General features: G+C 38.6%; 1 protein-coding gene across 1 annotated transcript; it reads right to left on the bottom strand.

The window, feature by feature from the left end:
• Positions 1–11,149: 11,149 nt before the first annotated feature.
• LOC145996766 (protein CFDP2-like) lies at positions 11,150–12,945 on the bottom strand. The gene is made up of 3 exons (XM_083133298.1): positions 12,277–12,945; positions 11,902–12,135; positions 11,150–11,161 (listed from the first exon to the last, which is right to left on the bottom strand). The coding sequence occupies exons 1-3, from the start codon at positions 12,943–12,945 to the stop codon at positions 11,150–11,152; spliced, it is 915 nt and encodes a 304-aa protein (XP_082989424.1).
• Between the last annotated feature and the right edge of the window lie 563,771 nt (positions 12,946–576,716).

Below are 576,716 nucleotides of genomic sequence, written 5' to 3'. Positions count from 1 at the left end.
CGCACAACCTCCGCACATGCAGATCGACGGTATGAAGTACAGCAATATCCAGCATCTTCACTCGCACCTTTCACTAAAGGACACTATGCGGTGCTGATAGGGGCTCACAAACACCGGTATACTCAGAGAGGTTGTTGAAAATGTCCGCCATTGACTTCAAGACAAAGATGGCATCGGCGAAGCACTGATTGTCTGGTACGCACTGGACTTGTCTGGCATGTCACCAATTGTCCCAGCAGCGGCACTAACACGAGCAACGAGGTCCTCAGCACTTTCCACATGGGTTTCATACACGAGCCTTTTCATTTTTCCCCACACAAAGAAATCCAGTGGTGTGAGATCGGGGGAACGAGGTGGCCACGGTAAAGGTCCATCCCTGCCAAGCCAACGATCGCCGAAAATATCGTTGAGTAAGGCTCTGACTCCCCGGTCGAAATGTGCGGGGGCGCCGTCGTGTTGAAACCAGATACGTTGTCTACCTGCCAGTGGCACGTTTTCCAAAAGTTCAGCTAACACGTCATGTAGAAACACCCGATAATTCCCACCACACAAAGTACCACACAAAAATTTGTATGGGTGCAATCCCTCCTCCTGAAGAACGCGGAATACATTGCTATGGTAATTTTGTTGAGTACGAGCAATGACACGTGTGCTGGTGTCAGGACGGTCTCGTATCGCGTCCAACACGTCCTCTTCAAATTGCACAGTGCGCACAGTGCGGGGTCTTCCACAATCCCACCTACGGGGTAGTAGAGATCCAGTTTCACGCAGTCGAGCATCAAGTCTTTGAAAGAGTGCATGTGCTGGTAACCGCCTATTGGGAAATCGTTCGTGATACGAACGCCGTGCTTCACGGCTGTTTCGGTTTGCCTCTCCATAAACGAGATGCATATCAGCAAGCTCGTGGGTAGAGTACTCCACCATTGTCCTGTTCGAGAACTGCCCAGCAACAGGGGCACTTTCCCTCCGAGTGACGGATCACAACTACCGTGATTAGCACCCACGTAATGTCACACAGGTGTCCACGCAGTTGTTGCAAACCGAGAAAGAACACGGGAATACGTACTCTACGTACAATATTCCTTGGCGCAATTCATCCATACACACACGCCAGACTAAACTCCACGCTGCGAGACGCAGAACAAGACAGGAAAAACAACGGCCGACTACACTCTCTACGTAGTATCCACCAACACTAATACGTAACAGGTGACCTACACTCACAGCGCCTCTAGTGGGGCTTTCTGTATCAATTAGCTGAAATCAATCTGAGCGTAATTTGACGGTATAGCGTCATTTTCGAGTGAATTTCCTATTTCCCGAGTGTGGGACGGTGTCCCAGCAGTAGTGGGACATGTGGACATACGTCGTCATTTTTTACTGGCTACATTCCGATCTCAACATAATGTAGAAAATAGTAGTAAATTTCCTATATTTTCCATCAAGGGATTCCCCACTTTCTTTGAGAGTCCCCTTGCGCAATTTACACTGGGCCTCAATTGATGCACCATTGTATTCCTCAGGCACGACTTTCTTTGTATGTTTTTAATCCGACATTGATATCTTTCTTCCTTCTTGAGTTATTGTGCCATAAACATGGTGTGAGGCGATTTTCGCACGCCTGTCACTCGAAAACGGTGCCGATTTCGACATTTTTTCACATGGCATTTTTTCCTTGTTTTTACTTGTCGAATCACCTCCCAAGCGTTGTAACAGGTATTTTGCAACACCCTGTATAATGCCCTGTTTTTGTATCTTGTTACTTTTGTACTTGATACAGAGTCTGAAGAAGACCTTGCTAGAAGGTTGAAACGTTACGTTTAGTTTATGTTTTTAATAAAATAAATTACTGCCTTGGTCAGCATATTTAGTTTTTCAAATTTATAATGTGTACAAACGAAGATAGAATTTTCACTCACTTCCATAGAAAGATGTCCCAGAATAACAAAAAAGGCAGACTTCTCAACCACTATAATGAGTTCCAATGTTGAGATCATTACGACCCATAACGAGAAACGTGGGTCCAAACAACAAACCATAGCACAGGCAGACAAAATATCCTTTGTCCCAAACGTCTCAGATAGTCCCTTTCATTCGCAACATTTGCAACAAACCAGAACATTGCGTTTTAAGTTGCCGTTTAAACATGTAAACAAAATATGACGTAGTACATGGCGAACAAGATGGAGAATTAAAATGAAAAATTGTAAATATCTGTACAGATGTTTTAATTCTTCAGTGGAAGTAATGGCAAGTAATGAAAATGACCATTTCATTCCACGTAATTTGATAAGAATCAAAGCAGTTTCTGTAACATAAATTCCCGTACGAGAAGAAACTATTTCCAAAATTCGGCTTGGAAAATAATGGTTTCGACATGCGTTCCGTGTAGTCAGTGCACACAAACTTTATCCACTATTACGAAACGACTTATTGATGAATCATGATGTAATTCAATGTATTAAAACTATAACTTTACATTTGCAGAAATATTATCTTGATGAAAATGAACAGATACAAGATGAAAATAAATATAGGATCAATCGTAGGATATTTTAGTTAGGGCTGAAATAATCATGCTGTGTAGGTCAGAGAGCTTCTTCAATAGTGATAAAAGACGCAAGTACAACACTATAACATAGGAGTAATTTATCAGTTTTCTTACTGGTGCCACTAGTAATAAAAATAATTAATTAAAGTGACGCTGAATTTTAGAATATATAAACACTGCACCCCTCTTACCAGAGCAGAAGAATTAAATTTGGATAATAAACCTTTTCTTCGAGTAAGGCTCATTTCCTGGAAAATATCAACTCGGGGTAAGCCTATTAACCTGTTGGGTGAAATGAGTCAAGGCAAAATGGATAATAAACATTTTCCTTTTCCTGCTCCCTCAAAAATAGGCAATAGTTAGGCTGGAGAGTTCGATGAACAAACCGATCTCTAAGTACGCACTGGTAATGATCAGGCTGGAAAGTTCATACGAACTAACGGATAACAGATACAAGAATTAAATTTATTCACCACTATTCTGTAGTTTAGAAATAACATTCATAGATGGTAGCACAAATGGTCTTTCAAAATTATCATATGTAAACTATTCGTAGGTATGTGGAAAACACTTTTTAGTATGAAAATAGGGTTTTGATTTCTTTTTCATTAAAAGCATATAAGCAAAGAGAATTTCGCTCTAACCCTTAGCCTTAGTTATAGCTATTTACAGTACCAAAATCGTATTTATTACTTATATTTTTGAATAAGTAACAATGATATAAACACTATATAAGCAAAAAAAACTATAAAGTAAGTTATTTTTGTAAGAGCATATTATGGCTGTGCCGTGGTTGTGCTCTATACTCAAACTTCAGCAACGAGAACTAGATTAAGAACGAGGTCTACAATAAAATACGGGTAGGTACAATGCACTAGGACCCCAGCTAACTATGTCCAAGTACCAAATGGCGTCAAGAAGTGGCGCGAACGGAAGGAGGAACACTGTCCTCTAGTAAGGACTTGCTGACTTTTACAGGCACTAACACTTGCTTTAGAGAGCCAAAAGGTGTTCTATGAATATGTGTAACTATGCTCCTTAATGACTGGCCCATTCATATATATTTTGCCGTGATGAGTATGCATATCGTTTATAATACTCAACTCGAAGGTAAATTTGCAACACTTAAGATCAGTACTTTTAATGGAGAACGTTCAGTGATCATACAGAGTGTCTAAATTTAATTTAATTTGAATAGTTGTTTAAAGTCCACTTTATAGTTTAAAGTGGGATCCTTACCAATATGTTCCTCCACCGGGTATCGAACCCGGGACCCCTTGATTACAAGGCGACGACGCTACCACTGCGCCATCGGGGATGCCTCTAAATTTAAAAGCCCGAATTACATATTGTGATAATCAGTTACCGTTGCGGTATTTCGTGTGGCAGAGGGTAAGATAACTGTTCAAGTTTTGCTAGTGGAGGTTTGACCTGTCTGAGGTCGCTTCCTGTCTGATGACAAGTCAGCAAGTAAAAAGGATGGCCTGACGTCCGCGAAGAATAGGGGGTAAAGTTAGTGCTCGAGTGTGACTTTATGAGTGATCGTTTGTCAGTTGCAAGTTGCGAAACACTAATTTAGTGTTAACTAGTGTTGGAAGCGAACGTGCACCCACAGCTGCAGGTATTCGTTTCCTTTATGTATGAGTACGACTTTCCAAGTAAAGAAAATATCAGACTTAAGTGTCAGTTTCCTTTCCTTCCTCTTCTTTGAGTGAGTAGAGTCACTCGGGGATGGTTCCCGAACATCTCGTACATTATCCTTGATGTATGGCGCTGATGATTTGCAAAACTTTCCTGCAAGAACTGGAAATATTTGCCATTGTCTCCATTCCCACTTCAAAAACTCTTAACAAAATTGCATAGGCGTAACGTACACGAAAAAAAACCTATAGAGAGAAACACCCATGGGCGTAAAGAAATGGGGGGGGGGCAGAATCCTCCTTTGGGTTCATGTAGAGACAACTAATTTTTCACACAATTTTATAATGAAAACTTTCTTATCGTTGTAACGACATTATCAATCGTTGCACCCTCTTGTTAGACTCTCAATTTATCCCGTAGCAAAGTTGTTGGTTAAGAATAAGAACCACATCAGATTTTTTCTATTATTTACTTCTCATATTTTGCATTTATTTGAACCCCTCCCCAAGAACGTCGGAACCGGGGGCGCAGGGGGGCGGCTTGCCCCCACTCATCATCGAGGGGGCAAAATAGTCTTTTTAGCCCCCCCTGTCGCGTCCTAAAAATGAGAGAATGTTTTTTCCAAATTGTGTTTCGTTTTGAAAAAATTGGAAAAATATTTTTGCACTAGTGAAATGAACATGGAATCAAGTTTCGATACCAGCAAGAAGTACGTGACAGAAAGATCCATGTGCAGATAAGAATCGCAGCCACGTCTCCGTAAATCAAGTGTAAGGTGGAATTGTCCTCTTAGAGATTCCCCGCTTCGATTTTACGGACAGATGCCGTCGGTGTGAAACAATAAACCCCCCGTACCCCGATGGGAAGGGGGCAGAGAGCAGCCTATTTTTGAATCTCTTCCTTTCCATCTACGACTGCATTCCATGGATGCAAGTGCTCCGAAGCAGGGGGGCAGGTGGAGCTTGAGGCTTCTAGGTAAAAATGTGAAGCTGGGAAAAAATCGAGACGACGCGGTGGTCTAGGGCGTCTGACTGCCAAACGGGGACGCGGGTTCAAAATCCGTGGTGGGTGATCTGGGGTCGGAATTTTTCCAGCCTTATCCCCGAAAAAAGAGGTTCCCGGGCTCACCCAGTCTAAAATAAAAGGGTACCAAGGTGTAAACCTGGGGGGTTTACCTCCAAAATGTCCGAAATCAAAAATGTGTGGGCCCTACCCCTACATCCCTTAAATGTGCCTGCATGGCACGGTGCTATTAGCACGAGTTAAAATAGAAAAACTATATGTGAACATGAGAATGAATGGTGTTACCTCTCTCTCTCTCAGGTCTAAAAATAAGCATCAGCCCTGAACATGACGTTTAAAACAAACACTAAACTTTTAATAAATCTAAATGGCCAAGAAATGAAAGTGCCGGCCCCCGTGGCAGAATGGTTATCACATCGCGCTTCGACGCCAGGGGTCCCGGGATCGAATCTCGGCCTTGGCATGGATGTTTATGAGTGTCCATTCATCAATTTCATCAATTTCATCAAATCATCACTCATCCCCATTTTCACAATTAGCCAAAAGTGGCACAAAAGCGAAGTAAAATAAAGCAAATAAATAATAATAATGAAAAGCAAACAAGGATCGTTTAGTATCAGAGTGCCAAATGTGGCAAGAAGCCGTAAACATTTGAATTTGAATATCTTCTTACAATTTTTTTAGTTACATGAATGAAAATACAAATCTACAGAACTGATGATAAAAATTATCACTTCAGATATTCTATTTTTTTTCCAAAGGTTAATTCATTTCAAGTTAAAACATTATCTTTCCATCATCATATCAGGATTTTGAACTTATGTTCAAATATGTAGATATGAACAATACCATAGATGTTTGAACCCCCTGGTGGTCAAGTACATTAATTGGACGATTTTTGAACTCGGCATCGAAGTCCCGGGGTTGCCATATTTACTGTTTGTGAGTGTTCCTTCATCAATTTTACCTAATCATCACTCATCATTAGGGTCTCGATTAGCAAATTGTTGCAGATAAACGACACTTAATATAAAAAATTCGAAAGTTGGTTTGACCCAATATTCTAAGTCACGTCCTCTACCCGTAAAACGTTCTCTGGAAGCTTATCCACCAACCACCAAAATACCATGTCCCTATACTCGCAATATGTGAAAAGAGAGAGACATTCTACGGTTGGGTCTATCTTGCTCAGAGTCGTCGAAAGCAAAACTGGCGTAGTCAGTTAAAATGCCGGCGTGATAACAGACGCATGTTACGATCTACCAGATCTATCCCCTAATTAAAGTGAATGCAACCCCTTCTGATTACGAAAATAGCAGTGAAAGTGAATTACATGTGGGAAAGAAGAACAATGATAGAAAATAAAAGTGTTGTAACAAACTGTGGAAGGAAGAAGGCTTACACTTTGCGGAAGTCTATGGAATTGAGAGATATGGAGAATTAAAGGAGGAAACGTCTGAAAGTTATACATGATGAAAAAGAATGTCGGTTTCTTAAGATTTTCAGGAAGCCTGATCTAACCGTGCGGCCCTCGCTGATTGTTTGGAAGACATTAACAAATGAACGAAGCATCTTAAGAATAACGAAGAATGCAAACAAGAAAAAGGAAAACAGAGAAGAGGAAGAGGAAGGAATTATCTACGAAGTGAAGTGTAAAGAATGTCAGAGTGTGTACATAGGAGAAACAAAAATGAGGATGAAAGACAGGTTGAAAGAACATAGGAATGATGCACGACTTAAGAGAGAGAGAGAGAGAGAGAGAGAGAGAGAGAGAGAGAGAGAGAGATTCGATATTTAAGCACACAAGAGAAACAGGACATGACATAGAGTGGGATGAAGCTAAGCAGATAGGAAGTGAGAAGAGAGTACTAGTGAGAAAATGGAAGGAGGCCAAGGAAATAGAGAAGAAAAGGGAAGAAGACACAATGAACTGAAATGGAGGACTGAAAATAAACAAAGAATGGAAGAAGGTGTTAGAAGGAATGGAAAGGACAAGAGAAGGAGGAGAAAAGAAAGAAGAGGAATGAAGAAAGAAAGGATATGGAAAAAGAGCGTGAGATAAGGGGTTCAACCACGTTCCAGATGAAAGGAAATGTTTATCTAAATCGTCTGTCAGGTGAAAGTACAGTTGACAGGAGAAGGCCACCTGCTGGAACACCTGGCGAGGAATGTTCCAGATAAAGAACTTTCTAATAATCGTGTGTCCGGAGGGGAGAAGTTTTGTGTATATAGATATATATATCTCCTGTTTTGTACCTTGTTTCATTTGTATTTGGTACAGAGTCTGAAGAAGACCTTGCTAGACTGTTGAAACGTAACGTTTAGTTTATGTTTTATAATAAAATAAATTCTGCCTTGGTGAACATATTGAAGTTTTGGTTATCATGGAAAGAAGGCTTAATGGTGTTATTAACGAATGAATTTTATCATACTTTTGTTACAACATGCTTCACAATCACACCAGGATAGTGTTTAGATATCCGGAATACTGGAAGTTGGATGATAATGTGACACGACATGACGTTATTTATTTTCAATTTTCTGGTAGCCATGTAATAAAATTTCGTATCTTTGTAGGACAAACATCATAATCATCCGCATTATCGTAGAGTAGACAGACCTTCATCTAACCCTTCTATATTAAAATATTATAAATACAGAAAATTCATAGAGTAACAAAAAAATATTTGTTGTTTTTCGGCCAATCTTCAGTGAAATAAATTTTGAAACACTCCATTCTCGTAAGGTACTGACACATTGACCATGGAACTTATTACAATAAGAAGAGATGCTGTGTGCAGATAGGTTTCGTTTATTAGCTACAAACTATTTTTTCTGAGTTACGTCCATCTTCCATCTAATCCTAATAATAATAATAATTATTATAATTATTATTATTATTTGTATATCTGTGTTTTTCTATTACATAAACACAGCACTCGTTACAGAAGTTTCCTCATTAAATAAACACCATGCTTTAGTGATCATGTCGTTCACAACACATAAAGGTACAGAACAGAAAAGATAGATTTACCACCATCTTGTAGTTTACAAATAACATTAATAGATGGCACTGCTTCTGACACTTCAGTTTTTTTCGTATTTGAACTATTTGTAGCTAAGTGAAAAGAATTCCTTTCATGTAATTAATTGTTCGTTTCCTCTTTCGTTAAAAATGATTCAACAAAATATATGTGGCTCCATTGTTTAGTCTTAATTCTATATATTTGCTGTATCAAACTACGCATTTATTATTATATTTCTAAATAAGTAACAACAATATAAATGGTGCTATTAGGATTTAAAAAAGGTTGTATGTTTTGTAATTTTTTAACGAGCATATGGCTGTGATGTGGTCGCGCTCTGATGCAGAAACTTATAACGTAAATTGGACGCTTTGATAAGAAAGAGGTCTCTAATGAACTAATTGCAAAGCAGTAGGATCTGAGCTAAATATCTCTGCTACGTTAAGTGGCATGTGACGTAAAGAATAAGATCGGAAGGGTGTACTACTCTAGAGGGAGTTCCTGGCTTGTACAGGCACTAACATTTCTAGGTTGAAAAAAGACCCAACCGGTGTTCTATGAGGTTTTCGAGACCTAGGAATGTCCATGACTGTATCTTTCCATTGATATTTCTTGCTCTGTGATATGTATGCATTTCTGTTATATTGCTCAGCACGTAAATAGATTACCACATTGAAGATCAACACTTTCTAATGGGCAAAGTTCAGTGATTATACAGGGTGTTCCGTTTGTAACGTACTAATTTCTAATTGGTATAATAAATTTACGTGGCTGTATTTTGTGTACAGAAATACGTAACACACGTCTTTAAAGTTGTGGTGTATTAACTGTTTCCCCATCTCGCTTTCTGCCTTTAAGATTCGATAACGTGGCATGTGTAATTGATGCTCAGCAGAAAAATGCGTGGCGTCGCACTAGAATGGTCCACGGACGTAATATTAACATGCGAACAGTTAAAAGGCAAGCTCACACAAACATCTTCTGACAGCACTTAGCGGTAGACTCCAAGCCTGAATAAAAGGTAAGGGTGAATCAGTAACTAATTATTAGAGGGGCGATTTTTGCATATTTGCATTTCTTCTCATGTTGAAAATTCATATACTTTCAACGGATTCATTCATTTCAATTTTATTGGGAGCAATGATGCAAAGTTTTGCAATCTATATATAAAAACATAACAATTAAATTCTTCAACAGGTAATGGGTGCGCAAATTTGTTCATTTTGATCTATTTCTACTCACAACTACTAACGAACAGTTTAGAGTTCTTGAAATTTAAATCTGAAGAATTGCTAAGAGTAAATGTTCTGATAAGCTGAAATTTAAATTTAGTTGTTATTTCAAGAGCACCTTGGAATCCAATCCATCCAAAAATATGTATCTTTTACATGTTCTTCAAGGATGTGAAGTTTCAACCTCTCATCATCAAAGGGACTCCATTGAAACATTTCATCATAATTTGGGTGTTTAGGTTCACCAAAATCTGGTTGTAGATGACTTTGTCTCTGAGAAGCTTAAGTGAACTCGAGAATTCTCTTCACTATCTACACGGTAATAATGATCATAATAAGTAGTGTAATAATAAAGCTTGTAAGAAAGTATATTTTAACACACCTTGCAATATAGTAATGTGATATGCTTTTCGTTTTCTATGGCTATAAAATAAGTCCAAAGTATAAGATAATGTAGCCATCCAGTGTTTTCTGCTTTATGCTCATATCAGATATTAACTTCACACTTACCAAAATTGCAAGATGAATATAGTAAACATAAGGGAAATTTGTTATTGTTTTATTTTAAGCACACGTTATGCACAGAAAGACTCTCTCTCTCTCTCTCTTTCTGGCTCTACAGCCCTTGGTGGGCCTTGGCCTCCTCCACAATCAGCCTCCATTCCAATCTGTCATCAATTCTTCTCCTCCATCCTTTAATTTTCATTGTTCGCAAGTTTGCAGCGACGTCATCTATCCATCGAAGCCGTGGTCTGCCCTTTCTTCTTACGTGGTGAAGCTTTTCTTTCAACATTCTTCTTGGCATCCTATTGTCCATCATTCTCTCCACATGCCCCAACCACTTTATTCTCTGGGCTTTGACAAATCTCACTATATCTTGGCCTTTTATTAAATCATCTAGCTCTGCATTACATCTTATTCTCCAGTCGTCATCTTCCCTCACAGTTCCATATATCTTTCTTAATATTCTTCTCTCAAATATTCTGAGGGCATTTTCATCTGACAGTTTCAAAGTCCAATTATCTGATCCATAAGTGACAACTGGTCGTACCAGTGTCTTATAAATTTTAAGCTTTGTATTTCTTGTGATCAGTCTATTTCTAAACAACTGCATATTTGCAAAATATGCACGATTGCCTGCCTGTATTCTTTCCTTTATTACTTTACTCATATCATTATCACTATATACCATTGTCCCCAGATATTTAAAACAAGGAACTCCCTCAAACTTATTATCTCCAATTGTCAGATCTTGAGGTGCTCTTCTGATCTCAGAGTTAGACATTCTCATATACTTTGTCTTTTTTTCATTTACATTGAGCCCTATTTTTATTGCTTCTCTTTACATTTGCTCATAGATTTGCTTAAGTGTTATTATTGTTCTAGAAATGATTGTAACATCATCTGCATATGCACATATTTGACTGGATTTTCCAAATATGGTTCCCTTTTGATCAACTACATTCATTACTTTGTGCAATGCTAGATTAAATAATACTGCCGAAAGGCCATCCCATTGTTTCACTCCTGCATTGAATTTAAACTCTTCACTCAGTTTACTACAAACTTTCACTCGTGCCTTAGTACCACTCATAGTCATTCTTATTAGTCTTATTATTTTGATGGGAATATTATACTCTTCAAGTACCTTAAACAGTTCATTTCGATTAACACTGTCAAAAGCCTGCCTGAAGTCAACAAATAAAAAATGCAAATCCACATCATGTTCATAAAACTTTTCCATCATCTGTCTAATTATAAAAATCTGATCAGTAGTGCTCCTGCCAGGGCGAAATCCACATTGGTACTCTCCCAGTATATCTTCTGTGTAACATTTTATTCTCTCACTGATCAATCCTGACAAGATCTTATAGACCACACTAAGAAGTGTGATGCCTCTGTAATTTCCACATATCAATTTATCACCTTTCTTATAAATTGGGCATATTATTCCAGATTTCCATTTATGTGGCATTGTTTCATTTTCCCATATCATTACAATCAATCTATGTATTGCTGCCAACAATGCGTTACCACCAAGTTTGATAAGTTCAATTATCACCTCATCCTCGCCTGGAACTCTATTATTACTCATTTTCTTCATTACAAATTCAACTTCTTCAATACTAGGTACTTGTACCTCATGACCATCCCTATTTTGTATATTCCTATTATACTGCTCTTCTTCTTCTTGGTCTTCCACTTTATTCAAAATCTCTTTAAAGTGCTCTGCCCATCTATTGAGTATCTGATTCTCTTCTACAATTACTTTCCCATTTTTATCCTTACATACTTCTATTCTTGGCTCAAATCCTATTCTCATTCTATTTATAGCTCTATAGAATTTTCTTATTTCACTTTGCTGATTTAGTTCTTCTATTTCTTGCATCTTCTTTTTATACATCATTTTCTTCTTTTCCTTGCATACCCTATGTGCTTTCCTTCTTAGTTCTTTATACCTCTCAGTATTACTTCGAGTTTCCCTCTGTAGCATTTTCTCTCTAGCTTTATTCTTCTCATCTATAACCTGTATGCACTCTTCATCAAACCACTCATTCCTTTTAGTTTTCTCTTCTCCAAAAGTTTCTTGTGCTGCCTCCTTTATCACTCCTTCTATTATTTCCCATTCTTCCTCCACCACTCGAAGTCTGTTATTCTCTTTCTCCTTCAGTTTACTCTGTACCTTACTTACATATTCACTAATAACTTCTTCTTCTTTCATTTTTTTCATATTCCACTTCTTTCTCTTGGCCATCTCGTTTCTTTGCACCGCTATCAATTTTTCCCTCATTACTAATTTTACCAGGTAGTGGTCGCTATCACAATTGGGCCCTCTGCAGCTTCTCACATCAATAACTGATGAGGCATGACGTGCATTAACCAGTATATGATCAATCTGGCTTATTGTTCCATTAGGTGCCTTCCATGTTCCTAAGTGAATTCTTTTATGTTCGAAACAGGTACTTGTTATGATCATGTTGTTCCTGACAGCAAACTGGCAAAGAAGGTTCCCATTCTCATTGTTTTCTGCAGGGAGAGTATGCCGCCCTGAAACCCCTTGTTGATTCTTGTCCTTTCCTATCTGAGCATTAAAGTCGCCCAATACGGTTACCATATCATACTTTTGGATCTTTCCACATGCTTGTTCCAGATTGTCATAGAACTCTTCTTTCTCGTTCTCATCTTTCTCTTCTGTAGGCGCATGTGCATTTATAATTGTTATGTTTCTAAATCTTCCTCTCAACCGTATTCTACACATCCTTTCATTAATTGCTTCAAATTCCATAAGACTTTTTCTCATCTTTTTGGTTATTATAAAGCCTACACCGAATTGTCCGGTCCTCCTCTCTGGTCCACTATAAAATAATGTGTACCCTGGCTTATCAATTCTTCCTTGTCCCTGCCATCTAATTTCCTGAAGTGCAACCAGATCATACCTAAATTTTAATATCTCATTTGACACTTCATTCATTTTCCCAGGTCTTAACAAAGTCCTGACATTCCATGTTGCAAGTGATAAATCATTAGTCCGTAAATATCGCCAGGTTCGAATTCCATTACATCCATCCATCATCCGAGGCTGTTGCATTGGTTTCACAACGGTTTTATTTTTTTGCAGGGTGGGGTTGTCGGCCCCACGCCCAACCCCCAACCTGGAGGACCAGGTTTGTATAGGGTTGTCTCTGAGAAGCTTAAGTGAACTCGAGAATTCTCTTCACTATCTACACGGTAATAATGATCATAATAAGTAGTGTAATAATAAAGCTTGTAAGAAAGTATATTTTAACACACCTTGCAATATAGTAATATGATATGCTTTTCGTTTTCTATGGCTATAAAATAAGTCCAAAGTATAAGATAATGTAGCCATCCAGTGTTTTCTGCTTTATGCTCATATCAGATATTAACTTCACAGTTACCAAAATTGCAAGATGAATATAGTAAACATAAGGGAAATTTGTTATTGTTTTATTTTAAGCACACGTTATGCACAGAAAGACTAATCGAGATAAAAACCACTATTTGCCACAACCGGATTTTAAACACTAGACCCCTTGATTACAAGGTCAGAACGTAATCACTACGTTATCGGGGATGACCTTAATCATTAGAGTAATTTTACATGGGAAATACGTCTACTACACTATTATAATAATCATCTGAGTGACGGTGGTTTACATAAGACACAAGCACAGCACCCTTCTGCACCCCATAATAAACACACTCCACTGTGGCAACGAATTATGATAATCATCTTATAGTAGAGTCAAATTCACCAATCACAATTTTATAGTGTGTAAATAACATTCATAGATGGCAGGACATCAAGTCTTGAATAATATCGTATTTAAATTATTAGTAGCTATGTAGGAATATATCCTTACTACAAAATATTGTTTGACCTTTTTCTTTAATAAAATCTTACAAACAATGTGGACTTGGATGCAACTTTAGACAAAAATACAGCTTTATGTAGTTTCAAACTACACATTTATTAATTATGTTTCTAAATACGTGACAGTGATAGGTTTTTTTAGCATTTTTACAGGTTGAAATATCTCATTTTTTGGGAGAGCATATTATGACTGTGCTGTCGTTATGCTCTTGTACAATGATTTTATGAAGTAGTACTTGGCTTTGAACTATGTTTTTTACTTTAAGTAGCATATGAAGTCAAGGGTTTGCGCGGATGGATGAACTGAAATTGTTCTGTAGACAGGAGTTGTTGATTTGCGCAGCGACTAACATTTCAAGGTTATAAGGATCCCACGGAGTTCTATGAAGTCCTCGTACTCTAGGAATTTCCATGACCAGTGGCGGCGATTGTAAGGGGGGGGGGGTGAGTTGACTGCCACTTTTGCCACCGCAATATGCTAAACCTTGTCTACCAAGGGAAAGTAAACTGTCCTTCCCACCTTCCAGTATTGGCACCTTGTCCCCTAGTTTTGGAACCCAATCGCCGCCACCATCTATGACTGATTCATTCTCTGCTTCGTACACATTTCTATTACAATTTTCAGCACAAAGATAGACTTACCACACTATATATTAACATTTTGTAATGGACAAACTTCAGTGATTATACAGGATATTCCATTTACAACGACCTAATTTCGAATTTCGATAATAAATTAACGTGGAGCTATTTTGTGTGAAGATATTTCACGCTTTTTGAGTACATGATGTCATCATGCCTGATGACCAAGGAGTGGATGTTTAGGAAAAAAAAACATATATTTTTCTTGCTTCCGAAATATCCCATACTCTGTAGAACTGCTGACCGACCATATGGCTGCGATGTAATCACATAAAAATCCATAATTTTACCTATATCACATGAAACATATATTTCTAGGGAAAAAACATAAAATGTGCGTATTTTTGATTTTTTTAAAACTCATGGTTTTCTTTGTTGTGTAAAATTTTTAAATGAAGTATTATTTCCCTGCGGTTTGTGGCAAATGAATAAGGAAGGATGGGAGATTTATTGGAGTATGTTTACCGGTTTATATGCATCCCGGGTAATATCGCCCACGCCTCAACAAAAACAGCAAATATTCACCAGTGTACCTTTCGCATCTATATGGTCTGGGGGTTTGGATGCAAGTGCGGAGGTTTAGGTTTCCTCCTGTAGATAGCACCGTTGTCATTCTCAACAATAACCAGGAAACTGCTATTCAGCATGTCAAAAGGCAGCAAAAACTGCGAAACTAAGGGCGTACAAAATTACAGCTGTTCAAGAATTGAAGGATCCAGATTAAGTTAAACGTGTAGATTACTGTAATTGGTTTTTAATGTTTATTGTGCGTAATCCTGATATCCTGAAAATAACGTGGCTTACTGATGAAGCCTGGTTTCATCTCTCTGGGTATGTTTATTCTCAGAATACACGGATATGGGCAGCTGAAAATCCACATAGTGTAATCGAAATTCCGTTCCACTCACAGAAAGTTGGGGTATGGTGCGCTGACTCAGCATCACGTATAGTGGGTCCAATCTCCTTCAATGAAACAGTGAACACAGAGCGGTACAGGGCAATATTCATGGAATTTGTTGAAAGTTTGGACGACATTGAACTCACAAAGGGTTATTTACAACAGGATGGTGCTACATGCCATACATCGCATGACAGTATGGCACTGATTGAAAGTTTCTTCGCGAATAGGGTTATTTCAAAGGGATTGTGGCCTCCGAGGTCTCCAGACTTAACTTCACTTGACTTCTTTCTGTGCGGCTTCCTAAAGGGACATGTGTACACAAACAACCCTACATCTCTGGAAATGTTGAAGCAGAACATTATCACTGAAATTGCGAACATTAGCGCAGAAACACTGTCAGACAGCCCTTAACATGGAGCGGCGTGTTCGACTTTGTTTACAGGAAGGAGGTCGACACTTTCAGCACCTTCTTTAAAGGTGAGATGTTATGTCATATGTCTGTGCTATAATTTTTATGTTTTATTTATGTCTGAGTGAATACAAAAAAAAGAACTCATTTTCATTAATTCATTTTAGCAAAAATCCAATACTTCAATGTTATTGTTGGGTACACTGGTGAATATTTGCTGTTTTTGTTGAGACGTGGGCGATATTACCCGGGATGCATATAAACCGGTAAACATACTCCAATAAATCTCCCATCCTTCCTTATTCATTTGCCACAAACCGCATGGAAATAATACTTCATTTACAAATTTTACACAACAAAGAAAACCATGAGTTTTAAAAAAATCACCCGTTATATTCCAAACTTGAATTGAATTATTTTAATTACATTTCAAACAAATTAAAAACACACGGTAAATTAACAAATTACTATTCTCTTCGAAACTCCACAACAACTAATTCTGACGCTTTTGCCTGTGTTGTGAATCAGTTTGACAAAATTAACGCGCCGTCCCTAGCGCCTCAAGATTTATTGAAAGATGGATGTTCACAAAACAATTTTGGTTTCTTGTTTGTATATTCTATCCTCGCTTCATGTGTGGCATCATAGAAAAACTGAAAACTTCCACACTATACAGTGCCATTCACTGTCGAATTGCCCAATACATCTTGTAACAAGGTACGTGCTCATATTTATTGTAACTGCTTTAGATTGTTTTGTTTCACTTTGCGTGTTACTTGTGCGATCAGCATAATTTTGTCGTTTACGAATAGCATAGTAGATGGCATAACTTCTAATTTTCACTAACATAGTATTTAAACTATTGGAAAACTATATGGAAACTCCTTCTAGTTCAAAAGCATTTTTATACTTTTTCTTCTGTTAAAAATATGTAAGGTAAGTATGTTTGGCTGAAAATTTTAGACTTAATACTAGATTTTGTAATACTTAGTCTGTATTTATTAATTATATGTTTAAATAAGTAACGATGAAATAAATGCAATTTAAATGGTTTTTTTAAAAGAGTAACTACGATTTTTTTTTTGTAAGCGTATGTTATGACTGCGCCTAACACAATGTTACAGTAACGAACTATTTAAGGGTGTAATGACCATATCGGTATTTCATGATGTTCTAGATACCTAGTGAGGGCCTCCCCGATGCGCAGTGATAGCGTTGTTGCCTTGTAATCAAGGGGGCCAGTATTCGATACCTGGTGGAGGCACAGGGTGCATAAAGTGAACTTTAACACTCAATCAATCAATCTAGAAACCTAGAAATGTCCATGATTATACCTGATCCATTCATATCTCTTTCGCCGTGATACGTTGATATAGATATACCACACCCAACATCAATACCTTCTAATGAGCAAAATTCAGTGATTATATAGGGTAAAAGTAGCGGTATTTTGTGTGATATTTGATATTTTCTACGATAAGAGTTCAAGTTCTGTGAGGACTTTCTGACTGAGAAAACGGCAGCAAGTGGAGTGAAATCCGCGCCCAAGGTGAGAAGATACAAGTTGAGACATTTGATAGAGAATTGTATACGAACTGAACATTAAAAGTACTACTTTTTATATTTATAAATTTGCTTTAAATAACATTTTTAAGATAAATAAAATGTGCATACAACTCAATATGATTTCTGTCATTGAAATTTACGCAATATTAAATTGCTTTATTATTTAGAAGAAAAGAATATGTAGTTGATCATACGAAGATAGTGAAAATTATTTACACACTTTTTTGTTATGAATTTCTTATTGGATCGTTTCCCTTCTTTTATTAGGTCTAAAATTCATATCCTTCACATTCACATAATGTAATGTAGGCACGATTTTCTATTGAACATTATACACTTTAGTTCTATCTCATTTTCAAGTTGAGTTTTTGGAATTTTTAGTTCCATGCTTCCACCAGTCTTCAAAATTGGGCAATTGGTAAAAATACACAAAATGCTATTAAACGGAAGTTTACAGGATTGTAAATTGTTCTATCGTGTCTTCCATTACGGACTTATTTTAAAATATGAACCTCGCTGTGACTAAGTAACGGTGTTCCATAATGTAGCATAGCCTTGCTGTTCTTTGAATTGCGTACGGTTATAATCATTGTTCATATTGTGCACGCAAATTTTTTTAATTGAATTTTGTCTTAAAGTAAACCAATACAGTCTATATGCTTTTAAGAACCATGTTTTAATGATGCTGGTGCAGAGATTGTCAATTGTTCCTTGACTTTCTTTTTTTTCAATTCTTGAACCTAGCCTTCTATAATAACATTTTATGGAACTCGGTGGTGGACAATTTGGCTGATAAGATTCTCCAAATTGCAATGTATATCCTTACAAATTTATCATGAGGGCGTATATCCAACGACAAAATTAATAACATGTGAATGGTCTATCACCATTTTCATTCAGTCTGTTTTCCACAGTGTGATGATAAGTAATTGAAACAAATCATCAATACGTAGAGAACAACATCTGCTTAGCATACACTGAATTCCATTCCTTAAAACAATAAGTGAAATAGAATTAAAATAGCGATGGACAATTTGCCTGCTACTTTATTTGTCATTGACTGTACGAATGAGACTGAAATGACAAGATATAAAAGGTGTGAAACTTTACACATTTAGAAAACATATTAGAACAAACATTTTTAGACATTCTACCAGTATAAATTTGCATTTGAATCCAAGATGGCGGATGTTTTTCTTCAAAAGGCAACTAAATTCTAATTTCATCTGTTCGGATCACACATGTACCTTTTAATGCTGTTGTTGATCTCAAATCGTCTTGTCTCGCTCATGCTTATGACGCATTTTTAATTCTTGCTCTCTTGAGTTGTTAATCTTTTGTAAGAGATTCTAAGGTTCATATATGAAGGAGAATTCTAACCCAACAACGGTAGCTTAAAAAAAAAACAAATGTTTTACTATAATGGTCGCCATGTTGGAAAAAAAGCAATTCTCAGCTATAGTACATCAGACTAAACAAACATTTGAATTTTGGGTATCAACCAGTTTGACAAGCCTGACAGTGTGTTACCTGGGTTGTAATTTAAGATACAGACCAGGAATTTATATAATAGCAATTACTAAGGAGCAGATGTGTACGAGAAATACAAGACTCAACATGGCCGCCCGATTATTATACTTCGATTCTTTGAAATGGCCATGCCTTCTCTTATAGTAGATCTAGGAAAGACTTATGTTATTGTAAACATTAAAAGGATAATAATAAGAAATAATTTTGCACACAATGTTTTTCCTTACTTCTAACTGTTTTCCTACAATAACCTGTTAAAGCTTTGTAATCCTGCATAGGCAGAACGAAATATTTGTTCCGGAATAACTTTTGAAGGAACAGCGTAACTGAAATTTACAACGGAATAAAACAATCAGTTTATTTCTTAATCTTTAAAATGACACCAGAATCGTGATTATCTCAATACATTTGTTGTTGCAAGAGAATAGGTTAAATATGTGTGACCTGAAATTCATTAGAAAGTTGCACCATTGAGAAAATGAAGTGTCTGCAAGAGTGGCCTAGAGAAAATATTTTCTACTCAATAGATTACTTTATTCTGCACTCAAAATATGATTCAAATTTCTACAATTTTTAATCCATGTAAGACGATCTTCAGCATACTCACCCTACATATTTATTTACGTGTGTATTTTTATGCTATTCTTGTATTATGTTTTATATATGTACTGATGACGACAATATTCTATTCTATTGCAATATTGTAATCTTAACGATGAATAAACTTGTTTATTTGAGTTTATTTTTAAGTCCACGTTATGCAGAGAGAGGCTAATTGGGACTGGACATACAAGTTAAAATGGGATCCGAAACACTATGTGGCTTCATCGGGTATCGAGCCCTTCAGAAGAATAATTTAATACTGCAAACACTTGTACCAATGTTGCAAACTACTATTAATAATAATCTGAGTGATAGTGTTTGTCGGTGATAGAAATTCAGCACCCTTCATAGTAAACCATAGAACACAGAGTGGAGGAGTCAAATTCATCCTTCCCCATTATGCAATTTACAATATCATTAATAGATGGCAGGCCCTCTTTACTTAAATAAAATTGTATTTTAACTATCGGTGTATGATAGATGAGAAATAGTTTTTAGTACAAGAAACTTTGACTTATTTTCGTATTAAAAGCATATAAACAAAATGTATCTGAGTGCAAACTTTCGGCTTAGTTCTTACCACTTTATTATTACACTTTGTATTTATTAATTATATTTCTGTATAAATAAGAGTGATATACATGGTATTTAAGATTTCGTGGTGAAAAGTACATATTGTGTCATTTTTGTAAGAGCATATACGGGTGAACTATTGTTATGCACTCATAAACAAACGAACAACGAGATGTGCACGTTTCACATAAAAATGGCTTCACAAGGAACTATCTTAATTCTTGAAGCTCTTAGTGGGTCAAATAAAGTGCACGAACATATCGATGGACAATTTGCATGGTAACACTAATGATAACACGCCTGGAATGTAGCAATCCCCGCAAAACGGGCTATACGACCTTCAGAGCGTCTGATCACTTTCGTGTTTTTTGAACGTGAACACTTGAACGTTGTCAATGTCCACAAATAGTGTGCACTATTACGAAACAACTTTTGGACAAAGCATCATGTAAATGTTTATCACAATAGTAGTTCGCTGCAAATTTCACAATTTGGATAACCAGCCCAATTCTCTATTCCGAAGAACGAAACTGAAGTAAACATTGACCATTTCATCAAGAGTATTGCAACCGAAGTTAAACATAAAGTAATTGTATCTACAGGAGTTTACATTTAGCCCCGCTCCTAGATGTTTGTTAGTTGGTTGATTTGGTACTTTAAGTTCACTATATGCACAATATTTTTTTCTTTTCAATGTTTCTAAAGAACTGGGAATTTTGATGCAATCTTTGGACATTATTCTAGCCACTTCTAATATCGCGTACTGTACTTACACTATATTATACTATTTTTTGTTAAGTGACAACGATAAATTTATAAGCTATTCGTCTTTGAAGTGTGCGTAGTTAGAGATCGTTTAGTTCATTGAAGTCTCCAGCCTAATTATTGCTTATTTTTGTGGGAGCAGGAAAAGGTTTATTATCCATTTTGCCTTAACTCATCTCACTCAACAGGTCGCTAAGTGCCGTGGCTTGCCGCGAGTTGATAGCTTCCTGGAAATGAGGCCTGTTTGAAAAGGTTTATTATCCAGTTATAAGCTATTGAAATACTAAATCTTGGAGGTTTCGTGTTTTTAAAGAGCATATTATGGCTGTGCCCAGATGGAATAGATGAACTAGATTCTTCATTAAAAAAATAAAAGGGTCTACAATCAACTAGTTTCGAAGCAGTTAGCTCTCTGCTACGTAAAGTTGCATATGACGTCAAGAATTGAAGTGGACTGATGGACGGACACTGTCCTCTATAAAGAGTTGCTGACTTCTACAAATACTAACATTTCAAGGCTATGAAGACCCCGCCGTTGTCCTATGATGTTCTAGAAACCTACGAACGTCCATGATAATATGTTAATGACAGATCCATTCATATCTCCTTCACTGTTCGGCAGAGGTGTGAAAACAGAGATTGATACAGATGTTCTATGTAATCACTATATTAATTTATATATATCGTATTATTACCTAGGAACATTTATCATGGCTTCTTGAACGTTAAAATCAAGAATTATGGGGCTAATAAAAGTTTTCATTTTAATTAATTAATTTTTAATTATATCCAATTCTACGCCATCATAATTATCTATGCTAACTTTCCATTGTATTTTGACTCTGTAGTGAATATATATTGTTTCTTATAAAATAATATGTTCGGTTCTTGATTTCATTCTGTAATTTAACGAAAAGTTTATAACTATGTATGATTGAAAAATTTGCATACCATTGTTAAGTAGCACTTTGCTTAGAATATGCATTACATTTTTTACGTAGGAATGCGACGAGAACGGTATTTAAGGAATTGTTATGTATGTCCAATTATTCAGTAGTCATTTAAGTCAAATTTATAATGCGTACAAACGAAGATAGGATTTTTACTCACTTCCATAGAAAGATGTCGCAGAATAACAAAAAGGTCAGACTTCTCTCCCACTATAATCAGTTCCAATGTTGAGATCATTACGACCCATCACGAGAAACGTAATAATTGTAATCTTCAGTGTAAAAACAACAAACGGTAGCACAGTCAGACAAAAACTTGCTTGTCCCAAACGTCTCACAAAGTCCCTTTCATTCGCAACATTTGCAACAAACCAGAACATTGCGTTTTAAGTTGTCGTTTAAACATGTAAACACGGTATGACGTAGTACATGGCGAACAAGATGGAGAATTAAAGTGAAAAAATTGTAAAAATCTGTACAGATGTTTTAATTCTCCAGTGGAAGTAATGGCAAGTAATGTAAACGACCATTTCATTCCACGTAATTTGATAAGAATCAAAGCAGTTTGTTGGGATATAAATTCCCGTCCGAGAAGAAACTATTTGAAAAATTCGGCTTTGAAAATAATGGTTTTGACATGTGTTCCCTGCTATAAGTGCCCACAAATTTTTTCCACTATTACGAAACGACTTATGGATGAATCATGATGTAATTCAATGTATAAAACTATAACTTTACATTTGCAGAAATATTATCTTGATGAAAATGAACAGATACAAGATGAAAATAGATATAGGATCAATCCTAGAATATTTTAGTTAGCGCTGAAATAATCATGCGGTGTAGGTGAGAGAGCTTCTTTAATAGTGACAGAAGACGCAAGTACAATACTATAAACATAGGAATATTTTATCAGTTTTCTTTTACTGGTGCTACTAGTAATAATAATAATTAATCGAAGTGACGCTGAATTTTCATACCATGACCCCTGTTAGTGTACAGATACAGGCGCCACCCATGACAACGAATAATCTTACAGAGCAGAAGAATTAAATTCGGATAATAAACCTTTTCTTCGAACAAGTCCTCATTTCCAGGAAAATATAAACTATTAACATGTTTGGTGAAATGAGCTTAGGCAAAATGGATAATAAACATTTTCCTTTTTCCTGCTCCCTCAAAAATAGGCAATAGTTAGGCTGGAGAGTTCGATGAACAAACCGATCTCTAAGTACGCACTGGTAATGATCAGGCTGGAAAGTTCATACGAACTAACGGATAACAGATACAAGAATTAAATTTATTCACCACTATTCTGTAGTTTAGAAATAACATTCATAGATGGCCAAACAAATGCTCTTTCAAAATTATTGTAAGTAAACTATTCGTAGATATGTGAAAAAATCTGTTTAGTACGAAAACTAGTTTTGATTTTATTTTCATTAACAGCATATAAGCAAAGAGAATTTCGCTATAACCCTTAGCCTTAGTTATAGCTATTTATAGTACCAAACTTCGTATTTATTACTTATATTTTTGAATAAGTAACGATAATATAAACACTATATAAACAAACCAAAACTAGAAAATGTCAGTTTTGTAAGAGCATATTATGGTTGTGCCGTGGTTGTGCTCTATACTCAAACTTCAGCAACGAGAACTAGATTAAGAACAAGGTCTACAATAAAATACGGGTAGGTACAATGCACTAGGACCCCAGCTAACTATGTCCAAGTACCAAATGGCGTCAAGAAGTGGCGAGGACGGAAGGAGGGACACTGTCCTCTAGTAAGGACTTGCTGACTTTTACAGGCACTAACACTTGCTTTAGAGAGCCAACATGTGTTCTATTGATATGTGTAACTATGCTCTTTAATGACTGACCCATTCATATATATTTTGCCGTGATAAGTATGCATATCGTTTACTCAACTTGAAGGTAAATTAAGATCAGGACTTTTAATGGAGAACGTTCAGTGATCATACAGAGTGTCTAAATTGAATTTAATTTGAATTGTTGTTTAAAGTCCACTTTATGCACAGAAAGGCTAATCGGGAGTGGACCTATAGCTTAAAGTGGGATCCTTACAACTATGCGCCTCCACCGGGAATCGAACCCGGTACCTCTTGATTATAAGGCGACGACGCTACCACTGTGCCATCGATGATGCCTCTAAATTGAAAAGTCCTAATTACAAATGGTAATAATGAGTTACCGTTGCGGTATTTTGTGTGGCAGAGGGTAAGATAACTGTTCACGTTTTGTTACTGGAAGTTTGACCTGTCTGATGTCGCTTCCTGTCTGATGACAAGTCAGCAAGTAAGAATGATGGCCTGACGTCCGCGAGGACGGCCTATATAATAAGCGAAGAGTCGAAGGAAAAGTTAGTGCTCGAGTGTGACTATATGAATGATCGTTTGTCAGTAGCAAGTTGCGAAATTCTAATTTAGTGTTAACTAGTGTTGGAGGAGACCGTGCACCCCCAGCTGCAGGTATTCGTTTCCTTTATGTATGAGTACGACTTTCCAAGTAAAGAAAATATCAGACTTAAGTGTCAGTTTCCTTTCTTTCCTCTTCTTTGAGTGAGCAGAGTTCTCGGGAATGGTTCCCGAACATCTCGCACATTATCCTTTATGTATGGCGCTGATGAATTGCAATATTATCCTGCAAGAACTGGAAATATTTGTCATTGCCTCGATTCCCACTTCCATTCCAACACTCTTAACAAGATTGCATACGCGTAACGTGCACAAAAAAACCTATAGAGCGAAACACCCATGGGCGCAAAGAAGGATGGTATGGGGGGCAGAATCCTCACTTTGGCTCATGTAGAGACAACTACTTTCTCGCATAATTTTATAATAAAACTTTCTTATCGTTGTAACGACATTATCAATCGTTGCACCCTCTTGTTAGACTCTCAATTTATCCCGCAGCAAAGTTGTTGGTTAAGAATCAGAACTACATCAGTTTTTTTTCTTTTATTTACATCTCATATTTTGCATTTGTTTGAACCCCTCCCCAGGGACATCGGAACCGGAGGGGGCAGAGGGTGCTCGCCTCCCACTCATCATCGAGGGTGCAAAATAGTATTCTTGCCCCCTTGTCGCGTCCTAAAAATGAGAGTATATTTTTTTCCAACTTGTGTTTCGTTTTGAAAAAACTGAAAAAATATTTTTGCACTAGTTAAATGAACGTGGAATCAAGTTCCGATACCAGCAAGAAGTAAGTGACAGAAAGATCCATGTGCAGGTAAGAATCGCAGCCACGTCTCCGTAAATCAAGTGTAAGGTGGAATTAGCCCCTTAGAAATTCACCGCTTCGATTTTACGGACAGATGCTGTCGGTGTGAAACAATAAACCCCGCGTTCAACGATGGGAAGGGGGCAGAGAGATGCCTAATTTTAAATCTCTTCGTTTCAATCTGCAACTACATTCCATGGATGCAAGGGCTCCGAACCAGGGGGACAGGTGGAGCTTGAGCCTTCTAGGTAAAAAGGTGAAGGTGGGAAAAAATCGAGAGGACGCGGTGGTCTATTGGGTAGGGCGTCTGACTGCCACACGGAGACGCGGGTTCAATTTCCGTGGTGGGTAATCTGGGTCGGAATTTCTCCAGCCTTATCCCCGAAAAAAGCGGCTCCTGGGCTCATTCAGTCTAAAATAAAAGGGTAGCATGGAGTAAACCTGGGGCTTTACCTCCAAAATGTCCAAGATCAAAAATGTGTCGGCCCTACCCCGTACCCCCTTAAATGTGCCTACATGGCACAGTGCTATTAGCACGAGTTTTTTTGTTTTTAAAAAAAACTACAATTCAACATGAGAATGAATGGTGTTACCTCTCTCTGAGGTCTAAAACTAAACATCAGCCCTGAACAAGACGTTTAAAACAAACAGTAAACTTTTAATAAATCTAAATGGCCAAGAAATGAAAGTGCCGGCCACCGTGGCGGAGTGGTTAGCACATCGGGGTCCCGGGATCGACTCTCGGCCTGGGCATGAATGTTTATGAGTGTCTATTCATCAAATTCATCATATCATTACTCATTCCCATTTTCACAATTAGCCAAAAGTGGCACAAAAGCGAAATAAAATAAAGCAAATAAATAATAATAATAATAAAAAGCAAACAAGAATCGTTTAGTATCAGAGTGCCAAATGTGGCAAGAAGCCGTAAACATTTGAATTTGAATATTTTCTTACAATTTCTTTAGTTACATCAATGAAATTACGAATCTACAGAACTGATGATAAAAGTTATCACTTCAGATATTCTTTTTTTTTAGTAACTGTGTTTTTCTATTACATAAACACAGCACTCGTTACAGAAGTTTCCTCATCCAATAAACACCATGATTTAGAGATCATGCCGTTCACAACACATAAAGCTACAGAACAGAAAATATATATTTACCACCATTTTGTAGTTTACAAATTACATTAATAGATGACACTACTTCTGACTTTTCAGTAGTTTCGTATTAGAACTATAGGTAGCTACGTGAGGAAAATTCGCTTGATGAAAGTAATTATGTATATTTTCTTTTGTTAAAAAAGAATCAACAAAATATATGTGGCTCCATTGTTTAGTTTAAATTCTAGATATTTGCTGTATCAAACTCTGCATTTATTAATTATATTTCTGAAAAAGTAACAACAATATAAATGGTGCCATTAGGATTCAAAATAAAGTTACTTAAATTTTGTATTTTTTTAAGGAGCATGTGGCTGTGTTGTGGTCACGCTCTGATGCAGAAACTTATAACGTGAAGTGGACGCTTTTATAAGAAAGACCTCTCTAATGAACTAGTTGCAAAGCAGTAGGATCTGAGTTAAATATCTCTGCTACGTTAAGTGGCATGTGACATGATGAATAAGATCGGAAGGGTGTACTACTCTAGTAAGGAGTTCCTGACTTGTACATACAGGCACTAACATTTCTAGGTTGTAAAGACCCAACCGGTGTTCTATGAGGTTTTCGAGACTTAGGAATGTCCATGACTGTACCTTTCCTTTGATATTTCTTTCTCTGTGATATGTATGCATTTCTGTTATATTGCTCAGCACGTAAATAGACTTACCACATTGAGGATCAACACCTTCTAATGGGCAAAGTTCACTGATTATACAGGGTGTTCCGTTTGAAACGTCCTAATTTCAAATTGGGATAACAAATTTACGTGGCTGTATTTTGTGTAAATAAATACGTAGCACACGTCTTTAAAGTTGTGGTGTATTAACGGTTTCCCAATCTCACTTTCTGTCTTTAATATTCGATAACGTGGCCATGTGTAATGGATGCTCAGCAGAAAAATGGGGGCCTCGCACTAGTATGGTCCACGGACGTAATATTAACATGCGAACAGTTAAAAGGCAAGCTCACACAATCCGCTTCTTACAACACTTAGCGGTAAACTCCAAGCCGGAATAAAATTTAAGGGTGAATCAGTAACTAATTATTAGTTTGGCGATTTTTTCATATTTGCATTTTTTTATGTTGAAAATTCGTATACTTTCAACGGAATCATTCATTTCATTTGATTGGGAACAATGATGCCAAGTTTTACAATCTATATATAAAATCATAGCAATTAAATACATCAACAGGTAATGGGTGCGCAAATTTTGTTAATTTTGATTAATTTCTACTCACAACTACTAACGAACAGTTTAGAGTTCTTCAAATTTAAACCTGAAGAATTGCTAAGAGAAAATGTTCTGATAAGCTGAAATTTAAATTTAGTTGTTATTTCTAGAGCACCTTGGAATCAAATCCATATTTTGTCTGACTCCATATCTAAAAATATGTATCTTTTACATGTTCTTCAAGGATGTGAAGTTTCAACCTCTCATCATCAAAGGCACTCCAATGAAACATTTCATCATAATTTGGGTGTTAAGTTCACCAAAATCTGGTTGGAGATAACTTAGTCTCTGAGACGCTTAGGTGAACTCGAGAATCCTCTACACTATCTACACGGTAATAATGATCATAATAAGTAGTGTAATAATAAAGCTTGAAAGCAATATAGTGGTATGATATGCTTTTCGGTTTCTATGGTTACAAAATAAGTCCAAAGTATAAGATAGTGTAGCCATCCAGTGTTTTCTGCTTTATGCTGCTTATATCAGATAGATGCTTCACAGTTACCAAAAATGTAAGATATCTATAGTAAACATAAGGGAAATTTGTTATTGTTTTATTTTAAGCACACATTATGCACAGAAAGACTAATCGGGATTCGACCTAGAGTTTAAATTGGGATAAGAACCACTATTTGCACCAACCGGATTTTAAACACTAGACCCCTTGATTACAAGGTCAGAACGTAATCACTACGATATCAGGGACGACCTTCATCATAAGAGTAATTATACACGGGAACAACTTCTACTACACTACTATAATAATCATCTGAGTACAGAACCCTTCTACACCCCATAATAAACACACCCCACTTTCGCAAGCAATGACAATAATCATGTTATAGAAGAGTCAAATTCACCAATCACAGTTTTATAGTTTGTAGATATCATTTTTTAAATTTGCAAGACACCAAGTCTTTAATAATATCGTATTTAAATTATTAGTAGCTATGTAGGAAATATATCCTTAGTACAAAATATTGTTTGACCTTTTCCTTTAATAAAATCTTACAAACGATGTGGACTTGGACACAACCTTTTGACTTACTGTTGCAACGAATGATGATAATCATCTTATAGTAGAGTCAAATTCACCAATCACAGTTTTATAGTTTGTAAATAACATTCATAATTGTCAGGGTATCAAGTCTTGAATAATATCATATTTAAATTATTAGTAGCTATGTAGGAATATATCCTTACTACAAAATATTGTTTGACCTTTCCTTTAATAAAAGCTTACAAACGATGTGGACTTGGACACAACCTTTAGACTTAAATACAGATTTTTGTAGTTTCAAACTCTACATTTATTAAATATGTTTCTAAATATGTGACAGTGATAGTTTTTTTTAGCATTTTTACAGGTTGAAATATCTTATTTTTCGGGAGAGCATATTATGACTGTGCTGTCGTTATGCTCTTGTACAATGATTTTATGAAGTAGTACTTGGCTTTGAACTATGTTTTTTACTTTAAGTAGCATATGACGTCAAGGGTTTGCGCGGATGGATGAACGGACATTGCCCTGTAGACAGGAGTTGTTGATTTGCGCAGCGACTAACATTTCAAGGTTATACTGATCCCACGGAGTTCTACGAAGTCCTCCTACTCCTAGGAATTTCCATGATCATTGGCGGCGATTGGGGGGGGGGGGGTGAGTTGACTGCCACTTTTGTCCCAGCAATATGCTAAACCCTTTCTACCAATGGAAATTAAACTGTCCTTTCCACCTCCCAGTATTGGCACCTTGTCCCCTAGTTTTGGCACCCAATCGCCGCCGTCGTCTATGACTGATACATTCTCTGCTTCGTACACATTTCTATTACAATGTTCAGCACAAAGATAGACTTACCACACTATATATCAACATTTTGTAATGGACAAACTTCGGTGATTATACAGGATATTCCATTTACAACGTCCTAATTTGAAATTCGATAATAAATTAACGTTGCGCTATTTTGTTTGAAGATAGTTCACGCTTTTTGAGTACAATGCATAACCTGCCTGATGACCAGGGAGTTGATGTCTGGGGAAAAACATATATTTTTTTCTTGCTTCTGAAATAGCCCATACTCTACAGAAGTGCTGACCGACCATATGGCTGCGATGTAATCACATAAAAATCCATAATTTTACATAGCACATGCATCATATATTTCTAGGAAAAAAAAACATAAAATGTGCGTATTTTATATATTCCAAACATGAAATGAATTATTTTAATGACTTTTCAAACAAATTAATAAATTACTATTCTCTTCCAAACTCCATTACAACTAATTCTGAAGCTTTTGCCTGTGTTGTGAATCAGTTTGACAAAATTAACGCGTCGTTCCTTGCGATGCTTCACGATTTATTGAAAGATGGATGTTCACAAAACAATTTTGGTTTCCTGTCTGTATATCCTCGCTTCATGTGTGGCATCATAGAAAAACTGAAAACTTACACACTATGCAGTGCCATTAACGGTCGAATTGCCCGCGGAGGGGCGGTCAGAGCAGGCCGGTGAGAGCCCATCTGCCAGTATTAGACCGACAGGTATACGCTGGCCTTGGCACTGGACGTGTCAGTGCTTTGGTATCCAGATTGGTGTTATCCAGTTTGCACTTGTTTGTGAAGTGTTAAGGTGTTAAAAACTGTTTGAATTGAAAGAAAACGTCACAGAGAAATTGCAGTAATTTCAGGAGAGGAACGAATTGTTACGTATGAAAATTACATCAAATTCCGTAAATGTGTGGAAGCAGGAGGACAACACTACCAATACCTCTTGTAACAAGGTACGTGCTCATTTTTATTGTAACTGCTTTAGATTGCTTTGTTTCACTTTGCATATTACTGGTGCGATCATCATAATTTTGTCGTTTACGAAAAAGCGTAGTAGATGGCACAACTTCTAATTTTCACTAACATAGTATTTAAACTGTTGGTAACTATATGGAAACACTTTCTGGTTCAACATTATTTTTATACTTTTTCTTCTGTTAAAAATATGTAAGCTAAGTATGTTTGGCTGAAAATTTTAGACTTTATTCTAGATTTTGTAGTACTTATTAATTATATGTTTAAATAAGTAACGATGAAATAAATGCAATTTAAATGTTTTTTTTTTTAAAGAGTAACTACGAATTTGTTTTTGGTAAGCTTATGTTATGACTGTGCCTAACACAATTTTAGAGTAATGAACTATTTAAGGTTGTACACATCTGTGTTCTATGATTTTCTAGAAACCTAGAGAAGGCCTCCCCGATTCGCAGTGACAGCGTCGTTGCCTTGTAATCAAGGGGTCCAGGATTCGATACCCGTGGAGGCATATATTGGTTTGGATCCAACTTTAAACTGTAGGTTCAGCCCAGATTAGCCTTCCTGTGCATAAAGTGAACTTAAACACTCAATCAATCTAGAAACCTAGAAATGTCCATGATTATACCTGATCCATTCATATCTCTTTCGCCGTGATACGTTGATATACCACACCCAACATCAATAACTTCTAATAAGCAAAATTCTGTGATGATACTGGGTAAACGTAGCGGTATTTTGTGTGATATTTGATATTTTGTTCGATAAGAGTTCAAGTTCTGTGAGGACTTTTTGATTGAGAAAACTGCTTCAAGTGGAGTGAAAACGCCCCCAAGGTGAGAAGATACAAGTTGTATGTTTGGAATGTCTGATTATGCTGTGCAACAACATTCCCGTATAGTGTACCAAAAAGACTTCTCCGAGGCCAAGAGAATAAAAGCAGAGAGAGAATTAATGAAACATCCTCCCAATGTACTTAAGTGTGTTGCAAGGGAGGTGAATTGTCATAACTGTCAAGGATAAAATTATCACCCTTCCCTTAAGCAAGTCACCATTTGTAACTACTATTTTCCTGATGTAAACATGTTTAAGCACACAATAATCGTTTCATACCAGAGTACAAAAAGTGGAATGATATCGCAAGGAGCTGTAAACTTTTGAATTTTATTATCTGTTTAGTTACACCAATACATTGCTGAAATTAGAAACCTAATCGTTGAATTATGCCTAATATGTTTTTTTTCGTTTCCGAAAGGTCGTTCATTACAACTTAAAACGTTGTTGTGTCATTATCATACTGGAATTATTAATGTGTGTTCAAATTATTAATAATACCAAACACGATCTGAACCACTTAGTGGTCGAGCAGATTAAGTGGTTGAATTTCGGACTCGTCATCAAAGTTCCCGGACTCATGCCCTGGCCTGGCATATCGGCAATTTGTGAGCATCCCTTCATTAATTTCACAAATCATCACTCATCCTTATGGACAGTGGTAGAGAAACGACACTAAATACCAAATATTACAAAAGCAAGAGACTTGGTCACATCATTTAAAATATTTTTAGTCGAGTAGTTGAATCGCTTTCATCGTGGCAACTGGCGCTTTCTTGAAATAGTACGACATATTGGATATTATTTGATTTGATATATCTCCAAAATAGTGACATCTCTCAACGTCCGGTTTTCTCAGAAATGCTCCAAATAGTGTAAACTTTGATAATAAATTAATATACCTATTTGTGAAGAATAACATATAGTATGTTTGTAGAAAAAAACACTGTTTATAACATGATATCAGAATATCTTCCAGCTGAAAATGTTAATAATTCCCGAACCAAACATAGTGTCTTATATTTTTAAGGTTACGAAATATTTGATAGACCATTTTAGACGAACTGAACTTTAAAAATACTATTTTTATATTTATAAATTTGCTTTAAATAACACTTTTAAGATAAATAAAATGTGCATACAACTCAATATGATTTCTGTCATTGAAATTTACGCAATATTAAATTGCTTTATTATTTAGAAGAAAAAGATATCTTCAATGTAGTTGATCATACGAAGAAAGTGAAAATTATTTACAAAATATTTTGTTATGAATTTCTTATTGGATCGTTTCCCTTCTTTTATTAGGTCTAAAATTCGTATCCTTCACATTCACATAATGTATGTAGGCACGATTTTCTATTCAAAATCATACACTTCAGTTCTGTCTCATTTTCAAGTTGAGTTTTTGGAATTTTTAGTTCCATGCTTCCACCAATCTTCAAAATTGGGCAATTGCAAAAATACACACAATACTATTAAACGAAAGTTTACAGGTTTGTAAATTGTTGTATCGTGTCTTCCAATACGGGCTTCTTTTAAAATATGAACCTCGCTGTGACAAAGTAACGGATTTCCATAATGTAGCATAGCCTTGCTGTGCTTTAAATTGAGTACGGTTATAATCATTGTCCATATTGTGCACGCAAATACTTCGTCGCTGTTTTGAATTCAATCTTGCCTTAAAATAAATAAATACAGTCTATATGCTTTTAAGAACCATGTTTTAATGATGCTGGTGCAGACATTGTCAACTGTTCCTTGACTTTTTTTTTTCAATTCTTGAACCTCGCCTTCCATAATACCAATTTATGGAACTCGGTGGTGGACAATTTGGCTGATAAGATTCTCCAAATTGCAATGTTTATCCTTACAAATTTATCATGAGGGCGTATATCCAACGACAAAATTAATAACATGTGAATGGTCCATCACCATTTACATTCGGTCTGTTTTCCACAGTGTGATGATAAGTAATTGAAACAAATCATCAATAAATAGAGAACAACATCGGCTTAGCATCCACTGAATTCCATTCCTTAAAACAATAAGTGAAATAGAATTAAAATAGCGATGGACAATTTGCCTGCTACTTTATTCCCATTGACTGTACAAATGAGACTGAAATGACAAGATAAAAAAGGTGTGAAGCTTTACACATTTAGAGAACATATTAGAACAAACATTTTTAGACATTCGACCAGTAAAAATTTGCATTTGAATCCAAGATGGCGGATGTTTTTCTTCAAATGGCAAATAAATTCTAATTTCATCTGTTCAGAACACACATGTACCTTTTAATGTTGTTGCTGAGGTTCATATATGAAGGAGAATTCTAAGCTAACAACGGTAGCTACAAAAAAAGCACCAAATGTTTTACTATAATGGTCGCCATGTAAGAAAAAACATTCCTCAGCTCTAGTACATCAGATTAAACCCAACATTTGAATTTTGGGTACCACACAGTTTGACAAGCCTCACAGTGTTTTTCCTGGGTTGTAATTTAAGGTACAGACCAGGAATTTATATAATAGCAATGACTAAGGAGCAGTTGTGTACGAGAAATACAAGATTCAACATGGCCGCCCGAATATTCCACTTCCATTCATTGAAATGGCCATGCCTTCTCTTATAGTAGATCTAGGAGGAACTTATTATTATCCTTTTAATGTTTACAATAACATAAGAAATCATTTTGCACACAACGTTTTTTCTTACTTCTAACTGTTTTCCTACAATAACCTGTTAACTCTGTGTAATCCTGCATAGAACGGGATGTTTGTTCCGGAATAACTTTTGAAGGAACAGCGTAACTGAAATTTACAACGGAATAAAGCAATCAGTTTATTTCCTAATCTTTAAAATGATACCAGAATCGGGATTATCTCACTACATTTGTTGTTTCAAGAAATTAAGTTAAATATGTGTGACCTGAAATTCATACTTCATTCTTCACTCAAAATATGATTTAAATTTTTAAATTTCTACAATTTTTAATCCATGTAAAGCGATCTTCATCTTACTCACCCTATATATTTATTTATGTATGTATTTTATGCTATTCTTGTATTATGTTCCATATATGTACTGATGACGACATCTATTGCAATATTGTAATGCTTAACGATGAATAAACATATTGATGTTAATCTTGTCCCGTTCCGTTATAAATATTTTAGTTATGCAATAAGCCGGCCCCCGTGGCAGAGTGGTTAGCACATCGCGCTACGACTCCAGGTGTCTCGGGTTCGAATCAGATATTTGTAAGTGTCCATTCATCAATTTCATCATATCATCACTCATCCTCATCTTCGCAAATTAGCCAAAAAGTGGCACAAGAAGCGAAGTAAAATAAAGCAGTTCAATCAATCAATCAGTATGTGCAGGTCAGAATGCTGCTACACAGCTAGCAAAGATGTAAGAACAATATTTTAAGTAGAAGAGTAATTTGTGTGTAGTCCAGTCGGGACTGGATCTACAGTGTAAAGTGGGATCCGAAACACTGTGTGCCTTAACCGGGTATCGAGTACTAGATAGGAATAATTTACCACCGCAAAAACTTCTGCTACTGTTACAAGCTACTAGTAGTAATAATCTGAGTGATGGTGTTTGTCGGTGATAGAAATACAGCACCCCTCATAGTATATTTCGAACCCTCATAGAACCCAAAGCAGAAGAATCAAGTTCATCCTTACCCATTTTGCAACTTACAATATCATTAATAGATGGAAGTCTCTTTTTACTTAAATAATACTGTATTTTAACTATCGGTGTACGATAGATGAGAAATAATTTTCAGTACAACAAAGTTTGACTTATTTTTGTGTTGAAAGCCTGTATATAAACAAAATGTATCTTTGTGAAAACTTGAGGCTTAGTTCTTGCTATTTTTAGTATACACTTTGTATTTACTAATCATATATCTACATAAGTGACAGATACATGGTATTTAAGATTCCTTTTTATTAGAAACTTGCAGGCAGGCTTTCAATGACTTCATACAACAATACGTAACAAGCTCTTCAATAACGACTCGTTCAAAGCACCTAAGATTCGACTTCGTTATTTCAGTAAAACCGCCTTAATAAAAAGCGTACAAACGTAGGACCAAGAAGGAATTTTCGTCCACATAAATTCTTTGTCCCACATACGTCAGAAATGCGTCCCAGAATAATAAAGGGCAGAATTTTTGCCCACAAAAATCAGCTCCAAGATGTTCGTGCCTCGGTATTTTCAACATATCACATAAATTCTTGAATCTTTAGAATACACATTATGCATACAGAACAGAAGAACCAAATTCATTTATCAACGTTTTGTGGCTTACATAATCTTTAATAGATGGCAGGACTACTGCTTTTCAAAAATATCGTATTGAAGCTGTTGTTATCTGTTGGGCAGGTAATTCTTGCAGAAGCATATTTCTGTGTTTTTGTTCTTAAGAAGATACAGACAAAATGTATTTGGCTATCGTCATTGGGCTTAATTCTAGCTGTATTCAATTACAAACTCTGTACATATTAGCAACATTTTTTTAATAAGTAACGGCGATAAAATAACTAAATATTGAATATCAATTAATTTGTAACAGTCATTTTTTTGTAGGAGCATAGTATGGCATTGGCATTGTCGTGCTCTGAAATACAAATTTATAACGAGAACTCGGAAAGGGTCTCAATGAACTAGTTACGAAGCACTAGTCCGTCAGCAAACTCTGCCTGACACGATTATTAGCGTACGAAATCAAGAAGTAACACGGGCTGATTTACGGACACTGTCGTCTGTCAGTAGCTACTGACTTGTACAGGCACTTACATTTCAAGGTTGATGAGACCCCATGGGTGTTGTTCTATGAAGGTCTAAAAACAGGAATTTCGACTCATCCATCCCTATGTCCTTCGCCGTGATAACTATGCATTTCTATTCTAATATTCTGCCCGAAGACACATTTAGAACATTCAAGATCAACACTTTCTAATGGATAAAATCGAGTGATTATACAGGGTGTCCCTTTGAAACCTCCCAATTTCATATTATGGTGATAAATCAACGTGGCGGTACTTTGTGTGGCGGATGGTCTTGTAAGTGTTATACATGTCCTGCCTGCCCTACCTGCTTTATGCCTAGTGACACTTCAGAAAGCAATAAGGTTAATGGTGCTGACTTACATGAGTACTGTGAATGATTGATTCATTGAATTGTTGATTTAAGTCCACTTTATGCACAGAAAGGCTAATCGAGACTGGGCCAACAGTTCAATGTGGGATCCGAACAACTATGTGCCTCCACCGGGTATCGACCCGGGACCCCTTGATTACAAGGCGATGACACAACTGTGAATGAAATAGGCGAGTAAAAAGCAGGTGGTCGATTGCAAATAGAAAGTGATAAGTTATTAGTTCCATGCAGCGAACCCATAATTTGTAAATCGATTGAGGTGTTAGCGAAGATGGTATGGGTGCTATGGAGGTGACGTCATATGCTAGTTGGTCGTAGGTAGATCAGTGTCCAGTGCTTTGTAACTAGTTCAGTTCATTGTAGACCCATCTTTTATGAAGAGTGGAGGTATTGTAACCAGTTTGTATAGCCTTAGTCCGTTACGATCCTTCAGATTATTAATGCGCTATAATGGAAGACCTGATAATGATAACCACCAACGGTGGGACAGACACACAAAAAACTCAGTGTCAAAGCGTCCCAACACGTTACTTTCATTTGCAACATTTGCTACCAAACCAATAATAAAACGTAAATCAGGGTTTTTAAAAATCAATTTGAACGTGTAAACACGGTACGGTATGGGGCATAAAGAACAGGATCACTGAAAAGAGCAAATGTCTCTCTCATAAAAGTAGACGACCTGTATTGTCAAAGCGCACAGATGAGAAAATATAATGGGAAATTCGTAAAAATATAGGAGCAATGACAAATATTATTCCACCTAATTCGAGAGTAATCAAAAGAAACTCTCTTTATCAAAGGAGATCCTGTACTATTATCAGATTTCGGCTTGAAAGCAGGGACCTGTAACGTAACGCAATTCATTGGTATTTGTCACCGTTCCGCGTTATTTCCGTACCGGGTACCGCGTACCGGCCCAGGTGCTGTGGACCGTTCCAAGGAAAATACCAGAAACTCTTGGTAAGGCGAACAGTAACGCTTCTGCTATACCGTTCCGTTCGTACCCGAGAGTGCTTCGGGGACGACAGCTTTGGGTACACAGAGTGGAACGTTAAAATACCCGTACCAGAAAGCATGGAACTTGTTCCTTATCTGAATGCCGGTTCCGTTACGGTACGTACCTCTCCTTAGAATCATACCGGTACAAATTCATGATGGGTATATCTGAACTTTAGGATCGGGTACAATTGTAACAAAACCTATTTTCAACAAATCAAATGGGTATTGAATGGATCAGAAAATATATGTCACGTAACTCTTCATTTTAAAACTTTCATTGTTGAATTCTTGAAAAATCGATAAGAACTAATATTAATTGAGGTCGTAGGCAATAAAATATAAATTGTATATATATAAATATATATGGAATCGTGAGATTTGTTATTAATAATGTTACTTTTATATAACCAATACACGTAATATTGGGTGCAAGGTGAACATATTTAAAAAATATATTTTCAAGCAAGACATTGAAAGTTCGACATGATGATAGTTTATGTAATTAGAATATTACTAACTAATAATACATGTGGAAAAAAGGGAAAGTTAATGTACGCCATATTGAGAAATGTTACCATCTAAGTTACAGATCTGAAATTCGGGTTGACCTGGCATTGCCAATCAAAATGATTTTGGTAAAACTAGAAATTAGACGCCATATTGAAAAATGTCACTTCTTAAGATAGAGAAGTGAAATTCGGTTTGGTGGTAGATCTTGCTAATTAGTGCATGTTAAATCAACATGATTGTGGAAAACCGGAAGTTGATGGACGCCATATTGAAAAATGTTACTTCTTATGATAGAGAAGTGAAATTCGGTTTGGTGGTAGATCTTGCTAATTAGTGCATGTTAAATCCACATGATTGTGGAAAACCGGAAGTTGAGGGACGCCATATTGAAAAATGTTACTTCTTATGATAGAGAAGTGAAATTCGGTTTGGTGGTAGATCTTGCTAATTAGTGCATGTTAAATCAACATGATTGTGGAAAACCGGATGTTGATGGACGCCATATTGAAAAATGTTACTTCTTAAGATAGAGAAGTGAAATTCGGCTTGAAGGTAGCTTATGGGAATTAGATCATGGCAAATAAACGTGATTCCGGAAAACCGGAAGTTGGTGGACGCCATATTGAAAAATGTTACTTCTTAAGATAGAGAAGTGAAATTCGGCTTGAAGGTAGCTGATGGGAATTAGAGCATGGCAAATCAACATGATTGTGGAAAACCGGAAGTTGATGGACGCCATATTGAAAAATGTTACTTCTTAAGATATAGAAATGAAATTCGGTTTGACGGTAGCTTATGTGAATTAGAGCATGGCAAATTGACATGATTGTGGAAAACCGGAAGTTGATGGACGCCATATTGAAAAACGTTACTTCTTAAGATAGAGAAGTGAAATTCGGTTTGACAGTAGCATATGCTAATTCGTGTATGGCAAATCAACATGATTGTGGAAAACCGGAAGTTGGTGGACGCCATATTGAAAAATGTTACTTCTTATGATAGAGAAGTGAAATTCGGTTTGGTGGTAGATCTTGCTAATTAGTGCATGTTAAATCAACATGATTGTGGAAAACCGGAAGTTGATTGACGCCATATTGAAAAACGTTACTTCTTAAGATAGAGAAGTGAAATTCGATTTGGTGGTAGCATATGCTAATTCGTGTATGGCAAATCAACATGATTGCGGAAAACCGGAAGTTGGTGGACGCCATATTGAAAAATGTTACTTCTTATGATAGAGAAGTGAAATTCGGTTTGGTGGTAGATCTTGCTAATTAGTGCATGCTAAATCAACATGATTGTGGAAAACCGGAAGTTGATGGACACCATATTGAAAAATGTTATTTCTTAAGATAGAGAAGTGAAATTCGGTTTGACGGTAGCTTATGTGAATTAGAGCATGGCAAATTGATATGATTGTGGAAAACTGGAAGTTTATGGACGCCATATTGAAAAACGTTACTTCTTAAGATAGAGAAGTGAAATTCGATTTGGTGGTAGCTTATGGGAATTAGACCATAACAAATCAACATGATTGTGGAAAACCGGAAGTTGATGGACGCCATATTGAAAAATGTTACTTTTAAAGAAAGACATGTGAAATTCGGTTTGACGGTAGCATATGCTAATTCGTGTATGGCAAATCAACATGATTGTGGAAAACCGGAAGTAGATGGACGCCATATTGAAAAACGTTACTTCTTAAGATAGAGAAGTGAAATTCGATTTGGTGGTAGCTTATGGGAATTAGACCATAACAAATCAACATGATTGTGGAAAACCGGAAGTTGATGGACGCCATATTGAAAAATGTTACTTCTTATGATAGAGAAGTGAAATTCGGTTTGACGGTAGCTTATGTGAATTAGAGCATGGCAAATTGACATGATTGTGGAAAACTGGAAGTTCATGGACGCCATATTGAAAAACGTTACTTCTTAAGATAGAGAAGTGAAATTCGATTTGGTGGTAGCTTATGGGAATTAGACCATAACAAATCAACATGATTGTGGAAACGCGGAAGTTGATGGACGCCATATTGAAAAATGTTACTTTTAAAGAAAGACATGTGAAATTCGGTTTGACGGTAGCATATGCTAATTCGTGTATGGCAAATCAACATGATTGTGGAAAACCGGAAGTAGATGGACGCCATATTGAAAAACGTTACTTCTTACGATAGAGAAGTGAAATTCGGTTTGGTGGTAGATCTTGCTAATTAGTGCATGTTAAATCAACATGATTGTGGAAAACTGGAAGTTGATGGACGCCATATTGAAAAATGCTATTTCTTAAGATATACGAGTGAAATTAGGTTTAATGGTACTAACTTATGGGAATTAGAGCATGACAAATGAACATGATTCTGGAAAACCTGAGTTTGATGGAATTCATATTTAATTTTTAATAAATAAAAACTAAATCGACACTCAAATGTATTTCTTTTTCAACATGGCGTCTATCACCTTCCAGTTTTACAGACAGCATATGCATTGTCCATGTTCGAATTAGCAAGCGCAATAATCTAACCGAATTTCACTTCTTCATCTTAATAAAATGCATTTTTCATTATGCCGTCCATCGACTTTCGGTTTTATAATATCATATAAATTCACCATGTTCTAATTAACATCAGCAACCACCAAAGGAAAGAGGAATATTGAAGTATTTTTTTCCGTTAACATCAGGTTTTCCCTAATCATGTTGATTTCAAATGCAGTAATATCCATAATATCATAAAACCGAATTTCAGTCCTCTATTTGAAGAAATAACGTTTTTAAATATGACATCCATCAACATCAGGTTTTCCCGAATTATGTTGATTTGCCAGGCTCTAATTCCCATAAGCTAACATCAAACCGAATTTCACTCCTCCATCTTAAGAATTAACGTATTTCAATATGGCGTCCATCAACTTCCGGTTTTCCACAATCATGTTGATTTGCCATGCTCTAATTCCCATAAGCTATCTTCAAGCCGAATTTCACTTCTCTGGCTTAGAAAATAACATTTTTCAATATGGCGTCCACCAACTTCCGGTTTTCCACAATCATGTTGATTTGCCATACATGAATTAGCATATGCTACCGTCAAACCGAATTTCACGTCTCTTTCTTAAGAAGTATCATATTTCAATATGGCGTCCATCAACTTCCGGTTTTCCACAATCATGTTGATTTAACATGCACTAATTAGCAAGATCTACCACCAAATCGAATTTCTCTTCTCTATCTTAAGAAGTAACGTTTTTCAATATGGCGTCCATCAACTTCCGGTTTTCAACAATCATGTCAATTTGCCATGCTCTAATTCAGATAAGCTACCGTCAAACCGAATTTCACTTCTATAACTTAAGAAGTAACATTTTTTAATATGGCGTCCATCAACTTCCGGTTTTCCACAATCATGTTGATTTGCCATACACGAATTAGCATATGCTACCGTCAAACCGAATTTCACTTCTCTATCTTAAGAAGTAACGTTTTTCAATATGGCGTCCATCAACTTCCGGTTTTCCACAATCATGTCAATTTGCCATGCTCTAATTCACATAAGCTACCGTCAAACCGAATTTCACTTCTATATCTTAAGAAGTAACATTTTTTGAATATGGCGTCCATCAACTTCCGGTTTTCCACAATCATGTTGATTTGCCATGCTCTAATTCCCATCAGCTACCTTCAAGCCGAATTTCACTTCTCTATCTTAAGAAGTAACATTTTTCAATATGGCGTCCACCAACTTCCGGTTTTCCGGAATCACGTTTATTTGCCATGATCTAATTCCCATAAGCTACCTTCAAGCCGAATTTCACTTCTCTATCTTAAGAAGTAACATTTTTCAATATGGCGTCCATCAAAATCCGGTTTTCCACAATCATGTTGATTTAACATGCACTAATTAGCAAGATCTACCACCAAACCGAATTTCACTTCTCTATCATAAGAAGTAACATTTTTCAATATGGCGTCCATTAACTTCCGTTTTTCCACAATCATGTTTATTTGCCATGCTTTAATTAGTATAAGCTACCGTTGAACCGAGTTTCACTTCTATATCTTAAGAAGTAACATTTTTCAATATGGCGTCCATCAACTTCCGGTTTTCCACAATCATGTTGATTTGTCGTGCTCTAATTAGCATAATCTACCTTCAAACTCAATTTCACTTCTCTACCTATTTTAAAAGTAATGGGGCCTACTGCACATGCCTCCTAGTAACAGGTTGCCTGAATGACGAATATCGACCTTCTGCGCAGGTCGTTGTAATTAGTATAATATGCATGAGCTTGTTGAAACTAATTGTTTCTATTGTTAATAGTTTGCCAGAGTGACGGTCTTCAAAATTTTTGCATAGCTGATACCATTATTAACAAATTAATGAAAGATAAACTAGATAGCATTTATACATATTTTTCGGATAAATAAAATCCAGAAAGATCACGAATTACTTTTTTCTAAAGTTATTATAATTAGTTTTAAACAAAGAAGTGTATATTTATCGGTATTCCATTTTCTGCTGTGGAATTTTGATTGACAGTAAACTGTTATGATACGTACTGTAAGTTCCTGTTACAAATGTTACCCGCTTCATCCATTTCTATCCACGTACCGGTATTTTAATAACAAGCGCTGGTCATAGTGCTAAAGTACCGGTTACCTACTTGTGGTTCCATTTCGTACCCGGTAGCCACCGTTCAGGTACAGTATGTACGGGTACGATCGTACCCGTTCCATCCGAGACCCGTTCCACTCAGTACCTGAAGCGAATGGGTCGTTGAGTAACGGTACGCCTAATTTACCCAGGTTGTAGGTAGGTCCAATCTGTCCGGTACTGTGTGGAACGCCTATGCCATTGTAACGCATATCGATAGTTCCGTTCGTAACTTGACAGCGTTACAAGTTGGGTTACGTTACAGGTCCCTGCTTGAAAGGGAAAGGTTTGGACACGTGTTCTTCGTTGCCAGTCCATAAAGCGTATCCACTATTAGCAAACGACATTTGGACGAAGCTTGATGTGAATATTTGTTCCAATAGTAGTACACGGCAAATTTCACGCTTTGGAAAAGCTCTTCCATTCTCTATTCCAAAGAACGGAACTGTGGTAAACGTTTCTGAACCATTTCGTTTAACAGAATAACATTCTTCTTCTTCTTCATTATTTTTGGCTCACACCGCGTATTTTTGCGATTTCTAGCCAACGTTGCCGAGTTCAGGTACTATTGTACATGTTCCAAACTATTGTTGAATATCTTTCTCTTTCTTCGAAACACTATTGACTTATTGAGTGCTGTAGTCCATTCTGTTCTTATGATATAACGACTTTGCGATTTATATTATATTTAGATTGTAAAACTATGTTTTCTAGCGAAGCTATAAAGAATCCAAATAACTGCAGTACGAGGTTAAGATATTAATGTAGATAAGGATATCGGAAACGGAACCTGTGCGTATTGTAAGTTTTTTTTATAAAAAGTCTCGGTGTTGTTGCCTTAAGGGTCATTCTTAAATTAATGGTTGAGTGTTTGTTAAGCTTCTCCGCACTGACAGGAAGTTGGTGGCACAGCCTTTAAACGAGCCACTGCCCGAGGTAGATTCATGCTTTGGTACAGAATAACAGCCGAAGCAATACCTCAAGCAATCTTATCAACAAGAGTGTACATACAGCCCCAATCCAAGATGTTTGTGTATGTCATTCTGGGGGGGGGGCTTAAGACAGATTACCTTCTCTTGGTAGATAAGGCTTAGCATTAATAGACGATAGTGGGGTGGGCGGAGGGGTCAACCGCATTCCCCAGACGCTCATAATCGCCGTCACTGTTGCAAGCGTAAGAATAATGTAACATTGCAAAGCTTCTAGTAGTAGTAAAAAAACTGAGTGACAACACCATATACAGCAATTTCCGCAACTCGTAAACACCCCTTGAAATTCAGAATTGATCTCCAGCTATTGCAAAGAATAATCTTACAGGGCAGAAGAAGGAAATTCAATATACTTTTTTTGCAGTTTACAAGTAACATTAATAGATGGCAGTACTTGTAGTTTTCAATATTATCATATATGTACTATTGGTATCTCTGTCAGAAATAATCTCCATTAGAAACGGTTTCCTGACTTTTGCTTTCTATTTTTTTCAAAAGCTTATCAACAAAGTGTCTTCATCCGTTGTACTTAATTCTAGCAGTTTGTAGTATCACGCATTGAACTTATAATTTACAGTGACCAATATAAACTGTATTCAATGGAAAACTGAAAGAAATGTAATGTAATGTTATGTATTATAATTTTGCAAGAGCATATTATGGATGTGCCATGATCGTGCTCTAATACAAAAACTTTTAACCCTTAGCTGGTGAGGTGGGGTGAGACAAACCCCGAACAAAAAGGTGTCCTCACAAAGGAATGGTTGTGAATATATTTCAAAAAATAAAATAATAAATGAAGTTGATTTTAATTAACATCACTTATTTAGACAAAACATTACAAAAAATACACATAATTGTTATTTTCTTTCAAAATGCACACCTTCACATTTTTTAATTTTCCCAGCTCATAAAGAAGGAAAAATCCAAGAATAAAGAATAATAAAAATATTCTACAATCAGATTACTTTGATGCATTTTTCATGCAGTTTATAATGCACAAAAAATGTTACGTAAGTGGTGAGGTGGGGGTTTAGTCCACCCCACTCTGTATATGTAACAATATTCCACTGGACTGTTTATACAGGTCAACACAACCTAATCCTTGCACAGCTGCTAGAGAACTGACTGAAAGGTGCTCATCATTCCAGGTATCAGATATGATTAATATTTAAGTACAGTCACTTTAAAATATTTGTGGGGTAGCTCAAACCACACCTTACCAGTTAAGGGTTAACGTTTTTTAGACGCTTCCACAAGAAAGGGGTCTATAATGAACTAGTTACGAAGCTCTGGCTCTGAACTATGTCTTTTACGTTAAGTAACAATAATTATCAAGAACTGGGGCGGACGAATACCTTTCTCTAATGAGTTTCTGACTTGCGTAAGCACTAAAATGTCAATGTTGTCAAGACTCCACCATTGTTCATTGAGCTTCTACAAACCTAGTAATATCCATGACTATAGTCTTCAATGTCAGATCGAATCATATATTTTTGGCAGTGATATGTATGCATTTCTGTTATAAATTGCAGCCCTAAAAATGGACGTACCACACTCAAGATGAACAACGACCAACAACGGTCGAACTTCAGCGATTATACAGGGTCATCCATTTGAAAATGTCCTACTTTCAAGCTGAGATAATACATTAACGTGCTTGGCCTGCCTTTCTCAGCTCGCTTACTACCTAATGACAAGTCAGGAATTACAGTTTAAACTGGGATCCGAACCACTATGTGCCTCCACCGGGTATCGAACCCGGGACCCCTTGATTAAAAGGCGACGACGGACCCATAACGAGAAACGTGGCAATAGTAACTTTCAGTGTCGAAACAACAAACTGTGGCACAGACAGACACAAACTCATGTGGCCCAGAAGTCTCAGAAAGTCCCTTTCATTCGGAACGTTTCCAACCAAGTCAATCATAAACCAGAATATTGCAGTTTAAACATATAATAACTGTACGACGTAGTACATGGCAAACAGGATGGCCAATAAGATAAACTATACCTCTTATAAGAGAAAGATACGTGTTTTATGTAAGCATACAGATGCAGAATTATAATGAAAAATTTGTGAAAATCTGTACAGATGTGTCATTACTCCCATGGTAGTAATGACAAGTAATATTATTTTCAAAATTCGGCTTAGAAAATAATGGTTTCGACATGCGTTTCCTGTAGTCAATGCCCACACACTGAATCCACTATTACGAAACAACTCATGGATGAAAAATGAGTACAGTAAAACCTCGTTAATCCGTACTAATGGGGGGATAAGTTGATCCGTTTAACTTAAATAACCTTAAAGAACAGTAGGAAGTGCATTTAAACTCCGTTTATAGCAACAAAACACGTTTATTATGGTGTAGTTAAAGGGCATAGTCCTATATACACTATACAGTACAGTACTGTGCATACAATGCAGCACGTACATACGTGATAACTATATTATGATGATGTGCTCGACGGACCTGGCACTGCATCACACTTTTTGTTTGCCTTTTGCCTGTCCGGATTAAGCGAAGTCTGGCTTATCGGAGTCCGGATTATCGAGGTTTTACTGTAATTAAATGTATTCGAACTTTGCCTTTACCTTTGCAAGAACAATATCTTGCTGAAAATTAAGAAATACAAGATGAAATAAATAAATGAACAATCCTAGGACACTCTAGCTGCCGCCGAAATAATTATGCTGTGTAGGTCCGAAAGCTGCTTTAACAGTGATAAAGGATGAAAGTAAAATGCTATAAGCATTGGAGTAATTTAACAGGTTTTTTTACTCTTGCCACTAGTATTATTATAATAATCGCAGTGAGGGTGTACGATTATTTGAACACTGCACCCTTCATAACACGACACCCCTTAGAGTACAGATCCAGGTGCAACCCATGACAACGAATAATCTTTGATTTGATTTGATGCATGTAGGTGCATCATCCAGTTTTATGCATTTTAGTGAATCATTTGACACATTTATTTTGATGCATTTAGGTGGATCTTTCGGTTTGATGCATTTTTAATGTGTCGTTGGAGTCAAAAAAATGATGCACTTTTGTATGTCAATTGACACACTTTGAGTTCTGTGTGTACAAGCAGAAGTGTTAAATCCATTCACCACCATTCTGTAGTTTACGAATAACATTCATAGATGGTAGCACAAATTGTCTTTAAAATTTATCGTATATAAACTATTGGAAGCTATATGAAAAACACAATTTTTTACAAAACATAATTTTACTTTTTCTCGTCTTAACATTAATGTAAGCAAAGAGAATTTGAATGTAATTCTTAGCCCTAATTCTAGCTATTTGCACTATCAAACTCTGTATTTATTATTTATATTTTTGAATAAGTAATGACGATATAAACTTTGTGTAGGGATTTTGTTTAAACATGTATTAACTAATTTTTTGATAGAGCATGTTATGGTTGTGCCATGTTCTTGCTCTGACACTAAAACTTCTTGAAGAGAACTAGACAAAGAAAAAGGTCTACAATAAAGAGGTATGGTGCACTAGGACCTGAGCTCACTGTCTAAGTAGCATATGACGCAAACAATTGACGCGGACGGAAGGACGGACCCGGTCCTCTATTAAGGACTTTTGACTTGTACAGGCACTAACATTTCAAGAGTGTAAAAACCAACCGGTGTTCTATGAGGTTTTAGAATCCTAGCAATATTCGTAACATTGCTCTTTAATGACCGATCCGTTCATATACGAGGGTTAAGTCATAAGTCATGGCAACTATTTTTTTTCTAGCAAACAGGGACAACACGAAAAATCTAAGATGTACATTTGAAAGTGTATGGAATGTACCTTCGAACGAAGCCACCAGATAAAGTCTGGATGCAGGAGACTGTCGTAGGGAAGAGGCAGAACACAGGATATTGGACAACACTGTTTCATTATGAGGCAGATCGGCAGTTGACACTCTGCCTCGTTTGAAGGCCTCCACCCACCTGACCACTGTTCGATAGAGCATGGCATGTACACCCAGAGCTTCCAGTAGCTCTGTATGGCATTCCCGTGCATTTCTGCCGCGCAGAACTGCAATTTTAACGCACGAACGTTGCTCCTGCTTCATGGCCTCCATTTTCGAACGCAGTCACTCACCGACTGAACTTGTGTGCGTGCTTACTACCCCACCGTTGTTCACATACACCATCTGGTGGCTTCTTTCGAAAGTACATTCCATACACTGTGTATCTAACGTATATCTTAGGCTTTTCGTATTGTACCCTGTTCGCGAGAAAGGAAATAGTTGCCATGACTTATGACTTAACCCACGTATCTTACGACGTGATCATTTCTGTTATAATATTCAATTCTAAGATAGATTTTCAACACTAAAGATCAGGACTTTTTCATGGGCAAAGTTTAGTGCTTATACAGGGTGTCCAATTTTAATCGGCCTAACTTCAAATTGGGATAATACATTTACGTGGCTATATATTGTGTTGCAGATGGTAAGATAAGTGTACACGTTTTTTAAAGTTGTGGTGCAAAGCCTGCGGGCTCTATTTCGTATTCTGTCTTTAAGATTCGATAATCTGGTCACGTACAATGGATGGTCAGCAGACTTTCTTTCATGTGGAAAGTTCATATGCTTTCAACGGATTCGTTCAGCTCATTTGATTTGGAGAAATTATGCCAAGTTTTACAGTGCATTTATGAAAACATAAAAATTAAATGCATCAACAGTTAATCGGTGAGCATTTTTGATCTATTTCTACTCAAAATTACAATCGAACAGTTTAGAGGTATTCATATTTAAATGTGAAGAATTGCTAAGATAAAATGTTCCGATAAGTTGAAATTGGAATTTAGTTGCTATTTTGAAAAGCATTTTAGAATCAAATCTATATTTTAATGACTTCATATCTAAAAATATGTATCTTTTACATGTTCTTCAAGAGTGTTAAGTTTCAATCTCTTGTCATCAAAAGCCTTTCCTTAGGCCACATTCGTCTACTGTTAAAGGAGGGGAAGGGTACTGTTTCGCACATGCAAACACTTGTGCCACTACAATGAAACGCTCATCTTAATTTGGATCTTTAAGTTCACCAAAATCTATGACTTAGTTTCTGAGACCCTTAGGTGAACACGAGAAACTTCTACACCAACTATACACTTTACTTTTGCTTCATGCTGAAGATATCTGTCTTGGAATTTTGATCACAAGCATCACTTAACAGGCACGAAATCATAATCTTTCGCAGCTTAGATATAATCGAGAATAGAAACAGGAACTCATCCTTGTTTTCACGTTCCGGCACGCCAAATCTCATGTCAATACGATGATAATAATAATAGCAAGTGTAGTTATTAAGTTTGAAAGCAAGTTTAGTGTACCACACATCGTAATATAGTTATATGCTTTTTGTATTCTCTGGCTATAAACATGTCCAAAGTATAAGACATTGTAAGTCCAGTGTTAATTAGGCATGACAGATATTCCTGTTTTATGCTTATAATATTACGGCTGAAACGATACCACTGACAATACATACCTATACTTTCGCCGATTCCTACCGATACCGACGCTTGAAATTTGTAAAAATTAAACCTACAAATCCTGAAAAATGTAGTACTCTCACCACCTCTCTCAAAAAGAACCTGTTAAAGTCATCTTAATCCATCTCTGGCAATAACATCAAAGCAGTATCCTCTCATAAAGACCTAGACATTGTTTTAGACCAAAAACTCACATTTGAAGAACATATTACAGGCACGACAAAAATGGCTATGCGTCTCTTAGGTTTACTGTATCGTTTCACTGAAATTAGTGATATCTCAGCCCTCTCTACTTCAAATCATTCATCTCTCCAATAATAGAATACTGATCTCCCGTCTGGTCTATGGCATGTCCCACTCAGCTCTCCAGAATCGATTCTGTTCTTAACTTTTTCCTTGCTATAGTTCGTTACAGGGTTCCCTCATTACTTAACTTTCCAACACCATATCTCCTGTCCTTTCTAAACCTACAGACTCCCTATCAGCGCCGTTTACTGAACGATTTTAGGTATCTTTACAAAATTGTCAATGGCAAAATCCGTTGCAACACACTCCTCCAGGAATTCCACTTTCGAGTGCCTATGCGCTCAACACGCAACACAAATCTATTTTACACAAAAAAGCCTAGACTGGAAATTCAAAAAACATCGCTCTTCCACAGACTTTCCACTCAATATAACGACCTCCCATCAAGTGCGGATGTATTTTCCACAGAGTACGCCTTTCGGTCAACCAACAGAACATACTAAGTTGCTAAATAATTTTTAATTGTGCTATCTTGACTTATTTATATTAATATTTTGTCTTATTCTGTTATTTTTTTTTTTTCAATGTTACTGATTTCAGTGTAAAATGGCTACGTGCTGTATCTGAAATTTTCTCAACAAATAAATATTCATGTGCAAGTTTTCCACTCTAATTATGTACATCAATTAACCAAGATATTTGCTCTAAATACTTTTGAGAATTACATCAGAATATTACATGTTATTTCTTATGTTATCACAAAATTCAGTTTTTTACTTATAATGTTATTTGACTTCCTAGTAATTAAACTCCGCGAAAGTGTCGCAAGATTTTCTTCTTAGGACTCCTTGAAAGACCAAACCGATGGAAAAGTATCGGCAAATAAATTCCAAATTGGTATCGGCGGATACCGATACATCGAAATCGTTATCGGCTCAGCCCTATTATATACTTTTTTCGCATCTTACTGTCCTGTTCAGTCATAAGCATTTTGGTTGTACACTGAGTTCTAAAATATACTATTTGTGTGTAGGTCAGAAAGCTGCTACACAGTTACCAAAGATGTAAGAACATTATAAGCATCAGAGTAATTTATTTGTTTGAATTTGTCACTAAATCCACTTTAAGCAAAAAAAGGCTAATCGGGACTCGACCTAGAGTATAAATTGGGATCACAACCATTATGTCCCCCAACCTGATATCGAACCCTGGACCCCTTGATTACAAGGCGAAGACGTTACCACTACACCATCCGAGAGGGCCTCCTTCATCATAAGATTAATTTTACACGGGAAAAACGTATACTACTGTTACAACTGGTAATAATAATAATAATAGTACTCTGATTGACGTTGGTTTTCAGACGAAACAAGCACAGCACTCCTCGTAGTAAGTTCCGCACCTCCAATAAACACACTCCACTATGACAACGAAGGCGGGAAAAATTTTACTCTAAGAAGGGCCAAAAGAGGGAAACTTATTGCCAAAAGAAGGAAATTAAAAGGACTATAGTTTATTTTTGCACTTCATTAAAAATATTATTTTAGATGAAAGCACAATATATACCATTCACATATAAAAATGGATACATTAAAGTTCGTATGAAGTAAAGTAAAAAATGCAAGAAATTTAATGTATCCTTTTTATACTACATGAATAGTATACATTGTACTTTCATTTACAATAATATTTTCAGTAGAGTGCAAACATTAAGTCTAGTCCTTTTCTTAAGGTACAATACAATAATCATACCATCCGATTCGATGAAATCTTCCTTCAATCAATTTGCCGCATTCAATAGTACATCACTTGTACAGTGGGATCCATTAATATTACTGTGCAAATCGTCCATGACTATTTTCATTAATTTTTCTCTTACATCCTATGTGTTTTTAAGCGATGGATTTTTATCTACGTGGTGCAGAACTTGTCAACAGCTTGTTTTGAGTTTTCTTTTAATTCTTGAAGCTCTTAGTGGGCCGAATAAAGTGGACGAACATGCCGATGGACAATTTGCACAGTAACACTCATGATAACACGCCTGGAATGTAGCAATCCCCGCCAAACATGCTATATAATTCGCTATTCCGAAGAACGAAACTGAAGTAAACATTGACCATTTCATCAAGAGTATTGCAGCCGAAGTTAAACAGCAAGTAATCTTATCTATAAAAGTTTATATTCAGCCCCGCTCCTAGATGTTCGTGTCTGTCAGTATTGCCAACATGGCAGGCAACAGGTTGAATGTATTGGAACCTTTCCTTTATCAACCTTAAAAGAATATCTTGATTCCTAAGCTCTTATAAATTAAATATATTGAAGAAAAATCCTAGGACATTTAATTACTGGTGAAATATTTATGATGTTTAGGTAAGAATGCTGCTTCACGGAGATAAAAGATGAGAGAACAATATTAGAAGCATAAGAGTAATTTGAAACTGCAAGAATAGGTACCATTAGTAATAATGATTCTAACTGACAGTGTTTTCGATTATATAAACAGAGTGCCTTTCCACACCCTATATACACCCCTCAGAATACAGACCAACTAATTTCACAGCAGAATTGCGAAATTCACTCATCACCGTTTTGTAGTTTACATGTCACACTCATAGATGGCAGTTTATCTAGTTTTTCAATATTACAGTATTTAAAATATCTGTTACCACGTCCGAAATACCATACAGTGAAAATAATAACGGACTTTTTTTCTTTTCAATGCATCTAAAGAACTGAGTATTTAGATGCAATCTTTGGACTTTATTCTAGCCACTTGTAATATCACAAACTATACTTATACACTACATTTCAAATTAAGTGACAACGATAAAGTTTTAATCTATTGCAATCTTCCTTTTCAAACTTCATTTTTTGAAAGAGCATATTATGGCTGTGTCATGGTCGCGCTCTGATACAAAAAATATAACGTGAACTAGCTTCCTCATTAAGAAAATAAGAAGGTCTACAATCAACTAGTCTCGAAGCACTTAGCTCTCTGCTACGTAAAGTTACATATGAATAATTGAAGCGAACTGATGGACGGACACTGTCCTTTATAAAGAGTTGCTGACTTCTACAGATACTAGCATTTTAAGGCTATAAACACCCCACCGTTGTTCTATGAGGTTCTAGAGACCTGGTAATGTTCATGATTATATGTTAATGACAGATCCAATCATATCTCCTTCACTGTTCGACCGAGGTCTGAAAACAGATTGCTGTTTCTTAGCTGTTAGTCTATGTAATCCCTATATTCATTTATATATTTCATATTATTTCCTAAGAACATTTATCATGGCATCTTGAACGTTAAGACCAAGAATTATGGGAGACTAATAAAAGTTTTCATTTTAATTAATTACAAAACTTGGCGTGTTAAATATCAAACTAATATTTTACCTATGAATATGGTAATGTTTAATTTCATCCAATGATATACGTCATCATAATTATCTCTGCTAACTTTTCAATGAATATTTGTTCATGATTTCTTTCTTTAATTTAACGAAAAGTTCATAACTATGTATGATTGAAATATTTGAACACCATGGTTAAGTAGCAGTTTGCTTAGAATATGTATTGCATTTTTTTATGCAGGAATACGACAAGAACGGCATTTAAGGAATTGCTATGTATGTCCAATATTCAGCAGTCATTTCAGTCAAATATATAATGTGTACAAACGATGAACCAAGATAGAATTTTCACTCACATAATTCATTCTTACCACTTCCATAGAATTACGTCCCAGAATAACAAAAAGGGACGACTTTTCTCCCACTATAATCAGTTTCACACGGTATGACGTAGTACATTGTGAACAAGAGGAAATATTTCTCTTATAGAAGAAAAATACCTTTGTTATGTAAGGGCACAGATGTAGAATTAAAGTGAAATAACTGTAAAAACCTGTACAGATGTACCATTACTCCAGTGGGAGTAATGACAAGTAATGTAAAGGAACATTTCATTTCACGTAATTTGATAAGAATGAAAGTAGTTTCTTGGAACACAAATTCCTGTACGAGAAGAAAGTACTTCCAAAGTTCGGCTTGGAAAATAATGGTTTCGACATGTGTTCGCTGTAGTCCATTATTACGAAGCGACTTGTGGATGAATCATGATATAATTCAATGTATTCGAACTTTACCTTTATCTTTGCAAAAATATATCATAATATCTTGATGAAAATAAACAAATACAAGAGGAAAATAAATGTAGGAACATTCCTAGGACATTGTAGCTAGCGAATAAGCATTCGAGTAATTATCAGTTTTTTAATGGTACCACTAGTAATAATAATAATAAATCAAAGTGACGCTGAATTTTTATTATATAAACATTGCATCCCTCATAGCATGGCACCCCTTAGTGTACAGATACAAGCGCCACCCATGACAACGAATAATCTTGCAGAGCAGAATAATTAAATGTATTTACCACTATACTGTAGTTTACATATAACATTCATAGATGGCAGCACAATGGGTATTTCAAAATTGTAGAAGGTAAACTCTTGGCAGCTAAGTGAAAAACACTCTTTAGTATGAAAAAAATTCTGATTTTTGTTTCATTAAAAACATATAAGCAAAGTGAATTTGGCTGTAATTCTTAGCCTCAGTTATAGCTATTTACATTTCCAAACTTCGTATTTATTAATTATATTTATAAATAAGTAACGATGATATAAACCGCAAATATGAATTGTGTAGAATAAAGAAAGTAATTTTTTTGCAAGAGCATGGCTATGCCATGGTCTTCTACGTTCTACTATACTCAAACTTGTGCAACGAGAACTAGATTAAGAACGAAGTCTAAAATGAACTACGGGTAGTTAAAATGCACTAGGACTTCAGCTAACCACGTATGACTAAGAACCACATGGCGAGAAGAAGTGGCGTGGACGGATGGAGAGACAATGTCCTCTAGTAAGGGCTTTCTGACTTGCACAGGCACTAACATTTCTTGCTATAAAGAGCCAACCGGGGATCTATGATGTTTTAGATATCTAGCAATATGCGTAACTATGCTCTGTAATGAGTGATCCGTTCATATCTCGTTCCTCGTGAGAAGTATGCATATCTTTTATAATACTAAACTCGAAAATAAATTTGCAACACTTTGTTACGTTCCCCGGTTTATTCTCAATTGTTCTACTTACTTTTATTCCTCGACGGCGAGTATGAGACTTATCAGCCTACTATGAAGCCCTCAGGTTGTGGGAAATCAGATAAGGATATGTTTCCGTAAACCTTACTAACTCTCGCACACCAAAAATATATTTAGATGTCAGTTAATGTTAATATATTACACTTGCACTCGCAATTAAACTCCTTATTAGAAACAAAATTGTATTAAGATCATAATAGTTCTTGACTACACAAATTAACACATTCACATTTCCAAAATCACTTCCATTATCCAGCAACATTCATAATATCTCTCACCTCACCACCCACAATCAAATGTTTTAAGGTTAGTCCATAACCATAACAGACTACCCAATTGAACAAAACAAATTACGTCATCATAGACAATTAACATATTAGACATATTAAACACTTAAAATGATACAATAAGTGGGTGCGTATCAACTTAAAATCAGGGTTCTTAATGGAGAACGTCCAGTGATTATGCAGGGTGTCCAATTTGAAAAGTGCTAATTTCAAATGAGGATAATTGGTTATACCGTTGCGGTATGTTGTGTGACAGAGGGTACGATAACTGTTCACGTTTTGTTAGTGTAATTTTGACCTATCTGAAGTCGCTTCCTGCCTGATGACAAGTCAGCACGTAAGAAAGTTGATGGCCTGACGTCCGCGAGGTCGGTCTATATAACAGGCAAGGAGTCGGGGGAAAGTTAGTGCTCGACTTTGACTTTATCAATTGTCAGTTGCAAGTTGCAAACCTCTAATTTAGTGATAACTAGTGTTGGAGGTGACCGTGTACCCACAGCTGCAGGTATGCGTTTCCTTTATGTATGAGTACGACTTTCCAAGTAAAGGAAATATCAGAATTAAGTGTCAGTGTCCTATCTCTCCTCTTCTTTGAGTGAGCAGAGTCACTCGGGGATGGTTCACGAACATCCCGTACATTATCCTTTATGTATGGCGCTGATGACTTGCAAACTATCCTGGAAGGAAAATATTTGCCATTGTCTCGATTCTCACTTCAAACACTCTTAACAAGATTTCATAGGCGTGACATAGACAAGAAACTAATAGAGCAAGACACCCATGGGGGCACAGAAAGGGGAGTTATGGGGGGGGGGGTCAGAATCCTCCCTTGGGTTCATGTTACAGTTACAACTACTTTTTCGCATAATTTTATAATGAAAACTTTCTCATCGTTGTAGCATTTTCAAATAACGGAAGTCACTGTTTTGAAGAACACAGAAGCAATTATCAATCGATGAACCCTCTTGGATTGGATTGATTTGTTGTCCACTTTATGCACAGTAAGGCTAATCGGGACTGGACCTACAGCTTAGAGTGGGATCCGAACCACTATCTGCCTCCACCGGGAATCGAACCCGGGACCCCTTGGTTACAAGGCGACGACGCTATCACTTCGCCACCCAGGAGGCTCGTTGCACCCTCTTGTTAGACTCTCAATTTATCCCGCACCAGTGTTGTTGGTTGAGAATAAGAAGTTTTTTTTAAAATTTTCTTTACTTCTAATATTTTTCATTTGTTTCAACCCCTCTACATTCCACTTCCCGATAACCCTTACTAAAAAATAAACCACAAATCAAGAAAATCGTCAGCAAAAGAAAAAAATACATGTATTTTGTATGCAATTACAGTGGAAAATTTGTAAAAAATCTCTTTATACCTAAAAGCAATGACAAGTATTATTAGTGAATATTTCATTCCACCTAATGTGGAAAGCATCAAAATAAACTCTAACAAAAAAGATGTGCATGGATCACAAACTCCTGTACGGGAAGTAGCTATTGTGAGATTTTGGTTTCGATGGAAATAGCTTCGACAGGCGTTCCGCGTATTCAGTGTCTACAAGTACCCACTATTACGAAACGATTTTTGGACGAAGCATGATGTAAATATTTATTTCAACAACAGTACAGTGCTAATTTCTTGCTTTAGAGAACACCCTCATTTCTGTATTCCGAAGAACGAAACTGAAGTAAACATTTTTCCGGACCATTTCATAAAGAGAATCGCAGCCGAAGCAAAAGCACAAACAATTCTTATCTAGAAGAATTAGCTTGCAGCTCCACTCCAAGATATTCGACTCTTACATTTCGGTACACGAAACTAAAATCTTAATACAAGGAACCTGAGTTATCTGGTTTCGTTATAGCTACACGTTTCCCATCCAATGAGCCCACCGTATTTCACAACTGATGTCCGATTCCAAATTCGTGAGCTATGTCACCCCACTCTGCGGCAGTCATGGGAAACTGAAACAAACAAACAGAACAACAATAATTACATGCATAAATAAATACAACATTGCTTTGATAAGGTGTACGTGATTGTAAAACAATCTAATAACCCTGTTGCTTCCAGGAATTTGAGCTGGAAGAGGATGTACGCAGAGTCAAGGAAGAAGTGGACACGCTCAACAGACTTCTGTTCATACCACAGCATCAACATCTTCAATGCTTCGCCCGCCATCACCTCTTCAAACTCCTCGAAACAAAAGATCAAGAATGCAAGGTAAGATCTCGAAGCAAATCGAGCTTTTACAAAAAGCATGTACACTTTTGGAAGCCTCATCGAACCCTGACAGTAACATTTCGACTATTGCTAAAGCTTGGGGAGAAATATTGCTGACTTTAGAGTCCAGACAAAAAGCAATAAATGACATCCTTTTGAAGCAAGCTTGGGGACTCTTCATCGCGACTTCGTTAAAATCAATGTGGAACCTTCAAGAAGTTCAGATAATTCGCAGCATGATAGTTCCTCATCATTGTCGACATTCAACTACAGTCCTTCTCCCCCACCTGTGACGACCCCACCAGACCAAATGAACTTCCAAACGGTAGACCTCTCACTATCCTCACTTTTTGAGAACTTTAAAGGATGAGTGCTGGGGGTTTGGAAGTGTTTGCTCAAGTTTGTTCGTTAACTTCAGTTTTTGAATGTTTGATAGTTTTTTGAATGTTTGAGGTAAATGTTGACTTTGTACTGTCTGTTATAGTCAATATACATACTTCTAGTTCTAGTAATTAGTTAATGGATCTCCCTATTTCTTTCATTTTACTACCTACGTACCCAGTATGTACCACCTGCTTACTTTCAATTAACAAGGGAAGGGAGCCAATGTACTGGCTCTTTGCTATACCTATATAGGCAGGAATATCAATCAGCCAATCCATTGGTATCCTTCGATTCTGTAGTGAACGTAAGCAGGTACGTACATAGGGAGGTAAGAATCCAAAATACCTTTATATAAAATATAAAATCGATAAAATGAACAAATACATAAAAACTATGCAAACTTTCCTTCATGTAGTCTTGTAGGACATATACGAGTATAAGCGTTTCACACGTTTCTACTACAGCTTCGCTGATAGTTGCTGGCGACATGAGGACGGAAAACTTCAAGTCCTCAAAATTTCTTCCAGTGGGTTAACGCTAATCGTTCCATAACAGTTATACTTTCTCTCATATTTGTGTCCTTCCTTTTCACAAACGGTTCAACCATCTGTTCAACCATCTTTCCTCCATTCGAAAGTAGTTCTTGAAATCTTCAATATCGCTGAGGCTGATATCCTTCAACAGTACTACAGGGTGTCCCACGAACGGCGCAACTGGGAATTAAGAGTGGCGTTACTTTGTAACCGAAACCTGTACATACATAAGTCATACACCAAATGTTAGCCCTGTCCAAGTAGATATTTTTAAACATAGAAACAACAAACGGGGTGCAGTGTTGTTCATGCAGTGTTGCCAAATGTAAGTGAAAGTGTAAATTTATTTTTCCACAAAGCATGGAAAATTGAATGTCAAACATTCGTACGGAAATTTGGACGTCAATTCCCACCTTGGGTAGGTGGACTATTTCGCCATCTATAGTTCAGAAAAGAAAACCGATCGTTTTCGCGTACAGGTCAAAATGGGTGTTTTTTTTAAAATTATGAGGTACAGTGGCAACACTGTTGATGTTTGAAGGCAACAAAAGGTGTGTTTAGTGATGGTCTATGACATGGAAATACTGGAAACAGGAAAAAAAGAAAGTGAAAATTATGGTGAAAAAAGTGTTACTTACCTACTCCTGGCAACCATGCAATGCGCGTAACAGGCAGTGTAGCTTTACAAAAGATGTTGAAAATGACAACCATTTTCCCTGAGGCATTCATCAACACGTTTTATCATGTTGGAAGCAACTTTATGTGAGGTTGATTGGTTTATATTGTTAATGGCTGTGCAAATGTTTATTTTTAGATCATCAAGTGTTCTTGGGTTATTAATGTAAACTGTTTCTTTCAAATAACCCCACAGAAACAAAATCTGGAGACGTCAGATCCGAGGAGCGACTGGGTCATAAGTTTTTGCTTATAATGTGATCGCCAAAAAACTCTGCCAACATGTCTAAAGTTTCATTAGACGTGTGACATGTTGCGGAGTCTTGTTGAAACCAACAATCACGTTCATCACGTTCCAACAGAGAAATAAACTGTGTGATAAGTTCACGATAAACTATTCCGTCAACTGTTGTGTTGAAAAAGAATGGACCGATTATTTTTCTCCGCGAAATCGCGCACCACACACCGATCTTTTGTGGATGAAGTGATTGTTCATGTAACAAATGGGGATTGTTACTTGACCAGTGTCGAGAATTTTGACTGTTGGCATATCCATTTAAGTGGAACCATGCTTCATCCGCGAAAAAGAACCTTATCCAAAATATTCACACCATTGTCTCTAATAAAATTTCCAAACCACTGGCAGTATCTTACACGTGCACCTTTGTCTGCTTCCTTCAGTTCTTGCACAGCCTGTACCTTATATGCACGTAGGTGCAATTGTTTTAAAGCTCGGTGAGTTGTTGTTTTTGATACACCTGACTGTGCAGCAAGTTTACGAACAGATTTCCTGGGAGATTGTGATATTCTCTGCTCCACATCCTGCAGCACACCTTGTGTCAAAACTGGTGGTTGTCTGTGGTAGAGTTTGTCATTAACTGATCCTGTTTCAGAAATCTGGAAACAAGTCGATATATCTTCGAATTTTCTGGAACATTGTTATTCGGATATTTCTCGCGAAACACAGTTTTTACACTAGCGTACGATTTTGAACAAAAATAATGTTCCACAATGAACACCCTCTCTTCCAAAGAGTACTTCATTTCACAGAACAATTCTAATCTTCCCCTACGAACAATGCGAAATGCACGGGTCAAACAGTTCTGAGTACACAACTAACTGATTCTTTTGTTCTCCTTCGGTGGGCGCTCTTATCGCATTGCATGGTTGCCAGGAGTAGGTAAGTAACACTTTTTTCACCATAATTTTCATTTTCTTTTTTTCCTGTTTCCAGTATTTCCATGTCATAGACCATCACTAAACACACCTTTGGTGCCTTCAAACATCAACATTGTTGCCACTGTACCTCATAATTGTTTTAAAACACCCATTTGGACCGGTACGCTTTTACGAGGTATTTCAGGATTGGCTATATGCGAAAACGATCGGTTTTCTTCTCTGAACTATAGATGGCGAAATAGTTCACCTACCCAAGGTGGAAATTGACGTCCAAATTTCCGTACGAATGTTTGACATGCAATTTTCTATGCTTTGTCGAAAAATAAATTTACACTTTCACTTACATTTGGCAACACTGCATGAACAACACTGCACCCCGTTTGTTGTTTCTATGTTTAAAAATATCTACTTGGACAGGGCTAACATTTGGTGTATGACTTATGTATGTACAGGTTTCGGTTACAAAGTAACGCCACTTTTAATTCCCAGTTGCGCCGTTCGTGGGACACCCTGTAGATGCGAATAATCTTCTATCTCCTTCAACCATTCCTTCATCCAGCTTTTGCGTTGCAGTCGACGAGTAGTTCCAAGCGCTAAAATAATGGCTATGCACCCTTTTTTACGATTATCCATGTTTTGGAAGGACAAAACCCAGAAATAACCGAATAAAATCACACAAACACACAGGTTCATCCTGCTCGTTAGACAGAAAGAGAGGTACTGTGCAAATTTATTGACAAAAGTATTGTCAATATTGATATTGTCAGTATTATTGATCGTGTAAGGGCCGCTTTACATTTCGGTACACGAAACTAATATCTTAATTCCTATATCCCTTACAAACACAGACTCGCTTCTCCTCTACGTCACTAACCCTACAACACAATATGAAATTAAATAAAGGAATGTTCCTGTCACGTTAAACTAGTGGTGAAATAATCATATCGAGTAGGTCAGAAAACTGCTCTACAGTGATCAATGGCGGCGATTGGGTTCCAAAACCTGGGGGAGGGGCAAGGTGCCAAAACTGAGGGGACAAAGACATTATATTTCCCTTTGTATATAAGGTTTATCATAGTACGGGGGCAAAAGTGGCGGAAAGTGTTGGGGCATCTGCCCCCCTCGCCCCCTAATCGTCGCCATTGACAGTGATATATGATGCAAGAAGACCGAATATTATACGCATTAGAGTAATTGAACATTACAGAAACGTTTTCTACCCTTGCCATTAGTAATAGTAATTAATCTGAGTGACCTTTTTTCGAAGATATAAGCACAGCATCTCTGAAAGCAAGTTCTTCAAGTGATCAAAACCTCTTAGAACACATATTTATATTTACACCTATGACAATGTATAATAATAATCAATGCGAAATCCCAATTCTTTCACCGCCATTCTGTGGTTTCTGAAAACGCTAATAGATGGCAGCGTAGTATTTTGCATTAATATGATATTCTAGCTATTAGTAGCTGCATGCGAAATATATCTTAGTTACCAAAAGAATATGAGTTTTTCTTGTACTAATTGTACAAGAATAGTTTAGTACCAGAGTACAAAGTGGAAATCTACAGCAAGGAGTCGTTTGAATATCTTCTTCACAATTTTGTTTACCTATGTCAATAAATATATGAAATTAGAGAACGGTAGAAAATGACATATTGTATTATGTAATATTGGTTCCAAAAAGTTCGTTCATTATGATTCAAACATTATCCTGGAATTATCATACTAGAAATTTCAATTTATGTTCATATGTGTAGATATGAACAATCTGAACCACCCGATCTGATCTTGGGTTCTGTACTTGAGTGCCTCTTCAAAAATTTCATGTAATCACCACTCATGCTTATTGTCTCGATTACTTGAAAGTTGCAGAAAATGACGCTAAATACCAAAATACGACATAAGGTCTTACCCAATATTCCAAGTTAAGATCTTTACCCGTAAAATGACTCTTATATGTTCCGTAGGGGCCAGTGGCGTAGCGTGAGTGTATGAAAGGTGTAAGGCTTCCTTAGATAAACCTGATATGAATATTGGATAAAGAAAACCCAAAGATATTTTAACTAAATATAATCTATTTGAATGTAAGTCATGTATGGGCATACTCAATTTCAAACACAAAATGCACACACCCTATGTTAACAATAATAGCATATGTATTACTTACTGAAAATTCTCATTTATACTATAACTCGATCCGACGATCCTTTAGTCTGAACACCTCAATCACGTCGTCATAGAATCGGGAGTTTCTGGTCAATGTCTTTAGCAGCACAATGGATACGCGTCAGATTTTCTTGCCTGAGTCTGTGTGCTGGGTTGAAATGTATGAATCCTCTTCAGTGCAGAAAACTACTTTTCCACCGACGAGCTTGAGGCAGGAACAGTGAGGAACAATTCTGTTAGTTTGTACACTTGTTCAACAGCTTCATTCAAATGGGCAGTACGCAAGTACTCATGAAGTTCAAACACACTCTTTACTCGATATTCTGCTTCAGAATAAATTACCTGTAGCTCAACTTTCAACTGGTAGCAATTGACAAATTTCGCATACAGCTTAGTTAAGCACACAAACTCTTCTTCTGGAAAGGCCATGTCATATTTATATTCTTATTATTCTTTTTCTTTCACTAAAAAGCCATTTGTGGGAAATGCATAGGATTCAATTTGCAAATGCCAATGCATTCGAGAATATTACTCATTATCATGGTTACGATATTTGCGCACATTTTGAAAACCATATCAAGTCAAAGGTAAAAAAAAATCTGTAAATCATAACGCTAAGTATTACGCGTATGCTTTCAACATTACGGGCAACTGGGATGCACGCGCCTAACTTTGCGGGCACTGCCGCATCTAGGATTGCCAGACATTCCTCTTTTATCTTTAACTTCGCTGCTTCTAATGAAGTTAATATCCAACATTAAACCATCTCTTTGTGAACTTAATAGTTAGTTTACACATTTAAAATGACACCAGTTTTGTTAGCTACACCTCCCGTCAAGCATTGTTGAAAGAACACGGGAGTCGATTTTCTTGGTTCTCTGACCGTGGTAAACAAACATATGAGTCAGACGCAGCGGACGCAGCGGGGACAGAAATTCTCGCCTGTTAGCACCCAATGGTAATGCGCCTTACAGTGCTTGAGAATCGGGGCGCCCTGTCATTGGTTGAGAAGATACTACGTAAGCAAACACACCCGCCATGGGCGAGTCCAAATAATTTCTTCCATACACCCGCACGTAAGTCCTCTCAAGAAGCCTTACAGAGAAACAACTCGAATCAAAACAAGTCCTCAATTGTTTCGTTAAAAGTTCTACTTGCAGTCTAATATTGCTATGTGTGTTCAAGCGATAAATACGGGAATGAAATACGTTTTCTTCAGTAATTTCAACTTTTAAGGTGGACTTACAAGCCTTACGTGGGCAACACGCCGCTGCTAGGGGCGAACCTACAAACAACCAAAATTCCACGTCACTACTCACAATAGGTGCCAGAAGACAGGTATTTTTTGAGATGCATTCGTCTTCCATATCCGTTCTGTCAATAGCAGCATGGAGGAATCAGTAATGGCGACCGTGTTACCAGACGCATGTTGCGACCTATCAGCTATCTCCTGATGAAAGTGAATGAAACCTTTCTGATGATGAATAGAGCAATGGAAAGAACAATGATAGAAAACAGAAGTGCTGAATCAAACTATAGAAGGATGAAAAATTCTGGCAAAGCTTACATTTCGTGGAAGTCCATTGCATTGATAGACATGGAACAAGAACTTCTTCCAAGAATGAAAAAGTTGGTTTAAACCAGAAATGATAAACTACGATGCTATTATATGCACCTCATACTTCCCTACACAGTGGAATCTCCCAATAGTCTGCCCAATTCCGAAAGGAGGGAAATCTCGCCTTTTTCCAGTACATTACAGACCGATCAGTCTACTCAGGCACTTGGGAAAAACATTGGAACGCCTGCTCACGGACAGACTCAACGACTTCGCATTGCAAAATCACCTTCTGCCAGATACTCAACACGGATTTCGCCCTCGACATAGCACAGCCACCCAGTGATGCGAGTGGTGGACGCCACAACAGTCAACTTCAACAGTCGTGCTCTCACCCTGGGAGTTTCCTGGACATTGAAAAAGCTTTCCATCGCGTGTGGCACGACGGACTCCTCTGCAAACTACACCGGCAGGGCTTTCCAGAGAGGGACCTGAGAGTGCTGCACCCCTTTCTGCATCACAGACATATGGTGGTCGTATTCAACGGAACCACTTCAACGCCGCGGCCCATAACAGCTGAAGTCCCACAGGGTTCTATACTTTCGCCATTGCTATATGTCCTCTACACTGCAGATATGCCAACCTCTCACCTACGGCCATGATTTTCACCTACAGCGATTTTCACCACCAGCGTCAACGCTCCATACTGCGAGTCAGAGGCGTATATTCTGGGAGGCTATCTGCGAAGCCCAGACTCAGTGAATAAAATACAGAAAATGTGCATAAAATTGTGCATTTCAATAAGAAGATGAACCTGATTTCTTAGAGGAGTTGGAAACATTGCCCGCTTTCTTTGAATTCGCGAGACGGTTGGCCTAGCGTCGGCGGGCAACTCCACGGTGGTGACGGGCAAGTTTGACAGAGCCACGATCAATGTTGCAAACCGATTATTCGCAGCATGTATTTTCACCAGGATCGGGGAATTGTGTAGCCAAACTATTACAAAAGAGAGAACAGTGTTGCATATGGCGGGGAAAAACCCTCTGAACTTCCTCAACAGTCTGGGTCAATGTTCCAAACTAATTTTTGCCAGCATGTAATTTTCCCAGGAATGTGGAATTTTGAAGCCAAATTATCGCAGGCAATGGGAAAGTGTGTTATACGGCAGGGACAAGAACATCATTGAACGCTTGCAGAGGAGTTGAAAATGAGGTCGTTGACCTTGAAACAACTAGAGATACATTGGGGAGTAGAAAATTGTTGGCTGAGCGGGAATGGTTTATTAGTGAATCTAAAAATTACCGAGATGACAAGGACCAGTTCTAGTCTAGATCGCGTCGAGTGGTGTTGGTGCGTGGAATTTATTTAGAGGCAGCGTGTGAATACAGTAGTGAGTGGATTGTATTTTTGTGAATGATATGTGCTGTGTTGTGTGGTGAACTGAAATGAGGGACATAATTAACAAGCTGTCTATTCGGCTTACGAATGACGATAAGCTCCAAAATCGTTGTGGATTTTTCTTGTATATCCACTTTTTGAACAATAAGCTAATGGGGATCGGACCTACAGTTAAAGTGGTATCCAAACCACCATGTATCGAACCCGGGACCCCTTAGTTTCAAGGCAACGACGTTACCACTGCGCCAACAAGGAGTACTCGAACTTAAAATCGTGAAAATAGGTAGGTTGAAATTTTATTCTGTTCTCGTATACATAATATACATAATATTTCACAATATAGGCCTCTTATTTATGCAAATAAGAATGAAATTCTTGAAATCCTTTTCTTACTAACAGTGTATATTTCCATGTTTTAATTATGAGGTATATATTTTTAATCACAGAGTCACATCACTTCAACCCGCCACCCCAAATGAGTTAAAAAAAAAACACCCCCACCAGCAAATTTTTGTCCATTCGAACACTATGATATGGTGCGATAGCCCAGGTTCTTAACCCAGTATACGCCACTGTGCGAGATGTGCCAAAAACAGCTAGCCCCTTACCCAAAACAAAACGTACCTATTCCAACTCCCCTCAGGGGCATCACCTTTATTACGTCAATCTTATCGCAGCACACCTGCTGCTACCTCTATACCTTCAATCTCTCTAAGTAATGCCTTACCTAGACCATACGACAAGTTAAAATCCCATTACCCAAGTCAATCCTTACACTTGCGACAGTTGCAAGTGACATTATCCGACTCACGACTAACCAGCCATGACAAAAGACTAACACGACTAAGGAATATACGAAGGCAAAGTCTCAAGACTGGAACTTCACAGCATAGCAACCGCCACGACCCAGGATGCGAGGATGCGAGGTATTTCAGCCCTCGAAATTCAACTGTTGCATTTGCAGCAGGGAACATTACATCCCAAATAACCTAACAACGCAATTTACCTCTACTACCTAACACCACTCTTAAAAAAAAAGCCGAGTCCCACGGGACAATACTTACGCCCCACCCTACCCGATAAGAATGAATGGTATTTCGGCAACAAACATTAGGTGATCCAAGCATGTATTTTTCGCAGTAATAGGTCGGTATTTCTATTATAATATTCAATTCGAAGATACATTTTCAACTCTCAACATTAACACTATCTCATGGGCAAAATTCAGTGTGGTGTCCAGTTTGAAACGACCTCATTTCAATTGGGGATATTGAGTTACCGTGACGTTATCTTGTGTATACGATAACTTCACGTATTATTAATGTAAAGCCAGACCTGCCTGAGCTCGCTCTGGTGACAAGTCAGCAAGTAAGAATATTTATTTCCTGACCTCCAACAAGCGAGGAATCTGGGGGGGGGGGGGTAGTTCTCGGCTGTGACATTATAAGTGATCATTTTTCACTTGCAAGTAGCGAACCTATAATTAAGTGTGAACTGCTGTGGGAGGCGGTAGTTTGATTGAGTTTGTATTTAAGTCCACTTTATGCACAGAAAGCCTAACCGGGACTGGACCTACAGTTTAAAGTGGGATCTGAACCACTATGTGCCTCCACTGGGTATGGAACCCCGAACCCCTTGATTACAAGGCGACGACGCTACCCCTGCGCCATCGGGGAGGCGGTAGTGTACCCACAGATGTAGATTCTTCTTTGAGTGGGTAGAGTCACTCGGGGATTGTTCCAGAATATCCCGTACATTATTCTTTATGCATGGCACCGCAAGGGTCTCTGTACACCGTTGATGCGTAATCGACCCCTCCTGCTGGAATGCTTTCTTATTCTATACCCTGTCCCAACTATCTCTGGAGCAAGGCCGCACATAGCGGCAGATATTTTATAATGATAAATTTCCCAACCTTGAAGCATTTTCAAATAACTCGAGTCACTGTCTGGAACGACACAGCAACATTATAAATCGTTGCACTCTTTGCTAGGACTTTCAATTCATCCCGTACCAAAGTTGTTCCTTGAGAATAAGCACCACACTAGTTTTTATTATTATTTTTTCTTCTCATATTTTTCATTTGGTTGAAAAGCTCCCATTCCACTTCCCGATTACCCTTACATAAAAAGTACCACAAATCAAAAAAATCACTCGCAAAATAAAAAGACGCGTATTTTGTAGGCGTACAGATTGAAAATTTCTGGGAAATTTGTAATCATCTCTTTATATCTAGCAGCAATGACCAGTATTATTAGTGAATATTTCATTCCACTTGATTCGGAAATCATCGAAATGAACTCTGACATCAAAGATGTTCCTTGAATGCAAATTCCCGAACGGGAATTACACGTGCAAGTTCGTCTACTGTAATTCTCCCGATTTCTTGTACAATACGCTCTATTAACTCACGGATGGTGTGCGGATTGTCTTTGTATACTTTATTTTTTAGATTTCCCCATTTTTCTTTCCACTTTTATTCAGAACTGACCCTGTTACTCTAAACTTTTTACGAGGTTTAATATAGTGGTCCTATGTGGAACGGGAACACCAGGAAATTTCGTTGCAAAACGTCGTCGCACTTCTTCACAATTCCTCTTTTCGAAGTAACACTAGACAAGATAAAACCTTTGTTGTGATGTAAACTTTTGTGGTGCCATATGAAGCCGCAATCTTCAACACACGGACACGACACAACATAACTTCCGACGAAGGATTATACTGGCGTCAGTCTGCAACGTCAACAGAAAGGGAAAGAGAGCGAAGGCAGGGAGAGCGAAAAAAACAGACTGTAGCGTGCGACTGTCGCGGACCCATTTCACCGGGAAAGACAAGCGCTGACGCCGGGTCGCTTGCCGCCGAGTCTCGTAGCGAATGGCAGGGAATGCTCTGTATATTACAACACTCATTGCAATATAGTAATATGATATGCTTTCCGTTCTCTGTGGTTATAAAATATGTCCATAGCGTAAGGTAGTGTAAGTTCAGTCCCTATTACCCATCCCTTCCAAGTAGTACACCCTGGACTCCATTTTGCAGACTAACGAGGCTCTGGCGTCTGAAGCTATGGCCAGTATAATCTTCGTAAGGCGGTGTGTGTATTTTTGTGCTGAGTGTCCCATTACAGCCTCAACTCTTAACTAAAGTCAGAATATTTTAGTCTCCGACATTACAGTTGTGTTCTTAATTATATTTTAGATAAGATAAGGGACTGGATCCAAAATTGCCCAAGTGCTGACGTAGCCAAAATTTAAAATTCAATCAATCAACCAATTAGCCATCCAGAGTTTGGTGTTACATGCTTTTATTTTACTTTTCTCTCATTGATTCTTGATTGATTTGCTGTTTTAAGTCCCCTTTATGTACAGTAAGGCTAATTGGAACTGGACCTACAGTTTAAAGTGATATCCGAGCCACTATGTGACTCCACCGGGTATTGATTACAAGGTAAAGACGTTACCACCACACCATAGGGGATGACTTTCACCACAAGAATAATTTTACACGGGAAATAATAATAATAATGTGAGTGGCGGTGGTTTTCAGAAGAAACAAGCACAGCACTCCTCACAGTAAGTTCCACACCCCATCTACTCACTCCACCAATGGCAACGAAATCATCCTACAGTGCAGAAGATTCAAATTCACCCATCACCGTTCTATAGTTTACAAATAACGTTCAGAGATGGAAGAACTTATGATCTTTAATATTATCGTATTGAAACTATTGGTTGCTTTGCAATATGGAAATATTTTCCTAGTACAAAACAATTTCTGATTTTTTCTCTTATTAGAAGCTTATAAACAAAGATTATTCTTCTGCAACATTTATGCTTTATGTTCTTTGTTGTATCACACTCTGTATTTATTATTTACAAGTATATTTCTAAATACGTGATATTAATATAAACTGCATTTTAATATTTGCTAAGACGTACATAACTAAGTTAATTTTTGCAAGAGTGTATCGTGCCTGTGCTGGATATGATCTTATGCGATGAACTAACTATACAAAGCATTTGGCTTCGAACTTTGTTCTCTAGTTATGTAGCATTGGAGGTCAAGAAATCTTGGCGAGGAGAGATAGACGGACATTGTCCTTTAGAAAGGCGTTGTTGATTTGCGCAGAGACTAACATTTCAAGGGTGTAAGGGTTCACGGAGCTTTATGATGTCCTCATACTCTAGGAATTTCCATGACTGATTCATTCGCATATCCCTCGCCGTGATACGTAAACAGTTTTGTTATTATGTTCAGTACGAAGATAGATTTAACACACTGTACATCAACATGTTCTAAGGGATAAATTTCAGTGATTATACAGGATGCCCCATTTGCAACATCCTAATTTCAATTTGGATAATAATTTAACGTTGCGTTACTTTGTGTTACAGATAATAATGCTTACACGTTTTATGGCTGATCACTATGGAACAGACTTTTACCTAAAACATATTTTTTGTCTTGCTTCAGAAGTTGGCCACACTTGGCCTCCTCAAACACTCCATGAAGAGTCTTTAAGAAGAGCGCAGAGGTGAAGTAGCCATTGGGCGTAGTGAGCGTCTCAAATCGTACTAATTTTGGATAAAGCATGATGTCAATATTTATCCCAACAGTAGCATATTTGAAACAAATTTCGAGCTTTGGAAAACCACCTTCATCATATTCCAAAGAAAGAAAGCGAGTTAACATTACTCTGGATCATTTCGTTAACAGAATTTAACCATAAGTAATCTCATTTACAAAAGAGTTCACATTCAACCTCACTCCAAGATCTTAGTGCCTGTCAGTATTGTCAAATGTCAACACTGCATAGCTATATGAACAAGAATAATTTCTAGTCTTACCTTTCCGCCGCCCCCCGTGACGGAGTGGTTAGCCCATCGCGCTACGACGCCAGGGGTCTCGGGTTCGAATCTTGGCCTGGGTATGGATGTTTGTGAGTGTCCATTCATCAATTTCATCCTATCATCAATCATTCCCATCTTCGCAAATTAGCCAAAAGTGGCACAAAAAAGGGAAGTTAAATAAAGCAAATCAAACAATCTTACCTTTCCACACGCGAAAATAATATCTTGATTCCTAGAGCTCTTATCAATACTGAAAGACGTCACTTCTTGGTCATTAATCCTACAACTTATGAGATGAAAATTTAACTAGTCATAAGTCAAAAACCTGCTACTCGTACACAGTTATAAAAGATGCAAGAACAATATTGTAAGCATACGATGAATTAAACGATGCAAATATTCCTACTATTGAAACCTAATATGCTTTACGGTGAGTTTTCGATGATAATATGCCTTTCACCGTCAAATCGTCCGCGGAGCGGCGGCAAGCGCACCTGGCAGCGAGAGCTCGTCTGCCGGCAAACTTGGTGCAACTTCCGCGTAACTGTAATAAAATAACATGGACAGTTACGATTAGAATAAACACGTGCTTGTTACTAGAGGCGTTGAAAATGTTCTCCTCCCTCCTCCTGCATCCAAACATTTACGGCATCTTTTTAGCAATTTGTCACTAACACGTGTCAGTTTCTCTTCCGAAATTGCTTCAATTTCTCTCCTGATATTCTCCTAATGTATGGCTTCAGGTTTCAAAGCTTGGCAGCTCGCCACGCAGACGACTTAAAAATGTCTGTTTCTTGTGCAAGGCGCCGGGGGGGGGGATTTTAAGGATTGTGTTCGAATCGTGCTTTAACGTCGTGTAGTTTCTCCTCAGTAAGCACACGTCGTAGCACCCTTTGCTGCTTAACAAGAACATCCCCTGCTTCCCTAAATTTGTTCACAAGTTTTCGAACACTGTATCTGTGTGGAGCAGGAACATCTGGGAATTCTGCTGCGAAACGCCTTCTAACTTCCTTCCCTACAATAATTCATAATGAATTCATAGTTGTACATAAAAATTCGTTGTTTTAAATTGTACGGATAGCGTAGCGTTATTACACCGCAGAAAAGCACCAGAAATACGTAAACTAAATGAAAAATATCTAAAACACCTTAACACTTCACAAACACGTGCAAACTGGACACCAGCTATCTTTGAATACTGAAGCACTGACGCGTCCAGTGCCAAGGTCAGCGTACAGCTGTGGATCTAAATGCCGGAAAACACCGTCTCACTGCCCGGTGAGCTGGCCGCCGTTCCGCGGACGACTCGACCGTGAAAGACACTGTAGCACTCCTGTTAACAAATCTCGCACCCCACAAACACCCTGCACCCTTTAGAATATAGATTCTGGTGCCCATATGACTGAGCAGACTAATTTGGCGTGCCTTAAGGGAAGTTTCAATTACCTATCTGTTCTACATTAGCCTAATTCTTGGTAATTTCATGTTCCTTTCTCACAAAACCTATAAGGTACATGAAGTTGGAATTTTAACATTTATAGTCTCTGAGTGTTCATTATCACTCTAGAACAGGTTTTCCTTTCAGTGTGACGATATTTATATTATTCAAATGAAGAAAGTAAACAATTGAAACTCTATATTGGTACCGGATAACAATTCAAACATCCACAGGTAATATCAGCTGAACCCCTTCAAAAAATATAATATTTTACCTGGTTATTTGATTGTTAATACCATGTGTAATATATATTATTTCAAACTACAGAGTTCTACTTTATATTAGGCACACACAGGAGATGTACTTGTAGAATTTTCAGCGAAAAATGCAAGCTCGACCAGGACTCGAGCCCGCGTCTCTGGCATACCGTGCCATTGTCATCTATGCGATATTGTGAAAATAACTTACGTGTATGTGGGTATTTGGACGACGTAACAGCCTTCATTAACTCGAAGACTGATTATGAGGAAGTTATAGTCTGTCTAAATGAATACATGCAAATATCAGGTGCAAAAATTAATTATAAAAAATCGTACTTGTCGCCACTGGGAAAGCAAACGAACTCAACATATGGACGTGAAATTGTAACTAAAGTAAAGTAAGAATATTGGGGATAGTTTTTCAGAATAAATTACAATCGATGATAAATATACATTTTGAAACAATTTAATAACATACAAGATTTGATTAAAACCAATGTGTTAAGAAATCTATTGATTATATCACGAGTGCATTATTTAAGCAGATACATATTCGCAAAAGATTGGTTTGTCGCAGCAGTCTTTCCATTGCCAAGAACATTTACAACACGTTTACGATCGCTAGCTACGTATTTCTTGTGGCAAGGTCAGGTTTTCAGAGTGGCTTACAACACTGCAGTACAACAGCGAACGGCAGGTGGATTGGGACTAATGCACGTGGAATGGAAAGCAGCGGCATTGTTCAACACGTGTAATCAATCTACAGACGCTCACACAACAACCAGATAGCTACCAGCAAAATAGTGCTGCGATCGATCCTCAATGAAATTCCCTTGATCTTGTCAATACACACAGCATCTACCCCGAAAGGCTTTGCTTATCTTTTACCTTCTATTCCAGAATGTGTGTACAGACTGGGAGCAGGAAGTACGTCACGAAACCTACAAGTCAATGACTTGTATGGCAAGGAACTTGACCTAAATACGCAGCCAACGAAAGTAGAGCAACAAACTCCCAATAAGGAATGGAACATTGTATTGACGAATGTTTGGGCGAAACATCTAACTAACAAGGTTCAATTCTTATGGTATATATTAGTACATGATAAATATGATACCAAAAGTAAAAGATATCGACTTCAATTCAGTAACACGTCTTTATGTAATGTGTGCAATGAGAAAGATACAATGGAACACAGAATATCTCAATGTCATCACGCAAGTACCATGTGGCAACAATTACGAAACATATTATGTCGGATATGTCGTACATCAATAGCTAGTTATAAGGCACAGACTGTAATAGTACCAGATTTTAAGTATTATGCTAAAACAAAATAGAACGCAGTACAATGGCTTATTAGCATTTATATTTACTATATATTAAACTGCATAAATATTAAGTACGCATGAAAAACTCAATATGCTGACCAAGGCAGTAATTTATTTTATTATAAAACATAAACTAAACGTAACGTTTCAAACTTCTAGCAAGATCTTCTTCAGACTCTGCACCAAGTACAAATGTAACAAGGTACAAAAACAGGACGATATATATACACAAACATTACTCCCCTCCAGACTATTAGAAAGTTGTTCTGGAACATTCTAGCAGGTGGCTTTCCCTTGTGAACTGTACTTTCACCTAAAAGGCTAAACATATTTTCTTCCATTTGGAATGTGGTTGGACTCTCTATCTAACGCTGTTTTTCCTTCATTTTTCTTCCTTCTCCTCTCCTCTTTCTCTCTTGTCCTTTCCAATCTTTCTAACACCTTCTTCAATTCATTGTTTAACTTCAGTCCCCCATTCCAGTTCATTGTGTCTTCTTCACCTTTCTTCTCTATTTCCTTGGCTTCCTTCCATTTTCTCACTAGTATTATCTTCTCCCTTCCTATCTGCTTAGCCTCATCCCACTCTATGTCATGTCCTGTTTCTCTCGTGTGCTTAAATATCGCATTTCTCTGTCTCTTAAGACGTACATCATCCCTATGTTGTTTCAACCTGTCTTTCAGCCTCTTTTTCGTTTCTCCTATGTACACACTCTGACATTCTTTACATTTTACTTCGTAGATAATCCCTTCCTCTTCTCTGTTTTGCTTTTTCTTGTTTGCATTCTTCGCTATTCTTAAGATGCTTCTCCCTCCCTTCCTGTAAGTTTTAATGCCCGCTTTCCTAAGCACTTTGCATATCTTTTCTGTGGTCTTCCCCATACTCCTTATTCCAAACCTTCTCTCTTTTTCTTTCTCTTCCAATTCTCCCCTGCCACTTTTCTTCCTTCTTCTGTTTATGTCCAGTCTATCCTCCTTCTCATAGCCATTCTTTTTTAGCTGTTTCCATAGGCTTTTTATTTTGCCTTCTTTTTCACATTCTATCGTGCATATTTTCTTGATTCTGTCCTCCATATTCTTTATAAAATTTATTTTTGTCACCTCACCTAATAAAATAAAATACTGCCTTGGTCAGCATATTGAGTTTTCATATCATGGAAACAAGGCTTAATGGTGTTATAAGTACGCATGTAATTTTAAAGATTTCTTACAACAGGAATTAATGCAAAACACTATCTTTTATAATAGAAGAAAATATACAAATTTCCTGAATAAAAAGAAGGTACCTTACTATGTTCACATAAAATATAACTTGTAATCTTGATGATAAAAGAAACAATGTGGTAGAGCAATGGCACGGTATGCCAGAGACACTTCTTCGAGTCCCGGTCGAGCTTGCATTTTCCGCTGAAAAAAATTCTATAGAGTTCTAGCTTTCAGATGCAATCAAAATCTGAAAATGGATATTTGTGAGTATTTTAGCCATTGCAACTCCATTACGAGAGTTAATGCAATGTTTTTTTGTGATTTCCAAATTTCCATTTCACGATTTCATGTGACATAGTATTTCATAAATGAGCAATCATTTCGCAACAAAACGATTACAATAACAGAATAATTACCTTTCCTTCTTACCAACAGAATATTCCATTCAAAACCAATATATAATAGCCAGTTGCAATACAGCTGCAATGATGTTTTATTATTACAAACCTTCAGGGCCGCATTTAATATGTTTGCATACTTTTCTTTAAATATGTTTCAGACTGCCATTCAGAGATTTACTTTACGTGAAAATTTAAAATAATCTGAAGTAACAAGCAAAAGGCTATTAATGATAATATCGTAGCATCACTGATGGTGCCTAGGGTATATTAAAAATATCAATTTTCAAATTGAATTATTATCCACTTGGGGCTTCAGTGGCCCACTGTAAGACAGATCGTCAAAAGCAAATCTTTTCCCACCTTATTCGAAAAATTAACTTCTCATAATTACTATTTGTCTTTATTAAACCAGTATTATTATCTGTTTATAAATTGTACAGAGCTTTTCCATTTGCATCTATTTTTCATGTGGGTGCGGTTTGGATTACCACCGCAATCTTCTTGTTATGTATAAATGTAAATAAAGAAATAAGGCTTGTGAAATGAAGGACGTTACGCTTAACATTCGAGGCTGTGCTCGGGAGGACAATACCGGCCGACTTGTTGAGGAGCTCTGTGCGGTTTATCAAGTGAATAACATCTTCTTCACTACCACATTATATCAAACAATAGAGAGAGAGGGAAGGGTGTGTTCAAGTGAAACTAAACCTCTTTATTATTTGTAACACGGACGTTGATTTACTATTTTAATAGTAGTTTCTATATTTTAAATTGTTTTGTGGACAGATTAGGGGGGTACCCATGCACTTCTGGCAGCTCCATTGCGCACGCATATGCTGGTGCCATCTGTGAATCTTACAGAGGAAATGAAATTCAGTAATGACAAAAAAGTTGATAGATGGCAGGCCTATAGTTTTTAATATTATCGTATTTAAGTTGTGTATAGCTACAGGGGACATATATTCTCATAAAGACACTTATCTGACTTTTTCTTCTTCTAAACACGTATAAACATAGGATATCTGGCTACTAACTTTAGGCCTAATTCTAGTTATTTTCAGTATAAAACTCTGGACTTTTTAATATATTCTAAAATAGGTAACGGCAGTATAAATAAACTGATTTTGTGAAATTGAGGGAAGTAGTCACACTCCGTATGAACATGTTATGGTTGTGTCGCAGTCGTGCTCTAATACACAAACTTGTAACGCGAACTACACGCTTCAATAACAATGGGGCCTACAATGAAATAGTTATGAAGCACTAGCCCCTGACCTAACTATGCTTGAACATATGATGTTAAGAATTAACAAGGACAATATCCCCTAGTAAGGAGTTATTGACTTGTATAACCCTCTGCCCACAAATGCATTGAATGTGCTGGTAACATTGCAACTGATGTCATACCTGGATTTGATTGGCTGTTATGCTCAGAGCCGCCAGGAGGAAAAGAGCACGGTTTGTCTTGAGGCATCGGTCACGGGGGAAAGAGCGGTGTAGCTCTGACTGTAAACGTGTATGGTAAGTGTGGCGATATGATGGGGAATTTACGTAGTGTGGTTCCTTTAAAATTCTATAGTTTATTTGTTCATTTCTTTACCCTATATTAGGTTTTTGTTATTCTAACTTCTAATTAAATTAATATTAGTTTGGGTATTGAGGAACCTATTCTTAGAATTCTCGGTCGTATGGCCGCATTCACTATACACGCATTGACCCCTAATTAATTGTCAATTTAAGTTATAGAATATAAATTTAAGTTGCATATCATACAGTTGTGTGATTATGGATATATAAAGAAAGGAAATTTATTTACTTTTTGATTGTTACAATTCTATAAAAGTACTTTGCACTGTTAAAATATAAAGGAAAAGATCTAAGTTTCTGGTTTTGAATTCGTAACTAATTTCCTAGAATAATGGACTCTGTTAACAGCTTGCTTTCACTGTGCCTCTGTATGGTAGATCCTGCTTTATGCAGTTGAGGTTGAGCGTGTTGAATATGAGTAAATGGGCCTTTTTTACAGCTTAGTTGCACTTGGTACTAACATTTCAATGTTAAAAATACCCCACCACTTTCTGTGAAGTTGTAGGATCTCAGGATTGACCTTGAAGTTTGTAAAGAAACCCCTCATGCCACACACGGGATAAGGCATAAGAGTAATTTAACACTGCAAAAGGTTCTACCGCTTGTAATAATAATAATAAATAAATCTGAGTGGCGGTGTTTTCAATATAATAAACACAACACCCTTGATAGCAATTTGCGCACCTCATAAACCACCCTCAGAATACAAGGGTGCTCATGGCAAAGACAAACCTTACAGAGCACGACTGAAATTCAATTTTAATCGTATTGCAGTTTACAAATAACATGTATAGGTGGCAGTACTTCTGACTTGCAATATTATATATACACTATCTACCAAAAAGTAATTGGGCACGTGTACAAAATGGTTTTCTGGTGGTGCGAACCCTGTTAGAACCTCGTGGAGACACCTCTTGCTGCTATAACAGCAGCCACTCTGTCAGGCACGCTCTCGACTAGTTTGCGGAGGACGTCCATTGGAATGCGTCGCCATTCCTCTTGCAAGATCTCACTCAGTTGGACAATGGAATTTGGCCGTATCTCCCGAGACCTCACCCGCCAGTCCAATGCCTCCCAAAGGAGTTCTATGGGATTGAGATGAGAACTCTGTGCAAGCCAGACCAATCGGTGAACACTGCATAGTAGCCTCCGAAGCATTCCACCTAACATTGTCATCCTGGAAGTAACAGTGGTCCATTCCGTAAAAACGCCACAAGGTTGGGAGCATTTCATTGTCTAGTATTGTACAGTATGCCTGTGAGTTCATTGTGCCACGAATAACCACCAGTGGTCCCACTAAATGATACTAAATGATTCAAATTAGATACTAAATTAACCACCATCATAGGTGCCCAATTACTTTTTGGTAGATAGTGTATTTAAACTATTCGTAGCTATGTGAAAAACATACTTTAGTGTAAAATTTCTCTTGATTTTTCTTCTTTAAAAGTGTGTAGACATAGTTTATTTTGCTGCAACACTTACACTGAATTACACTAGCTATTTGTTGTGTCAAACTCTGTATTTACATGTCTTATTTTTTACAAAATTACTGCGACTTGAACGGAATTTAAGAATAAAATGAATGTAATTGGACTACAATAACACGAAACACTAGGCGGTTACTAAGTTAAGTAACATATTACATAAAAACGCACAGTCTTATGTACGGAGATCTCCTCTAGGAGATGCTGACTTGTACAGGTACTAACATATCTACGTTGTAAAGACCCCACTGGTGTTCTATGAGGACCTATAATCCTAGCCGTTCGGCGGGCGCGGGGGACTTTGTCACCCCAGATGTTTTTCGTTTAATAATTTGCTTGTTTTACATTTATAGTTGAATAACTTTATTTAGACATGTCTTACATTCTTCATTCGTATCCTTGAATGTACAAATATTTATTTTTTATTTATTTGTATATTTATTTTCATGAATACTATGAAAAGTTGTTGCTCTCACATAAATCTCTGAGTTTATTCATTTATTTTCGCATGTAGGATAATAAGATAATTGCAATTTTCTTTTTTGTCTTTGAGTTTACAAATGTTTACAAATGTTTATTCTTTTTGGTTTCTTTGCGCTCATACAATAATAAATTGTTGATCTTATATAATATATTTATATCTTTTAGTTGAAATATTTTAATTATATTTGTTTATTTTCTCTTGTACAATAACAAGGTTGTTACGCACAATGTTTGTGTCTTTGAGTTTACAAATGTATATAAATGTGTATTTTTTAATTTATTTTCACGTATACAATAAGAAGTTGTTGTTTATCCGATAAATGGCGTGATGAATCAATATAAATATTTAAAAAAAAATCAAACTTCATTGCTATAATAGGGATCGGTGATAAAACTAATAATAGATACAAACGCAAGCCATAATAATAATAATAATTAAAATTTTATTTACACGAGAAGGCGCCCGGGGTGGCTCAGTGACCCCAAGAATACACAAAGAAATGGAAAAACGCCTCTGGAGTGTAGGCTACAAAAAGGTAGACAGATGAATGGCGCGTTCCTCCGTCGGTAGCAGAAACTCAAATTGAAGAATAGGAGAGCGGATGGCAGAATGGCGCAAGTCATGTCTCGACACGGCAAAAAAATGTGATTGTGGGGTGACAAAGGCCCACAGCGCGCCCGCCGGAAGGCTAGAAATGACCGGGACTGTCTTTTTAATGACAGGTCCATTGATATCTCATAAGTAGGTCTCGGAAGTTGAAGACCTATAAATTGCCAAAAAAAAAAGAACCTATAAAAAGACCTAAATATATCAAAAAAGGGCCTAAAAACAGAAAAAGGACGTATAAATGTGATCCAAATTAATTAATAACTTCAGTTTTAATTACATATTTAATGTATATGGTCGTATACACCGTGCTGAAAGCTTCAAAACAAGAAAAAGTTGCCACTTACAGCGCGAATTTCCAGACAAGTTACGGTTAAAGGACGGTGTACCTTACCTGCTTCAGTCGTCCAAAAATGTTTTTCTCTCGTTTCAGGGATGATTCAAATATATTTCTTTCTTTCTTTTTTGTTTGTTTCTTTACTACAGAAAGGATGTTTAAGATGTGATGAGCTGATGATGAATCGAATTGAGAATGGGCAGTAAAAACGTAGTCGAAAGAAGGTGAAGTTCCAAAGAAAAGCCATTAAGACCTGAAAAAAAGGCTAAAAATGGACCAATAAGCCAAAAAACGCCGAAAAAAGGCAAAACAGGACCAATAAAACCCACCTTTTTCTGGCCTACAATGACCCAAAATGAACTGTATTATGTTGGGCCTCGTCGTCGGACACTAGGGGCAAAAAAAAAAGGATTTTTCCTCAACTTCCGAGCCCTACTCATAAGTATGCATTTCTACTGAGGATCAATACTTGGAAAGGGACAAAATTCATGGTGGCACACGTGAGAGGTCTTAATTTCAAATTGGTATAATAAATTAAAGTGGCGGTACTTTGTGTGGGAAATGGCAAAATAACTGTTCACGTCGTGTGATTGTGGTGCAGATGGCAACAGTGGATAACCCCGAATTCCGTGAGGACGCTGAATTAAACACGCGAGGATTAGTGGCGGGAGGCGACGTTAGTGCTGGTTTGTCAGTTACAGGTATCGAACCTCCAATTTAGTGTCAGCTAGTGTGGGAGCAGAGGGTATGGGTCCGACTTCCCAAATAAACAAAAATTCACAATTTAGTATCGAATGATTTTCCTTTCTGTCATTTGAGTAAGCAGATTCATTCGGGGATGGTTCCCGAGCATCCTTGGCATTCTACATTATGTAGGCCGCCCCAAGCAGCTCCGTCATGGTGGACGCGTAACGAATTCCGGGTCCGAGTTCTGGTCGAGTCTGCATCTTTCGCTGAAAATTCTATGTAAAAGCCTGTTTAGATCTAGGAGCAATGACAAATATTCTCAGTGAACATTTCATTCCACCTAATTCGAAAACAATCAAAATAATAAACTCATACACCAGAGAAGTGTCTGAACACAAATTTCCGTACGAGAAGAAGCAATTGTCAGATTTCGGCTTGGAAGGAAATGGTTTCGACACGTTCCGTGTAGCCAGTGTCCACAAAAGTGTATCCACTATTGCGAAACGACTTTTGAATGATGCATGATGTTAGTATTGATTCCAGTATTAGTAGAGTACAAATTTTATTCTTTGGGGAAACATCTCTCTATTCTCTATTCGGAAGGACGAAGCTGGATCACACATTGTTACAGACCATTTGACGAACGTACTTGGAACCGAAGAAAAACAGCAATTAATGTTATCTACAAGAGTATAAATTCAGTCCCGCTCCAAGATTCTCGTACCTGTCCGCATAGTCAACACGGCAAATAGAACGTTAAATATTTTGAACCTTACATTTCGCTAGTGATGCTCGAGAAAGTCGACTAGCGGAAGGAAATCTACAGTTTGGCGCCAACTGTGCCAGGTTGAAACATCTAGCCTGTCTGCCGCAGCCATTTTGCAAGGCAACAGATTCTTTTGGAGCATGAAGTCAGTCTCTCAGTCTGTTCGCCAATAGAAACAGTAGAGAGGCAGCACTTCGTTCCTACGCGTCAGCAAAAATTTGATGCGACTGGTGTTATGTTACATCCGGTTGTAGCGGGCCACGAGCGGTTTTATTGTTGAGTCAGCAGAACGTGTCTGATCACGTTGAAGACATCGGAAGCGGTAAGGGGAGGTGGTCAATGGATTTGTCACGTTGTTTCTTGATGTATCCTAACCTAACACGTGCGTATGTTTGTGTGTGTGTGGAGGAAATGGGCGCGCAACCAATGCGTATGATTCAAAGACATGAAGAAATGATTTAAAGATGGCGCCGAAGGTGCTTTACCCCCCGAAAGCTTAGCGGCTAAGGTTATTGCTCTGTAAAACAAGAGGCGTCGAGGGTTCGATTCCTGGTAGAGTCAATATTGATTGATTGATAGATTGAGTTAGTTTTTTTAAGTCCGTTTTATGCACGGCAAAACTAATCAGGATTGGAGCTACAGTTGAAAAGTGGTGATTCGGACCACTATGTGCCTCCACCGAGTATCGAACCTGGGACCCTTTGATTACAAGGCGACGATGTCAATATTGAATGGTCTCGATTAGCCTGTGTGTAAATAAAGGCAACAAAATGGTTGAGTTCGAAAATCGAGTTGGGTTAGTGGTTAATGTTGTCACCTGGCACTGAAGAGGTCGCGGGTTCGATCCTCTAGGTAGTTAAATTAGGCCAATTGTTTAGTCCCGCCATTATAGGTCCCCGATTAGTCCATCTGTGCATAAATAGTGTTTGAATAAAATCAATATGGCGGTCTTGGGTTAGTGGTTATTGTTGTCGCCTGGTAATGAAGAGGTCGCGGGTTCGATTTTCTAGGTAGTTAAATGAGGCCAATTGTTTTGTCCCGCCATTATAGGTCCCGATTAGTCCATCTGTGCATAAATAGTATTTGAATAAAATCAAAATGGCGGCCGCGTTTTGTGTTTAGCGGCGGCGGCGGCGGGGACCGGGGCGCGGCGCGGGGGGTGTTTTTTATTCCGCGAGATGTTTTAACGAAGTGGTTGAGGGTTCGATTCCCAATGTTGGGGAAAATTGGATATTCAATTGTATTTGTTTAAAAGTTCCGATTAGCTTTTTGTGCACAAAGAGAAAATGAACTAATTGGAAATAGGATGTTTATGCTGTAATGAAAAGGTCCCCGGGTTCGATTCACAATGTCAAATTGGCTGATAATGATGATGTTTTTTTTTTAAAAAAAAAAAGAAGTGTGAATAAATTAGAATCTGTTGTTTTGCTGTGTGGGGCCCCAGTACCGATTAGCTTAAATGCATAAAGACTAGGTAAAATAAGCAAGATGGCCGTCACTATTGTTTTGTGATCAAAGAGGAGTCACAGGTTCGATTCAATCAAAGGAGGCAACATTCTATGTTTCAATTCCATGTAAAAGTCTAAAGTTATGTTTCGATTAACCTCAATGCATAAAGAGGAATTAAACAAAAACAAGCAAAATGGCGACAGATGTGATAAAAGAAAAATTGAATTAGTTTTTTTATAGTGACAAGAAAAAATAGCGAATCACTGTTAGAAATAGAATGAAAATAAAGATACTTGCCTTTGCGTGTCCAGCGCTGTGCAGAAAAGCTCTCATGCTTTATCTCCGACAAGTCCACAATACACAATTTTTTTTTATTGTATAGTTAATTATTAATGTTGTTATTAACACAGATTCTTACCAGTGTGAAGAAAAGCTCTCATGCTTTATCTCCGACAAGTCCACAATACACACTTTTTCATTATATAGTTAATTATTAATGTTGTTATTAACACCGATTTTTACCAGTGTGAAGAAAAGCTCTCATGCTTTATCTTCGACAAGTCCAGAATACACATTTTTTCATTATATAGTTAATTATTAATGTTGTTATTAACGATTGTTACCAGTAGAAATATAAACCATGAGGATTTTTAAAGGGGTGATAAATGAAAAAAAAGCCAAGACATATATTTTATCCCTGTTTATTACCAATATTTACAAAATTCAAAAGAGCCGCACACACACACATACATATGTAAAATGTTTATATTGTGTCACCAGTTTATCAGCATGTTATTTAACAAGTTTTTATTCTTCAAGTTTGTTCACTCACCCACATAAGGAATTGTGTCACTATCATATCCATTTTCTGCTGCAACCACTGAATTAAAATGTTTCACTATTTTTTCCACAAGCATGTTCTCGCAAAAAAGAAACACTTCTTTTGAAAGTATTTTTCCGTCGATGTTTTGTATAGACAAAGGCTCAAGTTTTGTACATCCATGTAGATGGGAAAGCACAAACTTCTCCTTATTACATGCATGGACAGGGGAAATATCTGTGCAACCGAAACATTGTTCGCGAAGGTCGAGAATGCAAGATTCCACACAGTTTCCAAAATATGATTTCAGATACGGCGACACTGTTTCACACATAACTTTCGCATGCTCGATGCACACAAATATCTTCATAAAGTTCCGCCACAAACTTTCTGCGATGAACACTATCTCCAGGGAACCGTAAGCTGGTTTTTTCCTTATAATGATCTGACGACGATTGTACAGTGTGGTTATCAGCAATTCATGTTGCTCACTTAGTGGGTAGGAAACACGAGGCTGCTCACCTGGAATAGCGATGTAATTGTCGATTACTGGAAACAATTCCTGAAGAGCGTGCCACTCCTGCAACTGTAGTTCAACACCGGCCGCCCCGCTTCTGTGTAGCCTGACCACAGGTTGGAAATCCAGATGAGAGGAAAGTCCGATTGAGATAACCTTTGTTTTCGAAGCATTCAAATAGTAGACGTGATCAAATAATATCGACTGGCGTATAAGACTAGTTACTTGTTTTTGTTCTTCAGGTAAATGCTGATCGCTCTCTTTCTGAAGAACCCCCTTGAAATTAGTGTACGGTTGAAATCTTTTTTTCAGCGGCATCGAAATAGAGGATTCCATGACTAAGAACTGCGAGATACTGCATGTCGCAGCGTGCAGATATACATTTGAAGAAATGCGTGGGTGTGTTTTTGAGACGCATGCGCGCGTAGCAAACCAAGCATGTGCTGGACAAAAAAGGTGGAGGGGGCGGGGGCGTTACAAAGATCAATGATGAGAGAAAAATCAGCAGAATATCATAAACGTCATATTGAGGAAATATTGGATAACAAATATTAATTAATTTAATTAAAGCATCAACCGCATTGTCGATCTGAAATTAGGTTTATAGACAGGGGGCAAAATGGAAAATATCGACGATGTTCTAGTATTGGATTGTTTCTGTATTTCCATCGGTATAATCCTCCACCACATTTGAAGCATACTGTTTTATCCTCGTTTTGAATGTAAAATAATCCTACTTCGGACAGAGCTTCTACAAACGGGAATTCTTTTGATTGCCAGTTTCTGAAAGAGGACAATCTAGCATTGAAAGATCCCATCTCTGGATATTGCGTCATTGTTCTGTAAAGACACAAAACAAGATAAAGATTATAAGTAAGCTGTTGTAAACTCTAACGCTACGAAATTATTAATATACTATTAGGACTATATGTAACTTGTATAAAATTTCAAACAGTATTTACTGTCAATATTTTCTAGTATACGTACCGAGTATTATAAATTTAATTTACGAGTCAGCAAATAAGTTGTTATAATATTGTCGTTTTTTATCGGTACTGGGAATAAAATTGGAAATTTATGCATGGGTTTACCAGAGGCTCTATGGAATAAATACAGAAAACAGTAATGCCCACAGTACACAGACCCGTAACTTTGTATCTGATGAGTGTTGTACGTATAGAATTTAGAGTTACTTTCCAAAAATCGCAAATGGTTATGCACATGTGGAGGTTTTCCGTAACTATCAAAAAATTCCCCCCGGGAGTTACTGTCTATGTAAATTGCTACCCAGTGCTTCCCGGGGATATCTTTGGGATCTGTATTTACAATCAACGCTGCTGGTAGTTCCACATGTACAGGTAATTCATTAGCTGCGAAAACACCAACATGATGATTGTCAAAGGCTCTATTTGATATTAACCCGTGAAGCAAATTTAAAGTCGACAGCATTGCTGGACACTAAATAGTAATATTGTGCAACTCACCTTCTTATACAATTAATCCAGATGAATATATCTTTGATTATTAATTTCCATGAGAGCGTCAAATTCAGAGTAGATAACACAAGTCACAGTAGATTCCAAAGCCGATTTGAAGTGGACTTTTAAGCTAACAGCCCCTTGCCGTTGAAGACTGCAGTGGGATATGGCACTTGCAGCTGCGTTTGGTGTTATATCGAAAACAAGTAATGCGTATCCCTGGGGGTATTCCTCACGCGATATATTGTTTCCTTCATCCATATAGTGTATCCCTGTTCCAGAGAATAAAGTGTGATATGCTGTTATGTACTTGTTGTTTTCAAAGTCTGGTTGAAGTGGTTTGCCGGGAATTTGGACTCCATCAACATATAAAGTAAAGAAGTCGTAATTGAAATGTTGAAAATTGAATGGGTTTGTAGACAGAGTGCCGTTGAATGCATCGTTGGTAACAAACCCCACAACTAATCGTTTCGGAAGACGTCCAAGTATCACATTGTCAATTGTTTTTGAAACAATATCTTTTGGAATAGTTACAGCTTTAAGTTGTACTCTTGTTAGAGGGTATTTTGCTGTATGTTTTTGCAATATGCGATTGTGACTAAGTTTGATGGATGAACTGACCGATACTTTTCTCACATATAGTGTAGCATCCAGAATTTCCACTTTGCCTTCACTGTCATCTACTCCCATCAAGCAGAAAGTGTTTTTCGAAGGAATCAGTTTTATTCGCATTTCCACTCCATTGATCAAAAATTTCTCTTGATTGAAAATATCAGAATGCAAGTAACCAAACATATCAAATGTTTTACTCTGTTTTGTTAGTTGGTTACGTTTTGTAAAGCCTTTGTTGTCTTCCGAAACGTTATCAAAAGCGCCTGCTGTATCCTTGTACCACAATGCACTTTGGAGATGAGATGATTTTGCAGATATGTCATAGTTCAGTGCTTTTTCAAAATAAGACCTGTATGGGTGCATGTGAGATGGAAACGAGATGAGTTTGTTATTTAAGTAGATTTGTACTTCGCTGAACATTGCATTGAGAAAATCATTGACAGGCCCAATTGTTTTATCTGTGGGTAGCAATAACTGACCATTCGCTTTTACAATTCTGGCATCTATATTCAACATTGTGTGTGCTAAATCCATATAATCATCACCATGTCCAGGTATTACAAACTCGGTGGGAGCATTATCTGCCAGAGAACTAACAGGTTTGTATCCGATGGTGTGGTGTTCTAAGATGCTTGTCTGAGTAGGTTTTACCGAGAAAATATCCAATTCACTTTTAAAACACTCACATGATTTCTCCCTAATTAGCGCCATATCTAATCAAAAATATCTGATGTTATTTGAATTTTTTTACGGTTGCGTTTGGTTGTTTTCTTGGTGTTTGTATTGGCATTGGATCTCTTCTTTCTCTGAGCGGTCCTTCCAGTTCGCTGTCCCGAAGCAGAGTGATTCCTTTTGAAATGTTTATGCCCCTGATAACCTGAACCAATCATTTCCTTTAGCTTTGTTTCAGCTTTTCTTTTAAGATTTGATCTGGCATCCGAAATTCTGGATTGTAGTGACTGTTTTAGGGGTGTTTTGTCTACAACATCACCTAACACATTTACCCCTGTTTTTAACATTTCTTTCCCTACAGCTTTCGCTCCTTTCTTGATAAGAGGCAAAGCTGACCGAAAAAGTCCTCCAAGAAAACTTCCAATGCCATGTCCTTTTTGATAGGCAGCACCGTAATATATGTTACCCACACCAGATCCAGCTTGTTGATGGTAGTATTGTAAATATGGGTCATTCATAATCACAGCTTTTCACCACAACATCTAAAATGGAAGTTTCAAACACACTAGTCCGAAGGAGAATGGGATGTGTGCACCAGTGCTGTCCCTTAAGTCAATTTCTATTTGTTCGAAATTATGTTTCTGCACTGGGATGTAATGTGGTGAATCGAAAATTTGCACACCATCACTTCCAAAAGTATGTTCCATAGGATTAATGTTTATAATACGTAATAGAGGGGCGATAGCATCCCCCACCATATGTGATTCCACAATATCTGTATAAATATACATCTGGGAAGGAATCTCTCTCACAACATTTGTAGGCGAGCGTCCAATTTTTACTTCTGATAGATCATCGGTCGGTTTAAAACCTAATATCCGTGCCAGTTGAGGTGACAATTGTACATTTATGTTTCTCTGCTTGGTAGATATATCAACAGTCACATGTTTGTACGCAGGATGATTTCGGAGACTAAAATTTAATGTTTCAGAATATTTATTGATTTCTGCAACAATGCTGTTTATAGATGCGTAATAGCCTTCGGATATTCGAAGTTCGTTCCATTTGACATCATCCATAGATTTATATTGAATATAGTTGTTAAATCTTGTAATGTTTAGTATTGAATAAGGATAATGCACTTCTACAAATGCCATCTCCCATTTGTTGGTGTCCAACTCCACACGGTTCTGAAGCTTTGTGGTGTAATTAGTTAGAGTATTACTTGGGAAATATTTCATGGAACTGTTACTAGGCAAAGTAATGTAGAAAGCGTTTGCTTTTCTCATGATGTGTTATAAAGGTTATTTGTACCACTGATGAGAATATCTACAAAAAATTATGCCTCTCTCTCTCTGTTTTTGACTCCAAAAACGATGCGCTAATCCAACTGTCAAATAATCTGGAGTAACCTTTCCAATGAACTAACAACTTTTTACTGGCTCCTTTACCTTTGGTCGCAAGGATTTTATCAATTTCATGCATATCCGGTAAGCGGACCAGTTGCAACTCTTCCGTATAAAATGTTCCATCGATTTTATGTCCTTGTAGATCTTTTAATTCATACACTTGAGGATTTCTTTTCAAAATACGTTCCACCACAAATATTTCTCTTGTCCAATTTTCCATGTAACCTTTGTCAAAGCGTTTTTTTGTTTTTGTTATTCTCACTGTATCTCCTATTTTGAATGGCATCTTCAATGACAATAGTGGAGATGAATCAGATTTGAGTTTTTTGTCATACATATTGTGCCATACTTTCAACACCTTCTCAGGAGTAACATCTGCTGGTGCCATTTTAATACTCGAGTGAATTTTATGATTATAAGCTTTCAAAAGCTTTGGGAGTACATTAACATAGCAGCTGGTTCTTTGCTTAGTAAAATACTTCCACATGCGTTCCTTTAAAGTTCTGTTGAATCTTTCAACAATACTAGCTTTAATATCAGGATTCTTTGTTGTAAAATAAATTACATTTTGTTTTTTGAGATATTCCTGCACAATACTGTTGGTAAACTCACGCCCTTTGTCAGTTTGTAATTTCAAAGGTTTTATTTTGCTTTGTTTGAAAATTTGCTGGAAAGCCTTTTTTATACATACACCAGTTTTATTTTTTACAGGGACAGCCCAAGCATGCCTACTAAAAATATCGATAACTGTGAGTATATATCTGTATCCTTTGTTGTGATTCCGCAAACTCTGCATGTCATTCAAGTCAGCCTGCCATTGGTCATCAATATTATGCACAAAATAAAAGTTTCTCGGAAATCGACGCTTTACAGGTCTATGCAAAGTGTATGCAGTTTGCTTTGTCAACCAATGTTTGATTGTTGACAATGGTATGGATTTTTTTTACAGCTTTCCATAGTGTTGAAGCTGTAGAATAGGATGCTGGATGAGATGGATTGTACCAGATATTCTCTAATATTTTTTCGCTCATGGTTTGTATCTTGACCAAACTGGAACAGTACGTTTACGTTTGTGCCCTGGAAATGATGATACAAAAGAAATTGGTTCTTTTTCTTCTTCTTCTTCTTCTTCTGCTTCTGTTAATTCTTGTGCCTCTTCTTGGTTAGCTCCGGACAGCGGAATATGGCGTCCGGGGTTGCCAAAAACAATCTGTTGAATAAACTCCTGTCTCCGGGGGTTTCCAATATATTCTTGAGGAATATTAGATAACGCCAGAGCTCTATTGAACAGTTGCCACCCAACAGGATTGCTTGTTTTTCGTGGTCGAATTATATCCGATACTAGATCGACAATATTTGAGCATTCAATTTTATTATTGTTAATAAAAACTGCCCCATATTTATCCCAATCAATATTACTATTATGTAAAAGACGTTCATACAACAGTTCGGCTTTTCTACGATACATGCTAGGTGTAGCAGCTAGAATTTCTTCTTTCATATCAGTCAACTTCTCAGTAGATTCTGTAATCGGTAGCGACACAGGTTCTCTTTGTTTTCGAGTAATAGACAGAAATTTTTGGAGCACAATGCTGTAACGATTCCATTTTTCATCATCCGAAAGACCTTTGAGATTCAAAATTACTTGCATATCCTGATCCAATTGCGATAAGGATGTAGACGGTGCAGACATAACAGGATGTCTTATGTTATCCATAAATTCTTGAGGTATCATAACCATTTTTTTGGCATGCTCCATGTTCAGATTTTTTTTTCACTTAAATAAACTTGATAACACACCTCCTATTAAAGGGGCTAATAACGCAGGTAGAAATCCTCCGTGTTGCACTAGTATCTGTTTCTTCTGCTTTGTAGAGTGTCCTTTGGCAGAGAGATTACGTATCACCTTCTTGTACCGGCTCAATCTTGTTTTCTGAGGTGTTGAAAGAGGAACATTCCCTTTTAGAACATTGTAACAACACTCACAGATTGAATTAACTAAGGAAGAATCAGCAGCTTGTAATATCGCTGTGCGAAGAGCTGGTTTAGCGTCCGACAAAAGTTGGAGCACTTTAGCGTGTTTCACTCTTGGAGCCATGATGACAGAATAAACGACTAGTGATTATGCTTGCTTTTTTGTAGGAATATATACATAATTGATATCATCGTCTGGAAATATCCGCGACCGAAAACGTACTTCTTCCGGAGTGTTCTGCTTCAGATCAAACAGCAAATATCCATGGGGTTCAGCGGTGGCATTGTAATATGCATCTTTTATAAAATTTGGATTCTCCGGGTATACTTGTCTAGATAAATAATTAATTTGGGCTCTGTCTCTTGGATTTTTGAAGCATACAATATAATGACTATTTAAAGATATATCTCTATTCCCTTTTCCCTGATGGAATAGATTTTGAGTGATAAAGAAAAGACTAATATCACGATGATGACACCCTTTTGTGAATAAATATGTGACTCTTTGATCGCATTCCCTCATCTGATCATCGATAATAATAAGATGAGGTCCAGAATTTGGCACAAATTGGTCAATATTAGGCATTCCTTCCCTAAATTGTACAAAACAAGGGAAATCATTGTATGCAGATTGCCATTCCCCGTAGCACACCAAAATATTGTTGAATTTTACATTTACCATTTGGGGTAAACACTGGAGAAAATGCTTCACAAAATATGTCTTTCCGCATCCTGATGGACCAGCCAATATTGCAGGGAACGGGTGTTTCCACAAGCACTCCATTTTTCAAACTGTGAAGAATGTTTTAAATTACATATAATATAAAAGTCGAATGTTATGAATATTTTTCTAGTTGTTAGATTTTACTGATATGTTGTATCTTCAAATTACATATATATATATATTATATTGTATTGTATTATATATATATATATATATATATATATATATACTTCATCAATAAATAAATATGTGTGTGTGTCTGTATATATATATATATATATACACACACACACACACACACACACACATACAAACAATTTTCTTATAGTACAAAATTCACTTTACAACAGCACAACAAAATGCCAGGTAGCATTACCACTGTACGCATGCGCGTTTGTAAACCCCGCCTACATATTCCGAGCCTCAGCGTTGTGTTAGATAGCTCTCCATTGTTTCAACAACGATAAACAGCTTGGTGGTCCAGATCAAATTGGTTCTGGAATCTACTGTGACGTGTACCGTCTAATTTGAAGTATAAAAAGGTGAGTTGCACAATATTACTATTTAGTGTCCAGCAATGCTGTCGACTTTAAATTTGCTTCACGGGTTAATATCAAATAGAGCCTTTGACAATCATCATGTTGGGGTTTTCGCAGCTAATGAATTACCTGTACATGTGGTACCAGCAGCGTTGATTGTAAATACAGACCCCAAACATAGCCCCGGGAAGCACTGGGTAGCAATTTACATAGACAGTAACTCCCGGGGGGAATTTTTTGATAGTTACGGAAAACCTCCACATGTGCATAACCATTTGCGATTTTTGGAAAGTAACTCTAAATTCTATACGTACAACACTCATCAGATACAAAGTTACGGGTCTGTGTACTGTGGGCATTACTGTTTTCTGTATTTATTCCATAGAGCCTCTGGTAAACCCATGCATAAATTTCCAATTTTATTCCCAGTACCGATAAAAAACGACAATATTATAACAACTTATTTGCTGACTCGTAAATTAAATTTATAATACTCGGTACGTATACTAGAAAATATTGACAGTAAATACTGTTTGAAATTTTATACAAGTTACATATAGTCCTAATAGTATATTAATAATTTCGTAGCGTTAGAGTTTACAACAGCTTACTTATAATCTTTATCTTGTTTTGTGTCTTTACAGAACAATGACGCAATATCCAGAGATGGGATCTTTCAATGCTAGATTGTCCTCTTTCAGAAACTGGCAATCAAAAGAATTCCCGTTTGTAGAAGCTCTGTCCGAAGTAGGATTATTTTACATTCAAAACGAGGATAAAACAGTATGCTTCAAATGTGGTGGAGGATTATACCGATGGAAATACAGAAACAATCCAATACTAGAACATCGTCGATATTTTCCATTTTGCCCCCTGTCTATAAACCTAATTTCAGATCGACAATGCGGTTGATGCTTTAATTAAATTAATTAATATTTGTTATCCAATATTTCCTCAATATGACGTTTATGATATTCTGCTGATTTTTCTCTCATCATTGATCTTTGTAACGCCCCCGCCCCCTCCACCTTTTTTGTCCAGCACATGCTTGGTTTGCTACGCGCGCATGCGTCTCAAAAACACACCCACGCATTTCTTCAAATGTATATCTGCACGCTGCGACATGCAGTATCTCGCAGTTCTTAGTCATGGAATCCTCTATTTCGATGCCGCTGAAAAAAAGATTTCAACCGTACACTAATTTCAAGGGGGTTCTTCAGAAAGAGAGCGATCAGCATTTACCTGAAGAACAAAAACAAGTAACTAGTCTTATACGCCAGTCGATATTATTTGATCACGTCTACTATTTGAATGCTTCGAAAACAAAGGTTATCTCAATCGGACTTTCCTCTCATCTGGATTTCCAACCTGTGGTCAGGCTACACAGAAGCGGGGCGGCCGGTGTTGAACTACAGTTGCAGGAGTGGCACGCTCTTCAGGAATTGTTTCCAGTAATCGACAATTACATCGCTATTCCAGGTGAGCAGCCTCGTGTTTCCTACCCACTAAGTGAGCAACATGAATTGCTGATAACCACACTGTACAATCGTCGTCAGATCATTATAAGGAAGAAACCAGCTTACGGTTCCCTGGAGATAGTGTTCATCGCAGAAAGTTCGTGGCGGAACTTTATGAAGATATTTGTGTGCATCGAGCATGCGAATGTTATGTGTGAAACAGTGTCGCCGTATCTGAAATCATATTTTGGAAACTGTGTGGAATCTTGCATTCTCGACCTTCGCGAACAATGTTTCGGTTGCACAGATATTTCCCCTGTCCATGCATGTAATAAGGAGAAGTTTGTGCTTTCCCATCTACATGGATGTACAAAACTTGAGCCTTTGTCTATACAAAACATCGACGGAAAAATACTTTCAAAAGAAGTGTTTCTTTTTTGCGAGAACATGCTTGTGGAAAAAATAGTGAAACATTTTAATTCAGTGGTTGCAGCAGAAAATGGATATGATAGTGACACAATTCCTTATGTGGGTGAGTGAACAAACTTGAAGAATAAAAACTTGTTAAATAACATGCTGATAAACTGGTGACACAATATAAACATTTTACATATGTATGTGTGTGTGTGCGGCTCTTTTGAATTTTGTAAATATTGGTAATAAACAGGGATAAAATATATGTCTTGGCTTTTTTTTCATTTATCACCCCTTTAAAAATCCTCATGGTTTATATTTCTACTGGTAACAATCGTTAATAACAACATTAATAATTAACTATATAATGAAAAAATGTGTATTCTGGACTTGTCGAAGATAAAGCATGAGAGCTTTTCTTCACACTGGTAAAAATCGGTGTTAATAACAACATTAATAATTAACTATATAATGAAAAAGTGTGTATTGTGGACTTGTCGGAGATAAAGCATGAGAGCTTTTCTTCACACTGGTAAGAATCTGTGTTAATAACAACATTAATAATTAACTATACAATAAAAAAAAATTGTGTATTGTGGACTTGTCGGAGATAAAGCATGAGAGCTTTTCTGCACAGCGCTGGACACGCAAAGGCAAGTATCTTTATTTTCATTCTATTTCTAACAGTGATTCGCTATTTTTTCTTGTCACTATAAAAAAACTAATTCAATTTTTCTTTTATCACATCTGTCGCCATTTTGCTTGTTTTTGTTTAATTCCTCTTTATGCATTGAGGTTAATCGAAACATAACTTTAGACTTTTACATGGAATTGAAACATAGAATGTTGCCTCCTTTGATTGAATCGAACCTGTGACTCCTCTTTGATCACAAAACAATAGTGACGGCCATCTTGCTTATTTTACCTAGTCTTTATGCATTTAAGCTAATCGGTACTGGGGCCCCACACAGCAAAACAACAGATTCTAATTTATTCACACTTCTTTTTTTTTTTTTTAAAAAAAACATCATCATTATCAGCCAATTTGACATTGTGAATCGAACCCGGGGACCTTTTCATTACAGCATAAACATCCTATTTCCAATTAGTTCATTTTCTCTTTGTGCACAAAAAGCTAATCGGAACTTTTAAACAAATACAATTGAATATCCAATTTTCCCCAACATTGGGAATCGAACCCTCAACCACTTGGTTAAAACATCTCGCGGAATTGAAAACACCCCCCGCGCCGCGCCGCGCCGCTCCGCCCCGCTCCGCCGCCGCCGCCGCTAAACACAAAACGCGGCCGCCATTTTGATTTTATTCAAATACTATTTATGCACAGATGGACTAATCGGGACCTATAATGGCGGGACAAAACAATTGGCCTCATTTAACTACCTAGAAAATCGAACCCGCGACCTCTTCATTACCAGGCGACAACATTAACCACTAACCCAAGGCCGCCATATTGATTTTATTCAAACACTATTTATGCACAGATGGACTAATCGGGGTCCTATAATGGCGGGACTAAACAATTGGCCTAATTTAACTACCTAGAGAATCGACCCGCGACCTCTTCAGTGCCAGATGACAACATTAACCACTAACCCAACTCGATTTTCGAACTCAACCATTTTGTTGCCTTTATTTACACACAGGCTAATCGAGACCATTCAATATTGACATCGTCGCCTTGTAATCAAAGGGTCCCAGGTTCGATACTCGGTGGAGGCACATAGTGGTCCGAATCACCACTTTTCAACTGTAGCTCCAATCCTGATTAGTTTTGCCGTGCATAAAACGGACTTAAAAAAACTAACTCAATCTATCAATCAATCAATATTGACTCTACCAGGAATCGAACCCTCGACGCCTCTTGTTTTACAGAGCAATAACCTTAGCCGCTAAGCTTTCGGGGGGTAAAGCACCTTCGGCGCCATCTTTAAATCATTTCTTCATGTCTTTGAATCATACGCATTGGTTGCGCGCCCATTTCCTCCACACACACACAAACATACGCACGTGTTAGGTTAGCATATATCAAGAAACAACGTGACAAATCCATTGACCCCCTCCCCCCACCGCTTCCGATGTCTTCAACGTGATCAGACACGTTCTGCTGACTCAACAATAAAACCGCTCGTGGCCCGCTACGACCGGATGTAACACAACACCAGTCGCATCAAATTTTTGCTGACGCGTAGGAACGAAGTGCTGCCTCTCTACTGAAACTCGAAGGATTATCTGTGATTGCTCAATCAGTTTATCGGTCTCTAGTTTGTGGAGGATAGAGATAGCTCTGAGCTACTGTGGACTCTTCCCACTCTTCAGCATCGGAGTGTCCGTTGCCGTCTTCCATTGCTGCGGCAAATAGCCTTGGTGAAGGACGATGTTCAAAATATACTTCAGATAATCCACCATCTTCCTGGTGGCGGAGTTCGGCTGGAGATACCTGATCGAAGCCTGGTGCACTGTGAATATTGAGCGTAGACATCACCTTAGCCATCTGTCTGGGTGTGATGGGAACAGGGGCTGCCTGTAGCAGGTGATCTTGGATGTAAATCTCTGCCCAGGTCTCTACTGCCTCTACTGTGTTATAATCGTAGGGCTATGGATTGGACAACATCTGTTCCTCACAGATAGTGACCAAGTCCTCTACGTGTTTGCCTCTGGTCCAAAATTTAAAGAATTCAGTTTTTTTACGATAAAGCAAGTCACCCAACAGTTGGGTGCCAATGGACCTAAAAATAGCCAACACACATTTTCGAACCAGATCGGCATTTTCCGGCCGTGCCCAAGGCGTTTTCATTTTTCCCATAAGGATAACACGCCTAGAATATAAGCTTCCCCTCCAAACATGCTCTATGACCTTTAAAAGATCTGATGAATTTATTATTAATATTATTATTATCTTTTTAAAAAAACTTTAGTTCTTGCTTGTAGTCAGTCAATTTCCGCAAATCGAATTCACTATTACGAAACGTCTTTTGGATGCAGCATGATGAAAATATTTGTTCCAACAGTAGTACACTGCAAATTTCACGCTTTGAACCCCCCCCCTCCAATTCTCTATTCCGAAACTGAAGTAAACATTGTTACGTTAAGCAAAACAGCAAATAGGCCTAATCTTGTCTACAGATGTAGCATCTATACATTCAGAACCGGTATAAAAAGCCCGTGTCCGACAGTATCGTCAGCACTGCAGATAAAAGCCTGAATGTTTTCAAACTTTACCTTCACCTACGAGAATAGAATATTGATTCACAAAGTTCTTATAAATACAGTCCCCTTTCCTCCCCGCCACCAAACCTATAACTCTTTATATAAATTATGAAAATAAATAGGAGCATACCTAGAACATTTAACTGGCGGTAATTAATAATGACGTGTAGGTTGGAAAGCTGCTACACTGTTTTAAAATATGCAAGAACAATATTATAGGCATAACAGTAATTTAACTCCGCAAAAACTTCTACGACCAGTAATAATATTAATCTGAGCGATATTGTTTTTCTCTTTACGTATTGTGCACCCCATAATGATCCTTTAGGATCAGTGTGCGAATTAGCGGGGGGGGGGGGTGCCGGGGATTTTCCCCCAACAAAAATTGTCACCCACGGGAGAATAAAAAATTTAATCCCTGCCATGGATGTTTTTATCCCCGTCAAAAAAAGGAATTTTAAGCATATAGTGCGCATTTTCGTAACCATGGAACGAACACCACTGAAAAATCATTCGCAAAAACAGTTAATGAACCTTTGAAACAATTGCATCCTACTTCGCGTCTTAATGTATATTTTCAAGTAGCTCATTGGTTTATTGTCGTCGAGTGCAGGGTTTTTACGAAAATAAACCGCCATTGCTCTGTCCATTGTCAAATAAATTACGAAAGCCTACCGCCATGGCAAGAAGAGTTGATCTCGTCGGCCTTATTCGTTGGAGGTACGTACGAGGTGACATTTCTATCCACACACCGTCGTTGAGTTGAACGCACAATAGGTATTTGGTCATGTTTTCTCGGCGTTACTAGTTGAATAGCTCTTTTTGTGTATGGGTTTGGGTTTTATTAGAATGTAAATATACTCTTTCTAAATTACGTCTAAATGTTATAAGATTTAATATCCTAGGTACTTTGAACTGGAGGGCAATGGTAGACTGTACTAATTGGTAACACATACGAATTTGCATAGCATAAATAAACCTCCCCCCTCCCCGAAAATGAAATCACTGAGTGGGCATCCCCCCCAAAAGCAAAAAGCTTAATTCCCTGACTGCATAGGATACAGATCTGCCTCCGCAAATGGCAAGGAGTAATCTTAAAAAAGTTGAATACTCAAAACTCAAACTTCCCCGATGATGGAATGGTAACGTCGTCGCCTTGTAATCAAGGGGTCCCGGGTTCGATACATGGTGGTTCGGATCCCACTTTAAACTGTAGGTCCAATCTCGATTAGCCTTACTGTACATAAAGTGGACTTAAAATACAAAATCAATAAATCAAATTCACTCATCACCGTTTCGTAGTTTACAAATTACACTCATAGATGACACCACTTCTGGTTTTCAATATTATATGTGTTTCAAATATTGCTTGCTAAGTGGGAAACGTGCTTTAGTATAAAATAAGTGCTATCTCTTTTCGTGTTTAAAAATTCTTAAACAATGTGTATTTGGCTATAACGTTGAGACAGAATTCTAGCAATTTGTTTGTGTTAAACTGTGAATTTAAAAATATATTTCTTATTAAATTTCTGCGATATGAACGGTATTTAAATAATTGTTCAAATGTTTTTTGAATGATTTTTGCAAGAGCACATTATGGTCGTGCCGTAATCATGCTCTAATGCACGAACTCAAAACGTCTACTAGATGCTTCAATAACAAAGGTGTCTACTATGAACTAGTTACGAAGCACTAGGCTCTGAGCTAAAAAAAAACCTGTTACGTTCAGTATTTTATGACATCAAAAGGCACGGACTGATGTAAATATACAGTGTGTCCGAGAAAATATATACCAATAAAGAATTTAAATAACTCAACAATCGTTAACGACAGAAATGTCAAATAACGTTTATTTGGAAGAGAAAATCTTAGAATTTTTTTTAATCAAAGAACAAGAAAAAATTTCACCTTAGTAGATCTCAATGTGTGCTCCTTTGGCGGCGCGACAAACATGAAGGTGGTACTCAACCTCCATCCAAGTGTTCTTCAACATTTGATGAGTGACGGAGCCACATGCATCGATAATTCTTTCACGGAGATCATTGAGGTCTTGTACAGGTGTTTGGTGAACCATAGTCTTCACCCCAAAGGAAAAAGTCCAAAGGAGTCAAGTCTGGTGACCGTGGTGGCCATTTAATGGGCCCACCCCTCCCAATCCAATTACCAGCGAAATTGTTATTAAGGAAGTTAGTAACACAACGGGCATAATGTGGGGGGCCCATTCTGCTGAAACATGTACCCATGAGGTATACGAGGTACAGCATACTGTTGCAACATTTGTAGGTAACTTGCACCTGTATAACTGTAGCTTCCTCAAAGAAAAAGGGTCCAATTACGGAATCTCGTGTCAAACCACACCACACATTCAACTTGGGGCTGTCGCGTCCATGTTCAACAACTGCATGGGGATTCTGCTCACCCCATATTCTACAGTTATGCCTATGCACTTTCCCGGAAATGTGGAAGGTAGCCTCATCTGAAAATGTTACGCGTGTCAGGAATTCATTGTCATCATCAATGCGTGATAGCACTTCACTAGCATAATCAAACCTAGCGGGTTTATCACTGCACTTTAGTTTCTGAACACGCTGTAACTTGTAGGCTCTAAGCCTTAACCTTTTATGTACGATATCATGCACAGTAGAACGTGGAATTTGAAGTTGAGAACTAGCACGTCTCACAGGTTTACGCGGGCTTCTCTGGAAAGCTTCCTGAACTGCAACCACTTTATCCTCGTTCACACTCTTCCGACCACTACCATTCTTCCTCAACAAAGACCCTGTTTCCAGCAATTGTTTATGCCATTTAACAATGTAATGACGTTCTTGTGCTTCCTGTCCATATTGTTGCCGGAATCTTCTTTGTACCGTTACAGGAGACTTCAATTCTGCAAACCAAAAGCAGCACTCAACTTTCTGACGAACAGTAAACGGCGCCATTGTACAGACTACTCACGAACAAAGCCGCGCATGCGCTTAATTATGTTACGATTTTTCCCCTTCTGGTGGTAAAAAAAATTCCTTTCTTCCCTCTTCCAAATAAACATTATTTGACATTTCTATTGTTAACGATTGTTGAGTTATTTAAATTCTTTATTGGTATATTTTTTTCTCGGACACACTGTATTATCCTCTAGTAAGGATAGGTTGACTTGTACTGCCTCTAATATTTCTAGGTTGTAAAAACCACATCGGTGTTCGCTGAGGTCCTAGAATCCTAGGAATGTCCTGGACTGTATTTCTATAATGTTTATATAATATTCAACTCGAAGATAGAAGAAGTTAACACTGAAGATCAACACTTGCTAATGGACAAAATTCAGTGTGTGTACAGGGTGTCCCATGTGAGACGTCCTAATTTCGAATTGGCATAATAAATTAAAGTGGCGGTACTTTGCGTGTCAGAGGGGAAATAATTGTTCACATCGTGTGATTGTGGTGTATGACTTACTTACTCTAGCTTGCTTTCTGCCTTATTACAAGTTAGCAAGTAAGAAAGTGGATGATCCAGTGCCGGTGGAGGCACATAGTAGTTCGGATCCCACTTTAAACTGTAGGTCTAGTCCCGAGTAGCCTTACAGTGCACAAAGTGGGCTTAAAACACAAAATTAAAATCAATGGATGATCCAGTGCTCAGCGAAGACGGCGAATTAAATAGGCTGGGAGTCGTGGGGGGGGGGTGTGGACATCAGTGCCAGTTTTCAGTTGCAATCTGCGAATCTCCAACCAATTTAGTGCCAGATTTCCGTTGCAATCTGCGAACCTCCAATCAGTTTAGTGCCAGTTTTCAGTTGCAATCTGCGAACCTCCAACCAATTTAGTGCCAGTTTTCAGTTGCAATCTGCGAACCTCCAACCAATTTAGTGCCAGTTTTCAGTTGCAATCTGCGAACCTCCAACCAATTTAGTGCCAGTTTTCAGTTGCAATCTGCGAACCTCCAACCAATTAAGTGCCATTTTTCAGTTGCAATCTGCGAACCTCCAACCAATTTAGTGCCACATTTCCGTTGCAATCTGCGAACCTCCAATCAATTTAGTGCCAGTTTTCAGTTGCAATCTGCGAACCTCCAACCTATTTAGTGCCAGTTTTCAGTTGCAATCTGCGAACCTCCAACCAATTTAGTACCAGTTTTCAGTTGCAATCTGCGAACCTCCAACCAATTTAGTGTCAGTTTTCAGTTGCAATCTGCGAACCTCCAAACAATTTAGTGTCAGTTTTCAGTTGCAATCTGCGAACCTCCAACCAATTTAGTGCCAGTTTTCAGTTGCAATCTGCGAACCTCCAACCAATTTAGTGCCAGTTTTCAGTTGCAATCTGTGAACCTCCAACCAATTTAGTGCCAGTTTTCAGTTACAATCTGCGAACCTCCAACCAATTGAGAAAAAGCTATTGGAAGCTCTGGAAATGTGGCTATGGAGAGGAATGGAAGAGGTGAAATGGACAGAGAAAGTGAGAAATGAAACAGTGCTAGAAAGAGAAGAGATCGGGAAAAGAGATCAATGCTGGAGATAACCATGAAGAGATAAAGAAATTGGTTGGGTCTCTGGACGAGAAGAAACTGTATCCTAAAGGATGCTATTTAAGGAATGGTCGAGGGAAAGAAGATGCGGGGAAGAAGATTACAAATGATTGAGGTCATCAAAATAAATGGATCCTACGATGCTACAAAGCGAAGGGCTGAAGATCGAACAGACTCTAAAATGAATCAGTTACAAAGGACTAGGTCCTGATATACGTAACTACAAATGCATGTCTGCTACTTCAAGAAGCATATCGGATCAAACTCCTTTAAATTAAGATTTATAGCTAGTCTAAATTCATAACCCCTGTCGCCAGCCGTTGCTCTCTCAGGCATTCAAAGAATGTCACATCAGTAATTTACAAATCCTTCCTGGTCTATTGGAGTTAAGGTGCTGATCAGCTGGTATTTCAGGGCAACGACCAGGAAGGAGGAAAGAGAACAAAACAGAGAACAACGTGTGGGGTAGGATCTTTTTTCCTGGAATCGCCGAACAAGAAGGAACTGAGGAGATTGAGCGATCGAACACGTTTCGATATGAACAGCTATCAGCGGGGAATTGTACCATCAGAGACAGACAGGTATTGTTACTTCCAACCATGTTGATCTAGACTTGAAGGTACAAATCCGAAAGCTTGTGTTTTGCCATTTCCAAGTGTGTAGTTAGTACCTCTTGCCCATTACCATTAGGCTTACCTTGAAGGGCGAGTGATCAAATGAGGAGGATGAATGATTAAGCGAGCTACATCACCCCCTCAATGGTTAAGGTTTTTGGTTCGATCCCACGTACTCAGAGTACGTTACGATATGATGTCAAGGGCCTCCCGATAACGTAGTAGTAACATTGTTACCTTGTAATCAAGGGGTTTCGAGTTTGATAACCGGTGGAGGTACATTGCACAGCGGTTCGGATCGAACTTTAAACTGTAGTTCCAGTCTCGATTAAGCTATATGTTTATAACAAAAGTCAAACACATACACTGTCAAAAATCCGGATGGATGAACGGACATTGTTCTGTAGAAAGGAGGCACTAACAGTTCAAGATTGTAAAGTCCCCATTGGTGTTCTATGAGGTACTAGAAATATAGGAATCTCTGAATATTCTATGTTACGAATAATCTAATCATATCTCCTTCGCTGTATTATGTATGCATTTCTGTTATAATATTCAGCACGATGATTTAAAACACCCAAGATCAACGCTTTCCAATGGGCAACATTCAGTGATTATACAGGGTGTTCAATTCGAAACATCCTGTAATCGAGGGGTCCCGGGTTCGATACCCGGTGGAGGCACAAGTGGTTCGGATCCCACTTTAAACTGTAGGTCCAGTCCGGATTCGCCTTACTGTGCATAAAGTGGACTTAAAACAGCAACTCAGCAACTCGAAACATCCTAATTTTAAATTGGTATAATAATACATGAACGCCTCTATAATATGCGTGGCAAATAGTAGGATAACTGTTCAAGTTTTGTAGGTACTTTTTTTCTTATCTGCCAGTAAACGACAGGTGGCGTTGGTGGCAGCACATAGAGTGACAATGGCGCCCAAGGTAAGAAGGCACACGTTGTATGTTGAACGTTTTTCGTTCATTGTTGTGTAACGACAGGCTTGTCCGACGCCGAGAGACTAAAGGCAGATAAAGAATTAATGAAACATCCTCCCAATGGACCGAAGTGTCTGGCAAGAGAGGTGAATTGTCATTACTGTCAAGTATGTTATTATATTTGTTCCTGTAAACAATGGTCACCATTTGTAACAACTATTTTCCAGATTTTGAATTTGAATAACTTCTTTCCAATTTCGTTAACATGGAAATGAAACAGTTGATGTTAGAATATTACATCCATTATGTTCTTTGGTTCAGAAAGGTTCTTTCATTTGAAATTAAAAAAATATATATTGGGATTACTACACTAGAAGTTTTAATTTGTGTTCAAATATATAGTCACCCGCAATGAAAATGGGATACCTACATCCTGAAAGACTCGCTCCCCTGCAAGGCGTTTTGTGTGTTGCATAACTCTACGGCGGTGTTGGAAGTTGCCAATGAAAATGTTGTACTGAAATCCACTTTTCGCATTATGTTGAACTTTCGTAGTTCCCGGGTTCGAGTCCCGACCTGGGCATTGGTGCTGGTTACGAGTGTCTCGTCATCAGTTTCAGCTGATCATCTCTCATCCTTGTTGTCTGGATTAACCAAGAGTGGCAGAAGAGAGACACTAAGAAAATATGGTTTGATCCATTATTCCAATTGAGGGGTTAGCGAGAAGAAGAGCCAGGAGAGAGGTATTCTTTCGTTGCCTTCTCTTGTCTTCAATCTTAGACCTGTCAAGAGCAGGACGGGAGGATTCAGTTAAAATGGCTGCCGTGTTACCAGACGCATAGTACGATCTATCAGATCTATGGCCTGGTGAAAGGCAATACAACCCTTCTTCTGACAATAGGAGTGAAAATGAATTAATTATTGTATAATAATGTGTATTATTTTATCATGATTATTTTCTAATGTATATTGTATGAATAAATAACCAATAAATTAGAGAAATTAAATGGCGGGGGAACAGTTAAATTCATGCAACTGACGTCATGGTATTTAAGGCACAAGGGTACTAAGCGCATACCCTCGAATGTTTGCGGGTGGAGGCGGGTTTACATCGGGGGTCCTCCCATTTATCCAATGAATAAATTATGGAAAATAAGAACAATGATAGAAGACAGACGTTTTGTAAGAAACTATGGAAGGAAGACCAATTCCGGCAAAGCTTACACTGTGGAAGTCCATAGCATTGATAGACATGGAGCGAAGTTCCATGAGTTGAAAAGGTTGGTTTACAATCAGAAATGTACAAGAATGAACTTCTGATCATTCGTCACTTAGCTATGGAAAAATACGTTTCTTAAGAATTTTCAGGAAACATAATCCAATAGAATGGCACTCACCGATTGTGTGGCATGCAGTGACTTGTTTGAAAGTTGCGATTCTTTTGTTGTAGCATGACTCACAAACCACACTCGGTTAGTGATTATGTATCAACGATGCCTGTAATTAAAATGATAAGGCGACACCATATGGCTTTATTAAACTTCAATTTCCTGGTAGGAATCTAGTAAAAATTCGTATTATCTTGTTATACGTATCCTCACTACTGTAGAGTAAGCTTGCATCTAGACTACCATATGGGAAATAATACAGAGCATTCCCTGACATTCGCTACGAGACTCGGCGGCAAGCTGCCCGGCATCAGGGCTTGTCTTTCCCGGTGAACGGGTCCGCGACAGTCGCTAGAGTCTGCTATTAAAATTACAGTTTTCATATTGTGTACTAACCTTGACTACAGAAGGTGTTGAAAATTATGTCCCTCTGCTGCAACACATTCCTGGCATCTCCCAAGCAAATTGGCATTTACACGTGCAAGTTCGTCTACTGTAATTCTCCAGATTTTTCGTACAATACTGTTTGTATACTTTATTTCCCCATCTTTCTTTCCACTTTTATTCAGAACTGACCTTGTTACTCTAAACTTTTTAACGAGGTTTAATATAAGCAACTGTCGCTGACCCGTTCACCGGGAAAGACAAGCTCTGATGCCGGGACGCTTGCCGCCGAGTCTCGTAGCGAATGTCAGGGAATGCTCTGTATAAATATAGAAAATTCACAGATTTACAAAATCTATTTGTTGTCTTTCGACCATCTTGAATGGAGAAAGGGCAGAATTCAAAATTTTGATTCGGTCCGTTCTCATATGGCATTGACACAACCAAGAAACCCATTGCCACAACAAGAGAAAGCGTATCCCTACAATATAGGGGAAAGTTGCCTAAAATGGACCAGTCTTCGTTTATCTTAATTCATTTCTCTATTATTGACTAATTCGAAATAATTTTCTCTAATTAGTATAGAACATTACATGCACTTTCATCGAATAGTAATAAATTTTAAAATATATAAGTACTAACATTTATAAAGTAAGGAAAAAGAAATAGGATAAATGGTGCAAATTAGGAAACCGGTTGCGTAATTTGGACATACAGTTGGACCTGAGACGTAAAATTGTAATTAACAATTCGTATTAACATTAGAATTAATTAAAAGTGTTTCTGCGTAAAACAACATTTTTAATACAACAATTTTCATTATACTTACAAAGTATTTACTGAAAAATAGGAAGTATGATACTTATACTGAAACGATCTACACCTGACCCTTAGTGTAATGTAACAAAGAAACACACAATTTTAAAAGGAAATAATATTTGTATGTACTGTTTTTCACTGATGTATTAACATGTTTTTGTTGAAACAAGCATCTATTTACCTAAGTTAAATATTTGAAAACTAAATAAAATACATCGCCAACTACACTGAAAGAAAAAAATGTCACTATAAACAGCATTGCACCCTCTATTTTTCTTAAGTAAATCTCTACTTAACATTCTCCTTATTAAACTCTTTAGCTCTCACCATTGATGTTCCTTCTGGTTGACGGAGGGAAAGCTGTGGATTTCGACTCACAAAAGAAAGAACCACTTTTTACCGGCCATTCTTTCTTGTTTGTTAAATCAGTGGTGTTATTCGTATTTCTCTGCAATATCAAAGGCTAGCTTACGAACATCTTTGATTGTGAAGCCGAAAAACCTTTCCTCAAATAACATAATCTTGTCTGCGAGAATTATTTCCATTTCTGCAGTAAAGGTTGATTGCCTACTGACGCACTTTATTGTATTCCAAAATTATATTTACTGTCAGCGTGTCTTTATTGTAGCCTTTGGCACTCCATATACGCGGGCACACTCATTGAGTTCATAGTCACCGTTTCTGAAAGCAGCCACAGCCATCTGCAAATTTCGTTCTATTTCCCATACGTGCCTCATTTCGACATCTTGGGAACCTAAAGAAAGACAGTCCTCCAATTACTTCCTGTCGAAATTTAACAAAATTATCTTTCACTACCTATCGTCTCCTAAAATGGACCGGTCCAATATGGGAAACACATGGTGGTCCAACTTCGGTAAATATTGCCCGTAAATGAAAATATGACGCTACACGAACATACGCAACTAAGCTTTAGTTTTACGACATGTAGTTAGTGGTTAATGAATTACACTTTCATAATATACTACAGGATATTTGATTACTTACCCCTACGCTACACAAGAGCTTAAGATCCGAAGCACAATAATTGCAACACGAACAATGGAAACACAACAGCACTCCTAATGCGACGAACGCCTCTAGTTGACTGACCGCTGAGTCATTTGCACAATGTGTCATCTGTTCAATGTGTGTTTTGTTTTGTGTTTCTTTAGGGAAATCGCTAACAGGATTTTCACAACGGAAACGTAAGTGAAGTTTTTTTTGTTTCCTTGTACTACATACCGCTAGGCAGGCATGCTTAGCAGAGTTTTTGTATTGATTTTTTCTGGAATACAGTGTTCCATGAGGAGTGTATTTACCATGTTCTTACGAGCTTCATGTTTAGCAGGGAGCACTGGCGTGGTGGAATGTGCCCCCTCTTGGTTGGCTACAATAACGCCGTACGCGAAGGATACAATAGCACCATGGTTTTCCTTCTAAAAATAATTATCAGGAATGTGGTATTCAAAGAAGTGTGCGTACTCCGGTCCTTAAAAATACTTTTCCATCTTATTTCAGTAACATGGCACGTTATAAATCACAAGGATTATGAGGTTTGTGGAAACAGGAACAACTGCTGAGGGCAATAAATGCTGTAAAGAAGGGACTAAGTGTGAGTGCTGCTTCGCGAGAATATAGTATTCCACGAAGGACTCTGCGAGACAACCTACTGCGGAAAGTCCACGTCAAACGTTTAGGACGATCACGGGTTCTAACATCGGAGGAAGAATCACATCTTGTGCAAAGGATTAAAAGAATGCAACAGGTTGGATTCGGACTGACTCGCCGAACGGTGTGCAAGTATATGTTCAGATATTGTGAAGCAAAGAACATCAAACATCAATTCAGAGGAAATAGTGCTGGCAGACGTTGGTTCGAAGGCTTCATGTTACGTCATCCGGAACTTTCTGTCCGATCTACAATAGATAATTGAATTACATGATTAAAATACATATTACATGTGGCATGAATATTGGTAGTCAACATATTACATAACCAAGTTACGAGATTGGAGCATCTCGCCTATTCTGGTTTCCAGTACAGGCTATGATTACAGTTTGTTCTGAAAAATATTTTGAGATATACTATATATTCTATCGTTTTAATTTATACATACGTGTATTCACATATTTCTATAAATGTTGGTGTTAACGTACCATAGATACAACAGATAATTAAGCTACATATTGCATGATTATTAATAGTTAACATTGCGACCATGTTATCAGACCAAGAACATATCTCTAATTGATTTACCCAATAGAGGTGTTTTTATGTGACATTTGTTTACACTGTTTGATTATTAATATTATAATTAACACTACCACCAAGTCGAGAGAAAAAATGATTAAGATTGGGATGGTTCCCAAACTGATAAAGGTTAGCATGAAATGTAGTGTTCTGCTGGACTACAGCAAAGCACGAATGTGACTTACCGAGAATCGCAACGGTAAGTCTCCATTTTTGTTGTTCCGTCGGTTTTCGTTGAAAATATTTCCTGTAGGCTTGTCACTCCAGGGATGTCAGGAAGGACTGGATGAAGACTCCCTGAGATTCAACACGAATGGGGCAGGAAAACTTTCATAGAAGTGTGTTTAGGGTTGGTCCTCAATTACTAGTAAGATACAATGAAGTCACATACTACATTCATGAGACAACAAGGTTACAATTATCCTCTGTATGGGAGGTATTCATTATGCCTCCTGAAGGTTGTCCTACTGATCTTGTTCTTTGCCTGTCAGTGATATATTGACTTACGGCGTAAGATCTACTTCTACACTCACCGACAGGAGGCTCTTGTCTCCAGTCGTTATTCATTGCGCACCTTATGTTCTATGACGTCTGGTTTCGTTCCATTAGTCTCTGTGATCTTCTGATTTGTTGTTGCTGTCCAATCGACCGCCGAGTTGCTGGTGGCGGTTGCCTGTTTTCTCGATATTGTACGAGCTCCCTTCTGGAAACTTTATCCGCTAAGTCGTTTAAGTGTTTTCCAATATTCTGAACGGATCACGTTGTAAATTCTGTGATGAGGGAGCCTAGCTCTTAAATTAGTTATTTGTGTATCCGTCGTTGGGCACCAGAAAAGCTTGTGCTCGGGAGTGTCCTGCTCTCCATTGCAGCGGGTGCAAGTTCCCTGCTCTCTCTGTCCAATGACTGCTAGGTGTTTTCCATAAGAGCCATGCCCAGTGATAAAATGAATCAGTCCTCTTGAAGGTTGGAAATGTCATGGTCATTCTTTCCCTTATGCACGGCAGAAATCCATGCAGCCTTCTTCCTTTGGTGGAGGTGGCCCATTCTTCTTGCCACTCCTGCGTAAGGTGGCTGGTAACCTCCGGTATCGTTGCTGCATATTTCCCCACACTTTGCCGCACCTGTTCTTCTCTGCCGTTTTTGTGCCAGTATTTCGCCGCCCTGAGTCTTATGATCCTATCGATAGGCCATACGCCGGTAAGAATCAGTAGAGCCAGGGTTGAGGTCGTCCTGAACGCTCCAGTCATCCGTATAATGGCCCTTCTCTGCGAAGATCTCAATTTATTTGTTACCGTGATCTTGTTGACATGATATGCCCAGAAAGGTGCTCCATATGCAATGATGGCATTGCATATTGCAAGAAGATAAGTTTTTACATATGTTAGTGGTAATTTATACGTTGTTATGCAAATTGTGACTAGTTTATTTATGATAAAATCCGCCTTCGCTGTTATATCTGCAATCTGCTTTGTGTGTGACATTTTTTCCTGTAGCGCGATCCCTGGAGTTTTCAGTCTTTTAAAATTTTGACCCCTTAATTTAATTTCTGGATGTCTGTTTGACATCAAATGCATTCAACAACCACTTCTTTGCCCTCCTTGGAAGTACAAACAAAAACCGGGATACCATTAATAGTTACCTTTCACCAGGAGGAGTTACTTCCAAGTATTGGAGAGAAATATCAGCAGGAAAGGAACATCCGAATCTACCCAGCCCAATAGATTGAATGGAGATAGAAGAAAATGAGGATGACAAAAAGATCATTCGTGTCATATTCACACTACGTAGAGCTCCAGAGAATATTACAGTTGACATGTTGTGGTTGCGAAAAGAGGAAATGTCCATGGATATGCAGGGATCAGTCCCTGCGACATACTGAACTGTGTCTTTGTAGTGAAAATGAACGAAAGTGTGAATACAATGACTTCCAGGACGGAGATTCAGATCAGAGTGACGATGAATTTGAATAAAGTGACTGTATTGATGACATGATTTTTCCCACTTGAATACAACCACTCTTAATCTTGATAACAGATGAGATGCTTAATTTTCAAAAGAGAATGCGAAAGTCACAGATGATGTTACTACTACATTACTATAATAGGTATTGACAATAATAGTAATGATAATAATAATAATGATGATGATGATGATGTGGGCCTCCCCAATGGAGCAATGGTAGCGTCGTCGCTTTGTAATCAAGGGGTCCCAAGTTAGATATCCGGTGGAGGCACATAGTGGTTCGGATCCCACTTTAAACTGTAGGTCTTAACTATTAGCTTTACTGTGCATAAATTGGACTTAAAACACCAACTCAATCAATCAATCAAATAATAATAATGATTAATATTTTTCATTTGTTATTTATTAACAGAAATTGCCTCTGGAAAAATCTGACAAACGAACTCTAAATCAGGATATGGTTAGTATTTTATGTGCAGAACCTCAATGGCGGCAATCTTGGATTTCGGACGTCATATATGGTCTCTGACACATTTTCCAGCAAAACACCTGTAGTAATACATGATTGCATGCCTGCAAATGAAAGCATTCTCCATACTCATGTCTTCCGTTCGTGCAAAAAAGCCAACAAACTTACAAATGGTCAAAATGACTCCTGAAGGTGTTAAGGAGATATGGTCGTTTTTGTTTGTCATCTTGGATGTATGACGTCACATAGGCCATACGACACAATAGTAGGCATCAAAAAAATATCTAACTCTCTAGCCTTCTTAAACCCGAAGGTTCATGGCTGCAGCAACACAGGCCTTCCATCTGTCCCTATCTTGAGCAAGATTTATATACGCTTTTCCATCCCTACCGATTTCCTTTAGGTCCATCTCAACGTTATCCCTCCATCTTCGTCTTGCTCTTCCTACAGGTCTCTTACCATCAGGTTTCCCAACAACAATCCTGTAAACTCCTCTTTCCTCTCCCATTCGTGCCACATGGCCTGCCCACCTAATTAATACCCACACGAATTTTACTTTCTGTTTCACTGGTGCATACTTTTATCATACTAACAAGCTTCTTAGGTATTCCAAACTCTACTAATATATTATATAATTTATCTCTTTTGACCGAATCATATGCTTTTTTTTAAATCAATGAATAGCTGATGGACGTTTTGATTATATTCCCACTTTTTTTTCAAGTGTCTGTCTGATGTGAAAAATTTGATCTGTAGTTGATCTGTTACGTTTAAATCCACATTGATAATCACCTATAATTTCATTAGCATATGGGGTTAGTCTTGTTAAAAGAATGTTAGATAATAGTTTATGTTGTTGAGAGTAGAGAAATTCCACGGTAATTATTGCAATTCATTTTATCACGTTTTTTAAACACAGGAACAATTATTGATTCTTTCCACTGTTGAGGGATTTCTTCTTTATTCCATATTAAACAAATAAATTTATGAATTTGACATATTAACGAATTTACACCATATTTAATTAACTCAACTGATATTAAATCAATGCCAGGTGCTTTGTTATTCTTTAGCCTTTTAATAGCATCTTTAACTTCAGTCAAGTTGGGTTCTGGAACTAAAGGTTCTGCTGTGTGCACTTCATTTACTTCTGATTTATCTCCTACATGAACATTTAAAAAGTAATTAAAGTAGTTCTTCCATGTATTTAGAATATCGCTTGGGTCAGCTAGAAAATCACCGTCTTTATCTTTTATCAAGTTTACTTTAGGTTGCCACCCCTTTCTAAATTCATTTATACCTTTATATAAATCTCTGATATTTTTGTTTTTGCTGTTTGTTTCAATTTCGTTAATTTTGCTTCTCAAGTAATCTCTTTTTTTTTTACTTCTAAAGGTTCGGTTAACTTCTCGCTTTATTCTATTATAATTGCTTAGATTTGTATCATCAGAGTTGTTATCAATAATCAGCATAATATCACAGGCAGCAATTTTTCCGCTTTATATGCCAGAATGTCAAGTAAAGTGTAAATAATGCTTAGAATCCTTGCAGAAAAGTGCACGAAATAGTTTCACTGGATATATCTTCATAAGATTGCGAGTTATGAAAAAAAATTTAAGAATCAATTTTGTTCCTTTTTCAATTCTGAAGAAAAACTGTATATATAGACGTTTGTCAAAAACCACTCTGAAAGGAGTTATGATCGATTTTCTTTGTTTGTGCATGAAGCAGCAGCCATCTTGGATTTATAACGTCCGACAGGCCACATGCCACAATTGCAGGCAAAACATCTGGTAGTACATGATTGTGTACCACATTATAGTAACGCATCACCGGTAGTCAAATATTTCCTTCATTCAAAAACCCACGGGATTACACATTCCCGTGGACTATAAGTCAAAACCATATAATCTTTTTGGTGGAAGATAATTATCAACACTGTTATTTATGTCATGATCCATGTTTAAAAAAAAATCCCTTTAAAATCCGGTCTCTAGTGATAATCATATTACAGCATAGTCAAATTCACCAATCACCGTTTTATAGTTTGCCAATAACATTCATAGATGGCAGGACATCTGTTTCAATAATATAGTACATAAATTATTGGTAGCTATGTAGGAAATATTTCCTTAGTAAAACATATTTTCTGACTTTTTCCTTTATTAAAAGCTTATAAACAATGTGTACTTGGCTGCAACCTTTAGACTTAATTACTGCTAACTCTAGTTTCAAACTCTGTATTTATTAAGTATGTTTCTAAATAAGTGACAGTGACATAATCAATTTTTAATATTTGTGAAAATGAAATCTAAAGTCTCGATGGGTATAATCCAGTTATTTGAATAATCGAATTAGAATTGATTGTTAGAGAAAATAATATATGTGACTTTGTAGAAATGAGTAATTTTGAAGCAAATTATGGAATATGAATGATTTTTAAAGCGATTATGGATGATGAATGATGTTTAAAACGATTATGGAATATGAGTGATTTTGAAATGAATGAATCGATTGTGCTTGCGCATGTGCAGTGATCGAAACTATATAAGGAGCGGTTTGCTGGGATGAAATCATTCGAGTGGAAGCTCTTGGGCGACATGGCATTCTCTCTGTTACAATTTTTTAATCGCTCGGTGTCCATGGCCGACTCCCGTCGCCTCCCACTTACGGCTCTGAACTTGACGGTACTGAGAAGAGCACAGGCATTGGGAGCAAGAAAATTTTACGAAATGTATTTTTTTTATTTGCATAAAAATTGAAATCGAAGGGGGCAATTGCTCCAATGTGCCCCCTCTGCAGATGCCCTTGACCGTCAACGCTTGTCCTCCTTGCCCCTCTTAGAATTGACATCCGTCGAACGTTGTGGGGTCATTGCCCCCTCCCCCCGTGGTTGCGCCACTCGATGTTGTACTGTCAAGAGCACATCGCTTACAAGTGTGACAATCTACCGCGCTGTTACGTACTGAAACGTGTCGCCTCAGTGTTGGTCTCTCGATCTCTCCACTAAAGGTTCCAGGTTCGAGCCCAGGCACACGTGTGGATGTTCTCCACAATCTGTAAATCAGTTCCATGTAATCATACTCGTCGTCAAAATTGACCTAAATTCTGATGAAAACTACGTAAAGTAAATAACATTACAGGACCCAGCGGCGGTGTGTGGGTACAGTCCCTACCCCACTCTTTGCCATTTTTGACCCCGCACTATGATCTCTCAAGCCTTGAACACCAAGAGAAAGTGAACTATCACTGCCCCCCCCCCCCTGTGTTTGCACCCAATCACCGCTACTGACAAAACCCATAGTTGTGAAATCATACCGTATATTGCCTCTTTTTATTATATGACCGTGTACGACTGTGAAAGCGCGACAAAAAAAGGGGGAAAAATTGGCGATGAATTCTGGTAGTTTCAATAGGATCTTCGTTCATAGCTTGGGGACTTGATTCTACATGTGTATGCCTTGACGAGTTACAGAATTACGACCCGAGTACAAAAAAAGTGAAAAAAGGATTTTTTCTTTAAAATTTTTATTAGCCGACTACCCCCCCCCCCCCCACAACTGATTTTCTTCGGTTCAAAAACGTTAAGAGAAAAAATTCCGGCTTACTCCATCCGAATATAGTAGATTACGGAATCACAGAGCAATGTCAGTAGTGGTCTACAATCCCACCCACGCATGCAAAAGACAACAGATATCCACGTAAATTGCGACGAGGTGCACAAAAGAACCGCAGAAGAGCACACCGCGTAACAACCCAGACGCACCACTATAGTGCAACCTCAACTGACTGAAAGATAATCGTTCACTAACATTTAACCGCTGTTTCTCGTCCTTATTTCATTTTGACAATAGGTTGATTTCTCTCCTTAACTGCATGGCAAAAGAACCTTATGTACCTAATAGATTTGGACCATACGATTTGACTGATTCAAATCACTCGATTCGGCAACTGAATGAATCGAATACTCTATCTTTTCTGTAGCCGATTGAGGTAAACCGATTAATAGGTTACAATTCGGATACGGTCGGACAGTTTTAAATGTTCTCGGAATAATCGATGACTGAAAAAAAAGATCAAATATCTCGAATTATTAAAATAATCGAAATAATCGATTATGTTTAATCTGTGCTGTGCTGTGGTTGTGCTCTTGTACTATGATTTTACGAAGTACTTGGCTTTCAACTTTGTTTTCTACGTTAAGTAGCATATGACGTCAAGAGTTGGCGCGGACGGATGGACGGACATTGTTCTGTAGAAAGGAGTTGTTGATTTGCGCTTGGACTAACATTTCAAGGTTATAAGAATCCCAAGGAGTTCTATGAAGTCCTCGTACTCTAGGAATTTCCATAACTAATTCATTTTACTACACTGTATATCAACATTTTCTAATGAAAAATTTCAGTGCTTATACAGGATGTCCCATTTGCAACGTCCTAATTTCAAGTTGGGTTATTTAATATACGATTAAATTAACGTAATGCTGTTTTGTGCCAGGTGGTAAGATAACTCTTCACGTTTTGTGAGTCAAATGCAAAACCTGACTTATGACTATGGAGAGGAATTTTAGGTAAAAATATATTTTATTCTCTTGCTTCAGAAGTTTGCAACACTTGGCCGCCTTTTTTACTTCAAAGAGAGTCTTAAGAAGAGCGCAGGGGTAAAGTTGCCATTTCACGTAGTCAACATCCTCAAATCGTATACCCCATTAGGAAGCTACATCTGAATGAAGCATGATGTAAATATTTATTCCAACAACAGGGCATTGCAAAATATTTCCATTATTTTCACTCTTTTTACAGTAGTTTCTACATTTGATTTTTTTCTGTGGACATATTAGGGTGTGTCCAGCCACCTATGGCAACCAACTTGCGCACGACTATGCTCGTTCCACCTTTGACAATGAATCTTTCAGAACAAAAGACTCAACTTAATTAGTAACTGTTTTGAGGTTTACAGAAATGTCGACAGATGGCAGAACTCTACAAAGGAATCAAATTTTCACATAAACATTTTTCTCACCTTTTCTTTTCCTAGAAACGTATAAACGAAGTGCATTCTTCTGTATGCTTTATGCTTAATTATAGCTAGATGCAATATCGAACTATATTTTTTTTGTTCATTTTTAAATATGTAATATCGATACAACTTATTTAAGAATTTGGTACAAGATCATTCTTAACATTTTTGTAGTAGAAGCGTAGTATGGTTGTGATGTACTCGTTCTCTAATACACAAACTTGTAACTTCGTCGTGACCTTGTAATTAAAGGATCCAGTGTTCGATACCCAGTGGAGGCACATGTTGGTTGGGATTTCACTTTTAACTATACGTCCAGTCCCAATTGGTCTTACTGTGCATAATAGTGGACTTGAAACAACACTCAAGCACACTTGTAAAGCGAACTAGAGGCTTCAATAGAAATGGGGTCTACAGTGAACTAGTTATGGAGTGCTATACTGTGTTCCGGGAATCTCAGGAGCGAGCGAATGAAAGCAAGTCTCTGCACAAGTAGTGACTGCACCAATGAAAACGTGCGAGAAAACGGGATTGCATAGAGGAGGGAAGGAGCAGCGGCGTGTACTGCTCCGCTCCACCTACTCGCTCTCTCCCCTTCCCTACCCTTATGCTCAGCCTTGCTCCATAGCTTCCCAAGATAGGGTATAGGTTCTGAGCTAAGTAGCCCGAAACTTTAGGTATCATATGACGTTAAGAAATATCTTCTGTCAAATAAATACCAGGAAATTGTATATGACCGATGTACCAATTACCTTTTATCATTACCATCGGTCTTTCTCCACACTCCCCCAATATCTCATTTTTCTGCTCTCTGAGAGAATTACAGCCGTCTCAAACGAACCAGTATTCTTTCCTATGAAGCCCTGCATATATATTAGATCACAGCACCTACTTCGAGAGAAAGAAAGCAGTGTGTTACCGCAATAAACTCTGATATCCATCCAGTCCACATTCGGCTCATGTCACCATCAATTCACGTTCGGCTTGATGGTTGAAATTTAGAGAAGCAGGAGGCCAACGGTGAGACGCAGCTAATCACGGAACATCAGGCATTTTAAAATTTAAAACCCCCAACGAGACTCTCGCCCTCGTCCTGAACAACGATCCTCTGTTCTCGAGGGAGTAAGAAGCTGCCCAGACTCAGATTCAAACAACAGTTCTGCACATAACGTACTGGAGCAGACGACATAACTTCTGCGAGCGCGCCAGCCAGTCTACAGTTTTGACATTTCCTTGTCAATGTGACGGATATGAAAATTTGAACTACAACCCTGCCCGAAAATATCTCTTCGCCTCAGTGAAGTTTAGACAGCCACAGAACGCATAACTTTAACTAACTTTAACGAACTGTCCGAGCTGTGAGCAGTTAAAATTAATTATAGCGAGATACTTTTCGTTCTCCAAATCAACCCGCAAACAAGGTGTTATTGTGTTTCTGTGACACGCGATTATCGCTCTTCAGTGCAAACTTTAAGTCACGTGTGGGTGGAGCTATAGAAGACTGACCAATATCGAAAATAGATTCCACCCCGGTGGCAGCGTTACCCGAGAATTAAGGGTGAAACGACGATACATCGACAACAGTCTCAATACATCGCTCCAACCCTCCAGGAGGAAAAAAACTTTGCTCGAACAGTTTTTCGGTACATCGCTTGAACCCGTAAGAAGCTTGAACACAAGACTCCAAAAGAGACTTTCATCTTCACTTCAGTGCAAACAGTCGTGTGTTCTCTGATCTACAGTCAAACTTTATTGTTGATTAAGAAGTGCATCAGTATTAGTGTTTATGTGTACAGAACGTCGCAAGCGCGGCTCGCGACCATCTCTTGTCTTCACCGTGCATGATGGGACTGTCGACTTACTGCGACAGTCAGCTGTTATGGTAACGTATGTAGTGTGATGAGACGATGTAAGTATTTGGGCAGTCCATTAAATAAATTCTTTTCATATGTCTCAGTGTCCTAATTTCTTGCAATTACAATAATTGTGACTTCTGAACTTAGCTCGTGAATAAAGACCAGCGAATAAGGACTTGAATGGCCTTCTCCGCTGGCCGAATTACTGGCCGTTAACGTAACAAAACAATCCTATTTGATATTGTACACATGTCAGGTGTTGTGTTTATTTTTCAAGTTCTACTTTTAATGTTTACTGAACCATCCATGCCTAACGTCATCGAGATTCGAACCTACCATTTATTACTATCATATGTTAATTTAAAAAGACCGTGTAAAAGGTATGAAAACAAATATTTTGCTGTACGTTGGTATCAGTATACTTAATTGTCACGTAGAGTTTTGGCGCGATCTGTCCATCAGTTTGTTTACAGCTGTTCTTTAAGTTAGTCGACCTCAAGTGTTCTCAGCGATTTTAAATATGGATAAAAATATCAAAGTTCTTGCCCCAAGTTTTGTGTTGCCAACGAAATGTCTTGTGCTGAATCATTGAAAATGTTGGAGAAGGCCTACGATGAGTCGGCGTTATCGAAAACACGAGTGGTACAAAGCAATCAAAGAAGGACCTTCAACGTCTTCGAGTGACGAAAACATCGACGAAGTGCAAGAAAGGGTGATGGAAATTCAGCATTCAAGCTTAAGGGAGATGGCTCAGGATCTGGTCATGTCTCACGAATCCGTTCGCACCATATTAGTTGACGCTTTGAGTATGAGACGCGTCGCGGCACGGCTTGTTCCTCAATTTTCTTCAAAAAGAACATCGCGAACAGGTTGCAGACGACAAACTTGAACGATCCAATTCGGACCCTACATTCTAGGAACACATGGAACGTGGGTTTATGAGTTTGACATACAAACCAGCCAACAAGCTTCGGAATGGTGCTTCGATAACGAGCCGAAACCGAAAAAAACACGTCAAGTCGCTCGGAAATCAAAGTCATGTTTATTTATTTATTAAACACTACAGGCAAATGCCCAGTTACAGTGTTTTGAGGTTAACTGAGTTCAGTTTACATACATATTGACAAAACAAGTAATTAAGAAGTGGAAAGAGAAAACAAAGACAAGGAGAAAATAACTACGTATAAGACGGAACAGAATAATCATTACATAACAACAATATATAATACAAGGGTGGTATATCATAAAGTATACAACATATTTGGTTATAATGCTATTATATACAGGGTTCACATAATAAGTTTGCTTTTAGGTCTAAATAGATCAATGTCAGGGGTATTATTGGAGACTATATTGTACAACTCGCACATCCTCCTCATGGGATCCGTTTCAGCCATCCTGGTTCTACCGCGTGAAATTTTAAAGAGGTCATTTCTGGGTCTTAATTTTGAGTATGGAACGTAAAAGTTTATTTTTGCGAGAAGTGCGGAGGAGTCTATTTTTCCATTGACAAGTTTCGAAAGGAATGTTAACTGGTGGATCTGTCTTCTTTTTTCAAGGGACGGGACACTCAGCATGTTGCGTAAGATGTCACCCGAAGTGAATTTTGGATAAATGCCATCTAATTTATATACTAAATACCTTAAGAATTTATTTTGGAGTTTCTCTATTTTGTCGATTTCCTTTATAAATAACGGGCCCCAAATGACTGAGGCATATTCAAGTTTTGATCTGACAAATGTATAGTAAAGTAGCAAAAAGGTTTCTTTTTTCTTAAACTGGCTACCCATTCTCATCACAAATCCTAGGTTCCTGTGCGCTTCACTGAGGATGCGCGCAGTGTGTGTCTGGAAATTTAAAACTTTGTCAAATGTGACTCCAAGATCAGTTACAGTATTCTCTCTTAGGATTTCTACGTCGGAAATGTTATATGAATATTGGATGGGATGTTTATTACGTGTGAATGACACTACTTTGCATTTCTTGATATTGAGATTAACCTTGTTGTTCTTGCACCAATCAAGTACTTCGTTAAGTTCGTCTTGTAATTTCTTGCAGTCGTGATCACTTTTAATTTGTTTGAAAATTTTGACATCGTCAGCAAAGATGAATTTTTCGGAGTTTTTTAGTGCATCTGGTAAATCGTTAATGAAAATCAAGAACAGTAGGGGGCCTAGGTTCGAACCTTGGGGGACACCGGAGCTGGCTACGTAATAGGAGGACCTTAGTCCTTGGTGCATGACATATTGTCGTCTATTCTGTAAATATGAAGCAAGTAGTTTTATAAGTTGCGGGGAGAGGCAGATGTAAGCTAGTTTCTGAATTAAAGTATCGTGGTGTACCGTGTCGAAGGCCTTTGAAAAGTCCGTGTATATTACATCGACCTGTCCTTTATCGTCAATAGTTGACGCAACGTAATTTGTTAATTCGACGAGATTAGTCACAGTTGAACGGTTTTGTACAAATCCATGCTGGTGTGGAGAAAGGATAGGTTTGACATGCGAGTAAATATGATTATAAATTATTTGCTCAAAGAGTTTGGCTGGAGCTGACAGTTTCGCGATTGGTCTGTAGCTACTTACGTCTGTCTTATCTGCTGCTTTGGGGATTGCACAAATATCCGCCGTTTTCCAACTTGCGGGGAATTTTTCCGTTTTCAAGATTAAATTAAAGAGGGTGTGGAGAGGGAACTTGAGCGCCTCTGAGCAACCTTTAATAACGTGGGGGGGGGTGGGGATTAGGTCCGGTCCAGCTGCTCTTTTTGGTTTGAGTTTCTTGATGGCTTTTTCGATTTCTTTTAGGGAGATTTCCGGGATGCTTAAGAGACTAAGTTGGGATTTCGGGAGCGCGTTCGTATGTGTGGTTTCATAAGAGGATGGTTCCGCGGAAAAGACAGATTCGAAATATGTAGCATAAAGATTCTGGATGTTATTGTTACTAATAGGTTCACCATTGAGTTTGGTTGGTTGGGCTGGTGGATTCTTCCTTTGATTCTTAACTAAAGACCAAAATAGATTTGGGTCGCGAGTCAGATTATTTTCGCAGCTGTTAAGGTAGTTTTGGTAAGCTTTGTTAATTTCCGCTTTTAATTTCGTTGACTTGATCTTTATACCTTTTATAATATCTAGCGTGAACCAACATGGGTACTGATTACAATAAGTTGAGCGGGAGAATGGAACGCATTCATCAAATATACACTTAATTATTTCATAAAATTTGTCCACTGCAAGATCGATATCGTTGTATTTATGTAATTGTTCCCAGTTAGCCGATTTAAATTTGTGAAACATACTGACGAAATCAGCTTTCTTAAAATTGTATCGCTTAACACTCGAGTTGACGGTTTTGTTTGACTGTAGTGCTGTTATCCACTCGGAATTCCTTCCGAAGGGGCAAACAGTCAACAAACAATATTAGCTAGGTGTTATGAGGCGTTTGAGAGAGAATGTTCGCCGGAAAAGGCCAGATTTGTGTGCAACGTCCCACCACACTCTAAACACTTCAATTAGGAGGACGGCAAAAGTCTACCCATAAATGCTAACTTCTTACCAGTCGTTGAACACAGATTCTAGATATCTCAGGGCTTGCTGGGTAAAACGTGAACAACAGCTTTATATGTATACAGGGTGTTGCAAAATACCTGTTACAACGCTTGGGAGGTGATTCGACAAGTAAAAACAAGGAAAAAATGCCATGTGAAAAAATGTCGAAATGGCACCGTTTTCGAGTGACAGGCGTGCGAAAATCGCCTCACACCATGTTTATGGCACAATAACTCAAGAAGGAAGAAATATATCAATGTCGGATTAAAATAATACAAACAAAATCGTACCTAGCGAATACAATGGTGCATCAATTGAGGCCCAGTGTAAATTGCGCAAGGGGACTCTCAAAGAAAGTGGGGAATCCCCTGATGGAAAATATAGGTAATTTACTACTATTTTCTACATAATGTTGAGATCGGAATGTAGCCAGTAAAAAATGGCGACGTATGTCCACATGTCTCACTACTGCTGGGACACCATCCAAAAATGGAAAAAAATCCTGGAAAATCATAAAAAACGTTTTCAATCCCTTAATGTTGACACACTACTTTCCAGTACGAAAAACAAAAGTTAAACAATGGCCACATGTCGTCAAGCTGTACATACACTACAAGAGAGCTCCCCAAAGAAACTGGGTAATCCTCGAAGGAATGAAGACGGAGAATGGCGAGAAAACGCACACAATGGCATGTAACATTTCCAGTCACAGCACATCTGGAAGGGATTCCACTGAGAAGCGCACAACCTCCGCACATGCAGATCGACGGTATGAAGTACAGCGATATCCAGCATTTTCACTCGCACCTTTCACTAAAGGACACTATGCGGTGCTGATAGGGGCTCACAAACACCGTTATACTCAGAGACGTTGTTGAAAATGTCCGCCATTGACTTCAAGACAAAGATGGCATCGGCGAAGCACTGATTGTCTGGTACGCGCAAATATCTCTGGCATGTCACCAATTGTCCCAGCAGCGGCACTAACACGAGCAACAAGATCATCAGTACATTCCACAGGGGTTTTATACACACAAAGAAATCCAGTGATGTGAGGTTGGGGGAACGAGGTGGCCACGGTAAAAGTCCACCCCTGCCAATCCAACGATCGCCGAAAATATTGTTGAGTAAGGCCCTGGCTCCCCGGTCGAAATGTGCGGGGGCGCCGTCGTGTTCAAACCAGATACGTTGTCTACCTGCCAGTGGCACGTTTTCTAAAAGTTCAGGTAATACGTTAAGTAGAAACACCCGATACTTCCCACCACACAAAGTAGAAGGCAAAATGTACGGGCCTATCAAGTGGTCACCTACTACGCCACACCACACATTCACTGCGAACCTATGTTGATGATGGCGCACAATGATTGCATGCGGATTGTCCATATCCCAGGCGTGGCTGTTGTGGCTATTGAACATGCCGTCCCTGGTGAATATTGCCTCATCGGTCCACAAAACTCTTGTTGGGGAAATCTGGAATGGCAAGAGTTTGTTGCACGTACCATTGGCAGAAATCCATGCGTAGGGGAAAGTCCGTGGGCAGTATGTGGTGCACCTTATGCAATTTGTATGGGTGCAATCCCTCCTCCTGAAGAACGCGGAACACATTGCTATGGTGGGTTTGTTGAGTACGAGCAATGACACGTGTGCTGGTGTCAGGACGGTCTCGTATCGCGTCCAACACGTCCTCTTAAAATTGCACGGTGGCACAGTGAGGGGTCTTCCACAATCCCACCTACGGGGTAGTAGAGATCCAGTTTCACGCAGTCGAGCATCAAGTCTTTGAAAGAGTGCATGTGCTGGTAACCGCCTATTGGGAAAACGTTCTTGATACGAACGCCGTGCTTCACGGCTGTTTCGGTTTGCCTCTACATAAACGAGATGCATATCAGCAAGCTCGTGGGTAGAGTACTCCACCATTCTCCTGTTCGAGAACTGCCCAGCAACAGGGGCACTTTCCCTCCGAGTGACGGATCACAACTACCGTGATTAGCACCCACGTAATGTCACACAGGTGTCCACGCAGTTGTTGCAAACCGAGAAAGAACACGGGAATACGTACTCTACGTACAATATTCCTTGGCGCAATTCAACCATACACACACGCCAGACTAAACTCCACGCTGCGAGACGCAGAACAAGACAGGAAAACAACGGTCGACTACACTCTCTACGTAGTATCCACCAACACTAATACGTAACAGGTGACCTACACTCACAGCGCCTCTAGTGGGGCTTTCTGTATCAATTAGCTGAAATCAATCTGAGCGTAATTTGACGGCATAGCGTCATTTTCGAGTGAATTTCCTATGTCCCGAGTGTGGGACGGTGCCCCAGCAGTAGTGGGACATGTGGACATACGTCGTCATTTTTTACTGCCTACATTCCGATCTCAACATTATGTAGAAAATAGTAGTAAATTTCCTATATTTTCCATCAGGGGATTCCCCACTTTCTTTGAGAGTCCCCTTGCGCAATTTACAATGGGCCTCAATTGCTGCACCATTGTATTCGCCAGGCACGACTTTCTTTGTATTCTTTTAATCCGACATTGATATCTTTCTTCCTTCTTGAGTTATTGTGCTTTACACATGGTGTGAGGCGATTTTCGCACGCCTGTCGCTCGCAAACGGTGCCGATTTCGACATTTTTTCACATGGCATTTTTTCCTTGTATTTACTTATCGAATCACCTCCCAAGCGTTGTAACAGGTATTTTGCAACACCCTGTATATATGTTTATTATAAACTTATCGTAAGAAAGTCTGTTAGCACACTAGTCTTTAACCTTTATCACTTAAGTGCATTTACATTTACCATACACGTGCATTCACCACTTCTGGATTCAAAAGGGGGGAAGGGACCATTCAATTTATTCCTCGCAGTGAGGCGCCAGGGGGAGTATAGGGACCTAATTTTATTTAGGGCGCTGTTCGCTGCTGACGTCACGAACTCCCCTGTAAGAGAAAGTAGTATGTGCGCGGTGCCCCCAACCACAGCTAGGAACTGGCCGTAGCCAGCCGGCACCTCCGACAAGCGGGCGCTGGGTAAAGGATGCCGCGACACCCCCGGCGTTAGCTAGGAATCGGCAAGCCGACCGGTGTCTCCTGTACAAGGGCGGCAGGTTAGGAAGGAGGTCTAGTTGCTCCTAGACAAGCCAGGCAGGTAGAACCTGGCACCTAGACAGGGTAGTTAGGTTGCTGCTAGGCTCTTCTTCTTCTTTCTTCCTCCTTCCTTCCTTCCTTCTGGGATGGCTGCTAGGCTTCTGGCTGGATGGCCGTGTTTTTCCCAAGATGTTTGCCAGTTGACATCCGGGAGCCAACTGAGCTCCGGTCTCGCTGTGCTGGGTTTTATACTCGCGGTGGCGCATGGGTGGTGAAAATTTTTACTACAAGTACGCGTTGCTAACTCATTTTTTTACATATTGCAACCTTCGTACTGAGAAATATCAAGGTTTTGACATTGAGAAATCACTAGTGGTAAAATCACTAGATGCACGTGACAATATAAACTAAAACTGTGTGCATTCAGATAATACAATTAATAATGAGCCTCGCAGGACTCTGCTATTCTAAACAACACGTTGAACAATGTAAATGACAATAATTGATAACATTAAAAAGAATATAGCGACCACGCAGGGTCTAATAATGAGTGAAGCTCGTAAACGTAGAGGTGGAACCGTTAACGTTTTCAGAATACATTTAAACTAGAAGCGTACGCCTCACAGGGACATTCCGCTTAACTCTTTCATCAGATTAAAAAGAATATAGTGACCACGCAAGGTCTAATAATAATTAAATGGCGACCAAACAGGGTCGTTACATGTGGAAGAACAATTCTTCGGTTTTGCTCCACGATAATGCACCGTCCCACACATCGATCCTTGTACGTGAAGTTTTGACCAAAAACTCAACGAATGTCATCGATCAAGCACCATATTCGCCAGATATGGCTCCGTGTAACTTTTTCTTGTTCCCCAAACTCAAATTAACACTTCGTGGAAGACGTTTTGAGTTCATTGAAGCCATAAAACAAAATTCGCAGAAGGAATTGAAGGCCATACCGGAAAGTGCCTATAAGAAGTGTTTCGATATTTTGAAGGCGACAAAAAAAATGAATGATTAAACCAATATTTTGAGTTTTTTGAACAATTCCCGGTATTTATTTGACAGAGCATTAGTTCAGACGGAAGCTATATTCTAGTAAGGAGTTGCTGACTTGTACAGGCACTAATATTTCAAAGTTGAAACACCACACCGATGTTCTGTGAGGTTCTAGAAACTTTGTTATAGTAATGGTGTTGAAGTTTGAAGAGGAACCCCTCATGCCACAAACGGTCAAAGGCCTTCTCTACATCCAAGAACACTGCCAAAGATTTAAATTTCAATGTTGCAGTGTTATCCGCTGAGTCACAGAACTATGCAGCAGACATTTTGAAAGTTAGGCAGCAGCTGCTCAAGTCTCTCAGTGTGTTCGCCAGTAGACGCTAGAAGATTTTTCTGTGATGACTCAGTAGGTTTATCGGTCTCTAATTGGTGGAGGATAGAGATAGTTCTATAGTGGACTAGTGCGGGTTCTTTCCACTCCTAGCATTGGAGGAACCATTGCAGTCTCCCATTGCTACGGGAAAGAGCCTTGATGAAGGATAATGTTGATGATACGCTTCAGATAATCCACCATATTCCTGGTGGCAGAGTTCGGTTGGAGATACCTGATCGATGCCTGGTGCACTGTGAATGTTGAGGATGGACATCACCTTAGCGAACTGTCTAGGTGTGATGAGAACAGGGGCCTCATGTAGTGGATCTTCGGGGTATGCCTGTGCCCAGGTGACATCATCGTACGGCTAAAATTGGGCGACATTTGTTCTTCGTAGATGGTCGCAAAGTCCTCTACTTGCTACCTCGGGTAGCCTGGTCCAAAATTAAAAGAATTCAGTCTCTTTACGGAAAAGCAAGTCACCCCTCAGTTGGGTGCCAATGGACATAAAAACGGCCAACGCATGTTTTGGATCCCGAGAAGTATTTTCCGGCCGTGCCCAAGGCGTTTTTGTTTTTCCCATAAGGATAATACGCCTAGAATATTGCCTTCCCCACCAAACATGCTCTTTGACCCTAAAAGGAACTGATGACTATTAATTATTATTATTATAAACTTCAGCACTTGCGTGTAGTCAATTTCCACAAATCGTATCCACTATTACGAAACTACTTTTGGATGAAACATGATGTAAATATTTGTTCCAATTAGTACACTGCAAATTTCACGCTTTGGAAAAGCACCCCAATTCTTTATTCTGAAATGCAAATTCAAGTAAACATTTTTACGAAAAGTTACATTAAGCAAATTCGCAAGTAATCTTATCTACAAGAGTAGCTGCACATTCAGCACCGGTATCAGATGTCCTTCTCTGACAGTATCGTCCACATGTCAGATAAAAGCTTGAATGTGTTCGAACTTTACATCCACCTACGACAAGATAATCTTGATTTCGACAGATGTTATAAATACAATTACCTTTCCTCCCCACTACTGAACCTATAATTATATAGTATAAAAATACATAGGAGCATACCTAGAACATTAATAATGTTGTGTTGGGCGGAAAACTGCTACGCTGTTTTAAAATATGCAAGAACAATATTATAAGTATAACAGTAATTTAACATCGCCAAAACTTCTACAGCCAGTAATAATAATAATATTCTGAGTGATATTGTTTATTTTTTTATTTTTTTTTGCAACGTAATAAATAGCAAATTGTGCACCACATGAAGGGTAGGATACAGATCTGGCTCCACCCATGGCAAGGATTAATCTTACAAAGTTGAATAATCAAATTCAGTCGGGTCTCCCCGATGCTATAGTGATAGCTTCGTCACCTTGTAATCAAGGGGTCCCGAGATCAATACCTGGTGGAGGCACATAGTGTTTCGGATCCTACTCTAAACTGTAGGTCCAGTCTTAATTAGCCTTTCTGTGCATTAAAGTAGACTTAAGATACGAAAGAAATTCACTCATCACAATCTCGTAGTTTACAAATTATACATATAGGTGGCACTTCTTCTCGCTTTCAATATTGTATGTGTTTCAACTATTGCTTCCTAATTGGGAAACGTATTTAAGTATAAAATAAGTTTTAATTCATTTCTTAATTAAAAGTTCTGAAACAAAGTGTATTTTGATGCAACATTTAGATTAAGTTCTAGCTATTTGTTGCGTCGAACTGTGTATTTATTAAATTTTCTTTTTATGAAATATCTGCGATATGATTGGTATTTATGAAAAACTGCTAATAGTTATATGTAAGCGATTTTTGCAAGAGCTCATTATGGCCATGCTGTGATCATGCTCTCATGCACAAACTTAAACGTCTATTAGATGCTTTAATATCAAAGGGGGTCTACTATGAACTAGTTACGAAGCACTAGAGTCTGAGCTAAAAATGTCTGCTACGTTCAGTATTTTATGATATCAAATGTAAATTCCTCTAGTACGGATATGCTGACTTAAACTGCCTCTAACATTTCTAGGTTGTAATACCGCACCGGTGTTCTATGAGATCCTAGAATCCTAGGAATGTCCTGGACTGTATTTTTCATGAGAGGTCTATTGATATCTCATACATCGTGATTCGTATGCATTCAGCTATAATATTCAACTCGAAGATAGAGTTATCACTGAAGATCAATACTTGCTAATGGACAAAATTCAGTGTGTGTACAGGGTGTCCCATGTGAGACGTCCTAATTTCAAATTGGCGTAATAAATTAAAGTGCGATACTTTACGTGTCAGAGGGAAAGATAATTGTTCACGGTGTGTGATTGTGGAGTATGACCTGGTGGCCCTAGCTCGCTATCTGCCTGATGACAAGTCAGCAAGTAAGAAAGTGAATGACCCCGACTTCCGGTAAGTGGTGAACGAAATAGGAACGAGTTGGAGGGGAGGGAGGGGGCAACGTTAGTGCTACAGCGCAGAAGGAATATCTTGGCAGTGACGTCATCTCCCACCTTCACCTCTCCTTCCAGAAGCGAAGCCTCATTCGCTAGAGCGGACGACAAGGTGACGTGCAAACCAATCGAAATCATTCCGAGATGGGAGATGCAGCCGTGCAAACCCCCACACTGCTACATTAGTCTAACAAACGGCAGCTACGAGCGAGGGATTGCAGGCTAGTTAGCGAGGTTTTTTTTGCTGGTTTTGTCATTGTTGTACAATAAGCAGTGGCGTAAAGAAAGGTAAGTCCTTGCACAGCGATGCAAGAGAAATAGTTTTCAATGTGTATAAGTACTTTGATTTCGATCAAAACAAAACCACAGCTGTTCACAGAACGTCCGTAGCGACAGCGAGCGGGAAACCTTTTTCAACGGCGGGCAAAAACCAAAGTAAGTAGGACCGAACGCCCAGCAACGTGTCACAAATCTGGAATTTTTGATGAAGCAATGGAGCGCCGAACAATCCATAAACTGATGGACGAACTGCAAGAAAATATTAATTTTAAGGGTTCACGTTGGTCGTTGCGTATGATCATAAGAAAATTATGGTTCAGATTTAAAAAGCATAGCATAAGGAGCAGGAAGCTACTCCTTGAACGAAACAGCATCGTTGCGTTGAGGGCGGCGATCATTTTTGCGTGAAGTTAAAGAACTGCGCAGAGAGCAAACCGCCGGTCTTTCATTTACATGGATGAAAGATTCGTGAACACACACCACACTGTCACCAAAGTTTGGCTGGATTACAAAGATTCGGGGGTGGGTGTTAAAAGTGACTACAGGAAAGGGTCCCAGGTTTATTATTGTGCATGCCGGTGGTGAAAGTGGATTTGTGGAGGGGGCGAAGTTAGTGTTCCTTTCAAAAACAACTTCTGGGGACTATCATGGGGAGATGAACACTAACAATTTTATGTTGTGGTTCGACGAACAGCTTCTTCTCAATCAGCCCCCAAACTCTGTTATTGTGTGTGACAATGCTCCGTACCACAACAAATTAGTGGTTAATCCCAACATCAAACAGCAGGAAGGATGAAATGAAGTCGTGGCTGTCATCTCACAATATTGCTCATGCAGAAGGTTTGCTGAAAGCCGAATTATATGAAATAATTAAAATAAACATCTAACAGTGCTAACATTAAATTGAAGATTGGTAGTTTCCACCGCGATCTTTACTGCTCGTACTCTTACTCGTGCCATGATTCCTTTCATAGTAGTTGGAAACGCTGACTTAGCAGGGAGTGACGTCACTGCCAGGTTATTCCTTCCCGGTTGTAGTTGTGAGTTGGAGGCTGCTATTCACCAATTTAATGTCAGCTAGTGCGGCCTTAGAGGAGGTGACTCCAGCTGTATTGATCAAACTTCTCCAGAAAACAACAGTTCACAATCTAGTTTCGAATTACCCGTCATTTGAGCGAGCAGAGTAACTCGGGGATGATTACAGAGATTCCCTTGCATTCTCCTTTATGGAGACGCGTAATCGATAACCCTCCCCACACATATGCTTTCATTTTCAGCAGATGACGACAACTCATACACTTGTTCATGAAAGGCATAGTACTTTGGAAGAAGTACAAACGTTTGGCACTGATCCAACTCCAACTTCAAACAATCTTAACAAAGGCACATGGGGCATCAACAAGCAGAACCTAAGTAGTATCTGAACGCGCCAGTGGCTGTTTGTGCCCTCGGGCGTTTAATATTCGCAATTCATTTGCACGTACTTATAACTAATTTGCACGGGTTTTAATTAATTCGCATGTACTTAGAATTCATTAGCAAGTATTTAGAATACTTTACATTTATGTATTTGCATGTTTATAACTTTTTATGAATATATATTTATTTATTTTATGAAAAATATGTATATAAAAGGTAATTAGAGGTACTAAACGCTATGCATATGTTTTTATATTCATTACTGCAAAGTATGTAATGTATAAATCGATAATAATTAATGTTTATAGTATTGAAAATAAGTTTTCTATGGTTTATGAACAGCTATGAACGGTGGTAATGGGTGTAGGTACAGGTCCAATTACGAAAGAAGACGGTCCCGGTACTCGAACCCACGATATGTAATATTATTAATTAGTACTATGTAATAATGTTATATGGTATGAAACACGGTGGTGCAACACGCTAGACAGAAGACGGTGAACTCCGCGCTCCGCGCTGAGGGTAGACGAGAAAGGAATTTGGGAGATGTGCGGTCAAGGTCAAATGACGTCACAACGTCAGGACAAAGAAGGAACCCGATTGACCAATCAGAGAACGCGTCGGTAGATTTTCAGAACCGGTTTTTTCAAGGTTAACTAGTACGCAAGAACAGGGGAAAGCTATGCAATACTGTAGGGCAGGGGAGGGATTGAACCAGACAACAAAGGATGTCTGGAAATGCGCAGCAAGGGTTAAATCTCTGAAGCTATGCGGTTTCCGCCGCCAATTAATATTCCGCTCAGGTTTGCCTCCAAGGCACAGGACGCTTTAGCGCAGGTTTCAGGGTAGAGCGCTTGCATGTTAGAACAGGTTTCTGTCAAAGTAGCCCAAGATTACCGAGAACACAAGAAAAAAGGATTTTGGGTTACCCAATTAGATAGGAGCGAGAATTTTACTCTGAACAAGGAGAACGAAGCGTAAGGGTTTTATATCTGTACTAGGAAGAAGGGAGAGCTATCAGGGACTGGCCATACAGTTTTCACTATGTGCTTTTATCACGGGATATCGAATCTAGGACCATTTGATTATTGATTTAGGTAGTAAATTTATGTTACTGTGTGCTATTTAATATAATATTGAACTTATTTTTTACCAAACTTTGACTTTATGTCAAACATTTTCACAGCTTATTTTTATTTTTACAAAAATAACACTATTTGTACTATTCAGGCAACATTTTTTCATTAAATTTTGGATTCACAAAGACATTTTTTTCAACTTTTAACTTATTATTTTACAATTTTATGTTAATTTTTTACCAAAATAACACTATTTGTACTATTCAGGCAACATTTTTTCATTAAATTTTGGACTCGCAAAGACATTTTTTTCAACTTTTAACTTATTATTTTACAACTTTAAGTTAATTTTTTACCAAAATAACACTATTTGTACTATTCAAGCAACATTTTTTATTAAATTTTGCACTCACAAAAAACATTTTTTCAACTTTTAACTTATTATTTTACAACTTTAAGTTAATTTTTTACCAAAATAACACTATTTGTACTATTCAAGCAACATTTTTTATTAAATTTTGCACTCACAAAAAACATTTTTTCAATTTTTAACTTATTATTTTACAATTTTATGTTAATTTTTTTACCAAAATAACACTATTTGTACTATTCAGGCAACATTTTTTATTAAATTTTGGACTCACAAAGACATTTTTTACAACTTTTTAACTTATTATTTAAAATTTTGTACCTATTTTTAACCTAAATAACACTATTTATACTATTAAGGAAAGACTTTTAGTTATATTTTCGACACACAAAGTGTGTGTTCTCAACTTCTATCTGTTTATTTCACAAGTTTAGGCTTATTATTATTCAAATAACACAATTCAATCTGTTCAGGAAAGACTTTTAGTTACATTTTCGACACACAAAGCGTGTGTTCTCAACTTCTATCTGTTTATTTCACAAGTTTAGGCTTATTATTACCAAAATAACACTATTTATACTATTAAGGAAAGACTTTTAGTTATATTTTCGACACACAAAGTGTGTGTTCTCAACTTCTATCTGTTTATTTCACAAGTTTAGGCTTATTATTACCAATATAATACAATTCAATCTGTTCAGGAAAGACTTTCAGTCGCATTTTCGACACACAAAGTGTGTGTTCTCAACTTCTATCTGTTTATTTCACAAGTTTAGGCTTATTATTACTCAAATGACACTATTTGAACGTGTTTTTTATTACATTTTGGACTCTCAAAGACACACACACACACACACAGAGAGAGAGAGAGAGAGAGAGAGAGAGAGAGAGAGAAAGAGAGAGAGAGAGAGAGAGAGAGAGAGAGAGAGAGAAAGAGAGATTTTTTCCAACTTTACAGGATTATTCTCTAGTTTACTCAAATAACACAATTTAGATGTGTTTTGAATTATATTTTGGATGCAAAAGTATGTTTTGACAAGTTCTACCCTTTTATTTTACAAGTTTAGGCTTATTATTACTCAAATAACACAATTTAATCCAGCCAGGAAGGATTTGTTATTATATTTTGGATGCACAAAGAGATGTTTTCAACTTTTTTACTGATTTTTTTTTGCAGGGTATGTATTAATTTTTATTTATTTTGTTTTGTATCATATATACATTTACAAATTTATAACTTAGAGTTTAGTATTTATTTAATTTTTTTCAAAAACACTAAAAAAAAGTACTTTTAGCTAAAATGTAAGCCACAGAATATATTATTATTATTATTATTATTATTATTATTATTATGGTTTACTGATTTCCACTATGCTATTTTTGGTTCTGTATTTCTATATGTATTTATTTAGGGCAGGTTACGCCTGCCACGTAGGAAAGTTTGTTTATTTTAGAGTTTGCTGAGTATTTTGTTACTACTAGGTAAAAGTTTTCTAAATATACCAGATAGAGTTCTATATACTTTTGTTTTTGCTATTTTGGAGATGATGCGATCAGCACCACTCTCCATCTGCTTTTTATTTTATGTACCCAATATTATTTTGAGGCTTAGTGAATTCTAGAGCCTATTTATGCAGGAGAGAGGGCTTGAAAATTTTGATCTCAGACAACCCACAACTATTTGTCAGAGTATTTTAAAGGATATTTTATACTTATTATGTGCCACTAGAATATCAAAGCTTGCTTAATTTTTATGTCTGTAACGCATTTATTGTATTTCTAGCTAAGGCTTACTGGATAAAGTACACGAAATGTTTAACATTTCAACTATTTGCTTTTATACGAGGGCAATTTTTTAGTGTAACGAAAATTATGATGTGTCTATGAGGTCTGAAACCCCTTTACCGAGGGTCCATATTTGGACGCTTACTAATATTGTTTTTTCCCCTTACATATAACAATTTAACAATATAATTACAATACGAAGTTAACAGACGGCTTAGGGGCCTAGTTCCACTTTCCAAACTTTTTTACTATTCTAGAAGAATTATTTAGCTTTATAGCCTTTTTCAAGGTATTTTTGAAGTATTACTGGCTTCTTTGGGTGCATCAACACTTGGGTTATTTCTATTTGGTTTATTATACGAGGCTACAATCACTATCTGAACACTGAAATTCTCAGATTGAAACTTAAAGCTTAGGCTGTAACTAGGGACTTAGTATGTATATCGACAATTTATAGGACAACACGAACCTTACAAAGGATTATAGGTGACGTAGGACCACACGCCAGAGCTTTGTTAATCTGCAAGAAGCAGTTGCAACTAATGCTATGAGGATATAATGTTGATTTTTTACTGTTTCACAAGAATGCTATTTTTTACACAACCAATATTTGCTTTTTCAAGTAACTACATGTACCAGAAGCACACATGCCAACACTAACTAGATTTTGATTTATACTATCTCAGGTGCTAAATGTATCAAGAACACTGATTGTATATATTTTTGAGAATCCAACTATATCAGGATTTTTCTATGTAAGTATATTTTTATTGACTGGCTTATTTAACAGATCAAACAGAAAGACTGCAAAATTCATTAAATGTAGTTCTATAGTATAGGTGGTTTCAGAGATATAAAAAGAACAAATATAAGATTTCGCTTTTTTTGCTTCTGAGGCTAATCGCGACGCTAAGGGTAAATGGCCAGGAAATGTAACGGAGGAGAAACAATCCCAAAAGTTATGGGCTGCATGTAAGTTAATACCACAGAGATATTACAGTAGGTGGAGGTTCTACCACCAGAACTTTTCTATCATAATAATTATGGTTATGCTGTACTGTTAGCTAAAGATGCTGATATTTGAGAAACTTAAAAGCTTATTTGCAAAATTTTAGATAAATAATAATCTGTTAGACTGTAAACATATTTTATATCCATTCTGCAAAAGATCCGATGACAAAATTTAAAAATTGTTATCGTCCAGACAGGGACTCGAACCCTGGACAGATAGGTTAAAAGCCTAACGCTATACCAACTAAGCTATCTGGGCACAAGGTATTCTTTTTTTGAAAAGTTAGTTATTTTAAGAAATATATTGAAACACTTGAGAACACTTTTGGTCTGGTTCGACAGACAAGGAGACAACATTTCTAAATTTTTACAGACTGGGTGTATTTTTCCACTATAGAGGCCTTCACTATATGTAATTCGAAACGCTAAAGTTCAGCTAGCTTCCAAAATTGAGGTAAAGATTGTGTTTGGCGAGATTAACAAGTTACAATTATATCCAGTTACGGACAAATAAAGCTAAAACTCTTAGATTTACTGTACTAGCCAAGTTTTAGTAATATTTTCTGCACTTTAGTACAAATACCAAAGAAATAGGTATATTTTATTTATAATTTGACAAAATGTACTAGTATTTAATTTACAAAGTTAGGTAAAAAGCAGTATTTTTTTAAAAATATTGTTACTGCCTTCAAATTTTATGTTATTTAGCCACTAACAACTGATTTACACTGTTTGGAATTCTTTAAATAGGAAAAGAAGGAATTATTTGTTTATTATTTTTACTTTATATTTATATTTATTTAAGAAAACAATTCTACAGTTTAACTTAATTTTAACAAATTGTTACTAATTTATATATCAAAGTTATGTTATTTAGAGTGTATGAAGGCGTATAAAGTTAATATTTGTACTTATCAGTTCAACTAACAATTATATTTTACACACAAAAGATAATGTTTACAGTTAAATTACTTGAATCAGAGAATAATATTTTACAGTAATTGATTCATTCACCACTAGTCAGTACTTTTATGCATCAGAAAGTTTTCTTAATTTTCTAGTACGCATGCTATTTTGGGCTATTCTTAAAATGTATTTCTAGGGCAAACTGGTTTAATTTTCTGCTTATAATGCAAAGTTGACAGTTTTCGCACAATGCATTGTACATTTGTTATATTCTCTACTTACAATCCAAATATTATGCTTATTTAATGTATAACTAACTAACTCTCTAGACTTCTTAAACCCGAATGTTCATGGCTGCAGCAACTCATGCCTTTCATCTGTCCCTGTCCTGAGCAAGATCTATATACTTTTTTCCTTCCCTACCAATTTCCTTTAGGTCCATCTCTATATTATCCCTTCATCTTTGTTTTGGTCTTCCTATTGGTCTTTTTACCATCAGGTTTCCCAACAAGAATCCTGTATACTCTTTTTTCCTCTCCCATTCGTACCACATGATCTACACACCTAAGTCTTCTTGATTTAATTATTCTAATAATATCTGGACATGAATACAAATTATGTACTTCTAAATTATGTAATCTTCTCCACTCATCTGCCTCCTCATCTGTTTTAGGCCCAAATATTTTCCTAAGGATCTTATTTTCAAATATTCTCAATTTATGTTCCTAGCTTATACTGTAGTTATTATATCTTTTTCTATCAGCTTATTTTGAAATTAATATTATTAGGTATAGTCTTTGATTTATAACTATATTGCTTTTTTTTTATCAATTTATCTAAGAGTACACACAGACAAACACATGTGTACACACTTTTATGTACATAGATATGCCTTTTTCAATATTTTAGTATGAAGATTGCACTTTAGCTATTCAAGCAAGGGTAGGAAAGGTAGGATTTCTGAGAATTTGATGCAGGATTTTGTTGTCCAAGTATAGATGAGAACTGAGCTGAGAGACTGTTTTGAACCTTTTCATGAGAGTTTGCATGTGAACTGTATTCAAATTGACCACTATTGACTGTGCATGCTTCTAAGTTTTGCTGTTATTTTACATCAAGTCTGTGAGACTGCAGACAGTTTTCACTTTTCAAGTAGTTTTTATTGATTGTATTTGTATATGTTTTGGGAACTTATCAGTTTTATGTTATGAGGCAGTTTGTTGTAGAATATTTTTACCTGATTGCTTTGAGATATTGAGTGTCTGCTGTTTTACTTGTAATTATTTTCCTTCTTGTGTTTTGTATTTGACTATATTTTGTCCAAGTTCGTAGTATTTAGAATAATTGTTATTGACTTGTAGATGTAGGGAGTAATAATCCTTTGCAAGATGCCCTATACTTGTCTGAACATTATTCTTAGTGTTCACTTTTGAAGCCTTAGTATTCTGGTAGTATTATTAATGTAGAGGTAAATTAGGCTGAAATGTAGGCATTTTTCTGATACATTATACTCACTTAGTTGTTTCAGCAGGTAGAAGTTGCATGATGGTTTACTGCTGATGATGTTAATTTGCTCTTCGTATGTACTACGTATGATGTAGCTTACTTGAGTAACTGGAATTTTCTACTGAAAAAAGGATTGCTTGTCTATTTTATTCCTATGTTGTTGAGTTTGTCCATAAGCAAGCCATGTTTTTACTCTATTCTATGCCTTGGAAGAATCTAGATATATTGTGTTTGCAGTTTTATGCTTCTCTAAGGTTTCAGCTATGTAGTTTTTTAAACTGTGCTATGGGTGTGACTATTGATTTCTCTTTCTGGATGCCATGTTGGTTTCTGTGTATTCCTCTTGCTGCTTGAATTTGACTTAGGTTGTTTGCTTTTTTTCTTAGATCTTTATATGTTTATTTGTTCAGTATTTTTTATTTTTTTGAATTTTAATTATTTTAATTTTACATTAACTAACATATTTTACTTTAACAACAAAATAATTTACTCTAGTAAAAAAAAAACTTCTACTAACAAAAATGTACTATTATAACTTTTAATTTAAGAAAATTGTATTTTTAAAGCTTTAACTTTGAAAAATTGATGTTTAATTACTTTAATTTTACATTAATTTACAAATTTTACATTAACAACAAAATAATTTGCCCTAGTACAAAAACTTCTAGTAACAAAAAATGTACTATTATAACTTTTAATATTAGAAAATTGTATTTTTAAAACTTTAACTTTGAAAAATTGAATTTTAACACACTTTGATTTTAACAATGTACTTTGAATTTTTTATGTAAAAGAATATTTAAAAAATAAAAAATACTGAACAAATAAACAAATAAAGATCTAAGAAAAAAAGCAAACAACCTAAGTCAAATTCAAGCAGCAAGTGGAATACACAGAAACCAACATGGCATCCAGAAAGAGAAATCAATAGTCACACCCATAGCACAGTTTAAAAAACTACATAGCTGAAACCTTAGAGAAGCATAAAACTGCAAACACAATATATCTAGATTCTTCCAAGGCATAGAATAGAGTAAAAACATGGCTTGCTTATGGACAAACTCAACAACATAGGAATAAAATAGACAAGCAATCCTTTTTTCAGTAGAAAATTCCAGTTACTCAAGTAAGCTACATCATACGTAGTACATACGAAGAGCAAATTAACATCATCAGCAGTAAACCATCATGCAACTTCTACCTGCTGAAACAACTAAGTGAGTATAATGTATCAGAAAAATGCCTACATTTCAGCCTAATTTACCTCTACATTAATAATACTACCAGAATACTAAGGCTTCAAAAGTGAACACTAAGAATAATGTTCAGACAAGTATAGGGCATCTTGCAAAGGATTATTACTCCCTACATCTACAAGTCAATAACAATTATTCTAAATACTACGAACTTGTTACAAAATATAGTCAAATACAAAACACAAGAAGGAAAATAATTACAAGTAAAACAGCAGACACTCAATATCTCAAAGCAATCAGGTAAAAATATTCTACAACAAACTGCCTCATAACATAAAACTGATAAGTTCCCAAAACATATACAAATACAATCAATAAAAACTACTTGAAAAGTGAAAACTGTCTGCAGTCTCACAGACTTGATGTAAAATAACAGCAAAACTTAGAAGCATGCACAGTCAATAGTGGTCAATTTGAATACAGTTCACATGCAAACTCTCATGAAAAGGTTCAAAACAGTCTCTCAGCTCAGTTCTCATCTATACTTGGACAACAAAATCCTGCATCAAATTCTCAGAAATCCTACCTTTCCTACCCTTGCTTGAATAGCTAAAGTGCAATCTTCATACTAAAATATTGAAAAAGGCATATCTATGTACATAAAAGTGTGTACACATGTGTTTGTCTGTGTGTACTCTTAGATAAATTGATAAAAAAAAAGCAATATAGTTATAAATCAAAGACTATACCTAATAATATTAATTTCAAAATAAGCTGATAGAAAAAGATATAATAACTACAGTATAAGCTAGGAACATAAATTGAGAATATTTGAAAATAAGATCCTTAGGAAAATATTTGGGCCTAAAACAGATGAGGAGGCAGATGAGTGGAGAAGATTACATAATTTAGAAGTACATAATTTGTATTCATGTCCAGATATTATTAGAATAATTAAATCAAGAAGACTTAGGTGTGTAGATCATGTGGTACGAATGGGAGAGGAAAAAAGAGTATACAGGATTCTTGTTGGGAAACCTGATGGTAAAAAGACCAATAGGAAGACCAAAACAAAGATGAAGGGATAATATAGAGATGGACCTAAAGGAAATTGGTAGGGAAGGAAAGAAGTATATAGATCTTGCTCAGGACAGGGACAGATGAAAGGCATGAGTTGCTGCAGCCATGAACATTCGGGTTTAAGAAGTCTAGAGAGTTAGTTAGTTATACATTAAATAAGCATAATATTTGGATTGTAAGTAGAGAATATAACAAATGTACAATGCATTGTGCGAAAACTGTCAACTTTGCATTATAAGCAGAAAATTAAACCAGTTTGCCCTAGAAATACATTTTAAGAATAGCCCAAAATAGCATGCGTACTAGAAAATTAAGAAAACTTTCTGATGCATAAAAGTACTGACTAGTGGTGAATGAATCAATTACTGTAAAATATTATTCTCTGATTCAAGTAATTTAACTGTAAACATTATCTTTTGTGTGTAAAATATAATTGTTAGTTGAACTGATAAGTACAAATATTAACTTTATACGCCTTCATACACTCTAAATAACATAACTTTGATATATAAATTAGTAACAATTTGTTAAAATTAAGTTAAACTGTAGAATTGTTTTCTTAAATAAATATAAATATAAAGTAAAAATAATAAACAAATAATTCCTTCTTTTCCTATTTAAAGAATTCCAAACAGTGTAAATCAGTTGTTAGTGGCTAAATAACATAAAATTTGAAGGCAGTAACAATATTTTTAAAAAAATACTGCTTTTTACCTAACTTTGTAAATTAAATACTAGTACATTTTGTCAAATTATAAATAAAATATACCTATTTCTTTGGTATTTGTACTAAAGTGCAGAAAATATTACTAAAACTTGGCTAGTACAGTAAATCTAAGAGTTTTAGCTTTATTTGTCCGTAACTGGATATAATTGTAACTTGTTAATCTCGCCAAACACAATCTTTACCTCAATTTTGGAAGCTAGCTGAACTTTAGCGTTTCGAATTACATATAGTGAAGGCCTCTATAGTGGAAAAATACACCCAGTCTGTAAAAATTTAGAAATGTTGTCTCCTTGTCTGTCGAACCAGACCAAAAGTGTTCTCAAGTGTTTCAATATATTTCTTAAAATAACTAACTTTTCAAAAAAAGAATACCTTGTGCCCAGATAGCTTAGTTGGTATAGCGTTAGGCTTTTAACCTATCTGTCCAGGGTTCGAGTCCCTGTCTGGACGATAACAATTTTTAAATTTTGTCATCGGATCTTTTGCAGAATGGATATAAAATATGTTTACAGTCTAACAGATTATTATTTATCTAAAATTTTGCAAATAAGCTTTTAAGTTTCTCAAATATCAGCATCTTTAGCTAACAGTACAGCATAACCATAATTATTATGATAGAAAAGTTCTGGTGGTAGAACCTCCACCTACTGTAATATCTCTGTGGTATTAACTTACATGCAGCCCATAACTTTTGGGATTGTTTCTCCTCCGTTACATTTCCTGGCCATTTACCCTTAGCGTCGCGATTAGCCTCAGAAGCAAAAAAAGCGAAATCTTATATTTGTTCTTTTTATATCTCTGAAACCACCTATACTATAGAACTACATTTAATGAATTTTGCAGTCTTTCTGTTTGATCTGTTAAATAAGCCAGTCAATAAAAATATACTTACATAGAAAAATCCTGATATAGTTGGATTCTCAAAAATATATACAATCAGTGTTCTTGATACATTTAGCACCTGAGATAGTATAAATCAAAATCTAGTTAGTGTTGGCATGTGTGCTTCTGGTACATGTAGTTACTTGAAAAAGCAAATATTGGTTGTGTAAAAAATAGCATTCTTGTGAAACAGTAAAAAATCAACATTATATCCTCATAGCATTAGTTGCAACTGCTTCTTGCAGATTAACAAAGCTCTGGCGTGTGGTCCTACGTCACCTATAATCCTTTGTAAGGTTCGTGTTGTCCTATAAATTGTCGATATACATACTAAGTCCCTAGTTACAGCCTAAGCTTTAAGTTTCAATCTGAGAATTTCAGTGTTCAGATAGTGATTGTAGCCTCGTATAATAAACCAAATAGAAATAACCCAAGTGTTGATGCACCCAAAGAAGCCAGTAATACTTCAAAAATACCTTGAAAAAGGCTATAAAGCTAAATAATTCTTCTAGAATAGTAAAAAAGTTTGGAAAGTGGAACTAGGCCCCTAAGCCGTCTGTTAACTTCGTATTGTAATTATATTGTTAAATTGTTATATGTAAGGGGAAAAAACAATATTAGTAAGCGTCCAAATATGGACCCTCGGTAAAGGGGTTTCAGACCTCATAGACACATCATAATTTTCGTTACACTAAAAAATTGCCCTCGTATAAAAGCAAATAGTTGAAATGTTAAACATTTCGTGTACTTTATCCAGTAAGCCTTAGCTAGAAATACAATAAATGCGTTACAGACATAAAAATTAAGCAAGCTTTGATATTCTAGTGGCACATAATAAGTATAAAATATCCTTTAAAATACTCTGACAAATAGTTGTGGGTTGTCTGAGATCAAAATTTTCAAGCCCTCTCTCCTGCATAAATAGGCTCTAGAATTCACTAAGCCTCAAAATAATATTGGGTACATAAAATAAAAAGCAGATGGAGAGTGGTGCTGATCGCATCATCTCCAAAATAGCAAAAACAAAAGTATATAGAACTCTATCTGGTATATTTAGAAAACTTTTACCTAGTAGTAACAAAATACTCAGCAAACTCTAAAATAAACAAACTTTCCTACGTGGCAGGCGTAACCTGCCCTAAATAAATACATATAGAAATACAGAACCAAAAATAGCATAGTGGAAATCAGTAAACCATAATAATAATAATAATAATAATAATAATAATAATATATTCTGTGGCTTACATTTTAGCTAAAAGTACTTTTTTTTAGTGTTTTTGAAAAAAATTAAATAAATACTAAACTCTAAGTTATAAATTTGTAAATGTATATATGATACAAAACAAAATAAATAAAAATTAATACATACCCTGCAAAAAAAAATCAGTAAAAAAGTTGAAAACATCTCTTTGTGCATCCAAAATATAATAACAAATCCTTCCTGGCTGGATTAAATTGTGTTATTTGAGTAATAATAAGCCTAAACTTGTAAAATAAAAGGGTAGAACTTGTCAAAACATACTTTTGCATCCAAAATATAATTCAAAACACATCTAAATTGTGTTATTTGAGTAAACTAGAGAATAATCCTGTAAAGTTGGAAAAAATCTCTCTTTCTCTCTCTCTCTCTCTCTCTCTCTCTCTCTCTCTCTTTCTCTCTCTCTCTCTCTCTCTCTCTCTCTCTCTCTGTGTGTGTGTGTGTGTGTGTCTTTGAGAGTCCAAAATGTAATAAAAAACACGTTCAAATAGTGTCATTTGAGTAATAATAAGCCTAAACTTGTGAAATAAACAGATAGAAGTTGAGAACACACACTTTGTGTGTCGAAAATGCGACTGAAAGTCTTTCCTGAACAGATTGAATTGTATTATTTTGGTAATAATAAGCCTAAACTTGTGAAATAAACAGATAGAAGTTGAGAACACACACTTTGTGTGTCGAAAATATAACTAAAAGTCTTTCCTTAATAGTATAAATAGTGTTATTTTGGTAATAATAAGCCTAAACTTGTGAAATAAACAGATAGAAGTTGAGAACACACACTTTGTGTGTCGAAAATGTAACTAAAAGTCTTTCCTGAACAGATTGAATTGTGTTATTTGAATAATAATAAGCCTAAACTTGTGAAATAAACAGATAGAAGTTGAGAACACACACTTTGTGTGTCGAAAATATAACTAAAAGTCTTTCCTTAATAGTATAAATAGTGTTATTTAGGTTAAAAATAGGTACAAAATTTTAAATAATAAGTTAAAAAGTTGTAAAAAATGTCTTTGTGAGTCCAAAATTTAATAAAAAATGTTGCCTGAATAGTACAAATAGTGTTATTTTGGTAAAAAAATTAACATAAAATTGTAAAATAATAAGTTAAAAATTGAAAAAATGTTTTTTGTGAGTGCAAAATTTAATAAAAAATGTTGCTTGAATAGTACAAATAGTGTTATTTTGGTAAAAAATTAACTTAAAGTTGTAAAATAATAAGTTAAAAGTTGAAAAAATGTTTTTTGTGAGTGCAAAATTTAATAAAAAATGTTGCTTGAATAGTACAAATAGTGTTATTTTGGTAAAAAATTAACTTAAAGTTGTAAAATTATAAGTTAAAAGTTGAAAAAATGTCTTTGCGAGTCCAAAATTTAATAAAAAATGTTGCTTGAATAGTACAAATAGTGTTATTTTGGTAAAAAAAATTAACATAAAATTGTAAAATAAACAGATAGAAGTTGAGAACACACACTTTGTGTGTCGAAAATATAACTAAAAGTCTTTCCTTAATAGTATAAATAGTGTTATTTAGGTTAAAAATAGGTATAAAATTGTAAATAATAAGTTAAAAAGTTGTAAAAAAATGTCTTTGTGAGTCCAAAATTTAATAAAAAATGTTGCTTGAATAGTACAAATAGTGTTATTTTGGTAAAAATACATAAAAACTTGTAAAAGATTTGACATAAAGTCAAAGTTTGGTAAAAAATAAACTCAAAATTAAGTTAAATAGCACACAGTAACATACATTTACTACCTAAATCAATAATCAAAGGGTCCTAGGTTCGTTACCCCGTGATAAAAGCAAATGGTGAAAACTGTAGGCCCCGTCCCTAATAGCTCTCCCTTCTTCATAGTACAGATAAAAAAAACCTGCGCTAAAGCGTCCTGTGCCTTGAAGGCAAACCTGAGCGGAATATTAATTGGCGGCGGAAACCGCATAGCTTCAGAGATTTGACCCTTGCTGCGCATTCTCAGACATCCTTTGTTGTCTGGTTGAATCCCTCCCCTGCCCTACGGCATTGCATACCTTTCTCCTGTTCTTGCGTACTGGTTAACCTTGAAAAAACCGGTTCTGAAAATCTACCGACGCGTTCTCTGATTGGTCAATCAGGATCTTCCTTTGTTCTGACGTTCTGACGTCATTTGACCTTGACCGCTCTTCCCCAAAATTCCTTTCTTCTCTACCTGCGTGGAATATTAATTCATTCTCTCTGTCTGGCATCAGAGCGGAGTCGAGATTCGGAGACAGTATTCTGTCTAGCGTGTTGCACCATCGTGTTTCATAACATGATGAAATTACTGCATAGTACTAATTAATAATATTACATATCGTGGGTTCGAGTACCGGGACCGTCCCCAATCGTAATTGAACCTGTACCTACAGCCATTACCACCGTTCATAGCGGTTCATAAACCATAGAAAACTTATTTTCAATATTATAAACATTAATATTAACATTTTATACGTTACATACTTTGCAGTAATGAATATAAAACCATATGCATAGCATTTAGTACCTCTAATTACCTTCTATATACATATTTTTCATAAAATAAATAAATATATATTCATAAAAAGTTATAAACATGCAAATACATAAATGTAAAGTACTCTAAGTACTTGCTAATGAATTCTAAGTACATGCGAATTAATTAAAACCCGTGCAAATTAGTTATAAGTACGTGCAAATGAATTGCGAATATTAAACGCCCGAGGGCACAAACAGCCACTGGCGCGTTCAGATACTACTAACCTAACATTATAGTTCCTATAGTGAAAGACTACCGTGTACCTCCCAACCTTCATGTATTAAAACAAGACACACAAATCAAGGAAATATTGCAGAAACCTCTTCAAATCCTGTCATTTTCTGGAAAACAATATGAAAGTGTTCTCTTATTAAGGTTAGATAATCTAGCTACCTTTGGTTGGTCAGGGAATAAGTTTAAGAACTAGAATGTTTCGCGGATGTAAAAAGTGCTACGGAAAGTTGAAAGGAAGGCTCACAGATGCATTTCCCGACAAAGGTCACATGTACTTGGAAGAAGATATAGTAAACCCGAATACAAAGAAATGGCGAATAAGTAACTATAGCTCTTATCTAATCTTACGGCGGGCGACCTACATGCTGGCAAGAGAAGTGGGGAGCGGGGAATACACCGCAGACCAACCAGACAACAGCGGTGGCGCCGAGAGTTACGACGTCGAGGGGAGGAACTACTACGTGCACCTCGTTCAGCAGGCTCCGGTTTTCTTATCGCGCTGGATTGATCTCTTCCCCGCTCCCCACTTCCGTTGTCAGCTTGTAGGGCGCCAGTCGTAATACTGGACAAGAAGTATATCAATAAATCAAGTAAATCAGCGTTCTTACATAAACTTAGATCTGGCATATCTGAAGACAAATTTACTCAATGATTGGTGTACGGTGTATGGGAACACCTTGAAGCAGCAGAAAAGTATGACCGTGTCTCCACTTGGCCCAGACGAGTCGAAGAAACAAAAATACTAGTTCGAAATAAGCAGCATCAAGCAATGTTAAATAACATTTTTGGTAGTGACCCTGAGAAGTGTTCAGCTTCGCAGCCATCTCTCCAAAAGTGAAGAAGCCCTCATCACAAGCAAAAGCAATGGAATGTTTTATTAAATCAATTTCAATCCAGCCCGGAAGCTGCAGTTGCAGTTCATGAAGCAATGAAATCCATCCATCACGTACAGTCACGGTCACTTCTGGGTTGTAGCAATTCCATTGAAAGCATATGGAGCTGGTACAACCCAGAAGTGTCCGTGACCGTACAAGCTTAGAAAACGTGCAAGGACTTCGGGACATAAAAATGTTCAGTCATGAAAAGCAAATACAGGCCGTTTCCCACACAAGACAAAAAAACTTGGTCAAACTAAGAACCTGTAAAGATATCACAAAACAACAAGAAAAAGGTCTCCAAGAACAGATGGTTCGAAAGGTTGAAGGATCATCTCAGTAATTTCAAACAGTTACAATTATATTGTGGAAAAGAATTACCCAAAAGGAATTTTGACTTTCATAATCCTTTTGTCTCACAAAACATTACTATTTGGTCACACAATATTCAAAGGCGGAGTTTTAACCTACAAGAAGGAGCCCGAAAGTTCAGATTATCAACACTATAATGAAAAATTGGGTAATGGTAGATTTCAGAGTTCAAACTACCAAAGATTGGACAGACAGGAACAATCTGAGGTGTCCCAAGCGTCCCAACAAGCCCTTCTGCGACATTTGCAACCAAAATAATCTCAAACCAAAACATTTCCTTTTAAGTTTCAATTCATGTAACACGATACGGCATGGAGCGTGGCGTACCTAACTACCAGTAATAAGAGATTTACCTCTCATATTTTGTGAGCACATATATGGGATATTAAAACGAGAAACATGTCAGATCCTGGGAGCAATTACAAATATTATGAGTGAACATTTCATTCCACCGAATTCGAAAATAATCTAAATAAACTCTTACATCAAAGGAGTCAAGAACAATAGAAGAAAGATACCCGGAAAAAGGTAAAGTGATGATTTTGTGTTTTAAGTCCACATTATGCACAGTAAGGCTAATTGGGACTGGACCTACAGTTTAAAGTGGAATCCAAACCCATGTGCCTCCACCGAGTATCGAACCCGGGACCACTTGATTACAAGGCGACGACGCTAGCACTGCGCCATCGAGAAGGCCCATTTGTCGACTTGGAGAAAGCCTTTGATAGAGTGAATTGGACCAAGCTCTCAGGGATCCTGAAGAATATTGGTGTAGATTGGAAGGAAAGGAGGCTTCTCGGCAACCTATACATGAAACAACGTGTAAAAGTGAAAATAGGAGAAGAAATTAGCCAAGGAAGTGAAATTGGAAGAGATGTACGACAAGGCTGCTGCCTTTCTCCTACATTACTCAACATCTATTTAGAAGAAATAGTTAATAACCGTTTCCGTGCAAGGGAGGGATAGCAGCAGGAGGATGGAGAATCTTTTGTATAAGATTTGCAGATGACATGGCCCAGTTGGCAGAAAATGAAAGGACCATAAATGCTATGCTAGCAGAAATGAATACCCACTGTGAACAGTTCGGGATGAGAACATATGGGAAGAAGACGAAAGCAATGGTGGTCGGAAGTAAACCGAGCAAGGCAAACGTGAGCATGGGGGTAAGAGAATCGGTCAAGTAGACAGCTTCAAATATCTTGGATGCTTCATAAGAAGTGATATTAAATACAGTCAAGAATTAAAAGTGAGAGTAGGTATGTTGAAGGAAGCCTTCAATACAAAGAAAAATATTTTCTGTGGATCTATGAACAAAGAACTGAGGAAAAGATTAAAGGCATGCTTTGTATGGAGTGTAGCTCTATATGGTGCGGAAACATGGACACTGAGAGCAAGTGAGAAAAAGCTATTGGAGGCTCTAGAAATGTGGCTATGGAGACGAATGGAACAGATGAAATGAAGAGAAAGTGAGAAATGAAATAGTGCTAGAAAGAGATGAGGAAAAGAGATCAATGCTGGAGATAATTATGAAGAGAGAACAAAATTGGTTGGGTCACTAGATGAGAAGATATTATATCCTAAGGAATGGTATTCAAGGAATGTTTAAGGAAAACAAAAATCCGGGGAAGAAGAAGATACCAAATGCTTTCCGACAACAAAATAAATGGGTCATAAGCTGCTACAAAGAGAAAGGCTGAAGATTGATCAACATGGAAGTTGGAAGGGAAGACTTGCCCCTGAGCAGAAAACAATGAAGGAATGAAAATAGTTTCTGAAACACAAATTACAGTGCGAGAAATATCTATTGTCGCATTTCGATTTGGGAGGAAATCTTTTCGTTCCGTGTAGTCAACGTGCAGAAATTGTACCCGGTAGTACGAAACGACTTTTGAATTATGAATGATGTTAATAGTTTTTCCAATAGTATGCCGGCCACCGTGGCGGAGTGCTTAGCACATCGCGCTACGACGCCAGTGGTCCCGAGTTCGAATCCCGGCCTGAGCATGGGTGTTTGTGAGTGTTCATTCATCAATTTCATCACATCATCACTCATCTCCATCTTCGCAATTAGTCAAAAGTGTCATAAAAGCGAAGTAAAATAAACCAACTCAATCAATATTCCAACAGTAGTAGAGTGCAAATTCGAAGCTTTGGATGGATGGATGGATGATTTAACATTTTAAGTCCACTTCATGCACAGTTAGGCTAATCGGGACTGGACCTACAGTTCAAAGAGGGATCCGAACCACTATGTGTTTCCACCGGGTATCGAACCCAAGACTCCTTAATTACAAGGCGACGACCCTACCACTGCGCCGTCGGGGAGGCCCTGGACGCTTTGCAAAACGATCTCTATTCCGAAGGACGAAACTAATGCAAACATTGATCCGGACTATTTCATGATCAAAATTGCAGCCGAAGCAAAACCGCAAATAAAATTGTAAATAAGAGTTTAAATTCAGCCCACTCCGAGATGTTCGTGCCTGTCAGTATTGTCAACACGGCAAATAGAACGTTAAATAGTTTGAAACTTACGTTTCACTATGCGGAAAAAATATATTGATTCCTATAGATCTTATAAATACAGTCAGTCACTTCTCCTCCTACAACTTACAAAATTAAAATAAATTAAGGAACATTCCTAGGTTGGTGATGAAGCAATCATGTAGTGTAGGTCAGGAACAATGTAAGAACAATATTATAAGCATTCGCAAAAACATATAGTATCTAGGTGTATCTTTTTCGATTATATAATTCTTAGTTTACAAATATCATTCATAGATGGCACTATATCTAGCTTTAAAGTATTGAATTTACTTGTAAACCATTGGAAGCTATATGAGAAATATTATTTTAACATAAATATGTATCTGTTCTTTTCTATTTTCAAGACTATTAACCATATATTGGATGTATTTTTTAGGAGTAATTCTTGTTATTTGTAATGTCATTCTCCATATTTACTTATTATTTTTCTAATTAAGTAATAGAATTATAACGTCCTATTTAGATTTAAATTACTTTCTTGCAATTATTGCTATGTCATGATCCTGCTCTGATACGCAAACCTATAACAAAAATTAGACGATTCAATAAAAAAGGGTCTACTATGAATTAGTTAAAAAGGGCTAAGCCCTAAGCTAACTGTATCTAAGTAGCATGTGAAGTCAAGAATTGGTGAGAGCGGAAAAACGGACACTGTCCTCTGGTAAGTAGTTGCTGACTTGTACAGGCACTAACATTTCAAGATTGTAAAGACTTCACCGGTATTGTATGAAGTTATAGAAACCTAGGAAGTCCATCAATATATACTTAATGACAGATCCATTCATGTTCATTCCCTTCTAATGTGCAAAATTCAGTGATTATACAGGGTGTCCCATTGGAAGCGTCCCAATTTCAAGTTGGGATAGTAAATTAATGTGGCTGTATTTTGTGTGGCAGATTATAAGGTAATTGAGCACGTTTTTTAAGTGTGGTGCGTGGCTGGTCTGCCCTATGTATCTTTCTGTCTTCAAAGTTAGATGATCTGGCCAAGTTTAATGGATGGTCACTGGTGGCGTTGCACTGGAGTGTTCGTGGACGTAAATCTAACGTACGAACAGTTAAAAGGGAAAAGCTTACAGAAATATTTCCTGAGAAAGGATTTATTTGATTTGTTGTTTTAAGTCCACTTTATGCACAGTAAGGCTAATCGGGACTGGACCTACAGTTTCAAGTGGGATCCGAACCACTATGTGCCTCCACCGTGAATCGAACCCGGGACCGCTTGATTACAAGGCGACGACGTTACCACTGCGCCATCGGGGAGGCCCTGAGAAAGGAGATCGGCACTAAAGGTAGAATAGAATCCCAGAATATTTTATTGTCACAAAGAATGTATATAGAAAATAGAATAACATGAAATTTTACAACTTTCTAAAATTTATAATACATACAATTTATAATATTATAAAATTTATAATATAATACAAAATGCATATTTTGCATGGTTTAAACTCATCGTTTGTCCTTTTTAGTGCACATACATCGGCCCTTACTAATTTTGTAGCAAATGAAGTAGCCTTAGTTTATATACTTGTACGAAACATATCTGAGGACAAACCAATTTAGCTAATTATTAAGTTGAGGCAGCGACAGATAAGTTTGCTTCCCTCGAAGACCTTCTCCACTGGCTCAGGTCAGTCGCAAAGAGAAACATACTTGTCACCGTCTCCCCATATTCCGCGGCAGCTTGGTTGTTGTCGACCTTCGTGGTGGAGTGGTCAGCAGAGGGCAATGCGACGCCAGGGGTCCCGTGTTCGAATCCCGGGTATGTCCAAACGAGAAGAAATGAAAATTGAGAAAAACCGAGAAATTGCATTATATAAAAAAAAAAATAGTCGTTAGGGCGTCTAACTACCATGCGAGAGACCCGAGTTCGATCACCAGCTTGGGAGAACAGGGATCTTTCCCACCTGTTCAAGCTGCTCCTGCGCGTAGTATAAAGTTGGTACCTGGATAAAACTCTTGAGAGGTAAAGGCGATCAGGGGCTTGGTACTGATCATATCACCCCCACCTTCGTTCGTGAACAAGAAAGTGTGGAGCCCTAACTCCGTATTCCCTATAAACCTTCATGGCGTGGTACACTTTAATTTTCGTATTCTTATCCGTGTTCACCATCCGAGCCATCATCCAAATACGCGGAAGCCCTCACCATAGGCATTAGTGAGTGGAGTGAGGAAATCAATTTCAAATCTTATATACTTCGAAAGCTACAGCACACTATGAAAACATACATTTGGGCACAAACTCACAAAAACAGGAAAACATGCGATCTTCGAGTCTAGGAAAACTGTTACAAATGAGAAAGTTATATTACATCCTGTGATGATTTCACACAACAACACATGGGCTTTACTTAGGTCCTAACTTTGGGGGGGGGGGGCAAAATCGACCTTGAAACTTAACATTTTGGGGGAGGGGCAGAATCAAGCTTGGGGCTTAACTTTCGGGGCCAGAATCGAACTTCGAACTTATCTTTGACGAGGGGTAGAATCAAACTAGGGACTTAAATTTAGGGGGGAGGCAGAATCAAATTAGAACCTTGGGGTGGCAGAATCAAACTTTGGACTTAACTTTGAGGGGCAGATTCAAACTTGGGACTTAATTTTGGGGAGCAGAATTGAAAAGTTTTCCATCTCACAAAAGTAACGTCCAGATCTATTTTACTAAATAGCTTACATTTGCGCAATTATAAAAATATACTCCTCAATACTTTGCTCCTCAGGTCCCAGGAGGTTAAGAAAAGTATCTTTAACTTATTAATTTATTAACTTGAAAACTTGGTGGGGGCAAGTGCCCCCCCCTTGCCCCCGCAAGGTTACGCCTATGCAATAAAAACAAACTCTCCAAAACATGTGGTTCAGAACGTTCAGTCATTTCAGATTAAAAAATCACAGTATCCTAATCAAATAACGAGGAAATAATTTTCGTTCACATAATCCTTCTGTCCCATAGCACCAGTAATGCGTCCAAAAAAATCGAGGCAGAATTTTCACCCACAACCAGCAGCTCGAATGTTCAAAACATGAACATAATAACTTTCAACGTCCCAGCCACCAATGATGAGACAGACAGACAGACACAATGTGAGGTGTGCCAACCGTCGCAACAGGTAATTATTCATTTGCTTCATTTGCAACCATACCACGGTACGTTGTGGGGCATGCAAAAACAATACACCGATAAGGGTAAATGTCCCTCTTCTAAAACAAAAACACGTGTATTATGTAAGCGCATTGGTGGGAAATTGTGATGGGAAATTTGGAAAAATCTGGTCAGGTATTTAGTGGACATTTCATCCCACCTAATTTCAAAGCAATCGAAAGAAGTTTCTTCTTGAAACGCGTTTCCGTATGAGAAGTACCTAATGTCAGATTACGGCTTTGTTCCAACAAAGGTTATTAACTTTTGGATAAAGCTTGATTTAATTATTTTTGAAATAGTAGTAGTAGTCCAATCAACCCGGTTCTGCGCCCTCAAGTGAGGAGCTGAAGTGAGGCTCGCCTTAATGGATTTCTCTCGTAAGGCATGAGCTCCATTTTCTGGCAGTGTTGCCAGCTCCTTACTCGAAAAAATCACCAAGGTTTTTTTTTGGGTCTAACCTAGCCTAAAGCAAGGAGCTGGCAATCTTGCTTGAGGCTCGCCTTAATGGATTTCTCTCGTAAGGCATGAGCCCTATTTTCTGGCAGTGTTGCCAATATTTTACTCGAAAAAATCACCAAGGTTTTTTTTTTGGGTCAAACCTAGCCTAAAGCAAGGAGCTGGCAATCTTGCTTGAGGCTCGCCTTAATAGTTTGCTCTTGTAAGGCATAAGCTCTATTTTCTCGCAGTGTTGCCAACATTTTACTCGAAAAAATCACCAAGGTTTTTTTCTTGGTCTAACCTAGCCTAAAGCAAGGAGCTGGCAACCTTGCTTGAGGCTTGCCTTACAGTGCATAAAGCAAGAAGCTGGCAACCTTGCTTGAGGCTTGCTTTACAGTGCATAAAGCAAAGTTGTCAACCTACTGCTACTTTTGCCATAGCCTTTTACAAAAAAGAGAGAGGAGAGAGAGAGGGAAGAGTTAAACAATCGACAGCTGCCAACACCCACCTACAGCTTTTTTTTTCTATGTCTAACCTAACCTAAAGCAAGGAGCTGGCAACCTTGCTTGAGGCTTGCCTTACAGTACATAAAGCAAGGTTGCCAACCTACTGGTACTTTTGCCATGGCTTTTTACAAAAAAAGAGAGAGGAGAGAGAGAGAGAGAGGGAAGAGTTAAACAACCGACAGCTGCCAACACCCACCCTAACCTAACCTAACCTAACCTAACCTAACCTAACCTAACCTAACCCACCCTAACCTAACCTAACCTAACCTAACCTAACCTAACCTAACCAGGTCTAACCTAACCTAAAGCAAGGAGCTGCCAACCTTGCTTAAGACTTGCCTTACAGTGCATAAAGCAAGGTTGCCAACCTACTGGGTACTTTTGCCATGGCTTTTTACAAAAAAAAAGAGAGAGGAGAGAGAGAGAGGGAAGAGTTAAACAACCGACAGCTGCCAACACCCACCCTAACCTAACCTAACCTAACCTAACCTAACCCACCCTAACCTAACCTAACCTAACCTAACCTAACCTAACCTAACCTAACCAGGTCTAACCTAACCTAAAGCAAGGAGCTGGCAACCTACTGGTACTTTTGCCATGGCTTTTTACAAAAAAAGGAGAGAGGAGAGAGAGAGAGAGAGAGAGGGAAGAGTTAAACAACCGACAGCTGCCAACACTCACCTACAGCTTTTTTTTTCTTGGTCTAACCTAGCCTAAAGCAAGGAGCTGGCAACTTTGCTTGAGGCTTGCCTTACAGTGCATAAAGCAATTTTTGCCAACCTACACACACTAAACAAGGAGAGCCGGCAACAAACACGCACTGTCGTAAAAGAGAGAGAGATGGGTGGATGGTAATATAGTATGTGTGTGCGTGTGTGCGTATAATATGTAGCATTATTAACTAGAGTGTGTTGGCAATTTACTTACAACTAAAAAAAAATAGAGATGCCAACTTTGCTGTAAGATGAAGAGAGAGAGAGAGAGATTTATGGCTGGCAACAGTGGTGGGCGATGTCCTCTTATTGTAAATTTTTTCCAAGTCCCCCCAAAAAAAAAAGAGAGAGGCCAATGTTTATATATCGTGACTTTTGTAAACCTCTCTCGGGGGAACGATGTGCCACACACGCGCACGCGCGTGTATTGTGACGCAAACAAACAAACAAAATAATAATTGTTGTTTTTTAGGATACCTGGCCCCTATAACCTCGCCAGGGTGCGTGGTGCCCAGCCAAAAAAGTAAAAGTTTTCTAATGGCTGCGGTTATCTACAACCGCACCTCTGTAGAGTTTCACGTGTTTTTTTTTTCTCAAACTTCCATGAAACTCTACAGAGGACCTCCGTAATGCATGCAACATGTACTAACGACTCTAGTGTTATTTGATGTTGTGATATTTTTGGATATAGAGTTTTATTGTGAGATATAGATAAAAATAATTATGTTTATTATAATATTTTCTTGATGAAGATGGAGAATATGTGTGTGTTACAAATAAAGTTGCATGCTTTTTTTTTTCTAGTGTGTGTATGTGTTTTTGATGTTTCGACAGCATCTGAAACGATAAAAAAAAGAAATTTTATTGTTAATTTTCACGTGTAAAAACAACAACAAATTTTGTGCAAATTTTCTGATTGTCTCGTGCTATAGTGCAAAAAAAGATATTGTAACTGATAACTAATGAAATTGACATTTGTAACTGATCTGAACTAGTGAAATTCGTATTGTGCTATTGTAACTGATTGTGCTAGTACAAAAAATTTCTTATTTGTGCAAGAAAAGATGTTAAAAACTTGTTAAAACTGCTCTGTGACCCTCTCGTTCTTCACGTCGTAGGCGAAGGACTTCTCTGCAATCAGGATGACACTGCATAGGGTATCCTCGGGCAAGGCATCGTGGAACTCGCAGACGACCTTGATGTTGGTTCGATCGTTAACCACAACCTTCTTTCTCTTAGATGTGTTGATGACGGTCATGGGTCTCCGTGCTTTGAACTCGCTGGGCGCGTAGTACATGTCCACGCTTCCCTCGGTCACGCGTTTGTAAGCCGTGTAAGCTTCGTAAAGTTTGAGGTAATCGTTTTTGGTCACGTCGAGGTTGTAATTCTCGCGCGGGAACACTTCGTTCCTACCGTTCTTCAGATAAACGTTCTTGATCTTGCAGTCGTCGAACTTGCTGGAATCTTTTTCCTGATTCTTGTCCCTCCCGGTCTGAAAAAGCACTACGACGAAATCTGGCATGTCGAACTGTATGTTGTTGAACTGCGTCGTCACGTCGAATTCTATGTGACTTCCCGACGCCACCTTTTGTACGCACTGGTAACCGTGAAAGTGAATCGGCACCTGCGGACTTTTCAAGATCTCCGCTTTGTACTTGAGGGCGTAATTCGTTTCGTATTCCACCACCGGCATTCTCAATTCCATGCTCCGGATGACGCATTTTGCTGCTTCGGGTAAAGTGTTGGCTATCGGCGTGGTGCCGTCCGGACCCAAAGTAGCGTATCGCATCAGTGCGTCGTTGTCGTTGGCCGCTCTTCGAAACGTGACCCTCAGTCCTCCCTTCCACATGATCTCCTTGTAGTCGGAGAAGAAACCAGGCAGCAAACGCATGGGAAAGAGCACCGTGTGACTTCTCGTCGATATTTTGGTCCCGGCTTCGAATCCCCCGGCCTGGTAGTACGCTGCGTCCGTTTTGGATAATTTCAACGTTCCCACTGCCGTCGACGTGATGCCTGGATAATCTATTCTGTCGATGACGGTGTTGTGTTTCCTCACCTCCACCTGCGAGAACAGGTGAGGCACAAAGTTGTCCACGAGTATCAAGTTTGCTGCTGCGGGAAACGCGTCTCCGCTTTCCTTCTTCACCACGTCGAATTGAAGGTAGAGGTCCGCTCTGTGAGGATGAATGAACCCATCGCCTACGTCCACGTCGTATTCGATCTCCCTGTTCGCCTCGTTGAGATTGGCGAACGTGCGACGGTTGGGAGGGAAAGATTGCAATTCGTAACTTTCGATTTGCTCCATTTTACATGTATGGTTATTTATTATATGTTGATCTCCACGATGGCCGTCGTAGTGGCACCTGCGAAATCCACCACGTCTCCTTTCTCGTTCGTCACCACCAACTCTATGTCGTCTATGCGGTTGCGACATACTGGAAAATAGATTGGCGAAGAGGGCGTGTAGATGATCGGTTCCATGAACTCGGAACTTGGTTTGAAAGTGGCTATGATTCCCGTCTGCTTGTGACTTCCTAACAATCCGTCCGAAGATTTCGTGATCATACCTTCGGCCACGTTACAGTGTACGTTCAGAGTCTCTATGGCCAAGAATTTAGGAATGTTGGTTGCTACGTGCTTGATGCCAGCTTCGAGTTTGGTGTCGTTCTCGAAACCTAAAAGTTCTCCCATGGTGCCCAGGTCCACGGTCTCCGTCGCGGATAGGATTTCTACTCTGTGCGTGACCGAATTTTGAGAAAGGTATGTGCCTTTGGGTAATTGAGCTTGCAAATTGGAAAGATTGTATTGTCCTGGCGTGACGACGATGTGTTCGCTTCCGACGCTAATTTTGTTGTTGTGCTGCGTGACGTTAGGTATGAGGTACATGCTGTAGAATGCACGCAGAGCCACGGATTTAGGATAGACGATGTCGTCGTGCAGCGTGAGTTTCAAGATTGAAGATTCGCTCGTGAGATGGACACGCCCATCCTAGTGATGCTGTTTGAGGTTCCACAATGCTTTCTGGAAATCCTCGATTGTAGGGTTATTTATTTTAGAGAGAAACGCGAGCACGGAGAGGCAGAGATGACCGCAGTTCACGTCTCCGAAATTTTGAATGCGTTCGTCGTTGTAGTATATAGAGATTTTGCTCGTTTTCAGATAATGAATTAAATTTGTAGGTGGAACACCTCCGAAAGAATCGAAAACGAATGCTTTATCATCATTTTTGTGGTAACATATCCAATGTGTGCCTGGATTTTCTTGACCGTCCAAGTTGACTACTCCGCATTCTCTTCTTTTAACGCTTGAAGGTAACGAGTCGGACATGAAAACTCCTCTGAAGTGTTTGATTCGTAACGGTTCGATCAGAGATTCAATGTCTCGGTTGGTGAGTGCTGTTGTTTCTTTTTTTTAAGCTTCTTCATCACGCCCTTCCCCCCTTTCTTCTCCATGGCCAGGTTGTGACGTTTCTGTTCTTCCAATTCCGCCTTGTTCTTCTTCGAGTCGATGACGGTTTTCGCGATGGCGGCACTTCCGCCGGCCAAACTTCCAACGGCCCCCAATGCTGCTAGGATGGCCGGGATGCTGAATATGAAACCTCCGATCTTTTGCTGTTTCCGCGAACGCTGCAAGCGTCTCAATTGAGGTGTGCTGAGAAGTAATTTCATTCCGTGTCCTTTGCTCAAGCAAGAACGTTTCTTCTCGCGTTGTTTCTTGGTGAGTAACCCATCGAGGGCACCTAGATTTTTAAGATTGGAGTATGGTATCTGGTACACGACACCCTTGGGCTTCATGTTGATGCTCTATGTGTTATTTTCACGGTATGTTATTTATATATATATTCTGAGATTTTTTCTTGTGTAGTTTTTTTTTACGGTATGTTATTTATATATAAATGTTCTGAGATTTTTTTTCAAGGCCTCGCAGTCGTTACACAAATTCTATTACGTGCTTCGTTTTCTTGCCAAAAAGTTCCTTTGTCCCCTTGTACACGATTCGAGTTTTGTTCTCGATTAAAATAGATAGCTTCTCGTCGGATAACATGTTAGCGTATCGATCTGGTAAAAATAGACTGTATTGTGCGTTGAGCAACAGGCGTACCTTGGGACCATACTGGGTAGAAACGATTGAACCGGAAGTTATCGTGTAAGGTTTGTCGACTTCCAATTCCCGAATTTTTACATACTCGACTGACAAATTTAGCATTTGCTTTAATGCTTGGAGATCACTCATTTTTTCAGTCGTCATATCAAAAAAAAATTTCAGAGTGTTAGAGAGAAATTTAATTGTTTTTTCACGATGTGTGTTATTTATATATACCGAAGATTATTTTTTTTCACGATGTGTGTTATTTATATATCAAGTTTTTTTTTTGACACGTATATATATTATTATTTTTTTTAACAGAGGAAGAAAGTCCGTGCTTCGGAAAACGCGATGATGTGCGTAATGATATCTTCCGTCTCCTGCTTAGACTTGCGCCAATCTACTGTGTACCGTCATCTTCCCTGCCTTGCCTCGTGCAATTCATCTAACCTATCGTTTAATTTTTCCCCTGCAGCCAAAAGCAGAATGATGAGATCACCGCACCTCAGGCCGCTGATCTCCCGAAGATGGTCCTTGAGAACTATTTCGCATCCCATGTTAAATGCCGGCGTCGTTTTAGCTATGATCACAAGTTTATTAACATCTCCGTTAACTACCTTTTTGAATATTTTAGATAGTAGTTCGTGCGGCAAATCAGTTATGCAAGCCATGTTTTTTTTTTTTACTGTATGTTATTTATATACCCCACCCCAATTTTTGTTTTGTGTTCATGGCGATGGTGGTACCCAGTGCGGCGACCCGTTCACCCAGCGATGCGTCTCTGCTCACGAACCTTTCGAAAGCTGCGTGCTCTAACTTTCTGTCTGCTTCGTGACGTGCATCCAGATCCGTCTGCGTGGTGTTGTAAGCGATGTCGTGATCTTTGCATGCGGCGTCCAACGGATTCACACCCTTGTCTCCTCTCTCCAATCTTTTCTCGAGTTTGGTACCCGGTCCGCAGTACTGGTAGCCAGGTAAATGCATCTCGAAAGGTAACTTGTTGATGATGTCGTTCACGAGTCCTTTTCCTTCGGCCACGTTCCAGAATCTCGGAGGTAGCGTGTTGATGATTTTGATCAGGTAACCTATGCCCTTGTCGTCGTTCACGATGAAGTTGGAAAGTTTCGTGCTGATCATGTCCACGATGCCAACCTTCTCGTTGTAGAAATTACGGTTGCCTGCATTCTCTTCGCCGGCTATCACCAACAATCGGTCCACGAGCTTCCTCACGTCGTCCACCCAAACGAATTCTTTGGGTAACGTGTTGTAGCGTTTGACGCCGCTGCCTGTTTTGACCTGGTTCCAAATCGGTTTGATGAGATTCCTGTACTTCTCGCCGCTGCTCGATTTCACCCTATTCTGCGAGGCATCGTTGTTCTGGTACAAGGCATCGGTCATGATCAAAATTTCCTTGTAACTCTGGTAATCTTCGTCGGTGTAATCTTTCGGCTGCTTTTTGGCAACGAGTTCCCACAGTCCCACCGTACCCGGATACCTGTTCCAACTATCCTTGTCGCCTAAATTGACTTTAATGTCGTTGCCTTCGAAGGTCACCTTCGATTTCCCAATCTTCCACACCACACCGCCGCCTTCGCTGGTTTCCATGCTGGGATACAATCCGAACACTTCATCCTTGTCGAATTTCCCCGTGCTCAGGTAGTCTCGTGCCAAAGGTCCCAACTCGATTTTATCCGAAGACGTGCTGCCTATGGCTCGACGTCGTGCCGGTGCATCCTTCAGTTCGAACGGCGTCGAAGGAATGCTCGAAATGGGTGTGGGTACGGCGTAACTTTTAGCTGCGAGCGGTACGAGTTCGTTGATCAAATTTTTATTTTGTTCCGTGACACTTTTAATTTCTTTACCTAGACTGCTGATGGCATCGATCACGGGTTGATCCTGACGTTTCTTCTCTTCGTAGAATCCGCGATTCTCGGATTTCCAACCTTTGAAGCGTTTCGCGAGGTAATCGCGAAGCTTGAGATTTTCGTCTTCGATTTTTCGTTTCGTCAAGACGTTATTTATACACGTCGTTTCTCACAACGTTGCAACGTTTAGAAAGTCGTTGATTTTGTTTCTGTATTTTCCGTCGTTGGGTTTCCTCGTCATGTCGATCGTCGCGAATCCGAAATCGTCACCGTTCCAGCAAGAAGAGCAGCGTTCCGAAAATTGATTGTAGTTCATGTCTCCGCCTACGTAGTCATCGTACGCGTGCTTGAGGTTGGTGTGATCTTGACGAAACAAACATATGAAATTAGCGTTGTCGCGTAGTAACTGTTTTGGAATTTTGGAAAACGTTTGAGCTAGGTAAAAGCAATCCATTTCTTTGTGACGACCTTGCGTAAAAAAGTTGCGAATTTCATTTTGATTTTCCAGGATGGCGTCGTCGAACACAACGACTGAATTTTCACGACAATCGTCGAGTGGTTTTATTTCCGAAGCGAACGTTGCAATGTCCAGACTATCGTACACTTTCATCAGTTGCTGGTATTTGGATTGCTCCAAACTTTTCGAGAACACGTACAGGTGCCTGTTCTTCCAATCTAACCAATTCGGTGCGAGGAGAAAATTGTCCACGAGCAGTGTTGTTTTCCCACACCCCGAAGGACCTACGATCAGACAGCGGATGCTGTCGGGAAGCAACTTGCCGTTCTTTTTTTTTCTCGTTTGACTTTCCGGATCCGGTAGACGCTTCACCACGTTCCACGTACTCACAAGATCACTTCGTTCGCGTCGATCCAACTTTTTTCCGGAAGTCCCAGCCATTTGACAAACAGTTTGTCACCTTTCCTACGCAATACTTTCTCGATGAGGTACGTGTCGGGGTGTTTTGTTTTAGAGAGTTCCTCTTCGTAAAATCTTCCTTTCAAAATCTCGCCGCTACTATCTTTTATTATATACGTGTGTCGGTTTCCGGGTAGAACTCGAACCACCGTAAAGAGTTCCGTGCTCCAATTTTTTGTGAATCCCTTCTCGAAGGTGCGTTTGAATTTGCTGATCCTCACCTGGTCTCCAATTTTGTATTTAGCTTTTTTTGTCGTGGGTGTGTACTTTGGACAGTAAACTGTAGAAATTAAACGCTGCTCGTCGGACTTGGTAACGTCGGCTGGCTTCATGCCTATTGTTCTGTGTACCGTATCATTATAGGTGTCGACGAGTTCCGGCAGGATGTCGACCCATTTGTAATTTCCCCGAAGCGTGAATCGTTTCCACATGTGTGTTTTCAAGATTCGATTGAATCTTTCCACGATGCTGGCTTTGATGTGACTGAAGGTCGAATAATGTTGAATCTTGTGTTTTTGAATAAACTTTTGGAATACGGCGTTGTAAAATTCTTTACCGTTGTCCGTTTGCAGAAACCGTGGTTGTCTGCCGCCGCTTTCGCGAAAAATTAATTTGAATGCTTCCGTGATGCATGTTCCCGTTTTCGCCTTCAAAGGTAGAGCCAATGCGAATTTCGAAAATGTGTCTATGACGGTGAGGAGGTACTTGTTGCCCTTGTTCAATTTATGTACGTTTTTCAAATTGCCGCTACTCATCTCCACGAGGTCACTTTGCCAGAGGTCGTCGATGCCCTTGGTTACCACAGCCAAACGTTCGTAGTTACGGCGTGCAGGTTTATGCAATTCTTCGACGATGGCTTGCCTAGACATTTTTTTTTTAGAGATTACGTTTCAAGAGAAGCACAAGCGTGATGGGATTCAAAGAGGGTGGCACTTCGCTCGTGTTTTGAATGATCAGCTTATCGCCGGCACTCACGTCGAAAACGGTAAGATCTTCGTCTTCGTGTATTTCATATATGTTGCGCGTTTCGTTCCAACGTGCCAGAGGAATGTTTCCTGCTTTCTGGACACCACGATTCGATATCAAAGTCATGGTGGGAACGCTAGCTTTTCTACCGTGAGACCAGTACGAAAATTCGTTTATCTGAATCGTGCCATCGAGGAGAAACTTGTAGTACGGATGATAAGGATGCAACATGTACAGTTTGTTACCTTCGACGAACGTGGAGATTCTCTGTTGATTGGGTACGCTGTTGATTTCGATGGCTTGCAGAGAATGCAGTTTAGCGAATTTAGTGTCGACGCCGAGCAGATTACTGTGAACTTGTCCGAGTTTATTTTCGATGGGCAGCAAATGCTCGACTATGGTATCCGTTACGGCAGAAAACGACGGTTTGATTTTCACTTCCACGTTCAACTGCTTGTAGTTTTCGTTGAGTTCTTGCAACTTGGCACCGAAAGAGGCCAGCGTCGATTCCTGCGTGGATTCCAGCACTCCAACTTGATCTCTGATGTTGACGACAATGTTCTGAAGGTTCTCGACTTGATTCAATTTCGAGCTCTTCTCGGTAAGATCGTTCACGATCCTTCGCATCTCTGTAAACTGCGTGTGAAGGTCGGCGACGCTCTGCGAAGTGGGCAGCGTCGACACCAGCGAACTAATTTCGTCTCGAATCTGTTCCACGTTCGCAGTTTCCGTTTCTAGTCGTTTCAGCATTCGAGATATGTTTCTTTTCAAAGCGTGCAATTCTTTGGAGGTGGGGAGATTGGCCACCCTACTCTCGAGATCGCTCAATGAACTTTTGATGTCGTTCGAATCGGATAGTGCCGTCACCGCCGTTTTCAATTTTTCCAAATCTTCGCTCGAAGGCACGCTCGTCCGTAACGATTCCAAGTCACCCTGTATGTTGTCGAGTACGTGATGAAAATGAGCGAGATTCGTTTCGACGTTCAAATTTTCTAAATATTCGATCTTCTGCTGAACCGTGCTTAACGTGTCTTGAATGCTCGTCAACGCTCTTGCTTCAGCGTGAATATTTTTAATTTCTTCGTTGATCAATTCCAAGGACGCCTGAAGCGTGGCGATGGTGGTTTGAATGTGTTCGAAATCTTGATAGGCCTCCAATTGAATTTTTATGTTCGCGACGCTTTTACCGATGACCTGCAGTTCGTCCGACGATGGTAGGTTCATCATTGTATCTTCCAAAGTCTGCAACTTGGATTTAATTTCTTCCAACGTACTGGTGAATTCTTCTTGTAATTTGGAAACGACGACATGCAAGCGTTCTGCGTCTATATCGTTCACGACGGTTTGAAGTTCAGAGAAATTCTTTTCTATTGCGGAAGTTCGTTCTTCGATTTCGAGTTTCAATTTTTCCAAATCTTCATTTTTCGATTGAAATTGCTGTAATTTGGCCAAATCATTTTGAAGCGAATCCACGCTCAACTGTATATTTTGAACGCTGTCGTAAGAAGGTACGTCGACATAATTTTTTATCAGCGTCTTCAGTTCGGAATCGATTTTCAGAATGGGGTCGAGACATTGCGTTTGGAGCGTAGCGATTTCCGACTCTAAACTTTTGTTTAAGGTCTCCTGCAAAGCGATCAAATCGGTCCTCAACTTCTTAACTCGAATGTCCAACATGAGAATCTCTTCTGCGTGGTCTACACGCTTGGTGTTGCCGAAAATGTCGTTAGGTATTTTTGGTTAACGGTTATTTATAATAGGATAGACGATTCGTAATTCTACGAAGAGAGGAATGAGTTTGTCGTAATCTCCGAGGAGTTCCATGTAAAGATAATCTCCGGCAGACACATCGTACGTAATGTTAGAAAGCATCTTGTCGTGCTTGATTCGAAAAATATTCTTGCCGGTAGAAATTTTGATTTCGCCTGCGTTTTCCGGATTCACGGTGATTCGAAGTTTCCCGTCGGTCGGAATTTCGTAGAAATGTAAATTGTTATTAAAAACATAAAACATCTTGTCCACATCGTCATTCAGTTTCGTCCAAATGCTGTTGAGGTGAATGATCAACAGACCGTTGAGTTTAGGTAACACGGAAGGTTACCATAATGATCTGTTTTTTGAAACCGAACAAATTCATAGGCATGCTGGTTATTTAAGAATACGGTCAAAGTTTTTTTTGTAATGACAGTCAAAGTGTTTTTTTTTGTTTTGTTTTGTTTTTATGAATCTTCTGTTGAAGATGGACATATGTTGCAGGTTTTGCTTTCTGCTAAGCGATAGTGCCCCCACGGCAATGTGTGAATACCACACTCGAGGACGCACCTCTTATCGTCATCAGGATCCAGCGCAATTTTTCTAACTTTGTTTGTGGTGATGATATGGTCGACGCTCTGGATGCGCTGTTCTGCTCTTAGAACCGACGACCTGGTCTTGAGGCAATCGACGAAGTCCTCGAATGTGAGATGCTCCCGAACCACCTGTCTGCCGACACCCTTGGCCTTCTTGGTAACGCTGCCCTCGGCTTTGATGGCATAGGCCTTGGCGCGAGGACCTGCAAACTCGAGAATTACATCACCGTCCTTCTCGTCTTTGAGTTTGCCAGGCACCTTCTTGTTGCTGGTGAAGGATACCGTACTTGTTTTGCTGGGCATAGCCCGAGGTGTCGAAAAGGTTAACCAAAGATGGAACTGTGGCTATATCCCCGTACGCGTCGTCCGTGCGAACGTGGTACACCAAGCTGTCCGTGTCCGTGTAGAGTAGGCTAATATTGTCGTTATAGTGCTGGCGTAGTTTCCCATAATATATTTGAAACATGTGCAGCTTGCTCAGGTCTAATACTGAGGCGCCAACATAAATTGGCGTGTTGAGCTTCACCTCGTTCTTCCTCATATGCACCCGAGCAAGCTGTTCGTTATAAATGGTCCTCGATTTGAATAACGTGTTTGCTACGAGCCTGCGACATTGTGCTTTGTTTGATATTAGCCTCACATCTACACGATTCCGTACATTCTCCATGGTTTTCCCGAACACCGCATTGTTCATAAGCTTGAAGAAATCCTTATCAAGCTCGGACGTGGCTGCGGTGCGGTGTTTGGTGTTGACTTCAATATATGGACGCAACCACGGAGAATGCTCGAACTTGAGGATGCGGTGAACTGCGTGGACCGCGACCCCTCGCTGCATCAACCACCGGAGATTCTGGTAGTGGAGGACGTAATTCTTCTTGGGCTCGAAATCCATGACGAGCTTCTTCTGGTTGGAATCGGGTGGACACTTGAACTCGGGTGCAGGGGGGAGATCGCTGAACAAATCCTGCAGCTTCTCGGAGAATTGCAGATCAACCTCGGCGAAGAACCCATGTTCCGAATCGTCGAAGCTTTCGATGTCGAAGTTGGAGGGGTCAGCCCACTCGAAGTCTCTAAAGGGGAGTGACTGCATCATTGAGTGTCCGTAGAGGTTATTGACGTCCGTGTACATGATGTAGTTGGACGGTTGTGAGGGGTCGTAGCCGGTGGCCATGTGGTGATTGTTGGCGCGCGAGTGTCGCTGCGACACCTGGACCATTCCACCCCGCACGGCACGTTCCACAAACAGCACCATGTCCACGTCCGAAAGAAGCTCCAGCTCGATCTTCGTCACCAGAAACATGGCTGACCACGCCAGTCCGGGGAGACTATAGAAGTAGGCAGGGTCCAGCTGGTAGATCTTCATTGCGGTCGCACGGAACGTCTGGAACACGTCGGCGAGGAGCGTCACATCAAGTCTGAGGTAGGCGTCGTGGTAGTCCCCGAGAGTTCGACAGCCCAGCCTGCGCCACATGGACTGGGCGTGGTGATATTCCTCGTCGGTGATGTTCGAGCCTCGCAGCTTGCTATAGAAGTTTGCTCGAGGAGGTAGCGACGTCTCTGCGAACTTGGAAGGGTCTGTGATGTATTCGTAGGGATAGACCCCCTTACGCTTGAGGAGGCCGGCGTCCAAGTTCGGAAAGTTTCCGGAGGTAATGAGCATTTGCTCGTCGCTAAGCTTCCCTGCGAGAGCATCGAGGCTGGCCGGGAGGAACCTCAGGGAGTCGAGGAAGCGAAGCTCGACGGTAGAGTGTGATCCTGAGATTCGCACCCACTTGCTCAAGCTAATGTAACGCTCCTCGTTCTGCGCCAGGACGTTGATTCGCATGTCGTCGTACCCAAAGTGAGGCACCAGATGGTGGAAGTCGTATCCCGAGCCATTATGAAAAAACACAGGGATGAAGTGCGGGTCCCGAGCCATGAGGTTGCATCCGTTGCACCATGGACCAACATACCTACCGTTAAAGTGATCATGGTGTTGGACTTTACGGTTGTTGGCGGTGTACTCCTTGACGCAGACAGGGCAAGCGATGGCCTCGTCGTGTCTACGTTGATCGTCGGGAGACAGTGGGAGCATAGACTTGGGGGCCAACAGTACCTTCCCTATCTCGTTGGCCTCGACAACCATCCTCTCGAGGAAGTGTTTGGCTGCGTCGGGGCCACGGTACACGTAGGGCTCGGGGGCGATGTGCTGGTCACGTCGCACCACAACGTATGCGAAACTGGATGCCTCGTGGAGTTGGTAAGGGGCGGTGGAGGAAACTTCGGGATCGGGATCGCAAGTGGACAGGGGTTTGAGGAAGGCCTCGAAATCCGCGATGATGATAGCGGGGTGCTCCACCATGGCACCGTGCATGCGGAAACACTCCACGGCGCCAGGTTCGGGCAAGACTGCCACACCCGGCTCGTTGTTACTACAGTAGAACTTGTGGCGAGCGAGCTTCTCGACAGCGATGTTGGGACCTCTGATGTGCTGATAATCCTGCTGTTCTCGATTGTCAAAAGTTGACAAGCACCTTCGACAAACTTCTATGCTACCATGATGCTTGCTTTTTTGGCTCGACACCAACCGGGAGAGAGAACGGATAAGGGTGTAGTGGTGATGGGTCTCGTTCTTGATAAGTAGGAGATGGATTTCTCGAGCATTATTGTTGTCTACGTCGCTCACACGAATAGGGTACACCACATTTTTGTCAGTGAGACCGTAAACGTTGATGGCCAACCGAGGGTTGTGTGTACGAGCCTCAAACTTTCGAATGTCCGGGACCTCCACCGGGTAGTCGATCCCAGCCATCGCATCTTCCAGCTCTGGCTCGTAGGGTAGGTAGTAGTTAACCCGGCGTGGATGGTTTTTCCAGTGGACAGGGTGCAACGCTGCCAGCACACACCATACGAAGCACTTGGCGTCACTGTTCTGAATGTTCAGGACGGCCTTCTTTGCCGCAATAGTAGGTTGTAAGGGGACGTAGCTGGACGCGGAGAGAGGCACAAACTTGCAAAGTTTGACGCACAGTTCGTGAGGCTCACCACACAGTGAACCCCCCGAGCCCTTAGCTTGGTGTTCTTCTTGTTTCGCCACCAGCTCCTCGGCAAACTGGTTGTAGATGACCTCGAGGTTATCGACATCCGCCAGATGCAACGTCTTCGCCTTGGTGTTGTGGCAGAAGCTGTAAATTTCATCAGACGGCTTCTTGTACTGGCAACGTAGCGATGCGTAGAATTTGGTGGAGTGCGTTGCAAGCGCATCGCCGAGGATGGAAATGATTTTGGCTTGCACGTTCTCCAAAAAGCTACGCACGCCGCATGAGCCCTCCGAAGTGAGGACAAAGTCCTCTAACAACCGCTCGAAAGCAGTCTGGTTCGCTTTCGCCACAGGCTTGACACGTTTGGCGGATGGTGCATTGATAGAGGCTGCTTCTGCCTTCCTCTTGGTGGAGGTCAAAGGCTGGGCCCCAGATGTATTTTTGCTTAGACAATTAAGCTTATGCTTCTTGGCATACGCAATTGTGATCTGTATATTGCATCCGGAACATAGTTCAGTGGCAGCCAAATGCTTGCCTGGCACGCAGGTACGACAATGTCTTGCAAAACGTTTGCTTGATATGGTTCTCTTGCACACAGGACAACTTTTCATGGAGCGCATTTTTTTGGGGGGGTATGTTTATTTATATGTGATCTGTTGGTGGTAGAGTGTTTACAAAAAAATGCCTTACGAGAAAAATTTTGTAGGCTAATTCTAATTAGTGTTAGTTTGAGGGGTTTATTTATATATGGGTGGCGTTGTTTTCCTCAAATATGTGCTTTAATAAACCCTGTAAAAAAATTTAAAAAAATATATAAGAAAAATATGATTGTAGATAGAAAAAAGCACAATAAATATTGTATGCATGTGTAATTCTATTTAGTTTATTTTTTGCTAGACACGAATCTTCTTCAGATTTTATTGCCCATTAGTATATTTTTCTACCAATCTAGTAGAGGTATGAAACTATGAAAATGTACTTGTTTATATATATTCTATTGTTTTGGCTGATATAATAGCAAATATATATATATAGCTATTTTGAAATTCTAAAACTTTCAGGTATACTTATTTTTACATGCAAACATACATCATAAAAAATTACACAATCGTATTTTTTTTCCATACACACATTTTTTATTTTCAGAAAACAAAGTTATTATATTATTGAAAGCTTTTAAAAAAAAAGGAAGTACATCCTCCACTGTGAATAGCCAGAAATTCTGCCCCTCCCAGTCATCCATCTCTCTTACAATAGCGTGTGTGTGTTGGCAACTCTCTCTAGTTGCAGGTTTTTTTTTAGTTAACTCGTAATCCCCGTCAAAAACTACAGTAACATCATAATATCATATTGCACAGAAGAGGGAGGACATCGCCCACCACTGTTGCCAGCCATAAATCTCTCTCTCTCTCTCTCTTCATCTTACAGCAAAGTTGGCATCTCTATTTTTTTTTAGTTGTAAGTAAATTGCCAACACACTCTAGTTAATAATGCTACATATTATACGCACACACGCACACACATACTATATTACCATCCACCCATCTCTCTCTCTTTTACGACAGTGCGTGTTTGTTGCCGGCTCTCCTTGTTTAGTGTGTGTAGGTTGGCAAAAATTGCTTTATGCACTGTAAGGCAAGCCTCAAGCAAAGTTGCCAGCTCCTTGCTTTAGGCTAGGTTAGACCAAGAAAAAAAAAGCTGTAGGTGAGTGTTGGCAGCTGTCGGTTGTTTAACTCTTCCCTCTCTCTCTCTCTCTCCTCTCTCTTTTTTTTGTAAAAAGCCATGGCAAAAGTACCAGTAGGTTGGCAACCTTGCTTTATGCACTGTAAGGCAAGCCTCAAGCAAGGTTGCCAGCTCCTTGCTTTAGGTTAGGTTAGACCTGGTTAGGTTAGGTTAGGTTAGGGTGGGTTAGGTTAGGTTAGGTTAGGTTAGGTTAGGTTAGGGTGGGTTAGGTTAGGTTAGGTTAGGGTGGGTTAGGTTAGGTTAGGTTAGGGTGGGTGTCGGCAGCTGTCGGTTGTTTAACTCTTCCCTCTCTCTCTCTCTCTCCTCTCTCTTTTTTTTGTAAAAAGCCATGGCAAAAGTACCAGTAGGTTGGCAACCTTGCTTTATGCACTGTAAGGCAAGCCTCAAGCAAGGTTGCCAGCTCCTTGCTTTAGGTTAGGTTAGACCTGGTTAGGTTAGGTTAGGTTAGGTTAGGTTAGGTTAGGTTAGGGTGGGTTAGGTTAGGTTAGGTTAGGTTAGAGTAGGTTAGGTTAGGTTAGGTTAGGTTAGGTTAGGGTGGGTTAGGTTAGGTTAGGTTAGGTTAGGGTGGGTGTTGGCAGCTGTCGGTTGTTTAACTCTTCCCTCTCTCTCTCTCTCTCCTCTCTCTTTTTTTTGTAAAAAGCCATGGCAAAAGTACCAGTAGGTTGGCAACCTTGCTTTATGCACTGTAAGGCAAGCCTCAAGCAAGGTTGCCAGCTCCTTGCTTTAGGTTAGGTTAGACCTGGTTAGGTTAGGTTAGGTTAGGTTAGGGTGGGTTAGGTTAGGTTAGGTTAGGTTAGGTTAGGTTAGAGTAGGTTAGGTTAGGTTAGGTTAGGTTAGGTTAGGTTAGGGTGGGTTAGGTTAGGTTAGGTTAGGTTAGGTTAGGTTAGGGTGGGTGTTGGCAGCTGTCGGTTGTTTAACTCTTCTCTCTCTCTCTCTCTCCTCTCTCTTTTTTTTGTAAAAAGCCATGGCAAAAGTACCAGTAGGTTGGCAACCTTGCTTTATGCACTTTGCCAGCCTTCAGTAAATGTCCTGCACCAACGACGCACCATCTGCTTGCTCGTGACGTCTGGCCTGTACACTTGGCACAGCTGACGATGAATTTCGATCGGCTGTATGTTCTGTGCGTTCAAGAACTTGATCACCGAACGAACCTCGCTCGCGGCGGGAGATGGAATAAGAGCCGCAATGTTTCATCGCTGTCACGATGCTACTGAGGACTTTCGGGAGGCGTCTTCTAGTACATGTGCCTCTCACGCATGCGCAAAACCGGTTTCAAAACGCATGGCCTGCCAGCTGTGGGATGCTTTCTGGATGCGCCTAATAATATGTTGATGACATAAACAGAATATTGATGACATAAACAGAAATAAACATCTCAAGATTGGAACTTCATAATTAAATATTTTCAAACATGTAACAAGGTGGATTACATGATTAAAACTTAGACATCCATAAGACACATCAACAAGACGCATAATCGTTGCTATGCACAGACTATGTACATTGGCCATAACTGCTAGTTCACCACATACAATAATGTATTTTATAATATATATCAATCTTCTCCCCTTCTAGAGAAAACAAACTTATGAGGGGTAAAACACTCTTGGCCTTTTTACTCTTTGAGATTTCCTTCTTTCAAAATCACTTCGTCCCTTCGAAGACAAACTTGTTCCTGGACCAAGTCTGCTCGCTTCCTTCGAATATGATCTACTTTCTTGCTTCGGAGACGAACTGTGAGCATTGTGTTCTTCACTGTCGCTTAGTTCGCACGCGGCGGGAGATGGAATAAGAGCCGCAATGTTTCATCGCTGTCACGACGCTAATGAGGACTTTCGGGAGGCGTCTTCTAGTACATGTGCCTCTCACGCATGCGCAAAACCGGTTTCAAAACGCATGGCCTGCCAGCTGTGGGCAAGTGGGAAACTTACTTTCTGGATGCGCCTAATAATATGTTATTCATGATTGATTGATTGGTGTTTTAAGTCCACTTTATGCACAGTAAGGCTAATTAGGTATATCTCTAAGCGGTAGTATCCCCGTTATTATTTTTTTATCCATTTTCACATTTCTTAATTTTACTAAATTCTCTGTTTTCTCATTTCGGACAAAGACACATCCACATTCTAACCGGGATTCGAACCCGGTCCCCTGGAGTCTTGCGCGTTACGTTGACCACCACAAGGCCGACACCGACTAGATCACCACGGCTCCTGGTGAGTAAATGTGACTATTTTTCTCAGTAAATATACCCAAGGAGGGGAAAGGGCGCATGCCCTCCCCTCGAACTATGAAATATTTAAAAGTAAATTTATAAAATCTTACGAAAAGAACATTTACGATTTTGAACATTTTTGCAGGAATTTCCGTTTTTGTCCTTGCATAAATAAATAGGTTGTTTATGGAGAAAGGCAGGGTCCATAAGTCTTCAACATTTAGTAATTTTAGTTTTATTACCATCCCGATATATGTTTGGCAGTTCATTGTTCTTTATAGCTGTCCAGACTTTTTCAAACTGCAATTGTTGGGTGAAAATGTTATTTTTGATAATTTGATAAAGGAAATCACCTTCTTACTTGCTGACGTGTCATCAGGCAGGAGGACCATGAACTACATCCACAAGACGCGAACGGTATCTTATTATCTGTCACACAAAATACTGCCACATTAAGTTATTAACCCAATTTGAAATTAGGACTTTCCATATGGGACATCCTGTATAATGACTCAATTTTGCTCTAATCTTCATTGTGCTGAACATTATAATAGAAATGCACATATATACGGGGTGTTTGTGAATGGACCGTCCTTAAAGAGTATGGTCATGGACATTTCTAAGTTTCTATAACTTCATAGAACGCCAATGGGGTCTTTACAACCTTGAAGTGTTAGTGCCTGTAAAAGTCAGCAGCTCCTTTCTCGAGGATAGTGACCGTGTGTTCGTACTGACGTCATATGGAACTTCACGTTTCCGTCGTGGATAGTCCATGGCCTACTGCTTCGTAACTAGTTTATTGCCGAAGCCTGTATAATTTATGTTATAAGTTTGAGTATCCAATATTTCAGTATCCACATTTGAACTTCAATAGATAAGTTCTCATTGCAGATATTTACTCCAAAATGAATAATATAAGCATTGAGTAAGATACGACAAGTGGTTATAATTAAGTCTAAGATTTACAACGAAACACACTTTCTTCACACTCTTTGAAACTAGATAAAGGCTGGCAGTGGGCGGCCATCGGCCGTTATGGACGAGCTTGTGAAGCAGGTGCAGCAGCGCATATTGGAATATCGTCGAGTCACAATCACGGAACTCAGCAGCCATTTCCCGCAGATTTCTCAGTCGTTGTTGCACGACATTGTTACCAAACGCCTCTTGTTCCGGAAATTGTGCGCCCAGTGGGTGCCGAAACAACTGACGCCCGAACACAAAGGAAAACGCATGGGCACGGCGCTGACATTTCTGCAGCGTTACCATGATGATGACGATTTTCTCAATCGAATCATCACAGGGGATGAAACGTGGGTTGCTTACAGCACCCCAGAAAGCAAGCAGCAGTCCATGCATTGGCGTCACAGTGGATCTCCATGCAGGACGAAGTTCAAACAGACTGTGTCGGCGCACGGTGTTCTGGGACAGATAAGGCATTCTGCTCATCGAGTTTCTGCCCAGACGTGAGATTGTGAACGCTAACCGTTACTGTGAAACACTGGGAACATTGCGAGGAACCATTCAGCGTAAGCGACGCGGTAAGCTCAGTGCCGGGGTGATCTTGCTGCACGACAATGCGAAGCCGCACATGGCTAGGCGCATTGCAACCCTTCTGGACAGGTTCGGTTGGGAGGTGTTCGATCATCCATCGTACAGCCCGGATCTCGCTTCCAGTGATTGCCACCTGTTCTTGTACCTGAAAAAGTTCCTGTCCGGTCAACATTTTCACACCGACGAAGAGGTTCAGACGGCTGTCACGCAGTGGTTCGGCGCCCAGGTATACAGAAGTTGGTCCCACGCTATGACAAGTGCGGGAATTATGTTGACAAGCAACTGGACAAGTGATGTATCTGTGGCAATAAATCATTGAATGAAATTATGTTCACATTTGTGCACGAACCCAGGGAAACTTACTTTCTGGATGTGCCTAATAGATGGCACAACTTCTGATTTTCATTAACATCGTATTTAAACTATTGCTAGCTATGTGGGAAACACTTTCTAGTTCAGAAGTATTTTTATATTTTCTTTCTTATTAAAAGCATGTAAGCTAAGTATATTTGGCTGCAAATCTTAGACTTAATTCTAGTTATTTATAGCGCTAAGTTCGTATTTATTAATTATATTTTTGAATAAGTAGAGGTAAAATAAATATAATTTATGACAAAGTAAATATATAATACTAGATAATTTTTTGTAAGAGCATATTATGGCTGTCCCGTGATTGTGCTCTAATACACAAACGTATGAGGTGAACTAGACGCTTCAATACAGAAAGGAGTCTAGAATGAACTAGTTATGAAGCACTAAGCTCTGAATTATCTTTTTGTAGCAAAATACGTGAACAATTGGTGCGGATGGATTGACGGACGTTGTCCGTCTAGTCTAGTCCGTGGAGCCACCAACATTTCAAAGTTGTAAAAACCACACCGGTGTTCTATGATGTACTAGAAACCTAGAAATGTACATGATTGATCCATTCATATCTCTTTCCCGTGATACGTATGCATTTATTTCTGTTATAATGTTCAACACGAGGATATATATACCGCACTCAAGATCAACACTTCCTAATGGGCAAATTTCAGGGTGTGCCCTAACTTCGTTGAAGAGTTCTCTCAGGATATCAGCCAAGTGATTTACGGATGTGCTTCCGAGCTTTCGAGAGCTAACGCCACTCTCATCTTGAAGGATCTTCAAATTGTAATAAAAAAATAATGTGGCGGTTTCTTTTGTGGCAGATTGTAAGATAGTTTTTCAAGTTTTGTGTGGACTTTTTTTAAATGTGAGAGAACGGCCAGTTGTTGTGGTGGCAGACAGAGTGAAAAATGGCGCCCAAGGCGAGAAGCACAAAATGTTTGTGGAAAGTCCAGTGGCGGTGATTAGGGGTTCGAGGGGGGGCAGTTGCCCCCCACTTTTCGCCACTTTTACCCCCACACTATGCTAAACCATATGCACAAAGGGAAATATACTGTCTTTGCACCCCCAGTTTTGGCACTTTGCCCCCCACCCCCGGTTTTGGAACCTAATCACCGTGTAGTGTACCATAAAGACTTGTCCACACAGAGAGAGAATTAATAGAAAATCTCCAAAAAGGAACTAAGTACCTGCCAAGAAAGGTGAATTGTCATTTCTGTCAAGAATGATATTATCAACCTTCCCATATGCAAGTCTTCATTTGTAATAACTATTTTTCTTACGTAAGCTTGTTCAATCACACAATTATGGTTTCGCAAAATATATTGTTGAGGCATTATCGTACTATAATTGTTGTGTTCAATCAACGAATAATGTCATCCACGGTCCGAACCACTTGACGACCGAACAAGTTAAATGGTAGACTTTCGGACTCATTATCAAAGTTCCAGAGTTCGAGTCCTGTTCTCGGCATGAGTGAGTGTCCTTTCATTAATTTCACTAATCACCACTCATCCTTATTGATTGGACAATCGTGGTAGAAAACAACTCTAAACAACAAAAATACGAAATGCGGCCTGATCCAATGTCCCAACTATATGATGCTTGTTCTGCATCCATATTCCTTGAATTCAGGGTTTTAACTTGTTTGAATTCCTGAAAAGATATACAGAGTGTCCCAAAATAATGTTTACTCTCTCGAACGTTAAAAACACAGGAACTATTAAATATAACTGGAGGTTGTTTTTTAAGTTGCAATGTCTCCGTTGAGTGTATGAGAGAGCGTGTAGGCATTCTATTGTTTTTAATTCCGCCACAGTCCGCCAGGCGGTAGGCATTAGGTTGGTTGGGTGTTTTAAGTCCACTTTATGCACAGTAAGGCTAATTGGGACTGGACCTACAGTTTAAAGTGGGATCCGAACCACTATGTGCCTCCATCAGGTATCGAACCCGGGACCCCTTGATTACAAGGCGACGACGAGTAGACATTAGTTTTCACAAAATGGCAGATGTGAGCAATCTTTCTTTCGACAAACTTAAAAAGTGATAAGTATTCACCCAGATCTCCTGATTTAACACCGTTAGATTTCTACCTGTATGGAACTGAGAAGAACGACGTGTACACCACAAAGCCACGGGCACTGGATGACCTGAGACATGTCATTAAGACTGCCTGTTCTTCCCTTCCCGTGGAAACCATGTCTGCTGTCTGACGTTCTGGTCAGGGTTGCAGACGATGTATCCTATTACTTCCAATGGCGATCATCTATAATTTTAAGATATGCGACACGAAACAAAGTTAATATTAATGTTAAAAAGAGTACACACTATTGTGGGACACTCTGTAGTTATATGATATTCATATGATATCTAAATATACAAGGTAAGAAGTAGGTACGAAATACAGTTTCTACCAAAAGTTGAAGACCACCAAGTTTTTTCATATAAATGAATCCTGACCGAAAGTTTTTGATACAAATATGGAGTGAAATTGTATAGAAGTAATATAGTGTGTGAGGCATATATTCCCGAAAAAAAATTGGTATACGTCTTGTAGTTCCTGAGATACGAAAGTGGAAAATCAAATTTCTTAACCGAAAAATCCAGCATTTTGAAGTACAGATGAATGTGCATTCAAGTAAACGACGTCGTTATGACAGTACTGAATTTTTTTAAAGTATTGTGAAACATGAGCGAAGATTTTGACGCAAAAAAATCCAAAAGAATTTTCTCGTGTTTTACATTTTTTTTCCTAAAATTCGCAAAATAAAAATAATACAGCTAAAACTGAGAGGTCTTCAGATAACAATATCTTCCTCGGCGACTGCGCTGGAGTGAACACATTTTATCTGTCATTAGTTGAAATGTATGTCAATAGATGGCGCAGAAAGACATATCTCGAGTAGCAGCATTGTGCAAGTCGAAACCTGTTCTCGTTACGGTTGATAATAAACAGGATGTTTGAATCGCAAGCTACGTGATAATGGAGAAAAAATCTGTGGCCGTGACCGTGAAATGGAAAATAATTGGTATGTACAGATGCAATAGGTATCATAGAGAAATTGTAGTCGCATTGAATGTGAGTTCAACCTGCGTGGCGAACACAATAAATAAATTCAAGTAGCAAAGTACAGTGGTTGATAAACCACGCTGAGGTCGCTCCAGGGTAACGTCTGTACGCGAGGACAGGATTATCTCGAGACTTGCCACACGTCAGCAGCAACAATGCCTTGGATTCAAGCGAGGGAAATCCCATTGTTGGCTTGGCCAGCATGAAGTCCGGACCTGAATCCTATAGAAGACCTATGGAATGCCATTCGTGTTCGTGCAGCCAGACGCTAGTCAAGGAATGTCCAGGAACTTTGTGTATAGATCTCCGAAGTATGGAATGAGATTACGCCCCAAGAATGCCAGAAATTTGTCCGCAGTATGAGAAAACGTGTGCAAGTGTGCTTGAAACTTAAAGGTGGACTTATTGACTATTAAAATTTCACACTTCATTCATCTGATTTCAAGAGAAATGTTTGTTTCCAAGTATATTTTCAAAGTTCAGATCTAATTATTTTACAAATTGTACCTTTTGTTGCATCTATTAGTTATAAGTGAATTAATATGCCCTTACACTTTCTTGATCTTGATGTACCTTTCAATAACATTACATAATTCCAATTTTGTATAAAAATGTTTATTTCATGAAAAGCACTCGCATATGTACTTTTTCTGTTTGTGTGAAAACACATGACAAGGTGGTCTTATACTTTTGGTAGGGACTGTAGATATGTCCGCTTATCAATGTGCACACGCCTCGTTTATTTCGCCTACTAACCAGAAGTAGACTCTGCCTGTAGGTACCACTCACAGGCATCCAAGCACCAGTTCGGAAACGTGAGCCTTTTAACATGAGTCAACTTGAAGTCAAAAAAATTCGAATAGAAGGTGATACCATCATGACGGCGAGCATACCTCACAATTCTACTTGTAACCAGTGGCGCAACCACAGGGGGGATCAGGGGGCATTGCCCCCCAACCTTGGTTGGAAATGAATTAGGGGAGCAAACATTGAGGGTCAAGTGTACCTGCAGGGGGCAATTACCGCCCAAAACTTCAAATTTTATGCAAATGAAAATACTTCTTGCTGTCTTCGCTCTCAAGGCCTGCTTTTCTTGGTCTTATCAAGTTCAGAAGCGTAGCTAGGGAACGGCGGAGACGGCCCTGAGCGCGAACGATCTAAATGAAAAATTGTTGTAAAATTGATTCGTGTTTTTTTAAAGTCTACTTTATACACAGAAAGACTAATTGAGACTGGGCCTATAGCATAAAGTGGGTTCCGAACCACTATGTGCCTCCACTTGGTATCGAACCCGGGACCCCTTGATCACAAGGCGACGATGTTACCACTACACCATCGGGGAGACACAAAAGTTGTAAATGATATAATGCCATGGCGTTCCGTGAAATTATTTGCGGCCTATTAAATTAATATTAATATTGATTCCAGCCTGCAAAAAATTGGATCCAAAAATGTTCTTGATCGCTTCGCTCGCAATTTATGTTTGTTTGCTGTAATGCATTGTAAATCACCAGACAGAGAAATAAGACTTGTCTTAATTCATTTTTGTTTTAAATGCATGAACAATTGTCTTGAGGAAAGGGAGCGTGTACATTTGAGAGACGATTTATGTAATTTTTGCTGTTGGTTTATTGTGAGATGGATGAATTGGTTGTGTAATGTATTTAAATAATATATGCTGTATATAATATTTGTTAAGGGAACTTTAAATACGTACACAATTTAGTGTCAACGTTGCATATATGTGAAACATATATCGTGCATGAAAGTTATACATGTTAATGTAAAAAAAATATATTTGGAATGCATTTATCAAGCATTTGTCTTTCAAAAATAGTTTGTGTCTTGTTTTACGTTATTAATGTGAAATTAAACGTGTTAAAAGATAATTCAAATAGTTTGTTCGAGCACAAATGCTTTAGCACAAACTTCTACCACATTTTTGCGTAATTTACGAGGATAATAACATACTTGATACTACCACTACTAATAGTAATAATAATGTTGGCCCTGGGTTCGAATCCCGGCTTGGGCATGGATGTTTGTGAGTATCCATTTATCATTTTCATCATGCCATCACTCATCCCCATCTTCGCAAATTAGCCAAAAGTGGCACATGAAGCGAAGTAAAATAAAGCAAATCAATAATAATAATAATAATAATAATAATAATAATAATAATAATGATGATGATGATGATGATGTTGTAATAACATTATTAGTAACATTAGTATTATTAACAGTATTTTTATTAACATTAGGCTATTATTATTAAAATTATTATTATTATTGGTACGTTTATCCTGGTACTTGCACCCCCAGACAAAAATTCGTGGTTGCGTCTCTGCTTGTAACAACTATTTTGAAGATTGTCGGTCATTGCACCACACAGCATTGCAATTATTAACTTTACTAAGAAATATACGTATAACTCTACATATTACACTCCAGAAGTGAGTACAAATGATATCTTCATAAAAATAAAAAGTTAACAAGCTCTAATATGCATCTCCGCCATATTTCTACCCCCAGAACTATGCGCGGCTTCAAACAAAAGCGCATCGTTTCCAGTCTGTGTTACTAGTGAAGTCAAATTTGTAAACATCCTGTGAATAGTCCCAACATGGTTGTACGAAATCATATGCAAAGGGAAATAAAGCTGAAGGTAATTTTAATACTTCAAATAGTATAACACTCTAATCAGCGTACAATATTTTACAGCCACCGAATAAGTTAAAAGGACACACATCAAAGCAAAGTTCATGTGAATAGAACGTACGTGGCGCCGCTGTGTGACTCATTTGTTAATCAATATATGAAAAGAGATACGGTAGAAGGGTGTGAAAGATACGGAAATAAAGGGTGGAATATCCCTTTGTGACGTAACACAGAGGATAGGAAGTCGTTTGTGCAATTCAATGAACTTGGGGGCCACCAACAATGACCATGTGAAACGCACAGAAATTTTTCAAAAGGAAGCAACTTAGTTTAATAAAAAGATGCTACTTTCATCACTAGCTCAGAGATGGCGCTGTTACCTCACAAACTGCCACAATGGAAATATTAATTTTGCAAATGCAATCCACTCATTATTTTTGAATGCGTTTATTCCGGCAGTTTCACATTGGAAAGCCATTTTCGCAATGAATCCTTTTGTTGCGTAGGAAGAAAGGTGAAGAAATGAAAGAATTTGATATCTCGTTGTCGGAAAGGTTTGAAAGAAGGTAATCATAGAAGAATCCATTAACATGATTGCGTTTTGAAATTATCGTGTCTAGTATTTTCTTAGTCATGGAACTAAATCTTTCTTTATTTTTGTCGATGTTTGGATTTACTCTGCTATTATGTACGGTAACATTATCGTATGGGTGAAACGGATTCCTTCAAATTTCCTTCAAATTTACAGGAGAAAGTACTTACGGAAATCATTTTCTTGAGCGTTTTGGAAGTTCCTGAATGTAGATTTGATCCATTTTAATGTGAATGCGTGTTGTTTTCTGCGAAAATCTCTGTCCGACACGCTGTTTCTGCTCCCGCCATTTGCTTTTTGCATGAGAGTGCAATGTTCCGTGTGTTAAGACGATGCAACCCCGTAGCCAGTGTTTCAGCCTCGCCGTGTTTTCACTAGAACCACCTGTCGAGTTCGGAACAAGCCATTTTTCCCGAATGGGTGTCACTTATCGCACAACATTGTAGCAACATTGTGTTCCGACGTCACAGGAGAGAGCTGTTTTTACAATTTTTCTTTGTATTTATGCTAATGGAACCTAACCTAACAGGCCTAACCTAACCACGTAGGCATTCCTCGTCTGACGTCAATATTCAAGGTTGCAAGATTGTTGTGCGTAAAGGAAGAGAATTAACGAATTACGAAAGAAAGATGGTTCCGACCCGAATGGGTGTCACTTATCGCACAACACTGTAGCAACATTGTGTTCTGACGTCACAGGAAAGATCTTTTTCATGTTAGGCAATACAAGCTAACGCGTCTCTTAGCGAAAATAATAATTTTTCTTTGTATCTATGCTAATGGAACCTAAGCCAACAGGCCTAACCTAACCACGTAGGCATTCCTCGTCTGACGTCAATATTCAAGGTTCGCCGTGTTTTCACTAGCACGAGAGCACATAACCAATTTCGAAAGAAAGATGGTTCCGACCCGAATGGGTGTCACTTATCGCACAACACTCTAGCAACATTGTGTTCTGACGTCACAGGAGAGACCTTTTTCATGTTAGGCAATACAAAGGTAACGCGTCTCTTAGCGAAAATATTATTTTTTCTTTGTATTTATGCTAATGGAACCTAACCTAACAGGCCTAACCTAACCACGTAGGCATTCCTCGTCTGACGTCAATATTCAAGGTTGCAAGAGTGTTGTGCGTAAAGGAAGAGCATTAACGAATTGCGAAAGAAAGATGGTTCCGAATTGCTGTGTATGGACAATGAACGTGGTAAATCGCAAGGTTATTTTACAAGTTCTACACGTAAATGCGACGTATTAGCATAATTTCAAATAGGGGCACGAAAGTAGATATTTTCCGGTGAACGAGGTTGCACCACTGCATAAATCGACAAAACACTCTCAGAGCGCCCCCTAAACCAGTATGCTATCACGGCCATAATGTGTTACAGATTCGAAACAACAAGTAACAGTAAGTACTCGTAAATAGAGAAAATAAACATTATCTTAGTTAGAAATGCATTATTTCGCCTTAAGAAATGTTCCGCAACACGTTAGCAATGTAAAGAAGTCCGAAATATATGATTCGTAGGTGTTTCACCCATACGATAATAGTACCTTATGTACAATAACCGGCAAAGAAATAGGATAATTTAATCTTGAAATACTCGTTTGCTTGGATGGCGTTATGTGTGCTACATAACTCCACGAACGGTAACCCTAGCATACCCGTGCCGCACGAGAAACTTACCTGAGGGGTCGGGGAGGGGGAGGCCCACAAATTTTTAATCACTAAAGCTCAAGACACCATTTTGTTTTTGAATGTGTGATTCCTTTGCTGCTTATATAAGTGCAGTTATATAATAATTACAAAAATTACCATCATTAACAAAAAGTAAAACCAATTATTGCATGAGTGTTGCAAATCACAAGCATATTTTAGCATTCACTAAACCATATAGAAATGTATTAATGTTGCATCAATATTTCTCTACAAGTGAATTTATATAATAATTATAACAATTAAAAATATTGCCATCATTACCAACCAATTTAGGGGTCTAGTGAGAGAGGGAGCTATGCCACAAATCTTGAAAATTTTATTTTTTGCCATTTTCAGTCTTCTCCTACCATCTGTCATCTATCATGTGAACTACAACCACGTTGCATAGCTCCCGCTTTTCTGCAGCAGATTTTCTGAGTTCTTGAATACGTCCTCATCAGCATTTTGAGTGAGAGAAGGAGCTATGCCACTTACTGATGGTGTCTGCAATAGGAGTGGCAGAGGTTGTGTTGCAGTAACCGGTGCTAGATTTAATATCAGCCCTGAAGTTAGAAGATCTCATGGCAATAATGTCTTATATTCCTCTAGTTTTTCATGGTGTTTACCAAAAACTATAATACACAGAAACAATGGACAGTGAAGATCCTCCACAAGACATATGAAGCTGTCTTTATGTAGATCATATGTAACCCTGTGAACATGATTTACACTCGTGCAAAAGTATTTAAGCCTTGTTCAAAGTATTTGATGTGCTAGATTGATTTTTTCCACATGGGTATACTACAACAATATACCATACATGTTCATAATAAATGGTATTAATATTGAGATTCATATTTTTACTTTTGAATAATTTACCTAACGAAATGTTCAGAAAAAAAATTACCCTTTGTTACACAAATTATGACTCAACGCAATGCTTTAGAAATTTATTTCCATTTCTTGTCAAAGAGGTATAGCTCCCTCTCTCACTAGACTTCTCAATTGTGCACTGCTTCAAGCATGAGTGTCATGTAGGACAGGGCCAGATTAAGATGAAATTGGGTCTGATGCTGAAACAATGAAATACCAAATACCGTCGATTTTCTCTGTAAAACTAACTTTCAAGGTGAAAAATTTACTACGTCGCACTTACCGAACAATAATAAGGTGGCAAGAATCGCCAAGATATTGCAAAAAACGCAGCTAAATTACTAAGTAAACTGTTTAACGTAAAACTGATATAATTAACTTCAAATCTTCGGTGCACAATAAACACAACGACGTTATAGTTACGTCACAGCGCATAGAATAATAGTAACTGTATAATAAGCAATGCTGTGTTTAGGCGTCCGAAATTGGAGCTCAAAATTTCATTCTAAGATTTATTTTCAGGTTAATGTAGCAAAAGAAAACTCTTTAGCTTTCATCTGGGCCTATTTCAGGAATGGGCCTAATGCTGGGCCTTAATCCGTGACTGTGCAGGAACACACTTCCCAAGAAGGAGGCCTCATAGATCCAGCACATGAATTTTCCCCTTCCGTACGTTAACTTTATGATCTTATTAACGAAGCAATACAGAATCTGTTAAGATCCTTGCGCCCTGGGCGTGAACAGATTTAGGATACCCTTCAGTCAACTACAATAGATTGATTGATTGATTGATTTGCTTTATTTTACTTCGCTTTTTGTACCACTTTTGGCTACTTTGCGAAGATGGAGATGAGTGATGACATGGTGGGGTTGATGAATGGACATTCACAAGCATCATGCCCAGGCCGGGATTCGAACCCGGGACCCCCGGCGTCGTAGCGCGATGTGATTGATTGATTGATTGATTTAGTTTATTGTACTTCGCGTTTTGTGCCTCTTGGCTAATTTGCGAAGATGGGGATGACTGACGATATGATGAAATTGATGAATGGACATTCACAAACAACCAAGCCCGAGTGGGATTCCAACCCTGGACCCTTGGCATCGCAGCGCGATGTGCTAACCACTTCCCCACTTAACTAACATTTTATCTGTTGGAATTATTTGCTTGGGGGAGGAGGAGGTCGCATCACGTGGCTTTTGCGAATATACTATATTTCAACAAAGAGAGCGAAGGAAAAAGTCACTTATTTCATTCCTTTTTAAAATGACGATGGTGTTAATTTTAGAAGGCCGCGGTGGCTCAGTTGGTAACGCGTCTGACTACCATGCTCAAGGTCCAGGGTTTGATCCCCGGCCGGTTCAAATCCGGGAACTTTTCTAAAGTTGGAAGCGGGCCCGGCGCCCACCCAGTTTGAATGACAGGGGCGTGATGCTGATGACATCACTACCACTCACGACCAGATCAAGAAAGTGTGGGGCGTTAACCCCACACCCCCTATACGCCTTTGTGGCGTGGTGCTAAGCACAAGGGAGCACTTTACCTTCTTTTTTTTTACCTTTAATACAGAATCGTTGGGAACACCTTAGGGAACAATTTATTTTCAATACTTTATAAGAATATTCACAGTTGAAAAATCAAAATACAAGAGTTTTTTTTCAGGAACTGAATGATCGATTGATTTGCTTTAATTTACTTCGCGTTTTGTTCCACTTTTGGCTAATTTGCGAAGTTGGAGATGATTTGATGAAATCATCCATGCCTGGGCTGGGATTCGAAGATTTTTTTTTTCTGAAGTCCATATTTATTTACATATTTTTGTGCATATTTGCAAGCATAATTAGAAGAATATAACTTGCTGGTTGCCTATCCAGAATACTGAATAAGCCCGTTTCCCATTCCTTTCAAGGAAAGAGATCGAGTTTCCTGCAAGTGGATGTAGAAGGGGGGGAGAGAGGGTAACAATTACGTTACCCTTAGATCACAGAGAAGCTGTATGTAGAGTGTCCTGCCCTCTGGACGTAGGATAAAGAAGAAAAATAAATAGAGAATTTTCTAGTGCTTGTGCACACGCGACTTTTGCAGAATGGTCTTACGTGATTAGAGAAAAAAGCTAGCAGTTTGCCTTCTCATTGAATTAAGGGAGGAAGGGTTGTGTTTGCCGAAACTCTTTTTCCAGCTCCTAATGGGGTATTTATACGTCCACGAATGGAGTACTAAATACGTGGCGGATCTTTCCCCAGGAAATAAAAAAAATCCTTCCGCACAGCGACTGATTTTTTGAGGAGAAGGGCTCGTGGTCTCTTGCATGTGTGCTCTTGCGATGAAGAGGTTTGTTTGGTGAAAGGATGTTGGCGGGTTGCATAATTTTCAGGATAAGCGTCGTGTAGAGGTTCCGTTCGCGAAGTGTACACCTCCAAGAAAGTGATCATTTAGGGTTGTACTGGTAAAGGGGTGGGTACCCTAGTTTCGCCTGAGAAAGAATGTATTCTACTCTGTTTCGGGAATGTCTGGAGCAAGAGAACGAAAGAAAGTCTCTACGTAAGTAGTGACATCAGAGGGGACAATGAAGGCATGAGAGGAGACGGGAATCCGTGGAGGGGAAAGGGGATCAAGATCTTTCTTTGTAAGTGTGCCTCTCTCTCTCTCTCTCTCTCTCTCTCTCTCTCTTTCTTTCTCTCTCTCTGTCCCTTTCTCTCCCTCTCTCCCTCTCTCTCTCTCTTTCTCTCTCTCTCTTTCCTATCTCTCTCTTTATCTCTCTCTCTTTCTCCCTCCTTCCTCTCTTTTCTCTCTCTATTTCTTTCTCTCCCTTTCTCCCCCTCTCTCTCTCTTTCTCTCTTTTCTCTCTTATTCCTTCCTCTCTCTCCCTTTCTCCTTCTCTCTCTATTTCTTTCTCTCCCTTTCCCCCACCCCCTTACTCTCTCTCTCTCTCTCTCTGATCCTCTCAAATCACATCAAAATCCACGTAAAGTATTTATTTAATTACGACAGCATGTCTAATGTTCTTTTACCAGGGGCGGCGCCAGGAGAAGTGCGAAGGGATGCTTGCACACCTCTTATTTTTCTTCCGCACCACTAAACCTAAAACACTAACTCGTACAGTATCTTATGACTTATCGAGGACTGAATGTTAGGCATTGAAGTGAGACCGCTGTTATTGTATAAAACGGAAGCAGTTATCCTCCTCCAAAAGAGAAGCCGCATTTACTTTCCTCTACTGGCGGCAGTCTCTATCAAGATCACTCGCTGCACCGACAACTTTCGGTATTCCATACATCGACAAGGACCCAAACTGACATTGCTCACTGGCACAGTGTTATCATCTTTTCCTGACAGTGTTGCCACAACCCACGTATATACCTGTGCTGTAGTCCCAAAATATTAAGAGGGCTTTCTCTAAGATTCATGAAACGTTGAGTAGAACCATGTCTCCTTTCATTTTGGATTGTGTTTCCATTAAATATGTGAATGTTGTACAAAAATATCACTGATCTTAATATAGTGATGATAATGGTGTACTCATAACTAGCAAAATATACATATTACAATAGGGAAAGCATCTTGAAAATAAAACAAATTTTAATGATCACATTTAGACGTAAAAGCTACAGTAGTACTTTATAGGTTACAGTACTACTGTAAAACATCTCCTAACACCTCTGAATAGACGGCAACTCTAAATTACAGATATTTTTAAATTCCCCGGCAGAAATGCATGGGGTTTAATGGCAATATTACTTCTCAATAACGGACATTCTTAATAACGGACGCGGACACTGAAAACTACCTCCCCAACGTAAATAAAACTTCTCAATAACGGACAGCCTGAAAGAAAACGGTCGCAATTCCTGGGATGCGACACAACAATGGCCACTATTTCGAACTAGCGCGCATTGTTTCATGTTGCACCAAACGTATTTCTTCTGAAAAGTGCAGATAGTATTCTTTATAGTTATCTTGAGAAGTGTGTCATTTTGAATGCAGTAACAAAGAATTACACTACGTGCACTGACTTTTATTTTTTGAAATTTGAAATATATGTAAGGATACTTTAGTAAATTAAAAAAAAATCAGTACAGTAGTACAGTATTTTGTTCCTTAAATGTAGGGAAAAAAACATTATGTTCGTAAAGTACATACTGTAATATGCTTATCCCATTGTGTAACATCCTACGCTTTTTTCTGATTAGCGGACACTTCTTAATAACGGACATTTATTTTTCCCCCAGGAATGTCCGTTATTGAGAAGTTTTACTGTATAACATGCTTTGTATTTTATTTTTTAATGATATTGCCTTTGTGAATTGTATACTGCTGATAAACCTTCGCACAAATTCTTGATATAGTAAGTGCCATTTGCAGCACGGTGATTTTGCAGCCCTATCGTCACGTATTTCTGAGGTTGTAAATGATCAACTGGCACGCCTCCATAACATTATGTTCCCGATCGCGTGAAACCAGAAGTAGTTGACCTAATAAGCAAGCTAAACGAGTAGGCTTTGGGCCTCAACAAGCCTCTCCCAAAATTCAGCCCTGCTTTCCATCTGTCTCTTCCCTTGTTCCCCCCTGCATTTATCTATCTCTCTTCCTGCCTTTCTTTAGCTGTATATTTTTCTCTCCCTCTCTTCTTTCTATTTTTCTATTTGTCTCATCTCTCTCTTTTTCTCTCTTCTCTCTATTTTTATATTTGTCTCTTCTCTCTCTCTCCATTTTCCTCTCCCTCTCTTCTTTCTATTTTTCTATTTGTCTCCTCTCTTTTCTCTCACTCTCTCTCCTCTCTATTCTTCTATTTTTCTCCTTTCTATCTTTCTTTCACCCTCTCTTTTCTCTATTCTTCTATTTGTCTCCTCTCTCTCTCTTTTTCTCTCACCATCTCTTCTCTCTATTTTTTCTATTTGTCTCCTCTCGCTCTCTGTCTCACCCTCTCTTCTCTCTATTTTTCTATTTGTCTCCTCTCTCACACACACTCTCTTCTCTCTATTTTTCTATTTGTCTCCTCTCTCTCTCTTTTCTCTCACCCTCTCTCCTCTCTATTCTTCTATTTGTGTCCTCTTTCTCTCACCCTCTCTTCTCTCTATTCTTCTATTTGTCTCCTCTCTCACACACACTCTCACCCTCTCTTCTCTCTATTTTTATATTTGTCTCCTCTCGCTCTCTCTCTCTCACCCTCTCTTCTCTCTATTTTTCTATTTGTCTCCCCTCTCACACACCCTCTCACCCTCTCCTCTCTCGATTTTTCTATTTGTCTCCTCTCTCTCTCTTTCTCTCACCCTTTCTTCTCTCTCTCTTTCTATGTCTCCTTCTCCCTCTCTATTTCTCTCCGTGTATCTTCCTCTCCATCCCCCCTTTCCCTCTCTGTCTCACTTTCTCTCTATACATTTCTCTCTGTTTAGTTCCCTGAATGTTTCTTGTATCAATTTATATATCCATTTTTCTCTCCGACTATCTCTGCTTTTTCCATTCTCTGTTTCTTCCTGATTATTATTTTCTTAATGCTTCCCCCTCCCCTCCTCTCTCTCTGTGGAACGTACTACTCGAATATTTATACGCAGTTTGACCTGTAATCACGGCCGTATATCAGAGGATGATGTAACGGATCCAAATACCTCCCATATTTTGAAAAGATTCTGATAAGTTTTAAGAATAAAATCCCATTTTCAATAAACTTGAATGCAAAAGTACTATTATTAGGGTAAATATTCTTACGTCCTTGCATTTTCGACTTTGCAATATAATTATAAATGTACATGTTGAAAGGTAAAAGATTTAGTATCACCTCGATTTCTTAATAATGTTTATAAAATGACATGTTGTATGACTCAGTTTGTGACGTAAACGTGAACGCACCAATCAGGATGCTTATGATCTAATGAATTAACCTTTATGTAATATACTAACAAAGTCAGCAGAGGGTCCGATTTCATTCGCTTGCTCCAAAAACAACTGGGGCAGAGTATAGAAATGTGCAAACAGAATATAATAATCAAAATTTAAATACAGTAAAACCTCGTTAATCCGGACTAATAGGGGGGATAAGTTGGCCGGTTTAACGAAAGTCCGGATTAACTGAAATAACCTAAAAGAACAGTAGAAAGTGCATTAAAACTCCGTTTATAGCAAAAAACACGTTTATTATGGTGTATTTAAAGGGCATAGGCCTGCGGGAAACAGAATTTCATAGTGGTTGACAGCCGTTTCTTTGGGAAGTTCTCTTGTTGACTCTAGTCATATTTAAAACCTTGCATTCTGCTTTTTTTTTGTCTTTTTCCTGTCCGGATTAAGCATGTCCGGCTTATCGGTGTCCGGATTAACGATGTTTTACTGTTTGTGCTTTTATGTGTGTGTATGTAGGAGCTGCACTTTCTCGATCATTCCGACAGTGCACCATGCTCGACCGACTTACCCTCTGAATACTTCAGCTATCTATTAATAAGATGCTGGATGAGACCTAGAGCCACCTATATACAGGGACATGGACGAAAGTAGTGTATATTGGTTGTTTCAAAATAGTACTTAGTAGGTATGGTCTTTTTTTACCAATTGAATATCACTTTTTGACATATTTTGACAATTTTTTGTCGATGTTTTAGCGTTTAGCGATGTTTTAGTACAAATTTTCACTATACTCATTTTTCCCCCACTCGTACTTGGTAGGTATATCATGATGTTACGTGATACAACTTAACCTATCCTTTTTTTTACGATTATTTAATTTTTTTACGATCCTAAGTGATATAACTTAACCTATCATTTTTTTTATTTAGGTACTGTTTGAACGTTATTATTTGAGGATCATATTTTGTAGGTATTTTTTTCATCAATCGAATATAAGTTTTTGACATATTTTGACAATTTTTTGTCGATGTTATAGCGTTTAGCGATGTTTTAGTACAAATTTTCACTGCACTCATTTTTCCCCCACTCGTACTTGGTAGGTATATCACGATGTTACGTGATATAACTTAACCTATCTTTTTTTTTACGATTTTTTTAATTTTCTTACGATCCTAAGTGATATAACTTAACCTATCATTTTTTTTATTTACGCACCGAACTAACCTACAAGGGGGACTCCGTTTGTTTTAATATTTCAGTATTATAAGGTTTTCACAAATTTTATATAACCTAAAATGTGTTGGATGTTGATTTTTAGTATGTGGCAATTTTTTATGAATTTAAAACTGCTCTGTGACCCTCTCGTTCTTCACGTCGTAGGCGAAGGACTTCTCTGCAATCAGGATGACACTGCATAGGGTATCCTCGGGCAAGGCATCGTGGAACTCGCAAACACCCACTCTACAAAAATTCTACTATATGATCTTTCACTGGCTAAGCTAACCTACAAATAGGAATTGGTAGCACTGACTTATAAACCCACTGGGTCTTCTTGGCATGTTTTTTCATGATGTGTTGCCAGGCTATTGGGCATCTTGGCGTATACAATGTATATATTTTTGAGGGGGAGGGGTTATAGCTTTTTATGCTGTACGAATACTAAAAACTTGACAGTGACAACCAACAGAGTAGGTAAACCTACATGCAGAAACTGGCAACACTAGTTTCTAACAGTGAATTTGAAATAAAATATTAAACAAAATACATGAGTAAGCACTGTGATTACAAATAATACCAGTGTTATGCCCCCAACTCCAACTGGGCAACTGGGGGAAATAATTGTACAACAATTTGTACCTAATTGTACAATACTTGTACCTAATTGAGAGAGCCTTCTCGTAACTTACTTCATGCACAATTTATATGATTTTACAACTGTGAAAAGAAAGCATATGTGTTCTGTATGCACATATTCATTCTTATTTTTCGAAGTTGAATGGAAGCACGTGTTTTTTACGCTCTCGTAATACTGACCTTGCCCCAGTGATTTTAAATTGCTTCCATCCGGTTTTTTTTTCTGTGCTATTTCCGCGTGCACGCAACATTCGCTTTCAATAGTTTAATGAAATACAGAAGGAGTGTTAGTTTAGCAGGCTCCGAGTTTTACAATTTATTAAATTAAACAATAATTTATGTAAGAATATACTTGTACTTACCGAACACAAAATAATAAAAGCACATGTGAATCTTTGCGTGCGTTCATGTTATATGACGACTGAGTAAGAAATAATGTTGACTCCCCGAAAGATAAAAGTTCCTGGTTCGACATCAGATGCATGCAAATTTTATGTTTTGCTCTCCAAAATCTTGATTTCTATGTTTGTGCTATTTGCCATACAGCAGAGGAGAAGAGGGGAGAGGGGAGGGGAGGGGGTACTATTAGCGCCATCTATTAGCAAACAATAGAAATAAAAAAGTAGGGTCAAACTTTTTCAACACCCAAAAATTTTAAACGTCCTCGTTTAGTAATACGATCAGCAGAAGACGTTTGAAAGAGTACTCTTAGTCGAGAAAGCTAATTGCTAGGGCCCATATATTGCTAAAATGTTCTTTGATTTGCATATTTCTCATACCGCCATATGTTGTTCTAGTTGACTTCTTCCAAAAAAATGCTAATTAGCGAGAGTTAATTAAGCAAGGCAAGTAAAAGAAGCAAATAGGACAATATGTGGCGGCGTGGAAATATGTAAAAATTCGACTCGATTCGAATTAAAATTGGAGGATATTTTGCATTTTTTTCCTATAATGTACAAAACATTTACCGTACATAATCTTTTCTATTTACAACAGTATAAAATAAGAGGAGTGTGTGACAATATCCATATTAATTAGGAAGGTATGTTGTATGCTAGGTTAGCTAATTGTGTCTTCACTGTATAGAGGAAAGATGGAAAAAGAGAGCTCTACAAAAACTAACGCTCTTAACAATATTGAACGCCCCCGAGAAAATTATATATAAATAAGGCATAAACGTATTATCTGCTTTCATGTCGGATTTTCCCGACCTGTGAGCTGTAGTGTTTAGGCGACAAGCGGCTCGCTCAAATATTATACCGTTGACAATATTGAACGCCCCCGTGAAAATTATATATAAATAAGGCATAAGCGTATTATCTGCTTTCATGTCAGATTTTCCCGACCTGTGAGCTGTAGTGTTTAGGCGACAAGCGACGTGCTCTAATATGATACCGTTGACAATATTGAACGCCCCGAGAAAATTATATATAAATAAGGCATAAGCGTATTATCTGCTTTCATGTCAGATTTTCCCGACCTGTGAGCTGTAGTGTTTAGGCGACAAGCGACGTGCTCTAATATGATACCGTTGACAATATTGAACGCCCCCGTGAAAATTATATATAAATAAGGCATAAACGTATTATCTGCTTTCATGTCAGATTTTCCCGACCTGTGAGCTGTTGTGTTTAGGCGACAAGCGACGTGCTAAAATATTATACCGTTGACAATATTGAACGCCCCCGTGAAAATTATATATAAATAAGGCATAAACGTATTATCTGCTTTCATGTCAGATTTTCCCGACCTGTGAGCTGTAGTGTTTAGGTGACAAGCGACGTGCTCTAATATGATACCGTTGACAATATTGAACGCCCCCGTGAAAATTATATATAAATAAGGCATAAACGTATTATCTGCTTTCATGTCGGATTTTCCCGACCTGTGAGCTGTAGTGTTTAGACAACAAGCGGCTCGCTCAAATATTATACCGTTGACAATATTGAACGCCCCGAGAAAATTATATATAAATAAGGCATAAGCGTATTATCTGCTTTCATGTCAGATTTTCCCGACCTGTGAGCTGTAGTGTTTAGGCGACAAGCGACGTGCTCTAATATGATACCGTTGACAATATTGAACGCCCCGAGAAAATTATATATAAATAAGGCATAAGCGTATTATCTGCTTTCATGTCAGATTTTCCCGACCTGTGAGCTGTAGTGTTTAGGCGACAAGCGACGTGCTCTAATATGATACCGTTGACAATATTGAACGCCCCCGTGAAAATTATATATAAATAAGGCATAAACGTATTATCTACTTTCATGTCAGATTTTCCCGACCTGTGAGCTGTTGTGTTTAGGCGACAAGCGACGTGCTCAAATATTATACCGTTGACAATATTGAACGCCCCCGTGAAAATTATATATAAATAAGGCATAAGCGTATTATCTGCTTTCATGTCAGATTTTCCCGACCTGTGAGCTGTAGTGTTTAGGTGACAAGCGACATGCTCTAATATGATACCGTTGACAATATTGAACGCCCCCGTGAAAATTATATATAAATAAGGCATAAACGTATTATCTGCTTTCATGTCAGATTTTCCCGACCTGTGAGCTGTAGTGTTTAGGCGACAAGCGACGTGCTCAAATATTATACCGTTGACAATATTGAACGCCCCCGTGAAAATTATATATAAATAAGGCATAAGCGTATTATCTGCTTTCATGTCAGATTTTCCCGACCTGTGAGCTGTAGTGTTTAGGTGACAAGCGACGTGCTCTAATATGATACCGTTGACAATATTGAACGCCCCCGTGAAAATTATATATAAATAAGGCATAAACGTATTATCTGCTTTCATGTCAGATTTTCCCGACCTGTGAGCTGTAGTGTTTAGGCGACAAGCGACGTGCTCTAATATGATACCGTTGACAATGTTGAATGCCCCGAGAAAATTATATATAAATAAGGCATAAACGTATTATCTGCTTTTATGTCAGATTTTACCGACCTGTGAGCTGTAGTGTTTAGGCGACAAGCGCCGCGCTCTAATATGATACCGTTGACAATATTGAACGCCCCGTGAAAATTATATATAAATAAGGCATAGGCGTATTATCTGCTTTCATGTCAGATTTTACCGACCTGTGAGCTGTAGTGTTTAGGCGACAGGCGACGTGCTCTAATATGATACCGTTGACAATATTGAACGCCCCGAGAAAATTCTATATAAAATAACATACCTGAAAATTATATTCACAGTAGATTTATTTTTTGAGTTTTGTAATTACCCCAAGAAATTCTATATAAAATAACATACCTGAAAATTGTATTTACAGTAGATTGAATTCTTGAGTTTTTGTATTCGCACACAAGAAATTCTATATAAATAACATACCTGAAATTCTATTTACAGTAGATTGAATTTTTGAGTTTTGTAATCACTCCAAGAAATTCTATATAAAATAACATACCTGAAAATTGTGTCGCTATATACTAGACTTTTTGATTTCTGTGATTTTGGAGAAAACAATGGCATCCACCGCCAGTTTCAATCGTAAAAATGATAAAACTGAATGTGTTACTTGTGGGAAGCTAATCTCAAGGAACAATTTATCGGTACACAGGGCAAGATGTAGCGAAACAGGTTCGAGAATTAATCGTTCGTTACCTTCTAAGCCATGTGCTCGATGCGGAAAAATAATCAGCATTACAAATTTAAGTAAACATCTCAAAATTTGCAAACCATCGACCGAACAAGGAACATCGAAAAGGAAAATCGATAATTCAGAAACGGAAGCTTCCACTTCCAAGCAAATTAAATTATCTAATGAACGCAAACCAATTAGATCTGCATTTAACGACCAACTCCAGGATTTTTCAATTAAGTCAGAACCAGGTCGTGACATCCTTAGTTTCTTGGATGAAACGAAAACATCTGTACTAAATATTTTAAAAGATAAACTTGAAAACAACTCTATAAAAGTATACGTTGTTCTGTTTTCCGAATACAAGAAAGTTGATGGCACAACGAGTATTTTTTATCATCGTACAAAAAACCAGACTCTTTATTTGGCGGACGTCGAAAATTTGGACAACTTCTATTATAAAGTTTCCAACGAGCTGGTTAGCAAACATGACGATTTCGAGGCTAAAGGGTCGGGATGGTCTCTATGTGGAAGTCCTCACACGTTAACTGTTTACGTGAACCGATTCTCGCCTCTTCGAGCTTCCAGCTACGTTCCTCTTCCACCGAACATTCAACACAAGAGGGCTGTGTTAAATATACAGAACAGCGATAACAAGTGTTTTCTCTGGTGTGTGTTGGCTGCACTGCATCCTGTTCATTGCAAAAATAATCCACAGTGGGTTGGACATTACAAACAATACGAGACCGACTTTCAAAGTGTAATGTCTGACATTGAATACCCGGTGACATTGTCGGATATAACAAAGTTCGAAAATCGTACAGGAAAACGCATCGCTATTAATGTGTATTCCTTCACGTCAGATAAATATCTCGTGCACCCTGTCAGGATAAGCGATATCGACGATGACGATGCCTGTGTAATAAATCTCCTTCTAATTTCCAACGAGGATGTTCATCACTATACGCTAATTCGTTCACTATCACGTTTGGTCAGAAGTCAATCAACCAAGCATGCAAACAACATCGAAGTTTGCCCGAGATGCCTAACCACGTTCGACGATCGAAAACAACTCGATTATCGAAATTACACCGGACGTCAAATTGCTCTGGAGAAACTTGCCGAACATAAAATTTATTGCGGCGACAACAGACCGGCTAGAATGTTGATGCCCGAAACGAACGAAGTCGAAGAATTCAAAATGCACAAGGCATTGTTGGAACATCCCGCAATCATCGTCGCAGATTTCGAGGCGTTCCTCAAACCACTCTCCTACTGCGAACCGGATCCTGAAATTTCCTCCACAACGCCGTACCAGCTTCATCAACCTAATAGTTTCGGCTATGTTGTTGTGCGACGTGATAAAATAAATGAAGCATATATATACCGCGGGCCAAATGTAATCGAACACTTCCTGGAAAAAATGGTGGAGGAGTTTGAGGTAATTGGTAGCGTACTGCTTACATCAAAACCGATGGCACCTTTAACTGAAAATGAACTTCAAAATTACAATTCCACTGAGGTGTGTCCGGTATGTGATCAAAGTTTCACTGATGAGAACAAAAAAATATTCCACCACGATCATTTCAGCGGAAACTACATAGGTGGAATTTGCAACACGTGCAATCTTAAAATCCAGAAACCTAAATTCATCCCCATATTCTTTCACAACGGAAGCGGATATGATTTTCACCACCTGGTGAGACATCTTGGCTACGATCCGAAACGTATAGGTGTCTTGGCCGAGAATGAAGAACGTTACATTAGTCTCAGCAAGCAAGTGTCGATTCCGGGAACGAAAAATACAATCGAGATGCGCTTCCTGGATTCGTATAGATTTCTCTCTGCAAGTCTGGATGCTTTAGCGAACAAACTCACCGACGATCAATTTAAAATAACTAGAGCTAGTTTTCCCAACGTAGACATAGAACTCGTTAGACGTAAAGGGGCTTATCCTTACGAATATGTTAGTGATGGTTCTAAATTTAACGACGACGCTCTTCCACTTCCAAGAGAATTTTACAGCAGACTCAGAGAGAAAGGAATCGCGGAAGAAGAATACCAACACGCGCAACTCATGTGGGAGAAATTAGAATGTAGGACACTCGGAGACTACCACGACGCATACTTAAAATTGGATGTGACGATACTCGCGGATGTTTTTCAAGCGTTCAGGAAAACGGCAACGAATATTTATAAATTAGATCCAGCATATTTCTACAGTCTACCGGGATTAGCGTGGTCGGCAATGTTATTCCAGACAAAGGTCAAGCTGGAACTGATATCGGACGTTGACATGTTGCTATTCATCGAAAGAGGGATACGAGGTGGAATGGTGCAATGCGTACAGAGACATGCAAAAGCTAATAACGTACACATGAAAGAAGATTACGATTCAAATCGAGCATCGAATTACATCTTCTACGCTGACGTTAATAATCTCTACGGACATGCCATGGTTCAGAAACTTCCTTACGGGGGATTCGAATGGTTAGATCCCACTTCGATAGATATTATTCATTTCGACGATAGCGAGTGTGGTTTCTTCGCAGAGGTAGATCTCCAATTCTCCGACCACCTGCACGACACGTTTTCGGATTTGCCTCCGACTCCCGAAATCAAATGTCCACCCGACTCGGTTCAAGACAAGCTTTTGTTAACATTGGATCCTAAACAGAGATACGTCGTCCACTACAAGAATCTCCGGTTTTTGATTGGGAAGGGTGTTCAGATAGTGAATGTTAGACGAATACTAAAGTTTAAACATTCCACGTGGTTAAGATCTTACATAGAAACTAACACACAACATAGAACAGCTGCCACTTCCGATTTAGACAAGGACTTCTTTAAATTAATGAACAATGCGGTGTACGGAAAGACCATGGAGAATGTTAGAAAGCACGTAGACGTGAAATTAATTTCCGATAAGAATAAATGTCGGAAGTGGATAGCCGATCCTAGATTCAAGTCGAGAAAAATTTACAACGAGAATTTAGCACTTTTCAATCTACATATAAAATTGATGAAATTCAGAAAACCAATTTACGTTGGCGCAACGGTTCTCGACTTGTCGAAACTTTACATGTTCGAATTTCATTATGACGTGATGAAACCCTTCTACAATGATAAAATATCACTTTTGTACACGGACACCGACAGCTTCATTTACAGCATACAAACACCCAACCTATACGAAGACATAAAAAATCCTTCCATGCTTGAGTATTTCGATACTTCTGCGTACCCTCAACCCAACAGATTTGGAATTCCTTCCCTCAACAAAAAAGTCCTAGGTAAGCTGAAAGATGAATGTAACGGTGATATTATTGTCGAGTTCGCGGGTTTGCGTTCGAAGATGTATGCCATAAAAACAGAGAGTAGTGTTACGAAGAAAGCAAAAGGTGTGGGCAAAAATACTGTGGAGGACAAACTCACCTTCCACGATTACATCGATTGCCTTTACTCGCAATCGATGATACTAAGCATAGAACAAAGAATCCAGAGCGTCAACCATGTGATTACAACAAACGAAGTTAGGAAAATTGCCCTGGATGCCAACGACGACAAGAGGTGCGTCCTCGAGTGTGGTATTCACACATTGCCTTGGGGACATCGTCGTTTAGAAATAAATAAGAATTGCGCACAGTGCAAATAATTAGCACTCACCACCACACACAACAATTTTTACTAACTCAAAAAAAAACCTTTTGTTACTCAGTAAAAAAAACACTGACTGTCATTACAAAATAAAACTATGCTCGTATCCTTAAATAACCAGCATGCCTATGAACTTGTTCGGTTTCAAAAAACAGATCATCATGGAAACCATACCAGATCATGAAGTCTTACCTTCCGTGTTACCTAAACTCAACGGTCTGTTGATCATTCACCTCAACAGCATTTGGACGAAACTGAATGACGATGTGGGCAAGATGTTTTATGTTTTTAATAACAATTTACATTTCTACGAAATTCCGATCGACGGGAAACTTCAAATCACCGTGAATCCGGAAAACGCAGGCGAAACCAAAATTTCTACCGGCAAGAACATTTTTCGAATCAAGCACGACAAGATGCTTTCTAACATTACGTACGATGTGTCTGCAGGAGATTATTTTTACATAGAACTCCTCGGAGATTACGACAAACTTATTCCTCTCTTCATAGAATTACGAATCGTCTATCCTATTATAAATAACCGTTAACCAAAAATGCCTAACGATATTTTCGGCAACACCAAGCGTGTGGACCACGCAGAAGAGATTCTCATGTTGGACATTCGAGTTAAGAAGTTGAGGACCGATTTGATCGCTTTGCAGGAAACCTTAAACAAAAGTTTAGAGTCGGAAATCGCTACGGTCCAAACGCAATGTCTCGACCCCATTCTGAAAATCGATTCCGAACTGAAAACGCTCATAAAAAATTATGTCGACGTACCTTCTTACGACAACGTTCAAAATATACAGTTGAGCGTGGATTCGCTTCAAAATGATTTGGCCAAATTACAGCAATTTCAATCGAAAAATGAAGATTTGGAAAAATTGAAACTCGAAATCGAAGAACGAACTTCCGCAATAGAAAAGAATTTCTCTGAACTTCAAACCGTCGTGAACGATATTGATGTAGAACGCTTGCATGTCGTTGTTTCCAAATTACAAGAAGAATTCACCAGCACGTTGGAAGAAATTAAATCCAAGTTGCAGACTTTGGAAGATACCATGACGAACCTACCATCGTCGGACGAACTGCAGGTCATCGGTAAAAGCGTCGCGAACATAAAAATTCAATTGGAGGCCTATCGAGATTTCGAACACATTCAAACCACCATCGCTACGCTTCAGGCGTCCTTGGAATTGATCAACGAAGAAATTAAAAATATTCACGCTGAAGCGAGAGCGTTGACGAGCATTCAAGACACGTTGAGCACGGTTCAGCAGAAGATCGAATATTTAGAAAATTTGAACGTCGAAACGAATCTCGCTCATTTTCATCACGTACTCGACAACATACAGGGTGACTTGGAATCGTTACGGACGAGCGTGCCTTCGAGCGAAGATTTGGAAAAATTGAAAACGGCGGTGACGGCACTATCCGATTCGGGCGACATCAAAAGTTCATTGAGCGATCTCGAGAGTAAAGTGGCCAATCTCCCCACCTTCAAAGAATTGCACGCTTTGAAAAGAAACATATCTCGAATGCTGAAACGAGTAGAAACAGAAACGGCGAACGTGGAACAGATTCGAGACGAAATTAGTTCGCTGGTGTCGACGCTGCCCACTTCGCAGAGCGTCGCCGACCTTCACACGCAGTTTACAGAGATGCGAAGCATCGTGAACGATCTTACCGAGAAGAGCTCGAAATTGAATCAAGTCGAGAACCTTCAGAACATCGTCGCCAACATCAGAGATCAAGTTGGAGTGCTGGAATCCACGCAGGAATCGACGCTGGCTTCTTTCGGTGCCAAGTTGCAAGAACTCAACGAAAACTACAAGCAGTTGAACGTGGAAGTGAAAATCAAACCGTCGTTTTCTGCCGTAACGGATACCATAGTCGAGCATTTGCTGCCCATCGAAAATAAACTCGGACAAGTTCACAGTAACCTCGTTAGCGTCGACACTAAATTCGCTAAACTGCATTCTCTGCAAGCCATCGAAATCAACAGCGTACCCAATCAACAAAGAATCTCCACGTTCGTCGAAGGTAACAAACTGTACATGTTGCATCCTTATCATCCGTACTACAAGTTTCTCCTCGATGGCACGATTCAGATAAACGAATTTTCGTACTGGTCTCACGGCAGAAAAGCTAGCGTTCCCACCATGACTTTGATATCGAATCGTGGTGTCCAGAAAGCAGGAAACATTCCTCTGGCACGTTGGAACGAAATGCGCAACATATATGAAATACACGAAGACGAAGATCTCACTGTTTTCGACGTGAGTGCCGGCGATAAGCTGATCATTCAAAACACGAGCGAAGTGCCACCTTCTTTGAATCGCATCACGCTTGTGCTTCTCTTGAAACGTAATCTCTAAGAAAATGTCTAGGCAAGCCATCGTCGAAGAATTGCATAAACCTGCACGCCGCAACTACGAACGTTTGGCTGTGGTAACCAAGGGCATCGACGACCTCTGGCAAAGTGACCTCGTGGAGATGAGTAGCGGCAATTTGAAAAACGTGCATAAATTGAACAAGGGCAACAAGTACCTCCTCACCGTCATAGACACGTTTTCGAAATTCGCATGGGCTCTACCTTTGAAGGCGAAAACGGGAACGTGCATCACGGAAGCATTCAAATTAATTTTTCGCAAAAGCGGCGGCAGACGACCACGGTTTCTGCAAACGGACAACGGTAAAGAATTTTACAACGTCGTATTCGAAAAATTTATTCAAAAACACAAGATTCGACATTATTCGAGCTTCAGTCACATCAAAGCCAGCATCGTGGAAAGATTCAATCGAACCTTGAAAACACACATGTGGAAACGATTCACGCTTCGGGGAAATTACAAATGGGTCGACATCCTGCCGGAACTCGTCGACACCTATAATGATACGGTACACAGAACGATAGGCATGAAGCCAGCCGACGTTACCAAGTCCGACGAGCAGCGTTTAATTTCTACAGTTTACTGTCCAAAGTACACACCCACGACAAAAAAAGCTAAATACAAAATTGGAGACCGGGTGAGGATCAGCAAATTCAAACGCACCTTCGAGAAGGGATTCACAAAAAATTGGAGCACGGAACTCTTTACGGTGGTTCGAGTTCTACCTGGAAACCGACACACGTATATAATAAAAGATAGTAGCGACGAGATTTTGAAAGGAAGATTTTACGAAGAGGAACTCTCTAAAACAAAACACCCCGACACGTACCTCATCGAGAAAGTATTGCGTAGGAAAGGTGACAAACTTTTGGTCAAATGACTGGGACTTCCGGAAAAGAGTTGGATCGACGCGGACGAAGTGATCTTGTGAGTACGTGGAACGTGGTGAAGCGTCTACCGGATCCGGAAAGTCAAACGAGAAAGAAAAAGAACGGCGAGTTACTTCCCGACAGCATTCGCTGTCTGATCGTAGGTCCTTCGGGGTGTGGGAAAACGACACTGCTCGTGGACAATTTTCTCCTCGCACCGAATTGGTTAGATTGGAAGAACAGGCACCTGTACGTGTTCTCGAAAAGTTTGGAGCAATCCAAATACCAGCAACTGATGAAACTGTACGATGGTCTGGACATTGCAACGTTCGCCTCGGAAATAAAACCACTCGACGATTGTCGTGAAAATTCAGTCGTTGTGTTCGACGACGCCATCCTGGAAAATCAAAATGAAATTCGCAACTTTTTCACGCAAGGTCGTCACAAAGGAATGGATTGTTTTTACCTAGCTCAAACGTTTTCCAAAATTCCAAAACAGTTAGTGCGCGACAACGCCAATTTCATATGTTTGTTTCGTCAAGATCACACCAACCTCAAGCACGCGTACGATGACTACGTAGGCGGAGACATGAACTACAATCAATTTTCGGAAGGCTGCTCTACTTGCTGGAACGGTGACGATTTCGGATTCGCGACGATCGACATGACGAGAAAACCCAACGATGGAAAATACAGAAACAAAATCAACGACTTTCTAAACGTTGCAACGTTGTGAGAAACGACGTGTATAAATAACATCATGACGAAACGAAAAATCGAAGACGAAAATCTCAAGCTTCGCGATTACCTCGCGAAACGCTTCAAAGGTTGGAAATCCGAGAATCGAGGATTCTACGAAGAGAAGAAACGTCAGGATCAACCCGTGATCGATGCCATCAGCGGTCTAGGTAAAGAAATTAAAAGTGTCACGGAACAAAATAAAAATTTGATTAATGAACTCGTACCGCTCGCAGCTAAAAGTTACGCCGTACCCACGCCCATTTCGAGCATTCCTTCGACGCCGTTCGAACTGAAGGATGCACCGGCACGACGTCGAGCTATTGGTAGCACGTCGTCGTCTTCGGATAAAATCGAGTTGGGACCTTTGGCACGAGACTACCTGAGCACGGGGAAATTCGACAAGGATGAAGTGTTCGGATTGTATCCCAGCATGGAAACCAGCGAGGGTGGTGGTGTGGTGTGGAAGATTGGGAAATCGAAGGTGACCTTCGAAGGCAACGACATTAAAGTCAATTTAGGCGACAAGGATAGTTGGAACAGGTATCCGGGTACGGTGGGACTGTGGGAACTCGTCGCCAAAAAGCAGCCGAAAGATTACACCGACGAAGATTACCAAAGTTACAAGGAAATTCTGATCATGACGGATGCCTTGTACCAGAACAACGACGCCTCGCAGAATAGGGTGAAATCGAGCAGCGGCGAGAAGTACAGGAATCTCATCAAACCGATTTGGAACCAGGTCAAAACAGGCAGCGGCGTCAAACGCTACAACACGTTACCCAAAGAATTTGTTTGGGTGGACGACGTTAGGAAACTCGTGGATCGATTGTTGGTGATAGCCGGCGAAGAGAATGCAGGTAACCGTAATTTCTACAACGAGAAGGTTGGCATCGTGGACATGATCAGCACGAAACTTTCCAACTTCATCGTGAACGACGACAAGGGCATAGGTTACCTGATCAAAATCATCAACACGCTGCCTCCGAAATTTTGGAACGTGGCCGAAGGAAAGGGACTCGTGAACGACATCATCAACAAGTTACCTTTCGAGATGCATCTACCTGGCTACCAGTACTGCGGACCGGGTACCAAACTCGAGAAAAGATTGGAGAGAGGAGACAAGGGTGTGAATCCGTTGGACGCGGCATGCAAAGATCACGACATCGCCTACAACACCACGCAGACGGATCTGGACGCACGTCACGAAGCAGACAGAAAGTTAGAGCACGCAGCTTTCGAAAGATTCGTGAGCAGAGACGCATCGTTGGGTGAACGGGTCGCCGCACTAGGCACCACCATCGCCATGAACACGAAACAAAAATTGGGGTGGGGTATATAAATAACATACCGTAAAAAAAAACTTGATATATAAATAACACACATCGTAAAAAAATAATCTTCGGTATATATAAATAACACACATCGTGAAAAAAAAGCAATTAAATTTCTCTCTAACACTTTGAAATTTTTCTTGATATGACAACTGAAAAAATAAGCGATCTCCAAGCATTAAAACAAATGCTAAATTTGTCAGTCGAGTATGTAAAAATTCAGGAATTGGAAGTCGACAAACCTTACACGATAACTTCCGGTTCAATCGTTTCTACCCAGTATGGTCCCAAGGTACGCCTGTTGCTCAACGCACAATACAGTCTATTTTTACCAGATCGATACGCTAACATGTTATCCGACGAGAAGTTATCTATTTTAATCGAGAACAAAACTCGAATCGTGTACAAGGGGACAAAGGAACTTCTTGGCAAGAAAACGAAACACGTAATAGAATTTGTGTAACGACTGCGAGGCCTTGAAAATATATAAATAACATACCGTAAAAAACTACACAAAAAAAATCTCAGAATATATATATAAATAACATACCGTGAAAATAACACATAGAGCATCAACATGAAGCCCAAGGGTGTCGTGTACCAGATACCATACTCCAATCTTAAAAATCTAGGTGCCCTCGATGGGTTACTCACCAAGAAACAACGCGAGAAGAAACGTTCTTGCTTGTCGAAAGGACATGGAATGAAATTGCTGCTCAGCACACCTCAATTGAAAAGATTGCAGCGTTCGCGGAAACAGCAAAAGGTCGGAGGTTTCATATTCAGCATCCCGGCCATCCTAGCAGCATTGGGGGCCGTTGGAAGTTTGGCTGGCGGAAGTGCCGCCATCGCGAAAACCGTCATCGACTCGAAGAAGAACAAGGCCGAGTTGGAAGAACAGAAGCGTCACAACCTGGCCATGGAGAAGAAGGGGAAGGGCGTGATGAGAAAGTTTAAAAAAAAGAAACAGAAGCACTCACCAACCGAGACATTGAATCTCTGATCGAACCGTTACAAATCAAACACTTCAGAGGAGTTTTCATGTCCGACTCGTTACCTTCAACCGTGAAAAAAAAAGAATGCGGAGTAGTCAACTTGGACGGTCAAGAAAATCCAGGCACGCATTGGATATGTTACCACAAAAATGATGATAAAGCATTCGTTTTCGATTCTTTCGGAGGTGTTCCACCTACAAATTTAGTCTATTATCTGAAAACGAACAAAACCTCCATATACTACAACGACGAACGCATTCAAGATTTCGGAGACGTGAACTGCGGTCATCTCTGCCTCTCCGTGCTCGCGTTTCTCTCTAAAATAAATAACCCTACGATCGAGGATTTCCAGAAAGCATTGTGGAACCTCAAACAGCATCACTAGGATGGGCGTGTTCCATCTCACGAGCGAATCTTCAATCTTGAAACTCACGCTGCACGACGACATCGTCTATCCTAAATCCGTGGCTCTGCGTGCATTCTACAGCATGTACCTCATACCTAACGTCACCCAGCACAACAACAAAATTAGCGTCGGAAGCGAACACATCGTCGTCACGCCAGGCCAATACAATCTTTCCACTTTGCAAGCTCAATTACCCAAAGGCACATATCTTTCTCAAAATTCGGTCACCCACAGAGTGGAAATCCTATCCGCGACGGAGACCGTGGACCTGGGCACCATGGGAGAACTTTTAGGTTTCGAGAACAACACCAAACTCGAAGCCGGCATCAAGCACGTAGCAACCAACATTCCTAAATTCTTGGCCATAGAAAATCTGAACGTACACTGCAACGTGGCCGAAGGTATGATCACGAAATCCTCGGACGGTTTACTGGGAAGTCACAAGCAGACGGGAATCATAGCCACTTTCAAACCAAGTTCCGAGTTCATGGAACCGATCATCTACACGCCCTCTTCGCCGATCTATTTTCCAGTATGTCGCAACCGCATAGACGACATAGAGTTGGTGGTGACGAACGAGAAAGGAGACGTGGTGGATTTCGCAGGTGCCACTACGACGGCCATCGTGGAGATCAACGTATAATAAATAACCATACATGTAAAATGGAGCAAATCGAAAGTTACGAATTGCAATCTTTCCCTCCCAACCGTCGCACGTTCGCCAATCTGAACGAGGCGAACAGGGAGATCGAATACGACGTGGACGTAGGCGACGGGTTCATTCATCCTCACAGAGCGGACCTCTACCTTCAATTCGACGTGGTGAAGAAGGAAAGCGGAGACGCGTTTCCCGCAGCAGCAAACTTGATACTCGTGGACAACTTCGTGCCTCACCTGTTCTCGCAGGTGGAGGTGAGGAAACACAACACCGTCATCGACAGAATAGATTATCCAGGCATCACGTCGACGGCGGTGGGAACTTTGAAATTATCCAAAACGGACGCAGCGTACTACCAGGCCGGGGGATTCGAAGCCGGGGCCAAAATATCGACGAGAAGTCACACGGTGCTCTTTCCCATGCGTCTGCTGCCTGGTTTCTTCTCGGACTACAAGGAGATCATGTGGAAGGGAGGACTGAGGGTCACGTTTCGAAGAGCGCCCAACGACAACGACGCACTGATGCGATACGCTACTTTGGGTCCGGACGGCACCACGCCGATAGCCAACACTTTACCCGAAGCAGCAAAATGCATCATCCGGAGCATGGAATTGAGAATGCCGGTGGTGGAATACGAAACAAACTACGCCCTCAAGTACAAAGCGGAGATCTTAAAAAGTCCGCAGGTGTTGATTCACTTTCACGGTTACCAGTGCGTGCAGAAAATGGCGTCGGGAAGTCACATGGAATTCGACGTGACGACGCAGTTCAACAACATACAGTTCGACATGCCAGATTTCGTCGTAGTGCTTTTTCAGACCGGGAGGGACAAGAATCAGGAAAAAGATTCCAGCAAGTTCGACGACTGCAAGATCAAGAACGTTTATCTGAAGAACGGACGCAACGAAGTGTTCCCGCGCGAGAATTACAACCTCGACGTGACCAAAAACGATTACCTCAAACTTTACGAAGCGTTCTCGGCTTACAAACGCGTGACCGAGGGAAGCGTGGACATGTACTACACGCCCAGCGAGTTCAAAGCACGGAGACCCATGACCGTCATCAACACATCTAAGAGAAAGAAGGTTGTGGTTAACGATCGAACCAACATCAAGGTCGTCTGCTAGTTCCACGATGCCTTGCCCGAGGATACCCTATGCAGTGTCATCCTGATTGCAGAGAAGTCCTTCGCCTACGACGTGAAGAACGAGAGGGTCACAGAACAGTTTTAAATTCATAAAAAATTGCCACATACTAAAAATCAACATCCAACACATTTTAGGTTATATAAAATTTGTGAAAACCTTATAATACTGAAATATTAAAACAAACGGAGTCCCCCTTGTAGGTTAGTTCGGTGCGTAAATAAAAAAAATGATAGGTTAAGTTATATCACTTAGGATCGTAAGAAAATTAAAAAAATCGTAAAAAAAAGATAGGTTAAGTTATATCACGTAACATCGTGATATACCTACCAAGTACGAGTGGGGGAAAAATGAGTGCAGTGAAAATTTGTACTAAAACATCGCTAAACGCTATAACATCGACAAAAAATTGTCAAAATATGTCAAAAACTTATATTCGATTGATGAAAAAAATACCTACAAAATATGATCCTCAAATAATAACGTTCAAACAGTACCTAAATAAAAAAAATGATAGGTTAAGTTATATCACTTAGGATCGTAAAAAAATTAAATAATCGTAAAAAAAGGATAGGTTAAGTTGTATCACGTAACATCATGATATACCTACCAAGTACGAGTGGGGGAAAAATGAGTATAGTGAAAATTTGTACTAAAACATCGCTAAACGCTAAAACATCGACAAAAAATTGTCAAAATATGTCAAAAAGTGATATTCAATTGGTAAAAAAAGACCATACCTACTAAGTACTATTTTGAAACAACCAATATACACTACTGACGAATGAGATCCTATTTGAGACATTCAACCAGGGAGTCCAACCGCGTGGCGCTTGGTTTCTTGCCGTGTGCATTATCATTTAATTTCGTACAGTGTTTCTGTAGGCGTGGTCTCTTGTTATCTTGTTTTCAGGAAAACCTGGATTGGATTTTACACTGTAATGGTTCCGGACATAAGGAGTGACGTAAGTGGAGAATGAGTGACAATCCAACCCCTTCGTAGCCCTCAGCCAACAAGAAAATCCTGATAAATAAGCTTATTTGAGTCGAAATGCGTTTTATGGTATTTAGAAGTATATTAATTGATTCATTTGACTTTGCTTTTCTGCCACTTTTGGCTAATCGCGAAGATGAGGATTGGTGATGATGTGATGAAATTCATGAAGGCATTTGAACCCAGTACCCTTGGCATCATAGGCCGCTGTGCTAACCGCTTCACTACAGAGGTTGACAAGTATTCATTAATTAGTACTGCAGTAGTTACATGTAAAATTCTATGGTTGTGAAAAGTATTATTTTAATGTCGCAAATTACATGTAAATCAATTGCAATATTTAAAAATATATTTGCATAAGTTCATGCCTATAAGAGCTTAGTGCAAAAGTTCAAATTCTCTCTTAAAACATGTAGGAATAAAGAACAAGCAAAATTACATAATGTGCTAGAAAAATTGAATGCAAGTTTTATAAAACAACTTATGTTTCAACTTGGACATATTTCACTAAACGATAACAATAATAATTTATTCTTTCTTACAAGTTAGAACTTAACCACCAACCACCACAATGGCGGACGATGAGGCGAGGTAATTGATAAAATCCATTGAACTGCAGATAGGAAGAATTGAACAACATGTGTTTACTGGTCGTTGCTTCCGCATGAGCATTTGAATCGGCCTTATGTTGGTTTTTATTTCTAATTTTTAAGGGACATTCAAAGTCTATGAAAAGTCAAATCTACTATTGTGAATTGCGATAATGTTATAAATAGTTCTTAAGTTAACAGAAATTAATTTAGCTTTTGAAAAAATGTCTGTACATTTATGAACCTTTTATTAACAGTGAATTAATTTCAATGTGTTCATGTTGTGTTCTTCTGTAACTGCGCACGAGTTGTCATAGATCAATATCAAGATGATCCACTTACAACAAAAATGCGTAACTTCGTTTTTGCGACTGGGGCGACACCAGTCACAGCACTCGTAAGAGGATTACTAGAATGAAAATTCTTAACTAACACTCATGACCTTAACTTACTACAAAACCCTTCCATTCTACAAAATTACCTGGGATAGATCTTCCCTATTTTGCCTTTTCTTACAGACTCTTGTACAGTAATTACATTCGAGTGAGCTAATAAGGTTTGATCAACGTAATTATAGTAATTGGATTTTGTATACATCTCGAACACAGAAACATGGAAACAATCTGCTTGTGATCTCCGTGTTTGTTTTGGAGTGATTTGATTACATGAAATGTGAAGCTTCGTCTCGAACTTCATTGCGGTTAGAATCGTTAGGAAAGAGGTTTGTTTCCGAAGTTCAGACATTGCATGGTATCTGGAGCTCGTGCACAGACTATATGGGGTTGTTTTTGAGAGTAAATAGTTTTGCTTTGATATATTACAAGTACACTGTAGATGCCTGATTAAGCTTATCCCTTATCCTCATGTAGATCAGCAGATCGCCTCATAAATTACTTAAGTTAGAGATTTCTTTTTCATAAAAAGCAAGCTTCACTTACCAGTTTTAAAAAATGAGCCCGACTTCAAGTCACTCCCCAAAAAGTAACTTGAGTTCAAGTCACTCCTCAAAAAGTAACTTGAGTTCAAGTGACTCTTCAAAAAGTATCTTGAGTTGAAGTCACTCGTCAAAAAGTAACTTCAGTTGAAGTCACTCGTCAAAAAGTTACTTGAGTTGAAGTCACTCCTCAAAAAGTATCTTCAGTTTAAGTCACTCGTCAAAAAGTAACTTTAGTTCAAATCACTCGTCAAAACGTAATTTGAGTTGAAGTCACTCGTCCAAAAGTATCTTGAGTTGAAGTCACTCGTCAAAAAGTAACTTGAGTTGAAGTCACTCCTCAAAATGTAACTTGAGTTGAAGTCACTTGTCAAAAAGTAATTTTAGTTGAAGTCACTCGTCAAAAAGTAATCTGAGTTGAATTCACTAGTCTGAAAGTATCTTGAGTTGAAGTCACTCCTCAAAAAGTAACTTGAGTTGAAGTCACTCGTCAAAAAGTATCTTGAGTTGAAGTCACTCGTCCAAAAGTATCTTGAGATGAAGTCACTCCTCAAAAAGTAACTTTAGTTCAAGTCACTCCTCAAAAAGTAACTTTAGTTCAAGTCACTCGTCAAAAAGTAACTTTAGTTCAAGTGACTCATCAAAAAGTAACGAGTTCAAGTCACTCCTTTTTAAAAAAAAAGTACTTGAATGCAAGTCACTTTTTCAATAATTTGCTAGTACTCGAGTTCAAGTCACTCTTTTTTTAAAAGAAACTCGAGTTTTAGTCACTCTCTTTCGAAAAGTAACTTGAGTTCTTGTCACTCTATTAATAAATGTAATTTGTGTTTGATTTTGATTTCTTTTGATTTATTTCACTTCGCTTTTCTGCCACTTTTGGCTTATCGCGAAGATGAGGATGAGTTATGATATGATGAAATTGATGAAGGGGCACTCACAAATAACTTCCATGCACAGACCGAGATTACAAGATTACTGGCGAAGTAACTTAAGTAGGTTACTCTTATGAAAAACTGAGTTAGGCATCTTAGAAACTAAGATATTTTCACAAAGACTGAGCTGTTATAGAGACTAGACATGTTTTACATCTTTCTATAGGCTAAGATAAAATTGAATATTTGTCAGTGGAGGATAAGGTAAGCTATCTATGCTTATCTGTCTTTCACCCGAACTTCCGTTTGTCGCTTGGAATCATGGGTAGGCAAATGTTCGCTTTGAGGCGACATTGTGGTAATATTTTGTTTATTTCATAGCAGTTTCTTCAGGCGCCGCTCATTAATTCACCCACGATTTGTAAGGAGTAGTCTGTGAATTATATATGAAGATGTGACGTCAGAAAAATTGGCCTTAAAAATTAAGTTCTATCAGGAAATTAACTCAAGTATCAAGTCACTTAGATCAGCTGTGTTTGCACAGCTAGACGCATTTGTTAGTCAGAGGGCGGATACGTCAGTCAAGCCCCCGTCACCTCAATAGTTCTTCCCCACATCTTGTTTGAGTTGCTAACAAGATGTTCACCTTTCAGCCAGTAACCACGCTCTGCCGTAAAGACGTCCTAGGTATGAGGGGGAGGAGTGTCCAGGATTCACGAGAGAAGATAGATGTATGCTTATCTGCACCCCCAACGGCGAAGGGACAGGTCCTCTAATATAAACGAAAGGTTCTAACGGCGACGTAGGGTTTAAAAAAGGAGGGAGGGAATGAGCGTGGTGGCGGAGTTTACTTTAGTAATTGAATTTGGCATCAAATGCGACCTCTGGGAATCAAAAACCGAAAAGCGCTCGGCTTCTTTTGATGTCCCCATTCCATTGTATTGTTCTGCGAAAGGGGATTTCCCCCACCTCCTTCTCTCTACACGAAAAAGGGTAAAGAATGAAAATCAACAAACGCTACTCTTGTCTTTCGTACGCTCAAACTACCTATTTGGTCTTCTCCTTTCTGCTGCCTTCTGTTTTTTCTCTGTCTCTGTCCGTTTCCCCTTCAGGACAATGAAACAATAATAAGCTGCAGATGTAATTCATCGATTTGCCGAGAGCGGGAAGTCTGTGTAGGGAAGAAAAACAAAGGGATGTCTTTTATTTAGTTGGATTCGTGACGGGTGTACGTAAATTGAAACTCCTGTCATGGTCAGTTAGACAGGCGTTTGCATAAAACCTGGAAAAGACAGGTGGTTCGTCCAACGGAAAAAAAAGCTGACAGTTTTGCTGAACGTCGTTGCATCCTCTGCACTTCAAGGGAAATACATTCAGGTGGGACCATTGTTGTTGTTGTTTAACGAACGAATTAATGACGTCATTTAAAGGATTGTAACTTCCTGCGGAATAATACTACGTATATTATAACTTTAAATTATCGTGAAACAAATGTTTATTTATCTTTGCAAAGTCTTAAGTTCCAAAACATACTCGAACTGCCGCCGTTTCCAATTCCATCAGCGGAAACAGTTGAACACATAGACACTTTGTATATGAACACTCAGGCAGTGGCGCAACCACAGGGGGGCAGGGGAGTATTGCCCCCCCTCCAACCTTGGACCGAAATGAGTTCTAGGGGGGCAAGGGGGCATACATTGACGGCCAAGTGTACCTGCAGCAGGCACCACCCACAACTTCAAATTTTATGCATATATAATACTATTCGTAAAAATTTCTTGCTCGCATCGCTCACAATGTCTTCTTTTTCTTTGTATTATCAAGTTGAGAACCGTAGTTAGCGAGTGGAGGGTGTCGGTTCTGGGAGCTGAACGATCTATTTGAAAATAAGTTGTAATATTGATTGATTTATTTTTTTGGTTATAAGTCCACATTACGCACAGAAAGGCTAATCGGGACTGGAGTTACATTTTAATGTGGGATCCGAACCACTGTGTCATGTGCCTCCACCTCGTATCGAACCTGTGAACCCTTGACGACAAGGCGACGATGTTACCACTACACCATCGGGGAGGACAAATGTTGTAAAAGAGAGAGTGCATTGGCGTCCTGTGAAATTATTCGCACCCTATTAAATCAATATAGATTTCAGCCTGGGAAAAAAAATAAACCAAAAATTGTCTTGCTCGCTTCGCTGGCAATATATCATTATTCTCTGTAATGCATTGAAAATTCCCAGATAGGGAAATAAGATTTGTCTTGATTGATTTTTGTCTTAAATGCATGAATAATTGTTTTGAGGAAAGGCAACGTACACATTTGAGAGAATTTATGTAATATTTCCTGTTTGTTTCTTGTGAGATGGATGAATTGGTTGTGTAATGTATTTCAATAATACATGTTGTATATACATGTATTAAATAAACTTTGAATACGTACAGAATTTAGTGTCCACGTCGCTCCATGTTGCATATGTGTGAAACATATATCGTGCATGAAAGTTATACATGTTAATGTAAAAGATAATTATATTTGGAACGCATTTATCAAGCATCCTCTGTCTTTCAAAAACACTTTGTGTACTTGTTTGCCATTATTAATGTGAAATTGAACGTCTTGAAAAAATAATTCAAATCGTTTATTCGAACATAAGTTACGAGGGTAATAACATCTTTCATACTACTATTACTACTACCAATAATAATAATAATAATAATGTTGGTTCTGGGTTCGAATCCCAGCTTGGGCTTGGATGTTTGTAACTGTCCATTCATCAATTTCATCATATCATCACTCATCCCTATCTTCGCAAATTAGCCAAAAGTGGCACAAAAACGAAGTAAAATAAAGGAAATCAATAATAATAATAATAATAATAATAATAATGTTATAATAATAAGATTATTATTATTAACATTATTATTATTAGCATTATTATTAAAATTATTATTGCCCCCACCCAAACAAAAATTCGTGGTTGCGCCTCTGCATTCAGGAGCACATTTTCAACATTGTTTACATTGTCGACATCAATTGAATGGGTGAGAGAAAGATGGAACAGATTCCACAAAGTATAATTTTTGGGAAATCAAAGAAATAGTTCTGGGGCTCAAAATACTTTATTAATTAAAAAAAACTTTATATTGTGAAATTATAATACAAAGCTCTGACAATAATTCTAAAGCAATACTTTTTGTGAATTCTTTATGCGTAAATAGACACAGTAATAAAAATATCGTGGAATGTTTTCCTTTTGGTTCTCACATGAACGTAGCAAACGTAGCAGTTTTCTTAAATTACGTCCTTATTAGTTAATGTAACATTGATATGAATACAAAATAAGTGTTCTGATCACAATTATCTATAATAAATTTTAAGTAACACAGCATTTTCTTCAAATACGGGTGAACATTGTTCATTTGCAGACTGCATGGATGTAGGTCATGATGAAATGATGTCATACAATTCTTTGCAGTCGTACTTAATGTACAATTTAGCCACGTCATCAATATTTTTTTTTATTTTTTTAAAAAAATTATTACTGTTTATTGGAATTTTCCTACCATCAGCATTAGTAATAGCAAGCACAGTCTTTGTAGAGCTTGAATACTTCTCCTAGTGCAGTCTATAAACTCGTATGCTGTCACATATCCATTTTCTTCTTCTTCTTATATGAGGCTTGCTAATTTGAATTACTTCTGTGCTTTGCAAGCTTCTAGTGCTCTTCTTAAACAGCGTAGGCCATCATTCCTTAAGGTGATTTCCAACACTTTTTGCTTCAAATGTTGGCTGCTTCTTGTGGTGCTGAGAGCTAAAAGGCAAACATTCCAGGAATGTTTTCCTTCTTCCCCTCAATGATATTTCCTACTGATTACTGCTACATGCGGAGAGGGAGAATGATTGCTTTCTCTGTGTCAGTTGATGCAGCTTAGCTTAAGTAAAATAATTGCTATCTCAGCTAAAAATGACCGATATGTGGAATCCTTAACTTCTATCTCTTACACATTCAATTCCAAATTTCAGGAAATCAATCTAGCAGGCTCGATTTTCCTCGATTTGAAGTGTGACGTCGAAAAGAGAGTACGAACACCAACCTGCCCCGCCTCACCTAACCTATTGACGCTCTTTTGTTTCTTTTTGTGTGGAAATTCCTTTATGATTACACTAACAACTGCCTATTAAGTGACAAAAGTAATTATTTTATAACATATTGTCCAAATTCTGCAAATCAGAAACATGAAATGTCTGTGTATCCTATTCGATCACAATCTATATGTTCTTTCGCAAGTAAAATCTGGAGAAAGGAGAAAAATTAGGACAAATGTACATGGCCAGTTAGGCTCTTGGCTTATGTATGCTGACACCGTAGCTAATGAACTTACCTCACTCTTGCATAATTTCCTAATTATTTATAAAAATACAAAGTTTTTAATCTTGGGCTAAAAATACCAATACATATTTATATATCTAATATTTTTTAGTACATATAAATCATTTCTCTACTGATAAGGTTTCAAAAAGCTAAAATTCAAAATAGAAGTTGCAGTAGAGCTGTGGAAAATATTAGTATGAGAAAGTTAATGATTTATTATGAATTAATTAATTATCTTAATGTTTTTCCCTAATCAATGTCTGTTGTAATAACAATAGTAATATGACCACCTCCACTACTACAACTATCACCACCATCAACAAATATACTACTATTACTACTATAATAATAATAATAATAATAATAATAATAGTAATAATAAGGAGTGTATTTAATAGCCTTCCTCAAGTAAAAGGTTTAATTCGCTCACTTAGTAATGTCTCTCCTCTTGAACCTAGAAAAACACTCCCTTCTTTTCACAATTACGAGCAGAAAAAAAGGTCTAGACTCGTTGCACTGCCTTGTGAGAACTCTTTCCTGCATATTTTTCCAAACGATTATTCTCACAATGTCTCGTCTCCAGTTTGTACCTCACTTTCAACAGAGTTTATTAACTTTCAAAGGTTGGTACCACATATATTAATGCTCCCTGGTTTCGATGGTATCTCTGAAATAATCCCCCCATTGCCCTCCTCTTCCCCTACTCCAGCGCGCCCTATCTGCGAGAGTTTTCCCGACTTGATACAACGTCTTCCATAGCTGGGTCTGTATGGAGGACTAGGAAGTCTTCTCATCGTGGAAAGTTGTAAAAGATTTGTTACCTAATTAGCAAAGAATGCCCCGAAGGATCTTCTCCTAAAGCAATTAAAGGAAATGTTTAATTTATGCAAATGAGTTTAGAATAGAGAAGAGCCGGTTGGTTCCATATACCGTTCATAGAGGGAAGCACGGTAGCGGAGAGAGCTTGTTCTTGGCGGTTTGGAAGGGAGGGATTTTTTTTCTTCCGGAAAGAAAGGAGGAAACTTTTTTTTAAAGAGCTGATGCCTTAACTCGGAATTGTACGAGAACTTCTACTGAAAACTTTTTGCATGATACTTTTGTTCATACTGTAGCGGCAGGGATTGTGGAGGAAGAAAAGGAAGAAGTTTTGTGCTCGAACTTCTGTGAATTTTGATGTAAGAGATGTACAAAGTAAGCTCAGTCTTACTGCTCATTTAAACAGGAATGTTCTGAATTTTAATGCCTCGTGGATTCTTTGCAATATCGTTTTCTTTTGTCTCTCTTCTTCTTCTTCATCATCATCTTTTTTGCTTCTCCGTTGAGAATAAACTTCAAGCAGAACTTTCCATGGGAAAACGTTTCGGAATGACTTCTTCGGGGGTGTTAAACTGCGCAAATTCTGTTACATTTACTCATTTCGTCGTGGCGTTTGTCTTTTGTTTGAGAGCTTAGAGCAAACCTTAATAACTTTTATCTGATTGTGGACCGAAATTAAACAGAAATGGTTCACCCAACGACTGAAACGTTAATAAGTCCTGTTTTGGAAAAGAATAGTCTGTGAATTGAATTAATTTATAGTTTACAATGAAACTTTTGAGTATTATTTTAATTTCCTGGCTACCAAATTAATCCCTTGCAATAAGGAAATGCTTTAATTAAACCAAAGATATTATCTAACTGTAGTAAATTTTAACAGTCAGCTAGAACCTTGTGCAATGGCGCCCGAACAGGGATTCGAGTAGATTCAACATGGAAGTTTTGTGCCGATGTCACAGTAGACGTAATGAATTTTACACATTATACAGATATTGAAAAAATACATGCATATGAAATGTTTGTTTACTGACACACATCTTGCAGATTGTGTAGAGTGTAGGGATAAATAGGTATGCGACTGACTGTTCTTGGAATGTGTATGGGTCTTACTTTACAAAAGCACTGAAAACCAAATCAAAAATTGGCATCTCTCAGTACTGTTATCTTGTAGAAGTGAAGGTGCGAATCAGATGTTTCGTCTGTGTCGCAATCATGAAGTATCACTATAATGTGTCTCATAATACCGAAACCCGCGATTGGGTTCCAAAACTGGGGAGGCAAGGCCAGTTTATTTTCCCTTGGTAGATAAGGTTTAGTATATAATGCAGGAGTAAAAGGAACTGTCCCTCGCAACATTGCTACACAGTTACGCTTAGGCATGAAATTGATGTGTACATTGATGTACCCCATTTGGGAAAATTCCTCCCCTACTCTGAGCTAAGGGTTATAAACAAAATGATATGTCGCTTTTGGCGACTTTCTACTCTTACAGATTTACTTGGTGTAAAACTAGCTATAAACAATATTTTCTACGGCAACGGTATGAGAAGTCGGGAATGATTTTACACCCGCCAACCGCCCATATGAAGATTTGTATTTAAATTTTAGTTTAGTGTCGCTTTTATGCCACTTTTGGCTAATTGCGACGATGAAGATGAGTGATGATTATATTAAATTGACCAAGGAGCACTGACAAATACCCATTCGGGATTCAAACCAAGGACCTTCGGTGTTGATTCCGAAAATCAACCACTTCAGGCACTCACTCACCGAGACTGGCGTTAAAAAAAGTCACATTTGAAACGCATTAGATTTTCAAAATAATTTTCTATTATGTTAAAATATTATTAGGTTTCATTGCATACCTTCAAATTGCATCATTCTGACATTTAATTATTTCACAGGAAGACGAAGTTGAATTTGTTACCGGAAATGATAATATTGGTTCCATAAAGTGTTGTTTACTGATTACACCTTTATCTAGCAATAGATGTCACCCTCTTCTCCAATAAAGCAAATAGTGTTATTCGTACAGCATGCATGATTTAACATTCATCCACTGAAGACTGTGTTTAATGAATTTATACTGTCTATGAACAACTTATACTAAACTATGGTTATCATCTTATTAGTTCCCCACAAGTTACTTATTCGTAGTCTTCATTGCCGTACTAATACTAAATAGTTACATCCATGACAATAGCTTTTCAATGAAAAACTCAATATGACTGCTTCTACATCTAATGTAGTTGGTCGTTTTTGTTCAGGTGTTTGTACTTAGTGAAACAATCTACAACTGTCTTTATCGCCTTCGTGTGCAGACAGTAGTGCCAGGTCCTGAGCTGCGAGCGAGACTGCCGTCCAATCACAGGAAGTGACGTAGGCGGAAATAGGTAAATGCCACGGCAGTAAGTCAGGTAATTAGAAGGTAATCTTTCGGGTGTCTGCTTCGCGAAACAACCCTCCACCCCCTTTCCTTTCCCATAGCTGGCAAGATTAACAACAGGATGAGGCGGGAAGGATTAAAAAAAGCTGTGTAACCTTTGAGATCGCATTTCAATCTGAGTACTGACATTTTCCTAAAATGCAGCGAAGAGCCAGAGGCACGGAGTCCTAAATAGCGTGCGTGTGCTTTACTCCCCTTTTCTGAAAATTAGTTTTTTGTCAACGTATAAAACAAAAGTCAGATTTCATCATAAGATATGTCGGTAACATTTACGAGACGCTAAATGCACTTTCAAATATCGTGTTTCCGCTTGTAATTCGTGAGTGAGGATTGTTACAAGTACAGGGTGGTGCAAAACAAGGTGACAGATTTGTTTCCAATGTAATTGTTGAAAGAATTAAATTAAATGAACCATCTACATGGCAAATATCTTTATTGTTGGAATTTCCTTGACATTAAGAATGAAAAACCATATTAATCAAATAACTGTCACCTTCCTGTTTGCAAATATATGCTCTTTGGTCGGTATATTCCATGACCTCTCTCAGAGTTTCAAGAGATTTTGCAGATATTTCGTTTTTTATGCTCTTTTTTAGGTCCATTATGGTTTGGGGGTTGTTTTGTTTGTGTCAAAACCATATAATTGAAAATATGCTTCAACGCAAATTAGAAAAAATGAAAGAAAGTTTTCATCATTTTCGACGTGGTTGAGGAACGCACGGGAATATTGCAAATGCTATTCCTTCTTTTCAGGATTAAGGGCTTCAACTAATTGAATTTTATAAAAAAAGAGATGGAAGTCCTTGTTCACAAATTCATTGCAATTTGCGACGAGGGTGTTTTGTTAATCTTTGGGGTTGATTTTCAACACTGTGGTAAACATTCAGTTTTTTTAATTGGTAATATTAAGGCTCCAATGAGCTCTCTCACGATGTGATGTTTGAAAAATTAAAATGTAATTTCTTATCTTTTGCCAATGTTTATTGTAGTTCTATCTTTAATAACATTCACAGTGATATAATGCCATTGTCGTATACACAATCCCCATACTACAAACGTTCTTTTTGAAAAATAGTATTTCCTACAGAAACCGGAAATGACTTCAGCTTCCGGTGTTGAGATCCAGAGATTTTAGACACTTCATTTTATTGCTTTAAGCCGAAAACTATAAATTCAACAACAGCATTAAAACAAGCAAATAAAACATATTATTGGGAAAATACTAAACAAATAAAACATATAGAAATTAGAAATAAATAAGCCCTAACAACTTGCAATTCTATGTGTGATGCCTTTAAGCAACGTGTCCAAACCCAGCACCACACACATTATCTTTGACATGCCCTCGCAAGATAAAATACACTGTGCCTTTCAGTAGCGTATCAACGTATCGTGAGGCCCAGGGCGAGATTAGAATGAGATTCTTCCACCCGTTTTTATATTTGAAATCTCAATGTTAATCGATACAAAATCTTCAGGGAAACGTCAGGAAATTATCATATTTAAATAGTAATAAATTAGTAAAGAAAATGATATTTAATAAGTTCACTCACCCTTAAAATGTCTTTCTTTGTTTTCCGGAAGCTGAAATATGAAGCTGTAGGAAGGAACTAAGAACTGCTTATATTATCCATTGCCTTCTTGAGTTGCATGCAACCCAAGCATTTAAATGCCTCGCACTTGCACCCATTCAGGCTCGAGGCCCTTGGCGTTCGCCCTCTTCGCCCACCCCTTGCTACGCCACTGGTGCCTTTATCTGCAACGATATGCATCAATTCGGAATAGCTAAATATTGGCCCATGAACTTCAACAATCAAGGGTTTTATATGTAAAGAAAACCATTGATCTTCATGTATTCATAATTGCATAGCCATGTTGACGTATTTCTGTTAAATGAACGGAATAAAAGTGTCGTTACGTAATATGTCCAAGATAAATCTACTATTCTCAAAACTAAATTAATTGTGATAATATTAAATAAAAAGTATACTGAATGGTACTACTTTCGTATAGGTGAAACACCTATAAATCATATATGTCGCACGTTTTAACATTGCTAACGTACTATTCTGCATTGCGGAACATTTCTTTAGGTGTAATAATGAATTTCTAACGAAAATAATGTATATTTCTTACATTTACGAGAACTTACTGTTATTCGTTATTTCGATTCTGTAACACACATTATGGCGATAGCGTACTGGTTCATCGCGCGTTGTGCGAGTGTTTTGTCGATTTATGCAGTGTTGCAATCTTGTTCACCGAAAAATACCTACTTTCGTGCCCGGCTTTGAAATTATGCTAATACCTCGCAAACCATTGACGTTAGCCCCACAAACCATTCACTTTAGCCCCACAAACAATTTCCCGTAAGGTTAGGTTAGGTTAGGCAAGCATATTCCAAAAAAAAATAAAAAATTAAAATACTCGACACGTCATGTTATAGTAAAAACACGGCGAGGTTTGAAACACTTACTGGAGGTTACGTCATCTAACACACGGAACATTGTGCTCACGTTCAGAAAGCAAATGGCGGCAGCAGCAATAACGTGTCAGAGATATATTTTCGCAGATAAACACATGATTTCGCATTAAAATGTATCAACAACGCTAAAGAAAATGATTTGCGTAAGTACTTTCTTATGTACAAAGTAAGAAATCCATTTCCGCTATACGAAAGTGTTATCTACTGAATATGTATGTAAGTGATTATATTGATATTTTTTTTATATATTCATTTCGTAATTCCTTACAATTCCTACATAATAATTATTTTATATTCTTAATATCTCGCGTTAATTTTGGAAAGTATTATTACTATTTCTGGCGCGTTTTATCATCTGCACGAAATTACAGGTATATCTAAAGATAAATACACTCTTTTGTAAATACTATTAAGGAAGAAATTATGAAGTGCATATTTAAATCCCTGATAATGAGGATGACATATTTCTCGAGAGCTTTAGACGCTGAATATGGGAGCAGAACTGTTTCTCGGAAACGTTTTTCGCTGAAGGTGAGAGTGAGAATGACTTTCGAAACATTTAGTTGCTGAAGACGAGAGTGGCAATAACTGTAGGAAAATTTGTCCGCTGAGGATGAGAGTGAGACTGTCTTTCGGAAAATTTGGTCTCTGAAGAGGAGTGAGAATGACTTTCGGAAATTTAGTCGCTGAAGATGAGAGTGACAATGACTTTCGAGAAATCAGTCGCTGAAGATGAGAGTGACAATGACTTTCTGAAAATTTTGTCGGTGAAGATGAGAGTGACAATGACTGTCCGAGAAAATTTAACCGCTGAAGACGTGAGTGAGACTGTCTTTCGGAAAATTTACTCGCTGAAGATGCGAGTGACAATGACTTTCAAAAATTTAGTCGCTGGAGATAAGAATGGAAATGTAATTTCGTAAAATTCTGTCTCTGAAGTTGCAAGTGAGACTATTTAGTCGCTGACAGTAAAACGCCATGAAATCGGGTCGGAATTTTACGAGTAAATCATTGATGTGCTCATTTTGTGTATGGAAAGAAATCAATAGAGAAAGAAAGAGAGTATGTGTGGGTTATGGGTAAAATACATTGAAGACGCCATTCTAAGTACAATGTTTGTGTCATCTGGTCAGCCTGACGTCCTTTATATTAGTCACTGAAAATAAGAATGAATTTGTCATTCTAAACATTCAGTCCTTGAGTAGAATTTACTTTTGGAAGCTTCCGTATTCGACGATGAGAGTGGAGTTGACTGCAGGAACCTTTAGAACGGTTCAGTCTTTGAAGACTAGATTACTGTGGAATTGACTTCAAGATGATTCAACGTTTGTATATTTAATTGGAAGTAACGTCTGGAAGTTTCACCCTTTGAAGAGGAGAATTGAATTAACTTCAGAAAGCTTCAGCCGTTCAAGATTCGAGTCGAATTTACTTCAGAAGGCTTCAGCCCTTGAAGAGGAGAATGGAATTAACTTCAGACAGCTTCAGCCTTTCGCGATTCGAGTGGAATTAATTTCAGGAAGATTCAGCCTTTGAAGAGGAGAATGGAATTAACTTCAGAAAGCTTCAGCATTTCAAGATTCGAGTGGAATTGAATTCAGAAAGCTTCCGAGTTTGAAGCTTCAAGGGGAATTAACTTCAGGAAGCTTCAGCCTTTGAAGATTCGAGTGGAATGAACTTCAGGTAGTTTCAGGAATTGAAAATTTGAGTGGAATGAACTTCAGGAAGATTCAGCCTTTGAAGAAGATGTAACGACCCTGCGTGGTCGCCACATTTAACGATCCTGCGTGGTCGCAATATGATATTTTTGTTAAGAAGGTTTGGATAAAGAATGCAGGCTAAATGTCTCTGTGAGGCGTACACTATTAGTTTAAATGTGTTAACGGATCCACCTCTACGTTTATTAGTTTCACTTATTATTAGACCCTGCGTGGTCACTCTATTCTGTAAACGTTAACGGATCCACCTCTACGTTTATTAGCTTCGACCCTGCGTGGTCGCTGTATTCAGTGAATGTTAGCATTTATTGTCATTTACTCTGTTCAATTCGTTGCAAAGTCCTGCGAGGTTCATTATTAATTGTATTGTCTGAATGCACACAGTTTTAGTTTATATTGACACGTGCATCTAGTGATTTTCCCACTAGTGTTTTCTTAATGTCACTTCTTGGATGTTTCTCAGTACGAAGGTTGCAATATGTAAAAAAATGAGTTAGCAACGCGTACTTGTAGTTACTATTTTCACCACCCATGCGCCACAGCGAGTAAAAAAAACAACAGAAAACAAACGGAGTTCAGTTGGCTTTCAGGTCGGCTCACGATAAGATCTCCGCTCTTGCGAGAGGCCAAGCACCCGAGAGAAACCGCACTCCGCTTTCCAGCAAGTGAGGTTGAACTCTGCCTTTGGCAAGAGAACCCACTCCACTTTCGAGTGAGAGATACCCCACTCCGCTTATTGGGGAGAGAGAACAACTCCACTTTAGAGTGAGAGGACCCGCTCCGCTTGCTGCTAGAGGTTTCCCTCCCCTATCAACCTGCGGCACCCCGCCAGGGTAGTGTGGCGTTGGGTTTCCAGACAACCTACTCTCTCTTTCAGGGGAACCCGTGACGACTGCGGCGACCAGGCCCTAAATAAAATTAGGTCCCCATACTCCCCATTGGCGCCTCACTGCGAGGAATGAGTTGGATGTTCCCTGCTCCCCTCTCATCTCTTCGAGTCTAAAGGTGGTACAGGTAAATGCACGTGAGTGGTAAGGGTAAAGGTAAAGACACGTGAGTGGTAAGGGTAAAGGTAAAGACACGTGTGTAAATGTGCTAACGGACATCCTTGTGATAGGATTATACGTAATAAACTGTTACATCTATATATAAACCTGGTTTAGTCTTTCTTTACACCCAGCAAGCCCTGATATATTTCTGAGTCTTTGTACTACGACTGAATCAGTTAGCACATATTGGTAAAGTTTTTCCGACCACCCAACTCCAGTGTTTAGCGTGTTGAACGCAGCCAGTACCAGTACTCCTGCGCCGTGGTGCTGAGCACTGAGTGTGTGGACGTTGCAAAGAGAATGAAATTAACTTCAGAAAGCTTCAGCCGTTGATGATTCAAGTGAAATTAACTTCAGAAAGCTTCAGCCTTTGAAGATTCGAGCGAAATTAACTTCAGGAAGATTCAGCATTTAAAGATTCGAATGGTATTAACTTCAGGAAGCTTCGGCCTTTGAATATTCGAGTGAAATTAACTTCAGGAAGATTCAGCCTTTAAAGATTCGAGTGGTATTAACTTCAGGAAGCTTCAGCCTTTGAATATTCGAGTGAAATTAACTTCAGAAAGCTTCGGTCTTTGAATATTCGAGTGGAATTAAGTTCAGAAAGCTTCAGTCTTCAACGATTCGAGTAAAATTAACTTCAGGAAGATTCGGCCTTTGAAGATAAGAATGAAATTAACTTCAGAAAGCTTCAGCATTTCAATATTTGGGTGAAATTAACTTCAGGAAGGTTCAGCCTTTGAAGATTCAAGTGGAATTAACTTCTGGAAGATTCAGCATTTGAAGATTCGAGAGGAATTTACTCCAGGAAGCTTCAGCCTTTGAAGATTGGAGTGGAATTTACTTCCGAAAGCTTTAACCTATGAATATTCGAGTGGAATTAACTTCAGAAAGCTTCAGCCTTTGAAGACTCGAGTGAAATTAGCCTCAGGAAGCTTCAGTTTTTGGAATTGAGAGTGAATTTGGCATCAGGAAACTTAAATCGTGAATTGGAAAGGCACGTGCCTGGAATGACTCCGTCCCAGAAGTAAGTCGAACCTGGAAACTGCTATACATATTCAGGACTGTTCCGTAGCCAACACTCTCGGCTAAGAAGATCCATATTAACTTCCTACCCAACGCCCTCTGAGCTTATCTCAACGACACATGATATCTGCAATCTTAAAACCAACAGCGAGATGTAACGATTACTGCAATTGGCTTTCAAAGCACCATATAGGCGGATGATTTCTTTATTTCCCTCCTCCCCACCAGCAGAAAAATGCCAAAGCAATTTCCCGTTTCCAGGGAAGAGACGAGGGTGAGGGAATATCGGCCAATAACCAAATCTAGTACCTGCCCTCCATTTTAAGTTTTAATTTATAGCCATTTTGTGCATGTATGAGGCAGATAAGGCTGTAAAGTTATGGCCCGTAATAAACACATCTCCTCATTCTGGGGCCGGGATAGCGAAGCCGGGTAATTAACTAAATTGAGTTAAGAGTTAGCGGCGCTACCACGGCAGGCGGTCGGCGGACCAAGAGCGAAATGGAGCAGCCTTCATGGAAAGGGTTTCGGAGTTGGGGGGAGGAGAGGAGGGGCAGGGACTACCGCAAACGTTGACGAGCGTTTGGGGAGACATTAAGAGAATTGTTCGCGAATTGAGATGCCCCCTGTGGATGTATATGGAACTTACAAGCCTTTGATCCCTAGCGATGCGTGGAGGAAAGTTCGCCAAGACGTCATTTTTTTCGGTCGTTCCAGATATGCCTTTGCCCCGTTGTAATTTCTTATTGCAGTAGGTTCGGTGGAATTACGTCTGGGCCAGTTACCTTAAGCGTTTCTGAGATCCATCGGCCTTTTTCCTCCTCTCGTTTTGACAAGGAGTGGGAGAAAATCTGTGCAGGAAGTTTGAATGTTCTTCACAGTGCAAGACGTGGTGAAGATGATCATATTCCAACTACGTATGTATTGATGGTATACAATGGCGGCGGCAGTGCCCCCCCCCGCTTGTTGCCACTTTTGCCCCCTTCCCCCATAACATAATCTATGAAGGGAAAATAAAATGTCCTTGTTCGCCCCGTTTTAGCACCTTGCACCCCCAGTTTTGGAACCCAATCGCCGCCACTGAGACGAGTTCTGACACTGTCTAGTTCTGACTCTCGGCTTAACATGCAACTATCTGTCTTGTTCTAACTTTCGTCTCAAGTTGTGAACGCCTGTTTCGTTGTCAACCTTGATTGGTGTGCCACTTCAACGTAGCACACCTTCAACTGCACTTCGAAGACTAAGGAGGCTGTGGAGCCTTGACTCACAGCCAGTATAATCCAAAATCCTCTGAGGGGCTGGTGTTTTGTTCTGCCCACGTGTGCTTGTGACTGTCCATTCATCGATTATATCATATGACCAGAGGCGGTGATTGGGTGTCAAAACTGGGGAAGGGGCAAGTTAACTTTCCCTTGGTAAACAAGGATAGTTATAAGCGGCCATAGTGTCGTATGCAACTGATTTCTGTAATTTTCTTAAGAGTCCGATTTTTTAATGTAACTTAAAATAATATTGGTTTGTATTCAATTGCAATTGACATCCAATCATACGTATACGTATTATAGGCAATAGATACTCCATTCGATGTTTACAATAATGGAGAAAAATTCTGTGGAGTGATTGGTAAACATCTCTAAGATAGTTAAGTCACCAAGCTAAACCTCCATCTGATAACATCACAAAACGCACCCCGCACATTTTTTTGTGGTCATGTGATGCATAAATTGCTGTGCTGGCGAATACACACTGTGCATGGAGACAAATTTGCTCCTTGAGGAAATGAAATTTCAGTTCCCATTGTTGCTGATGATACTTTTGTAGAGCCTTAAGATAATTGACGCCAACATGAAATTCTTTACTTCTGTAATATAACTGTGAGAGATTGCATTACAACTACAATTCTTTAAAACTATTGAATATTTACTCCTACAGCTATAAGCATAGCATAGAACATACTAGTGCAAAGAATATTTGCTAAAGTTCCAGAAAAAGTTTAGTCCAATTAACAATATCTTCCAATAAATATGTAAATTGTAGCGTCTGCCATCTATTGGCTTTTGGGAAAACTAATTCCATTAAATCGTGTTCCTCCACCAGGACGAAGCAAATGATTGAATGCTCAGGGAAGGGCCGTTGGTTGCTGGGATCTGAGAATAGATGACGTCAAAGGAAAGGGAAGACGCATTGCGTTATTAGACATAGCTGGATTAGTGATTAGTTTGTAATTAGGCGTAATCGAATTCGGTCACTGCCTTCAATTCCAGAAATGGCTTTTCTCGATCTGGTCTCTGTTCGCGTAGAGCTTCGTGGGGAGCAGGAGGTTGAGGGGGGGGGGCAATTGGAAGATCATCACTGGCGGAGTCGTGCCAAAGCAATCGAGATGAAAAGTGACTCTGGGATATTTTGGGGGAGAGGGGGAGAAAGATGAGGGGTGTCTTCATACGGTTCTCGAGCAATGCGATTGAATTCAAACAGCCTCTTTAGCCAGCAATAAGGAATATTAGGTTACCAAAACCCAGAAACGGGTCAAATTACATTTCTTCCGAGCCATACGTAATTTATCTGCCCCCATGGAGATAATTGTCCGTTTCCCGGGCTCCATAGAAAGGGATAAGTCCAGGCGCGTGCCCAGGATTTTCGTAAGGGGGGGGTTATGAATCCAATACATTTTCCAGTTCACATTTCAAATTTCTTGTAATAAATTAGATAATTAATATACTTGGATTTTACCCCAATGAACGCAATCAATGTATTTGCTATGGATGCTTCATGTTTTTATTGCATCATATAAAAGCACCTGCTTGAATATTTCCAAATTATTAATATTTTATATTTAATTGCTCAAATATAATTTTTAAACAAAAAATATGTACACTCAACATTGTAACAACATTAAAGAGATTAAGACTACTTGATGTCTTAAAGACAGTAATAAATAAGGTACCACAGTTCAACAATTTAAATTCTGAAATTTAGGCACCGAGATTTCTGTGCGAGTTCTGACAAAATGTCGTCACAAGTAAATTTTATATCCCGGTGAATGTTGAGAGCAGCTAACCCATTTAATCTTTCTTCGCAAATGGTATTTCGAAGATAGGTCTTCAACTGCCTCAAAGTTGAGAATGATTTATCATTTGATGTTGTTGTTACCGGGATTGTACATAATATGCGCAAACGTGTTTACCCAGGGAAATATTGCTTCACTGCACATATCAATTGCTTCAAGAGCATTTACTGGACGTGTTTGCATTGCTGCAAGATGACTATACCACAGTCTCATTTCAGTGGGAGCGTCGTCGCCTTGTAATCAAGGTGTCCCGGGTTCGATACCCGGTGGAGGCACATAGTGGTTCGGATCTCACTTTAAACTTTAGGTTCAGTCCCGATTAGCCTCACTGTGCATAAAGTGGATTTAAAACATCAATTTAATGAACATTGTACTTGTTGTGGAGATGATTTTGCTAAATATTGTGTACATTTTTGGCATTGTATTATTATATTATTGGTCAAAACATTTGTTTGACAGTCGACAAACAAATACGAACCCCTTCAGTAATTAACATTTTCTACTACAGTGTCATTAATGTGTCATATTCATTTTCATATTAGGTCTATGGAGAGGAATTTTGTATAATGTTAACGTTATGGAACTGCGAAACCAACCGTTGAAGGGGCCACTCCCCCCTTCCCCTCCGAAGCCCAGTACCGCACCACAGGATCTGTCACTGAGCCCAACAAAATCTTGCCACACAGTGCTCGAAATAGAAATTCGTAGCCGAAAAGGGAGGGGATATTTGATCGATTTTGGAGATACGAGGGGGTACATCCTTGTATGGATCAACATGGAGACAATACAGTAGGTGGAGGATGCTCAATATGCAAATTATTCTAATTGGGGGTATGATTTGTGAAACTTTCTTAACTGGAGGCAGCATCCCCTACTTCGACCACTGATGCCAGAAAAGATGCTTTCAGAAAATGAATTTATTACTGCACACACATATTACTTATTGTATTTGTTGCGTTTGTACAAGAGAAATATTCAGAAGATTTGTAAGGAATATTTACAGTTAATAGGATGCCTATCTAGTCTATCCCGTGTCGTAATACAAATTTTATCCCTTTCCTACAAAATAATAAAACTCTCCATGGCAACCGTGATTTTATAATGTGGTTGCATACATATACACTGTATAGTAGCACCAAGCTTTCTGGGACCTCGGAAAATACGTGCCACTGCTCCGACGCCAGGGTTTCAAATGCCTTGGTGGATCTATAAAATAGGTAATATCGTTTTTCGAGGGTTCGTGAACAAAACAAAAAGTAAATGATTGTAAAGTCCATTTTATATTCAGATACGTTAATCGGGACTGGACTTAAAGTTTAAATCGGGATACGTACCACTGTGCAATGCACCTTCACAGGGGATCAAACCCAGGACCTCTTTGATTACACCACCATTGGTGAGGCCCCTGAAATCATTGAGGGAACTTGTTCATCTTCATGTTATCTCGCCCTGCGAAAGTTTATTGGTGACATCCTACACACGTCTTCCAGACATACACACGCGGGCACCCCCCCTCCCTGCACACACACGATTGTATGCTTACAGCACATGCTGTGGCCTCCCAGAAAAACAATTCTAAATCCGCCTATGGATATATCTGCTATCAAATAATGAACGTCACTTACCTCGACAGTTCCTTGACATAATTTTGCAACAAGGTTTGCAATATCTTCTGTTATGCCTTCTTGTTGAATATCAAGAGTCTGAAAGTTCGCACGTTTCACTCTCGCAATTCGGATGGAATTCCTCTGAACTTAAATCGACCATTTCTGACGTTCTATTTGTGGAAGGTGAAGCTTCAACTTCCATTTTTTGTTTCTTTTGGAAATAATCTAATACGTATTTCTCCTCTTTTCTCTATCCATCTTTAGTTCCACGTCAAAAATCTATTACACACGCAGAACCGTAACACACAACACGACAACTTCGACTTGCTACCTTGCAGACTGCAACTCGCTACAACCCCAGTGAACACCAGGACTTGGGACAAAGATACCGGGCGGTCGAATGTCTGAACCATGCATCCAGCTTGGTCCAGCTCAAATTACGTCACCAGTGTTGACAGCAACCAGTAGTGTCAGTGTCAGTAGTGTTGGCAACTGCTAAATTATTTACGCACAAATTCAAGTGAGATCTTTCACACATGTTACAAGAAAATTCAATAAACTGAAGGCTGGAAATTGGTTGAGAAAAAAATATCTAATTTGTAAAGAGCACGAGAGTTACCCCCACACCCCCTATACGCCTTCATGGCGTGGTGCTAAGCACAGGGGAACACTTTACCTTTACCTTTTTACAAGAGTAAAACGTATAATATTTTGGCATATTAATTGCTTTTATTTTGTTTATGAACTGACTGGGCCAGTTGGGCTATTGTTGCATCCTTCACCCCTCCCTTCCTCCCGGCATGCTATTGTACAAAACATCGCTTGCCTCCTTCGTAAAACCATGCTTCGCTACTGCCTGCAACAATTATTATTATTATTATTATAATTATTGATATTTTGAAATAAATATGCATCCAGGTGTGAAATAAGATTTCGACTTACTTTGCCTACTAATTGTAGTGATTCAAATCTCACAGAACTTTGCTCTGCTGGCATAAATGGTATAACAAGGGGAAAAAAAGGAAAGGAAAGTTAGCAGCACTGTCGTAACAGGAAAGGGAGGGTCATTCTCCTGAGAGGGCCATCGTGGGTGAAAGAAAGGGGAGGAGGGATTCCTTCAGTTCGTATTCCAAGGGTTACGGCTCTTTTCTTGACCATACTGAGAAGGAAATTCTCCTTTCTTTTCAGTGACTAAGGAATGAATGAATGCTTGTGCATTGCTGTAACTCAACTCCAATATTATCAAAAGTAATTTAAGGAGCAAATACATTTCTCATTGCCAAATGTAAACATTTTACAATATTGGCGATTTATGAAATAAAATGTATTTCTGTTTTGAATTTTTTTAAATTACGAAACCAATGGGGGGGGTTTTAACCCCCACCAACCCCCCCCTGGGCACGCCACTGGATAAGTCGTCCTGATTGTTACAAGAGCTGTTCAAAAAGAAACCAAGCTTTTACAAATTTGAGAAAATTGTATTATTTACCATTTATTTGGACTCATCTCCTTCAAAATACTCTCTTCCACTGTGCACACACCGCTCCCAGCGTTTTCATCCAGTGCTGGAATGCCTGCTGAAACTCTAATTTTGGAATGGCCTTAAGGCCCCGTATCGAATTCTCCTTGATCTCTTCTATTGTCAAGCATATGTGACGTTTGAGGGTTGATTTCAAATTGGGGAAGAGGGAGAAGTATGCTGGTGCCAAATCAAGTGAGTAGGCCGGCTGTGGGACAACTGGCGCTTTGCCAAAAACCCTCAAACAACGAGTGAGGAATGAGCACTTTCATCGTCGTGATGAACTATCCAGGACTTGTTCTGCTACATCTGTGGCTAATTGCTGCGCCGCACCTTTTCTCGTAATCGTTGCATGAAGTTAACGTAGAATGCTGCAACGTCACGTAATGTGAGACGTCGGTTTGCACATGACTTCCCGCACCATTTCCAAGTAATCGATGTCCGCAGAGGTGGAAGGGAGTCTAGATTGTGCGTCGTTCTGGATGGATGTTCGATCCGATCTGAAACGTCTGTACCATTCGTAATATTGTGTTCGACATTACTCGCCATAGGTTTCATGTAACATGTTGTACGTCTATTTGAAAGTTTTCTGCAATCACTTCACACATGGTAGCTGCTCTTCCAGTTCCTTCATGTTAAGGTAACTGAAAATCGCCGCCGGCACTCAAATCGGTGTACTGCGTTAATGCGGTTAGAAACAAATTTAAATCTGGGCCAAGTTGATAACTAAGGACACCGTCAAGTACCACCACTGTCGGTTCTCTTCAACGATCTTACATACGAACTTTACAAAAAGAGTTCCGTTTCTTTTTGAACAGGCCTTGTACTGTACTTTGAAAAATTAAGTTGTTTAAGTGTTACGGTCACATCTCACTATGAATTTTACTTTGAATGTTTGCGATGAATTAGATAATATTTTTTAAATAGATATTATTTTAGTTTATTGTAAGATGAATTACTTGCTTCGAATCGAACCAAATTTAGCACGGACGTGTGCAAATAGTTCGCCATTGTTTACCTCGTACCGAAACGGACTTCTACAAAAGTGGCATTATCCAGCTGCCATTACTGTGGCGAAAATGTGTTGACCGATCTGGACGTTATGTGACAAAAGTAAGAAAGAACAAGGTTCAAATTTTGTATTATCATAGGTAAAATAAAAATACGCTATCCTTCAAACTTTGAGGAATATCACTTGGCTCGTTACGTACTTTCAGTGCATACATTGTGAAAGTTCTATAGTATTCATGTTGACATATTATTAAATTTTATGCACAGAATGCTCTAGCTTTCATTCGACCAAGTGAATAAAGTATTCTACATTTTCTTTATTTGACTAGCTATTTGATGCTGCATTTTGAGCAAATATGCAGAATTGGTTATTACATGATGCAGAATGGTAGTATATAGAAGTCACCCTGTCATCTAGCGGACAAAATTAGAACTTACTGCCGATTTGAGTTTCAAACTGGTTGAAACATAATCATGTTGCTTAGCAGTAATAATGCACGTTTCCCATCAGACATTTACCCTCTTATGCATATACTAGTCTTCACCCTTCCCTCGACTTTTACACGTAAAGCTTCTCTCAAATAACCTGGTCTTCTGCAAGCCAAAGTTACCACCACCCTGTTACAGCTAATTATTACCTGTTGACTGGGGAATCGCATCGAAGGGATTCGCTGCATTATGAATCTCGAGGCACAGATTATCTTCTCCTCCTTACTCATGAATAACTCAGGATCTGACACAGAGAGGGCAGCACCAAACGTCTTTTTGCAGCAGGGTCAGCACGTATAATTCATAGGCCGCGGATCGCCTTGTAAATCGGATGCTTATGTTACCAGATGGATGTAAGAGGGTAGAGAGGTATTAGGGTTGCTTAAATGAGGGCTCGTAATTAGCAAAGGGATTGCTTGGCTTCACTTTCACGGTCATGCACGAAGCGGACGTGTTAAAGAAGATTAACAACGCTAATAGTTATCCGGGGAGGCTTGATGCGTCCATTTATGTTAGAGATCTAAGTTCGCAACTCGTGTTCGACCCACCGAGTGTGAACGCATCGGGAATATCAATTCTGCGGTTGGCTGTTTCCAAGGTAGAATATATACAGGTTGATCCAGCGATTTTTTTTTTATATTTGGGAATTTTCTTGTGATGCATGTCAGAAGCCCTCGCAGATTTACCCAAGCAGATAATTCAAGAGTTGTTAGTTTCCAATTGAGGCTTTGCAAGGTTAAGGAAACTTATCATCATTCTCCAGAAATTACGACGAGTCGTGATGATATTTAATTGCCTTGGATGAATATTTCACGGGCAGACCCACCTTTATAAACTTTACCTTGCTGGATTTTCTCTGTTGGGTTAAACACGATATGGAAGATCATGGAGAGAAATAATAGGAAACGTGAGAGCTACTGTAGCTTTTGTCTACTCTTACGGCGGGCGGTCTACATGCTGGCAAGGAAAGTGAAGGCTGAGGAATACGCACCAGACCAACCAGATAACAGCGATGGCGCCGAGAGTTACGACGTCGCGGGAGCACGTGCTGCGCGAACCTCGTTCTACAGGCTGCTGGGTTTCTTATTTGTAGAAAATGTAGCCAGGTATTCTTCCCTTGGGACCAATTCACGTGGATAAACTTACAGGTTTTCGTTGAATTGGTCAGGCATTGCACTGAGTGGAGTGCCTGTACCGATCTAATATACCACAAAATGGCAAATGATAATTATAATTAATTAAAGATAATTATCTTTATAGTAACTGCAAACCTAAATAACATATTGTAGTTCCCCATATTTCACGCTTCTCTCAGTCTGCCTTCGTATCCCTCTTTAGTGATGTTGTGAAATGGCCTCAAAGTGCAATCGTAGTTAGCTAACTCTTTGAAGAAATATCTAATTTATGAACTGAACTTAGGCAAGCACGTGGACAAAAGTGATCTTCAATGTAGTATTCGTTACTATACGGGGAAGGACCTTTTGGATATTATTCAGGGCATAGGTCGGACTACATCATCTCATCTCTGGGAACTTCATACCTAGGGAACGGATTTTAAGGTGCAGCAACGTTCGCAAAATGTAGCTGTTTTCACACCGATCGTTTGAGATATGTATTTTAGGACATGAAATCAAGTAAAATGAACACACTTTGTTGCACCTTTTCGTGAGATTAGCACATTTATCAACTTTTTACCCCCTCTTTGATGCTTCAGTACCTTTTTCCTTCCATTTATTTCAGGTTTTGTTTGTTTCAGGTTTGACAGAATAATAAACTATTTTCACTCTTCTTGAACAGCTACATAAAATCCTATAAAGTCTCAATTTGTAGAGCAGAACGTGAACTATAAAATGGTATTGCAGCCCCAATAGTTCCCAAATTAATGTAACATGACACGCGAGAGAAAACACAAACTTCAACAAAATCTATTCGGCAGAACCACAGTTCTCTACGCGGTCCGCGCGCATTATATACACAGTTCTCTCTGCGGTCCGCGCGCATTATATACAGAAGACGCAGTAAAAGAGAGCATTGAATAAGGGCATTCTATCAGCATCTTTTTTGAAAACATTTTCAGAACCTTTTCTTCTCTTTCCGACCATAATTTTGCTTCTTACCTTCCTCTATGTTGGGACCAGTTTCTCGCTGAATAGGGGACAGGACATTGTTCATAGTTATGATACGGATCACTGATTATGGTGCGTCAGATGTTGCTGACATGTAATGGAACAAACAGCATGTCAATTATATTTGTCTCTGAACTAAAGGTGTCAAATTGTTACTTGTAGTCATGCATTCTGTTTTATATCTTGTAAGTTTCAGTTTAGAGCCAGAGGAGGTTCATATAACTTTATTATGGAAGTAAATCATGTACTTTTGTAAATAAGCATAAAGTGTCTCTAATATTAAATTTAAAATAAGTGCTCTTGAAAACGTTTTCCAGGATTGAATCTGTGATAGATTACAAGAGCAGCACTAGTGACATCTTTCGTCCTTCTCAGAAGACATTCTTACATTCCTATCAAAATGAGCAACTGATTAAGATTGGTTGCAGGTTTTAGATGAAGTAGAAGTATTTTCAGCGAAAAGCAGCTCCTCTCATAGTCTCGAAATATCTGTCGTCAGAACAATGACTCATTAATTATCCACCAGTCCTAACAGACTCCTGACGTAGCGAAGAGAGATTGACGTGTGAGCCTATCGACAGTTGCAACAACTGGGACTCATTACACTAAGTGCCTTGACTAATTTATATACAAACTAAGCTGCTGGTTAAACACCCACTATCATCACTAAACATCTCATCTCATAATTACTTCCATTATGCTTCTGCAAAGTACATATTCAGCGAATTAGAACTCTGGTCATCTTTGGAGCAAAATATAAGTCGCGATTGTGTCAGTTCATTTTCATCAAGTGATCTCAGTGCAAACTTTCGTGGCTGAGTGGTTAGCGTAGACATCTCGTGTTTGTGTATTCATGTATGTGATTTAATCACCATTGATCTTCGTCGTCACGATTAACTTGGAGATGTAACCAAGAATATCATGAAGTGAAAATGAAACGTAGATATCTCACGAACTACTGCAGCAAGTGCACAATATTTTGACAATTTCTTAATGACTAATATGTAAATTATCTCGATTTTCCGTTCCACTACCTGTGAGTGTAGTAAATACAAGAACTAGGAAAAGGTACCCGTAAAGAAAATTTATGAGAACTATTCCAGAGATTAAGTGACGCATATGTTTTTTTACGTAGTGTAACTGATTTTCAACGCACTTAATTGCGTGCAATGCACGCAATGATCTGTAGAAAATTGATGACTTGATAAGGCTCTTTCTGGTGAAAAAGGTATTGTTGCTAGGTCCGGGTTATGGGGTGGATGATCCAACACGTTTGCACTGTTTCGACATTGCACTCTTCAGCTATCTCATTAGGGCACTCTGTCAAAAGATTTATGGCAGTGAAACAATTATGTTGTGGATGTATAATTGTGGCAACATTACTTAGGATTTAGCACTTTGTCAATATGCAAGAATCAAGGTACAGACTCCCATGTTCATGCTTGTCCAAATGCTTTAGAACATGTTAGTCAATTGGCAAAACACTTAGTCTAGGTAAACTCTGTATCCATATTGTGCTAAACACTTCAGTGGATTTAATTCCCTTGCATATCTTCAGCCGACAAGACCTTGTCACTCATAACCGCTCTTTGTTGCAAGAGTAGGTGGACAGATCACATAAACATCGCCAGTGGTGAAAGTTGAAACTTAAGAGCCTGACGATAGATGCCACCATTGCGCCAACATACATGCGGGAAAAGGAATCTAGCAATTATGCATAAAATTAAACAAAAATACTGAAGTATTTTGACTTCATATTTTACTTATGAATCAGTATCTATAAAACATATCTTAAGTTAAATATAGCGTCTCACAGTACAGAGTATCCGGAATGGGACTGACAGTTTTTGAAAGTGTGTTATTTTAATATGGTAAGGAGTAGCTAAGTGCGCGTCAAATCTCCTGCATATGGTGATAGCCAATAGCAGCGTACTGCAGCAGTGCCATGTCGAAATCTCATACAGAAAAGAGACATCGTGGTTGAGCGAAACGCCTTGTCACGGAGAGCACGGCAACGCCGCACGTCTGTGATACGCTGGTGCTGTTCGGCCGTTCAATGCCATAAGCAGGAGATTTGACGCGCACTATAGAAACAAAAACACATTTTGAAGGCAAACTCAAAAAGCTTTATTGGAAGCAGTTACAGCTCCCCCATGAGCTACGTTTGTAGCATGGAGAATGTCTAGCCTGTATTCAATCTCCCTCCACGCGTTCTGTCGCTCAAACAAAAATTGCGTCGATACAGGAAAAAGCAGGCGTAGCCAATGGAAGTCAATACGGGAGGGGACCAGGCAGCTGTGAATTCCAAGGCGCACTGTTCACGAAGTCGTGCACAAAACGTTGCGTTTGTATGCATCCTAGGTGCAGTTGCACGAAATTAAGCCAGATGTAAAGCTGAAAAGACATTCATTTTCCATTGACATTCTGCAAAAGATTTACGTTACCTCTCTAGACTTCTTACTTTGGGGGTACATGGGTGTATTCTGGCCAAAAGATAAATGACCTACAAGAACTGTAGAATAGTATTAAGAAAACTCTTGCCTCTGTAGCCCCTCAGATGCTACATAACACGCGGAGGGAGATTGAATACAGACTGAACGTTCTCCATGCAACGAACGGAGCTCATGTCGAGCTATACTGAGCTGTAACTGCTTCCAATAAAACTTTTTGAGTTTGTCTTCAAAATGTATGTTTTTGTTTCTAGCTACTCCTTACCGTATTAAAATAACACAGTTTTAAAAACCGTCAGTCCCATTCCGGATACCCTGTATATGTAAATCATGTTTCGTCAGTCCAAACTCTTGCAAATCGACAATAGGGGTGATCCGAAATGCCCAGTCAAAAAAGGCAAAATGACGTCGAATGTCGGTACGTAATTCCGCAAAATTGGCCAGATGTTAGAACAGTACTAGTAGAGCACAATCCCAAAAGTTCCCGCCCCTCCCCGCGGTGCTAACCGCCCGCCAAACATCATTTTCGCAGACTCTCGGTTCCTGAGGAGATTGTTTTGAATATGAGTTGAAGGCTAATTTATATAAGCGATAAAGTATTTTAATGAACGATACAGGATAAAATGTGCTTCCAAATATAGGATAGTACCAAAAAATGTGTCTATTCCAGCCCAAGGGTTAAGTCCACAATCATTGACTTTTCATTTTTTGATTTGATATAACTCGGACACGGTGGCACCTATCAACGTCTTCTCAGAAATTCTCAAAATAGTGTAATAAAGCAATAAATCTATCTTTGAAAAAAAAATAACTTTGTAGAAGCTTTGTAAAAGTTGAGGGGCAACTGCCCCCCTCGCCCCCTAATCGCCACCACTGCATAGACACTCTGGCAGTATGGCTAGTTGCACCATTTTGCTGGAAGAGTGTTTCTTCATCTGGGTCATAGTCATCGAGGGCAGGCAGGAAAAATGTGTGCAAAACCAAGGACGCCGTCTTACTGACACCATATTAAAAGAAATGAACATTTTTCAGGTACACTAGTAATTTCAACTCATGTACAATACATTCATGTTAAAAAATAACATATTTGCTCTCTCTATTTTTTGTGATTTTCTTAAATCTTCCCGTTTGACTGCCTCACCCTATATATACATAATTTGCATAACTGTATACTAACATATTAATTTATGTAGGACAAAAAAACTTTTTTATAGTTAGTGTAAAATAGGCTGTAAACTTAAATGTAATCCTACTTCAAACAATAATAATAATAATAGTGTCTGCAACTTACGACCTGTAAGTCACAGAAAATAATATTTTTTGTTACAAAATATTTCTACAAATTCACCATTGGAAGTACATTAACTTTTCTCAGAAATCCCACCCTTCCCTTGCGGGTATCCTTGGCCACTGCGTTTATTGGAGAAATCTAGATAAAACGTGAGATGAGACTCTCCGATAGCCAAGAACGTATCCAGAAGATGGTCCAGGGCGATACCGTATCATATCGTGTCATACGGGAGTATGTGAAGGTCTGGCCACACATTCAAAATTCCAGATATTTGTGGAGGTGATGTGATCAACACCACTCTCCCTTCCCTTAGAGTTTCTCCCAAATTATTTTACACGGGCTACTTTGAATCGTTGTGGATGGTACAGTGGGATCCATTTGTATTACCGTGCAAATTGTCCATGACTATTTTCATTAATTTTTCTCTTACATCCTATGTGTTTTTAAGCGATGGATTTTTATGTATGCTGGTGCAGAAGTTGTCAATAGCTTGTTTTGATTTTTTTCTTAATTCTTGAAGCTCTTATTGGTCCAAATAAAATGCACGAACATTGTGATGGACAATTTGCACGGTAATACTCATGGATCCCACTGTACGCGTAAGTGCTGTCTACGACCTGTTGAGAAGTAATACATATAACGACGAAAATCTGAAAGCACATATAATCTTATGGGCCCCGGGTGAAGATTCAAAAATAAAGAAAAAATGTATATTTTCATTAATGTGGGTAGAAATACTATTTTTTCTTTCCTTTGCTTCAAACGCACTGCCTTTTCCACATTCCAAGCCTTGAAGGCATACGAATGGATGTGAAAGTAAGCCATTTGTGGAGTTGATGTGATCAACACCACTATTCGGTTTACTGGGTAGAGGAACTCCAATGATGCCCCTTAATGTAATTAGGCGGAAATTGAAATATTCCCAACAAAATATCTTTACCCGGGACTCGAACCTGAGTCTGCAAGTGGCAGTCAGACGCCTTACCGACTGGGGGATTCATATCTCTCTCTCTCCGTCTCTCTCTAATACAGACACACACACACACACACACACAGACACGCAGACACACACTCTGTGTGTCTGTGGTGATTCGGTTGAAATAATAGTAATAGTAGAAATGAAATCAGACAAATGAACTGCAGACCTTCTAAATTTTCCTACTTTATGCACATTTAGGCTAATCGAGACTGTACCTACAGTTTAAAGTAAGATCCGGGCCACTATGTGTCTCCATCGGGTATCGAACCCGGGACCTCTTGTTTACAAGGCTATGACGTTACCACTACGCCCAGGTTCCGGGTTCGATTCCAACCGGGTAACCATTAAACTGAAAGTTGAGTACCGATTATCCCATCCGTGCACAAAATTACTAACCGGTACATAACCAAACTACGTAACTTCCAACGCGCATGCGCAAAACATCCCCATACTTATCGTTCCAGCAAGATGCATGAAGAATACACGAGGCAGCATTCATGCACTTGCATATCAATTAGGTAGGCAGTCGCGGTAAACAGTCCACATGCTTGTGCTAATAGATAGATTGATCTGAAAGCGTAATTGGTGCCTCTCTATGGAGAACGCCACCACGTGGCGTTGTCAATATTTGCACTGGAAATACAATCATAGAGGCGGTGGGTAAGGATTAACAGGGACCATGTTGGATGAATACCTATGATTTATGCAATCCCAGGGTAATAATGCCAGATTACTTTCCGCATAAGTCAATCTGTGTTATGTACTTGGGACCACGGCATTGTGTACCCTCATGAACATTTTCTGATAATAAGATGGTATGGTGTGTTTCACTGCAGTTGCACAAGTGTTGGAATTGCAGTTAGTGCGTCAGCGGTCAGATTATGTGCACCCTGGTAATGTGTACTATTACGTTAATCCATTTCTCCACGCAAAAGAAAGGGGTTGTTTGTTGAGGGCAGAAGCCGCGGTAATCTTGTCGGTTTGGCGTCTGACCGCCACCGGGTTCTTTGATGTAAGGTCGGGATTCTTTCGGCCTTGTCTGGATCTCATCCAGCCTCGAATGAATGGGTACCTGGGGGCAACCATGAGGGGTAAAGGGGGCAGGAGCGTGGTCCTGATCACATCACCTTCAAAATGGCCGAGATCGATAGAATGTGTGGGACCCTACCCCCCACATCCCCTCATGTCGAATGTAAGCACATGGTCCCGGGTTCGATTCTCTGTGGAGGCACATTGAGCAGTGGTTCGGATCCAACTGCAGATACAGTCCCGATCAGACTATCTGAGCATAGGGTTGAATGAAAACTTCTGGAATAGCTGGAAGAGATACTGAAGTCAACTCTACAAAATGTTGTCCGGAAAAGTGGACATCCTTCAGGATAATGCATCACCACACAACATGGATTGTCATGCATATTTACAAGATTTGACCCACACTGATTACCATCTAAGGAACCGCTTTAGCAGCATTTCTGTAGGTGCATACACTGATGTATATTAATGGAGGCCATATGTTTATATACTAGTGAGGGGCCCCTATATGCAACTTCGGTTATAACTTTCAGGTTACGTTATATCAAATAGTTAATTTCACTTTTTTAATATTTTTTGTCGCACTTCAGTTATCTCATATTTAAAATTTTCTGGCAGTTTAGACACCACTGTTCCCCTAGTAGCTAACCCTTTGCAGATAGAAGCCCAGGGCTGCGGCCCCCAAACCCCACCCCACATAAATCTAGGCCTGTGTTCGTTCATGGTTTAAAGCTTAATTAAACGCGTTATTTACAATACAACAATATAAGTTGCAACATATTCTTCAAAGAGAGTGTAAATTTTGGAATTCGTTAGGATGACTATTCTTTTCTAGGAAAAGCCATCGTGGGCACCTTATATATAGTGTTCGGATATCTTCGTATGGGAATGATAAGCTTTTTCAAGCCTCTGATTGAACCTGATTTTGGCACATAACGGATTTCGAGCATACCTTAGACCGTGCACCAATTATACCGTGTTAAACTGAAAGTTCAGTACCGATTACCCCATCGGTATCAATAGATACCGAGTTTTATGATCGCTTTTACGTACATCTCCATCTCTTGAGGATATTATCCGAAAAGTTACGATCACTTACGAAGGTACGCGAACACTTATGGAAGGAGCCGAACAGTTACGGAAATAGTCGATCACTTACGGATGTACCCGAATAATTACGGAGGTAACCAAACAGTTACGTAAACCGCCGAACACTGTGGAGCTTCGTACTGACTCCAGCACCTTGCTGTTTTCGTCATGTCAGCACCCCGTTGCGTTATTTACAGAGAAAAACCTTACTGCTTCAATTTGTTAGTAAAATACTATTTCTAGCAGGGGTTCGGCGGGAGGTAGAAATATTCGTTTTCAAATTATGTTGCAACAAAAACGCCCGAGAATTTACAGCTGTTGAGTTTATATAGATAGTTCAGGATAAAGTTAAATAGACTCTGACGTTATCTTGGGAGGAAGATACGGTCTAAGTTTCTCCAAGCTTGTTCAGACCTACATAATGAAACCTACATAACTTTTTTATATATATTTCGCGTGTATCAAATTCTATTGATATATTCAGGAACTCACAGAACTTCAGGCCATTTACAATTTAAAATATAACGTTTTGAGGCTGTACGGACTGAGGAAAGGCAAATATCGATTGTTCACATCACACTACATACTTTATATATCGGGTTTATTATCTGATACTTTTATACTGTACCCGCTAGATATATTTGACTAATGGTGTGGTATTGAACTTTGAGTCTTATGTACAAGAAACCAGTTTTCCTTATCTAGCGTACCCGGCCTGGAACTGGATAGGCTTTCCGAATGTTACTTCCTAAAATTCATCATCTCATCAGTCATCCTCATCGTCGCGATTAGCCAAACAATGAAAAAAAAGCCACGCCAAATATCAAAAATGAAATCAAATAAAATCTTTACTTAGTGTGGCTTTGAGAAATATTGTGGTGATATTATCTAGATTTGCGTTTAGGCAAAATTCATTTCAATATTGTATTTTCTAGCCGATCCTCGTAGCGGAGTAATTAGCACACTGCGCTAACGACGTCAGGGATCCAGGCAGGTTTCGAAATCCGGCCTGGATATGGATTTAGAAACTTTAGATATTTAGAATGATCGGGTACGATTTTATATTTCAAGTTCTTCGATATAGACATATTTCTGTGCAACTCAGTTGAGCCTTGCCTTATATGCAACCCTCAATACGATGAAGAGAAATGGGTTCCATAATAATCAGGTCCTTTTCCCCGTTACGTGATATAGTATGTTATTTTTCTGTTTTCTGATGCAATATGCGGTGTTGCATGGAGTAGAAGAAAACCAAAGATAAGAAATGAAAATAAGAGCATGGATAAAATGAGAAAGAGAAAAATAAATGAAGAAACGGGATAAGATGTGATGGTATTCCTTAAAGCTACAATTGGAGGTGGACGGACACCCCATCGTTACAACTTACACTTTGATTGGTTGATTTATTTTTCGTCGTTTTTCTGTCTTTTTTTGGCTAATCGCGACGACGGGGATGAATTGTGTATGATGAAATTGATGAAGGTACGCCCACAAGGAACACCCATCTGGATTCGAATTCCGGTTTCGAAGTGCGCACTGCTAACCACTTTGTCACGGACGCCGACTACTACAACTTACTGAGTTTCTGCTGTTTACACCGCCCCCCACACACATACACATTATAATTTTTGGTATATTTTGATTGAGCGATTTGGTCATTTTATTTCCTTTTTCTGCCCCTTTTGGCTAATCGCGAAGATAATGATAAATGCTGATAAGATAAAATTGATGATGGGACAAACACAAACACACATGGACAGCACACAACACAATCCTACAAAGGATTATACTGACTGTAGGTGCAGGCACCAGAGCCTCGTCCGCCTGCAACATTGCATATGGAATGAGGGGGTAATTTTCTTTCACAACTAGCAAGTTATTATTACATTACAATGGTTTGCGTAATTAATAATTATAATTTTGTGTTAAGTGGTCTGTTCGGAAAGTAAGTACAATTAAATATGTTTCAAAATAACGAATTATTTACGAATTAATTTAATTTTTATCAGAAATATTAAACCTTATTACATAGTTATCGATGGATTTATTTTGTAACTCCTCACAGAACGAGGCCATTTTGTGAAATAACCACTTTTGCTCTGCCCTCCTGACGTTGCTTGAACCATGGTGAAAAATGAACAACTACAGATGCAGGAAGAGTGAGGAGTCCTTGAAGTTTACAGAACATGTAAACGCATCTATGGTATTACCCATTCTGGGGGGGGATCTCGTTTGTCTTAAACATATTAATCGCACGGTACTTACTTACCGAACACGTCTCTTATTGTGCACTGATTGACAATTCCTTATTGAACAGATTTCTTCATAGACACCCTGTACAAGTACAGGTGTGTAGTAACCTCGTAGCTGGACTAGTCAGTGATATATCAACAGCCAGCAAGGCGACTTTTGCATTATTAAAAACTGGTTCCCAAGCCTTGGATTGAACCGGATTTCGACAAATACTGTGTTTCGGCCGTGCACAGACAATATCGTCTTTCATTCATATCTACAGAAACCTGTCTAATTGTAAGATCGCCTTTTCGCCCATCCCCGATCTCTTTACGGAATTAGAAAGACAGTTACTGAAATAAACGATCACTTACGGCGGTACCCGAACACTTACGGAGATACCCAAACAATTACGGAAGTAAACGAAGAGTTACGTAAAAAGCCGAATAGTTACGGAAATGATCGATAGCTTACGGAGGTACCCGACCATTTACGGCATAACCGAAGAGTTACGGAAATGTTCGATCACTTACGGAGATGCCCGAACATTTACGGAAATTATCGATCACTTACGGAGATACCCGAACATTTACGAACAGTAAAGTAGATTCATACTGATGTTAAAGCAGCGCCTTAATGCTTCCATCATGGATCTACAGTGTCTCGGCCACATGTCGCGAATCGCACGGTAGGGACATACTAGCACAACATAGTCGCAACACGGCCGCAACACGGCCGCAACACAGTACCGCACGCTGGAATTTCCTTGCGGTCAATAACGACCCAAACCAATAATCCTACAAAACAAAGCGCATGTAATAAGGTGCACGCATGCATTCCAACTCTCCTAGCTTACGCAAAACCTCACATAAACGAGGAAACGAATATATTTCAAAAGCAGATAAATAGTGGCAAACGAGGCGAGCTTAAGCGAGTGTTCACAGGATACCTCTCAGGGACCATAGCAATGAATAATAAACGCACATGAAAGCCCGGGAGAGGCAAATATGCATACATAACCCATCGAGCTGTAAAATAAAAAAAGGTACACACACAAATCTTTCCGCAACCTCTCAGCGTAAGTGCATAATTGAGTTATGCCGGATCTTTTTTAAATCAACTAAATGCTATCCGCTCAACCATATTATATATATATATATTGGGAACTTTACACTCCCTCCCCCCCTTTCACTCCCATCTAACCGGAAGCGCATTTCGTCATAATTACATTCGCACACGGTCAACTTGGTAATGGAGGCAACAGAATTGTAAACAGAGCAATGGGCGGAATGCGTCGATTGGACACAATACGCCATGCGGAGACACACCTCGCTTTGTTTACAGTGCGTTTTCCGCCCAATGGGTTTTGGCGAGGCAGTAGCCTGGTCCCACAGTGTTTTGTCAAATGTTTACCCTCACGGCCGCGAACAAATGTTTGCCAGTTGCCTTATTTATGACAAGCTTGGGACGTCATTTGTCACCGTAACTGCAGGACATTCATGGACTGTTCACTGCTTCCATACTAAACCCCGTTCCGTATTAAAAAAGGAGAGAGGAGCGGACCAGATTTACACGGGCAGACAAATTTGGGTGTATTTATCCCCAACGTTTTCTTGATTGTAATTAATTGACCAAATATTTTACGACGCGAGGCGAAATTTTGTTACCCGATTGTCCTACCATGTATATTCATTATGCGTATGAAAATGGCTTTTAAAAATAGTATACGCCTCGGCTGTGAATAGAGTTCGCGAAATTGGTCACGAGGTATAGCAAAAAAAAAAAAAAAAAAAAAGGGGAGAAAAATGTTGATGAGGGTGGGAGAACGACAAATGCTATTTGCATCATGTTGTTAAAGATTAACTTCATTATGTTTTCCCGCGCGCGGAGTAATATTTTTAATAGGGCTCCCGTCTGCGAAAAGAACGGGTTTATTATACACAAGGCGATAAAGAAATTAAGTTTTGTATTTATGAAAAATATCCGATGGGATGCGGGTAATTTTGTGGACATTATTTCTAACTGTACCCCTTGGTTTGTTTTTAATGCGGTTTGGTGCTTTGTTGTAGTGAGACCAGTCAGGGTACCATTCGAATGTTTTGTAGTGTCTTGGATTGAATGTGAAAGGGAAAAGCGGGTGGTATTGCTGGCAGAGAGGGTTTCTAAGGAGATTAGTCCAACAGTCACTCGCGTCAGAAAACAGGTGGAAGTATAGTCTAGGAAAAAAATACATTTTTTTCCCCTCGAGATCTGAAACTGTCGACAGAATCTCCCCTCCTTTGTCCCTGCTGAAATTTCAATGTTCAATTTATTGACAGCTTCTCTTTTGGCGTGGTTATAACCTTGCCGCGTTGTAATCCACGGGTTCTGGGTTCGATCCCCGACTGAGGCACATTTCACAGTGGTTCGGATCCTACTATAAACTAGTAATGGGTTTTAGTCGTCTAATATTTGTCGATTGTTAAAACATGATAAAGCTTCGACTAACGAAAATTTGTCGACTAATATTAGTCGAAGTATGTTCGACTAATATTAGTCGAAGTATGATCGACTAATATTAGTCGAACTTTTAATTGGCTTCTTTTCCGACTACTAAGTTGAACTATATATAGTTTATTCTTTTGAAATATCTTAAGTCTACGTTGCATTCAGGTAGAAGGTTAAATAGGGCTGAATGTACGTTCTAAGTAAGATACAATCTATTGTATAATATATATATATATATACTGTAGCTATGTAATATTATATACAATAGTAGCTTTATCTTACTTAGAAGTGTACATATATGTATGTGTGTCTGTATGTATGTATGTATATGTGTGTGTGTATATATATATGTGTGTTTGTGTGTGTGGACCCAGAGAACAAAACCGACGAGACCCCTTCAATGACAAGGTGATATGTAAGATATGGCCGTCTAAATGGACAAACAAGTTGAGTTGTGGACTCGCCGAAAATTCCGTGTTCAGAATCCAGGACTGCATATGGGTGTTTCATTCACCAATTTCATCTTCACCACTCATTTACATCGTCGTGATAGCCAAAAGTGGCAGATAAGCCATGCTATATAACAAAAATACAAATACTGAGATGATTCAGCTAAGCATCTTCAAGTAATGATTACTTACCAATAAAAATAGTAATTAGTCAAACATATAATTCGACTATTAGTAGTCAAACAAATAATCGATTAATTTGTTTCGACTATCGTCTAATTAGTCGATTATGCCAATCACTACCTTAAACTGAAGATCAAGTCCCGGTTAACCTATCTGAGCATGAAACAAACTATGCCAAAATGAATTCGTAACGGACCGTCACCCTTTCGACGTGGGTTTTCTTACAAGAACTGGTAACATCGAAGGGACATGTGGGGGCTTTTATATAAATATCTATAGCTGATTCATGCATACTATTTGTAAGGCTTACTAAAAATTACATCAATGTTTTTAAAGGGAATAGGGAACCTGTCTTATTGATTGTTATAAGCGGATAATTTTCCACAATTGTTGATCTGATTAAGTGTTCTATAATAGTGATCTGTCATAGTATTACTTACATAAAGACGTTCAGGGGTCCCGGGTTCGAATCCTAGCCTAGGCATGGATGTTTGTGAGTGTCCATTCATGTCATCACTCATCCCCATCTTCGTAAATTAGCCAAAAGTGGCACAAAAGGCGAATAAAATTAAATAAAAATAAAAAAAATAAAAAATGAAATGTACAACTGTGTTTCGTAAAATCGCCATGATGGAGCAAAGCTCTAACATCAAATTTTGCTTTAAATTGGGAAAAAGGTGCAAATGACATGATTCGAACTGTGTATGGTAGTGAAGCTATGAGTCGCGAGAACGTTCTCAAGTGATTTCCTGATGGTAGGGAAAGTAATGAAGACGATCCACGTTCGGGCGCTTTATAAACAACTGGAAGCGAAGACAACGTGCGAAAAGTTGTCGAAATTATCCGAACCGATCTTTGTGTCTCTGTCAGACTCATTGAGCCACTCACCAACAACCATCGAATTTTAACGGTATGTTTTTAAAAAAAGCTGAAGGTTTTGTTTTCCACTTCTTGTCCAGACGACCAAAACATTCACCCTATACTCCTGCAGACTTTTGGCCGCTTGCAACATTGAAGTTGGGTATGAGAATATAACGTCATGATTTAACTTAGGACAGTTGAAAAGCTTGCAACCCAGCTTCTGAAGAAGATTCTGGCTGAATACTTGTAGGACTGATTCAAATAGTTTTCCATTCGTTTCCAGCGGTGTACTGATTCAAGAGGATACTTACCTTCAACACAATAATGAAAGCACAACATAAATAACCCTTTGTGCTTCATTTCAAATCAGTCACGCTGTTTATATTACTGTTGGTAAGCTTAGATTGGCGTGTATGCGTGTTTCTTAACCATAAAGGCACTATTTGCAATTTCCTAACGCCGCTGATAAGCTCCAATCTTGCCTGGCGCAATTCACGAGTTGAACTAGAGCTCTCGTCACGAAAACAGCCCAGTCAAGGTCACGCCCCCCACCAACAGTGTTGCCAATAAGCAACAATTTCAATCGACGAAATCAACCACATACATACAACGCGCGAAGTTTCGACTGAACAACTTAGAAGTGTGGCAACCCTGGAGGGCCAGGGGTGTGGAGGAGGCAAGGGGAAGGTCCGACCTTGAATGGACTGTTTTCGTGGCGAGAGCTATAGCATCGTAAAACTTTATTCTGTTTTTATTATCCTATATGGCTGCAAGAAAAATACCTAATAGATGCTCTGTACAATACAAATTCAAACTCTATGGTTGACCTAATATGTAGTTGAGTATTTTAACCGAGCTAGTAATTAATAATCTTTATTAATCATTAGCATTATTACATAACAACTTGGAAATAATTTATCCTGTAGCAATTTTTATTATGGATGATTGTTACGTAGCACTAATAAATTTTTATAGTACTCAGATATAGTAAGTTGAAGATTTCTATGTATACAATAAGTTTCACATTAATGACACCAATATTGAAGTTTAATACTGCCCTCCATCTGTCGGACTATGAAGCAAGGAAAACAGATCAAATCCAAATTTATTTTAATGGCTTTAATGAATGTTTTTGATATTAGCCGCCTCAGTCATCAAGCATATTAAGTGACGGTCTCACGGTCTCTTAACCGAAGGATCCACTTTTGAGTCCTGGCATGGACGTGGGTGTAACTGTGCGTATCCCTTCATCAATTTCATATAATCCTCACTCATCTTTGAGGTCCCGAAAAGTAGGAGAAAAGCGAAGTAAAATAAGAAAATACAAAAATGCCAATATTATACTGAAATTGGTGTTACATAGATTCATGGAAGTATTTGGATAATATTACAGGGAATACTCATGGTGACGCTGATCAGTAGCGTACGCAGGATTTCATCAAGGGGGGGGGTATTTCGAAAACATTCTGCAGTTTCACATTACCATTGTTTTATTATACCTTAATTAATAAATAACCATCATAATTAATTATTAATTAATTATTTTAATTATTACTACTAATACTACTAATGCAGCTGCTGTTACTACTTATATAACTAATATTAAGTAGTAAAGATCTACATAAATATATTTATGAAATCAATAGAACAAAAATACATTTTTTTTTGTTTCTTTGTTACGAAATAATTGTCTAGTCAACGGTTATTTGTATATGATAGGTGAGACATTTTAAGTGTGAAGAAAATCCATAAAAACAAGCAAATATATTAAATTAATTGAAATAATCAAAATATGAAACTCATTCAAGGAGCCGCAGTGGTCTAGTCTGACAACCTCGTGGGAGATCCGGGTTCGATTCCCGGAATTGGTTAGAACTTTTCCAGCCTTGTCCTCGCACCCAGCCTCGTATCAATGGGTACCCCTGGGCGATAAAGGCGGCCGGAGCATGGTGCTGATCACATCACCTGCAAAATATCCGAGATCGAGAATGTGTGGGGCCCACCACACCACTACGTGTGCCTTCATGGCACGGTGCTATATGCACGGGGAAATTTACATTACTTTCACCTATGGAACTCACCCAGGATGATGATGAAGCGCAAGAATACATGTTTCTAAATTCCACTGAGTCTATGTTTTCGTTCAAAAGTAAGTTTATAGACTTTCCAACACATTTATCACTTCTATACCACGTTTGTTAGAACCTGTCCCGTTTCCCGCGCTAGAGATCGCTCGGCAGTTTCGTTGCCAATGAGAAACGAGGAAAAAGTCGTCTGCTGGGCAGCGAGGAGCGAATGGAAGCCAGAAGAGAGGCGCTTACGTAGACGCTGTTGCCACGTTGCGTATTTTAATTGGCTGCCTGGCTTTGACTTTCCCCAGCACCGAGAAAAGCCAGCGATCAGCTAGCGCGGGAACCGGGACAAGTTGTAACAAACGCGGTATAGGTGATTCACAAAGCACTTCTTCAACATTATTTAATGATGTGGATGTAGACTCAGCATCACTTGAGAGTTCACAAGGGGATGTAAAATCAGTACCGGGAAGAACGTTTGCAATAAGGTCGGCACACTGCGACGAAGCAAGAAATTTTCACAATTCTCGCGAGAGTCACTGCGCGACTTTTTGCAAAAAAAGTTTGCAAAATTGAACTTTGCGACTGCTTACATTGTGTTTGGAATGTTGTGATTTTCTTCATGCTGCATGGGAATAATAATTCAAATTATTATTTATTATTATTATTATTATTATTATTATTATTATTATTATTACTGTCAGAGATCTTTGACTGATAAATTAGCCATTTTTAATTTTTTCTACAGCATTTTCCATAATATTTCAAAAGCTCAAGGAAGGGGTTTAAATCCGGTAACACCCCTTGCATACGCCACTGACGCTGATTATAGTCAATAAAAATTATTATACTGTGCGATCCAAAAGTCCCCTGAACTCTCATTTTAAAAATTCATTGCCGTATACTAGAAAATATTTCTGACCTTGAAAACGTGCTGCATCACGGGATAGCTGCACGTGACAGAGCGCGCGCACGGGAGTTGGCAAGAAGTAAAACCCCGTGCGCCATTAGTCTCGCGCAAGAACAGAGAATCGTTATGTTGGAAGCTTATTTTGTGATATTATGGAGCCTGGTTTCATTTGGACGAGCATGTTAACAGTATGAACACACGCTTTACATGAAGACCCACTTCACTCTCAAGAAGTTGGAGTGTAGTGTGCAATTTCTAGGTGGCAAATTGTGTGACCATTTCTTTAATAACACATAGCGCGATAGCCCTCGAAGGGCCTTGGCCTATCTCCTGACTGTTAATTCGGCTGTAAACGCAAGCATTATCCATAATTTCGTGGCGATGCTCGAAGAAGAGGAAGGTTATTGTAGGTTCCAATTAGACGGTGCAACCTACCACACTTCGAAGGAGACAATGGAGATGCTCCGCGAGTTCTTCCAAGATCGACCTGTTCCGTAAAAATTGTGGCCGCCTCGCTCACCAGACTTACGTCCTCCAGATTTTTATTTGTGGAGGTATCTAAAGAAAGACAGTGTACCACAACAACCCCAGGACGCTGCAAGATCTGCAGAACAATATAATCAGAGCCGTTGGGGACATACCAAGCAACATATTGAAAAATGTAGGGACCAACAAGTGACGTCGCGTGAATTTGTGTATTCGAGAAAATGGATGGCATTTCCAGCATGTTCTGTAAATATTGTATGGTTATATGTAAGCACCAAATTTCAATAAAGTTATGGGTCGCAATAAAGATTATTTAAATTAAAGTGTCCTTCACTATTTCCATGAAAGAAAATTTTAGATATCAGAGTTTGGAGACTTTTGAATCGCAGTTCTCAACTAAACTCCTTTCTTAGAAAAAACGAGTTAGGAAGTTTTCCAGCATAACTTAAATTTTGAGTGTTGGTTCAGTGGCTCAGCATGCTAAATAGTCTACTTTTGATCTCACAATCTAGTTCCCGGGTTCAACTCCCAGTGGGGTGAGTCTCTCTTCATCAATTTCATCACTCATCCTCGGTGATGATTTGTCAAAAAGTTGAATCAAAGTGACTCTAAATAAAAAAAAATAAAAAATATTTAAATTTAGTTTTCCTTTCAGTTTCAGATATTGTAAAGAAATATTCTCAAATCACTCCATTTAGCTTTTTCGTCAATGGTTAATTAAATTGGTTACATGTGCAATATTGTAACCATCGTTGGCAACTCAAATGTAGAGAGGGTAAAACATATTTCTTAGCATCGAGAATATGGACAAGATAATAGTTGCATCTTTTGTGGACAGATGGCAGATTTCTGTAGTTTATAAGACTTTTGTTTGGAAGAACCGTGTGTGACAGAAACTATAGCATTCATTATTGTGCTATTTCCGTAATGTATAGTTTTTCTTATCTGCAACGTTTTCATGTGACCAATTAATCTATTATTAATGTCCAAAGAAGGTTGGTTCATTTCATTACAATTAGTTTTCCCTTTTATTGTTATACAATATTTTTAACATTTCTTTACAATGACTAGGGTAAATTCAATTTTCTTTAGTCTTGACTAAACATTTCGCTTGTTATGACTTTGATGCATTATTATAATTCATTTCTTAAAATTGCTTTGTGGTTTATGATCGTAATGTTTCTAAGTTGCTCATTGCAGTATTCAAATTTTGTGTGTAATCTAAACTATCTCTTCTTGGTTTTCTAATATTGTACCATGTTGTTCTTTTTGATTGATTGATTGATTAAATTGGTGTTTTAAGTCCACTTTATGTACAGTAAGGCTAAACGGGACTGTACCTACAGATTAAAGTGGGATCCGAAGCACTATGTGCCTCCACCGGGAAACGAATCCAGGACCCCTTGATTACGTACAAGGCGGTGACGCTACCACTGCGCCATCGGGGAGGCACCATGTTGTTTTTAACGACTATTTTCATTAATTTTTCTCTTACATCCTATGTGTTTTCAAGCGACGAATCTCTATGCATACTGGTGCAGAAGTTGTCAACAGCTTGTATTGAGTTTTCTTTTAATTCTTGAAGCTCTTATTGGGTCAAATAAAGTGCACGAACATGGTGATGGACAATTTGCACGGTAATACTCATAGATCCCACTCTACTATGACGGAAGTTCAACATAAAGTCATATGCTGTTAACAGATTTTTAAACTCTTCGAAAATTAATAAGATAATAACTCAATAGATGTCACTGGAGATGTTTTCATGTAAAGTGGCGTATCTCGTAACTTGTAACTAACAAATGTAATACTTTTAATTCAATTAAGTACATTGTTCTCGTACAGAAGTCAAAATCGGAAGAGTCGTAGTAATATGGTGTGAAGTGTATGACAGGAATCTTTAAAAACTGAAGTTTCCATTGTAATTACAGTTTTCTAATTGGTTGGTTGGTTGATTTAGTATTTTAAGTCCACTTTATGCACAGTAAGGCTAATCGAGACTGGATCTACAGTTTTAAGTGGAATCTGAACCACTGTGTGCCTCCAACGGGTGTTTTCTAATTGGAAAATTCGTATCAAGCTCTATCAGGTACTTGCGGGTTAGACTGTTGGTAAAAACACCGTTAATAACCATTTTATTATAATTTGATGATAATTGGTCAATGTTTATGATAGATTTATCATTGGTTGAAGTTTACAAGTAATTAGAGGCTTATAGGTGGCTATGTATAGGTGGAACCGTCATGGTCTCTAGAATTATCACAATTAAGTTTTATGATTTCCTGTTCTAACTATTCATTTTTATAGTATGGGATGAGTGATGATATGATGAAACTTCCATGCCCAGGCTGGAATTCGAACCCGAGGCCCCATGAGCGTGAAATTTTATAAAAACTAAGAATGGTGCAATTTGATCCCAGGACCAAAGGTTAAGTATCCAACACACACATTTGATCATTTTTTAATGTTATCAAGCCTGTGTAAATTATTTATTAACTGACAGAAAGTGTTCGGATTCATTTGATAATAAAATTTTGAAATATGGTAGTTTATGATATGTGGATGAAGAGGCAATTTTGTGAAAATGCTGCCTACCGTGTAGAACCTTTAAAGCTGAAATTGTGATACCTGGTTCATGATTAGGTATTGCATTTGAACGAAATCAGTCCAAACTTCTCAAGTTGGTGGACGATAAATTGATTTTTCTAAAATTATGTGATATTTTCAAAACTGTATCCACAATACATTCTCGGAGATTAAAGATCAAAATTCACTGAAGTATGGGTGACGTCAGGATGTGAACAGTCGCCATGTTTGCAGCTAATTTTGTTTGTCGTTTTCAAGGAAATATCCACCATGTAATGCTCGTTGCACCAACTGCACCGTTTTTTTTCAAATCACGAATGTCCTATTACTATCTCCCGCCCACCGGCTTGAATTCCGTATGCTTACAAGAACTGACCTCAACCCTTAACTTCCCACGTAAGGTCTTACAGACCGCTAGCGTTTATTGTTATTCTGTTGTTTATGCGTATGGGGTGGGGTAGGAGATTGCAGCGCTGTCTACTTGTCCCTTCCCAAATCCTGCATTGGTTTACGTTGTCAGTACCCACTTGAACGTGACCTTGACCTATAGTTATAGCTTTTCTCGTGCTTAGCAGTCTCCGAGACCGGACCTGGGCCTGTGTGTTATGGATTCATTACCCGGCCCATCGTCTACTGTGTGTCTTACAGACCCTGATTTTGAGGATACTATTTTAAAATGGTTTGAGGATCCTTTAGGAAGTGATGTGGGATAAAACCCAGCCCTTACGCATAAACAACAGAATAACAATGCACCCTAGTGGTCTGTGAGACTGCACGTGGGAAGTTAAGGGTTAAATGCCTAAGGTGTTAGGTTCGGCTTGTAAGATTTAGATCTCTTAGCATAAATAATACATTTATAGTGTATTTATGCTAAGATAACCAAACCTAATTGACCTAACCTAACAACATAAGCATTCCTATAGCATTCAGCAGTTGTTAAGTATTTTTTTATATTTATTTTAAAATAGAGGTCTGTGAGACTGGACCTGGGACAGAGTGTGACAAAAACATGACCTGGGAAGTTAAGGGTCAATCATGGCTGCTCGAAGCCACAATGCAACAGTTTGCGATGTAGGTGAAACACACATTAGAAAACGACACTTGCGCCACAATTTGATGGTGGATTGTTTGAAACACAGAGAGAGTGGTCTAGTTCGTGCCGGAACTCAAAGAGATGGTGAGGACAAGTTGCAAAATTTGTGACCAAGTTGATGTAAATTTTAGATATCTTGAGCTGATATTTTTATAACAGCTACAAGTCATGGAATACACCAAAAACCATTCGGAAATTGTAAGTTGAAATTTTTACAAGAGCCAAGTATCTTGATTACTCTTATAGAATTGTATTTACGAGAAGTGTATGAATAGGTTTTTACATGCACTACTAACACTTTTGCAAAATGAACCGATAAGTTAATGTGGGTTGGCCCCATTTTCTTTTGTATTAGAAAACGAGCAACAGATGGTGGAATTATTAATCAAACATTTCAAATGTTCTTCTTTCATTACAATGATCAGTATTCAAAGTAATCTGTGAAAATATATTACAAGTTTATATAGTACCTTGCACTTATAGAAATTATTTACGAAAACTAATAATTATATTGAATTTATGTTACGGCAGTTTAATTTACTGAAGAAATAGTACAATTTACGTCCTCAGTTCGCGAAGGCGAAGGGGTCTCACAAGATCCTTAGAAACATCTTTAAAAAATGGGGACTGCACAAAAACGGCATACCACTTCATGAGTTTAGTTGCTAATAACTGATGGAGATAATTGAAAATAATGTTTTCTCGTAAAGGAATAAGAGAAAAACATTGCAACTGTTGAAAAATGCAGCACATGTACCCCGTAGCAGTGAATGTAAATATATCTATAACCAGGGGATAACTTATATGTAGTAAAAATGTACTAAATATGTATATACATATTTAGTTATGTACAGTTTTAATAATATAAGACACAACACATGCAACATAAAATACAGTAGACTTACATTGATATTAATTGTAAAACAACACAAAATACATTTTTCATTCTTTGTTTCCAAACCAATTAATAAAAAAATTGTAAGTGTTCGAACAGAAGGATCTGTTGTCTTTTAAGATGAATTTACATTGACTAAAACTGCGTTAAATATAGCAAGAACTAATGGGAGGTTATTTCAAATTTGTCAGTTATTCGCAAGAAATTCATCCAACTCTTTCGGTCACAGGGGACATGTAGTTTGTGCGCGAATATGAAGTATATGTTGAGAAATGTTTTGCAATATGGAAATAATATGTAAAAATAACTAAAATATGTAAAATATGAACCAAAACCAAATATATGTACAAATATGGAAAATAAAAACTTAATTTTTTGAGTCTACATGCAATGATGCGCAAAGATAATAACATATGTTATTTCAAGTTGATATACAACTAGTATATGAACTAGTCAAATAAATTACATAAACTTCACAACATTCAAACGGAAATTGCAGTGTTTACATTAAGTTACCATATTCAGCTACACCACATTGACATTTTTTTGGTCATACAATACTTATTGTGAGATTTAGTTTGAAAACCATGAACCAATAATTAAAATTCATAATGTATATATATATCTATATACAACGCTATCAGATTTATTTACTGCGGTGCTACACACAGCACAGTCTATTTGCTACAGCCAACAACGTTCACTTCAAATTGAATCGGCAGGTTTAAGAAGGGAGTGAAGACCAAAAAATGGCAAAATGACCTTTTGTACTCGACATCATGGGAAAGCGTCGCTCTACATGCGAATGTGAAGCAATATATAAAAAGCAGTCCCTAGAGGAAGATATAGAACCCTGAAATCAACATAAGGTGTAAGAAGGAAATGAACCACGGACCTATTACAATGTCACATTACCAATCAACGAAAAACAAGTGAAACATGTTAGGAAAATCATCCCCTACTTTCCAGGCGACAAAAATCCTTTCTAGGACGTCATGCCAACTTGGCCTACAACCTCTTACTACGATGAAGATCAGTCGGTGGATGAATGACTGTTTGTTGTTTGACTTGCCTTCAAATTTTCAAACTTTGGGCATTGTTTTGTATTATTCATTCCATTGTGCACTTTCGTGTTGTAAACTACACGAGAATATATATTTATTTTCCATTGTACACTTTATTTCCGCTTTTTCCCCAGCAAAAACTTCATACGTTTTAAGAAGGAAATAAATCCACCAGCTTTTTTACATTTTATACAAGTTCTGGTTACATATACATTGTTTTCCACGTACTCCTCTATACCTACACAGGGTTCTCACGTTCCAGTATGAATTTTGTTGTTCTTGGACGCACACTCTACCACTTATACGTTTTTTTTTTATTTCCCACAAATTTACTTTTTGGGACTTATTCCCTTCTTAAACCTGCCGATTCAATTAGTATTCGTGGAGGTTGAATTTCGGAACATCTCTTGTCCATCTTCTTCTTCTTCAGCAGGCCAGTGTGCTCCTCAATTCTTGTAGGTAGTTCTATGGTATTAACGATGGATTTAGATACGGATTCTTATTCCGTCGGGAACTAAAAAAGAGAAAGCTCTCACACATCTTTAAGTGAGGAAGCTAGAACCGACTTAATGATTTGCCCTCGTATTTAAACGTTCTTATATGTAGACTTTTGGAAATTAATTCCAGTTTTTGCCTAAAGATGTCATACATATATTAATGTATTATTCGGGATCATCGAAACATATTAATAGGTCTACTGTCATTTCATCCAAAAATTCAGATTCAGATAAACTTATTTATTTGCTCCTGTGATTTTATGTTAGGATTCTAAAAGTAAACCGTTTTCATAAATGTTGAGAAACAAATTTTTCATAGTATTGCGTAGTCCTACAAATACAATATTGGTCTTGTTTTGAAACTCCTGGAATTTTTTTAAAATCCATTATCCTTGTCAATTCACATTGAGAAACCGATTTTTACATATTTTTATTCAGCGGAGAAAAGATGTACGTAAAACGTGGCAACATGGGACACAGCGATGTCCGTTGAACCGTGGAAACTGCCGGGCTGGCACTGAGAGTCGGCGCGGTGCTTCCGGTGTTGCCACATCCCACGCACATTTTTAATCCGCTGAATAAAAATCTGTATAAAATCGATTTCTCAGTGTGAATTGATCACGATAAGGGATTTTAAAAACGGATGCCAAGAGCTTCAATATTGTATTTGTAGGACTACCTGATATTAAGAAAAAGTTGTTTCTCAACATTTATGACAACGGTTTTCTTTTAGAATCCTAACATAAAATCACAGGAGCAAATAAATAAGTTTATCTAAATTTGAATTTTTGGATAGTATTAATGAATTATTAATTAAATTCGATGAACCCGAATCATACATTAATATATGTGTGACATCTGTAGGCAAAAGCTGGAATTAATTTCCAAAAGTCTACATATAAGAACGTTTAAATATAAAATTTAAAATTATGTAATAATATTATTGAAACATTGACATTTAATGAAGTATCAGTGGATATCAGTGTTCAGCAGGGCCATTTTCTTGAAGGAAATGCCCGAAAAGGCACGAACAATGTTCTCTTAGTTCATTAATATTTCTTCTGCAGCAGTTTGTAGGATAAATGTACCAATCTTAAGAAAATAACGCTTTACGATGCTATTTTCGTTATGTGACATAACTTGCTATAATGGCTGAGGCGTCATGTTCGAACCCTGTCATACAATGATGTATAATTTTGTTTGTGTTCAATTCATCCTCAACGTTACGATGAGAATATATGATATATGAATAATAAATTAGTAAACCTAAGTGTATACTTAGTATAATTGTAACCTCGACCAGGATTCGAACTCGGATTGGAATTTAATGTTTGGGTACATAGTTCAGGCTCAATCTATCCCGCTCTCTATTATTTCTCCTTGTTCTCTTTCTCTCATTTCATCTCCCTATTTCTCTCTCCATTTTCACATCTCCTCTATTTCTTCGCTATAATTTTCCTACCAAGAACCATTCGAAGCCAGGGCTGGCTCGGTAGCTCAACTGCTAGAGAAATGGCACGGTATACCAGAGATCTGGGTTCGAGTCCTCTTCGAGCTTCATTTTTCGCTGAACTTTCTACACAGTGCAACTCCTTAGATACTTATATATGTTTCTTCATGAAAAGTAAAAACACAAAACAAAGGCTGATCGGTAAAGAGAACTACAAGAAAGTTGTGTGTGAGGGAGTGGAGAAAGAGAGAGAGAGAGAGAGACGACGAAAGAGGAGGAAGGTGAACATGGGAGCAAGGAGGAAATTTTTCATCGGTTCAATGTGAAAAACTTATCTTTAATGGAATATTGTGACGATACGTTTAGGTAATCAGAATGAAACGAATGTTTTAAAGAATAGAGAAGAAAGGAACGATAGAGAATGAGAGAAAATCATGAATAAAATAAGCGAGTGACAGATAAACAAATGAAAAGGAAGATAAGATAAACTTAGAAGCCGTAAGAGACAGGCAACGTATATGGAAGAGGCGATATTATCAAACTTGGAGACAGAGAAACGATGGAAAGAGAAAAGATGAGGTATGAAGTGACAGACAGAGCGAAAAAGGCAAAGGAAGAAATGATATGTGACGAAGTGAGAGACAGGGAGACAAAGGAAAAGGAAGAAAAGATATGTGACGAAGTGAGAGACAGAGAGACAAAGGAACAGGAAGAGATGTGACGAAGTGACAGAGAGAGAGGCAAAGGAAAGGGAAGAAAAGATTTGTAACGAAGTGAGATACAGAGAGACAAAGAAAATGGAAGAGATGTGACAAAGTGAGAGACAGAGAGACAAAGGAAAAGGAAGAAAAGAGATGTGACGAAGTGAGATATAGAGAGACAAAGGAAAAGGAAGAAAATATATGTGACGAAGTGAGAGACAGAGAGACAAAGGAAACGGAAGAAAGGAGATGTGACGAAATGAGAGACAGAGAGGAAAATGAAAAGGAAGAAAATATATGTGACGAAGTGAGAGACAGAGAGACAAACGAAAATCAAGAGATGTGACGAAGTGAGAGACAGAGAGACAAAGGAAACGGAAGAGATGTGACGAAGTGAGAGACAGAGAGATAAAGGAAAAGGACAAGATGTGACGAAGTGAGAGACAGAGAGACAAAGGAAAAGGAAGAGATGTGACGAAGTGAGAGACAGAGAGACAAAGGAAACGGAAGAGATGTGAGGAAGTGAGACAATGAGACAAAGGAAAATAAAGAGATGTGACGAAGCAAGAGACAGAGAGACAAAGGAAAAAGAAGAGGAGAGATATAACATTTCAAAGAGACAAAGAAGGAGAAGATATGTGACGAAGAAAGAGAAAAAGGAAAGAGGATAGATCTAAAGTGGCAGACAGAGAAAAGAAAGATAGGAAATATAATAAAGAGTGAGACATTTTGATAAAAAAAATGGAGCTCGCCAATAACAGAGATACAAATATATGGAGACGGGGAAAAGGGGGGAAGTGACCCCTTTGACCCTCCCTGCGGGCCCCATGAAGGTGAACAAGAAGAAGGGCATACAAGAAGCGAACCGTCAGGGGCGACCTCTCATTACAAGAGCGAGAGAAATTGAAACAAGTACGTGCATCTCAAGTTACGTCCCGTGCGAGATCCATGCGACAGATTGCGCCCTCTGCGATCTTTCTCCTCCGGTGTCCTATTGTCACGCAACATCGCTTCCCCTGCAGCTCATGCAACACGCAACACGTTTCTTTCCTACAGCTTTTAATGCAAGGAAAGTGCACGGATTTTCCACACTTGGAGCGTTTTTTTTCTCTCCGTCATTCTTTCTATGCTGTATCCTACTTCTTAATAGCTGTTTAGCGAAATTGCGTGGAAGTATGTTTCAGGACAAAGAGACAAAGAGTCCATTTACTGAACGTATGCTCGTAACAGAACTGACACCGAACTCCACTTTTCAGTATAGTTTGTGGCTTACTTCGGAAGGGGCGTTGAAGAGGGCGGCAGCTTAAATGCAGATAGAGACAGTCAATGTGACAATTTTAGACTTTGAATATCAGATATTTTATTGTGTCTCATTCTCTCTGTCTCTGATTATTTCTGTCCCCCCCCCCCTCTCTCTCCTCTTTCTCGACATATTGGTCTCTTTCTGTAGGTTATACGTCAAAACATCGACGCAAAAACATCGACAACAAAAGCATTGCCTACATTTCATCGACAGTACCAAACAGAACAAAACATCGCTTGCTTTCTCACTATATTTTACTATTTCTCTCTTTTTCTCTGTGTTTGTGTGTCCATTCTCTCTTTCTATCTCTGCCTCTCTCTATCTATCTCTATTTCTCTCTCTCTCTCTCTCTCTCTCTCACACACACACACACACACACACACACACACACACACACACACACACACACACACCATCACACACAAACACACACACGTTCGCTGTTTCAGTCTTTTTGTGTACGGTATTTTTACATTTCTTTCTTTACATCAAGAATATTAAGAGTAGATATAGAAATGGAGGAGAAGATATCATTCATTCAGATCTATGCACCTACAGAGGATGCAAATGAATGTGAAAAAGATATTTTCTATGTCAAGCTACAGGATACTATAAATAATATTAAGGACTTTGCTAGACATGTGATCATCATGGGAGACTGGAATGCCAGAATTGGAAATGAATCAGAGAAGTTGAACGAGTGTATGGGAAAGCATACAGCAGAAACAGTGAAAAAATAGCAATGGAGAGAGAATGATTGAATATTGTATAGACAATAATTTACTTATAGGAAATACATTTTTCCTGCAATAGATTATTTCACTTACACAGAAAATACAAGGTATGCAATACAAGATGTCAGAGTGTACAGAAGTGCAGAACTAAGCACCGAGCATAAATTACTAATAATGAAAACAAGATTTCCGGAACCTAAACAAATACAAAAAGTAAAGTACCCAAAAATTAAAATAGGAGAACTAAGGACAGAATGAAAGCAAAAGGAATTTAAAAGGCAAGTGAAGGAAGAGTTGAACAAGACAGAGAGAGAGAGAGAGAGAGAGAGAGAGAGCTAAGTATCCAGAACCAAGACAAAGAAGAATTAGAAGAAAGATGGTATATTCTAAAAAGAGAGTTGATTAAAACAGCTACAGAAGTTTGTGGCTTAACAACTGTAAGAGATCAAAAGAAAAGATCGAGCTGGTGGAATTACTTAGTTAAAGAAATCGTTAAAAGGAAGAAACAAGCATGGAAGAGGTACATGGAAAATAAAACAGAGGAGAAATGGAATGAGTATGTTCACAGGAGAAATGAAGCAAAAGAAACAGTCCGACAAGCAAAGAAAGAATCATGGGAAGAGTTTAGAAAAACTATCAAGGGAATAGTCGAAAGTTCTGGCAGACAGTAAAAGCAATGAAAGGAAAATATGGGAAGAGAATAAGAAACATAGAAGATGAATCAGGAAAGATCCAAACAGAATCTGAAGATATATTGAAAACAGAAAATACATGATGAATATAATTATTTTTGTACATATAACATGTATAACTTTCATGTACAACATTATGTTTTGCACATATGCAACATGGAGATACGTGAAATAAGAAAATATATATGAAAGATGCGTAACACTAAATTTTGTTGTTAATTAAAGCTTTTTAATACAGATATACATGATGCATTATTTAAATACATTTAATAACAATTCAGCTGCCTCATATCAAACCAACAGCAAAAATTGTGTAAATTGTGTCTGAAATGTGTGAGCTCCATCTCTTCAAAATAATTGTTCATGCACGCAAGACAAAACTGTTTAACTGTAAGAGTGTGAAGTACATAGTTGGCCTTACTTCTCTCTCTGGTACAGTGTCTCCAAAAAGTCTTAGGACAACGACATTTTAAACTAGGCAACGCAATTTACACAAGGCGTTGGTGGGTTGCGTGTAAACAACAATTTCAGGGTTGTCACATGCACAATAGATATTTATGAAATACGCGAAAGAAATAACAAGAAATATTATTGTACAAAATTAAAAAGAATATCACTATTACATCGCAAATGACAAAATTCTTTCTGAAAGAATAAAAATAGGTTTTCTAGTATTTCATCGCTGATGAGTCTACAGAAGGGAAAAGAGGTGAGAGGAAACGTAAGGTGACACAGGAGAGGAGACAGAAAAAGCGAAAGGAGAAGGGGAAAAGTAGAGGTGAGAAGAAAGAGAGGATAGACGAGGAGAGAAGTAGTAGTGAGAAGAAAAGGAAAAGTTTCGAGGAGAGTTGAGGAAAATGGAGCAAAGATGCGAAGAGAATAAGATTGATTGATTGATTTGGTGTTTAAGTCCACTTTATGCACAGTAAGGCTAATGGGGACTGGACCTACAGTTTAGAGTGGGATCGGAACCACTATGTGCCTCTACCTGGTATCGAACCCGGGACCCCTTTATTACAAGGCGAAGAAGCTACCACTGCTCCATCGGGGAGGCGAAGAGAGGAGGAAAACTAGAGGAGAGTAGAGGAGGAGACGAGAAGAGGGGAATGGAGAGTAGAGTAAAAGAGAGAAAAAGATAAGAACGAATAGACGAGTGCAGTAGAGTCGGAAATCTAAGACAGGATAGGAGATAAGAAGACTGGAGAAAAGTGGGATGGAGACAAGATGCGAGAAAAGTAGGGAAGGCGATATGAGATAAAAGCAGAGGAGAAGGAGGGGAGGTAAAAAGTAGAAGAGAAGAACAGAAGGGACTGGAGATGAGAGGAGAAAAGAGGTAGTTGCATAAAATGTCGTCTCGAATTGATGCATTGATCAAATTAACAACATGACACATTCAATAACATTTTTATTAGATCGATGCGAAATGCTTTTTGGCTGAGTTCAGAGCAAAATAAAATCTTCCACGTAAGATCTTTGATTCTTACCTGCGATTATATCACTAAATGCATGAATGTAATTTTAATATTTATAAGAATTATCCATTTTTTCTCCACTTCTTGGTTCGTTGAAATGGGGAAATTTTGTAATTTAATATTTCCCTTTCCCTCATCGTTAATTCCAAACTGAATCATTCCGTTTCACACTGCGTGGACAATGAGGACAATGGGATATGTCTAAAACGTAAGAAAATGTTCTCTCACCGAAGGGGTTTGAACCTACGACCATCAGGTTGGCAATCCTTAACGGTAACCATTACCCTTAAAGCTGTTGCTTCTGAATGCAGGTAGAAGGAGCTGACCAATGTGAAGTGAAGGACAGAAAGTGCCTGTTTTTTTCGTTTTCGTCAAATGAAAAATCAATTGGCATATATATTAGGGCTGAGCCGATACCGATGTATCGGCATCGGTGAATATCGGTTGGTTTTCTTTTATCGATACCACCCGATATCAGTGGCTAGAAGAGCGGGTAAAGGCAACAGCTCGTCTCAACATTTGTCCATTTTAAAAGTTCGTTCACCCTTCCTTGTGGCAGATTGGGAGACCAGCACAGGAAGTTCCATAGATTTTCCTAGAAACACTGGATAAAACCCCACCCTCCTGGGAAACAGATGGCAAGATCAAACGCATGGGTAAGTTAATGCTGAACCCAAACGTATCTATGAAGGCATGCAACTGCTTAGTTAAAGGTGTGGGAAATAAACCATTCATTGCCAATTCTTGCTTGAAGCTCGTGGTAGTAAGATAGGTGGATGTTTTTAAAGCCCCCGCCACACTAATGCAGGTGGTTGGGGAGTTCTTGGAAAAGAGGGATGAAGGTCACTGTGAAATTAGCTTTGTTTTATCTTTCTTTGACTGCCGGTATCGCAACCGGTGTAATTATTGCGTGGCTGTTGTTTGCGATATGAGGTCGGGAACGAATAATTTGTAATCATGTTGTGTAACCTTACGCAACCGTAAATACTGTTCTGGACACGATACTTGCGTCAGTAAACTAGCATTTCGTCTGTTGCAGTGTCACAGGAAGAGAACATCGTCCTGCAATGTTCAAGCTATGTTCTAGATATTTTCCAATAATAATGTATATTCACAATAATAAGTTAGAAGAAATAACTCGCATTTTCACAACTACCAATAGTCTCATCACTTCGAAAATTATTTCTCGAAGATATCTGCTATACTACGAGAAAGCAATTTAAAACTAAGTAAAAGTACAACTACATGTATACCCAACGACATTTACAATATTGGAGGGACATACTTAAAATTGTTGTATCAATTGAAGGTAAAGGCGTGGTGTAGTGGTCTTGCGTGGAGGATTTTATCTTCCTCTGTACTCAGCCAAAAGGCATTTCGCACCGATCAAATACATTCTCAATACATTTGAAAATGTTATTGAATGTTTCATGTCGATAATTTGAACAATGCATCAATTATTGACGCCGAGACTATATTTTCTGCAACTACCTCTTCTCTCCTTTCGTCTCTAGTCCCTTCTGTTCTTCTCTACCCTCCTTCGCCTGTGTTTCTATCTCATATTACCTTCCCTACTTTTCTCGCATCTTTTCTCTATCCCACTCTTCTCGACTCACTTATCTTCTCTCCTGTCTTAGATTTTCAGCTCCACTGTACTCTTCCTTTCTTTCTTCTATTCTTTTTCTCTATTTTGCTCTACTCTCCACTCCCCTCTTCTCGTATCCTCCTCTTCTATCCTCACCAAACTCCTCTTCTCTCATCTCGTCTTCCTCCTCGTATCTCCTCTTGCTCCATTTTCCTCATCTCTCCTCGAATAGTTTTCCTTTCTCCTCATTGCTTCTCCTATCCACTTCTGTCCTCTACTTTCTTCCCTCATTTAATTTTCCTCTTCGCCTTTCTCTCTTCTCCTCCCTCTTATCACCTTTCGTCTCCTCTCACATCTTCTCCCTTCTGTAGACTCATCAGCGATGAAATACTAGAAAACCTATTTTTATTCTTTCAGAAAGAATTTTGTCATTTGCGATGTAATAGTGATATTTTTATAATTTTATTCAATAATATTTGTTTTTATTTCTTTCGCGTATTTCATAAATATCTATTGTGCATGTGGCAACCCTGAAATTGAGCCTAACTCTACACGCAACCCACCAACGCCTTGTGTAAATTGGGTTGCCTAGTTTAAAATGTCGTTGTCCTAAAACTATTGAGAGACACTGTACAAAGTCATCCCGAAAGTTATGCCTCCACCTTAATAACTCCTCATATTGTTATCGGATTGGAATGAAACTTCGCACACATATAATGCGAGATGTTATTAATGCACACAATTTTTCATGTGCAGATAACTAAATAAACAACATGAATAGCAGAGAAACACAAAGAGCTGTGATCGAGTTCTTGCAAATAGAGGGTTGTCGGGCATCGGAGAATAGCAGGCTGCAGGCGGCGTATGGATAGGACGCAATTGACATTGACAATGTTAGAAGATGGATGAAGACGTTACGAGAGGGAGAAACCTTGGTGGCGGATAAACATTGACGTGACAGACCTGCAACCTCAGTCACGGATGAAAACCGATAAAGAGTGACGATGTTCTGGATCAGAGAGGGTGTCATCTGTGTGGACTTCTTGCAACTGGTGGAACAATGATCAGTGCTCCGTATGTGCAGGCTTTAACTGTAATTCGATGACAAAGAAAGCACATTCCACTGCACAGTGTTCTTTTGCACGATAATGCCCGTCCTCACGTATCAATGGAAACGCCACAGGCCATTACCAAAATGGGGTGGTCAGTAATACCCCAACCCCTTACATTTCTGATTTAGCCCCATCAGACTTCCATTTTTTGCCCTTTTTTTTTTAAAAAAAAAAAAAAAAACCTTCGTGGGCAGCATCTCCAGCACGTGGAAGGTGGGGAAAAAAATTCCGACATTTTTCCAGAGCGGATTTCGGCATTGGGTTGAACGGTGGCGGAAATGTATCGAAAGCAAATGACAGTATTTTAAATAGCCTTAATAGATATCCAACATATGTATCTATTTTCACAAACTTTCCAAAATTTTTGCAGCAGAGGAGGAATTAATTTCAGTATGACCTTTGTAATTTCCGATGTCTTACAGAAAAGAACCACATTGCAAGCGGTCCAATTTTTAGATCCATTTTTTTGCAAACTGAAAACAATATTGGTTTATTGTATTTTCTTTACATTTCTTTTTTCATTTAAATCGTTCGGCTACCAGGACCGACTCCCGCCCCCTCCTAGCTCTGACCTTGAAGAGACTAAAAGAAAAACAGATATTGTGAGCGAAGGGAGGAAGAAAATTTAACATAATGTATTTTTACTTGATAAAATTTGAAATCAAGGAAGGGCAACGCCTCCTGCAGGTGCTCTTGGCAGTCTTGAGGAAAAAAAAAAATTAAGAAGCACGAGATAACCAATTCCATCTTTTGTATCCCTTTGTCCTGCTACTCTTAGATTCTGTTAGTCTTGCTTTCTTTATACTTCTTTGTCCCCCCCCCCTTGCACTCCCTAGAATTGATTTCAGTCCAAGGTGGGGGAAGTAATGCTCCCCCTGTGGTTGCGCCACTGTCATGGGTGGTGTAATGGTCAATGACGTTGTTTTGCGATCAGTTGTCAGAGAGCATTTGGTGCATCCAACAATCAGACTACAGGGAGTGGGGGGACAAAATATGTTATAAAAAGTGCTTATTTTTTTCTCACAGTACACAACGGTACTCTATACTGACACCTTATTGTGCGTGAGGATAAAACTAATAACACTTTATTTTAACAAGAGAAATGCATAGGTGTGTGTGTATATAACTTGGACGCATCATCGTTTATGAACATAACACAATGTAGTTCTTATGATGAACACACAAACAAACCAATACAGTATAATAACAAATCAACTTGAATAGCGCCGGTACCTTTCTTCCTAGTAAAAAAGCAATAAATATAATTTTTAGTGAATATTTCATTCTGAACTTCAGTTTATGAAACAAAATATTTTGTGAATGCAGAAACATTTTACTAATACGTATTACACAGTGAATGTGACCCAAAAACAAATGCAGTTAACCATTAGCCAAATCGCATTTCAAAATATAATGAAGCAATTATAGTATAATCTCCCGTCGAAAATTTAAATTCCACTGCAAAAATTAAGTAAAATGCTAAACTTAATCCATGTACTCTACTAGTTTTATATAAAGAAAAACTGTGCTAAAATCTGATGTAAAATTGTCGAAAATTGATAACTTTGCTGACGTCATCATTTCAAAATTTTATGAAATCATTGTAGTGCCATCTACCGCTTCCCATCTAGTGCGGTTGGAAAGCAAGAAAAAGTGGAAGAACATTTCACTTCCGGCGGAGAACGTGTCCTTTAGCGGGCGGATACTACATTAATTCCCGAACCCAAAACGCCTAAGTTTTTAAGCTGCCGTTTGTCTGTAATGCCGTCTTCAAATTGGCGGTCATGACCAACATTCTATTCCTGTTCATTGCAGTTATTTATCATTCATGACGTCTTATTTCCACCTAATTTGCAGTTTGTAACTGTATTATGATAATAAGAAATTAAAAAGACCCACTTTATCAAATATTATTAGATATGGCGGCCAATATGGCCGCGAAAAGTTTAAAAATAACCCTTTCAGCTATGTGATCATGTTTGAGATCAAACCTTATGTCTTGGAGGTTCCAGAACTCAACAGTCACATCTAAAGTAGTTCCAGACTAAGCCCACGAAATAATATTAGTTCATTTTTTTATAATCTGTATATATACAGAATGTTTCAAAAGTCTGACACATAAAACTGCGTTATTAGTGCATATGGCGAAAAATGGAAAGAGGGGAAAGTTGTTGCAAATATGAGGTTTTAAATATAATGTGCTTGAATTTTCAACGTAGCATGCACCGTTGATGCTGTACGCTGGTACGAGTCTCAATTAGAACTGACATTGCCTTGTTGACAGATGCTTCGTCCTTAAAGGGAGCTTTTACGTGTTCGCAACAGCGTAATGTACTCTGTAAATTGAGAATGATGGCGCAAAATTAGAGGCAAAGTAAGAAGTATGTGTGTGTGTGTGTGTGTGTACAGAAACACACACACACACACACAAGAAAGCACACGCACACATACGCAAAAGCACACAACTACAAAACCTGTTATTCTGGCTAACGTTTTCTGAAATAGAGGTAGTTCATTAGGGTATACTGATATGAACATAGGATAAAATTTTGAAACGAAAGGGGTCTTAATTTTTTCCCTTCTAATCAGAGTAGATCACCACTAAAATATATTGGTGATGAAACAATATCTTCTGTTGGCACACACAGGAAATGCCAACAACAATGACCATTAAGAGGGTAAGGGTTCACTCAGACTTCGTCTTCGGTGCCCTAGATTCGCCGTATCGAGTAAGTTGTGTGTCTCAATGAACAAGGAAAGACATCTGGTACCGTTCATCGAAAGGAAGGAAGCAGTGGGCCAAAACCAACAGGAAAAGAACATACAAAATGTAATGATTTGTATGCAACGGGTTCCTATCTTCGGTCATCACCCTGCTTCTTCTCCAGACGTCTATGGCACACAGCCAAAGGGCCAGTGACACACTTGGAAGGCATCGATATCCACATCCAATCGTTAGTTCCATTTTGGCGATACTAAGATACCTTAACCTCTGTTGGTTACTCTGTCTTCCCTTGTCACCACACCTTGCTTCTCTGAACTACCTTCAAGGTGTCCTCCACCGTCACTGCCCGGTGGTCCTATAGGGCTGCTGTCACAACGGCTACTGTCGCTATATTGCTGATACAGTAATTGGAATCTCCTTCGCCGTTGCCACAATTATGATTTTTATTTTGTCTTCGCGTAGAGGGAACGTAGTCTCGATCATCTACACCTTCATCGTCCGAAGTAGCAGTGACTTCCTGGACGTCCTAAGAAGGTACTTGCGTACGAGAATCCTGTCGACACGTATTTTTAAGTCCTTCGTTTCTCTCTCATGATCCCTTGCAGTGCCATCAAGTTCTTCTGGATGGTCTTATCATTTGTTCCTATCATGTACAGCAGTCTCTTGGATCTCTGATCTTGTAAGAAGTCTCACTCGATTTTCGGAATGTTTACGGCACACTGGCACTTTCTTCGGAAGCTGGCGGAGACTCTCGCCCACAATTTCTTGACATAAGACATAAGTTTTGATCTCAAACATGATCACACAGCTGAAAGGGTTATTTTTAGATTTTTCGCGGCCATATTGGCCGCCATATCTAATAATATTTGATAAAGTGGGTCTTTGTAACTTCTTATTATCATAATACAGTTACAAACTGCAAATTAGGTGGAAATAAGACGTCATGAATGATAAATAACTGAAATGAACAGGAATAGAATCTTGGTCATGACCGCCATTTTGAAGACGCCATTACAGACAAACGACAGCTTAAAAGTTTGGGGTCTGGGGCGTTTTAGGTTCGGGAATTAATGTAGTATCCGCCCGCTAAAGGACACGTTCTCCGCCGGAAGTGAAATATTTTCCGGTGTTACGACACCACTAATCTAACTAAACAGTCATTCCATATGAAATCAACACAGTCCACAACCTGACCAACTCCGATTTTTATGAAATTTGGGGAGTTGAAACTATGCATGGAACTTAGTAAATGTGAAAATTTTGAGTCTCATGCGTCTTGTAATTGTTAAATTATTCAAGGTCAAAGTTCGCATAAATTGCCCTTTTTGAGCCCGCTTAGCTATACTAAATGTGCTGTAACTCCGCTCCTACTTCACCTAGGAAGCTGAAATAAAGCTTATTGTACAGAGAATTGAACAAGTTTTCCAATAATATATAACAAGCCTACCTTTGAATAAAAATATAATTTTGTCACGTGACCTTGACTTTTGACCTTGAATATCTAAAAAATGTCATCACCAAAAATCATGATAAAAATTTATTTGGTCCCTCATTCCATACTCTAAAACATACCAAAAAATCGTTCTAGGACTGCAATGGGATCAGAAGATACAAAATAATATGTGTAACTATGTGACTGATAAAAGCCTCATTACATGAACTATGACGAGTCAAAAGTCCTTTAACACCCCCTACAAAATGTAAAGGAGTTATCCTGGGTATAATTGGTCATGAAAGAAATAGATTAGGCACAGGGAGATCTCTAGCTGTGTGTATCAAGCACAGGTCCGGCATATTGTTGACCGCCAACAATATGTTCGACACAACAATTTCAAAGAAAATGGGGTGATGTGATATATCAAATCAGGTAGAATTTCACGAGAAATGAAGCGGCGAAGGTTTTTCCAACGTGTCTTTAGCCAGCAAAAAGTTATACGCATATCTGTCACTTACGATATATGCACATTATAATGTTGACAATGTTCCTGTGAGCACACTCGTTGACGTCTCTGACACTCACATAGAACATTTAGCAATGTAGCAGGTGCAACATCATCGGAAGCAGCAACTATGCCTTCTCTCAGATGGTCAATATCACGGACTTTTAGTGCATGCAATATTCTCTTCAAATGTTCTTGTGATTGTATTTCGAACTTTCCACAGAAAGATACGCCTGTTACGCAAGTTAACGCAATATTGACCGTCGTTTTTAAGGGATAACGCTTTCCACTCGCATAATATTCATTGGAATGACTGCAATGTGTTCCGTACAATCTTGACCGGGATCGTGTTGCACTAATGAACAGCCGTCTTTGAACAGTTTCAAGGCCAGCCATATGTGGTTGGGTCTGGGTCATACGATATACGGTGGGCCTATAACTGATATTTTCCAGAGATCACAGTGTAAGCATTATTATTATTAGTTTAATTTATATAGAAATTTCGTATTAATACCTAAGAGAATAAAGTAGAACATGTTGAAGGGTAAAACTAATAATTATGGGAGGTTAATAGCCTAAATGTTTCTAAATTGGCGTTCTTTTTCATTTCCGATGTACCACTGGTTCAATACATTTAAATAAAAAAATGGGTGTATTCAATATCAAACTATTATTTTACATATCAAAGTGGCACATGTTTATAATGTCCAATGCCCGAGTTGCCTCTTCCTAGGACCGGCTCTATCTGATACTTTGAGAATTATTAAGGAGTTCGATGTTGTCTGTTTCGTTGGATAGCAGAACCTTGTTCTTCCTATGCCTGTCTTTCGCTCTGCCCCTTCTCTCTCTATCTCACCCCACTCTCTTTTGCCCTTCATCTCTCTTTCCTCTTTCTCTCTCTTTAACCGTTCTCTCTCCTTCTCTCCCTTTTCTTTCTTCCCCCCTCTCTCCCTTCTCCTATCTCTCTACCTCTCAAACACCCACCATTAATCTCTCTCTCTCTCTCTCTCTACCTCTCAAACACCCACCATTTCACCATTTCTCTCTCTCTCTCTCACTAACACCCACCATTTCTCTCTCTCTCTAACACCCACCACTTCTCTCTCTCTCCCTCTAACACCCGCCATTTCTCTCTTTCTATCTAACACCCACCATTTATCTCCGTTTTCTCCCTCCCGCCATCTTTCTCTTACCTCTCTCTTTCACACACACACACACACACCATTTCTCTCTCTCTCTCTCTAACACCCACCATTTCTCTCTCTCTCTCTCTCTCTCTCTAACGCCCACCATTTCTCTCTCTCTCTCTCTCTCACTCTTTCCATTTCTCTTCGTTTTCTCTCTCCTTCCATCTTTCTCTCACCTCTCTCTCTCTCTCTCTCACACACACACACACACCATTTCTCTCTACATGTCTCTCCCTTTTCACACTCTCTTTCCCCTCCTCCCTCTCTTTCGCCCTTCTCTCTCTGTCGCTCCCCTTTCTCTCTCTCTCTTCTTTCCTTTCCCCTCTCTCTCCTCTTCTATCTCTTTCTATATCTTCTCTCTGTATCACTTATCTTCTCCCTCACACACGTAAATTATCGTCTCTGAATCGGAATATTTCTCAGCTTACCCTTTAATCTCTCTGTATTTTTCTTTCCTACATCTACATTCCTCTTGCGGTAACCTTAAAATATAAGCTAGTTGCAATTCCATCATTAGAGCATGAGGCGCGCTGAAAAGTTCGACTCTGCTGTGCAACTACCAAAATTACAAAGCTACAAAGGTCAATGGTAAAGGACCAGAAGCACATCATTCTACTAAGTTTTGAGGCATCTACGACAAACACGAAGCCAATGCTCTCTCTTCTCTCTCTATTCTCATCTATTCTGCTGTCTCTATAGAGGCGTGTCTTGGAAATAAATGGAGAAAATAGAAATTAGCAATTAAAAACTAATAACAATCAATAAAACTACGAAAACAATCACAAAAATTGTTTATTATTATTATTATTACCGTGTAATCTACACAAAAATTATCCATTCAGTGTCTATTCGTCAAAACTTGGAATTGTTTAAAATTAAAATGTCATTTTCACCTATTATCTTGTAGTTTCCACTTGTCATAAATTGCAGTATCTTGATGTAATAATTTGACAAAAGATGGCTCTGTCTATAATAATGCTTCTTTTGTTCCTTATTTAGAATTGCACGTCTCATAATTGTTTTATTTCAAGACAGCAAATCTCAAGAATTTTTATTGAAATACATTCTTTACTAAAGGTATCACATTTTGTAACTCGCATGAGAAACAAGGACATCGCACTGAATACACAAAGACATTTTCATTGAAAGATTTTCAAAAGAAGAGCTGATCTTGGAACCTTAAGTGAAATATTTTTCTTCATGTTACAGTCATATATGACTCGTCGTATTAAAGAATATTTTAACAATGCTTAGCGACTTGCATCACCTGATTGTTGTTTAGCACATTACTTCACGAATTATTATTAATAAAAAAATGCTACATTACATGTGACATAAATGTTATATCTACCTGCTGTCCGTAATACTTTCTTTACAGCGTTTAAATCAATTTGTAGCACTAGGTGGCAGCATGTTACATATATTTAAAATGGATAAGATTCTCTTGATCCTTTTATCAGTATTTATAAGTTTCTACCTTTATTAATGAATACTTACATGTCTTACTATCAACCTGCCTTCTATTGGAATATTTTGAAAGTGTTATATTGATGCAAGTTAATTTCTTATATATCTCACGATACAAACCTCTTGAAAATGGCAGAAGAATATTGCAGTCCAGGCACTTCGATATCACATTTTGTAACTAATTAAGAGGACCCCCATACTTACCTTACCACAAAAGAAACTATAAGTGCTGCTAACAAGCATGCTCTACTATCGCAATAGAAAAAGCGATAAAAAACTATTCAAAAGCCTTAAGGACTGAACGCAGAGATTTGTAACAAAAATATACGTCCTATGTAGTCTGAGGACTTACCCTAAAATGCATTCTTTGTTTCTTGGTCAGAAAATTAGGGCTTTTTCGTTTAAAAACCGCTTCAGGTCATTTCTGAAGAAATTAATTTCATAGTGCCCATTTGTGCCTATTAAAGTGTCTATTAAGAAGATTACTGCTTTTTGAGTCCCTAATCCTGAAAAGTGACGACAAATATGTCGATGTTTTTTTAATTTTAGTGTCTAGTTTGTATTTTTCGATCCTTTTTACCTATTTTGAGAGTTTTTAGTATTATCAATCCTTATCCTGCTTATACGCACTTATCCACGGAGAGAAAGTATTACAGGACCCTGAAAAGTATCATACTGGAGATGTAAGAAAGTTTTATCAAATATCAGTCAGTAAGTAAGTTGAGAGGATTCTTTAGGTGTATAATGATGAATTATTTTGTTTTCACAAAATATTATTTTCAGAATATTTTATATCTAAAATAAAATATAGGCTAGTAACAGGCTCGAGCTCCACAGGCCCACAAAAGTTTGCGCCACTTAAATCGTAAACGATTGGATTTTCTAATCGCAATGCAGCAGCACTCTCTTCCTTTGCAGTAAGGTGTTCAGAATTCTAAATACAGAGCTTCCACCGGGATCCAACCGGGGAATCCTTGATTACAAGGCGACAACCTTAACTATCAGGCTGTCGGAGGAGGCTGAACCTATTGGTTAGAATTATATTTAGCTGAAACAGAAGCGAATTATAAGTATACATTAGTTGTTTTTGTAATGTCCCGATACACTGCTACATACCTTTCATTTTATATGTCATGTCATGTTGTCGAATATGCTTGGCACCGATATCCTGGACTGTTCTCTAACCCGATCTTCTCTTCGGTGTACCTAGGTTGCCTACATGCAAGGAGCGCATTTTCCACGGGGCCTCTTTTAAAAGACTCACCCAGTATAATCACGTATGGGGATCAACTTCGGGTGTGAACCCTGAAAAATGATGACATTATTACCCTTTCTCCTACGCATTTAGAGTTTCCATTTGCATAGAATGATATTTCTCCTTCTGAAATGTGTATGAAAATGTCAAGAATATATTTAGGCGGGTCCGGACCCCCGCCCCCGGAAAGACTTACCAAGTACTAAAATTAAATATTGAAAATATTTGTATAGCTTTTATTGTATAATCGATTATCATAATTTCCTCTGGAGTTATTGGAAGACGAGGATTATATTGGGATCGTATGGCATATACTAAAGATTTATGCTTTCAAATTATCCACTATTAATCAGAAGCTTTACTTTTCGCCAACTGGAGCTGGCATTTAATATAATTATTATCTTAATTAAACATTATTATTATTATTATATACATTGAATCAACATGGCGCCTGCCTCTGATCACTGTAGAATTTGCTCCAAAGGAATTTATGGTAAGCAACAGGTATACAAGGTTTCATGTTAAACCGTGTTTGAAACTTTCTAAAACCGAAGTAGAATTTTTTATGGTTAACGACATTTCTACCTATAAATGTATGAAATGTTTACAACAGCGTAGCGATGAAACTCTATTGACGCCACGATCCGTTCCGGTGAATCGTGTAGCTACTCGCAATAGTGCCAATGAAAACATGGAAATTAATACCGAAAATAATGAAGAAGTGAAAATACATAGTGATAATAGCGATGAAGATGAAGAACATCAACTTGGAGGACAAAAGCCAGGTAATGTAATTTGTTTTAGTTACTGCCGACATTATGTCAACATTGATCTCGACAATGCAGAATTCAAGTGACTGGTCAGATTCAATCTCTTGAAGCCGAAGTGAGTGTATTGAAGGAACAGAATGAAGAACTAATGAAATCGGAAAGAGAAAGGATCCAACAAAACACTTATGCACACGTAATTCAAAGGGATCTTCCGAAAGGAAAACAAAACACAATCGGAATGCCCTGCAGTACTCCTTGTTTACCTTTATCTACAGTAGCTCACAAAACTCAAGGGATCTGATAAGTTTCTAGGTCAATCAGTGCAGTCGATAGAAAACAAGCATGTTGGTTCCAAAGACACTAGTCAAGCTTCGACCTTGCAAAATGTAAACAAACAGATGAACGTGAAAAAAATCAGGAATGTGTGAGGAATGGAATAAATTACGCTCATTGCCATTTACCAATATTTAATAGAAGCCGCACAAGTGGGGGGGGGGGAGATCACGCACGAGGCAGCAAGATATCTAAACACTGGGATAATGATAAACCCGAAGTGTCACCACTGTACCTGTTTTCCTTCGGGGTTCCTCGGCTGAGTCACGACGTGCGCTCTATCGGTCCATCGAAGGTGTTCTCAGTGGGTTTGCCCAAACCTTTTAGACGGACCGACTTAATACTGTCACACGCAACACACTTCGCTGTCTCCATCAAGACTCTCAAGGCGACCTCTTGTCACCCGGGGACTGCTGGCGTTTCTCATTACTAGGGAACGGAAGTTTAGGTAAATAAATGTTTTTTTTTCTGCAATAAGTTAGACCCCCTCGTTTTTGCCATAATTCTGATCATAGCCTTATATGTCAACGCAGCAAATTTTATGTTACATAAAAACACACATTTTCCAGTTTTCCGTATGTAAATACATATTTTGCGAATTTTCATTTTAAATACATAAAATCGCTCATTGACATCAGCTACCTCGAAATCCTCGAAGGAAAAATGTTTATTCTCCGCACCTCTTTCATATCGAGAGTGCTAGGTTTGTTTTGTCTTTGAACACGCTCGCTGGCAGACTTCTGGCGCCTCGTCTACGATCCTATTGGGGGAAAATATTAGCCCCACTGGATCTAATGCACAAGTGCTAATCTCTAAATGTACAGAAATGTTTGGGAAAAATCAAGGTTTTCAACCTTTGAGCCAAATTGCACGTGTTTTGGAACGTGAAGTACAGGAAGAGGAAGCTTTGGAAAACTTCAGCGTTAGTGAAATTTCGTGCTTCAAATATGCAAGAATTGTTTCTTGTGACGTGGAGCGATCTTTCTCACAATATAAGATGCTTTTTAGAGAAAATAGTCACAGATTTACAATGGAGAATTTAGAAAAAACTATGGTAATACACTGCTACTTTAAAAAAAAAACTCACTAAGGGTAAGCATTTAAAAACTGATTTCAGCTGTTTAAACTGCATGTAATATTTTGTTTTTGTTACCAAATGTTTTTTTTTTATTTTTGTCAAATATTTTCTTGTTTTTATCACATATTTTCAACACTTATGACACATAAAAAAATAAATATTTCTGATTTTTTTAGCACATAAAGTTCCGTTCCCTACTCATTACACAGCATTTTATTCCGGCTCGTGACATGCCACCTATCCCTGAAAATAAATGGGGTTGAATAACGGACAAAGTGTGCAGCCAATAAACAAGCACTGCTCTCTGGAATTCCGTGTAAAACTTAAGGAGACATTCTGAAATCCGAAAACTCAAAATATGACCTTCATCGTCTGTTTCAGTATTCGGAAAGTTACTTCTTAAAAGTTACTGAGTTATAATATACAATATGATTTCATATATGTATATTATTACAACAAGTAAATGATGGCCGTGTGGTCTAAGGCGCTGTGCTTTCTACTGCGGGACGGCACGGGTTCCATTCCGCCTGGGTTCAGTCTCTGGGTTCTCGGCCGGTGTATAGGGGACCCACCACCGTGAGGGAATTGGGGAGCTACCAGTGAGTAGTAACCAGGCCACGGATATCTCTTACAACGGCTGAGGGTTCGACGTGCTGACCACAAGTCACCCAATTGAAGATCTCCACACCTCTACGTAGGATTGTGAGAGGGAGACTGGCATTCGGGAGATAGGAAAAGGCTCAGATTTTGCTTGAATGATTTTCATTCGTAAAATCGTTCGTATATCAGCCACGGTTATTTGCATTGTGGAGGCATTTTTTTTCTCTTCCATTCCAAGTTCAACAAGATCCACTCCCTCAACAGTGACATCTTTCTATCTCAACCACTACGTTGCAAATGAATGCTGAAATCCAAAACACTGAAGCTTCTAGCGCAATTAGAAATGAGGAATGAAACGTGGAGGTTCTAAATTTGGTGTGAAGAGAAGACCAGCTTCCTTGGCTTAGGCGGTTGCACGAAAATATTTTCACCTTAGCATCCAGAGACAACACATAGTTGGAAACACAGTTGGCAAATTTGGCTCTTCCCCCACGTCACAAATGTCCAAGTTAACACGTGTCTTTAAAATGGTCTGCTACAGTTACAGACAATAACTTTTAACAGTAGCTAGTTACAGTTAGAATTGTTAACAACAAGTAATTATTACTTCCAAACACTGATCTGTTTTCATGGTTATATACAGGGTGTCATTTTAATGGCGCCCACGGAAACGTATAGAAGACATCAAAACAAACAAATTTTCTACGTAACATTTTTCTCGTTGGAGCGTCGTTTCGGCGCTACAGTCGTTCAAAAAAGCCCGTTTTGCCGCCTGAATGCTGGCAACCCAACACAACATTTGATAGCATTTGTGACGTCATATCCCGTCGTGAAGCGATGCGTTACAGGGTTGCCAGGAACACACATACTGTGAAAAATGACATAGCTACAATCAGCCACATTATGTACCGTAAAACAAAACGAGAAAACGCGTTGTGTAACCTAACAGTAAACAAACAATACGAAAAATGGTAGAAAAGAAAATAGAATTCAAGTGGAAGTGGTCATATCGAATTTTGTCTCAGCTTGCATGTCAAATATTTGCAAATGTAGTTACCAAGTTGGCATATACAATTTAGTCTATCCACTTCGTCCTTCTGATATTAGTTGTCTTTGACATACTGAACAGAAGACAAAATAGAAATGAAAGAACCCAAAATTCCATAGGTAAGCAACACATAATATAATGTGTATTCAGGGCATTATGAGGCAAGTGACAAAAATGGTTTAAAATACAGGGATATAAGTAGTAGCAATACAAGCTCTCCGACGACTGTGTTTATGTATGCACCGGATACACATGTAATAGTTTGCAACTGTCAACAGGGCAGTATATGCGCTACTGATTCATCATTACATTGTTACTTACTGTGCTTGTACGTGTTTTAGCCGTAATGTAACAACGTGAACCTCGGATACTTCCGTTATCAGCACAAAAGTACCACAAGGCATCCTGTATATATCAACCTTGCAACGAGATTTTCAAATATTTGACATGTAGCTAGGCGAAAACAGCCACATGTAAGCTGCAAGTCCAAAAACAATTATTGTTGTTGATATTTGACATGTAGGCTGAGACAAATCCGATATTGACACTTCATTTTTAATACGGTTTTTACCATTCTCATATCATTGGTTCACTTCCCCCTTCCCCCGAGATGACTGCTGATCTTCTGGCTGGTAGGCTATGACTTTCGGTCTTCTGGATGCGTTTCTCGCTTCGTTTTACAGCTAATAATGTAGTTGGTAGTTTGTCATTTTTCACAAAATTTGTGTGTTCCTTGCAATCCTGCCGTGCGCTGTTTCACCGCAGGAAATGACGTCACAGATACGATCAGATGTTGTGTTGGGTTGCCAGCATCCGGGTAGCAAAACGGTCTTTTTTGAACGGCTCTAGCTTCGAATCGACACACCAACGAGAAAAATGTTACTGAGAAAAGTTCTTGCTTTGATGTACTCTATAGGAATCTGTGGTCCGTGGGCGCCATTAAAATGACACCCTGTAGATTTGTCTTAAGATGAGGGTAATAACCCTCACGTCTCTCTGCCAGGGTCCCTGCTACCATGGGAATATTTCCATACCGTACTATCGGCTTTAAAATTCTAAGAAAAAATACATAAATATAAGTTTGCAAATGTGATGACTAAGGAACGGAACTTTATGTGCTAAAATACTCAGAAATATTTATTTTCTTATGTGTCATAAATGTTGAAAATATGTGATAAAAACAGGAAAATATGTGACAAAAATAAAAAAAAAACATTTGGTAATAAAAACAAAATATTACATGCATTTTAAACACCTGAAATCAGTTTCTAAATGCTTACCTCTTAGTGAGCTATTTTTTGGAAGAGGTGCAGTGAATCACCATAGTTTTCTTTCCGAATTCTCCATTGTAAATCTGTGGCGATTATCTCTAAAAAGCATCTTATATTGTGAGAAAGATCGCTCCACGTCACAAGAAACAATTCTTGCATATTTGAAGCACGAAATGCCACTAAGGCTGAAGTTCAAAGCTTTCTCTTCCTCTACTTCACCTTCCAAAACACGTGCAATTTGGCACAAAATTTGAAAACCTTGGTTTTTCCCAAAAATGTCAGTATATTTAGAGATTAGCACTTGTGCGTTAGATCCAGTGGGGTAATATTTTCCCCCAGTAGGATCGTAGGCGAGGCGCATGAAGTCTGCCAGCGAGCGTGTTCAAAGACAGAGCTTACACCAAATACAGAAATGACGTAAAAAAAGGTGACTCTAGCACATGCAGCTTCGAAAATTATAGAACCCTGAGGAACCGCTGCAATCAGGAGGTAAGAAAAGCCAAGCGGCGATTCGCATACGAATTGCTCAACCACCAAAATAAACCGGACGTTCTATGGAAAAAGTTGAAAATTCTAGGTGTTGGGAAACAGAAAAAGGACGACTACATTCCTAAGTTTGCACCAGATGTACTGAATAATCATTTTTGTGACCTCCCGACTATTGAAAATAATATTAAACGTGAAACTATTCAGAACATCGCAATGCACTCCACAAATGCTTCAAAATTTTGCTTTTCCTGGATTTCACCGGAACACGTTAGAAAATCTTTACTTAAGATAAAATCGTCGGCCGTAGGAGTAGATGAAGTTTCCATTCTCATGATCAAAAAAATCCTCCACCATGTCCTTATTCCCATCACGGACATATTCAATTTCTCCTTGCTTTCTGACACATTCCCGTCGCTTTGGAAACTTGTCCAGGTACGCCCTATACCTAAAACAAGCAACGAAATCAATTTGAACAATTTTAGACCAATCAGCATCCTCCCAGCTCTGTCTAAGGCTCTAGAACATCTTATTAGTGGTCAAACCCGTGACTTCCTAGCACGAAATAACCTAATAAACCACTTTCAATCTGGGTTCCGTAGCAACCACAGCACATGCACGGCTCTCGTCAACGTAACCGACGACATTAGGTTAGCCATGGACAATCGATAACTTACAATCCTTGTTCTTCTCGATTTTACCAAAGCTTTCCAAACCATTGATCACGAAATTTTACTCACAAAACTATCATCCCTATTCAGCTTCTCGAACTCTACGGTTAACTGGTTCCGTTCCTACCTGTCTGGACGTCAACAATGTGTCGTCGACCCACATCGAAGATCATCCTGGAAAAGCATCCCCTGTGGCGTCCCTCAAGGCACCGTACTGGGCCCCCTCCTGTTTACACTGTATATTAACGACCTACCGTCGGTGCTTAATCACTGTAGGTATCACATCTATGCCGATGGCTTTCAATTATACTTTTCTTTCCCTCCTCAAGAAATATTGAATGCAACCGAACTTGTAAACAACGACCAGAAAAAAATCAACAAGTGGTCTGTAGACCACGGCTTGCACGTCAACCCGACCAAAACCCAGTGTATGATCGTAGGTTCCCCAAAGATTCTGAACAGAATTGACGAATTAAATCTCCCTAATCTTACGGTCAACGATAAACACTTGCCTCTCTCTACCACGGTTAAAAATCTGGGAATTACGCTAAACAATAATCTTACCTGGAGAGAACACGTAAACTGCGTGTGTAAAAGAGCTTTCGGTGCACTACACTCTCTTTATCGGCTTAAAAACTTCCTCCCCGAACGTATAAAAACCAAACTTGTCCAATCTCTTGTTTTTCCTATTATTGATTACTGTGACACTGTTTACTCGGACGTTAATTGCGAGCAAGCTAAACGCCTTCAGCGAATCCAGAACGCACGTGTCCGCTTCGTTTTCCGGTTTTCGACATAAAATATTCCGAACATTTGACACCGTATTATGCGAAGGTCGAGTGGCTGAAATTAAGTGATAAACGGATTTACCACAACCTTGTCCTACTGTACAAAGCCCTAGAAATAGAAGATCCAAAATACCTTTCCGGGCGGTTTCAATATCTTTCGGACTTTTAACTCCCGCAACACCAGATCACGTGAAAAATCTCTGTTATCTATCCCTATCCACAGATCTAACTTCTACGCCAATTCGTTTACCGTTACCTCTGCAGGACACTGGAACAGACTGCCCCCCGAAATCCAAGCCTCCTCCTCAATTGTAACATTCAAAAGACAATTAAAATTATACATGCTAAACAATTGGATCTAGATTAAATTCCCAGAAAGAAATACGTTATACATTTAGCCCACGAAATATGCTTTCTATGTAGGTACTTGTGTGTGAATGTGTGTGTGTGTGCATGTATAAACTGTATTGCTTTTATTTTTAATTTCTTCTAAACTACATTTTTTCATTGTGTTAGTAAAAATAATGAGCATTGTACGTAATTAATAGTTAATCCAGGGCTTGACTGCTCGTATTCAAACTGTATTGCTTTCATTTTTATTTTCATTTTACTTTCATTACTTTATTTTTCTTTTATTATTTTATTTTTCATTTATCTTTTTTAATTTTTTAATTGTATACAATTTACTGCAAAGAAAAAAATGATCCCTGTAATTAATGGTTAAGTGGAAGAGAAGGCATTAATGCCTTAACTTCGCCATGTAAACAAAGTCGTACATAAGAAATAAATAAATAAAGAACTGCAAAACATTTTAGTCAATGCAATGAAACTTGAAGCCAGTTGACAGTTGACAGTTGAATTTTCTTGAAGTTTTTCTGTAGAAGCATCGTTTCCTTGACTCCCATCTGTTTTATAGTTGTGGTAGTGGCGTAGTGCTATGAATTGGTTTCTGTTACCTCTGCAACTGTCGCTCGAGGTTCGGTCTGTGATGGCAGTTCAGTTACGAACTGAGTGTTGTGGTCCTCAGAAGGGCCGACAGAATTTTGGTCCTCAGAAGGGCCGTCAGAATTTTGGTCCTCAGAAGGGCCTATCATTAGTTATTGGTCCTAAAAGGGCCGTTTTGCTATGACATTTCGTGTTATATCTGAGTTATTTTTGGTTGTCTGTTTAGAATATTTCTGTGACGAACTCGACGAGTGCCTGGAGGACTGCGACGGTTCTATCTGATTCGTTCTTCGTCTTTTCTATCTTGTCTTTCGCCGTTCTGATGAGCGTTCTTATTTTTTGGTCTTGCAGTTTTGCCAGTATCCATTTGATGATTTCATTTGTCTCTTTTTGCTCTTCTGTTGGAACCTGAAGTGTCTGGCTATAGTTCATGGAAGTCGGTGGTGTAGTCTGCGCAGGTGGCTTCTCTTGTGGTAAGCTGAATGGTAGTTGTTTCTGTTGTTCCTTCCCATCATCTGGCTTGGGTTTTGGTTTCATCTGATGTACTGATTGGAACATTTTACAGCCCCTGTAGTTGGCCGGATGGTTTCCTCCACAATTACAGCATCTTGCAGGGAGTTTTCGGTCTTTCTTTTGGCATTCTGCTGTGAAATGATTGTTTGCACATTTCACACATCTTGGTTGAGCCTTGCATTGGATCTGGGAATGCCCTATCCTCTGGCATCTGTGGCATTGCAGTATACCTGGAGAGCGGTATGGTTCCACTTTCATCTCATAGTTCAGGAGGTGATCTTGGCTGTATATATTTCTTGTTGTCTCGCCTTTCTTCAATGTAACTAGGTACAGTGGCATCGGTGTTTTGATGAAGGTTTTCGGATCTCTTCTCTTCATCTGTTGAACTTGTTGTACTTGGTAGTGCTGCGCTGCTAGCTCTGTCTGTATTTCTTTTGTTGGTAGGTCGATTGGCAGATGTCGGAGTACTACTTTGACAGGCCTCTCTCGGCGTGGTTTATCGGTGGCGTAGCTGAGCGAGTGCTCTTTGCAGTGGTTAATGAGCTTGTTGTATGCTGATCTGGTGTTGGCTTGTATCTTCATTCCATCATGTAGAATTCGGATCGTGGCTTGTTTGTCATCTATTACCTTTGTCACCGAAGTGACAAATTGATGGCTTCTATCTGCGTTGTAGATGTAGACTGCTGGTAACTTGGCTGTCAGTCGCTCGATTGTCTCTTCATCGTGATCTGAGAACGTTTGATACGTGTTTGTTGTGTCAATTGGCTTGACTATCGGTGGTGATCTAGCTCGTACTGGCTTCTTAGGATGTATGAATGGCTCGTCCATGTCTTCTTCTACTTCGGAAGAGTCGCAGGGGTATTCCCTTTTCTTGGTTTGCATCTCGCGTGGAGTGTCTGGTTTTGGTTGTTCTTCCTTGGACTTTGGCATGAAGATTTCTTCATTCCCTCTGGTAGGCTGGCCAGGTTTTGGTGTTGATTGTGCCTGTTCTCGCTCTTCTTCTTCTCTCTTCCTCGCCTTCTCCTTCTCTCGGTCTCTCACTTTCTTCCTTTCCTGCTTCCAGAGTTCATGGGCTTCTCTTTGTTCATTGGTCAATGGCTTCCTTGAATTCCGTGGTCGGACGAATGGCGGTCCGCCTCCTCGGCGTTGCTCGTAAACGTTTCTCTGCATCTGGTCTCCTCTCTTCTTGCTGCCCTGGGCAAACAATACGTCTGTCAGGATCGAAATCCCAAAGACCAATCTTGATTTAAAGAGAGATATAACAATTATTATGTAATCTCCCTTCGAAAATTCAAATTCTGTTGTTGAAATCAAGTTAAATACTAAACTTTAACTGATGTACTCTACTATTTAGAAAAAAGTAAAAACTGTGTGTTAATTTGATTTAATATTTTTGAAAATTGATAAATTTGTTGACGTTGCTGTTTTGAAGTTTTATAAAGTATTTGTAGTGCCATCTACCGCTTGCTATGTAACTTTCCAAATAACTGAAGGTAACAGTTCCATACGAGGTGTGGCACAAAAGTAATGACACTGATTTTCTTTTAATCATGAGTGTTATTATCTTTAACCTAGATTATCCCCTTCAAAATAGTTTCCTTGGGCAGCTACACAGAGACGGAGGCGTTGTTTCCATTGTTCGTAGCAGTGCTGGAAGGCTTCTGCTGGTATACCCTTCAGCTCGTCAGTTACGCTCTTCTGGATATTATCCAAAGTACCAAAATGGCGCCCTTTCAAGTGGTTTTTGAATCGGAGGAATAAAAAGAAGTAACAGAGACTGAGATCCGGGGAATACGGGAGCTGAGGAACCACAGGAATGATTTTTTATGCCAAATATTTATTGCCGTGTGACTGCCGTGTGACACGGGACATTTTCGTGATGTAACATCCAAGTGTTAAATTTGATGAACGGTAAACCGGTTCAAATTTAACTCACTATTGATCATTCTCAACGTCAATTAACGATCTGATCTAACAGCAGACCTCGCTCTTTCCACATTGACGTTCGTTTTTGATGTTGAAGGTTTTCCGCACGAGTTTCGTTTTCCACTTGTTCTCGGCCTTCTAAAAAGGACTTGTGCCATCTGAACACTTGTGCCCTGGATAGGGAATGTTCTCCATAAGCACTTTGTAAAGTCACAGTAGCTGATTTACCAAGCTTTACACAAAATTTGATGGCAAAACGTTGTTCAAACTTATTGCCAATCCATTTTGACGCACCTCACAAACACAGTTTCACTTCAGACGCTCTCAGCAATCGCGTAGCAACTGTACCAAGTTCAAACTTTTACTAAGTCAAGGACAGGGGTTAACCTAAATGCCATGTGAAAGGGCAGGCAGAAGCGTCGTCGGTTCGTGACCAGTGTTGCCAGTCTCATAACTTTTCTGCCACACCTCGTAAGTTTAATGACTTTAGCTAGTTTTATAGAACAACTTAGAAGTCTTTGAATACTGGAAATGGTTGTCAAAATAAGTTTAAAGTTTCGAGATGGTAATTATCGCAGTTTAGAGATTAGAAAAGCTATTGGGAAAAAATTACGATCTAAGAAATTTTCTTGCGCAAGAAAACGAGCCTCCCGTCTTGGACGCAGACTACTGCCATAGTCTACTGCGGGGCTCGAAGGGGTGTCGTTCCTGAGCTACGTGACCAGCTATTGAAAGCAACCTCGACACTAGATGAGTGTGGAATCTGGAGCATATAATATACATGAGGCCTATAACCGAAGTTTTTCAGAGGTTTGAAAAAATCAGAGCTATTTGTTCCTTAGTGTGAAGCACAGTTGTTCTGTATTGTTACATTTAATAAACAATTATTTGTGTTGACGGTTAAAGGGAAGAATTCTGGGAGGCTAATAAATGTTTCTGGGCTCCTGCGTAGCCAAATGGTTAGTGCTCTCGCCTTTGCTGTTAGCGGTCCCGGGTTCGATTCCCATTAAAATTTCTTCGTCGACCTAATGTCGTGAGGACATTGTGGAGGTAGTTGAAAATGTTAAATAGCGGGCTCCTTTCTCGATAACAAGAAAACAACGACGATGGGAGTCGATGCACTAACCACGCGTCACCCAATGAGAATGCTCTCCTGGCAGGCCCCGGCTCTAAGAGGGCTGTTGCGACCTGAACGAACAAAAAAATCTAAATTATTGCTTCTTTTCATTGACGCGTCATTTATTACATTTAATTACAAAACTGGATATCAAACCAGACCTATCAAAGTTGTAAGCTTTACTCATATTCAGTAAACTTCTCTATCATATTTCTCTTTTGTTTACTTTTCATTGACGCTGTAGTGAATTTACATGGTTATTAAAAATTTTCTAAATTAAACTAATAGAGTATAATAACTACGTTTTATTGAACTGTTTGAACAGGGTACTTGTGTAGTACTTTCTACATAATATGATTTCAGTAATTTTGGATATTTTTAAGCATGACAAAACAATCCATGAGAAATCAGATTAGTTGCTTAATTGGATGCACCAGCGTCCTAGAAACTCAAAGCAAACAGTACACCGTTATACGAGGAGCATACTGAAAGTAATGAGTATTTAAAAAAAAATCAGAATCCTTCAATACACGCAAAGAAAGTAAATCATCGCAAAATATAGACTTTGCTGAAGGCGTCGAGGTAATGTGCCGTCATTAGCTTCGATCGCATTAGCGCAGGCAGTTGTTTCAAAATGGCTGGCCGTGATGATTCGTTTCGACAACGTGCTGTGGTTGAATTACTTATTAAAGAGGAAATTCTTGCTGCTGAATAGACTTCAGCGTGCGTTTGGAGATGTATGCATGGGTGCTGGCAATGTTCGAAGTTGGGTAAAATATTTTAACAATGGAAACACAAACATCAAAGATCAGCCTCGGAGCAGTCGCCCACGAACAGCTGGCAAAGTTATGGGCACATCATCTGGGATGCAGAGGGGTGAATCTGGCGAAACGATAAATGCTCGCCATCATATCGAAGCACTTACAAAGCTCAGTCATGCATTGCGGGATAAACGTCGTGCAAAGAAAATCAACCTTCAACACGATAATGCACGCCAGCACTCGGCTCAGTTCAACAGGGAGGGAATTTGGGAAAATAGGGTGGGAACTTCTGCCTCACCCTCCCTACAGTCCCGACATTGCACCCTCCGACTATCATCTGTTCGATTTTCTAAAGGAACAGTTACGAGGCCAACGCTACCAGATGATGGAGGACATACAGAAAGCAGTGTGGCAATGTCTGCGAGCAGCTGGAACGGAGTTCTACAATAAGGGTATTTTCAAACTTCCAGATAGGTGGAGAATATGCATGCAAAGAAATGGAGGCATTGTTGAAAAGTAAAGAAAAGTCTGTAGATTATGATGTAACATGTTTTTCTTTAATAAAACCAAAATTTGGTTCATGAAAATTGTTGCTCACTACTTTTAGTATGACTCTCGTATTTATCTGGCGAGTACCCGAGTCCCTACTAAAGGTGCTGCATCTAAACAACTTCACTAACAGTGTTATCACAGTTAATAGTATTATTAATAGCAAACATACATTTTTAGACAATGTCAATTTGAAAGAAAGATCTAAGAATATTATGAAACAATATTCATTCGAAAATTTGAATTCTGCTGTTTGAGTCAAGTTAGACACTTAACCTTTGACTAATGTTCTCCAGCATTTAGAAAAGCGTAAATACTATATTTTATTCTCATGTCAAATTCTCAAGAATTAGTTTCTTCTGTGGCGTCATAATTTCAATATTTTGTAACATCTTCGTCGTGCCATCTATCGTTTGCTATGCAACTAAAGGACTCTCGCAATTTACGATTACGAATATGGTTTGGAATGTTTAATGATTATTGTAAGTTTTCTACAGTGTTATAGAGTGTGCGAGATATCGGGGATTTCCCACACACAAAATTTTATCCCCGGTAAAATAATTATATTTTTATGCCTGCCAGTGATCATTTTATGCCCTTCAAATAAAATGGAATTGAAGGGTATAGTATGCGATTTCTGTAGTATTGGAAAAAACACCACTGAAAAATCATTCGGGATTAATTATTATTAATTATTAATTATTATTTATTAATTATTAATTATTATTATTTCATATTTAAAACCTTTGCATCCTGAAGTTCTATTTTTAAATAGAATATTGTTTACTTTGTAACAGTGTCATCTGGTGCAGAGGTTTTACAAAAAAAAAAAAACAATAAGCATGAAGGTTGGTTAGATGGACATTAAATTTGAACTTGGGCAAAATAAATTTAGTCAAGTTTTCTCTTTTTTTTTCTTTTGTTAATGTAAAACCACTGTTTCTAAATAACCTGTAAAGCTTATCATAAGATTTAATGTTAGAACCGCTAGTTTAGATTACTATGTGGTTACGTACCGAAGTTTGCATACCCCCCAAAAAACAACAATCCACCCACTCGCCCCCGAATTGAAATTACAGATACTCCACTGAATTGGAATTCCCCCCAAAGCAAAAAGCTTATTTCACACAGTGGTCTTATAGAAGCATTTGGAAGTTCTTAAAATACTGGAAATGATTTTCAAATAAATTTGAATCTTCGACAAAAAAAATTAGTGCAGTTTAACGATTAGCACAATAAAAATATGAAAAATATTATATAAAAAATTTGCTTACAAGTCTATATAGAAGACGTTTCTCGTTGTAACTCTCTTTCAAACGAATGCACTTATCTCATAGTTTCACTAGTCCTTGCATTCCAGCAGTGAGATTTCTACGCTTTTGGTCTTCAGTGGTTACATGGAAAGTCAAGGTTTTGTACTATGCAATTAATAAATTATGTATGTGTATATTAATGCACACATGCTCCTATTCCTACAGTTGTATATACTTTAATATCTTATGTACAGGGTTATTATAAATGATTGACCCGATTTCATAAATTCACTGTAGCTTTATTATTTGACATATTGTCAAGAAACTTTGCAGACGTATAGAAAAACTCAAAAAGTTTTTTTTGTGTTGCAGATTCGCTTCTGATTTCTGCCACGAGAGCGCAGCAGTGAGCATTTCTTCAATATGGCGACAGGCAGAGAGAAAGCTTATGTTGTGCTCGAGTTTCATTCACATCAGTCTGTCGTAACAGTGCAACGACACTTCCGAAAGAAGTTCAACAAATATCCACCAACTGCCAAGTCCATTCGGCGATGGTGTGCACAATTTACAGCTTCAGGATGCTTCTGGTAGGCCTACAGTGACTGAAGAAACGGTTGAGCGCGTGCGAGCGAGTTTTGCACGAAGGCCACAGAAGTCGACGAACAAAGCAAGCAGAGAGCTGAGCATTCCACAGCCTACCGTTTGGAAGATCTTAGGGAAACGATTGAAGCAGAAGCCTTACCGCTTGCAAATGCTACAAGCCCTGACGCCTGATGACAAAGTCATACGCTTTGAATTTTCGGCACAGTTGCAACAGCTTATGGAAGAAGAAGATGGGTTTTGTGAGAAACTCATCTTTAGTGATGAAGCAACATTTTTTGTGAATGGAGCAGTGAACAGACACAATGTGCGAATCTGGGGGACAGAGAGTCCCCACGCTGTCGTGCAGCACATTAGAAACTCACCAAAGGTTAATGTGTTTTGTGCAGTCTCACGGTGTAAAGTTTATGGACCCTTTTTCTTCTCAGAACAGACCGTGACAGGACACGTGCATCTGGACATGCTGGAAAATTGGCTCATGCCACAATTGGAAACAGGCAGTGTGGACTTCATCTTCCAACAGGATGGTGCTCCACCCCACTTCCACCTCGATGTTCGTGAATTCATAAACAGGAGATTGACAAACCGATGGATCGGTGGGGATGATGATCAGCAATTCCTGTCATGGACTCCACGCTCTCCGGACCTAACCCCATGCGATTGTTTTGTGTGGGGTTATGTGAAGGATACAGTGTTTACGCCTCCGCTACCAACAAACCTAACAGAACTGAGGGCTCGCATCAACAGTGCTTTCCAACGGATTGATAGGGACATGCTGCACCGAGTGTGGGAAGAACCTGATTATCGACTTGATATTTGTAAAATTGCTAGGAGGGAACATATAGAGCACTTGTAAAATGTCACAAAAAAAAAACTTTTTGAGTTTTTCTAGACGTCTGCATAGTTTTTTGACAATATGTCAAATAATAAAGCTACAGTGAATTTATGAAATCGGGTCAATCATTTATAATAATCCTGTATATAAATATGTTTGTGTGTGTGTGTGTGTGTGTGTGTGTTTGTGTGGGTGTGGGTGAGTGTATGACTTTATGCATGCACTCGTATATTTTAAAGGATCAGGCGTTACACTCGCGTAATGTTCATTCGAATGACTGCAATGGGTTCCGAACCATCTTGAACGGAATCGTCTTTCGCTAATGAACGACCGTGTTTAAACAGTTTCGGCGCCTGCCCTAGATGGGAATGGGGCATACGATATATGTGTTGCCTATAACCAAAGTTTCATTCTGAGGTCTGACAAAATTAGAGATGTTTGTTCCTTATGAAGTACGGGTGTCGAAAATTACAATATAAACATTATTATTATTAGTTAAGAATAAATCATATTTACATTTCGCATTACTACATAAGAGAATTAAGCAGAACGTGTTGAAGGTTAAAGCTAATAATTATTTATTTTCGTTTCCGATGTGCCACTGGTGATACGTTCATTACATTTAATTACAAAATTGTGTGGGCTCAATATCAGATATCAAATATCTTGCGTATCAAAGTGACACATTTTAATCATGTTCAATACCCGAGTTACTTCTCCCTAGGGCCGACTCTGTCTGATACTTCGAGAATTATTAAGATGTTTGATGTTTGTTTCAGTGGTTCGCAGAATACTCTTCTTTCTATGGCTTTTCTTTCATATCATATCAGACTGTCTCGTGACTGTTAAACTAATGTAGAAGCAGTGTAGTAGTGTTGTTTAATTGATTGAAATGAAAATTTTGTACATTTTGGGGGAGGGGACTAACATACATTCGAGAGTATGTGTTAATTCCTTTGTACTCAAAATTATACATGTAATTTTATTTTATTTTTATTTTATACTCTTTATACGTTTAATATGCTTAAGTATGTGTTAATTCCTTTGTAATCAAAATTACACATTGTGCTATTTGTACTCATATGATCAAGTGGATGGAAATAAATCTTATCTTATCTTATCTTATCTCTCCCCCTTCTGTCTGTCTGTCTGCCTCTCTCTCTCTCTCTCTCTCTCTCTCTCTCCCGCTCTCTTCCCCTTCCTCTCTTTTTCTCGTTTTCTCTCTCTCTTTTCCATTCTTTCTTACCTTCTATCGCTCTCTCTCTCTCTCTCTCACACACACACACAAACACGCACATGTTTCTCCCTTTCTCACTCTCTTTTATCTTTCCCTTTCTCTCTCTAATTCTCTTTCTCCCCCTCACTGTCTCTCTGTCTCTTCCCTTTCTTTCTCTCTCACCCTTCCCAGTGATAAGGCCAGCGTACAGCTGTGGGTCTAAATGCCGGCAGATGCGATCTTACTTACCGACGCGCTAGACGCCGTTCCACGACCATAAAGGCACTGTATAAATGACCGTTGACTAGAAAGTAATATGTCTCTATTGCTCTCAATAATATATATTTATGTAGATCTCTATTACTGAATAGTAGTGGAGGTGGTGGTATTAGTATTAACAGCAGCTGATGAAATCCGTGTACGCTACTGGTCTGGAGAGGGGAGGGGGAATGTTCGTCACATCTTCACGTTTATTACTTGTTTTCCTTGCCTTTAACAATCAATCGTCATCAATTCATAAGTTACCCTTCACTGTGTGATTTCGCAATGCCAATACATTCCGGGCCAAGCATGTGGCATTTTTTTTACCAATTAGGGTCGTACCAGTGTATATTCTGAACGGTGCATACTACGTTGAAAATTCAAGCATTTTAGATTGAAACTCGCCTACTTCCACCAACTTTCTCCTCCTTTCATTTTTCGCTATGTACACTTATAATGGAGTTGCCTATGTAACCGGACTTTTGAGTCACCCTGTATTTATAATAAATGGGAATTTAAACAACGCATTCAAATAATATTGTATTTGATTTCTGTTAGACTTTTGAATATTAGGAATTTGTCTATCAAAATCTGTTATCATCAATTACCTAACTTACCATACCCTACCCTAACCTAACTTAAATCTAACATAACTCAGGATCCAATTGGCGTCCCATTCTTAAATTTTGTATACTACTTATTGACTAATAGTGTATGCATGACGTTTTTTTTAAAAAAAATTAATAGACCCGTTTTTGAGAAAATGGCTGCCAAAGTTTTTTTTACACCACCTTCAATTGTTTTTCCCCCTGACATAAGTATGCAATATCTCATGTGAAAGAGCTCTTCAAGACCTTTCCAACCATCTGAGTCACTTCTATAGGTGCCCTGCTTGCCGAAATATTGCAATTTAAAGTTAACAAAATGTTGGAAAAAATTGTCAAAATCTCATAGTTTGCAACACTGTAATTTCGTAAATACAAAACATATGGATCTCTAAAGTTGCATATTTTCCTACCTCAGGTGGCTCTTCCAGTATGGAAAATTTCAAATGAATCAAAATATGTCAGGTTGAAAAGTGCCTCTTCACTTCACTGGTTGACTTCAGAGGGAATGCCCCGCAATATTTCTGAGTTCACCCCTTACTCTCTGTGTATTTATCTTTGATGCATCTATATTTCTCTGGGGTGGTCACTGACTAATTGTGACGATGCCATGGACGGAAATTTAAGTAGTTTTTCTGAACGAAATCTTAAAAGTATAAGCTAGCTGCAATTCTACCATTGCTGCATGAAGCGCGCTGAAAAATTCGCCTCTGTTGTGCAACTACCAAAATTACAAAGCTACGAAAAGTCAATGGTAGGAACTAGAAGTACATAATTCACATTTATTAAATTTTGAGTCATCTACGACAACCACTTGAAGAGAAAACTAGAATTTCTAAATCTTAACAAACTATAATTATTTATCAAGGTCGAGTATACAAGAATTTCGAACGACGCTGTTCACTTGAAGGTAAGATGGAGGGAGTTTTGTGAAGGTCCACATCTCAGATGTAAGAATGGCTAATCTTTCCCTGATGCTGTATTCGCTGGCTGATGTTCTTGGTGGCGTATTCTATCGTAGGTGGACATGAAGTGACATGTTGCCAATGCTGTCTCTTCTCTCTCCTTTATCTCTCCAGCTGTCTCTGGAGAGTGGCGTGTCTCGGAAATAAATGGAGAAATTAGAAATTAGCCATTAAAAACTAACATACAACAACATGACGAGAATACTTACATAAATACAATATTTTTTTTTAATATCGCTATTCTCATTACCGTGGAAACTAAGCCCCGCGACAGGTTAACTTTGCAGCAACTTTGCGCGCAGAATATAGTTCCGCTGCAATACTGCGGGTTTTCTCACTTTCTGTGATGTGAACAACTCGGCGATTAGGGCGAGACTGGCACGGGGATGGTGAGTGCCTCTCTCGAGTGGATTGATACATAAAACCTGAAACCTGTTGCAAACTTAGCCTGTCGCGGGGCTTAGATAAAATCTCTCCATGCAGTATCTATTCGACATAACTTGGAACAGTTTGAAATTAAAATGCCATTTTTATCTATTTTCTTGTATTTCCTAGTTCGTAATAAATCTGTCTTTTGATGTAATAGTCCGACAACAGATGTCTCTCTCTGTACTGAGGCTTATTTTGTTCCATTATTACAATTCAATTCCTCATTCATGCTCTACTTCAAGATAGCAAATCTGAAGAATTTTTGCTCAAGTACATTCTTTATTTAAGAATTTCATTTTTTGTAATTCGAATAAGGGACAAAGGCATCACACTGATTCCAAGATGACATTTTCTTTCCAACATTTATAAAAGCAGAGCTGATCGTGCAACTAAGAAAAATATTTTTTACATACACCACAACCTTGTATTATTGAAAAAAATGTCGGATGAGTTTAAATCAATAGGTGAATCTTGAAGTATTTCGAATGTTGATCACGGAAATGACGTACATTTCTTCCCATCAAGTCAGGAGTTTTCCCTAGATCAGTATTTTCCAACACGTCACTAATTTCAATGAACCCACCATATTATATAACATTGCGTTTTGGACATTTTGTGATGGAATTTCTTATGAAGAATTTCGAAAATAATACTTACGTAACCAAAGTCCATTAAATTGTGATGCCCACTTGTCTTGTTAGGGTATGAAATAGATTAAATGCTTACTATTCTGCATTCATTTACAGTTTAAAATTGGACGATTTGTATTGTAGAAAACCAATATTTTCCCTCCATCTAAACGGAGAGGGAAATGATGGAACTACACATTTTATTTTGAAATTAAGGCAGTTAATCCACGAAGGCCGGTGAATCCATAACAATATCATACGTAGGCACAATGGTGTACAGCAGGTCACATGAACGGATATTTTAACGAAGCTTAGCGACTTGCATCAAGTGATTGTCTCTAAGCACAGTACTTCACGAGTTATTGTTATAAAATGTGCTGCATGTCATGCCACTTAGATTCTGTGTCTACCTGCTGTACGTAAAATGTTCTTACTTCGGTTAAAACCATTATACAGCTTTCAAATAAATGTTTATCACTAGGTGGCAGCACGTTACACTTATTTAAAATTCGTCACATCTTCTGGATATTTTCCACAGGATATTCTCAAGTTTGGATCTTTAGTGATTAATACTTATAGTTCTTATTATAAATATGTTTTTATTGAATATTTTGAGTACGTTATTTTGAATGCAAGTTTATTCTTACTTGTCGTAATATAAACTTCTTGAAGATGGCAGAAGAAAGTAGCAATGCAGACTAGGAACGAAGGTTTGGTCTTGAGCACTCCGTTTGAAGAGGTGAAAAAATCTTTTTGAAAAAGGGGACGCCCATATTCACCTTACCACAATGGAAAACAGAAAGTGCTGTTGGCATGCATAGTCTACTATCGCATAAAGAAAAGCGAGGAGTAACTTTGAAAAACCAAAAGGTCTGAACTTGGATATTTCTGCAAAAATATGCAAGCTGAGGACTTGCCCTAAAATATATTATTTATTCCTTGGGCAGAAAATGTATACTTTCAAATTTAGAAACGGTTTCTGAGACGAATGTGCTAATTTTGTAGTGGCCGTTTTTTTGGCAATTTTAATCATAAGTGTCTATTTCGAAGATAACTGCTTTTGGAGTCATAATGCTGGAAAGTGACGAAGAAAATGTCAATGTTTGTTAATTATAGTGCCTAGTTTGAATTTTTCGTATTTCTTAGAGTTTTTAGTGCCTATCCTTTTTATCCTCATATAAGCCCATATCCTCTCTTATTCATTTAATAACAATGTGATCTCCGAGAATGTAAATTATGTAGGGCACTGAAAAGTATCATACTGGAGATGTAACAGATTATTACCAAATATGTCAGTAAATTCAGTTGAGAGGATTTTTCAGGTATATTGATGAAAGATTTTGTTTTATTAAGCCCAGAGCCTATATATATATATATATATATATATATACATTCTCTCTTATTATAAAATCCTAATCAAGTGGTCTTGTCCTAGGAGAAAAAGATTGATTTATTGTTTGAGTTGGTGTTTTCAAGTCCACTTTACGCACAGTAAGGCTAATCGGGACTAAACCTACAGTCTAAAGAGAGATCCGTACCACTATGGGCCTCCCCCGGGTATCGAACTTGATTACAAGGCGACGGCGGAGTTCCTTGAGCAACGGTCACAAAATGATCAAAGCATTTACTGAATGAGACTAAATTTTCCAATCGCAATGCGACAGCACTTTCTTCCTTTGCAGTAAGGTGTTCAGAATTCTAAATACAGAGCTTCCACCGGGATCCAACCCGGGAATCCTTGATTACAAGGCGACAACCTTAACTACCAGGCTGTCGGAGGATGCTCAAGCTATTGGATCTAATTATACTTTGCTGAAAGAGAATCGAATTAAAAGTATACAGTAGTTAGGCCTATTTTTGTAACATCACAATACTCTACTACATACTTTTCCTTTTATATACTCACGTATGTGGATCAACATCGGGTGTGAACCATGAGAAATGATGACATTATTATCCTTTCCCCTATTCTTTCAAACTCTCTACTTTCCATTTGGATAGAATGATATTTCTCCTGAAATATTTATGGAAATGTCAAGAACATATTTAGGGGGGACCGGAACCCCCCAGAAGGACTTACCAAGTACTAAAATTAAATATTAAAAATATTTGTTTCCTTTTATTGTATAATCGATTGATATAATTTCCTCTGGACTTATTGGAAGACGAAAATCATATTGGGATCATACGGCATTGAAATACAGTATCAAAGATATGCTTTCAGAATACTATTTATGATAATATGTATAAAATATTAATCACGAACTTTACTTTTCGCCAACTGGAGCTCACCTTTAATATAATTATTATTTTAAATTAAACATTATTATTATTGATATTATTCCTGAGACACTAAGTTCGGACCCTCCACAAATAAATTGCTAGATACATGCCTGCAAAATGTCTGCAAATACAGTCCCTACCAAAAGTTTAAGACCACCAACTTATTCAAATAAATGAATCCTGACACAAAGTTTTTGGTACAAATATGGAGTGAATTTGTATGGAAGCAATATAGTGTTTGAGGCATAAATTGCCGAAAAAAATATTGGTATACGTCTTGTAGTTCTTGAGATACGAAAGTGGAAAATCAAATTTAAATAACTAAAAAAATCCCTAACAATTTTCTCGTGTTTTATATTTTTTTCTAAAATTCACAAAATAAGAAAAACACAGCGAAAACTGAGAGGTCTTCAGATAACAATATCTTCCTCAGTGACTGCGCCGAAGTGAACAAATTTTATCAGTCATAGTTGAAATGTGTGTCAATAGATGGCGCAGAAAGACATATCTCGAGTAGCAGCATTGTGCAAGTCCAAACCTGTTTTCGTTACGCTTGATAATTAACAGGCTGTGCCCATGGCCGTGAAATGGCTAATAATTGGTATGTATTGATGCAATAGGGCTCATAGAGAAATTGCAGTCGCATTGAATGTGAGTAAAACCTGCGTGGCGAACACAATAAACAAATTCAAGCAGCAAGGTACAATAGTTGACAAACCACGTTGCGGCCGCCCCAGGGTAAAGTCTGTACGCGAGGACCGGATTATCGTCTGAAAGCAGTGATGAATTCAGGGGCGGGGCCTGGGAAAGAAATCCCCCCGGAAATTAAAAGTCCTTCCTGAGAATATCAGCAACCTGGCAGAGCATTCGGACATTATCTAAGAAATTTCACTCTAATTTAACGTAGAGGGATATTTTCTCTTTTTCCATTGTAATAATCACTGATGGAGACCTCTTTATAATTAAAAGTAAAAAAAATGGACGTGGTTGAACTATCGTCCTAAGAAATACGATGGACCAGGACACGCTTCCAGCTTGTGTGAAAGTGTCAGCTGAGGGGATTCGATGATAACATTTTCCACAGATATGCTGCCTAAAGCCTAGACGTCTTTGTTTACTGTAAATGTAAATTATTGGATGCTATATTGTTATTTTATCGATTCTCATAATATTAAAATGAATTAAACCTAATGCAATTTAATTTAATTACATATCAAATATAAGGGACAATTTAAAAATATTAGTATTGTGTTATTTGTATTACAAATTGATGTAAACCAAGGGTTTCTTGGAATAAATAACACTTGAATGCAGAAACGTGATCTAGTGCGGAGAAAATCATATTGGAGTAAGTTTTGACTTGCAAACTCTTAGGAAATACCTAGCTAGATAAACGGAAACAATATACTGCGCCACCTTTGGTTCTAGTTGAAAATTCCCAAATATCATGGCATTTACCTTTCTCGCAGAGAAGTGACGTCAGAGAAAATATCCTTTCAGTAATTTGCATAGTTCGGATAAAGGTATGTTGAGTGTAGAAAGAACAACACTTGTAAAACTCTGAATATTACTTCATATTATTCCACATAACGTTAATTCCATGGCAACAATAAATAACCCTGAATCCATTGTCGGAACAAAGCAATAATTATGTATTTGGCCCAATGGACAAAGAAATTTACATTTAAATTTGCAGTGACTTTTTTAAAAAATGTAATCGTAATTGGAAAACAAGTAAGCCATAAAATATATTTTTTATGGATAATAAACCTTCAAAATTAAAGCAAATACCTTGAAACCCTGTATAATGTCCTGGGTTTGACTTCACGGATGTTCATAATTGAAGATAACAATGAACATTTTAACAATATAAAGCCTCAGATTTTATAACATACATTCACTATTCTTTCTAATGTGTACAGGATTTGATGACTTTCAACGAGGAACAGAGAATAATGCATCAAGGATGGAAATTATGTTTTGGCGCCATCTTATTTCGGTAGGAGTAAGGCAGTCTTTAGCCCCTTACGGCATGTTGAGCTTGCTCAAGAAAAACTGCAATAAATATGGGGGAAATTGATCTAGAGACTTTGGATTGGTGTCCAACAGTGGCATAGATTCGATTTTCGGGGCCGTATTCAACTGCCTAGTGATTCTAGTCCCGATTCATGTACAGGATGTTCATAAAAAAACATCCAGAACAGAGACAAATATTTTTACTCTAAAAACTTTGTCGGAAACGACAGACATGGCACTACATTCATACACTCATAGAATTTTTAGTGAACATAGTTTTCATTATTAGTAAACCTCTACATGGGCACCCTGAGTGGTTTTCACAATGTCATGTCTATTGACTACTTCAATCCACGTGTTGCGGATCAAATCCTCCTCGTTCCTGATTTTAATTCCATCAAGTCCATGACTTTCTTGCTGTAGACGATGTCCTTCACGTAACTCCACATAAGAAATTAGTCCATGGGCCAAGTGGCCAAAATTAAGACTTCGGTAACATTTGGGGGTACTAATTTTCCTTTATGCCAGAGTTATATAGGCATAAGAACATACAAAAAGGAAGGCCGCAGCATTTTAAGGATAACGAACAAGAAGGAGGAAGAAAACAGAGAAGAGGAAGAAGAAAGGATTATCTATGAGGTTCAGTGCAAGGAATGTGAGAGGGTGTACATAGGGGAAACGAGAAAGAGATTGATAAACAGGTTGAAGCAAAATACGGATGACGTAAGACTAAAGAGGGAGAAAAATGTCATATTCAAACACAAAGGAAACGGGACACGAAATAGAATGGGAGAAGGCTAGGAAGATAGGGAGCGAGATGAGAGGAATAGTGAGGAAGTGGAAGGAGGCAAAGGAAATAGAGAAAAAAGGAGAGGAAGAAATAATGAACTGAAATGTGGGCCAGAAAATCATCAAAGAATGGAAAGGAGTGTTAGAAAGAGTGGAAAGGATAAGAGAAAGGGAGGAGGAAAGAAGAAGGAAGAATAAGGAAGAAAGAAAAGAGGAAGGAAGGAGTTCAGGAGATAGGGACTTGAGGAATTGATAAGGCACAGACTCTAACCAGGTACCTGTCAATTACCTGTCAGGTAGTGTAAAAAAAAATCAAAGATAAGTTTTCACTAAGAAAAAGGAAGTCTATTTTACTTCTTTGGAAACTAAATACTTATATGCCTAACATATAATCCATGTCACTCAAATAAATTAAACTTCTTATAATTCAACTTGATCATCTATTCAAAGACCGAGCCCGAACTTTTAAGGCCAGACAAAACACACTCGTAATTGCCATGGTAACAGCCCTTACAAGATAAGTATATACAGGTTAGTCACTATCCTGACATTATCAGTGATAGGTAAATTACAGAAATTAAGATTAAAGAACAATAAACATTTGTACAAGAGAAAAGATAATTAATAACAATAAATATTAGTGCAATGGGAAAGGACGTGTCATGCTTCCCAAGCATGTAGAACTGGGGATCGAACCAAAGGGATGTAGCTCATTCCCCAAATTACAATACTTGCTTGCTGCGACGCCCCTAAAAGGGCCGTATGTGATGTAACTAATCTAGCATTTAATTAAATGACAACACATATTTTAGTTCCAACCCTTCTGACTGAGAACGGCAGGTTACAGGAAAAGGGATAACTTACCACGTTCGGTACGAATAGTCTCTCCCCTAGCAGTGTTACTCCTCTCAGCGATGACAATCCAAAGACTCCTCGCTTCCTAGATTTACCTGGTTTTGTTCATGTTGCCCCGACCTTCATTCACCTTCCACCAGGCGAGCCACGGTCGCTTCCTGTGTAAGAACATCTTTCTCAACAAAATCTAGAAGTAGGTTCTGACAAGTCTGGACAAGATTCTACTCGTACCAATGGAGTATGTTTGATATTTTTGCACCGATACCAGTCTTTGAGTCACTAGAAGCGCAGCCAAGACCAAAATTTGTTCCATTTCAAAGGTTCATTCACCTTTTCCAAATTACCTTTGGCTTTGAAAAGAACTGAAAAATACGTTTTTGTGTATTTGTAAGTTGAACGCGGACTCAAGTTCCGTGAACGGCGAGGAAGTGACAAGGAATCCATACGCAGATAAGACTCGCGGTGAAGTATCTTGCAAATCAAGGGTAACGTGAAATTATCATCTTCGAAGTCTACCAGGCTTTGTTCCAACAGATCCGGCAGCAAAGGCACGTCGGAATATCACTGTCCTGAAGTCAATCGCCTGAGTCTAGTTAGTTATCATTCTCACCTTACATTGCGGTCAGAAATTTTTATTCTCTTTGTTATAGCGTGTCATTCTACAGAATGATGGGGGATCAGAACCAGTCACTTTCACAATTAATCAATGGGTGATGTAACTTATTCATCCTTCATCCTCGATGATGAGAGCACTCGTCATTAACATGACGAGTTAAACGCATGGCAGTGCGAAAGGCACAACTAAAACTAAACCCCTACAAAACTAAAACTAACAACTAGAAAAGACAATGGTCACTCATTCGGTTTGAGGAACCTTTGAACCTGAATCATATCTGGGTTAGGATAATTACCTGTCTATCTGAAGAGTGACGAAGAATAAAAGAAACTAGGTCCTCTCTAGGCTTCGTTGCAGGTTGACCAGCGCCTCGCACTTTCCCTCAAGTCCTTTCTCCAAGCTCCTCTCTCTCCTCAATCCAAATCAAAAGTCAGCCCCTTCTCAGTCTGCCTCACCTCTATATTACCCAGGCCATGGAGACCTTCCTCCATACCGAATCGTGATTTTTACTACCTCTATTGCAAACAGCTGACTCCATAGGCTGATGGAACTTCCTATATCCTGAATACCTCAGGAGGTTTGCATAGCACAACACTGTGCATTGTTTACATACCACAGAGGTTGAGACAACTGAGATAAACAAGTGAATGCCCTGGTCAACGTGAAGCATTCAGAGAGGCTTTAAATACAATATAATCTTATGGATTGATACTATAGGACAAAAAAGAGACGAGATTGGTTTTACATTACAGCTTTACTGTTAGTTTTAGACGTTGTGTCCGGCCGGGACTGGTAAATCGCCAATTATTCTTGTGTTCACGGGTGATTGAATGTTAGTTTGGGAAGATTGATCCTTTAGTTTTAGAGGAGGTTGAAGAAGCATGATCTCATTTTTCAACATTGGGGTGGAGGATGACGACACGATTATCTCGCTCTTAGCTTCTTAAAATATGTACTTATAATATGTATTTATCTTATTTGAAACATCTGATCGATTGTCACTGATCTAAAAAGAGACTGTAAACTTGAGATGCATCGTTGCATCAGAGCACACACACACACACACACACACACACACACACACAGATATATATACACACACACAATAGCATTTGTTATTTTAAATTGGAATTATACAAGTATCGGTATCGGTATCGGTATCGGTTTGATGTGGTATCGGCTCAGCCCTAGGTACGATGTTTAAAAACATTGATTTTTCAAACTATTGCTTAAGCGATGCCCTAAAGTTTTTGAAAGAGTCTCTATTCTTAACTAACTAACTAACTAACTCTCTAGCCTTCTTAAACCCGAAGGTTCATGGCTGCAGCAACACAGGTCTTCCATCTGTCCCTATCTTGAGCAAGATCTATATACTCTTTCCCATCCCTACCGATTTCCTTTAGGTCCATCTCAACGTTGTCCCTCCATCTTCGTCTCGGCCTTCCTACAGGTCTCTTACCATCAGGTTTCCCAACAAGAATCCTGTAAACTCCTCTTTCCTCCCCCATTCGTGCCACATGGCCTGCCCACCTAAGTCTTCTTGATTTAATTATTCTAATAATATCTGGACATGAGTACAAATTATGTAGTTCTAAATTATGTAACCTTCTCCACTCACCTGTCTCCTCATCCCTTTTAGGTCCAAATATTTTCCTAAGGATCCTATTTTCAAATACTCTCAATTTATGTTCCTCTTTCAATGTAAGGGACCTAGTTTCACACCCATATAATACTACAGGCAAAATTACTGTTTTGTATATTTTAACTTTTAGTTTCTTAGATATTAAACGAGAACATAAAAGTTTATGAAGAGAGAAGTAACATGCATTTCCTGAATTGAGCCTACTTTTTATTTCCTCTTTAATAGAATTTTCATTTTTTAATATTACTCCTAAGTATTTGAATTTGGAAACTGGTTCAAACGAGTTGTTATCAATAATTAGATTTTGATTATTACCTAACACTTGGTTTCGCCCTGTAAGCATATATTTAGTTTTCTCTTTGTTAACTTCCAAACCTATCTCTTTAGCAGTTTTGAAAAATATTTTAGCATTATTCTTAATTGTATTCACATCATCCCCCAGTAAGTCTACATCATCTGTATATGCTAACAACTGAGTCACACCATTTAATTTTAGTCCTTCTTTAGTTTCTTTTACCTTCCTAACAGCATATTCTAAGGCAAAATTAAAGAGCAATGGAGATAATGCATCTCCTTGTTTTAACCCATCATGAATTGTAAATTTGTCAGACATATTATTACCCACACGAATTTTACTTTCTGTTTCACTGGTGCATATTTTTATCATACTAACAAGCTTCTTAGGTATTCCAAACTCTACTAATATATTATATAATTTATCTCTTTTGACCGAATCATATGCTTTTTTGAAATCAATGAATAGCTGATGGACATTTTGATTATATTCCCACTTTTTTTCAAGTGTCTGTCTGATGTGAAAAATTTGATCTGTAGTTGATCTGTTACGTTTAAATCCACATTGATAATCACCTATAATTTCATTAGCATATGGGGTTAGTCTTTTTAAAAGAATGTTAGACAATATTTTGTATGTTGTTGAGAGTAGAGAAATTCCACGGTAATTACTGCAGTTCATTTTATCACCTTTTTTAAACACAGGAACAATTATGGATTCTTTCCACTGTTGAGAGATTTCTTCTTTATTCCATATTAAACAAATTAATTTATGAATTTGACATATTAATGAATTTCCACCATATTTAATTAACTCAGCTGGTATTAAATCAATGCCAGGTGCTTTGTTATTCTTTAGGCTTTTAATAGCATCTTTAACTTCAGTCAAGTTAGGTTCTGGAACTAAAGGTTCTGCTGTGTGTACTTCATTTACTTCTGATTTATCTCCTACATGGACATTTAAAAGGTCATTAAAGTAGTTCTTCCATCTATTTAGAATATCACTTGGGTCAGCTAGAAAATCACCGTCTTTATCTTTTATCAAGTTTACTTTAGGTTGCCACCCCTTTCTAAATTCATTTACACCTTTATATAAATCTCTGATATTTTTATTTTTGCTGTTTATTTCAATTTCGTTAATTTTGCTTTTCAATTAATCTCTTTTTTTTACTTCTAAACGTGCGGTTAACTTCTCGCTTTATTCTATTATAATTGCTTAGATTTGTATCATCAGAGTTATTTAACCACCTAAGTCTAGCCTGATTTCTTATTTCTATTAGATTATGACATTCATTATCAAACCATGGCTTACTTTTTCTCGGTTTATGGTATCCTATACTTTCTTTAGCTGCTGATTCTATTGCATTACGTATGTGCTCCCAATTCTTATTTACGTCTGTTTCATTTATATTTTCATCATCATTTAAATCCTGCAAAACATCAAATCTATTTGACAGTTTAATTTGGTAATCTTTCTTAATTCTTTCATCAGCAAACTTTCCTGTATCAAATTTTAGAACTTTTAGATTTTGTTGCTTATGATTTATCACTGAGAGTCTTTGTCTTAATTTAGCAATTACTAAATAATGGTCATTGGCACAGTCAGCACTTCTATGTGTACGAACGTCAATTATACTAGTATGCCTTCTCTTATCAATGAGAATATGATCTATCTGATTATGAGTTTTACCATCTGGAGAAGACCAGGTATATTTATGGATATCTTTATGGTTAAAAGTGGTACTTTTCACAATTAAATTCTTTGAGGTTGCAAAAGTAATCAATCTTATACCATTATCATTACTTAATTCATGAAGACTTTCTTTACCAATCGTGGGTTTAAATGTCTCTTCTTTCCCAATCTGTGCATTACAGTCACCTAACAGAATTTTCATATCATACTGAGAAAATTTATCAAAGACCTGTTCTAACTCTGTATAAAAATCATCTTTAGTATTATCATCTTTAGCTTCCGTTGGTGCATGTATGTTTATTAAAATAATTTTACACCACCTACCCTGTAAAACTGCATATGATATCCTATCATTAATAAATTCTTCTGTTTTAAGAGCCGAGATAATTCTATTATTTATGAAAAAGCCTGTTCCAAAATTATGATTTTCAGTACCACCATAGAAAAAAGTATAATTTTTAGTTTTACAATTCCCTTCTCCTGGCCACCTAACTTCCTGGACAGCTACTACATCTAATTTATACTTCCCTATCTCATTAACTGTACACTGAAATGCCCCAGGCCGGTAAAGGCTCAGAACATTCCAGGTGCCTAATTTAATATCCTTATTCCTAATGTAGATCTTATCCTTAGTCCAGGGACCTCCCAAAGTAGTCCCCACCCGGAGATCCGAACGGGGGACTATTTTACCTCCGGAATATTTTACCTTGGGAACATCCATGGCCTTGTATTGATGTTTCTTGACATGTCTTTTTACAGTGCAGAGTTGTCAGCTCTACGCCTAACCCCCAATATGAATGGAGGAACTACTACACAAGACAAGCACAAACATATTAGACAGCACAATTACTACACAAGACGAACACAAACACATTAGACAGCATAACTACTACACAAGACACACACAAACACATCACAACTATAACACAATATAAACACAAACACACTCTATTCTTAATCTCCAAAAATGTAGTTTAGGCAGAAATTTGAAAGTGTCATCGGAATTTGCAATCTTTCCATTCTTCATCCACAATCATAAAATCCTTTGAACAAATGCAAATGTAAAACAACATCATTCCAGAGGTGTATCTAGCTGTGATAAATTTCATCTAAAAACCTATAAACTTGCTGCAGAATTGCTGACGTAACAATCTATAAAATCATTGAAAATATTAAGTACAAAGAACTACAAATCCCAGACATTTAGCCATCACTTTTCCAGACAGGAAATATCTAGAAACATCTGAAAAAAGAAAACACTTTTTGGTTTCCTTGGTGGTTTTTTCGAGGTGGGTTTTTCTGAAGAAGAAAAAAAAACATGGGGAAGACTGGGATAGGCCAACCCGGGGCTTCACTTCGTAAGGGTGTAGCCACTGTTGTGAAAGGGGGGAGTGGGTTCTAGCCTGCCTTGGACCACCCGATAACATGCAAGAGAGATTTCAGAATCATTTGTAGCAGAGAAATATAGACACAGAAAAGGATAAATAGAGAATAAATAAATGATAAAGAAAGATTTAGAGACAGAAATAAAAGATAAAGAAAGAAGTGAAGAAATTGACAGAGTAACAGGGAGAAAAAGAACAAAGGGGAAATTAGAAAGAAAGAACCGAAGGAGGGATGGAAAATATATAATCAGAAGAAAAAATATAAATGAAGAAGGAAAACAAAGTGATAGAGAAAGAGAGAAGATCGGGACAAAGAGGAATAGAGACCGAAAGGAAAGAGGGAAGAAAGATAGAAAATCTGAAGAAAAAGAGATAAAAAGAATAATGGCAACGAACAGGAAGAAAATTAAATGAGTGAGAAGGAGTAGCTTGAGAAAGAAGAGACAGAAGGAGTGAGAGGATGGAAATCTTAATCAGAAGATAAATAGAGAAAGTAAGTAGGATGGAAAGTGATATAGAAACAGAGAAGAAAGAAGCAAGAAAGAATACTAAAATGCAGGAACAGAAGGAAGAGAATCAGAAGAAAAAGAGATAAGGGAAGATGGGACAGAGAGGCAGAGAGATACGAAACAAAGAGATAGAGCGAAGGAAGGAGGAAAGAAAAATAGAGAACCTGAAGAAAAAGAGATAGAAAGAATAATGGAAACAAACAGGAAGAAAGAGAAAAGATCGATAAGGAAAGAAAGCTTGAGAAACAAAGGATACATGAAAGAGAGACAGAAGGAGTGAGAAAATGGAAATCTTAGACGACAAGGCCAACAAAGCAGATTCCACTGAAGAGTATTCACTTCTAACACAGCTGTTAATAATGTGAGTTGAATTGTCTATTTGCAAAGCATCCCTATAAATGGTTGATTTCGTGTTTTAGGCCCACTTAATGCACAGTAAGGCTAATCGGGACTGCACCTACAGTTTAAAGTGGGATCCGAATCAGTATAGATCTCCACCGGGTATCGTACCCGAACTCCTTGATTATAAGGCGACGACGCTACCACTACGCCATCGGGGAGGCCAACTTCCCTATAAATAAATGAACTTTACTGTACAAGTAAGTAAAAGATGTTAAAATTACCTGACATTGGTGTTATATGCCCATATGATATCTAAAGCTATCGCTTCTTCACAGTAATAAGTCAACAGGTAAAAATTAGAATAAATTTGCGGGAGATAGCTTGCAACACTGCACACGAGACAAGAGTGAGCAGGAGAGTTAATCATGGAGCACGTAGAGAAGGCTTCGGAGGGCTGGGAGGGGTGGGGGACGAAAGTGCCAGGAGATGGAGTAATGGAGAAAGGAGGGAGGGTAGGGAGGCGCGATGGATAGGAAGTAAGCGAGACTCCAGAGTACCACTGGACTCAAAACGCATTTCCTTTAAATCTGGTTCCGTAACAGCGACGCGGACAACATGAAACACTACTTAGACTCCTATTGCCGGAGCCCGGAGCTTCGGAAAGGGCTCGAAACTCGCTCCGGACAGGTTACGGGTGCCGGAGTAATATATGTGGCTAAAGAAGACGACCATTGTGGCTGTGCCATTGTCCGAAACCGCGGAAAAATCCCCCCCACACCCCTTCTTCCAGACGAGGATGGGTGAACCCCCCTTCTCCTCCACACCCACAGAAAAAGCGTAATGCGCAAACTGGCTCTGGTTGAAGCTCTCTCTCTCTCTCTTCTTTTTCTTTTCTCTCTCTCTCCCCGTTTTGTACAAACACATCCTAGCGTGACGTCATTCATCCATTCTCTGTCCTGGGTTCCTCTGCCTTGACTTGTTTCCAGAAAGTTTCGTCTTTGGGATCCTGACTTTCCACGCTGCGTTGCCTTGTCGGAGACAAGGGGGGCGAGAACTAAATGGGCTTGTAGGAAAATTTAGCACGGAATGCGTGAATTTAGCTCGTAGAAGGGAAATTTGTCCATGAAAAGGGATATTTTTCCAAAAAGGGAAATAATTTTATGAATTTGGGAAAAAGAGGGAAATTTGTAGGTGCAAAGGGATTATTTTTAAAAGGAGGAAATAATTTTATGAATTTAGGGGAAAAGAGGGAAATGTGTAGTTGAAAAGGGATTTCTGTTACAATAAGCGAGATTTTTGGGAAATAAATTAAGAATTTTTGGGGAAAGGGAATTTCTTACAAAGAGGGGAAATTTTGGAAAATATGTGAGGGATTTTGGGGAAATGTGAAATTTTCCAAAAAATAGATATTTTGGGAAAATAGGAGATTATATTCTGAAATAGGGAATCTTCTTACAAATGAAGATTAAATTAGAGAAGAACTGAAATATTGAATAACGAACAAAGTGTATTTAAGCTTGAGTTTGTGTTTTAAGTCAATTTTATGCACAGTAAGGCTAATCCGAACCACAATGTGCTTCCACCCATTTAGAGCCAAATAGGAAAATTAATGTTCGATAATAAAAATGAAAAATATCGAAAATAATTTTCCATAGGAACCCACCCATTGCCGTCCCATTATGAAATTTTGCACACAAATAGTCAATTAATGTCTTCTCTTTTCTGCCACTTTTGGCTGATCACGAAGATGAGGATGAATTAAAATTAGATGGATGAATGGAGAATCACAGTCACTTGTGAGGGCGACACAATACGTGCCCCACAGAAGATTATACTAGCTGTGAATCCGGACGCAAGAGCCTCGCAAGTTTGCAAAATGATGCTGGACAGGGTGGACTACTTCAAAGGAATTGACAAGAGATTGATTTATGGAGATGAGGATACGTAAATTATGGAAGAAAGGAGTGGTAGAGTTAAAATTTCGAAGAAACAGGGAAAAATAAACTTTCGTTTGAAAAATTTAATATTTCGCTTGAGAGAAAGGAAATTTCTCTGTAGGAAAACAGTATTTTAGCTCAACTGGACAAAAAGAGAGGGATTTTGAAACATGTTTTTCAAACTCATTCTGCACACTCAGGGTACTCGGAGATATTTATAGCAGCTAAAGGCATTACTGAATCCAAGTTGCATTTGAGACTTGATGGATAGACTGTTGAATGTAGTAGTGAAGAAATTGCCGTTTTTAGGGATACGACGTTTTACTTCGGGATTTAGTCTAGACATGAATGTCCATTCGTTCCCTTGACGCCGAACAGAGATTTAATTGGTTTACTCCATACCACCTCAGGCATGGTATAGATCAGGGATCGCCAAACTGTCGATCGCGAGCTACCGGAAGCTCGCAGGGTCGTTTTCAGTAGCTCGTGAGGCGTTAGGTACAATTCGCAATCCCAGCGACATGCGGTGAGAGATTTTGGAACTCGGACTGGGAATGCTTCTCTTGCCATGAAGAAAACGCATAATTATAGAACACATTGTCTGGAATGATCTAAAACCAGCCACATCCATCCAAATCCTCCACCTTCACATTTTTATATGATTTATGTTGTTATATATATATAGTAAAGGCAAGACGAAAATGGATCCAAAACAAGACTACGCAACGTTACATTTCTCAAAAAAACATCAGATTTTTCTGTTTTGTATTTATACGTCTTTATAAACTCTCCTTAAGAAATGGCATCCTTTGCACGTTGTAGGAAAATTGAAAATAATAATTTGAATATTCATTTTAAAACTTTATAAACCATGAAATTATCATAAAAAGTCAACCCATCCTTGGTAGCTCGGCAGGTATTTTAAAATGTTTGAAGCGGCTTAATGGGTCTGAGAATTTAGAGACCTCTGGTGTAGATAATTATAATCCAATGCTATGAGTACCTACCTTATATCCATACTTTTCCTTGTTCAACACTATCTCTGCTCAGTGACGGCGGGAGGGGGCGCACGGGCTTCGGGGACTCAGTGAGAATGATATATTAAGGAAGACCGATAGTTCACAAAAGTTTTATTTTCGGCGTTAAAATATATTTTGAACCAAACATGTATTTTATGCCCTTTTAACTGCAAACAGAAAATGTTAATCACCAGAAAAGTAGAAAGTGATTTACCACAGTAGAAGAAAACCTTCATTAGCTGAATATATCAATTTTAGATTAATTATCACGCTAGCACTAAAACCGGATAGGTTCGATAAACGCTTTAATGATGCATGAAATAAAGGAAACATTAATTATTGGAAAGATTTAAGTCAAACAAGCAAAGAACGCGAAATGTTCTGAATTCACTTGAATCATGTCTGGCATATAGTGCCTGGAAAAATCATAAAGATATTCAAACAATGTTGCACCAAGGTCTAGATAAGTGTCGCGAAATCATTGATATAATTTTAGATGTAATAACAACATTATCCACCTGTAATTTGGCTCCCAGGAGACATCGACATCATAGAATTAATAGCGAGGTATGACCCACTTCCTACTCATATCTATATTTTCTATAATTTTAATATTTTTTACAGTTTTTACATTGAATCAAATTACATGTATTTATTTTCATATTTATATGTATCTAATATAAATTCAAGCGTGAATGAATATTTTAGAAAGAAGAGCTTTAAAAAAACGAGTAGGGGCGTACTACTGACAGTTGTGGGGGGCGTAGGGCGTGTTACATACGTTACTGTCTCGGCTACTACTAATATATCTTCTATACAGGGTGTATCATAAATAATAGCGCAAACTGACACAGTTGAAAGTACACGATAATAGAAGCAAAAACGTCTCAGTAAACTTGGGTCCGCAAACGAGCCGTTTTCGAGATAATCGCGAATGTGTGGTTACAAGCCGCCCCTGACTTCATTGTTTGTAAACGTCGTCCTAGTTGGTAAAATGCTAATAATGTGTGCGAATGTGTGGTTAGAAGCCGTCACTGATTGCATTTTGTAAACACCGAGTGCTTTACTCCTTGCGCGTTCCGAGGATTGCTCTTTGTTTACAAAACAGAACATTTCCGAGAGGTGGCGTTGGAATCAAACAGTATGGATAAAAAGAATGAATTATTTTACGGTGCTTTTCTGCCACTTATGGATAATCACGACGATGAGGATGAGTGATAATATGGTAAATTGAACTCACAGAGAACTCTCATGCCCACGTCGGGACTCGAACGTGGGACCTGGAGTGTCGTTGCACGCTGCGCTAACCACTTCGACACGGCGGCCATTTGAAAACACAACACTGGATCAGCATACACGCACATATCAATTTTAAAACCACACTCCTAGTAACCGAATATGGTCATTACAATTGCATGTTGCATGTCCTTGGAATTTTGAGTTCTTTAATTTTTTAAATTTTTGTCAAGTGCATAGCACATCACCGACCACAAGGATAAGAAGATTTGGTTTGGATTGATTCGAGTTCCAAGTCCAACCCTATGCACAGATGACTAATCCGGACTGGGATTGCAGTTTAAATTGGGATACTAATCACTGTTGGGTATCGAACTCGGTACCCCTCTATTACGAGGCGAGTACGTTACACTACGCTATGTAGGAAACAAGGACAAGAAGCAAAATCTATTATCTAATTGTGTCATATTCTATCATCGGTGTCATCTGATCGACTTTCGTGTTAGAGTGGTTACCACAGCGCGCTAGGATGCCAGGGTCCCGGGTTCGAAACCAGGTCGTTCGTTGTGAGTGTACATTCATCAGTTTCATCATATCATCACTAATCCTCATCTTTTCGATTAGAAAAAGTGGCAAAAAAGCGAAGTAATATAAACCAAATTAATGTCTAGTCCATGTGGATAGACCAACCTGTAGATGTTACACTTGCTATTTATTACATTATTCAACTGGACGAGCAAACGTTTAGATCTCAACCTGACAATAATATTAACTAATGATTTAGTTATCAACAGTCTGGTTATGTCCATGGCAACTAATCAACAAGTGTTACCAAGAGAACATGAATAACGTCGCGGCTCATAATAAAGGGATATTTGTTTCCCGCCCGACCTACTTTTTATGGATTTGTGAAAAGGACAAATCCAGCTTGTACTGTAAAGATAATATACAAGATATTATACAAGTTGTTTGTTGTGACTACCTGACGCCTTGTTTGTGATGTGGAGATATACGAGTATTTCGGTTACTTTCTTGAGTTCACCCTGTATACATAAGACAAACGGACGGATGAATTGAAATAATTATGCCAAGTTGTACACGTACAATCTGAGTGTTCCAGCTGCAATTTTATTACTTTTCTGGATATTGACAAGTCAAAGAAGATCGATAGTTATTCCACAGTCAGACAAACGGGTCTGCTCAACTAATTTTATGACATTCAGTTAAATTCAACCAAATTTCACACTGTTGATATAATTTCTGAGGTGATGGACAGGACAGTTGAATGTAAATAGTACAAGAAATGCCGCTAGATGGCAATAAGTTTAACTTTTAAGTTTTAGGTTACCTGAGAATAAAAGTGTAAACATTGTAAAGTTTCTGAAACAAATATGTTATTTCGTAATTCTTTCTAAAAGATGGTAAAGTACTTTACGAAAAATTTGAATGTTTGTATATTATTATAGTTACTTTGAAGGATGTAACTTTGCATAAAATCATTTCTTTTTCAAACTAATACACAAAGAAGAAAAACTACGTGTACGTCAAAATAGTATTGTCTTCTTGCGAAAGCAGATTTGGTCAGAAGTCTTTCTCGTACTTAGCAGCGATAACCTGGAATTCACTCCCGACGAAGATCAAACTCAGTACCAGCAAAGCGCAGTTCTGTCGTCTTCTACGTTCACATGTCTATAAATTCTAACTCCAGTAATATTATTTTCAGTGCTTACCCCCCCCCCCTCCTCACCATCCCCACCCACACACATATATTTTAAAATTTTCATCCCTGTACTTCGAACAGCAATTCCATACACTCATATCCAAACTCACACACCTTTACACTTTCTTTTCTTCTAAATGTGTATAACTCTCAAACTTTCTTTATTTCATTGCTACTATAGAACACTATATATACTAATGTAAATTCATCACATTTTCCTTAGATGTAGCTTTTGCATATTTTTTTTACTATATAGGGCATCAAGTCATTATTTGTATTAATTTTGTTCAAAATGAAATGTTGTATGGCTTAATTGTAACCCTATGGAAATAATAATAAATAATAATAATAATAACAAACAGATGCCGATAACTATAAATTTTTACTTGAATAGAAATAGGTTGCAAATTAAAGCTTGTATAAGGGTCTCGCTTATCGCACCTAACTTAAACACCTCGCTCAAGCGCCGTATTTCGTCTTCTGACCCAAACGCGGTTCGTGGTAAGGTAAGGCTTGTTAGGTTTAAATGTCTTAGTATAAATACACTACATTAGCGTAACAACGAAAGTATTTAGATTGACGTCAGAAGACCAAGTACGGCGCTTGACGGACAAGGTGTTTGACTTACGTGAGATAAGACAGACCCCATAGTCAATACAGCACGTGATTTCTCCAGCATATCGACAGACTTTGAATTCAGCTCTTGCAAGTCCTATAAGATAGCAGGAAAGGGGGGGGGGGTTGAGACAAACATTTATGAAGATTTCAGATCGAAGCGGCAAGAAACGGACTACAGGCTTTTGATTTTTTGATTTGATTTAGTTTATTTTACTTCGCGTTTTGTGCCTCTTGGCTAATTTGCGAAGATGGGGATGAGTGATGAAATGATGAAATTGATGAATGGACATTCACAAACAACCAAGCCCGACCGGGATTCGAACCCGGAACCCTTGACGTCGCAGCGCGATGTGCTAACCACTCGGCCACAGGGTCGGGCGGACTACAGGCGAGAAGCGACACACGAGAGGCGACAAGCGAAGCACGAGAGGCAACAAACAACACATGAGAGTCGTCATGCGACACGGAGATTTCACACCGAAGCAACAAGCGACTACAGTCTAATGCAAGATATTCACCGCGCATGTGCGAATAACAGACCGAGGCAACAGAGAAAACGGCCCATTCAGAGCGGTATGCAAGCAACAAGCGACACGTGCCGCTTGTCGTCTCACTTTGGTACGAGAGTTGCATTGTCTCTTGAGATTGGTTTGCAAGAGACACTTGTCGCTTGCATCTTATTGTTTACAACGTGTCGCTTCGGTCTGAAAGCTTTCTTTGGAACTTTGGGGGTACGCACCAAAGTGACAAGCTACACAAGACTCTTAACTCTATGAACAAGCATTTGCCGCGTCATACGATGCCAACAGACCGAGGCGACACGAAAGATGATGTTACGAAATCGGCCCAGTCCGAGCGATAAGTGCGGCTTATCTGTCGAACAGTTCGGAAGGTTGCATTAATTTGTGAGGGTTCGTTTCAAAACGACACGTGTTGCTTTGTTACTTGATGCCTGTCGCGTGTCGGTTGTCTGAAAGATCTCTTAGGGAGAATTCAAACCGCAACAACTGCGGGATTCACACATAAGTGGCAACAGACAAGCGACATAGGCCATTTCAGTCTGTAAGTAAGCTTTCGCCGTATATACAATTTATAATAGACGTACAAACTACTTTGCATCATCAGAAATGCTCCATAGATGGCAGAAGCAGTCTTTATGCCGGTCAAAGTAAAACAAATGACGGCTCGCTGGACATCACGTACACATTGAATATATGAATCGAAAAAAAACACTCTATACAAATTAATAATAAAGTAATTAGTAACTCTCTTCAGTATACACTGATAGGCAACTGTAGCTTTCGTATCGTGCAAGAAAAGCATTTGTGTAACGAAGCTATCAGCATATAACAATCGAAACTTGTGCCGAGGAGAGGCAAAAGAACTGGGGTAAAGTGAAAGTAACGCAGGAGTCACTGGCGATGTAGGAGCGAAGCTGTTCCGCTGATACTGAGGCGACACAGAGAGAGAGGAGGGGAGAGAAAGATGCTGCGGGAGGAGAGAAGGAGGAGGGGGGATCTGAGTGGAGAAGAGCGTTAGAGATGGAGACGACGGGGAGGTGTATTACGCCGGTAATTGAACCTTATTGCTAATTCCTGTTTCGAGAAGCGCCGTCTAAAAGCAAAAGCTAGTTACTTACTGAAAAGTGTGATAAAGTTATTAATATCATTTGTTTTGAATCACTGAAGTGGGCTAAAGCCGAACGGGGCGCTGAGACGGGAGAGGGGGTGGGGTGAGGTGGGGACTTTTCCTGACTGAAGGGACCGAACGGAACCGCTGCTTTTTTCGCCGCTACTTTTCCTCTTTTTTTTTATCCGCACCTCAATAACACCGAGCCAGTGTTTCCAAACTGGTTTCTTTTTTCGCTTCTTTGGCTCCAAATAATTGTTGACGTTGGTGGGTGTAATGCCTCCATCTGACCAAGCGCTTCTTTCTGAGGGCCACGTGGCCCCCTTTAAAACCACCATTTTATATATATATATATATATTAATATATGAAGGGTGACCATTAGAATGAGATTGATTGGGCTTATTTTACTTCGCTTTTCTGTCACTTTTGACTAATCGCGAAGATGAGACTGGGTGATAATATGATGGCAATTCTGGTTTCGGGATATCGAATGGTTAGAGATGCGTTAGTTCACACTAATTTTCCAGCCTAACTATTGCCTATTTTTGGGGGAGCAGGAAAAGGTCTATTAAGCTCTTTCTTTGATTCATCTCACCCAACAAGTCGTTAGGTGCCGAGGATTGCTCTGATTGGATACCTTCCTGGAGATGAGGCCTGCTCGAGAAACGGTTCTTAAAGAGTGATGACATGATGGAATTGGATGAAGGGGTACTCACAAATTCCCAACCCGGGGCCCCTGGCATCGTAGAGCGTTGTGCTAACCACTCCTCCACAACGGTCAGCACATTTAAGTGAGCGTGTGATGCGGAAAGTGTCAAACAATCGCAACGATGAGAATGAATGGTGAACAGCTGAAGTGGATGACGAGACAGAATGATGTATTCATGCCTTGACCAGTGTTCGATCCTGTGACCGGCTGGCTTCGGAGTGCCTAACGCTAACCATTCCGCAACGCAGGTCGGCGCGAATACCAATATTTCATAACCCATAAATCGTTCGGCATAGAATCCTATAATAAAACGAGAATTTGAGTTATTTCCTTTTATGTAGTTTATTTATTGTAGGTTGTATGCTTTAGGTTAGGCAACAATCCTCACTAATACAAATTGTATATACAATACAAGCAATTGTGAAGCTATGAAAGATAGATATGGACACATTGAAAATGATCGCACGAGATTTTAAATCTGGAATCAGAATTTATCTAATCTTAGTAATTTTCGAGTTTTGGCCTGTTACACATGCGCGTCGAATTGAATCATTCCACGTTTCTGCAGTAAAGGGTACACGGCGGTAGAGTTGACGAGATGTATCTTTGTGGGTGAAGCCCAGGGTGCGAAATCCTGGGGGAACGGGGGATTTCCCCTCCCCACCAACAATCTTGGCCTCAACCCCCCACCAAAAATTTTCGGGGTGAGATTTCTGTTACAACAAACAAAAGATAAACAATTACTTTTAATTTCAAATATACTGTACTAAGAATAATATCGAATACATACATAAATTAGTTTAGTTGTGAGTGTTCAATGCTTTTCTCTCTCAAGACATCATTAACAAATCTACAATACGCACAATGAAAGTAAAACAAGAATAAAATAATAATAATAACTATGAAATCTAATTGATTTATATTAACAAAGGAAAATCTTAAAACATACACATAATAAAACCACTTCAACTATTTCATAATTTATTAACATCTTTAACAAGTTAGTAGACGTAGTTTGCTACTTTATAATATCTGATATATTTAAAAGTAACAAATGTATTTATTTTTGAGTAATTAATAATAATATATTTTTAATTTAGTAATTTATTTATACTTTTAATAACATTATATGAATGTAGCATAATTTATATGTATGTTTTTGGGGAGGGGGGATTGTGGATTAAGATCTTTCTCCCACCCACCAGTCTTAAATGATTTCGCACCCTGGTGAAGGCCGACCTAGTGCGACTGCGCAGTAGCAAGGGGAGGGGCTTAACCAATGCGCCTAAATCTCCTCTTTCTCTGTAAGAGCTGACGACCACCTACACAGCGAGTAGGCGATAATTATGCAAATGCATCTCTCTCTGCGCAGAGTAGTCAAGGTAACCCTCAAAGTTACAACTCGTCAACTCTAACAAGAATTATACGAGAACAATGATGAAACTTTTGGCACAACTCCTACATAACACCTAAAGAAAATATAGACAATTAATAACGTATCCTATGTTTTTGTTCGCAACAATTAAAATGCAAATATATATTTCGAGTTTAATTTTAATGCACAAAAGTTAATTTTACTACGCAATAGATGGCAGCCTAAATAATATTTTAAAATTTTAAAGTAATTACAACAACAAATTTACCAAATTTCATAAACTTTACAATATGAAACATAATTTTATTTTGCCTTATGCAGTGGAAAACATCAACGTAGATTTTTACCATTAATTGTCGTTATAGATAAATAGATTTGAGTTTTCGAGAGATTTAATTAAATTATTCAAATAATTAGTTTTAGTAGTAAATTTTATGTTTTGAAAATGGAGTTTTGAAATGTTGTTCGCAAATTCTTGTTTAATCATATTACAAGTAGAGAATCTGGATTCAAAAAATTAACCAACCCTATTCTATTTTGTAATAGCTAAGTATAAACCTAAGCTACTTTTGATTTTTGGTAGATTTTTAAGTTTTATGACGTCATCAAAATGGCAGAAGTTCAGTTATAAATGATAAAAGAAGTAAGATATTTTAAACTGATTTTCTCGCCACAATTAGGTGACTTCTGAGCACGAATGCCCTAAGATATTTTGTTTAAAAAATCTTAAAAAATACCCTAAGTTATTTCACGTTATACAAGAGTTTTAATTCTTGGTTAAAGGGTTGGGGACCCAAAATACTGACTTCTGTAATATGAAATGTAATATGTGTAATATATAACATGTAATATGTGTAATATGTCATATGTGTTTGCTTATATTAGTTTCAAAATTACTCAAATAGATGCTTGGAAACAGAACACCAGAAGTAACAGGTGAGGGCAGGTGCACCCACAGACACCATCAGTTGCGTCGATTAGGGAGGAGTGGGGCAGTTGCACTCCACTTTTTCCCCGCACTTAATGCTGAGCTTTGTCTACCAAGAGAAAGCTATCCTTGCACTCTCCTGGTTTTGGCACCCAATCGCTGCTACTGGACAGAACCATCAAAGGAGCACATGGGCAACTGCTAAATTTTGAATGTAAAAGAAATGTTGCGATTGTATAACATGTAGGTTTAAGGCTCATGTTGCATTCCTGGAATTCTTCAATATTCTGCTTAGCAAGACCTTATAATTCGGTTCCTTTGCATTACCCGAAAGTTTGTACGTACAACTTTCTCGGAATGATTGCCATGAAGACTCTCTCAGACTCTCACGAGAGTATCATCACGAAACAGATTTATGATATCCAGGAACTTCTCAGAAATGTACGTATACAGAGCATTCCCTGACATTCGCTACGAGACTCGGCGGTAAGCGGTCCGGCATCAGCGATTGCCTTTCCTGGTGAACGGGTCCGCGACAGTCGCACGCTACAGTTCTGTTTCTCTGGCTCTCCCTGCCTTCGCTCTCTTTCCCTTTCTGTTAACGTTGCAGACTGACGCCAGTATAATCCTCCCTCGGAAGTTGTCTTGTGTCGTGTCCGTATGTTGAAGATTGTGGCTTAATATGGCACCACAAAAGTTTACATTACAACAAAGGATTTATCTTGTCGAGTGTTACTTCGGAAAGAGGAATTGTGGAGAAGTGCGACGACGTTTTGCAACGAAATTTCCTGTGGAAGGAAAATGGGGAAATAAAGTATACAAAGACAATCCGCACACCATCCGTGAGTTAAAAGGGAGTATTGTACGAGAAATCGGGAGAATTACAGTAGACGAACTTGCACGTGTAAATACCAATTTCCTTCGGAGATGCCAGGAATGTGTTGCACATCATTTTCAACACCTTCTGTAGTCAAGGTTAGTACACAATATGTAAACTAATTTTAATAGCTGACTCTTTCGACTGTCGCTTACCCGTTCACCGGGAAAGACAAGCGCTGATGCCGGGCCGCTTTCCGCTGAGTCTCGTAGCGAATGTTAGGGAATTCTCTGTATTTGCATTTCCTACGGTAAAATCAATATTCTTTGACAAAACTTTTACACAAAATAAAATATATCGAGTCTTTTTATTTTAATTTCAATAGATGATTGCAAGTATTTTATAATTAATCGTAATACCTCAGCCTTAAGTATTCAGAGCTAGGATAATTTCGCATGAAGATAACGTTTAAATCAAAAGATTATCAGAGGATGGACTTATTTTAGAATACAGATAGTAAGATAGGTAAGCTTTGCCCGTAATATTTTATATTCGTTTAATTTGAAGAATTAGCAACAGAAGTTTCTCGCTTTTGATCCTTATGATCAGGCTGCGTTTGTTTGGATTTGTTTCATTTTAAGCAGGGGCGTCGCCTGATAATGTTCACATGAGCACGTGAACACTCATGCATATTAAATTACGTACATATTAAATGCACACACACACATATATTTTTATTCGAAAAAATACTATGTTTGATGTACGAGTATATACACAAAATTTACTCTGACATGACTTCTTTCACGTCTGACAACCTTTTAGTTAGTTTGTAACACTGACTCCCACGGAGTTCCACGGAGGGCGTTGAACACAATTGCTGTGCGTGTTGCATAGAGCTGACAGCTAAGGGGCTATTGGCCACTATACCCCAACGATGTTCACTTCGCTGTGTGAACACTGATGCAAGCGGAAATACTTCTTACATTCGGCACCAGAGTGCAGCATGTACAAGGCATGTCTAGGTTGATTCGTAAAGGTCTGTGCTACATAGTTGCAAACTTTAGCGATAATTCGCTAAACCTGGCGGATTTTAAAGGTGAGGGGGACAATTTTCCCTAGGTTCTTCTTGTATTACTTCAAATAAAGCGTGAGTTTGGGGAAAATTGTTGAAAATAAATTGAACTGTTATTCTCACTTTTTCAATTGAATATGAAGTTACAAGGGAGAGGAGTAAATCTGCATTCAGTAAAAACATTATTGTGAACACTCATATGCGAACCGTACGCGACGCCACTGGTTTTAAGTCCATTTTTTATTCTCAGATAGGCTAATCGGGACTGAACTTACGATCTAAAGTGGGAGCGAATCCGGCATCCCTTGATGCAAAGCCACAGAGTAATCACTTCACCATCGGGGAATTACGAAATCCTGCACGAGATTCAGGTGCCAGGAACATCGAGCCGTGCGCTAAGCAACTACGGGGTGGCAGAATGAGCTTTAAGGAATAACCGATAGATGGTGTGCATGTGTTTGCGGTTGTATCTATATGCAGCTATACCACCCGTAAGGACAGACCAAAGTCGTTCTCGCGGAAGTAAAGATAAGACCGAGCGAGAAGACCAGGTAACAATGCAAGCGGCGGAGTCGTTTCGAAGTGATTTTTCCTCTCCCTAACCCCCACCCAGTCTCTCTTCGGAGGCGAGCAGAGAAAACAAGACCAGTCGTAAACATAAACGGATCCTCGTTCTCTTCACCTTGCATTATCGAAAGGCACGAGAAAAAAATCGTCCACGTCTTCGCTAACGACTACCACAGATGCGTACCTCGCTAAAGATCGATCTCAGACCGCCGCATCTACAAGGTAGACAGTAACCTAACGTGTTTTATTAACGTATTTTACCAGTAGTCTCAGCGGGGGGAGTTGTGGGTAATTCCTCAACTCAGTTTATCTTTCCAAGCGTGCAATCTGATAATAGCCTCGCAGCGCTTGTGAGATGCTTCGAAAGATAGGCTGGAGGTAACGACAACACTTTGCATGTCGACAAATCGTCACTTACCCCTCCACCCTTTATGTTTTAACTTTCCTCTGGCACCAACTGCGCATCCTTTTTACCTATCTTTAAGATTTTGCACTTATGCGCATCATCATGTCCGAACCGAATCCTTACTAACGCCATCTATCGAGGAAAAAATCCGCGATGTACTTTCGGGCGTTTGTCGTTATCTTGCATTATTGATTACGGATTGATGCTCTGGCAGAGTACATCGTCGCTATATCTCCTCCCCGCCTGTCGTTCCGGTGAAATGCGATAATGGAGGAATCGGATACCTGATGTAAGCACCTAGAGATAGCGGGAACCAAGTAAGGACTCGCATTCATCCCTAATCTACTTTGGGTTTTGCTGTTCATCGTCTCAAGCTAGTCCATTACAGTAAGGGTATCCCTCGGCTGGTTTCGGTAGAAGTTCTGCATTGTTGCTACAGTTTCAGGCTGTCAGGGAATTATGGGACTGTATGTGTTGTAAAACTATACTGACTTCGAGCTTAACCGATTGATAACTGACTACAATGTTCTAGGTATCCTGTCTTCATAAATCTCTTCTCGTATGCTCCATCCAACTGAGATATAGATACTTCTTCCGTTATACAGTGTGTCCATAAATGATTAACCGATTATAATAGCTCGTTAATGGTTATTTTAATGAGACCCAAATCTAGTAACTTATATATTTATAATTGTTACATCATACAGGGTGTCTATAAATCATTACCCAGAATATAATATAACTCGTTAATGGGTATTTTAATGAAACGCAAGTCTAGTGCAGCTCATAAACACACACAATTTTATTAACCATACAGAAAAAGTTTTAAAAAGTCAAGTAGACACCTTTTATGGATGCAAAATATCAAAGCGATATTTATTTATTTATTAGCGTCTTATTTTAAATCGCGGAGTTAAAGCCGTGCAAGGCCTTTACATACAGTCAACAATATACATGAAATTATAAGTTAATTAGATTAAACACAAAGTACATGTACTCGTTTTTCATATATCCATATATCCACACACAGGTACACACACAAACAAACAAGTTGTATCATGCTAAATACAATATACAGATTACAAAAAGAAAAAATCTAAACTAGAAATTCAAATAATTACTAGATAGTTTAAGTCTGCATACACACAGGCATGCCATTTGGTCTGCTTGAGAGGGGAAGTTTTGACAATTACTCTGAAGTCAGTCGCGTACACGTCTGCTGAAAGCAGCGACCGAGCTTACTGTTCTAGTGGTTTCTGGCAGTTGATTACACAACCGTAGAGCCGATACGGAGAAAGAGTTGGAGAATAAGTTTGATCTGTGGACGGGGATAGAGGGAGACGAGGAGCTGCGTGATCTGGTGTCGCGATCGTGAAGAAATTGGTAACGTGAAAGGAGATAGGAAGGTAACATGAGGTTGGGAATTTTGTAAAGCAAGACCAGTGTGCATCGTTCATCTTTCTTGCATCCGTAGCCAGCCCAACTTGAGAAAGTAAGGCGACAGATGGTCCCGATATTTTAAATTAAAAATGTATCGTACGTAGGCGTTCTGAACACTTTGTAGATGTCTAGGTAATTCACCTGTGACGTCGGAATAAGCTACGTTAAAATAGTCTAAATGACATAAAATGAGGGATTGACATACAGGGTGAGCATAACGTCTTTCCCTGATTATGAATATTTATATCTCAACTTCCACGGTAGATATAGCCTGACAAGTTAAGTCCCGATATGCGCAGATCGCTGCGGAGCACTTCCTATTACGTCATCCTCCCCAGCACTCGTCTACGTACTGGTCTGGCCTTGAGAGTACCAGTGGTGCCAACTCAGCAAAATTAAGATAAAACAAATATGAGAAACTATTTTCACTGTGAAGATTGTCGGTGCCCGCTCATATCAGTTTATCAGTGGTTCATTTCATTTAATCCGGTCTTTGAAAATGCGTGCGGTGTGCGGATCGTACACTGTAGTATTACGCAAGGTCGTTAAGGTTTATAACGAAGATAAACTTCTGGGCGAATGACTTCATTTTCTGAATGCGACATCGAGCAGTGGCCTTGTTTATTTTAAAGCCGAGTGGAGTGGGGGTTCTTTTCTTTATCGTACAACAATCACTACGAGAAGGCAATCTGATAACACGCTTGCCTGTCTTATTTTTTAAAGCATTGAAATGTTCTTGCTCTTTACTTTTGGCTGCATATTTTTGAAATGCAAAAACAGCCCAGGAAAAAGCGAATACAAATTTTGTATAAAAAATCCTCAGACCATTCCGCTCCCTCCAGGTTGCAACACTGCGAACCAACGTCGCTGCGGAGAATGGAGTGTGGAAATGTGATGCGAGATGCGCAACAGCTATTTGCAGCGTCTTGTTTTTAAACTTGTCAAGTTATAGGCAAATAAAACCTATGGCAATAAGTAGTGCAATACATGAAGTTTTTTTTCCATTTCTTCGTTTTGTCTGATTCTTATTCTGATTTCCATATCATGGCCACCGCGTTCGCCGGACATAACCCATCTTGACTTTTTTATGGGGTTACGTTAAGGACACAGTGTTTAGTTCACCAGTTCCTGATATGCAAACTCTTCAGACACTAATATGGGATTCTATAGAGACGGTGACTGAAGAGATGTTGGCAAGGACATGGAGAGAAATTGAGTATCGCCTAGACGTTCTAAGGGCAACAAAGAGAGCACATGTCGAAGTGTACTGATGACAAATCATTATGAGTTAAGCTACCATTTCCAACAAACCGCATATCTGTGTCCAGCGTAGTTCTTTAGCAATAAATGTTTGTAATCAGAGAAAGACTTTATGCTCACCCTGTAGATTGGCTTTGATAGAGATGGGGAGAAGCTTACCCATCCTTCTTATAAAGTAGATGGATGCAAAGGCTTTCCTGCACGCGTAACCCGTGTTACTCGACCATGACAAATTTCCGTCTAATGTAATTCCCAGATCTTGTACAGTTTTATTAAATGGAATGTGAGTCGAATCGACAAGGGACCTCCCCGATGGCGCAGTGGTAGCGTCGTCGCCTTGTAAACAAGGGGTCCCGGGTTCGATACCCGGTGGAGGCGTAAGTGGTTCGGATCCCACTTTAAACTGTAGGTCCAGTTCCGATTAGCCTTATTGTGCATAAAGTTGACTCAAAACAACAAATAAATCAATCAATCGAATCTACAAGAATGGAAGGTTGAATGTTAAGATCTACGAAACGTTTCAGTTTATCAGAAGCGATCAAAATAGCTTGTGATTTATTAGGATTGATACACATCCCATTACCTTGCGACCAATGATCAATCCGCTCTATATCAGTATTAACCTTAGAAATTCCATGGTTTAACGTTACGAGAGGTATGGAATAATATAACTGGAGGTCATCGGCATACAGATGATAACGGCAGTATAAGGAGAATAATAGAGGACCAAGTACGTTTCTTTGCGGAATGCCACAATTGATCTCAGATAATGCAGAATATTTGCCATCGTAAGTCACTCTTTGTTTACGTTAAGTAGGGTTAGTTCGCCACTAAAATGCTTTTAATTTTTTTCCTTCTAAACGAATTTGGGGAGAAGGACAAAATTTATACCATACAAAAAGTAGTCATTGTGGATTATGAGGAATATAACATAAATACTGTGTTACTTATACTTATGGCGTAATAATATAAGAAATACTAATAATATTAGAAATACTAAAATGAGAAAAATTGGCGAAATTCCCGCCACATGCTGGGAAATTCGCCATATAACTTATTTGTCATTTTATCGTCAGTTTAAGTGTATGAAATACAAAATTGTTGCCAATAAGTCAGACAACAAAGTGTAAAAGACCTACAAATGACAATACAAAAAGATAGAATACAAACATGTTTAAGAAACATAGGCCTAAATGTTCATATGCATTGTGAACAAGGTGTGTGTGACAGATCGCCTGTAACAAGGGAAATTTGACATATTTTATGTTACTCTGGCGAATTTACCAGCAAATGAATAGTCGAAAGAAGACAACTTATGTTTACTTGTACATGCACGCTTTCCAAAGCAAATCTTATCACGACATTCTTAAGGTTTGAGGTTACGATATCAATAATTAAAAGGAAGAAAAATAATTCTCATCTTCCACGAAATGACAATTTCCAACGTAGTATTGAAATTCGGCATCTTTCTTTGTCGTCTGTGTAGACGCAACTGCGCATTCCAAACTGTACTGCTTGCTTGCTTGTTCGCTAACCACACTGCAGATTTCAGTGGAAACAAGGCACATGTTACTTGAGTTTTTACAGGCATCAGTGAGTGTTTCCAACCTATAGTTTCTACCTACGATTACAAAACCCACAAGTATACGGCGAAATTCCCAGCATGGCGAACATCCCTTCTTTTACCCTATGATTTGACCCAGTCGGTTGCAGAATGGGTGAAGTTAACGAGTATATCATGGTCGAGTGACTGGAAAGACTTTGTTTAGTCCAATAAAAGTAAAAATTGTCGCCTGTGTGCAATCCAACGCCTGTCTGACGTCGTTGGTTATGTGAGTCATTGCCGTACTAGTGCTGTGATTAGGTCTAAATCCCGACTGAAAAGAAACCAGAACTTCCTTTGTATATCGGCTGATTTGATCGTGAGCAATATACTCCAATGCTTTCGATAGCACGGGCAAAATTGTCAATGCAGGTAACAGAATTAGTTTTGGCAAGAGGTAGATAGAACATGTGCAATTTTCCACAATATTCAATCTCACACCACACACTCTGCAACATTTCTGGCATGACTCCTACCATTGCCAGTGTCGCAAGGTGGCAAATATGGAACTGCTCCTTTAATCGGATATTGTGTTTCTGCAAGCAACACGACAAATTGAGAATTTTCCTGCACTGAAACCACTTTGAAGGAAATTCAGCGACAGCGCTCCTAGTGGCGAAAGCGGGAAAGAAAACACAGAAAGTTCATGACTGTCCAAGTGCTTCTAATAAAATTTCTTAATTAAGTTTCATCAGTGAATTGTTGAAATCTGCTGAAATCAGGGAAATTATTTATGAATACCCTGTATATAATTATTCTATTATTTTTACTTTATACACATAATGCAAGAAGTACTCATTCTTGCATTCCAATCAAGACCTAACACTAAGTATTCAAAGTATTACCATACACAAGAATGATGGCACGTCACATTCGTTACCGAGTGCACATTCAACAACTTATTTAGAAGGGGCTTTCTCCGTATTGCCTTGAAATCAAATGGTTACGAGTTCGATCCCTGCTGGAGGTACAGTGAGCGGCAATAATAATGGGATACCTCTATCCTGAATTACGTGCTACCCTTTATGGCGTTATGTGGGTTGCATAACTCTACGACGTTGAGCAAACTTCAATAGCAAGTTTGGCAAGTTCTGCCATCGCCGTGGAATTAGGCAACACACTTGTCAGGAAGTGTTTCAGGATAGAGGTGTAGGCTTACCATACGTTCGGGATTAGCCCGGACAGTCCTGTTTTTTTATTGTTGTCCGGGGTGATGTCCGGGATTGCAAAATGTCCGGGATTTTGAGAATCTGGACATGAAAATAGCTACCGGTATAGAATATTCACGCCCAAAATTTATGGCCGGCAAGGATAGATTATACATTTTCTGATTTACAAGAGAGTTCACAAGTTATTAATGCAATTGTAAAAGATGCCGTAAATATTGATGAACAAGGTAATTCAAAACCAAAAGGTAGGTTGTGGTTCAAGTTCTGAAAAACTACCAGATACTATTGAAGAGAAGTGGCAAGCAATTTTTAATGTGTTTCAAAAGACTGATATTTCCCGTAACAACATTTCTATTTCTGTTAGTCATTTCAATTTATTTTTGTAAAAAAAAACTGAAATTCAGCAGTAACGAGTTGATCGCGAATATGTCCTGGGTTGGACCAAAAAAAATATGGAAAGCCTACAGAGGTGTCCCATTTTTATTGGCGGTTGACTTGTGTTGTGGTTCGGGATTCACTTTAAACTGTAGGTCCATACCTGGTTAGCCTAAGAAAAATGAACTTGAATATTGACGATAACCACTCTATCACTGAGACTATCCTTTTGACTTCCCCCACAAAGTCACTTTCGGAATTTTATTGTCCGCCATTAACCAGAATTTATCGCTCCATTTGCTATTCATTCATTATAGGCTTTTTGCTTGGGATCCCGTCCAATACGTTTCATTACGTTCAATTTCAAGTTGTCTAGAAAGAAGGAACTCCAATCTTTGAACGGTGTACTTTGGTTGGGAAGTACTTCCCGCCCTTTTACAGGTCATATTTTTTTTACGGCTCTTTAATATGGCTTTATGTCCTTCGTTGGCGGCTTAAGCGCTTCCCGTCTCTTGCTCCTGGATCTTTTGCCATCTAAGGCTCGTTAGTCGCGGCTGCTAATTAAGCAGGCTTTGAGTTAATGAGGATGTTGCTAAATGTGTCGCCTCATCGGGACACCATGAGCCGTAAAAACGGGTGATTTCGCTTGCCACCAGGTGAAATACGAGATGGCGTTGTCGTCGTCGAGAGGAAGTTGTCTTGAGGAAGACCACATTGATATATTCGCCTCTAAAGTAATCTACGTAACGAAATTGGGTAATTTTATCACTCTCTGTATGTTGGGAATTTGCCAAGAGTGTGCTACCAGATGCTGTGTTTGTGACATTTAAAATACATAAACGCAAATGTAAGATTTACAGACACTTTTATCTATAAGATTAACACATATCTACAAGACATTCTACATGACTTCCGATATCGCCCGAACAGATTTCTTCAAATTTACAAGAGAAACTACTTACTGAAATCAGTTTATGTAGCATTGTCGAAGTTGTTGGAGGTATTTTCTTTCGCGGAAACTGAAAACTTCACCATAGAATGCTGCAAAACAAGAAATAATCACTTGTTACGTAAGGAACTTGCATCTTCTGTAACATTAGGCCGTTGTTTCCATTATGTACGTGCAGATGGCGCGAGCGTCGAAAGTCACGCGGTCTCGCCAGTGTTTCCAAACGTGGCTTTTTCTACGAGATTTTTTTCTATTTTTTTAACTATGCTTACCTAACCTAACCTTGCCGGAAATGTTCCGTGGGGCTATCGTGAAAGTTTTTTGGGGCTATCCGTCAATGGTTCGTGGGGCTATCGTGAATGGTTTTGGGGCTATCGTGAATGGTTTCTGGGGCTATCATGAATGGTTTTTGGGGCTATCCGTCAATGGTTTGTGATGACATAATGACCACGAAAGCAGGTATTTTTTCGGTTAAGAAGATTGAAACACTGCATATCCACTCCAAATCGACAAAACACAAGCACGACGCGCGATGATCCATGACTAGTGCACGTCATATTGTCTGTTACCCAAGCATAACAAGGAAGACAAATAATGACTCGTAATATGAAGAGTTGACACTATTTTATGGAAAAAGGCATAACTACACCTTAAACAATCTTCCGCATTGCAGAATAGGTACGTATCAATGCTAAAATTAAGGAAATAAATGTGAGAGGTGTTAGGGCCTTATCGGATAAGTACGACTTCCTTAAATCTTACCGAAATGTACAGATATTTGTTAAATAATGAATTCTTTCGATGAAAGTATGAAAATGTTTGCATAAATTTGGATCATCTTACATTTTGAAGATTGGTGGCACTGAAAGTAAGTAACCCCAAAGATGGGGATAAAGATCCTTAAATGTTGTTGCCTACATTTTGATGTTAGATTAACTTGTTTTATTTTGTCGTCAAGGAAAATATTGCTGTAGGCTCTATAAAAGTCTTCATATTATAAGAAGGACACTTTTTTGACTAATTGCGTAAATTACAGGGGCTATTCTGAACACCGATACCTTTTGAGGTTGCCTGCGTATATATGTAACGAAAGTGAAAAAAAAAACTATGTAAAGTAACCAAATTCATAGAAAATTTGTTGGATGTCCATCAGTGGACATCAGTGCTGACTCAGATGGCTAGTAGGGGAACATGAGACTCATTCATTAAAGCGACACATGTCAATTATTAGAAATTAGAGAACTGTATTCATGGGCGAAGTTCAGCCTGTTGCTGTTACTACTTAGCCCGCAAAACTTTTACAATAAAACAAGCAGAAATACCAAAAGAATAATACTATACTCTGTCCCAGCTAACTGTGGAGCAGGCAAACGAAATGAAGTGTCTGCGCAAGTAGTGACGCGAGACGGCTCCACCAATGAACACGTAAGAGGAACGGGATTGCGTGGAGGGGGAAAGCGACTGCAGTTACCAGCCTTCCCAGCAGCACTGGTCACTCGATTTCCTTCGCTTCTCTGACGCCATGCGCTGCCTTGCTCCACAGTTAGCTGGGACAGGATATACTTTAACATACAATATATAACTATTCAATTACATTTGTCCCTACTAAACTAACAATATAATGCAGATAAAATCTATTTTTTCATTCTCTTGTTCAAGTCTCCTCATATATTTGGTTTTGATTTCAACGCAAGCATGCTGAAATTAGTCATGTGTATTGAGGCTATGTCCCTGCTCATTAAGAGATGGCGCAGTGGAAGCGTCGTCGCCTTGTAATCAAGGGGTACTGGGTTCGATTCCCGGAGGAGGCACATAGTGGTTCGGATCCCACTTTAAACTGTAGGTCCAGTCCCGATTAGCCTTACTGTGCATAAAGTGGACTTAAAACATCAAATCAATCAACCTGCTCATTAAGAAATACTTTTGTTACTATCTCTTTAAAGCTGTTGTATGTCGCACACGAGGTAGAATCTGGTGGTTGCCATTTCAACTGCAGAAAGCAGCTTTCAGGAATGACAGGAATATAAATTGGAGGCTGTCGTATAAGTACGTCGGTGTATTTGTTAGCATAATTTTGAATTTTGTGGAGGTCACATGTGGTTCTTTTCAACGTGCCATATTCAGTCATTTATGTAGGGCAGCATGAAATCCCTTCGATTCAAACTGTGTACAAGAATTAGCACTATCTTTGTTTTGTTAAATAAGCGCCATCTCATTTTGTTGACAAGAATTAATTTAAGTTACTTCTGTATTACATAATAAGTATATTACAAAATCATGTAGCAATTTAAGCTAAGCTCGTATTACTGTTCCCTTGATATTATTATGTGGTTATTAATAAACACGTACCTACAATAAGTGTTATATATAAGATTGTCATGTTTTCTTTGGACGAAGGTGGAATTGTTCTTTGGGGGAGGGAGTTTAAAACATCCCTGCCAAATTATTATTTTCTTCTGCCAGCGATATTTTATTTAGAAGGGGGGGTTATAACATTCTCCTCATTAATTATTCTTATAGCTCTGTCTAGAAGCCATTTTTGGAGTGAGAGGAATTAAGAGTTGTTCTACTTAGTAAAAATGTTTCGATATGTCATAACAATTTGGTAAATTCTTAATTGGAATTTCGGAATCTTATGAGCATTAACTTGAATAGATGAATACGTACATATTACTAATCCTGACCTGAGGAGATGAATTAACCTTTTTATAGCTGGCATCGAGATGAGACAACACTTGGCAAGTCTACAGCAGTGGCGGCGATTGGGTTCCAAAACTGGGGGGGGGGGGGGCAAAGACAGTATATTTCTCTTTATAGATAAGGTTTAGCATAGTGCGGGGGCAAAAGTGGCGAAATGGGGGGGGGCAACTGTCCCCCTCGCCGCCACTGGTCTTGAGTTTTAAACATCTATCTCGTCTCGATCTCGAGGAGCAAATTATGGTCTCGTCCCGAGTCTGGAAATGTGTTGTATAAGAAACACATACAGTGTAAATATACAAACTTTCACAGCGTATAAAGGACATTAACACAAACGATTATTTTTTTTTTGTTTGATACCACATTTCGACGCTACGAACGCTCATGAATTTATGAAACTGCGCTGCACAAGATCACGGCTGTCATTGATGAATTTTAACTTTGCAATTACGATAAATAAAATATGTACATTACCTATCTGTAAATAACCACTTGTGTCCGAATTTTATTTCTTGTTGGGCCTTCACGATTTTCTTACACCACTGAATGAACTCTTGTACGGTTTTCAATATTTAAATGTTTTGTTTCATTTTAATTACAATATAAATAATATTTGACAACACATAGATGGCAGCATGTAGCACATTTTTTCACAAAGGTGATGCTTAGTGTAATTTTATATGCACACACTCGTATGTACTCAACGCATTTTAGTTAAAAGAAGCTATTTAATATATACACACATATACAAATTGTACATGTGTGCGTGTGTGTGGGTTTTGAGTAAATAACGATGACATCAACAAATTGCGATTAAACAATATTTCTCTTGTTGCTAAGGTTTTTTTAAAATAGCCTATATGATTACCATGGTGTAGACAGTAAATGTTCAAATTACAAATGAGTTAAGAAACAATTTTCTGGAACTGTAAGTGTTGGCCACGGTAAAATTATTCCAAAGAAGGTGAGGGGGACGACAACGAAGACAATAAAGATTCAACACCAAAATACCTGGAGGGACTGAAGCAATTTTGAAGGTACGTGAGTAAAGTAGACGAGAAGCCATGAAAGTGCTTTCACGACCTGCCGACAGCAAAGCGGGTAATGTTCTCACCTTGGATCCAGAAGGTTCTGGGTTAGTGGACATAAAAAGAAAGTCAAATGGGCAAGATCTATTCATGTTATTGAAGTAATAGTTTCTTCTCTGCACTTGGGAGGGGGTGGGGGCGGTTGTGGCGCAAATTTATTTCTTGCGGGAGTACCCTTCACGATTTTCTTACGCCAATAAATGAACCCTTGTACGGTTTTCAATATTTAAATGTTTTGTTTCAGTTTAATAATAATAATAATACGCATTACATCCTCTCTCCAAAATACTAGATTTTAAGTCAAAATATCCGTTTTGTGTTTATACATGAAATAACAATTGTATCCCCCCGCTCGTCAGGGCACCACGTATAGATATCCTTCCATAAATCTTACATTTAACCTTCAACACGCTCTGTTTATTGCTCTTAGATAGCAATTACGAAGTATAATATCATTGATTGATTGATTTGATTTAATTTACTCCGCTTTTCTGCCACTTTTGGATAATCGCGAAGATGAGGATGGGTGATATGAAATTGACGAAGGGACACTTACATAGAACACGAATGCCCAAGCCGGTACTCACGTATTTCAGAGTAAGGAACAAAAGTCGTTAGGTTTTGAAACCTCTGAAATATTTTTGTTATGGGCCCCGCGTATACTGCATGCCCCAGGCTCCACATCCATCTGTGCCAAAGATAGAAAAATTGTTATTACTCTCTAGAGCTTATGAGGATATGTGCATGCTTTCTTATCAAGATTAAAACATAAGGTAACACAAGATAAATAGTAGGATGCACATAGTGGTTCGAATCCCACTTTAAACTGTAGGTCCTGTCCCGATCAGCCGTTCTGTGCATAAAGTGGACTTAAAACAACAATTCAATCAATCAATCAAGATAAAGAGAAGAAGAACAGACAATGAAGATAAGGTTAAATGGGTAAACATACCCAACAAGTTGTCGTCAAAATTTCCGTAAATGTTGCACATGAGAGGCGTAATTCCATTCGCTACACGGGCCATCGAGTGGCACAATAGCCTAATGAAGGCACAAGGGATGTCTCTTCCACACTAATGAAACAAAGAACTTGCATATAATAATGATAAAATATAATAAAGAATAGATTAAATAGAATACACGTTTAGTCTGGGCACATTGGCGTAACCAGGCAGAGGCTGGCGTGGTCCGGCCCCTTCCGAAATGACATATTGCCTTACTCTGTAGTTTTGTACAAAAAGAAGAGTATCTTGACATTATTTTTGTTTCGGATGTTTTTTGTTTTGATGTTGAACAGGAAAGGTTAAGTCAAACATGAATTAAAGAAGCTTAATTTCCATAATCCTTTTAACACCGAAACACTTCAATCTTTGTCCGAAATTGCTTACAAGTGGATACAAATGCATGCTAAACACGTTTTCATGCTTGAAATGTTGCTAAATGATGCAAATGTAGTACTTTATAAGATATTTTAGTGTTCTTTGTGAATTTACCTCATTTGGCACGTAGTATAGCTCGTCACAAAAACGTAAATTTTCGGCTATGCGAGCTTAATGTTTTCGATAACATTTTGCCAAAAAGGAGTATTTTTACTAATTTAGGAAACCAGTCGCTTGTATTTGTTTGTCTTTTTGTTATTTACCGTCACTTTTCTGCCCCTTTTGGTTAATCGAGAAGATAAGGATAAAAATAACACCCTTGCCCAGGTCGGGACTTAAATCCGGGAATTTCATTGGCGAGATCGAAAGTCCATCACTAAACGTCTTCTTTTTATCTATTTTCAATTGTACTTCTCTCTGTTTCCCATTCTTACTCTTGAATCTCCATTAGAACAGAAAAACATTCATGTCTTACCCAGGATTCGAACTCAAGCACCCTGATATCCTAGTTAACCACTCGGCCACGGAGGGGTTAGTTCCCACATGGAGTCGTACCCGAGACGACTTGCACTAAGGGCGAGAATGCTATAGGGTACGGGGGCCACCCACCCGGCGAATAAGGCAGTTCACAATATTAATATGCCCAGTGTTATTTCAGTATTTCCCCCTTAACACTGTTTTTTTCCCCTTTCATCCAAAGTTGGTCCCCACCCGAAAATATATTCCTGACTACGTCCCTATTCAGGCACCCCAGAGGAGTGAACACCCACGTTTGAGTGTGACAACATTCACGAAGCCTGTCTTCAATGCAATAGCATAAATACGGTAAGTGATTCATGTGTAATGATAAATGATTACTTTGTTGGAAAGATGCAACGATAGCGACTTCTCCTTGTTGGCGTGTTACCATGACGGTGATTCCATAGCATGTGGGTACTTCTTAATTTGTTATCCGGTAGAGAACTTCACGGCCTCCTCAATGTTTAGTGGTAACGCCGTGACTTCTCATCAACAGAACTCTGGTTCGAATCCTGGTGGAGGCTTGGATTAGGCTATTTGAGCATAAATTGGACCTCAAATAAACTTTGCCCTTGGCAGGTAACAGTGGCAACCCTGATTGTATCCTGCGTGGTTCCACACATGCAGGATAAACAAGGCTGATGTTATGAGAGTGTTGTAGGGAGGCAATCTCTAATAGGAGTGAGAGTGAGTGAGTGAGTGTTGAAACTTCATACATCTGGGTTTCTTTGTTTCCAAATTAGTCCTAATTATGTGTCATCAGTAGGGCTTGGAAGTTGAGGAAAAATCCTTTTTTTTCTTAGTGTCCGAAGACGAGGCCCAACATAATATATGTTCATTTTGGGTCATTGTAGGTCAGAAAAAGGTGGGTTTAACTTGTCCTTTTTTGCCTTTTTCGGCGTTTTTTGCTTATTGCTCCTTTTTTAGCCTTTTTTTATGTCTTAACGGCTTTTTTTTAGCAACTTCACCTTCTTTTGACTACGTTTTTACTGCCCATTCTCAATTCGAATCATCATCAGTTCATCACCTCTTAAACATCCTTTCTGTAGTAAAGAAATAAAAAAAAGAAAGAAAGAAATATATTTGAACCATCCCTGAAAGGAGAGAGAACCATTTTTGGACGACTGAAGCAGGTACGGTACAAGATCCTTTAACCGTAACTTCTCTGGAAGGTCGCGCTGTAAGTGGCAACTTTCTGTTGTTTTGAAGCTTTCAGTTTTTTCGCACTGTGTGTTCCATACCACCAGAATTTTGTATTTTTTTTATTCATTAAATATGTATTTAAAACTGAAGTTATTAATTAATTTGGATCACATTTATACGTCCTTTTTTTCTCGTTTTTAGGTCCTTTTTTATATTTTTAGTTCTTTTTATAGGTCTTTTTTGGCAAATTATAGGTCTTCAACTTTCGAGTACTAGTCATCATAATTGTACGCTTAATAAATAATACAAGGATAGGTTAAAAGAAATGGACACTTTCAAAGTTTTACAGAAAGAAGAGTTGTAATACTAGGGCTGAAATACTTACATGGTTTGAAAAGTACGTCCTGAAATTTACATTGGCAAGTTACAAGTGTTCTACGTGTGACCCTTTTGTAACACGACAGATATCAACGCGGTAGTCCCATTTTCCTCTGCCAGGACTTTTCGCCTTGCACAGACAACCAGTCTCCTCAAAGTACTTGCCCCAACCGTTGATGGATTGCCTTATGGGTGGTTGTTTACAGTATTGTGTTCTAAAACGATGCTGCACAATAGAAACGGAATTTGTTTTTGCAAATTCAATCACGCAGAAAAGCCTTCTCCACATGGCTAGCGGCCATACTGCTCGACTTACGTCAGTTGACGTCACGAAGGCAAACGTAACAGGAGGTCGTACACTTGAAGTACTTCTCTATACAACAGTACTTAATGCTTTCTGATGTAACAAACACATTTTAATTTATAAAGCGTTTAAACCGTCTATCAGATCAGACACTGCACAAACCATGCAGCTTCAGTGATTCTGACTGACTGACAATGCCAAAAATCCCCCTCAGACCTAAAAATACTGTTTTGTGTACACACACATACACCCACACCCCTATGCTCCTCCCCCACACAACAGGTGTTTCTCCCTGAACATTTTCTCGTTCCTGCAAAACTTTCCTTCTGAGAAGATCCCCGCAGGGAATTCTATTTCAGGACGAGGTCAAAGCACTGACAGTCATTTCTGCGCAAAACTGCAATACATGAAGCATGACAAACTCTTTTGAATCAAACTTTCACTAGCTAGACTAGAAATGGACAAATCTCATAGAGCTTCTGGTAGTTCTTTTTGAACAGAAGAAGTGTTAAGCCCAGTTTATAGTGCATATTTTGCGGCGTTTTTTGCGTTAAAGTGCAAATTTGGTGTTATTCTGAAAAAGGTATAATTTGCGTTATTTCGCAATTCCGATACACCAAAAACTCCTTAACCTGCCCAAATACATTTTAAACACTTTATTTTACTTTCCTCAACTTTTCGGTGTTATCGTTAAAACGAAAACTTCACTTAACAAGGTAGCCATATTGATTAACATTTAAATATGTTCAATTTCAGCTGTGGAATAATATGTAGGATGTAATTCTACGATGCATATTTGCCATTAACCTTTAACATCTGGATGGTTTTACTCGAAACCAAAATAGTGTTTCCGTTGAGGATGGATGGGCCATATATTGACGAGCAGTTCGCAGCAGCAATTTACATGCCATTTGTTGAAAACTGCAAACTAACTATATTTCAGTTTTGTCCTTTTTGTTCTTTGCTATACATATGAAAGTATGACATACTCAAATTAGAAAATAATATATGTATTGTTACTATTATTAACAAACGCCATTTGGAAAAGTCCTTTGTTTCCCCTGTAATATTATGGGATATATTTATATAAACTAACTGTTACACTACTGCATCTTTTTAAGAAATTTAAATTCTACACGTAAGAATGAAATTTTATATTTCATAGATCTGTGTGCAAACCATACGCTATTATGACAGTTATTGTCATATGGCATCATAATATTAAAAGAATGTAATGAATGTTGAGAACATTTAAATAATCTACTTACGTCCGTAAATATGTATTCTGTCGAATATGTTTCTGTTTGTCTTGTGTAGTATCGGTGGTGTGTATGTATGTGTCTTGTGTTGTAATTGTGCTGTCTAGCATGTTTGTCTTGCCTTGCGTAGTAGTTGTGTTGTCTAATATGTTTGTGTTTGTCTTGTGTAGTAGTTGTGGTGTGTAGTTTGTTTGTGTTTATATTGTGTAGTAGTTATGGGGTGTTTGTGTTTATATTGTGTTATAGTTGTGATGTGTTTGTGTGTGTCTTGTGTAGTAGTTGTGCTATCTAATGTGTTTGTGTTCATCTTGTGCAGTAATTGTGCTGTCTAATGTGTTTGTGTTTATCTTGTGTAGTAGTTCCTCCATTCATATTGGGGGTTAGGCGTAGAGCTGACAACTCTGCACTGTAAAAAGCCATGTCAAGAATCAGCAATATAAGGCCATGGATGTTCCCAAGGTAAAATATTCCGGAGGTAAAATAGTCCCCCGTTCGGATCTCCGGGTGGGGACTACTTTGGGAGGTCCCTGGACTAAGGATAAGATCTACATTAGGAATAAGGATATTAAATTAGGCACCTGGAATGTTCTGAGCCTTTACCGGCCTGGGGCATTTCAGTGTACAGTTAATGAGATAGTTAAGTATAAATTAGATGTAGTAGCTGTCCAGGAAGTTAGGTGGCCAGGAGAAGGGAATTGTAAAACTAAAAATTATACTTTTTTCTATGGTGGTACTGAAAATCATAATTTTGGAACAGGCTTTTTTATAAATAATAGAATTATCTCGGCTCTTAAAACAGTAGAATTTATTAATGATAGGATATCATATGCAGTTTTACAGGGTAGGTGGTGTAAAATTATTTTAATAAACATACATGCACCAACGGAAGATAAATATGATAATACTAAAGATGATTTTTATACAGAGTTAGAACAGGTCTTTGATAAATTTTCTCAGTATCATATGAAAATTCTGTTAGGTGACTGTAATGCACAGATTGGCAAAGAAGAGACATTTAAACCTACGATTGGTAAAGAAAGTCTTCATGAATTAAGTAATGATAATGGTATAAGATTGATTACTTTTGCAACCTCAAAGAATTTAATTGTGAAAAGTACCACTTTTAAACATAAAGATATCCATAAATATACCTGGTCTTCTCCAGATGGTAAAACTCATAATCAGATAGACCATATTCTCATTGATAAGAGAAGACATACTAGTATAATTGACGTTCGTACACATAGAGGTGCGGACTGTGCCAGTGACCATTATTTAGTAATTGCTAAATTAAGAGAAAGACTCTCAGTGTTAAATCATAAGCAACAAAATCTAAAAGTTCTAAAATTTGATACAGGAAAGTTTACTGATGAAAGAATTAAGAAAGATTACCAAATTAAACTGTCAAATAGATTTGATATTTTGCAGGATTTAAATGATGATGAAAATATAAATGAAATAGACGTAAATAAGAATTGGGAGCACATACGTAATGCAATAGAATCAGCAGCTAAAGAAAGTATAGGATACCATAAACCGAGAAAAAGTAAGCCATGGTTTGATAATGAATGTCATAATCTAATAGAAATAAGAAATGAGGCTAGACTTAGGTGGTTAAATAACTCTGATGATACAAATCTAAACAATTATAATAGAATAAAGCGAGAAGTTAACCGAACGTTTAGAAGTAAAAAAAGAGATTACTTGAAAAGCAAAATTAACGAAATTGAAACAAACAGCAAAAATAAAAATATCAGAGATTTATATAAAGGTGTAAATGAGTTTAGAAAGGGGTGGCAACCTAAAGTAAACTTGATAAAAGATAAAGACGGTGATTTTCTTGCTGACCCAAGCGATATTCTAAATAGATGGAAGAACTACTTTAATAACCTTTTAAATGTCCATGTAGGAGATAAATCAGTAGTGAATGAAGTACACACAGCAGAACCTTTAGTTCCAGAACCTAACTTGACTGAAGTTAAAGATGCTATTAAAAGGCTAAAGAATAACAGAGCACCTGGCATTGATTTAATACCAGCTGAGTTAATTAGATATGGTGGAAATTCATTAATATGTCAATTTCATAAATTAATTTGTTTAATATGGAATAAAGAAGAAATCCCTCAACAGTGGAAAGAATCCATAATTGTCCCTGTGTTTAAAAAAGGTGATAAAATGAACTGCAATAATTACCGTGGAATTTCTCTGCTCTCAACAACATATAAAATATTATCTAACATTCTTTTAACAAGACTAACCCCATATGCTAATGAAATTATAGGTGATTATCAATGTGGATTTAAACGTAACAGATCAACTACAGATCAAATTTTTCACATGAGACAGACACTTGAAAAAAAGTGGGAATATAATCAAAATGTCCATCAACTATTCATTGATTTCAAAAAAGCATATGATTCGGTCAAAAGAGATAAATTATATAATATATTAGTAGAGTTTGGAATACCTAAGAAGCTTGTTAGTATGATAAAAATATGCACCAGTGAAACAGAAAGTAAAATTCGTGTGGGTATTAATATGTCTGACAAATTTACAATTCATGATGGGTTAAAACAAGGAGATGCATTATCTCCATTGCTCTTTAATTTTGCCTTAGAATATGCTGTTAGGAAGGTAAAAGAAACTAAAGAAGGACTAAAATTAAATGGTGTGACTCAGTTGTTAGCATATGCAGATGATGTAGACTTACTGGGGGATGATGTGAATACAATTAAGAATAATGCTAAAATATTTTTCAAAACTGCTAAAGAGATAGGTTTGGAAGTTAACAAAGATAAAACTAAATATATGCTTACAGGCCGAAACCAAGTGTTAGGTAATAATCAAAATCTAATTATTGATAACAACTCGTTTGAACCAGTTTCCAAATTCAAATACTTAGGAGTAATATTAACAAATGAAAATTATATTAAAGAGGAAATAAAAAGTAGGCTTAATTCAGGAAATGCATGTTACTTCTCTCTTCATAAACTTTTGTCTTCTCGTTTAATATCTAAGAAACTAAAAGTTAAAATATACAAAACAGTAATTTTGCCTGTAGTATTATATGGATGTGAAACTTGGTCCCTTACATTGAAAGAGGAACATAAATTGAGAGTATTTGAGAATAAAATCCTTAGGAAAATCTTTGGACCTAAAAGGGATGAGGAGACAGGTGAGTGGAGAAGGTTACATAATTTAGAACTACATAATTTGTATTCATGTCCAGATATTATTAGAATAATTAAATCAAGAAGACTTAGGTGGGCAGGCCATGTGGCACGAATGGGAGAGGAAAGAGGAGTATACAGGATTCTTGTTGGGAAACCTGATGGTAAGAGACCTGTAGGAAGGCCAAGACGAAGATGGAGGGACAACGTGGAGATGGACCTAAGGGAAATCGGTAGGGATGGAAAAGAGTATATAGATCTTGCTCAAGATAGGGACAGATGGAAGGCCTGTGTTGCTGCAGCCATGAACCTTCGGGTTTAAGAAGGCTAGAGAGTTAGTTAGTTAGTTAAACCGTCTATTTCTTTTAGGCTAACCCTGTATATTAGACCATTGTTATACATTACGCATCAATATGCTTGTTTAATCTTTGTAATTAATACTATATATTTTTAAAGGAGAAATGAAATTCTATAAGCAGCAATTAATTCTACGAACAAAACTTAATACTGTCTGCTAAGTTTTTGTTACTTTTGTTGAAGCACAGTTGGAGTAATTCCTGTCTTCCAATAGCATAGGAGCGCGGTAACATTCCAAGAGGACGCTCGTTTGATTTGCTGTTTCGCTGTGACACGTTGACGTAACAGCTCAGGTGAAAGGGGAGGGGTCAAGCCGTAAACTACAACGATCCTAACATATTTCTTGAGGGATTTTTTTTTAAAAAAATATGTTTGATTTGCATAATGTATGGCATCAGCGATGCTATTTTGTATACATTAACAACCAAATGTTTAATTTTGTTTTCAAATAATTTTCGAGTGTTCGTGAAAGCGCCCTTAGGTACGTAAAATGGCAACAGGAACTTTGTGGCAACGAACTTTCATCACCTATCAGCATCTACATGCGTGAGTACAGCAGCAGATAGGGTGAGTGCACCATAGATTACAGATTAAAGTTAGAGCCTGTACTTGGAAATAGCCACACAATCTGTTTCACACGCATCTTCTTGCATTTTGACTCTAAAGAACTTTTGTCTCTCAGCGGTATCCAAAGTCGGGAAGGTGTCAAGCCCAATGTTCTTCTTTATAGTGCGTAAGCTTTCAATTTAAGTTAGCATCCATCACAGCGTGGGCCTTTTCTTATCAGCGGTAAGAGAGTTTCTTTAGTTATCTTCAAAAGCGATGATATTTTATTTTTACGTTCACCCAACTTAAGACAGGCTATTTTTACGGGTAAACAAGGAAATCATGAAAGTTCGAGCAGTGAAGTAAGCTCTAAGTAGCCCTGGTTTCTCTATATAGTAATGACGAGGCTTTACAAGTAATAAGTACTGCTTACTAGTTGCTCTGTCGTGTTCCAGACTTTCCGAATTAAAATTTCAACACTGGCTTAATTTGTGCACGTTGTGGTCCTCGACAGTACCTTAAGTCCAGTGTAGAGCTTGAGCAAGAGGGTTGGCGATTGGTGCTATCTTGAGATGACGTCATCACCTCCCTTGCTGATTGGAGGATTTGGGAGTTATGAATCGTTCCCAAGCTGCAAATTCATAACAGCCATAGATGTTAAGAAAATAATTCACTTTTCTTTCGACCTTGAAATTATTTTGAAGTCATTGTACTGAGAAGAAACTACAGTCTCTACGTCATCTCAGAATTAGAGATGGGATTGAGACTGAGGACATAGATTAAGAATCTATACGAGAACGGATGATTGTAAAGAAGGAGCAGAACAGACTGAGACTTATTTCCCGATTGTCTCTTTCGTTGAAGCCTTTAGGAGACTCCAACATGAGTACTGTTTTGCTGTTGAACCTACTCAGACATGAGAGTGGCTGTAGCGTAACTGCTCTATCGTTTAACCTTAACTTGAAGGTAGACGGACAAGCGACGAGACCGAGATAACCTTCCTCATTCACGAGACGAGACGAGACTGCGACATAGAGATACTGTCCACACAAGTATGCCAGCAGAACAAAAGACGCAAAACAAGTGAAAAACACGGAGTGAAGAAAGTCTGAAGAAGAGAAGTCACCAAAGAAGAAAGAAGATTGTTTCTCATTTTTTCTCCTCATTACTGCCTAGTCAGGGAGTAATGGCATGTTTGTTTTGTCCTGTTTCCTTTCGAATATCACCACGTGCTCTTCGAAAGAAACTGTCTCCTTTTAGTTTATATACATGTACATACATACATACACACTGTAAGATATTTTATTTTATACTTTTAAAATGAATCATTGTATCTCTTAGTATTTGTAATTTTATCCTGAAAAAGGAATTATTGAGATTTATCTCTAAACTTCAGTAGATTCTTTCCATTCGGCTGAGAGCGTTACAATAAGTAATATGAACACTTGCGCATTCTACTACATGGTTTCATAAATGATAGAACAATCCGTCAATGCAGTTAGATATTTCGACTGTTAAATATTTAATAACTTCTATTCAGCCAGTGCTGGAAGTGGAAATTTCCATTCGGGCTTGGAATTATCTTGTACAAATTTCTCCCACCAGCGCTTACCCATTGCAAAATAACACCTCACGTCATTTGTGAGACTTTCGTACAAAGAGTCTTTTACCACGAGACTGGAGCTGAGAACAAACATGTTTTTATTTTCCTGATTAGGCAGAAAATTAAGCCCTGGTTGAGCCATTTCTACCTCTCCAAAAAGTGAGAAAGTAATAAGGAGGATTGCAAGTTTTGCTTCGACATATTGCAATTGAGGTTTTATTTAAAGAATATTCCTCACAAAGAACTAGCGAGACTTCAAAATAATTTCAAATTACTCAATAAGCATCGCTGAAACTAATACAGTTGTTTATTATTTTATTCAGTGCATTTAACTGCAATGAAGATTTTGAAAATTGTTTCTTCATTTATTATTTTCATTAAAAAATAATGTTATTTATTAAAATAAATATTTAAAATGGAAACTGCGCCATCTGTTGACAATATTTACTACGCAAATGCACGGAGAAAGTTTTATATCACTTGAAAGCCTCATTATTAAAAAAAAAAAGGAAAAATTCATTTTTCCCGTTTTTGTGGAATACATTTTATGTACAAATCTAACTGCTGAAATAGAGACTTGTTTTACACCTGAGAGAAACTAAACTTACAGATGTCAGTTGAAAGCAAGTATCGTTCAGTCATTAGTATTGGTAGCTTTGCCAATAATTTTACTAACCTGATAATTTAGTAAATGTTCCGTAGAATCCTGACATCTTTATTCGTTACCTATTTTGTTCATTTGATTCAGTTGCAATATTATCATATTTATAGCAAGCTTAGCCTATACTTATTGCTTAAAACAGTTGTTGTAAACGATTTGACTAAAAGTATGTGCAAGGATAGTTTGAAGATCGAAAACGTTAAAATCGGAGAATTGCGTGTTTGGTGTTTTGATGATTTTGATTTTCAAAATATGTAACTTACTACAGCTGCATTACAAGACAGAGAAATACTGTCTGTATTCATTGGTACTATTAGTTATAATAGGCTATATAATTACTTAGTGTTTGTGTTATATTAAGTAGATGCATCATTCTATTCAGATACTATTCCAATTTCTTGAAGTAACGATTTTCAGTAGAGCATGCTGTTTTAAACTACATGACACCCGGAAAGATAGATAAATTAAACTAATTGGTCGTGGTTCTTTCCAAAATTGTCATAAAGGCTGACCAAGAATTGAAAATGTTAATTGAATTTATTATTTTGATTTCGTCTGAACCAAAGTTCTTCTGGTGTCATGACAAAACGTAATAAAAAGTCACTAAAAGTCCTACATTGTTACTATTTTAGCAGATTTTGCTTTGCTAAGTAAAGAAAATGTATAGAATGTGTTTCTCAGAGCTTCTGATTTTAACATTTTGAGATTCGTACAATCTATCGTGAAGATAACAGTAGGCAAATTGTCCACAGACATTTTCTCTCTGTCTTGTTTTTTTTTAAAATTATTGTCTGTTTTTAGGGAATCGAGCTGTACTTGTTTTGCAGCAGGAGATGTTATCTGCTTAATCGGGCATTTTGTTTCACTTCTTTAACCCCAGGTAGCGGAAAACAGAATGAATGAACCTGCTGATGGGCAATTTGCCTGTCATTAAAGTTGCTGTACAGTGGGATCCATGAGTATTACCGTGCAATTTGTCCATGATTATTTTCATTATTTTTTCTCTTACATGCTATGTGTATTTAAGCGTTGTATTTTTATATATGTTAGTGCAACTTGTTTTGAGTTTTCTTTTAATTCTTGAAGCTATTATTGGGTCAAATAAATTTCACGAACATGGCGATGGACAACTTGAATTGTAATACTCATGGGTCCCACTGTACCTAGTAAGTAGTATTTCTGGACTCAAGTGAGTAGTCAAATTTTCCCGGGTTGCGGGTTGTCTAGAATCTCTAATCTCAAACATGTATGCCAATTTATTTCCATTTATCGAGGTGTAGGTTTTCAAATAAGCATATATTATTATTTTTATTATTATTATTGTACAGACTTATTAAGCGCGTTACTGTTTCTCAATATACACAGAAATCAAATAATGGACTCGTACATTTATAGACCTCCATACACAGCGTTCCTCCAGAGTTCTGCAGTGTCTAATTATAACATGAACTCGTATATGAATATGAAAGGTGGAAATTCTTTTTATGGTTGGGAACAAAATTAAGGATGTAAAGGCTGAGAAAGGGTAATTCCCCTGGCTTCACCCCCCTTCAGTCTTTTGTCAGTACATATTAATATTTTCATGGCATATTTCTAATACTTGTCTTGTCTTGTTCCTATTTGAGGAAAATTCCACCTATCAACGATCTTGAACTCCGCCAAGATTGAGCCTATATAGAGAAGAGCTTGGTGCTTCTAATCTTGTGGCAAAGAGAGAATCCTACATCCCAAAGAAGCGTGAAGAAGCGATATCGACGTTGTGATGAAAATGAATTTGTCATGTGAAATTACAAATAATGTCATGTAGATATATGTGTATTTTTTTCAATAGTTATGCGAGGGTCATTCTAAAACAAATGAGTGTAAGTCAATGTACATATGATAGACATGAAGCATCCATAATTCTTTACTCGTATCAAAGTGCTTATGTTTATCCATGTGCTTACTTAACCAACTGAGTTTTAGATAAAAGTTAGGTGCAAGTGAATACGCCACATTAGGTGTTTCGAATTTTAAGCATTTTTACCTGATGAAAAAATAGCACTCTATAGTAACCGTTGCCACGTTTAAATAGTGTGTGTTTGTGTGTGTGTGCATTACACATACACACGTTTAAATAGTGTGTGTGTGTGTGTGTGTGTGTGTAGATTACACATCCTCTGTTTCAAGAACGTCCATTAAAGTGACAGCGCCATCTGTTAGCAAAACAACATAACAAATCCTTGTTCAAGGCAATGCATATGGGCTGATTTCCATGGCGGGGTAGTACAGCGCGCTCTAATGCCAAGCATCAAGGAATCAAATCCTGGCCTGGGAATGGATGTTTCATTAATTTCATTATATCATCACTCATCCTCATGGTCGCGATTAGCCAAAAATGGCAGAAGAGCGAAGTAAAATAAACCAAATCAAGCAAGAGCAGTGCATGTGGTTATAGAGTGAGGGAGTTTGATTTAAAATTAACACCTCTGGTCCTCAGCTGCTTATTCACCGTTTCAGAGAAAGAAAACAGACAAGATGTCTTCAGTACATTTAACATCCCTCACTTCACAACGATCCTCCGAGCACTACTGTATCTCACAGCGTTGTACTTTGATAAATTTCCACACTCTCACACACACGCGCAATTTACAAAACATGGACATTCCGCAAGTATATCGTAAACAGCCTCTAGACGTCTCGAGTAGAAGAAACAAAAGAAACTCGCAAGGAGAGCGGGCAGTGATTACGCAGCTCACTTATCTGATTTATAGAGAACGCCACCGTTCTAAATCATGACCAATCTCCATTCGGCATGAGACGCTGTCATCTAAATGGCCCATGATACTACGACTTAATTGCTTGCCGTACCGAAGGGGGGGAGGTTAAAGGGGGGCGTTATCGAGGTGCAAGGAACGTAATTAAAAATCAAATATTGCATGGTTCAAGGCTATTAGAACGCTAGACGTCTACCTTCACTACTTTGCGTTTTTGAAGCTGGATGGTCTTTCTGCGCATGCGCGTAGTATTTCAGGCTATTGTTATTGTATTTTAATTGTTCCTGTCTCTTAACGGGATCGGATCTACCGCTGGAACGGCTACTGGCGTGTGAACTAAATGCACGGCCATGTAAATAGGCGGCTGGGCAGAATTGTGCTGGTGCCACATATGGGAAAAGCAAAGCGAGAGCTGGAGAAAAGTCGCTGGTTCCGGTTCACCGTGTGGCAACGTCGACCGGGCTGCGTTGCCTAGTTCGAGCGTCAGACCTGGTACCTCTATCTGGGACACTTTTGTGTCTTCCCTGACCTTTCGAGCAAATACTGTCAGTGTGTATCACATGGATTACAAAGATCAACTCTACAACGAGATCTTTCATTCTATTAAACCTTCGAACATACGGGGTTATTTACGCTCCGACGTGGCAACAGCGCGAACTTCTGCCACCCGTATAATTTCATTGCCGTGCGTTTAGGTTCAGAACTGGAAGCGAGCGTGTCTAGTGATATGGGTAACAAAATCGTGTACTATTTTTAACACTCGTTTCTCTCCTGAGTGGATAGAACAGACAGAATATGTAAGAGAGACATTGTGACAATGTTTCATTACAAATAATATTTTTTTCTGTGATTTATAGGCTGCAAGTTACAGCAATTAACTGGCAGGTCCAACAAAATAGCAAGAGAACATTTTTACCAAAGAGAGTCATTAGAATCATGTTTACTGCCATAAATTTTTGGGGGAAATTTTCGAATTTCTAGACACGGTGAAAGTCTCGAATTCTTCACATGATTTCCTCCTCAAGCTGACTGTTATTTCAAGAATTTTCAGACACTTACAGTGCAGAAAATACCAAGAATGAACCACTTTTAAGTACAATCCATTGAAATTTCTAAACCGATCGGGATTAATACCTCTATAATGATATCAAAATAACAGTAATCTCTTAGCTTAATCAAGTTTTTAACGAATGGAAATTACTGTACTGTGTTGATTGACCTGTGGCGTTGCCACGGGAGAGTTGGTGGAGGCAAGGCACTTTTGCCATTGGTCTAAATTTCGCACAAAAATAATGTCAAAGGCAGGGAGAGGTGGCAAAATAGAACAGGGTCCGTAAAAAATCAACTTAACCCTCCTTTAAAATCCTAGGACACGCCACTGGACTAGATTATAATACAATTCTGACCTTAACACCTACATTACAGGAATTTCTAATTAAAATATATCTAATTTCATGGACGTACACTTGCTAACAATATAAGTTCGTAAGACATTTTACGTGCAATTCACGTAAATTACATTGCAATCGTATCTTCTGCTTTAGTATCCCGCAACAGAGGAAATGGAGAAAATTTCCATGGAAATTTCCTCTCGAGATCTTAATTGGAAACCATATCAAATTATGCAACGTCATTCTTTGCGGTTATATATCACATTCAATCTCCTCTTTCTAATTATTTTTTCTGTCGGTGGCGACGGGAAAAGTTCTTCCGTTAAGTATCTTGACTTCCGCGGAGTATTAAATAACAGCGCCTTTTTTTCGCAAACATTCACTCTTTCTTTTCGTCTTTTCCACCTCGTCAGGACAGGAGAAAGAGGAGTTGAACGTAATGATGTTTCTTATTAGGCAGGAGCTTCTCGTAATTAACATCAGCCTCCACCTAGCTTTCGCTTCACACTTCCTTTGCGGGCGAAAGCAGAGTCCTCTATCGGGAGAAATCGGTACTACTGATAGCGGAATAAAATGAAGCAGTCTGGTAGACAAAGGGACAGTAATGGACACAGATAGCGTCGTGATGAAGCGATAACGTTGCCTGAAGGAGAATCTGTGTATATTTTACAGTGAAGTGTTCTCAGGGGGAGGGGAAGCGAGGTTGGGTTGGAGGCAATTAAAGAACTGTCAGATTCGTAACATGTCGACACTGAGACACAGGAAATGGAGTGCTGGTTCTGTGAGCGTTTTTTTTCCCCTCCAACTCTCTCTCTAATAAATGAGACGTTCTGTTTTCGTTTAAAAAGCGGCTGGGGGTGCGAGGGTAATTGCAAACGGGCATGTACAGGGGGTGGAGGCGATATGCTGGTTGCATGCTCCTGTTGTAATTATAATCGCGGCGTTTGCACCGAGGGGGCTTCGGGGGTTGCATCCCGTGACCCAAGCAAAAAAGGAGCAGATTTAATAACAAGGAGACAACACATTGCTACGTCCGTGGTTATTCTATTTTGTTATTAACTTTTAGTCATCACCATGGGCGTCCGGAAGGGGGGGCAAGGGGGGCCGTGGCCCCACCTGGAAATTGAAAGTCAACCAAAAATTACATATTTCATACATATAATTTCATTTCAGCCACAATAATATGTGTTAATTATTGCATGAGTATGAAAAAATCAAATTTAAGCAATGTTTTTTGAGGGAACAACACTATTATTGGGGAAAATGGGCCTTGTTTGCCCCCCTTGAAAAAATATGTTCCTTGCCCCTCCCTGGAAAAAATTCTGCGGACGTCCATGGTCATCACTATTACTTTGTGTGATCTCTCATATCTAAATCTCAACTTTGGACAGAGCCCACCGGCCCTATGTTTGTTCAGCACCTATAACCTAAAATTTTGAGTTCTGAAAAAAAATCAGATTTCCTCTGTTCAATCTGAAGTACAGGTGTCGTATGTAATCATAACATGAACATGATTATACATAGAGAGAGAGGGGGAGGGAGAGTTTTATTATTAATTACAATAAGTGTACTGGCGAATCTATACCGCTTTTTAGCTGTTCGAGCGTTATTCGCTCGAAAGAAGAAGCTCTCGATTCCGTACGCTATCTAGCGTCGTCCGTGCGAACTATTTGGCACTCGAACGAAATCCTCTGTCACGTACCCGCGTCCGGCTCCTTGGACACCTCAGGTATCGTTACCTTCTATATCGGACTCTCTTTAGTAAGGCTGAGGTAACACCTAGTCTGTTGCCAGCGATACAGGTCCGAATTTATCTGTTCTGTCCTCGAACAGATTGTGTTGATATTATCTGATTTTCTTACGATGATAATTTGCTGTCCTTTCTAATCTGATCTGGATATCATCATCTCATGTAATACCGCTATTCCAAGAATGAGGTTTGTGTAGATCTTGACGTTGCTTGATCCTGTGGAAATACTAAAAATCTCGTTAGGTTTTCTAAATCCTGGTTGGGTTTAGGTGAAGACCTCGTCCCCCTTCCAGGTTTCCGAAGTGATCCTCAGACAGCTAAGTCTACGTCTCGAGGGTGAAGACCCTGTTGACGGGACTGTTGGGAGGACAGCACACGGGGTGAAGACCCCATATGTCTCTGACTCAGGGGGTGCTCGTTGCTATGTGAAGTACGTATGCATTACGTCATCTGGGAGGATCGGGTTTGACGGTGCTCGTTGCTATGTGCAGTAAGTTTGGTGCGGGGTACATTTAGCTACTAACACGTCGCAAAAATCGGAACAAGCAGGTTGTTGATTTTGTAGCGTTCGATTTATTTTTATTGTATTTTTGTACTTGTAGACTGCAATCATGTCTAATTGTGCTGTAGCAAGCTATGAAAACTATAACCAGAAAACTAAAGGAACTGACATAAAATATCATAGATTTCCAGTCGATAATTGCGTAAGTAAACAGTGGATTCATGCTTGTAGACGAAATGTAAAAAACGCAAGTGTTCAGTGCCAATTATTGTGAAGAAGACTATGTGCGAGATCTGAAAGCAGAATTTCTGTATTTTCCACCAAAAAACGTGCTGAAGCCAACTGCAGTGCCATCGCTAAAAATTACACCCAATTACTTTAGTACCAAATAATCGAGGAAATGGTGTAGTTCTCCTAAACATTTATCATCACAATATGATTCGCTTGTAGGACGTGTTGCTAAGGTTTGCAGAGATGTACGCTAAGAAAGATATGCAATAAGGAGACGTGCCCTAAACAAGCTTAAGACTATGCTGCCAGAAAAGAGAAAAATATATAGACGAAGGTATATGCACAAACTGCAAGCAATGGTTCGTTGTTGGAAAACATATTCAATCGTTTACAAAGGAGAAACACACGTCTGCATAATGAAGCAAATAAATTAAAGATTACAAACAACCCCTATCAACCTGATTTAACTGAATAAAGAAGTTCAAAATCTACAACGTAACCTAACCGACAGTACCACAAGAAAAGTCATCAATATCTTGAAAATGTGTTCAACTAGTGCGAAGTACGTAGTGAGCCTAACTGATTTGTTATGTACATTTTATGTAAGTCGGATTTATAATTATTAACAATTTCATTTAACACAGACCGATGTTGATTGTGATTTGTATGTTCACATTATTGTGAAAAACGTTGTCAGAAATGGGCATTTCGAAGATCGTGTACTAACTTTCACGCTATTCGAAATGAAATTCACCTAGTACATCTTCAATTCGAGTTACATAGCGTTGTATGCACGATGGTAAATATTGCATGATTGAATATTACACCCATCATTGAAATTTTTGCAACTTTGTTCAATATTGGTATTTCACAAATATCAGGTGGTTATAATTAAAGTGACGGTGTTCAGAGTGGTACAGCACGGGCTGTAATGAGAGTAGCAGTCTGAAACTTCGTAGATATGCTAATGAAGCAATGCGCTCGCGAATTATGAAAAAAAAAATAGTTCCAATTCTCGCCACCAGGGTAAAAAATGGCGCTGTAAGCAGTCAAAACTTGGTATAGTTACAGGAAAAACACTATAAATCGCAGAAAACAATACTCTTTGTAATAAAATATCGCTACAATTTCACTATTCGAATTACATGAACATTACTAAAGGAAAAAGCAACAAGCGTCACCAACAACAACCAGGGAGCTCACACAATGGTTAGGCAATTTCACCGACTTTGACGTCAGAGTTATGGAAAATTCCACGTTTTGACTGCTTACAGCGCCGTTTTTTACCCTGGTGGCGAGAATTGGAACTATTTTTTTTTTTTTTTTTGGCATAATTCGCGAGCGCATTGCTTCATTAGCATATCTACGAAGTTTCAGACTGCTACTCTCATTACAGCCCGTGCTTACCACTCTGAACACCGTCACTTTAATTATAACCACCTGGTACATTGAGGATAATTTTGTACCCTTGTACTCAATATAAACCAATGGATGTTACATTATTTCTTTGTAGTACATTTCTGTCAAAAAGAACAAGATCTAAGATTAGTGTAATGGAAGTTACTTCGTTAATGTACAAATGTGTGTCGCATATCAGCCTTGGAGTATATTTTCCGGTTATACAACTCAGACACACATGGAAATGGAAATGGAAAATCTGCGGACAAAGTCCTTTAACGAATAATGATTCGTACAGTTGCACGGTCAATCATTGTGAGTTCATGTAACTTTTCTCCTTTATTGTTTAATTAAACTAAGATATTTTCATTGATATTCTCAAAGCGTTTCATTTACCGTGTGATCATAAATCTATTTCTATAGGCTTGAATTAGTAGGTTAAGACATTTAAGTTTGATGTTCCTAGCACTCATCAAGTATTTCGAGTAGGTTAACTTAGTTAAATTAGTACTTGTACACTTTGGCTCGTCTTCTGCACGCGTTTGTATGTAAAGTTCTTAATACGAAAAAATACTTTTTAGAACTATGACAACGATAACTTGCAGCCAAATTTGAACCAGAGAAATTTAAAATATCTGCAAATTACAAACTGGAATTGCGTTTTCAAAGTACTATCTTACAAACTATTTCATCATTCTTCCTCCACATAAAACTTCCCAAAAAATTTTTGCATGTGGAACTTTGATCCGTACGTAAATTATTGTACAGTAAATAAATATATGAAGAAGGTTGGGGAGAGGATTCTTTCGAATTTAGAGTAAGTTTCAAATGCAGAGTAAAATTTTATCTAGATTGTATATTGCTTCTTTCACTTGATAATTTCAAAAATAAAGTTACATTATGGAGAATGGTAAAGATTAGATTTTAAGTATATCAGTATAATTTTAATACTTTCTGATGTTATGTAAAATTTGAAATGTTCCTGGAAATGATTGCAACGTTCTGAATGAATAAGAAGGAACTATTCAGTCAGAAAACTAAATATTAGGCTTTTGTACTGCGTTGTGTTAAATGTTGTAACTAGATTATACCGGACTACTATCGGATTAAAAATTACGGATATTCAAGTTTGGACTCCAATTAAAAGTTAATCAGTAGAACCACATAAAAACGAGTTACATCAAAATTCGGCTTATTCAATTCTGTGCTAATCTATAGTTACCAATTTATTTTTGATTATGCGTTCTATTTTTATCATCGTGAGAACAGAATAGGATTATTTTTTAGTTTGGCAAACTATCTCTCTCTTTGAGATTCTATAAATAAAGAACGGGTGATTTTTTATATATAAATTATATATTATATAATTTATTTATTTATTATCCAATCTCTAATATCCATAATTTATAATCCGATAGTACTCCTGTGACGTTCTGTGAGGCCCGTAGTACATCGGAGGCCTCTGTCTATCTCCTTGGCGTAGTGGTTAGCACATCGCGCTTCGACGCCAGGTGTCCCGGATTCGAATCCAATCGGGTAAGACATTGATTTGTCCTTAATGAGAAAATTGAGAATTTAGTAAATGTGATAGTATATGTGAAAACAAATATTCATTGATTGATTTGCTTCATTTACTTCGCTTCTTGTGCCACTTTTGGCTAATTTGCGAAGATAGGGATGAGTGATGAAATGATGAAAGAACACTCACAAATACCCATGCCCAAGGCAGGATTCGAACCCAAACCTCTGGCGATGAAGTTCGATGTGCTAACCACTACGCCAAGGAGGCCGGCTTGTGGAAACAAAGAAAGAGATCCTCTTATGGGTTTTCCTTTCATATTTAAAAAAAGACAGAAAAGCAAAAATAAACCAAATCTGTCAATCTATTCTTTCTTTGTAACTCTTTCACTATGCAATTCTTCTTTAGCATGCAGCGTTTCTTATTAAAATCATAATACGATTTATGAAATGATGAAATCTGAAATTGTAATGAGAACACGGACAACCTTCTTTGTAATATATCGGTCACGTTTCAGAAACATGAATTTTTACAATACGTTTGCATGTGCAATTTTCCCTCTTTTAAAAGTAGCATGTTTTAATTATGTTATTAATCATTAAAGGAATACCTCAATACCATCCCGAAGTATGATAATTAATATTTACCCCTCAAAGTAATGAAACACTTTCCCTCTCTGAAACTCGCATAGAAATGATAGCGGCCGTTTGCTTCGGCCAAGCCCTGAACGAACATAACCGAAGGGCACCGAGCATAACCGATCCTCCCACATGACGTCACGCGCTCGTGCATGATCGGCAATTTTCGGATGGCGCTACCTTATAGTATATTAAGTTACCTTGTCTCTGACTAGCTGTCGAAATTTCCTCGGTTTTATACCCGAGCTTGTTGATATGGTAACCAAGTAGTCTTCAACTGTCTGAGGGTTGCTAAGCTGATAATTCAGTCTTCTGCCTTTCTGGCTTTCCATAATTTGTAAGTAAGAGATAATTATCATTCTTTAATTTCTATCAATCTTCTGAAATCATCATTTTCTTTAAAATTTGCAGTTTTATTAAATTAACAAAATATAATTTATCTGCGTTTCCAACGAAATCCACAAAATGTCCATTCCGGGAAGAGGTCGTTGTATAGGAGCGTCCTGATTCTTAGAAAACGATAAAGTAACGTTCCTATAGGAGAGTCCTTGTTTTACCTATGACAGGAAAGTCGTACTTATAGAGAGGTACCTGTCACCTCTCACTGCAACTCTCTAATTTCCGATGTACCCCTGGTACGACGTTCATTATATTTAATTACAGAACTCGGTGTATTCAATATCAAACTATTATTTTACTTTTCAAAGTGGTAATTTTTAATCATAACAATCATACAATCAATAAAATGCTATTTGTTAACTTTTCGTTGAATTGTGACTCTGTAGCAAAGTTTGATTGATTCGTATAAAACAAATGACGCTCTAGTACAAAATAATATTTTGACATCCTGGATTCATTCTATACGAATACCGCAAAATATAATTTGTAATTAGACCATTTTAAAGCAATTCATGAAGTCGAAAACAGATTAATGGCTTAATTGCACGCACGAGAATCCCATAAAACATACACAAACAATTATTGGACGTTCCCGATGGCGTATCTGTGACGCCTTTGCCTTGTAATCATGGGGGCCCGGGTAGATACCAGGTGGAGGCACATTACAAATTAGTTCGAATTGCACCTTAAACTGTAGATTCAGTCTCGATTAGCCTGTGTATAAAGTGGATTTGAAACAACAATTCAAACAAATATATTTATATGATTCGGGGCCCTCTTAAGCGCGGGGCCTTAGGCGGGTGACCGAGTTGTCCCTCTCTATGATCGGCTACTGGCTGTGCGATCCCCATTTGTAGACCTAAGCAATGACGTCACGATAAGAAGCCTCTTGACTTTCTAGAGAATAATATAATCATAATTAAACAATTTTATGCAAATATTATTCCTACACATACTAACATATATTGAATCAACACTGGGAAAGTTGAATTGAGAGAAAAAGCTTCTGGCATGTAGATTTGGGGAAAAAATTGTAACGGCTTCTAAACTACGTGACACTGGATGAACACCAATGAACCTACCTGTATGTGTTTACCTTGAACTGAATCGTAGATTCTCAACATATAATCGGACATTTCCGTCGGATAATGCGAACGTACTACAGCTTAAATTAACACGGCTAAAGTATGAAAATGCCAGGTTCGTGTTTAACGGCTGAGTGTGGGGGGGGGGGGGAGCAAAGAAAAAAAACGCATCAACATATCCCCTTCCGGTCGTTGAAATTCACACAGGCCCGTCCGCACAGTTAGACAGAATGCGGTGATTTAACAAGAAATCAAGCATTGATAATGTCGAACGTTCGGTCCAACGGGCGAACTACCTCGGGGAGGCTATGACTGCCCTCAACACCCTCCCCCACCCACTGAACTCTCCCCTCCGAGGTCGAAAGATTGGTTACTGGGGCAGAGTGAGCTATTGGCGGAAAAGCGTGGGTTTAGCCAAAGAGCGTTGTTGGCAAAGTTGATGCTTTGTCCTCCGGAAATAAACACCTTTTGCTAGCGTGGTGCTTAGGTGCAGTTTGATGCGTCATCTTACAGGCCCTTTGCACCACAATTACCATGACATGTTGGAGCTGCGTTTGTGGGAAGTTGAAACTTTGATTGATTGATTGAGGTTTTCATTTTTTTTATTTATTGTAGCTTTTCTTCCACTTTTGTTTAATCGCGACGATGAAGGTGAGTGTAATCCCCTTTATTTTCAGCTCAAGATAATGTGAATCATGATCTGGCCGCCATTTTAGGCTAAACGGGATATCCCCTTTCACCAAATCCCATTTCGCCTAAACTGGTTGAAAGGGAAATATTTCAAATGAGGGAAATTTAACTGTCTCTCAACGTGCTCTGTTTTTTGTTATGTTAATTCATCCATAATTAGCGCTTAAGGGTAGGTTACGTTATTAATACAATATAATAGCCTAACATAACCTAACCTAACGAACGTTATATTAAATAGCTCTTAGCGTAAAACTTAGGCTATTGGCTGTTATATTGCTGATTTTTTTTGCTCATGTGACTGTAATTGGCATCGACACATGTTCTAATTTGTTTGTTGTTTACGTCGATCACTGTCAAAAATTCCTTCAGTCAAAATTTCCCCGTCAAAATTTCCCTCACTGGAAAAATTTCCCTCACTGGCAACATTTCCTTCACTGTCAAACTTTCCCCCCACTGTCAAAATTTCCCTCACTGTCAAAATTTCCCCCACTGTCTAAATTTCCACCATTCAAAATTTCCCTTACTTGCAATATTTCCCTTCCAACCGGTTTAGGAGAAATGGGAATCGGCGAAAAGGACGATGATATTGATGAGGGAACACTCACAAAGATCTCCCAGGCTGGATTCGAACCGGGAACCCTTGGCGTCGTGTCGCGCTGTACAATCCACTCCACCACGGAGGTCGAAACATGATTATAATGATACCCCTAAAGAGACATAACGTCCTAACATCAGTAATTTTTCATCTGTGACATAGTACTGGACGAGATAGATGAGTGGTTAATCTGACGGGCTCGTGAAAGTCTGTTTGAGAGACGTCAGCACATTCAGTGTTCGATTCTCGATATCTCAACTGAATGTTTTGAGTTCGTTTCCCGTCCTGGGATGAGTGTTCCTGTGTAAATAAATGTACGTTCATCGGTTTTACATAAACATCCTTATCGTGGCGATTAGCCAAAACGGCAGAAAAGCGACTTAAAGTAAGAAAAGTACAACTATAAAAGAGGCCTAAAAATAACCAATCCGCACATTGCATCCCACTTTAAACTGTAGGTCCAGTCCCGATTAGCCTATCTGTGCATAAAGTGCATTTAAACAAAAATTCAAAGAAATTCAAGCGTTTTTGCGATTGTATTGTAGCTATTTTACACCTAGTTTATACCACAATAGTGGTCCATTCGTATATTTCCGTGTACTGCTGCAGTTTGGCAACACTTTTGACCTTGGTTCCCAGTCTACTAACCTGGAACAGTCCAGAAACTATATTCGTTCAGCCTTCATTTGAAATTTATCCATTGTTGACTTGTCATTAGAGCTCATATTTCAGTAGAGCACAATAGTGATCCACGCTACCATTGACGGGAGTGTTTTCGGATATTTCTGTATACATAAGTACGTATATCTGTTACAAATATATAATGTCCAGACCACCAAATCCTATTTTTGAATATTTTTGGAAAAGAAAATAACAAAAGTAAGATTCTAAGAATTGTATTTTTGTTTGGTTTCATCAGATCCAAATGTAATGCACTCGATTTAGAATTTCCGTCATGAGTGAAATAACTCATGATTTTATTTAAGTGGAGCAGGTCATTCGTGTTATAAAACCAGAGAAATTTGGACAAATAATGGGTAAAAACGATAATATTTTATGGACCACTGCAGTGTTAATCTTAATGTTATTCCAAGCGATTCTAACTTTTAAAATACCTAATTGTATGCCAAACTAAAAATATCTATCATACGCAACAGCCTGTGTGTGGATAATTTCCCATACATATACACATTCCCACCAACAAGAACAACAGAAGCTGCACCAAAAAGCATATCGCATACAAAGACGTGAGCATGAATATTCATTTTTTTCTGCTACCCTCGCACATGACGTATTTATCGAAGGCCATTTGCAGGTGTTTGCCCGTGGCGCCATCCTGCGATACATTTAGCAAACAGAGCATTTTTAATAAGTCCACTCCACAACACTCTCTCCCCTGGAGCTTCAATGTGAAATCAAGGATTCGACGATTACGGCTTCCTCCCCCTTCCCTTTTCTCTCTTTCCACATTGATGTTTTTGGTCTTTGTTTTTTCGCCTGCAAATATAATTAAACTATATTAATTGCTGCAATTATCAAAATATCCTTGTGGCTATTGTGCTTGGCAATAAAGGAAGCGTTGCTACAAAGGTAAATTATGATTTCGAAGCGAAACACAGATGGCTCTCTCTGCGTCATAAGCAAGGCAGATAGAAGCACGAAACTGCATGGCTCAAAAGCTAAACCGAAAACAAGGAGGGAAAGTTGACTAATTCGAGACTGGTGATAATATGGGACAGTGGTAGTATACCTGCACGAACAGCACTTCGGTGAAACTGAAGTCCAGTGGCGGGCCACATGCATGCTTTTGTGTATCCGGTGTTATATTTCAGCAACAGACGCGCTTTATTTTAGAAAACCTTGATCAAACGGTGCTAGCCCCCTCCCCCCCCCAATTCCCCACGACATTAAACAACAGGAAGTGTTTCATTTGTACATAAATATCACACGTGTAGTACATTGTACAGGGGGCGATCGTTCGGCGGCGCAGATCGTATGCGCAGTTGTCCGTGGATGCATTACGTCGTCGTCGAAAAGCTCGGCACGGGAAAGGCTGGTTTCCTATGCAAATATTGAGATATTTGACAAGGAATGTCTTCTAAAATATAGTAGCAGGCGAAAAGTTACAAATTTTACTGTTAAGATTCATCCTTTCTAATCAATTTATCACAAAGTTCATTCAAATGTGTACAATGGTTTTCAAGAAATCGTGTTACGAAGGAACCCCTGCTTTGTTCTCTCCAGGCTTCCAATGTAAGGGAGTTTTAACTAAATCGCGTTGGATTTCATTTTGCTGTATGTTTTTAAATAAGATTATTTTGTTCTTGTCAACTGAAATCATGCCTAAATGCTATAGAAATCTGAAATATCACAGCTTGATTGATATAAAAAATGCGGGATTGCCCATTTTTGTGAAAAAGGCGTTGTGCGAGATCTAAAAGCAGAACTTTTTAGTATTGTATGCAAATGTAAGGGTGTAATAAACGTGACTGCTTCCGTAAAATATCACTGCACTCTCCACGTTTCTCTTCTGTCTTTTCTTTGGCGCTGTCAATAGCTTCAACACGTTGATTTTTATATATATATATTTGTCACATATTTGTTTTAATTAGTATTCTGCTCGTTCCGCTACCTGGACGCAGCAGCTAGGGCTCAAAGGGCAGGGTAGTTTCACCAGAAGAAGGCTCGGAAATGGCGGGCTTCAGAAGTTAACTCATCCAAATTAAATTAAACAGGTATGTGCTCTCTCTAAATTTAAATCATAGTTCACAAATAATTTGATTAAAAGTTTTAAAAGTATCTGTTTTTTTAATAACGTATTAATTGGTACATTCTTCTCCAGTATAGCTATAGGCAGTGACCACTCTAAAAGGGGGGGGGGCAGGAACGCCCCTATTCTCGTTCGACAATTTCTCTTTCTCTCTCTTATCTGACCCCAGTAAAACGACAAAAAAATAAATGAATGAATGCTCTTTTAGCCAAAATATGCATTTTCGTGTCGTATGTAACGGAATAATAAACATGATTGGCCCGGGAAAATATGATTTACCCCTCCATCTTTTCTATTGCGCCGTCACTAGCGACAACACATTTTGATTTATATTGTTCCCACATATTTATTTTAATTTTAGTATTGTGAATCATATTCCACTGTGTTACCTCACGTAGCCAACCCCCCCCCCCCCAAACACAAACACATGTACGATTTCAGTTGTATGTTTTAGACTAAGCTTGTCAAATGTCCACTTATATCTTTGTATTCTTGAGCCATTTAAAAAAAATCATTTTGCCCCTTCTTCTGGAATATTTCATAGCAATGTTTTCCCACTGGAAGCCCCTTTGCAGATCGAGATCCGGGGCTATAGCCTTCCCAGCCCGCGTCCTCTCCAAATACTGTCCTGCCCTCATGAAAGAAAAATATATGTATTTATACGAAATATTAATTTGACTTGGCAGTTTCTTTTTTCGAACAGGAATAAGTTTTAAATTTTAATAGCTTATAAATTTACACTAGCAATTTTGAGTAAAGGTTTTGCGTAACCCTAAAAGTACATTTAGAGACTGCAAGGTCAACTCTCGATATTTCAGATATATTAATAATTTTCATCACAACGTCTTGTAATAATTATTGTTACTTCAATAACCTCCTCGCAAATGTTTCTCGCATATTAAAACATAGATGCCATATGATTATCATTTTCTGTTTATTTCCGTGTAATGCTGACTTCCGTGGCGAAGTGGTTAGCACAACGCCTTACGATGACAAAGGCCCCAAGTTCGAATCCCCGCCCGGGCATGGGTCTACTTCCCTTTCATCAATTTCATCACATCATCACGCATCCTCATCTTTGCGATAAGCCATATGTGACAGATAAGCGAAATAAAATAAACTAAGTCTATTAATCAATTATTTTTTTAACTCTTTGATTCTCCTTTAGCATGCCACGTTTTTGTTAAAATTATATTACGATTTGTAAAATGACGAAATTCTAAAGGACAACACGCAACTCTCTTCGTAGCGCATTGGCCAGAAAGTTTCACGAATATGGATTTTCAAACTACATTTTTTCACATGTACTTTGCCCCCTTTTAAAAGTAGCGAGTTTTCAATTATGTTACTAATCATTAAAAGGATGCCTCAATACCATCTTGGAGGATGACAATTAATATTTCCCCCTCCTAAAAGTAATAATATACTTTCGCTCTCTGAATCTCCCATATAAATGCCAGGGGCCATCTGCTTCAGCCGAGCTCACTGCCTCTCCGGTGACGTCACGCGTTCGTGCAAGATCGGCGATCTTCGGATGGCTTTACCTAATCTCTATGTACCTTGCATTGCATATTTCTTCTTAGGTTATTGATTTTTTATTGATTATGTTTATTTTAACTTCACTTTTCTGCCTTCTTGACTAATGGCGAAGTTGAGAATGAGTGATGATATTCTGGCATATCATATGACCTTGTGCTAATCACTCCTCCACGGGGGTCTGCTGTTCTGAGTTTAATGTTGCATGCAGCTTTGAGGCTTGACGTGCTTATCACAAAGCGCTATGACGCTAGGGGGCCCGGATTCGAATCCCGGCCTCGGCATTGCTGTTCCTTGTGAGTGTCATCAATGTCATCCTCATTGTTGCCATTAGCTGAAAGTGGCACAGACGCGACGCGACGAGCCGTCTTGTATTGTCTCGTGTCTCATCTTAACAATGACAGGCATTCAGTTTCATCTCGAATTTCAAGAGGTCTGTCCCGTATCGTGTCTCATTTCGCGAGCAACACTGTAGGTCGTGTACATGTTTTATTTATTGCAACTGCAATCCGTCAGTGGCAGGCATGGCCTTATGCAGCGCAGTCTCGTAAATTCAGGATGAAATTCTCCTTTCTCGAGGGTTCGTACTGTCGAAATGTGGTGTCAAACAAAAATGATGTTGGGCCCTCCCCGATGGCGCAGTGGTATTGTCGTCGCCTTGTAATCAAAGGGTCCCGAGTTCGATACCCGGTGCAGGCACATTGGTTCGGATCCCACTTTAAACTGTAGGTCCAGTCCCGATCAGCCTTACCGTTAATAAAGTAGACTTAAAACAACAAAACAATAATGATGGAAAAAAAATTTGTTTGCCTCGTCCTCTATACGCTGTGAAAGTTTGTGCATTGACACCCTGCGTGTGTTTCCTATGCTACACATTTAAAAACTTGGGACGAGACCGAAATTTGCCGCTAGAGATTTAGACTGGTGCCTACAACTAGAGGCAAGATCGAGACTATGCTAAGTCTTGTATCATCTCGACACCAGCCTATAAGATCCCTAATTTCAATTAATAATTTACAATGAGTTTGTAGTATATTGAAGAAATTTATTATGACATAACGAACTATTGATTTAATAGTATTTACTTCTAGAACAACATTTCGTTCCTTTCACTCTGAAAATGCATTCTAGACAAAGCTATAAAGATAATTGCTGAGCACGGTGGTAAACATACGCAACGACGTCTCAATCAACTGTGCATTAAGCATGTCTACCAAAATGAATGACGAACATATTTAATAATAATCCGGTCGCGAAAGTTAACATTGGCCACATTGGTAATCAAAAACATGGTGCGTTTTCGCATTACCGACTCTGACTGCAGGATGGTATGGGTTCGAGCCCGCCTGGATCCAGTCTCTGGGTTCTCGGCCTGTGTATAGGACCAGCGGCAATCCACCATCGTGAGGCAATTGGGGAGCTACGAGTGAGTAGCGTACGTAAGCCGTTCTCAGAAACCTCCTATAGGTCCAGACCCATCAAGGGCTGTCGAGCCACGGGTTATTAGCTGTGCGTGTGTGTAGTTAAAATATGATGTGTTTTTCGATTTAAAATGTGTGTTATTTACTGTTGTTATGGGGAATTCGAAAAGTGTTTTTTTGTATTTGAAACCCAACCCCCACCCCCTTCACGAGAAATAATTTATAATTTGTCCCCTCCCTAAATAAATAACTTCTGTCTCTATTGAATAATATAATTTCAATTTGAATTTAAAATTTTGGGTGCGTCAGAACTAAGGCTATTTTGCACCCGTCACCCCTTACCATAACTAAAGTCGCATAACTGTAATGCAGTACAACTAAAATCGTAAAATTTTCTGACTTCGGTTAAAAGCTGAGGCTAGGGGCACTCAACACATATAACGACAAAACGCAGGACAACAGACAAAATTATACTGGCAATGGGGCCAGTCGCCAGAGCCTCGTTCGTCTACAGTCCAGGGTGAACTAACGTGGAAGTGAGGTTGACAATTGGGTGTACTACGTGGAAGGTCACCCCTTACACCCAACTGAACAATATAAATATGTAAAGAAAATTTTCAGTACAAAGTATCTGTAAAAGTAACTGTAAGTTACTTTTCAAGCACCAGTAACTGTAAAAGTAACTTAGTTACTTTTCAAGCACCAGTAACTGTAAAAGTCAGTTAGTTACTTTACAAGCACAAGTAACTGTAAAAGTAAGTTACAGTTACTTTTCAAGCACCAGTAACTGTAAAGGTAACTTACAGTTACTTTTCAAGCACCAGTAACTGTAAAAGTAACTTAGTTACTTTTCAAGCACCAGTAACTGTAAAAGTCAGTTAGTTACTTTACAAGCACAAGTAACTGTAAAAGTAAGTTACAGTTACTTTTCAAGCACCAGTAACTGTAAAGGTAACTTACAGTTACTTTTCAAGCACCAGTAACTATAAAAGTAAGTTAGTTACTTTTCAGGCACCAGTAACTAAAAGTAAGTTACAGTTACTTTTGAAGCACCAGTAACTAAAAGTAAGTTACAGTTACTTTTGAAGCACCAGTAACTGTAAAAGTAAGTTACAGTTACTTTTTCAAGCACTAGTAACTGCAACTGAGTAACTAATTAATTTACTTTTGAGGCAAGTGACTTTAACTGTAAATAGTTACTTTTAAAATAGTAACCTGTCAGAACGTTACAATTCGATCATACACTTCTCATCGCAATGGTTAATAAACATTTTCAATGATTCTCCAAAGAAGCCTGGAAATAATACCAAGTAAAAGGTATATAAAATTAGTGATATTTAAATAGCAAGAATGAAAATTAAACACTTACAAATGTAAAAAGATATGTTGTAGAAGCAAGGTGAAGAACGCCGGTTATTAAAGCAAAACTTGTTGTCTCTTGAGAATTGTACTAATGTGCTGCCATCTATATTCATTTGTGACCGAATTTTTGACAAAGATAAGCGGCTCGGGACTTGGAAATGCATGCTAACAGCACCAAACTTGACCTTATCGACGTATATCTATAATAGCTTAAATAAACAAAATTTAACCTGCCTAATCTATTTACATGCTTATTTATTTCTGCTATTATAGGCTCACGTATATAGGTAAGGCAGGTTAGGTTTGGTGCTCTGACCATATATCTCCCAAGTTGCTAAGGCTGTGGCTTGCCGCTCATACCTTCTTACAATCGCTTTTCTGAGAATTTGCTAAAACTGGAAGCAAAGGTGTGGTATTAATATTTTATGTTGGTGTAACATTTTTAAGCGTTCTTACTGTGAAAGCTTTTTTTGCTATATTTTTACTGAATAGAATGATTGAGGATTACGATCATGCCTCCACATCCTTTCATAATTAATATTCTTACGCGAACAGAGAAACACGTTTTATGCGGAACTGCTGAAGTAAACAGTTGAAAAAGTAATAAGTTTGTATCTAAAATCTTATAATTTTAATACATATATAATTTTATACATACATATAGCTTCAAAACTAAGCTATAAGTATATACTTCCTGTTGTGAATGTTCATTCTCTTTAACTCAACATACTTTTTGGCTTAGTACATTGTTTCTTGTCACCAAATAATGGAAATTTCCATTAGGAGAGAGAGTATTTCTTGGAATAGAATCTGCCAACATTGCTTTTCTACTCCCTCTCTCCCCATTTCCTTTTCACTCCGGCTCCTTGTCAAACACTTTCGTGCGAGTCGGTCCAGTTGTTTGAAGAAAAACTTCTTTCCAAGCGGTCGGACGCTTTGCGTTGATTCTCGTGGCATTGCATCGCACTTAGTAGCAGTAAGTAAAGATCCCTGTTCTCATTTGTGAAGTGTCGGGCCTTAGTTGGATCCGCGCGACATTCTGTATTGATTCGCGCGACATCTAAGGAGAGATGGTCCAACTACGACTGTAGGGACTGGATCTTGGCTTCGAAAGATACGCTCAGTTACGGAATGTGTCACGCTTTTAACAGTTTTATCTTGCTTTTTTTTATTACTCGTCACTATCTTAGTTTTTATGGCATTCGTGCAATGACAATAAAATGAGGTGGATTTCTGCTTTTCGTGAAACGGTACACTACTGTTCAAATAAAGTGTCATGCTTTTTAAAGTAACGAATTCCGAAACGAAACGGAAATGGCCTTTTAAAATCGAGACGAGAATCAGACCTTGTCGACACGAGAACGAGACTTAAGATCCAAGACTCTAGAATATTTGGAAAAGTACGCAATAGGTCTCTCTAGGTCTGTCTTTTATAATTTGGGAAGATGGCAACGATGCATTATAACAGTTTACAGCAGAATCAATGTAAATGCGTATGTAGAATTTATGTATCAGTTTATAGTATGCTGTGAATTGAATATATTTCTTGCAAATAATTGGTTAGAATATACGATGTTAACCATTTACTGTAAGATTCAATGACAACATTTAATTGCTGGCTTCAAGGTGCCACCGTTTCCCTATCTGTGATTAGATGTCTGTGAGTGAAGTGAATGGATTGGCGCATGCGCAGATCGTTTTGACGCAAGATACTCCATGCGAGACCAATTCCACGGTCCTTCGTTGTTTTGTCGCAAACCGTCGCAACGTGACTCGAGTCAAATGTTTCGTCCGGTGTGCGACCACCCATAAGAGACTAATGGTAAACCTTTTCTGAAACGGTTTGCGACAAGAATGACTCGTCGCGTTGCGTCATGTCGGATCCTGTGTGCGGCTAGCCTTAGCGGTAATTTTAATTTGGGATAATATTTGAATATACCATTTGAATTTTGAATTCCTGAAACGAACTTCATGAAAGTATAGTAATTTTCCCTATTCTCAAATAAAGCGCGAATTAATTTCTTTAAAATAAATATATTTTCAGCTGCACAGGATACATTTTGTGGGCTATAGTAGCTGTTTCAAACGTCAGAACCATTTTAGAACTTCCAAGCGGAGAGGGTAATGTGGAATACTAATCCTCATTGCCCTGTATATATTGCATATAACCTTATACATTAGAAAATATATCAGCTCTACTAACAAGGATGAATACATGATTATAGACTTATACGTATACGAGGGTTTGGGCATAAGTCATGGCAAGTATTTAATTTCGCAAACCAGCACGAAAACCCGAAAAATACAAATGGAAGGGGGCAGTGATTTGTATTGTGGAATGTACGAACAATGCAGAACATGTGTGCCAGGAATAGGATTGGGAAACCTGCAAACATCCTTAAAGATAGCATTGTGCCACTTGTTTTTACAAGTCTTTCGAAAGCATACATTAGCATTACAGGAACAAAAGAGGCGCATACTACGGTAGGACACTATTCCCCACAGTTTCAACCATCTCCCTGTTTCATTCTCTGGTATTTCTCCCCCTAAGAACAACTATTTTGATACATGAACGCTGTTCACACCGTGGCACGACAGTTGACTCAACAATGAATTACCACTGCCCTCTGTACAATAACCGTTCATCACACTGCCATCTAGTGACGTGTCCATATACTACGGGTATCATGTTCTCCAGAACATACGACCATTATTGTGGTACCAACGTTTAACTTTGAGAAAGAATATAATCGCCTTAACATAAGCCCCAGTACTTTTGTATATGAATATGTGTGTGTGTGTGTGTGTATGTATGTATGGACACTTACGTGTGTGTAAGCTTATGCTAAGTAACAGACAATAAATCCAGTAATTCCTATTTTCAAAGCAGCTTATAGAAATTGTATTGATTGCAATACAATGTGGTCTACTTCACTCCTTTCATTTTCTTTACCCTGCCTTCAGGTATTCCACTACCCACTGCTCACCATTTTGTTATTTGAGAACATATTTCTGAACTTTCTCCCCCGAATCTGTCAGGTGAACTTATCGTTTACTATTTAAAACTTTCATTATCTACGGACACTATTATGTAATGCACTCGTTCCACAACAGGGTGAACTAATTAGGTGTAATCTACGTATCTTCTAAAATGTGTCTACTTGTAAAATTATTGTTTCCGCTGTAAAAACAACGAGACCATTTGTTCCAGCTAACACCTTCATCACAACTTCTGTTGAACTTTGTGCAGCAGTTTGTAATGTTTCCACCAGATGTCACCCTGAGTCATAATCGTATAGAGTCCCTGGATGTATGACTTCACGTCACTACACTTCACGTCATACATGACGTCAGTCTAGTCTTACATCCAGGGACTCTAGAATCGTAGTATTCAATATTATCCAACCTATTCCATAATACCCGCATTTCCTCTACTTTTTCGAGAGCTCGTATCGTCAAACACAAAACATTCTGACTTTATTTGTCATAGTGACTTCTATACGCTGCGATCTTAATCTACATATTTCAAGGCTCAAAGCGAAGACTGAGACTTACCTCCCGAGAACAAAGCGAAGACGAGACAGGGATTTACATACGAGACAGGCAGTTACATACGAGACAGACTTGATACCATCCCTAATGTGGATGGAACATATAAGAGCTTACGTCTCTTCATCTATAGATATATAATTGTTTAACACCATAACTAAAAAAAATACACATATATTTTTCCGTGCAAGTAAAAAAAAAATCATCTCTCCTGGCATAGTGTTGCTATCCTGAAAATGTACCAAAAAAGAAAAAATCTTCTCTATTGTTTATTGTTACTTTAGTTTCATAATTGTTACAGATATTCAACGGAAGTTTCATATTGATACCACTGAACATGTATATTCATTCTGACTAAGAAGTTCGTCAGTGTTGCAAAATTAAATAAGAAGAATTTGGCAAAACGTATTTCGCGTTTCAGAAATCAATATATCCCAATTGTTGCAAACAGAAAAAAAACATCTGCAGAGATGTCCAGGTAAGGCTTAATACAACTCAGTGAGAGTATTTTTTGAGGGCAACCATTCACTGCTTCGTTCGCCGTTGCATAGACACACTATGTGAAAAGCACAACTACAGAAAAAGAACCAAACCAGCACTTTCATCAATCGGCCAGCTTATAAACTGAAAATTGTAACGGTTTCCACCAAGAACAATCCTTGAAATCTTAGATATGTGTGCAGGTTTATACACTGGGATAGAAATATACCTCTATCTTTTTGTCACGATTGTCCCCGCACTGTGGCCTCTTAATGTTAAGCCTTTTGTACCAAGAGAAAGTAAACTGTCCTTTCCTACACCCCCTCCAGGTCTGACACCTAATCGTCATGACTGTTCTCAGATATATAGCAGATGCAAATGCCGTGATTAATTTCGTGCCCCAAGCTGGGCGCCATTTTTTACTGTGTTTTAATATATGTACCTCATCGTGTGACCTAACTTTTAACATCCTGTGATAACTCTCAGAGGGACAAGTAACGTGCTGTCGAGCAAAAGGCACTAAATGAAACTGATCAAGTGCGGCAAAGAGGCGGAGGGGAGTTTGTCACGAACTGAACTCATTACAACAATCCGATCTGCGTGTCCCCAAGAAACAGTCTTTCCGAGGTCACATGCACCGATTGATTGCAGCACACGAGCTCATACACGCACCTACACTTGGCAGTCATGCTACTCTATTGTTTCTCTCTCTCTGTCTCTTTGTACATCTCTCTTGCTATCCTTGCCTCTGGCACTGATTCCCCTCTCCCTCGTTCTACACTTTTCTCTATCACTGATTCTCCTCTCCTTCTTTTTTCCAGTCCATTTTCCAGATTCACCTTTCTTTACTTCTATCCTGTCTTTGTTCCTGATTCACCTCTATCTTGTCTATGTTCTTGACTCTCCTTTCCCTCTTTTTATCATTTTCCTCTTCTTCTTTCCGTCCTTGTTTTGTCCCTGATTCCCCTCTACTTCTTTCTATCCCTGATTCCCTTCTCCCTCTTTCTACTCTTGTCTCTGTTCCCGATTTTCCTTTCTTTCCTTCTATCCTGTCTTTGTTCCTGATTCTGCTCTCCCTCTTTCTATCCTTACCTCTGTTCCCGATTCTCCTCTCCCTCTTTCTATCTTTGTCTCTGTTCCTGATTATCCTTTCTCTATTTCTATACTTGTCTCTGTCCCTGATTCCCTTCTCCCTCTTTCTATACTTGTCCCTGTTCCTGATTCTCCTATCCCTCTCTCTACTCTTGTCTCTGGTCCGGATTCACTTCTTCATCTTTCTATACTTGTCTCTGTTCCTGATTATCCTATCTCTCTCTCTATTCTTGTCTCTGGTCCTGATTTCCTTCTTCATCTTTCTGTCCTTTTCTCTGTTCCTGATTCTCCTCTCCCTCCTTTTTCTCTGTCCCTGATACCCATCTACTTCCTTCTCTCCTGTCCCCGTTCCTGATTCACCTGTCCTTCTATCTATTCTTGTCTCTGTCTCTGGTTCTCCTCTTCCTCTTTCTATCATTGTCTCTGTCCCTGATTCCCTTCTCCCTATTTCTATTCTTGTCTCTGTTCCTGATTCTAATATTCGTCTCTCTATTCTTGTCTCTCTTCCTGATTCCCTTCTCCTTCTTTGTATTCTTGACTCTGTTCCTGATTCTCCTCTTCCTCTTTATATTCTCGTATCTGTTCCCGATTCTCCTCTCCTTCTTTCTATTCTTGTCTCTGTTCCTGATTCTCCTTTCTATCCACATTCTATGACAAATTCCTTAGAACCTGTAGTAGATACTCGGAAGTTTAATTATCCTGTTCTGTCAGGATCAGTCCTGCCTTTTTTGTACGCTCTCTTGCATGGCGACGATTTAATTAACACATAGAGGTATGCATTTTGTATGTTGTAGTCTGCAACATTTTAGATGTTTGTAAAGAAACAGTTATTGTCTTTGAACATTTTGCATATTGGTACGTATATATTAAAGTACGTTTTATTTTTTTTCACGCACTTTCTATTTCAATGTTACTCCTTTGCGCGATATGTTCTTCTTTTACATATTTCTCAAGAATTTCCGTTATTCTTCTTTCATTCTTTTACGTTTACCATCTCTTTTTGATTTCTTCTGTTTCGCTATCATTTCCCATAACAATGTCTGCCATGATCCCTAGACTATAACACCTCCTATTGTCGGAGACGCGAAACAAACACCTATCACAACAAGTGTAAGATTTCAGTTCGGGCCAGAGCGGGATAAAACTTTCTTGTATACTTAAAATTATGAATGGTTTTCTAGCTTAATTTTGTTTTCTCATCTATATCAAGTAAGGCATATTACACTCACTGCTAGTTTCCTTCTGCTATCAGAGATGGCGCGTTTAACTTAAAATGTCATACAACATTTTGTAATTGGCATTGTTAATCAATAGCACGAGTATTGTTACGACGCAAAGTGCAAATAAAATATATTCGTTTATAATCACTTCCCTTAAATAACCTTTCCTGATTTGAACAGTTTGTAATATTTAAAAAGATACCCTCCATCCAATATAAAGTTATTGTGAATGTTAGGTTAAAATCACATCGATAGAAAAGCTACCCAGAATATTTCTTTCTCTAGTTAAATTGAAAATTTGTCCGAATATTTTCACAGAGCACCATGACCTTAGCAATCTTACAAGTTTTCCCCTTTTCTGCTCATGGTCACGCTCTTTGCTTAGGTGCCTTCTCTCCGCTAGCTACGGCTCTACAATCAAAATGTTCAAATACGTAAAGTAATTGTACTGTGTGTATATTAAGGCCACTGTATTGATGTACAATGAGTAATGTCGATAGAGATACATTTCACATGGCATACGGAGTTGAGATAAATTGGTTGACTTGAATTGTTTAAGAACTGAGGAAACGTAGCTTATGATATTTACTTGTTCTAATTTCCTTTTGTAATGACATTTTGAATCAATTGTACATTGCCTACCTTAACTATGCATTCACATCGTAATTAGAAGCAAATTCTACTTTCGGCCCACATCTCTAATGGAGAAGATATTTCCAGATATTTTCATCGTATATTTAAATTGGTTCTTGATCAGGGTGCTTAGCAACATTGCGAGTAACCTTTCTCAAATACAATATCATCCTGGTATTTCTTACGAAAGATTTAAAGCTGAATTTATATAGGTGAGTCCCTCCCGAAATATCCATCGAACATAATTAAAATGACGTCACCATGTGGAGGCCCTGGAGTGTCCAAGGAACATTAGTCTTTTAACTGTAACAGTATCTTATGCAATCAATTTCTCATATATGCGTGCATTTACGTATTTACGTAGAATTATCCTTGGACAACATTAATTGAGACAAATTCACATCATAGCAGTCGATTTATGCAAATTTGTGACGGCCTCAAGCATACGTCACAGGAACATTCCAAAGTGTATGAATGCATCTTGCGATCCACTAACAGCAAGACCGCATATGGCGGCAGGTTTCTCTGCAATAGTGCGCAACGCTTAACTTTATATCAATGCAACACTTTTCAGAAATTAAATTAATTCAAAAATGTCAAGGTCGAAAAACGGCAGCCATTATTCTGCTACCATTCTTTTTTTCTTTACCTCACGTAGCATCACCATTATATAGCGTGGCAGTCTTCTGATTTGAAGATAAGCGTTTTATCCTTACCTACTGCTTCGAAGAAATATTCCAGAACAAAGACTTCAAGTTTAAAAAGTTGCCAGCTTGGATGTGTGGTGAGATAACGTCCAGAATACAGCCATAAAACTCCGCAATGAGACTTATCATTAACAGGGAACCGAGGCCAACTCGAAATGCGTGATGTAAGTAAGAAAAGAAGAAGAAGAAGAAGCGAGGAGAGAAAAGAGTAAACTGTGAAAGTGTTATGATTCGTCGATCGAGATTTATTTCGTGCTTAGTTTCTTTGTAGACATGTTTGTTCTATGTTTGACAAATGATGACTTGAAGTGTCTACGTTATTACTTGGTCATACACAAGTTTCGCTTCAATTAATTCGACCCTTTTTTTTAACGCAGCAATTAAAGTTGTTCTTTACATGCGTTTGTCGATTAAAAGAGGTAAGTCTTTGCATGAATGAAAGCATGTCGCGAGTGTTTTCGTGATCGCACGAGAGCCGTTGACACGAAACCAATTAAAAGACGAATTGTTGCTCCTGTAATCACCTCATCACGAAGAGAACACGTTGCAATTTGCATATGGGATGTTGTTTAAAAGTTTCGTGTCCTTCATATGTGTCGTGACGCGACTTTTGTCAGCGTCAACAGCTTAGAAATATTGGCAGTGTCTGAACCGAATGCAAACTTAACAATGTATCTAAAGGATACCAGCTTTACCAATGGTTCGTTTTACATTTAAGTTATCTTGTAAGCACTGCAAATTGCCCATCACCATGTTCGTGAACTTTATTTGACCCAATAATAGCTTCAAGAATTAAAAGAAAACTCAAAACAAGCTGTTGACAACTTCTGCACCAGTACACATAAAAATTCATCGCTTAAAAACACAGGATGCATGAGAAAAAATAATGAAAATTATCATGGACAATTTGCACGGTAATACTCATGGTTTCCACTGTATAGAGACCAACAGTGCCGGATCTAGAAATTTTGGGACCTTCCCCAAAAATATAATTAAGTTTCTTCAATGCATGTGAACATGTGTGCATGTGCGCACAAACACCTTTGGAAAAAAAAGATTTGATTTTTGTTAGCGCCGCTTTTCTGCTGCTACTTTTGGTTAATCGCGACGATGAGGATGATTATAGGATGAAATTGAGGAAGGAACACACATAGAACATCCATACCAGGCCCGGATTCATGTAGCATGCTGTGCTAAACAATCCGTCACTTGGAGAGTTAGGTGGAATTGTATACTTTTCATACAGAAGTTTTGTAAAATCATGTGCAGATGAAACTTTTTGAAAAAAAAAAGACAACTTTTGAGAGCTGTCTGGGAATGATGAACCAATATGTTTCATAATATATCTGTAATTGCTCTGCTTTTGCTATCAGTTCATCATGAGTTGGATTGGGTGTGCAGCATAGGCGCCCGTAGGGAGGGGTCAAGGGGTCATTTGCCGCCCCTGAGATTCCTGGAAAGAGTTAATGTAATTCGAATGGTGAAATTTTAGAGATATTTTGCCGTAAGTTACAGCAACTATTATTATTATTATTATTTGAAGTAGGGTTACAGTTATGCTTACAGTCTATTTTGCACTGGTTATCTAACTACAAAGACAGCTCTTTGTCCTACATGAATTAATATTAAGTGCACAGTTATGCAAATGGTATATAGATATACAGAATATGGAAATTACAAATGTATGTAATTTATAAAAACAGAAGTAGTAGTAGTAGTAATAATAATAGTAATGTAATGAAAATAATGAAAATTGAAATAATAATAATAATAAAAGTTTCTGTAACTGCCCTCCCTGAGAAAATATTCTGCGGGTGGCCTTGGATGCAGTAGTGTTTGAGGGTCCCCAAAGTAAGTGGTAATTTCTTTCTATCTTCGCCTCTTAACTAATATGTACGTACGTACAGTAGTTCCACATCTAGGGGAGAAACATTTGCAGTTAGAAATAAATTAATGTTTAACACAAAACAGATGTTATTAACCAAAATTACTACTACATGTTACCTAACTTAAAATGAACAACAAATCCTTTCAACTTATAATATTTTGGTGGTATTTTCCTCTTTGCTCTGCGGTGCTGGACAAGTTACTAAGTTTATTGCTTTACATAGACAAATTTCAAGGGCAAGGCAAGGGCCCCCTTAAAGCTTTATCATCAGCTCTTCGTGGTTTGTAGATCCGGCACTGAAGACCAACCAAGCTAGCAAAGGATATGCTAAAATTAACTGTACACATTGTGCGCATATCCACAAAATTATTATAGTAGCGCATCATGTATTCACACTCTCCCCTTCTCAGCATTATGTTCCCAATCACGTGCAACCAGAAGTATTTGACTTTCATAAGCTCACTGAAGAAATGACCAAAGTACACCCAACGGCAAAATAAACAGTAGGCGAATTGTTCATCACCATTTTCATTCTGTCTGTATTGCACAATATGATGATAATGAATTGAAATAATCACGTCAATAAGCAGATGGCAATGTCTGTTTCGCACCAACATAATTCCATTCCTTAAAACATCACAAGATGTAGAATAAGAAGTAATGAGAATAACGATGGACAATTTGCCTAGCATTATATTTGCCGTTGACTGTACATGCTGTGCATGCTGCTACAAGATGTAGAATAAGAAGTAATGAGAATAACGATGGACAATTTGCCTACAATTATCTTTGCCGTTGACTGTACATGCTGTGCATGCTGCGCATGCGTTCAGGAGACGCCTCTGGTAACAGCAGAGAAGCAGAAGGTTTAGTAGTTAGGAAGTGAGTAAGGTTAACCAGAGGGTATACCGTCGTATACCCAGGGCTGTAGCCTTGTTTGTAACAGTTTATCATCTCTAATGGTCGTAACCAATATGAGTATATAAATAATGATAATCTGGCTTTATTGTATTCTTGATGTCTGCAATACAGCCATTTCACTTTGAGTGACATTGTAATGTTTTATTGCCTGTTCCTACATTTTGCTTACATCAGTAACAATCACGCGATATTAAGCTACTGCAAGCATGTAAACCTTATATTTTTCTTGCAGTATTAAAGATAAAATAGTTCAAAAAAATGCAAATGATGGCGTTATTGTATCCAGTTACCCTATATCACATTAAGAATGGAAATGAAACATTTAAGCACATGTTCTTATCATATAACTATAAATTCGTCCCCCCATAGCATAATTAATCGCTGCTATGCACACAATACTGCCACTTAGCCTTAATTATGGCCAATTACCATAAATTGAAGACTAAAATTGGTAAACGCTGTAAGTGCCAAAATAATTCAAACACCATTTTCCACGTTAAACTGTAAAATGTTCCATGCTTTATAATGTGGTAAACGTGAAAAGTGGCTGGTAGCCCTCTAAGTAGTTCAAAAGGCGTGCAAAGAGATCACTAGTGTGAACGTTCTTACGGGCTGATGTATGGAACGATGCGATTTCCCAACACTTTCGCTTTTGGCACTTACAACGTTTACCACTTGTAGTCCTCAATTAGTGTAATATTATATGTAGTAAGGATATAGCCTATAGTTATAGACCGTCCTTAATGTGACTTAATGGACATATTTTTTTTTCAAGACAAGTTGTAGTAAATGATAGGATCCTGTAGATGTTGTTATCTACTGTGTTCATTGAAGACCGCTACTTCTACGTTTGAAATAACTTCTCTATTAAAGACGAGTCAACATCGAAATGTTGATGTTTCAACGGGAATCAAACCCGGGACTACTTGCATCGAATTGACAGACCTGACAATTGAAATAAGTTGAAGCAAGAATCTGGATCATATTCACATTTTTCAACCCAGGGACCTTGGACGAAACGAGCCTAGGAATGCATATGGTCCCGATTTGACACCATTGATTTCCTTGACAAGATTTGGCAGTGTCTTTCGGTCTCCAACCGTAGAGCGTCTCCCGATGGCGCCTTGTAATCAAGGGCTCCCAGGTTCGATACCCGGTGGAGGCACATAGTGGTTCCCACTTTAAACTGTAGGTCCAGTCCTAATTAGCCTTACTGTGCATAAAGTGGACTTAAAACATCAAATCAATCAATCCAACCGAAAAAGCTTGGTTCGTCAATGTACCATCCCCACCTTCATGCAAATTAAAACAAAAATCCTCAGAATGTTCGATCAACGAGACTGAAGATGCCACACATTGTTTTGTATCAAATCAAATGTTTACTTTACTTTCGAGATGCTGTCCCCAACCGACCTCGATGGCTTAGTGGTCAGCGTAATACCCTAGGAAGAATGAAGTTCCAGCTTCGAACTCTGGTCAGGCATGTGTGTAACATTCTGTTGGTCCTGTCACCACGGATGAAGGAGGTCGAAGCTCTTACTATATCCCCCCCCCCCAGGAAAGTGGTATCGTTAATTTCAAACAGAAAAAAAGTGGAGTGAAAAATGAGTTAGCTCAAACAAAATGAATCTAAAATGCAGAAATCAGATTGGAATTTCATGTTTGCACATTTATCACTTAATGGAAGGACTAAATGGTTACATGAGTGCAAAATTCCAGAGATGATATGTTTGTGTGAGAGGTTACAGTACTTACATTTCATGGTTAAAATATTCCTTGATTTTCTAAAATATTTCTTGAACGAAGTGTGTAAAACTTTAATAATAGTTTAATCATGCTTTTCAGAGAGAATAGAAGAATCTTCCCAAGGATATAATCATTATTTATTTCCCTTCAACGGAGAATATATTATATTCTCCTGTTACAGAGTCACTCATATATTGTAGGGAGTCCCTTGCGCCTATTTCATTCACTGTCCTCTTTTAAGTCAGGGCCATTCACATCCTTACTTGCTGACTTGTCACCAGTAGGGCTACGAAGTTTATGACAATTCATCTTTTTTTCAGGGCTTTGAAGACAATGCTAAACATTATAGTAGTCCGTTTTACTTCAGTTAGAACCTGAAAACATTGTTTTCATTTTGCATTTTTTGGCCTTTTTTTGTTGTTGTTTTTAGGTCATTTTTCAGTATGTGTTTTTATTGATTTTTTTATAATTTTTGAAGTTTATTTTTTCTCCTTAGTTGTTTCATGAATTTTAAATGCATTTGCAAGCATGAAATGAAGAGAAAATATGTATAAAACTACATTAGCACTTATTTGCTATTTTTCTTTTGTTTTTGTACTTTAAACCACCAAACAACAGATTTTATCAAATTTATCAACTAGTCTTGTAATTTATGAAAAAAAATCAAGTTTTCATTTTAAGGGCAGAAATTATTTTTAAGTCGTTTTCTAAATAATTTTAAGGTCATTCTTACAGGTCATTTTTTATAGATTTATTAGGTCATCAACGTCCGAACCCTAGTCATGAAAAACCTCACCCACAAACCCTGAACTGTCTGCCACACACATTAATTTATTTTCCAAATTTGAAATTAGGTCGTTTGAAATGGGACACCCTGTATAATCACTTGAATTTAGTAAGTGTTGATCTTGAGTCTTTGTAAACATATCTTTGTGTTGCATACCTTTAAAAGCGAAACAGGTGTGAATGGATCAGTCATTATAGAGTATATTCATGGAAATTCCCAGGTTTCTAGAACCTCATCGAACATCCGTGTGGTCTTGACAACCTAGAAATGTTAGTGCCTGTACAAGTCAGTTTACTCATTACTAGAGGATAGTCAAGACCATCTTGAGGTTCAGGCCACAGCGCTCAGTCAAGACGTCATCATCTGGAGGCGATCGTCTTAACGCTGTAAAACCCCTTGTCGTAATTTTACCGTAGATAATTAAGGTATATTTATTTCTTTTATGAAGTTAAATTTTGACATTTACTCTCCCGACGAATATAGAAGAAAAATGTATAATATTGAATATTTACACCAAAATCTTCATTCAAGCCACCACAAAAATTCCTACCATAGCACAAATAAAGAGTTGAAAACCGTTAGAAACTTCCTGGCGGAAAAATTTGAACATTGTATATCTTTGAAAAATATTATCGGGAATATTTGTCAGCTACAGTAAAACTCGTAACCGATTTTGTTTTAACTTTTGTATGTAAAATCAATTGATTAAATTTAAAAAAAAAACATGTTAGGTTGACCGTAAACTTTCCAAGTTACCTAATCAATTAAATTGTCTTTACCTTTAACCAAAATTAATCAACCAGATAATGCAGATATTCTGCTTAGCTATACAATCTCAATACAAAAGCTTAATTTCTATATCCTTTCAGCAAAAGCGAAACAAATTGGTACAAGGGCAATGTTACATTTCTGTGAATAAAGACTAAACCTAAATCATTATTCATATTGTAATTTCGATCCTATTGACTTTATTGAACGAAAGATAATAAACAAATTGAATCTTTTCATTGTCGTTAGTAAATCTGTGACAATAACTTAAGAGTTTCATTGAAAAAAAAACAGATTAATATTTCGATCTTAGCGTTCACTTGGGATATAAACATTTGGAATATTTCCTTACACTGTTTTTACATTCTGTTAATAACATCGTGAAGACTGTTAATAAATTATGATATAAATCACTGATTTAATAATCAAAGTTACGAACGTTGAAGCTTCACAAAGACAAAAAAATTAAAAGCAGTTCATATGAAACGGTTTTATAAAATTTAACACATTTGTAGTTCATATTAACATAGCTAGGTATTAAAATGCTTTCTGTGTGAAAACATTTGTATTTGAAACGTAAGTAATATAATCTTGGATAGTATTACACACGAATATTTCATCGAAGTTCTTGTTACACATCGCACCCTTGTATTTGAATGTACAACATATCTTCCGATTAGCATAAAGCGAGATAAAATAAGAATGTAAATGTGCACATGTATCAACTTTGCCCCGTTGTATAGCTTTCTTTCATTAAGAACATTTTGAAACTGAAAATTTGTGTAGGCTAAATAATATGAAAATTGTATCGAATGCTTGCATAAAATTTACACTAACAAATTGCTTTAGTAGACACTAACGTAATATTTTAGACGTTGGCTAAATCTTGAAACAAATTAATTTGTAATCATAAACAATAATCTTAACGTTAACCAACGTTTGTAATAATTCAGGGTAAATTATTTGATATTTCTAAAAAAAAATGTTGACAAGAGATAAAACATATTTAATAGTATATTGCATGCCTATTCTGTACACATGAAATGTTTACATCATGAACTATTACTCTTATATATTTATGAGTATAAAACCTTTGTTACTTAACTTGTATCTTTTCGTAGGGACCGAATCACATGGAATTGCCCTAAACATTTCTCATTTTCAGCAACATGTTGAAGAAATGTGAACCTTACTCTCACCTTTTTCATCATAATTTCCTCTGCAATTGAGCACTTACACCATACCTCTTGCACATTTAAGCATATTTACATGTCATGTAAACTCGATTACAGTTCGTAAATTTGCATTACAATTCCATATTCACTAAAAAGGTCCAACATTGATTCCGAAGAAGCAAATCGAACATGGCGGCTATCTCGCCTCCAGTTGATGACGCTTAGTCACGTGACCGGAGCAAGCCATGAGGCTTTCATATTGAGAAGGTAATGGGATAGTGCCCGTCTGTTCATCGGTGCTAATGCTTCACGTCATACGCTACTTAATGTAAAGGCATAGTTAGCTCAGGGCCTATTACTACGTAACTAGTTCATGGTAGATCACTTTCTTATTGAAGCGTCTAATTCTCGTTATAAGTTTGTGTATTAGACCACAACCATTACATGCTCTTACAACAGTACTTAGTTATAAATATATCAACCAATATGATTATTTTTGTATCGCTGTAACTTATTCAAAAAAATAAAGTAATGAGTACAGAGTGTGATATTAAAAATATCTAAAATTTAGTGTAAGGTTTGCAGAAAAATACATTTTGTTTATATGGTTTAAAACAAAAAAAAGTCAAAAGACTGTTTGTACAAAAAGCTATATTCCACATAGCTATCGATAATTTGATTAGCATAATTTTTAAATGTATAGGTCCTGCCATCTATTAACGTTATCTGTAAACTAAAGAAATGAATGAATTCGATTCTTCTGCTCTGTAAAATTATTGGCTGTCATAGTATATGTAGAACCATAATCCATATTCTGGGGGATGTTTATGCGGTACAGAACTTGCTATGTATATATCGTCGAAAAACACCGCCACTCAGATCATTATCATTATTACTAGTGGTAACTGAAATAAAAGTTTTTGGAGTGTTAATTTACTCTCGTGCTTATAATATTGTTCTTGCATCTTTTATAACTGTGAAAGAGCTTTCTGACTTGCACTGCATGATTAGCCAGTTAAATTTCCTAAGATGACGTTCCTTTGTTTATTGCATCTCATAAGTTGTAGGGAGGAGAGGTGTTGTGTGTTTTGATACCTAACATGGCCCCCTTGTCATTTGAAAAATTTGACCTCGATCCAATATGGCGGACTTCAAGTTTGCAGCCATGTCCCGGAAGCAACCTCACACATGGGCCCCTTACCACGATGTGCCCAGGTGAAGTTTGATCTGCCATTACCGCATCCGTTTCAGAAAAGAAAGGGTGTCCTGGGACTTTTGAATCACCCTATATATACACACGTGAGAATAGAATTCGATATAGGTCCCAGGAAATGAGGCAGAAAGCTAAAACGTTCTATTGAAAGCAAATGAGAAATGTTTTACACAGAATAATAGGAGGGAAAGAGTGTGCAGTTGCACGGTTACTAAGCGACTCAAAGCAAAGGAGGTGAATGATGAGTGTCAGCAATCCCAGCTGTCATCTCTTATGCATCGTTCCTCTTCAGGAGCCAATGGACCTTCCCAAGATGTATGAACAAATCTACACGACGTGTTATGCTTCCCACCAGGTTATCCATAATAACCTGACAAATACGTTCCCATTACTATAGTATGGCAGTTTCGGTGAGCTGTTGGTGGGTTGGGACGAATGGCGACAGCTGTCTTCGAAAGGCCCCATGCGATTGACGTCGGTTGAGTAAGCTGGCCATGACACGCAATGGATTCTTTTCAGGAATATGTAACAATATGCAAAATGCTTTCAAAATATGCAACAATCTTTTTGAATACTGTATATTTACATATGTGTTCAATACACATTCTCATGCACCCCATATATACGTATATTATGTGTGTGTACGCACAAACATACGTAAAGTAAATGCATGTTTACAAAGAAGGAAGTTTATCTTGAAAAGTAAAGTAACGATTATGTGGATATAGTTTAATATTAGTAACTTCGAAGCATATTTCTGGTGAAGATAACGTTTGTGCCCACTATAGAATTACACTTTGTATTTTGTTAATGAAAGATTAATGTGTACATTATTATTTTTAATTTTATAATGCTAATATACGTACTACTCATCGAACATATAGGCAAGATTAAAATAATAATAATAAATTGACAATGTAATAATAACTTTCTATATTTGCATATAATAATGATAATTATTTAACTATATTATTTCTGCTTGTGAATTTTGAAACCAACACCCGGACCCCTAAAATATTTCAGACGACGCCGATGCCTATCAATAATTTCATCAGTTCATCATTCATCCTGATCGTTGCAACAAACGCAAGAAGTAAAAGGGGGAGTTAATGAACACGATGCGTAAACGCAGCTCCAACGGCATTTCGACGCGAGAGATTGGAGATCTCCCGCGACGACGAATCACAGAGACAATCGTGAAATAATTCCCCTTTCACCCCCTTCCTCTTTTTTTCCCCATTACAGACCGGTGCCGAGGCGTAGGACATTTATCTTGTGCTAATTATCCAGGGAACTGGACTCCTGCGGGTGCAGAGTTCACAGAAGTGTTGTCCCAGTAATTGAGGTAGAATCGGATTAAGTTGGAAATCGGAAAACTTAATCCAATTCCGTCAAATTAATTAATTCTGTCGCTTATTAGAAATAAAGAATTCCTCTCGCACGGTTGTGAAATTCCCATTAAAATTTTTAAAAGGAGTTGGGGAGGTGATTTCTGGAGACCTGGATGTCAGGTTTGGAATTGAAAATCGTTCGACAGATCTTGCTCTGAGAGTGGTCTGAATGTTGATTCGTGACAATGGCTGAAATTAGAGTTTATTTGGATGCACTCGCTTATCATGGTTATTCTGGATTAGGAACTGAAGTTTCATGTTCTACGCCGAGATATGTTCTCCTTAGCTCTGTCATCTTCACTATCAGATATCCTCACCTTCACACACAGTCACTCTCAGACACCCTCACAGTCACACACCCTCACCTTCACACACTTTCACCATCACCTTCACACACTTTCACCCTCACCTTCACATATTCACTTTCACCTTCACCTTCACACACCCTCACCTTAACACACTTTCATTTTCACATACAACTAGAATTGAATTTTCAGAGGGTCTCTCCGATGGCGTAGTGAACGTCGTTGCTCTGTAATAAAGGAGTCCCGAGTTCGATACCCGGTATAGAGGCACATTGCAAAGTGTTTCGGATCTCACTTTAAACTGTAGGTGCAGTCCCGATTAGCCATTCTGTGCATAAATGAACTCAAAAATAATTCTTCCTTCAGTTTCCAGTATAGTATGAAATTTGAATTGAGTCTATCTCCCTAATCCTCTCTCTCTCTCTCTCTCTCTCTCTCTCTCTCTGTGTGTGTGTGTGTGTGTGTGTGTATGTGTGTGTGGGTGTGTGTGCGTGCGTGTGTGTGTTTGTCAGAGAGTCCGGTGGTGATCGAGCACGTTAAGTGCTAAGTGTCTGCCTTGCCAACGAAGTTTCCAGGTTCGAGTCTCGGATTTGGCGTAGGTATTGTTCATGAGTGTCTGTTGGTCAATTATATTTTAAACAGCAATCATCGTCATCGTCGTGATTATCTAATAATTGAAGGAGAGCGATGTAAAATAGCGCATATACAAACAGGAGTGAGAGAGAGAGAGAGAGAGATAGAGAGAGAGAAAGACTGAATCAGAGAGAAAGAGAGGGAGAGAGAGAGAATGAGTAAGAGGGAGAGAGAGAGAACGTTAAAGAGAGAGAGAGAGAGAGGGTAAAAAGAAGAAAATGTTTCTTTATTTTGCCTTTTCACTTTATCTCTCTCGCTTTCCCTCCTAATTCTCTCTCTCTCTCTCTCTCTCATTCTCTCTTTCTTTTTCTCTCTCATTCTCTCACTCATTCTCTCTCTCTCTCTTTCTCGCTCATTCTCTTTCTCTCCCCCTCACTGGATGGATGTTAGAGAGGCTGGAAGGGAATTCCAATATCTCTAGGTGAACCAAATTGGTAACTTCATGTCTCTCTGTGTGTGATTTTTAACAAAAATTTCACCGTGGAGGACAATGTTTGTCATCAACAAACTCTTAAAGTAGCCAAGGGCAGCGTATTTTAGTGCCAACTTGCCCGTGTGTTGTTTCTGCACCGCCAAACAAAACCAAAGACTGTTGTATTCAGCGTTCCTTGCGAACGACCATCTTGTGACGTCACCACGGACACCGAACTTTACTCTTTGAGACGGCTAATACCCTAATTTGCATAAACTTTGTCCCCCTTTGATCTTGTCTTTGGGGATAGTGGAGAAAATTCTCCGGCGTTGCCCTCGGGGGGAGTAAGCCCCACGTTAATTTATAGACAAAACAAGTATGGCCGCTGGTGGTCGAAATTTTTCTGCGCAAGAACAACAACGGTGCGCAAAGAAAATCCCCAAGACGGTGGGATGGTCAACAAAGCCCGAATTCATCGCAGGACCCGAGGGAGGTGTGGACAAAGTGTGTGTCAAGATATGGAAACAAAAAGTAACCTAACTTTCACGCATCGACATGTCAACAATCTGGTGTAGCTTGAGCTAAGATGCTTGTTGATATCTATTTGGATATCTCGTTGGCAGATTTTATATCAGGTTGACATCCATTCATATCTACATGCTTATCTAGTCCAAGGACATATCAGGAATGTTTGTAGATCGCTTTTGAATATATTTCGGACATTTCTGATATTCTGTTGCTTAAGGGCATGCGAGACAGTCTCCGCCCGGCTTTTCCCTCCGAGTCAGTGTTGCCAACTTAGCTCTCTTGGAGCCAGATCTGGCTCTTTCGTGCACTCGTTTGCCCGCCCCCGTGCCTCACTATGATACCATCACTGCTTCCGGCCCACATAGACCAACTTTTGCCATGATTATACATTTTGCAAGTGACGTGATATTGTTATATTGGCTGCTTTGCCCCATCCCCTCTTACATCCCCAGATACTTTTTTTATAGCGCCGTGTTGACGTGAAATGGGCATCATATTGTTATTAGGGGATCCTTTATTTTCGATTTCGTACGACCATGAGATAGGTGATGCCGCCGGATCTAGATGGTGAAAACTAAGAATAAATTGTCATCAATTTAGAATTAACGGTAATAGCAGCACCCCACCCCTTTGACAACTAACATTACTCTAGGAAGCACTTCGTAAATCTAGCTCCTTGAAAGTCAGTTTTGACTACATTTAAGGTTAAATTTAGGTCTTGTATGCGCACCAGGTTTGGCAACACTGCCAGGAGGCAAGGAGAAATGCATTGGGCATATGGGAGTATTTTTTGATTTGTTATCTTGGGAATATCAAACTTCCGATGGAATAGAAAATGATATCAGCGGGAAAAGGGCAGGAAGAAGTGATTGTCCAGCAGAAAAGTCGAAACTCCCATTTGATTAGCCGTAACTTAATGTTGAAGTTGATTCCCCATAAGGAATACATGGGATTCCGAAAATTCTTATTCGTCATAATTTTTACAGGTCGTATCTAGCTTAATAATCAACTTTGAAAAACGCTTCGACCTGCCAGATGTGGAGCAATTCATACTCTCTTGTACCCCTACGTTTTTCTTCAGTAGCATTGCACATTCCGAAGATATTCAAATAAATGCACACATGGTGCGTAACTGTATCTCCGCGCCTTGACTCTACGCGATAAGTGGATTTTAATAGCAACTTTTCAATGGCAACTTCTACCATCGCCGTAGAGTCATGCAACACACATAAGGCCTTGCAGGGAAGCGAGAATTTCAGGATATAGGTGTCCCATTATATTTGCTGGTTACTGTACATAAATACTCACATCTGAATAAGTGCTCATATTGTATACCCAAATATTGATGATGATGATGATGATGATAATAATAATAATAATAATAATAATAATAATAATAATATCGTATCTATTGAGAGGGCGTGTTTCGGCCTCGCCGGCCGTTCTTACAACAAACCCTTAAAAAATATATTACAATTGACACTTTACACTTCTTGAAAATCATTGTTGTAGTAGAAAGAATAAAAATAAAAAAATAAAAATAAAACATACATACTTAAAATGTAAACAATTAATGTACCGAAGTACAGAGTTCAATCTAAAACCACAATTAGAATACAATTATTACAGCTAAAACTACAACTAATACCTCATTCCCATTCATTACAGAAAAGACAAAGCCAGGCACTATTGTTTGGACAGCAGATGCTTCTTTAGATTTATTTTGTATGTTGCAGGGTGGAGCTCCCCTGAGGTCAGTGGTGGGGGGAGGTCATTCCATTCTTTTATTGCGGTGACTATGAAAGAGTTTCCATAGAATGTTGTTCTGTGTACAGGAATCGTGAAGTGTGTTTTTTGACGAAGGTTAATTTGTTTTCCTCTCTTCCTGTACGGTGCAATTTGATCATATAAATATCTTTGTTCCTTATTGTTCAGGATCCTGTACAATAACGACAATGCCAAATAAGTTCTACTATTCTTAACGTTTAACCAATTAAGTTCCTATAAGTACGGGGAAATATGTTGTCTTCCTTTGACATTCAGTATAAATCTTATGCAACTGTTTTGAAGTTTTTGTAGCTTGTAATTTAGGACACTATTGATGTTTATGAATACGGGGGAAGCGTAATCAATTTTTGGCATTACAAGTGTGTTTACTAGGTGAGTTTTCGTTTCTTTGCTTAGCATATGTTTTAATGGAAAAAGTGATTTCAGTTTGGCTATCGAGTTTTTAATTATGTGTGTGACATGAGAACCCCATTGTAGATTCTCGTCCAATATTATGCCGAGGTTGCGTGCTGTTTCTACTTTCTGTATTTTGGAATTATTCAGTGCAGGAAAGTTGCGTTTCAATTGTTCTAACTTTTTGAGGTTACTCGTTGTGCCTAAAGTTAAAATGTAAGACTTAGATTAATTCAATTTGAGTGCATTACATTCAGACCATTTAGATATTAAATTTAGGTCCTGTTGCAATGCTTCTAGGGCCATTGCACTGTTTCTTAATGGTGTTTGTATATATTTGTGTGTCATCCGCATACTGGTGGTATTTGCAGTGTTTTAGTGAATCATTAAAATCTTTGATGTATAGGGAAAATAGGATAGGTCCTAGAATACTTCCTTGTGGTACTCCTTGTTTGATATCAAGCCATTTAGACATGCACGATTTATTATCATGTACTAATTTTACACATTGTTGCCTGTTCGTTAGATAAGATCGAAACCAACACAATTCTTTATTTTTTTTTGCCGATAGATTTCAATTTCTCTGCCAAGAGGTTGCGGTTTTATGGAGTCAAATGCCTTGGTGTAATCAAGAAGTACCAGGAACGAAATTTTACCATTATCCATCCCCTTGGCTATTTCATCAACAACGCTAAATAAAGTAGTTACTGTACTGTGATGTTTTGTGAAGCCTGATTGATGTGGAGAATAGGGATCATGCAACATCAGATGGTCTACTAATTGTTCTTTTACTATGCGTTCTATAACTTTAGACATAATTGGTAGTACGCTTCTTGGTCTTAGATCTTTAACATGAAGGGAAACAGTGATTTCCAGTACGGGCGTCACTACGGCCTTTTTCCAATCTTCAGGAAATACCCCTTGAGATAGAGAGCAGTTTAAGATGTGAGTTAGGCTCTTTAGGCAATGCGGGATGTAGAGTCTCAACATTTTTAGACTGATGTCATCATGACCCTTGGCATTGGAATGTAGGTTTTTTACCTCCTTCAACACGGTAGCCTCATTAACCTTCTTCAGTTTGAAGGTTCCGCTTGTCTGCCGTGTTTTATATGACTCGATTAATTTCTCAACCTGGGTCGTGTTTGTTTGCTGACAAGCAGAATTTACAAAAAAGTCATTTATTGCATCCGCATTTAGTACACTTGAGGGTAATTTTTGGTTAAACTTATTAGTAACAACTCCCTCTCGTTTCAATGTCTGCCAAAATGCTCTAGCGTTTTTAACTTTTTCATTAAGAACTCTGTCATAATGGTAGAATTTTGCGTTTCTCACGGCTTTTTTCGCACGATTTTTAAAACATTTATAAGAAAGAAGCGCGTCTTGATCTCCGGTGTTAACATACTTCACGTGAAAGTAATCGCGTATTTTCCAAAATTCTTTTACTTTTGCAGATATCCAAGGGGCGGGTGGTCTAGTTACTCGAAACGTTTTTACTGGAAAATGTTTGTCAGCCAACGCAATAATGTTGATGTTCAAGAGAAAAACGGCTTCGTTTACGTCGTGTTTGCTGCATATTAAGTCCCAATTAATATTTCCCGCGTCTTTGTTAAACTCACTTTCGTTAAAGTTTTTAAAGCTGTGACAGTCAGATTTACCGTCATCATTATTATTATTATCATTATTATTCATGTATGTAGCGGTAAAAAGACGTGTTGATTCAAAGTGTTGAGTGTTTTAATTTGTAAGATTACATATTTGATTTTTGCCAAGCAGACGGGAGGAACGAGACGTTCGCGTGTGTTAAGGGCGAGCACCTGAAGGGTCACGCTATGCGTCTAAAGCTTAGGAAATTCGACCGTAATGACAAACATTTAAATATCTCGGTTTCCAACGGTCAGATTCATGTGAAACTTATACCAGCGCAGCGGCATGTGTGCAAGGACGGATGTGTGGAGTTTCGTCACGATCAAGCGACAATTACGGACGCCAGATCAAATCGGATCAAAGCGTGGTGGAATAACCTCTCCGGAAGCGTCACTCCAACGTGCGCCTAGCGTCCTTTTTCAAAATCCAAATAAAACGAAGGACATGGTTTTTCGATACACAGTCTTACCGCGATCCTTGTAACGAGAGCAGCTCCGTGCTACCTCTCCATATACAGTGTTGCCGCGATTCTTGGAACGAGAGCACCTTCGTGCTACCTTTCGTGTACATTGGACTTTGTTGTGTTGTGCGAACACCAGTGTGTGTGATAGGCAGTAAGTCTACACGAGTGCGCCTACCTCAACCGCTGGGGGAAGTTGAAGCGAAACCGTGTTTCCGTGATTACCTTACGCCATTTATAATTTTTGAGAAACGAGGAACACCGGAAACTATGGCGGGCTAGAGGGAGAAGAGAGATGAGGGCGTTACGTCGATTCGCCCGATGTCAGAAGAAACTACGCCGATGATGCCTATCCGCCGCCATGGAGAGAGAGAGAACGTCGAACGACGCCCTATTGATACGCCGACGATGCCTACCATCCGCCACGTTGACGCCCCGACGACGCCTACCAGCCGCGACAGAGAGACGTAGAGAGAGATGTTGACGCCCCGACGACGCCTACCATCCGCCACGTTGACGCCTCGACGACGCCTACCAGCCGCGACAGAGGGACGTAGAGAGAGATGTTGACGCCCCGACGACGCCGACGACGCCTACAACGACCGCTCAGATGCGACGTCCGAACCGCGCCATACCACGGAGATCCACCGATCCCGAGAGGAAGAGGAGCCGGGGAACTAGGTGTTTGAATACGTTTCGCATCTCCATCGTCGCGACCAAGGAAACCTTCCGTGTGAATACTATGTGTTTTTCAATCGCCCATAAAACGACGCCAGGATGCACCTCGGAAGCTGAGAGTTGGTAATGTATTCATCTGTGTGAACCTTAACACGTGACGGCCCGATTGATTTAGAGAACGCCCTTGAAATTCGTCGACATTTTGAAAACGCCCACTCAACTCGAACTTCATACCAAACTCCCGTCGCGCTTGTCATTTGTAATCTATTTGTCTCAGGTCAATTTTTCTTATTCCTTGTGATATTTTTTTATGATCTTAAATTCATTGTTGTTTGTGCTCCTTTGTATTTGTTTAAAGTGCGTACTATTAGAGTAAAGCGCCGCCCGCTTAATTGCATATTCTACTTGAGGTTTGTTCATTTTTATGTGTGAGCGCTGTGTCGCTGCTAGCTATGTCAGGTCGCATATGTGATTATTTGTTAAAATATTTGCCTGGTAATATGAATTGCTCGTCGCGGCGAAGTGTTTAAGTCCCGCCTGCTAGAGAGTATATGTTTGCGCCACTCAACGGAGGTTATTTGTTAATTTTGGAACCACGTGAGGTCTTGTAAAAGGAAAACGTCCGCCCACGTGAATGTAATTGCCGTTGAGACGCCTTTGTTTATACTGGTCAAGTAATGTATGGTCACCGCGCCGACTAGTTTCTTTTTTAAAACAAAAGGTGAACTTAAGTAAGGGCTGGCTAGGATTTAAGTAGCACTGGAGCAAAATCACAAATGACCTGATTAGACAAAAAGTAAGATAAAATTAATTGAGAATGCAATAATTAGGGCTTGTCGTCATAAAACCTGTACATGTCATGTATAATTTCTTGTGTTGATGACCCCATGAGGATTGAATCTGAGAGAGAATGTGAGAGTGCAAGTGTGGGGACCTGTAATAATTCCATTTTTGTTGGTTATGAATAGAATATACTTTTTATTTTCATGTTAATTTTGGGCTATATCATTTTCGTATGCATGTCGCTACCCGTGATTTTCAGGTATGCAGCTAGCCACTTCCCGGCTACAGGTAAAGAGGTGGTAATTTGAAAGTACATATGTCTTTGTTTTTATTCGATATGGCTTATTACTATGCACTGTTGGTCACCGGTTCCTACACACGAACTTAACCTGGACCGTAACGCTATTTCGCTTGTACGAGGGAGATTTTGCCGCCTCTATCTAGGCAATGGTAGCATTTGTTTTCCCGGGCAAGGGAGGGCGTAGCATACAAAGCTTCTGACTTGAACCAATTTGTTATATTTTTTGGTGCAGTTGATTCCGAACACGGCGTATGTTAGGTGATGGTCTGATATACCGGACATTATATTCTGATCGACGTGGGTCACCTTCAGGTTATCAGAGCAGATGATAACGTCGTTTAAAGTCCTTGACGTTGGCGTTACCCTCGTGGGCTTTGTGACGATTTGCTTACCGTGAGCCTCGGCAATGATGTCGTTTAAGAATCGCGTGTTGGGTTCATTTTGTTTCAGCATATTTACGTTGAGATCACCAATCGCAACGTAATGAGCATAATTCAAATGAAAATATTGCATGATATCACCAATATTGCTTAGATGTGCATACTTAACTTTAGGAGGTTTGTATGCGACTAATATCCCGACCTTCACCTTCTGTACGGTTACCTCGACAGCTAAGGTTTCGATGTCATTATATTTTTGAATAGGCAATTCGAGTGCTTTCCGTGGTAATGATTTGTGTATATATAAACAAACGCCTCCTCGAGCCCTATCACATCTGTCATTACGGATAATATCATAATTATCTAATGCTACCGTGTTATTCGAAATATGTGGTTTAAGCCACGTTTCGGTAATTCCTATGATCTGAAAATTTAATTTGTTTATTATGTATTTAAATTCGTGAAAAGAATTTAGCAGACCTTCCGTGTTGAAGTGACACACTTTCAGTTCTTTGGTGAATGACTCGAGGCCGTTGCTTAGCTTCTGTTTGGGGAGCGGCGTTTGACAATAGCTGAGTCGGGGAGGAGGGGGTGAGGGTGCCTGACGGAAATAACTGTCTCTGAAGCTAAAGGGAGGGGAGAGGACTCCACTGACCTCATCACGTGGACTATTCACGGAGCCTGGTTTCTTTCCAGTTTAGCCGAACAATAAGCACCTGGAACATCCTGTAATATACATTTAGTTTTCCTGGCTAGAAACGAGGCATTGGGTCTTACAATATTGTAACAAGGTAAACAATATCTTGTCATCCAAAATGTAATTGCATGTGGCTTAATCATCATGCTTGGAACATATAAGTAATTATGAATATATGATTTTAAAAAGAAAAAAATCTACTAATAAAAATGAGTAAGATAAAATATATGAGTAGGATACAAGAATGCAGGAAATGATTACATAGATTCCTATAAGTAATGGTACAAATAAGCAAAACGAAAAAAAAAAATACTCAAATAAACAAAGGGGTATATATACTATATATATGCTAATATGTTGGGGTTGCAAAATTTGGGCAAAAATGTAGATTTGAACAATGTGTGTATATAAGTGAAATTGCAAAATGCAATTAAAAAATATAGAAATAGGCAATTTGACATAATATAAAAAAGTAAAAGTTCGTGTCAGATGTCCTCCTTTAGGCATCTAAAAGATATGTTCCATAGATGTCCTTAAATAGATATGATAAACTGAACATCAGATGGACGCTCAATATATCCATAGATGAGAACTGGTCATTATTATAGGTATATATGTCCGTTTCATATAGAGGCCTTTTAGGGAAAGTTAATCTTGTGGATTGCGTTAATTACTTATTAAGTAATCCTTATGATTTGTTTAGTCAAATGACGTGACATCTGTTGGAACGTTAGAAACTACTTTTTTCTGTAAGGCCAATAAGTTGGTGTTTCCCATCCATGACAGTGCTACCAGATCATTCAGCGAAAGATTTGCAACACTGACTTCCACGTTTACCCGTCCTCCCCATCAGCTTCCTCTCCGTGTCTCTCTCCTCCCTGACACCCCCTTCCTCCCCCTCCGCTCACTTCAACTCAAAGCCAGTCCTTCCCATTCGCAGCGCCCGAACCGGACGGGGCCATGCCTTGTTTATTAAGCCATGTCCGTAATAACGGAGCGCTGCAGCTGTTACTGTGTAACAACGAGCTGAAGGCGTGATTAATTAAATGAAACTTTCCACCCCTCCTTTTCTCCCTGTCCGTCGCCCTCCTCTCTTTACCCTTCTCTCGGAGGCTGACTCTGAAACTGCTTCGATTTTCATGCTCTGATATCAATCTCGTTCGAATGAGGGTAATATGGTTAAGGTATGATGCCGTACGAATTAAGCCTACGTTGGTTATGTTAACTATTCCGTTCTTCACATGAAGACTCTATGGTAGATGTTAGTAACAACAGTAGAGTTTTGTCCAGAAAACCTGTAGCCCAAGAAACAAAAATGTTGAGTTTATCTTCTGATATGTGCGTGGAGTGGTGAGCAATTTTGTAGGCGTGGAAGGGGGTTGCTTTTTAGCTGTGGAATCTCCTATTTTCTCACTTGGCTTTTTCTTTGAGGAGAGTTGGCCCAAACAAATGGTATACAGGAATGAGTAGAAGTTAGGTTCATGTGTTACAGACTACAGTGACGGCGCAGGAAAATATATGATAGGCAGGATGATTTTCTCTAGGGAACAATCACATAATGTACCCCCATGTACTATACAAATAATATATATTTGGGCGTTATTTATCAAAAACTTAATATGCTGACCAAGGCAGAGAAGAGGAAGAGGAAGGGATTATCTACGAAGTGAAGTGTAAAGAATGTCAGAGTGTGTACATAGGAGAAACGAAAAAGAGGCTGAAAGACAGGTTGAAGGAACATAGGGTTCTTGTATACCACATATCTTTTAAAATATATGTTCCTGTAAACCCCGGGCGGAAGGGGTGTAACAAAGGAAAAGATCAAAGCACAGGCGGAAAGAGATAACCTTTTCTCCCCCCCCGTCCTATACAGCACAAACATATCCTGGAGACGTCTAATGGACGTCCCCTGGATATCCATGCCGAAATTCTGAATATGCATAGGCTTTCCCGGAATGTCCAGTAGACATCCATAGGATGTCCCCTGGATATCCATATGTCCATCCAGGGGACGTCCATATGATATCCAGGAAAGACGTGTTTTAGACATTCTGTGGATCAATTTTAGATGTGTTTTGGACATTATATGGATGACTTTTGGACATGTTTCAGACATGAGTTCACGTAATTTTCTGGATGTTTTTATTTCATTGTGGATAAGGATATATTCTGGCCTAAAATTGTACCTAATCTGAACATTATGCTGATATTTTTCGCACATACTTTGGATACGAAAGAACATTCCTGGGCTAGATTTACACAAATCGAAGACATCGGGTACACATAAGTTTATAACAAGCACTCCACTCTCTCTCTCTCTCTCTTTCTCTATCTCTCACTCACACACACACACGCACGCACGAACTTACGCACACAAATTCACACACACACACACACACACACATCTACACATCCGAAAAGTACATTGTATCCACACGTAAGCATAGTAAGCAGTGCTAATTCTTCACTACCACGCAACGCAACGTCCTCAAGCAAACTTCCGTTGTGTTCGAGGCGAGACACAAAGAAAGCCTCGTGGTAAGTTTCACCTGCTTGGCGCGCATGCGTGACTCGCTGAAAAGACAATGGTCCTACGGGAGATGTTTTGAATATACGATTTATTGCTGCACAACAGAGTTTGGGTGTTAACATAATTGACACTAGATACTATGACTGCATCTTTACACGGACATCAAAACATTTAAGTCAAATTTGTAATAACACGTGGACGTAATACCATACATCCCATGAATATCCAGAACGGGACGTCCTATGGATATCCAGGATGGGATATCCCATAGACGTCCGATGGACATTCACAATGTCCATGTATCTGAATTGGACATTGTGAACGTCCCACAGACGACCCTTGGAGATGTGTGCTGTATGGGGCATACATATATATACACTCAATGTGCATAAATTGTATGTAGTCCGAATCTATGGTTCATTCTGTGTATAACGGTACTTCATTCTTCTGTCTAGGGCAATTTGCCTCCGATCTACAGTCATCTAAATAAAACTCTGCATTTTGCTAAAGAAATAGCCCAGGGGACTTACATGGCAAAATGGGCTTGGGTTGCAAAAGGTAAGAGAGAGAGAAATGCGATATTTAAGCACACGAGAGAAACAGGACATGACATATAGTGGAATGAAGCTAAGCAGATAGGAATATAGAAGAGAGTACTAGTGAGAAAATGGAAGGAGGCCAAGGAAATAGAAAAGAAAGGGGAAGAAGACACAATGAACTGGAATGGGGGACTGAAGATAAACAAAGAATGGAAGAAGGTGTTAGAATGAGTGGAAAGGACAAGAGCGAAGGAGGAGAGAAGAAGGAAGAGGAATGAAGAAAGAAAAGATAAGGAGTTCAACCACGTTCCAGATGAAAGGAAATGTTTATCTAAATCGCCTGTCAGGTGAAACAACAGTGGACAGGAGAAGGCCACCTGCTGGAACACCTGGAAAGGAATGTTCCAGATAAACAACTTTCTAATAATCTTCTGTCTAGAGGGGAGTGACTTTTGTATATATATATATATATATATATATATATATATATCTTCCTTCTTTTGTACCTTATTTCATTTGTATTTGGTACAGAGTCTGAAGAAGACCTTGCTAGAAGGTTGAAACGTAACGTTTAGTTTGTGTTTTATAATAAAATAAATTCTGCCTTGGTCAGCATATTGAGTTTTTGGTTATCATGGAAACAGGGCTTAATAGTGTTACGTTTATTTATGTAGCTTTTTCGTGTATGGTGCGTAATAATACAGAGTGTATATAAAATAATTGATATCATTACAGATGTAAATATCTCAGTGACTACATAGTCAAGGTAAAGGAATGTGTAATGCTGATTTATGCATAAAAATTTGAATAAGAAATTCAAATGTTTGGATGTCACAAATGATTGTTCACAAGTGTTCAATATGCGCACCGCCTGTGACACGGTACGCGTCAAGTAGGAGGTCCAGCTCCAGTAACAGTCTCCAGTGCGGCGGTGATTCTCTGCTGGAGTTCCTCTAGGCTTGTCGGAAGAGGCGGGGACATAGAAGAGGCCCTTCACATAGCTCCAGTGAAAAAAGGGTCAGGTCTGCTGAACGTGGTGGCCATTTCAAAATCACATTATATTCATCACTAGCACGCCCGATCCATCTTTCATCGCGGTGTCTCATTGAGATACGCCCGCACAGTAAGCTTCCTGTGAGGTGTCGCCTCGTCCTGTTGCAAAATGAAGTGTTCATGTTCGTTTGCAATGAGTGTATGCATGAGCCAGTTCTGAAGCATTTGCAGATAATAATCGCCGATCACATTCCCCGCAAAGAAAAAGGGGCCCTGAAGATGATTCTTGGGCATGGCACAGAAGACAGTCACTTCTGGCGAATTTCTCAGTTGTTCGAGTGTGGCATTGGGATTTTCTTCGCCACAAATGCGAACATTATGCTTGTTCACTTTTCCATTCGTGTGAACTGTGGCCTCGTCACTAAAAACAAGAAGTGTATTAAAGTTGTCTTCATACTACATTAAACATTGACGTTTGAGGTGTCTCTACATATAGGCTAATGTTAATTTTTGAGATCATTTGCACGAGAATTGGTAACGTTATTAGAACACGAAATGATGTCAAATTTATTAAACACCCTGTACATGGAGGTGTCTGCCCCCTTGCTACTCCTCAGCCGTCTGTCATGACAGCATAGCAGAACCAAGTAGGGTCTTTGATGCAAAGGAAATTCAGACGTAAGAGAATAGATTCTATGAAGAAACAATACCCTTTTGTTGAAGTAGCAATTAAGATATTTGGGAATGCTCCTCCATAGAAGAATGCAACTTTTCCTTACAACGATAAATGTAGAGGGAGTGATTTGGACACATTTAGAAAGAGAAAAGGAATTTTCGATTCACCAGCAAGAAATGTTCTATTTTCTTGAAGATATAAAAGTACTATTTTATAGAGCATATTATTTTATATAAACACTGAGTGTGTGTGAGAAATACTTTGTTTCGTTACAGAAGGTTGTATTACAAGGAGTGGGAACTGTGGAACAGCTTGGATATCTATCTCGCACTGCTTCGAGCACTGGTTCTGAGAATATGGCAAAAAAATACAAATGGTTTAGAGCAGCCAAGTTTAATAGGTACATGAAATGAACGTGGAACTAGGAATTAATGTATGGAATTAGGGCTATGGCTGACAGGTGAACCATAGTTTCTACATTCGTGAGAAACATCTCATCTGTGACGTAGAAATGTGAGAATTGCAGGCTCGATCAGAACTCGAATCTGGGTCTCTAGCATATGGTGCCATTTGTTCTCCCACCTGAACGATGTTACATTGTGTTGACTCATTGTAACATCCAAAGTTGGTACATGCCACGGGCTGTCAATAGTATGTACTAATTGTACCCCAATTTCATGCCTTATATACAATCTATTACATACGAACGACTTAAGTTTTCAACTTTAGTAGTCACTAACTGTGAACAGCAATAGGGTGCCTTGACTAGCATTTAACTGCAGAGTTCTTTCTTATTATTATTCATTAACTCTGAGCAACAACCCCAGGTACCTAGCAAAATCATATATAGAGAATGCGGAAATATGACGTGTTAACCTTTTCTACTTCGGACCAATCTGCTATTATACGACTTATTTGCTTACTAGTTTCTGCCTCGGAACTTTCATTATAAATTTATGCAGAAATTCTTCATTTGGAAGTGTGTAAATTAAGCTGTAAATTACGCGTATTAGTATTACACTAATCACAGATTGTATTTCCAAAATACTTAAGGGATTGATTATAGTGTACAAAATAATGTAAAACAGTTATCAATTTTCAATTTTAAAATGTCTTTTTATGTAACCAACAAAAATAATTAATTTTGTCATGCCATCTTTGAACAAATTTTGGTAAAACTATCAAAGCCGGGAACCTGATTTCGTCAAATTTACAGGAGAAAGTACTTACGGAATTGAGTTTCCGTGGAATTTCGGAAGGTCGTAGAAGTGTTTTCTCGCATTTTTAAATGTATTTGGCCGCTAAATCATGTATTTTTCTATAATAATGTCCGTCCGATGCACGAAAGCTGTTGCTTCCATTTCCATCCATGTACTTGAACCGGATGTTGCGAGCATCTGATGACGTAATCCCGGTAAGTGTTTCCAAACACACAGTTTTTTCACTATATTGCCCAACCTAAAGCAACCTAACCTAACCTTACCCTGATGGTGCGTGGGGCTATCGTGAATGGTTTTTGGGGCTATTTGTGGATGGTTATACGATCCAGAATGGTTTTTGGGGCTATGCGGCTTTGATAGTTTTACCCAAATTTTGAAGCTTACTATTTTCTTTTTTGTAATTTGAAATATCTAAATAGTATATGTGTTAGAACTGGGTAAATCTTATGGCAAGGGTGTATAGTTTATTCAGAATTTTGGTGCTCTAACCGAGGCAGGGTACCATGGTGAGAGGACGCACGGAAATCTTGCCCGGTGTTCCGGCGGGTCAGTCTATCAAACCACTAACCAAACTATGAACCACTAAGCACTGGAGATATTAAATCATTGTACTTCTAAAACAAGTAGCTATCACAAGTTGTTTTATCACTAGACCATATGTGGTCCAAGTAGTATGACTGCTGCGTGAAGGACACGGGTTCGTTTCCGTATGTAAATGATTTTTGGTGGGAATTTTTACAGCAATGTCTTTGGGTTGAGTGCCTCTGCGTTGCATCCAATCTTTTGCCTCTGGATAAAAGCGATCAGAGAGTGGTGCTAATCACATCACCACCACGTCTTCATAGTATGTTTCAATGTGTAGGTCTGGTTTATAACTTTATATCACTCTGACGCAAACGACTCACGTCCAGTTTGTTACAAAGTGAATTGGGCAAAACTCCAGAACCATTAGTATGAACTAAAGTCCCATTTACCTAGATCTAACTTCTATAGATTGGTAATGGCAAGCAGCTATTCAGATGTTTTTGTTTGTTACTTTTCACCCTCCGCGTAAAAGTACAACCTAAATTAGCTACCTATATGCTGTTTTATCAGCGCAAAGGTTTGTGTGCCGTACCACGTATAGGGCCCGACAGATTAGAGTTAGAGCTACATGGTAGGGCCTCCCAGATGGTGCAGTGGTAGCGTTGTCGGCTTGTAATCAAGGTGTCCCTGCTTCAATTCCCGATGGAGGCACATAGTGGTTCGGATCCCACTTTAAAACTGTAGGTCCAGTCCCGATTAGCCTTACTGTAATTAAAGTGGACTTAAAACACCAAATAAATAAAAATAAATAAAAAATGTAAATACATGGTAGGGCAAATAAACCTGATGATTTTTAAAATGATATAACACAGTAAATTAAAAGTGTTCATCTTTATACATATGCTAGCCTAACAGCCATATTTATGCCATTATTATTGAAAAAAATATTATTTACACCAACATTAAGTGAGGAAAATAACATCTTTCAAATAGCGCCCATTTCAACGTTTCAACAATAAAAGAGCGGTGTGTTGCATTGCACGGCTCCATGAAGTTAGTGAAAGGTGGAATACCGACCACTTCCCCTCCAACGACGCGACAGAGTAACAAATCAACAATCGGCAGGTTTTGCTTCCACAGAAAGAAGAATTGATTGATTGAGTTGGTGTCTTTAGTCCACTTTGTGCACAGTAAGGCTAATCGGGACTGGACCTACACTTTAAAGTGGGATCCGAACCACTATGTACCTCTACCAGGTATCGAACCCGGGACCCCTTGATTACAAGGCGACGACGCTAGCATTGCGCCATCGGGTGGCCCAGAAAGGAGAAGTTTCATCGACCGACCCCACCACACTTAATGTTGGTGTACATATATATATTTTTAATAATAATGGCTTATACGTATATGGCTGTAAGGCTAGTACATGAAGAAAGACGAACTCTCTTTCTTTACTGTTTTATCTCATTTCAAAAATCATCAGTTTTTTTTGCCGCACCCTGTACCGGCATTTTTCTCGTCATCCCTCATTCTAATCTAACCTCGTAAATAGACGTTTCGTCAAGAATACGTGCAACTGAACAATCTCTGGGATTCTGAATGCAGAAGAGATATAGAGTTGATACAGCCATTCAGAGAAAACTTAGAACAAGAAGACGCCACTATACTCAGCAAACTTTTCTTTTGGGCCAGCACTGGGACCCTTCGGAACAACCTTATCGTGCCATTCGAGCAACGAAACCACAACTCCTTCACATTTGCTTTGTCCCAACACCGTGCGCTTTCTTTACAGGTACTTAGATAGCCATCTTGCATCCTCAATGCTGCTAAAAAGATAGGACCAAGTTGCACATCCGGCGGTATCATATTCGGCAAAACTGCGGTGTTCCTTCACGACAATTGCACCGCCTGGATTTCTCCAGAAACAGACAAAAATATGAGCGGGAGGAAGGTCTCGGGCGAAACTTGGAGAACAAAGAGGAGATTGTTATCTGTCCATATCTCGCTTGTCCCCCTGTTGCGGACCCAGGAAAGTTTTCAGGCGGGAACCACGACGGGACAATGTTCACTTAAGTGGAACGCGTAGTCGCATATCGCGCAAGTCTCTAGTTGTTAATATGGCCTGTGGAAGTCGCACTTTGTCCTAATGAACTTCTCGCGGTTCCTGAGGAGGAGAAGAAGAGATATGATCTCTGAGGACAGTTAGAGCGTGAAGGCTTCTTGGTGGGATGTTCAGGGACACGTTAAAGATTTCAGAATAATCTTGAGGGCGTCTTCTCTCCCCCAGTGCCTGGTGGATCAATTAAGGAGGACGCGGTGCCTTGCTGAGCTGACGGAGCGTGGAGATTTGATTATTGGTGACATGCCTCTCCTCGCCCTTGGGGAGTTTTAGGGGGAAGGATTTGCAACGTTATGTCAAACTGAAATTTAAGCTACGGATTGATTGACGCGATCTCCTTCTCTTGTAAAATAAGATATTCGGTGGCTAGTAAAGAGTTCAGAGATGGCGCTTTAGCATTGCAGTACCGTTAGATAAAGCTAACCTAAATTCCCGTACTTATTCTTGATATAATTGTCAAAACTTTACTAATTTTAATAAGTTTAGTTTTCATAAAGTAATGCACTATCTTTATTTCACTTGTATATTTTCTTTGTTTCTCAATTCTTCGCTTCTCTCATATTTCTGGCTGATGTTGATGATAAATTGCGATAACACGAGACAAATGAAAGGTAAGTGATAGTCCATAATTATACAGGCAGATTATAGGGGTTGTAGAGGAGACTTAGTATATCAAGTTTTGATAAGGAACCCACAGCCGTTGCTCTAATCGGGAAAAAATGGTATGTGATGGAGTGACACGATGCGGAAAACGTTCTACATACAGACGTTGTGCAGCTCTGCCATTACGTCCAGCTTCGCCGTAAATTAACAACATGTCGGTGTACTTGGAAGACGTGTATTCAACCATACTGAATAGCAACTGACGTGCAGGTCGAAGCACACCGAATTGTAAACAGAGGATGTTGGAAGCAGCACATATGATATCAGGTAACTGAAGACGTTGCCCTCCGTCAATGTGAGTTGTCTACCGTGAAGCGGGAGATATGAAATTAGGTGATCTTGTCATCTGTGTAGTACCAAAACGGTACGTTTCCGGACATGGGTTTCTTATCAAAACTTAATCTACTAAGTCCCCTCTACAACCTCTAGAAGCGTGTATAATAGGAATTCTGAATCACCCCGTAGATCAATAAGTTCATTGAACTCTCCAGCCTAACCGTTGCCTATTTATGGGGAAGCAGGAAAAGGTTTATTAAACTCTTGGCTTGACTCATTCTCAACCAACGGGTCGGTAGGTGTCGGGGCTTGCTCAGAGTTGATACCTTCCTGGAGATAAGGTTTGCTTAAAAAATATTTATTTAGCTGTTGAAAGGGAATTTCTAATCTCGTGTTTAGGTTAGGACTCGAACTTGGAACCTTCGGTAGGGGAGATTTTGCGTCAACCACTTAACGTACTCAGTCGTCGTGTATATTTCTGTACGAAAATTAGGTGAAATGAGATTAGAAAACATGGTAGCAGAACTTATTAAAAGAGTAGAGGGAATTTTGATTGAATTAATTAGGTTATTTTACGTCGTTTTTTCTGCCACATTTGGTTAATCGGGTTGATGAGGATGAGTAATAATATGACAAAATAGATGAAAGGACAATCACGTAAACCGGCTCTTGAGTTCACCCAGCCTCAAATCAATGGGTACCTGGAGAAAACGCTGAGGGTAAAGGCGGTCGGAGCATTCTGCTGATCACATCACCTCCAAAATAGCCAAGATCGAGAATGTGTGGGGGGCCCATTGTGCCTTCATGTCACGGTGCTATATGCACAGGAAACTTTACCTTACCTCAAGTCTAAAAGTAATAATAATAATGTATAAAGTATATTTGTATTTTTAATAATGACAAATAACATTTTCACATTTAAATCGTCACCTTCTCGGTAGTGGAACCAAGAACTGACAAACTAAAGCTCCGGGTCCGAGCTGTAACATTGGCATAGATATTTCTCTGTTAGAGTACCGTCATCAATATCACCTTATCATCATCCAACCTAATCGTGATTAGCCTAAAGTGGTAAAATGTGATGTAACTTGATACAAATTGAAATAAATGCAAAATGTACCATATTTTTAAATTTCCAGGTGTACATCACAGATATTGAATACCAATGGAACATCACTGTGAATCGGTCAAGGTAAGTGACGAATCATTTCATTTCTCGCTTTACAACTTTAACTTAAGGAAAAATACGCTTAATTCGTCAAGTAAATGAATGAGTAATTTGCGTTTAGACGTTACATTCGCAACCAGCCAGAAAGGAAGTATCCGATCGGAGAAACGCTTCTCACAAACTTTTGCCACGAAAGAATCTTTGAGTAGGAACATGTCTCATCGTGCATGCTTTTCTTTCCAGTTATATGCTATTTCAGAAGTTTGCGGAAAGCGTTTTTCTGAGATCCGAGTTATCAGAGGCTTTTTTTCGTAGATACCCTTAATTTCCAGGGTAGTGGATGAAAATAAATGTACTTTTTGCCATACAAATCAAAGCAGTTATTTTAGTTTCACTGAATCCCACGAGATGGGTCTGATTTTCTCCATAATTTTCTTCCTCTGTTGGATAACGAACATGGAAAGCGTTAATTTTCTGTAAATTGAGTTAATTTTTCAGATATACCAGCATGATGATATTTAGCAGATTATGTTTAGTTCTTGTGCTTTTTACTTTAAAATAGTGGAATTATTAAATTATGCGCTTATAAAATTAAGATCTGGCAACATATTCCAAAATGGCTACAGAGTGTGAGTGAGCATAATAGTAGTCAATTCTAATGTTATTGCGGATATTAGCAAATTTTCAAGAATCACTACATTGGGGTGCAATATTATCCAATATTTTTTTTCCCGATGATAATTAAATGTTTACTTATCTATACGTTGCAAATAATTGCATAAAACTGTTAAAATTCAAATAATTATTCTTCAGAAAGCTATGGACATGAATGACTGTGGCGTCATTTAACAGAATTCGTTTAACTTTCTGGTCCCATTGTACACATATCCCACTTTGCTGAGATATATCTAACTTTTTACACAACTTTCCAGCGACGCGTCAAGTAACCCACGCTCTTCAGAATGGGACGATCATAATAACGAAACGCTAAAAGTGTCAAATCTTGTCTGCATAGACTATTTAAACGTATAGGAGAGGGGTTTTGACCTGAAGTAATGTTTCATTTGAGAAAAAAACGTGAGTAGGTTAGGTACAGGGTGTCCCAAAATGAATGTTATCATTTTAAATTTAAATAACATCTTTATTAATCAATATGTTGACAAGAAATTTGAATGACACATAGTATACAAACAGGAAATTCATTATCTAAGTTTGGAATATGATATCCCGTAGGTGGGCTACATTATTCGCCAGACAGACACTTTGGATCTTTGGAGAACGGATAATCTTTCGATACTCTGACTTTAACTGGCCTCCCAGATCCCCTGATTTAACAGCACCAGACTTTTTCCTATGGGGTTACCTCAAAGACTGGGTATTTAGAAGTAAGCTCAGGACACTTCCCATCTCAAAAACAACATCCAGGAAGAGATTCAAGACACATTAAGAAACTTCATGGAACAAGCCAATGGAAAGGGCACGTGTCTGTCTGCCGAATAATGGAGCCCATCTACGGGATATCGTATTCCACACCTAAATAATGAATCTCCTGTTTGTATACTATGTGTCATTCAAATGTCTTGTTAACAGATTGATTAATATAGATGTTATTTACATTTGAAATGGTAACATTCATTTTGGGACACCCTGTAGTTCAGGATACGAGTGAAAGAACGAGTGGACGTATTAGAATGCTAGAATATATATAGATGTCTTAAGCGAGTATAGATACTAATTATGTTGATAATTATAGATAATTATGTATGTCTGGTATGTTGCACATCAATACGTGATATGATTTAAGATGCCCGACACTTACCCTTATTTCACGCTGTGTTCCTATGTTATACTTTCAAGAGTCTCATATGCATACGATAGATTTCAAAACAGGATACACCATTACATCAGTGAAGCCAGCGTAAGTTTATAGCCGTTGAGCTTGGACAAGTCGGTCTTGTAACTATGAGACAATGTTGAAAAACAACTGCGAAGTTGAGAGCGTTATTTTGATCAATATACCTACATGCTCTTTGGTTGCATTACATTACACTTGCGTAGTTTAAAGGATTGCCTTTCTTCCAGTTTCTCCTCTCTGGCATCTAGTGACGTCATTACATTAAGCAAGAATTATTGACTACGTTTAATCAAGTAACCTGTATGCACCCGCCTTGGAGAAATAAGGATCTCTTTATAGCTATGGACCGGTGGCTCCACCAAGTGACTGCTTGTGATGACTGACTTCTAAGTAAATGTTTGTTTAGAATTGACTGTAAAGATGTCGACTCGACCCTCCCTAATACAAATATGTATGATATATCGTTGGAAAGCGTATGAATCAAGAATTCCAGAAATGTAGAATTTATGGTGAGGAATCAATTGGAAGTGGAAAAAAATGTAGTATTAAGTTAGAGAAACGTCCATTATAAATGAAACATAATGAGCCTAATTTACGTGCAGATGTAAGGCTAAATGCCTAATTTGTTATATTTAGTTATCTTAGCATAAATAATACATTTACAGTGTATTTATGCTAAGAGAAGCAAATCTAACGGACCTAACCTAGCAACGTAGACGTCACAACTCAAGGTTGTCCTCACTTTGTGCGATAAGGGACACAAGTGAAGCCAGTGTCTCCCTTATCGCACAACGCTAGGACAGCCTTGAACAATAAAGGAAACAAAAACATCCATTTCCCAAAGAAATTAAAACAAAACAATTTAAATTGACGAAAATAAGTTACAGTTATTAATAGAAACTTCAATATCCAAAAATAAAATGAAAACCATAAATACGAATGAAAACATGAAATAAAGAAAATTGAATCCTAGTGGAAATTCGCATACATATCCAGGTTAAAAACCAAAGTTTGACCTGGCAATACTGGGTGTTTACAACATGGATTTCGATACAGGAAAGCTGTCCGAACTGAAGTATATAGGTAACATTTCAATACGATATGCCAAGAGATTCTCATAAAGGTCCATAGATGTCAGCAAAAGCATTCTTATATATTTTAGAGACATTAAAAAGCAATAATTTATTACACGAAGTTGTAATCTACTTGAGTATGAGGATAACATTATAAAGTTCATACTTTACGTCCTTATCTGTATGTGTGTGGTACACATATATTTCATACATTAACTGGAATTTCAAATCTTTGAGTGTTAATATATGTTACTCTTCTTTTAAAATCACTGAATTTACGAAAAGGGGATAGGTTCTCCGTTAGATTTGAAAACAGAATAGAGTATGATTTCTCGTCCCTACAAGTGATACAGATTAATTTTATTTGCGGTTGGGAAACTCGAATTTTAGGATTTAAATATATTTTACCTCAAGAATCGAACACGGGTCCTACGCGTGACAGACAGACAGACAGACAGACTGATGCTTTGTTCAACGTTGAGGAGAAATGGACGTAAGAAATATATGATATAACAATTACGAATAGAAGTATACCTCGACCGATGCCAGAGCATCTGTTTTCGAATTTTCCTCTGCTATGATATTATAAATTTTGAGAAATTACATCTGGATAGAATTCCTTCCAGAGCATCCACGTGAATTTTTGTTAGCTTTTGCTAATGCGTAGATATTTTCGTGGCTACGTGACAGGGGTAGGAGTGTTTGGGCACCCCTTATTATTCTTCCGCACCCCACCTCAGCACTCCTCTTTCAAAACTAATATTTAACAGAAAACATTAACTCGTACAGTATCATATGACGTCGTTCTATCGAGCGCCGAATATTAGGTATGGAAGTGAGACAGCTGTTATTGTATACAACAGACAATCATTGATCCTACCCTAAAAGATCGACTGTTTGAGTTGGTGTTTTACGTACACTTATGCACAGTAAGGATACAGTTTAAAGTGAGATCCGAACCACTATGTGCCTCTACCGGGAATCGAACCCGGTATCCCTTGATTACAAGGAGAAGACGCTACCACTGCGCCATCGGGGAGGCCCGTACCTCTCGTCTTTATTTCGTCATCATTGTTGTGAAGAATTGTTTCCTCAAGTGGTCTGCTTGTGGTTTTCGAAAATTGCCTATAGCTCAATGTGAGTTGTTTCGTATTGTTTCTCTTTTTGAGTGGACGGCATCGATGATAAACTGTTTTATTTTCCTCTTCTTCTTCCCCTTCTATTCTATGTCACACTGGAACAATAATTTCAGTTGCTTTCGGGAAATTACATAACGCGTGTTGTATCCACGGCTCTCCTGGAAAATGTATGTCACTCTAAAATTATGTATTTTACACATCTCAATTTCATTTTAGTTCCAATAATTTATGTTACTGTAATAAGTTTTCACGAACATGATAAGCTCAAACTACAACAGTGATTTTCTGTTTAGAGAAAACACCATAGGTCTTATCAGTTCTTACTGCGGGCGCTCTAGAAGCTAGCAAGGGAAGTGGGGAGCGGAGAAGCAACCAATCCAGCGCGATAATAAACGCAGCAGCCTGTAGAACGAGGTTCACATAGTACTTATTTTCGCCACGTCGTATCTCTCGGCGCCACTGCTGTTGTCTGGTTGGTCTAGGACGTATTCCCCGCTTCCCACTTCCCCTGCCAGCTTCTACACACAGAAAACTAAATGCATCAGAGAATCAGATTCACATTTGACGCATTTGGGTGCAGTTTTGTATGTCGTGAAAGAAACACCAAAGTGCATCATTTGATTCAAGTGAGGATTTCATTCAGTCGAGATGCACTTCAATGCATCATTTGATGTTCCTTGATGCACCTTCCTGCGGAGTTTATGTAGCTCAGACGAAACGTTAAAGTGCATCATCCAAAAAGATGCAGGAAGGTCTTAATTAGACATAAGTGGAAGAAAATAGACATAAGCAGTTGCGGCGACTAGAGGGGGGCGAGGGGGGGCAGTTGCTCCCCCACTTTTCGCCACTTTTGCCCCCGCACTATACTAAATCTTATCTACAAAGGAAAATATACTGTCTTTACCCCCCAGATTTGGCACCTTGCCCCCCCCCCCCCCCCGGTTTTGGAACCCAATCGCCGCCACGTAAGTTAACAAAAATCCAAATACAGATGGAGAATCATGGTTGCCATCTTTAGGACGCTTCAAAATGTGTTCCGATCAAGGTGAAGACATCTCCAGTATTATGAAAAAATATAAATATGCTGACCAAGGCAGTAATTTATTTTATTAAAAACATAAACTAAACGTAACGTTTCAACCTTCTAGCAAGGTCTTCATCAGACTCTGTATCAAGTACAAAAGTCTTTTGTACTTGATACAGAGTCTGATGAAGACCTTGCTAGAAGGTTGAAACGTTACGTTTAGTTTATGTTTTTAATAAAATAAATTACTGCCTTGGTCAGCATATTTATATTTTTTCATAATAATGGAAACAAGGCTTAATGGTGTTATAATCTCCAGTATGAACAACTTGGAATAGAAAAGTTACCAGTTCCATATTTGATGGGGAAAGGGGCATCAAATGATATAAGCGACGTGTGTTTGTGAGGTTGTAAATACATAAATGGAGAAATTTGCAAGGCCAATACCTAACCTTATCATTTCAATGTGTTTTCTGAGTTGACATATTTCACCATAGTATGCGATCTATTTTTAGAATTGTATTATGTTATCCCGAGAGAAAAGAATAAATACCAGTGGCAAACATGAATTTGCATATATATATATAGGATAACGATTTCGTCTTAACAACTCGCAACGACGAAACGGTGTTCGAATGGGTATAATTTTATTATGGAAACTTTTTCACTCTCCAAATTTTCGAGAGTTTATAGGAAAAAGGGGTCCGACATCCGACGTCCGCGAAATTTAAACCGGTCGTTTTTGTCCTTCGGTTGTGATATCGTCTTCCTTGTTTCCCTTCCTTGTTTCACTTTTACCCTCGCACCACGTTAACCTTATGTACCAAGGGAAAGTCAACTGTTCTCGCACTCCCACTTTTTGCAACTTGCCTCCCTAGTTTTGGAAACCAATCTCCGCCACTGCACTATACATATACATAGCCAGAGCATTCCCTGACATTCGCTACGAAACTCGGCGCCAAGCGGCCCGGCATCAGTGCTTGTCTTTCCCGGTGAACGGGTCCGCGACAGTCGCACGCTACAGTCTGTCTTTTTCGTTCTCCTTGCTTTCGCTCTCTTTCCCTTTCTGTTGACATTGCAGACCGACGCCAGTATAATCCTCCCTCGGAAGTTGTGTTATGTCGTGTCAGTGTGTTGAAGATTGTGGCTTAATATGGCAGCACAAAGGTTTACATTGCAACAAAGGATTTATCTTGTCGAGTGTTACTTCGGAAAGAGGAATTGTGGAGAAGTGAGACGACGTTTTGCAACGAAATTTCCTGGTGTTCCCGTTTCACATAGGACCACTATATTAAACCTCGTAAAAAAGTTTACAGTAACAGGGTCAGTTCTGAATAAAAGTGGAAAGAAAAATGTTGAAATATAAGAAATAAAGTATACAAAGGCAATCCGCACACCATCCGTGAGTTAAGAGAGAGTATTGTACGAGAAATCGGGAGAATTACAATAGACGAAGTTGCACGTGCAAATGCCAATTTGCTTGGGAGATGTCAGGAATGTGTTGCAGCAGAGGGACATCATTTTCAACACTTTCTGTAGTCAAGGTTAGTACACAATATGAAAACTGTAATTTTAATAGCCAACTCTTTCGACTGACGCGGACCCCGTTCACCGGGAAAGACAAGCGCTGCTGCCGGGCCGCTTGCCGTCGAGCCTCGTAGCGAATGTCAGGGAATGCTCTGTATAATACTATTTAATAGAATGTAATCGTGTAGGGACTCTGAGATTATTAGTGACTGTAAGTGCTGGGGAGATAATCTGTTCTCGATATCAGCGATTTACTGTCTGGATAAACGTATCTACTAAATATTTCCAGCTTGTAATTAAGCTTCCTAATGTAAAGCGGAGTGTAGCTGTACCCCGTCTCTTATTTATGTTAAAATATATGAAAGACAGTATATTTGAATGATACTAGTTCTTCATGTGTCATTACTGTACTCCGCTTCAAGATTATTAAATGAAGTTTTATATCATACAGTAACTTTCAATATTAAAAAGTTATATATATATATTGGGGTCCACTTGGACCAGTCTTACGAGGGTCACTATTTATATTTTGAGCCTTGGCAACACTGATTGAAGTTAGGCGCGATTTGAAGTTTGCACGGAATCGTCTGGCATTATTGACCATAACGTACTTCAAATGTTTTGTCAATAGCTTCATTTGTGTTGTGTATGTTGCCTTGGAGATTGCGCGACAACAATAAAATGGAATTAACTTGTGAACATTTTCGTGCGATGATTATTTACGATTTTCGACGTGGATTTTCAAGACAAGAGTGCATCGATCAACTTACTTCCACATTTGGCGATGAAGCCCCATCCTTTGCCACTGTGAAACGCTGGTATAACGAATTTAATCGTGGCCGCCATTCGCTCACCGACGAGATTCGCGAAGGTCGTCCAAAATCAGTTGTTGTTCAAGAAAACATTGATGCCGTGCAAAACCTAATACTGCAAGATCGTCATGTGACATACTGTGAGATTGAGGCAACCATAGGCATTAGTTCCACCAGCATATATAAAATATTACATGATCATTTAGCTGTGAGAAAGGTATGTTCTCGTTGGATCCCACACAATTTGACAAAAACTCAAGAAGACGCTCGCGTCAATTTGTGCAAACAAATGCTCAATAAATACAATCGTGGTGCTTCAAAAGACGTATATAAGATTGTAACAGGTGACGAATCATGGATATATGCATATGAGCCGGAACGTAAACAGCAGTCGACTGTACGGGTGTTTCAAGATGAACCCAATCCAACAAAAGTTGTTCGCGCTCGAAGCACATCGAAACAAATGGTCGCCTGTTTTTTCGGGAAAACTGGTCATGTGGCAACTGTGCCTTTAGAGGAACGTAGAACGGTCAACTCTGAATGGTACACAACAATTTGTTTGCCAGAAGTCTTCGGTCAAATACGGAAAACAAACAAACGCCGTCGGATCATTCTTCATCAAGAGAATGCCAGCTGTCACACATCTCGTCTAACAACCGACTTTATGAACAGTCAAAAAATCGAATTGATCGGTCATCCGCCGTACAGTCCTGATTTGGCACCCAATGACTTTTTCTTGTTCCCGAATGTCAAGAATAAATTGCGTGGACAACGATTTTCGTCGGCGGAAGACGCCGTTGATGCGTTCAAAAACCATATTATGGAGGTGTCTCAAGAAGATTGGAAAAACTGCTTTGACAAATGGTTCGAACGAATGCAAAAGTGTATTCACCATAAAGGAGAATACTTCCAAAAACTTCATTGTTAGGCTCAAAATATAAATAGTGACCTTCGTACTGTTTGAGCTTAGTAAATGAGCAGTGTTTTGGCTGTTGTGTTCTTTATTGTAATATCCTTTTTACAACGTTCTTTATATTGCATTCAATAGTTGAGTTCAAAGTTAAATTTAAAACTGTTTACAAATACGAAAAATGTAATATCTCTTAAATGCTAGAAATAATAAGCATATCTAGGTTTTCTTTTTGATTGAATTGGTTTATATTGATGGCAGTACAGCCCAATGTTATAATATATGCCTGTGCTGCCATCTAGTATTACTCATATTACTGGTCGTGTACTAATAATAGCATAGTATAATCTGTGCTATTGTTTAGTATGCTATCAGAAATCAACTTGCAAAATAGTATTATCGTTTTACACAGAGTTCACCTTTGATTGATTGATTTGTGTTTCTTTACTTTGCTTTTCCGCCACATTTGGCTAATCGCGAAGATCAGGATGATAGGCGATAAGATGAATATGCTCAAGGACAATCACAAACATACATGGACACAGAGGGATGTGTGATTGTGGGTGTAGACGCCACATCGTCGTTAGTCTGCAAGAGTGAAGTCCTGGGTTGACATTTGACTGCTTACTATACCACCCTGAAGTATACATGAACTTTCGTTTGCAGTTAAGGTAGATTTCGGATCATAGCATTGGGAAGTTAAGGATTTTCGTGTTCGGTTCGCGACAGGTACACATTTTAATTGTTCTGATCCATTTGGTTTTTGATAGATTCATTGATTTGGTTTATTTAACTTCGCTTTTCTGCCACTTTTATTAGTCGCGAAGATTAGGATGAGTGATGATGTGATGAAATTGATGAAGAGCCACTCACAAAGAACACCCATGCACGGACAGGATAAGAACCGGGGACCCTTGCCCAGAAAGGCTAATCGGGACTGGACCTACAGTTTAAAGTGGGATTCGAAGCACTAGATGCCTCCACCGGGTATCGAATCCGTGCTCTCTTGGGTACAAGGCGACGGGCAGGCCCAGGTCTATATTTGAAAACAAACCTTTGAGCAAGATTTTACTTAAAACTGCTGAGGGTTGCAGACGTGAATCACACTACACGCATAATAAAATTATATGAATTTTTCTTCAATTAACCCTTACGTTAAACGAGTGAGAAATTGGCGGCGATATACCTAGAAGAAATAACGGAAGATGGGGGTGAAGAGCGAGAGAGGAAATAATTGCATTTTAATCGACTTACGAAACCACCCCTCTCACAACAACCCTTCAGGGTTCAGGGTGGCTGTCCACTAGTCGGTCCGCCAATTTCCTTACTCGTTGTCCCATCACCCTGCGGGCAATGGCGGTTTCGGTGGTGCGGGATCTCAGCTTGCCTCAACACCCCCTCCTCCCCCTTGCCACCCTCAAGGGATGAAGGTACAAGGTCCGAGAATACCCCACCCCTCCTCTCCCCATCTATATTTACGTGGTTGCGCGCTTAGGAGGCCGTGTCGGTAATGGTACACTGATTGCGAGAACCGCTTGGTGATATGTGCCGAAAGGTTCCAGAGCGCTGGCCGGGGTGATTATCCAATTAGGGACTTATATGCGGACGACCTTACGGAAACCCCCTCAGGTGTGAGGCGAGCGTTATTAGGAAGGACATGCCAGGGTGGACGAAGCGGAGGTGAATTTTCGCGGTTGCGAACCGATTACGTCATTAGCTACCCAAGAAGGCGTGGGGAGAAAGACGGTTCGCGGAAAGAGAGCGTGAAATTTTCCGTGCGCGTATATTTTTTTTAAAAAAAAGTTCCGTTCTGTCCTTAAGCAAGAAATTAGAGGTGTGTTCCACGCAGTGATGAATTCACGGAGATTTCCTTGGAGAAAAAGTTCCCCCCCCACCAAAAAATTCAATAATCTGGTAGAACATTTGAACAATAGCTAAGAAATGTGGCAAAAATTTTTACATTGGGTTATATTATTTATTCAAGTTTAATGTAAAACGTCCATTTTCTGCCTTTCTCTTTATAATAGAGACTTCTGTACAATTAAATGCCAAGATAATGAACGAATTTAAACTATCCTCCGTCATTGAAACTCAACACAGAGTGGCAGGGTTGGTGTAATGTTAGTGTGGTAACGAATTTGAACTTCTTGCAGCTATTTTAACGGTTAGTCAGTTAACAGCTTGCTGTGGAATCGTAACGGCGTGCATCTGCTGTCTTAATCGAAATCTACATTGAATATGATATAATTGCATATCAGAGATAAGGAGCAATTAAATAATATTAGCAGTTGCGGCGATTAGGGGGCAGTTGCCCCTCGCCACACACACTTTTTGCCACTTTTGCCCCCGCAGTATGTTAAACCTTATCTATCAAGGGAAAGTAAACGCTCCTTGCCCCAAGTTTTGGCAGCTTGACCCCCCCCCCCCCCGCCAGTTTTGGAACAAAATCGCCGCCACTAAATATTAGTATTATAATTGAGTGCCTATGATATTCTTTCCTCCCCACCGAGGAAGTTTGATACAACCCCCCCCCCCGAAAAAAACAAACAAGAGGCTGGTTCCACATTACCAGGAAGAAGTGTTCCCTTTATCCGTCTAACGTGTAAGTGTTCGGACTATCTGAGTTTGCAATTACGGACGATAGATGTCACTTGGGCAATATAAAGTATTTAGATCTCTCTATTCTCTGAGATAAAGAATCGTACTTGTTTCGCTTCAACTAGTATTTGCATCTATATACGTTGCAATTTATACTTGCATAAAAGTTCTGCAAACCGAGGATATTTCTTTCTAGTTTAGCCCTAAATTACATATTCTGCTTCTGAAGAATTATTAGTTTCACATTATTCGATTTCTTGACCATATTGACCACTAGTGCGCAGTTAGAGATCGATTTGTTCATTGAACTTTCCATCCTATGTATTGCCTATTTTTGTGGGAGCAGGAAGAGGTTTGTTATCCATACCTGTATTAATTTGGTCATCTGTACGTTAATTGAACTATTCACGTTATCTATTGCATATTTCGATGGATATGAAAATGTTTTTTATATGTAGATTCTGCTTTAACTATTTTCGCCCAATGAGTTGACAGGTACTAAGGCTTGTCGGTAAATTTCTCGTATAGGACAAACGGATTTCTTCAATTTTACAGGAGAAATTACTTACCGAATGCAGTTAGTTTATATTTGTGGAAGTTCGGGGAAGTGTTTTCTCGCATCGTTCATTTAATTTTGCCGGTAAATCATCTTTTTCGATATAAATGTGTGACCGATGCACAAAAGCTCTTGCATCCATTTACTTCCAGGTGGATGTAGCCTGTGTGTGATGACGTAATCCCGGTCAGTGTTTCCAAACAAATGTTTGTAACTGAAGAAGGTAAGTTTCCGCAAATGGTTTGTGGGGCTGTGTGTCAATGGTTCGTGGGGCTATGTGCCAATGGTTTGTGGGGCTATGTGTCAATGGTTCGGGGGGCTCTGGGAGAATGGTGTGTGGTGCTACGTAGGTATTTTTGGGTGCAGTAGGGTGGAAACACTGCATGCCGAGTATGGTAGTGAAACTGTGACCGCCATTTTGCATGTTACCGAAGGCAAAAAGAAACGAAGAAAACTTACTCGATATGTCGCAAATAGAGCTTATTTCCGTGAAGTAAGCGAAATGCCACCTTCAGCAATGTTTCTCAATGCAGAATACGTAAGTACGAATATTCAAATTATACGAAGTAGCAAATGTCAGCCGTTTGTCCGATACGAGCAATTTACCAGGCTTGTCTATATTGATACCTTGACGGAAACGAGGCCTGTTCAACGACGTTTTCATAGATTTGTCAAATGTTCTGATTTTTCTGAGTATGTAATTACAAATAATAGATGTCCCTCCAATATGAATAAGTTTCATTTGTACACATGCACAAGAATGAAGCAGCCAATGGAATGCATTTTACGAAGATTTTATTATCTTAATATGTAGTTTACATTCTATTAAAGTTCTCAAATTACCGTTCGTCACATTGTGACCGTGTTACAAACACTTTGTAACCTAATATACTTATTTGCATTATCTTAAAATATATCATTTGATCTCTAGGGGTCAACAGAGACTGACCTTCCTGTGGCAATGACTCTATGATACTTACTTAATCCGTCCTCTTCTACCTTGCGGTGTAGAAGTTTTCCAGACCGATCGCCATCTGTCCCTGTCTTGCACTACTATCCAGTTGCTGCCCCTTACTTCCACAGCTCTCTTTACATCCTCTTCCCACACTTTTCTAGGTTTTCCTCTTGGTCTTGTCCCCTGCATTTTCACTTCGTACACCGCTTTGGCTACGTGCATTCCAGCCATTCTCTTCACGTGACCAAACCATCTTAGCTGGCTGTGTTCTACTTTCTCTAGTAAGGGAGAAACTCTCAAACAATTTCTTATGGTTTTCATTTATCACTCGATCTCTTCTTGTCTTTCCTTCCATCTTACGCAAGAATCTCATTTCCATTGTCTGCAGTTTACATTGGTGTTTTGATGTCGATGTCCAGTACTCGCAGCTGTGCAGAATCGTGGATATGTACGTATATGGGCTTATACACTGCTAGTTTTGTTGACTTTGTTATTTCCTTTTTATTGAGGAAGTTTCTCTTCAAGACATTACTTGCTACTTGTATTTTGCTGTTAATTTCGTTGCCTATTTTACAATCTTGCTGTAGTGTTGCTCCCAGATATTTGAAGCTATTAACATGTTCTAATTCTTGATTTTGAAGGTATATTTTATGCTTTACCTCTTCTCTTGCTATTATCATGGTCTTCGTTTCATTGTTATTTATTCTCACCCCATATGTTAGGAGTTCTTTACTTCAGATTTTCATGTTATATAGTAGATTTTTCTCAGAGCTTCCTAAAATTAGGATATCGTCTGCATATGCAAAATGTGAAGTTGTTCTGGCCTCATGTTTTTATATCCTAGCTGTAACTTTTTTACTTTTTTGTTACATTCCTTTATGACTTCATCCATCAATATGATGAAAAGGAGGTGACTGAGTGTACATCCTTGTTTCAAGCCTCTTGTTATTTCAAACTCTTCTGATTTAGCATTGCCAGTTCTAACATAGTTGCGGCATTATTTATACAGACTCTTTATGCCTTGTAGCAGATCTTCCTCCACTTCTCTTTGCTTTATGATTGACCATATCTTTGCCCTAGGTATGATACTAAATGGAATTTTTAATCAACAAATAATAGATAGAAAATGTTTATCGTACTTTCTTGTTCATCATTTTATTTAAGTGACGATAATTTCTTATTTATTGCAGTAACATTAACTTTTAATATACCCTCGTACATAGGATATTTTTCCGGGAATGCCGCAGTTGATCTTCGAGGTCAAAACTCCCATTCAATTTGATTTTTGGAAAAAAATGTTTTAATTAAAGCCTAATGGAAAGTGTGGAGCCGCCATTTTGTGACCTGACTCTCAGTATGTAAACTTGATTCACGTCTGTGAAGTTCAGAGTTTTGTGACGTTAAGGAAATTGCTGGCCTACACTTTTGCAACCGAGTCAACTTACTAATTTATAAAACGATATACGGTGGTTAATCAAATGTAAAAGGGTATCTGCTCAGAACACTGTCGTTAACTTTGCATGGGAAACATAGTTTTAATTTGGTAATCCCATTCGATTGAAATATATTTTCTAGAGTATTTTGGTAGCTGTGAATGTCTTTTCGAAACAGGTGTCAAATTGTTAGCATTAAACCCCCAACAGTTGTTTGAATATTTATATATCGGAGAATTTGGTGGGTAATTGAAATGTTCTTAGAAATAAAGTTATATTAGCACCTGTAATTTCCAGCTCTCAGCGCCATCCTTTGATATGAGCACATAGAATTCCATAGCAACAACTGTAGAAATGCGTATTACATATTCCAAAAATTGGTAATTTACTTACAATTTAGGTGGATTTCAGATCTAGTTAGAATAACTACTAAGCTTCTGGCAACACTACAGCCAGGCCAGTGGGTTCGGGAGAGAAGTAGAAAGCAGGGAAATAGTCCAGGGTGGAGCATGGAAACTCGTCCTTAAGCTGCATCTACTCGCGTAATACAGTTAAAAAATGTCTGATAAGCTGGAACATATTCCTTCATGACCTTCGAACGTGAGATTTCAAGTGTGAGCGCAAGAAATTAAGAAAAGTCCATATTTTGCTTGCGGAATATTATTTCTGCTTGCCTCATTGATCAAAACTTTGTTTTCCTTCTCAACCTATTCACAACAAGTACATCTATCTTCATCTACAGATTTGAAGAAAACTTCGTACTGCACAGAATGGCTTTTACGAACGGCGGAAAGTCTGGATTTGTCGTGATTGGAGCGCACTGCCACCTATCGGGATCCCGGATCACTAAGCAATCCAATCGGCCCGAACGATGAAAGTGACGCTCAAACAACGTTTTTCGTGGCGGAAGGAAAATAAAGAATAAGAGGACAGAAAGGGGGGGAGACGGCAGTAGCAAAGTGAAACCTTGTTATCGGATGAAAGTATAGAACTTGAATGAAGGAGAGAGAGGGAGAAATAAGCGATTTTCCTGTTCTTATCTTTTGATTGTTGTGATTAATGTTAGATCTTGAGTCAGCAAGATTCCTATCTCTCTCTCCAAGTTGCCATTCTTACAAAGGTCTTTCAGATTGGACGGGTGTTTGTTGGTCGTCTGGGGGAAGCGATAGGTCGGAAATGACGCCTAAAGCGGGAAAAGCTAACCTGCCTGGAAGTGAGCAACTCGGATCTGTATTTGTCTGCCCCATTTTCTTCCACGCACTGTTAAAAATGTGAGCGTCGAATTGGACCAAACAATGGTTTCCAATCATATTTATTTGATCCGCGTTATTACAGATCGCTATCATCAATTTTTTACTGTCCCAATATGTGCAGACTATAAAAAACCTACACTTCGTACTGGTCCCTCATCTTTGGATGAAAATCCAGAAGAAAGTTTTACGTCTAGTAATCTTAAACGTAATTATTCAGTGCCGAATCTACAAATTTTGTGCCCTCGCGCAAGATGTTACTGAAGGCCCCCTTCCGTGTAAAGCACACGTCATAAGTAGACCTCGGATTTTAAGTTTATAACTTATTTTTTTCTTTAGATACAGGTATGTAAGAAATAATAAGTTATGTCAGCGTTTCGTTAAGAAAATGCAACAACTGATGAAGTTTTATAATGCCTCAAAAAACTATTTTTCTTGTTATAGCCTGACAAATTAAGTCCCGATATGCGCAGATCGCTGCGGAGCACTTCCTATTACGTCATCCTCCCCAGCACTTTTCTACGTACTGGTCTGGCCTTGAGAGCACGAGTGTTGCTAACTCAGCAAAATTAAGCTAAAACAAATATGACAAACGATTTTTACTGTGTGAATTGACGGTGCCGGCTCATATCAGTTTATCAGTGGTTCATTTGATTTAATCCGGTCTTTGAGAATGCGTGCGGTGCGCGGATCGTAAACTGTAGTATTACGCACGCGCGTTAAGGTTTATAACGAAGAGAAACTTCTGGGTGAATGACTTCATTTTCTGAATGCAACATCGAGCACTGGCCTGGTTTTTTTAAAAGCCGAGTGGCGCGGGAGTTCTTTTGTTTATCGTACAAAAATCACTACGAGAAGGCAATCCGATAACACGCTTGTCTGTGTTCTTTTTGAAAGCATTGAAATGTTCTCGCTCTTCACTTTTGGCTGCATATTTTTGAAATGCAGAAACAGCCCAGGAAAAAGCGAATACAAATTTCGTTGAAAATCCTCAGACCATTCCGCTCCCTCCAGGTTGCAACACTGCGAACCAACGTCGCTGCGGAGAATGGAGAGGGGAAATGTGGTGCGAGATGCGCAACAGCTATTTGCAGCGTTTTGTTTTTAAACTTGTCAAGTTATAGAACCGATTTTAGGTTTATGCATCTAAATCAAGCCTTTTTGTAGGTTTTTATATATTTTAAAGGTTTTACGGGATTTTTATGTCACACAGAGGCACTTGCTTTGTTTGGTCACGAAGAAATTCAATGACGAACGTGTTTGAAACGTACTCTCTGTCGATTTCCCTTCCTCCGGGTCCATGGTGATTTTTAAAAAAAAAGCAAAATGTCTGGTGCCACTGTTACCTGTACAGTCCAAAGTGCAAACTTCTGATCTGTATGGTCTTGCTCACTTTCGCGCCACTTCGGTGCTTTGTGGCATTCAAGCCTTGCAAACTAACATTTCAGCAATGAAGTTTGCACCACTGACTATGTTTTTGTTCAAAGATAATTTTCAGCATACAAGATGATCCTAACAGACAAAATTGCGGAGTTTGACTCTGGATAACATGAAAAGAGATTCTTGCCTAACTATACAGCGAAGAGTGGATTTTAATAGCAAATTTCCAATTGTAAGTTCTGCCATCGCCGTAGGGTTAGGCAACACACATAACGTTATGCAAGATTTTTGCAATATATAGGTGTCCCATTTTCAGTGACGGTGACTATACCTATTAGTATTTTTCAGGAATTTTGAACTATTTTAAGTATTTTTGAACCTACTTCAGAATTTTTCGAGCCTAACGTAATATTCTTAGGACCTATTTTCGGGTTTTTAGGATCTATTTTAGGGTTTTTAGAACCTATTTTGGGATTTAGAGCATATTTTAGGAACCTAAAAGCACACTTTTTAGAACCGAAAAATCCAAGGGCTAGTCATAAGGACTAAGTCTTGTTTCTGCCACTTTTTGATAATCGTGACGATAAAGATGAGTGACAATAGGGTGGAATTGGTAAAGGAACTTGCCATAACCAGGACGTGATTCGAACCCGTAAACCTTGGCGTCGTAGCTCACTTCGCTCATCACTCCGCCACGGAGATCTAAGTTGACTTGTACTTGTCACACGGAAATTTTACAAAATTATGTAGTACAGATGAAACTATTGATAGGTCACTTTTAGGAGCTGTTTGAAGAGACAACAATTTATACTCTATCTCAGGAATCTCTGGAGGAGGGAGAAGAAAGCTAGTGGCCGGAGCGAAACAGTGCACGTGTTGCAAATGGCTAAACTTGACAAGTTTAAAAACAAGACGCTGCAAATAGCTGTTGCGCACCTCACACCACATTTCCCCCACTCCCTTCTCCGCAGCGACGTTGGTTTGCAGTGTTGCAACCTGGATGAAGCGGAATGTTCTGAGGATTTTTAACGAATTTTGAATGATTATGTATTATTATTTATGTATTATGTATTTATTTTTTTGTTTATATAACAGTAGATAGTAAATGTACCTTTGACTGCAATTCTGATTTCTTGACCAAACGACCGCCAAAACCTCAAAAACTCACTTTCTCTCCACGTTCCGCGCCTCATTTATTGCGCTGACGATGTTTCACGGCGCAAAAAAAGCCGTGATGAGTGAAAGATGAGCTCTCATCCTCTCATCCTCTCATCCTCTCATCCTTGAAGGACCAAATGTTTGTAGATCGTGACTTTTGTAAACCTTTTTCTCGGGAACGATGTGGCACACACATACACACGCGCGCGCGTGTATCATTTTCTCTCCACGTTCCGCGCCTTATTTATTGCGCTGACGATGTTTCACGGGCGCAGAAAAGCCGTGATGAGTGAAAGATGAACTCTCATCCTCTCACCCTTGAAGGATGAATGCACCTTATTGTAATTTTCCAAATCCCGGTCAAATGTTTGTAGATTGTGACCTTTGTAAACCTCTCTCTCAGGAACGATGTGGTGCACACACATACACACACACACACACGCGCGCGCGCGCGTGTATCACTTTCTCTCCACGTTCATTGCCATCCGCTTCCGCAGTGGGCGACTCCATCCTCGGCAACCACAAACGGCAACAAACTCCCCGAACCTAATTATCTCGCATCCGCTTCCGCCCGAAGCGAATCTGTAAGAGGATGCGAGGAAAAAATGATCGAATACCATGATAAACACGCATGAGGCGGAACTGTCAACGGGGTTCATTGCCATCCGCTTCCGCAGTGGGCGACTCCATCCTCGGCAACCACAAACGGGAACAAACTCCCCGAACCTAATTATCTCGCATCCGCTTCCGCCCGAAGCGAATCTGTAAGAGGATGCGAGGAAAAAATGATCGAATACCATGATAAACACGCATGAGGCGGAACTGTCAACGGGGTTCATTGCCATCCGCTTCCGCAGTGGACGACTCCACCCTCGGCAACCACAAACAGCAACAAACTCCCCGAACCTAATTATCTCGCATCCGCTTCCGCCCGAAGCGAATCTGTAAGAGGATGCGAGGAAAAAATGATCGAATACCATGATAAACACACATAAGGTGGAACTGTCAACGGGGTTCATTGCCATCCGCTTCCGCAGTGGACGACTCCACCCTCGGCAACCACAAACAGCAACAAACTCCCCGAACCTAATTATCTCGCATCCGCTTCCGCCCGAAGCGAATCTGTAAGAGGATGCGAGGAAAAAATGATCGAATACCATGATAAACACACATAAGGTGGAACTGTCAACGGGGTTTATTGCTAGGACATTGACTACAGCGCTCATTGTGTTTTCACCAAGGGGGTCGCGTGGGATGGGGGGTTCCTATATAACGCACCAGTTTCTCTTTTTGTACATTATTATCATAGTGAACCTCAATCGTGGCAGTTCAGTATTCTTAATTGTTTGTCTGATAGTATACATATATATCATCGTGGAAGTTTTAGTGAGCTACAAGTTTTATTTTGAAGTCTCTCTATTTTTCTTGAAAGGTGAACGTCAATTGTGGCAGTTCAGTATTCTTTAATTTGTTTGTCTGGCAGTATACATATATATCATCGTGGAAGTTTTAGTGAGCTACAAGTTTTTTTGAACTCTCTCTATCTCTCTTGAAAGGTAAGTTGTTTTTCAAGTGTTTTTTTTTATCATATATTTATTTTGTTTTGCGTCTGACACACACACATATTCAAAGGAGTCATAAAAATTGACACACACCTCCTACAACAGTGCACACACTGATCGCGTCTAATATATATATATATGCACTTGTGGAAAGAAAAAAACTGTCTAGCATTTTTGATCTATTTTTTTTCCTTCTGTTTCAGTGCGCTTTCCCCTACCACCACCAACCCCAAAAAAATTCTCTGTATATATAAATAACAGAGAAAAAAATGGAACCGCAAGCAGGTCCCTCCGGTCTTTGCGGGAAAGTGGCATGTCGTAACTGTGGAAAATTAATTTCGAAACCTAATATTGCTAGGCATTTGAAAAAATGTCGTCTACCGGAACATGATGACGCCCCCCCGGCAAAAAAATCTCGCACTGGTGCAGAAGAATGGGGTGCTTTGAATAAAAGCGCACGCATCATGACGTATAAATCTGGAAGTGACGAAAAATGTGACTCGAGTACCTTCCTCGACAATGTGAAATCGCGGGTAGTTGATCAACTAGGGGATTGCCTCGTTAATGTTGCAATTAAAATTCATCTCGTCTTGACCCTGCTGTATGAGAAAGTTGTCTCGTCCGAGTCAAGCACTTTCAGCTTTTACGTAGGGTGTGAAGGCTTACATGAGGGCAATCACGAGGATCTTGACGAGATAGTGACACGGCTTTTTGAGCATCTGACACAAAAACAAGAAGCGTTTGAAGGTCGAGGAAGTGGATGGAGTCTTTGCGGTCGCAGCCACATGTTAGAGCTTCGAGTGTGCAATTTCAAACCCTTACGCAGTGCTCAAAAAAACAAAAACAAAAAAAAAAGCAAAATGCAGTGTTAAACATACAAAGTAATGATCAGAAGAGTTTCTTATGGTCTGTCATCGCCGCATTACACCCAGCTAATAATGTTAACCCCGAACGCCTGTCCAATTACAGACGATACGAGACGAAATACAAGAATGTCATGCCAGGAATTTCCTATCCTGTGCCTCTGAATGAGATCAATCAATTTGAAAAAAACTATAGAGAGGAAAAAGGAGAAGATATCGATATTTCTGTGTTTGGGGTTGACGATTGCGACAACATTCGTGTGTTAAGACCTGCGAGAAGCCAGAATAATGTAATTCGACTCTTGCTTGTAGATGGTTGTTACAGTTTGATACGGAATTTCTCACGATTAGTAGGAAGACAGATGAGCAAGCATCACGATAAGATCGAAATTTGCGATCGGTGTTTGAGAATTTTTCGCGTGGGAAAGAAGATGAAAGAACAGCACAAGTGTTTTGGCTCTGTGAATGCAGAACCCGAAGATGTCATGCCGGAACCCGGAACCAAGATGAAATTTCAGAAACACCAGGCTCTTCTCCACCATCCTGTCGTCCTTTATGCCGATTTTGAAAGCTTCCAAGTTCCCATGACGTCTTGCGACCCTGATCCCTCTACCTCAAGCACGATCCAAATTTTTCACCACGAGCCTTGCAGTTTCTCCATCTACGGAGAAAAATTAAATGATGTCATCTTGTATTGCGGACCTGATGCGGCAAAACATTTTGTTAAGAAGATAGCGGAATGCGCGGGAGAACTTGCACCCAGCCTGAAAGGCTCTTACGTTTCTCCACCTGCTCTCACGACGGAACAACAGCGGAGACATGACACGGCAACGAAATGCGCGGAGTGTAACCAGGCTTTCACCCCCGAAAATCACAAGGTCGTACACCATGACCACCAGAATGGATTATTCCTGAACACGATCTGTAATTCGTGCAATCTTAAAATTAAGGAGTCGCATTTCGTTGCCGTGTTTCTGCATTACACGGAAAAATACGATACGCATCTGTTCGTCAAGGAGTTGTACAACATCACGACTCGAATCAGCATCATCCCGAGAACAAGCGAGAAGTATATTGTGGTGAGAGTGTGGATCCCTCTCGAAGAAGGAGGAAGCGTGGAAGTGCGAATCCTGGACTCTTACAATTTCCTGTCCTCCAGCCTGGCCACCCTTGCATCTCAACTTGGCGACGAAGATCTTGTGGCCACCAAGCAAATGTGTTTTTCGGGGAGAGATGAGAATTTGAATCTGTTGCGTCGCAAGGGTGTCTACCCCTACGAGTACGTCAACGATTTCGACAAATTTGACGAGACGGAACTTCCACCCCGGGAGGCATTTTATTCTCATCTCACGGAGGACGTCTGTTCCGAAGAGGACTACGAACACGCTCGTAGTGTGTGGACGGCCTTCAATTGCCAAACTTTTCGTGATTATCACGATCTCTATCTTAAATTAGACGTGACACTTCTGATGGACATTTTCGAATCGTTTCGCAAGAGATGCATCTCGATCTACAAGTTGGATCCTGCGTATTTCTTCACGACGCCGGGATTGACTTGGGAATCGATGATGAAATACACCAACGTGGAACTGGGTCTCATCGCAGAGAAGGAACAGTATGCCTTCATGGAGAGTGCGATACGTGGTGGCATCGTCCAATGTCCTCGACGCCATGCTCAGGCAAACAATCCTCATACGCCTGGTTACGATGCATCGAAGCCCAACACCTACATCGTCTACTGGGATGTCAACAACCTGTATGGCCACTCCATGTCCCAGTGTCTTCCCATCAGCGACTACGCGTGGATGACCGAAGAGGAACTCTCCTGCGAGGATTTTCTCAACTGGAGCGAAGATAACGAATGGGGCTGTTTCTTGGAAGTGGATCTCGATTATCCCGAAACACTTCACAAGAAACATCATGGATTGGCCCTGGCCCCCTCCAAAGAGAAGCCACCTGGAGGATCGGAGCCAAAACTCATACTAAGCATGGAGAACAAGCGGAATTACGTTCTGCACTACCGACTCCTCCAATTCTATGTGAGTCACGGCTTGCAGCTGAAGAAAGTACATAGAGGATTGAAGTTCCGACAGAGTAGGTGGCTCGAACCCTACATAGCCGAGAACACGCAACGCAGAGCGCAATCGACATCGCCTGCAGACAAGGATCTGTACAAACTATTCAATAACGCCATCTACGGCAAGACGATGGAGAACGTGCGTAATTACATCGACGCAACGTTGGTCACGGACGAAAAGAAATTTGAGAAAATTGTCGCGTCCCCCTATTTCAAAAACTTCACCATTTTCGACGAGAATCTAGTATTCGTCGAGAAGAACAAGAAGCAAGTGATGCTCAACAAGCCGATTGCCATAGGTGCCACCGTCCTTGAACTATCAAAATTGCACATGTACCAATCGTACTACGATCAGTTTCAACCCTTTTATGGAGATAACATCCAAATATGTTACATTGACACGGATAGCTTCATTTTTCTAATCCAAACACCAAGCCTCGAACATGATCTGAGTTCGATGAAGCATCTTTTTGATTTTAGCAACTTACCATCAGGCCATCACTTGCATTCGACAGAAAATAAAATAACCATAGGAAAGTTCAAAGATGAAGCGGCTGGTAATTACATCAGCGAATTTGCGGGGCTTCGTGCCAAAATGTACTGCGTCAAGATTGCAGAAGAAAAAGAGATCAAGAAAGCGAAAGGGGTAGGAAAAATAAGTACCAGCAAATTTAGCATGAAAGACTACAAAGAATGCCTGTTTCAAGGTAAAAGACAACTCAGCACCGATCATCGCATTGCGAATAAATTACACGAATTGTACACGACGCGCGTAACCAAGGTCGCATTGGATGCCAGAGACAACAAGTTACGTGTTCTCGATTGTCAAATCCACACGAGAGAGTGGGGCCACTGCAATGGAAGCGATAAATGTGACGTGTGTTAACCGTAACCCCATAGCCATGAAGTCCGCTGTGTTTTTGCCATTCTTCAAAAACATACGGAGGAAAAAAGGGGCCCTCGGGCGATGAAAAGTTGGAAGTTGTTATTATGTCGTTAAGCTCGCTCTAAACGAGGCTTATTAAATTCAACTCTTACTTTTTTCTTCTTCATCCTGATCTAATGACATAATTTCATGTTCGAGTCTTTGAATTGCATCGCCGCAGATAAAATCTTCTCTTCTCTTTATTCGATCTATAAAGGGCACAGCATATAGAAAATTTAAATAACTAACAAGGACAATGAATCTCTTTGGTTTCCGGAAACAGATCAACATGGAAAGTGCACCACCAAATTCCAATAACCTCTTACCTTCCGTGTTACCTAAACTCAACGGTCTGTTGATCATTCACCTCAACAGCATTTGGACGAAACTGAATGACGATGTGGGCAAGATGTTTTATGTTTTTAATAACAATTTACATTTCTACGAAATTCCGATCGACGGAAAACTTCAAATCACCGTGAATCCGGAAAACGCAGGCGAAATCAAAATTTCTACCGGCAAGAACATTTTTCGAATTAAGCACGACAAGATGCTTTCTAATATTACGTACGATGTGTCTGCAGGAGATTATCTTTACATGGAACTCCTCTGAGATTACGACAAACTTATTCCTCTCTTCGTAGAATTACGAATCGTCTATCCTATTATAAATAACCGTTAACCAAAAATGCCTAACGACATTTTCGGCAACACCAAGCGTGTAGACCACGCAGAAGAGATTCTCATGTTGGACATTCGAGTTAAGAAGTTGAGGACCGATTTGATCGCTTTGCAGGAAACCTTAAACAAAAGTTTAGAGTCGGAAATCGCTACGCTCCAAACGCAATGTCTCGACCCCATTCTGAAAATCGATTCCGAACTGAAGACGCTGATAAAAAATTATGTCGACGTACCTTCTTACGACAACGTTCAAAATATACAGTTGAGCGTGGATTCGCTTCAAAATGATTTGGCCAAATTACAGCAATTTCAATCGAAAAATGAAGATTTGGAAAAATTGAAACTCGAAATCGAAGAACGAACTTCCGCAATCGAAAAGAATTTCTCCGAACTTCAAACCGTGGTGAACGATATAGACGCAGAACGCTTACATGTCGTCGTTTCCAAATTACAAGAAGAATTCACCAGCACGTTGGAAGAAATTAAATCCAAGTTACAGACTTTGGAAGATACCATGACGAACCTACCATCGTCGGACGAACTGCAGGTCATCGGTAAAAGCGTCGCGAACATAAAAATTCAATTGGAGGCCTATCAAGATTTCGAACACATTCAAACCACCATCGCTACGCTTCAGGCGTCCTTGGAATTGATCAACGAAGAAATTAAAAATATTCACGCTGAAGCGAGAGCGTTGACGAGCATTCAAGACACGTTGAGCAAGGTTCAGCATAAAATCGAATATTTAGAAAATTTAAACGTCGAATCCAATCTTGCTCATTTTCATCACGTACTGGACAACATACAGGGTGACTTGGAATCGTTAATGATGAGCGTGCCTTCGAGCGAAGATTTGGAAAAATTGAAAACGGCGGTGACGGCACTATCCGAATCGAGCGACATCAAAAGTTCATTGAGCGATCTCGAGAGTAGGGTGGCCAATCTCCCCACCTCCAAAGAATTGCACGCTTTGAAAAGGAACATATCTCGAATGCTGAAACGACTGGAAACGGAAACGGCGAACGTGGAACAGATTCGAGACGAAATTAGTTCGCGGGTGTCGACGCTGCCCACTTCGCAGAGCGTCGCCGATCTTCACACGCAGTTTACAGAGATGCGAAGGATCGTGAACGATCTTACCGAGAAGAGCTCGAAATTGAATCAAGTCGAGAACCTTCAGAACATCGTCGTCAACATCAGAGATCAAGTCGGAGTGCTGGAATCCACGCAGGAATCGACACTGACTTCTTTCGGTGCCAAGTTGCAAGAACTCAACGAAAACTACAAGCAGTTGAACGTGGAAGTGAAAATCAAACCGTCGTTTTCTGCCGTAACAGATACCATAGTCGAGCATTTGCTGCCCATCGAAAATAAACTCGGACAAGTTCACAGTAATCTGCTCGGCGTCGACACTAAATTCGCTAAACTGCATTCTCTGCAAGCCATCGAAATCAACAGCGTACCCAATCAACAGAGAATCTCCACGTTCGTCGAAGGTAACAAACTGTACATGTTGCATCCTTATCATCCGTACTACAAGTTTCTCCTCGATGGCACGATTCAGATAAACGAATTTTCGTACTGGTCTCACGGTAGAAAAGCTAGCGTTCCCACAATGACCTTGATATCGAATCGTGGTGTCCAGAAAGCAGGAAACATTCCTCTGGCACGTTGGAACGAAACGCGCAACATATATGAAATACACGAAGACGAAGATCTTACCGTTTTCGACGTGAGTGCCGGCGATAAGCTGATCATTCAAAACACGAGCGAAGTGCCACCCTCTTTGAATCCCATCACGCTTGTGCTTCTCTTGAAACGTAATCTCTAAAAAAAAATGTCTAGGCAAGCCATCGTCGAAGAATTGCATAAACCTGCACGCCGTAACTACGAACGTTTGGCTGTGGTAACCAAGGGCATCGACGACCTCTGGCAAAGTGACCTCGTGGAGATGAGTAGCGGCAATTTGAAAAACGTACATAAATTGAACAAGGGCAACAAGTACCTTCTCACCGTCATAGACACGTTTTCGAAATTCGCATGGGCTCTACCTTTGAAAGCCAAAACGGGAACATGCGTCACGGAAGCATTCAAATTAATTTTTCGCGAAAGCGGCGGCAGACGACCACGGTTTCTGCAAACAGACAAGGGGAAGGAATTTTACAACGCCGTATTCCAAAAGTTTATTCAAAAACACAAGATTCAACATTATTCGACCTTCAGTCACATCAAAGCCAGCATCGTGGAAAGATTCAATCGAACCTTGAAAACACACATGTGGAAACGATTCACGCTTCGGGGAAATTACAAATGGGTCGACATCCTGCCGGAACTCGTCGACACCTATAATGATACGGTACACAGAACGATAGGCAAGAAGCCAGCTGACGTTACGAAATCTGACGAGCAGCGTTTAATTTCTACAGTTTACTGTCCAAAGTACACACCCACGACAAAAAAAACTAAATACAAAATTGGAGACCGGGTGAGGATCAGCAAATTCAAACGCACCTTCGAGAAGGGATTCACAAAAAATTGGAGCATGGAACTTTTTACGGTGGTTCGAGTTTTACCTGGAAACCGACACACGTATATAATAAAAGATAGTGGCGGCGAGATTTTGAAAGGAAGATTTTACGAAGAGGAACTCTCTAAAACGAAACACCCCGACACGTACCTCATCGAGAAAGTATTGCGTAGGAAAGGTGACAAACTGTTTGTCAAATGGCTGGGACTTCCGGAAAAGAGTTGGATCGACGCGGACGAAGTGATCTTGTGAGTACGTGGAACGTGGTGAAGCGTCTACCGGATCCGGAAAGTCAAACGAGAAAAAAAAAGAACGGCGAGTTGCTTCCCGACAGCATCCGCTGTCTGATCGTAGGTCCTTCGGGGTGTGGGAAAACGACACTGCTCGTGGACAATTTTCTCCTCGCACCGAATTGGTTAGATTGGAAGAATAGGCACCTGTACGTGTTCTCGAAAAGTTTGGAGCAATCCAAATACCAGCAACTGATGAAAGTGTACGATGGTCTGGATATTGCAACGTTCGCCTCGGAAATAAAACCACTCGACGATTGTCGTGAAAATTCAGTTGTTGTGTTCGACGACGCCATCCTGGAAAATCAAAATGAAATTCGCAACTTTTTCACGCAAGGTCGTCACAAAGGAATGGATTGTTTTTACCTAGCTCAAACGTTTTCCAAAATTCCAAAACAGTTAGTGCGCGACAACGCTAATTTCATATGTTTGTTTCGTCAAGATCACACCAACCTCAAGCATGCGTACAATCGTGGACCGATTGTTGGTGATAGCCGGCGAAGAGAATGCAGGCAACCGTAATTTCTACAACGAGAAGGTTGGCATCGTGGACATGATCAGCACGAAACTTTCCAACTTCATCGTGAACGACGACAAGGGCATAGGTTACCTGATCAAAATCATCAACACGCTGCCTCCGAAATTTTGGAACGTGGCCGAAGGAAAGGGACTCGTGAACGACATCATCAACAAGTTACCTTTTGAGATGCATTTACCTGGCTACCAGTACTGCGGACCGGGTACCAAACTCGAGAAAAGATTGGAGAGAGGAGACAAGGGTGTGAATCCGTTGGACGCGGCATGCAAAAATCACGACATTGCCTACAACACCACGCAGACGGATCTGGATGCACGTGACGAAGCAGACAAGAAATTGGAACATGCGGCTTTCGAAAGGTTCGTGAGCAGAGACGCATCGTTGGGTGAACGGGTCGCCGCACTGGGTACCACCATCGCCATGAACACAAAACAAAAATTGGGGTGGGGTATATAAATAACATACAGTAAAAAAAACAACATGGCTTGCATAACTGATTTGCCGCACGAACTACTATCTAAAATATTCAAAAAAGGTAGTTAACGGAGATGTTAATAAACTTGTGATCATAGCTAGAACGACGCCGGCATTTCGCATGGGATGCGAAATAGTTCTCAAGGACCATCTTCGGGAGATCAGCGGCCTGAGGTGCGGTGATCTCAACATTCTGCTTTGGGCTGCAGGGGAAAAATTAAACGATAGGTTAGATGAATTGCACGAGGCGAGGCAGGGAAGAAGACGATATACTGATGATTGGCGTAAGTCCAAACAGGAAACTGAAGAAATCATCACGCACATCATCGCGTTCTCCGAAGCACGAATTTTCTTCCTCTGTTAAAAAAATCTTCGATACAAATCGTGAAAAAAATATATATATAAATAACACACATCGTGAAAAAAAAAATAATCTTCGGTATATATAAATAACACACATCGTGAAAAAAAATTAAATTTCTCTAACACACACACTGAAAATTTCTCTTCTTCGATATGACAACTGAAAAAATAAGTGACCTCCAAGCATTAAAACAAATGCTAAATTTGTCAGTCGAGTATGTAAAAATTCAGGAATTGGAAGTCGACAAACCTTACACGATAACTTCCGGTTCAATCGTTTCTACCCAGTATGGTCCCAAGGTGTGTCTGTTGCTCAACGGACAATACAGTCTATTTTTACCAGATCGATATGCTATCATGTTATCCGACGAGAAGCTAACTATCTTAATCGAGAACAAAACTCGAATCGTGTACAAGAGGACAAAGGAACTTCTTGGTAAGAAAACAAAGCATGTAATAGAATTTGTGTAACGGGGCTACGCGGAGTATATATAAAATAACATCTATTGAAAAAAAATCTCAGAACATTTATATATAAATAACATACCGTGAAAAAATAACACATAGAGCATCAACATGAAACCCAAGGGTGTCGTGTACCAGATACCATACTCCAATCTTAAAAATCTAGGTGCCCTCGATGGGTTACTTACCAAGAAACAACGCGAGAAGAAACGTTCTTGCTTGAGCAAAGGACACGGAATGAAATTGCTGCTCAGCACACCTCAATTGAAAAGATTGCAGCGTTCGCGGAAACAGCAAAAGATCGGAGGTTTCATATTCAGCATCCCGGCCATCCTAGCAGCATTGGGGGCCGTTGGAAGTTTGGCCGGCGGAAGTGCCGCCATCGCGAAAACCGTCATCGACTCGAAGAAGAACAAAGCGGAATTGGAAGAACAGAAACGTCACAACCTGGCCATGGAGAAGAAAGGGGGCAAGGGCATGATGAAAAAGTTTAAAAAAAAAAACAACAGCACTTACCAACCGAGACATTGAATCTCTGATCGGACCGTTACAAATCAAACACTTCAGAGGAGTTTTCATGTCCGACTCGTTACCTTCAAGCGTTAAAAGAAGAGAATGCGGAGTAGTCAACTTGGACGGTCAAGAAAATCCAGGCACGCATTGGATATGTTACCACAAAAATGATGATAAAGCATTCGTTTTCGATTCTTTCGGAGGTGTTCCACCTACAAATTTAATTTATTATCTGAAAACGAGCAAAACCTCTATATACTACAACGACGAACGCATTCAAAATTTCGGAGACGTGAACTGTGGTCATCTCTGCCTCTCCGTGCTCGCGTTTCTCTCTAAAATAAATAACCCTACGATCGAGGATTTCCAGAAAGCATTGTGGAACCTCAAACAGCATCACAAGGATGGGCGTGTTCCATCTCACGAGCGAATCATCGATCTTGAAACTCACGCTGCACGACGACATCGTCTATCCTAAATCCGTGGCTCTGCGTGCATTCTACAGCATGTACCTCATACCTAATGTTACGCATCACAACAACAAAATTAGCGTCGGAAGCGAACACATCGTCGTCACGCCAGGCCAATACAATCTTTCCACTTTGCAAGCTCAGTTACCCAAAGGCACGTACCTTTCTCAAAATTCGGTCACTCACAGAGTGGAAATCCTATCCGCGACGGAGACCGTGGACCTGGGCACCATGGGAGAACTTTTAGGTTTCGAGAACGACACCAAACTCGAAGCTGGCATCAAGCACGTGGCAACCAACATTCCTAAATTCTTGGCCATAGAGACTCTGAACGTACACTGTAACGTGGCCGAAGGTATGATCACGAAATCTTCGGACGGATTGTTAGGAAGTCACAAGCAGACGGGAATCATAGCCACTTTCAAACCAAGTTCCGAGTTCATGGAACCGATCATCTACACGCCCTCTTCGCCGATCTATTTTCCAGTATGTCGCAACCGCATAGACGACATAGAGTTGGTGGTGACGAACGAGAAAGGAGAGGTGGTGGATTTCGCAGGTGCCACTACGACGGCCATCGTGGAGATCAACATATAATAAATAACCATACATGTAAAATGGAGCAAATCGAAAGTTACGAATTGCAATCTTTCCCTCGCAACCGTCGCACGTTCGCCAATCTGAACGAAGCGAACAGGGAGATCGAATACGACGTGGACGTAGGCGACGGGTTCATTCATCCTCACAGAGCGGACCTCTACCTTCAATTCGACGTGGTGAAGAAGGAAAGCGGAGACGCGTTTCCCGCAGCAGCAAACTTGATACTCGTGGACAACTTCGTGCCTCACCTGTTCTCGCAGGTGGAGGTGAGGAAACACAACACCGTCATCGACAGAATAGATTATCCAGGCATCACGTCGACGGCAGTGGGAACGTTGAAATTATTCAAAACAGACGCAGCGTACTACCAGGCCGGGGGATTCGAAGCCGGGACCAAAATATCGACGAGAAGTCACACGGTGCTCTTTCCCATGCGTCTGCTGCCTGGTTTCTTCTCGGACTACAAGGAGATCATGTGGAAGGGAGGACTGAGGATCACGTTTCGAAGAGCGGCCAACGACAACAACGCACTGATGCGATACGCTACTTTGGGTCCGGACGGCACCACGCCGATAGCCAACACTTTACCCGAAGCAGCAAAATGCGTCATCCGGAGCATGGAATTGAGAATGCCGGTGGTGGAATACGAAACGAACTACGCCCTCAAGTACAAAGCGGAGATCTTGAAAAGTCCGCAGGTGCCGATTCACTTTCACGGTTACCAGTGCGTACAGAAGGTGGCATCGGGAAGTCACATGGAATTCGACGTGACGACGCAGTTCAACAACATACAGTTCGACATGCCAGATTTCGTCGTAGTGCTCTTTCAGACCGGGAGGGACAAGAATCAGGAAAAAGATTCCAGCAAGTTCGACGACTGCAAGATCAAGAACATTTATCTCAAGAATGGACGCAACGAAGTGTTCCCGCGCGAGAATTACAACCTCGACATGACAAAAAACGATTACCTCAAACTTTACGAAGCGTTCTCGGCTTACAAACGCGTGACCGAGGGAAGCGTGGACATGTACTACACGCCCAGCGAATTCAAAGCACGGAGACCCATGACCGTCATCAACACATCTAAGAGAAAGAAGGTTGTGGTCAACGATCGAACCAACATCAAGGTCGTCTGCGAGTTCCACGATGCCTTGCCCGAGGATACCCTATGCAGTGTCATCCTGATTGCAGAGAAGTCCTTCGCCTACGACGTGAAGAACGAGAGGGTCACAGAGCAGTTTTAACAAGTTTTTAACATCTTTTCTTGCACAATAAGAAATTTTTTGTACTAGCACAATCAGTTACAATGGCACAATACGAATTTCACTAGTTCAGATCAGTTACAAATGTCAATTTTATTAGTTATCAGTTACAATATTTTTTTTTGCACTATAGCACGAGACAATCAGAAAATTTGCACAAAATTTGTTGTTGTTTTTACACGTGAAAATTAACAATAAAATTCTTTCTTTTTTTATCGTTTCAGATGCTGTCGAAACATCAAAAACACATACACACACTAGAAAAAAAGCATGCAACTTTATTTGTAACACACACATATTCTCCATCTTCACCAAGAAAATATTATAATAAACATAATTATTTTTATCTATATCTCACAATAAAACTCTATATCCAAAAATATCACAACATCAAATAACACTAGAGTCGTTAGTACACGTTGCATGCATTACGGAGGTCCTCTGTAGAGTTTCATGGAAGTTTGAGAAAAAAAAAACACGTGAAACTCTACAGAGGTGCGGTTGTAGATAACCGCAGCCATTAGAAAACTTTTACTTTTTTGGCTGGGCACCACGCACCCTGGCGAGGTTATAGGGGCCAGGTATCCTAAAAACAACAATTATTATTTTGTTTGTTTGTTTGCGTCACAATACACGCGCGCGCGTGTGTATGTGTGTGTGTGTGTGTGTGTGTGTGTGTGTGTGTGTGTGTGTGTGTGTGTGTGTGTGTGTGTGCACCACATCGTTCCTGAGAGAGAGGTTTACAAAGGTCACAATCTACAAACATTTGACCGGGATTTGGAAAATTACAATAAGGTGCATTCATCCTTCAAGGGTGAGAGGATGAGAGTTCATCTTTCACTCATCACGGCTTTTCTGCGCCCGTGAAACATCGTCAGCGCAATAAATAAGGCGCGGAACGTGGAGAGAAAATGATACACGCGCGCGCGTGTGTATGTGTGTGCCACATCGTTCCCGAGAAAAAGGTTTACAAAAGTCACGATCTACAAACATTTGGTCCTTCAAGGATGAGAGGATGAGAGGATGAGAGGATGAGAGCTCATCTTTCACTCATCACGGCTTTTTTTGCGCCGTGAAACATCGTCAGCGCAATAAATGAGGCGCGGAACGTGGAGAGAAAGTGAGTTTTTGAGGTTTTGGCGGTCGTTTGGTCAAGAAATCAGAATTGCAGTCAAAGGTACATTTACTATCTACTTATAACTCATTCTGATTTCGCAAATATGTTGCAACATTATAAACAATTTCTCTGACCTGTCCTCTAAGGGGCTTTCCAGAGCAGATTGTGGATTTCGTTGGACCCGGCATGATTTGATTTTCAGAGACAACAGTCACATAATTCGCCTCACGCACTCACCATTGTTCTCACACGCAAACATACACACGAAACATACCACTTCAACTGCATAGAAACGCCTCCGAAAACAAGAACCTCTTCCACACGAATTATGGGGTCAGACGGGGGTGAAAATAGTGCCTGCAGTTGTGACGACAGATAAAGAAAGATAGGGTTAAACAACGGTGAAATATTGTTCGCATACTGATATCGATAAGATATATAAAAGAGAAGCTTGCATTTCAAAAATATGCAGCCATGAGTAAAGAGTAAGAACATTTAAATGCTTTAAAAAAGAACACAGGCAAGCGTGTTATCAGATTGCCTTCTCGTAGTGATTGTTGTACAATAAACAAAACAACCCCCACACCACTCGGCTTTAAGAAAAAAACCAGGCCACTGCTCGATGTCGCATTTAGAAAATAAAGTCATTCGCCTGTAGTTTCTCTTAGTTACCAACCTTAATGCGCGTGCGTTTATGATCCGCGCACCGCACGCACACTTTTTCAAAGGCCGGATTAAATCAAGTGAAACACTGATATAATATGAGCCTGCACCGTCACGCTAAACAGTAAAAATAGTTTGTCATATTTGTATTATCTTAATTTTGCTGAGTTGGCACCACTGGTACTCTCAAGGCCAGACCACTGCGTGGAAGAGTGGTGGGGAGGGTGACGTAATAGGAAGTGCTCCGCAGCGATCTGCGCATATTGGGACTTAACCTGACACGTTATACCTTGTTGCACCTTACATGCCCCACCATTCGCTCTCACGAGTTCATTGGCTGCGCCCTCTTAAGTCACTACTTGCGCAGGGAACTCGTTTCCGTTCGCTTGCTCCACATATTCCTGGGACAGAGTGTAGCTGGGAACGATGCACCAGCATGTGTTTCATAATATTTCTATAGTTACTCTGCTTGCGTCATATGTTGGGTTGGGTACGCCTTGGTGGCGAGAGCTCTGTGTGAAACACTACTTTTCCATGGAAGAAATCATGCTGCACATATTTTAACTTGTATTAAAAGTGATATGACAAACATGTTATATAAAAAAAACATTTTTCCAAATAACAATGCCGAACTTTGAGATTTTTATGAAATATAATGAACATAGATGGCGGTAGTATATATTTACATTTTGGGGCACCCTGTGTTACTATGTATATAGGATCTTCCTGAACAACACAGATAATCTTTTAAAGCATGTAAGGGATATAAAAGCGACCAACTTTTCTTAGTAATCTGTTTCGACGTTACGAGCATCTAAAAATAATTTCCTCTCCTGCATATAAGAACTCACGCAGCACGGATAGATGGTTACCTTACAAGAGAGAATGCTAGAAGCAAACTGTTAAATTTTCATCTAATATGGATTTGATTGATTTAATTTAAAATTTTGGGTGCGTCACATTATACGGGGTGTAGCCCATTACCATAACTAAAATATAACTGTAATGTCGAGACTAAAATAATCTTACTTTGGTTAAAAGCTGAGCACTCACCACACAAGGACAAAACATAAGACAACACACACAGAGAGACTTACGAGGATCATATAGGCCGTAGTCCAGACGCCAGAGCTTCCTTAGTCTGCAAAATGCAGTCCAGGGTGTACTACGTGGAAGTGAGGTTGACAATTGGGTGTATAATGTGGAAGTGCCACCCCTTACACCGCATCAAATAAGGATACCTTATGCATAGATATACCGGGTGATCCGTTTGAGATGTCAGAAAACTAAACCTTTATACACAAGAGGTTAATGTACAGTCATGGAAAAAAGTTCTTCCCCATAAGGCTTTAATAGGAGCAAGTAATGCAGGAGGGTAGGCAACACATATTGCACCCTTCGATGATCGGGTGATTTTGCCTGTCTTAACACCGAGAAATGTGTTCCACGCGAAGGTCAACATGACAGGAAAGCAAAGAGGGTCACGTGACTATTGGTTACGTGGAGTGTTGTGCTTCTCCACGTCCCCAGTTCTTGATCCACATTGCAGAAAAAGTAGAGCTGCATGCAATATATGAAAATATGTTGTTTTCAACTACACGCTTAATTATGATTTTCCCAATTGTAAATCTATCAGACGTGTCTCCCGATTTAGTCGGGACAGTCTTTTACTTTGAATTCCTGTTTGTCATAGGCGTAACTTGACGGGAGCAGAAAGGGCATTTGTAACCCCCCCCCCAAAATCAGGTTTCTTAAAGCTGCTAAAACAGGAATTAAATACTATGATTTGACGCGTCCAAAAAGAAGTATTATATTGAAAGATTTTTCCCAAATACGTAGATAGCAATTTAATACTTTGAAAGTGTCTCAGATTTGTTTATTGTCACAACTTAGTGTGGCACAGGTCTACTACAAAAGTGGAATTTCGTAACAGAAATATGAACCCACTCCTTTTATTTCGTAGCCGATTTCATCTTGAAACTGAAATTAAGAATATTAGTTAACAATGTCATTGGTAAACAATAAAAAAAATGTGTTAGACCCAATTCTTTAATACCTTATCATAATCTTTATCGCAAGTTTAAATTTTGTTGTAAGTCCACTTTATGCAAAAAAGAAAAAAAAGGGAAAGTTCTCACCTGTGCTTGGCGCTACGCCATGAAGGCGTATAGGGGGTGTGGGGGTAACGCCCCACACTTTCTTGATTCGTTCGTGAGTGGGGGTGATGTGATCAGCATCACGCCCCTGACCGCCTTTACCCCCAGGGTTTCCCCCAGGTACCCATGTCATTCGACGCTGGGTGGGCGCTGGGGCCGCTTCCAACGTTAGAAAAGTTCCCGGGCTTGAACCGGCCGGGAATCGAACCCGGGACCTATAGCACGGTAGTCAGACGCGTTACCGACTGAGTCACCAGCACAGACAGACTAATCTGAAGTGCATACAGTTTAAAGTGGGATCCGAACCACTATGTGCGATCACCTGGTATCGTACCCCAGACCCCTTGATTACAAGGCCTTCCACTACGCCATCAGTGAGGCGCACACAATCTTTGTATTTCGACCTTTTTAAACCTATATGTATCATATAAGAGGTGGTTTAACGATGCTATGCCTCTATGGATTATATTTAGCAAGTATTCGAGCACATAGCGTCAGATTTCATAGAATATAAGCTTCTCTTCCATGTTTATGGTTTCCTGTCTGCAGTAGAAAAACTGGCAGGTTCCCATAGCTTTTCTTTCAATAGTCTTCCAATGGTTGCATATCATATCACTCAAATTTGATTCATTCGTTTCGAACACAATCCCTGATGGCGCAGTGGGATCGTGGGCGCCTTGTAATTAAGGGATCCCGGGTTCGATACTCGGTGGAGGAACATAGTGGTTCGGATCCCCCTTTAAACTGTAGGTCCATTCACGATTAGCCTAACAGGACATAAAGTGGACTTAAGACACCAAATCAAGCAACCAACACAATCCCGTTATTGTCCAGATTATTGAATCCAGAACCTTCGTCGCGAATAACATAAGCAGGAAGACAACGTGAAATAACCGAACAGAAACAGAACCTAAAACCTACATCGGATAGATTGGATTAAGTCGACGATATAGCACGGGTTCTGAAATGAAAAAGAATACGAAAGTTGAATGACCTCTATACGCACCCACTTTTCCTCCACTCAATGGGGAAGATATCCTTGTAGCTGAGAAGCCTTTACGTAGGAGTGCCCTGAGGGAACTTCAAGGCCACGATGATAAAGTGTTTTACGCGCAATGACGGGACCAAAACATACGTCAGATAGCTGTGTTCCTCCTTATTTCGCACGCCATTGATAACTGGAACACGTGACCTCGTCCTTGGTAGAGCAGAAGCCTGCTTGCTTGCCACCACCCTTTACTTCAGTGACCTTCGCCTGTAGTCAGCAAGAGTGAATGACTCACCATATACTTGTTGTCTGTGAGGCTACACAAGAATAGATATTTCGTCAGTGGCTGTAAGTATTGTTTCATCTGAAGTTATATCAGTTAACATTTCAATAATTTCCTTCCTAATGGTTACGTTAGTGATAAACATGTAAATTAGTTCTCGAGAGTGAACGTTTTATCTATTTGAACGGGGGATTTTTATACAGCCTGCATGTATTATTTTTTCCTGAAACAAGAAGAAATTCGAAGACGCAAAAAGAGTTAGTTGTATAAAAGTAGTTAACAAAAGGAAAAAAGAAGAAGAAAACGAAAATGTAAATGCTCAAATAAATTATGGTAGAGATCGAGTGAATAACATTTTGTCATGGGGCCTCCTTGATGGCGTAGTGATAACGTCGTCGCCTTGTAATCAGTGGATCCCGGGTTTGATACACGGTGGATGCACATAGTGGTTAGTATCCCACTTTAAACTGAAGATCGAGTCCTGATTAGCATATCTGTGCACCAAACCAAAACTAAGAAAGAAATTGTCACAGTGTAAGAAAATTTCATGTTCAACCAGATACGAAACAAAAGGGAATAATATATTGCAGGTTGGAGTTCACATCTGTAGCATCTAACCAGCACAATTATGAATCGCAACATATCGTATCAGATCCATTTTTATTATACATGTATGATAATATAAGAGAAGTAGAGGAAAGAGAAAACCAAGCGAAACACGGACGCCTTCTCCAGAATTTCAAATCTCGTTACATAAGGTTCTGGGTTGGAGTCCCGAACAGGCATGACTTTCTTGTTCTTGCCCTTTTATCTGCTTCATTTCATCATAATTCATCGTTATGGTTTACCTGCAGGGGAAGAATAATGACAATAATTGCCAATACAAAGCCAATGACAAACAGAACAACTCGATTACGGAGGTGCCAAGAAGAAACGAGACTTGACAGTTTCTCCGTCTCTCGCTTTCTAGAATTGAAAATTGCTCTCCCGTTCTCGGTCTCGATTAGTTAATTATAGAAACCGAAAATGTATGTGAATGAATATACATGTATTTTATATATTCCGGTTTTGTAGGAGATTTCGTGAGAGATGAAATAAGTACTCTTCCATCGTATTTATTTTTATAATTTTTATTCCCTGTTCGATGATCGCGACGATAAGGACGAGTGACCATTACATGAAATTGATGACGAAATAGTCCAACACCCCCGACAAGGACGGTACTCAAAACCGGGAACTTTGGCGACGATATCGAATGTCAATCACTTAATGAGCTTGACCACCGAGCCTGCTTAATGTTGTTTCTGTCAGGTAATTCGTAATAATATCCCACATTCACTATCATTTGCTTCATAATTTATCTTATTGTTGAGATTAACCTGAATTCAAAGAATTAGTTGAAAGGCAAAAATGCAAGATTGAATGTCTCTGATGTTACTTCGTGCCGAATAATATGACGTGGTATTATGATATGAATTTTTTAATCATATAATATGCCTATTCATTCCATTGATTGATCCCAATGGAGCACACAAAATATGGTATAATGTCCACTCCATGGAGGAGTGGTTAGCACAGCGCGCTACGATGCCATGGGTCCCTGGTTAGAATCTCGACTTGGGCGTGGGTGTCCTTGGTGAGTGTCCCTTCATCAATTTCATCATAGCATCATTCATCTTCATCGTCGCTATTTGCCAAAAGTGAAAGAATAGCAAATCTAAATAACAAACATCCAATCAAATCGAACATCTCTACCGATTTAATTCTATACGGTACCGAATTCCCACTTTATTACTGCATCTTAAGTCATTTTACAGCATCTCAATTGTTTTCCGATTCGAAAACATTTGGAATGTTGTTTTGTGCAGTTGATTGTGCATTGTTTCGTTGTTTGGATTGTTTAATTAACGTCGCATTAATTAGTTTTAGACCAATCGTGACGGGGGAAGCAAGAGCACAAAGAAAGCGAAAAAGACAAGGAAGAGACCACGGCTTTCTTTAAAGATAGCATCCCGTGAATACAACTCAAGTGACTGCAGAATATTATGAATAAAATTTATTTCGCTTTTTCCTTTTATTTCTGTTTCAGTTATTTTACTTCGCTTTTCTTCTACCACTCGCGTTACTCGTGTCGGTGAGGAAGAATTATAAACTCGTGAAATGGACGATGGTACAAAAAAATACATGCCTCTCCCACGGTTCGATTTGGTTTGGTTTGATTTGGTGTTTTAAGTCCACTTTATGCGCAGTAAGGCTAATCGGGACTGGACCTACAGTTTAAAGTGGGATTCGAACCATTTGTGCCTCCACCGGGTATCGAACCCGGGACTCCCACGGTTCGAAACTGTCAGTACAAAATATTGTCTTATTTTTAAAATTTACGGGCAAATATGGTTTGTCACGTAGCAATTTTCGCTTATCTCTTTTTCAAGGGGTTCCATTGACTCTCTGATGTCGTAGTGGTAACGTCTTCGCCATGTAATGAAAAGCTTCCGAATTCAATACCAAATAGAGACGCATTTGGTTCGGATCCCACTTTAATCTGAAGGTCCAGTGCATGAACTGGACTTAAAACAATTAACGTGTGGCATGTGGTCTGTGATGAGAACCATCATTTAAGCGAACCTTCTTGACAATGACTCTAATATCACTTGAAAGAATAGTATTTCCTTACGAGTAGCTCTTGTCAAGAAACCAGTTCCTGAAATTTTCTTCTGGAGGCATCGTAGCACCCAGCTGTTTGTTGTGGCTGGGGCACGAGTCATGTGACTCATGCTATCAAAGCTCAATCCTTCCCGAGAACTCGGAATCACCAGGCAAACTTAAGCGAATATTTTGTTATTTGGGTTGCATAAACAATAGGCTTTAAGACGTTATGAAATTCTACGTCCCGTGGCCCAGGTATTATTTTCTAAGACTGTACGTCCCTCCGAGCAGCTTGTTGTAATATAAGCAGAAAGAATGTAAGTTTCGTATGAGTGGAGGTTTACTGACTTCAGCCACGTGGCGGCGCTACTGTGAATAGTAACAAAGGTGGTGATCACGTCATAACAGCGCACACAGTATGTCGTATGGTATGCGAAATTTTCGAGTATTTCATGCATGCTACTGCCGCCACGCAGCTGAAGTCAGTAAACCTCCACTCATTCGAAACTTACATTATTTCTGCTTATATTACAACAAACTGCTCATAGATACGTATACATTAACCTCTTGTGTATAAAGACATCTCAAAGGGATCACCTTGTATGATTAGAATGGGGAAAGATAATACTGGTTAACACATTTCAACTTTTTCATTTCTTAATGATTTCAATGTGCTGTGTTGAAAAATGATAATTAAAATGTTTGGTTAGCTCAGATAACCAATATAAATATACTTTTATGCAGGACACTACATACGTACGAGGGGGTATCAAAAAGTTCGTACACACACAGAATTCAGTTTAGGAAAGGGCCCTCCACGATGGCGCAGTGGTAGAGTCGTAGCCTTGTAATCAAGGGGTCCCGGGTTCGATACGCGGTGGAGGCACATTGTGGTTCGGATTACTCTTTAAACTTTAGTCCAGTTCCGATTAGCCTTACTGTGCATAAAGTGAACTTAGAGTGCCAACTCAATCAATCAGTGTAGGAAACTTGGAAAATAGTCTCAATATAACTAAATGCACAATGTAAAGTTTAGTAGAGGAAATATACAATTTCACCCGGAAATAATTGCAACACAAATGCTTTTTGTGCCAGACTGTGCGGAATGGTATAGTGAATAATATATTAAGAATTCACCATCCAAATGTTTGGGGAAAATCCACCATCTTGGACAATGGCGGCAAAAATTCAACTTAAAACTTTAAAAAAATTAGTATCTCGAAAACGGTGCATTGTACACAAAAAGTGAAGATAACCAAAATAAAAGAACATAAAATTTGTTAAATAATGGGTTTTGTTTCGTAGAGCTGCCTTAAATCTTAATTGAATTAGAAAGATTCAAATGTTTTCTTTAATTTTTGGAATTAGATCAAAAGTTGGTTTCTGACACAAAGAACAGCAAATATATAAGAAACTATGTAATTTATGCCCTAAAGTCACTGAACCAAATTCATAGCCTATTATTTCATCTAGAGATTGGTTTTTCTTTCGTGCCTTTAGATTCAGGGATTGAGGAGATATTGAGTTTAATGCAGAGTCATGTGTTTCCCTAAATTTATATGTTCCATTTCATATGATATTGGTTAATTGATTGATTGATTTGTTTTATGTTACTTCGCTTTTTGTGCCACTTTTGCCTAATTTGCGAAGATTAGAATGATTGATGAAATGATGAAATTCATAATTTGACACTCACAAACATACATGCCCGGGCCGGGATTCGAATCAGAGACCCCTGGAATCGTAGCGCGATTACGGTATTGGTGAGAACGTAATACATTGTTTTCTGCAGTGTTTTGTTCACGTGGCGGTTGTTACTTACATGTTGCTTTTGTTGTTTTAAAATGTATGCACACAGTAGCGGCGATTTGGTGTCTTAACTGAGCATGGGGAAGGGGGGAGTAATCAGCTAGTTGGAAATAAACAGGAATTTCAAGTGTTTTACAATAGCAAGAGCAAACAGTTGGGAGGTATAAAATTGAAAACAAAACATCATTGTTCGGATGACAGGAAACTTGTAATTAGAGCAATTGGAGGGCATAAAATAGGTCGTAAACTTTCGTTCTTTTAACGTCGCTTCGGACTTTGCCAAAACCAAATATATGTAAAATATGAGCCAAAACTAAATATATGTAGAAATATGGTGGCGACCCTGGAAAGCATAATCGGCTGAATCTCTGTTGTGAGTAGTAAGAATAATCTGAGGGGTTTCGTGGGGTTATTTCTTTGCATGTTTTGCAATTATTCAATTCCCGCAAAGAGCAATATATTTATTGTAATAGCTTTGCCCGTCTGCATTATATTATATTCAAAATATATTATATTATATACATAGAATGCTTTTCGGTACACATGTATGTTCAATCTTCCCCAAAACTCGAGTTCGTATATTTTTATTTTCGAAATACGAATGTGATATGTGGTGTTGGACAAGCCTAAGAATGGTTTCTTCACACACATAACTCTCGTTAGTACTGTTTCTACCACCTTAACGTTTTTCGAGCTAAGGTATTCAATTGTCGTTCTTCCACATTAATTATACACTAGGTTTGATACATTTTTTATTTATACTGGTTAATTTTACGCTAGAAATTTACGCTAGGATGTTCAATTGTCGCTCATCCTGGCTAACTTTAATGTTTCATTCTTCGTTTATGTGGGTGGATTCAAGGCTAGGACATTAAATTTTTCCTTCATCATCCAAGTATATTTTACGCTAGTGTGTTCAATTCTTCTTTCGTCGGGATTATTTTCAGCTAGTGTGTTCAATTCTTCTTTCGTTGGGATTATTTTCAGCTAAGATGTTCAATTTTTCGTTCATCCACGTTGATTTTAAGCTAGAATGATCACTTATTCGTTCATCCGGTTTTAACTTTACGTTAGGGTGTTCAATATTTTAGTTCATCCTGGTTATTTTTTCCGTTAGGATGTTGAATTTTTCCTTCATCCATACAGTAATGGATTACGGAGCATTGTGTGTTTGTTAATCCAGTGTGCCAGTGGCGGCGATTGGGCGCCAAAACTGGGGACAAGACTATTTCTTGGTAGACAAAGTATGGGGACATAAAAGAGGGGGCAGGTGCTCTCCTAATCGTCGCCACTGAAGTGGATATTTACAAGGTCTTTCGGTGGCAGCGAGCTTCATTTGTTTTTACGATAAACATTCCCATGATGCTCAGTGACCACTGGAAGTTGAGTAGCGACAGCAAAGCGTTGTTTTGCTTTCAAGGTAATATCTTAGAGATGTTATCATCACGTTTAAGCCTCTTCCCCGAAATGGATGTTGTTTTTCTTTTTCAGTTCACCCTAAGTGGAAATCAACTCCACACACGGCCTTTCATTCCGCTATGGGAAGGATTTACACGAAACCTCATCAATCACAGGTCGTAATACATCACTCCTATCGTTTCTTCCTCTCTTTCTGCCGATTGCGCCCTCTGTTCCTTAAAATGACATTACATAAATCCTCGGATTGGCTCAACTTCACTTGATTGATCTCCGGATTGGTCATAAAACGTCTTGATTCCTCCAACTCCCTTTCTGTTTCTCTACGAAGTTCTGGTTTTCTCTCGCTCATCCCTGACCACATGCACCCCACCTTTTCTTTCTTGTATATTATGAAGGGGGATAACGATTCATAGCAAAACAGTTTTGCCAAATGTGAGTCCTTTTCACTGCTTATAGGGTTGCGCCGTAGTGGTAACGCAGTCGCCTTGTAATCAAGGGGTCCCGGGTTCGATACCCGGTGGAGGCACATAGTGGTTCGGATTTCACTTTAAACAGTAGATCTAGTCCCGATTAGCCTATCTGTGCATAAAGTAAACTTAAAACAAAAATTTAAAAGAAAACCTCAAACAGACCTTATCGAAATAAAAAATACACTCAAATTCAGGACAGGAGGAAAAATGGTTTATAGTAAAGCAGTGATGCCAACTGTGAGATTTCTTCACTGATTGTGGGGGGCCAGTGGCGGCGATTAGGGGGGCGAAGGGGGCGCAGTTGCCCCCCCCCAGTTGTCGCCACTTTTGCCCCCGCACTATGCTAAATCTTATCTACAAAGGGATATATACTACTGTCTTTGCCCCCTATTTTTATCACCTTGCCCCTCCGGTTTTTTTTACCAAATCGCCGCCACTGTGGGAGGCGTAAGATATGTCGAGTCTGTCCTAGTGCGGCTGCGTAGTAGCAAGAAGAGGAGGTTAGCCAATGCGCGTTAATCTCCTCTTACTCTGTGAGAGTTGTCGACCAACCAGGTTTGTGTTTGTGTGCTAGGAGTAGCCATGATCATCTTCAAAGTTACAAGTTTTCAACTCTAAGATCTGTGGTTTATTTTACCCTTGCTGTATGCTTTCCTCCCGTTCGATACAGGAAGTCTTGAAATTTCGTGTTAGATATTTATTTTGTCTTGAAATCTTTGTAGCTACATTATTATCTCAACGCGGTACAACACCAGAGACCCGGGTTCGAATCCCGGCCACGGGTGGTCTTTCTAAGCGTCCTTCATCAATTTCATCATATCATCACTCATCCTGATCACCGTGATTAGTCAAAGTGGTGGAAATACAAGGCTAAATTATAAAAATCAATTCTTTGTAACATTACTAGGTTTTCTTACCAGAACTCTTGATTTAGAATAAATTGTTCGTTATTTATTAAGATAAAAGTTTTAAGATAGATTCATATGTGAAGAAACTTATAATAATTTACTTGTAAATTAACTTTATGTGTAATATTTTAAAATAATAATTTTACAATCATTGGTTTGTCTGGTTCTCCTCTGTTGCTTTTGGCTAATCGTGGCGATGAAGATAAATGGTGATTAAATTAACATCACGAACACACATCGACGACACTCAACAAGCCCAAGAGATGATTATCCAGTCGCCAGAGCTTCTTTAGCCTGCAAAAATGCAGTCGAAGATGGACTGCATAGAAGAGAGTTGTATTTTACCAAAAGAATAACCCTTACACATCACGAAACTCTGTCATTGACCCATACATTAGATCAAGATTGTGACTGTGTAAACAAAAATGCTATTTTTTCAATTTACGTATTTTTTAAAAAGGTTTACAGTGCGAATTTGTAAACTTTACTACAAAACCACAAAAGGTAAATATAACATTAATAGATATTTAGATGTTAATTAAAACCTGTTTAGATAAGATTTATAAGTTATTGGCTAGGCCTGCAGGAAGTTCTAAAGAGAGAGAAAGAATAGATAAGTCAGTTGAAACCGTGGTGCCATCTTGTAGCGGATACCTTTATTGACATTAGGATAGGTCGTGATATCGATTTCAAGATGAAATCACTCGTTCTGGATACGTATAGCTTCCAGCGGCTGGAAACACTGCCGTGCGAACTAACCTTCCTCGGCATCCTTGCGGTTTTTCTATTGGTGCTTACAGTGAAGAACATAGCGTGGAGAAAAGCCGACAAAAAAGCTTTCCGCAAAGTGCGTATCTCCCCACATAATGGCGCCGCTTATATCTGGCATGGTCGTCAGCGCTTCAATACACCTCAGCCCGGGAAGCTTACGACTGTGAATTCAAACGATCGTTTACCCAAATCGCACCGTTTGAGGTTCAGATCTAAATCCCTGCTTGGAAGGGGGAGCGGATAAGGAGAGGGGAAACGTCCTGGAAAGGGATCTTTCCCTTGCCAAGTTCCTTCTCCCGAGAAGCTTTTCCTGCTGCTCGCTAGATAACACTACTGTACTAGATATTTTATTTCTCACACCACATCATACAAGGTTCATTAAGAAAATTTGGCTTGAAATTATGTATTAGAATTCTATGCGATCTGTTAAACTTAGGATGAAGTAAGATACAGTATGTAACATTCTTATTTGTTCACACGGATTTTCAAAGAAAATGCTTTAATATCTGAAAGGAAAAACACTCTTTTGAAATTGTTTCTTTACAATTCAATAACTAATATCAATAGGAACATAAAATCTTACCCAAATTCTGTATAACCAATGACAATAATAAATTAAATAAACTGAAAGAGAAACATGTCATTTTTTGTACAACTTTTCTATTCGTACACTTAATAATATAAAAGAAAAAAGTATATTCAGAGCAAATTGACTGACAGTTCTAATTGATGCGGTATCCTTTGGCTTTAATTACTGCTTGACACCTGTTCTTCATAGAATTAACCAGTTTCCGACATGTTTCAGAGCTTATTTTATTCCACTCGGCTTGCACAACAGTTTTCAACTCTTGTTTGGACTTGACGCCTGCTTTATGGACTCGCCTCTTCAAAATTGCCCATAAATGCTCAATGGGATTTAAGTCTGGACTTGAGCTGGTGTTTGTAGTAGTTTGGGCACATTCCATATTAGCCAATTCATGGTAACTCGCGCCTTATGCGTACTGTAATTGTCTTGTTGGAATCTGTAGATAGGCGGCATGTCCATTTTTTGGGCACTCTGCTTTACATTGTTCTTCAATATGTCCGAATAGACATATGCATCCATGATACGATCAATAAACTGGATGGTACCAACACCTTTGGACGACATACAGCCCCAAATCATTAATGACCCACCACCGTGTTTAACTGTTGGAACTGTGTTAATGTGATCATTGTCTTTATTTGATTTTCTCCAGACCCTATTTATCCCATCTGACCCGTATATATTAATCTTGGACTCGTCTGACCATATGACACTATCCCAAAATTTCTGGTCTTTGTGGATGTCCTCTTTCGCGAATGAAAGTCTGTTCCTGTGATTCACCTATTTACATAGGGCCTCTTTCGTGGTATTCTGCCATGATATCCATGCTTTCACAAGGCACGTCGGATAGTTTGATCGGACATCATCTTGCCAGCAACATTTTCTACTAACGGTCGTAACTGAGGAACACTTAGTCGTGGGTTTTCTCGCACTCTTTTTAAAATAAAGCGTTCATTACGTTTATTCGACCTTCTCTCTTTTGGTTTTCTCGACACATTCTGTGTTGAACCTTCCTCTCTAAATTTGTTTACTATGTATTGAACTGTGGAGTGTGATTTATTGACTGTTTGTTCAATTTTTATTAACGAATAACCTCTAAGGGCCAAATTTATAATAAAATCTTTCAGATCGGAACTAATTTCTTTCACCTTGTCCATTTCGAACACGCTGATAGATAGACGATAGGCCTATAACAATACGTACGACAGCATTCCGCTTGACGGGGAGCGTGCCTGCATGTTCAAACTTGTTACGAAGTTTCAAACTGCACGAAATCGCCCGAATAGCGGTGGCGCTGTATGCGAAATTCTTGCCTGTACGAATAACAGTGTTGCATGAAACAGCGTGTTTTTCTCTTTTCACACAAATTATATGCTCTGTTTATACACTTTGAACATACATTTTTATTGACATTTGTTGGTGAAACCTTCATTAACATTAATTTCCAGGTACATATGAAAATGAATATAATTACTAGTAGATATGATATTTTTTCCTAGGAAATACTATGTGTACGAATAACAATGTTACATACTGTATATTTTTAAAATTTTGTGAATAATTGTTGTGTATCTTGGAATAGTTACAGTGTAACAATTTGTAAACCTTGATAAGATAAAAATCCTCTACTAACTTTGCAATTGTGTTTGATGATTTTTTCTTAGCTGGTTGAATTTTGTTAATTCGTGTGGGACTTGGTTTGGTTTGGTTTGTAATAAAATGCCAAAATAAACAAAGCGAAACATGGCTGTGATGCAAACCGAAGTTTCATAAATGAGGTACTATTATCATATGAGGGAAACACTTACGAATCATATATTTCGGACTTCTTTACATTGCTAACGTGTTATTTTCGAATGTGGAACATTTCCTAAAGTGAAATAATGCATATCAATGTCTATTTCTTAGATTTACGAGTACTTACTGTTACTTGTTGTTTCGAATCTAACACAGTATGGCCATGATAGCGTACTGCTTTAGGTGGCGTTCTGACAGTGTTTTGTCGATTTATGCAGTGTTGCAATCTCGTTCACCGTAAAATATCTACTTTCGTGCCCGGATTTGAAATTATGCTAATACGTCGCAAACCATTGACGTTAGCCTCACAAACCATTGACGTTAGCCCCACAAACCATTGACGTTAGCCCCAAAAACCATTCACGTTAGCCCCAAAAACCATTCACGTTAGCCCCATAAGCCATTCACGTTATCCCAAAAACCATTTTCCGTAAGGTTAGGTTAGGCAAGCATAGTTAAAAAAAAAAAATACTCGACACGTCATGTTCTAGTGGAAACACGGCGAGGCTGGAACACTGGCTACGGGGTTGCATCATCTTAACACACGGAACATTGCACTCTCGTGCAGAAAGCAAATGGCGGGAGCAGAAACAGCGTGTCAGACAGATATTTTCGCAGAAAACAACACGCATTCACATTAAAATGGATCAAATCTACATTCAGGAACTTCCACAACGCTAAAGAAAATGATTTCCATAAGTACTTTCTCCTGTAAATTTGAAGGAAATTTGAAGGAATCCGTTTCCCTCATACGATAATGTTACCATAAATGATACCATGTGATATGCCCAAGGAACTTATAAGATACTTGCTGATTGCCCGGCGTCGCCCTGGTATTTATTTATCCCAATCTTCTATTAGACAGGAGAATAATTAATTCTAACTATAGTGTAAAATGAACTTGGAGTTGAACGGGATTGGGAGTGTCACTATTCATTTTAGTAACCCTGAAAACGTTGTATTCCACACTAATATAGGTCGTTTTCGATTATTTTTACACATCACTCCTTCCCATCCCCCACCCCTCTGGGAGGATGGCTGTCTTGGAGTTGAACGGCTTTGGGAGTGTCACTATTCATCTTAAAGACCCCGCAAACTGTGAATTCCACACTAATATCAGTCCTTTTCGATTATTTTTACATGTCACCCCCTTCCCACCCCCACCCCTAGGGATGCCAGAGGGGTCTTGAAGTTGAACGGCATTGGTAGTTTCCCTATTCATCTTAATGACCCCGAAAACTATGGATTCCACACTAATATTGGTCGTTTTCGATTATTTTTACTTGTCACCCCCATCCCACCCCCACATCTAGGGGTGCCATGGATGTCTTGGAGTTGAACGGCATTGGGAGTGTCACTATTCCTTTTAGAGACCCCGAAAACTATGGATTCCACACTAATATCTGTCGTTTTCGATTATTTTTACATGTCACCCCTTCCCACCCCCACCCCTAGGGATGCCAGGGGTGTCTTGAAGTTGACCCCGAAAACTATGGATTCCACACTAATATTGGTCGTTTTCGATTATTTTTACTTGTCACCCCCATCCCACCCCCACATCTAGGGGTGCCATAGATGTCTTGGAGTTGAACGGCATTGGGAGTGTCACTATTCATTTTAGAGACCCCAAAAACTATGGATTCCATACTAATATCGGTCGTTTTCGATTATTTTTGCATGTCACCCCCTTCCCACCCCCACCCCCTATGTGTCAAAATGTGTGAGAAAATGTAATACTCTCTCACTAACAACCCAAACTTCAAACTTGGTGAAAGTCCACAATAAGAAAATTAAGGATAATGATAAATTTTTCATTGAAATTGATGCAAACAATTTGACGTGTGGCTACAAATATAGAATGGAAGAGTACAAAATTCTCAAGAAAAAGTTCGCATCGGAAAATAAAAATTCAAGACCCAGAAGTTAACAGGAAATGTTACGTCACCTTAGATTCAAAGGTTCCCGGTTCGATAATCGTTGAGGTACTTTCCATCTTTTTGAAATTCACTTGGAACAGTTGAAGTTTCAATCGAATGTATAAGACAAACCTGAAAAAAATAAATATAAAGCATTGCCCGCTAAGGTTTCTTTGCGTGCCCCCTCTTTGTAACAGGAATAACCCAAAAATCAATTTGGTCCATATATGCTGATGACGCAAGCAATTAAGTAAAGTTGGAATAGTGATCACTTGAAAGCACTTTATGGTTGATTCTAATGGTGGGTATCTTAAGTAACCATGGCCCAAAACAGGGTGCTAATATTAGTTGCACTACTTGTATGGGAGTCGTGGTGGTTCGGTCGGTAGGGTGTCTGACTGCCATGTGGGAGACCCGAGTTCGATTCCCAGGGTGGGTGATTTCAGATAGGGATTTTTTCAGCAATATCCCTTCATGCAGCGGCTGTGGGGTTCATTTTGGGGTAAAGGCATTAAGTGCGTGGTGATGATCACATCACATCTAACTATGGCTGTAGCAACACAAACTTTCCACATGTCTCTAACCTCGGCAAGAACAATCCAATTTTTTCCATCTTACCAATTTCCTTTAGCTCCATCTCAACATTATCCCTCCATATTTATCTTGGCCTTCCTACAGGTCTCTTACCATCAGGCTTTCCAACAATAATCCTGTAAATTCTTCTTTCCCCTTCCATTCGTGCCACATGGCCTACCCACCTAAGTCTTCTTGATTTAATTATTCTAAACGATCACATCACATCACCTCCATAACTTGGCCGAGATCGGTAATGTGTGTAGCCCTACCTCCACATTCTTTCATGGCATATACACGTGCAACGTGTATGTACCTTACACACAAACTTGCATGAGCTATGTATTTGTGTATACATTTGCATCTGCATTTTTCTCATTGAGAGTCGATTTTCTATCACTTTTAGCCAATCGTGACGATGAGGATGAGTAACGATGAGATGAACTTGATAAAAAAAACACAGACAAAGAACATACATGGCCAGACCTGAACTCGAACCCGGAAACTCCGGTGGCGACATCGAGAGTCGACCACTTAACGCACTCGGCCACCGAGTTGCCTCATTTTGTGTCCTTGTACTCGTTGTCTTTTAGAATGTTTGAATTTTGAAAAATGTTGAAAAGGGATTTCGTACAGATCATTTTCATGTGTGCTATACGATCTTTTATCATACTGACTCGCTTTCTATAGGGTGGCTGCCTAGTCTGTGAGAATAGGGTCTGCCCTAGTAACGGATCTATTAAGCAGACCCATTATTAGATCTTCCTCTGAGGTAAAATAACTTCTATCGACTACCATAGTAAAAAAAATTGCATATGTATGGTCAAGAATAATCTGCGGTATCTTGTAAATGTGATGTTACTCGTCTTTTGCGTCACTTTGAAATTCAAATTAATTGTGTTTAATTGCAAAAGAACATGAAATTCGGTTTGAAATACTTAGAAATTCTGAAGTGTTTTCAGCTTTCTTTCTTCAATTAAACCACATATATTTTAAAAAAATAGAAATCGTGCTGTCACTAGAAGATGTATGTTATCTAGCAAAAGATATGTTCTTTGCTTGTTATCTAGCATTACTGACCTCTAGTGAGCTTCATGTAAACGACAGTAATTACAAGTTTCCTTCTGATATGTCTTTAATCGGCACGAATACACATACGTTAATACACAGATCTCTGGAATGTTCCCGTAGCATATATGTTACTTATGAGACCCGTTGCACAGTGTACGGTTAAAGAGATTTATTGTAAATTGTAAACCATCCTCTAGGCCTTGAGCCAGGCAAGTTGTCGGTACCACTCGGAGGGACGGGCTCTAATATGATTTTTTGGTAAGGTTGGGATGCCTAGAGATGGAAAATATGTGATAGCATGTCAAAACTCTTTGCCTTCTGTGTGTTATCACTCCACTTCTCAGATAACCTTGATGTAGGCCTAAATGGAAAGTTTTGATAATTTTTAATATTTTTAATTTTACAATTAGAAATGACAATTACAGTAATTCTGATCTAAATTTATAATAATTTTTCTTGTAGTTTGCGGTTATTACAAGCATAAGAAGACAGTTTTCCGTTGTCACGTTTCAGGAGAACACACGTTCACATTTATCCTCAAACGTCACAACGAAACACTGTGTTCTTATGCTTGTAATAACAGTAAACTACAAGAAAAAATGCTAAAATGCAAGCAATGCGTACATACAAGAAAAACTATAAATTATAATAATTGTGATAATAATTAAGATTATAATAATAACACTAATTAAAATATGTGAATATTTTAATAATTTAATTGACAAGTTGAATGGCATTTAACACCATTACTGCAGTCAGATGGCTATTTCCCATCATTAATGCCGATAGCTCTCAATTAACAACCGAACTGCGCAACTGTGAGAATGACAGTGGCAGTCCAAGCACAGTGTAAGAGTTCATTGAGTAACGTGGGCAAGTGGTACAATGCCTCAAAAGTGCGATTTACCTGAATCAATAGCGTGGAGAACCATAGGAAGGGTGGAAGCTGGACAGACAGCGAGAGGTATCTGTAGCCCTTGGAGTGTCTCAATGACATTTCTCGCCTGTATATTTGGTTCCAAACAACGGGAAATGTTCGCAGGTACCTCTTGTTAACAACTGATTGGAAAAGACGACAGAATGCAACGAAACTACAAGTATAACATGCCATTCTCACAGCAATAGACCGCAGGTGTCATCTCAAATTGTCTGCAATCGCCTTCTTAAAGATCGCCTCTATGCATATAGACTCATGGTGTGTGTTCCATCACCATATAGCTTTCAGTCCGTAGAAACTTGTCTGAGGAACATCGCAAATGAGGCCACAACGAATGGGATTGAGCGGTGTTCTCCGGAGTCGCGACTCAGCTCCCCGCCTTACAATAGACGTGCCTTATCTAGAGGAAATGTGGAACACGCTATAACCCTGTTTTTGTTCAAGAAACATTCTAAAATGGAGGTGGTGGAATGATTTTGTGGGTTGGAATCAAAATTGTGGGACGTACGGACCTCCACGTTATCCAAAATGGCAGTTTGACGGCCGTTAGATATGGAGACGAGAACCTGAGACCTCTTGCCACGCCATGCGCAGATGCAATAGGTGATCGTTTCCTTTTCATCGGCGATAATGCTCGTCCTCACAGAGTTCTGTTAGTGCACAACGTGCCAGAGGACGAGGGAATAGTGAGTATGGAGTGGCCACCGTGATTACTGGACTTAAATCCCATACAGAATGCCCGGGATGCACTTGGCAGACGCATTCTAGGAAGAATGGCACCTCCCTCAACTCTTCCAGAGCAGAAGATTGCCCTAAGTGAAAAGTGGCGAGGAATCCTCCAGGCTTGCATCAATCATCGACTATATGTCATACAGATATGTAGCGGTGTTGGCCGTTCGAGATCACACACCATACTAGGGGTGAGTTACTGCTGTGACCCAGCTGAGCTGTTCTATTGCTCTATAGTGACGCACATCATGTAAGTATTGGTCCAAGCGACTGTAGGGTACTCCTGTTACCTGTACTAACCCATACTCTACTGTATTTGTTCTTTGAATGTTCTTTCAGTTGCATAAACATGGTTTTCGTTTAGTTCTTTCTGTTCCTCTCCTGATCCAAAACGAAGGCGGTGGATAGTTATGGCAGGTCAATTATCAGACAAGACACTATTTGGTCGAATTAGTGTGACAGCAGAGAATCGGAATCTTCAAATGGGCTTTCTTTTAGAACCATTATCATGAGCTTCAGAGACATACTTACAGAAAAATGTTATTCCCCCTAAGGAAATATCTGAAAATTCAGCCATGGTGATTGATGGTATGGCTCTTATGCAGAGAGTAAAGAAGAGAAGTCAAACTTTGGTGAGGTCTATCTGCCTTGTCCATTGCTTTCCAGAAGGAAATACTAGTCCAAGAATCGATGTCTGTTTGATACGTACAATGAGACGTCCATAAAGAAGACCGAAAGGATAATCCCGTGGGAAGAAATCGGGCATCAGTCACGGAGCATCTCATCTTCCCAGATTGTCAGAAAGTGAAGGAAATTCCTGTCACGTAATGAATAAAACAACTCTAATTTCATTTCTTGTTAACGAATAGGAAACCAGAGCATTTTCTTTCTGAAATATAGTACTAGAATACCCATGTGGGTTGAAAATAGCTTCAATTCTTATTAAAAATCTTTGTCGAGATATGTTAAGGCTGCATATGCATTTACAGGAAAAGGAAAAGTAAGTGCATTCTTCCAACAGACAAACACAGGAAATATTTTCTCACACTCGGAGATGAATGGGATCTCAATGAAATAGTAATGGGCAGACTGTAGTTCTCGTGCTTACTGTATGCTCCATAATCTTCTGTACATTGTGTGAATGACAGGACATATCGTCTATTCTGTGCAAAGAGGTGAGATAGACAATGGCGTGCCCAGGAATTTCGAAATGGGGGGAAGGGGTAATGTACACTTCTTCTAGTAATCAGCCTTCATCTTTTCCAACCTTTGATGTTCTCTTTTTTAGGAGTACCGAGCCAAAGGGGGGTTTTGACCCCAACCAACAACACCTTGGGTACACCACTGGAGATAGATATTTATTAACTTGCAAGGAACATGCTTAACGTGCGATTATCAATCCGCTATAAGCAAGGGATGTGTTCTGAATGATCCACGTACACCTAGACCAAGTGGGAGAAGGTGAACATTGAAAAAAACACGATGGAGGAGAGGAGCTGGTAATGGATTGGATGGAGTGGCAGCCAGCATCTTTAACTCTATTAGATCTATTAGCTTGCAACTCCATTAGAAAGTATCTGTATCCCCGATGGTGTGGTGGTAGAGTCACCGCTTTGTAATCAAGGTGTCCCAGGTTCGATACCCGTAAGTTGTTCTAATCCCACTTTGAACTGTAGGTGTCCCAATTAGGCTTACAGTGCATAAAGTTAACTTGAAACACCAAATCAATCAACCAACCAATTAAATAGAAACTACAAACTGCGTCTTCTGTCTAACTAACATCAGGTGCAGTGACAAGTGCAGACTACCCACATGTGAAAATCAATGAATGGTGACACTTATTCAGAAGATGATGATGATGAATGTAAATAAGAAAAATCTTGTTTATGTTAAATTATAACATACATGCATGTTTAAGATATAGCCACTATTATTATTGAAAATTGTAAGTAAAACTTCTGCATTTAATCTAGTGTCAGTATAAAGTTTTATTATTATTATAAGGATTATAATAATACCAGCTCCAACAGTACATTTACCGTACGTTTGAGACTCCACGTGGACTAGACGATCAGAATGACAGCTGCGCCCATTGCCTGAAGCTTGAGTGTGATTGGACGAAAACAACTCGCCCGCTGTTAATCCCCACCCACGTTCGTGGCGGCAGCTCACTTCATATATCTCTCTCTCATTCCATCTCCACCGCTCTCCCTCTCCCTCCCTATTTATCTATCTTATTCTTTATTTCCATCACTCTCTTTCTATCCACCCCTCTCTCTCTCTCTCTCTCTCTCTCTCTCTCTCTCTCTCATTCTATCTCCACCGCTCTCTCTCTCTTCTTATGTTTCCTTATCTCTTTCTTTCTCTCTACCAGATTCTACCCATTTATATGTCCCTCTTTCTCCCTATGTCTCTCTTAATCTCTATCTACCTCTCTGTTCTCTCTCTCTCTTTCCTTCTATCTCCATCTATTGACCATTCTGTCTAACTATCACTCTCTTTGTTTCTACCGTTCTCTACTTCTGTCTTCTGTCTCCCTCTCACTATCTCTAACTCCGTATCTCTCTTTTTTCTTTCCCATTATCTTCCTCTCCACTTCTTCCTCCCTCTTTCTACCTCCATCTCTTTCTCTCCCTGTCTCCCTGACTCTTCCTTCTACTCCCTCTTCCCTCACACCCTTTCTTTACCTCTCTCTCTTTCTTTCCTTTCTCTCTCTCTACCAATATCTATGTCTCTACCCTTTCTCTGTCCTTCTCTCTCTCCCTCTGCATGTGTGAGTGTATCTCCCTGTCTCGTTTTCCTTCCCCTCTAACTGCGAGTCTGCAACACACAAACGACAGATACAAGTAAACTCCTCCGAGAGATTTCCACACAGGCCATAAAATTTAATCGACCCTGCCTCACCATCTCACCTTGACTCTCGTAATTCCGGCCCTTCTATCGCCTGCCACCTCTCGCATCTTCGGGAAGTCTTCGCGTCATCAATGGAAGTCGCTTTCTTACATTATAGCCGGGTTTACCGTATCAGAGATTCCTGCATCGTTCCTGGTTTTCAATCCCGATGGTTCATATCGCCATCCCTTCTCTGTTAAATGCTTTCGCTTGAATCTCCATTTTTATGTCGTCCGTCTACGGACATTTCTTGGGGAGAATTTCAAAACGATTGTCCTGTTCAGCTGCATCGGTTGTAGATAAACTGACTTGAACACTTTTCTAAGAGTTAACAGTAAAGTGACTACTACTGTATATGATATTTTTCTTTACATGTCTATGAATTATCACTGAAAATATTTAATATATAACAGAGATGTGCTGAAAATGTGTTTTATACACAGTAAGTTGTGGCGTGCGTTAGTGACGTAATCAAAGAACTATGGTGCATTTGTGGTTCGGATATGTAGCGACTAACCTTGAATGTAACTACCTGGCAGTCGACAATTGATTTGAAGTCCGGGAAAGTGAAATTATGTTGTAGTGCGAATTAACGATAAATTAGTTAAATTTTTATGATGCTACCACATTTAACATTTGTTGCATTTATTTCTACCTTTTAATAGTATTTAAGTATTGATTCTACAAGGACTTTACTTTCCTGACACAAGATGGAGGTTCAAAGTTTTATTTTAAGTCCACTGTATGCACTTTAGCATATCAAGGCTAATCGGAACTGGACCTACAGTTTAAAGAGGAATCTGAAGAGCTATTAAATGTGCCTCCACATTGTATTACAAGAGGTCGTTGACATCGGGGAGGCCGACATAAGATGGATAACATGGATGAATTAAAGCCAACACGAGGTTCCTGGCCATAAAACTCTTTGCTAAGTTATCTATAGCAAGGCACGAAATACATTACCCTGTTCACAAACTGCAAGGTGTGTGTCAAAGTTCGGAATTTTGTGTTACTTCGCGATTTTTTTTCTTTATCGTGAATTTCACCACGTTTTACGTGGCACGAAAACTGCTAACACTAGACAAATCCTTTTTCATAATCACTTTCTTGCTATAAAGGAAAAACATGCAACATGCTTATCTCTCAATGCTATATACGTATAAGTAACATAAATCAAGTCTTGAGTAGACCAATGGTTCTATTCTTTTAATAATTAACAGAGATATTTGGAGTCTTCAAACAATACCATCCAAGCAGTTATGCGTTGATTAATATGGAAATTCTGTCATTTAAATCCTGTACTGAGCACTAAAATGTATCTAAAAGTATGGGTTGGAAATTATTATCGTCTTAATCCTGATAGTGGTTTGTTTTCTGGGGAAAAACCTGTGAAAAATATCACCGATTATTGCGAAAATAACTTCTAAACTTACTTCCTTGTAAACTTGATCCAGTTACGTTTCCATAAATTTCGAGAACTTACATTATTGTAAACTTTGAGTCAGTCATTTGTCTGTAAACTTAGGGAACTTACTTCTTTGTAAACTTGAGTCAGTCACTTGCCTAACAATTTCGCAAACTTACTTCAGGCAGTTTCTTTTATGTATAAATATCGAGAACTTACTCCTTTGTAGCTCTTTATAAAGTGTGTTGGTCATAAATGTCGAATCCATTTGTTGACTTTAATCTGGTAAATCGATATAGATTTATTTAGCTTTCGTCAGGAGCAAAGTTGATTTTTGACCTGGCACTATTGAGGATCAAACTAACCGTTGCTGTCCAATCCAACACCACTCACATTTTACTTACGGAACGTGGAAGTGAAACGTTCCGTTGCCGAACGAGAGAAGGGGAAGCAGGGGTGCCAGATCGTAATGCGGCCATATATTGCTTCGGAAATAAACACGGTCGGCCATGGAGCGATTAAGTCTGCGTCTCGTATATATCGAGCGTTCCGGCGTCAGGCTGGAATCTGGGTGTTTGTTCATGTAAATGTGATTGAAAGCTCGGACGTTATTAATGAACGTAACCGTCCGGAAGGATATGTCGGGGGATTTTGGGAGGGGGTGCCCCCTTTTTTTGCGAGAGGAGACGGAGGGGGAGTTGGGAGTTGGGGGGGGGCAGAACTGATCAAACCAAACAGGGATGTTAAAATGCGACTTGCTTCATCGTGATGGATCGTGAATTCCGTCGAATCGAGCATAATGGCTCGTTAGCTATAGCTTCTCGGGGCGACATAGAGCTGTCATTTTTCTACGTCCCAATCCGGGAGTGATTAATTAATGAAACCGTTTTCCTGGGGGCTCCTTGTCACTCTGATGGGTCCCCTCCTCTTCTCTCCCCCACCTCTCTTTTCTCTTGAATTCTACCGACTCCCACATCTCTATTTTGTTCCAATGCTCTCTTTTTTTCCGATCTTTATTTCTTTCGCGACTGTCTCTCTTTCTCTCTCGCAAATTAATTTGAAACCTCTCTTGTTGTGCTGTCCACCGCTCAAATTACATTTACCGATCGAGAATGTTTCGAAATATGATCCCCCACCGTTGGATTATCGCATTCAGAAAGGTAGCCAGGCGGCTGGAAATATCTTGAGTGAATACTGTGTGAGTAGTTTTATTGAAAGTTGGTTCTGATTTATTTATTCTTCTATATCGCATTCTGTTGTTTTATCTCTGTCCCTTGCTTTTGGATAAATTAGGGGATATCGCATTTCAGCGAATAATAATTTTAGGAAAGATCCATTTTAGGGAAGAACACTTTTTAGGGAATGGAAATATTAGGAAAGACAACTACACGGAAGTTTCATTTTAGCGAAGAACAATTTTAGGGAAGAACAAATTTTAGGGAATAGATATATTAGGAAAAAGGAACTTTCAATTTAGCGAAGAACACTTTAGGAAAGAACAATTTTTAGGGAAAGCAATTTTAGAGAAAACAACTACACAGAAGTTTTATTTTAGCGAAGAATAATTTTAAGGAACAACAATTTTTAGGGAATAGGTATATTAGAAAAAAGGAAGGTTCAATTTAGCGAAGAACAATTTAGCGAAGAACAATTTAGGGAAGAACAATTTTTAGGGAATAGAAATTCTAGAGAAAACAACTACACGGAAGTTTCATTTTAGCGAAGAACAATTTTAGGGAAGATCCGTCTTAGGGATCCCTCTTACTCTTTCTCTCTCCTTACTGTTCAGGTTTTAATCATCTAACAGTGTGTTTTTGGTGGAATTTGTAGCACGCCAGTGAAACAGCGTATAGAGTTGGCAACACTGCCTATGTACATTCGCCTTTCAGCTGGAGACAAGCATTCAATCAAGACGAGTGAGAGAGAGAGAGAGAGAGAGAGTGAGTGAGAGAGAGAGAGAGAGAGAGAGAGAGAGTGTGTGTGTGTGTGTGTGTGTGTGTAATAGTTATTAATAAACAATAAGGATTTCACCAAACTACAACATATACTGCATTCGTTAGAATAACTATGGTAAAGTAGTTGCGGTAAAAGCAAACGTTTTTGGCCCTCCTAGCGGACGTATGCCATTGTGGACGTTACAAAACTGCACTGCAATCATTGAGAACGGGATTGTGACACTCGCTCACCCCCATACTGAACTGACTTGGCTCCAATGGACTATTTTCTCATTGCACGACTGAAATCAGCCCTGAAAGGCAAGAGGTTTTCTGATATTTCCAACATCCAGCACCATCTGACTAGCGAGCTGAACAACATCTGTTAAAAGGACTTCGCTCAGAGTTTCCAGGGCTTGTAACACTCGCTCTCAGAAGTATGTTACCTTCGACAGGGCATACAGTGTATAACAATAAAGGATGTTTCTCAAAATATATTTCCACACTTTCTGTATCCCTTTGTTGCGGAATTGCTAGCGCAGCCAGCATTCCCAGGTTCGAATCATCGTTAAATAAAACATGTAGCATTATGTTCGTTCCATTGTGTATGTCATCAGATCATTCATTATGCATCCTAATTGTCACGATTAATATAATGGTAGAATGACGACGTACAATTAATAGAAATTACAGTAACAAACAACCAGTGGCGTAGCAACGTATTGCAAGGCTCTGGGCGAGACTAGAATGCGAGGCCCCCATCCGTTCTTTACATTTGAAATCTCAATCTGAATCGATTCAAAGTATTAAAGGATACGTCAGCAAAATATCACATTTAACTAATAATAATAATAATAAATTACTGACGGAAATTGTATTTAATAATTGCACCTCTCCAAAGGGGCCATGGGGACCATGCCTTCCTCGAACTATGGTTTGTTGTTTTAAGTCCACTTTGTACACAGAAAGGCTAATCGGGACAGGACCTACAGCTTAAAGTGAAATCCGAACCACTGTGTGCCTCCACCGGGTATCGAACCCGGGACCCCTTGATTACAAGGCGACCTTCCTCGAACTATGAAATATTTTAATGTGAAAATATAAAAAGCTACGAAAATAATATTGACAAATTTTCAGTTTGTGCAAGAGGTAGAGCAGAGAGGTAGGCTCCAGAAGTCTGCACTGCAGTCTGCAATATTTAGTATTTTTTTGTTTTGTAACCATTGATGTAAGGCTACAGGACATCCCGATTTAGTCGGGACAGTCAATTATTTTTAATCTCTGTCCCGACTATTTTCAAACTGCAGTCCTGTTTCGAAAATATTTCGTTTGTTTTTGTTAACTCACATTTAGACATGTTCTTAATTTTAATAATCATTGCCAATAGGTATCATTTAATTTATTAATGTATTATTTTCTAACCATAGAATTATCATGGCTGTTCAATTGTGCTGGTATAAGAAAATTCTAAAAAAAATTTAAACAACGTTAATTTGCAATGCAAAACACAGTAAAATTCGAATACTTCTGAGAACTTAATGCAAGCAATAAGCACCAAGCTATACGCCATGTGACAATCTCTGTCTTTAACCGATTGCGACTATCTTGCTGATTGTTGGGTCGGGGGTTGGGTGGGGGAGGTATCTATCGTGAGTTGATTTTTTCTGTTGCTTTGGACCATAACATTGCAACTCTACAATTGTCCAGACATCGGCAAATAGAAAAGTATGCAAGTTGTCCATCACTGTTTTAATTTATGTACTTCAGTAACTCTACATATTGTGCTGTTCTAAAGGATGCAATTCTGTTAATGCGAAGCTGATGTTGATATCTGGTTAGTGGCGTTTCTATTTCAACTCTTTATCATGACACTGTGGAATAAAGACTGAATGACAATAGCAATGGACGTATTACTTTTGACGTTGGGTGTACACTTAGCACTAGCTGCAATACTATAGCTCTCGCCACGAAAATAGACCAGTCAAGGTCGGAGCTTCCCCTTGCCTCCTCCACACCCCTGGCCCTCCAGGGTTGCCACACTTCTTCTAAGCTGCTCGGTCGACACTTCGCGCGTTTTACGTATGCGGTTGATTTCGTCGGTTGTAATTGTTGCTTATTGGCAACACTGTTGGTGGGTAGCGTAACCTTGACTGGACTGTTTTCGTGGCGAGAGCTTTACCATAAAATTTGTGGCTACACTCACATCCAATAGGATTTCGCAAGCCACATTGACGGAGTGGGTAGCACGTTGCGCTACGACGACAGGGGTCACGTGTTCGAATCCAGGGATAGGCATGAAGGTTCTTTGTGAACGTTCCTATATCAATTCCATCACATCATCACACATCCTCGCAACGATTAGCCAAAAGTTGCAGAAAATCGACGTAAATTAAACCAACTGAATCAATCCAATGGTATTTTGGATCTTCCCTTTGTTCCATATTTTCAGACCTTCCCCCTGCCATAAAAAAATCCTGGGTACGGGTCTGCTGTAGGAAAGAAGGAAACAACGCAAGCATTTAAATGCCTCACACTTGATTCATGCCAGTTGGAAGTGCTCTATTGTCAACTTATTAAAATCGGAAGTGCAAGGTAAAGGGGAAGAAGAAAATAAGACAAAGTTATTTTTATTCAATAAAAGAAAAAAACGTGTAAATATTATCGTGAATATTTGCGTAAATGTGTCACATGAGAAATAGGACTATAATGTTTACCTTTCTCGGGCCCCCTTACACTTACAACCCGCCTGCCTGCATGTTACCCCCCTGATTTGACGCATTGAATAAAATTTTAATGTTTAACTAGAATTTGTAACCAGATAAAAACGGAATTAATTAATTTTATTGGCCACAAAAATTAGCTTTTTCCATATTTTTTTCTCAGCTCTATTTATTACATTTTTCGTATCTTCAACCTCATGGAACGCGAGGCCCCTTTAAGCGCGAGGCCCGGGGCAGTCGCCCACTTCGCTCACCCCTTGCTACGCCACTGAAAACAACAGTAAACGATGAATGGTTGCTGAGAAACGTGGATGCTTGCGCAAGCAATTCTGCACATCTTATATTTTACAATGTATATGCTTTACGAATCTCTAAATTGCGTTAATTACTTTCTCGAAGCTTCAAATATACTTCCAGAATCATTTTCAGTATTCTAAGACTTCCACCTGCTTCTATAAAACTTATGAAATTCATTAAGCATTTCTAACCGTTATCTGTAATTGTGTTTTGGGAAAGTTCTCTTTAGTTACGCAGGAAATGGTAGATGGCACTATAAACATTTTATAAGACTTTGAAATGATGAGGTCAGAGATGTCATTAATTTTCGACAAATTTAGATGAGATTACGTCATAGCTCTAGTTTATTTTTAAAACTTAGAATATATTGCTCAAAGTATAGTATCCAAGTTAACTGAAACATCCGAGTTTAAATTTTCGAAGCTAAATTATATAATAATTGTTAAATATCTCTTTAAAATGAGATTTCCCCATAGTTGATTGTATGGCTTGCAGTCCCTGTGTGCATTTATTGATTGTAATATTATATTATTATTATTATTGGGTTTATTTTGCTTCGCTTTTGTTCCACGTGGCTAATCGCAAAGAAGAGGATGTGACGTTATGGTGAAATTAATAAAGGGACACTCACAAAGAACACCAATTTCCAGGCCCGGAATCGAACCTGAGACCTCTGGCGTCGTAGCACGCTGTTGGAACCACTCCGCCACGGCGTTCGGCTTAGTAAAGATTTTTACTCATTGATTGATTTGCTTCTTTTACGTCGTTCTTTGTGCCACTTTTGGCTAATGTGCGAAGATGGGAATGAAGGATGATATGACGACATTGATGTATGGTCACTCACAAACATCCATGGCAAGACCGCGATTCGAACCCGGGACTCCTGGCGTCGTAGCGCGATATGCTAACCACTCCGCCGCGGTGATGGCTCAGTAAAGAATTGTTTGTGAATTCAAACTATATTCACATCGGACATATTGTTCATTTACAAAATAAATAATGTATGAATTTACAACATTAGGTTGTTTATGGAGAAACGAATTAAACTGAAGTTCTTACTTGAGAATAGTTTGAAAGAACATCATCCGTATTTGACTTACGCTATTAAAATCTGAATAACGAAATCTCAGATGCTGCCTGTTGATAGAACCAAGAAATTGTTCGAAACGACATTTTCCTTTGTTTCACAGACTCAGAACAACTTTTCTTCTTTATCATCACCATCTACTAATCCCATTTTCCTCTGCTATCGTCCAATCCACAGGAAAGAGGGGGTTAAAAAGAAACGAAAAAGCTGTAAATTGTGAAAAATACGACTCGCGGGGCTCAATAATATGGTTGACCCTATTTGCCCTATCAAAGGTGTCCAAATATTTGGGAGAAATATGGGCGCCATGATTCGTTGGTCGAGAAAGGACCTTGGCTCTAGGTGAGGGGAGCGTTGTGTTCGGTAGGGGAAGGGGGATAAAGGAGAACCAGATGCCAAATAGCTTCTCGAATTACATTCTCATATTTTTTTCAACTCTTACGTATTTCTTTCTCAACTTTCTTGATTCTGGGGGTCATAAAATTGAAGCTGATGAAGAAAGTGTATTTTAAACGGGGTGCCAAATGCAATTCTACCTCTGTTCGGGGGAGGGAGGTAATCACATTGTCTTTAAGCTATACTCTGTCCCCTCTATCTGTGGAGCAAGACCGCGCATAGCGGTAGAGAAGGGGAGAATCGGGTGCACAGATCGAAGCAGTACGCGCTCCTGCGAAGGCTGGCGACTTCACTGAATAGAGTAAGTAAGAACTTGAATTTCCGTTACTAGAAATATTCGTTTAGTAGAAGGTGATGATAAAGAAGAAAAGCTGTTTCTTCTTTGACTCTGTGAAACAAAGGAGAATGTCGTTTAGGGCAAGTTCTTGGATCTATCAACATGCAACATATGTGATTTCGCCTTTTATATATTAGGGTAGCCCGGGGCTATTTCGATCATTTCAGATTCAAAATTCAATTTCCGTCACAAATTTAAAATTTATTAAACAATAATGGGTTGACACATTACATTAGTACAAACATTTTACGGAAAATAAGGAACTGGGTCTTTGAAATTAAGTACATACACATAATAATAAAGAAAACAAGTAGTTGCACAGTGTGGATTATTGGAAAAGTTTTGGGTAATTACGATCACGTTTGGGGGCTATTGTGACCACTAACACAGTCGTGATTTTCAGATGCACTTTCCACATGTAAATTGCTTTCTGCCGAAAGAACCAACACAGATGTCGTGGAACCACAACTTGCATGTCTGGCATTGTATACAGTCTCTTTTTGCTGCACTTCCTTCCGAGTAATACTTCGTACCACAGAAGCCACAGGGGACGTTCTCATCCTCTTGTGTGATGTCACTCGTAGATTCTTCATCAGTGGGGCAGACTATTTTTCTTCTGACTTGATTCTTCTTAAGAGGCCTCACATTAAATGCAGTTTTCTCTTAAGCCAAAGTGGTCTTCTCTTTTTTCGACTACCTCCTGAAAATGTGAAATGGCGTGGTCCTAGTTTCTTCCTGCATTTCCGGGACACTGTTTTAGTAGGGGTAGGAATGATTTCTGAGAAGGGAGCTGTATTGTTTGGATCAGGAGATTTATGTAGAGTTGAAGTGCCGGGAATGAAAGGGACAAGCGTTGCATCTGAAGTAGATGGGCTTTCTTCATCAGGAACAGAATCATTCAGAACACGTTAAGAAAAATCAATAATTTATTATTATTAACTATATAAGTTATTTAAAAATTTACAGTTCAATGTAATACATTAAGTAATAACAATAGGCACCGTTTTCATACCACACTCCTGTTCGTACACATGTAGTAATCTAAATGGGAGAACTTATTGAAATCTCACATGTTAATATTTAAAATTACCAAAAATAAAAGTTAGTTTTCCATATTTTAAATTTTTCTTTGTTATACATTTTAGTGTACGAAAATTATGTGACATACTGTATACGTTTCAGTTTTACATAACTAATTATCGATCACAAACAAGTGATCGGGAAAGATCCATAAATACTGATCGAAATAGCCCCAAACGGGAGATATTTTTCTCAGGTTGGCTACCCTGCAGGCATTAGAAATACGTCACAAATATGGCGGGCGGGGAGAAATCTGTCTACCTAGTTAACACAGCAAAGCAAGTCATACAGGAATACCGATTCATTCAAAAGCTACAGCTTAAGTTTGGTGACGTAAATATTTAACTATTGAAAAGTACAGAGTTCTGTTACATACCTTCACAGACAAAATCCAATGCTAGAGCTGAATTAAAGGTAAAATCGCCATGCCAATACAAAAAAACTTCTTTCCACAACACGTTCCACTTAACTAATGGTGTAATGGTCGCCAAGCAGCGCAAGAGACATGCGCAGCAGAGCATTATACTTCTTTTGATCGGATTAGCCCCTTAGTCGAAATAGTCCCGGGCTACCCTAATGGTGTAAATGGAATAGGAATATGTTGTTCTTTCAAGCTATTCCCAAGTAAGAAATTCGGTATAATTCGCTTGTCCATACACAAGCTAATATTGTAAAACCATATATCATTTATCTTATAAATGAACGATATTATGAATGTAGTTTGAATTCACAAACAGTTTTTTACTGTGCCGACCTTTGTGGCAGAATAGTTGTTACATCAGGCTAAGGGGCCAGCTATCCCGGGTTCGAATCCATCATGGGTGTTCATTGTGAACGTACCTTTATCAATTTCACCATAGCATCACTCGTTCTCATCTTCGCGATTAGCCAAGAATGGAAGAAAAACGAATTCAATAAAGCAATGAACATTGGTCATATGGATCTAAAACTAATTATGATGTAAATTACACAGAGATCTAAGAATTATTATGTAATATAACTTCGAAAATTCGAAGCCCGAAATTCGAATCAACTTAGATACTAAACTTTGATTTATATGTTCTAACTTTTTAAATATACACAAAAGCTATGCTATAACTAGATCTAAAATTATTGAAAATTGAAAACCTTGCTAATGTCAAAATTTCAAAGGGTTAGGGAAGATATTTGGTGCCATCTACCGCTTGCTGTGTAAGTAGAAAATACTATCCAAAACATAATTAAGGATAAAAGTTATCCTTGATTTTTCCAACGATTTAATTAGTTAATTGTTTCATTAACACCTTTAAAGATAACACAAATATGTTACTTCTGTGTGCTTTATGTATTAGATATAAAGCAACGCAAAATCAGTAGTTCAGTCTTCACTGTATTCAGTTCTCTCGCACAGTGGCGGCGATTGGGTTCCAAAACCGGGGGGTAAGGTGCCAAAACTGGGGGCAAAGAGTGTATATTTCCCTTTGTATATAAGGTTTAGAATAGCGCGGGGTCCACTGCTCTCCCATATATCGCTACTATATCGCTTTTAAGTGGTTGTTGATTTATGGTGCTATGGCAACGTCTAAATTCCAAATGTTACATCGTTTAGACAGCGTTAGCGAAAATGTACTACTTAAAACAAGATTGACGATGTACAAAATTAATTACCGAACACAAGTTTTCAAGTTTTAATAGAATGTGAGCTCAGGCGCCAGAGCATCGTTAGCTTGCAAAAATGCTGTTTCCAGGGTGTACCAAGTGAAAGAGAGGTTGACATTTTTGTCGTTTCTGAATTCAATTTGTGACATTTCACACCATCTGACTTTCAGAAGTTTAATTGCTTAGAAAACTGGTGAAACGCGCCTTACTATTATGCAACCACTCTTAGTTTGTTGTATTATGGGTTGCCTGTGCGTGAAGGATAGGTGTAAAGAGAAAATACGTCTGTGACTACAGAATAAGCTGAGGTAATCTTTCAGTATATTTGGGCCTTCCCGATGGCGTAGTGGTAACATTATCTCCTTGAAATCGAGGTGTTCTGGGTTCGATATCCGGTGGAGGCACATAGTGGTTCGGATTCCACTTACAACTGTAGGTCCAGTCCGATTAGCCTTACTGTGCATAAAGTGGACTTAAAACACCAACTTAATCAATCAAAATGAAAGCAACAAATCATAATAAAAAAAGCACGGCGGTTGTAAATTTTGTATGCAGTGATTTAGGCGAATTCACGAAAATCATTTCACCTTAGCATCTAGAGAAAACACAATTTTAAACAATTTTGCCAAATTTCTTTCATCACGTTCCAAATTTTCAAGTTAACGATTTGAGTCTGTTAAGGTAACTGTAAAAGTAACTGTCGATAACTTTACTTCTATTGCAAAATAGTAACTCTGTCAGAGATACATCAACTTGCTTTTGAAAGTAGCTAGTACAGTTCAAGCCCTAAAAAATAAGCAACTGTTACTTGTAACCGAGTTATTTTCAAACACTAGTATATTAGATGGTTATACGTGTTTGATTTAAGAGAGAGACTACAATCACTATACTTAACTCTACCAGGGATTACAGTTAATAATATTAAAAAGACAATAAGAAGATGGCATTCAAACCTATTTCAATTAACTATGAAGAAAAATTGTTTTAAAGAATAACACTGGTCTACATATGAAAAAAAGATTTCTGCTGACTTAGATATTTTAACTGATTCTATATAATTTGAGGTCGCTGATTCCAAATATGTAGTCAGAAAATGTGTATCACGTCACAATTTTTCACAAATCACATTTGAAAATTTTCACAATATTATAATACTGGGCTAAACTCCAACAATTTTTCATATAGATATCTGCACATAATGAAATTTCTTTTTCTGTTGACTTAGATATTTTAACTGATTCTATATAATTTGATGTCGCTGATTCCAAATATGTAGTCAGAAAATGTGTATCACGTCACAATTTTTCACAAATCACATTTGAAAATTTTCACAATATTATAATACTGGGCTAAACTCCAACAATTTTCCATATAGATATCTGCACATAATGAAATTTCTTTTTCTGCTGACTTACATATTATAACTGATTCTATATAATTTGAGGTCGCTGATTCCAAATATGTAGTCAGAAAAAGTGTATCACGTCACAATTTTTCACAAATCACATTTGAAAATTTTCACAATATTATAATACTGGGCTAAACTCCAACAATTTTCCATATAGATATCTGCACATAATGAAATTATAGGACTATACATAAGGTGGCGGAGCTGATAACAGGTATTAAGTTGCATTGTTTGACAAGTCACATTTCAAAATTTTCAGAAAATTATATCCGGCTACATTCCAACAGCACTTGCAAAGAGAATGCGACGTAGTCAGATGTTCAATCAGAGTATCACGTCACGTTGTTTAACAAACATACGTTTCTATTTTCTCAATAGGGAGTTCTTAATGAACAAAAAGTTTAGGTAATTCCGGCAAATTGATCAATTTGTTTCACGAGCACATACAGTCAGCACCTGATGCCTGTACTTATGCTAAACTTAACATACACCACAGAATAGCACAACATGCATACCTAACTTTTGAAACGTCACCAACAAATTTTCAACTAGAACCTCGTAGTTGTGCGCCCTGAAGTTTCCAAGAAAGTTTGTATTGACATCAGAAAATGCACAGCATACATCTTTCTTTGTGTGGTTAATTGTTTGTAAGAATTCTTCATCTTCCATTAGCATCCTTATCTGAGGACCATCAAAATACCTGCTTTTACTTTCTCATGCGTCAATGCAGGACATTTTGAGCAAATGTATTTAAAGCAAGCCCCATTCTTATCCAGAGCTTTTACATACTGCTTCATTAATTCCAACTTAATGTGCAGTGGAGCAAGTAACACTTCCTTAGGATCAACAAGCGGCTTGTTCTGGATGTTTTTCGCCCCGACTTCAAAGCTTTTCCTGGCAGGCCACAGTCTTCGTACCCGATGTTCGTTCCTTGCTCGACTGTCCCATAAATACAAAAAGCATGGATATTTCGTGAAACCTGCTTGTTGACCAAGTAACATTGAAATGACCTTGAGATCTTCACACACAAGCCAACTGTCATTTGCATACTTTTTTCTTTCGAAGCAGTTCTTTCATTGTTTCGTAGCTTTCCTTCAAATGTACGGAGTGGCCAACAGGAATGGATGCTAACTTATTGCCATTATGTATCAACACACACTTCAAACTCCTCTTGCTATCAATAAAAAGCCTCCATTCTTCTACATTATACGTACATCCCATAGCTTCAATTAGTCCCTTCACATCTGTACAATACACATATTCTTCGTCCCTTTGAAAATATCTTAATACATGCCTATCTTTGTCCAGATACATGAAGGTTGTTCCAGACGCTAACATATTTCTTTCCTTCTTTTCTACACAGGTCCTGCATACTTTATGAGGTGCCCAGGATTTATCTTGGTCACCCAATTTAATCCCGAAATATGCACTATACGCTTTCCTTACTAAGTTAGTAATATTTGTCCTTTGTTTTGAGGTTAACAATGTTCGAATAACTGATTTAAATAATAATCACTATAATGTTCCATGTGCTGCCATCTTGTGACCTCTTTACGGACTACGTTGTTTCATTGCTCTAAATATACATCCCTAATATTAGATAATTTTCTATTTTCCTCCGAAACCTGACGTGATAGAAAAAAACGGATTTCGGTTTTGGATTTACCACCCTCGAATTACTAAAGAACAACCATCAGACTCCAGTCAGCAAAATGGACGTAGACCAGTGTAATCTAAGAATTGTGGTATAATCTCCCTTCGAAAATTCAAATTCAGTTGTATAAATCATGTTAAATACTAAACTTTGACTGATGTCCTGCGATACTTAGAGAAACATACAAAATGACTTATAATCTGATGCAAAATTCTCGAAAATTGGTGACTTTACTGAAGTCATCATTTCAAAGTTTCCAAAAATATTTATAGCGTCATCTATCCTTTGCTTTGTAACTAAAGGAACTTTCCCAGTACACAATTAAAGGTAACGGTTCTATAAGTTTAAATACTTTTGTAAGTTTTATACTAAGACCATTTGGAAGTCTCAAATACTGGAAATGATTTTGTAATAAGTTTGAAGCTTCGAAAAGGTAATTTGCACAGTTTTTATTTGAATCATAGTAGTGTTGAATCCAGCCATTTTTCCCCCGGGGGGACGGTGGAATCAAACTTCACTGCGGGATGTCATAGGTATAAAATTATAATACTAATAAATACAGTAAAAATATTTTAAAATTAAGTAATTAGCAGTTAACAAGACGATAATACAAATCATTTCAGTATTTGGACTTTTAATTTTAAAGAGAAGTTAATCAGCACCCATTATGAAAAACCATAAAAAGCACGTTCTAAGTTCAAATAAAGCAAACGTGGTTGCAAAATTTCTTATCTGTTGATCGAATGCTCTTCTACGTTATTGAAATTTTCGGGGGGGCGCCTTTATATTTCCCGGGTAATTTTGCTCCCCCAATCCCCCGGCAACATCACTGAATCAAATAACGGTGTAGATTGATTGGTTGATTGATTTGGTTAATTCTATTTCTATTTTCAACCGATTTTAACTAATGGCGACGATGAAGGTGATTGATGATAATATGATTAATTGATGAAGAATCCCTCACAAGGAGAACCCATGCCAATACTGGGTTTCAAACCCGGGACACACTGGCGTTGTAGAGCTCCATGCTAATAACCTCGCCCCGGAGGTATGGTTTCCTGCTTTAGAAACGTACAACAGGCCTTAAGCTATATCCTGGTACACTTCCCGCCAAGAAACGTTCTGTCGCCTGCGGTTCGATGTTGCCATTTGTATATTTCGTGCAAACACGACGGCTGATCGTGTTCTTACACGAGTCCTTTGAAAGGGTAAACATATGTAATGCGTTCAGTTTGGCTCGGGGCCGAGATAGCGCGGGACTGTAGACGTCGAGTAATGGCGCAGTTGCCGGAATTTTCGATCCATAACGTCCCGCTTATTTTTACGATCATATCTTTAGCATCCAGACAAGTATATTTATATTGCACATTAAGTACTAACCTGTGTTATCAGAGTTGTTCAAAATGGTGGAAAACTTCATTCACGTATTTCCGCCATCTTTTGATGAAATTTTGAAAATTCCTCTTCCGTATTCTGTTTCTCTTAATCTCAGAACAAGTTGTCTAACTGTCTCTACCTGTAGCTGCAACGCCAGTTAAATTTCTGTGAAAATTGCCTACACACGTCTCGACATGATTTGGTGTTTACATAAATGCCAAAAATAGTGTAACAGAGAAAATTAGATCAACAGTTACACATACTTATTATATTTTTTTCCTACTAGCGCTTCATCTAATTCAGAGCCATGAGCCGCCGCTGCACCGGACTTATATTGGAACGTGTTAGTGCGTAGTGATGTAATAACTGTGATTTCTAAATCACAATTAGAACTGTGATTCAATCGTATTATTGCATATAATAAAATTGCGAACATCATCATAACTAACTTAATCTGTTTTCATTCTACATAGGAGAATCGAAAAGTAATCTTAATATTTTTATTGTACAATAGGACTTAAAAAACTTCATCACTTTTCAACATAACGTCCGTCATTTTCAATGAAGGTGTGCCAGCTTTTAACGAACGTGTAGATTGCTCGAGAAAAGTACTCTTCTGACTCACTACGCAACCACTCTTGCACAAGATATTTCATATCATGGTTAGTTTGGAACCTCATGCCATCTAGTGGTAAATTCGGAACTTCATGCCACCTAGTGCCTCCTTAATATGGTCAAATGCATAGGTCTTATCTGCAAAATGTGGTAGACACTCCAAACTAAGTTCCATAATTATTTGTGCCGTTTCATGAGCTGTGTGTAGCCTCGCGTTGTCTTGCTGCTAGAACACACTAGAACTGAGGATACCGCGACGTTTTGACCTGACTGCAGGTTTCAGGTACATAGTTCACAAGCGATCACAATACGACTCGCTGTTAACATTGTGTCTTCTGTTCATGTAACGTTCCAGGATTGGACTTTTCCTGTTCCAGAGGAATTTATTTGGTTTCGGCAATGATGAAGGCCTCTTTATTGTCTACCCTATAGCTGTTGTCTGATATTACTTCGGGCTGCCTACATGCTGGAGAGTGAAAAAGTGACCAATCCAGCGGGATGAGAATCACAGCAGTCTGTAGAACGAGGTGCGCGAAGCACTTCTTCCCGCGACGCCGTAACTCTCGGTGCCACCACTGTTGTCTGGTTGATCGGCAACGTATTCCCCGTTCCCTACTTGCTGTGGTTCCCTGACGTCACATTTCCAAACAAACTCCGCAAACTTGTACTAACAACAGAAGAGTATACGAGGGGAAGCCATTACTGCTACTGCTCTATCGTTGCGACACCTTTATGGCGTGTTGCTAAGGAACCATTTTGAGTCCCGAGATACAAATTTTCGTTGTGCATAAATCTCCATGAAGTTTAGAATAAAATTGCTGTTAGTTAATGACTTCCCCTCGTACATATGTTTTATATATATGTGATGGACAACTATCCACTACATTATTCTGATTTTATATTACTATATTAAGGTTATTTTTTGATCATGCGTTGTACGTTTACCAAACAGTTTCAATGCTTGTTTGCAAGATGAAATATGGTAAAATATGATTTGTTTCACCCAAGTATTGTGTTACTGCTCTACCAAGAAGTGAAAACCGTTCTGGCGCTGTAGTCAATTTTGGATGATGCAATCAGTTACTTGCTCTGCGTTGCCAAAATATGAGCCGTTCCTCAACACATCCTTGTGAATTTTATTCAGTGCCAAATGTCAAAACCACACGCAGCGAAAGCAGGGACATAACATTGAACGTCGTTGAATTATTCCCGAACGAAGCAGGGGAGGAAGTCTATAACTATGGCAAGAGGAGAAAACAAATGACTGCCCATTTTAGCCACGGTTTTTCCCTTCTTGGTACGACTGTACGAAAAGCACAAATCCCTTCGCTGACAATCCATGATTATCTGCAAATGGGGAACATTCCAGCATTACGTGTGTGACAGTGCCGGATCTACAACCCGCAAAACACCGCAGTGCGGGTGGGGGGGAGGGCAAGACAAGCAAGTCTTTATGGGGCCTTTAGCCATTGACATAGTAGAGAGTTTGCGTTTATTAAAAATAAACGTAGTTAGTACAGGAACTAATCTAATATATACAGGTAAAGGTAAAGTTAATGTTCTCTGTGCATATAGCACCGTTCCATGAAGGCACATTTAGGGTATGTGCGGGTAGGTACGACATCTTGGAGGTGATGTGATCAGCACCACGCTCCGGCCGCATTTATCCCCACTGGGTACCATTTGATTTGAGGCTGGGTGGGCCCTGGAGCCGTTTCATGTGGGGACAAAGCCGAGAAAATTACGACCTTAATTCACCCACACCGGGTCTCCCTCCTGGCAGTCAGACTAGAATCAAATCAGGCTAGAATTTCACGAGAAATTCAGCGGTGAAGGTTCCTTCAACCTATCTTTAATCAGGAAATAGTTATGACTGTATTGTAACAAATGTAACATTTTCCAGGTGTGAGAAAACAGTGTCACATATTACATTGCCACGGACGCCGAAACCGGGTGGGTGACATAGGGGCACGGACCCCTCCAGTTCTAATTTGGCATCTTCTATAGGGGGCCCACTGTATAACTTTCAACATAGTACATAACTTTTGCATACAGAAACTTCGCACACGACAGGTGGCAAATTACGCAGGATTCTGCTCTGAATGGGCAGAATCTATAATGTGGGACGGGACTATCATTCAGTCTGAGTGTCTTTCTTGTGCTTGTGCGTTTACTATTTGAGTATTTCCTTTTTCAAACCGACAATGACTTAAGGAAAACGCATGGTATATTGTGGATGAATATGTGCGAGAATAGAGAAAGAAGCATGGTAATACTGTAGTCTCATGCTTTTGAATGAGCCAGTCCACTTCAAAATAGGCACCTTTGTTTCCGTTCGGAAAAGTCCAGCAGAAGTTGAAAATATTCTGTTTTCAATATGCCACTGTTTTATATAATCAGGATTAGTATTTTATTTTTTACATGTTCTTGTAAACAAGTGTGTGCTACTTCATACTGCATTGATGTGGCTGAAAGTTGCAGTGCTAAACCAACGTTCAAAACAATACGTGTATGTGTGTGGAAGGGGTGGCGACTTAAGGGCCAGGCGACCCAAGCCTAGGAGCCGCCCTCGATGCCGCCAGACAGGGGCGTCCCGATTTAGTAGAGCCAATCCTCATTTCTGATTACATAAATGTGGATATTTGCTTTATAAAGAGTTGGATTTGTGTAGAGAAAAGTTAATTGACGTTACTTCTCAATGGCAAATGCATATTGCAAAATCATGTAGCAAGTTAAACTAAGAGACTACTGTTAAAATAACGGTATTGTTATGTTGTTAGCTGCACTTTGGGGATATCAAAGTTATTTTTTTGTCTGGTATTGTAATTCGGAGTGTCTATGTTCTTTGGATAGCTTGATTTGAATCGCTCACTGCAGAAAGGCATCTAGAGTGCGTGTCAAATCTCCTGCATATGGCCTTGGACGGCTGAACAGAACCAGCGAATCACAGACGTGCGGCGTTGCCGTGCTCTCCTTGACAAGGCGTTTCGCTCAAACACGCTGTCTCGTTTCCGTGTGAGATTTCGACATGGCACCGCTGCAGTGCGCTGCTATTGGCTATCGCCATATGCAGGAGATTTGACGCGCACTCTAGTCCAATATCTACACATTTTCTTTTGTGTGACGATAATGGTTTGTAATAGCTCAATGGATCGTTTACCGCAGAAATGACACCTGTCCGCTCGATAACAATGGACATGGCAACGCCTTCAATTTTCCGTTTACTGCAGAAAGGGAACTTGTCACAGTAAATGAGATTTCGTAGTGGCGCTAAGGTGGCCAGTTTACGAACTACGCTCTGTTCTTTGACAGTACAGCTCAAACCCTCGGTGTGGGCGTTGATTGCAGTGTTTTCTCTTCGTTGATTGTGAATCATATTGTGATTTCAGAAAATCAGCACCTCTGCTGACGAAGGAAAAGTAGTTAAGAAAAGGAAAGGAGTCTTGAACTTAGAAATGTACAGGAGGAATGTAATTAAAAATGCAAAAGTTTCAGAGTAAGAGCACGTCAATTGTAAAGGGCAAATCGTACCCGCTAAAACACCAGGGTCAAATGACTACAGTTCCTGGTGGGCTGAATTTTACAAAAATTCTGTCTGAGCGATGACTCTTATGGTAAAAATGTCCCTAAACACCTGAAAAAGACTTTCAGTATTTCAAAATACCATGAGATGACTTTCTCATCTCAAACTCCGCATAGTGTTAAATGTAACATGAATATTGGTGCCTTCATGGTGGACACTTTTCGGCTGAGGAAGTCTGCTGAACAATTTGAACTGCCTTCCAGACAAGCCTATAACTCTGTACTGCCCATAAACAACAACAAAATGGATGACATCACAAAAACGTTGGTCTACATACCTGAAGACAACATGCTGTTTTGGAATTCAATAACATCATGGCCTATCCAAACGGAAACACATGCTGAAGACAAAGATGACTGAGTAATTTGTAGTTCCACAACGTCAAATATTATTGAGGAATGTTTAAGAAATAATTTTTCTTACAATAAAGCAAGTTCATAAATATCATTGTGGCTTTCTTTAATCAATTCAATCCAAAATTCGTTTCAACACTCAATTTACTGCAGAAAGGGAACATGTCCAAAACACAAAACAAACTCCCCCCTCTATCCCCTTACGTCATACACAAATTTTGCATTCGTATTTTCATCACGTATACTTCTATTAAGAAAGGATAAATACGTGTCATGATGGAAATATCATAAAGATAGTTTTATGCAGTTTTTTGCCTCTCCTGAAAAATTGTGAAATGTGGACATGTTGCCTTTCTGCAGTGAGCGATTCATTTCTCGTTTCGAGAAAAGATAAGTGTTCCAAGTATGTATAAACTTAGGAGTGATAGTATGTGATTTTTTAAAATAACATATCAACCTACAATATACACGTTCTTTGACATTGAAAAAAAAGGCTATCATTTATCGTCATTCAAATCTCAAATATACAGCAAGGTCATGTTTTAAATTGGCCGAAGGTAGAAAGTAGTGGGATCAGGGTAGAAAGTTGAGGCGGGGGGGTTGGTGACAGGGTGGATAGTCGGGGTGCCAAAAATCGATCTCGCCTTGATCAAAATTTTATATTGGGCCATTCTTTTTTTATGTAAATATATGTGAAGACATTAAACTCCAATAAAGGTAGGAATAAGTATTATAAACCGAATGTGATAATCAAATTCTCAGTCAAAAGTTACATGTAAAGAATTATATTAATTACATAATCACAGTGAATCTTTTGTCCAGCTAAAAAATTTCGATGTACTCTGATATATATGTTTTGTTGTCAAAGCTAGTTATTGTAATACAATTTTTCAAAGGTATTAGTGTATTAGGTCCCAACGTAAAAAAATAGGTAGGTAGTTAGAAGGGGTCCTTTGGTAATATTTTGAGGGGTGGGGGGCAAGATTTGTACATCCGGCACTGGTGTGTGATGTAAAATATAAGGCTCTAGACATGCGATTGGATTAAAATATTCATAATGAACTGTTTTCATACAATTATGAAGTATTTTGTGGAGTCTGCTAACAAATGGAAAAACCTGAGTATGATGGGTTAGAAGTGCAGTCAAAATAGGAAAAATAAAGGAACTTAATTCATAACAAGCTGTAATTTGATATATAACGTCCTAGTAACACTAATAACAACATATCAAAAGTCCCCGGCGATCGCCCGTACGCTAAGTCCGCCATATTGGAAAATGGTGGACAATGAAAGTTTTCACGAAATAAGAGAACTATAATTCATAACAAGTTGACATTTTGTGCATAGCTTCTTTATAACATTACAAATAACATATCAGAAGTCTCCGGCAATCACCCGTACGCTAAGTCCGCCATATTGAAAATGGCGGACGATGAAAGTTTTCTCGGAATAAGCGAACTATAATTCATAACAAGCTTAAATTTTGGTGCATAGCTTCAACATAATATTAATTACAACATATGAAAAGTCTCCGGCGATCACCCTGCCGCTAAGGACGCCATATTGAAAAATGGCGGAAAATTCCAGATTTCACTAACTAAAGAACGAATTGACAATAGCTTGTGCTGTTGGATGTATATCTTTCTTATAACACTACTATTATCAATTACAACATGTTACGTTTTCTGCACATCATTGACACGGTAGGTAACGGCGCCATATTGGAAGCATGGCGGATAATTTCAATAATTCGCATGAGAATGGAATTGACTTGTAACAGAATAGAATTTGGCCAATGGGTTTTGTTTGACAATATTCTTTAATATTTGCCGTCTCATCATGGAGACTGTTGTTTTCACGTGTCACGTTCTGTTCACAAACTAAATCAGATTATCACTATGGCAATGCACTCCTGTAGGTAAAATACCAAGAAAGACATGTCTGAATCAAAGAGTTCGTCGCTTTCATCGTTGTCCTGTTGGTCATTCACGTCTTCAACAATGTCTTTCTTTTCTGGAAACACTGAAAACAATAATGAAATTCGTCTTTTACATCAGATCATTATGCATATTCATGGTCACGATTAACGTAATGTTAAAATGACGACGTAAAATAACAAATATACATTACAGTAACAAACAACAGTAAATGAAGAATGTCTGATCGCTGGAATGCATGGATGCTTGCGTAAGCAATTCTTAATATCACATATTTCACGATTAATAGTGCTTTGCGAATGTCTACATTGCACTACTTACTTTCTCGAAGCTTCAAATTTACTTTCACAAACATTTCCATTATTCTAAGTCTTTTATATGCACCTTGTGAAAATCATTAAGCATTTCTAACCGTTATCCTTAAATATGTATTGGAGAAGCTTTCTTTAGTTACACAGCTAGTACTAGATGGCACCATTAACATTTTATAAAACTTTGAAATAGTGACGTCATGCAAGTTATCAATTTTAGACAATTTTTGACAAAATTATAGCATAGCATTTGTATATTTTATAAAGTTAGAAAATATCAGTAACTGTTTAGTATCTAAATTGATTTAAACATCGGAGTTTGAATTTTCGAATCGAGATTCCACAATATTTGTTAGATCTCTCTGTAAAATGAGATTTCAATCATGGTTGATTGCTTGGTTTGCAGTCGCGATGCGCATTTTTTGATTGTATTATTATTGGGTTTATTTTGCGTCGCTTTTGTTCCACTCTTGGCTAATCGCGAAAATGAGTATGAGTGAAGACATAGCAAAATGGATAAAGGGACACTCACAAAAAACACACATGTCGAGACCCGGATTCGAACCCGCAACCCCTGGCGTTGTAGCACGCTGTTGGAACTACTCCCTCACGGATATCGGCTGGGTAAAGAATTATTTATGAATTCAAATTATATTCAAATCGGACATATTGTTCATTTACATACGGTAAAAGAAGGGATGTTCGCCATGCTGGGAATTTCGCCGTACTTGTGGTTTTTGTAATCGTAGATAGAAATTATAGGTTGGAAACACTCACTGATGCCTGTAAAAAATCAAGTAACATGTGCCTTGTTTTTACTGAAAACTACAGTGTGGTGAGCGAACTAGCAAGCAAGCAGTACAGTTTGGAATGCGCAGTTGCGTCTACACAGAAGACAAAGAAAGATGCCGAATTTCAATACTACGTTGGAAATTGTCATTTCGTGGCAGATAAGAATTATTTTTCTTCCTTTTAATTATTGATATCGTAACCTCAAACCTTAAGAATGTCGTGAAAAGATTTGCTTTGGAAAGCGTGCATGTACAAGTAAACATAAGTTATATTCTTTCGACTATGCATTTGCTGGTAAATTCGCCAGAGTAACAGAAAATGTGTCGAATTTCCCTTCTTAGAGGCGATCTTTTCAAACACAACTTCTTCACAATGCATATGAACATTTAGGCTTATGTTTCTTAAACATGTTTGTATTGTATCTTTTTAAGTAGTTTTGTATTGTCATTTGTAGGTCTTTTACACTTTGTTGTCTGACCTATTGGCAACAACTTGGTATTTCATACACTTAAACTGACGATAGAATGATAAATAAGTTATATGGCGAATTTCCCAGCATGTGGCGAGAATTTCGCCACTTTTTCTCATTTTCGTATTTTTAATATTACTTCATAAGTATTAGTAACACAGAATTTATGTTATATTCCTCATAATCCACAATGACTACCTTTTGTATCGTATAAATTTTGTCCTTCTCCCCCAATTCGTTTAGAAGGAAAAAAATGAAAAGCATTTTGGTGACGAACTTCCCCTCCTTTACCCTAATAAATAATGTATGACTTTTCAATATTAGTTCTTTAAGGACATATGAATTAAACAGAATCTCTTACTTGAGAATTGTGTGAAAGAACAATATCCATATTTGAGATACGCCATTAAAATCTGAAGAACGAAATCACACATGCTGCCTGTTGACAGAACCAAGAAATAGTTCGAAACGACATTTTCCTTTGTTTCACAGACTCAGAACAACTTTTCTTCTTTATCATCACCTTCTGCTAATCCCATTTTCCTCTGTTATCGTCCACTCCGCAGGAAAGAGGGGTCGAAGAAGAACGAAAAAGCTGTAAATTGTGAAAAATACGACTCGCGGGGCTCAATAATATGGTTGACCCTATTCACCCTATCAAAGGTGTCCAAATATTTTGGAAAAATATGGCCGCCCATGATTCGTCGGTCGAGAAAGGACCTTGGCTCTAGGTGAGGGGAGCGTTGTGTTCGCCTGGGGGAGGGGGGAAGGAAAAACCAGATGCCAAATAGCTTCTCGAATTACATTCTCATATTTTTATCAACTCCATTGTTCCTTACGTATTTCTCTCTCAACTTTCTTGATCCTGGGGGTCATAAAACTGGAAACAGATGTGGGGCGTTTATTTCAAACGGTGTGCCAAGTGCAATTCTACCTCTGTTCGGGGGAGGGAGGTACTTACATTGGCTTTAAGCTATACTCTGTCTCAGGTATCTCTGGAGCAAGGCGCTAGAGAAGGAGGGAACCGAGTGAACGGATCGAAGCAGTGCACGCTGCTGCGAGGGCTGATGACTGCAGTCTGTTTCCCCCTCCACGCAATCCCATTCCCTCTCATGTGTTCATTGGTGGAGCCATCTCGCGTCACTACTTGGGCAGAGACTTCTTTTCGTTCGTTTGCTCCAGACACAGCCAGAACAGAGTGTACAAATTATAATTTTCCTTTTGAATAGAGTAAATAAGAACTTGAATTTCCGTTACTAGAAATATTCGATTAGTAGAACACGATGCTATAGAAGAAAAGTTGTTTCTGCTTAGACTCTGTGAAACAAAGGAGAACGTCGTTTAGAGCAATTCCTTGGATTTGTCTGTCAGCAGGCAGCATATGTGATTTCGCCTTGCATATATTAAAGGCGTAAATGAAATTGGGATATCTTATTCTTTCGAGCTAATCTCAAGTAAGAAATTCGGTTTAATTCGCTTGTCAATACACAAGCTAATATTGTAAATTCATATATCATTTATCTTATAAATGAACGATATTATAAATGTATTTTGAATTCACAAACAATTTGTTACTGAGCCCGACCTCCGTGGCGAAGGGGTTACCACATCGCGCTACGACACCAGGGGTACAGGGTTCGAATCCGGTCCTGAGCATTGATGTTCTTTGTGAGTTTCCCTTTATCATTTTTACCATCCTCATCTTCGCGATTAGCCAAAAGTGGAAGAAAAGCGAAGGTAAAATAATCCCAATAAATCAATCAATTTTTGGACAATAAATCACCGGGACCCATTAGTGTCTATTGCTCCTAAAAAGGGGCGGTGCACTTTGCAGTGATTTTTGTTTTCCGTTCTTCACGGATGCAAGTATTGCGCCTTTTATACTTCTCTTCTGGAATCACTGAATGCACATAGCACGTTGCACCAGTGATTTGTTTCTTACTTAGGGTATGGAGCTCACCGCACATTTTGGGTTATAGTCAGTAATAATGGCTGAGCAGAAAAGGTGAGTTTATAGGAGTGTCTATTTTCATTATGTTAGAACTTTATCTTCTTTTACGTAGCTTAGATGTTGGTTTTTCCCACTCAATTATATTTTATGTAAATTTATTATTGTTGTTGAAAATATGTAATGATATTAATGGCACCCATTAGAGTTGACGAGCTGTATCTTTGCGGGTGGCCTTGGCTACTCCGCACAGAGTGTGAGGGAGATAAGTTTATGTAGTTGTCACCTAATCACCCTTTGGTGGTCGACAGCAAGGACAGAAAGCAATGATAATAACGCCCAGCCGGTAGCTCCTCCCCCTTGCTACTGCGCAGTCAGGCTTGGGCAGGGTTCACCCGCAAAGATACAGCTCGTCAACTCTAGTGCATGGCATAGCTAGGAAGGGTGTTTTAATCTTGGAAAATAATGTTTCTGTTCATTAACAATCAACTATAATTGCATTCAAGGGATAGGATATTAATTGATTTAAACTTATAGTGAACTGTAACACGTAAAATAATACAGGGTGTACCTAAAGTAACTATCCAATTAGATGAAGGAAGACATAAATTGAAAATTGCCATTAATTTTGTAACTCCACACATATACAGATGTTCTTGTAAGAATGAATTATTACATGAACTTTTCGTGCAGTAGAATGTAGTATAGAATGCAACAATAGCGAAGAAGAATTCTTTCAAAAATTGAAACATGGATTTTTTTATTTTTTTTTTTCGTAGATGCAAGACATGTCGAGAAACATTGGACTGCGGTGGATGTCTTTGCACCAATTTGCTAACATGGGGACTTAGAGGATAAATGACTTTCCTTCAATAGAATGGACATCCGATAGATAAAATGCCTGTCTTGAAAACAGTTCATTGTAAATTCTCTGGTAACATCTACCACACTAGTGCTGACTTATCTGTTTTATTTTGTGTGAGGCTTACACTTGCTGACATCGCAGCCATACTTAAAGAAGATTACAACGCTTTGGAAGCAGATGCGTTCAAGGCCCTCCAGAAAATGCTTAACTGATTGAGAAAGACAGTGATGGGGAAGATTCTGAAGGAGATATAAATCACTTGAGTGGAAATCAACTGCGAGAAAGTGCAGAATTGTTTGGGAAAAAAGTTAGAGCAAATTAAATTTTATGACTGTTCCACTGGAACGGAAAATGTTACTGACTGTGGTAATGTTGCATCTGAAGTTCTAAGAGTATCTGGATCTTCTGAACCAATAGATAATCTGAATGATGCATCATTTCCAGTTTTCAGATACCAGGGCCCGTTCCCCGAGGTTGGATAAAGTGTGATGTTGCTACGAAAACAGACAGCAAATCAAATGTACCTAAGTGGTTAGAAAAAGACCAATGGGAAGGACAGATAGTTTAGATCAGAACATATCAAAACACAGAATACATGTAAGAAATTGTAAATGATACTGGCCGTTAATTGCTTTTGTTCTCAATGCAAGCATGAACAATGCGTAGTTTCTGTATGGGCTTTCACATAAAGGAAAGGAAGACTATAAGATTATTAACAGGAACATTGACACAATTCATTGTGCAAACATATCTGCTGTATGCTGCCAATCGCCCAAGACTTGGAAGATGTCCAATGGCAGGTCCGAATATATTCCATCTTAATAAATGCCAACAGATGTCTCCAAACATGTACTCAAGTTCGATGTGCACAATGTCACAAACATACCACAAAGAAATCCAGCAAATATATTGTACGATTGTTTTTTATCAACTCATAATTTATGTATATATTGAGTGTAGCCGAAATATATAGAAGTTTAATTTTAAATCGAGTTGTAAGTACTTTTGACTACAAGAAAATATATTAAAAACACAACAAATAAATAGATTTTCGCAATATTTCACAACTAATATGTCTTCATTTGAAAAATCCTCATGCTTAAAACACCCATCCCTTTCATACTCATTGCCCCTATTTAGGGGTGCCTTGTATTATACAATGTAAGAACTGATTTTGAGTTTTAACGTCAGGACTATGTTACATACCTTACCTACATGTAGAAAAAATTTGGCAGTAATGGATTAAACTACACGATCAACTATGACTGAAATCTTATTTTAAAGGGAGATCTAACAATTATTATGTAATCTTGCTTCAAAAATTCGAACTTCGATGTTTCAATCAACTTACATATACTACACTATGACTGATATGTTTTATTTCTTAAATATATACGGAAGATACATTATAAATTGATGAAAATTGAAAATTTTCCATATGTTATCCCTTCGAAGTCTTATAAAACGTATATGGTGGCATCTACCGTTTGCTGTGTAACTAGAAGGAACTTTCCAAAAACATAACTGAGGATAATGGTTAGCATTGATTTTTGCAACTTCACAATCAATTCAATTAGTTCATTGGTTCTTAAGTGCATTTGAAGATAACAGGAAGGCGAAGATATTACTTCTATTGGTATTAGATAATTGAAATTAAGCAACACAAGATGCTCTTAACTAAATTCAGTTCTCTCACATGTGCCGCTATGTCATTATTACGTAGTTTTTATGTTGCTATAACAACGTCTAAATTCCAAATGTTACACCGTTTGTGTTACCACAAAACACAATTAATGTTGTACACAATTCATTATTTTACAACACTGACAACTTTTAAGAGAAGGCGAGTTGCATAATATTAAATTAATACTTTTTATCAACATATAATTACATTTCGTCGCCATTTTGGCTAATCGCGACCACAAGAATAGCGTGGATGACAATTATAAATACATATATGTCCCAAAAGTCCGGTAACACTTTTCTTAATTCATTACACAAAAACTACAAATGATATAGCTTTCGTTTATATGTCATATGAAAGAGTATATCAAATGTTTTTTTTACTATTATTATTTTTCAGGCAATGCTCGTAGTTCCCATATTCACCGCAGTTGGAGTTGGAGTCGGCGTGTTGTAAACATGGCGACTTCTGGTGCAAAGCGTGCTTTCTGTGTGTTGGAGTTCGATAAAAACAAGAGTGCTACAGATGTGTAACGGAAGTTTAGGACAAGGTACAAGAAAGAAGCACCAAGCAGGAAGTGTATTTATGTGTGGCATGATAAATTTGTGACTACTAGTTGCCTGTGTCCTAACAAAAGGAGTGGCCGTCCTACAGTGAGTGAGGAGACCGTTGACCGTGTGAGAGAGTCATTTGTCAGAAGTCCGAAAAAGTATGTTCGTCGAGCATCCCGCGAACTACAAATACCACGGACGACAGTTTGGAGAACACTACGTAAGAGACTGTGTATGAAGCCCTATAAATTGGAGCTCTTGCATCAATTGAACCAAACGATAAACAACAGCGCTATGAGTTTTGTATCCGAGTGCAACGATTCATGGAAGAGGATGAGAACTTTGTGGATCGCATAATCTTTAGTGATGAGGCAACTTTCCACACAAATGCCAGAGTGAACAGACATAACTGTCGAATATGGGGTACCCAGAATCCTCGCGAATTCGTCGAATATGAGCGTGTTTCACCAACGTTTTCTGCCCAGTGTCATCACGGAAACTTTACGGGCCATTCTTCTTCGCAGAAAACACTGTAACTGGCCATACGTACCTGGATATGTTACAGCAGTGGTTGTGCCCACAAATGCAAGAAGATTCTGACAATTTCCTGTTCCAGCAGGACGGGCCCCACTCCATTATCATCACGACGTTCGTGAATTCCTGAACAATGAGTTACCTCAACGCTGGATAGGGCGAGCAGGGCAAGATGATCAGTGTTTCGACACGTGGCCTCCAGGATCCCCGAATCTAACTCCCTCTGACTTCTTCTTATGGGGATACATAAAAGATAGTGTGTATGTGCCACCTTTACCACAAAATGTAGAAGAACTCAAGCGCAGGATTGAAGAAGTTGCTACCACTGTCTCTGAGCATATGCTCCAAAGAGTATGGCAAGAATTTGATTACCGTGTAGACATATGTCGTGTTACACATGGTTCCCATATCGAGAAATTATGAACTCATACATTAAAAAAACCCATTTGAGATACTCTTTCATATGACATATACACGAAAGCTACATCACTTGTAGTTTTTGTATAATGAATTAATAAAAGTGTTACCGAACTTTTGGGACACGGTGTATATATGGACGACTGTGGGTTCAGGCCCCAAAGCGTCGTTTTCCTTCTTAAATGCAGTTTCCAGGGTGAACCAGGTGGAAGAGAGGTTGACATTTGAATCGCTTGTGTATTCCGTTGGTGCCATTTCTCGCAATATACCTTTTTGAAGTTCATAAGCTCAGAACACGTAGTGAAACGCGCCGTACCTTTATGCAACCACTTTCACCATTTTGTATGGTGGGTTGCCTGTACATGAAGGATAGGCTGGATACCCACAGAGGCGCCAGAAGCGCAGCAACAGAACGGAACAGTTTCGCTTCCAGAGTCTCAGTAGGCGATAACCCATAAGAAAACATAGAGACTTCTAGCCGGAAATTCCGTGCTTCGGTCCTGCGCGTTTCACTGTAGCGGGCGTTGCACCATTTGATTTCAATAGAAGCCCGCGTCTCGGTGGACGTCAAGCTTTACTCCAGAATAAACTCAGGTAATCAAATCTTTCAGTATATTGGGCCTTCCCGATGGCCTAGATGTAACATCGTCGCCTTGTAATCAAGGGGTCTAGGGTTCCAATACCCGGTGGAGGCACATAGTGGTTCAGATCCCACTTTAAACTGTAGGTCCAGTCTCATAATCCCTTGGTATTCCTAAAGGTTTTGTAGAGCAATTTATATTGATTGATTGTATTGATTTAATTGTTGTTTTAATTCCACTTTATGCACAGATAGGCTAATCGAGACTGGACCTACAGTTTAAAGTGGGATCCGAACCACTATGTGCCTCCACCGGGTAAGAGCAATGTATATGTATGTATGCATGTATATATGTGTGTATGTATAATCACAACTCTCTGTGATAAAAAAAAACTCCACACCTAGGAACTTCGTCAGAAATACAACATACATATATATTCAACACCATGACGTCATTATTCCGAATACACATATGTAGACGTTTCAACCCATTACATTGAACGGTCTTCTGAGTCTCCTACGTTATGGATTCAGAAGCCTCAAATGTTGTTTACTTGAGATGTATCATGCTGACAATCTTCACCTTCTACCTTTGTATTCACATGGCCTCCAAGTAGAAGTCCAGGGGCAACAGATCAGAGCATCGTTGTGGCCACTCTAGTGACCGTGATGTACATCCATGATCATATAAGTTACAAATCTGACGATTGTCGCACCTTATTACCGCAATGTAGAACCGCATCATCGTGCTAAAAATGACTGGAAATTTCCTATGTATTGGAACTTTTGATCCACCCTGGGTGTGTATGTCTGTGTGTGAGAGAGAGATAATTTCTAGAGGGAGCTGGAAGCTGGAGCTCTGGAAGTTTTCTTCTCACTAAGTGGGCTTATGCTGCTTTGCCGCTGTTCCGCCAGGATCGCCAGTGTTGCAAAATGGCTAGTGACCAGTAGAAGATGTATTGTGTGTTGGAGCTATCAAGAAATGATTCACTGACAATGGTGCAAAGACATTTCCACATGCGTTTTGGTAGTAATGTACATTTTTCACCCTTCCGAGAGGTTTGCCAAAGTTACATCTGTGAATTGTTAGTGTCTTCGAAACCATGAACAATGACTTGTTGTCTCGTTCCATGTACTTGAATATCGTTTGGATGTTTACCGCATTACACGTGGTTCCCATGTTGAATCTTTTTAATGTGAGTAAAACTTCCACAGTTTTCTTCATGTTGGTGCCTTGTCTGATTTTTTTTACCATAAATAGTAACGTCATAATATGTATAGAGCTGCACCATTCATTTTGAATTACCCTGTATTTTCATAACGTACTAGCTGTTTTAATAGATAAATATGTAATAGTGTAAATGTAATGTAAATATTATACTGATAGTATAATAAAAGTTAACAATATTTGACAATGCGTAATTGGGACCTAAAGCTTGATAATATAATCCAACTATAAAGCAGATCTTCTTTTGAGGAATGATATAATGATAATATAACAATCTCCCTTCGAAAGTCCAAATTTCGCTGTTAAAATCAAGTTAAGTACTAAACTTTGACTGATGTACTGTAAAATTTGGAAACAAATAAATACTATGTTATAATTTGATGCAAACTTATTGAACATTGTTGGCTTTTTTGACGTCATCGTTTCAAAATTTTATAAAATGTTTGTAGTGCCATCTACCGTTCGCTTTATAACTAAAAGTATTTCGAAAATACGCATTGAAATGTAAATGTAAAGGTTCCGTAAGTTTAATGATTTCCGTAAGTTTTATAGGAGCATTTGGAAGCCTTAGAATTAACTAACTAACTCCCTAGCCTTCTTAAACCCGAAGGTTCATGGCTGCAGCAACACAGGCCTTCCATCTGTCCCTATCTTGAGCAACTTCTATATACTCTTTTCCATCCCTACCGATTTCCCTTAGGTCCATCTCAACGTTGTCCCTCCATCTTCGTCTTGGCCTTCCTACAGGTCTCTTACCATGAGGTTTCCCAACAAGAATCCTGTAAACTCCTCTTTCCTCTCCCATTCGTGCCACATGGTCTGCCCACTAAGTCTTCTTCATTTAATTATTCTAATAATATCTGGACATGAATACAAATTATGTAGTTCTAAATTATGTAACTTTCTCCACTCACCTGTCTCCTCATCCCTTTTAGGTCCAAAGATTTTCTTAAGGATCTTATTTTCAAACACTCTCAATTTATGTTCCTCTTTCAATGTAAGGGACCAAGTTTCACATCCATATAAATACTACAGGCAAAATTACTTTTTTGTATATTTTAACTTTTAGTTTCTTAGATATTAAACGAGAAGACAAAAGTTTATGAAGAGAGAAGTAACATGCATTTCCTGAATTAAGCCTACTTTTTATTTCCTCTTTAATATAATTTTCATTTGTTAATATTACTCCTAAGTATTTGAATTTGGAAACTGTTTCAAACGAGTTGTCATCAATAATTAGATTTTGATTATTACCTAACACTTGGTTTCGGCCTGTAAGCATATATTTAGTTTTCTCTTTGTTAACTTCCAAACCTATCTCTTTAGCAGTTTTGAAAAATATTTTAGCGTTATTCTTAATTGTATTCACATCATCCCCCAGTAAGTCTACATCATCTGCATATGCTAACAACTGAGTCACACCATTTAATTTTAGTCCTTCTTTAGTTTCTTTTACCTTCCTAACAGCATATTCTAAGGCAAAATTAAAGAGCAATGGAGATAATGCATCTCCTTGTTTTAACCCATCATGAATTGTAAATTTGTCAGACATATTAATACCCACACGAATTTTACTTTCTGTTTCACTGGTGCATATTTTTATCATACTAACGAGCTTCTTAGGTATTCCAAACTCTACTAATATATTATATAATTTATCTCTTTTGACCGAATCATATGCTTTTTTGAAATCAATGAATAGCTGATGGACATTTTGATTATATTCCCGCCCGACCCTGTGGCCGAGTGGTTAGCACATCGCGCTGCGACGCCAAGGGTCCCGGGTTCGAATCCTGGTCGGGCTTGGTTGTTTGTGAATGTCCATTCATCAATTTCATCATTTCATCACTCATCCCCATCTTCGCAAATTAGCCAAGAGGCACAAAACGCGAAGTAAAATAAACTAAATCAATCAATCAATCAATCAATTATATTCCCACTTTCTTTCAAGTGTCCGTCTGATGTGAAAAATTTGATCTGTAGTTGATCTGTTACGTTTAAATCCACATTGATAATCACCTATAATTTCATTAGCATATGGAGTTAGTCTTGTTAAAAGAATGTTAGATAATATTTTATATGTTGTTGAGAGTAGAGAAATTCCACGGTAATTATTGCAGTTCATTTTATCACCTCTTCTAAACACAGGAACAATTAAGGATTCTTTCCACTGTTGAAGGATTTCTTCTTTATTCCATATTAAACAAATTAATTTATGAATTTGACATATTAATGAATTTCCACCATATTTAATTAACTCAGCTGGTATTAAATCAATGCCAGGTGCTTTGTTATTCTTTAGCCTTTTAATAGCATCCTTAACTTCAATCAAGTAAGGTTCTGGAACTAAAGGTTCTGCTGTGTGGACTTCATTTACTTCTGATTTATCTCCTATATGGACATTTAAAAGGTCATTAAAGTAGTTCTTCCATCTATTTAGATTATCGCTTGGGTCAGCTAGAAACTCACCGTCTTTATCTTTTATCAAGTTTACTTTAGGTTGCCACCCCTTTCTAAACTCATTTACACCTTTATATAAATCTCTGATATTTTTGTTTTTGCTGTTTGTTTCAATTTCGTTAATTTTGCTTTTCAAGTAATCTCTTTTTTTACTTCTAAACGTGCGGTTAACTTCTCGCTTTATTCTATTATAATTGTTTAGATTTGTATCATCAGAGTTATTTATCCACCTAAGTCTAGCCTGATTTCTTATTTCTATTAGATTATGACATTCATTATCAAACCATGGCTTACTTTTTCTCGGTTTATGGTATCCTATACTTCCTTTAGCTGCTGATTCTATTGCATTACGTATGTGCTCCCAATTCTTATTTACGTCTGTGCAACGTCCTGCTCGAGAAAGGGTGCCTACTACACCTACACGAGCACGTCAGCTGGGTGCAAGTCTACTAACTTGGCCACGACCAATCAGTAGCACCATACGCTCTGCAAAGTTTTACCCATTATGCTAACCTTTTCTCCAGCGGTGGCATGAGACTCTATTTCACTCAGGGTTCGGGAATAAGTACATAGTCCAACGTTAGAGAAAGTTTAATGAACGTAGCTGGATACACTTATGCAACTATAAACGTTGTAAGTTTAGCACACGCCCGTGTAAGATATTGCACTCACTTGGCCAATATATTGCCACACAATGGGGGGAGAATGGCTTCTGCAAACTGCCATAAACTGGGAACAGATTCACTGCTGCTGCTGTCCTCTGGGGTCGTATCCTTAGCTCCAACAAACGTCAGGAAGTGCAGTCCTTTTGCTAGCGCCGACTTTTATAGCTGCAAGCTTTTACAGGGAACTGTTGGCTTTCGGGGAACAAAGGGGCATCTATTAGGGTCACCCTCACGATAACCGTAGTATTTCACTGACCTGTAATTTTTTCCTTCTGGGCGGTTGCCTAGAAACTCCACGCCACACTACCCTGGCGGGGTACCGCAGGTTGATTGGGGGAGGAAACCTCTCGCGACAAGCGGAGCGGGTCCTCTCACTCTAAAGTGGAGTTTTTCTCTCTCGCCAATAAGCGGAGTGGGTTCTCTTGCCAAAGGCAGAGTTCAACCTCTCTCGCTGGAAGGCGGAGTGCGGCTTTTCTCGGGTGCTTGGCCTCTCGCAAGAGCGGAGTGCTCCTTTCTTCCGGGTCAATTGGTAAGAGAGATCTTATCGTGAGCCGACCTGAAAGCCAACTGAAGAAAATCTGCTCCGCGGCTGGTTATATAGCCTCGGTTCAAGTAGCGCCTCTAGCGCCGTTCACGCGAACTACGTGGAACTGTGCTAGAGCAGGCAAGGCCATCTCTACGGCAGACGATTGAACTACGTGCTCAAGACACAAACGATAAATACATATTATAATATTAAACGTGTGCTAAACGTTAATATACAATTATAAGAAATATTACATATTCTTTGCGACCACGCAGTGACTGATTAACATTACAACTCAGCATAATATGCTAACACAAAGCACCTGACCTCATTATTACCATTTACAATGAATGGTTAATATAAATAACGTTGACAGAGTTAGTAATTAACATGGAATAATAACACTCAGAAACTAAATAATTGTGATGACCTCGCAGGATCATTACATCTGTTTCATTTACATTTTCATCATCATTTAAATCCTGCAAAACATCAAATCTATTTGACAGTTTAATTTGGTAGTCTTTCTTAATTCTTTCATCAGTAAACTTTCCTGTATCAAATTTTAGAACTTTAAATTTTGTTGCTTACGATTTATCACTGAGAGCCTTTCTCTTAATTTGGCAATTACTAAATAATGGTCACTGGCACAGTCAGCACCTCTATGTGTACGAACGTCAATTATACTAGTATGCCTTCTCTTATCAATGAGAATATGATCTATCTGATTATGAGAAGACCAGGTATATTTATGGACATCTTTATGTTTAAAAGTGGTACTTTTCACAATTGAATTCTTTGAGGTTACAAAAGTAATCAATCTTATACCATTATCATTACTTAATTCATGAAGACTTTCTTTACCAATCGTGGGTTTAAATGTCTCTTCTTTGCCAATCTGTGCATTACAGTCACCTAACAGAATTTTCATATCATACTGAGAAAATTTATCAAAGACCTGTTCTAACTCTGCATAAAAATCATCTTTAGTATTATCATATTTATCTTCCGTTGGTGCATGTATGTTTATTAAAATAATTTTACACAACCTACCCTGTAAAACTGCATATGATATCCTATCATTAATAAATTCTACTGTTTTAAGAGCCGAGATAATTCTATTATTTATGAAAAAGCCTGTTCCAAAATTATGATTTTCAGTACCACCATAGAAAAAAGTATATTTTTTAGTTTTACAATTCCCTTCTCCTGGCCACCTAACTTCCTGGACAGCTACTACATCTAATTTATACTTAACTATCTCATTAACTGTACACTGAAATGCCCCAGGCCGGTAAAGGCTCAGAACATTCCAGGTGCCTAATTTAATATCCTTATTCCTAATGTAGATCTTATCCTTAGTCCAGGGACCTCCCAAAGTAGTCCCCACCCGGAGATCCGAACGGGGGACTATTTTACCTCCGGAATATTTTACCTTGGGAACATCCATGGCCTTATATTGGTGTTTCTTGACATTTTTTTTACAGTGAAGAGTTGTCAGCTCTACGCCTAACCCCCAATATGAATGGAGGAACTACTACACAAGACGAACACAAACACATTAGAGAGCACAACTACTACACAAGACAAGACAAACATACTAGACAGCACAACTACTACACAAACATACTAGACAGCACAACTACAACACAAGACATATACATACATATCACCGATACTACACAAGACAAACAGAAATACATTAGACAACATAAATACTACCTAAGATAAACACAAACACACTAAGGTCTAAATCACCATCCCTGAGACCATCTGTAAACAAACGGTTTTGTTTACAAACAAATTGTTTTCCATTGTTTCAGGTCCTCATTTGCACTCACTACCCGTTTGTTATATCTGCTGTTACTAAAAAGAATTCCAGGCATTGTTTCCGTAAGCTGGCAACACTGCTACTCTTATACGTCGTTTTTTTTTAAATTCCATCTTCTTCCTCTTCCTTTAACACTCATTACTGGGAGGCACAATGTATAAATTTTACCTACTCTAAAATCACAGTCTTTAAGAAGGAAAACAAAACCAATTTCATCTCTCTACGACACTTAGTTCTCGAGCTACCATTTTTTTTTTAAAAAAAATTGTATTTTGCTGCAACTTTGAGAAGAATGCACTTGAAATATTTGCATTAAGAGCCTTAACATGTAGGAGGGTGCCAGTATGCTAAAGGTTAAGTTAATTTCAGTGTGAGGATATGTGACAATTTGTGCCCAGCCTGAGAATCAAGAGCTGTAAGATCTTGAGTTGAACAAATTCAAGCATGCATGGTCAGTCATAGATGTGGCAGGGATATTTATGCAAATTTGCATTACATGTCTATTCTTTATTTTTTAACTTATTACGCTAAGGTGCATCTCATGATTATTTCTAGGCAAGTAATGATTACATTCTCACAAGGTGCTTTGATTTAAATCAGGTGATTAGAAAATAAAATCACCTACTTAAATCACTTTCAAGAAATAATTTATTGAATAATTTACAGAAGGAATTTGTAGATATCAGAATCACTTTTGGTGATTACATTAAAGTACATTAATCTCGTAATCACTGAAATGCTGCTTATTAGGCTCTAAGAAAGGAAATGGAAAGAAACAAAATATATGTACTAATAGGGTGAAGCTCATATGAAAGGAATGTAATATGTAAATTAAACTATAAAAACACTTACATTTTTCTTGTTTAAAATTCAATCATTAATGGTTTAGCCAAAAAATAGCAAAAATTTTGTGTAGAATAATATACACAATATTAATCATGTTAAATCATAAATAGTGTCATTATCATTAAGCTGTAAATAAACATGGTAGCTGAAATTTTACAAACTATTATTTAAAAAAATACCCATATTCGGCTACAAAAACTAAAAAAATATTATAAGTTACAATTATGTAGTAAACCCAGAATGGTTTATTTTCACTGGAAGAAAAGTTAGTGAATTTATTATTGTTTCATTAACACACTCAATTAACATTTCCACAGTAGGTTCAAATATACAGTATCAGAAAGAAGAAGAATGTATATTTACATATAATTTTTTATTTGCTTTAATCAAACTCTTCATATATTTTACAGAGCCGTTGTTTTTTAAATAAAAATCATTTTCATTCCTGCATTCTGATGTATCTTTAAAAATTATTAATACTAAGTAACTGGGAAAGGAATCTAATCTGGGAAAATTAAATTAATTCCTAGATTTCAATAATTTCATAATTATACACATTTCTTCAGTCTATCAGATGCAAAATGCCAATAGCTTCAGACTACACATTCAAATCCACGGTTTACTTGAGTAATCAATTTTCCTGCTAATATTTTGAGAGCAATTTTTTTGCAAACTCAATTCCAGAATTTACTTTCACTATTAGTAGCTCCATCTACAAATACTTTGATATTTTACTGTTCAAGTAGGTTTGTGGATGATTTGTAGCAAATATATTTCTTCGTGGATATTGCTTACTTCAAAGAATAGTTTGTATTATGCAAAGCATAACTCTATTCATATGTTTTGCAATATTTGCAATTTGAATTGACTTTTACAAATATATATATATTAGGTCCTAGAGATTGAAACACAGAAGATAAAAATTAATTAGAAAAAGTGCCTAAAATGGGTTAGATCCTATTTTCTCCCTTGTCTAGGAAAAAAATTAAATTTTGATTCTAGGTCTCCAAGGCATTAGAGGGTCAGCAGATGTGGTTAGAATAATTTTTAGTATGTTGTATACTTTTAAAAAAAATTAAGTTATGTTGTCATAAATGTTAAACTAATTAATGACAATTATAGCTGTGGGGAAACAGATAATCAATGCCAAACTAATCAGTAGACCTAAAACTTTTGAAGAGTAAAGTAGGTTATTTTTTCAGGGCGGCCACTCTAGTACCATGACCAAAATGCAAGTATAATTCCCAGTTTTCAAGGCGAACTTTCCAAAAATTCAAGGGTACAAGTAGATGTTCTCTCTCATTCAAACCTTACGTATTATCGCCTCTCACCACGCACACACACAAATATTAACAATATATATATAAAGGGTCTGTGCGATTTCAATGTATCCAAAAATTTAATTCAATTCCATTCAATGGAATATATATTTAATTTAACGTGCGAAGTTTGCATTTTCCATTTCACATACTCTGACACGAAATACATCTGCAAAAACCAGTAACAAATGTTACGGGATATACTGGGTGTCCCACTTAAAAGTGGTACGCCTAACATTCATTCTGGCGTTCACAAACAAATGGGTGGAATCAGATTAATGTAGTTGCCTACACTGAAATATTGCATTACTTGAAGTCACACGTAATTGTTGAATATTGTTGAGTTGCGTTCGACAGTTTAAAAGTGATTGTTTGCGGAGATTGTTGTGCAAAAGTTTGCGGAGAAATGGTGCAGTTTGCAATTGAACACCGGATAGATATTGTTGAATTTTACATAAAGACAGGGTCCATTAAAGAGACTAAAGAAATGTTTGTGGCGAAATACGTCGGTATGAAGCCTCCCACAACCAATGCAATTCAAAAGATGTATAACAAATGGAGGACTACAGGATCCGTTAGTAATGTTTTGAAGAAGAAGCGTCCCAAAGTGAAGACCCCGGTGGTAATGGATAGAATTCGCAGTAACATATTGAGAAGCCCCAAGAAATCGATGCGAAGATTATCTCAACAAGTTGGTGTATCCCGCACAACATGCCATCTTGTACTAAAAGAGCTCCATTTCCGACCATTTCGTGTGACCGTAGTGCATGAATTGAAAGAACCAGACGAAGCTAAACGAGTTACTTATTGCAACTGGATGTTATCTTCGATTGCTGATGGTTACTTGGATCCTATGCTCTTCTTCATGACAGATGAAGCTTGGTTTCATCTTCCTGGTGACATCAACTAACAGAATTGTAGATTTTGGTCACAGGATAACCCACACGTCGTGCATGAGGAACCTCTTCACCGAGAGAAGATAGGCGTTTGGTGTGCAGTGTCGGGAACACGCATTACCGGACCAATTTTCTTTGAAGAGACTATCAACAGCGAAAGATATCTGCAGATATTTGAGTCGTTCTTTGCACAGTTAACAGAAAATGAAAAAAGACACGGCGTCTTTCAACAAGATGGTGCCACTGCCCACACCTCCAACCAGAGTATGACCCGTATAAGTGAAGTGTTTCCCGAAAACAGGCTTGTCAGCAAAACCTTTGGCCTCCGCGATCGCCGGACTTAACATCTTGTGATTTTTATTTATGGGGAGCTCTGAAAGGAAAAATGTACGCTAATAACCCTCATAGATAGACCAACTGAAAGAGAACATCACAAACGAGATAAATAACATCTGCCCTGAAGAATTACGACGTGTTTCTCAGAACATTGTACTGCGAGCGCAGCGATGCCTGGATGCTGGTGGATGGCACTTTCAGCATTTGTTATAAACGAGACAGTTTTACAGTTTTACACAGTAAGTGTACCTAACCTAACATAAGATGTGAAAATGTAATTATATGATGACACATGTCTTGAAACTCTGCAGTATTTACATATGAAAAAACAATTCAACTAGAAAAGCAGTCAGTGAGTCGTACCACAATTAACAATTTTTCGTATATTATTACCGGAAGCCTTAGAATGCTGGAAATTATTGTGAAAGTGATTCATTGATTAATTTGGTTTGATTTACTTCGTTTTTCTGCCACTCGTCGCTAATCACGAAGATTAGGATGAGTGATGATATAATGAAGTTGATGAAGAAACGCTCACAAGGAACACCCCTTGCCCATTGCGGGATTCGATCCCGGGACCCTTGGCATCGTAACGCGCTGTGCTAACCACTCCGCCATGTAGTCGGTTACCTGCTTTAGAAACACACTTTAGACCAGAAGCTGTATCGTGGTACAGTTTCCGCCAAGAAAGTTCTGTCGTCTGCGAGTCGTTGTTGCCAAATTTCCTGTATTTCGTGCCAACACGGCGACTGATCATGTTGTAACATGATTCCTTTGAAAGTGCAAACATATGGGCTATTCAAGCTGTTAGAGAGCAAACTCTTTCCTGCCATCTGCAATACCCCGCTTCGATGTGTAGGTTGTCCTTCTCACACCTCCGCTGTGAATGTGGCAACCAGGTGGTCAAATTCCCCTTCAGTGTTGCCAACAACCGATCAGAAAAATTGCCGATTTGAGAAAATGTTTGCCAGTGTAAAATGTTTGCCAGGAAAGAGAAAGCAGATTCCGAAAATGTTTTCAAAAAGGTGCAAAAAAGGGTGCTGACAGAATGTCTTTATTCAAGTCTAAACCAGTTACCTTAACATTCTTTATTCAACACTGTAACAAATTACATAATTAGTAATAATTACATAAAGTAACCAGTATTTAGGAAGTAAACGTGGCATTGTTTTACTGGATTACTCTCAACATTTCTATGTTTTCGAATGTAAGTCGCCGGCGCTTTGAGGTCAGGAGATCCTTATATGTGGAGAAACTACAGGATGAGGCAAAAGTCTGACACCAACCTTTTAATTTGAAAACGACTTCACGCAGGGCAATGAAATTTTGGATAGATGGGTAATTGGGGTGGGAGCACACCAGATGGGGCTAGTGTGTATCATGGCGGCCATCTTGAAAGCCACCATCTTGGAATTACATCCAGATTTTCAAATGGGAAGGGGGTAATGTAGCATATCATTTACATGTGCGTTTTCTCAGAAATAAGAATATGCAGATATTTTCAGAAGGAAGCGATGCCTCCTTCTGAGTTATAAGCGAAAGCGTCAGTCGCAGTGTTTTGTTAATGGAAAGTTTCCACGTGACGTCCAGCAAGTGTCGCTTTGGCAGAGATAAACTCAATAGCAGGTGTTCTTGCTCAGTTTTCGAACAATTGAGGCACATTCGTCTTGCTTCATGTCGCTTTCCGTCCCAATTACAGGGTAATTCAGAATGAATAGTACAAAAAGGAAACCATAACTGTGACCGCTGTAATAAATGTAAGTCACAGTTATCGATATAACATGAAAGGTGAACTCATCAAGTTGCTTGCTACACAAACTGCAAATATACGTTTCTACGGACAATAAGACGGATCCTTCGTCCGGAACTGTCCCTGAACAACGGTTACCGATGAAGTTTTGCGTATTCTAGCACACAATAAGCCTTTTCTTTCGCTGATGCCACCATTTTGAACGACGAACTTGTTTTGTTTCAGTGTTGCCAGATGAAACCTGTAAAGGTAAACTATCATGTTGTGTTGGTAATTGTGAATTTAATTCATTATAGCAGTCACAGGCATGGTTTCTATTTCTTCCATTAATTTTGAATTTTCCGAACCAGTGAAGTTTGAGTCACTCGTGTACGCACGTTGTATGCAAGTAGCACACGAATTTACGAGGAACGAACCTTCCTTGCATTCTGCTAGGTTCGTGCGGAAACGAACTTCATGTATCGCACGAAAAGGAAGGGCATAACGAACTTCACAGACTTCACGCGAGTACTTAATGAATGGCCAATTGACACGAATCATTTAAAGCGCTAATCCTGTCCGAATTTCCAAACGTGTCACATGAGGATTTTTGGACCATCACATGGGAAAAAATATAATAAAAAGAATCCAAAAATTTCCCGAATTTTAAGAGGGGGTAGAAAGGGCAAAAATGGGCAAATTTCAATATTTGTTATCTCAGTAGCGATATGCTTTTTAAATATTCCACACGAAAAAAGAATTTATGGTCTTGCACGTTCCAAATTATGTAAATTGAATTATACAGGGTGAACAGAAACTATGGGGACAAACTTCAGGAGGTGATTTCTGACAGGTAAAGAAACAAAAAGGTTCATATCAACATATGTCCGGAAATGGACGGTGAGTCTGCAATAAAGCAATTAGTACCGGTACACATTACATAGCATGGCTTTCATCCATGTTACAACAGGTGCTCAAAGTGGCCTCCATGGGATACAATGCAAGCGTCCACACGTCGCATCATGGATTGCCTCACCCGAATAGCGTCAGAGGCTACACGGACACGCTATTCAAGGGTCTGCACATCAGGAACTGGCTCATCATACACAACACTTTTCAGATGCCCCACAAGTAAAAATGAAGGGGGTTTAAGTCCGATGATCGAGCGGGCCATGCCACAGCTCTTCCTTGTCCGATCCATTTTCTGGGAAAAATGTTGTTGAGGTGTTGACGAACAATAATGCATAATGCGAAAGTGGACTGGCACTCCATCATGCATCAGACACATTACCTGTCGTATTGCCAAACGCACATTCTGAAGCAAAAGAGGCAGAGTGTTCTACAGGAATTCCAGTTACGTCTGTCCGTTCAGGCGTTGTGGGAGAACAAATGGTCCAAGTGGGTGGTCGCCAATAATCCCTGCGCATACATTGATGCTGAACCGTTGCTGATGAGACGATTCAACCATTCCCCGAGGATTGTCTGTAGTCCACAGATGACGATTGTGTAGGTTGACGATGCCATCTCTACCAAAGGTCGCTTCATCGGTGAAGAGGACTGACGACAGAAAACTCAATATGGTGGTGGCCTGTTGCAAAAACCAGCGACAAAACCGTTCCCTTGGAGGAAAATCCGCTGGTGATAATCCCTGCACACGTTGCAGGTGATAGGAATAGAAGCGGTTTTCATACAGGATACACAACACCGTCGTTTGCCTTACACCATGCTGGCGGGCCACTTGCCTGGAGCTTGTACTGGGGTTGTTGTCTCAATATCGTATAGCACATGTTCCTCCATATCTGGTGTACGCACATGCCGCGCCCGCCCTCCATGTTCGCCTGTATGAAAGGACCCATGCTCACACAATGGCCCATAAATGGCTGCAAAGGTTTTGTGGTTTGGGTGGTGCTGTCTGTCCGGGTACGTGGTTCGATAAATCCGTGCGGCCTCTCGACTGTTTCCATCTAATTGACCGTATACGAAAACCATCTCGGCTTGATCCTGGTATGAATAACGGACCATGGTGCTTCGACGTAGCTCCAATCACACAATCTGCAACATAAAAAAGCACACTCTGAGTGTTGTATTGAGAGGATGATGTCGTTCTTCAGTGCCATCTACCTTGGCAAATATGCGTTTCCGGACATATGTTGATAAGAACTTCTTGTTCCTTTACCTGTCAGGAAGCACCACCTATAATTTCTGTTCACCCTGATATTGCGCTGATTTATTACACTGATCGGCATGAAAATCCTCCCACGAGGATGAAAGGGTGTACCTTATAGATTTCGAGTCGCTGATTACGAATATCGCATTGAAAAAGTTCCATCACGTAAGGTTTTTTTTAGGGGGCATTTTCCATAAAAATTTACCGAAAAATTGTATTTTTTTAATGAAATTGTATGTTTTATGCTTGGAATGCATAATTGTGTATTTTTACCTCAATCCAAGAATTGTTACTATATCCTAGGAACATTCTTTCCCCTGCCCCCACAACCGCCCCCCCCCCCGAAATAGAAAAAAATCCAAATACACCCCACCCACTCCAAAAAAAACAGTGAATTCTGCCACAACACACATTTTTTGAGAATTCCAGATAAATGTCAAAACAAAAATGTGAATAATATTGCATTTTACTGCTGGAAGAAATATTTTCACGATGTCCCATGAGCCATAAGTGACTGGCTCTAAAATGAATGGTATCTTACAGTTTTTAACTATATGTGACAGGCTTATTTGTGCACATTGGAGTTCAACGTTTTATTTTCGTTACACTCTTCCTACACTGTCACCTCGGCTTCCTTCAAGGTAAAAGGATTCGTAATCAACTTGTGGTCATTCGTTGGCACCCCCTTGTCTAGACGACAAACAGGATGTGGCTGGAAAAAGGTGCCAAGACATCCACCTCGTTGTCCCATGATGCAGATATTTTACTTCCGAGGTGATCGTGGTGTAAGAGAGTCGCGTTACTCTGTGTCTGTTTATATCGTTAAGGAAAAATGTTTCTGCGTGAAATATTGACATTTGTGTTAAACCAACATGCCACGAACTTGCAAAAATTCGGTAGATTCATTCTGCTACATATGTGGGGAAGTGGTCTTCAAGGGGCAAAGTAGGGCATTGTCACCGTTCCTAAAGACAGCGTACCACCTGTACTTTGGGTGTAAAGTCGGCGACCAGGATCGCGATTGGGCTCCCAAACAAAGTTGTAACTCGTGTGCGCGTACTCTAAAAGGATGATTAAAAGGTACACATAAATCGATACCATTCGCCGTACCTATGGTTTGGCGCGAGCCCCGGGATCATGTTGCAGGCTGTTACTTCTGCCTGACCAATATTACAGGTTTCTCAAAAGGCACGAAGCATAAAATACAGTATCCTGACTTGGATTCCGCGAGGAGACCTGTCCCACATGATGTTGTTCTGCCTGTACCCGTACCACCTGACTCATACACACTGAGCAGTGTTTCATCCGACGAAGAACCTGCGACTTGTCAGGATGTTGCACAATCTTCGAGTACGCATTCAGATCCCAATTACGCCCCAGTGTCTGACACTAAGGAACCACATGTGACAAGTCAGGAAGAACTGAATGATCTGATCAGAGACTTAAACCTTCCGAAGACCAAGGCCCTGTTGCTTGCATCATGACTTCAACAATGGAATCTACTTGACCGAGATGTGAATATGTCGATGTACAGAAAGAGAGAGGTGAGCCTAGTTCCTAATTTTACAAAGGATGGTGATTTGGTGTATTGCAGTGACATTCCGTCGCTTATGGAACAACTGAAATTTGACTACATCACTGAAGAATATAGACTGTTCGTAGATTCGTCGCGGACTAGCCTGAAGGCAGAGTTACTACACAATTGCAATCAATATCCTGCCTACCCTGTTGCTCATGCTGTGCATATGAAAGAAACATGCGGAACCTACTACAGAAATTAAATTACGAACAGTTTAAGTGTTGTGTATGTGCTGACCTTAAGGTTATTGCCATCCTCACCGGTTTACAAGGAGGTTACACCAAACACTGCTGTTTCTTGTGTCATTGGGACAGTCGAGCCAAAGAGCAGTACACCATTACAAAATGGCCACCAAGGAACCAACTGGTCCCAGGAGAGATAAATGTGGCTAATGAACTTCTTGTGGATCCGGAGAAAGTATTCTTACCACCTCTCCATATAAAATTAGGTCTAATGATGGTATTTGTCAAGGCCCTGAAGCGGGATGGTGAAGCATTTACTCATATCAGAAAACTGTTCCCAAGACTTAGCGAGGCCAAGGTTAAAAAAGGTGTTTATACAGGGTCTCAAATCAGAGACGTTTTGAAGGATCCTACATTTCTTTCTAAGCTAAGTGATGTGGAACGTGAGGCTAGGGAGGCCTTTCAGTAATTTTCTCGGGAATCATAAGTCACCTAATTACAAAGACATTGTGGGCAGGTTAATTACTTCATTTCGTACCATGGGATGTAATATGTCCCTCAGGTTACATTTCCTGCATTGTCACTTGGACTTCTTCCCTCAACAGTACAGCTTGGGTGAGGTCTCCGATGAACACGGTGAAAGGTCTCATCAACAAATAGCTACCATGGAGAGGAGCTACCGTGGGAATTGGAGTGTGAATATGTTGGCCGACTCCTTTTGGAATGCGACACGCGAGACACCCTGTACAAATTACAAGAGGAGCAGGAACACCAATTGACATGCAAATGTTGAACTTTTACTCTTTATGTAGTTGTATCTGCTTGTTTTATATTGGAATTCTGATGATAGCATGCAATTTTATATGGGGGGAGAATAGCACCTTTGCGTGGTAATTGAAACCCGCCCCCACCCCTCCCTCAAAACTGGTACGTCTTGGAGAAAAACGGGTTGCGGATTTTAACTCGGGAGCTCGAAATCTATAAGAATTACCTAATTTGGTTCATGGGAGCGACAAAAAGTTTAATTTTGCCGAACAGTGTTATAAGGTGAAGCCGACCCTCGTGGCGGAGTGGTTAACACATCGAGCTACGACGTCAGGGGTCATGGATTCAAATCCTCGCCTGGGCATGTATGTTTTTGACTGTCCATTCATCAATTTCATCATGTCATTACTCATCCCCATCTTCGCAAATTAAGCAAACGTGCTACAAGAAGCGAAGTAAAATAAAGCAAATCAATCAATCTTATAAGGTGAATACGTTCCCGTAATGAAGCAGATTGGCATGTTAACAATATCTACAATATGCCATTTTAGCTAATGTTAACAGTTTTTTTTAACATTGTTTGGTGACAAAAATTGGCACGAACTGATTGGGTCTTGTCGTATGACGTAACTGAGACAAAACAATGCAATCACAATTTTCGCTCCTGGCGCCGAACCCAAACAATGCATAGTGATATAATCTCTGTAATTCTCAAGTCTCAATCACAATCGTGATTCAAGAGTTCAATTGCTTTGAATAAACTTAATGGTGGACATCATCGTGGTGGCTACTAGCCTCTCATTTTCCACAGATCCTCAAAATTTTATCCAGTTTATTACAATACTAATTATTAATTTTAATATTAATATTGAATATTAATTCATTGAGAAAGTTAATGCTGTATTTGACTTGCAAGTTTCTTTTTATGAGACTTAAGCTGAGTTCTAGGCCTCCCCGATAGGGAAAGCGAACGTGGATCATGCAATCAGTTAATTTCTTTGTAATCCTGCCCCTGCGTTGCCAAAATACATCAACACATCGTCGTAACCTTCATTCAGTGACAAGTGGGAAACATCCTACGCGGCGGAAGCAGAGACGTAATATTTAACATCGTTAAATTTTTTGGTCTGCTAACAAATAATAAAAAAACTTGATTATAATGACATAGTCTGAATGCATGAAAAATACTAACGAGAATGTGTTACGTGTGTGACATTCTAAAATTGTATCAGAGTTTGACTTCATTGTCTGTGAAGAACATGCTAACAATTTTGTTGGTAATATATATGCATTCACAAACAATTAAACTTTAATACACTTAAATACACTCACGCCAGATTAATGAATTTTAATAACATAGAGTACGACCACTTTTCGTGAAATGCCTCAAATGTGGATTTTATAATAATGGATTTTGTGTTAGGCCCCGGTGGCTCAGTCGGTAACGCGTCTGACTACCATGCTCAAGGTTCCGGGTTCGATCCCCGGCCGGTTCAAATCCGGGAACTTTTCTAACGGTGGAAGCGGCCCCGGCGGTCAGGGGCGTGATGCTGATCACATCACCCCCACTCACGACCGGATCAAGAAAGTGTGGGGCGTTACCCCCACACCCCCTATACGCCTTCATGGCGTGGTGCTATGCACAGGGGAACACTTTACTTTTTTTGGATTTTGTGTTAAGAAGTTTTGTCTTATAAACAGTCTAAAATATTAATAAAAGAAACAAAACTATTGTAATCTTTTCATCTCGACAAACTTTAACCGGTTGACCACGGATGTAGCGTATAATCCTCATTACGGTACAAATATATCACTGATATGTCTCTTTGATAAGACATTGCTATCGAGTTTTTCTTCTACATAAATCATTACATCATATGTAAAGTAAATAACACAATATGATAGATTTAAATATGTTTTCGAGAAATTTTAAATCCTAAAAATCCACATGAGAATTCAAAACTCGTTTTGTAGTTTAGTATATACAAACTATCTTTCTTCAACAACTATTCCGCCATCTAGACTTTAAAAACTGAATTATTCCGTCCACACCTGTACGAGCATTCAGCTAAAAGAGAAAGAAAACAGCTTTACGGAAAAAGGAAGAAAATAAATTGCTGGAAGAAGAAGAAAAAGACATGTCCAAAAGGGCCTCTACGTCAGAGAGGCGGGGCTTCGAATAAAAAACAGTTTCCCTTCAAGTTCACAAAAGAGTGAGCCTTTATTGAATTTACTTTGTTTATTTTCTTCAAAATTGATTCATAAATGTCGCCCGAAACGGTGGAATTATCGTCAAACGTCTTTTAATTAAAACTGCCTGGGTCGTTTATTACCTGCTTAAAGACTACGCTGTATATCACAGTGCCGACACAAGTTCGTGACGTATTTGTGAGCGTTCGTAATATCTTTCTCTTTGAATTTATAGACAGAATCATTTTGATATTATTGTCTTTTCTGGAGGGAAAAACAAGAGAGAGACGTTGCGAGTTTGAAAAGAAAGAAGAAGGAAGTGAGAGAGTCTGTGATTTAAGCGGACTGGTCAAGGAACAAGCTTCGATTTCGTATCCGCGAGGGGGTGAAGAAGAAGAAGACGAAATGTAATGCCTTTGAAAATGCTGGTGAAACTGACTTAAAAGTAATATTGCTAGAATCTATTAAAGAAATGAGCTATTTTTCTTGGTGGCGAGTTTAAGTTCAGGAAATTAAAAAGCTGGAGAAAGCAATATATTATGTGAGTTTAACTGAAAAGACGCGAATCGTAATGTTTGCAACTAGCGACATCAAGCGGCGGGAATTTTCTTTTTACCTTCGTTTCGGAGCCAGCATAATGTCTGTTGTTTAGTGAATCGTAGATCGTGTTTTCCTTGTATGATGTCTGCTCGGAACGGAATTCCTTTGTGGTTTGTGTTCAGGTTTTCGAGAATCTGATGAAAATCGAATAACATTAATAAAGAATGCCTTTATTTTCACTTAAGATATTTTGATTTAACTCGCGATTTAAACCAACTTCTCTCGTCCAAAGCCAAATCTTTTTTTAGAATATTTAATGTGGACATCTAACACTTCTGTTTCTATAAACTGTCGTGTCAAGTAGAACTTGAAAGCGTGATATAGATGACTCAACTCTTATGAACGCCATCTTTGAGCATCACCTATTTGTGCACAGACTTCAACTACATGTCAGAAATACTTGAGAACTAACAGAGAAAAAAGAGTAAGTTGCCTTTTCCCTGCTCTTTTTTTATTATTAGTTTAATTAAGTATAGTTTCGACCAAGTAATAGTTCAATACAGTACGAAGCCACGTTCTACATAACCCCATTGTACTAAATCATACATCCTATAAATTTTATTTTTTTATATTTTCCTTTCATGGGAAATTACTTAAAATCAATATTGCCAATTCCCAATTGTCTGTTTTTTATTTTAATTGTCTGATATTGGCAAAGTCATATTTGATTCTTCTCTTCCATAATATACGTTCAAGTTCAGTGTGTTTTAAGTGACAATTTTTAAATCAGTGATGTGTACCGCCTTCTTTATTACAGTTCCGAAAGCTTAAACATGGAATCGAACTCCAGTCCCCGACTGCAGTCGTCAAGCAATAGCCTTTGCGTGCAGTCAATAGAAAAAATAAAAAAGAAGACAACACTCCAATGTTTTTAATTTCAAAACCAAGCGATCCGCACCATGCACAAATCATTTCCAAAGCCCCGGTCCGATGGCCAATTACAGCATTTCAGTCACACACAGGCGCTCGAATCACACACACGCGCCACATGCAATGGCGCACGAATGCCATTGAGGCCTCGTTGGAGCCAGGTGGCGCTGATGGATGCAGAATGCTTCACCGCAGGATCTGACAATGCAGGCAGGCAAAAGGGCCGCAACTGACGAATCTGACAAAACAAATGACACTGAGCGACCGCGTTTATAGAAGCTATCAATGACATCAAGCCTCTGTAAGTATGGCAGTAGGTGAGGCGTGTATGGTAAACGTAATCCTCATGGTTGAAGTAAGCTCTTGTGATGGTCAGGTTTGGCTTAAGTACCAATTTATGTATTTATGTTGTTTGCTTAAATAATGCCACACGGTCAGACCTTAAAAATGTTTCCAGGGTGGTTCCGAGACCAGTCAAGTCTCGGTTTGGTCTCGTCTCGAAATTCGAGGCGAGACTCAGGATGAGACAATGTTGATTTTACGTCGCTTTTCTGTCACTTGAGCTCAATCGCGTTGGTGGAGATGAATAGTGATGAGATAAATGGATAAAAGGGGACAATCACAAGAGGACACAAGACCCCCATAGGGGACTATCTCGAGTGTGGATTCAGGGGCAAGAACCTTGTTAGCCCAGTGAAGAGAAGCTGAAGTTTAAACGCCTTCAGAGCGGATGTCGTTCAAAACAATTAAATGATATTGTACGATATTTGAAAACTAAATTTAATTTGTTGAGACTCATTCCAACATACCGAGCAGGTATCTCACAGACAGGTACAGAGGTTGATTCATTTATATTGAGCCGAATTCGAATGTGCCACCTACCTAGGAAATGCAGTGTTTCCACCACCGGTTCTGTTCGATCTGCAGGCCACCACTATTGACTATTGCCCGGCATCGGAGTTTCCATTGCAGGAGACTGCGTTGCAGCTGGACCATGGGTATTGCATCCCACTACTCGTTACAGGCTTTCCACAGGCCGGAGATGGTGCGGACTTGACGATGGGACAGGCGCCGCTTGAGGAGTCCGAAAGCACAATAGTCCATTGGACTGGCAGCTGGACTCTTGACAGGGACGTCAGAGAAGGGAATTGCAGAAATTCCAGTTTCCTGTTCCACTTCCACCGATCACCCGCTAGATGACGTTCATACACCCTCTTGCAGTTTTTTTTTCGCTCAGCCACATGACACGTTTTCAGGGCGTGCACACTGCTCTTGTGAATGACCTTGAGGCGTAAATACCTGTAAATGGCGCGGTTGATTGTCGCCTGCGATGTGCGGCATTTGCTGGCCATTGCACGCTTTATGGGGGGATTTTTGGAGGTCGTCATACTCCGAACAACATGCGATAGCGGCAGGGTCCTCTTCACGGAAGGCCGGTTTCTAGCTGCTCGCTCAGGTGTGGTGGGCCCAGGACTCTGTGCCGCATATTTCCATATAATACGAATCACAGTGGCACGACCTACACGAAAATTATGCACTTTACACATTTCTACGATGCGCGACGCCGTGAACTTACCGTCGGAAAGGGCAACAATGTACCCCTCTCAGAATCTGTTCAGTTTCGGCGGCATCAGACTACGCTCGACCACACTGCTCTACTGCGTGACTAACGAGATACTGTTGCTTGCCTCGGGGCAATCTCACGGCGATGCGTTGCACATGCACGGTACAGTGGTACATTGAATTCGGCTCAATATAAATGAATCAGCCTCTGTATTCTGTTTATCGCAATTAGAAAGTTAATTCGTTAATGGCAACCGTGAACCTGTGTAGCATACTTTCTGGACATTTTTTTTTATTTTATGGTTCGTAGAGTCTGATGGAGACGTCAAGCTAGGGTGACCATAAGATGCATTTCATGCTAAAAATGTTGATGGATTATTTAAACTAGCATCATGGCAACAATGTGGAAAAGAGCTTGACTGAGTTTCAAGCACTTCATAACAATCAAAATGTTCCATTGTCGTCAGAACGTTCGAGCATACTGAGATTACCCTTTGACAACGGGAGATAATATGTAATTTATTGTTCATAATTCACCATTTATGTGATTCTTACTTTAATAGATAATAATAACAATAATTTAATAATTAGGCCTAACCGACTCTTCAGGAGGGAGCTAAAGTGACTTCCTTGGGATGTCCCGTTTTTGGGTCAAAATATTATGGTCACCTTACGTCAAGCAGAAAAACGTTACTAACAGCACCTGTTTGGCATACTGACCTCTTCTGTAAACGATTATATGTGTGCTTGTATTTGTATAATAAGAGTGAATAATACAATAAAAGTTTCGCAAAATATGAGGTTCGATTTCATGTTTAAGCTTTCAGAAATGTTAAACATCTGTTTCTAATGGAGACTTAACTCTCAGCCTCTTTTTCTCTTTCTCTATGTCTTTCTCTCTCGTGCACACATGTTTTCTGTCCCCCCACTTCCCCTTCATACCCCTTTCTCCTACTTTTTCTGGATCCTTTTCTTTTCACTTCCTCTCCATGCTTGTTCTCTCTTCACCTTTGTTTTCTCTGTCTCAATCACTGCAATTTATTTTGACTAGTTGGTTACAAGTGTAACACCCCTACTCGTCTACGTCGTTGATAACGTGTCATGTTGTGTATTTTGTGACTCCACTACATTCTGAAGCGGTGTACAGTGTAGTGTAGGGTCACGTGGTACGTGTTAAACCAATCAGGTAATCGTTTAAAGCTGCAGACAGGCATTTATTGAATCTTCTGAACTTGAACACTGCTATTCTTACGTACATCCTCTACTTGGTCGTCGTTGCCTTGTAATCAAGAGGTCCCGGGTTGGATACCCGGTGGAGGCACATAGTGGTTCGGATACCACTTTAAACTGTAGGTCCAGTCCCGATTAGCCTTACCGTGCACAAAGTGGACTAAAAAGCACCAAATCAATCTACTTGGTACAACAATCTCCTTGCGCCAGTCTGACACTTGTATGCATTGTCAAAAAGTGCAATAAACACACACACTCTCTCTCTCTCTCTCTCTCTCTCTCTCTTTCTCTCTCTCTCTCTCTCTCTCTCTCTCTCCTCTCTCACACACACACACACACACACACACACGCAAATCATGTTTTCTGTCTCACCCTTCTCTGTGCGTTTTTATAGATAAAAATAATCAGGTCATTGAGATATATTTCAGTATTTTTTTGCTATTATTGCCATTATTATTAATATTATAGTACTGTGGAACCCTTCAACTTTTGAGTTTCGTTTTTTAAATTTAGAATCGAGTCGTTTAAAATCAGGAGAAAGTGTGGTAACAAAAGATTCTGAATTTGTCCTGTTTACACAAACTGAATAGCGAGAAAACACTTTAACCCATGGAACATAAAAATATGATTTCTAATCTGTTTTGACACTAATTCAGCAACACATAGTACTTGTTCATAGAGAGCTGAGTAGTATAAAAGTATATACTACTGGGACGAGAAATGATGAGCCCCCTGAGGCAGATTTGGCTACACTTAAAACAAGCTCAACATGCCTATATGAGCTTTTTGCTCAAGTGTGGAACCCTGTCTAATCCAAGATTTTTGTAAAAATGCCCTCGGGAATTTCCCGTGAAATGATGAGCCCCCTCAGATTGATTTGTCTACACTTACAAAAGCCACATCTGTGAGATTGTTGTCCATAAGCTTGTTAAAAATATGCCCCTCTTGATATTTTTTTGCCCACACCTAAAACCAGGCCATTGTATCATGTTATGCAACAAATTATGATGCAAGAGCTTTTGCATTATGCAACAAATTATGATGCAAGAGCTTTTGCATCATGTTATGCAACAAATTATGATGCAAGAGCTTTTGCATTACATATCAGTTAGTATTGTGAGAGTGGCTGAGGAGTACAGATGTGTTGTTGCAGTGCTCCTCTTATTATTTTTTTAAAAAAACACAAAAGTATAGCAGATTTGTATAAATTAAATTATAGGTTTGTTTGATTCAATATATAGAATTTTCTAATATATTGAACAAAGGGTTTATATTTGCCCTAGTTTGTTATACAAGATCAATACATGACACATGGTATTAGGTCAATGCCTTTCCATGCACATCACGACATGCCTGTGCAGACATGCAATTGTTAAAGGTCAGTGCTTCAGTGGATCAATACTTATTCTATCTTTGTGCATGTATGCTATCCTGTACAACCTGTCATAGGTTTATTAAGTATAGAGTTTTGATTTGAACCCCAAGAAATTTTATATAAATACCAAAGCCAAAAATATTAACACACATACACACACACACACACACACACTAAGTATACAAAGCACATTGCTGAACCCAACTGATATTTTTTATTAAGCATAGAATTTTGATTTGAACCCCAAGAAATTTTATATAATAAACAACAAAAATGCCAAATCAAAAATATTGTAATCAATGCAATAAGAATATAACCAGCCCCTATTGGGCTAGACATCAAAGGAATTGTAATCCAGACAAATGCAGAACTCCCACAAAAATATGCCCTAAATGCCATAGAAAATATAGAATGGAATACTTCACATATAAACATAAAGGTACTTGCTATGCACAGTCATCAATATTGCCCCCTCAACCATCTACATCTGGTCTGGAAAGGAAGCATGAAACACCTGTTAATGCTGGACCGGCAAAGCAGCCACGCTATGAACCCATCCATAGCAGTTTTAATGGCCAATTAAGGGATCACCGTTTTGTATCAGAGCCAAGATGTGACATTAAGAATTTTTTGAATGGTATAAATCCAGATGTGCAGGCAATTCTAAATGCACAAAATGGCTCTTATAAGCTGTCCCTCAAATTGTTTACACAATATAAGAAGCCAAATGGCACAAAATTTACACAGCCCCACATAACAGAAACTGTATCTATATATTCAAATGCAAATTCAGACAAAATAATAAGCAGTTTGATAGATCAATTGAATATTAAACACTCTGAATTTGCTGGAAAAGAGTCTGGATGGAGCCTATGCGGATCTCCACACAAGCTCTATGTTAATATTTCTGAATTCAGCCCATTACAAGGATCTACATATTTGCCATTACCTGCCAATATTAAAAACAAACAAGCCGTGGTTAATATAAAAAATAATGATGAGAAATGCTTTTTGTGGTGTATTTTAGCTGCTTTGTATCCAGTTTCAAGGCATCCTGAGCGAATAAGTTATTATAAACAACATGAAAATGATTTTGATGAAACAATGGAGGGTTTAGAATATCCAATGTCTGTTCAGAATATTGATAAATTTGAAAAAAAGGCCAGGGATATTAATGGTAAACAATTATCTATTAATGTATTTATTTGTTCTACTGGCCGTGGCAATTGCTTGATAGCACCTCTCAGAATCAGTACATTTAATGATGATTCTGCTGTTCCGATTGATCTGCTCTTAATTGAAGGGGATGATACACACCATTATACTCTGATACATAATCTTGAAGCTTTAGTCAGAAAACAACTAGACAAAACTCATAGAATATTCAAGTTGTGCAGAAGATGTTTGACTGTATTTGATGGTAAAAAAATAATAAATGGGGTTCGGGAAGTGAATGCAGAAATTGCAAAAACAAGTTAATTGAGCATCTGAAATACTGTGGCAACCATAAACCTGTTCATATGCTTATGCCTAACCCAAATGCCAATTCACAATAGTGAATCAAACCTCAAACCTCTTGCATTCTGTAGCCCAGATCCTGATGAACCTTCAATTACATCATACCAGTTACATGAACCTTCTAGTTTTTATTATGTGGTTGTACAGGATGGTGTTGTTAGTAAAGAATATTTATACATGGGAGCAGATGCCATCAAAGAATTTGCACATAGAATAGAAAATGAGTGCCATGACATAGCATCTAATATCTTATTAAAATCAAAACCCATGTTGCCTTTAACAGAGAAACAGATTGAAGATTTCAACAATGCAGAAAAATGCCCGGTATGTGATTCTGAATTTTCAGATACAAATATCAAGGTGAAACACCATTCTCATACAGATGGTAAATTCTTAATGGCCCTGTGTAATAGCTGTAATATTAAGATCCAGAGACCAAAATTTGTCCCTATATTTTGCCATGGTGCATCCAATTATGATTTTCATCATTTGATCAGGTACGAGGGGTTTGACAAGCAGAATTTAAATATTTTAGCTGAAAATAATGAAAAATATATTGCCATTAGCAAAATAATTAAAGTTAATAGTGTTCCTATTCACTTAAGATTTCTTGATTCATACAGAATTCTGTCTGCTAGCCTGGCTACACTGGCCACTCAATTATCTGATGATCAATTCAAAATTACATGTGCTTTGTTTCCAAATCAGGACCTGAAATTAATTAGGCGGAAGGGTGTATATCCATATGACTATGTTACAGATTTTTCTAAATTTGATGAGTGTTCTCTGCCACCACAACAAGAGTTTTACAGCAAAATCAGAGCATCTGGAATCACTGATGATGATTATCACCATGCCCAGTTGATGTGGAACAATTTAAAATGCCAGACATTTGGTGATTATCACAAGGCTTATTTAAAACTTGATGTCACTCTCTTAGCTGTTATACTGCAGGCATTCAGAAAATCTTCCATGAAAAATTATAAGCTGGATCCAATGTATTTTTACAGTGCTCCGGGCCTAGCATGGTCTGCAATGTTTTTAAACACTAAAATGCAATTGGATCTGATCCAGGATCAAGATATGTATCTGTTTATGGAACAATGTATAAGAGGAAGCATGGTGCAATGTTCTCAGAGATATGCCAGAGCAAATAACAAATATATTCCCGATTATGATCCAGCACTGCCATCAAATTATATACTGTATGTAGATGCCAACAGCCTCTATGGTTATGCTATGATGAAAAAACTGCCATATGCAGGGCTTGAGTGGGTTGAAGATTTTAATATTGAAGATCTTCAGGATTTTGATGACAGTAACTATGGCCTGTTCTTAGAGGTTGATCTGACAATTCCTGATGATTTACACAACTCATTTTCTGATCTGCCCCCAATTCCTGAGGTTAAGTGTTCACCTGGCTCTAAACAGATGAAATTGATGATGACTCTAGAGCCGAAACAGGATTATGTCATATATTACAAAAACCTCCAGTTCCTGATGAATCATGGTGTTCAAGTGACCAAAGTTGGAAAAGTTTTGAGGTTCAGGCACTCAAGATGGTTGAAGCCATATATTGATACAAACACAGAGCTTCGAACATCTGCAATGATCCAATTTGATAAGACCTTGTTTAAATTGATGGTCAATTCTGTGTATGGCAAAACAATAGAAAATGTCAGAAAACATATTGATGTTAAAATAATTACTGACCCCAGCCGGAGCAAAAAATTGATTGCAAAGCCCAACTTCAATTACAGAAGAATTTATGATGAGCATATGGCACTTTTCAACATGAAAAAAACAAAGATTAAGTTTGATAAGCCTATTTATGTAGGGGCTGTGATATTGGAATTGGCCAAATTACACATGTTAAAATTGTATTATGATGTGTTGAAGCCTTTTTATAAGGATCGTGTAAAACTGATGTACATGGACACAGATAGTTTTGTTCTTGATATTCAAACAGAAGATGTTTATCAAGATATAACACAGCCTGAATTGTTTAAATATTTTGATACCACTGAACATTCAAAAATTAAACCCCACAACAAAAAGGTGCCTGGCTAGTTAAAAGATGAGACACTTGGTGATGTTATTGTAGCATTTGCTGGGTTAAGGGCCAAGATGTACAGTTTTGAAACATGTAGTGGCGCTGTTGCCAAAAAGGCCAAGGGCATTGGCAGAGTGACTGTAGACAAAGAGCTTGAATTTGAAGATTACAAAAATTGCCTCAAATTATGTAGCACAATCCGAACATCAGAATCCAGAATTCAGAGTGTGGATCACTTGTTGACTACAAATATTGTAAGAAAAGTGGCTCTGGATACACATGATGATAAGAGATGCATTTTATCATGTGGCATACATACTCTACCATGGGGTCATTGTGATTTGAAAAGTGGTAATCAATGCCCAATTACAGAGCATGATTTGAAATAAACAAAACATGCCTATGAACTTATTTGGGTTCAAAAAACAGGCTATTATGGACCTGCCAACACCACAACCCTCTTCTGATATGATATCTAAACAAAGTGCTTTGTTAATTATTCATCTTAACAGCATACTTACAGATGTTGATGATGAAACAGGTAAAACATTGTACATATTTAACAATAATTTAAATCATTACCAATTACCTGTAGGTGGTTAATTGCAATTTATTACAACCCCTGAGGGTAATGTCAAGATTTCAGTAGGGAGAAATATATATAGAATTAAGCACTCAAACATGATTTCTGGCATTGTATATACTGTTTCTGCTGGTGACTGCTTATATATTGAGGTCCCGGGATCCTATGACAAGCTTATACCTTTTTTTTATAGAATTAAGAATTAGATATTCAATAATAAATAACCACTAAAACAAAAATGCCTAATGATATATTTGGCCTTACAAGGCATGAAGATCACAGTGATGAGATTCTGATGCTTGATGTCAGAGTCAAGCTTTACAAACCACACTCAATGCCAGTCTTCAACTAGAAATTACAAATTTACAATCACAATGCATGGACCCTCTTCTTAAAATTGATTCTGAACTCAAATTGCTGCTTCAAAAATATACTGACTTGGCCACATTAGATAATTTTCAAAGTTTAGAAGAGGCTGTAGCAGCTCTTCAAGCCAAATTTAAGACCCAGGCCACCAACTCTGAGCAATTGAAACAACAATTGGAAGAGCAGATAAATAATGTCCAGACACAGCTCCAAACAATTGTCAAAAGCATAAAATCAGAAGAAGATTTTGATCTAGTGATTTCCACTCTAAAGGAACAGATTCAATCACTCCAGATACCTAATCTGGACCCCTTGAACAATGCCATAGCCGAGGTTAAAGAAAAAATTGAGACACTTGAAAATTTTATGAACAACTTGCCATTTTCTGATGCTTTGAGTGCAATAACTCGGAGTGTTGCAAACATTAAGCTGCAACTTGAAACATATGAAGATTTTGGAAAAATTCAAAGTACCATAACCCATCTTGAGGGTACAATAGCAGCAGTGCAAAGTGATTTGACAAATGTTCTAAAATCCCGATTGCCTGGGATTGTAGATACCCTTGTCAGTGTCCAGCAACAGATCACAAAACTTGAAAACCTCAACGCTGGATCTGAGCTATCTCATTTTCATCACTTGATCGATGATATCCAAACAAAGCTTGAAATTTTACAACAATGAACACCCACTCAGGCTGATATAGCCCTGCTCCAAAATGCTATGCAAAATGTGGCTGATGCTTCTGAATTAAATAATGTGAAATTGGCACTTGAATCTTTGCAAAATACTGTAACAAATCTGCCTACATCACAGGAACTTAAAAATATTGAGAGAGCAGTGAATCGCATATTGAAATCAGAAGATATCAAGAATATCCAGACAGAGATCAAACACCTTACTCAGACAGTGGCCACTCTACCAACTAATCAACATATTAATGAACTGCATGCCCTGTTTGAGGATATCAGAAGACAGGTACATGATCTTACTGCTCAAAATTCAAAATTGGCAGTTGTTGAAAATTTACAGCAAATTGTAGCTAATATCAAGCAACAGCTAGGGACCATGGAATCCAATCAAGCAAATGCTCTGTCTGTTTTTGCCACCCAGCTTCAAGAGATTGTGCAACAATACAAGAAACTTGTTGTGGACATAAAAATCAGGCCAGGCCATGATGATGTTGTTAGGACCATCTATGAGCACCTTGAATCTGTAACAAGCAGATTGCTTACAGCAGAAAAAGAAATAACAGGCATAATCGAGAATCCTAAACATACAGTAATTCTTGAATTGTACAGCATCCCCAACAAAGAATATGATTCACCATTCACACCAGGTGGCAAAATATATATGCTGTCCCGTGCACAATTTTATTACCAGTTTTTTGTTGGGGGCACACTGAGACCAATCAAGATCAAATATTGGCTACAACCACAGGCACACCACTACCCCACCTTATCAATAACAAATGCTGACAACAAACCAAAAATCACCAGTGTAGAGTTAGAGGATTTTACAGATCCCAATACATTAGAAACATCTTATGCTGAAGATGATGGCTCTCTGGAATTTCATATACAAATAGGAGACAAATTATATTTAGAAAATCCTGTAGTATCAGCTGCTGAACACCCCATAGTTGCAATATTCCTGTTTACATATTATGTCTAGACAAATTATTGTTGATGAATTACACAGACAAGCCAGACATAATTATAAGAGACTGCCAGTAGTTACAAAAGGCATAGATGATTTATGGCAGAGCGACTTGATTGAGATGGCAAGTGGACAGCTGAAAAACTTAGACAAAGTCAACAAGGGCTACAAATATCTACTTACTGTAATAGACACATTTTCAAAATTTGCCTGGGCTGTGCCACTCAAATCCAAGACTGGAAAATGTGTTACAGAAGCCTTCAGGACAATCACCAATCAGAGTGGAAGATCACCGCGCTATTTGCAAACAGATAATGGCAAAGAATTTTATAATTCTGTGTTCCAACAATTTATTAAAAGCCAGTCAATACAACATTATTCGAGTTACAGTGAACTCAAGGCCTCAATTGTAGAGAGATTCAACAAAACCCTAAAAAATCTTATGTATAAACAATTTACACTTCAAGGTAATTATAAATGGCTTAATATTCTTCCAGAACTTCTACATAAATATAACAACTCTGTCCATTCCACAATCAACATGAAACCCTCTGAAGTAACTTCATCTGATGAGCAAAAATTGATCAGAACTGTTTATTATCCTAGATACCAGCCAACAACAAGAAAAGCCAAATACAAGGTGGGTGATCAAGTAAGAATCAGCAAATATAAGGACTTATTCAAAAGAGGCTTTACAAGAAACTGGAGCACTGAATTATTTACAGTGGTTCAAATTAAACCTGGAACCCTTAACACATATATAATAAAAGACCACCGAGGAGAAATTCTCAAAGGCCGGTTCTATGAAGAAGAACTCAACAAAACTAAACAGCCTGACACATATCTCATAGAAAAAATCATCCGCAGAAAAGGCAACAAGTTATTTGTCAAATGGCTAGGACTTCCAGAACACAGCTGGATCGATGCAGACAAAGTGATAATATGAGCACCTGGGATGTTATAAAAAGGCTGCCAGAACCTGAACAGCAGATTAAGAGAAATGGCAAGTTGCTGTCTGAAAATATTAGATGTCTTATTGTTGGGCCATCGGCTTGTGGTAAAACTACACTAATGATTGATAATTTTTTATTGGCACCCAACTGGTTAGATTGGAAAAACAGGCACTTGTATGTCTTCTCTAACAGCTTGGAACAATTAAAATATCAGCAGCTGATGAAGCTATATGATGGACTGGATATTGCCACTTTTTAATCAGATGTTAAGCCACTCCATGACTGTCTTGATAACTCTGTTGTTGTGTTTGATGACATTATACTGGATAATCAAAACAAGGTTAGAAATTTCTTTACACAGGGCCGACACAAAAACATTGATTGCTTCTACCTGGCACAGACTTTTTCTAAAATACCGAAGCAGCTGATCCGAGACAACAGCAATTTTATATGTGTGTTTCATCAAACACATACATGATGAATATGAAGGTGGGGACTTGAGCTACAATGATTTTTCCAAGTTTTGCAGTAGGTGCTGGAACCAGGACAGTTATGGGTTTGTCACAATTGATATGACAAGAAAACCCAATAGTGGCAAATACAGAAATAAAATCAACAATTTTCTAGACATTGAAACATATATAAATAACCATGAAAAGGCCAATTATTGATGATCTTAAATTAAAAGATTATCTTGTAAAAAGATTTAAGGGATGGAAATCAGAGAACCGAGGAATTTATGAACAACACAAACAAACAGAACAGCCTATTATTGATGCTATTAGTGAATTAGGTAAAAATATCAAAACTGTTACAGAGCAAAATCAAAATTTGATCACAGAGCTTGTACCTGTAGCTGCAAGGAACATATTAGATTATCCAATCACCCCACTTTCCAGTATTCATACACCTAGTCCTGTTGCTCCTCGAAGAATTGAAGCTACTCAGGATCCTATTGAATTGGGTCTTCTTGCTCAAAAATATTTAAGCACACCTAAAGACAACAAAGATGAGCTCTTTGGCTTATATGCTGACACAGAGCGTGATGGTAGCATCATACATAGAATTGGCAATTTCAGAGTAACATTTATGGGAGTTGATCTAATTGTATATTCAGAATCTCATCTTGGAGAAAAAGGTGGTTTTGTTAAATATCCCGGCACACCTGGATTGTGGGAACTGATGACTAGGAAAAGGCCTGGCAGCTATACAGATCAAGACTATGAGTACTACAAAGAAATATTAATAAAATCAGATGCTCTTTACCACAACAATGATCCCACACAAAAAAAAGTCAAGTCTAACAGTGGAGCAAAATACAACAATTTAATCAAGCCCATATGGTCACAAATTAAGACAGGCAGTGGAATCAAACAATACAACACCCTGCCTAAAGAATTTGTCTGGGTTGATGATGTCAGGAAACTTGTAGATAGGTTATTGGTGATAGCTGGGGAGGAAAATGCTGGCAACCACAATTTTTACAATGAAAAGGTTGGAATTATGGACATGATAAGCACAAAATTGTCTAATTTTATAGTGAATGACACTAAGGGGATTGGATATCTTATAAAAATTATTAATACTCTACCACCTAAATTTTGGAATATTTCTGAGGGTCGGGGGTTCGTTAATGACATTATAAACAAGCTGCCATTTGAACTACATATTCCAGGCTATCAGTATTGTGGCCCCGGTACAAAATTGGAGCATAGATTAAACAGAGGTGATCCTGGTGTTAATCCCCTAGATGCTGCTTGTAGAGACCATGACATAGCATACAACACACATACTGATCTTGACAAGAGACATGTTGCAGACAAGAAATTAGAAGAGGCTGCATTTGGTAGTTTTGTAAGCAAAGATGCTTCTTTGAGTGAGAGAATAGCAGCATTGGGGACCACCATAGCTAAGAACACCAAACAAAAACTGGGGTGGGGGTTGTGAATATGTATATAATAAACCTAGGATGAAGGCCAAGGGTGTTATGTATCAGATACCTTATGCAGGTCTTAAATCTCTTAAAACTATTGATAGTCTTTTAACCAAAAAGCAGCGCAAGAAAAAAAATTCTTGTCTTGCCAAGGGCCATGGTATGAAATTATTACTTAGTACCCCCCAATTAAAAAAATTACAGCAATCCAGGAAAAAATCACATGTGGGTGGATTTATATTTACTATCCCGGCCATCTTAGCAGCACTTGGGGCTGTGGGGAGCTTGGCTGGGGGATCAGCTGCCATAGCAAAAACAGTAATAGATGCCAAGAAGAATAGGGCAGAATTAGATGAAATGAAGCGCCATAATCTGGCCATGGAGAAACAGGGCAAAGGTATTAAGAGAGCCATGAATAAGTTTAAAAAAAAACAAGAGCCGCTTACAAACCAAGATATTGAAGCTTTAATCAAGCCACTGGGCATCAAAAATTTTAGAGGTGTGTACATGTCTGATTCTTTACCAGAACAACCACTCAACAAAGAGTGTGGCATAGTTAATTTGGATAAGTACAACAATCAGGGCACACACTGGATCTGTTATCTTAAATATTTAAAAGATGAGGCATTTGTGTTTGATTCATTTGGAGGTATTCCACCTGAAAATTTAGTAAAATATCTAAAATCAGCTAATCTTTATTACAATAATGCCCGTGTTCAAAATTTCAAAGATGTTAATTGTGGACATTTGTGTTTATCTGTTCTTAGATATCTGTCTCAAATAAATAAACCATCAATTGAAAATTTTCAAAAAGCCTTGTGGTATCTGAAGCATCATGGGGGTATTCCATCTCACCAGCCAAAATTCAATATTGAAACTCAAATTACATGATGATATAGTGTATCCCAAAACAATAGCTCTCAGAGCATTTTATGGCATGTACTTGATCCCTAATATTACACACCACAACAACACAATTGCAGTTGGTGACCAAAAAATTGTCATCACTCCAGGGCAGTATAATCTGTCCACTTTAAATGCTCAGTTACCCAGAGGTATAGTATTAACTCAAAATTCTGTCACTCACAGAGTAGAGATTGTATCTGCTACAGAAACAGTGGATCTGGGTACTATAGGAGAGCTGTTAGGCTTTGAGAACAACACAAAACTTGAACCAGCCATCAAACACACTGCTATTAATATACCTAAATTCTTAGCCATAGAGACTCTAAATATTCACTGTAATGTGGCCGAGGGTATGATCACCAAATCAAATGGCATAGGCACTCACAAACAAACTGGCATCATTGCAACATTCAAACCTAACTCTGAATTTATGGAGCCCATCATCTACACTCCATCCCCAACATTATATTTTCCTGTGTGCCATAATAGAATAGATTACATTGAGTTGATGGTCACTAATGAAAAAGAAGAAATAGTTGATTTTGCTGGAGCCACAACAACTGCAATCATAGAAATTAATATTTAAATAAAAATACATACAAAAAAAATGGAAAATATTGAGAGTTATGAGCTACAATCATTCCCCCCAAACAGGAGGACCTTTGCAAATTTAAATCAACCCAACACAGAAATTGAGGTTGATCTTGATGTAGGGGATGGCTTTATACACCCCCACAGAGCAGATCTATACATCAAATTTGATGTTGTAAAGCTCGATGGTACAGATTATCCGGCAAATTCAAATATAAGATTGGTAGACAATTTTGTGCCGCATCTGTTCTCTGAAATTGAGATCAGAAAACATGGTGTTGTTATAAACAGAGTGGATTGTCCCGGCATTACCTCCACAGCTTTGGCCACACTAAAATTATCCAAAACCGAGGCTTCTTACTACAAAATAGGTGGATTTGAGGCTGGTGATAAAATATTATCCAAAAGCCACACAGTTCTGTTCCCCATGCGCCTGTTGCCAGGATTCTTCTCAGATTACAAAGATATTATGTGGAAGGGTGGTTTAAGAATCACATTTAGAAGAGCTGCCAATGATAATAATGCTTTGATGAGGTACAGTACATTAAACTCTACAGAGGAAGCTCTGCCTAATACCCTACCTGGTGAGGGCAAGTGCCTTATTCAGACTATGGAGCTAAGAATCCCGGTTGTTGAATATGAAGCCAGTTATGCTCTTAAATACAAAGCAGATATAATAAAAAATCCACAGATTCCTTTACAATTTTATACATATCAATGTGTACAGAAGCCTGCCCCTGGTACTTATTATGAGTTTGATGCTACAAATTCATTCTCCAGTATACAATATGACATGCCGGATTTTGTGGTGGTACTGTTTCAGACTGGAAGACACAATAATCAGGAAAAAAATTCAAGTAAATTTGATAACTGCAACATCAAGAACATTTATCTTAAAAATGGCAGAAATGAGGTATTTCCTAGAGAAAATTATAATTTAGACATGTCCAAGGATGATTTTCTTAAATTATATGAAGCATTTACAGCATACAAAAGGGTCACTACTGGCAATACTGACATGTATTACACACCAGATGAATTCAAAGCACAGAGACCCATGTTTGTCATCAACACTTCAAAAAGGAAACAAGTTGTGTTTAATGACAGGACAAACATTAAAATTATCTGTGAATTCCACGATACACTTCCTGATGACACCATATGTAGTGTTATCCTTATGGGTGAAAAATCATATGTTTATGATGTAAGAAATGAGAGAGTCACAGAGCAATTCTAGAAGAGCTCTGCTTATTACATTGTCTTAGTATTAGATATGCAAGTTGAGACTGGTGTTCAATTGAACTTAAACCAGAAGTAAATATGTGTGTGTGTGTGGGTGTGTGTGTGTGTGTGGGTGGGTGCTTTTGCAGATGCTACCTTATGGGGACACTCGTCAGTTGTGAATCCACCTTATGGGGACCACACCGACTTGTGGGGACCAAAATCCGGTCCTCACAAGGAAATCGTTACGAAAATACATTTAGAAGCCTCGGATCACTGCCCTTGAATTTTTGAGGAACGATAATGGAATTACCTAATAGGAAGTACATGGAAGAACCTGATGCATAGCATCCTTACTTGAGAAAATTCGTTTTTCACGTGTCCCCACAGGGTGGCAAATTTCAATGCAACTTGTGAGATGAGCTTACTATTTTCCTCACCAGGTGGCAGAAAAATCGCGTCCGCGTTACACACCCACACGCTCTGGTTTTATCGCCCTTGTCGGTACCCGGGGGGAAGTGGAGTAAGGGGGGAAGTTTCGGGTGGTGGTGCGGTGAGAGGGGGAGCGCATACACACGATTTCTTTCCGAGTAGACCTTGTGGGTACCGGAGAATCACCTCCCGGTCAAAGGCCAAGATATTCAAGGTGTATCGGTGCTCGTCAGGAGAGGTTGAGACAGTGTCTGGCTGAAGGTCACTTTTTACCCACACAGCTTTCTGGAATTCGATTTCTGAAATACTTTTAATTCTTATTATTTGGCGCCATTGCCCTCTATCTAAATCTATGTTTTGCAACCGGTGTTCCTCCACAAGGTCACGGGTGTGCTGCGAACTTTTCTTGTAGTAACAAATTGAATGTAAATTATTTAATCTGACTACCATGCGAGAGATCCGGGTTCGATCCCCAGCGGGGGAGAACCAGTATATTTTCCACCTGTTCAAGCGGTTCTGGCGCCCACTCAGCGTCGTATAAAGTGGGTACCTGGAGAAATTTTTTGGCGAAAGAAGGTGGCCATGGACGTGGTGCTGATCACTTCACCCCCACCTTCGACCGTGATCAAGAAAGTGTAGGGTCCAAACTCCACGCCCACATGGCATGCTGCAATGCACAGGGAAGCACTTTACTTTTTACCTTACAAATTTTTCTTATGTTTGTATTTTTCGCTCTGTCATTGTTATGACTTAAATAAGACGCCCCTTGATGGCAAGGGTCAGTTTGTTATTACACATACATAATCTCTACATGCGTTTCGGATCCATATAATCAGCTGCATGAATCGTTTCAATAATAATAATAATAATAATTACACCAAAATTACCTATGAGTGCAGTGAATTGTATTATTATTATTATTAGTAGTAGTAGTAGTAGTAGTAGTAGTAGTATTTTTAACTGATTATATTGTAACTCATTCCTAAACTTTTAATTTATATCAACAGTGCCGTAATGTATTTTTTTTAGATAAATAAATTTTATGATGTGCCGTGTTCAATACTGGATAATTTATGGTATTCTGCGAGGACAAGAAGGTTGCGGAACATTGCTCAACCTTTACTTTTACAGATGATCGAGTATTTTGAGGGGTTTAGAATTATCAGAAGGAAAAAGAGGGGAACACCATACTTTCGGAGGTATTTTCTTATGCCCTGCTACCTTAAAATTAACTCAGGGTGTGAGTTCCGTGATTTTTCTTTTACGGATTCACTTTTTGATTCATCCTTTATTTTCCTTATTTTTTTGTTTACAGTAACTCACTGCGACATTATCATGAAGAACCAAACAACGTTGGTTTTACAGCATTCTACGAGGAGATAAGTAAGATTAAAATAAACGTTAATAATAGTAGAAGGTAAATGTGTGTTAGTGTTCAACATTAATAATATTTATGAATAGAGATACAAAATCACATAAGTGTGTAATTGGTTTGGTAATGTTTTGTTAGGATAGGTTATATTGTGTGTCGTGCGCCTTAATGTTAGTGTTAGTGTCAGAAGGAAGTCATGAGCTAAAAAGACGTCCGTTAAAAGTGTAAAGTTAGAAAGGCCCTATCACGGGTAAATACATGTTGTTCAGTTATTTTTCCCACTTATTTCTCCTTGATTCAACCTCGATAGCGAGAAAAGATTAAGATTCAGTTGAAGTGAAGAAACTTATTTTGGTACTTAATTATTGCGATGTCCAGGGAGTAAAACCACAGACTAAAAAACGAGGGAAGAACAACGTCAATACCTAATTTGTTCTTTGTCTCTTGACTGTAAACTTACTGTTCTCTAAGACACAGCCTATATATTATGCAAGTTCTGTCCCAAAAGTAATTAGACCAATTCTAGAAAAATCGTTTTGTTGAAGGTACTGGTGTGTTTAAGGGGACTATCGAATTTGAACCTTCTCAGAACTGCACATAAATACTATCAATTAAATTCAATACCAATTTTTTTGCCCGACCCTGTGGCCGAGTGGTTCACAGTCCGTGCTTGGCCACGGGAGAGGCAGGTCGAAGCTAAGCAGTCGTGCGGGCTTAGATAACGCGTGACGCGGAAAACCGAGTGCGAGTGTTGAGCCAAGTGGAAAATAGGACTCTGATCGGTAATAGTATTTGACAATAGTTAATAAGAACAAAAAGGATAGAAATGGAACGTGAAAATACCATTTTGATAAATTTCGCATATGGAGCAGCAAAACCCAGTGCAATGGACGTGCATGAGTTCATTTACAGTAAGTTTAAACTCAGTATTGATGAAATTTTAGCAATACAAATACCGACAACTGCGCGAGGTGTTTATTTCAAATTAGTGCGACAACGTACTATGTTAAAATTGCTAGAACAGTACCCAGGTGAATTAGAATTTAAGTATGATAATGGGAACGTAGTGAAAGTAAAAATTAGCGACGCAAGTCGAACAGTGAAATACGTACGTGTATTTAATTTACCTATGGAAGTTGAATTAAGACAAGTGCACGGGAAATTCAGTGAATATGGAACAGTGGACGAAGTGACAGAAGAAATGTGGAGTGAAAAGTTTCGTTACCCCGTGCCCAGTGGCGTACGTACGGTAAAAATGTCATTAAAGAAGCCAATACCATCATTTGTAACTATTGGCAAATATAAGGCACACGTGATATATACGGGACAAACTCCAACGTGTGAGTTCTGTGGTTCGGATGAACATTTAAGATACAGTTGTAACCAGCGGCAAATGACTACCCTACGGGTCCCACCGAAAGTCAAGGCAACCTACAGTAAGGCAGCTTTGCCCAGTGAGACCGACATAGTAAGCTCAGAGGGTTTAGCTAGTGCATCAAATCAGAAGAAAAATGAGGTTACCTCACAAATGAAGCCAACCAGTAATAATGAGATGGGAAAACAAATAGGAAGAACACAAGAGGAGGGAGCAAATAAAAAAACGTCAGAACCTCAAGATAAAAAACACTCGAAGGAAGAAAAAGAATCAAGAGAATCAATGAAGAGTGAGAAGAAAAAGGAAGAATTCAAGGACACATCCCTCCCCCCCACTACCTTATCACCAGAGGAAACTGCATCCGCCACTAAATCACTGAGTGACAAACAAGAATCAGAAGAAGACAGTGATCTCATTTCCACTTGTGGGAGTGAGAATAGTAATCAAATGAAGGTAAGTGAAACTAAGCTTAAACGAAAAACAAAAACAAAAAACTCTATAGCAAAACGGCGTTCTACCAGACGATTAGGAAATAACTTTTCAAATAGTGCTCCAATTATTGGATTAAATTCTCCAGTAGTGAAGATGGGGACTGGTAATCGAAGTAAAGAAAGCGAAAAGGCAGCTCAAGAACATAGTACTTAGAGTAATTTATTTATATGGAAAATATGTATTATTCAAAAGTGTGGATTATTTTAATACTATTAATAGTATTATATAGGAATATGGAAACATCAGTAATACGAGTAGCAAATATCAATATAAATAATATACAAAATGAAACAAAGTTAAAATCACTACGTAGTTTCTTGCATCAAAAAAGTATAGATGTTGCGATGTTGCAAGAAGTAGGCCGAAATTCGCTAGAATGTAATCAAAATTACATAGAATATAATAATTATAATTCAAGTGGTACAGGAACTGCAATTTTAGTTCGTAAAGGACTATTATTTATCCAAGTACAAAAAGAATCCAGTGGAAGACTAATCATGGGGAAATTGGGAACCTTGACATTAATTAACGTTTATGCCCCGTCGGGATCAAGATACCGGAACGAAAGAAGTAATTTTTATACATATACAGTACCACAATACATTGCAGGTAGTGCAGGTTCAATGTATTTAGCAGGAGATTTTAATTGCGTATTATGTAATGTGGACCAAACACCGGGTTATAATTTTTCAAATGCTTTGCAAAAATTGGTGCACAACTTGCAGTTAAAGGACGTGTGGCAAGAAAAAAGAGGCAATGAACTCGGATACACATACGTCAATGCAACTAGTGCCTCGAGAATAGATAGGGGATATGTTTCAAGTGAACTAAAATCAAACATTACCTCTGTTCATATGGAACCGGTGATTTTTAGTGATCACCATGCTGTAATTACAACAATGAAATCACCGGTAAGGTTAACTAGAATAGGGAGGGGAACTTGGAAAATGAATACATCACATTTAATTGAAGAAGATTTTAGATTTGGCTTTGACAAACAGTGGGAAAAATGGACTAAGAGATCGTTATATGAACAAAATATTAATAGATGGTGGACAGAAATTTTTAAGCCAAATTTCCAAAGATATTGTAAACAATACTCCTGGGAAAAACAACACGAATGGTATAATAAATTTAATTTCCATTATGCAGTATTACACGACCTATATAAGAAAAAGAACAATGACAGTGACACGCAAACGAAAATTAAAAAAGTAAAAGTACAACTACTGCGCCTACAGGCAACAAAAGTAGAAGGAATACGTATACACAGTGCGCTCCCTAATATAGATATTGAAGAAGAAATAAATTTAGTTCACGTAACAAATATATATCAGCGACAAAAACAGAGTCTGATAACAGAAATGCAGGATAATCATGGAGTAGGCCATAATGAGGGGAACCAAATAAAACAAATAGTGTATAAATATTTGGAAAATAAATATTCAAACGCATATCAAAATAATGAGAAGGCTAGTCAATTTTTAGACAAATACATACCAATCCTGAAATCAGAAGAAATGGTTGGATTAAACCAACCATACACAAATGAAGAAGTGTATAAAGCAAAAGTAGAGGGGGTACGGGGAACAGCACCTGGGGAAGATGGAATAGCGACTAATGCATATAAAGTTTTATGGCCAACAATGGGTAATACTTTAACAAAATGGGTTAATACAGTATTAAACAAAAATAATTTAGTAAATTATGAGACAACAGGAATAATAATTTTAATACCAAAAAATAGTCAACCCAAGGAGATGAAAGATTACAGACCAATAACTTTATTTAACACAGACTATAAAATACTGACTAGATGTGTAGCAAATCGATTAAAGTTGATTTTGACAAAACTGGCTACACCATATCAATATGGAGTAGTTGGAGAAAAAAAATATACCATTTATTGACACTATTACGAGACGAAATAATAAAATCTCAAGACTCCCAACAAAATAAATACCTCGTAGCGATTGATTATTCACAGGCATTTGATAGAGTGGGACATAGTTTTTTGTTAAAAACAATACAAAAGATGGGTATTCATGGACAAATGTATGAAAATATTAAAACATTAGTGACAAATATAAGCTTAAAGGCAAAAATCAATGGGTTTTTAACTAATAAATGCATAGTCAAAAGAGGACTTCCGCAAGGAAGCCCATTAAGCTTACCCCTTTTTGTAATGGCCTTGGCACCTTTCCTTCAACATTGTCGCACGACCGTAAATAATAACATTACAGGAACAGAATTTACGATTGGAGCTAATATCGACGATGTCACAGTCATATGTCAAAATCAGGCAGCGATTAAGAACTTAATGGAATGTATACGACAATATGAAATAGAATCTGGTGCCTTAGTGAATAAGACTAAAACGTGTTACTTAACATTAGGAAAACAACACGGACAGCCACCTGACGTGACGTTTAAAAAAGTGGATCAAGTTAAAATCCTAGGAGTGTTTTTTACAAATGACACTACAAAAAGCATAAAACTTAGTTATGATAATATATATCAGAATATTAATTATACCATACACAAATTTATACAACGACCCTTCACTTTATGTACGCGAGTCAAAATAGCAAATGTATATATCTTATCAAAACTGTGGTATGGAGCCCAAATTTGGCCATGTGATAATCGTAACTTAGCACGAATAAAATAAAGAAAAGTTTAAACCGGTTCCTTTGGGCAGGAAAAGTTTTCCGAGTGAATCAGCAGACACTTAGCTTACAAAAACAGCAAGGAGGAATGAGTTTGGTGGACGTTGGTAAAAAAACAAAAGCTTTGTTTAATCATCGATATTTTTCAATGATTCCATCTAAAGAAAATGTCGAGGACATTCCAGTGTATACATATATAAGAGATATTCCATTAGAAGCACCAGTGAATGAGATCAAAATTCCCACTTCCCAAAAAGTATATCGAGAAGCTATAATGGAATATTTATATGGACTTATAAAGAAAATAGACTATAATCAGCTAACAGTGAAAGATTTGTATAATCAATACCTTACTCAAAATATGGATACGCCGCACATAGTGAAGAAACACCCACAATATAATTGGAACAGAATTTCTACCAATATCTCGGCAAAACACTTATCCAATAGACAATGCAGTCAATGGTACCAAGTTGTTCACGAACTAATTGATAATAAAGCAAAACGACATCGGTTGGGGTTTAGTTCAGACCCTAATTGTGAGCAGTGTTTATTAGAAGATACAATAGCACACAGGATGACGTACTGTGGAAAGGCAAAACAAGACTGGCCGGTACTCCAAAAAATGATAGCACATATAAGTCGATCATCAGTTCAGTGTATTACTCCGAAAGTAATAATTTTTCCGGAATTTAATTTTTTCCCTGCTACAAAGCATCGAGCGATACAGTGGATTATAGGTACGTACATGATATATATTTTTTCAATGGACAAACAGGAAACAATATGAGGGACTATTACCGAAGTGAATATGGGAAAATTTTACCTAGTAAAAAAAAAAAGTTATATGCAAACTATATTCAACACACACTGTATGACTCAACAATAATGTAACATTTGTGAATGTAACCACAAATGAAGTATGGTTAAACCTTGTTAAAAAGTAGTAGAATGTAATAGTTATATTGTAAATAAAAAAAAAAAAAAGTTGTTAGCACATCGCGCTGCGACGCCAAGGGTCCCGGGTTCGAATCCCGGTCGGGCTTGGTTGTTTGTGAATGTCCATTCATCAATTTCATCATTTCATCACTCATCCCCATCTTCGCAAATTAGCCTAGAGGCACAAAACGCGAAGTAAAATAAACTAAATCAATCAATAAATCAATACCAATTTATGTGATGTAAAAATATGAATAGAATTTATATTTTTTCACATATGCCTTTTTGAATGTAACAATGCTATTGTACGTTTAATATTGTTGCCACGTTGCTCGATGACTTAGAGACAGTCAAAGACGACAGTTGCTACCACTAAGTTATCCAGATACCTGTACCCTGCACCGTCCCGTTTCAATTTATTCATCATTCTTGCGGCCTACCAGGAAGGAATCCTTGATTCTTCAAACTGTTATGGGTTTTCAGTGACGCATTTATGCGCAGCAACCATAACTTAGCAGGGGCAAAGGAGACACTTGCTCCCAATTTTTTTTTGGTTTATGGAGATTCACGAGATAATGGTACTTTTGTTAACCTCCTGAAACCCGAGGACTAAAGTAATCAGTAATTTTATGATTTTGCTAATGTAACACCTATTTATCAAAATAGTCCTGGATGATATTTCTATGAGCTGCAAAAAAGGAAATATTATGCTCAACCCCCCACCCCCCATGAGTTAAGCTCCAAATTTTTATACTATAATCTGAGCATACGAAACAAACATTGAATATTTCATTCTGTAAAATAACGCAAAGTTTTATGGTTGACATAAAAGTGTGGAAGAAATCGAAGGAAAATTAAATTTAGATAAATAATATCATAAAATCGGATCGTCTTAATGTGAACGAAATTAAATAACGTCTATTTCTGCCATGAATTCAGTGGCGCTTCCAGAAAATTAGTAAGAAACCTAATTCTGCTTTTTTCACTCTTGCAGATGTATTTTCCCAGTATTTCATATTATTTTTGACCGAATCGAGCGGAAGTTTACGTCCACTTTATGCCCGATCTGACCGAACTGGAGCTACAAATTCAAAGCGCGACAAGGACAACTTGAAACGTGACCCCGTAAGAAGTCAAATCCTGGAACCTATATTTACAAGATCAACGTCCTATCGGCGAAGCCCCTACGTAAATTCCTCAGTGTATGTGTAAATAAAATAGAGTAAGTTAGCATATATTTTTAACCGTGTTTGGAATTACAGTTTAATGTGGAATCTGTCCCGGGGAACCTTGATTGCAGCTTCAACCACTCGCTATATGTTGTATTACGTTTTTCATTTTTCTCGGTAAAGGATATACGTATTTATATTTGGGTGGTCACTGCTTCACATCTCACGACAGCCTAAAGAGTTCTCGTTGTCTTGTTGAGTCTATTCAGGCGACTGCCGAGATAGTGCCGCTGACGCTTTATTCCCTGCCCTTTATTTTCTCTTTTTATACACCGTTATCCTCTCGTCGCTGTTCAGTTAATTTTGAGGCTTCCTTGATGGCGCAGTGGCAGAGTCGTCCCCTTGTCATCAAGGGGTCCCTGGCACATAGTGGTTCGGATCCCACTTTAAACTGTAGATCCAGTCCCGATTAGCGTAACTGTGCATAAAGTTGACTTAAAACACCAAATCAATCAATTCAGCTAATTGTGCATATAAGCAATGATGAGTAAATAAACAAGCACCCAATCACAAAAACGATTCTTCAATTTTCCGGGGCCTCCCCCATGGCGCAGTGGTAGCGTCATTGCCTTGTAATCAAGGGGTCACGGGTTCGATACCCGGTGGAGGCACAAGTGGTTCGGATCCCACTTTAAACTGTAGGTCCAGTCCCGATTAGCCTTACTGTGCATAAAGTGGACTTAAAACACCAACTTACCACCATTCTTCAATTTTCCGCTTCTCATTAACTTAATTCATAGTTTCCAAAAACCTTTCAGCAGACGTGAATAAAAAAACGTAGGTCGTCCCCCGTGACGTAAGCATATCAGAATCAGCTGCCTTGTGACTTGAGAAGGAAAGGAGAAACGTGACAGGTTAGAAGTTCAGATTGCAATGCCTCGATTCGTGATACCCACATGCTTGGAACCTAATGTCTTGTGTTTCGTTGTTGATAAAAACACAGCAGCCCCAGAGAACATTCGTGGAAGTTGCTCACAGCATGTCCACTGCTCCATTTCGACCTTGAGTTCCTTCGCTGGAATCACTTTGAACTGCATCGTGTGATGTAGGTAAAATACGTATATTGGAAGTCAAACGTTCCATCTTGTGAACGTCGAAATACATACATCTTTTATTATAAAGTTGATATTACAAAATATATGCTACGAATGATGTGATAAAAAATTAATGGCAGTTATTTTCCTCAGGACGTCTAACTGCCAAGCGGGTGACCAGGGTTCGATTTCCGGGTGGGGCATTATATACTTTCGGAATTTTTCCCGGCTTTGTCTGGGCTCACACAGTTTCAAATCTATTGCTACCTGGGGCCAACTCTGAGGGGTAAAGGCGGCGGCAGCGTGCTGCTGATCACATCACCTCCAAATGGCCGAGATCGAGTTATCCCCTAAATGTGCCTTTATGGCACGGTGCTATCTGCACGGGGAACTTTACCTTTTACCTCACATTTATCACAACAGACAATTTATGTTTAATATATATTAAAAAATATGGTTCTGACTGGGTAAAGGCTGTGTAATATCTAACTTTATTTTTCATGATTTTCTGTAACGTTACTAAACACGATATTTATTGCCATATTATTTTTATATTATATTTGTGGGTTATTTTACATTCCTTTTAGGACACTGATTAGCGAATGTGTAAAGTGTTTCTGTCCAAGTCCATCAGCCCGTATGAACGATCAGTGTCTCATATCTACAAATTAAAAAATCTGATAGACCTAACAAATAGTAGGTAAACACATCTCTATCGGACCGTCCGTCTGTTTGGCCGTGAGGGACAAGAGTCGATGCGAGGTGAGACATCCATATCACAGAATCTGTTGATGCTACATCCGCAAAAATAAACACAATTTAACGACAAAGAAAATTCTAAACAATCCCTGTATAAATTATCTCCAATCCAATCCAAAAGTCGGAAACCACCCATATATTTTCTCCAGATATTATATATTTATTTATTTATTTAACAAATGATGCCACAGAACATTGTTCCATTGAGACATGCATACATTTTGTGCATCATATATGTGCATTACATATATCTGTGCATAACATAAATTGTTTCACTAATTCCTATACAGACGAACCCCTCACCCCTTTCCCCAATGAGCCAGTAGGACTCTTTTGAATGATTAAAATGACAGACTGTTTATATCAACGCTCGGATCATTTGCTACGTCTTCATTATAAGTTTTACCCATTTTCCACATCGGAGATATATTTACATATTTTTTTCTAGATTTTGGTACATGAAACAAACCGGGTTTCGGTCTGCTTCTCATTTGAGGTACATGATATTGTAATGCAGATACTAACCCCGTAGAGTCTATTTTGTTATTTGCAATTTTATACGTATAACGTGCTCATCAAATTAAGATTAAACTTATCTTCAATTTTTTCAATGTTAAACTGCGATACAAGCTCAGAGTACGGATTGAATTTAGGATATACTTTGTCTTCTCTATACTTTATGAACCTCAAGAACTTGGACTGAATCATTTCTATTTCCCTCATATGTTTTTTTTTGTCCAAGGGCTGCCATATTACCGATGCATATTCTACGAGTGAGCGTACTAGGGAGACATACAAAAATTATTAATATTGATGTACTTTCTAGATCTTCCCCCACATATTTTTATCAATCCTAATTTCTTATATGCTTGGTTAACGATATGATGCATATGCTCTTTAAAACATAGATTTGTATCATACGTGATACCAAGATCCGTGAATTTAGTGACCTTAGCTATTTGTTTTCCTCCCATCTGACACTGTAAGTTTCTTTTTATTTCAGCGTTTATAAATAGACATTACCTGACATGTATCAAGATTAAATGAAAGTCTATTATTTTCGCTCCATTGTAGTAATCTATTTACGTCTGCTTGCAAGTCAAGGCTGTCTTCGTCAAAGCAAATTGTTTTAAATATTTTTACATCGTCAGCAAATATAAGTCAACGTGATTTCGTAATAATTTTCGGGAGTTCATTAATAAAGAGTAAGAAAATGAGTGGGCTCAAATTGGATCCCTGCGGCACCCCAGAAGGCTTAGGGTATTCCCGAGATATGTATCCTCTAGCTTTCGGTCCATGAGGTAAGATTTTAGCAGCATAATTACGTTTTCAGCAGCATAGATACCTGTTTCCTTTCATCTAATTCATAAGCTACAAAATGTGCAAATTCGGCAAGGTTTGGGATTGTCGACCTCCGCGATATAAAACCATGTTACATGGGAGATATAGTCGGTCGTACGTTGGCCATTATTCTGTCGTACAGTATTTGTTCAAACACTTTGCAAAAAAACTGAGAGAATTTACACTGGCCTAAAGCAATCAACGTTCCTTGCATTTGCCTTTTTTTGGGAAGGGATTAACTTTAGTGATTTTCCATTTTGATGGGAAGTTGTGATGTTCTAAAATGTTATTGAATATTATACTCAATGCTTTTATTAGCAGTTCAGCGCACCCCTTGACCACATAGGGAGGAATGATGTCCATCCTCGCTGCTTTTTTGGGTTTCAACATTTTAATTGCTTCCTCGATATCATTCAATTCGATATACGATATACCGAGTTGGGAAAGCACTCCGGTTTCGCACTTATCTGATTCAACTATAGAGTACTGTAAAGAATCTTTGTACACCGATAGAAAGTAGGTAGTAAATACATTTACAATATCGTGTCCATTGTGTAAGATTTCATTGTTGTATTCAAAAGTATCACTACCTGAATCCCTCTTTTTATTTCTAATATAATTCCTTACATTATTTACATCTACCCCTATGTTTTCCTCCGTCTCACGGATGTACACTATGTACGCTGCTGTTAGCCCTTTCTTTATATCTTTCCTAAGATTCTTGTATTTCCCTTCATGATACTCTGCGTTGCAATGACCTTTTCCCCACTTTTTGTAATGATTTAATTTTGACTTTATTTTCCTAATAATGTCACCATTGAACCACACAGGATATTTAGGTACCTTGATGCGTTTCAGTGGTACGCAGTCATTCAAAATATTATACAAAATATCATAAAACGTATTAGTTAGTGTATTGACATCCTCAATATCGCATAGATTTACCCAGTTATAGTCTGTTAATTTTCGATATAAAGACTCGAAGTTCGCTTTTTTGAAGTTTTATTGAAAATTTACATTTTCTGCTTGAGTTGAAACATGGACCATTAATGTAGCCATATGCGGTATTAGGAGATAAAGTGCTTCATCTCTGAGGCATGTTAGATACCCCGTCCGCCATATAGGATTCGCCATATTTGATCTAATCTTTTTTCAAATGAGAATAGGGGTAAGTAACACATCAAACATCTTTGGCAGTTTTCGAGTTCAGGAGAACCATGATTAAGTACGTAATTTTATATTATGCAGACACTCAAAAACAAATAAAAATCCCTTAAAAAGGATTTCAAAATGTGATATTTCAGAAAATTTCACGTTATTTCGGTATGACACATGATCCCCTTTCCAATTTTAAAAAAAATAAGTTTGAAGTTGGAGCGGGTATTCTTGTTGCACTCTTTACTCCAAGACATAATGGTAATGATATTATTGGTTTAACGTTATGCGTTGTCATGAAATTGGGTGGTTCCATGTTTTTGCCTGTTTATACGTCGGTACTTTTTGACACCCCGTAACTTCGAAAGTAATACAGATATCTTAAAACCGGATTTCACCATTCAATTTTTCAGAAAATTTTACACGAATTTGATGTCATTTGCCTATTCCCATTTGAATAAAAAGAAGAAAAACTTTCTATCCACTTCCATCAATTGATTCTCTTTGTGTTGCGATTAACCTAGAGAGGTAGAAAAATATCGTAGAATAACAAAACAGGAGAAGAAAGCAAGGTATGGACACATAGACTCCTACATACTGCACGTGATTGCATTCACGGTTTATAATATCTGTAGAAATTATATGGGTGTTTATCTTTCGACTTTCGAATCACCCTGAATTTTAAAGTGGTGACGTGACTGAAACGGTTCGAGCTATAAATTGACATTTGTCAAACCAACCGGACGCGTTATTAAAAATCTCCATTGGGTCTTTCATTTAATTGTTGTAGTCATTCACGAAATAATTGGATAGATAGTCAAAAACCATAAAATAGAAGCGTAGATAGGTAGACCTATGAAATACTAGCATGGAGCGGTATAAAGTATCTGGATGTGAGTATCCGTCTGTTTATGGGAGGCAATGAATCGAAAGTCAACAATGAAAATACTCTTATACTTAAATATCTTGAAGTCAATTAAAGCTAGGAACGTGTAATTTGATAGATATGTTAAATAGCAACTTCCATGGGCGTAACTTGGGACCTAACTTTGGGGGGGAAAGGCAGGATTGAATTTTTTTTCATCCCATAACTACTGTATTTGTAAAATTAAAAAGTTATATTAATATAAAATCAATTTTTAATTAAAGTTTTAAAACCATTAATTATTTATTGGAAAATTGACAAGCCGAATAGAAATTTTAAACACACAGCAAACTTTTGTTGTTATACTTAATTTAAAATTAGGAGATAAAAGAGCATTCTTCTTTCTGGTTGCAAATATTAGTCCTTGGGGGCTTGTTTTAAGGTGGCCTTCCCCACCTGAAAATACTTGTTTCAAATGGTACATGTTAGAAATTTTAATATTGAAGGAGTTAAGGTCAAACTGTTTCAACAGTGAATAGATGATGATCATGCACATTCGCTGATGCCAGAATTATTTAATATATAGCAAACTGTTTGCATTTAAGTATGCAATTTAATATTTTTGATATTTAAAGTAACATCTGGTTATTCACGTGGGAATTTACAAATACAATTGTTGTCAATATTCCTTAAACTGTAATCAAGGGACCCAGGTTCGATACCTGGTGGAGGCCCATAGTGATTCGGATCCCACTTTAAACTGTAGGTCCAGTCCCGATTATCCTATTAGTGCATAAAGTGAGGTTAGAACAACAACTTAACAAGATAATTTATACGTCGCACAGCATGCATGAAACTTTTCAGATTCGTTGACTTTCTGCTATCCACCGTGTACGTCCCAGCACTTGAGCCGTAGAGAAATATCGACTTGTATGGAAATTTTCACTCTTATATCTTCCACGATTTCATGTCATTTCCGGTGGCCGTGAAGAGCAGGACTTCCTCCATGCCGTAAAGACCACACAGTATTTCCAAAGCACTGAAAACCTGGACAATACCTACTTTATAAATTGGACATTTAACCAATGTAGTTCTCTTTCTAAATTTTGTAGTCTTTTCTGTGAGAGGGCGCGATAGTTCGCTCTTTGTATTTCTGCCATTTTTTTAAAGAACAAGAATCAGAGCTCAACCATGTATATACGATGACGTACAAAGTGTACCTGGGGAGGGGAAGGGGTGATTCTGAATTATTTATCATCATTTTTTTACCCCTGTATCCTCATTAAATAATAATATTTTTCAAGAAAACTGGTCATGTGATTTGGCAAGAATTTCAGGCCTTTGACAAATCTGTGCCATGGTGTGCAAAGTATGCAGTACGGTGTGAGGTTGTTTGCATGCATTTAGTTTCATCTAGCACAGTATAGTTAAACTATTTTTTAGCGTGTAAATTTTACAATTTGTTTGCAGCAAGTTTTGTCACTCGTGTTGAGCAGTTAATACCTCTAGTGCATAATGGTTCTATTATTGCAGAAGAAAACTATAAATGAGCCCAGCAACTCATAAATTCCTCCTCGGTAAACGATATCTATTCTTCAAATACAAGTGATAGAAATGCAATAGTTTTGGGCTATCTATGTTGAAAAATGATGGTACACAGCCACGCAAGAAATGTGGGCTTTAGAAGGGAATTCCTTCAGTATTTGGAATCATGTGAGACGTGGCATCCCCAAGAGTATCCGTGAGGTCATAAACATACTATATATACCATAATACAATTTCGAAAGTGTTTTTATGCATAGTATATTTCGATCTTTATATAGCATATAAATCCGATCCGCCACATACCACATATAGCACACAAGTATGAGTGAAGCTTCTAGTTCTAATGAAGCTTCAGGCCTCCCCGATGGCGCAGTGGTAGCGTCGTCGCCTTGTAATCAAGGGGTCCCGGGTTCGATACCCGGTGGAGGTACAAAGTGGTTCGGATCCCACTTTAAACTTTAGGTCCAGTCCCGATTAGCCTTACTGTGCATAAAGTGGACTTAAAACACCTAATCAATCAATCAAAAATCTAATGAAGCTTCAGTTTCCTTTCTTGACTAGTTGCGTCCGAGTAAAATTCATTTATAATTTTGGACCTGTATACGTATTAATATCATTCGTTTGTTAAATATACAAAACAGCAATAAGGCGAAGTATTTAATGCCTAGTAGCTTTGAGTATACAGTGTATTGGTCCTGAACCTTCGAGGGCAAGAAAGAATGCTCACATCATCCTGAACTCACGGAGGTTGTCAATAATGTTTTGAACAGTTCATTTCAAATTTGGAAAATGTTCTCGTAAATGTTGTTCCTCACACACAAGAAAGTTCTGGGTTGAAACTCATGATCAGTGTTCTTATATTCACACATTCCTGACAGCACATTGAGTTCTGAACTATTTTATGTCTCTGACATTTTATGTGTGGAATATACCTCTTTTTCACTCAACACCTGAATTTTCTTTTTTTGGGGGGGGGGGGTCGGTTGCCCGCCCTTGCTCCCGGCAAGTTATGCCTATGGCAACTTCTCTCGGTAAAATGTTCTCAAATGGTTTGTCTGTTTGTAAGTGAGGGTAAACAATTTGACAACATATACCTGTCGATTGCTCAGAAATAATTGCAAATTGGATTGAAAGTAGTCTTAAGTCTAGTATTATGGAATAATTGACATGTCGATAAAATTGTTTGTCTGTCAATGTGAGTTCAACTATGGATATACTACTTTCTGATTAGTACACATAGCAAAGAGCATTCGCAGTTACACTGTAAACACCGCTCTAACTTCTTTTTACATATCTACGACGAGACATAAGCATGAAGCATGAACTCATGAAATAAGTGGAGGGATTTTCGCACATGCATGCTTTACTTAGAATTTCAACCTGAGGTCCATAACGCTTTGCTTGATCATTTTTACGTACACTGCTGTTATCCTCTAACAAACCAGCCCGAATAATGAAGCAAATTTGCATGTGAAAATTTAAAACTGTGGGTTAACTTTATTCATGTATTATAATTATGGACGGAAAATACATAAAATGTGATCTCCATAGTTCGCTTTTATTCATCGTACCTTCATCAACTATTTGTTTTGTTAACGGTAATGTCGAAGTTGCCAAATTCCGAACATATATGTGGTACAACTTGCTGAACATGGAAGAAAAATATTATTTAAAGTTCTATGTAAAATGAAATACACTAACCGTCGGAGTGGTCAGCGCCAGGGGCATGAGAATTCTTTCTGAGTATCACTTAATCAATTTCATCTAATCATCACTCATCTTCATATTCGCGACTATCCAAAAGTGTCAGAAATTCGAAGTAAAATAAACCAAATCAATCAATCAATCAATGAAATATACTAACTTGAAGTTTACAAAATATATTTACATGTAACTCGTACATAATCAATTTACAATCCATTGATGGAAATATATTTGATAATTTGCGCTGATTAGAAGACAGTCAAAAGTTCTACTAATTCTTGACTTTGGTCGTTGAGATGTTCTTAAAACGTGCTCATCAAAACTTTCGAAAGCAGATATTTTGATGCATTAAGGAAGATTCAGGCAAAAGCAGATTTCAGAAGAATAAGTAAACAAGAAACAAGTGTCGTTTGAAACGAACATTAAGAAGCAAGTGTGACCTTCCACACCGGGGCGACGCAATAAGCAGCTCAGTTGCCTGTAGATTGGGTGACTCTCGGAAAGGTTCGTTTTTTTCTATAGTCTAGTTGCACCGTTCACGTGCAGTGAATGCTGTTTTGAAGATTGCAAAGAAGATCCAGGTGTTGTATCCCTTGCATTTTGTTGCTTTGGTACGAAACCCTCTGTTGCTTCAAGCAACTTGCTTGTCTCCTGTACGTACTTGTTATTTGTATATTTTGTATGAAATCTTCGTAACATAAATGTCATAGCCAAGAAAAACCTCGGAGCACTTGTAATGGTCGGATTGAGCATTACTAGTTTTGGAAATATGTTAATTAATTGCTGGCCAGCTAAAAGGTGTAGGGTAAAGTAATATGTTTTCCATGTGCGTACTTATATGTTATTACTCGATGTAAGTGTATGTGCTCATTGGATTGTGCTTTGCTGGATATTAGATTTTTTTATCACCCCAGTGGGGGAGATGTCTTTCCAAAGACCGTTACAGTGAAATTTTCCAACGCTACGGGGTCCACGTCCACGGACGTTTACCCAGACTATAAAAAAAGCCAATTGGGCTTTTATAGAAAACAGTGTTTCCCCATCTTTCGACGACGAGGAATTTCTCCTCGAGTTTAGTCCACTTTTGGTGGCTAGACTATTATAAGAATGTAGCATTTGGTGTAAGCCAGCCCCTATTTGCTGTCCCAAGTCCCCTTTAGAAAAGTTTTGAATATTTGGATATTTCCGTATTGAATAGTTGATGCCCAAAAGAAAGAGTAAAGGCGTAAGGAAACGCATTTGTAATGAACGGAATATCATTTCAGCTGAGGGTAGGCCCGCAGAGATAGTTTTGTTATATATATATATAACAACGTATAATAAACAATATAATCCTACTAGAAATGTTGTTGCTGTTGTTGTTGATTTGGTGTTTTAAGTCCACTTTATGCACAGAAAGGCTAATCGGGACTGGACCTACAGTTTAAAGTGGGATCCGAACCACTATGTACCTCCACCGGGTATCGAACCCGGGACCCCCTGATTGCAAGGCGACGACGCTACCACTGCGCCATCGAGGAGGCACTACTAGAAATGTTATGATTTGCTGAATTAACTCTAAGAACTACAGTACTGTCCATTTTAAACCAGTTGTTTATTCACTTGATGTACATGCGTAACGAACCAGGGACTAAAAATATAAATTGTTATGTGAAACCCCCCTTTCGTATTTCCGGCTCAAATATAATCTGCTCGCTTGGCACCCAGGGTGAGGTGAAAGGAGGGATTTGAAGGATTAAAGCAGGAAGTAATCCAGAGGGCCGGATAGAAACCAGGGACTGGGGGCTAACCTTTCAAAGAGGGGGGTTGCACTTTCACACACTGATCCTAGGTTCTAGGTTCGAATCTTGGGTAATCGATATGTGTTTGTTCCGTCATCTATCTCATCAATTCATCCTTCATCCTCATTGTATTGTGATTAACCTAGAGAGGTAAAAAAAGGACGTAAAATAACAAAACAGAAGAAAGTAAGGTATGGACAACAACGTTCCTCCGAATAGAGGAAACATTTTATTTTGAAAATATCAAAGAGCTTCTGTCAACATTACAGTGTCGCCGAGAAAGATAGAAGAAAAAGGGGGGACCGAAATATTTTCTTAGGAATAGTCAAATTTTATTCCCATTAAATATCGCATACAAAATGCATACTTGAGGTAAAAGTTGGTTAAATGACAATTTTTCTTGTAGGGACAATTATTCTTGTAGGCTAAGGGATGTTCATGTACGCATGTGTCAAGCATGTGTACGACCGTGAGGTGCCGCTCATCCACCCTTGTATTCCTCAAATCCTCAATTGTTTGTTATCATTGTAGTGAACAAAGTTGTAAAATTGTAATCAACAGGGTCGTAACGAGTAGTTTCATTGTGAAGCAATTAATCTTAGTTTTTAAAATATGTTCTAGATTTGTGTTTGAACAAGTAGGAGCTAGGGTTGCAGCTTATCATGTTCTCCATGGGTATCGAGGCATTTAATAATGCCCTGAGTTGTCCTGAAGCACAGATTCGAACAACATTATGCGGGTGTGTCTACGAAAACCAATCCAGTCAGCAAATCGACCATCAGCTTGTAGATCAACTGTTTAAAATAGTAGCTTTGACACCACTCGCTTATAGCAAGCAACTGAATGTGTAGATATTTGTGCGACATTAAAGCAGTGTTTTTGTTGTTGTGGCAATGTTTGTACAATTCAAGATATCGCCAGAGGTTAGAGTAGTTGCGCCAGAGGTTAGAGTAAGTTTAACTTGTTGAAACAAGTTCGCCACTTCTACCCAGTAGAGGCACATAATGGTTTGGATCCTACTTTAAACTGTAGGTCCAGTACCGATTAGCCTTAGTGGACTTAAAACACCAAATTAATCAATCAATCAAGTTCGTCACTTCGCCGAAAGAAAAACTAAACATCTCTCAACTTACAGCATTTTGTAATCGCGCAAAATAGCGAAAATCTATTTTCCTCCCGCCTTATCGAAGGCCTTGACCCAATTTTACACAAATGAAAAATCACTCTAGTCTTCAAAGGTATGCAGCGACTGTAAAAAAATCTGCCTAGAAGCTCTAAGTTTACAGTAATTACCATCTTAGCAGAGTTGTAAGTTTTATATTTTGTTCCCGCCCCCCCCCCCCCCCCACCTATGCACTCAAAAGTAAATTTCTTACTGGCAAATTGTACATCTATTGTTTGTTGAGTTTCGATGATTAAGCTCTGAATATTTAGTTTCTACAGAGAATTGCAAATGTCAAAAATGGGTAAGTAGTGAATATGCATAAATATATTTACATACATACATACATACATATGTACATATAGGTAGGTATATGCATGGATATAAGGTTCAAGTGACGGTTACATCCAATGGCCGGAAGCCCTCTGTTATGCTAAATGAAATTTGGCATGTATCATCAGGAAAGCAGATCAATATTTCTGCCTAACCTCTCTTTTTGTTGTTGGTGTTGTTGTTTCCTCACTATCATTTCAAGCTTCTTTCTTAAAAAATAAAATAATGCGGGTTCAACCTTACTTTACCCAACTTTTCACACCACTAGGTTTCGTGCGAATTCTTCTCTTGTCTTTACAGTTACACATTATTTCACACGCATTTGTTTATGAGAGTTGTGAATTCGTGACAGGATAGAAGTCGCTAGCAATGCTATGAAGAAAGCACAAACTCCCTTGCTCCTCCAATGTTTGTTTTGATCTGGTGGGCCTACACAACACTAGGCCCCATCTCATAAACAAGGGTCTTCCAGGAATAACCAAAGAGACCCGGGAATTATGAAACATACATTGTCTTCCAAAATGAATGTAAAATTAAGTACATATCTGTAAGTAACTCTCAAAGTATCTTGATACAAAGTTTCGTTTATTATACAGATACAAAAGTTTATTATTATTATTGTTATTATTATTTGAGGCTCACCCTGACTCAAAAAAATTAGTACCTTGGGGTAATCCTCGGGAGTAAGGGCGGCCGGAGTGTGGTGCTGAACACATCACCTCCAAAATGGCCGAGATCAAGAATATGTGCTCCCACGTCCCCTAAATTTGCCTCATGCACGGTGCTATATGCGCGGGAAACTTTACATTTTACCTACTATTATTATTATTATTAAATATGTGAGATATCTATATGCTCTTTGTGGTATTAGTTATTTCTTCGTTATTTTACGTCGCTTTCCGTTGGTTCGATGTGGCCTACAGACTGGGTTTGTCTCTTTCAATACGGAATAAACATAACTTGATACGGAAAGCATTGGGTCGCCCACGTCGTCTTCGTGACCGCGTACGTGACTTCATATGTTTAGAAAACAAATTCAGGTGTTACCACTTGACCTTGGAAGGGGCAGACTATAATTGTGTTTTGGTTCCATAAAGAATGCAGCGTGCTGTAGAAAATAATTCGAATGTATACTCTTTCAATAGGTCGCCGCAGCACGGGATGAAAGGGAATGCTTCCACAACTAGCGTTCAGGTTCAAGTCCTGCATTTTCCCTCAGTAATAAACAGATAAGGAAAGAAAAAGGGGAAATTCCTGAAGACGCCGAACCTCCACCCGCATATGTTCAGGGGTAGGTGCTTAGTGCCCTGCTGCCTTTAAAATAAACAAGGGCGTCAGATCAGCGGAATTTCGGTTCCCCCGTTTTTCTCTTCGTCCATGTATTGACGGTTTCAATTATATGTATGTACGAGGCACTAAAGCTAAATTTAGATAACGTCTCATGGATAAAGTGGACCAAGAATGTTCCGGCGTTCTAGAAACGAACTTGGTTGTAAGATCTTACTTGCTAGTAATTGAATTAAATTAATGGCATCTGCATTGCTAGTAATGAAAACCGCGGTAGCTCAGCTAGCGTCTGACTACCATGCGAGAGACCCGGGATTTTTTCCACCTGTTCAAGCGGCTCTGGTGCCCGCCCGACGTCGTATAAAGTGGGTACGTGGAGGATACTCTGGGAGATAAAGGCGGCCTCACCTTCGGCCGTGATCAAGAAAGTGCGGGGCCCTAACTCCACACACCGTATACGCCTTCCTAGCTTGGTGCAAAGCACAGGGGAACACTTTACTTTTTATGTCAGTAATGAAACGAAGGTTGGGGAGCGGGGGGAATGTGTTAAGACAGAGGGGAGAAAGAGTGGTATTTTAGGAAGGTTATTAATTAAATGAGTTAAGCAGTGTGCGAATTAAGCGAAGGGGGTGCCGGTGATTTCCCCGCCACAATAAATTTTATCCCCTGCAAAACAAAATTATTTTTATCCCTGCCAGAAGTGTTTTTATCCCTTTAAAGAAAAATGGAATTGAAATAATATATTATTCCATGTCTTAACTATGTAACAGACTCCATTGAAAAATCATTTGTTATTTATGGTTCAGTCATAAGATTTCCCTGCCCCAAAGTATGCAGCTTTGTGGATTAAGGAAGGACACCATTCCGAAACTGACAACCTCGCCGTGCCGAGACAACAGAAACTCAAATTTTCGTGGGATAGTGCTGGTATTTTACACTTATTAAATTCTTCACAAGAAACTTGTAGCTATGTAAGATTGGCATTAAGTATGAACTTGGCAATATACAGTTGGTAACTTTTTCGGTGTTAGTAGTTCGATAACTATTTTCGTGTATGAGTTTGGGTTTACTTCGAATCAGGGGGGCCGCCAGGAGGTGGGGAAGGGTGCTTCATCACCCCTTCATTTTCTTCCTCACGCCGTCCAGCATCCCTTGTTCAACTTGTTAAACCATGTCATATTCAGCGTAGAAAGGTTTTCAAGTGAAATTGGTATTACTGCATACAAGAGGCAAGTAAGTCATCGATCTTAATCTGACATCAGGCACGTATCCAAGGAGGGAGGGGTTTGGGGGCTCGAATCCCCCCGAAAATTTTCTGTTTACACTAGATAAAATGAGGCTTTTAGTTTATTGAATAATGTGATCATAATTTGAGAGTTATGATTATCGAGACAAGACAGAGAATGCTCTATAACCCTCTTATTGTTAATAGCACGTATCCAAGGTGGGAATAGGAAATTTTTAAATTTACTTTAGAAAAAAAAAATAGGTTTTTGTCTTCTTGAATAATACGATGATGACTTAAAGAGAGAAATAATTATCAAGGCAAGACGAAGAATGTTTTATAACCCTGTTGTTCATAATATTGCACGTAAACTTTTCTTGCGCTTTCGGTGTTGTCGCAGCGAACTTGAGCACTATGGAAAGACTTTTCAGCATTTGAAAGCTGCACAACAAAGGTAGCGCCACAAGTAGGACGATTCGTTGTAATTTTTAATCTCTGGAAAGCGCGAGAGGGAACGTTCGTGAATAAGAGAAGGAGTCGAACTACTACTGGCTATATTAACGAATCGTTTTCCTGCTGAACGTTCTAGAATATGAGAATATTCATTTCCCGGTTGATCTGTACAATAGAATCGGTTAATGAGACTTCAGAGGTAAGTGTGGCAACTCATACAGTCGATCAGTGTCCATTGGTGGCTTTATAAGATCTAGTGATTTGAAAATGAAAAGTAACGAAGTCTACATCTAGTTCCAGTTCGGGTTCAAAGATGAAGACAATGACGACAGAGGAACTTCCGGAGCCTCAGTGTAGTGCTATTTCGGGTCGAGGGCTGAAGAGATCGAAGGTCTCTTTCTCTAAAGTTAATATTTCAGCAATACCGGGTATTGGAGCAGTTTATTAAGAAAGAAATAAACTGCACAAATCAACTGAAAAACAAACTTCTGATTGATGATTTAGTTGTGCCCGGACCAAATTCCGTGTATGCGGTTTGTAACCTTATATAATAGAAAAATGCATATGCATGTGTGAACCTACAGCAGATACTGATATTTCATATATTGGCTTTTTTATACTTGTTACCCAGCAAGCCTTGATGAGTTACTAAGAGAATATAGAGGTTCGTGATTGTATTAACCAAAATGGGGTTGGAATTATTAATAATCCCAAGAATGTTCTTATAGAGTCTAATGTTCCCGACAAATGGAGTAGCGGACTAACTTTGTGACGACTGGTGTCCAACTGGAGGATGTTGCAATATCGCGCTACGACGCCAGGGGTTCCGGTTTCGAATCGTGGCCTGGGCATGGATGTTTTTGAGTGTCCATTCATCAATTTCATCATATCGTCACTTATCCCCATATTCGCAAATTAGCCAAAAGTGGCACAAAAAGCGAAGTAAAATAAAGCAATTCAATCAATCTTCTAAAGTCTTGAAGATCCAAGTCACAAGGATGGAAAATTAGGGCTTTGTTAAGGTTAGGTGCGAAGGCAGGCGACAACACCCTAAAGGATCATATACAAACCTGCGGGAAGAACGATCTTACTTAAGTCTCCAATACGAAATGATAAAAACTTCTGGTGAGTTCATTATAAATAATGTGTCCGAGATAAAGAGTGGTATCCCCAGAATTTTCGGAAGGGAGAGGGGTTATGAATACTATTTTTGGTGGTCAGTCCTCATTTTGCCATATTTGTCTGTCTTTGACGTTCTTTTTTTTAAGGAATACTTTGTCAAATGGGGTTATGACCCCACCAACCCTCCCTTGGGCACGTCACTGTAGACAAGCATTTGATCACATTGGGAGACGAAACATTAGATGTGTTGGGAACTGTGCATTAATTGTTTCTCGATCCGGCTATATTCGAGAAAACTTCCTTTGTTTCGTACCGATATATGACAAGACTGAGGAAGGTGTGATAGGCATCTTTAAACAGCCGCCCCTCGTGGAGGAGTGCTTATCACATAGCGCTACGAGGCCAGGGTACCGGGTTCAAATCCCGGCCTGGACATGGATGTTTTTTGAGTGTCCATTCATCAATTTCATAATATCATCACTCATCCCAATCTCCGCAAATTAGCCAAAAGTGGCACAAAAGGCGAAGTAAAATAAAGCAGATCAATGAATCAATCACAATTTTGAACACTTGCGAGTGCCTGAATATGGACAATTTGGTGGGTTTCGGCTTTCATAAGAGCTGCAAACATGGGAGGACAAGACACACTAGTGGTGTTCTGGTTCGAATCAGATAGAAATGTTCGAGAACTGCCTGCGTTCAGTTCGCAGCCCACAGTTAGAATCTCGCGTTGTCGAGTGGATTGACCATCTCGTTCATTTGTAACAGCTTCGTAAAAACACTCACAGATACCACAGATGTTTTGATGCCTGATGAGAAGAAATGGGCAAACACACATACTCAGATGGTTCTGGCACACAATATTAATGCTTGGAAACAGAGGAGTCGTGTTGTAAAAAATGTTCCGATTTCACGTTCTAATTAAAATGGCAGCCTTAAACAGTGGCGACGATTTAAGGGATAGTTGCTCCCCATTTTTTTGCCTCCTCACTATGGTCTCTTAATGGTAAGCCTTGTCTACCAAGAGAAAGTAAATTTTCATTCCACCGCCCCACACCCAGGTTTTGGAACCCAGTCGCCACCACTGGCCTTAAACATGCAATTCTGAGGTTCTATTTATACTTCTTAAAAATATGTTGTTAGTGTAAGACTGTTTGCTTGTATATAGTCAATTGTTTTATGGGGTATTGTTGCTTTCCATTGTTATGCGGGAATAAAGAGGGCCCAAAATAGAAGTTTCCACTGTATTTTTACTTATTTCGGCCCTTAATATCTTGGTTAAACAACACTACCATTTTTTTTACTCGGCATGAAAGCTCACTATTAGCACTCACTGAAATAGCACATCACTTGGATATTGACGCTGTTAGTAGATATAACCCTTTAAATATTAAATTATTGCGAAATCCGCAACTTTAAAATTAGACTTTTCTCAAAACAGCAAAAGGGAAGAGTAAAACTTGGTATACCTTATTGTAGCTGAATATACAGCGTAAGTCAAAATGATGTTCCAGATTTCGTTCATTTCTTATACGAAAGGTAATGAGCATTTCTTGCATATGTAATTTTTTTATGGAATAAAATTTCAAAAAGTTTTCTTCTTCTTTCTATTGAAGACTCGTAGTTGCGCTGTCGGCCACCAGAAGGCAGTTTAGTAGCAGTGAGGAAAATGGCTACCGCTGGACAGCAGAAAGCGATCTGTATTTTCGTTCAGCGGCATTTCCGAACAAGATTTGTGGTTGAACCGCCTTCTGGCAAGTCATTTAGAAAATGCTACAACATTGGTGGAATTGCGTGAGCGCATCACTGCGGCCATAGCCGACGTGGACCCTGACATGCTAGGAAAAGTTGTGGCAGGAACTTGATTATAGACTAGATGTGTGTCGTGTAACACGTGCATCACACAGAGAACATTTATAATACGCTAGGAAAAACATTTTGAGTTTTTCAATCTGTGTGTGTAATATCAGTCATTTACGTATCATTACAATGAAATAAATAGACACTGAAATCGGAAAAATCATTTTGGCTTACGCTGTATGTACTAACACATGAAAATAAAAAAATCATTGGGGCCTCGTCCTATTTTTGAGGGGAAAAGGAAAACATCAAAATGTTAAGAAATGTCAATGTAAATTATCACACTTCCTTCGCTATCAGAAAGAGGAACAGACCTTTCTCCTCCCCTTCTATGTTCCAAATGGAACAGTTCCCGTCTTGAAAAGTTGTGGAAGAGTTTCAGTTTTTCTTTCTTTGATGAGTAGCGTAGTGGTAATGCGACCTCTTTGTAATCAAAGGGCTCCGGGTTTAATGCAAGGTGGAGATACAAGTTGTTCGGATTCCACTTTAAACTACAAGACCACAGTCCCGAAAAGCATTTATGTGCATAGAGTGGGTTTAAAAATAAAACTCTACCGAACTCTACATACAGTGACATACCAAGGACTTTCGTTAGCCATCTTTTTGCCACTATTTCCTGCTTTAGACATTATTTTTACTGGGCCAAAGAGGGACTATGATTCCCTACACCAGGAATGTCCATCCCCCTCAAGGTCCTGAACGCAGTCTCCCAAATAAAGAATTTCAAGGCACCAAGCATAAGGATAATAGTCCAAAATTCATAACTAAATTCGATCATCATAACCCTCCAATATTATTTTGATAAATATAGTAACTGATTTTAATTTGGATGCAATAGCCTGTCAAGTGGTCGATAGTTATATCTTAAAATGTATATTTTCGACACGCAGAAAGCTAGCACATTGATTTTTTAGCTAATTTGAAATGTCAGAAAATAAATTATGTGTATGCCGTGTTTTCGGACGGGGAATAGATGTTAAAAAGCCCACAACTGAATGATAAGATAGAAAAATCTAACTGGGCACACCACTTGCATACGCATGATTTTTCGTTTCGGAGGCGGCCGGAATTGTAATGGTAGATATTACATAGCTGCTTCACTGTGTTCTGGGAGAAAACGGGATATAAAATATTTCATAAATATTATTTTTTGCCTTCCTTTTTAAAGTTGTTCAAAGACAAATATCGGGGGGTCGTTTTAAGGGAAGTTTGCTTTTATCATTTTGCCCTTTCCCGAGTTTTCAGTGCTTTCATTTGAAAAAAATAATTTTCTCAAATTTCAGAATTTCAAATTTTCTCAAAAATTCATAGGTAATTGTGGAGCTACAGCACCATCATCTCCCCCAACCCTTACCCTGCGTACACCAGTGGGGCAAACCAAATATTGCAGTTGTCTTAACCAGAACTTGTTTGTTCCTATGACTGATTCAATTATCGTTTCATACACAGAGCCGTAGATAGTGAAAATAGTACTTGTTGCCTCCTGCAACAAATTCTCCTCTTAGGCTTAGAGTATTTCAAAGTAAAAAAATCTGGATTGTATCTCACGTGTAAAATTCACTTTCTGCGACAAGTTTGATATGCACATCTTACATTACATATTTTCCTGTTGTATCGGCTTCTTTACAATGCGTTAGTATGTAGTATATTTAGTACAATTATGACAGCACACGGAACAGACAATACAGTAGTATTTTTAATAGAACTACTTCGTTAAAATGGTGTACCTGCAGGAAGAAATCGCACGGGCCAAGTCCTGTGAATAGGCTGGATGGGGAATAAATTCGGAGCAAAATTAGTGCAATTTTGCCTTTGGGACGCTCGATTTGTGGGATGGCGCGTTTTCCTGTTGCAAAAGCACTTTTTGGCCTTTTTGGAAAGTGATTCACCTAATGAACTGCGGCATCATCTCCTAAATTTACTAAAATATTCAATCAACACCAAGAATATTGGTCGTGTCTGGCAATGTAATAGCCGACCTTCGTGGCGGTGTGATTAGCACAGCGCGCTACGACGCCAAAGACCAGGGGTTTGAATTTCAGGCTGGGCATGAGTGTTATTTGTGAGTGTTTCTTCATCAATTTTATCATACCATCATTTATTCTCATCGTCGCGATCAGCTCAAAGTGAAAGAAAAGCGACGCTAAATAACAAAAATGAAATCAAACCGTAATGTAGCTACAGTATAATCCTTCACCATCATCTTATCAAGACCCAAATAGGGATAATTGCGAGCGAAGCGGGCGGGAAAATTTTTATATCTATATATTTGCATACTTACAAGAATATTACATTAATTTTATTTTGTGTCAATACTTTCAAAGGATGTCGTGCTATTTACTCTTTCCCAAATTATTCTCCACTTGCTCATGGGCGCCAAAAACGAAAAGAGTGCATCACTAAGAAATGGGGTGGAAAAGTGGTTCAATATCATGTAAATGGTAAGACAAGAACTACAATAATCTTTTCGTATATAATATCACATAATGTGAACCGTAAAAATTGTATCTTTTTTTATTTTTATTTTTTCTATAGCGGTGACTTCCAGCGCTCTATGCCCCTTTTCTTCAATCCGCTGTTGTAGTACACTGTGCAATGCACTGGAAGCGAATCGAGCAAGAAAATAATTAGGGCATTAATTAAGAAACCGGCAATAATATTAATTTAATAAGGAGTAAATATTTTCACACGGTCCCGCGACCTTTACTCCTTCCAAATTGTTCTCTTCTTGCTTCTTCAGCACCCGCTTTGTTGTCTCTGAGCTCGTGGCGCCCCCGTACCTGATGCTGTGTCAAACCATCTCTCTCACCTTCATTATCCTAAAGTGGCAGAAAAGTAACGTAAAATAACGAATAGTTACCCGTGGATTTCTTATTTAGTAGTCTGTGCTCTATTTTACTTCACTGCATTTTCATTCATCAGATGTTTTATTTAGGAGAGAAGGAAGAGAGGCGGATGGCTATGACACCCACCGCCACGCCGCTTAGCGAATAATCCAGAGTAAAATCCACTTTATACCATACTATCATCAAATGGTATGGTGTCTAAATAATGATCATCATACGAATTTTATGCCAAAGCGCTAAATATTAATTGCCCCAGTAGTGGGAGCGGGCCGCTACTGCAACAGAAAATGAGGCTCCGTGAGGCTCGCCTTAATGGATTTGTCTTGTAAGGCATGAGCCTCATTTTCTCGCAGTGTTGCCAACTCCTCACTCGAAAAAATCACCAAGGTTTTTTTTTAGTCTAACCACCTAAAGCAAGGAGCTGGCAATCTTGCTTGAGGGCTCGCCTTAATGGTTTGCTCTTGTAAGGCATAAGTCTTATTTTCTCGCAGTATTGCCAACACCTTACTCGAAAAAATCACCAAGGTTTTTTTTTGGGTCTAACCACCTAAAGCAAGGAGCTGGCAATGTTGCTTGAGGCTTGGTTTACAGTGCATAAAGCAAGGTTGCCAACCTGGTGGTTTTGCCATAGCTTTTTACAAAAAAAAAGAGAGAGGAGAGAGAGAGAGGGAAGAGATAAACAACCGACAACCTACCTACAACTTTTTTTGGTCTAACCTAACCTAAAGCAAGGAGCTGGCAACTTTGCTTGAGGGTTGGTTTACAGTGCATAAAGCAATTTTTGCCAACCTACATATACTAAACAAGGAGAGTTGGTACTGCCGTAAAAGAGAGAGGTGGGTGGATGGCAACACAAGCGCGCGCGCGCGTGCGTGTGTGCGTGTGTGTGTGTAATATGTAGCATTATTAACTAGAGTGTGTTGGCAATTTACTTCCAACTAAAAAAAATAGAGATGCCAACGTTGCTGTAAGATGAAGAGAGAGAGAGAGATTTATGGCTGGCAACAGTAATAAGCGAATGCGCCATATCGTAATTTTCCAACTCCGGCAATGTTTGTATATCGTGACCTTTGTAAACCTCTCTCGGGGGAACGATGTGCCACACACACACACACACACACACACGCGTGCGCGTGTATTGTGACGCAAGCAAACAGACAAAATAATAATAATTGTTGTTTTTTAGGATTCCTGGCCCCCATAACCCCGCCAGGAGTGCGTGGTGCCCAACCAAAAAAGTAAAGGTTTTCCCGTACGGCCTTCGAACGTAAAATTGATTGACGTGGGGGCGAATCTCTTCGGGGATGTTTTTCAATTTGTATATTTACCTGTGCATACTATTTATTATTAATTTAGCCGTGTTCTGTTTGACGTCTATTTCGAGCAGTTTGCCCGGCGGTAAAGTCTTATCGTTTTTTAAATTTTTTGATTTTTTTTACACAGGGCCATGATCTTGCGTATGCACGTGGCGTTGAGCGTGTCTCGCGAGAAATACATGTGAAGATCAGCTTCCGTGCAGCCGGTGTGGGATTCGTGACGCCGCGATAAACATTAACTTCCGTACCGGGCGGAACGTCCGTTCCGGCGGCGTGGAATTCGCGCCTCTCGACAAGGGGGGAGATTTTTCGATAACTCTCTCACTGTTTCCAACGTACTTAGGTTTTTTGATAGACGACAACGACGGAGTCATCAATGAGTAAACATCTGTGAACTCGGTGAACAAGTCAACTTTTTTTTTCAGTACGTCAATATTTTTTTCTTATTTCTTAGTGAATGGGTTATGGATGACTTGCAACGACGAAGGCCTTCTAGCAACACGTACTTAGCTTATGCCTCTTCCACCGAACATTCAACACAAGAGGGCTGTGTTAAATATACAGAACAGCGATAACAAGTGTTTTTTTTTGTGTATATTGGCTGCACTGCATCCTGTTTATTGCAAAAATAATCCACAGTGGGTTGGATATTACAAACAATACGAGTCCGAGTTTTGAAAATGTAATGTCTGGCATCGAATACCCGGTGACTATTTCTGATACATCAAAATTCGAAACACGAGCACGAGATGCAGAAGGAAAACGCTTAATTATCAACGTGTATTCCTATACGTTGGATAAACATGTCGTGCATCCCGTCAGGATAAGCGATGTCGACGATGATGATGCTCGTGTGATTAATCTTCTTCTAATTTCAAACGACAGTGTTCACTATTACTGTCTCAGGAATGTTATGCTTTTTTTTTTCTATAAAAAAGAGAGATTTGTGTTGATTGTTTGGTTAAAAAGAATTTCCTAATTATTTGTTTTTTTTTGTCACAAGAATTGTTTGAATTTCAAACATTCCTAAGTGTTTGCTTAAAGATTGATGCATTAACCTGTTAAGAATGTCACATTAATAATACCGGCTCGGAAATGTCATGTCCTCTTCCTCTATAGAAGGTCATATAAATGTGCTAATTGGTTGGTTAGGGGGGGATTTTTTGATTAGTAAATTGAGGTTATAAATACGTACGTATAAAGGTTTTGCTAATATGGAATGCTAAAGCTTAGTACTTGGCTTTCTCAGAGATTCGAATTCTATTAGGTTAAACAGCATAGAAATTTCACAGCAAGAATTCTCATATTTACTGACGATATTCTTAACAACCTGTGTTTTGATTCCACTACAAAAACTGTATACAAAAATATACAGTCCCTAGAATGAGATGGATGAGGCTTATGAACCTCGACCTATACAGTTGTACAATCTGGCAATGAATAGATGTTGTTTTTTATTAAGCATAGCAGAGTGTTTTCGCTTATTTTAATATCAAGCAACAATGTTAGAAAGTGGCCCCAAGAATAAAATTTAAAATCACTAATGTGATATGAACTTTTTTACTTGTGTGTATTTGAATATGAAAGTGAGGTATTTTGAATAATTGAGGGGGGACAATCACAAGTAAGCTTGCAATGGTATTGGGAGGTGTCACGAGTTCAAATTTTAGACGATTTCTGTTAATCTGCTAAGGCGATATCAGTACGAAAAAATTTGTAAAAAAGAAGAGGCTAATGGCAACGATGAGGATGAATAATGATAATTATGATGAAATTGATGTGTGGCACTTAGAAAACAAAAACTTCAAAGTGTATTGCACCAACAGCTACAATTGTCCCCCTCCCCCCCCAAAATACAAGGCAGTTAACAGAGGTGTGTATATTTGTTGGTTTACGAGTCTGAGGGCTTAAGTTAGTATATTCACTATAGCTATACATATTAAAAAAATGAAATGACCTGAGCAATAAAATATAACAATACCGATTCTGGCTTTTTGTCGATGACGTAGTGGTAACGTTTGTTGCAATCACACCTCTGATGGTGTATAAAACTTAAATGTTTTGCATAACATGAAATATTGTTAATGGGAATGTGTTGTTTCTAATGTTAAATATAGAAAGCAGATAACAAGAAAAAAGAAGAAAAGAAATAATGTTGCAGGTAGATACGGAGCCTCAGCCCAAACACATATATGATCAGACAGGATGTCAACGATGCATTCATAACTAACATGTGATTATTCAAAAATTGAAATAATACAGTGGGAAACAACTAACTAACTAACTCTCTATGTTTTTTTTTAAACCGGCACGAATGAGAAAGGAATAAAGGAGATTTTTACAGGAATCTTGTTGGGAAACCTGATGGTAAAGGGCCAAAACGAACATGGAGATGAATCTAAAAGAAATCTGTAAAGATTGGAATAGAATATATATAAATTTTGCTCAGAATAAGTACAAATTGAACTGTAACTACGAATTTTCAGAATCTGCATCAATTGTGCCTCCATCGGGTATCGAACCCGGGATGACTTGATTACAAGGCGACGACATTACCACTATGCTATTGAACGTCCTACGAAGAAGAGAAGTTGGCATTTGAGTGCGTTCATCTTTAACGTCACCCCCCCCCCCTTCACACCCTCCGGTTCCCGGTTAATTTTCTCATATTCTAATTATCAAGCGAGAAAAAACTTTTACCTCACTACATAATTTTCCCAGGTCTATTACAACAAGTGGAGTTGCTTTTGATTGAGCAAACGCACGAACAATGCACGACACTAGCCGAGAATCGATTCTGGATTCTGATGCGATATTCAAGGCGCCCCCGTCACAACACGATAGCCACACAAGTTGTACGTATACAGGGTAACCAGTAATTACATGTATTCCCTGAAAGGGATTAAAGTAGAGGCAATTTGCAATAAATTTGACCATATGATACCCCGTCCGAAAATTAGTAGTTTTCGAGATAATCGAATTTCTAATTTTTTAATGACAATTTTCCACATACGAATTGAGAACAGCTCATTGTATGGCACATACTTCAGCGTTTTCTGGTAGCTAACAAATACAGGGGGTCCAAAAAAATGTACTCACTGTTTGATAGTCCATATCTTCTGACAAAATTGACTTGTGGGTACAATTTTTGGCACTGAGAGAGAGTTATGTTAGATGTTCAAAATAACCACCAGCAACTTGTAAACAACTCCTATGGCGCCGAACTGCAGACCGTACTACGGCCGTCAGTGTATCTGGCATAATGGCAGCACATGATGCTATTTTTTTTCACGTAGCTCGTTGAGTGTAGTTGGTTTTGTCGATACACATCATTCTTGACGGTCCCCCACAGGTAGAAGTCCACTGGTGTCAAATCAGGGGGACCGAGGTGGGTACTCAATAGCACCGCGTCGACCTATCCACCGTTCGGGGAGTGTGTCATCCAGGTACGACCTGACATCGCGATGGTAGTGAGGCGGGGCTCCATCTTGCTGCAGGTAAAACATTTCATCGCCAAATAGGGTTCGGATGGCAGGCAGAATCCTTGACTGAATCATTTCGAGATACACCTCACCGGTTACGGTACCCTCGAAGAAGAAGAGACCAATCAAACCACGCGATGACAGACCACACCACACGTTAAGCCCCGGTAGATTCACCGCCTTCTCCATATAAACGTGAGGATTGACGGGCGACCAGTAGACACAATTGTGGAGGTTCACAGTACTGTTAAGTTTGAATTGCGCCTCGTCAGACCACACAACTGTCCCTGCAAATTCTCTATCCTCGCGAACCATGTGCTCAAACCATTCACAGTATTCGACCCTACTATCCGGTTCGTCCTCGTTGATCGCGTGTAGCAGTATTGGAATGTACACTTTCCACTGTGCACCCTTCAGAATGCGTCTTACGCTAGACAGGGTATTAACTGGTTCCGCTGCTATTGGTGGGTACTCATTCTTTGCTAACATCCAAGACTTGGTAAGTGGTAGTACACCATGTTTCAGTTGAAGTGTTCGGTCTGGGAGCTGCTCTTCTTTCTCCAGAGGAAGTTCGGTGGTTGATGCTGGGGGCATAGCATATGGATTGCGCACCCAATCATAATTGTCGACAGTGATGGAGGGAAAATATTGTGCCATGTTATTCTAACGTCAGTCACCACTCGCACTGTGACCAACTCGTACGTTAGTGTGCCGCGAGATCTACTACAAAGTACTATAGTGCGCCGTGAGAAGGAGGACGTTGGGAACCACTGGACTACACAGTGCTAGGAACTGTCCCAGGGTAAGGGCCCTCCTCGAGAACATAGTGGTAATGTCGTCGCCTTATAATCAACGGGTCCCGGGGTTGATGCCCGTTGGAGGCATATCGTAACGAACTCCGAGGTTCGTGAGATCGAACCAAGAACCTTGAACTATTGAGGTGGGTGATGCAACTCGAGGTATTATTCATTCTCTTGATTTGAGCACTCGCTCTTCATGGTAAGTCTAATAGTAACGAGCAAGAGGTACTAACTACACACTTGGAAATAGCAAAACACGAACATTTGGATTTATACCTACAAGTCTAGATCAACATGGTTGGAATAGACTATACCTGTCTGTCTTTGATGATAAAGTTCCGCTGAAAGCTGATCGAATCGAATTGTGATCCACCGCTCAATCTCCTCAGTTGCTACTTGTTCGACGACTCCAGGCAAAAAACCCCACACCGCCCGTTGCTCTCAGTTTTGTTCTCTTGCCTGTTACCCTGGTCAGGGTAACAACGTTGAAACGTTTCAGTAAACGTTCTTATACGTTCTTAAACGTTTCAACGTTTATATAAGAAACGATAAAACATACTGTGATACTTATCTTCACGATTAGTCAAACGTATCATTCATTCGCTCTTCATATTTTCCATCCTTAAATTCTGATAATTATGTATTTTATTTAACAACAGATTAAATTATATACCAAACATTATCGAGAAGCAATTCTCAAAACATTATACTAAGATATTAACATTATAATAAGTGTCCTTCCATAGCCATTTCAGTCTTCAAACTGCTTCCAACGGCTTCCGTACGTTGATTCGCGATTAGTCAAACATGTCAAATGTAACTGCTATTAGTAAACGTACGAGGAAAAATAAGTTTTTTAGAAATTCTCTTCTCAATAAGAATACTATATTACTACCTTCATTATATTAAATATTAATTAATTAATTAATTAATTCTCTAGCACTCTTGATTCTGAAAATTCGTAGTTACAGTTCAATTTGTACTTATTCTGAGCAAAATTTATATATATTCTATTCCAATCTTTACAGATTTCTTTTAGATTCATCTCCATGTTCGTTTTGGCCCTTTACCATCAGGTTTCCCAACAAGATTCCTGTAAAAATCTCCTTTATTCCTTTCTCATTCGTGCCGGTTTAAAAAAAAAACATAGAGAGTTAGTTAGTTGTTTCCCACTGTATTATTTCAATTTTTGAATAATCACATGTTAGTTATGAATGCATCGTTGACATCCTGTCTGATCATATATGTGTTTGGGCTGAGGCTCCGTATCTACCTGCAACATTATTTCTTTTCTTCTTTTTTCTTGTTATCTGCTTTCTATATTTAACATTAGAAACAACACATTCCCATTAACAATATTTCATGTTATGCAAAACATTTAAGTTTTATACACCATCAGAGGTGTGATTGCAACAAACGTTACCACTACGTCATCGACAAAAAGCCAGAATCGGTATTGTTATATTTTATTGCTCAGGTCATTTCATTTTTTTAATATGTATAGCTATAGTGAATATACTAACTTAAGCCCTCAGACTCGTAAACCAACAAATATACACACCTCTGTTAACTGCCTTGTATTTTGGGGGGGGGAGGGGGACAATTGTAGCTGTTGGTGCAATACACTTTGAAGTTTTTGTTTTCTAAGTGCCACACATCAATTTCATCATAATTATCATTATTCATCCTCATCGTTGCCATTAGCCTCTTCTTTTTTACAAATTTTTTCGTACTGATATCGCCTTAGCAGATTAACAGAAATCGTCTAAAATTTGAACTCGTGACACCTCCCAATACCATTGCAAGCTTACTTGTGATTGTCCCCCCTCAATTATTCAAAATACCTCACTTTCATATTCAAATACACACAAGTAAAAAAGTTCATATCACATTAGTGATTTTAAATTTTATTCTTGGGGCCACTTTCTAACATTGTTGCTTGATATTAAAATAAGCGAAAACACTCTGCTATGCTTAATAAAAAACAACATCTATTCATTGCCAGATTGTACAACTGTATAGGTCGAGGTTCATAAGCCTCATCCATCTCATTCTAGGGACTGTATATTTTTGTATACAGTTTTTGTAGTGGAATCAAAACACAGGTTGTTAAGAATATCGTCAGTAAATATGAGAATTCTTGCTGTGAAATTTCTATGCTGTTTAACCTAATAGAATTCGAATCTCTGAGAAAGCCAAGTACTAAGCTTTAGCATTCCATATTAGCAAAACCTTTATACGTACGTATTTATAACCTCAATTTACTAATCAAAAAATCCCCCCCTAACCAACCAATTAGCACATTTATATGACCTTCTATAGAGGAAGAGGACATGACATTTCCGAGCCGGTATTATTAATGTGACATTCTTAACAGGTTAATGCATCAATCTTTAAGCAAACACTTAGGAATGTTTGAAATTCAAACAATTCTTGTGACAAAAAAAAACAAATAATTAGGAAATTCTTTTTAACCAAACAATCAACACAAATCTCTCTTTTTTATAGAAAAAAAAAGCATAACATTCCTGAGACAGTAATAGTGAACACTGTCGTTTGAAATTAGAAGAAGATTAATCACACGAGCATCATCATCGTCGACATCGCTTATCCTGACGGGATGCACGACATGTTTATCCAACGTATAGGAATACACGTTGATAATTAAGCGTTTTCCTTCTGCATCTCGTGCTCGTGTTTCGAATTTTGATGTATCAGAAATAGTCACCGGGTATTCGATGCCAGACATTACATTTTCAAAACTCGGACTCGTATTGTTTGTAATATCCAACCCACTGTGGATTATTTTTGCAATAAACAGGATGCAGTGCAGCCAATATACACCAAAAAAAAAACACTTGTTATCGCTGTTCTGTATATTTAACACAGCCCTCTTGTGTTGAATGTTCGGTGGAAGAGGCATAAGCTAAGTACGTGTTGCTAGAAGGCCTTCGTCGTTGCAAGTCATCCATAACCCATTCACTAAGAAATAAGAAAAAAATATTGACGTACTGAAAAAAAAAGTTGACTTGTTCACCGAGTTCACAGATGTTTACTCATTGATGACTCCGTTGTTGTCGTCTATCAAAAAACCTAAGTACGTTGGAAACAGTGAGAGAGTTATCGAAAAATCTCCCCCCTTGTCGAGAGGCGCGAATTCCACGCCGCCGGAACGGACGTTCCGCCCGGTACGGAAGTTAATGTTTATCGCGGCGTCACGAATCCCACACCGGCTGCACGGAAGCTGATCTTCACATGTATTTCTCGCGAGACACGCTCAACGCCACGTGCATACGCAAGATCATGGCCCTGTGTAAAAAAAATCAAAAAATTTAAAAAACGATAAGACTTTACCGCCGGGCAAACTGCTCGAAATAGACGTCAAACAGAACACGGCTAAATTAATAATAAATAGTATGCACAGGTAAATATACAAATTGAAAAACATCCCCGAAGAGATTCGCCCCCACGTCAATCAATTTTACGTTCGAAGGCCGTACGGGAAAACCTTTACTTTTTTGGTTGGGCACCACGCACTCCTGGCGGGGTTATGGGGGCCAGGAATCCTAAAAAACAACAATTATTATTATTTTGTCTGTTTGCTTGCGTCACAATACACGCGCACGCGCGCGTGTGTGTGTGTGTGTGTGTGTGTGTGGCACATCGTTCCCCCGAGAGAGGTTTACAAAGGTCACGATATACAAACATTGCCGGAGTTGGAAAATTACGATATGGCGCATTCGCTTATTACTGTTGCCAGCCATAAATCTCTCTCTCTCTCTTCATCTTACAGCAACGTTGGCATCTCTATTTTTTTTAGTTGGAAGTAAATTGCCAACACACTCTAGTTAATAATGCTACATATTATACACACACACGCACACACGCACGCGCGCGCGCGCTTGTGTTGCCATCCACCCACCTCTCTCTCTTTTACGGCAGTACCAACTCTCCTTGTTTAGTATATGTAGGTTGGCAAAAATTGCTTTATGCACTGTAAACCAACCCTCAAGCAAAGTTGCCAGCTCCTTGCTTTAGGTTAGGTTAGACCAAAAAAAGTTGTAGGTAGGTTGTCGGTTGTTTATCTCTTCCCTCTCTCTCTCTCCTCTCTCTTTTTTTTGTAAAAAGCTATGGCAAAACCACCAGGTTGGCAACCTTGCTTTATGCACTGTAAACCAAGCCTCAAGCAACATTGCCAGCTCCTTGCTTTAGGTGGTTAGACCCAAAAAAAAACCTTGGTGATTTTTTCGAGTAAGGTGTTGGCAATACTGCGAGAAAATAAGACTTATGCCTTACAAGAGCAAACCATTAAGGCGAGCCCTCAAGCAAGATTGCCAGCTCCTTGCTTTAGGTGGTTAGACTAAAAAAAAAACCTTGGTGATTTTTTTGAGTGAGGAGTTGGCAACACTGCGAGAAAATGAGGCTCATGCCTTACAAGACAAATCCATTAAGGCGAGCCTCACCGAGCCTCATTTTCTGTTGCAGTAGCGGCCCGCTCCCACTACTTGCCCCCCTCCCCGAACTACAAAGTTCGTTCCCTCCTTACTATGGAAATTCTGTGCCAATCTAAAACTTAGCATTGCTATCCAATGTATGCCCTCGAAACGTTGGAAGCCAACTCCAATTTAACCTGACTGGTAACCCGAGAACACTTGTTCGAATTGAGTACTTGTTTAAATATTTTAAAAATATGTAGGGTACGTACATGTATTCCATTCAGACTTTTGTTATATTAGGATATTCCAGTTAACGATTTCCTTGCTTATTTTGTTCAAGGAGTCTTGAAGAAAATTGTCAACGGGGGAGGAAGGGGGGCTGGAAGTAATGAGAAACCAGCAGTGACGTGCGGTGACGTCGACACTTGGGGTAGCAGTCAGTGGCGTGCTCAAGGGGGGGTTGGTGTGGGTCACACCCCTCCCCCCTTTAGGGCCCAGTATTTCTAAAAAAAGAAGAATGTCAATAACAGGAAAAGATTGCAAAATGATGAATGAGTACTAAAAAAAAGTACACAACCCCCACCCACATTCGAAAATAAAAAACGATTTGATTTGACTACTAAGCCAGAGATCCTGCGTTTGAATCTCGGCTAGGCCATGGGTATTCTTTATGTGTGTTCCTTCATCAATTTTATCGTATCATCTTCGCGATTAGCCAAAAGTGGCGGAAAAGCGAAGTAAAATAAACCAAATCGAGCAATCAATCAATGATTTGATTTCATTTTTGTTACTTACCGTCGCTTTTTTGTCACATTTGGTTAATTGCGAAGATGCTGCGATAAAATTAATAAAGGGACAAACAAACACAAAGAACACACACGCCCAGGTAGGGGTTCGAACCCGGAACTCCTTGTGTCGTAGCGCGCTGTGATAACCACTCTCCCTAACAAAACACAACACACTTTTTTGTAGTTTCTTCAATGATATTCATTTGGCTTTTTAGTTCAGAGATACATTTTTCTTTCCAAATTATTTCATTATTCACTGCAACACATAGGAACAAGAATGCGCCCTCATCACGGGTTCGAATCCTGGCCTGGATTGTTCACATGAGGTCCCTTCATCAATTTCATCATATAATCACTCATCCTCATTTTCGCGACAACCAAATGTGGCAGAAAAGCGAAGTAAAATAAACCAAACCAACAATAATATGAACTCGCGTTCTCTTGCCCAAATAAATACATCCGTATTTATGACTGTTAGAGGCCAAGAGTAGTATATTTAAATAAAACACTACTAAAACGAGAGTGAGAGAGAACCTGAGCACATATTTGTAATTTAATCATTATAAATTCCATATTAAAAAAAAGAAAGCATTACATTATTGTCTGCACATAACACGTTCCCATTTCATAAATAATAAAACTACATCCCATATTATATATACATATTGTACAACGTGTAAAAGGTTGTGTAAATACAGAGAACATAAGTACTGCATAAAATTTTACTCCGAGTTCTTCAGAGGATTTACAAAAAAATATATGAGAAACCAATCCCCTATCTGTCCTATAGGAGATAGACTGGGGGACCTGAAACCTGGGCTTTCAACCATTGCAGCGGGGAGCGAGGGGGCAAGGGAGGTAGAGGTAGAAATATTCCTTTTCCTTCGGCTGGCCGTTTCTACCTGCAAACTGGTCAGGCGGAGAAAGAGCGAGCTAGGGTATCCAGTCAGCTGTGCCCGCTGATCACACCGATGGACGAGAAGCGCGTGGAAAAGAAAGTGTTGCATATGAACTGTGGCTTTAACAAGACAATAAATATTGTGATTTGAATATAATTCGAGATGTGAGATTGATTGATCTATCTCTGCTAGACTAGCTACTCCTCAGTGCACGTCACTGGAAACCAGAAAGCAGCAAGAGTGAAACACACGAATCAGAAAACATAAACAGAAGCCTGTTAGAATAACGAAAGAATAGGAAACAGAAAATATAGCTGGGAAAGTCTATTGTAAACGCAGAGTATGTACACTGAAACAGAAAGAGCTTTCAACAAACGCCGAATATGAGGATAAAGTGGACTTAAAACATACAATGAACATCCATCTCAGAACTGAAAATCTGAGTTTTACACGTAGGTAATATATCAATTAGTTATGATTGTTGACTACAAAAGTTAAGTGTAAGGCTCAGTCTGTAAAATACTATATATGTAATGTAAATATATGAAACGCTATTCTGAAACATATAATGCCTAAAATTATTTTCTAAAAAATATGTTTGGATGCCGCAGGAGCGACTATCACTGTGAAATGCTGTGTGATTTGTTGTTCACACAAAACGTTTTTGTGCACCATTGAAATTACTTGTTCATACTGTAGTAATGATATGCCAGTGATATGCTATGCTGCGTCAGTCTGGGCGCATCTCACAGCGCAAAAACAAATCAGAGATAGTCTCAGATCTGTACAACGGAATGTCCTGTTAAGGATCCTCGGAGCGTTTAGTACAACATTCAAGACTTTGATAATAGCTGTTGTTGAAGTTCGACAAAGTGCCGCTTGTTGTTACTGGTGGAAAAAGGGACTAACAGAAGGAAGACCAGATACTTGCAACTCCTGTTCCTTTGGGAGGCTTAAGGTCTAAGGTCTTATATTACTCAATAAATTTATTAGATACTATCATATATTCCAAGTTAGTATTTTATTATATTTTTCATTATAAATTTCCGTAAGATTTTCAAGCTGAAAATCAGCACCAACCAAATCCTTAACATATGCAAGTCAATTTAGAAATTTTGGAAACACTGGTCAAACATATATATGATTTTGTTTGTTGTATTTTATATTCATATTCTGTATATACTTTTCTTTTATTATATTTATTCCTCAAGTACAATAATCTTAGAAAACACAAACATATATAAACACACCTTGGTTTTATTAATAGGCACCAAGGTCAGAAACTTCAAATACTAGAATCCTCTTCCATATTCCAATCCTAAACGGGACACTTCCGCTCTTGTAACAGCTATGATAAGCAATCTACGCAAAAGTATACCAAGAGAAAGGGTTGCGTAGTGTGAGTGGCGAGAGGAGGCTGGAGGATCTCGTCCCTCAGTGTCCCGATCCATTATTAATGAGTTGGATTAAGTCTTACAGAGGAACTGTGCCAGTGTCTCCGGTTGAAACAAATGAAAACGTTATTTGTCGTGCATTTTGCCAAACAACTGTTCTCACCAATGATTTTTAAATGTTCATGTGTTGCTCAGTTCACCTCCTCTTTTTCATTCAGGGTCTTGTGCGAGTCGTATGTCGGAAATAGGAAAAATTATGATGGGTAAAATATAATGAATTTGATACTCTATATTAATCACCAGATGTTATTAGAATTATTAAATAAATACGATTTCGGTGGGCAGGTCATGAAGCACGAATGGGAGAAGAAAGAAAACTTACAGAATCCTGGTTGGGAAACCTAATTGTAGGAAACTTATAGAAAGGCCAAGACGAAGATGGAATGGCAATAAATAAGACGGTTATAAGGAAACTGGTAACAATGGAGAAACCTGAATTAATCTTACTCATTGTAGGAACGGATAAAAAGTTTAGGTTGCCGTGACAATAAACTTTCCATTTTAGAGTTTAAGTTCGATTCTGTGTTTTAAGTGCACTCTATGCACAGTATGGCTAGTCGGGACTGGGCCTACAGTTTAAACTGTGATCCGAACCATTATGTGCCTCAATCAGGTTCGAACCCGGGATCCCTCGATTACAAGGGTACGCTCGCACTTTCCGCTTTAGGAATGCCAGAGACTTAGTTAATATTTTCTAATTACTTTCACTTTCAAAACTTAAAGTTCAACAAATCTCGAGTTCTGTGGAATAAAAGTCAGTGATATTTGTGTCAAGAAGTGTAACTCAATTAGACGCACACGAGAGAGCGTAGAAATACGTCTAAAGTGCAAGCACCTAGCATAAGGTACATTCAAGAGGATTGCCATGTCAGTTTGTATCACAAAATGGTCGACAAATTAAGTTTCACTCGGGGCTGTCGGACCCCTCGTTACCTTTCAACGTCTAAGATAACGGATTCGTTTTTGGAAGTAGCCGGTTGTAATTCACGCGTTAAGCTTAACGCCCACTGAGACGTTGTTAAACGCGACAACAGAACGCAACAGACGCGTTTCCGGCGTCTCAGTGGGCGATAACCTTTAAGATAACATGCAGACTTCTGGCATGGACATTCCGTGTGTTTCCCTGTAGTGGAAGCAGACAACAGAAGTTCTGTTGCTTTCTGTTGCCGCGTCTCGGTGAGTGTTTAACTTAAAGTTTCCATCGTCACTTGAGACAAATGCTGCGGAAATATTTCATTTCCTCTTATTTGTTTACCAAATTTTCCGTCACTCTCTTACTTTGTCGCCACGGTTAACCACCTAGTACAAATTGTCAATTTAAGTTGAATGAATTGAGCAAGGAAGAAGCTAGCAAACTGCTACATGCGAAACTTGTTCGAATTGTGTTACATCTTAATTTAGCATCGACATTCAATTATTCCAAGAGTTGTTTAATGTAAAATTGTAGTTGAGACATCTTGGAAATAGGGTCTGTAAGTTGGGTATGTTATGAATCCTCATGATAATATTTAATTCGGCTTCCCCGATGGCTCAGTGGTAGGGTTGTTCCCTTGTAATCAAGAAGTCCCTGGTTCGATACCCGGTGGAGGCATACATTGCTGCAGATCATAGTTATAAACTATAGGTTTAATCCCGATTAGCAAAAAGTGGACTTCACCCATCAAATCAACCAAATCGACCTCTACGTACACTGTTCACACACACACAACAGGTTTTTTTTGTGCTTGCCATTAACTTCATTCCTATTTGATACTTCCTACCCTCACATCAGGTTAGCGTAAGGAAATCATTCCCCCTGACGTAATCAATCCCAAACACTCCTATTAAAATGAGAGCGCTTACATCATAGGTGGCACGTAAGCAGTTTACACGTTTTCCTGCACCACCCACGCGACCCTAAATCTGTTGACCTTGAGTTTATTTGTCGACATCAAGTGACCCAGCAACAAAAGATTTAGCGCGAAAGCAGCTCACGTGTCGCCACTTTCATTCCGATGCAGTGGCGCGACCACAGGGGGGTGGGTGGAGGGGCAGGGGAGGCATTGCCCCCAACCTTGGACGGAAATGAGTTTTTGGGGGACAGGGGGGGGGCATTGACGGCTAAGTGTACCTGCAATTACCGCCCACAGCTTGAAAGTTTATGCAAATAAAAATACTATTCGCAAATTTTTCTTGATCGCTTCGCTCGCATTACCTGCTTCTCTTAATCTTCAGTACCGTAGCTAGGGGGCGGAGGGAGTCTGCCCTGGGCGCCGAACGACTTCAAGGAAAATAAGTTGTAAAATTGATTGATTGGGTTGTGGTTTTACGTCCATTTTACGAACAGAAATGCTAATCGGGACTAAACCTGCACTTTAAAGTTGGATCCGAACCACTGTGCCATGGGCCTCCAGCGGATATCGAACCCGGGACCCCCTGATCACATGGCAACGATGTTATCATTATACCATCGAGGTGCAGGGGCGGCGCCAAAAATTTTCGACCGGGTGGGCAGAAGCTGTATATTCATAAATTAGGGTGGGCAGTATAAATCTAAGACCTTATATGAGTTTTTCAAGCACTCATGCTCGTCCCCCCCTCCAACATATTCAGGGTGTCCTAACACAACTTCAACAACGGTTGGATGCTGATAGATATATATATATAAAAAAACAAGAAACTTTTCCTCATACTCATAACCTCGAAAGTGCTTAGTTTCTGATCTATGAGCGCTGAAAATCTAACCTGTATGTACAGTCATGGAAAAAAGTTCTTCCCCATAAGGCTTTAATAGGAGCAAGTAATGCAGGAGGGTAGGCAACACATATTGCACCCTTCGATGATCGGGTGATTTTGCCTGTCTTAACACCGAGAAATGTGTTCCACGCGAAGGTCAACATGACAGGAAAGCAAAGAGGGTCACGTGACTATTGGTTACGTGGAGTGTTGTGCTTCTCCACGTCCCCAGTTCTTGATCCACATTGCAGAAAAAGTAGAGCTGCATGCAATATATGAAAATAGGTTGTTTTCAACTACACGCTTAATTATGATTTTCCCAATTGTAAATCTATCAGACGTGTCTCCCGATTTAGTCGGGACAGTCTTTTACTTTGAATTCCTGTTTTTTCATAGGCGTAACTTGACGGGAGCAGAAAGGGCATTTGTAACCCCCCCAAAAAATCAGGCTTCTTAAAGCTGCTAAAACAGGAATTAAATATTATGATTTGACGCGTCCAAAAAAAGTATTATATTGAAAGATTGTTCCCAAATACGTAGATAGCAATTTAATACTTTGAAAGTGTCTCAGATTTGTTTATTATGTCACATCTTAGTGTGGCACAGGTCTACTACAAAAGTGGAATTTCGTAACAGAAATATGAACCCACTCCTTTTATTTCGTAGCCGATTTCATCTTGAAACTGAAATTAAGAATATTAGTTAACAAGGTAAAAAGGTAAAGTGTTCCCCTGTGCATAGCACCACGCCATGAAGGCGTATAGGGGGTGTGGGGGTAACGCCCCACACTTTCTTGATCCGGTCGTGAGTGGGGGTGATGTGATCAGCATCACGCCCCTGCCGCCTTTACCCCCCAGGGTTTCCCCCAGGTACCCATGTTATTCGACGCTGGGTAGACGCCGGGACCGCTTCCACCGCTAACAAGGTCATTGGTAAACAATAAAAAAATGTGTTAGACCCAATTCTTTAATACCTTATCATAATCTTTATCGCAATTTTAAATTTTGTTGTAAGTCCACTTTATGCAAAAAAAAAAGGTAAAGTTCTCACCTGTGCTTAGCGCTACGCCATGAAGGCGTATAGGGGGTGTGGGGGTAACGCCCCACACTTTCTTGATTCGTTCGTGAGTGGGGGTGATGTGATCAGCATCACGCCCCTGACCGCCTTTACCCCCAGGGTTTCCCCCAGGTATCCATGTCATTCGACGCTGGGTGGGCGCCGGGGCCGCTTCCAACGTTAGAAAAGTTCCCGGGCTTGAACCGGCCGGGGATCGAACCCGGGGCCTATAGCATGGTAGTCAGACGCGTTACCGACTGAGTCACCGGCACAGATAGACTAATCTGAAATGCATACAGTTTAAAGTGGGATCCGAACCACTATGTGCGATCACCTGGTATCGTACCCGAGACCCCTTGATTACAAGGCCTTACCACTACGCGATCAGTGAGGCGCACACAATCTTTGTATTTCGACCTTTTTAAACCTATATGTATCATATAAGAGGTTGTTTAACGTTGCTATGCCTCTATGGATTATATATAGCCAGTATTCGAGCACATAGCGTCAGGTTTCATAGAATATAAGCTTCTCTTGCATGTTTATGGTTTCCTGTCTGCAGTAGAAAAACTGGCAGGTTCCCGTAGCTTTTCTTTCAATAGTCTTCCAATGGTTGCATATCATATCACTCAAATTTGATTCATTCGTTGCGAACACAATCCCCGATGGCGGAGTGGGATCGTGGGCGCCTTGTAATTAAGGGATCCCGGGTTCGATACTCGGTGGAGGAACATAGTGGTTCGGATCCCCCTTTAAACTGTAGGTCCATTCACGATTAGCCTAACAGGACATAAAGTGAACTTAAGACACCAAATCAAGCAACCAACACAATCCCGTTATTGTCCAGATTATCGAATCCAGAGCCTTCGTCGCGAATAACATAAGCAGGAAGACAACATGAAATAACCGAACAGAAACAGAACCTAAAACCTACATCGGATAGATTGGATTAAGTCGACGATACAGCACGGGTTCTGAAATGAAACAGAATACGAAAGTTGAGGGACCTCTATACGCACCCACTTTTCCTCCACTCAATGGGGAAGATATCCTTCTAGCTCAGAAGCCTTTACGTAGGAGTGCCCTGAGGGAACTTCAAGGCCACTACGATAAAGTGTTCTACGTGCAGCGGCGTATACTCTGGGTCATCTAGGTAATCGCAGATGACCCGGCTGTATTTCTTTTTTTTAATATATATATATATATATATATATATATATATATATATACATTTCCTCGCAATATTCTTCCAAACCAATTACGATGCATACATTTCCTTGCTTCCAGCGCGCGAATACTTCCAATCGTTTGCCACCGAATGTCCGGGAACCTTTCTCCAGCCGGTGGAATGACTTCAGGGAATCTCACCCTGACGTCATTCCTCCCGCTTTCCTTACAACCCTTGGCGAGGAGGGAGGAGAAAGGAAAGAGGGGGAGGAAACACTGCTTTTCAGGCGCGGTGATTCCGTGCCCAGGGTAAGCTCCTTCTTGTGAGAGTCCACCGGTCGCACTCTCAACCTTGAGAGCCTTTCCCGTTCCCTCCGCTCAACTAGGGAAAACATACCCGGTAGAGTGCGAAGAACAGGAAAACTGAATAACATGGGCAAACCAATTCTACGCTAATTTTCACTTTACATTTGCTTCTGTCTTGCTGATTTCTGTTACTTGAACATAAATTTATCAAAAGGGAAAAGCTTAAATATTGAAGATGAAGCAAACTGAATTAAAATTCAAGGCTTAAGCAATTAAAGCACCTATTTGCTGACTCCCCCCATCCTTGTATTTACAAAAATAGTGATTGTTTCTCCTCTCTAATCTTCAAAAGCAGCGAGAATACTTATCTCACGGAACTGAATATTTTTTTAAAGGGAAACCCCCCTCCCCGAAATCCTACAAATATCTAATTTAAAAAGTGTATAGTGGTAATTCATTTTACTTCATTAGCAGGATTAAACACTTTGCTTAATACGTTCTAATAATCTGAGATTCATCTTCAGGACTTCTAACCCCACTGTTTCAAATTTATGTGGCGGCTGATAATAAGGGATGATCCCCATCCCGAAATAAAATTCTGACTCTGACCTGCAATGATTCGAACTTTTAAAAACCTGTCAATTCGAGCTCGGAAAGGGATTTTTTTTATTATTCATAGGGAATTTCATTCTGAGCCAGGAACACAACAACAGAAGTTTGGCGCGTGAAACTGAATGCGTGTAGTCGTTGGCTTCGTGCTGTGCTTCGTGTTTATTATTTATTTAGGTGTTAGTGTTTGTCGTGATAGTGCTGTGTTAAAGGGTAATGGATGTGATACAAGATTTGCTGGTGAAACCTTTTGGAACAAGATCTTTTCAGGAGAAGTTGCAAATTGTTAATACAGGTAGGCCAGTGTCATCGCTTGAACTTATTTCTACACACAAAGACAAAATCGGGAATATGTGAGGCATTTTCGCAAGCAAATTATGACAAAACACCATGGTTGACAGGAAGTATAAGTGTTAATAAGCTTTGCATTTTTGTTCGCCGTGCTTACTTTTCGGGGCTGAAAAGAATGTATGGACGCGTGACTGTAATCTTTGCAACACTTGTGCCAAACATGAAAAATCCAAAAGTCACATAACTTCCTTTGTTAAGCTGCAATCTTTCGCCCAGACACGTATTGACGTGCAACTGGACAAACAGCGTGCTTTGGATGTAGTACAGCACAAGTAATCGGGTCCTGGAGTAAGTTGAATTTTGCACTTAAATTAATATTGCGGGTTTTTATTTCACTAGTGCACGTCTTTCATTTTTATATTTCACAGGCTGTTTTTTTATAGCTTTATAATACTGTCTTGTTTTATTATTTGAAATTCTACGCGTATAGTAAACTGCAATAACGAGAATTAATTGATTGTGATCGTAGCAATAAGACAAACATTCCGACACAATATTCCTAAATCCAATATGGAGCGTGACATAAATTGCACGGAAACTTTTGGAGTTTGAGGATCAAAAGGTCGGAGATTACCCACTCGTTAGAACCAGCATACGCCACTGTCTACGTGCAATGACGGGACCAAAACATACGTCAGATAGCTGTGTTCCTCCTTATTTCGTACGCCATTGATAACTGGAACACGTGACCTCGTCTTTGGTAGAGCACAAGCCTGCTTGCTTGCCACCACCCTTTAGTTCAGTGACCTTCGCCCGTAGTCAGCAAGAGTGAATGACTCACCAGATACTTGTTGTCTGTGAGGCTACACAAGAATAGATATTTCGTTAGTGGCTGTAAGTATTGTTTCATCTGCAGTTATATCAGTTAACATTTCAATAGTTTCCTAATGGTTACGTTAGTGATAAACATGTAAATTAGTTCTCGAGAGTGAACGTTTTATCTATTTGAACGGGGGATTTTTATAGAGCCTGCATGTATTATTTTTTCCTGAAACAAGAAGAAATTCGAAGACGCAAAAAGAGTTGTATAAGAGTAGTTAACAAAAGGAAAAAAGAAGAAGAAAACGAAAATGTAAATGCTGAAATAAATTATGGTAGAGATCGAGTGAATAACATTTTGTCATGGGGCCTCCTCGATGGAGTAGTGATAACGTCGTCGCCTTGTAATCAGTGGATCCCGGGTTTGATACACGATGGATGCACATAGTGGTTATTATCCCACTTTAAACTGAAGGTCGAGTCCAGATTAGCATATCTGTGCACCAAACCAAAACTAAGAAAGAAATTGTCACAGTGTAAGAAAATTTCATGTTCAACCAGATACGAAACAAAAGGGAATAATATATTGCAGGTTGGAGTTCACATCTGTAGCATCTAACCAGCACAATTATGAATCGCAACATATCGTATGAGATCCATTTTTATTATACATGTATGATAATATAAGAGAAGTAGAGGAAAGAGAAAACCAAGCGAAACACGGACGCCTTCTCCAGAATTTCAAATCTCGTTACATAAGGTTTTGGGTTGGAGTCCCGAACAGGCATGACTTTCTTGTTCTTGCCCTTTTATCTGCTTCATTTCATCATAATTCATCGTTATGGTTTACCTGCAGGGGAAGAATAATGACAATAATTGCCAATACAAAGCCAATGACAAACAGAACAACTCGATTACGGAGGTGCCAAGAAGAAACGAGACTTGACAGTTTCTCCGCCTCTCGGTTTGTCGAATTGAAACTTGCTCTCCCGTTCTCGGTCTCGACTAGTTAAATATAGAAATCGAAAATGTATGTGAATGAATATACATGTATTTTATATATTCCGGTTTTGTAGGAGATTTCGTGAGAGATGAAATAAGTACTCTTCCATCGTATTTATTTTTATAATTTTTATTCCCTGTTCGATGATCGCGACGATAAGGACGAGTGACCATTACACGAAATTGATGACGAAATAGTCAAACACCCCCGACAAGGACGGTACTCAAAACCGGGAACTTTGGCGACGATATCGAATGTCAATCACTTAATGAGCTTGACCACCGAGCCTGCTTAATGTTGTTTCTCTCAGGAAATTCGTAATAACTGTCAATATCCCACATTCACTATCATTTTCTTCATAATTTATCTTATTGTTGTGATTAACCTGAATTCAAAGAATTAGTTGAAAGGCAAAAATGCAAGATTGAATGTCTCTGATGTTACTTCGTGCCGAATAATATGACGTGGTATTATGATATGAATTTATTAATCATATAATATGCCTATTCATTCCATTGATTGATCCCAATTGAGCACACAAAATATGCTATAATGTCCACTCCATGGAGGAGTGGTTAGCACAGCGCGCTACGATGCCATGGGTCCCTGGTTAGAATCTCGACTTGGGCGTGGGTGTCCTTGGTAAGTGTCCCTTCATCAATTTCATCATAGCATCACTCATCTTCATCGTCGCTATTTGCCAAAAGTGAAAGAATAGCAAATCTAAATAACAAACATCCAATCAAATCGAACATCTCTACCGATTTAATTCTATACGGTACCGAATTCCCACTTTATTACTGCATCTTAAGTCATTTTACAGCATCTCAATTGTTTTCCGATTCGAAAACATTTGGAATGTTGTCTTGTGCAGTTGATTGTGCATTGTTTTGTTGTTTGGATTGTTTAATTAACGTCGCATTAATTAGTTTTAGACCAATCGTGACGGGGGAAGCAAGAGCACAAAGAAAGCGAAAGAGACAAGGAAGAGACCACGGCTTTCTTTAATGATAGCATCCCGTGAATACAACTCAAGTGACTGCAGAATATTATGAATAAAATTTATTTCGCTTTTTCCTTTTATTTCTGTTTCAGTTATTTTACTTCGCTTTTCTTCTACCACTCGCGTTACTCGTGTCGGTGAGGAAGAATTATAAACTCGTGAAATGGACGATGGTACAAAAAAATATATGCCTCTCCCACGGTTCGAAACTGTCAGTACAAAATATTGTCTTATATTTAAAATTTACGGGCAAATATGGTTTGTCAGGTAGCAATTTTCGCTTATCTCTTTCTCAAGGGGTTCCATTGCCTCTCTGATGTCGTAGTAGTAACGTCTTCGCCATGTAATGAAAGGCTTCCGAATTCAATACCAAGTAGAGAGGCTTTGGTTCGAATCCCATTTTAATCTGTAGGTCCAGTGCATGAACTAGACTTAAACAATTAACGTGTGGCATGTGGTCTGTGATGAGAACCATCATTTCAGCGAACCTTCTTGACAATGACTCTAATATCACTTGATAGAATAGTATTTCCTTACGAGTAGCTCTTGTCAAGAAACCAGTTCCTGAAATTTTCTTCTGGAGGCATCGTAGCACCCAGCTGTTTGTTGTGGCTGGGGCACGAGTCATGTGACTCATGCTATCAAAGCTCAATCCTTCCCGAGAAGTCAGAATCACCAGGCAAACTTAAGCGAATATTTTGTTATTTGGGTTGCATAAACAACAGGCTTTAAGACGTTACGAAATTCTACGTCCCGTGGCCCAGGTATTTTTTTCTCAGACTGTACAGTCACGGACACGTCTGGGTTATAACAATCCCATTAACTTTCAATGCAATCATTACAACACAGAAGTGTCCATGACTCTACGTATACAACCCAACTCACCAAACGATCGCTCTGACGTAACTTCCAGGGACGCGTAACAAGATTGCCACTTGAATTGAAAACAACAAACTTAGGAGTCTTATCTGACAAAATACAAAAGAATAATTATACTTGCGATGTTGTAAGCATAGTAAGAATAATTTATTTGGGGGTCCCTTAAGAGAAGTTTCAGTTACCTACCTGGACATGGCTAGCCTATAGTCGTAACTTCATGTTATTTTCACAGAAACTATTAAGTATATGATCATGAAATTTTAACAATATAGAATGAGCATTTGTTATCACTTTAGCACAGGTTTTACTATCACCGTGTCGATATTTTAAGTAATGAAAGTAAACAATTGAAAATAATAAATACAAGGCTATATCTCTACGGGTACTATCAGCTGAATCACTCTCACGAAGTACATCTGTAGGTTCAGTTTTACCATGTTTTCTAATAAACATTAGCCTACTTCATAAAATATATTGCTGTACCTGGTCACTCGATAGTTAATGCCATGTGTTACATGTCATTTTAAACCGTAGCATTCAGATGTAAGCAAAAATCTGAAAATTGATACACTTGTCATTGAATGAGAAGTGAGAGAACATTCATGAAAATCTTTGAACATGAAAGTCTTATTGCAAATATTAGAAGGTTGCATTAACAGACAAGTCGGTCCTCGGGAAAAGAATATTTACGGTCCGATGTGTGAAGGGGCTCTGCTATTTATCAACAACAAAATAATTTATTTACTACGGGATTACTGATTACTATAGTAAAGCAATATCACATTGTTTTGTGGAGAGGGAGAGACTCGGAGAGGGAGGGAGGGAGAGAGAGAGAGAGAGCTGGTCATCTCAAATGAAACGAAATTCCTTATTTTTTACCACTGATATTATTTTCATTATTTTAATGGTTGTTCAACATATTTTCTTTATTTTTTAGAAGACGTTTGGGGTAGCCAGGTATCTTTAGCACCTCCGTGTGCACACCTGCCTGTAAGAAGTATCTATAGCATTTACAAACTGGCCAAGACATAGAATTACCAACAGATACGGACTGAAATTCAAGACGCTTCATTCTAAAATGTCCCCATCGTGTTTCGAGTGTCGTGCAGTACCAATAATCGTGAATCGCGAGATACACTTACGACATGTTGATGAAATCGACGAACTGAGAAATGCAAACATAGTGTGTTCGCCACCTTGTTTTGTTTCACACGCAGACTGCAAACCCCTTACTAAAAATAATGAATGGTAAAATCTCTTGCAATAAAATGAAAAATATCGTTTAAACATTAATTAATTCGCATATTAAAACTAATACATAATAACTGAAATCAATCCGATCTGTATAAGGGTGTCACTACTTGATGTGTGCATTCCGACACCCAATACAGCTCAGCGTTTGACATAAGTATGAATAATGTCTTATTAGCAAAATTTAAAAAAGCAAGAACCCGGGTATAAATCAAATTATTAGTTCATTCTGCATAATATTTATCTAAGCTAAAGAAGGACATTTTGGCAAAATATCACCGAAATGTAATAAATAAATAAATAAATAAATAAAATTGTATGTATTATGTTATGAAGAACGAAGTTCTAAAATTGTGTCCCTATTCTATGTTAGTTAACCACAAGAAAAATCAAATGATTACGTAACTGATAGGGAAAATGGATCTGTAAGAAGATTTTTTGCCTCCCTGATGGCATAGTGGTAAAGTCGTCGCCTTGTGATCAAGCGGTCTCGGGTTCAATAACCGGTGGAGGCAGATAGTGATTCGGACCCCACTTTAAACTGTAGGTCCAGTCCCGATTAGCCTATCTGTGCATAAAGTGGACTTAAAACAACAACTCATTTAAGAAGATTCCTAATACGGTTGCTAACTCATCAAGTCATTACTAATTCTGCAGCTATTTTTCACACCTACAGAGCTGTTTTATCAAAATCTATTTTTGTGATTGCTTCTTATTAGTAGAATGAATATAAAATTATTATTATCTATTTTTTATACGATATCGAAATTAGAAATTACAGGTATATAAAATCGTGATGATGAAAGGGACATATCAAATTACCTCTGTCTTAGTATTTCAATATAGACCTAACTAAACAACTTTGTGTGTTTCAGGAGGAAGCAATGCGAAGAAGAGGTTTTTATTTGTTTAACAGATCACCTTAATCATACCCAGGCCGGAAGCCCGGAGTTGACAACATCAAGCAACTCCACTCCACACCTTCTACACTCAGTTTCAGTTACAACTTTTTGGCCAAGTTATGGCAGACAGTTAATTATATTTCTATATTTTTGCCACATTTCAAGTATCTATTTCTTTTCATTATGTGGCACATTTTCGAAGCAATTTGATGCATCATCCCTGTGAAGGTCAGAAGCTGCAGCCCTCAGGCCCATAATCTTGTTCTAATCTTGATCATATTCTGCACAATTTTGCTCCTCTCATAAAGCCTCCTAAGCCTACTGGCTGCTTAAGCATACAAGTGGGCATTAGATCACATTTCTTGTTTCAAAAGATTTGGAAATTCCTTTCGCTTTCCAATGATAAAATTAAGGAAGTTGAAAGAAAAGCTTAAATTAATCCCATTCAACTTATTATTTACTCTGACTTTTGTAACCCTATTCACGAAATCAGTGTTTCGACAAAGCTTTTTATTGAATGATAATATGTGAACTTGTCTGTAATATAGATAATATTCACAAGTAAAATATACATGAAGTGAACACCATAATAAACTTATTTATGAGACCTTTCGCATTCTCTCAAGAGTATATATTTATTGAATTTGATTGGGTTGGCACAGCAATTTTTGGGTAGGCAATTGTCCATCCGTGCCCACCCCTGTCGCCGTCCTTGTCGGGAAAGCACAAAAGTTGTAAGAGAGAGAATGCATTGGCGTCTCGTGAAATTGTTTGAGCCCTATCAAACCAATATTGATTTCAGCCTGCAAAAAAATTGAATCCAAAAATTTTCTTGTTCGCTTTGCTCGCAATATATCATTGTTCTCTGTAATGCATTGTAAATTACCAGACAGAGAAATAAGATTTGTCTTAATTGATTTTGTTTTAAATGCATGAACAATTGTTTCGAGGAAAGGGAGCGTGCAGACAATTTATGTAATTTTTGCTGTTGGTTTATTGTGAGATGGATGAATTGGTTGCCTAATGGATTTAAATAATATAAGTTGTATATAATATGTATTAAATAAACTTTGAATATGCACACAATTTAGTGTCCACATCGCTCCATGTTGCATATATCGTCGGTGAAGGGGCGAAGTGGCGTAACTCGAAAAATTGCGTTTTTGATTTATGACTACCTCCTCTGTTACCTGTCAAAATTTCGTGGCTGAATTCCCACTGGTTCCGGAGATTTAAGCACCCTGCAATTATCGTATCTTGAAATTTTCTGCATAAAGATATCTGCGAAGTTTCTTCAGTGGCTGCTAAGAAATGAAGGCGCGTACTGGCGTAAGCTTATATCGGGAAACAAGATATACGATTTACGAAATATTATATAAATTTATATAAGATTTATGAAACAAAGGTGAATCATACGTTAGTCCATGCACAAAAAAGTTAGTTCCAGGGAGAAATCTGAAAGAAAAATGTCATGGAAAATGTGAAAAGTTTGGTAAAGAATGCTTTAAAATCACAGATGCGGAAAGACATGAATTTTTTAAGGACTTTTATGCAAGTGACGACCTTCAGCTTCAACGAGAATTCGTCAACACATATGTAAAGGTTTCAGACGTTAAACACAAAACTACGCAAAATGAAGAATTAAAAACAAATCATTACTTTTTACCATAGAAGGAAAGAGAAGTAGTATCAGTGTGTAAAACCATGTTTCTAAACACATTTTTAATATCAGAGAAAACAATGCGAACTGCTCTAGCCAAAAGAAGATGCCATTGAGAAAGAGAGAAGAGGAGGAAAACTTCAGAGCCTACTGGAAAGGGACAAAATAATAGAGAATATGATGTAAAACTCATAAAGAGATTCCCAAGAGTCGATTGATTGATTGATTTAGTTTATTTTACTTCGCGTTTTGTGCCTCTTGGCTAATTTGCGAAGATGGGGATGAGTTTCATTCATATTTCAATTTCAGGACTTTTCAGGACAGACAATCACAAACATTCATGTCCGAGCCAGGATTCGAACCCGGGACCCCCGGCGTCGTAGCGCGATGTGCTAACCACTCCGCCACGGGGGCGACCACTCGACCACAGGGTCCGGCCCCAAGAGTCGAATCTCACTACTGCAGGAAAGATACAAAAAGACAATGTTTTCATTCGGATCTGCCTAAAAGCAAAATGTATAGAATGTTTATTTAGGATCATAAAGAGAACATCACCCCTTTACCAACTTATCAGACATGCAGAAAGATATTCAAAAGCATGAACCTTTCTTTTCATTGACCGAAAAGGATACGTGCGGTCTGTGTAGCAACTTTCTGGAAGGAGATGAGTCGAAGAAGAGCGAACTAGGTGATAAGTATCAAAAACATATCGCCGAGATAGATACTGTAAGAAAGAAGAAAATGGAAGCTAAAGACACATCGGAATTTCAATGCAAGATGTTGCTGCAGTGTTTCAGTTGCAGCAAGTCATTTATCTTCCCATTTCAAATGAAATAAAGTTATTTTATAAAAGACGATTATGAATATACAATTTTACACTCTATGATCTGAAGACAAGGGAATGCTATTGTTTTGTTTGGCACGAAGGAGTGACCCACGACCCACAGAGGTGCATGCGAAAATCTTCACTTGCCTAAACAATTTTCTTCATCAATTGGATGTAAAACAGGTTGAAGAAATTTACTTGTTCGCTGAAGGTTGTACAGGGAAAAATATAAACTCGATACTTGCAGCCATGATGCTCAATACTGTTACTATGGCTCAGCATATCAGTGTCATCAATTTAAATTTCTTTGAATCGTACCACGGACAGATTGAAGGCATTAAAATCAACTGGAAATGTCTTCATTCCAGCTCAGCTGCTACCAATTTTTAGACTTGCACGATCTGATAAACCATACACTGAGCATGCATGAATTTCTTAGATTTCCGAGATGTCGCATCAAATCTGAGGATCCTATCTGCAAGGAAGGATGATAATGGTGAAGGAATTGACTGAACAGGCATACGATAACTAATGGTGATCAAGGATCAACCAGATAAAATTTATTTCAAGGACAGCCATTTAAATGTGGTTTATCGAAGTATCTCGCTGCAAAGGAAAGTTATATTCACAAAAACTCCAAAGTGTCTTCACTCGCATCCACCAAGGATTTCACTACAGATGTATGCAGATTTGATGTCTTTATGTGAAGGAGATACACCTGTAGTGAGAGAACCTGAGTTTGTGTATTTCTACAAAAATCTTCCACACTGAATATCATTAAAAAAATATTAAAAATATTATATTGTACGAGCCTTCAAAGTCCCATAGTTATTCTTAGTTACAAGTACAACCAGAATTCATATTTTCTTTGTACTGAAGTGTTACTATATCTTGAATTGCATTAAAGATAAACCATTATTAAGTTTCTGTATTTTATTAACTTCTTTTAACTACTATTTTCAACAGCAATGGATAAATAGACGTGAATGTATGGATCACTTTTAAATAAAGGTATGAAATCAATACAACTATTATTAAATACTTTATATTAACGGGAAAATTAATAAATGTATCTCTAGTTACATACCAAAAATATCATTTTAAAAAAAATGTAAGGAGGGCGTAACTTTAATCACAATCTTTGAAAAGAAAAGGCGAAGGAAACCTTTAACGAACGAAAACTTTAAATATCTCTCTTAAAAAATCATAAAAATCAAGATACGTCACTTCATCCCTTCACCGACGATATGTGAAACATATATCGTGCACTAAAGTTATACATGTTAATGTAAAAAATAATTATATTTGGAATGCATTTATCAATGTGAAATTGAAAGTGTTGAAAAATAATTCAATCGTTTGTTCGAACACAAATGCTTTAGCGCCAACTTCTACCCCCTTCTTGCATAATTTACGAGGGTAATAACGTCTTTGTTACTGCTACTACTACTACTGCTGCTACTGCTACTACTACTACTACTACTACTGATAATAATAATAATAATAATTTTGGTGCCGGGTGCGAATTCCGGCTTGGGCATGGATGTTTGTGAATGTGTGTCCATTCATCAATTTCATCAAATCATCACTCATCCCCATTTTGGCAAATTAGCCAAAAGTAGCACAATAAGCGAAGTAAAATATGGCAACATCAATAATAATAATGTTATAATAATAAGATTATTAACATTATTATTATTAGCATTATTACTATTATTAATATGGCATATTTATCCTGGCACTTGCCACCCCAAACAAAAATTCGTGGTTACGCCTCTGTTCCAATGGGTTTCTTTCTGAGATCGATCCACGTTCAAGTGTTTCAGATGTTTTTGAATTCAGATATTTAATATTCGTAATGATTCCAACGAGTTTAATTTTTCCAAAAACAATTACATTGTCAATAATGAAAAATATAACCAGCTAGATATTCTGGCGCCTTACCCAAGGTTACCCTCCCCCAAGCACCGACATTTTGCATAATATGTGATTTTTTGTCAATTTTAGACGTCGTGGGGACGGGATCATCCCGTCGAACTCATACCTCCTTTAAAAACAATGAGATATCAATATTATTCATCGAGCAAAAAATTCCGGATCTCGGTATTTAAAATTTCAAACCGGGTAGTCCCTGTAGTACTTTGTGAGTGACATAAATTTTTTTTTCTTCATATTTTCGCACATAAACGTTGTGTTTTTCTTCGCAGCAAACAAAAGAAATATATTGTCGCAACACAGTCTGTAAGTTAATGATATGAATACACGTTTATTATTTTCAAGCCTCTAGCGAGGGATAGGAAAGGGGGACTAGGGAGCCATGTACAGAAGGCGCATCTTGAATTTTTTCCCCTCACAGTAGTAGCAGTAGGGCGTTTTAAATGATGTTCTACAGACATAACTGAAATCAGTGGCGCAACGACAGGGAGCAGGGGCATTGGAATAAAATCCATTCTGCGGGAAAGAGGGGTCAAACATTGAAGTAGAAGAAAAGCAAGACTGGCAGACTCTAAGAGTAACAGGACAAAGGATGCTCAATATGGAATATGTTTTCAGGTATTTCTTGCATTTTTTCTTCTAGACGGCCAAGGCACCTGCAGCGGGGGAGAAAAAGGGCAACTACGCCACTTTATTTCAAATTTTATACAAATAAAAATACATTTTGTATTTTTCTTGCTCGCAATACCTAATTTTCTTACAGTCTCATCAAGTTCAGAGCCGTATGTAGCTAGAGGGGCGGCGGGAGTCAGCCCTAGGAGCCGAACGATCCAAATGAAAGAAAAAAATATGTAAAAGAGAATCTATGTTATTTTCAGTTTTCACAATTTTGGTTCTAAAAATTTTCTTGCTCACTTCCGTCGCCATAAGAATTATATTCGTTATGCATTCTCTGTCGTTCAAAAATTCAGTTTGTGTGCTTGTTTTTCATTATTAGCTAATGAAAATGAAAGTGTTGAAAAAATATTTCAAATAGTTTGATCCAACACTATTGTTTGGGCGCCGACTTCTAACCCCCCCCCCTTATTTCGTGAATAATAATGTTTGGTACTACTACTATTATTAATAATAAAAATAGTAATACTAATTACAATCGTGTTGTTATTATTATTGATTTGTTCATCCTAGTGGTTGCCCCCATACAAAAATTCGTGGTTGCGCCTCTGACTGAAATATTCTTAAATATGCTAAAACTTTTGTTAAAATCAGAAATGCAAAATACGAATCTTTAAATATAACCCATATTATTTTTAATGAGCTTTTATTTCTTTCCTTACTCCAAAATTTGTAGGATGTTAGCATTCGCGCTCATATTGGGAAAGGGGGGGACAGTGAAGCACTTGACCTACCTGAGATGTCTGGGAACACCTAATATCATTTGAATAGTGAAATTGTTGCGTGAAAACATGGACAAGGTGTGTCTTGAAAGATATCAGACTTAGTGGTCTCTGATATTTGAGTTTTTGTTTTTAAGTCCACTTTATGCACAGATAGGCTAATTGGGACTTGACCGACAGTTTTAAGTGGGATCCGAAGTTTTGGTTGCCTCCGCCGACTACCGAACTCGGAACCCCTTCATTACAAGGCCACGCCATTACCACTACGCCATCGGGTTGACCCTAGTCTCTGATATACACATCGTGAAAAAATACAAAAAGACACTGAACTGTTCCTAAAATAAATGTTAAAGTTTATGGAAAGGAAGCAAGTCG

Source organism: Lepisma saccharinum, chromosome 13 (genome assembly GCF_977018435.1).
Source record: "Lepisma saccharinum chromosome 13, izLepSacc3.1, whole genome shotgun sequence".
NCBI classification, from domain to species: domain Eukaryota; kingdom Metazoa; phylum Arthropoda; class Insecta; order Zygentoma; family Lepismatidae; genus Lepisma; species Lepisma saccharinum.
Note: the sequence above shows the minus strand (reverse complement) of the source record. Positions and strands in the feature narration are given on the sequence as shown.

Bases quoted from the DNA above. Each gene is read 5' to 3' on its own strand.
- LOC145996766 (XM_083133298.1), bottom strand. From the start codon at position 12,945: ATGAATGAAGTGTCAAATGAGATATTAAAATTTAGGTATGATCTGGTT. The intron at 12,136-12,276 runs GTAAAATTAGTA...AAACTGAAGGAG, and splicing joins GTGATAGCGACCACTACCTG to AAAGAGAATAACAGACTTCG.